We start from the raw sequence: 461,983 nt of genomic DNA, 5'->3' as shown, positions 1-461,983 counted from the left end.
CAAAACTGTCAACAGAAAATGGTTTACAATGCAAGTATGGAATTTATTTTGAACATAGAACATGCACAAATACAGGAAGAAGATTAAACCATTCAAATATAGAGATGGAAGCTCCGAGCTTGAATGTTTCAGAAAAGGTAAAATGCCCATGTAAAAACTTAGGGAGTAATTTTAAACAAAAACAAGATCATAGGAAATGGAGTTTGAACTCCTCCCTGAAATATGGGAATAGAACCAAATATTTATAAACATAGGAATAGTGCTGATAACTCTTATATTTCCTTCTGGGGTAATGGCCTGAAGTTTCCGCTAGGTTGCGCTGTTTTTTTTCAGTGCAAAACATCGCGGAATTTCAAGCGCAACTTATGCCCAGCGCAAATCGAGTTATCGTGATCTTTTGCGCTAGTTTAAAAAAGCATTGAGCTATAAACTGGCATATTTTAAGTTTGGCGAATGAGCTTGAGCAGAAACATGAGGGAAAAAGACCCACCTGTCTAAAACTAGCACCATTTGCACCTGGATTGCCGATTGCGCCCAAAGCGGAAACTCTACCCCAGTGTGTTTACTTCTGCACAATTCTAACCTGCAGTTTTGTAAACTGCTGAATCTAAACAAACGACGCGTACCATTTCTTGCTCATTATCTCAACAAGACCGTATGCTGTAACCAATATATTTCAGCTGAACAAAATGGAGAAAGTATTAGTTTCTTTTTGTATGATTGTCTTTTCTAATGACCCAGTTACGTCACAAAGTTTCTAACACATTGCTAGTGGCAGTTCTGGTCACCATCTTAACCCTTTCTTTCTTTGGGAGACTTTGCTCACCAAAACAACAGTCAAGCCCTTCCTTTTCTAATGAAGCTCGGAGCGAGTTTAATCCCAAGCCACAATTTTAACCTAAGCCGCCGAGCAGGAATATTCCATGGAGCATAAAGTCGGGTGGGGTATAAAACAGGCGTCTGATATGAAGCCGCCCTTGTCCCACCCAACATCTGATAAGGTTAAAACCAGGGCTCTAGTCTCTTAAGAGATGGGAAAACATCTTGCTTAAATATTTTTACTAACAATATTACAAAGCAACTATGCCCAGAGAAAGTATTTTTGGATCTGGTGAAATAAACTGTTATAGTTACGCAAACTATTTCACCAGCTTCAAACTCATTTTTTAATATTTTACGACTAAATCCGTTATCCAATGATAGGTCTCTATCTGGAATGTTAATCCAGTTTCTCTCTTTTCAGATGCTGTTTATTTCCAGCATTTTTTGTTCTTATTTCAGATTCCTAATGTTTGCCGTTACTTATTCTTTTTAACTCTGACTTTTTACTGACACCAGTTTTAACCTGTTCTGGGATAGGTCTGAAGAAAAGTACAACTGATAATGGGGCAAAAAGGCAACTGTTGTCTAATGAATGGAATGATAAATTTTGCCAGATTATGTATTTTCAAAATCTCCTCTCACCACTTTACCTCTTTTTCTGTACTGAATATACATTTCAAATTAAATATATGGTCATCATACCACAAACAAAATAAACATTTTCAGTACTTGACTAATGCTTAGCATTATACAGCAGAATTGGGAAAATCAACTAGAGGATGTTTATCAATTGCTAATATTTTCTAATTTGGATTTTTTAAATGTTATTTTCTACTCTTGTGCTGAAATGTTATTGGAGTTCTCAAAGGGACAAAGGTCAACTGCCTGTACTGAGAGTTTTTCCAGCAGCAGCTTTTGGTGATAGTAAATGCCAAGAACAAATGAACCTGGAGTGTGGGATCAATTTTAGAGAGTACACATTTAGAGTGTATAGTAGAATCATTTATGGTCAGGATTAATTCCAAAGGTGCGTGTCTGTGTAAGATTGCCTGCCATTGCCTCAGAGTGAGAAAGCAACAGTGCTGATGGTATAACACAGCTATCAAAACAAATAACATTACATAGAACTTTAAAGCACAAAAACAGGCCATTCTGCTCAAAAGGACTATGCCAGAGTTTATGCTCCACATGAGCCTCCTCCCACCCTACTTCATCTCACCCTATCAACATATCCTTCTATTCCTTTCTCCCTCATGTACTTCTCTAACTTTCCCTTAAATGCAACTATGCTATTCGTCTCAACCATTCCATGTGGTAGTGAGATCCACATTCTGACCACTCTCTGAATGAAGAAGTTTCTCCTGAATTTCTTCGATTTATTAGTGACTATTTTATATTTATGACCCCTAGTTTTGGACAACCCCACAAATGGAAACATCTTCTCTATGTCTATCCTATTGAACCCCTTCATAAATTTAAAGACCCCAATCAGGTCACCCCCTCAGCCTTCTCTTTACCAGAGAAAAGAGCCCCAGCATGTTCAGCCTTTCCTGATAGTTCAATCCTCTTGGTTCTTTTGGCTAAATTGACAATCTCATTAAAAGAGACCACAAGCATGGCTGGTGTGAGAACTGGAATTGTGCACCGGGAAGCATCAGGGGAGGGGGTGAAGTGAGAGGACTCTACTGAGTTTGGACCAGAGCAGAGGAAGTTTTACTCAGCATCGAACCTTTGTGCACGTGAGCTGGGGGTGTTTGACGTTGACATTAGGAGATAAAAATGAAAAAGTATTCCATTTACTAGCTTTTAATGAACACAAAAGAAAAAAAGTCATAAGAACGTAGAAATTTTAGAAATATGCAGCAGACGGACTTGCATATTTGTTTGACGTTAATTCAAGAGGATTTAATGTACTGCAAATGAAATGTTACATGGGTCTAAATGAAAATGAAACTAGCCATTGAGCAAGTCTTGGACTAGAATGACAGTACTCTCAAAAGCCATAAACTCAAATTGGAATGATGCCATCTATTTTGTCACAAGACTTTGCTCTACAGATATAAATGGGCTAAGTTAAAAGATCATGAAAAATTGTGAATTAATTCAGAGAATTACCACATTTTTTGAAGAGCACTTCTTGACAAAATGCTTGGCAAACCTTTATTAATCAAAGGATGATGAAATTATGTAAATCGTGTTGAAGTGAGTCACGTCACTTGTGGGTGACATTCTGACCAAAATGAGGCAACTTTTTGGCATCTGCCAATAAAAAGATATTTGACAAATGTTTTGATAAAGGTAGTGGAATAAAGGCAGAAAATGCTGGAAACACTCAGGTCAGGCAGCATCTGTGGAGAGATGGTTGTTTAACAAATGACTCTCTTGTGCATCATTTAAAATGAAATAGTTAAAATGTTTAGTTATGAGCAAAAAGAATTAGGGACTTAAAGTACATTCAAATTGCTGAATTCTATATCCTAGTGTTAGAGCAGTGTTTTCACTCCTAAAATTTTCTAAGTGTGTTAGAAAACTAAGAAATGGCCAACCTGCTTGGATTGTGATTGTAAGTGTTAACAGTATTTTAATAAATGTACCCAACTCATTGAATGTCACTAAAAGCTTTTTGTCTTCTGTTGTGAGCCAAGTGTTTTCAATGTATTAAGCAAAGAAAAATAGATACATGCATTAAGTGTATGATTCCTACTTGTACCACAGTACTCGTCAGTATTCCAGAGAAGGTCAACAGTGGCCTGTGAATAAATCTGGTCAATTTAGTGTAAACAATGAACAGAAGCAGTTCCCAAGGTGGGGCAGGAATAAATGAGTATGCTGTTAAATCACCTTGATCTGAATGAGTGATTACAGGCTGTTACGTTTCATATTTGTTAGCTGATCATGAATAGAAAGGCATTTATTTCCTCTCTGATTTTCTGAATGCATTGGATTCAAAAACATAAGCTCTAAAATGAAACTGCGGGATACTAGCGTATAAATGTTTAATGTACTAGTGTACGGACGGCTAATGTATATATTGGGGGAGATATAAATCAATTTCAAAAAATTATATCCATGCTAAAACAACAGGAATTTCAGACGAACACACTTAATGTTCATACACTAGGCTTCTGCTGCTGTGAGGGCCATCGTTTCAATGTGAAATATATATGCTGATGTTTTGTAGTAAATGGCTCCTTATAGGAAGATTGTGACGGTTTTAAATTTGGTCGCTGTGCTGTTCATTGCCAATTAGTCACATTGTTCAGAAATATTTCAGTCAAGTTAGGATTTCACTGGTCTGTATAACCAGTGGGCAACTCTGACAATTTACCAAAGCTGCAATACTGTAAAACTAATTTCTTATGGTAGTTGTTCACCAGACTGACATGTCTTTGTATTTTTGCTTACTGTTTCATTAAAACTGCTCTACTGACTGTACTTTGATAATATTGGTGACATTTCTCATGCATCTGGGCGTAGTTTGTCACTATATTTTAACTAGTCATGCAATGTATGCGATTGAAATCAAAATCCACCATTTCCCCCCCAAATTGGTAAACTTAATAAACGTTAAGTATAAATTTCTATTTAAAATACAACATATTTTAAGCCATTCATGAATCAGTCAGATTGAAAAATGTCCAATGCCATTTTGATTTTAGGCACCAGGCTCCTTACCCTGATCCTATGATAAAATATCACTATTCATTCACAAACATCAATCTTCGGGCAAGTCACTTGAGAGAATAGTTGAGCAGCTATTCTCTCAAATGGGAAGGAGTATGAAAACATAAACTTATGAGAGAAAATATGAATTGTTTGGAAAACAATTCTACCGTGAATTTAACTGACATTTTGTGAAGTCATGGTCAGATTTAGCAGGGTGAAAAATTCTATGTTTAAATGTTCATTTCTATTATACTTACAAATCGGCCATGATGAATGTTTTCACTCTAGCAGCGAAAAGGGGAGTGTGAAGAGAAATTAGATTTATCTGTTCACGACAGCCAACTTCTTATTTGGGTTTTCATCTTTTTGCAGCCACAAGGGAACACACAAGAGTTTTTTCTGTAGTATTGTAGGGGTTATATAGCAATCTCTGCCCTGGGGTTACATGATTGATTAGCGCCAGCTAAAGGATGTAATCTTGAAGGTAGATCCACTGAAATATTATTAAATTAGTAATTTCAATTTTTTTCTAGTCTTCAGATAGAAATCTTCTGTTTGAATTCCTTTTGTTTGTTCGAAAGCATTCCTTATTAGTAGCCCAAATATGTAAATCAGAAAAAGCATTCTTCACTGACAGTATAAATTAAAGTCCTAACTCTTGATGCTTTAAATTTAAATATTAAAGTGACATCAAATCAACTCTGTTGTTAATACCAATGACAATTTGCATTGGAACCATCAGAATTGTGTGTTCTCTAGAGAAGACACACTATTTTTTCAGTTTTACAAAAAAACGTGAGGATCTAATGCAAAATCGAGGGAGGGGGGCGTTGGGGGGGAGATTCAGAAATATACAAATCTGAAAAATTTGGGGTCAGATATTTTTTCCAACATTTTCTAATTCCCCTTCCTTGTACAATACTTTTTTGTACCTTGCTAGGAATTCAGAATGTTACCTAAAAGAATTTCTGTGACCAAATAATTTATTACCTAACTATACAAAACAGAGCATCACAAATATTAAACAGAAAACTAATCATTTTAATCACAGGTGCATCATAGGGAATCTCACTTTTTCTACTGTAATAAAAAAGTTACATTTTATAACAGTTAAAACTATAATTGCATAATTTGCATTAACTCTCAGAACTGAAGAATTGGGGCTTTCAAAATGCACACTTTCCTTTTCTGGTTCTGCATGTACTATTAAATGATTATAAAGTACAGTGAGAAGTATACAGTACAATTGAAACATCTTATTTTCCATAATTCCCAGATTAAAATAAAAATCAATTGTTTTAGCATTCTAATATCCTTCAGTGCTTGAAGGGTTAACATCTACAAATTCTGTTTTTAACTCATGCTATTGTAAATATCTTGATTTATAAAAATGAATTGATAGTTGATTTAAAACCTTTATGCACAATGTGATCAATTGACACCAAGACTACTCAGATTTTGTTTTGTGGAGTGCCAATTCTCAACATGTTTTTTGCAATGTGTCTGTAACAATTATGCCGAAAAACTTCTGTACATTATATATTTTAGAATGCTTCAACTTTGTACTTGATTTTAGAAATTATATATATATTATATATAGTACTTTTTAAAATGCAGATATTTGATGTTTAGACCAATTAATATGAATGTATATATTGTGGAGCAAAATAAACTCTTTCAGTAAATGTTCTTGCACTGCTCATTGATTTATTTGCTTATCTTTCATGTTTATAATGAGTAACTCCAAGAGGAACTGTTTGAACAAACTGGCTCACACTTTAACAGCTCAATGCTGTAAGTGGATAAGTGCCTAAATCACAGCTTACTTTTCACAAAAAATGTTAAATTGTACAACTATTTTATTCAGTGTCTATGACTGGTATTTTCTTTATGATAAGCATCATTTTTGGTGACAAACAGTATCTCTTACCAATGGCTGTGTTATTTCTCCCTCATATAAAAGACTTGGGACAAAGTAGTTAAAGGAAAACTAGTTTCCTGTTTATACAAAAGCTAAATTCCAGCGGTAGCTAAATTCAATCGCTTATTGTACTCCATCTAATTAGTGTGCCTGTTTTTTTTTTTAATTACATCTTGACTCAAAGCACTCTATGCTCACTTATTCAGAACACATCATTTGTCATTTGAAGAACTACTGTATAAGCAAACTATGTCAATGCAAATCCATAGCTGCTGGATAAGGAAACGGCTTCAATTTCAACTTGTCCTGGATAAAATGGTTCAGGTAGAACAAGGAAGAGTGATCTTTTCCAATCCAAACCCATGATAGGAAAAAAATAAGCATTCAACGGGAAGCTAGATAAGCAGATGAGGGAGAAGGAAATAGAGGATTATGCTGATAGAACTAGATGAGGAAGGATGGAAGGAGGCTAGAGTGGAGCATAAATGCCAGCATGGACTGGTTGGGCCGAAGTGCCTGATTCTGTGCTGTATATTCTATGTTAATTTATTCATATCACTTTAGGCAAAACTACCCGTGGTTCGAAATTAAGGGTCAAACTCACCAATCGTCTGTGACAATTAAAACTGGAGATGAGCATTATGATACTGCAAATTAGAAAGAACCACACAAACTGCTGTGAGGGTTCGCAATTGAACATGGCAATTTTGATTTCCTACTATTGTGACACATACTCCTATAGCAATCTAGGGCACCAGTTAAATGGAGCATTAACTAACCTGTATTTACTGCAGGACCTTGAAAAGCAAAGAAAGCAGGGAGGCATAAATTTAGGGATGAATCCAAGGCGGAGGGCTTTACGTTACGAGGAGAGATGCTCAGAGCTGAAGTGGTACTGCAGAGAGTGGGGACACAATTGAAAGCTTAAACATAGGGATGGGAGTAGGCCATTCAGCCCCTTGAGCCTGTCCCTCCATTCAATTAAATCATGGCTGATCTGTATAAATGATTATAGCATAAAATGTAAATAAGCATTTTGACCGGTAACCTGAGCACAGGAGTAGAATACATTGGCTCAAAATTTAAAAGATCAAAATTTGAATTTTGTCCACGTGGAACCGAAATGCAGCAAACATATTTGATGCTGTGTCAATTTACTCCTTTAACAGAAGCTAGATAATTCAGTTGGGACCAGGCATAAAGGTTACAAGAATAACCAGTGATATCAAATATTCCATAGGTCATCTACCATTAGTGCATGTAAATTACACTTCAGCTGCCCAATGAGACTGAAAGCTACAGTACAATTTTCTGCCAAGCAGTACCCAGTTTACACTGCGTGAAATTTGAATTCTGCTGCATATAGATGTGCACAAATGTCCTCTTGTAGCAGTTCAATTTTTAATGTTCAGACAGCGTGGGATGTCAATGGCTAATTCAGATTTCCAAGCCTAAAAGTGCTCAGGAACCATTCCTGGCTGAATGCATGCTTCAGCAGCCGTTTGCGAATTGTGAATCTTCACTACGATTAATTGTTTGACTTTTTGGGCTCAAAGAAAACCTTGCATCCAGACTAAAGCCTGGCTAGTACGTGATGCTATTCTGGTTGTGATCTTGAAAAGGAATTACATCTTGGCCCTGTTTCTCCATTGCTCTAAATCCACACTCATAGAATGGGCCAATTTTATTTAGTACTAATGTCTCCGTTACAAATGTCAGCTCCCACGGGATGTTCACTCAGGTTCGGTTGCACCAGTTATTTCCTGTGATTTCTAGACGACATTTGCTACCCAATTTCTAATTTAAAAAGTGTGCGAGGTCCAGGGCCATAATATGAAAACTCCTCATTTGTGTACGGGATACTGTGATCTTGAATCTGTTATCGTGTACATTTCTTCCATCTTTTGGAAGTCAAATCTAAACAACCAACCTGTTTTATTCAACATGTAATATAGGAATGAAGTGAATAGTTTTCGCAGTGAGACAATCAATTTCCTATTAATATCATGCAAAATAATATATTTTGCTATTCGCCTATTCTTAAGGGCCGACCTCAAGCCAGAAATCTTTCAAATGACTGGCATTCACTGCAGACGGCCTTTTCCCAGGGAGAAAGACAAAATCTTGATCTCTGACCTCTCCTTTAGCTCTTCACATCAAGGATTGGATCGGCAAACTGCCAATCAAAGTTACATCTTAAATGAGAAACCACCCCCGTGGTGTAGAAGCCATGGCAACTATATTGTCTGTTTAACAACACGCCCTACTGAGCAATCAATGGAAAGCATTCTTGCATTCAAGTGCAAATATGTTTGGAAAGTGTTCGACAAACGCATTGTCTCAAATTGATATAGTATACGAGAGTACACAATTCTGAAAAGGCTGGTATTCTAACTAATTTGTCCTAAACAATATTCCCGATAACTTGTGTGTCTCTCTCTCTCTCTCTCTCCTGGACTTAGCCCTTTATGAACTGAATCTAACCTCATAATAATTCCATTACATAAATTAAACCAAAATCCATTCTGGACCAATAGATAAAAGTTTCAAAACAGTAGTTGTAAGAGCTTCCAACTACAGCGAGCATAGGGACAGAAACAGAAGTTAGATTCCTTTAGTTCCTTGAAGTGTGTACAATAAGAAAAAATAATTAGAAAGCCAACTCTTCTCACTATAGAAAATATGTTTGCTACACATCTTTGTTTATTAAGGTATAGGGAAAAAACAAAAAATACCTTTGACAAATCAGAATAAACTGCAACTGTGTACTTGTCTGCAGCCAGTGGGAGAACGAGGAAGACAATGGATGTGGAGATTATTGATCATTAAATGCATACAGCTCACCAACCTGAAGTAGATACAGCATTGATTTTACAGTGTAAATTAATTAGTGTTGTGAATTAAATGGACAAGTGTTTGCTGCATTTAAAAGTTTGTTGGAACCCACCTTAATAACTGCGCACATTTCCAATGCGAGTATTTGCCCTTTTGATTGGATCACATGAACATAAAACAAGTAATGAATTCTAACACCAAAATTACTATTCTTTGCATATATTTAAAAGAAACAGGTTAAACAAAGCATCTCAACATAAAATTGAAACTTTATTGTTTGACAAAGGCAAAGCACAGCTCTGCAAAGTCTGAAGAATAACTTTATTCAGCCAATTTTGTACAATTTCCCTTAATATTATACAGCAGCTTGGACAACCATCAAAAGAACAGATTAACCAAAGACATAGAGTATTGCAAGCGGTGTTACCCGTACATACCCGCTCTGGTGAAACGGTCACTGGGTTTCATTATAAATAGATATATTCTGAATTGGTGCAGTGCTCATACAACTGTCCCAAAAAGTCTTAAGAATTTAATATACCCTGCAACAGCTTAATCTGGCATTTGGTACATCAAAACCTGGCCAATTTGGATAAGCACATTCAGCTGCACAGCTAAAAATCCAATTTGCTTGCAGTACATTTCTGAATCACAAAGGGAAGTAACTCCACTTAAGATGCTGTGGGATATAGCTTTTATTGTGTTAATCTGGATAAAAAATTATGACCTTTACAAATAAGCTTCCCTAAGGAATGCTGAAAATAAAATTGGCACGAACAGCAGTTCTACAGATGATTAGATCTTAACAATGACTTGTTACTTTAAAAAGCCAAATGACTGGATTTTCCATTAGATTCAAAGTATACAACTTGTTTGCTTTTTGTTTAAGTAAAAGCCAAACTTAATTGGGATATACAATTAAATGGCATTACTACAGAATAGAACCTAAGCAACAAAAGCTGGCTGATATTTACAATGATTGGACAGTTTCAGACAACTTAAAAGTATTAGTTAACAGTTAAATTGCTTAGTCTCTGGTGATTCGTGGACAATTGTGTTACCTAGATGCTTAAATGAACAGTTAGATAAACAGCTGCATAAATTAGAAATGCAGGTAATTTACACAATGAACTGCACATGTATTTTTTTTTAAAAAAGAGTTGGACAACCATAGCAATGGGTAACATTGACATTTACAAATGAACACGTAAATTGAACAAATGTTTAAAACAGTTCTATTAGTTAATCAACATATTACATATAGAAAACATGGACTCTAAGTTATGGAAGTGAGACAAACTATGGAACTTTGTAACTCAGCAGTTGCAAAGATATGGTGGACTACTGATTAAATAAGATATTGAAAACTTAGATGGAAAAGATAAAACGAGAAAACCTAATTCCACAGTGATCTTTATTCAAAATGACCTCTTGACCTTGTTACTTAACTTTGCAGTCGACATGGAGCAAGTTTTGATGGTTAATTCAACTTATATGCACTTTATGTGCTTCTCTGTACCCTCAGGTTAAACTTTATTATTAAAAAAACTTGGTGCAAAAATCTAACTTGAAAGCAACATCTGGATTACAAACAATTTGTAAATAGAATTCATATTGCACAGAATTATTCTAAAAAAGATAACATGCCTTCTGGGCACTGGAAGAGGCTGCATTTTAAATGATTTTCAATACACAACAATAAGAGTAAATTAATTTGACGAGCACATTTAAAACAAAAACTCAGATCAATGTGAGTTTTTGGGAAGTCTGAGGTATATCAAATAGGATCAAATCCTGCTGATTTTCTGTTTTGATATACAGCCTATGCAATGTGACAGCAATATTGCACCTTGATACATCAGTGCACGTGCCATCTTTCTGCTCAACGTGTTCCAGTTCCCAAAATAAAATTCAGTACCATCATTTTCATTAAGGCACATGTTCCAGCCTTTGCCATAGCGATGTATTAGGTATTTTAAATGCCTAAAAAAATTAGAAATATTTATATAATATATGTATCTCTGACAAACTAACTAATGAAGTCCTCTAACAACATCCAGTTAAGAGAAAAAAAAGGAACATAGGACCAAAAGTATACCGCATGTCCCCAGTAACAAAGAGTGCGCAAGATGGTGTCTTATTTAAAGTAATCAAGTAACCTTAGTTATCTACAGCTTTAAAAGTATTAAACATTAGTGTAGCACAAGTTACTGGAATCATCTGGTTTGTGCAGATGTTATCATCTATCCTAATATTTATTTGCCCTGTTGGTACACATTAAAGTACCATTAATGAGACAGGAGTACCAACTGGATGTGCTTCTTCCCCCTTATATCCCAGTATTGGTTGCCATTTACATTATACCAGTCCGATTACAATCACATTCTAAAATCACAATATTTCACGAAACATTTACAGCATTTGTGCACATTTGTTCAATACAAAAAAAAACACTTTACACCAAGAGCACATAGAAAATTGATAACACTTGAATCCATATCAAAATGTCAACAACTGTATTGTATTGTAGGCCAAAACTCCTACGTGAAGTCTCAAGAAAGCCGATTGCATGTCTCATAAAAACTGTTTAGTTACTAAAATATCACTCAGAGGTTCAAGTGAGCCATCATTAATGGTGTTGAGGGAACAAAAACAAAAACAATTCAACTTATTTCGGGAAGACATGGATTGAATACTCATTGGTACCAACAGATTGCTGATTAAATAAAATGCAGCATTATCTCCATAGGAGATTTTTTTTCTCCCTTTACTAACCACCGTTTGCATCGTTATTCCTGATAATTATTGCCTAATGAACGGATTTCAAGCCTTTTCAGGTTTACACTATTTAAGCACGAAAGTATCTTATGCTGTGACACTTCTAAACAATTGCATAAAGTGATTTAGAAAGATGCTATATGATGATTTCAGAGGACTATGATTTCTGTAATTTTTAAGGCAGTACCTTTGATCATTTGGCTTTAATTTACTGCATATTTCATTTATAGACATGGGTAAAGCATAGATAACGGTAAAACATAGATAAAATGTAAATGGAGTGTTTAAATAATTCAGAGTATTCAGCTTGTAGATTTCTTAAAATGGAACAGGAAGGGTTGAAGAAGGTTTGAAATGTAAGGAATTGCAGAGAATAATGACCACTGTTCCCTCCACAAGTGCTTGTAAACTCAGACAATCCCATCTGCTAATTCTCATCCACTCTTCGTTGTACAAGGTTATATATAGCATGCAGCAATTTTTATATCACAAGGCATTTGCCTTATTAGCCTGATTTGGTTGGAACAATGCAGGGAAATATCATTGACCCTGAAAGAAAATCTCAGCCTCCCATTGTGATGTAGAAACATCAGTTTGTTTTTTCCCTCAGAGTTAACATTAATCCTTTTTCACCCGAATTGAACTTTAATTGAAATGGCTTCTTTTGTGTACATACATACCTGATTGCTGAATTATCAATACACTACTTCCATTCTAGGTAACAATTTGCAGTCAACTGTTTAGCTCAAGTGTATAAATCAGAAGTGATTTTAACATTCTGTTTTAGCAGTGTGTATTACAGTTTAAATTTGAAAGAAAATCTGTATTTGATTTTGCATAAATCAGTAAAGCAGTGCATTTTTACTTCTTCTGCACTTAGAAATGTTCAAGAACTCCTCCCTTTCATGCAGTCTAACACTCAACCTTTCAGTTATTAAATAATTATCTGAATTTACCCCAGCTTAAAATACTGCTGCACTTTCACACTTTGTTCTAAGTGTTGGTAGTGGAAGTACCAACACTGGAAATAGTGTGACCGGTTTCAATTCTGGAACATAAACAGTCGATCTCTTGGAGTAGGTCTATTTCACTTGTGGGTTCTAGCAATTCATCCTCAACATCTTCTTTTTCCCAAGGGATTAAAACTGATGGGTATTTTGGTGTATTTTGACACTCGTCTTCGTAGGTACCGTCTCCACTAGTTAGTGTTCGTTTTGGCTCCTTTAGTTTGGCTGATACGTTTTTCTTCTGCTTGGATTCTTCGCTGCAGGCAAGGGTTGCCACTGAAGCTTTAAAAGATGAGTCACTATTGAGTTTAGGAAAATTTGTCAACTCTTCAACAAACACAGAGGAGTTTTCACAAGATGAATAACAAAATGATTTCCTTGGAGATGGGGGAAGGGGCTTTCTATGGACAACAGTATCATCTTGTCCCAGGTGCCAACTCAGATGATCACCATACCCTACACCGAGTTCAGCCAGATTTCCCTCACTCGGAGTATTGGACTTGTTCTAACAAAATAAGAAGAAACACATTAAATTTGAGAGATCCCAAAACTTTAATGGTAAAAGAGTGATTCATTGTCAAATATGAAGTTAACTCTAGACTAAATCCATTATACAAAATAGTTATTTCTTGTATCATCTTCTGTTATTTAACATTTTCAAAATCATCAAGATTTAACTAGGCAACAATTACTTTTGACTTTTCCGCACTTTTTCTTCACAAATTAGTTCTCAACAGCAATGTGTTGGGACAGGATGAGAGCCACAACTCACGTGCCTCCAGGGATTACACTACAGTTTGGACCTCTTTGGTCCGGGATTCTCTGGTCTGGAAAGATCCGTGGTTCGGCTTCGGTTTCCCGCGCTTCCTGGCTCTCAGTGATCAGTGCGCAACTGCCGCCTTGCATGGATGGCATTCCAGTTTCCCACGCTTACTGATTCTCCGTGTTCATTGCTGCGGAGAGAGAGCGAGGCCCGAGTTCCGCAGCCCGAACCGGAGGCGTTCAGGATCCTGGCCACGGTCTACAGGTATCGGTAAGCCTAGGTTCGGCGCGACCTCCCATGGTTTGGAAAATTCTCTGTTCCGGCACCAGTCAGGTCCCGAGGGTGCCGGAGCAGAGCGTTCCAACCTGTAGTAGCATTCCTTGGTCAACCAACTAAGGTGTATGCGTAAATAGATTAACATAGTTGATCCCAAAAACAAACTGACATAAACTAGTAGAGTGGACAAGGGAGAACCAGTGGATGTGGTGTATCTGGACTTTCAAAAGGCTTTTGATAAGATCCCACACAAGAGATTGGTGTGCAAAATCAAAGCACATGGTATTGGGGGTAATATACTGACGTGGATAGAGAACTGGTTGGCAGATAGGAAGCAGAGAGTCAGGATAAACAGGTCCTTTTCAGAATAGCAGGCAGTGACTAGTGGAGTGTCGCAGGGCTCAGTGAAGGGACACCAATTCTTTACAATATACATCAATGATTTGGATGAAGGAATTGAGTGTAATATCTCCAAGTTTGCAGATAACACTAAACTGGATGGCGGTGTGAGCTGTGAGGGGGACACTAAGAGGCTGCAGGGTGACTTAGACAGGTTAGGTGAGTGGGCAAATGCATGGCAGATGCAGTATAATGTGGATAAATGTGAGGTTATCCACTTTGGGGGCAAAAACACGAAGACAGAATATTATCTGAATGATGGCAGATTAGGAAAAGGGGAGGTGCAACGAGATCTGGGTGTCATGGTTCATCAGTCATTGAAAGTTGGCATACAGGTACAGCTGGCGGTAAAGAAGGCAAATGGTATGTTGGCCTTCATAGCTAGGGGATTTGAGTATAGGAGCAGGGAGATCTTACTGCAGTTGCACATGGCCTTGGTGAGGCCTCACCTGGAATAGTGTGTTCAATTTTGGTTTCCTAATCTGAGGAAGGACATTCTTGCTATTGAGGGAGTGCAGCGAAGGTTCACCAGACTGATTCACGGGATGGCCGGACTGATATATGAGGAGAGACTGGATCAACTGGGCCTTTATACACTGGAGTTTAGAAGGATGAGAGGGGTTCTCATAGAAACATACAAGATTCTGACGGGTTGGGTCAGGTTAGATGCGGGTAGATTGTTCCCAATGTTGGGGAAGTCCAGAACCAGGGGACACAGTCTTAGGATAAGGGGTAGGCCATTTAGGACTGAGATGAGGAGAAACTTCTTCACTCAGAGAGTTGTTAACCTGTGGAATTCCCTGCCGCAGAGAGTTGTTGATGCCAGTTCATTGGATATATTCAAGAGGGAGTTAAATATGGCCCTTATGGCTAAAGTGATCAAGGGGTATGGAGAGAAAGCAGAAAAGGGATACCGAGAGAATGATCAGCCATGATCTTATCGAATGGTGGTGCTGGCTTGAAGGGCCGAATGGCCTACTCCTGCACCTATTTTCTATGTTTCAAAGAAATTTCAGGATTGCAGCCTCGATCGAGACGAATTTTTTGAATTCAAATGGCTAGTGAACTTGAGTCACGTTATCTTTGATGTTTTAACTTGCGTACTATCACAATCCTAGAACTGTAATATAGAGTACTCACTCCTGCTTTATAACTGATATCATCCATTGATTTGAAGAAATCCAGGCTCTTTGCACCACACAGCTTTCCTTGATCTGAACTATGTGTACTGAGGGTATCAAGGATCTCTCCCAACAAGTCCATCTGGCCTGGAGATTGTGACTCTAGATCCATCTGTTCAGAATCATCACTGTCATCAATATAGGCATATACTTCTCCACTGTCTTCAGATGATACCCTAAGAAAATGAGTATTTTAAGTAGCTTAGTAAGATGCAAGTCATACTTAGTTTGCTTAACCAGCATAATTACCTGCATGAACAAAATCACATCATTTATTATTACTTTTAAAGATTTATTAAAAGCTACAACTTTTACTAAAAATTGATGTAGTAACACAATTTAAAGTGCTTAAAATAAGTTACATGGAACTTAAAATATGATGGATAATTTATGCTGAGTGAAAGGTTAGCAGAATGGTCAAGTGATGCACTTGATCAAATCACCTAGACTACTTCTCTTAGTTACTGTATCTTTATGAAATAAGGACAGTGCAAACAGTTTTATTCCATGTGCAATCTGGGAAAGATGCAAATATGAAATTCAAATACATTAAAACAAATTCAAATATTTTAAAAAGTATGTTAAAAATGGAATGGATCACTGCTAATAGAAAGATATAAATAATGGGCCAAAAATTGCAGCCTCACCGGGTGCGTATGATGTGTACATGCACCCGGCAAGGCCTCGCTAAAGCCGGTTCTCGGCGCGCGACTGGAATCCTACGTTCCTACGGACAACGTTTCGTAGATTTTTTTCGGGTAAGAGGCGTTCGTTAGAAGGAAGTCTCTGACCGCAATTTACAGCCCAATACTTCTGGTTAGAAGTTGACAAAAAGTAAATTGCACCCCATCACTTGTGAGTTCTGAAGTTGTTTTAGACTTGGTCCTTGGATAAACTACCAATAGCTAAACTGTTGAGACTATTAAATTGGAAGAAGCTGGCCCCAGTTTAGTCCAGAAAGGCATGCGACTTCGTTCAGGCGAAGCCAATCACCAGGTTGAGAGACGAGGATGAGATGAAAATTAAAATAACATTGTTTCCTGTAACATTCATAGCACATTGAATATTGGCGACATCACAGGACAATGGAAAACTTGTTCGTAATTACTACGTGGGAAGATTAAGTTCCAATGAAAAACTTTTGGATAGGCATCATCAGGACAAGGACCCAAATGTAAGCTGCCCTTGGATCCTGGCAGTCAACTGAAATAGCCAGAGGGGATGGGGAGGGGTGGAAGGAGGTAAAATATTCTGATTATAGGACTTTGAATCTTTCTGGTAGTAGCGACGCCATGGTCGTGGTCCTTTCCCAATAACCTCTGTATGCAGGCACTGATGAATATTCCTTTGCTTGACTAGATCTGATCACCCTACCTGCTGGCGCATTAGGCTTGTAGAGTTATATTGAGCAGAAAAGGAATACCACCAGCACCCGGTGATGTCTACTCCTGAAGCTTCCATTAGTAAGCCAGGCTGGAATCAATCATCAACAATGTCCTGGAAGATGCAGACCTACCTAATCCTGCCATAATAGTTTGATTTTGTTCTGAACTTGCAACACCAGATTTGTCATCTTGGAGATCTAAAGCTCAGAAAGAACCAACCTGCCTCGTACCCCTAACCTCGATGAGGACAGTCGCTTGGCGGTCATCAGACAGCTGACAAATGCAGGTATCAGCCATTGCCAGGCAGGCAGAAGGTATCAAGAGCTCATCACCAGGACATGGTGCATAGGCAAATCTCCCAGAAATATGCGACTGCATTGTCACCATCCTCCTGACCACAGCAGAGACACATATATCCCAGCAGATAGCGGTAACAGCAGTAAGAGGTATGAAACATTAGCAGCATAAACAGTTGTAGCCTAATCATGGTAGTCACCAAGTCCTGGGTATATGAGCTCTTTTACTCATACGCCTCCAGCAAGTCTTGGATTTACTCATGACCTTTGTGACACACATCTGCCTTCAACATGGTGAAAGAACTTATACAGGTATTCTTACCAACCACTTTGATCTTACATTCTAGGGCTGGAGGAGATTACAGAGTTAGGGAGGGGAGAGACCATGGAAGGATTTGAAGACCAGGATGAGAATTTTAAAAGTGAGGTTTTGCCAGACCGGGAGCCAGTGTAGGTCAGCGAGGCGTGAGTTCGGGGCCAGGGGCCCAGGGGCAGCACAGGCCAGCACACATTGCAATATGTGTGCGCACTGGGTCCGTGCAGCAGAGCTGGTCTCCAGTCGTCTTGGCTAATCCTTGCCACTGGACCAAGACCTAGCTCTGTCAAGTCCATGTGGTGCCTGGTGTGCAACGGTCACCATACATTAAAAAAATGCACGCACAGGCATCTTCCACCCTTCAGGATGTAGTTCGGGATCTAGAATATTAGGTCCTTCATTGAAACACCTGTGAACTCAGCTTTTTTTGGCGTGGAAGCAAGTCATCCTCGTTTCGAGGGACTGCCTATGATGACATTCTAGGGTAGCACATTGACATAATTTTTTCTCAATATTTTTCCAATATTGTATAGAGTTGCTTACAAATGGGATTGAAGTGTAATCTACAAATGGGATTGAAGTGTAATCTCTACTTCTCCCCACTTTCTGCCCCATCACCAATTCCCGATTTTTCTGCCCTCACTGCCTACTTAACAGAGCTGATAAATTTCAGCTCCCTTTCCAAATGAGAAATACGCAAAATACAAGCTACACGAGATGGCATTTATCTAATGCTTCTAAGCAATGGTGAAAACTGCTATGCAAGATTATAAAGCAATTTGACTAAATTGGAGCACAATTAAAGTCCAACTACCAGAGTGTAACTGCAGAAATATTTTTGTCCTTTACTAGTGGAATGCTAAATACAGTACTTGACCAAAGACACCATGTATCACACATAATCAGTAAACACTATACTTAAAAATAATACATTCAAATCATGCTGCTTTTGTTGTATTCAGTCCACAAAATACAATCATTTTTGTATAGGCACATTAAAAAAGGCTCTACATTATCAGGAAGATTTTTTTTTAAAGTTGATGGGTTATCAAAAAAAATCATCAGATTGCAGTGGGCAGGAATGCAGTACTTTTCCCTACTTTTAACATCTAGTATCTGTATTACCCATATTCATAATCAAGAAAACTACAGATAGATAGAGGGTAAATATCCTCCATTGACTGAGATTGTCTATTAGTACCGGTAGTACACACACAAAATGGTTATCTGAAAATATTGAATACTAACAATGAAATAAAATGTGATTTTTTTATATCTCTCATTCATACTATTGTGTGAATAAACTTAACTGCATTATGTTGTCATTCAGCCATCAAAGATGAACATGTGCACACAATATGCCAATCCAAATTAATGTTAAAAAAATCAAGCACCTTTCACAAGTGCACATAGTTTGATATTTTGAAACCAGCAGAGGTCAGCATTGATACACACATTTTTGATACAGTGCATCGATGATCATCACTTCAGAAATATAATGAAATATAATTAAGAGTAGATTTGCATTTTTCCCAAATCTTGTATGAATACTTCTATGCATCCAGTATACTTTTTCTGTTGTAAATATTTTTGCAATATGCAACTAAAAATACTGTTTACACTACACAGCCAACAGTTTAAATATCTTAATATTCTGATTGTAATGCCTGCAAACATCTAACTAAGCAACACATTTCTGCAGACTAACTTGACATTGATTTACTGTTTATAAGAAGCTGTTTTTGAAAAGTAAATGGTATAAGACATGAAATAGTAGATGGAGGTGTAACATGTGCATATGCAATGAAATTATACATCCAATGAGCCACAACCATAATTCAGCATTAAAGTAGAGGAGTTTGCAAAATATATGATATTGCCCTTCCTGAAATATATTAACTTCTATACTCATTTATCTGAAAACATAATTGAACATTGGATATACAGCATTAGCAGTAAAGGATGCATTGCAAATAGAACACTTGCCACTTAAGTACACTGTTATCAGTTTTGGCCTTTTGTTAACAACTTAGCTGAGAACTGCCTGTCCAAAAGGCATCAGGAATGATAACGAAGTATAAAACAGAAGACACAAGAAACAATTGAAATGATTCCTTACTTGCTTGCTCGGTCTGCCTCATCATCATCCAGTGGGGAAACAGCACCAGTGTGTGATGATCGTTGAGGGCGAACCTAAAGGCAAAGAGAGAAAAAAGTGACTTTCATTTCCAATGCTCATCCTCTATGCCTCTCTTGCTTATGATTCCATGAGTGGCAATGGCCTACCCAAGTAGCCAGTCTTCTTGCGTGAGCCTGGACAATGTCAGTGGGCTATTTAATCAATCCCATCTTCAGTTAATGTCGCAAATTAACAGCATTTCTGAAGATGCCACTGGAGACCAATCAGGAGCAGCAACCCTGGATAGTTTTTTTCTCCTTCCTGGGGAATTCTGAGGTTAACGTGCGCTGTCTTTGATCAGCTAATACTGATACTGCAGCACAACGTTGATGTGTCAGAATTTCAGTAAGAAAATATGGGCACTCAATTATCATTAATCAAATAATATAAATCTTTTAGAGTGAAGATATTGGAATTTTAGCTCTTACAAGTGATGAGTAGGGAACTTTAATAGTGTTAAAAAAACTAAGTTATGTGCATCAAAAGGCACAAGCATCAGTGATGCGATATTGTTATACACACTTAAAAAAAAATATAAAATACATCACAAGTTATTACCTGGAATTAATGACATTTTGTACTCATTGCCGAGGAACAAGACATCACCATTACTCCAATGTGGCCCACTCAACAAACCCAATCTCAGTAATCAGTTAACTTACTATATGTACTGGCAGATTACTTGTAGCATTGCCCACAGTAAGTTGGATGATGTACAGTTTTATAATGATAGGCATGTTCAACTGTGCATGCACAATGTATCATTCTGTGGGTAAACTGCAACTGTGTTGAACCTGGTCCCTCCCTCAAATCCACAAAGTATACTTGCTTGAAACAGCAATATCTTAAGGCCAAATAGTTGTTAACTGCTGCAGGTGAAAGTATGCAGCCAGGTCCTTGTCAATTTTTGGCTCTAGATCAAAAAGGAACTGGCATGAAATGGCTGATTTAAAAAAAATATATATACACAGGTAGCGCGTCCAAAATCCGGAGTTCCAAAACCGGAGAGTTCCGAAAATCTGACACCGTGCAGATCGCACAAGTTGACGTCCGGAATCTGGAAATCTGTTCCAAAAACCGGCATAAAATGAAAGTAGTAAAATTTCAGAAATGGATATTTGATATTCGGATCAGTATTCTGTAAATAATCCCCCCCATCCCCCCCCCCAAAAAATCATAAAACATTCACAAGACACTTAACTATCGAATCGCTACAAAAGAATTAAAAAAATAAAACATTGAACTTATCTTTTTTGCAGGTCTTCATACCTACCGCTGTTCCAAGGCCTGAAACGCAGGTTTTTCCCGGGAGTGCTTTTCCGTCCTAACTACGGGTGAACCAAATTTTTGGCGGAAGTGGTATTTCGAGTCTTGCACGCCGGCAGTCTGCTCCCCAACGGTACTTAAAAACCGCCGGCGCAAGACTTCTCCGAATTTCCCGGTTCGTCGTTTTCGCCAAAAACGGTGAAATATCGCAAAAAAAAAAACAGGTACAAGGTTGGCAAATTTTTAGCCTGCGTGTCTGGTGTCAGCCCTGGATGCAGTCCCGCCAGATCACACCAGGTGCCCGTGCAGTCAATATAGAGCAATAGTGATCCAAAACAAGGGTACGCACAACAAAACAATTGTTCTTTTGAATCATCCCTACAGCTGCTGTCCCTGCCATTAACTAATTTTGAATCACCCACAGCCGCTGTCCCTGTCTCCGAAATCCCGAAAAACATGAAACTCAGGCCAGGGGTTTCCAGATTCGGGACGTTAGATTTCTGTTCCGAAATCTGGAAAAATCCAAAAACTGGAATGGCCTCGGTCCCGAGGTTTCCAGATTTCGGAGATTGTACCTGTACTTGCAACTCTCTGAAGTGGGATATCGTGTGAATTCAAATGAATTCAAAACTTAAATTTTTGTAATAACAATTTTTCTATGGCACAGCCCATACTAAATCAGAGTACAAGAACACCATTATGGAAAACACAAATAATATTCTTCTGCTCAAGTGTGGGTGTGTCATTTTACACTTATAAAGTGTAATTAAAAGTAAACACTGGCTAAGTTCATGTATATAAGTCAATTAAGAGGCAGAAGACATTGTGGCTCTGGAACTTCCTGTTGCTGGACCATTTGTGAATGTGAGTGAGAGTGGGAGAGAGTGAGAGTGAACATGAGCAAATGAGAAACATGGAGCCTATCATGTATTTTTCAAATTTAAGTGAATCATGAATAACAAACCAAGTTCAAACTTAAAGCAGTGCTATCTCAGTGCAAGAAAGAATCAAAAAATTCTTAATTCTGTCTATGATAAAATAACAGTGATAAACTGTTAAACTTTAATTTGACAGTCTCAGCTCCTATATACTGCACTGCCTTGTAAAGATAAAGGTAAGTTTATCACAAGAGCAGAATGAAACTGAAATGGACATCAGTGCAAACTTGCAATTCTATGAAACTGAGTAATCCACACTATTAGTCAACTTCAGTCCTGATTGTGGTAATCAAAAATTATAAATTTTACCACTTCCACTTTGGTGTTTCACAATTTTGAAGACGAAAAGAAAAACAAATCAATTATTGACTACAAGGATCTGTCAAGTGGAAGATGATTCCATCTACCCTAGTAAAAAAATTACACTTTCGCTCCACCATGTTGCTGTTTCAGAAATTCTGCCATGCTGCTTTCTTTTCTCTTTTGTGTGTGACGACATAAGGGAGCTGTCTTGTAAAAAGGGTGGTGGTGCAAAGGGAATGTACAGCATGTGAAAACTGCATAATATGAATGAAATGGCAGCAGTTGGTAAGATGATACCTAAAACTGGAGAAGACTCAGCTTCTCCATATAGATCTTCATGTGCAAAGTTGCTCTTTCTCCCTATTAAATCATCACTTCTAATCAGTGACTTGTAAATTTTAAATCCCCGCTCCTGAATCACACTAATCATTACATCACCAGCAAACTATATCCACGTCATCAAGATCAACCTCAAAATATCTGCAAATCTTGCATCCCATCTTCTTAGCAGCAACAAATAAAACTGCTGCTCCCAGTCAAGTGCAGCACTTCACAGCATTTTGTTTTTGTATCAGACCTGTAACTGTCTGATGAGGGGAGGAAATGTTGCCCAGTACTGTACTCAATGGTGCCATGATAAATTCCCAATAAATGGTAACATTTTTCCATGTAAAATGTCTTTTAAAAACATGTTTATATGATTAACCAGAGATTTGACCTCTTTTTAACCAACCACTTTGGATCTGCATGTGCCAGCCATGGCTTAAAAAGTGCAGGCAATTTGCCGAGCCTTCATCTGTACTGCTGTGAAATGGGTCACAGTTTCACTGATGTCAGGTGGGGTGAGGGAAGAAGGTTGAGGCTGACTGTGCTCTTGATATCTTTTTAACCTCACTCCCTGCAGGATGTGCTTAACCTCCGATGGGCACCCAACCCATTCTCGGTCATGTTTGTGATTTCCACTGAATGCGCCCCACTATTAGGTGATGCAGTGTGCTGGGGCAACATACTGTCTTGTGTTTGGCTAACTGTGACCTTTGCTGAAAGTGCATGCAGAAACAGCAGGTGACCATGGGATCACGCTCAGTACTCAACCAAGCAGTCAAATGGCAGCCGACACTCAATGTCCAGGCGCAAGTGAAACGTAACAATGTGGATCAAATATAAGAGAGAAGGAGACCAACTACATCTGCAGATCTGCAACAGGAAGAAAGGGCAAGGAAACTCAGAAGGAACATTGGATGTCACACTACTAGTAAATGCAAAGCACTCATTAATCTTTCTGGGCTATGCAGGTTGATATATTTTTCCATAAATGTCTGTTCCTCTGCAATTTTTCTACACAAGATGAGAAACTTTGACAACCAGTTCAAAATGTTAATTTTGGGATCAGATGACAGGTTTCTGATAATTTTTTTTCAGTAATAACAGAAACCTTTTTGCAGCAGTATGTTTACACCACATAAAAAGTCTTTGTTGTCAAACTGCATTTGAACAGTAAAAAAAAATCAAGTGTATTAATAATCAGTCTATACTTCATATTTGAACTAGTCATTTAAATACAAAGGTAATTATTAGTAATGAGCACTCTTTGATCCTTCTGGAAAAGACAAGCTTTCATGTATTTCACTGTACATTTTGTTCTAAGTAGCACTGGATGTTTCTCTTGCATGTGTTAATAATCCATTTTGTTTCAGACAGAATTTTTTTTAATGACTGCATTTTTAAATAGCAGAATCAATGAGGGGAAAAAAGCTACAGAAACCATTTCAAGTGGTACATCTGGAGGGCTTAAGAGGCACATTTTACCCATTCTCAAGGCTTCCAAAACACTAATGTAAAATATATATAAAATAGGATTTTTAAAAAATTGACTGTATCCCCTCTGGTAAACAGAAGCCATAACAAAGGCGATTAGATAAGGTTCCGATATTCTATTAATTATAGACTTCAAAGTCATAAATCTTGCACAATCTCATTAGAAAAACTGGAAAAACCAAGAACATCTGCAAAATTTGTTGAATACATAAAAGAAAAATGTAAATAAACCCTACTTCCTACTGTTTGCAGAAGGGAAAATAACTTTGGTATGTTTTGCAGTACTGTATATACTTCTAGTTTAATAGACAGACTGATAGCAATAATCCTGTGGGATACCAGAGTTCTAAACTACAAATATAGCTAAATTAACTAACTCTCCCTTATTAATAGCATTCCACAAACTATCTTAGGAATGTAATGCAATATATCCTGGTGAACTAGGCAAATAGTCTTTTGGAATAATTTAAATTTGCAACAAGGCATCTACGACAGCGCCCTCCAAACCCACGTCCTCTACCACCTAGAGGGTCAAGGGCAGCAGGCACATGGGAACATCATTACCTCCAAGTCACACACCATCCTGATTTGGACATACATCGCTGTTCCTTCATTATCGTAGAGTCAAAATCCTGGAAGACTCTACCTAACAGCACTGTGGACTGCAGCGAATCAAGAAGGTGGCTCACCATCACCATCTCAAGGCATGGGCAACAAATGCTGGACTTGCTAGCAACACCCAAATCTCGTGAACAAATAAATAATTTTTTTTAAAGTTGAGAGCATACTTCTGCAGTGATGAGATAACATTTTTTGTTTTCATTGCATAGACCGTTTCAAAATGCTTTATACCTTAATGACCCAAGATATGCTTCAATGGGAAACTGCAACTAGGCCCAAAGGATTTCCAGCAGCCTTAATTGACTTGATTGGCATTCTGATAAAAAAAATTCTGGACATAAAAAAGATACATTTCACTATGGTCAATTGGGGAATAAATGTCCTTTTTGGGAGGAGATGAGAAAATGTGAAATGCAAACAATGAAATATATTTCCAATATTTTCAGTTTACATTCTTATGTTTATTTTGATCTCTATTTAGAGAAATACACAAGTTTCCTACAGTTCTAACACAGCAAGCACAGGTTAAGATTCGGTGGCACATCTACACCAAGGAGCAGCAGGGTACAAAATATTTTGTACTCCATTTGAGTGGGGATGATGATCAAGTTGTTTTGTATTTTCTCCTCGTTTTAAATGGCTCCATTAAAGACACCATTCCCCATACAACGGAGTGGGAAAGCAATCCATCTTCACGTTTAGCACTTTGTAAACAATTGCTGGGAGACACAAAAACAGCTCACAGGATCTTTCAGTGTGAGGTAGGAAAGTGTCTTGTCTGTTCCAGCATGAGAACAGTTGAAACTAGTAACACATCGAGGGAATATAGCCGATAGACACGGTTCCCCTACTCTATGGCACTGCTTGAATGCCCTGGGCTCCATTCAAACCAACCTTGCATATAATTCAATCGAATATACTACTTATAAAAACAAGCATGGATTTAACAATTGCCTAATGTTTGTGCATTTCCTAACTATTGCATCACGCACCTAAAATCAATATATATTTTAAAATTCTTAACCTGGATCAACATATACATCATGGATCAACCTTCTGCATGGGAGCAAACTTTTATTTCTGATTCCTTACCTATTTTCTTTTCTAAATGCAATGTATCTGGGTAATAACACCAAAAAAGTATTATTTTGAAATCCTCTTTGCTCCAAACCAAACAATGAATTCTTGCACAATTAATAAAGGCCACTCATTTGCAAAATAACTAAGAAAACAAACAAGACCATTAATGAGTATATTTTGTTTATATAAAATGTATTTTTTAAGCATCCAATGCCACAATGGGATTCCTGGCAATTCCCTGATAACCAGAAGGGAATACCTATTGAAGAGTGTGCTGCACGTTACAGCACGCCCGGCATGACACACATCTTTCCTGGGAGACAGACACACTATGGGCTGTCTCATTAATTACAAAGGTGAGAATTCAACAGCCAAAAGAATATGTATTCAGTCAGTTTGCTGAAATGTGCAAAAAAACCTTCCATTCACCTTTATTCACCATAAACCTTAATAGGGTTTGAGAATTAAAATGCATGCACTTTCTGTTCTCCCATGCTTTTCTATTGTGGTTTATTTAGCCCAAGGCTAGCCATCTGTTATCATGAGCAATGTTCTATAGTTAAGAAAACAAACAGCAAAACAGCTAACCCAAGCAATTATAGGCCGCAGCACACAAACACAAAAGCACAAAAAAAAAACCAAGAATCTGTTTCCTAAGTGGTCAGCCACGCCCACATACTGCTGACTCTGTGTTCAAGAAAGAGCAAAGAAGCAATTATTTTTTGGCTTTTAGCAACTGATGAACAAGTACACATATTTGCATGCAGATTGGGAACACACCTTTACTTACAGAAATAAATCAGGTCACTTTTTTATTTACATTTCTAATAAACTCACATCCTGTTATGTAACCAATTTGCTTGTAACAAAGCAATATTCATCTCTCTGGAATTCACTTAGCTTTCAACAGCCATAGAAGATTTTCTGAAATTTAAAGTGTCCCAATAAACTTGGAAAAAAAAACTTATTGCAGTTTAGTAAATTGCAGAAAGACAGGCAACACTGGTAATCTGGGTAGTTTAACTGTGGGTAATTTGGTTTTCTGCATGACAAAATGGCAATGGTCCTGTTAGTTATGGTATTTTATTAACAACATCCCCAGTTCTACAATACCTCACCTATCTGCAAAGCTACAACGGAATGCAACATTGTGCAAAGGCACTATATGCTCCAGTTAATTGGCATTGATCAGGTGTATTTTTGGACAGTTCAATCAATGTGTGGACAAAACAATGTTGATGGTTTGGCTCCATTTAAGACATCAGTGGGACTTACCATTAACAGGCTCTTTCCAGTATAGTCTCAATTGGGAACTAACGTGGGGGAGGGGGAGAAGAAACTGCATAAGCCAACGAGTGCTGCAAATGCACTTGCCTTATTTTTGAACTGTTGAGCTCCTCATTTGAACAAAAGAAAATGAACCATATACAAGTTAAGCTCTACTGAAACAATTTGGATGGAAGCCAGTGAGCTAGTTCAGCAACGCAAAGTGTTGCTTGGCTAAAACAGCTCCTATGATTTTATAATGTTCAGAACAAACCTCATCGGAAAGTGGGCCTTGAATACTTGGAATCAAGGGATAGGGCATGTAAGTGGGGTTGAGGTAGATGATCAGCCTTATTGAATGCTCAAGAGGCCATATGGCCTACTCCTGCTCCTATTTCTCATGTTTCAAATGGCCTAAAATAGAATGAATTGGAAACAATGAAACCTGTAAATTAGAGACACATTAGGGACTGGCATCAGCTCTCCTCCTATCTTGCAGGTGTCCTCATTTTCAAAACGTTTTCCCAACAATCTTGAAGAACCAGCTGAGATTGTGATCAGCACCTAATCAGCTGTAACAATGCTAAGAACATAAGTTTGGAAGCAGATATGATAAAACTGATGTGCCAAGTTCAGTACCTGTACAATGCAACTTATTCCTAAAGACACTCTCAGTTGACAGACAACAGTACTGCCTGGGCTGGGCTGCATGTGCATTTTCTAGCGTATGTTGTCAACAAGGGTGACTGAAAGCGAGCACAGTGGGCTGCAGGAGTGATTCAAACCCCGATACCAGCACGGACAAAAAGGAATCCAGTGTCAATCCACTGGTAATAATGATCTTCAGACTCAGATACAGTACATACTTTGAACAATTTTAAATTGTGACGTCAGGCTGTGTCCCGTGTGTTAAGGTGTAGAAAGGCTTGGTGCATTGAAGGCCGGCCGTAGTTTGTAATGTGTGGTTTCAGAGTGCCTCTTGTACATTTTTACAATGGAAATTATTTGGGAGTTTCAATAAGTGCCTGTTTATACAGGTTTCCTTATACAGGTTTCCTTGTACAGGTTTAGTGACAAACAGGAAACAAATCATCTGATTATCAAGTCAGCTTCCATTTACCACTGTGAACAAAATATTAGACTGAAGCGGTAATGCATCAATTGGAACAAAAACGTGAGCAGACATAGGGCTCAATTTTCCCCAATGCCATTTTTGGCGTATTGCCAGAGTTACGCCCATTTTGATGGGCCCCCGACTACTCCAAAAAGTAGCAAGTTTCCCCGTTCTATTTTTTGAAATTGGCACCGCGCAGCCTGTCCTGTAGCCTCGGGGGGTGGAGCCCAATGTCTGCGCTGAAGAAACGATGCCCTCCCTTCTGTGCATGTGCCAAAAAAAGTACATTTTTGACGTGACTGCTATGGGCGCGCATGCCCAGTACAGCCAGTCTGCATGCGGCCATTTTTAAAGAGCCAGTTATGTATGAGAACTTCATCATTGGAAAAATCGGAGCTGCAATACAAGATGATACGTGGCGCATGAACCAAGAATTTCTGTTAGGATGAAGTGGAGGCACTTTGATTGAGGGCAGATGGCACGAGTTGGACACCAGCAGAGGTCTTACAAAAGTTCCACCAAAAGAAATGAAGAAACGCTGGAACCAACTTGTACAAGGTGACTGTGCAATGGTGACTACCCAGAGGTCTGGAAGCCAGTGCAAAAAGTGGCAGGACCTTGGTCAAATAGTTAGTGTAAGTAATATTTTCATTTATTCAATGGAATTGCAATTGTAAATATGACCATCTATATATGTCCCATTCAGCAGAAAGACACCCTCTCCAAAAAGTTATGTTTTCATCTTTGCAGAGGAAGGTGGCATACAACAAAACAGAAAGAACTCAATCAGGAAGAGGCCCGGCAAATCTGCACCAACTGACACCCTTGGGAGAGAGTCGCTGCTTTGATATGCCCTGCCTGGAGAAAAGCAACCACCACTGCACATGCTGGGCCCACACTCGAGGGAGAGGGCAAGTCCTGCAAATTCACCAGTCTGGCTTTGCTAAATGTTAAGTATTGCGCAGGCTAGCCATGCTTCAGTTCATGGGGATGTCTCAATCAGCTACGCTTCGGTTGATGCAATGTGCTATCATTCATTGTGGTCCTTCAAATCAGCCTGCACCTCCTCCAGAGTGAATACAACATAGGGGCCTTCATCCATCCCCTCCCCCTCATGCTCTTGGTCTGGAAGGTGCGATTGGAAGATGTTCTTTTCAGGCTCGTCCACATCTGAATCTTCTGCTGGCTGCGCTGTGTGAGCCTACTCATGCCACCCACCCTGCCCCATCCTCTGCTGCTAACCATTTGCCTGTTCTGCTACATTTTGCAGAAATTGAGGCCAACCCTGATGATGCAGAAGATTCAGATGTGGACGAGCCTGAAGAGAACATCTTCCAATCGCACCTTCCAGACCAAGAGCATGGGTGTGAGGGGGAAAGGATGGATGAAGGCCCCTATGTTGTATTCACTCTGGAGGAGGTGCAGGTACGACCCATTGAGGTGCCAGCCCCTTCCTAGAGTGGTATGAGTGTTAGTGGGGCATTCCATGGTTTCCCACCGTCCGAGGCTGTGGGTCCCAGTGGGGTGCAGCGAGCCACACCCAGGATGAGGAGGGAAAGGAGAGCTCAACAGAGCTGTCCTGAAAGGCAGGATGTAACAGATGTGGTTCAGATGATGGCAATGAGTGCGGAGAGCATTGACTTTACCCAATCTCGTCTGGACACCATCAGTGAGGTGGGTGTTGAGGTATCGGGACTGTCGGGAGAAGTAACACCACTCACGAGAAATGGGAACACTGTCCGGGAACATGGGGGAGGGAATGTCTCAGTCAGCCGAAACAATGTCAGTGCACGAGGGAGGGAATGTCACAGGTAGCTGATGCGCTGTCAGTGAACATGAGGGAGGGAATGTTTCAGGTAGTTGACACACTGTCAGGGCACACGATGGAGGGAATGTCGGAGTTAGCTGCTACAATAAGGGAACACACCCAGACCCGGCGCCCATTGAGAGAATCAACAGCAACTCCCACTCCAGTCCGCAGACCAACCTACAGGCCCAAGCTGCACCCTCCACATTATTATCTGCCTGCCTGCCACCCCCACCCCCCACATTAAGTGCGCACACATTACCTGAGATGTTCGAAAGAATAAGCTTGGTACCAACCCAAGAAACGCTGCGCCACCGCCTGCGGGCAGGAGTGGAGTCACCAAGACCAAGTGCAGCGGGCGGTATTAGAATAAGAATATAAGAATTAGGAACAGGAGTAGGCCATCTAGCCCCTCGAGCCTGCTCCACCATTCAACAAGATCATGGCTGATCTGGCCGTGGACTCAGCTCCACTTACCCGCTCACTCCCCATAACCCTTAATTCCCTTATTGGTTAAAAATCTATCTATCTGTGATTTGAATACATTCAATGAGCTAGCCTCAACTGCTTCCTTGGGCAGAGAATTCCACAGATTCACAACCCTCTGAGAGAAGAAATGCCTTCTTAACTCGGTTTTAAATTGGCTCCCCTGTATTTTGAGGCTGTGCCCCCTAGTTCTAGTCTCCCCGACCAGTGGAAACAACCTCTCCGCCTCTATCTTGTCTATCCCTTTCATTATTTTAAATGTTTCGATAAGATCACCCCTCATCCTTCTGAACTCCAACGAGTAAAGACCCAGTCTACTCAATCTATCATCATAAGGTAACCCTCTCATCTCCGGAATCAGCCAAGTGAATCGTCTCTGCACACCCTCCAAAGCCAGTATATCCTTCCTGAAGTAAGGTGACCAAAACTGCACGCAGTACTCCAGGTGCGGCCTCACTAATACCCTATACAGTTGCAGCAGGACCGCCCTGCTTTTATACTCCATCCCTCTCGCAATGAAGGCCAACATTCCATTCGCCTTCCTGATTATCTGCTGCACCTGCAAACTAACTTTTTGGGATTCATGCACAAGAACCCCCAGGTCCCTCTGCACCGCAGCATGTTGTAATTTCTCCCCATTCAAATAATATTCCCTTTTACTGTTTCCCCTCCCCCCCCCCCCCCCCCAAGGTGGATGACCTCACATTTTCCGACATTGTATTCCATCTGCCAAACCTTAGCCCATTCGTTTAACCTATCTAAATCTCTTTGCAGCATCTCTGTGTCCTCTACATAACCCGCTTTCCCACTAAGCTTTGTGTCATCTGCAAATTTTGTTACACTACACTCTGTCCCCTCTTCCAGGTCATCTATGTATATTGTAAACAGTTGTGGTCCCAGCACCGATCCCTGTGGCACACCACTAACCACCGATTTCCAACCCGAAAAGGACCCATTTATCCCGACTCTCTGCTTTCTGTTAGCCAGAAATTCTTGATCCATGCTAATACATTTCCTCTGACTCCACGTATCTTTATCTTCTGCAGTAAACTTTTGTCTGGCACCTTAACGAATGCCTTTTGGAAATCTAAATACACCACATCCATCGGTACACCTCTATCCACCATGCTCGTTATATCCTCAAAGAATTCCAGTAAATTAGTTGAACATGATTTCCCCTTTATGAATCCATGTTGCGTCTGCTTGATTGCACTATTTCTATCTATATGTCCCGCTATTTCTTCCTTAATGATAGCTTCAAGCATTTTCCCCACTACAGATGTTAAACTATCCGGCCTATAGTTACCTGCCTTTTGTCTGCCCCCTTTTTTTTTTTTAAAAACAGAGGCGTTACATTAGCTGCTTTCCAATCCGCTGGTACCTCCCCAGAGTCCAGAGAATTTTTGTAGATTATAACGAATGCATCTGCTATAACTTCCGCCATCTCTTTTAATACCCTGGGATTCATTTCATCAGGACCAGGGGACTTGTCTACCTTGAGTCCCATTAGCCTATCCAGCACTACCCCCCAAGTGATAGTGATTGTCTCAAGGTCCTCCCTTCCCACATTCCTGTGACCAGCAATTTTTGGCATGGTTTTTGTGTCTTCCACTGTGAAGACCGAAGCAAAATAATTGTTTACGGTCTCAGCCATTTCCACATTTCCCATTATTAAATGCCCCTTCTCATCTTCTAAGGGACCAACATTGACCTTAGTCACTCTTTTCCGTTTTATATATCGGTATATAAGGTGGAGAAGACATGGGTGCAGTCTTTCTTTGCTGCTGTTGTTGATATTATTGTCATTACTGTTGTAACTGTTCTCAGATTAAAAGTTTTTTGCAAGTTATGTAAATTTACAATTTATAAGTTTATAAGTATTCTTAAAGTTTTTAAATGATTTATGTGAAAATGTGAATGCAGTGTGAGCTGTGAGGAGGATGCCAAGAGGCTGCAGGGTGACTTGGACAGGTTAAGTGAGTGGGCAAATGCACGGCAAATGCAGTATAATTTGGATAAATGTGAGGTTATCCACTTGAGTGGCAAAAACAGGAAGGCAGAATATTATCTGTGGTGACAGATTAGGAAAAGAGGAGGTGCCATGGTACATCAGTCATTGAAAGTTGGCATGCAGGTACAGCAGGCAGTGAAGGCAGCAAATGGCAAGTTGGCCTTCATAGCGAGAGGATTTGAGTATAGGAGCAGGGAGGTCTTACTTCAGTTGTACAGGACCTTGGTGAGTCCACACCTGGAATATTGTGCACAGTTTTGGTCTCCTAATCTAAGGAAGGACATTCTTGCTATTGAGGGAGTGCAGCGAAGGTTCACCAGACTGATTCCCGGGATGGCAGGATTGATATATGAAGAAAGACTGGATCGACTAGGCTTATATTCACTGGAATTTAGAAGAATGAGAGAGGATCTCATAGAAACATATAAAATTCTGACGGGATTGAACAGGTTAGATGCAGAAAGAATGTTCCTGATGTTGGGGAAGTCCAGAACCAGGGGTCACAGTCTAAGGATAAGGGATAAGCCATTTAGGACCGAGATGAGGAGAAACTTCTTCACTCAGAGAATTGTGAACCTGTGGAATTCTCTACCACAGAAAGTTGTTGAGGCCAGTTTGTTCGATATATTGAAAAGTAAGTTAGATGTGGCCCTTACAGCTAAAGGGATCAAGGTATGGAGAAAAAGCAGGAACGGGTTACTAAAGTTGCATGATCAGCCATGATCATATTGAATGTTAGTGCAGGCTCGAAGGGCCGAATGGCCTACTCCTGCACCTATTTTCTATGTTTTTATGTTTAAAGTTTGATACAAGAATATTTTTATTAAAGTTAAGTAAAAACAAATGTTTGTTAAACTTTTGAATAAAATATATTTTAAATTATCACTGAATAATTTCCATTATTTGTTCCATTATTAATAGGTCCAAACAGTAAACATGGCCCATTTAGAATAGTTGCCACTGAGCCTTCAGGCAGCAAAGCATTCACTGATGAGCTGCTGGCGCATGGCTCGAGCAATCGTTAAAGGGGCACGATGGCCTGCCCTCCTCCGTCACCGTGCTCTGGTTTCAGGTATTTGCATAGCTTCATTGTCTTCCTAGTCATCTGCATCTTCCTCATCATCAGCCACTCTCACCTCAAGTGGGACGTCTACTATCAGCTGCTGCTGCCTCAAGATGGCCAAGTTATGCAGCACACAACAGTGAACTGACCGACAATCTCAAGGGAATATTGCAAGTAATCTCTGAAATGGTCCATGCATTGGAAACGCTGTTTCAAGATGCCAATGGTCATCTCTCTATTATGCTGCGCATTGCAATGTGCGACATGTTGTATTCCCGGTCAGCTTCTGTCCGGGTTACACGTCGGGGCATCATGAGCCAGGTGACGAGGCTGTACCCTTTGTCTCCTAGCAGCCAGCTCTGCCCGTCTGGCTGCTGCTGAAACATGGCAAGGGAAATTAAGGATCGTGTTAAATCCAAGGAAGAGGCATATAAATTGGCCAGAAAAAGCAACAAACCTGAGGACAGGGAGAAATTTAGAATTCAGCAAAGGAGGACAAAGGGTTTAATTAAGAGGGGGGAAAATAGAGTACGAGAAGAAGCTTGCCGGGAACATAAAAACTGACTGCAAAAGCTTCTATAGATATGTGAAGAGAAAAAGATTAGTAAAGACAAACGTAGGTCCCTTGCAGTCGGATTCAGGTGAATTTATAATGGGGAACAAAGAAATTGTAGACCAATTGAACAAATATTTTGGTTCTGTCTTCACGAAGGAAGACACCAATAACCTTCTGGAAGTACTAGTGTCACGTGAAGAGGAGGAGGAACTAAAGGATATCCTTATTAGGCGGGAAATTGTGTTCGGGACATTGATGGGATTGAAGCCCGATAAATCCCCAGGGCCTGATAGTCTGCATCCCAGAGTACTTAAGGAAGTGGTTCTAGAAATAGTGGATGCATTGGTGATCATTTTCCAACAGTCTATCGACTCTAGATCAGTTCCTATGGACTGGAGGGTAGCTAATGTAACACCACTTTTTAAAAAGGGAGGGAGAGAGAAAGCAGGTAACTATAGACCGGTTGGCCTGACATCAGTAGTGGGGAAAATGTTGGAATCAATTGTTAAGCATGAAATAGCAGCGCGTTTGGAAAGCAGTGACAGGATCGGTCCGTCAGCATGGATTTATGAAAGGGAAATCATGCTTGACAAATCTTCTAGAATTTTTTGAGGATGTAACTAGAAGAGTGGACAAGGGAGAACCAGTGGATGTGGTGTATTTAGACTTTCAAAAGGCTTTTGACAAGGTCCCGCACAAGAGATTGGTGTGCAAAATTAAAGCACCTGGTATTGGGGGTAATATGCTGACGTGGATAGAGAACTTGTTAGCAGACAGGAAGCAGAGAGTCGGGATAAACGGGTCCTTTTCAAAATGGCAGGCAGTGACTCGTGGGGTGCCGCAGGGCTCAGTGCTGGGACCCCAGCTTTTTACAATATACATCAATGATTTGGATGAAAGAATTGAATGTAATATCTCCAAGTTTGCAGATGACACTAAACTGGGTGGCGGTTTGAGCTGTGAGGGGGACGCTAAGAGGCTGCAGGGTGACTTGGACAGGTTAGGTGAGTGGGCAAATGCATGGCAGATGCAGTATAATGTGGATAAATCTGAGGTTATCCACTTTGGGGGCAAAAACGCAAAGACAGAATATGATCTGAATGGCGGCAGATTAGGAAAAGGGGAGGTGCAACGAGACCTGGGTGTCATGGTACATCAGTCATTGAAAGTTCGCATATAAGTACAGCAGGCAGTGAAGAAGGCAAATGGTATGTTGGCCTTCATAGCTAGGGGATTTGAGTATAGGAGCAGGGAGGCCTTACTGCAGTTGTACAGGGCCTTGGTGAGGCCTCACCTGGAATATTGTGTTCAGTTTTGGTCTCCTAATCTGAGGAAGGACGTTCTTGCTATTGAGGGAGTGCAGCGATGGTTCACCAGACTGATTCCCGGGATGGCAGGACTGACATATGAGGAAAGACTGGATCAACTGGGCCTTTATGCATCGGAGTTTAGAAGGATAAGAAGGGATCTCGTAGAAACATATAAGATTCTGATGGAACGGGACAGGTTAGATGCGGGTAAAATGTTCCCGATGTTGGGGAAGTCCAGAACCAGAAGACACAGTCTTAGGGTAAGGGGTAGGCCATTTAGGACTGAGATGAGGAGAAACTTCTTCAGTCAGAGAGTTGTTAACCTGTGGAATTCCCTGCTGCAGAGAGTTGTTGATGCCAGTTCATTGAATATATTCAAGAGGGAGTTAGATGTGGCCCTTATGGCTAAGTGGATCAAGGGGTATGGAGAGAAAGCAGGGAAGGGGTACTGAGGGAATGATCAGCCATGATCTTATTGAATGGTGGTGCAGGCTCGAAAGGCTGAATGGCCTACTCCTGCACCTATTTTCTATGTTTCTATGGCAGATATAACGTTCTCGCATAGAATGAAGGCATCATGGGTGCTCCCAGGGTATCTTGCATCAATTGACATGATGCGATGCATGTCATCACACATGAGCTGCACATTAATGGAGTGGAAGCCTTTTCTGTTCCTGTACATCTCGGAATCCTCCAAAAGGTGCTCGCAAGGTGATGTGGGTACAATCAATGCAGCCCTGTACCTTTCGAAAGCTAGCAATCCTGGAAAAGCCCACAGCCTTCAGCCCTATCACACATTGCCTGGGCGGTCATGGGGAACTTCATTTCTCCGGGCATATAGTGCAGCTGTCACCTGCTGAATGCCGATGTGTGTTGCATGTTGAGAAATGGCACACACATCTCCCAGTTGTAGCCTGGAACTATCCAGATGCATAAAATGAAAGTGCAGCTGTAACCTTCACTTCAACTGACAAAGCAGTCCTCCTGACCCTTCTCGGTTGCAGGTCTGCTTTTACTAACTCACAGATCTCGGTTACAACTTCTTTGTGGAAACACAGCCTTCTGACACAGTCTGCATCACTCAGGTGCAGGTACGAACACCTGTCTTGATATATCCGATGTGTGTAAGGCCTTCTGCCCATCACCCTACTTGCTCTGAGGTTCCTCATGCGATGACGTTGAATCAATTGTCTCCTCCGCAGCACCATCATTCCGAAGGCTTGCACAAGGTATGGCATTGTCAGTATTGCCCCCATGATTAAATTGTACCTTTGCAAGAAGCTCAAAACAGCAGGCAGGACAATTCTTTCTTCTCTCTCCTCAAGATCGACAACCTAGTATGGACCACACCCAGGTCTGAGCAGGCGCAATTATCGGGAAATCTTCCTCCGGGCTTCATTTGATGCATAGTGTAGGCTTCTCATGCCTTCCGTTCACCTTCCACAGCCCTCCATTCCCCGCCTCCCATCCCGGGCTTCTTTTCAAGCCATGCTCCGAGCCAGAGTCCGGGCAAGATACCGATTCTGCCGGCTGACGCTCTGACCCTCAAGCCTGGTTTGGAGACATTGGATGGTGGCGTGCCAGTATTAAAAAAATGAAAACTTAAAGAATTCCATTAAAAGTCCATTTCCTGTGTTTTAAGTTTAAAAAATCTAAGCTTGATTATGGATCTTCGTGTTCTTGACTTGCTTCAAAACTTTGCAAAAAACAATGGTGTCTTTCTGCACCAATTTTTTAATGTGCGCTGGTTTCTCTTAAGTGACCAGAAGGTTTTTCGGGAGTGGTCACATATGCCGTCCTAGGAGAAATTTAAATTGGCCAAACTTGCATAATTGTGATAAACAGGCGCAAAAAAACCCCAACCTAAAGAAAGTCATAACTAACTGAATTACGTGGGTGCACAAAGATTGGGGAAACTTGGACTTTTAAATTTAGGCCAAAAAACTGCCCAAATAACTGGGTAAAATTGAGCGCGTAAGGTGGCGACTTTCTTTTTATGGAATCAAAATGTAAAGTTCAGAAGCAGCTTAAACATTGACAGTTTGGATGTTTTTAAACCAAAAGAAACATGCACATTAAGAGGCAGGCAATTGTAAACTGTTGATGTGAGAACTGAACAATTGTGTTCGGGCCTTACGAATATTCAGCACACAACTATCGCTTTTGTAATGAGTTTTTTGCCTCACCTTCTGTTCCTTCCTCAGATATCTCTTCTACTATCCCCTCCAAAACTCACTGATAAATGTTGGGAATGCTGTTTCAGAGGCATGGGCTGCCTGCAAGCACCTTGCTAAAGTGGAGCTTCTTCCTGCGTGAATCTCAGTGCAGAGTGTCAGTAAGCAATTCAACTGCTAGGTTTATCACAACCAAGATTGACCCTGTTCTCCCCCAATATCCACACTCTAGCAGATACCACTGGAGATTAAGTTTGCTCATGAAATGTCTTGAAAACACAACCACTCTAATTTGTCTGCAGCAATTACTTCCTGTGTCAGCATCTTCACATAACATGAATAAGGCCAATAGTAATGCGGAACCTGCTAAATGTTTCAGATTTGTTTTTTTTTTAAAGCCATGAGTACTTTGTTTTAAGGACTTTTTTCTTGATTTGGAAACTAGTTACATCGGAGAGAGAAAATAATTAATAACATTAAATACTAGAGTGAAAACCAATTAGCGACGCAAAAAACATTTATGATTTTGCATTGTGATTTTTGATTTACTCAATTGCTGACATTTCAATTTGATTTTTTTTATTCATAGTTTAATAGTGCTGTGTGCTTTGGTTCTTATGAAAATTAGATATTGGTGTAATTTATGCAGATTCATATGTTCAATTCCAGCTTTCATTGATTTAAAATAGATTTAATTGCCACTGCACAACTAAAAAGTACGAGAAAATTGTTCTTTTTTTTAGGAACCGTGTTGAATTTTAACATGTCCTTTCCATTAAGAAATGGCTATTACATGATAGGTGTTTGTACATAAATGTTATCCTTAGATAAAGGACTGTTATAGATCTGTGCTCTATGCAGTAGGGAAACAAGTTATCAAATGCAGAAATTTCATTTTTATTGGGCTGTGTTATTGAGCATAAACCAAGTTGTTTCTAATCGGAAGGCATCTTTTTATGCTCTGTATGTGCAGACGGCAATTTTCAGTCATGAGATCATGTCAAACTGCTTACACTCTTTTTACTTTAAACAAAACAATTTAACAGCTTCACGTGGATTGCTGCACTGTGAGGTAATTAAAAATAAAACTTGTGTTTTTACAAGATTTCATTTCTTGCCAATAAGGGAAAATGAGTGAGCACTGTATCAGTGTCAACAGCTTCACGAGAGGGCCTCTGCAAGAAAATCAATGGCAACATGCTCAGCTCCCACGGCTTTCAGATATCGATGTTTCCAGAGCAAAAAGTCTGAATCATCTATGGAAATGTGTAGAGCATGGTTCTTTCTGGATGATCACAGTCCAGTGTTCCAAGAGAGTGTGACATTCAATATAGTGTTGGGGAAGATATGCTGCTGTGAGCAGTGCAGAGCTGCAGGCCTATTACTGACAGAGCATGGCTGATGGACAAATCCAGGTGCCCACTGCTTCTTGAATGTCAATATGAGCTTTAAAAATTCTGTCAGACATCAGAAAGAAAAAGAAAACCTTCATATTATCATATCATGTGTACCTCAATCAATCATGGAAACTCCGGCAATATCAAGCTCAATACATTCATCAGCAAACTTTGATTCTGCTGCACATATTCATTTGTACAAAATGATTATGGAAACTTTCTAGCAGTTGTAACACTCCTGCAATGAATGTGTTTCGACAGTCTCAATACCGTTCCTGGAAGTACTGGCTTGTAGCACAAAACTGGTAATCTCATTCAGAGGGACAGCAAGATCACTTGGAATAGAAAGTGAACATATTCACACAGGTGGGAACAGAATAAGGTGTCCAAAATGCAACCCCTGGCAACCTGGCCCTCAAAGCTCAGGAATCGGAGTCCAACATGGGATTATATTCCTTATTTGTTGGGTTTGTCGTGTTTTAATTGTGCGTGGCTGGAGGTTTGGAAAGGGATGTTCTTAGTGCTGTTACCTTATTGGTGAACAGTTTCTAAATCAGAACACCAAAATCTGTTAATATTAGCAATTTGTAGTATGGAGATGGCAATATACTTTTAATCTTCAGATGGAGCAATCAAGGTTCCAAGTTAAATCATGAAGTTAAGGCACATTATTAAGGCAAATTCCAAGAAGATGTATAATTTACATTGGCTATACTGGACTTAGGAGTGTTTGATGTTGACAAAATATTACTTTTCCCAGCACTGACATCCCTCATCCTAATTGAGGACAAAAATTCAATAAAAAAATAAAAGAAAACGGTAAAAAGGCAGAATTGACAGTTATAGGTCAAAACTAGGTTTCACTCCCATTGTGGGTCCACTGGCAAATCTATTCATTTAACAAAACCAAATGATGAGAATTTTTAATTTTGGCACATAAAATATTTGGATGGGCCAACATTTTATAAGAACTTGTAATAAATATTTGCTATATTTCTGTACAAATGGAATTTAAACTTTAATGCATCAATAGAAAAACGGCAGCCTCGGGGAAAAGTCCAAGTTTTGCAAACATATTGTTTGCTCGGAGCTCAAAAAGACAAAGCAGATATACTGGGGTAGGAACAAGCAAGTCACAGATAAAAGGCATTACTATTTTTAGGTACGTTTCACCATGCACTGGTCTGAGGGAAATTCGAATTTACCCCAATTCCCAAATCACATTTTATTCCATCTGCGTACTGATGCATCAATCAGTCAATCATTTAACTAGTCCTCCTGCTTTGGCTGCTCATGTTATATAAAATGGGAGAGAGAAAGTCAAGCCAAAGATTATGTAACTTTGAAGTTTTAAGACTGGTACAATGAAACCATTCTCACGTTATCAACTTTTCGCCTTTCAGTATTGCTTTTGAATACATATACTGCAAAATTCTGACATTTCATTAAATTTCAAAGCAATTTAAGTAATGCTGTCAGATAAAAGATTTTGACAGTCTTCTGTGAGTGGGAGTAGACACTTGCACTTCAGAATTTGCATAACTGTTTTGGGAGTTTTTCTTCCTGCTGCTAACCCTTTAAGAACTGAAAACTTTTTAGATGGTAAAATATGCAGATCCATGCACAATTCTATTGAAAAGTTAAACATGAAAATGAATTGAATACTTAATTCTTCATTTTTTGAAAAATAGATTTGCTTGTGCCAATGCTTCTTGAAATGTGGTCATTTTGTTTTATTGCAATACCAATTACTTTTAAACATTTTCATCATATAACTTTTTTAGTAACTATCTTGTTAGAAACATAGGCCATTCAGTCCCTTGAGCCTATTCTGCCATTTAATTAGATCATGACTGATCCGTTTCTTAAGTCCATTTACCCGCCTTGGTTCCATAGCCCTTATTAGCCTTACCTTATTAAAAACCTATTGATCACGGTTTTGAAATTTTCAATTGACCCAGCCTCCAAAGCTTTCTGGGGGAGAGAGTTCCAGATTTCCACTAACCTTTGTATGAACAAGTGCTTCCTGACATCACCCCTGAAGGGCCTCGATCCAATTTGAAGGTGATGCCCCTTTGTTCTGAACTCCCCCCACCAGTGGAAATAGTTTCCATCTACCCTATCAAATCCTTTAATCATCTTAATCACCTCAATTAGATGATCCTTTAATCTTCTAAACTCAAGGGAATACGAGCCTAGTCTTTGCAACCTGTAATTTAGACGCCAAACCAGATTATAAACATCCATGTCAAAGATGCCCGAAATGCTTTTCAGAATTCCTCTGTTACTTACCTTAGAGTTAATCAGGTAAAGCAAATCAGAGTTCAAATTTTGAGATATACCCACAAGACTACGGTAGAGTTTGGCTTTTGTAAATTAAAAAGCAGCTAATGAAAAGGACCTTTATAAAAATGAACATTATTATATAAAAGATCCTTTTATACTACAGACTGGGTCGAAGAATGGCACTTTCCCGAAATTGCACTGCAGACATGCTGCTGACAGGGTCTCTCTGAACTGGCAGCAAAGTGCAGAGGCACACAGGGTCATGATTTCATCAACAAATGGCGTCACGACACACAAAATATCTGTGGCAATAAAGTAAGTTAAATCATGACGGCAGCACACGTGATGGTGCCATGCCATAACATTGCGTCAGCAGGAGCTATTTGGAAAAGGTTTCTTTATTGAACTGCTGCTGGTGCAGTCTTTTTAGTGGTCAAAGTTCGACCAGTGGCAGGCACGATGGCCAGTCAAAAACAGCTCTTCCTGGCTGCCGATCCGACAAATTCCAGTAGTTTTACTTTCACCTTGCCGCAGACTGTGAGAGACCACAGTTACAGGCAACCAAAGATCAATATTAAAACAGTTCAACAATTCTTTGATTCACTGCTTTGTACCTTCTATTTTTCCCTTTAAAAACTACCATGGTGTCTGCCACAAATTGACATATCATCTCCATCAGTAAAAGGAAGAGAAAATGTGATTTCACAAAAAAAATTTCCATTTTGAATGTTATGATTGGCATTTTAAGTTGTATAGCAAAAGCTATGTGGACATTATGATGATTTTTTTTTAAAATTAGGTGTACATACATCTGTAAAAACATATATAAATAAAAGATTAGTGAATATTAAAGTCAGAATACTAAATCAACATAGTATAAATTCTCCACCGATAAAAGGCATAGTCTTAACAGGAGATCTGCATCTGTCCAAATGAGGGATCCCAGTAAAGCTGCATTGTTCAACAACTGCACGGTTGAATTCAAAACTGGTTTGCACTACGAGAGAGAAAACCAACACCTACAGCATGGATGAAGTATTGCAGTGAAAACACCACTGTTTATTACCTTCTAATAGGTAGCAGAACATTAAATTGTGTGCATGCACACAGGGGAATACACCTTCTGCAGTGAGCTTTCAGGTGGAAAACACTGGAGCAATATCACAAGAAACTGCACCTATTATATATAGCTCAGCGCTTTGATGAGATCTCACAAATGATCCAATAGTAAACAGGTGCGTTAATTTTTTTTGAACAGATTTTGTTAATTTTATTCATGAGATTTAGTACCACGAGGAAGCCAAGTAGTAGTGTGTGGGCAGGGCTTGATGGGAGGGGATTTGTTGGAAGACAGTACTGCAGGGAGCAGTAGCTATTTTTCCTGGTTCTAAACATTAACTTAACTGGTATAAAGAAGGGTTCCATCTGGTACCTTAACCTATCGTTCTCCTTCAGATGCCAACTAATCTGGTATATGGGTCCCAAATTTCCACATGATTTGCTCCTGATTTTTAGGAGCAACTGGTGTAGAATGGAGTATCTTAGAAATCGGAATTCTCCACATTTAGTTTGCTCCAGTTCTAGTCAGTTAGAACAGTTTCACTTTGGAACAGAATTTTTTTTTCAAAATGGCACGTGTCGGGCCACTCACGCCTGATTTCAAAGTTTCGTGAGTGAAAACTTACTCCAAACTAACTTAGAATGGAGTAAGTGAAGATTTTTGTACGCTTGAAAAAACCATGTCTAAACTTTAGAAAATCAGGCGTAGGTTACAAATCAGGCGTAGGGAATGGTGGAGGGGGGTGTTTAAAGGGAAGTTTACAAACATTAAACACTTCAGTTTTACAAATAAAGAGCCATCATCAATAATAAATGATAAATACATCAATAAATCAACCAATAAATCAATCAAAAAAAAATTAAGAAGAAATAATTTTTTTTTAGAAAAATCAATAAAACAAAACATTTTCTACTTACCGACTGCAGCACCGGGAGCCCTCCAACAGCGTGCTAAGATGCCCCCCTCAGTGTGTCTCTATCGCTCTGTCTGTGTGTCTCTCATTCTCTGTCTGTCAGTGTCTGTGTTTCTGACAGCGAGGGGAGGGGGAGGAGGGGGGTAGAGGGAGAGAAGGGGGAGGTATGGGGGAGAAGGGGGAGGTATGGGGGAGAAGGGGGAGGTATGGGGGAGAAGGGGGAGGTATGGGGGAGAAGGGGGAGGTATGGGGGAGAAGGGGGAGGTATGGGGGAGAAGGGGGAGGTATGGGGGAGAAGGGGGAGGTATGGGGGAGAAGGGGGAGGTATGGGGGAGAAGGGGGAGGTATGGGGGAGAAGGGGGAGGTATGGGGGAGAAGGGGGAGGTATGGGGGAGAAGGGGGAGGTATGGGGGAGAAGGGGGAGGTATGGGGGAGAAGGGGGAGGTATGGGGGAGAAGGGGGAGGTATGGGGGAGAAGGGGGAGGTATGGGGGAGAAGGGGGAGGTATGGGGGAGAAGGGGAGGTATGGGGGAGGTATGGGGGAGAAGGGGGAGGTATGGGGGAGAAGGGGGAGGTATGGGGGAGAAGGGGGAGGTATGGGGGAGAAGGGGAAGGTATGGGGGAGAAGGGGGAGGTATGGGGGAGAAGGGGGGAAGGAGATTGGGGGGGTGGGGGGAAGGAGATTGGGGGGGGTGGGGGGAAGGAGATTGGGGGGGTGGGGAAGGAGATTGGGGGGGTGGGGAAGGAGATTGGGGGGGGGGGTGGGGAAGGAGATTGGGGGGGGGGGTGGGGAAGGAGATTGGGGGGGGTGGGGAAGGAGATTCGGGGGGGGGGGTGGGGAAGGAGATTGGGGGGGGGTGGGGAAGGAGATTGGGGGGGGTGGGGAAGGAGATTGGGGGGCGTGGGGAAGGAGATTGGGGGGGGTGGGGGGGGGGAAAGAGGAGATTGGGGGGGGTGGGGGGGAAGGAGGAGGGGGAGGGAGGCTGAACGGGCCGGGCCCGAGACTTCGGGCAGGGCCCATCCCCAGCACAAGATTTACAGGTAGGTGGCGTTGGGTCGGGTCGGGGGGGTGGTGGGAGGGAGGTCGGTTCGGTTCGGGTCGGGGGGAGGGAGGGAGGGAGAGGGAGGTCAGGTTGGATCCAGTCCGGAGGCCGGGAGGGGGGAGCAGGTGTCGGGTCCGATCCGGGGGCGGGGGGAGCGGGTGTCGGGTCCGGTCCGGGGGGGGGAGGGGGTGTCGGGTCCAGTCCGGAGGCGGGAAGCGGGAGTCGAGTCAGGTCGGGTCGGGAAGAAGCAGGAGCTGGCCGTGGGAGGAGCCTTATTCACGCAGCCCCAGTGAGGCCATTCGGCCAGGGCTAGGGGCTGCGTGTTTCGGCCCCTCCCACACAGTTTTGGGCGCCTGGAGCTACTGCACATGCGCGCCCACTGTAGCGCGCATGTGCAGAGGTCCCGGCACTGTTTTCAGCGCAGGGACCTGGCTCCGCCCCCTATAGCTCCTGCTGCGCTGCGCCGAGGGCCAGAGGACCTGGAGGGAGGTGGAGAAAATCGGAGGGTTTTTTTAGGCGCACTTTGTGGCGCGAAAAACGGGCGTCCAGGTTGGGACTGCGCCGTTCTAGGCGCGGCTCGAAACTTGGGCCCATGGTTTCTACATTTACATTTCCTGGCTGCAGTTACAGCATACTACTTCATCTTGATGGGTGCTATCCCCCGGCAGTTATTTTGTAACGCAAGGGCATGGGTAGCTATGTCTGCTTGCTCATCACATTAAAAAAAAACTTGGTTCTAAGCTTTCTAAATTTCTCAGGGGTTCCAATGGACTGAAAGAACACTCTTTAAACATGGCTTCACGTCTGGATGGAGTTGCACAAGACAGTGCGTGAATCCCAAGCTGTGCGAGATGGCACTCTGGACGGGTCCCTCACACTTGGTGGCTTCAGGGCACTCGGGAAGCAGATTATGATGCAACTCTCAAATTATACTGCCATTTTCTCATTGATGTGCATCGTAAACTGTTTTACAATGACAAAAAAAATTGGCAGCATAACTTGAGGTGAATGATCAGTCATGATCTTATTGAATGGTAGTGCAAGCTCGAAGGGCAGGATTGGCCTACTCCTGCACCTATTTTCTATGTTTCAGCCGTCAATGAGATTTCCAGTAACCACATAATCACTAAATCACTAGTTTCAATATTATCCCCATTGCTGGGCATTGCACCAAGGATAATAATACAAAGTATGTACAAAAAGATATGATATAGGTATGCCTGGGTTCCAGGCTCTTATTGCTTTCGGCTCCAGAAATACCATTTTATTTCATCTTAAAAAGAGATAAAAACTCATCTATGAGTTTCATTCTACATCCATGTTAGAAATAATGTATTGAACCACAAGATGGCAGAATTTAGTTATACATGTACAGAGAATGGAAGTTGCAGCACACATCAACAGACCTGCACACAATCTCATTTTAGTGACTTCAAATTTAACTTAATTTCAGATTAAGAAAATTATTTTATATTTGTAGAAAATCTCTGTTTGGTTTTGCATGAACTGAAATTTCACAAAACTAACTTGCATATTGCTAATTAAAAGGGCTTTCTACCTCCATCAGATTATTACAGCTATGTTCTTGATTATAGTGCTGATGTCAAAAATGTGGCTGCACTCAGAAAAAGTACAGGAACTGAGAGGGGTAAGAGTACCATTTAATGTGATAATTCACAATAAGACACAGACGCGTCTCTATTCCTTCTCTGCATTTTAATTACTTAGCACATAAAATTTAAAGAAATAATTACTCACATGACTGGCCTACTGATTGCCCCTTTTCCTGCATTTTACCACATCTAAGGAAGCTGCCATCACTAAAGCAAGCAGTCACAGCGGATAATGCTTCCACCACCTCATGCTGCCGTCTATACAGTGTGGAGTTTCCCAGCCATCAACTGCTTCCCAAAGTAGTTTGAGGAACCACAAGATCAGGATTTCCTCTAAAATTAGTCAATTTTGGAGGAATATCACCTCTACATTTTGATAACTAAGCAAACTAGGCCAACACTTATGATGTTGTTGAGATTTTCTTTTTGAATTATTGTGGGATGAATATTCACACCAAATAATGCAATAGTATAAAATCAATCGTTAATGAAATTGTAAATGCTGGCAACATTGTAAAGGGCAAATTCTCCATTAATAAACAGTTTATGAAATGGCTCCAGAACTCCATCTGTGACTGCAAGATAATCCATTTGATGCAGTGAATAGTGGGAGAGTGGAGGCATTATTGCAAGCATCAGGATAGGTACTCAATATCAGGTATTTATGCCTCAGTGCGGTCGGCCTCCATAGACCCGAAAAATTATTCAAAATTTGTGGCTCCAAACTGGCATCAGGGAATTTTAAGAATCCATTTTTATGTTTAAAATAATCCAAAAATTTAGAGGATTAAAAATAAATTGCATTACTGAGTAATGCCATTGTGCAATTAGAGAATAACTATCAAGAATCATTCAAACAGATCTTCTGCATGGTCTATGTTTGAAGTGTCACAAAACTCATGGCAACTGTCACCAAAGATGACACCGGCAGTCCATTTAAGAATGCGAGCTGTATGAAGAAAACCAACAACTTGTTGGCAGATAATTAAAATGTTATGCAAGACTGAATATGTTAAAAGAAATAGCAGGCAGAATTCATTTTAATTTCTGTAGTTTTGAAAAGCAGTTGTATTCTTTTGTAAAGCAATAATAAAACTTAACAGACAGCCAAATCTTTCCCCAAATCTACAGCCTCAAAGAAAGCTATTGACATTTTCCCCAGTTATAAAGTGACAGTCCATTTATTTAAAATTCTGCCGATCAGTGAGATCTAAAGTACAACACAACACAATAGTGTACGATGAACCAGTTAAGCATAAAATGTCACTCATTTTCGTTGCCAAAATAGACCACAAGGTTTTTGGCAAATAACTCATTATAAGCAACTTAAGTTAAATCACTTCTTCAGCTAAAAATAGATGTTTTCTACCACTGCCCAGCATTCAAGCCAACAATCAAAGCATTTTCTCATTTTATTACAAATTACATAACTTTTACTGTGGCATAATTTCAGCTTTATTAAAATTATTTCTTCTGAAAGTGTTATTTACTTGAAATTGTGTGAAGTTCACAATTCATTTTGAGAACCAAAAAAAACTTTACTGGAAAATTACTAAACTTAAAATATTTAGCATGCAAAAAGTTTAATCTCGATTCCAATCAAAATGAAATTAATAGGTTTTTTAGGTCCTTAGGAAATCATCCGATTTTGAACATGTTCTGGAATATTAAAGGCATTGTGAAACAGAAGTCTAGAAATTACTGAGAGCGATGTTACATCATACAAATGTTCAACGTTTTTGCATTAAATTCTTCTCTTAACCCCTTTATTTTGAATTGGTTAATGCTCTGATAAAGCAGCAAAGATAGAAACTTCACACAAACACATGAAGCAGTTGGACGTTACCAGCACTCCCAGTAATTTCCAAGCTTTGGCTCCTTTGTGGCAATGGAAGTGGTGCTTTTGCGTAAACTGACCAGTAAGTGGTGGTAACATTGTTTGATATGCACAGCAAAAGTGGCACAATGTTTAGAATGAAACTTTAAAAAGAGAGAACTAAAAATGAAAATATACTTTTTCAGTAAAGACGACAGTGGTGTTGCTAAGGAAATTCTGGACAGTTTTATTGTCTATATGTATCAAGACCCTTTATTTACTTTCTTTAAGATGTTCCTGCCTGAATTGTTAACACATAAAAAAAAAATTGCCCTTTTGCTGCTGTTATGGCTAGCCTATTTTAGTCAACCTAAATGACACAATTTAAAGCCACACCACTCAAAAACAGCACTGTAACTATCCATATGCGCAAAATTATGGGGCTCTGGGTAAGAATTGTAATTCAAATTTGCTTCATTATATACAAAAAGGGAGCTCAAATGCATTTAATATTTTTACACAAAAGATTACCACCAGACGGAAACTTCTAACTATTCCAACACGAGATGTTCAGTGATGGAGGAAACCATTTGGTCACTTCTGTTGCGTGGCTGCCATTGGTGTTCCTTTATGGAACTAATTTTGGCAAGGAAGACATCACTGCAACCATTCAATGCTCCATCGTTGTATTATGGAACACTGCAGAAGGTTTTACAGCATGGACACAACGTACAAGTGAACTATAATTACATCATCTTTCTCAAAAGCCACTGCACAAATAAAAAATAATGATCTTCACCTGAGGGTGGAAAACACCATGGAACAAGGTAGTTTTCTACCAAACAGCAACACTGCTCAAAGCAGTTGGCAGGGAAAAGTATTTGGATGTGAACTTGAAATTTTAAAGATGAAAGTCTTCCTTTAATGTTTGTAAACAGAGATGCTTACCATCTGTTTACATGGGCCCGGTAATATTTTCTGGCAATCACAGATGATGCTCTGAAATGTATTACTCTGTCCACCTCTCACACACATGCAAACCAATCTATCACCTGTGGTTACATGGACTCTGTAAGCCGCCTGTCGAATAGATGGCAACAAAAGCTCTTCGTAAGCATTTGAAATCCATTTTGTTCAAACTTCAAAATGCCACAAATTTGAACATTGATTCCTGACCAATAATTATAAATGGTCTGCTTTTACAACACTTGAATGCAATATTTAAGGGCCAGCAGGAGTAAAATGAAGCATTAGCCCCTTTTCATAAGAACATAAGAAGTTGGAGCAGGAATAGGCCATACTGTCCCCTGAGCCTGCTCCGCCATTCAATATGATCATGGCTGATCTTCAACCTTAACTCCACTTACCCACCCGGTCCCATATCCCTTGATTCCATTAGAGTCCAAAAATCTATCCATCTCAGCCATTAAGCCTCTATGACTCAGCATCCACAGCCCTTTGGGGTAAAGAATTCCAAAGATTCACAATCCTCTTGAGTGAAGAAATTCCTCCTCATCTCAGTTTTAAATTGCCAACCCTTATCCTAAGACCCAGCATCTACCCAGTTTCTGAACATCGTATCTGTTTCTAAAAATATGTTTAGCATAGAAATGTGACAATGTAATCAAAGCACCCCACTCTCAGGAAATTAGGTGTGGCGGGGAGGGGGTGGAGGTAGAAGAGGAGAAAGAATGAGCTTCAGAGAATACCTTTCATGACCTCAGGACAGCTAATTCATTACTTAAAAAAAAATTACATCTTTTTAAAATAAAATTATTTTTGTTCACAGGATGTGGGCATCACTGGCAAGGCCAGCATTTATTGCCCATCCCTAATTGCCCTTAAGAAGGTGGTGATGAGCCAACTTCTTGAATACAACTGAATGGCTTGGTAGACCATTTCAAAGGGTAGTTAAGAGTCAACCACATTGCTGAAGGTCTGGAGTTACATATAAGCCAGACCAGGTTTCCTTTCCTAAAGGACATTTTATGGGCAAACATGGAAGCAATTTTGGATGCAGCATTATCCCAGAAAGAATAGAATAAACGACCAATTAACCTGTCTTGGTGATTTTGGTTGAGGGAAGATTGTTGCCACGACACCAGACCTCTGTGCTCTTCGTCAAACAAGTACCACGAGATCTTTTATGGTCACCTGAACAGCCAGATGGGACTTCAGTTTAACATCTCATTTGAAAGACAGAGTACCTCCAGCAATGCGGCAACCCTTCAGTACTGTACTTGTGTATCGGACTAGATAATGTGTGCGAATCCCGGAGTGGGGCTTGAGCTGTGACCTTCCAACTCAGGAGAGAGAGTGGTATGATAGAGTCAAACTGACGTTTATTTAAGGGAGAGAAAGATGCAACTAAAATAGCAGCAACTCTTCAAAATACTTTTTGCATCGGCACACTGCGCTCCTTGGTTTTATACTGTTAAATTAAAGCATATTTTTATATTTTGGCACCATTTAATTGAGCTTCTGGCAGACTAGTGACTTTGAACCCACCTCAGCGCTTTGCTACTGAATATAGCTACCTTATCCTGGTGACTCACTAAGCAATGAAAAATTGGATTTTCCTGTCCATTGCCAGTATAAGTGAACCAGGTGTAGCAAAAATTCAAATTAAAACACTGCCAAAGCACTGATTGTCTTAATTGCTCATTTCAGTTCAACATAATGGGCCAAATATTGATGTGGAAATAACAGCGAGGCTAACAGCATTCACCGTTATTTATGTGGCAATCGGGCAGCAAATTCTGATGACAGCACATATGGAATTAAACGTGGAGCTCCTGAAGTTGCTGTCCGAGATGCAACGTTCCTCTAAAATGGCGTGTCACTGTCTGGCTCCCCATTTAAATGTAATGAGCGGCGGGAAGTTGCTGTATTTACCTCATAGATACAGTCTAAACTCAGCAGAAAGAGTAGGGCTTGTTCCATTCCAGTATAAGTGCCCTTTTAATGGCGTAGTAATTATTAATTACAGACAAAGAACCTGTCTGGCACTGACAATTAACTTTTGTAAGTGTGGCATCTCATTCCTTCAGATTTTAATTATTACTGCAGATTTTAAAACGTAAAAAAGGATTTTTTCCCCATTTTTTTCTCTCTTTCTCTCTGTTTCGCTTTCTGCACCTGATTTGACATTGAATTAAATATTCAAATGGACACTTCCTGGTTCCGACTCTACGCTGCTCAGTCATCATTCTTCAATCCTATTGGTTAAGGAGATTCACAGATGTTTTCCCTGTTCACACAGGTCCCAGACGCTCTGTAGAGGGTGCTGCACTTGATGGCTCTCTAATTTACAGAAAGTTCCAGTGCAAAACCCATAGAAAGTGTATGACAAGTGGAGATGTAATAAGCAGCGAATCTGGCCCAATGTCTGTGATTCACCTAGCCCAATGCTGTAAATTTAAATATTCCTCACTAATACATCTATTTATTAGAAAGAGTTTTTTTTAGATAAACTGTAAAATGGAACACACCGCCATTATTGCAGCATTAACGATATATAATTCCATAAAAATGATTAGCAAAGGTTTTCAACACAAAACAGAATAAAAACAAAGAATGGGCAATTGTTGTAGCAGTGATTTGAACACAAATAATATGCATACCATTGAAGAACCAGTCCCATTCCTTTTCTTACCCGTTTACGTTTAGTGGCTGGAAGCCGGTTCTGTAAAAGGTCAGAGTTCGATCGCCTTTGCAGGTTTGGAGATAGCCTTCCACTACAATGCGAGTCATCATCTTCATTTGTTTCCTGCACAAAATTGAAAATCCAGTAAGTAGCAGTTCAACTTAATTCTGTGACTTCAGAAAGATAAAATATTTGTCGACTAAAAATTATTCAATCCTATTGGTTCAATCCTCCACCACCCCCACCCCCACCCCCACCCCCACCCCGTCTCCCCCCGAACAAGAAAAACCTTTTTTGTTCAATACAAACTTGGAGATGGGTTTAAGGACACAAAATCAGTAAATCTGTATTAATCTACAAAGGAAAGTAGTCATGCACTTTGTTGCCAACAGAAGATGGTTTTACATTTTTAGTCCTCTGGTACTCGCTCACAAATTTTACATGAAAGCTCACCATGATTTCAGTACTGATTTGACAGTTAAGGCTTCAACTGTGCTATTAAAACAACCAACTTCATCAAAATTCACATTTAACAAACAAGCAATATTTGGGACATCAATAAAATATGCAAACAAAAAAAAGTGATCATTCAACCTCAGCATGAAACAATAACAGATCAAGATAGCCTGGGGGTCAGTTATGAAAAATGTATGTTATTGAACAAAGGACTAAGCAAATTTCACAAATCATTCACAATGTCTCTTGCAACTTTCTTGTTTTAGATATTTCAAAGAATACAATGTCAATGAAGTCAGATATGTTATGTACCTTCTGTTTTAACCTGCTCTTCACTTCTTTGATCCCCATCTTAGCCTGGTTCTTAGCCTTGAAGAGAAAAAAAAAGGGTTTGATACATCATTCCTTTTAAATGCGATACAAATTTCTCAATATGAAATCTGAACAGTCACCAGAGGTTTTCTGTAAAGTTGCTTCTACATATTGCAACAAGTTATTTTCACCATGGATTTAAGATGGCACCCTTTGTAATAATTTAGAGTAATCTGGCTGAATCAGTTGATTAGCCAAGGACATTAAATAGAAGATTGCTACAATGTTACTATATCTATGCATTTCTTAAAATGATCAAACCCAATGTCTAATATTGGATTAATAATTGAATATCAAAAATGTACTTTTAACTTCCAGCTATTATTTGTCTACCTTGCTTTTCTTCGCTGAAATACATTTCTCCTTGAAGTGCAATTATGAAAGCTCAATGACATTTAGGTGAAGATAAAGTAAGAAAAATATGTTTAGCTTCATTTTTTTGCAGCAAGTTATAGGTTTTCAATACTGATTTTTAGTTCTTTATAATGTGAATTCAAGCATGTACCAGCATTTTAGATTCATTTCTTGAAAGTAAAGCTTGATTATTCAGTCTTCAACCTACTATATTGCTTTCTTGTTTTTGTATCATTAAATCAACAGAATTGCATGAGACCAGAGTCAATAGTGGGCATCATGGGCTATACCTTTGAAGTAATAATCAATAAAACTACAGCAGCAGTGTCCAAAGATAACTTGAACTCTGACAGTCGGTGGGAGGTGTGGGTGAAATAATCCAACACAACTTTCCCCTTTAGTCCAAGGGATTTTCACTCAAACTCATCCTTCACACCAGGCACCACTCCATGAGGGGGAAGGCTAAGCAACCTGCTCCAGGGTTTCTGCCAATGTCATTCAGCAGCATGCGCAAGAGCATCTCTGCATGACTCTCATTCACATCTAATCTCCCTGTGGAGATATACCTGGCCTCCACTCAGCACTTGGCCCAAACAGGGAACTAGTCATGCAACAAATCTCACAGGTAAACCTTCATATTATTGTTCAGTTACACTGAACCAGATATTAGACATTTCTAGTCTTTTTAAATCGCAAAACTAAACCAGAAAAGTAAACTCATGCAACATACATTTTTTGACAATTCTGATTTGTTAATTCTACACAGAATTTACATGAACATGTCATCAAATGATAATTAGAGTCATTCGTGAAAGAGGCACAAAGATGGCTGAACATTGTCTGCAAAATCAATACTAAAACATTTTCAGAACTATAACCCAACATATTATTGTTTTGGTGATGATTAAACAGATGAGGTATTGAAAAGACCAAAAGATAGTTTGCTATTCCTAAGTTTGTATTAAGAACATAAGGAATAGCAGGCCATTCGGCATTTCAAGCCTGTTCTGCTATTCAATAAGGTCTTAGCTGATCTTCTACCTCAACTCCACTATCCCCATATCCCTTAGAATCCCCAAATCTAGCTATCTCTGTCGTGAATATACTCAACGATTGAGCATCCTCAGCCCTATGGGATAAAGAATTCCAAAAGATTCACAACCCTTTGAGTGAAGAAATGTCACCTCATCTCAATCCTAAATGGCCAACCCTTTATTCTAAGATTGTGATCCTTAGTTCTATACTCACCATCCAGGGAAAACATTCTCCCAGCATCTACCCTGTCAAGCCCCTAAAGAAATGTATACATTTCAATGAGATCACCTCTCATTCTTCTAAATCACAGATTGCTTCCCCATTTAAAGATAAGTATCTGAGTTTAGTTTTAAGCATGATATGTCTGGTCTACTCAAACTCTCCTCATAGGACAATCCCCCCCATCCCAGGAATCAGTCTGGTCAACCTTTGTTGCACTCCCTCTCTATGGCAAGTATATCCTTCCTTAGGTAAGGAGACCAAAACTCCACACAGTACTCCAGATGTGGTTTCACCAAGGCCCTATATAATTGCAATAAGACTTATTTACTCTTGGACTCCCAATTCTTTTGTAATAAAGATTAACATACCATTTGCTTTCCGAATTGCTTGCTGCACCTGCATGTTAACTTTGTGATTTGTGTACAAGGGCACCCAGGACTCTCTGAATACAAACATTTCCGAGCCTCTCATTTTAAAAACATATTCTGCTTTTCTATTTCTCCTACTAAAGTGGATAACTTCACAATTCTCCACATTACATTCCATCTTCTATGTACTTGCTCACTCACGTACTGTACTTGGATGTGCGGGTTACGGACCTAGAACTGGAAAGTGGGATTAGGCTGGATAGGCTCTTGTTGGCCAGCATGGACACGATGGGGCAAAACGGCCTCCTTCCGTGCTGTAAACTTGTATGATTCTATAATGGGCATGATTTTCTGATAAAACAGCTGATCGTTTGAATTGCCATTAATTCTACATGTTAGAAATGGAGCTATCCCGACACTCACTGACGCCTTTCAGTTACCTCTTTTGCAACCTATTGTGCTAGAGTTTCCATTAGATTGTGTTAGTTTTTCCAAGCAACTCATCTGAAACCGGCCAAACCAGCACAGGATCGAGGAAATTTCAAGTGCAAATTACGTCCAACACAAATTGAGTTTTTGCGGCCTCTTTTGTGACATCATGTACAGAGAACATGGCCCACAAATCCACCGTCCCCATTTTTGACGTGGGTAGAGAGAAAAAAAACTGAGTACACAAAGTGTCTGCTTCCAGGCTATATGGACATAGTTCTGTGTCAAGAGGTTTGCGATTTTTAACATCTGAGCAAAGTTAAGATTGAGATTTATGATCAATAAGAGTGATCACAGAATGCTCCCCCATTTAAAGATAAGGATCCGAGTTTCTTTTTAAGCATGACATGCATTAAAATATGTCACCAAAATATGCAACTGTCCCATTGTCCCACACGGTCTACCTACAGTACTGCAGCATTTAATCTAATATCTATTAGCATCCAATTTAGACACTTACAAATTTGTACGCTGTTTTCATGGCAGGATTTGCTTTCGTCATCACTGTATTAATTAGAGCTCCACCTTTCTGCAAAGAAAAAAAAAATCTGGTGATTGTTTTTTTCTGCAAAATTATGCTTTTCCTCTAAATTAAACAAAAATCTGTAACAATAGTTTAGTATATCAAAAGTAAAACAACTTATTGATAAATTAACATTGTGGAAATTTGGTTTGGTATTTATGCAGCCATTAAATTAATTTTCATAAATGTTTTTGACTCCTTTGTGCAAACTCATGCAAATAATCTGATACATTTTCTATTTCTCAGTGATCTTATTGTTTGTATTGATCCCTTGAGCTTCCTACTATTAATAACATGGTTATTATTTTTAGGGTTGCATTTGCTGCTTTTTGCTTATTTCTCTTATTTTTTTGCTCAATGTTCGTAATTCTGTCTCCGAGTCAAAATGTAGTGGGTTTAAGTCTCAACCCAGGACTTCGGTACATAATCTAGACTGACACATCAGTGTCGCATTGAGGGGGCACTGCATTGCATCTTTTGGACGAGACATTCAACCAAAGTCCCATTGAGCTGCTCAGATGGACGGAAAAGATTCAATGGCACTTTTTCGAAGAAGAGCAATAAGTTTGTGTAAACACCTGCCCAACATTTTCTCGATCAATATCACCAGAACAGGTTAACTGGTCATTTACTTCAGAGTTTTTTGTGGGAGCTTGCTGTGCCTACCAAAAAAAAACCAGCACGTGCACTTCCAAAAAATAATTTATTGGCTGTGAAGCACTTTGGGACATCCTGAGGAAGTAAAAGGCACTATATAAATGCAAGTCTGTCTTTCCTAATTTATTAAGCTATCCTCAGTTCCTTTTATGTAAATCTCAAACTTTTATTTTGTTTCTTTGAACCTGATCAAGTATTTCTGCTTGTTATTTAGTTTATTTTAACCTCCTTATTAAGCCAATGGTCCAAACCTTGGGGCCCGAAATTTGCCACTATTTCGGCACTATTTGCTAAATCAATAAGGATCGATTTAGCAAATAGTGCCGAAAAACTGAGTTTTTTTCAATGTGGAATTTCTAGCCCTTTATAGGTTACTCTTTTGTAAAACATAGATATGGTCTTGTATAGCTGTTTGGTTCCTGGTAACTTTTACCAGACTTATCCCCAGTCAAGTTTCTTTACTATAGGCTGAAAATCAGAAATGATAGTTTCATACTCATGCATACATAAAAGCAGTATTACCTTGCAAGATCCATCAATGTTGTGACTTGCTTATCCAGCCCTAAAAATTAAGATTTCAGTCCACAGGATGCACATTTGGGGTGCTCTGAATTTATCTCGAGGACAATTTATATTAGGTAATATTTAAAAATACGTTTGCTGATTCTTATATATCCTTTTGAAACTCAAGGTGATTATATCTTATGGATGGACAAACAAAATGCACATTGATAAAAGAAAGGCTAAAAGGTCAACATCCCTTAACTTGAGATCCCGTTTTTCTCTTTTGTTTCACCAAATGGGTGGAGAAAAGAGAAGGGTAATGAGTCTTGCTTGCATAATGTCCAGAGAAATTAACACAGAAAGCTGTTTCATTCTGAATTCATTCCCCCGTGTAGCAGACTTTGCCCTTTGATGTCACTGAAGTCTTTTGATGTACTTAATATATCACAACTTAATAAATGCAAAGTCTCTTGGTTTTTGAGGATTATAATCGTTTATGGTCGCTCAAGTTGCAGACATGATGTCCGGTAACTTCACGTGAAAGAATGTCTCGTCATACTACACAAGATGAAGAGATGGGTACTCGGCAAATAATGTCCTAATTTTAGAACACTAACTTCTGCTTCCATGATCTACTCAATTTTTATTTCAGTCATCCTTATGGCTCCTCCGAGTAAGATTGCAAATTTACCACCAATTTGTGCTGAATTATGGTCAGCCTTTTGTGCTATGAATCCGTGCCTAGTATCAGGGAAACTTTATACAGGAGAGAAGATCACCTCATCAAGCCTAGGCTGGCTCAGGACCCAAAGGTAAAAGGAGAGTGTGCTGATCAAATGTGCCAAATCACCTTCCAATTAATTGTTACTTGAATATTATTGGTGAAGAAAGATTATTCAATGAGTCACACCAGCAGCTCTGTGTTCGCACTGTTATTCAGTGCTGCTAACAAAGCTAAACTGTTGTCAATACAAGCAGAAATAAGCATGTGAGCATAAGAACATAAGAAATAGGAGCAGGAGTAGGCCATTTGGTCCCTCGAGTCTACTCTGCCATTCAATAAGATCATGACTGATCTGATCCTGGCCTCAACTCCACGACCCCGTCCGTTCCCCATAACCCTTGACTCGCTTATCATTCAAAAATCTGTCTGTCTCCAACTTAAATATATTCAATGACCCAATCTCCACAGCTTCCTGGGGTAGAGAATTCCAAAGATTCATGATGCTCAGAGAAGAAATTCCTCCTCATTTCTGTCTTAAATGGGTGACCCATTATTCTGAAACTACGCCCCCGAGTTCTAGATTCCCCCATAAGGGGAAACATTCTCTCTGCATCCACTTTGTTGAGCCCCCTCATTATCTTTTATGTTTCAATAAGATCACCTCTCATTCTTCTAAACTCTAATAAGTATAGGCCCAACCTTTCTTCATATGACAACCCTTCATCTCAGGAATCAACCTTGTGAACCTTCTCTGAATCAACCTCATGAACCTTCTCTGAATCAACCTCGTGAACCTTCTCTGAACTACCTCCAATGCAAGTATATCCTTCCATAAATAAGGAGACCAAAGTACGCAGCACTCCAGGTGTGGTCTTACCAATGTTCTATAAATTTGGAGCAGGACTTCCCTGCTTTTATACTCCACCCCCTTGCAATAAAGGCCACCATTCCATTTGCCTTCCTGATTACTTGCTGTACCTGCACACTAACTTTTTGTGTTTCATGTACAAGATCCCCCAGATCCCTCCGTACTGCAGCATTATGTAATTTCTTCCCATTTAAATAATAATTTGCTTCTCACATTATACTCCATCTGCCAAATGTTTTACCACTCACAGAGCCTATCTACACCCGTTTATAGATTCTTTGCATCCTCCTCACAACTTGCTTTCCTACCTATCTTTGTACAGGTGCGACGTCCAAAATCCAGAGTTCCGGAATCTGGATCTATGGCGGGATCGTCCGGAAACCGGAAAATGTTCCGAAATCCGGACTCCCTCGCCTTGGCCTGACCTGCGGCCACCCCCCCCCCCCCACCACCAGGCCTCGGCCCGACTGCACCCCGGCCTCACCGATCCCCCGGCCTCGGACTGACCGACCGACACCCCCCCCACCCCCCTGCAACCTCCGGCGGCCCATCCGACCTCCCCCAGCCCCGCCTTGGCCCGACCGACACCCCTGACCTCCGGCGCCCCAACCGACCCCCCTGACCTCTCGACCGAACCTCACCCCGCCCCCGGCCCGATCAACTTTCCCCACCTACGTTCCTTGGCCCAGGCAAAGACATTCCGAAATCTGGAAATACCCAAAATCCAGAACGGACTCGGTCCCAAGATTACCAGATTTCGGACGTCACACCTGTATCATCAGCAAATTTGGCTATGTTACACTCGGTCCCTTCATCCAAGTCATTAATATAAATTATAACTAGTTGATGCCCCAGCACTGATCCCTGTGGCACCCCACTAGTTAGGTTGCCAACTTGAAAATGACCCATTTATCCCACGTCTGTTTTCTGTTAGTTAACCAATCCTCTATCCATGCTAATATATTATCCCCAACCCCGTGAGCTCTTATCTTGTGCAGTAACCTTTTATATGGCACCTTATTGAATGCTTTCTGGAAATTCAAATACACGACATCTACTGGTTCCCCTTTATCCACTCTGCTTGTTGCATCCTCAAAGAATTCTAGCAAATTTGTCAAACATGATTTCCCTTTCATAAAACCATGTTGACTCTGCTTGACTGCATTATGATTTTCTAAATGTCCTGCTCCTACTTCCTTAATGATGGACTCGAGCATTTTCCCAATGACAAATGTTAGGCTAACTGGTCTATAGTTGCCTGCTTTGTGCCTCCCTCCTTTCATAAATAGGAGTGTTACATTTGCGGTTTTCCAGTCTGCTGGGACCTTTCCTGAATCCAGAGAATTTTGGTAGATTACAACCAATGCATCCACTATCTCTGCAGCCACTCCCTTTAAGACTTTAGGATGCAGGTCATCGGGTCCAGGGGACTTGTCCACCTTTATTCCCATTAGTTTGCCTAGTACTTTATCTCTAGTGATAGTGATTGTTTTATGTTCAACCCTCCCCAATAGCTCCTTGATTATCAATTATTGGGATGTTTTTAGTGTCTTCTACCGTGAAGACCGATACAAAATATGTGTTAAAATCTGTGCCATTTCCCTGTTCTCCATTATTCATTCCCCAGTCTCATCCTCTAAGGGACCAACATTTACTTTAGCTACTCACTTCTTTTTATATACCTGTAGAAGCTCTTACTGTCTGTTTTTATATTTCTTGCCAGTTTACTCTCATATGCTATCTTCTCTGTCTTTATCATTTTTTTTAGTTGTCCTTGGCTGGTTTCTAAAAATGTCCTAATCCTCTGGCCTTCCACTGTTCTTCACAATATTCTATGCCTTTGTTTGCCTCTGTGTGCTCTGCTGAACAGCATCAACAGGCATATTATGCTCACCTTGACTGTATGCATCCATTGCTGATAGGACTTTGAATTTCCTGTGGATAAATTAAAAAAAAGACAGATTCTATGGTTACTCCTTTTGTTAAAATTCAAGATATTGAAGTAATATTTCACGTGGTGAAGCACAGTAGCAAAAAATGGCTTGCAAATATATTTCAAATTGTGTACACAACATTTATAGAAAACTATGCACAGATATTTATTCTCCATTTTAAATATTAAATCTCATTGTTTTCAATATCAGCTATTCAAAAGTTCATTACTTTTGCATGAAGGCTCATTACTCAATCTTAGATGTGGTATTCATCGTTCTGCAAGTCAAGTCAATCTCCACATAGCATTTGAGATAAGTTACACAAAGTAGGCAACCACAGGGATTTTTTGGGTTGGGACAAAAATTATTTCTCTCTACTGCCCACATGCATGATACATGAAAAAAAAAAGCAATTGTACATCCCTGTCAGGAGTAAAAATAAAATGGGGAAGCTGGCTCAACCGTGGCTAACAAGGGAAATTAAGCATAGTGTTAAATTCAAGGAAGAGGCATATTAATTGGCCAGAAAAAGCAGCAAACCTGAGGACTGGGAGAAATTTAGAATTCAGCAGTGGAGGACAAAGGGTTTAATGAGGAGGGGGGAAAATAGAGTATGAGAGGAAGCTTGCCGGGAGCATAAAAACTGACTGCAAAAGCTTCGATAGATATGTGAAGAGAAAAAGATTAGTGAAAACAAACGTAGGTCCCTTGCAGTCAGATTCAGGTGAATTTATAATGAGGAACAAAGAAATGGCAGACCAGTTGAACAAATACTTTGGTTCTGTCTTCACGAAGGAAGTCACGAGTAACCTCCCGGAAGTACTAGGGGACAGTGGGTCTAGTGAGAAGGAGGAACTGAAGGATATCCTTATTAGGCAGGAAATTATGTTAGCGAAATTAATAGGATTGAAGGCCGATAAATCCCCGGGGCTTGATAGGCTACATCCCAGAGTAATTAAGGAAGTGGCCCTAGAAATAGTGGATGCATTGGTGATCATTTTCCATCAGTCTATCGACTCTGGATCAGTTCCTATGGACTGGAGGGTAGCCAATGTAACACCACTTTTTAAGAAAGGAGGGAGAGAGAAAACAGGCAATTATAGACTGGTTAGCCTGACATCAGTAGTGGTGAAAATGTTGGACTCAATTATTAAAGGTGAAATAACAGCGCATTTGGAAAGCAGTGACAGGATCGGTCCAAGTCAACATGGATTTATGAAAGGGAAATCATGCTTGACAAATCTTCTGGAATTTTTCAAGGATGTAAGTAGTAGAGTGGACAAGGGAGAACCAGTGGATGTGGTGTATTTGGACTTTCAAAAGGCTTTTGACAAGGTCCCACACAAGAGATTGGTGTGCAAAATTAAAGCACATGGTATTGGGGGTAATATACTGATGTGGATAGAGAACTGGTTGGCAGACAGGAAGCAGAGAGTCGGGATAAACGGGTCCTTTTCAGAATGGCAGGCAGTGACTAGTGGGGTGCCACAGGGCTCAGTGCTGGGACCCCAACTATTTACAATATACATTAATGATTTGGATGAAGGAATTGAATAATATCTCCAAGTTTGCAGATGATACTAAACTGGGTGGCGGTGTGAGCTGTGAGGAGGACACTGAGGCTGCAGGGTGACTTGGACAGGCTAGGTAAGTGGGCAAATGCGTGGTAGATGCAGTATAATGTGGATAAATGTGAGGTTATCCACTTTGGGGGCAAAAACACGAAGGCAGAATATTATCTGAATGGCGGCAGATTAGGAAAAGGGGAGGTACAACGAGATCTGGGTGTCATGGTTCATCAGTCATTGAAAGTTGGCATGAGGTCCAGCAGGCGATTAATGCGGCAAATGGTATGTTGGCCTTCATAGCTAGGGTTTGAGTATAGGAGCAGGGAGGTCTTACTGCAGTTGCACAGGCCCTTGGTGAGGCCTCACCTGGAATATTGTGTTCAGTTTTGGTCTCCTAATCTGAGGAAGGACGTTCTTGCTATTGAGAGAGTGCAGCGAAGGTTCACCAGACTGATTCCCCGGATGGCAGGACTGACATTTGAGGAGAGACTGGATCAACTGGGCCTATATTCACTGGAGTTTAGAAGGACGAGAGGGGATCTCATAGAAACAAATAAAATTCTGACGGGACTGGACAGGTTAGATGCAGGAAGAATGTTCCCGATGTTGGGGAAGTCCAGAACCAGGGGTCACAGTCTAAGGATAAGGGATAAGCCATTTAAGACTGAGATGAGGAGAAAGTTCTTCACTCAGAGTTGTTAACCTGTGGAATTCCCTGCTGCAGAGAGTTGTTGATGCCAGTTCATTGGATATATTCAAGAGGGAGTTAGATATGGCCCTTATGGCTAAAGGGATCAAGGGGTATGGAGAGAAAGCAGGAAAGGGGTACTGAGGTAAATGATCAGCCATGATCTTATTGAATCGTGGTGTAGGCTCGAAGGGCTGAATGGCCTATTCTTGCACCTATTTTCTATCTTTCTATGTTTCTATTAAGGAGACTTTGCTTTTGGGCTGAGACGAAAACTTTGGCCCTCTCTCCATTATATAGATTTTATATACATATGTTGCAACATATCTCTTTCCCCATTTATCCTTCAACTTCCATACACAACAAAAATGCCAATTTTTGAATCAGATGAAAGCGACTTAGCAAAGAATTCATGACTGAACTCTTATGTGCAACAATATTAGTTTTACTTTTCCTAAAACAACTGCTATCCCAGTAATAACCAGACAAAAGCAATTAAAAAAAAAGACATTCATGATCTGGTCAGTGGGTGAAACATGATCAATGCACAATCCAGACATTATCCTAGACAAAGGCCCAAGGGAAGGTGGGTAGACTTGTGATGAGAGAAAGATGACTATCTGAAGGGCAAAGATTACAGCATCTAAAAAGATGAGCAAAAAGACATATATACATTTTAATATAAGTTGGTGCCTTACCTCCACTATAACCTCCAGCAGTTATCTCATCTTCAAAAACATCAGAAAATCCTTTCCCTGCATTTAACTTTTCCAACCTCCCATCAATAAACTAACAAAAAGATAAAAATGTATAATTCAGTGATGAAAAATGGACAAAATATAAGATATTGACAGGTGTTCTAGGTTATTCCAGCTTACTTCACTTTTATAAATAAATCCGATAACATCCGGAAGGTTCAGTGGAAAAAAAGGGTATGGTTAGGAAGGTTCTCGGATCATTGTCTATCGGTCGTCAACTGATCTGAGCTTGCACCACAATAGGATGCCGTATCCCTTGATGGTTGGAGAGAAAGCAGCCAATGCTTTCAACCTCCTGTTGGAAGTGGATGTGAATGGATATCAGAAGAGGACACAATTTGGCTGATCAGCTATAGCATCGACAGTTAGAAGTCCAACGGTCGCTGCCCAGGTTCACACAAGGGGAGCAACGGTCACTTTGGTGAAATACCAGAGAGGTGCACAGCTCATTGAGCTGTAAGTTGGCATGTCTCCACCGTCTCGGGGAACCAGCATATACCTTAATGAAAATCAATGCTGGTACAAGGCAGTTTAGTCTTCAAACCCAGAGCATTAAAAAAGTTTTCTTTCTTCTTAAAAAATCTATTTACTTCCTGCAAATGACAAATATACCCAGAGAAAATATGAATCAATATTGCTAATTTACAGAATGTTGAGCTGAAATTTCGATTCACTGGTTAGGAGGTAAAATGTTTAAAGCCAACTTCTAGGGCTCAATTTCCCCAGTTATTTGCGCCGTTGTTTTGGCATGCACTGCTTTTTTGGGGCTAAATTAAAATATCCAAGTTTCCCCAAAGTTTCTGCACCAACGTAATTCAGTTAGTTATGTTTTTTTTTTATTTGTTTTTTTTTGCGCCATGTCTGCGCCAGTTTTTCACATTTATGCAAGTTTGGCCAATTTACATTTTTCCTAGGACGGTGTATGTGACCACTTCCAAAAAACCTTCTGGGCACATAAGGAAAACCCGTGCACATTAAAAAATCGGCGCAGAAAGACGCCATTGTTTTTATGCGAAGTTTTGGAGGGAGCAAAGAACACATTAAATATGTATCATGAAGCTTAATTTTTTCAAACTTAAAACACAGAAAATGAAAATCTATTGCAATTCTTTAATTTTGGATATTTTTCCAAGTGCCACGCCTCCACTGAACGTCTCCTCACCAGGCTTGCGGGTCGGAGCATCGGCTGGCAGAATTGTCCCTCACCCGTACACGGGCTTGGGTGCAAAAGAAGCCCGGGGTGGCGTGGTGGCAGGGGGGGAAGCCGAACTGAAGGGATGAGAGCCCTTACACTAAGCAGCAGCATCAAAAGAAGCCAGGGGTGGGGGGCGCGGGTGTTCGCCGAGCCCGTGTCCGTGCGAGGGAACGATTCTGATGGATGACCCTTGAGCCCGTTGAGGAGATATTAGGTCGGTGGTGGGGTGGTACTTTGAAAAAAATCTAAAATTTAAAAATTGCATTAGATTTTGTTGCCCCAAATGTCTTCGTTGAATGCCTATCTTCCCATTCTAAGCAAGCCTATTGCGCATGCGCAGACCTGGGTGTGGTCCATACTAGGGCATCGACCTTGGGGAGAGAGACAACAAAGAAGCTTTAACTCCTTGTCCTGCTGTTTTCAGCTTCTTGCAGAGGTACAGTTTAATCATGGGAGCAATACTGACAATGCCATATCTCGGGCAAACCTTCTGCATAATGGTGCTGTGGAGGAGACATTTGATTTGATGTCATCGCATGGAGGAACCTCAGAGCATGTAGGATGATGGGCAGGAGGCCTTACCCATATCCGGTATATCGAGGCAGGTGTTCATACCTGCACCTGAATGATGCAGACTGTGTGAGAAGGCTGTGTTTCCGCAAAGAAGTTGTAAACGAGAACTGAGAGTTAGTAAAAGCAGACCTGCAACTTAGAAGCGTCAGGAAGACTGCTTTGTCAGTTGAAGTGAAGGTTACAGCTGCACTTTCATTCTATGCATCTGGATCATTCCAGGCCACAACTGGAGATGTGTGCGCCATTTCTCAACATGCAGCACATATCTGCATTCGGCAAGTGACTGCTGCACTGTATGCCCAGAGGAATGGCTACATAAAGTTCCCCATGACCGCCCAGGCAATGCGTGACAGGACTGTGGGTTTCTCCAGGATTGCTGGCTTCCCAAAGGTACAGGGCTGCATTGATTGTACCCACATCGCCTTGCTAGCATTTTTGGAGAATTCCGAGATGTACAGGAACAGAAATGGCTTCCACTCAGTTAATGTGCAACTCATGTGTGACGACATGCATTGCATCATGTCAGTTGATGCGAGATACCCTGGGAGCACCCATGATGCGTTCATCCTACGCGGGAGCACTATATCTGCCATGTTTTAGCAGCAGCCAGGAGGGCAGAGCTGGCTACTACTGGGAGACAAAGGGTATGGCCTTGCCACCTGGCTCATGACACCCCTATACATAACACGGACAGAAGCTGACCGGGAAGACAACATGTCACACATTATGACGCGCAGCATAATAGAGAGGACCATTGGCATCGTGAAACAACGATTCCAATGCCCGGATCATTCCAGAGGCTACTTGCAATACTCCCCTGAGATTGGTCAGTCCGTTCACTGTCATGTGCTACATAACTCAGCCATCATGAAGCAGTAGCAGCTGGTCGTAGAAGACCCATCCGAGGTGAGCATGGCTGATGAGGAGGAAGAAGCAGATAACGAGGAGGAGGACGAGGAAGCCATGCAACGAACTGAACCCGGAGCACGATGGCGGAGGAGGGCGGGCCGCCATGCCCCTTTAACGATTGCTCGAGCCTTGTGCCAGCAGTTCATCTGTGAACGCTTTGCTGCCTGAAGGCTCAGCGGCAACTATTCCAAATGAACCATGTTTACTGTTTGGACCTATTCAGTAATGTTGTGTTGATGGAACAAATAATGGAAATGATTCTTTTTTACTTCAAAAAGTTGTGTTAATAAGGGAACAAATAATGGGAATGATTCAGTTCTAATTTAAAATATATTTTGTTCAAAAGTTTAACACTTATTTGTACTTAAATTAACTCTGTACTTAAATTAACTTTAATAAAAATATTCTTGTATCAAACTTTTAAGTTTTCAGTTACGATCATTTACAAACTCCAAGATCACTTAAAAACTTTCACATTTGTAAATTTACATAACTTACAAAAAACATTTAATTTGAGAACAGTCACAACAGTAATAACAATAATAACAACAGCAAAGAAAGACTGCACCCATCTCTTCTCCACCTTATTCTAAGACCGCTTGCTGCGCTTGGTCTTGTTCCGTGCAGCAGAGCTGGTCTCCAGTTGTCTTGGGTAATCCTTGCCACTGGACCAAGACCTAGCTCTGTCAAGCCCGTATGGTGGCTGGTGTGCAACGGCCACCACACGTTAAAAAAATCCACGCACAGGCATCTTCCACCCTTGAGGATGTAGTTTGGGTCCTTCATTGAAACACTTGTGAACTCATCCTTTTTTGGTGCGGAAGAAAGTCATCCTCGCTTCGAGGGACTGCCTATGATGATGATGATGTTGACTCTTTGCTCGGGTTGGTACCAAGCTTATTCTTACAAACATCTCGGGTAATGCGCACTTCTTGATGTGGGGGGATAAGGGGGCAGGCGGTAATGTGGAAGGTCTGGCTTCGACCTCTTCAGAGGATGGACTGGGGATTGGAATGGGAGCAGCAGTTGATTCTGTCAATGGGCACGGGGTCTGGGCGTGTTCCCTTATTGCAGCAGGTAACTCCGACATTCCCTCCCTCATGTTCAACAACAGTGTGTCAACTACCTGCAACATTCCCTCGCTCATGTGCCGACATTGTATCAGCTATCTGCGACATTCCCTCCCTAATGTTCCCGGACAGTGTTCCCATTTCTCGTGAGAGTGTTGTTACTTCTCCCGACAGTCTCATCACCCACCCCACTGATGGTGTCCAAGAGTGATAGCTTAAGGCCAATGCTCTCCACATCTGTTAGATCCTGCACCTCAGGAGAGTGCTGTTGAGCTCTCCTTCCCCTCCTCACCCTGGGTGTGGCTCGCTGCATCCCACTGGGACCCGCAGCCTCGGACGGTGGGGTGTTGGGAGTGGCTCAATGCATCCCACTGGAATCCCCAGCCTCGGACCGTGAAAAACCATAGAATGCCCCAGCAACACTCAAACCACTCAGGAAAGGGTCTGGCACCTCAATGGGTGGCACCGACACCTCCTTCAGAGGGAGTACAACAGTGGGGGCTTCATCCATCACCTCCCCCTCACCCCCATGCTCTTGGTCTGGAAGGTAGGATTGGAAATTGTTCTCCTCAAGCACGTCTGAATCTTCTTCTGCATCGGCTTCAGCCTCAAGTCGTGCAAAATATAACAGAACAGACAAATGGCTAGCAGCAGAGGAGGGGGCAGGGTGGGTAGCATGAGTAGACTCGCACAACGCAGGCAGAGGATCATTTGAAGGACCACGATGAATGATAGCACATTGCATCAACCGAAGTGTAGCTGACGGAGAAATCCCCATGAACCAAAGCATGGCTAGCCCACGCAGTACTTAACATTTAGCAAAGCCAAACTGTGGAATTTGCAGGACTTATCCTCTCCTTTGAGTGTGGGCCCAGCTTCTGCAGTGTTGGTTGCTTTTTTCCAGGCAGGACCCATCAAAGGGTGTTAGTGGGTGCAGATTTCCCAGGCCTCCTCCTGCTCGAGTTCTTTCCTTTTTGTTGTGTGCCACCTTCCTCTGTAAAGATGAAAATATAACTTTTTAGAGAAGGTGTCTTTCTGCTGGGTGGGACATATACAGATGGTCACATTTACAATTGAAATTCCAGTAAATAAATGAAAATATTACTTACACTAACTTCTTGACCAAGGTTCTGCCACTTCTTTTTGCACTAGCCTCCAAACCTCGGGGTGGTCACCATTGCACAGTAATCTTCTGCAAGTTGGTTCCAGGGTTTTTTCAGTTCTTTTGGTGGAACTTTTGTGTGACCTCTGCTGGTGTCCAGCTCATACTATCTGGCCTCAGTTACAGTAACTAGTGCCTCCACTTCATCCTGTGAGAAATTCTTGGTCCATGAGCCACGTTGCATATTATATTGCAGCTTCGATTTTTCCAATCAGAATCTCACACACAAGTGGCTCTTTAAAAATGGCTGAATGCAGACGGGGAGCGCTACTGGGCATATGCGCCCATAGCAGTCATGTCAAAAACGTCCTTTTTTTTTCCCACAGAAGAGGGGGCATCGTTTTTTTTCGGCGTAGACATTAGGCTCCACCCCCCGATGCTAAAGGACAGGTTGCACGGTGCCAATTTCAAAAAATAGAACAGGGAAACTTGCTAGTTATTTTTTTTGAGTAGTCAGGGCCAAAAAAATGGGCATAACTGTGGCAATATGCAAAAAAACGGCATTGGGGAAAATTGAGCCCCTCGTTACAGAATACCTCTGTAGCTATGCCCTCCTTACAGTTCCCCAATACATTAAAAAAAAGAATGCCGGTCCAACTGACTAATTGACAGGAAATACTTGAACAGCTCAGGGTTTCTTTCAATTGCAATTTCTTGGCAGATCAACTTCAAATTCTTCTGCCTGTTACTATTTAGCTTTAAATTAGATACCTATGCATTTTACAGATATTAAAACACCAATTCATTAAAACATTTATACTAAAGCAGACACACTGGTAGCTAGCACCATAGAAACAGAGTATGCACGTGTCTACGATTAAGAAAAAACAGCTAGCAATATTACTACTGCGCTATGCAAACATCCATTTTTATTAGAAAATTTATGGAGTGCTTTTGCACCGCATTTAGAAACATCCAGCTTGCCATGCTTGAGAAAGAGAGTCACGGCTCCAATATGTGTGCAGTAGTTGTTTATGTCCTCAATACTTGAACCACAGACCAAGGTTTCCAATCATTATGACTTAATTAAAAAGGTGAAACTTAAAAAAGAAAACACTATTGGTGCTGTTTTAGTGCAATCATTTGGCAGAAACAAATCAATTAATAATTTGAATTCCACTTACTATCTGAAGGATGTTAATTAGCATTTAGATTATTAATCCATTCATCAAATTTCTCAATTTATCATGAGCAAGTTAAGTGTTTCAGAATACAAATGTTCCGTGCAAAACCGTAGACATGAAAGCACTACTTCTGGTCACTACTTCAGTATCTTTTCAGATGATCAGGTCTAATCAAAAATGATTTATATTTCCAAAAAATTTCAAATCAACTAACTTCAGGATAAACCGTCAAAACTGTGCAGTAGTCTCAAAAATGCTTCAATTTGTACATCTTTTCGGTTTGAAACCTGCACACAAAGCTTTAAATGGTTTCGGATACAAAGTCACATTTGTTTTCAAATTACAGATGTTAGCCCAATTGATGGAACTAGTGAAAGATATTTCCCTGATTGTACAAAAAATTAAACAAATCTAGGTACTATCTCTCTGAATTACACTGGAAGGGTCAAATAAAAGCTGGATGTTCACTGGACTGCAATGACTAACAATATAAGTAATGCAGTCCGTGGTAATCTGAAGGCTGCCAATTCAGTTGCTGATATGGAACAAGCTAAATTCCTGTAAATTAAAACAATGGCAGCAGCACGAGATACAAATGATAGAAACCAGGCAGATATTCTGGGTCTTTATTGGACAAAGTCCTATTTATTCCGAATGGGCCTTTTTCCAAGAACCAAGGCCTTGGTTCATGGTCAGATCAGTACTATTTTACTGGATTTCATGTTAAGTAGAATGAGATAAAGGCAACTGAGCTACCACAGAGCAGAAATGTCTTTGAAGTGCAGGTTGCTATCATACTGAGAACTCGAGAAATTCTTTGCTGTCATATGCTAGCATTTGATTAATTATCATTCCCCTCATACTGCCGAGCCACTTCAGTCTGCAACAAGACTGTACAAATTATCAATGTGCAAATAAATGTTGTACAAAATTTTATTTAGAAACACTGGTGCATACTTTCCTGTCAGAAATGAGCTAAATACCCATTCTTATTTTAAATTGCAACTTATAATCAGATAGCAAATTTGTAAGAACTCAGATTTGAAGTACAATTTCTGAGAATACACCCTCGTTATCACTGCTGAAAAACTACCAGCCAATCAATGAGGATGCTTACATGTGCCAAACAACTATTGACCTACCGACCAATACAAATACAGGCAAGTTCAAGAAAGGAGGTGTGGATTTTGTGGAGGGCAAATTTTTCTGAACATGGCTGAAGACCACAGAGAAATCAGAGAAATGCCAAATTTAGCGATCAGGCCCTGCATGTGCTTGTGAACTGGAGAAACATTGTTGATGCAGAGAATGAATGCCACATATTTTAGAGACAAGAAGCAGGTTATTTGCCACTAACAATATGAATGGCTTCGTGTCAGTTTTTACTCGAAGGCTTCTATATCTCCCCATTTTTTGTTGCCCAGAGTGATGACTCTGGTAACCTAAGACAGATCCTGCGTCTGAGCATGTGCTGTATGCAGAAATCCCAGGACAGCCAAATAATGCAATGATTCTCTTTATTTTTCAACATGATTTTAATAAATTTCAAGGGAAAATTTTAATTTGAAAAGCTTTGTTTTAATTTTAAAAGCAAGGAAGTTACATTAAACCTTTAGAAAACACTGGTTAGGTTTCAGCTGGAGTATTGTGCTTAATTCTGGCACCACACTTCAGGAAAGATATCAAGGTCTTAGAGATGGTGCAGAAGAGTTTTACTGGAATGCTACTAGGGATGAGGGAGAGACTGGAGACGCTGGGGTTGTTCTCCTTAGAGCAGAGAAGGTTAAGAAGTGATTTGATAGAGGTGTTCAAAATTATGAACGGTGTTGATAGAGTAAATGAGAAACAGTTTCCAGTGGCAGAAGGGTTGGTAACTAGAAGGACACAGATTTAAGGTGATTGGCAAAAGAACCAGAGGTGACGACATAAGGAAGCAATTTTTGTTTTTTACGCAGCGAGATTTTTTGATCTGCAATGCAATGCCTGAAAGGGTGGTGGAAGTAGATTCAATAGTAACTTGAAAAAGGAAATTTGATAAATACTTGAAGGGAAAACATTTTACAGGGCTACGGGGAACGAGCAGGGGAGTGGGACTAATTGGATAGCTCTACCAAAGAGCCGGGATAGGCAGGATGGGCCGAATGACCTCATTCTGTGTTGTATGATTCTATGCCACGACAGCAAAATTTAAAAAAAAAATATGCACGTGAAAGAGAAATACATTGACAAACTTATTGCTGTCGTTTTAATTGCCATTTAAACTCTTAAATATTCTATAGTCCTCAGAAAGTATATTAAGTCGAGTGATTGAGAGACAAAAATCACTGAATGAAGAGAGAAACAATGAGAAAACCAATCATAAAACATCAAATTTAATGTTCGCAGAGGTCGTATAAAAAGTTACAAACCAATATTGCCAGACAGGTGATGCCTCTTTCACCCACCAAGTGCTGTGAGGCCCATGCCCTCTCACTCCCCTCAATGTTGACAGACACCAGATATGTAACAGTGAACCAACCTTCACATTCCACACCCCAGTGCTGCCAAACTGAAGGTTTCCCCTCTACAGTTCTGCCAAATCCCAGTCTCCCTCGCCACAGTGATGTCAGACCAAAGGATCTATTATTCACTATTTTATATTTATGACCCCTAGTTTTGGACTCCCCCGCAACTGGAAACATCTTCTCTATGTAATTCATTATTTTAAAGACCTCTATCAGGTCACCTCTCACAGTCTTCTCTCAGGGAAAAAAAGCCCCAGACTGTTCAGTCTTCTCCTGAAGAGATCCTGAGTTATAACCTCTCACAGTTCTGGCATTATCCTTGTAAATCTTTTTTGCAACTCCTTCAGTGCCGCTGTATCCTAAATTGAGACATGTATGCATTATGTAGCACAGAATTATTCTCTCAAATAACTTTCCCAACAATATATCCACAACACTACACATAAACCACAGTATTTCTTACCTGTTTGAAGAGCTGAAGCTGTACCGCATTTTGAAGGAAGTTTTTCATATTGTTGGAACGATGGGCAACATAACTCTCCTCACAAAACGTTATCGGCTCTCCCTGAAATTTAATATTTATTTAAGTGTTAGAATATTATTTAAGTACATTTTTGCTCCTGAATAAGTCACTGCATTAGTTTTTCGAATGCTATTTATTCAATAGGATGGCGTTGAAGAATTGGGAGTAAGGTTCCCTATTAATACAAGCACAGACCACAGGTGCTGGTTTATAATCTGCCTATTCAAGCAGAAGTCATTGTTTTTTGTTATTCACTTCTCCAGCATTTTTCCTTCCACCCATTCAAGTCGTTCATTCCCTTACTGGGGGTATAGTTCCAAGAGTAGCTTTTGTCTTCTTCCGCAACCTCACTCAAGCAATTATTATTTACATCTGAGCCTTGACATGGAGCGCTGGTCGGCTGATGGGTGGAGCGGACATCTGAGCCCGATCCGATCCTCCTGCAGGATGTGGGTAGTTGCTCAGTAGTAAACAGGAGTTTGAACCCTGACTGATATTCCTCTCCCTAACCCAGCAACATTGCGGGAAACCAGAGTGCACACACAACTGCTTCAAATGAGATTAGCTATTTGAGCACAGACTGGAGATCTTCCTGATCTGTACAGCTCAGAGGCGATGACTTTATTTCTGAGCTAGTGTGAAATACCAACTTTGTATTTCTTAAAAAATAAAATGTTTGAAAATGATTCCATTAATAAACTCGGTCAAAAATCAATTCTATTTATAGGTACACATAGGCACAGATTAAGTTACTTAAAAACCTGCTCTATTTTTCTGGCAATAGTGACCATGCAAATACATATTAACTGCAATGCCCTGTTCTTGTACTGTTGTATTAAAAACTTGCTTGAAAACAATTCTTACTTAATCAGTCATTGGTGTGTGCCAATGGTTCGAGTGAGGTGCAAATTGAAATACTAACATCCAATGGGATTGGTTTGAAAATATATTTTTCTGACAGATCTTTTTAAGTTGACAGTTAACATTTAAATTTGCTTAGTTCATGCCATGTTTTTGAAAAGTATTTTTCAGCCCGTCTGATTCTAACTGGAGAGAACATCTGAAGCCTTTGGAAGCCGATGGACAGCGAGGGAAAAAACCCCACTGCCACAGAAGACTACTATGTACATTATAGATTCACGCAACAGTCACAACTGTGCTATTTCCTACTCACTCAAGGGCTTACTAACTTGTGTAAAATCTACAGTGTCATAGCTACTGTTAGTGTACATTCTAGTTGACAGATTTGCTTGGCAGTCAAAGCCTGTCACAGTTCAGTGAACCGTTATTTTGCCGTCTTCCGAAGTCGAGGAAAATCATGCGAGCACACATGACCAAATGAGCTAGCTGAAATAAAGTGTAGAGTGTTCGCCATTGGATCCTTGGGCATGCTACAAATTTCCTAATATCGTTGGTCACATAAAATACTCTCTAGGGTATAGGATGTGGGAGCTCACCTCGAGGGGTGGTCAGAGATGCTGATAACTGTTGAGATGTGTGTGGAATGCCATCAGATAGGAACTTACTGCTTTAATTAATATATGACAGCATTTTCAAATCAATCATAAAAAATCTTTGAACTAATGTAAAAGAGTGCCTTTTGAATTTTATTTAATTCATTGACTTATACTGGGGAATCCATTTTTCCCTGCAGCAGACCCAACACATGACATTACTGTCAATATGAAAACCATTTTTTTTTACAATTCTATTTGTCTTTCATGAGACCAACTAGATTACAAAACACATCCCAACATATTTAGTAAGTAAGGAATTTTAACAAACAGAATTTTTAATTCCATATTACAAATGTTAGGAAGCACAGGCATAGATAGATGCTGTGAAGGTTTTAAATAATTATAAGTGCAAACACGGACAGTTTTACTTGGTTTATAAAAAGATTACCAAACTATTCCAGATGAAAACCAAATAAAACCCAAATGGGTTGTATAACACAACTTTCATATACTGGATATATGTTCTGTTCACACTACACAATACACTATTTTCTTAAGAAAAGCAGTGGGAGTGCTTACAGCAAGCCATTAATACTGATGCACTGTTAGCTGTATTCGTACTGATTTATTAACAAACTGTTGAGTTTTTGACTGCAAAAATGGGAAAATGAAGCAATGGCTTAGTTATATGCTTTAAAAAAGCAGCTGCAAATTGTAACATTTTTGAACACCAATGAAATACATGATGTTTAATGTATTATAAAAAGAGATAAAAAACTAAAAATGGAAGGTTTTAACTTAGATGTTGTAAAATGATCATTTGTAAATAACTTGGATATCAACTAAATGACATGGACACTACGGTACATCAAATACCTTCAAACGTGAAGCAGCTATTTAGATAATATACACACTTTTTAATGTCCTTGAAATGCAAATTTAAATAGCATATGAGATAACATGCATAAAAAAATTTAGGATTATGAAAAATTCTTTCAATTTTAATGTTTATTCATGGCACATAATAATAAATCATTACAAAAACCCATATTTCTGTCGGGTAGTCAGACCATGATAATGGAATGGAAACTGCAAGGACTCTCTAGAGTATGGTTTTCGTAGCTGGCTGTACACAAAGGACAAATACAGTGAGTCATTGCAGAAGAACCCAAAAATCCAGATTTCATTCCAATAGCATTTTATAAAAATCACAGAAAAAATTACACCAGGAACGATGTTAACCACTGTTCTGGAACTCCCTGCAGTCCATCAGCAATTGACAGTTATCGAGGCCAGAAAGTGAGTTTTAAATAAAAATACACAAATGACCTCCTGTTAAGATACCAATAAACCCTGGAAAGTACAATATGACCACAGAAGTTGCTGTGGCCCAAGACTAGAAAAATGTGACCATTCTATCCCAAAACATAATTGCTCAAAGATCTTCAGTGGGGTAAATGAAACAAGCTGTATTTTTACATTTAATACCAAATCAAGGCATTGGATAACTACAATTCTTCTGGTGTCGAGTTGGAACAGGTGGCCTATGCAGTGAGGAGCTGCAACAAAAGTATTCCTGAGCCAATTAAAATCAATGCCCCTGCACTGTTATTTATATAGATCCTTCTCAACCCTCGCTTCACTGTACCCAAATTTTAAATTCAAAGATAAACAGATCCAATTATTAATCACTCATTTATCGTGACCAGTCTCACCACTGTGCATTTGTGTAAATACTGCAGGAAACCTGGTGAGTTTTTATTTACAACCCAAAAGGGGTTAAATTTAAACTCCTCCCCCAAGTATATAAATCTCATTGTATCTAAAAAAAGATTATTGTACCCTGTAAATTATTTGTGAAATTATAGCAGGGACTTGGAATGCAGTAAGCCAGAGAACCTCACAAGTTATCTTACAGGGGAGTGAGCAGTAGTATTTCCACTTTTGATGCTGGAATATCATATCAAACATTGACCTGGTGCTGGCTATGATATGACCACGTTGAGCTTAAGACTTATGAGCCTTACTTCACTGAAAAGTGACAAGTGAAGCTGATTATCAGCTAACCAAGGGCCAAGTTTCTGAATGTATGGTCGCTCACAGAAGACATGAAGAACGGATAAGGACAACGGGCTTTTTAAAGAAAAGCAAAAATATGTAATTTCTAAATTTTAAGTGTTTATTGTAGTATAAATAAATATACGAAAGGTCCAAGAAAGATGACTGAAGTTTGGGCGTGTTTCAACAACAACTTGCATTTATATAGCACCTTTAATGCAGTAAAATGTCCCAAGGCACTTCACAGGAGCATTATCAAACAAAGTTGTTTCAAGAATGGAAACAGCTAGAATACCGTTCACAGCCCTGCGTACAGAAGTACACAGAACAAGAAGCTGAGGGAAACCTTGGATGGACAATTTTGAGAGTGACTCGTCAAGAAAGGGATACAGATGACTGAAGTGGCCAGGCTAGTTCAGAACCGAAAACAATGCAGTGAATTTGTTCGGTCCATAAGCTGACTGACGGGAATTCATTAGTATTGTAGTCTAAAGTTATTACAATAATAAGGCTACATCTGACATCAAAGTAGCTTCATCATCTTTACTTTATGCTTTGTTTCAATGATGCAGTGTGACCTAATCACTTAAAATGATTTGTAATCTGAATGGCACACTTCAAAATAAAAATGGTAATTTAAAATAATTTTCAACAAAATGCTTATCGCAATAAATGGATCACAATAGCCCGAAGCAGCAAGGCCTTGAAAGGATGACAATTTTTAAAAAACAGTATAATTCTTTCTTGACAATATAAAATTTAGACAGCTATATCAAAGATATCTAGAAGTTTGACCCTCAAAATGGAAACATTCAAGTTTGAAGTGTGTCAGTATTATGAACACAGACAATATCCCTTTAATCTTCGAGGGGATGAAAACTTTACATGTTGTAACATTCTGATACAAATGGATACATTCTTTGGCTGTGTTTCAGAGTACAGGCAGTTAATTGCACTGGGAATAACTGCTGCCAAGAGCTATTAAACATGACTTCTTTTCCCATTGAGGAATACTAAAATGTTGTCAGTACAAACTCCGAACTGTAGATCAGATTATTCAAAAAATCATTAAAAGCAAGCTGCAATATGTAATTTTCTTCACTTCTAAATTTGGTGTAACCATGCTTTGTATTGAAATCCGTTCTCATGAGTAGAAATGAAAGCTGAAAACCAACACACTCAACAAGCGATCATAACATTTTAAAGTATTTTTAATAGAAAAAAACAACTCTTTGGGGAAGAGGTTAAAGTCGGGTGGCACATTGGATTACCAGCCGCAAAATTGGGATGTTTAACAGTCGGTTATTTTGCTGAAGAAAATGGCGGCCGCCTTGCTTCCGCCCACTTCAGGCGCAGAACATGGTGGATGTCATTTTGGGGAGGTTGACAGCGCTGCTGTTGCCTGCGCTCGCCGCTCACTTTTAAATTATGCAGATTGTGACATCAATCGGCGTGCAATGCCTGAATTAATGCATGACTATGATTTTCGATATCGCCGCTCTTGATACCGCCTTCTCCAAACACACACACGAAATAACGTGCGTGCAACAGTACGAGAGATGCTGCTGATGTTTCTTAAAAGGGACAAACACATCTTTGAGGCAAGTTTAGATTTTTGCTTTTGGACTTATTATTCTTTTATTTTGGAGGAGCGGCTTGGTATAATATATTATTTTAAGTGGTAAAGTGTGCAGGGAGCATGCAGCTGGACATTTGCAAGGCTTTGACTGTTAAAGGAAGGCCTCTGAGAAGACCACTTGCTCACAGTCCTGGGGACTCTAGTTGCCGTCCCCCTAAGGCTGCATCATCACATGGAGATGGAGCAGAGGCAGCAAAGGGGACAAGCTACTCACAACTGTCTGTCAGTCCCACGCAGTCTGGGACCAGCTTTTCCAATGTTAAATTTCACACATGTACAAACTGTGAATTGGGGCTATGCAGTGCCTTAAAGGGGCCGAGCACCCCCAAAAATGAGGGGCAACATTGATCCAGAGAGCATCTTTCTGGCTGGGATATCTGGGATCGAATCCTCTTCCTTCGGTACCAATGACCATAACCCCAATTCCCCTTTCAACATTTGTCCCACACCTTACCTTCCCTTTGTTACTGACTATCACAATGTCCTCTTGGCCACAATGCTTAAATAAAAGCTACCACAAAGCAAACTTTCCAATCCAACTTTATCCATATATGCATCCAATATTACACCAAGCAATCAACTAATCACCCTTGTGCATTGCCTTAGTGTCTTGCATGTGCCTTTGCATATCCTAGAGATGTTACGCAGTGCTCCCCCATTGGCTGGAACATGGCTGGTGACTTTGTGGGGGGCACTGCAGATGGCCTTGCAGGACAACCTCGAGGAACTGGTAGCTGCGAAAGTGAAATCAAGTTACTGTTTTTCTTCTTCACTCTCCCTCTACTTGGTCAACCACTGACTGGGCAGGCTGGATTTCTTGGGTGTGTAAAATGCAGTAGGCCAAAGGGAAGGGTTGTGGTGAGGGGAGAACAGGAAAGCAAGAGTACACATTTTCACCATGTGCAGCTTCTGTCTGGAGGGCCTTCTGTTGTCCATTGTTGACCACCTGCACAAACTGGAGTGCTGTGTCCAAGACCCTGGGTGCCCCTTCCCTGAGCCAGTTGTGTTCATATTGAAGCACTTTTACCATTTTTTTTGTGTGCAGAGGGAAGTTCAACTTAGAGCTGCAGGCCGCCTAGTTATGAAGGATTTTTTTTTTGCAGAAGGCTGTACAGCTTTCAGAGCTGCAGACTGCCTTGTTCTGAAGGACTTTTAATTTTAATTTTCAGAAGATAGTTCAGTTTCAAGGGCTAGAGACTGCCTTGGAAAGGAATAGGCTAGCTTTAAGTCAAAGCTGACTCGTTCCAGTGACGCAAACTTGGGCCCCCTCCTCAGCGCACAGCCTGTCAGCAGCTCGTTAGTCGCTAGGTTGTGCGATACAATCATGCAGAGTAGAAGGCAGCACCAAATTGACGTGCTGCCTGTGCTTTGTGAACCGCCCGGGCATATCCCGCATCGCGGTGCCCGTTTTCAGGCCTTATCAAATTTTACCCCCACTGTCATTTCACCTTTTTGGATTCATGTCTGCATCTAGCCTAGATGGATAGACTCATCTCTAGGCTGAATATAAAAATTTTAAGTAGCTTCAATCACCTCCCAGTAAGTGTGGTTTCAAAGTATTAAACTGGCAATCTTGCTCAGAGCCCACAAAAATGGCTACTGCTTGGTCAAAGAAGCGAGGTTTAACAATGGTCTTAAAGGACCAGCAGGGGATGGAGAAGCAGCAGGGTCAGGGAGAAAATTCCAGAGAATGGGCCTTGGTGGCTAATGTCACGGCCACCACTTATGGGGTTAAATAAGGGTGAATTCACAAAAGGTGAGAACAGAGAGCTGGGGTGGAGGAGCAGGGCAGGGTAGGGTAGGGGACAAGGTTATAGGACTGAAGGAGAATACCAAGAGAGTGAGAAGGTGAGACCATGGAGAGATGATTTTTTTTAAAAAAGGCAACTGTAAATTTAAGGCATTCAGGACCAGGAATCAATGTTGGTCAACTAGGACAGGGGAGTATTGAATGAGTGAGAAGGATGCAAGATAGGATATGATCAGCAGAATGTATAAGAGGGTGGAGAATGGGCCAGCATTGTCTGGTAGTCAGAAACGCAAGCATGAGGGTTTTCAGCAGCAGACAGGATCAAGTAGAGGTAGAGATCGGCAAAGTTACGGAGGTGGCAGTGGGAAGTTTTTATACTGCATGTGTGAGTGAACAGGACACAGAGGTCACCACCAGTCTGGTTCAGCCTGGAAGTGGATGAGGAAGGGGATAGAGTCAGTAAGGAGAGAGTGTGCAGTTGTGGCTGGGGATGAAAACAATAGCTTCAGTCTTCTGACAGTTTACCTGGAGAATGTCACCTCAAAGATTGGATGTTGGTCAAGCAGTCTGACAGTATAAAGGCAATGGAAGGGTTGAGAGATCTGAAGGACAGGTAGAGTTGGATCTCATCGACGTCAATGTGGAAGCTTACTACATGCTATTGGATGATGTCGTCAAAGGGCAGCACGCATGCAAGGGAGAGAAGATGTCAACGAGGGATACTTGGGGGACTCTGGAGGTGGTGCAGCGGTGGGGAGAAAAGCCTTTACTCGAGATGCTCTGGCTACGATTGGATAGGCAAGAGTAGAGCCAATTTAGGATAGGAGAAGGCTGAGGACAGATAATGCTTTATGGTCAGTCATGGATAATTTTATTTTCACAAAAGAAACTATTTGGACCAATCCTTACTCTCAGAAAAAATTGCTTATAACCGTGATGATCACCCCGTGAAAATCAAAGATCTTCAGCACACTATTTATACCTTCATGGAGATCTAACTTTTCTATCAGTTCCTTCCGAGGCCAGAAAAAAACATAACTACCAGCCCTGTGCTTCTACACAGTAGAGCAGGAGGAAACATTCTCGGAATAGGTCATCCAGATCAGCCTCCAGAGGTTGATCCAATGCACAGCTCCCAATAAAGCCAGTGAGAATGCTCCAAGATGCAAAGGGGCTCCATCCTGTAACTAGACAACCAGGAATTATGAATGGTCAACCTCCACGATAAAAATAATTACACAGGATTACATCGGATATGACACAGAAACAGGCCATTTGGCCCAACCAGTCCATGCCGGTGTTTATGCTCCACTTGAGCCTCATCCCGTCTTTCCTCATCGAATGTAGCTAAGCTGCTTTTTAAACCAAGAACTGAGGAAATACTTTTAGCGAAAAAATTTTACTTCCTCTTTAGCATTTCACATTTATTTTTCACGAGTGAGATGGATGCATTTGTAACTTAAAATATATAGGGAGTTAAAATAAACTGCATTCACTTTCCCTTGGCCTACAAACACTCAATAATATAGATGAACAACACAAATATGTATAGTGCTAATCCTTTAGCGACACAACAACAACTAAGGGATGCGAGGCGGATTTTTAACTTCCAGGGGGTTCGGGCAACGGACAGGTGCAAATTTGCCCCTTGGGAGGCACTGCAAGAGGCTCGATCCATTTTAATGCGGGACCATATTAACATACACGTGGGCAAGCTGTCCGCCTGAAATAAGACTTTAGAGACCGCTCACTGGGATCAGAGGGTCGTCCAGCAGCACTTGGGTAAGCTGCCGGGAGGGCGTTCGGGGTGGGGTGGGTAGAAGCATGGGGAAATGGTAGTCCAAATTTTCCTCGTGCTCCTCTTAGCCCACAAAAATAAGTTTTACACTTGCCTCTAAAGGCTGCTGCTTCTTGCCCACCAGGTCTTACTGAGCGTAGCTTGTGCTTTGGGCACTCCGCCCGGTAGGGGTGTTAAAATGCCTGCAGGGCCATTTGTATATCATAGGATCCTGATTTACATGTATACATGAGGCTCCTGCCTGAGTCAAACGGGAGCCTCAACCACCTAAGAAATCAATGGTCGCAGGCCACAGACCATAGGTAGCTCTCGTAGAAAAGGGAGAATGTTTCTGTGCTATTCATTCTATCCAATTCTAAGTAACTTATGATTTAAGCCAGAGTTAAAGCCAGCTCCACGACTCATTGACAGTAATGTGGGAGTTAATTTATGTAAGCTATATTATCAGGGCTATCTCCTTCAGTCAACTGGTAGAAATGCATAATCCAATCCACCAACCTATTTCACTTGGTGACAGATTAGAACTGTTGAAAAGCAACAGAAGTGATTTTCCTCTTTTTTGTATATCTCCATATGCACTGTATCAGCATTCCTCATCATGCAATGGAACCTATATAACTATCTTAGCTTTCGTGGTCAGGGTAAATGTGAGACACACTTTCAGTTCATCAGGTGACCAAGACAGTACCTTACTTAAGCTACAAACTAAATAAGCAATTTTCCTGAGGACCGGTTCAGGAGGGAAGGCATATGAGTTGATGCTGCCGCATAATTTTTCATATGCAGTGAAATCTTGCATTCCTCCCTCATTAAAAAGTGGCAAAACCTTAGCCCCTTTCCCCTACCTTGTCAAAAACAAATACACAGTTGTTTTGCAGACAATTTAGATAGCACCAGTCATAGTTTATTTCAAACTATAGTAGTGTATGCTGGCATTGACATGATGAGAACATAAGAAATAGGAGCAGGAGTAGGCCATTTGGTCCCTCAAGCCTGCTCCGCCATTCAATAAGATCATGGCTGATCTGATCATGGACTCGGTTCCACTTCCCTGCCCGCTCCCCATAACCCTCGATTCTCTTATCGCTCAAAAATTTGTCTATCTCCTTCTTAAATATATTCAATGACCCAGCTCTTTGGGGTAGAAAATTCCATAGATATACAACCCTCAGAAGAAATTCCTCCTCATCTCAGTTTTAAATTGGCGGCCCCTTATTCTGAGTGACATAAATACTTCATGAATCGTATACGAGCAGCTATGGCTAGGTGTCCAGCAGCCATATATGGCCTGCAAGCCCTGGCTATCCAGTCCATGAAGTCCCAGTGATGCATTGGCTACTTGTACTCACATTTTGTGCACCGCTTGTTTCTCCAGTTTGAATTTCAGGGAGCTGGTGGTTTGAAAACATCTGTTCTCATTGATTGCTAATTTTGAAACGTGTTGGAAAGACATTTTTCTAAACTGTCTAGCTCACAAAGTTCAAATCCAGCAACATTAAAAAAAATCTGCCGACTCCGAGCACATAATATCCCAGAACACCAGTTTACAGGTGTGAAATGCTCAAAGTTAAAATACGTAAGTGGAACAATTTATTGCCAATTACTATATTCTGATATAAACTTGTGTATCTCCTGTGGCCTTGCTCACACTGGGTTAGAGGATACTGTTTAACTACTGGAATAATACCACGCAATGCACAATGTATTATTCTGCTGTAATGCTGCAGATGTGAGTTGCTGTCTGTATGCATAGGGTCACTTGGACATTAGTTTAGAGGGTAACTGCTATTGGTGATGGAAGTTTTCAAATTGGCTGGTATTTGTAAATTTCCAGCACCAGGTCGAGGGAGGGGCAGCATGAGTTAACTATTTTCCTTTCCCTTTTTATATTTTTGGCATATTGAAGAGTTGCAGCTCAAATGCGTTGAATTGTATGTGTTCATGAGTATTCTGGGACTGGGATTGCCAATAGTAATGTTTACTGCAGTTTGGCTGCAGCCTAAATGCCACAGCAGCTCACCAATTCCTGTAATACAACAAATTTGCTCAAACAACATATGATGTAACTGACTGAGGTAAAAATATCACACATCTTACAGACCCTGAAAGATACAGGCTTCACAAATGTAATTGTGATTCTCCTATCACTTTACAAGATGTGTCCTTCTTGCACAAAACTACTTATTCCCAGTTGTTTACATAACATAAAACCTCCCTTCTTTTTAATCAGTTATGAAGTTGTTACATTATTCTGATTATTGTAACTCCACAGAAGCAGACTGTAAACCAACTACTGAACTGCATTTCACACATGCACACACCTAATTTAATTGTCAACAAAAACTGGGCACTCCAAACACCCAGTTAGGTTGCAAACAGAAGGAGTGACTTGGCTGGGGAACTTCCAACAGGCAGTTCTGATGATAAAAAAGCAATTTTAAGGGCAAGTTTAATTTTTTTTTTGAGAATTGGATAATTAAAAAAAAACTGAAGTGACGATTGAGTTATGGAAACAAACTTTCTCTTTCCTGCTCTGTTACCTTGAGCAAACTGCATTTAATATGTAATCCACATTATCATTTCTTCTACCTAATCTCATGTCATCCACCATCTCTGCCCATTGATTTAGCTTCTCCAATCCTCCTTGGATCATTGCACATTTGTTAGCATTATTGCCATTGCGTCCAATTTAAACGTAAACATCTTGGCTTATACGGTGCCCTGTTCGTCATCTATAAAAATCACAGACAACAGTGGTTGTTGTTGGAGCTTCACTGGTAGCTTGGCTGCACTTTGACACCTCCCCATGCACCAGCACTCTTTGTGGTATACTTTTCCAGCTTAATATTTTGGCATCTATCCCATGGGCAGGCACGTGGTGAATCAGTCGGTTATGTGGGACAAAGTCACGTGCTTTCCTGCAATCCTGGTGGATAATCTGCACCACCTCCTCCTTATCCACCAGATCCTCAAGCTCCTTAAAGAAATCAATCTCTTGCAATCTCTCTCTTTCTCATCAGACCCTGAAAATCCAGCAAACACCCTTCAAAATCTCCAACACTTGCCCCACAATTTAGATGAGGCTCACAGGTCTATAATACTAATACGGTTTTATAGATAAGCACAAATACAGGTTTGAATAAGTAGGGGCCCAATACCATTACATATTATGGCACAAAATACAAGATCGACCTGACACTTGAACATGTCAAAAACAGCTGTAGTAGCTTTCTTCAGTCATTGGACAGGTCACCATGCCGTGAGCCTCAAACAAAAACTGCATTTTAATGACCAAAAATTGAAAAGCTTATCTTGACATATAGCTGCCAAATTTCCAGCCAGCCAGCCACAAAGGGCAACCGATGACAGTCACAAGAAGTTAGAAGGCTGGACCATTCTGCTTGCACAGCTGCAGATGATTGAAGACAAGATACAAGTGGGCAGAAGAAATCAAAAATCTACTTGGAAGTGAATACACAAGCCGGCAATAGGAGGAAAAATGGTGAACAATAAAGCCATGGGGACCAATATAAATATTGCTTGCTTGTTTGATAAATGTTTAAAACAACAGAAGAATACAATATTGGAGTTTTTTTTAAAATAAGACTTACAGGTTTATATCGGAGTGCATCCCTATAGGAGCCAAATAGTGCTGCCTGTGCCCTAAGAAAGGCCCTGGCTACCCCATCACCAGTAGCTGTAGACTGCTTCTTCAGTTTGTATTTCAACATCGAGACCTGCACAAAGAAAGGAAATGTTAAATCAACACTTCTTATAGAAAAAATTCTAATATTTGCACTAAGCAAAGGCTGCATCAGTGCGCAAGCCCTTCCTGGGTTTGCAGGGCATCCAACAAAAAGCTTATCCTTTTCTGAGTGCCTTCTGCTTTGTTATTATATAAAACATCACAACAACATACAAAACAAATATTTTGAGAAGTTTTTCAAAACTTTGAGTTAAATAGACTTCCAATTATTTCACTGTAGTTTAGTGAGCAAAGCAACTTTTCAGACATTTGCTGGAGTTGTGCAACATGTGCCACCATGTCTAGGAAGTAGCAAGCCATTACAATGTCTGGCCCAATTGAGGGCTATTTAAGCTGCTCTTTTCATCAAATGCTATTTCTTATTGATAGATGCAATGCCCCGTATAAATTTCTGAGTGTAAGAATAACTCCAATGTTTCACAAAGGTAGGACCTGATCTTCAAAAAGTCTTGTCATTATTCAGACCACAGAAAAACAGAAATCAAATGGAGTACAGTTAATTGCAAGAAACACCTGCTGCAGAATAAAATCAGACCAAATTTTCATGAAAATATAATTAGGAATTAAATTGTGTATTAAATTATGAAGTGTATGGTAAATGAGTTCAATGCACCAACAGCCTCAAATCCAAGGAAAGAATAATGAGAAAATAATGCATTGTTCCTAAGATATTGAATGCAATTTTCTTCGGTGCTTCAAATCATTGCTGTCTAATTACTCATTATACTTCTTTTATTAAAGATAACCAGCACAGTACAAGGCATCAGAGAAAACCAAGCTCTACAGGTGATAAACCTTTACAGCAGTGACATTTTTCAGTGTAAAGTCACAGTTACTGTGATCTGATCAAAGAAAGGGACCCCCATTGGGTCCAATTATAGCCATATTTTTATGGAAAAATCATTGAGTTATGATGTTCATAATCTATGCAGAAAGGACTTTACAATATAGGTCTTTTCCCAATAGCTGTGATCTTTTCAATTTATATCAAGGCTTGATAGCTACAGATGAAAGTCATGAAATCCAATTCATTTAGTGCTCTGACTGCATATACCAAGGCTCATTAAGTTTTTTTTATTAACTTCAGCACAGGTTGCGAAGTACATAATCTATATCTCTGTGGCGAGAAAGGTTAAAGAACATACAAATCCACTGAACTCTCCATGCTCTTTTAATTGACACTACACTAAGGATTCATTCTGCAAACCATCAAGTAATGAAATATCAATATTCCTCAGTCTGATAAACTTTAATGGGTGCAACAAAACAATACCTGCACACTTGGGCCGATTCAATAGCAGTAACACCTGGGATAAAACAATTTTTTTGAATTTAAAAGGACAAAGTCTGGTCAAGTATCTCAGAAGAAACTTTCCCGCATTCGTAAATGGAGGAATGTGATGATTTGGTTGAAAACTCAATGACTAGAAAACTTGTAAATGGCATTCAAAGGCAAATTGCCGAAGTTTGCAGAGTAGACTGCTTATTTTGCCCAAGAACATCCCAACAATGCTCCTTTAAATGTAACTGATACAAATAAAAATGATGATATAATCAGTGACAATGCAGTATTGATCATTTTGTTTCAAATTAAATTTTAAATACAAAGTAATTGTAAAACTATTTTTTTTCCACGTCCACTTATTTCATTTAAAAAAAATCAGCTACAATCTGTCCGATTGAAATAGGCAAGGAACGGAAAAAACAAGGGCGAAATTGTTTGGACGATACCGTGCTTAAACCTCGAATTTTGACTTTATTCCATGATATTCGGCAGCCTTTACTTGGGGTAAAGTGCCCAGTAGCACTGTGTGTTCTTTGGTGTATGTCTCCTTTGACTATTACATAGGAAGGTAGACAGGACTGCAGACCCCACTGCAACCATCACTAAAGGTGCACAATAGCAACCACGGATGATGTACTCTTTGATCTTTCTCTTCAGTAAACACAACAGCATCAGTTTCAAAACAAAAAAAAAACAAGGTCTTGTCATTTTAGCCAAGCTTGCCAGCAGAGTCGGGACAAGCTGTACATCTATTGGATCTGGGACTACGGAACTCATTTTGATTTGATTGTTGATTTTTCTGGTGTTTTGGGTAAAACTGGTTTCTGGAAACCATTCCAGACGAGAGATATCAAATGACCATGTGTCATAGTTTCCATAATTGGATTCGATATAGTCAAAAACATTTTCAGACTGAGTTTACTTCATCACTGATAAGTAGCAAGAACAAAACCCTGAACAGACTTTCTGCTCAAACAAAATAATTTGTCTGAATTTTGGGGACAATTTCCTGAAGTGAGAAGTGTATTCTTATGTCAGTGTTGGGATAAAGGGGTGGAGACAGCCAAGGGCTGCTTTTTGTGGCCCCTTGCTGGCTACCCTACGTAGATCTTTTCAACCCCAAGGTGAAGCTTACTGACTCGAAAGGAAATCTGGCATCCCTGATGGTTCTAACATAGTCTATTCCCCAAGCTTTCAGGCAAGTGTTTCTGCAGCCACGCCAGAGAAATTTCAGACTATGCATTATGAAACTTTCCCAAATGACATGAACTAGCTCATGAAAAAAAAACTTCTCCAGAAGGGAAATTCAAGGATTTGCTTCTTGGAGGTCTACCCTTAACTTATTGGAAGACTTTAATGCTGCTATCCAAGTGCATCTGTGTATAAAGTCAACAGCACACCACTGTAACAATATAGCTTTTGAATTATATTACTTGTGTCTGCCTGTGTCCTGGACCACATCACAGACATATTAAAAGGGGTACAGTTTGGGTTTTAGATATGTATAAACATGACACAATTAGTTGGGTATATTGCCTTGCTCACCTACATTGCACTGTGAGAACATTTTCATGTGACCAGAGGAAGAGTCACCTTGCCCTGCACCACATATTTTGTTTTGTATTTATTTTGCAGGTGGAAAATCACCATTGAGCCTGCTACACACAGTGTCAATTTGCGTTTCTGCGTTAACAGGAGGACAACTTATTATTCATCTGGCATAGAGGGAACTATTGTAACTTATCCCAGATTATTTCTCAATATTTTAGGCAATGGCCAACACAGGAGGGGGGCAGTTGGAATCCTGGTCCCTCCGAGTTGCACTGAATTTCACCAAGTTGCAAATGAAGTCCCTGCAGACATTAGAAGATGTGAATTCACATTTGGAAACATTTAAAGGACTTGTAGCCAGAATATGCGACATTTCAGAATAACGGCTGAAAAGCTGCTTCCTCCACTAACTGATATTCCTTAAGAACATGTTCAGTGTGACCATTCTCCACCGCTTTGAAGAAAATAATTTGAAAAATACGCAGACTCAACTAATTTCTGTGAAGCGAAATCAGACAGAACACCAAGTAACAGCAGTGCTCCATTAATGTCAATGGCTTTAAAAAGGGGAAGGTAACTGTTGTTGCAACATTCTTGTTGTTTCGGTGAAATTGCTGACAGGTGAATTCTTGATGTGCATCACCAGCTTGTTCTGCAATCACGACAGAGGAAACTGCCAAGAGTTTTGTTTAATGGAAAGTACCAATACATGCAGTGCACTAGTGGCAAGAATAAGTGGGTTTGCATTTCGAATGCATCAATAATCCATTAAATAACCAGAATGAATAGTCTTGAATTACATTGGAAGCAAACTATTTATCTTCAAGCTGCCTTGGCCACAGCCTGCTCCCTGCAGAGAGGCCACAGCAGTGACTGCAAAAAGCTACCAACTAAGGGAATGTGCAGTGTTACAAGCGAGGAAGCTGAAAAAGCCTGGAACTAATAGGACATTTCCAAGAATGCATTTTTTCATGGCTTCGTTGTCCTTGCTGCATAATTATATTAAGTTTAAGAACAAGACAAGAGCTATGTAACGTACGCATTAAATCCAACAACAATTTTACAAAACAAAATTAGATTGGTACATGTTAAATCTATATGAACAAAGCAGCATTTCAGCAAGAACGTTAAAAAAAAAAACAGGTTCCTGGTGGCTAATCACAAAAATTATTTTTCCATCTGGAACTCCACAGTATTTTCTAACGCAGTATCGCTACCAACAAAACTAACATTTCTAATGGTCAATAACTCTTAAATATTATGTGTGAATATCTGACAAGAGACCATTATTAAGATGGCAGCATACAACACAGCAGAGCGTCTACATGAAAACAGTTCGGTAATTCAGGACAACTGTGACCTGTTGACCTTTATGACAACTGAGACCAATACAGAAACTGACCTAATAATAGACTCCATATGGACTAAAATCCTTGTGACATGAACTCACATGTAACTAAACATATCTTATAACAGCTTTACTCAAATCAACAGGAGTCCAACTCATAATATTTTTAACATTACTTTTTCGGAGGGCGGGGAAAAGAGGGCAAACCCCCCCCCCCCCCCCCAAAAATGGAATCAAAATATTGATGCAAATTATTCTAGTTGTTGTAAATTTATGCAATAAATGCAGGAAAAACATGTTGGATGCTTGGAAATAGGCATGTCACATTTTGTACAAGTATGGCCATGTATTGTTTGCAGTTTGCTTAAATTAAAACATGGAATACTAAGCACTGTGAAGCATTAGCAACCAGAAAAAGCAAAACAAGATCAAAGTAGAGATGCAGACGACACCTCATTTATCAGATTTCATTGATAAAAAAAGACAGCCCTTTTCAACCATTCTTTTAATTTAGAGGAGTATCCTTTTGTGGCAAGTTCAACCTGTCATTTTCTTTCCAAACAGAAATCTAAGCAATAGAGAGAGTAGTCAGTTTTAAAACAAATAACGCATTTCCGTTGAAGATGTCTCAGTCAGAAGATTAAAAAAATCAAAATACACTGGAAAACTAGTAATTCAAGGAAACAAATGTTTCAGAATGCTGAAGATCAAAGGATCAAATTTGTGACCCCTACTGTAAAAGCATTTCTTATTATATTGACCGGTGCCATCTGAGCATTAATTAAAGGGAAGAGAGCTGGCAGGTGGCAGGGAAACAAGAGCTGATAATTGGCCCCCTTCTTCTTCTTGCCTTCACAACTCAACTCGTTCTTCAGCAAGAAATGCCACTAGGCAGACAGAAATGCATACTTTGTAATTTAATGATTAAGTATAAGATGAAGAGACTTACTTTTTAAAAAGCTACAGCTAATGAATGCAGATATCTTTCTGATCATGAGCTTAATTTACGATTGGCTGCACAATTCAAAATCTCTCTTCAGCCACAGTCACAATCTTGAAAATAATTCCGCTTTATAAAAGTCAATTTACAGCTCCCAATTTTCACCAAAAAAGCAGATTTGGTACTGCTCCCTCCCTCCCCATCCACCCCTGCCATCTTCCAATTTGTGATTACAAAAGGAAAGACTTTATCATGGCAAAGAACTAATGAAGTTTTTTTTTTTTTAAAAGCAGAGTTCCATTTTGACTTACCACTTCACCGGGCAGGTTGTGAAGGTCATCAAATGGTGTTTCCAGTGTGTTTGTATCTACATTTAATATGATCACATCTTCTAAAGCTTTATTTTTCACCTTCTGTTGGAAAGAAGAGAGGAAATGCTCAGCACTGTTGTAAATAGGAATTGCATTATTTTAATAATAGGCATGTGGTCTTGGAGTTGTGAAAAGAAGAATCATATGTCCACATCTGCCATGTCATCAGCCAGCAGTGTTCTCCCAGAGGACTACATCTCCAGCAATTGAGTGCATGTGTGTGGAGATTGTCTCATGGCAGTAGTACGACTCTTATGGGTTGTTGTGCACAGCCAAAGGGGTAAAGTCACTTCCGCCCAGTGGGTGATGATGAATTTGATCCTTTTTCTTATAAATACAAGTGTTCTGTTATTGAATTATAGACCTAAAATGTTATTCCGCACCGAAATTTGGGTCTAAGGCAGATTTCCAAATTTGATACTTAGTTTAACAGTAATCACCCATCACCATTGATGAAATTTGAGTGGCAGCTCACTAAACAGAACATGGAGAATTTTAAATACTGTTCCTCTTAAGGTATCTTCAATTGAAGCGTTCTTTAAATATATCAGGAACAAGAAAAAGGTGCAGAAGGACACTGGACTGTTTACCAGTGGTAGTGAGGAGGTGGTGCCGGAAAATAGAATTACTAAATCATTTATTTAGTGACTATTTTGGCAATGAAATTGCAGGGGAGTGCCAAGAGAAAACATGTCCAAGTTTAAAGAAGACAAAATGGAGCAGATTGGAAACCCTGATCATCAGAAGGAACGGCATCGCAGAAAGGTTTGGGAGGCTGAAGGTTAAAAGAATGGCTCCAGGCTCTGACTATTTCCATCCACAGTGCCTAGTGGAGTTGGCGGAGATTGCAAATCCAGTCCAAGCAGTAGTACTGCTCTTATGGGTTGGTGTGCAAAGGCAAAGGGGTTAAGTCATATTTCTTTCCACATTGAAATCAGCAGATTTTTATTCGATAAAACTATCAAGGGTTATGGATCAAAGGCGGGTAAATGGCATTGAGGTACAGATCAGCTATGAAATCATTAAATGCTGGAGCGTCTGAATGGCCTATTCCTATGACAACTTCGGAAACTCATTGCAATCAAACAACAACGGCTTGTAATTCTTTGAAGAGCTTACAGATCTGATAGTTGAGGGTGAGGCAGCTGATTTTATGCACCTGGATTTCAGGAAGGCATTTGATTGTCCCGGGTAACAGACCGATTATCCAGGTAAAAACATATTGGGCTGAACTAATTGATGGCTGAAAATTTGAAAGCTAAGAATAGTGTTGCATTGGGAGACGTCCAAATAGAAACGGTTTGCTTTGAAGTCCAACACAGTTCAGAACTGGGACCACTGCTGTTTATAATTATTATAAATGACGGGAGGATAGAACAGTGTTCAAGGTACCAAGTTCGATACAGTGCCCAATGATGCTAACCAATATGAGAATTCAAGAGAATTTAGACAGATTGGAACAAAAGGCAGAACGATGGCAGATGGAGTTCAAAACAGCTATGGGAAAAATCAAGAGTTCAGGTAGCAAAAAAGCAACCTGGGTTGTTTGGTGGGTTGTTAGTTAAAACCATAATTTCAGTGTTTTCGGGGGTGGGGCAGGGGGGGGGGGCGGAGATGAAAGGAAATAAAATGGGTTGTATAACCAAGGATGTAGAAGTAGGTAACGATGGGACTGCAGCTAGAGTACTGTACTGGGTTTCTGTATTAACAGGAAAGTTGCACAATGAGATGGAAGTCCATATGAGATCGATGACGCTCATTCCCAAATATAATAAAATCTTAAATACCAAGGTTACCGTAACCTAGTGGTTACGATACTGGATGAGCAGCCCAGAGGTTGAGAGCTCAAATGCCATCACAAGTTGAAAAATTGGCTGGCACCAGAACAACTGACCATGAAAGCTACCAGATTGTGGTAAAAACCCAACTGGTTCATTAACTTCCACCCGTCACCTCCAGCTGCCTTAGGAATGGGCAATAAATGCTGCTTTGTTAGTATCGCTCACATCCCAAGCACAAATAAAAAGAGGGCCAAGGTATCAGAAAGATTGTCCACCCTAGGACTTCATACTCCAAAGAGGAGGAAGGTCTTCAAGATTTTGGTTTTATCGAAGTTCTTCTGTTAGGCACAGGATTCAAAAACATGGGGACACAGTTTCAAGTTAAAGTTGTGACAGGAAACCAGGAAATTTAGGTAACTTCTTCCATCAAAAGGTTAACAGAATTGTGGAACAGATTACCAGCAGGGGTGGTGGAACAGAATACCACAGTAGGTCTTTAATACAAAAAGGGCTGGATGAATTTATGTTACAACGAGATGAATCACAGCAAAGTAGCTGATTTTTTTTTTGGGGGGGGGTGAATGGAGGGGTGTTTGGAAGGGTTAGGAATCGGTAATGTTCACCTGCCCAAAACATGACCAAGTACAATAAATTAAGAAAGTTCCACGACTGTTGGACAGTATACTGTAAGTGAGAACAAACCATAAACTGTCATGGTTTCAACTGAAAATATTGACATAGCTTATCAAGAAAAAGTAATCAGACAATGAGAGAGAGAGAGAGAGAGAGAGAGAGAGAGAGAGAGAGAGAGAGAGAGAGAGAGAGAGAAACAATGAGAAAAATACTGGTACTTGTGGGAAAATACAGAGCAAAAAACAGGTAATTCCACAAGAATCCTAGATCGGCTGTGAGGATGGGGGAACAGGTATTGAATGTTTAAACATGCCCCCCAAAAAAACAGGGCAACCATGGCTATCTATCTTGACCTCTAAAATCAATTATTTTCACAGAGCTCAGGTCCAACATCTCCAACAAGGGAAGCGAAAGAGAGGATTTTCAGTTCCTCAATGGTTGGGATGACTATTAAACTGCAAAGAAATCTCATTGTCTATTAGGCAGCTGTAAATGAGTGAACCTAGATCATTAAGCAGTAATGTACATCCAGCTTTTTTTTCCCGATATTCTTCATTTGGTTTTATTCATGTAGCAAATATATTTTTTGACTACTTCGTCTGAATCATTTCAATTGCAAAAAATCTAATTGTTCGGCCACATAGGAGCTAAGAAAGGTTGTGAAATAATTTTTATTTCCAATTAGCAGATCATATTGACTCTGAATTCAGCATCACTCGTGGAAATAAATGTGATTTTCATTCTGTTTCATTTCTATCAATATTTTTCCTTAAGTTATTACCTACACTAATCTTTGTTTTTAAAATTTGTGAAGCCTGATGTTTGTGTATCTATGTCTAATTATGCAGCAAAAGTTAAAACTGCTGTATATCTGAACTAAATGGCTGAAATTTTGAAAACATAATTAAGTGAAATCTTTCAGGATAAACCTGGATAAAATTAAATTTGAAAACATGCAGCACATAACATATCGACTTTGCTGTGGATACAGTATACAAATACCAAATGTGTGTGATGGAAACAGTAAAATCAACATCCTGGAGTTTCCTCCACATTGGTGCTGAGATACATGGGGCTAGACTTTCCACTAGGTGGCTAAGGCCCCCAAAAATGTGCCTTATTCCAGCGATGTGTGATGTATCGCCCATGCTGATCGCCGGCATAAGGCCCATTTTTTGGGGCCGATTTTCCACTCGGCCATACCCCAGCGATGTCAAATGGGCGATCTGATTTCTCAGCGATCTCATGATCGCCCAAAACAAAGAGGAAGTGAAACGGAAGTACAAAAAAAAGCTTCCCTAGCAACGATATCGTGCGCATGTGTGGGATTTTTTTTTGAGGTCGATTTTTTTTGCTGCTTTTGGAGAGTTCAGGGGTCATCGCACATGCTCAGAAGGACAGGGAGGGTCGGAGAGAGCAGGAGAGAGAGAGAAGGAGAAAGTCATCGAGGAAGAAGTTTGTATTTTGCTAATTTGATTTAAAATTCAAGAATGGAAACACCAAATAGAAGGGAGATGGAGAGGCAAAGGGCAAAAGCCTTTAATGAGGAGGCGAACGAGGCCCTTGTAAATGTTGTTTCCACAAGGTGGGAGGACTTGACATGTGGTGGCCTTGGGAAACCTCCACCCCGTACCTATCGATGGATCTGGCTGGAGATTGCCGATGTGGTCACATCGGCATCCAATGAGGTGCGGACGGGTGACCAGTGCCGCAAGAGATGGAACAGCCTGCTGGCAGCTGCCAGAGTAAGCTGGATTTTAGATATGTCTTTAAAACATATTTAAAAGTCATATTTAAAAGCACACATATGTATTATTTACTTCATGTTTATAAATTATTATTTACTTGATGTTTATAAATTGCAAACAAAATCCTCAATATTATTTATTTATAATGTGAAGTAATAACATTAATTTAAAAACTACATTAAATTTAAAATAAAATTACATTACCAATTACATTTATTCACCCTAATACTAAGTTGCGTGTTATAGTATTTAAAATTATTCATATGCAGCTACCAGAGTAAGTTGCATTTTAATATTTAAAAGATATTTAAAAGTCATATTTAAAATCATACATATGTATTATTTACTTGGTTTATAATTAGAATATTAAAAATTATTCATATGCACTACGATATTATGTAATAATTGAACATTTAAATCAGTCTTCAATGTTTATTGTCAAGTACAGTAGCTTATGCCGTGCAATGTTAAATTATCATTTACAGAAAAAGATCAGTAGCAACCGCGCGGAGCCAAGGAGGACGGGTGGCGGCTCCGCGATGTGTGCACACTAAATGCGTACGAGGAGCTTGCGGTGACCTTGGTGGGGCCTGAAAGCCGTTCGGTCACGACTCGTGGCATGGCCAAGCCCACCCTCGAGTCTGGTGAGTAATGGGAAATGTGCAATGTGTTAAACTTTACTAAATACAAACGAGAAATATCATAGTTACGCATGTGTTATGCAATTATAATTCATTAATTTAGATGTAGTCTGATCTACGAATGAGGCCATGTTAACCCTTATGAACCCTTGTGCATATGTGGTTTTGCAAAGTATTGCAATGTTTTGGGTTATATTGAAATATTGATAGATATTGAAATATTGAAATATATTGATATGTATTGTTATGAGTTGTTTAGAAATGTCATTCATCTTTCTAAGGTCAAGTGTCCATTGAGCAGTGCTCAGTAGCAGAGAATGTGATAGACCCCTCAAGCAGCTCGCAGGAGGTTGAGACTGCGGAGGAGGAGAAGGATGAGATTTTTTCTGTGGGGGTGGGGGTGCGGGGGAAACAACCTGTGGCCATCTCGATCGAGATGGAAGAAGCACCGGGACCAAGCGGTGTGCAGGTGACGACGCCAAGGCGCGTCATTTTGCAAATGCCAACCCCACGGAGGTCCGATCAGCGTGGCCAGCCGTCGCCGACTATGGAGGGCCAGACAGAGAGCTTGATTTCCCTGTGCAGGGAGACAGTCGCGATTGGCCGCAATCTTATCCAGGGGTTTGTGGGATTCTCTGTGAACTGGAGCCAGTTTCCAGCATCCTGGTGTGAGTTCTGCACGAACTTCTCCAAGTGGTCTTCCGAGCAGGCACAGACTGCAAGGGAGACCTTGGGGGCCATTCCGCAGCAGACAGCTGCAACCAATGCCCTACGGCTCGCAGTGAGACTCCGAGCATGCAAGCGAGTACGGAGGGCACAGTTCCTCCTGACTCGGAAGTGGAGCTTCAGGCTTTCGCTTCCGCTCCGTCACCTCCACCACGGCAGGAAGTCTTGCCGTCCCACTCTGCACAACATCTTGGTGTCGGTCTGCGTAGACCAAAACGGGCGGGTGGGGTTCGAACACTGGGTGGGACTGGACCTGGAGGAAAACGTGGCCACAGGTGGGGATGGGGGGGGGGCGGTGTTTTTTCACAAAGTTTGTTCACTTGTTCAATTGTTCTTGTTCCTGTTTTGTTACTTTTTATGGTTAACGGTTAAGATTTTTGTGTATTTGAGGGAAGGGTGGGTTGGTGCGGAGGGCGGGGAGGTTGGAGGGATAGTTTTTCAATTTTTATTTGCGTTTTTGTTAATAAAAAAAAATTCTTTAATTCAATAAATTGTGTGTGTCTTCTCTCTTGGTTAGTTGTCAACTATACAAATGTTATTCCATATCTGAGCATTCTATTAATATAAAATAGTACTTTAGTAACACTTCAGTAACACTAAACTTTATAAAATAAGCATAAGTTCTGAGGCCAGCCATTTCAGAAAACCCTTGCGGAGAGTTCAAGAAATCGGCACAGGTAGGTACATCGGAGGCCATTCGGCCTGGGATAGGGTGGGAAGCGGAAAGGATCTGGCTGCACTTAAACCACCAAACCTTACGAACAAAAAGTAAGAAGAATTCAATAATAAATAAAAAATTGAAGTAAGTCCAACCTTCATCTTCAAACTCGGCCCGGGAAAGCAGCAGACCAGCCGGTGCGGGAGGCTACTCGGCCAGGGCGAGGGGCGGTCGGGGCAGGAGAACTGATAGTGCTCCTGCTTGTCGATGATTTCTATCTGTTCTCCTGCCCCGACCGAGTGGCCTCCCGGTGCGATCGATCCCTTAGAAATCGCACCGGGAGGCCACTCGGCCTGGGCTGGGGTCGGGAGCGATTTAACTGGCTGGCATCGGGGCCCACAGAGCAGCTGCAGCAAGCAAATCACTGGAGAGGCTGCAGCAAGCAAACGGAGAGGCTGGGGGCGAGTAGCTACTGCGCATGCGCAGACATCACCAGCGGACTCCACTGCGCATGTGCAGACACCCCTGCACAGTTTACGGTGCAGAACGCTGGCTCCACCCCCAACTCGACTGGCCACACTGCGCGACTACAGAAGAGGCTGGGCAGCGGCCAAAGTGGCAAGAACATTTTTCGGTGCACTTCGGACGGAGAAAAGCAGCGCAACTCCGGGAAGTGCGCTTAAAAACAAGCTGAGCCAAAATTGAGGCCATAATCTGGGCGCAAACAAATTACGTGGCTTAAAAGATCTTAGGACGGAAAAAGATGCCAATGAAAAAGCTGCGTTGCAGCCCTTGGATCAGCAGTAAGTATGAAGACCTGCAAAAAAGGCAAGTTAAAGTTTTTATTTTTTTTAAGTCTTTTGCAGCAATTCGCTAGTTAAGTGTCTTGTGAATGTTTCATTTTTTTTATTTTAGCAATTTTTTTGGTGTTTTCCCCCCCCTCTCAAGGCCTCGCTTGCAGCGGTATCGACCTCGGAGTAATGTTGCAGAAAATTCATGGTTTGTTCCACGAATACTTATGCAACGGCAATTTTTACCGCTGTGCAAATTAAAGCTTGAATTTACGGCCTCATAGCCATAGCGAAGCGATAAATGTATTTTTACTGAAAAAATACAATTATCGCCGAGAACCAAATTTCTAGCCCTATATAAGGCCCGAAATTGGTGGACGTACCACAGTATACCGCCCGCGGACCGCCGACATTCCGCCCAAAATAGTGAAATTCATCTAAAAATACCTACACACCGCCCGGCGGAAAATGAATCAGTGACATACCGCCGGGCAGCATGCATACTGTCTGGCCATGCACACTGCCGACATATCGCCCAAAATTGCTAAATTCATCACTTACCGCTGACATACCGCCGACCCTGCAGACCGTCCTGGACTCACTGCCCGCACACCGCTCGGCATGCCGGCGAGAAAAGTGATGAAAATCGTGCACACTCCGCCCCGGCGGTATGAAACGACATACCACCGAGAAAGGGACGGATCAAGTCGATCTTCTGTCGGCGGTATGCATCTTTACATCTAATTTTTTTCCTGCTCTCGCCCATCCCCCCACATCAGCTATCTTCCCTCCCCCAACCCCCACCCACCCCGTCCCCCTCTCGCCCCCCCTCCATCAGCTATCGTCCCCCTCTCGCCCCCCCCTCCCCATCAGCTATCTCCCCCCTCCCCCCCGCATCAGCTATCTCTCCCCCCCCTCCCCCGCATATCAGCTATCTCCCCCCCTCCCCATATCAGCTATCTCCCCGCTCCCCCAGCCATCTCCCCCCCCCCTCCAGCCCCATATCAGCTATCTTCCCCCTCCCCCCCTCCCCGATATCAGCCATCTCCCCCTCCCCCCCTCCCCCCCTCCCCGATATCAGCCATCTCCCCCTCCCCCCCTCCCCGATATCAGCTATCTCCCCCTCCCCCCTCCCCGATATCAGCTATCTCCCCTCCCCCCCTCCCCGATATCAGCTATCTCCCCCTCCCCCCTCCCCGATATCAGCTATCTCCCCCTCCCCCCTCCCCGATATCAGCTATCTCCCCCTCCCCCCTCCCCGATATCAGCTATCTCCCCCTCCCCCCCTCCCCGATATCAGCTATCTCCCCCTCCCCCCCTCCCCGATATCAGCTATCTCCCCCTCCCCCCTCCCCGATATCAGCTATCTCCCCCTCCCCGATATCAGCTATCTCCCCCTCCCCCCCTCCCCGATATCAGCTATCTCCCCCCCCCCCCATATCAGCTATCTCCCCCCCCTTCCCCCCCACATCAGCTATCCCCCCCACCACGTATCTTCCTCCCACCACATCAGCTATCTCCCCCCCAGAGGTATCGTCCCCCCCCCCACCACATCTGGTAACTCCCCACCCAATCCCCTTATACATCAGGTGTCTCTGCACCGCCCCCCCACCCCACATCAGCTATCTCCCCCACCACATACCTGCACAGCACTCTCAGGCCTGCAGTCTCTGTGGATTCTGGTCTGTGCCTCTCGGGGGAGGAGGAGCTTCGCAGCAGCATGCGCATACGCACAACTCGGGAGCCGAAGATTCCCGAGTGAAAAGGACTCACCGCCCGCTGCACTCTGCTCCGCCGGCTGCACTCCACTCGGCATGCCGGCGAGAAAAGTGCCGAAAATCTCACACATTCTGCCCCGGCGGTATGAAATGACATACCACCGAGAAATGGCGGATCATCGGTTTTGACCAATTTCGGCCCCATGATGTTTTGGGCATAACGACAATATGCCCAAGTATCCTTGATCCTTTATGTCCGTCCACCAAACCTTCTGCTCATGCTCACAAAACTGGCCATGCCCTCGACTCTCAAATGCCGGTAACCTCCAATTGCGGTTGTTCAGGAAAGGGGGTCTCCCAACATCAAAACTGATTTTCGGGCACAGCAGGAAACAAAGTCATTCTTCTGCTATTATATTCCAGTTTTTTTTTTTGAGCGTTTAAAGAAAATTATTTTTTCTGAGACCTGCCGTGTATTATGTTTCTTCTAATCCAGCTTTAAGTATAAGTCACACCAAAACTTGAAAAGTTTCCCCGGGTGCAGGCTCTTAAACATGCTGTCCCTAATGTGCTTGAATTATGGTTAAATGAATTGAAACTTTCGATTTTAAGACTGGAAGAAGAAATATACTGGTGCAGGTTCGGTGTTTCCACTGGTTTTATACCAATTCATGCCCATTTTGAATTTGGGCATACGGTATCCACATCAGCAGAATGGGCACAGCATCGGGCGCGGATTGTGCCCACGGAGGAAACTCCAGGCCAACAAGTTTTTGCTCTACATAAAACACAAATTATACTGAGATAATATAGTCAGGGCCTCACCATGACTGGCACTAGAAAATTTCATTCAATTTGCATCCTATTTCCACCCTTCCCTCACCTTCACGTGGTCCAGCTCAGACTCTTCCCCTTCCCTTCCTCAACTTCTCTGGCTCCATCTCTGGGGATAGACTTTTGACCAGTATCCACTACAAGCCCTCTGACTCCCACAGCTATCTGGACTACACTTCCTCCCACCCTACATCCTGTAAGGACTCCATTCCATTCTCCCAGTTTCTCTGCATCTGCTTTGACGACGGCATCTTTCACACTAGTGCCTGACAGGTCTTCCTTTTTCCTCAACCAAGGATTCCCCTCCACCGTGGTTAACATGGTTTTTGACCTTGTCCGTTCCATTTTCTGCACCTCTGCTCTCACCCCTTCTCCTCCCTCTCAGAACCACGACATGGTTCCCCTTGTCCTCACCTTCCACCCCACCAGCCTCCATGTTCAACGGATCATCTCCACGGTGATCTCACCACCAATCACAATTTCCCCTCTCCTCTCTGCATTCTGATGGGACCGCTCCTTCCACGACACCTTGATCCATTCCGCAGTCACCCCAGCACATCCTCCCCTTCCCACGGCACCTTTCAGTGCAAGCGCAGGAGATGCAACACCTGCCCCTTTACCCTCTCCCTTTCCACTATCCAGGGACCCAAATACTCCTTCCAAGTGAAACAGCAATTTACTTGTACTTTTTTCAATTTAGTATACTGTATTCGCTGCTCACGATGTGGTCTCCTCTACATTGGGGAGACCAAACGCAGATTGGGTGACCGCTTTGAGTAACACCTCCATTCAGTCCGCAAGTGTGACCCTGAGCTTCCAGCTGCCGGTCACTAATTCTTCACTCCACTCCCACTCTGACCTCTCCGTCCTCGGCCTCCTACACTGTTCCAACAAAGCTCAATGCAAGCTCAAGGAACAGCATCTCATATTTTTTTTAGGCACTTGACAGCCTTCTGGACTTAACATAGAGTTCAACAATTTCAAAGCGTAACTGCTGCCCATCTTTGGCTTCCCCCCCCCCAAGCCTATGTTTTTTTTTCTTCTCGTCTGCAGCGGCAGCTGGTCATTATTCCGCCATTCACATCCTATTTTGACTAATCCTTTTCTAACTCCGGCTATTACCATTTCAATTCGCCCTTTTGTCTCTCTAAACTCTCCCGTCTTCCACCCTATCACAAATCTTCCAGTTGGTTCTTTCTTCCCCTCCCCCTTTCAGTGCTCCTTTATAATGTGTCCTTTCCAAACACTGGTTCTGACCATGGGTCGTCGACCCAAAACGTTAACTCTGCTTTTCCATCCACAGATGCTGCCTGACCCGCTGAGATTTCTAGCATTTTCTGTTTTTATTTCAGATTGCAGCATCCGCAGTATTTTGCTTTTGCTCTTAACTTTCAGTGGTTCATGTGAATATTTAATGGACAGAATCCAGTACTCAGAGTACAGAGTTAAAATCGCACCAAATATTACAGCTTAGGGAACATAAAATCAGTTATCTTTCGGCATGCAGATGAGAAAGGTGGGCCAAAAAAAAGTTTGAGTGTTGATGTTTTCAAGACGCTTGCAGCAATCATTGCACTCTCAACTCTTCTCTGCAAAAAACGGCATTTTTTTGTACTCAACACGGTATGGAATGTCAGTGTTTGGGAGCTGGAACTCCTCGCATTTCAGGCATCCAGTGTCAGCAGCAAATATTGCCAGGTCAGGTACAGTGCAGCCAGCTGCAGAGCAAGTCTCCCTTTATTCTGATGTAACAGTATGCCTCAGTACCAGCCTCATAACAACATACCCTGCTACGCCAGTGTGACACTTTTTTTCTGTTTCCTACATCAGCCATCCTGGGTCATGCTCACTTGGAAATGAATTGAAACTGCTTAAATATATTTCACATCTGCCCCTATAAATCAACAGATAGAGGCGACTGGGCTGGATTTGAACCTGTTCGAAGAGGTGAAAGGCCAGTGCCCACTTCCTCAGAGCAGCATTTTAACCGTATTTATATAGAGAACACTATTTCAGCAGTGAAAAAAAAATACAGCATCATGATGATTTAATTCCCACTGTATATAGTATGATTGTTTTGCCTGCCATTTGTCTTTTCACATTATAAAATCACTTTTGAAGGTTATGACTTAAGGTCATTATGCAATCTAAGAATTAAACAGTATTTCTGGCATTGATTTTTCTAAACGTCATGTGAAGAATTAGAGATTGATTGATACAATTCGCTTCATATCCAAACTATTATGAGCAGAGACCAACTCTTCTTGTACAATACTACCCATAGAGATCTTGTAATGAAGCTCAAAGGACCACAAGAAATTCTCTGCTGAAGGCATGGCACCCCATCTTACCAGCAGGGACTGCATTTGCAAATTCTACAGTGGACCACTTTCCTGAAAATCTAAGTCAGAACTTTCAGCAAAGTGGTTAAATATTGACTAATATACCCAGTTTAAGATGCAGTATGCAGTTGTTTTCAAATATTGAAATATTTTCGCTATTTTCCCAATTGTCTTGAGAACGTTCCCAGTATTCATACCCCTCCCATCTAATAACTGTTTTTGCTGAGCATGTTTTCAACTTTTGTAACATAAGACTGCAACAGTATTGTTGGCACTGTGACTTAGTCAACACGTGTTTTCTGCCTTTTAGGCCACTTAACAAAATCTCTATATGATGACTTAGCAGCATGTACACAGGTTACTAAAAATAGCAAAAGTAGTCAACTTACATCCATTAAACTCAAGTGAACTCCAACCAGATAGGGCATTGGGGCACTGGGAAAAAAATCCAAAATAAACTTGTTAAAGCAAGTATTAGGGTACAATGACTGAAAAATCATGACAGTTGGTGAACCAATGCTCTGCACCCTGAAATAGTGGAATGCATATTCACATCTAAAACTTTTGCCTAATGAGCTCTTCACCCCAACCATGCCACCATGGGTAAACAAGTGGAAGATGCTTCTGTACAGGAAATGAGAGATAATTAATGTGGGAAACATAGCAACATAGAAAATAGGTGCAGGAGTCGGCCATTCGGCCCCTCAAGCTTGCACCGCCATTCAATAAGATCATGGCTGATCATTCCCTCAGTACCTCTTTCCTGCTTTCTCTCCATACCCCTTGATCCCCTTAGCCATAAGAGCCATATTTAACTCCCTCTTGAATATATCCAATGAACTGGCATCAACAACTCTCTGCGGCAGGGAATTCCATAGGTTAACTACTCTGAGTGAAGAAGTTTCTCCTCATCTCAGTCCTAAGTGGCCTACCCCTTACCCTAACACTATGTCCCCTGGTTCTGGACTTCCCCAACATCGGGAACATTGTTCCCACATCTAACCTGTCCAGTCCCGTCAGAATCTTATACGTTTCTATGAGATCCCCGCTCATCCTTCTAAACTCCAGTGAATAAAGGCCCAGTTGATCCAGTCTCTCCTCATATGATAGTCCAGCCATCCCTGGAATCAGTCTGGTGAACCTTCGCTGCACTCCCTCAATAGCAAGAACGTCCTTCCTCAGATTAGGAGACCAAAACTGAACACAATATTCCAGGTGAGGCCTCACTAAAGCCATGTACAACTGCAGTAAGACCTCCCTGCTCCTATATTCAAATCCCCTCACTATGAAGGCCAACATACCATTTGCCTTCTTCACCGCCTGCTGTACCTGCATGCCCACTTTCAGTGACTGATGAACCATGACACCCAGGTCTCGTTGCACCTCCCCTTTTCCTAATCTGCCACCATTCAGATAATATTCTGCCTTCGTGTTTTTGTGCACAAAATGGATAACCTCACATTTATCCACATTATACTGCATCTGCCATGCATTTGCCCACTCACCTAACCTGTCCAAGTCACCCTGCAGACTCTTAGCGTTCTCCGCACAGCTCACACCGCCACCCTGTTTAGTGTCATCTGCAAACTTGGGAGATATTACATTCAATTCCTTCATCCAAATCATTAATGTATATTGTAAAGAGCTGGGGTCCCAGCCGCGAGCCTGTGGCACTCCACTAGTCACTGCCTGCCATTCTGAAAAGGACCCGTTTATCCTGATTCTCTGCTTCATGTCTGCCAACCAGTTCTCTATCCACGTCAGTACATTACCCCCAATACCATGCGCTTTGATTTTGCACACCAATCTCTTGTGCGGGACCTTGTCAAAAGCCTTTTGAAAGTCCAAATACACTACATCCACTGGTTCTCCCTTGTCCACTCTACTAGTTACATCCTCAAAAAATTCCACAATATTCGTCAAGCATGATTTCCCTTTCATAAATCCATGCTGACTTGGTCCGATCCTGTCACTGCTTTCCAAATGCGCTGCTATTTCATCCTTAATGATTGATTCCAACATTTTCCCCACCACTGATGTCAGGCTAACCGGTCTATAATTACCCATTTTCCCTCTCCCTCCTTTTTTTAAAAAGTGGTATTATATTAGCTACCCTCCAGTCCATAGGAACTGATCCAGAGTCGACAGACTGTTGGAAAATGATCACCAATGCATCCACTATTTCTAGGACCACTTCCTTAAGTACTCTGGGATACAGACTATCAGGCCCCGGGGATTTATCGGCCTTCAATCCCATCAATTTCCCTAACACAATTTCCTGACTAATAAGGATTTCTTTCAGTTCCTCCTTCTCACTCGACCCTCAGTCGCCTAGTAATTACGGAAGGTTATGGGTGTCTTCCTTCGTGAAGACAGAACCAAAATATTTGTTCAATTGGTCTGCCATTTCTTTGTTCCCCATTATAAATTCACCTGACTCCGACTGCAAGGGACCTACGTTTGTCTTCACTAATCTTTTTCTCTTCACATATTTATAGAAGCTTTTGCAGTCAGTTTTTATGTTCCCTGCAAGCTTCTTCTCGTACTCTATTTTCCCCCTCTTAATTAAACCCTTAGTTCTGCTCTGTTGAATTCTAAATTTCTCCCAGTCCTCAGGGTTGCTGCTTTTTCTAGCCAATTTATATGCCTTTCCTTGGCTTTAACACTATCCTTAATTTCCCTTGTCAGCGATGGTTGAGCCACCTTCCCAGTTTTATTTTTACTCCAGACAGGGATGTACAATTGCTGAAGTTCATCCATGTGATCTTTAAATATTTGCCATTGCTTATCCACTGTCAACCCTTTAAGTATCCTCTGCCAGTCTATTCTAACCAATTCACACCTCATACCGTCGAAGTTACCTTTCCTTAAGTTCAGGACCCTAGTTTCTGAATTAACTGTGTCACTCTCCATCTTAATAAAGAATTCTACCATATTATGGTCACTCTTCCCCAAGGGGCCTCGCACAACAAGATTGCGAATTAGGAAGGAAAAGGGAAGTCACCTTCTTACTACTTTTGCACCACCTGCCAAGTAGATCAAGTGAAGCAGTTAGCATGTTGTGCAAAAAAGGTAGAGAGCATTTAAAAAATAAACAGCCGGTGAAGTATAAATTTCAAAATAGAAGGATGTCATTTTTAAATGGGATATGCTTACACTGCATTAAGAAGTCTAGTATTATTTCTCAGAATTTCTCCATATACAAAACATTTATCAGCCTGAGATTTATACATATAACACAATGCATGCCAAAATTCTGCATACACACACACGCGCTTAAAGGAAAAATATGGTAAATTATGACATAATGCTCCTTTGGCATGCAAATTACAATTGAGATAGGAAACTGTTAACAAGGCCTGCTTTTACTGAAGGATTTTATTTGTTAAATATGTGATTTCCTGTAGTAATTACTGTCCTTACATTATGCAGAGCAGGCAAGTTAAGTGACAAATAATTGCTCCCATCTCACGAAACCAGGCTTGTGGATGTACTGCTGCTGCATGTGCGTTATCCTGTAAACAGTAACTCCGCTGTAATAAGTGGAACTGAAAAACTGCATCAGAACAAGGACTACCAAGTGATCAATTTTATATGGGATTCTGAGACTCGGTTCCCATCACAACATTACACATACTGGACTGACAACTCCCTCATTGGTTTTTATGCACAGCATGATAGGTGGCTTCTGAAACAATTCTATCCAGCATCAAAGATTAGCATTGACAGTTGCCCATGATTGAGCAAAGGATGGTTATTTCAAGCACACGTAGCAGGCAACTCACTTATTTATATATTGTTCATTACAAAATGAGGGGAAATACTGACAATGACTTTTATAGTTCAATAAGATCGAGGGGAAAAAAGGGCAAAAATCAGCCTGTATTTCCAAGCAGCATTCTTTTTTTCTAGTACCAGTTCTTTTGTACTACAAATATGTTCTACAGAAGCTAACGTAGAATTTTATGAATGGTTTAATTGTTTCTCCCCTTTCACCATACACCCATTATTTACAGCACACACACTGTAGTCTCTAGCCAATAACATTTTAATCTCAATTTCTGAATAGTCATGACTAGCTTAATTTGTGTAAACAGCAACAGAAACCCTGCCAGAAATGTAATCCCCAGAACACCTCACCATTCCCCAGTGAATCTGGAAGACTGGCCTATGCTGCTATATGTATTCGACAGTTTAAACACAATAACTTCAGTATGTATTTGTATATGCAATTTAGTAGTTTTTAAGTTCTGATCTTGATGTTTATAATCCTTTTGTGAAATATATACGACAGCAACAAGCTTACATTAAATGGATACATTTAGAATCCAACAATGATGATAGGTTTTTTTAAAGTAAAAGAAATCTGCATCATCAGTCTCTGCAAATGGATTACTGTCCTTCAGCACAGTAAATTTTAAAATATAATTTTTTAAGTTATGTGAAAGCCAGCAGTCTGGTCTTAAACCTCATGTACATGGTAGACAATAATCAGTTTAGGTCAATTAACTCAAAATAAATCTTCCTCAACTGTTGTACAGTACCTTATCCCCCTAAGCATATTTGATATATTCAATTATAATCTGATACATGTGCTGTATTATATGAAAAGCAGAAATTCTTGACATGTCAAATCATTTTGATCTACAGCGAAGACAATGCTGATCAGAAAGTACGTCTTTATATTCCACAGTTTAAGAAAAGACAATAAATTCACACTATTTACATGAGGCATTTTAATTTTGAACAGCTGGAAATTCAGTACAAAACCAATTTAGCAGCTGTTGCATTTAAAATGAAATATTTTAAAATTGGCACACAGCATCAGACTTACCGAAAAGGCAGCAGATTTCTCAGCAGAGCATTAAATGTTAGATGTCTGATCATTGTTACTACAGTTTCACAATTAGGTTTATTTTCTTCGAAGAATGAAGGCATGCCAAGCATTCCTTCACAGCTTTCCTGCTCAACAATTTCAACACAACAAAGCTATCATGACCAAGAAAGAAAGCCCTCTAGGTACAATATCGGAAAATGTGTTAAACAACAAGTTCAAAACTAACTTGTCAAATATAAAATGAACAAATTTCATTTTTATTTTAGCATTGAACCATTAAATTTTTGGACTTGCAACAGAAAACAATTCAGCAAAATTTCTTTTGATATTTTAGTTCAGCATTGCGTATTTTTATGGTAAAGATTGGGAGGCGGGGGGGGGGGGAAGAGGTCAGAGGAACATAAGAAAAATAGGAACAGGAGTAGGCCAAACGGCCCCTCGAGCATGCTCTGCCATGTAATACGGTCATGGCTAATCCGATCATGGACTCAGATCCACTTCCCTGCCCGCTCCTCATAACCCCTTAATCCCTTATCGGTTAAGAAACTGTCTATCTCTGTCTTAAATTTATTCAATGCCCCAGCTTCCAAAGCTCTGAGGCAACAAATTCCACAGATTTACAACCCTCAGAAGAAAAATGGGGCCATCAATTTAAAACATCTCAGTTTTAAATTGGCGGCCCCTTATTCTAAGATTATGCCCCCTAGTTCTAGTCTCCCCTGTGTGAGGACACTGGCTATTTTAGTTGCTGTGACTTTTGACTTCCAGATTAAGTGACGATCAAGGAAGAGCAATACCCCCAAAAAAGAGAAGCTCAGAAAAATGCAAGCATCAGATACCCTGGCCCCTGTGGCTGCACTTCTCCCACTCAAGCTGACGGTCATGGACTACTCTTTCCGAGATGAGCTTCAATGTAGCCATGAATATGTCTTAGTCATTACAGATCATTTTACCAAGTTGACTATGGCCAAACCTATGAAAGACCAAACAACAATAGTAGCAATATTTGCATCCAATGTCAAGGCTACTCAATCAGGCTATACTCCACCAAAGGGCTAATTTCAAACTGTGCACCTTTGCCGAGTTGTGCAGATGGAATAGCATTGCTAAAAGTAGTGCTGGATAGAGGATCCCCTCATTGCACCAGATACACACTTTGGAGTCTGGACATCAACATCTCCATGGGCTTGTTGTGGATTCAGAATCAGTCTACAGATAGCTGGGAGCAGTGGCAGCACCGGCTGCTGCTACTACACACTCACAGAACAGAAAGGGAGAAAGCTGGAGGCCAAGAATGAAAGTTCAGTAAGACAGCTTTAACTACCTGTGATGTCAGGAGATCACATACATACCTGCAACGGGAGTAGCAGTCATAACCCATAACCTATGCAGCAGCAAGGCAGTCAAATCCAGATACCAGGATTCATGTTGCAGGTGAAGTAAGTATTAGCCCAAGAGCAAGTTGTACATCAAAGACTGCACCAGGCTTTTTCATTTCCCCCCAACAAGTCAACACCAGTACAGAGAGCAGCAGATGCAGAGGAGTACACGAAAGGGGGCAGCTCTACCACCCCTCCCCAAATGGCCATCGCAGGCTTCTCAGCCTGAATCAGGAGAGGTATCATTCACGTGATACAGTGAGGGAGGACACAATACGCAGTTGGCAAGCCATGGAACTGGTGTGGATTGGGCTAGGGGAGTTACAAGCAAGACACCTCAGAGCAAAGGTATTTTCCCCAAATTAGTACAAGCTAAGCGCCACCTCCACAGCTAGTTCAAAGTCTCTACAGAGCATCAATCTGGGTGTCTGTGGCAGCTGCCAGATGAACCTTTGACAACTGGCCAACCAGAAGAGCCAAGTGGGATAACTGGTTATCCATGACCTAGTCAGTGGGTGGAAATAAAGGTGAGCGCAGATGACGGGGAAACAAGTGAGCACAACTAAAATGCATTTAATAAATTTATCAAGGAATAAGTTATGGCAAAGGAAAATGAAAAAGATATGTACGCTCCCTCAGACACGATTGCATTAGGCTCCCATGAACGAGGCCCATGATTGACAGGATAATTTCCCATCAGCGTTTTAGGAAGACCTCCACAAGTTGCCTGCTGCCCCAGGAGTCTGGCCTAGGAATGGCACAGCATATAACAACAGTGGGGTCGTGGCCCAGGAGCGACGATGTCAGAGTAGAGGAGCCAAGGGGTCATGGCCCAGGAGCGGCACGGCATACAAAAGCAGGGTCGGGGCTCAGGGATGACGCAGCAGAGCTTGGTCTCCAGTTGCCTTGGTTAACCCTTGCCACTGGACCAAGATCTTGCTCTGTCAAGCCAGTGTGGTGGCTGGTGTGCAACGGCCACTCCACGTTAAAAAAATTCACGCACAGGCATCTTCCACCCTTCAAGATGTAGCTCGTTGAAACACTGTGAACTCATCTTTTTTTGGTGGGGAAACAGGTCATCCTCAATACAAGGGACTGCCCAATACTACTACTATAAAGAAAAACAAGGGGAACAAATGAGTATGTCTGGCACATAAACCATCCATTGTCTGAAATGGCAGAACCAAGCTCTATTCAACCTCACTCTCCTCTGCCCAAACCACTCAGTACTCGAGGATCAACCATGAGTACAGACGACCCCTGGTTTCTTTTCTCCATGACCAAACACGTCCTGAAATCCTTCTCCCCCTGCCCTCTCCACCTTAACAATGTGCAAAGAATTCATGGATTTATTTTGCATTGAGACAGAGACCACTGCTTCACACCCTGCCTCTTGCCAACCAAGCAAATCCTCCCCAACAAAACTCCCAACATCAGCCCTGAACTTTTGAGTTTCGCTCAATCTCCCCCGTGCTTTCGCCAAGCTCCTCTTCTGCTCCACTCCCGCTACCCCATTCCCACAAAGCTGCTAGCCACCAACTTCCCTTCCTTGCCCCCAAGCTCGCTGACATTGTAAATGGTCCCATCTCCTCAGGCACCGTCTCCCATCTCACCTACAACTCCCTATTTGAAGCCTTTCAGTCAAGTTTCTGCTCCTTCCACCGTACTACAACAGTATTTTCCGTGACTGATCATGGTCTTTGTTAAACTTGAATTCTCTGCAGTATTTGTGATGAACCACACCATTCCTCTGCTCTGCCCTCAGTCGGTTCCACTCAGCATCTCTATCAATTGCTTCTCTTCCCATCCCCAGACTACCACATCAGTAGTCCCTGGAGGATCCATCCTTGGTCCCTTCCTCTTCATCACTTACATGCTGCCCCTTGATTACATCATCTGCAGATATGGGGTCAGCTTCCAAATGCACACTGATAACACCTACCTCGCCACCACTTTCCTTGGCCCCTCCACTGATTCTGGGCTGTAAGACTGCATCTTCGACATCCAGTCTTGAATGAGCTATAAATTCCTCTGACTGAAGATTGCGAAGATCCGAGCCGTTGTTTTCAGCCTCCATCATGAACTAGTTCCTCAACTCTGACTCCATCCCCCTCTCTGGCCACTGTATCAGGCTCCCAAGCATCCGATTCCATCCCACGTTAAGCTTCTGAACCCATCTCCTCTCCAACACATAGCCTGTCTAATTTCCCCTCAATAACATTGGCTAAGGTAGGGGCAGGGACAGGCAATGTCACTAAAATCCTCATTTCATGCATTTTATACATTCAGACTCAACTATTCCAATGTTCTCCTGGATGGCATCCCATCCTCCATAAACTTCAGCTCATCCAAAATTCAACCAATGATAAATGGACAGTCTATATTGCCACATGTAAAGATATAGTTTGAAAAGCAAGGTATATGAAGGTGCCCACGAACAAGAGAGTGGTCTACAATGTAATAGCAATAACGAGATCAATTATTTATCTGAATTCTGCCTCCACATATTATTATTGATCAGATAACTGGAAAAACAGAAACGGCTCACAATCAGGTGAGATATTCTATTTATATTGTTGAGATAAAGTTTAATATCTTTCAGAACTTTGCAGCAGCATCAATGGTTAGGTGATAATGATCAAGAAACATCTGCCGCTGGTCTCAAACAAACGCTAGGCCCCTTATTTGCATATTCAAAGGGCCTAATCCTCGTCTCAGGCATGGGCACAGCCCGCCGATTTCTTTGCCTTTACCAAGTGGCAGGCTGTGCATTTCTGGCTCAATGAGTATGCGCTGCCTGCCTGAATTTAGTGCCGAATTTATTGGCCATTGTTTTTATTTTCACTGGTATGAAATACTATTAAGGAATTATCAAATGCTCACAATGGGCAGAGAATAAAGTTATTTACAATCACCTCTGGTTTTGCAAAAGTGTAACAGGTTATGATAGTACAGTACCTATTTTTAAGATTAACCCATTAGATGGTACTACAACTCACTTCTTCGAAAAATTAACTGGTCCACTGGTTTAGTGGACCGTCACCTCAAAACATACTCGCCAAGTGTTAACAAATAATCCTATAATCAATCAGTTGTGACTATCTTGCATCCTTATTTCACTGTACAAATGACAATGAGAAATGAATGGCAGTAAATGAACAGATTTTACATCAGTCTTTAAATATTATGGTAAAAATTCTTTTTTAGGTATGGCGTGTATCCTTCCCCTCATTAAATAGCTGGGGAAAAAAATTGGCATATTCTGGGAACCTACACTACAGTCATTCATAATGATTACACTGTGGATGGAGCACGGTTGCTGGCTCTCTAAACCACAAGACAATGTCATGTTAATAGAGATTCCATGTGTTATCCAGACTTTTAAAAGTGGCAATGGTAACTATAGCAGGGATCTCCTCGGTAGATTAGTAGCCTTACCAGCAATAGTCCAGCAGGTGGGGAGGGAGCACTGGGATGTAAATATGCTGCCAATACATCGGATAAAGCATGGCAGCTGACGCATGAACACAAGCCGTTAACTGGAAAACAAAAAACAACAATATTGAAACAAATTCCAAAATCAACTGATTAAAGCCACAGCAAAACACCAAATAATCGATTTAAACTCTTACGCTAAAAATGTTTTAACGATAAAAACCACAGTACAACAGCGAAAAGGTCACGTCTGCACCGTAATTTGCTCATCTTCAGGATTAAAATAACATGATTAAATATGGAAAAGAACAGGGTCTGAAGGCTCCTGAGGGATATCATTAGGGCAAATTGCCAAGAATGAAACATGAGCCAGCCAGGAGAGTCTCGAAGCTGAAAAAACACCGAGGGATTGAAATGTTCGACAGTTGGAGCTATGGTGATGTGTGAACTGCAGCTTTCGGTATCAAGAGAATTTGTTCACTGACACATGGAATGCCACCATTGACCAGCAACTGCCCGAGCTAAACAGCTGTACAGTTGAAAGCATAAATATATTATAGCTTTTCATCTCCAGCCAATGCTCTGGAACCGACTTATTTGCTATTGTGTTGCAATAGGAACCGTTCACATAAACAAATGAATCTTGCACTTATACAAATAGATTTTAAACATGACATAAAATGTCACTCTTCTACTAGTCGAAACAGGCCACATAACGAGATTACAAAGATTATTAGACAATATAGGTCACCTCACTGAGGAGTTTTGTAATTAACAAACAATCCAGAGATTTTGTTACCAATAATACACCAGTCTCCCATTTGAGGCTTTATTATTTGAAGCAAGCAGCTTTTAAACTAGTAACACATGCCACTTTATTTGTTTACCATATACCGTCTACAATACACTGCCTCCCCCAACCCCCCCCTGCCCCACCCCTTAAAAAACATAAATTCATCAATTAAAAAAAAACAATCTTCACTTGAGTGGACAAAATGTAAATACAGAACAATGATTTTTTTCCCCCCACAAACTATTTTATAAAAAGATTGATGTGTAAAATGGACTGAATGTTAAGAAATATAAAATTACAGTCCAGGGAAGATAATATTCATGTATATCATCAGGCATAGTCCTACTCATGCGGTCTAATGCGGACGTCATGGCCACTTCATTCCAATGGTCTTTGGTTTTTATGGGGTCTAATTCCTCATAGGTCATACTTACTACAATACTCAGTATTACAACGTGGTGCTTGGTGTGTATTGTAGGTTTTTGCCTCCAGATACGGGAGCATTCCAGCAGAAAGTATGTTCTTCACTTTGAAGGAGCTGCATCAATGAGCCATGCCATTGGTCCATCACTATTTTGTTTGTTTTAATGTTCTACTATCCATCTCACTGGGTTCATACTGTCCCGTGTCCAGTGCAGTCGGCTATTGCAATGGAGTTCATTCAAAACCTCTTGATCACCACTCCAGCAACGAGTCCTCCACCTATGTTTTAAGATTCAGACAGCTTGGAAAGCTATAATGACACCAGTCTCAAGAACATCGCAAACCTATTGCAACAGTTCAAGACAGTGAGGCAAAATTTATTCTCGCAGGGTCTCCACATTGGGTCACCTCCTGTGCAGTGTTAGATGTAGTGATATGCCCAACTGTCTGATGAATGTTTAAGCTTCTAATTAAACACTGTTGAAAGGACCCAAGGTTTCCAAATCTATAATTTGCATCAGACAATGTTCTACTACTAGATTAATTTCAAATTCAGTCATGGATTGTATTTGCAAAGCACACAGAAAGCATTATGGGAAGCACAAAATACCAGTATTGCTTGTTCCTGGTGCCTCTTTGAATTCAATATTGTACTTATTAAAATTAAGCATGGCAGTGCAGAAAATCATAATCTTAGACGTAGCAGATTTGTAACGTAATTTTACATAAATAAAACATAATTTGAATAATATCAAGACTACTGAATGGAGCAGATTTGACACCATGTGGAGCTAGAACACGTCTTAAAGAAAAATAGAAAAAATTGTCACCACACAGCTGATTCCTCCTGTACTTTGGCAGCGTATGTCATGTTTCCTAGCAACACTCCTAATGAAGATCAATTAAACAAATGTAAATCATTTTCTAAGGACTATTCTATAAACATAACCCCGCACTCCATAAAAAGTCCATATAGGGTTCTGTTGCTAATAAATATATTTTAAACCAGAAATACAAGTTATTCATTATTTGTCATCAAATAAACATGGAGATTTTTTTATTCTTGGGGATTATAATACAATTTTACGATGTTACACAAAGGTATTTACCTCTATATTGAAAATGCCCTTGAGACTTACTCAAAAGTTCTAGAGCTGCAAAGACATTAGCCAAGCAGTTCTAGTGTTCAGAAGGGAGTTGAGCATTCAACACAGAGGTAAGTACCTCCATAAACAATCATAACATTTTAATAAATAATAATAAAAATGCATTCTAAGCTTGAAGGTTGAGGTTGCGTAAAGACTAGACTCTGCAGTGAACAATTGAGACTGACAGTTGCTGTTGAAATGGAACACGGTCTGATTAATGTACCTTACAATCATCTCCCAAACCACTGTAAGGATGTTCTGACATGATAATTCATCAGGAGCACCAATAAGAATTTGTAAGTGATCACATGAAATGCCCCATGTCTGATAAAACACAAACATTGATTATTTCATTGGTAAAATGGTAAAAACAATGAATTAACAGCAAAATGCTAAAGCATAACTTTAAGGAGTTAAAAAGATATGGATATATAGTTATACTGCAGCGACTACTCTGTAACAGCAGTTATCAGTTACAGCCAACCTGCACAGAACTTGCCTCCCAGCGTTCAAACTGAATTGAAATGATTTTAGAGCAAGAGCTGAAGTGTCTGCACTCCCAAAACATTTCAATTCGCCCCTAAGTTTAAAAAGTGCTCAAAATAGTCAGAGACCAGAATGAGATCTGACCAGAATGGTGAGAGACGATCTCCACCAGGTAAAGCTCACACCACTTCCCTTTGGAGTCATGGTTGGGACACAATTCCTCAGTTTTACTGCAATTTTAGTGTTGCTGCTACCCTTTGCAGCAACAAAAACACAGCCTATCTATAATAACATCACTCAATGAGTGACCACCCAACATTCCATTTCTAAATGTCTTGAAAACTCCTATGTCAGATATTGTCTCTGAAAAACTCCCTTATAAATGTCAACATTTACCAGCAGTACCTGATATTAAAATTGGCTGTGTGGTTGATAATGAAGAAGATAGCTGTTGACTGCAGGAAGATATCAATGAACTGGTCAGGTGGGCAGGACAGTGGCAAATGGAATTCAATCCGGAGAAGTGTGAGGTAATGCATTTGGGGAGCGCTAACAAGGCAAGGGCATACACATTAAATGGTAGGACATTGAAAAGTGTAGGGGACAAAAGGACGTTGGAGTGCATGTCCATAGATCCCTGATGGTAGCAGACCAGATGGATAAGATGGTTAAGGCGGCATTAGGAATATTTGCCTTTATTAGCCGAGGCATAGAAGACAGGAGCAGGGAGGTTATGCTTGAACTGTATAAAACACTAGTTAGGCCACAGCTTGAGTACTGACTGCAGTTCTGGTTATGACATGACAGGAAAGATGTGATTGCACGAGAGAGGATACAGAGGAGATTTGCGAGGGTGTTGCCTGGACTGGAGAATTTTAGCTACGAGAAAAGATTGGATAGGCTGGGTTTGTTTTCTTTGGAACAGAGCAGGCTGAGGGGAGACCTTATTGAGGTATATAAAATTATGAGGGGCCGAGATACAAGGGGGGGGGGGGTGGGGGGGTCAACAACCAGGGTGTATAGAGTTAAAGTAATCGGTCGAAGGTTTGGGGGGACTGAAGGAGGATAGTAGGGGAAATTTCTTCGCCCAGAGGATGGTGAGAGTCTGGAACTCACTGCCCGAAAGGGTGGTAGAGGCAGAAACCCTCATCACATTTAAAAAGTGCTTGGGATGTGCACTTGAAGTGCCATAACCTACAGGGCTACAGACCAAGAGCTGGAAAGTGGGATTAGGCTGGATAGCTCTTTTTTGGCCGACGGGGACATGATGGGCCAAAACGGCCTCCTTCCGTGCTGTAAATTTCTATGATTCTATGCCACGCCTGTAGGTGGTGCTGTGATAAGGTTTTTCAAGCTCAAACTAACAGTTGCAACAGAGTACATTGAGAGTTAATTCAAGAAGTTTGTGTTTACGTGAAGTTGCAGGCTGTAACCTGTGCACGTCACTGTGGAGCAGCCTGTGATTTTGATGCCTCAGGAGGTAGCCAGCAGCCATGTTGGTATAGGCAAGTCAAATGAAGTAAAAACGTGTAACGTTTTGGCGAAGGGTCATCGACCTGAAACGTTAACTCTGTTTCTCTCTCCGCAGATGTTGCTTGACCTGGTGAGTATATCCAGCTTTTTCGGCTTTTATTTAAGGTTCCATACAACTGTAGTATTTTGCTTTTGTAAAAACATGTCAAGTTAGCTGCCCCTTTATGGATCTCTCACGCCCCGCCCTTGCAAAATCTCACCCTGCTGCTCCACTATTCATCAGCATCCCATCTTTTCTGGAAAACGGACTTTCCATCCAGGCCTCACCTCTCTCGCAAGCTCCTTCCCTTGCCTACTGCCCATACCACTCCCCATCCTCAAACTGACCGCCCAAGGGCGAGCGAGTGGGACTAGCTTTAATGCTCTTGCAGAGCACAGATATGGGCTTGACGGGCCGAATAGCCTCCTTTTGTGCTGTAACCATTCTATGATTCTATTACATTCCCTTTGACATAACTGACAGTCATCATCATAGGCAGTCCCTCGAGTTGAGGATGACTTGCTTCGACGGCAAAAACTACACAGATGTTTCAATGAAGGACCGAATATTCCAGGTCCCGAACTAAATGGTGGAAGATGCCTGTGCGTGGATTTTTTTAATGTGTGGTGGCCGTTGCATACCGGCCACCACACGGGCTTGACAGAGCTTGGTCTTGGTCCAGTGGCAAGGATTAACCAAGACGACTGGAGACCTAGTGTGCACACATATCTCAGTGTGGGCTGGCCCATGCTGCCCCATGGCCCTTGCCTCTTCTGGGCCCCGATCACATCCCTCTACAATCTCTCCCCGCTCCTTCGCCCCGACCTCGCCGCTCCTGCAGTATCTGCCCACACTCCAATCAGTGACCTGGATCTTGGTGATGTCCAATCCAGTCGTCCTCTTCGTTGCCGTTGCTCTCCTGCTCCAGCACGTGCTGCTCCCTGGAGCGGTACGCCGCCATGCTGCTCCTTCTGCTCCCCAGCCTGTTGACCCTACAGCTGGCACGTTGACTGACTTCCAAGCAGGAAATGATATGTTGTTAATTCAGTGCATAACTGTTCAATAATGCTGCTGATAAAAGAAACTGACCAAGTGCCAGTTAAAACCTTTTATATTGCACTTCATTACTATTCTTGAACAAACTAAACTTAATATTTTAGCATAACATTACAAAACACAAATACTGACCTTTTTATAGTTCCAGTGCTACAAAACTGCCGCATGGGTTAGACAGCGTTATATATAACCTAAAGCTGAAAGCTAAGAGTTTTATTGTACACTAGAGCTTAGTTCTGCAGCTTTTTAGGCAATATTTTAGAACTAACCTATAAAGCTGCAGTCAACATTTGTTTAAATATTTTGTTCCAACCACTTGCTGGAGACTCAAAGGAATCCCTGAAATAAAATCTTTTATTCATCATGAGATCAGTCAGATGGCAATAGTTTTCTGTTCTATTGTCAACTGATGCCACTTAGTGAGGTCTTTAACTTCCTTCACTGAGCCTGTGGGCACTGCATTAATTCCACTTATGAGCTAAAATAGTCCACTATTTTGTTATCTGGTGATTTACATCTGCTAGCATCAGCTTCTCTTATATTTCTGCCAACAGAAGTCTCGTGAACAAAAATTACCACTGTAGATTCTCAGCAGGGAAGGAGCCCATTCAAACTGCTTACCAAAATTATTTCAAAAGCAAAATACTGTAGATACTGGAAATCTGAAATAAAAACAGCATCTGTGGAGACAGAAAGAGTCAACGTTTCAGGTCGATGACCTTTTGTCACTCATCTACCTGAAACATTAACTTTGTTTCTCTCTCCACAGACCTGCTGAGTGTTTCCAGCATTTTCTGTTTTTATACCAAAATTATCTGACTGCTTTAACTCAATGCTGATTAATTTTAGACAAAATATAATAAATAATGACTAACTTTCAAGGAAAACATTGCATGGTTTAAAAAGCAATTATTGGTTTCTTAATCAGGATGATTGTATTTTTTTTTAAATTGTCCCAACATGGGCACAACATTGGTATAATGGACACATTACTGCTTCCCAAACCAACACAATTAATTCCTTGTGTTGTGTCCAAATGGCAGCCAATCCCGTACCATCTCACCATTCTTCTTCTCTTGTGGATAGTTCAACATCTTTCCTCCCAGCTGCCAAGATGACTCAGGCTTGATGCAGTTTCATTCTGCAATCAGTTCACTGAATACCACACCTCATATTCCATAATATGACTTTGTTGAAAGCCAGACAATTAATAGAAAAACTTAATTTTAGAATTTTACCACAATTTTGCATGGTAGAAATAAAGAAAGCTTGGCAGCAGTGCACTGAGGTCAACCCGCCCCAGCAAAATTACACTGCATGTACCATTTACAGGATGCACTGCAGTATTTCACCAAGGTTATTTTAATTGTCATCATCATAGGCAGTCCCTCAAAACAAGGATGACTTGCTTCCACGCCAAAAAAGGATGAGTTCACAGGTGTTTCAATGAAGGACCCAAACTACACCCTCAAGGGTGGAAGATGCCTGTGCGTGAATTTTATGAACATGTGGTGGCCGTTGCACACCAGCCACCACACGGGCTTGACAGAGCTAGGTCTTGGTCCAGTGGCAAGGATTACCCAAGATGACTGGAGACCAGCTCTGCTGCACGCATCTAGTGCGCACACATATCGCAGTGTGGGCTGGCCCATGGGCCCCTAACTCACGCCTGCCCTGGGCCCCGATCACGTCCCTCTACAGCCTCTCACCACTCCTTCGCCACAACCTCGCCACGCCTGCTGTATCTTCCCATGCTCCAAGCACCAATCTGGACCTTGATGACGTCACTCTTCGCTGCCGTCGCCTTCTTGCACCAGCTCACACTACTCCCTGAAGTAGTATGCCTCCACGCTACTCCTCGAGGCCTTCACACCGCTCCTTTTAAGGCCCTGACTTGCTGCTGATGTTCTCACGCAGGTCATACCTCCCTGCCCCTCAACCTCTATCACCGAAGTAGACGGAATCTACAATGTCATGAGAACACCATCACCTCCAAATCACATGCCATCCTGACTTGGGAAGTATCTTCATTGTCGCTGGGTCAATATCCTGGAATTCTCTACCTAACCCCGTTGTGGGAGCACCATCACAAGGAGTTCAAAGGTTCAAAATAGCAGTATGTCACCACCTTCTCAAGGCAATAGAGAGGAACAATAAATATGGCCTTGCCAGAATTTCCCACATTTCAAGAATATATAATTTTTTAAAAATCACGAGTGATTTCCCAACACGACCAAACGCAGATTTGTACATGTATTGTCCATGCAAATGGCCAACAATAAACCTGCATAAATTGTCAGGGCCCAACCTGACTTCAGAACACCCAGATCAAGACTTGCTCCAGGGACTCTCTGCCTTGCTCCATGGATTTAGGCTGCATTTGGACTACAAGTGTGGCATTGGTGAAAAGTGAAACTGCTTTGCATTGACACTACAGTCAATGCAAACCCACCTATAAATACATATACACAAACACAGCACGATACCCATTCCAGCTTATCTATGCAGTAGTGTACAGAAGTGTTGATCTTGTGTTTTACAATCAATCATAAGAAAGTAAGTGTCAGTGCTTCAATTTTTGATTGAAGTGCGTAATCATGAAATCTGCTTCTGTAGCGAAGTATTTCTTTAAGTATTTATTGCTCCAAATTAATACAAGATAACTTGCTGAGCTCGCAGGAACTGAATTTATATTTCAAGTGTGAAAGACATGTAACACAAGCTCCACAGGTGTTGTAGGAAAATAGTATGATGGAAATTTAAATCAAGAAAGTTGTCAGGGAAATACTGAGCTAGTTGCAGAACGCCGACAGGATACTGATCTAATTAACAAACTGCCATTGTCGCTATTTCTGAAGTAACAGTTCAAGAATGTGGAGTCAGGTGGGCAAACAAGGTAAATAAGCTAGAGGTACTAAATGGATTAAAAGCAAGCCAAGAATCTTTGAACATCGATAGATACGCAACTATAATACAATCAAGGAGAAAGAATGCGAGCCGTGCCCTGGGGGCCGCCCTCATGAGCACATGGACAGGGACCAAAAAAGGTAGAAGGAGGTAACCATTTCTGTATTCTGCGGAGTGCTTCACCTTGAGCAGTCGAGAGAGGCTCTCCGTGCATGTGCTCGAGAAATAAAGACCTGATGTTGAATTAAGACCCACCCGACACGACTCATTAGAAGAACCAGAGGTGGTCTCGGTTGAAAAGCAACTGAGACAGCGTGGGCACATTTCACCCAGACAAGGTCCAGACTCTGAAGTGTTATCTCAACAACAGGGGTGAGTCAGTTCCCAGTCTAAGAAGATAAACAAACTCCAGTCTTCCCCCTGCTGAAGCAAGTTACTTTCATTACCTGTGTTCATGTCATTTACACACATATAGCTTTTTTTATATAAAGTGCAGCACTTTTACGATTAGATGGGATGCTGCAAAATGTTCTTCATTTAGAGATATGATTCTGTTGGTCCAGCAGAATGAAATGGCCAATTTTCATGTTATTTATTGTACTCGTTGTTTCAGATGTGTTGAAGGATTAAAATGAATACAGACATTGAAAACTAAAACTAGCATTTATGCAACTACAGGGCCTTGCACCTTCAATACAACATTCAACAAAAGTAATGTAATTGTTGCTGCCTGAAATCAAACTATTCTTTTTAAGCATAGTAACATAACGTGCGTGGTTTAGTTGCAGTAATTCTCCTTAGGTCCAACTCGAAATCATTAGAACACAATGTGCCATCAGTTCCTGACCCAATGAAACTCTCTGCAGCAGCCTGACATAGCCAACCAGTTTTAGAGGCCACATGGACACTGCAAACAAGCTGCTGTCTTGTCCCTAAGGAAAGAACCTTTCAGCAGCCAGTGCTATGAAGTAATGGCTCAGAAAACTTGTGCAACTGACTCCAATTATTTCAACAAGGCCTCAAGGCCAAGAAAATGGTCATGATTTATTTATAAACAAGGCGGAGGGTTCGAGAATCCATACAGAAAGTGGCAAAAAGAGATTGATTTACAAGGTGAAGAGCTTTTAACTGAGTTTGTTTTTCCAGCTCTTCTGTTCTGCGAAGATGATGTCCCATATATAATGCTGGACTTACTAACCACACACATATTGACAGCAGGTCCATGTATAAACAACCTGCTCGGGTGCCACTGCAGGTTGCAAATGATATACTCTGGTTAGCATACGTCTGACAGGATGATGAGAAGCCTCTTGTCAGCTGCAGGCCAGCCAAAGTCTCCGAGACAAAATGCACGGCCCCAGCTGACTAGTTAAAAAAAGCCTGGTGTGGTACAATTATACAGGCATATGACAAGCCTGCACGGCTGACTGACTTGAAAACTGATGACATGGCTTTAAACTGTGATACTCCTTACCTATTGTCACAAAACACCAATAAGCCAGCTTATGCACTGTTGTAAAATCATGATTTATTCCTTGGCCTTGATTATCTACGAGTACAGCTTGATGTTCAAAACGCCTTGCCACATCGTGTTTATACGGAGCCATATAAATTGAATTCTGCTCACACAAAATCAGCATTGCTGCTCTTATCACAGTTAACTATCATCTTACCATTGCAGAAACTAATTTCAGTGATGATCTGAACCTTTTTGAAATAAAGAAATATATGATTCCTATCAAAGATTTTTTGATCGTACACTTCCACTGCAGACATGCAAGACGCAATTCAACTGTCTTGGGGAATGACATGAAACAAGATCAACAAATCTGACCAGGCTGGATTTTTAAAATAATATTTATATCTCGTGATTTCCAGCATCACTGCTCTCAGATAATGGGGGTTACAGCAATATGCAGGCACTTGCATGGCCAGCACTGGGAATTTCAGAGAATTGTAATTCACGTTCCAGTCACAGTACATTAGAATGTAGATTCTAACACAACCAGCAGGATGCAGCTTTAAACTAAGAAAGAATGAAAAGAATCGTCCTGCACAATTGGCTCTAAAGTTAAGATTGTCAGCTTATCTGCAAGATTCCTCACCACAAAGCTACAACATTTCAGACAAATCATAAAGGTAATGGGATGAGTACAATTTTCCTTTAAATTAAAGATCAGAATTGATCTTTAAAAAATAGTCTGTATTCTACCTGCACAACATACTTGAACCTATATTACATTTTTAAAATGTTAATTAGGAACTCAATTTTGAACTTGATCCAAAACTTTGCTCAATCTATGGTTCATTAAAGAAAACAAAATTGTAAATTTAAATCTAGTTTTAATTTTAAAATGTTACAATATAGTTATTTAAGTTTTATGTACGGAATGCGCTTTTCATCTAGTTAATACTTTATTTCCTGCATGGCGGTTTTTGTTTAATACTATTTTCATCATAGTTCTGTCATGCATGGCTATTATTTTAACCTTTATGTCTACTTAGCTCTCAGTTCTCAAAATGCTTAATGGTACTGCTGTCCTCCAGGCTCTATTTCCCAGGGCTGTTCTTCCAGGTGGTACTGCAAGTAACATGTGATCAGGAGAAAGCCACTCAGCCCCTCGCTTCCCCTTCCAACGCTCAATTAGATCATTGCGGATCTGTACCTCAACTTAATTTACCGATCCTTGTTCTGTATCCCTTGATACCCTTAGCTAATAAAAATCTGTCCATCTCAATCTTGAAAATGTCTCGCAGGCCTGGGAGGAAAGGGGCCAGGCGACAGGGATACAAACTGCCCTTGGTCCCTGGGATCTGGAAAACGTGTTTGAAAATGAAGTAAAACGTCAGGAGGACAAGGTAGTCTCCATTTCCCTGTATTTCGCCCTTCTGAAAAATATTGCTAAATGCCACTTCAACCTTTCCCAAGAGTCAGGTCACATACAATCATAGAAATTTACTGCACAGGAGGAAGCCATTTGCCCCATCATGTCTGTACCGGTAACATAGCTGACAAGACAAGACTCTCTCCCCCCCCCACCCCCAAATGAGGCAACACTTTTGAAGATAAGAGGCAGAATGTAACCAATTCCTTTTCCGTACATCCATGGAACCCTACCGCAAAATACAGCCAGACCCCAGCCCCCATGTTGGATCTGACTGCTGCCCCCCCCACAAATTCCATACCCTGCACATCCCAATAATCCCAGCTCTTTAAAAACTCAATTCACACAGATCCCTCGAGTATTTGTCCTTATTTCCAAAATCCCAGGATTGCCGTATCCTTGCTCCCAGATTCTAACAATCTTTTCCGATAGCCCTACGACACCCAATGATCCCCTCCACCAGCGCTCCCAGATCCTAGCACTCGACCACTACTAAACCCCACCTTTGGTCTGTACTTTCAGTGCATCAAGCCCAGTGATCCCATTTCTTAATGCCTCAAACGACTTGTTCCATGAACCTTTTTCCCAGTGCTCACATAACTAAGCTCCCCATTACAGGACTCACTGATGACTCTGTCTCTCTGCTCTCAAGTCACCAGGACTCCCATTCCAGTGCTATCAGGCCCTTGGGTGTGTCCCGTTACTTCCACACTCTAGAAATCCCAGAAACCACAGACATGCTATGCAAATACCACCCCAAGTAGCTTTCCCCACCCCCCCTCCCCACCCTCAACTAAGTTTTCACATCCCAAAACCACCGTCTCTCTAGTTCCAGACTCCCAGAATACCACTTAGTACTTCCATAGCCAGGAACTGCTCTCCCACCAATCTCCGACCCAAGGATTCCCCTCCCCAATACTTCTAGACCATAGCACCACTCCTCCTACGCCTCATCCTTTTCTGAGAGAAATATGTGCTACATGCAAAACTTTTAATAAACATAGATAACTTACATTTACGTAGCAACTTTAAGGTAGTAAAACATCACAAAGAGCTTCACAGGAGTGTTATCAAACAAAATTTGACATTGAGCCACATAAGACGACATTAGGACAAATGACCAAAAGCTGGTCAAAGAGATAAGCTTTAAGGGGGTGAGGTAGAGGAGGAGATATTTATGGTGGAGTGATGAAAATTGGGGATGCACAAGAGGCCAGAATTGAAGGAGCCCAGATAGCTGAGGGTTGTAGTCCTGGACGAACTTACATAGATAGGGAGGGATGAGACCATGGATAAATTATAATTTTAATCGCTGTGCTAGTTTTATTTGAATTGATAATTGATCCCATTGCTGACAGACGAGGGCAATTTCTCACCTTTATTTTAGCAAACGCGATGCATTGTTTCTTCAGTAAACACCTAAAATTAGGGATGTACTCACTGCAAAACTGGACCTGCAGCACAAGAGACTAAATTTCTGAGAATAAACAGTTTATAAAAATAATGTTTTGTTTGAGGACCTCACAGATAACTACTTCAGAAGGGCGACCAATTCTATGTTTATGCTTCACTGGGTTACCATAACACTTGTGCAAATTAAACCTAATCTTAAATCAATCAAAACCATCACATTGAGGCACTTTGAGTTTCTCTTTAAAAACTTTCAAAATGCTAGACATAATATAATAACATTAACAATATATTCAAGTTCTGAATTTCCTGATAATACATTGCTCCAGGCTGCCTAGTTGCACAGGGGCTGAGGGTGAATCCATTGCTTATTTGACATAATGTGAACTCTTTCAACTGTGTCAAGACATTTTAGCAATTCTAACCTAACAAAAAATAACGGTGGAGAATCGGGGAAGAGAATTCTTTAAAATTTAAAAGACTGAACATGCTCGAGCTCTTTTTCTAGAAAAGAGAAGGTTGAGGGTTGACCTGATAAGAGATCTTTAAAATTATGAAGGGGTTAGATAGGGTACGTGTAGAGAAGAGGTTTTCACTTGTGGGGGATATCTAAACTAGGGGCCATAAATATACAATAATAAATCCAATAGAGCATGCAGGAGAAAGTTCTTTGTGAGAATGTGGAATTCGCGACCACAAGGAGTAGTTGAGGCAAATAGCATAGATGCATTTAAGAAGTTAGATAAACATATCAGAGAGAAAGGAATACAAGGTTATGCTGATAGGGTTAGATGAGGAGGGGTGGGAGGAGGCCCACCTGGAAAATAAATACCGGCATTGACTGGTAAGGCTGAATGGCCAGTTTCTGTGCTATACATTCCATGTAAAAATTCATGCCAATAATAGACAGGGTCAAGTGAGATGGTCTTGCACCAGAAGAAATTAAGATATTCACAAATACAGATGCCTATAACTCTGGTATAGGAACAAACAGGTCATATCTTTCGTGGAGTGTTTAACTGGCCATGGGTAATTATGTACAATTATTCTGCACTATTCCATCTTGATCCCGTTAAATTAAATTAGCCGTCAGATGAATTAATCGCTAAATGTATGAGATTGTTGATGTATGTACTATTTGGCCAACAGGAGTGCGACAATGTTTCTACAAATGGAAAAAGGACATTATTTAATTCATGCTATACTAACAAAATTGTATAAAGAGCATGAAAGAAGAAATGCAAATTATACATAAAAAGAAAAGAAATGTTCAACCTGGAGTCACTTGAAATTGGGATTGCTGAATACCATAAAATGCATTTAATTTAATCCTTCAAGTTCTAGTGGCAAAAATTATAACAATTTATTTTCTTGGTTTCACAATTATAAAGATATATTTACTTCAGTTTATTGGGGAAGAATCTAAAACCACAAACCTGTTTATGGCAGCTTGCCAAAAAGGTCCAAATTGAGCAATAGAACAAAGACTGTAAATTTGTGAATTCAACACTGCTAATCGCAACTCGCACAAACCAACCATTTTTTTTTAAATAAAAAGTTCTATTCCAGAATCTATGAAACCATAAATTTCAAAATTCGACAAGATAGATTCAAGCAACGTGTCTATCTCCCACAAGGGAAAGTTGAGCACAGACCTTGAAGCATTCAGGTTCTTATCAGCCATGTGAGCCTGTGATATCAACTGTAACTAGACGATAACCACGGCATGACATCACACTTTGTGCTGCATGAAAGGTCGTAAACATTTCATACAAAGTCAGCTTTAAAGATTAACTTAAAGATTAACTGTTGTTAATGTGGAGAATAGTATCTGGTAGAGTGGGGGAAACACAGGCTGGAGGGTTGGGGGTGGGGGTTACAAGCAACATTGCCCCCTAAGCTGCGCAGCGAACTGGAGGTCTCGCGCAGCCGCTCACCGGCTTTTAAACGGAAGAAGCTGCGCAAAAGTAGTACAACGCCTCCTTTTATGCTGTGTCCATGCAGGGCCCAAAGGACAAAAGTTGCTCCACAAAGTGCAAATGTTAATCAGGTGGTAAATTTCCCGCCCCGTCTCCGTTTTCCTCCTGAAAACGGCAAAGCCTAAAATCCAGCCCTTTGTCTTTCCATCTAGCAGAAACTTCAGCTGGTCTGCTCTCTCCATAGATACTGTCTGACCTGCTGAATGTTTCCAACATTTTCTGTTTTTGCTTGCAATTTTCCTTCAGTTCCAAATCTCATCTTTCCAGCATAATTGCTAAGATCGTTCATTTATATTTCATGGTCACAGCAACTGCTTTTAGCTTCTACAGAACACCATTAAGAAAACATGTTGGGCTAGACTTTCCACTTTGCTGTCTATCGCCCCCAAAATGGGCGATGTTCAGTGTCTCAGCCTTGCTGATCGCTGGCTCATCGCCCATTTTTTGGATGGCGATTTTCCACTCTGCAATAGGCCAGCGATGTCAAATGGGCGATGCAAAAGGTCAGCGATGTGACGCTCGCCCAACAAACAGCCAGCGATGTGGAAGGCAAAAGCTTCCCTAGCAACGGCCTTCTGCGCATGCGATTTAAAAAAATTTTTTCCAGTTGACAGCACATTTCGGGAGGTCAGGGGTCAATCACAGAAGCGCAGAAGGCCGTTGGGGAGAGAGAGAGGAGAGATAAGGGAGAGAGTTGTTGGAGTTGGAGGGAGTAGATTTGTGGAGTTTTGTTGAGTTTTTTTTGCTGTTGGAGAGTTGGATAAATTGTCGAGATGTCATCTTCATCATCGTCTAAGAGCGTGGATGGGGGTCGGTAAAGGGCAAAGCCGTTTTCGGATGAGGCCAACGTCGAGGAGCTCCACTCCAGGTGGGCAGAACTTACCCGGGGTGCTAGGGGCAAACCTCCACCCCGGGCGTACAGGAAGCTGTGGTCCGAGATTGCGGACGTTGTCTCCTCGGCGTCCCAGGAGGCAAGGGGGCCCGACCAATGCCGGAAGCGCTGGAACAGCCTTGTGGAGTCAGTTAGAGTAAGTACAGATTTTATATTGTATTGATGAAGATTGTAATTAAAACTGTAATAGTAAATCTCCTGGATTGAATTAAATTTTGTAAATTCTTACATACATACGCATATATAAATATGTAGATCCAAAACACGCTGTTCTTTGTTATAACCGTGCATCAATTGTGCATCTCATTTGCATGTAACATTTGAAGCTGTTGTCTTTCCATGAAACTACCTAGTCAATTAGCTTATGCCATGTTCTTTTCACGTTTTCAGAAGATATCTAACAACAGGGCACAGCGGAGGTGCACCGGAGGGGATCCTGCTTACGTACAGACTTTAAGGTGAGCTGGAGGAGCGTGCAGCAGCACTGGTGGGGACCACCAGTCGCTCGGCCACCACCTGTAGTGTTGCGGAACCCTCCCATGTGTCACGTGAGTAATGCGTGAAACAGTTTTAAAGTAATGCAACATCATTTAATTAAAATGCAATGTACAGATGATGTCATGTCATGTCATGAATGCGGCCTTTGTGCTACTCTCAGGTTGACAACATAAGAACATAAGCAATAAGAACAGGGGAAGGTCATCTGTCCCACTGTCCCCTTCTCTGTACGCTCCCCATAAACCCGTGTCCATCTGCGATTGATGCAGCCGTGGCAGGTCTTCTGGGGCAGTTAAATCCACATGATACATTAATTTGTAAAGTCTTGTCGGTAATGTGTACCCTTCGGTTTTAATAAGCTCTATCGGCTCAATTGTGCTTTGAAGGTCAACCAGAGGCGCAAGTGGAGACGGATACGACCGAGCCAGAGGAGGAGGAAGAAATGGAGGAAGCCAGAGGGGGATGAACCGACGGCCACCGTGGAAATTGCTATTGCGACTGAAGAGGCACCGGGACCAAGTGGCGTGCAGCTGGCAATGCCAAGGTGCGTTATAATGCGCACGCCAACCCCACGGAGGTCGGGTCAGCGAGCTCAGCACTTGCCTGCAGTGGACGATTCGATAGAGGGTTTGATCTCCCTGTGCGAGGAGACAGTCGCGATAAATCGCGAGCATCTCCAGCGGTTCGCATGGGAATTTTCCCGGGTGTCTGCTGCCCAAGCGGAGGAGATGTGTTGCTGGCTGAGCACGGCGCTGCACCCCAAGGTGCCGTGATCGATCGAAACACAACCCCCAGCACACAAGCGAGTCAGGAGGAAGCATTTCCTTTTGACTTGGAAGACAATGCCCCTGCCCATGCTTTGTCTTCCCCTCCAACACCCCCCCGCCCCCCCAACAGCCGATCGTGCCATCATTACCCCACCATGGCAGGAAGTGTCGCCGTTGCCCACTGCACGCCCACGTCTTCTTGGTACTGGGGGACCAAAACGGGCGGTCCAGGATCTGAAGGGAAACGTGACTGTAGGTAGGGAGGAGATGTTATTGTTGTTCATGTTTTTCTTGTTCGTCTTACTACTGTTGCTGTTGGAGGGAGCTGGGGGCGTTTAAAATTGAAATTGTTAATAAAATGTTGTTGAATCTTACAATTTTTGTGCATTGTCTTTTAATAGCACAAGTTAAGTTAAAACATGAATGCAACTGTTGTACATTTAAATATAAATATAAGTATAAATGTGATTGTGATTGGATCTATCAGTAAAAGGATGTTAAAAGCCCCTTTTAGCAGTCTTCTCCCTTCCTCAGACGTTCAAAATGGCATCCGTAGTGCCGAATTTTGTGAGGAAGGCCAGAAAAAAGCAACTATTCTCCAGCGATGTTCTCGGCAAGCGATCAGCCTGGCGATGTACCGAAAGTTGGGCTGGGCGACGTGCAGGCGATTACCTCAGCAATTAGCTTGGTGATATGAGCCGAAAGTCAGGGGGATCATTTTTTGGTGATGATCCAGCCTGAATTTCCACTTTTTTGTCAAAATGGGCAATGAAAGGCCGTTTTGGGTGATATATGGGCGAGGTGAAGTGAAAGTCTAGCCCTTACTGAATTTCACCAGCCAGCAAGAGGACAAAAACAAGAGATACTCACGCTCAACTTACAAATGGAGATTTGATTACTGCAGACAGTAAATTCATCATCACAGGCAGTCCCTCGGAATCGAGGAAGTCTTGCTTCCACTCTTACAATGAGTCCTTAGGTGGCTGAACAGTCCAATACGAGAACCACAGCCCCTTGCCACAGGTGGGACAGACAGTCGTTGAGGGTGGGACAGGTTCGCCGTATGTCCTTTCCGCTGCCTGCGCTTGTTTTCTGCATGCACTCGGCGATGAGACTCGAAGCGCTCAATGCCCTTCCTGGATGCACTTCCTCCATTTAGGGCGGTCATTGGCCAGGGACTCTCAGGTGTCGATGGGGATGTTGCACTTTATCAAGGAGGCTTTGAGGGTGTCCTTGTAACATCTCCGCTGCCCACCTTTGGCTCGTTTGCCATGAAAGAGTTCAGAGTACAGCGCTTGCTTTGGGAGTCTCGTGTCCGGCATGCAGACAATGTGGCCTGCCCAGCGGAGTTGATCAAGTGTGGTCAGTGCTTCAATGCTGGGGATGTTAGCCTGGACGAGGATACTGATGTTGGTGCGTCTGTCCTTCCAGGGGATTTGTAGAATCTTGCGGAGGTATCGTTGGTGGTATTTCTCCAGCGACTTGAGGTGTCTACTGTACATGGTCCATGTCTCCGAGCCATACAGGAGGGTGGGTATTACTGCAGTCCTGTAGACCATGAGCTTGATGGTAGATTTGAGGGCCTGGTCTTCAAACACTCTTTTCCTCAGGCGGCCGAAGACTGCGCTGACTCACTGGAGGCGATGTTGAATCTCGTCATCAATGTCTGCTTTTGTTGATAACAAACGTGGATGACAAATTGATCCTCCGAGGTGACTTTAATGCCAGGGTCATCAAAGACACAGACCTCTGGGGAGGCGTGATTGGCAGAGAGGTGGTAGGGAAAGTCAACTCCAACCGTACCCAACTCCTGACAAAAATTGTAGAACATGAACTTCTCATCACCAACACCTTGTTCCGCCAGAGGGACAAATACAAGGCATCGTGGCAACACCCTCGCTCCAAACCCATTGGCACCTGCTCGACTATGTCATCGTCCGAGCCAGGGATCGCAAGGAGGTGCCATCACCCGCGCCATGACGGGAGCTGATGACTGCTGGACGGACCACTGTCTAATCCGATCCATCATCGGCATCAACATAGCCCCAAAGCGGAGGGGACAGCAGAAGCAGTGCCGCAAAAAAGTCAATGCCGGGGCACTTAAAGACCCTGCTAAGAGAGCCCTATACAGCCAGTGCCTCACAGCTAACCTAGCGTTGCTTGATGACCCTGAGACGCAGAATGCCCACAGCACCTGATCTGCCCTCCAGGCCTCTACAACAGTGCCTGTAAGAGACACTTGGTCACTCAACCAGAAAACACCAGGACTGGTTTGATGAGAATGATCAGAAAATCTAAGAACTAACAGATCGCAAGAGCAAAAACCCAACTCGGGAGCAGCAAAGCAATATTACAGGCAGTTCAAGGCTGAGATCCAACAAAACAGTAAATTATACCAAAACTGAAGCTACAGACCAGTCTGAAAACAATTCTCAACTTACGATAAACACACATGACCAGATATGCTCGAGAACAAAAGGGAGGCTTAGGCGAAACAGAGTCAAGAGAGAACACTTGTTAACAAACTATTACTAAGGATTCATCCAGGTGCAATATTTGTTTTAACATATTTCATCTTGCATCTAATGGTGAGAAATGGGATCTTTCGAAAAAGGACGCTTTGAAAAATAACAAAGGAGGGGATTATCTTAATTTCAATGGCAAGAATTACTACGATCAGGAAGGAAAGTTGACAAAGACTGTTGTGCACTTTAAATGCTTCAACACATCCCACTTGGTAGAGGGATTCTGGGAATACCCAACTTTATGGGCAGTCGCAGAAGATAGGGATGGAGATCACTAACTATAGGAACTCAGACACTGGGACACATATTATTAGTCACCGACAGGAGTGTTGGAGCATTTTAACTAGCCATGAATATATGTTAAGAACTGAAAGATTGCAAATAAGCCCGAGAAGGTGGGGACGATTCAACGCCCTTTTGGTATAAAACAAAATCCATGTAAATAAACAAAGTAGCCCATTAGTATTGAAGTGAGTCAGTTCCAATCCTCAAAACAAAGTTTTGGAGATTCGGTTGATGTTAAGTCTATTTACTAAATGCTGCTTCCTCACCTAATGTAGAATGTTATTGGGGCATTAATAATCTTACAGATCTCTCGGCCAGTCTGGAACTTCATTCATCTCTACAGACAATTTCACTTTGTCTTATAGCGCACACATAAAAACTTACTTTTAATTTAGTATAGGTCATCGTAGAAATTTCACAAAAATTTACAGCATGGAAGGAAGCCATTTCGGCCCTTTGTGTCCATGCCGATAACGAGAGCTAAGCCCCTTTATTGTGCACAATAGGTCTGTTCATTTTGGTTGACAAGCAATAGCTGGCTTTGAATTACCTAAGCACTATAAATAGGCATTCAGGATACTTGGTTCCACTATCTGAGTGCAAAGCCTTGAAAACATGACAGAAAAAGCCCCTCTTCAACCACAAAGCACGAGCAGCCTTACTCTAAAACAGTACTATTACATTTTCCCTAGCTGCTGTTTCAGAAGCAGGAATGAATTTACTTATTACAGCTTGAGGTAACCAATTTTATCATGGTCTTTTGTTTTCTCTGAAGTAGCCTTGGCATTGTAAGCCCCAAGTGAGTAATAAAGAATACAAGGCCCTCAAGAATCTTCTACATTCGTTACAAGACAGTTAAATGAGCTCTGAAGAGTCAAAAACCTCTCCTCTTCTGATAACCAGCAATAATTAATTTATCTGAATATAGCCGAGAAGACCTTGTTGAGCTTGGACTTTTGTGCATACAAAAGCCAAGTCAAAGCCATCTCTCATACAGTGCTTTGACGTTGTATATCAGGAATGGAATGGGATAAATCTTTTGTGTGTAGTTTCCTTTGAGACAAAAAGCTGCAAGATTAAAAAAATCCCCTTCCCATTAGGTGACACAAGTACTCACAGTGCTAAGTTTACTGGAGGTAATAATAATGCGTCGTTCGTGCAGCATACTGGCATAAAGTTGCAACATGTTGTTGACATCCACAGCAACAAAATATTCTGTCATATTTCTCTGCAACGTGAAAATGGAATATTCATAATAAGCAAATTATACAAAATAAAATTCTGCTTCAGTTGAACATTTTGTTGCTTGCGTTATAAGATTTGGAATTCTGTTTTTTTTAATGGGCAAGGTTGTTTAGATTTAATATTCTATATTTAAAAAATACACAATTGTATTTATTTCACGTTTATCTTTTGCTTGAAAACAAATAGCTCCAAAATGGTATTTATGAATCAATACGAGTTGTTTGTTCAACCTCGTTCTTTGTACAAATCACGAACAGAAAAACATTGGAAATTTAGATGAATGTACGTTCCTAGATGAAGATGGTTAGCTATTATATTTTAGGGTAATTTGAGAAAATTGGATTTGGGGGAATTGTCCATAATTTTGTGAAAACCACCAAAATCCTCGTTCCTCTTTTCGCCCCAATGGCAGTGACTGCTGAGGGAGTAGAGTTCCAAAGCTATCAGCAGCTCTCTTGCACTTCATGGTTAAGATAGACAGTGAGTTTTAGTAGGTTACTTGTCCCTCAACATTTCAGCTAAACTGAACTCGTCACATACATCACTTTCCAGGATGGTGTATACTGACCAGGAACTTGCACTGCAACCAAAATCTTGCAAAAGTCAAAATCTGCTCATTTGCTTCACACATGTATTACGTGTCGATAAAAACTCATGTTCAACTGCACCTCAAAGCTGAACTCCTAATGAGGCTAAACTCCATATTCTTCTGGTTTTTCATACTTCACTGGCCTCTCACAGCTAGAGATTCAATTAGATTAAATCTAATACAAAATATGTCTACATGGTAAACAAAGTTATCAGGTCATTTTTAAACTGTATCCAATAAAAATACTGGCTAACCCTTTTGTAACAGGTACCATTGTGAATTATATTTTGATTTAACATTCATAAAGACCGATTCCTTTTTATTCAGAAGCACATGAAAATATTTTTCTCACCATTTCTGGTTTGTTATATTTCAGACATTAAACCCTTAAAATATACAGGTAAAGATTTGGCCGTCATGTGAATCAAATATACTCAGCACAAATGTTAGAGGTCGAAGGATGATTTACAATTATTTTTTTAAGTGCTGTTCAGTAAAATAACGAAAATACTCTCCTATGAAATGTGCAACCTGAAATGAAAGCCATGTACAATTATTCACAGTACTTACACTTTCGGGTATTGTAGGCAGTCCACTCGTATCGGGGGTAATGAAGTACGAATACTACACAAATAAAAACAAAAACTGTATTATCCAAACTGAATTTAGGCATAAAAAAAGCAAGTAATGAAAAAAAATCTGAAAATTATTCCAAGTATGCACTATAAACAAAATTTTTGTCTCTCATCAACCTGATAAAAAGATGAAAATTATAAACTGAAAATGAAAAAGGACAAATGGCAAACACGGGTGTTAATGTCAACTAAACCTACACTAGTTTCATTGAAGGCTTACAGGAATATTAGACCCATATCAATATCTCAACAAGTATTCTTCAACAAACTCCATGTTGCTTTTCTTAGACAAGAATGAGAGGTACTAAAATTAAAAGGGAAATTATCACCAAGAATTTTCTAATTATTAAGCACCAAAAATGTTCGAACTATATATGTTCATGTGAACTATCAATAATCTTAACAACTATAAAGTTAAATGGGCTTGTTTTGAAGGAGGCCTAATCACACACCTAGGACAAGGGCCACAGGACACAAATAAATCAAGATGATCATAAGGACTGAAGCTTTGCAGAGAATCAGTTTTCCACTGATAGGACATTAATGTCAATAAAAATTGCTGATTTTGCATTGTGTTTGTGTTTTTACTGACCATGATGATTACTATGGGTGGTACAGTATTACAACAAACTGATGCATATATAAGAGAACCTATACTGCCATACAGTATTGTATATGCTAGTGACAATCTTCATAACACTCCGGGGGGGGGGGGGGGGGCGGGGCGGGGCGGGGGTGAAAAGAGAGAAAACCAAGATTGTGTCCAGCACCCCCAGTGACCTATTGGGTAAAAACACTACCTGGTGAAGCACCGAGACACATGGATTGGAAGATCCAGGTTTGATTCCCAGGGTGTGCTCAGTTAGCCAATCTCTACTAGATGAATGCTACCACTAACACTGAACCAAGGCAGACACCAAAATTGGATAATTTAAAAAAATAGCATGCCTAACTTCCAATATGCAATTCGTTTTTGGGCTGAGGGGGGATGCGCACCACCACAAAAAAGGCTGCCGATACTGTCCCTGCTCATGTAGGAGAGTTCCTGGAGTTTTGCCTGTTCTGCAAAACCACAACCCAACAGGAATCAAACACTTAAAAAAAAAAGAGAATGGAGGAGTTACAGGGGAGCACCTTCACTCATACAATATGAAGAAATATTTGAGCAAAAATCTGCAGGATTGTAGGAAGATGGGAAGAAATTGTGATCTGGGCAACATGTGAACTCATCGTGCTGATTCCCTTCAAACGCTGAGCAGTTTGGGGTTAGCTAATTCTTACAACTGAACCTGAAGCATTTTGGTTATAAGTGTGACTACCGATCAATGCAAGGTTAAGCTAGACTGTTCTGAAAAAAGTGTTTCAGTGCAGTCACTACTGCTGCCAGATTTATTAAGAATTGCTTTAGCAAAAGGTTCGCAACTTCACCGAAAAAAATTCAGTTGATTGATCGTGCAGAAATTCAGGGCATAAACATGGCTTTGCAGATTGGATAGCTTGGGCTTGTGGGTTGCATACATTTATAGCTTAATACATACAATACCCCACATCATGGTATACTCACATCAATAAAGCCATAAAACTCCCGTCACCAAAAATATGCAAACTGCACAGAAAATCAGCTCCACTAAGTGTTAGAAATACTTGCACCAAAAGTAAAACTTTACAAGACTTGAATTCCTTAGTTTCTCCCTTCCTCCAGTGTAATCAAGATCTGCCACTGGCTGATTTATACAGTTTTTACAGTTGCACATCGTGTAACAACTGATTCATTAGGGAAATGTTTCAATTAGTGTCATGACAACGACCTTCTAGGTTCAGAGTTAAGCTCTTAAAATCTTAAATTTATTATGTTAGTTTGAAATAGATCATCATTGTTTCTGCACCAATTTCAGGTCTCAAACAAAAATGTTGGTAGCTGACAAAACTAAACACACGCTTCGTATTTAAATCAAGCTCACTGACAGACAATTCACCTCTGGCTGCACATCTCATATTTAAACTTTAACATGCAAAATCATTGCTCATGTCAGCATGCTGCTGGTAGATTGTACTGTCATTTATCACAGCCCTTTAATTAATACACCTGTAATGAACAATTTTTTAATATACTTAATTTGTTTTGATTGAAAAAGCTGAAAAGGGGTAAAAGAAAAACAGTGTAGTAAAACTGGCCACCACCCTACAAAAAATATCATGATGCAAGAAATCCTGATTATAAATCAAGCAAACCCAATGTCAATGCAAAGAGTATTGCAAATGACAGAATTTCTTCTGTTCGTCAGTTCACCAATTGGAAATACTTCCTTCTGAGCATTTCACCCGTCAAATTTTGGGCAATGGTCAATTCAAAAACATCACACTAATCAGATTGGCAGTATTTATTTAAAATTTTTAGTTAATACTAAATACTTGATAAAAATATACATCAGGTTTTACATTACGATAAGCCTTATTCAAAACAGGTTGCCCAACAAAGAAATGACATCCATTTAAGGTAATGCTACAGGAGAATTGCCAATTGGTTGCATATAATCAAAGAACGTCTTAATGAGAACAATCCTGAGGAAGAAACATTACTTCCTTAATCCAATATTTTCTGTTAAGCAACCACATCTGAATGCTGGATATGTTGCCAGCTTTGCAGAAATGCTATCATTAATCAAGTCCCCATTAACTGACATGCGCTGAAATTAAGTTCTACTAGGCAAGACAAGTTATTTGATAAGAAATTAATAAAGACACCAATTACTGCCCAAATATTGATAGAAAATTTTATCAGACAGATATTTCAAGGACAACTCCCAAGCTTTAAACTCACCAAACCAAGTTTTGGCATATTTTTCAGTTGTCCACTTCTAATGCATATCTGTTGGTTCTTATATATATGGAAAAAGAATTCAGCATTTTTCACATTTAATGAGCTAGCAAAGTCAATTTTCAAGTGCATCTCTACCACAAATTTTTGATGAAAAGCAACTTAGCATTTGCAAGATATAAAGAGCTCTCCTATCGCTCTCTATCTATATCTAATACATATCTGTTGCATATATGTGTGGCATATATGTGTGGCACTCTGTGATTTGGTTCAATTTATGTCAACAGAGATTTTATTACTTCCTTGGACTTGAGCTGTACAATGGCTTACAACTACCTAACTGCAAACATTACGTAGTGTATCAATGATACAGTTTGTTATTCATAAATGGTTATCTGGGACAGATCACATAATCCAACATTTTGGAATAATGAAATTATTCCAAATCTTTCAATCAACTCATTTATATAAATTAGCTGATGCATTTTTAACAATTTCAAAGTTTGAAAGTTTTCACCCTCAGGACACATTTCCTCTCCTTTAATTAAACAACTCAAATTATTGAAGTTCGAAGTGTAACCAGGCTACATACGGTGGTCAAGATTTCACTCATTCTTGAGTCTCTTAGTTAGCAGGTCAGTGCTGTGGTGTAGCTGCTGTAGTGCACCCATTTTTTTTTCTTAAATATTCCCAACATGCCTTCCACAAGCAATGTTCACCTCCTGGGATCTTCCTATAGCTGCAAGAATGTGACATTCCCAAACTGGTATCCTGACCAACAGGCAGACAACAGAAGGGACTTCGACCTGAAACGTTAAATCTGTTTCTCTCTCCACAGATGCTGCCTGACCTTTTGAGTGTTTCTTGCATTTTCTGTTTTTATTTCAGTTTTCCAGCATCCGCAGTATTTTGCTTTTGTAACAGAAATTTATCTGCACCCGAGCCAATCAATTCTGTTTTCAGCAGATACTTGGGTGCTGAAAATACTTATGACAGTAACAATCAGGAATTCTTTTATGACTGCAAGATAAGCCTCAACCCAATAAAATTAACATAATACAGTTTTAATAATTGTATCACCCCCACTGTTTTTTCTACTTCTATTTTTGCTTGTTTCTTCCACTTTCAATGTTATGCTATTTTTTCATCTAATGTAATATATTCTATCTTGCCTATCCTTTGAATTTGACTTTACTTTGTCTCACTCTTGATCCCTTTTGGAGATCAAAACAAATTTTGAAAAAGCAAACTTTCATTGACTGAAATCCAGCCAATCAAAAATCAAGATTTGGAAGAGCCACCCAGTCGCATGTTTAATGCAGGTTTATACATCAATCCAGGAAGAGGGGTGCTTAGCAAATACACTTTGAGGTGAATTGCCAGAGTAATCCAGCACCCAGATTAGTAAACCCACCGTGGTGCTTGAAAGATTAAAATTGTTATACACATGGTGGCTACAGAAACGTTCATGGACTAGACCATTCACCCTCTCTGGCTTAAGCACCGAGCAGATACAATAGCAGAGTGGAAACTTGAAAGAAATTGGGAAGATAGCCATTATTTTTGTATATCTTCCACCATTACATTAGAATATCCCTAACTATCAACTTACTCAAACCGTTATTAGAATTAAATTTGACTACAGGGTGGAAATACAAGCTTTCAACAACATATTGGACCACTCGTTGGGTAGGCGAGTAAATAAATTGCTACTTATTAACTTACAGAAACTCAGGAATTAATGGGAGCTTTTTAACCATTATATTAAAAGTTTCTTCAGCAGAGACGTGGAATAACATGGCTATAGCACAACAAGGACATCATTTTATTGCTGGCTACAGAACTGCTAAAAGTTCCTCAGATGCACATCAGATAAATTAAAATGATCAAGTTCCTTTTTTCCAAGAGTGCTAGAACCCATCAAAAATGTTTTGATGTTGAAGTAAACTATCATGGTATAATTCCTCACTTAGATTTTACAAATACTCGCAGATCTCCTGTAGCACACCTCATTCTAAGTTGGATATGCTGTTTCATTAGGACAAGAGTATTACACCATGTGAAGCACAATGGGCTCAAGTTTCCACACGCGCCTAGAACGGCGCAGTCCCGACCTGGACCCCCGTTTTTCGCGCCACAAAGTGCGCCTAAAAAAATCCTCCGTATTCTCCACCTCCCTGCAGGCCCTCTGCGCAGCGCAGCACGAGCTGTAGGGGGGCGTAGCCAGGTCCATGACTGAAAACAGTGCCGGGACCTCTGCACATGCGCGCTACAGTGGGCACGCAAGTGCAGTAGCTCCAGGCGCCGAACTGTGTGGGAGGGGCCCGAAGCACGCAGCCCCTAGCCCTGGCCGAATGGCCTCACTGGGGCTGCATGAATAAGGCTCCTCCCACGGCCAGCTCCTGCTCCCCCCCCCCCGACCAGACCCGACACCCGCTCTCCCCCCCCCGCCACTGCCTCCGGACCAGACCCGACACCCGCTCCCCCCTCGACTGGACCCGACCCGAGCTCCTGTTCCCGCTCCCCGCCTGGACCTGACCCGCGCTCCTGTTCCCGCTCTCCCCCCCCCCCCCCCCACCCCGAGCTCCTGTTCCCGCTCCCGGACTGGATCCGACCTGATCTCTCTCTCTCCCCCTCTCTCTCGCTCCCCGACTGCATCCGACCTGATCTATCCCTCCCTCCCTCCCTCCGACCCGACGCCACCTATCTGTAAATCTGGTGCTGGGGACGGGGCCGGCCCGTTCAGCCTTCGGTCTCGAAAGGCCTGCCTGAAGCACTTTCACACAGGTAGGAAGATGGTTTATTTAATCTTTTCTTTTCTTATAAATGTTTATTCAGGTTGGATTTATTTGTATAAGTATAAATAAGGATTTATTATAGAATTTAATGACTTCCCTCCCCCCGCCCCCACCTCGTTCTGGACACCTAATTTGTAACCTGCGCCTGATTTTTTAATGTGTAGAACAGGTTTTTTCAGTTCTACAAAAATCTTCACTTGCTCCATTCTACTTTAGTTTGAAGTACGTTTTCACTGTGGAAACTTTCAAATCCGGCGTCAGTGGCCGGACACGCCCCCTTTTGAAGAAAAAATTCTGTTCCAAAGTAGAACTGTTCTACCTGACTAGAACTGCAGAAAAAAAAATGTGGAGAATTGCAATTTCTAAGATAGTCCGTTCTCCACCAGTTGCTCCTAAAAATCAGGCGCAAATCATGTGGAAACTTGGGCCCAATGTATTATTTGTGCCATATGTAACTATGTTTGCTTTAAGGTCTAACTGCTGTGCCTTTCTGAGTCAACTAGAAGGTAGTTATTCTTGTGTATTCTGGTCAATTAGAGGTCAGATTAGCTTTTCTTCTGCTTTTTTCCCCAAAAAGGTGCATCGCCTGAGGTCATATAGAAGTTCCTTTCTATTGATGGGAAAGATTCACTGTATACTGCAAATGGCTGACTTTTTAAAAAAAAATTTGAAGTGCAATTCAGAAATTTCCATACATTCATTTAAAAATTCATTCTCAGGATATCGGCGTCGCTGGCAAGGCTGCCATTTATTGCATATCCCCAGTTGCCCTTGAGAAGGTGGTGGTGGACTGCCGCCTTCTTGATCCACTGCACTCCATGTGGTGAAGGTACTCCCACAATGCTGTTAGCTGGGGAGCTCCATCTGAAGTATGACCAGCTATTTGCATTTACGGACACTGAACCAGTGAGGGACAGTTATGAAAGATGACTGAAACTTGGTTAAAAAGATGGATCCGGAGAAGGTTTTTAAGCATAGGGAGAGGTGGAGAAGTTTAGGTAGAGAGTCCGAGAGAGTATGGTCAAGACAGTTGAAGGCTCTGCCACTAATGATGGGACAAAGAGTGGGCAGGATGCATAAAATGTCAAAATCGGAGAACCAAAGGTTGTGAGATGAGGTATGTAATGCTGGAGGCAATTATACAGATAAGAGTAGGGTGAGGCTAAGGAGGGATTTCAAGATTAAAATGAGGATTTTAAACATGGAAATATGAATCAGCTTGCCTGGTCAAAGCTGAACAAAAAAAAAAAAGAGCGTTTTTTCAACTGATTTATCAGAATCAACAAATTAAATGAGGGCTCCCGGAGAGCTCTGTTGGTAACTGTACAATCCTATGTGGGCCTGAATACAGATTACAGTTCAATCATACTACATTTGTTGATTTGAGCCCAGACACTATAATCAGACTCACAGACCCTAGGTAAAAGTTGGGGAGTGGGGAGAGAAAATATTAGCTAGTTCTCAAGTACTGCGAAGATTTCCTCTGTCCACAATGTTAGGCGAGATCAGAAATTATTAATAAACAATGATTTTGTTACGTACAAGGAACAGAGGGAATCTTCCATTATTGCTATCCAATCACCATTGCTTGAAAGTCATAAATAGGCATACATACGCCAAACATCTCGCCAACATTCACCGTGACATCTCAAATGGAAAAATGGGAACTCTCATCAGGCGAGGTCCTGGAGGGCAAATGACCCCCTCCTGGAACTGTTTTTCAGGAGGAGTCTGCAACTTTGGAGGGAGGGATGAAATTAAAAGAAAGGAAATTAAATAAGGAGATTGTAAAAAGCACAAGGCAGTAAAAAGAGTCACGTGAAAGAGGAGGAAAATAAATGAGGATATCTGTACAATGTAAATTTGGTCACTTATGCAAAGAAATTATTGAATTGTCAAACTTGTCATGAAAATGACGTACAGGTGACTGCCATGTTGTAACCAGTGCCAGGTGTGCAAGATCAATTATCTCTCTCTCTCTCTCATTACCTCACCTCCAGTCCAGCCGATGCCTGCATCTTGCCATTAGTGAACACTTTCTAAATTGTATCGATAGAACAATGCATTTAATTTTTGCAAAAGTGTGTCTATTTATAGCAGGATTTTATTCAAGTTGCTCATTCATCAATCACTCGCTAAACTCCCATGCACTGCTCACATTTTTTTAAAAACTTGCTTCCTTTAACTGTCTTGCTTCCCACTCATCAGAGCGATAAGTACAAGGCATCATGGCAACACCCTCGCTCCAAGCACTGGCATCTGCTCAACTACGTCATCGTCTGAGCAAAGGACCGGAAGGTTGTGGGCATCACCCACGCCATGACAGGAGCCGACGACTGCCAGACGGACCACCACCTAATCCGCTCCATCATTATCAATATAGCCCCAAAACAGCGACGGCAACAGAAATAATGCTGCAGAAAAATCAATGCTGGAGCACTCAGACACAGTTAAGAAAGCCCTATAGAGCCAATGCCTCACTGCCAACCTGGTGACCCTCGATGACCCCGAGACGCAGAGTGCCCACACCGCCTGGTCTGCCCTTAAGGGCTTCATAACCAGCGCCTGCGAAGAGACGCTTGGTCACTCAACCAAGAAACACCAGGACTGGTTTGACGAGAATGACCAGGAGATCCAGGAGCTAATAAGCCGCAAGCGGAAGGCATTTCTGAACCTAAAAGCAGCAAACCAATTCGGGAGCAGCAAAGCAGCTCTGCAGGCGGCTTAAGGCCGAGGTCCAACAAAAGCCCACAACCTAAAGAATAGTTGGTGGGTGGAGAAAGCACAGGAAATCCAGCAGTTGGCCAGCAACCACAACGTGCAAAGTTTCTTCAGCGCAGTCAAGTCCACCTACCACGTAAGCACCCAAGGCCCCATCCCATTGCTGGCCAAGAACGGAGAGGCACTCATTCAGGACACCAAGGCAGTCAGGGCCCACTGGAAGGAGCACTTCAAAGATCTCCTTAACCAAGATTCTGCCCTCAGCGAGTGTCCTTGACCATCTCAGCAAAACCCCAGCCCTGCACGAGGTGGAAAAGGCCATTATTCAGCTCAAGAACAACAAGGCATCAGGAGCAGATGGAATCCCCACCGAGGCACTAAAGTATGGCGGAGAAACATTATTGGCACGAATACATGACCTCATCTCTCTTATCTGGAAGGAGGAGAGCATGCCGGGAGATCTCATAATCGTGACCATCTTCAAAAAGGGGGACGTCCGACTGTGGTAATTACAGAGGAATCTCCCTGCTGTTAGCCACTGCAAGAATCCTCCTCAATCGTCTTCTCCCCGTGGCTGAAGAGCTCCTCCCAGAGTCACAATGAGGATTCCATCCACTAAGGGATACATGGACATGATCTTTACCATGCAACAACTAGAAGCAAAATGCAGGGAACAGCATCAACCCTTGAACATGGCAATCTTTGACCTCACACTGTCAACTGCGAGGGACTATGGAGCGTCGTCTTCCGTTTCGACTGCCCCCAAAAGTTTGTCACCATTCTCCACCTGCTCCACGATGACATGCAAGCCGTGATCCTGACCAACGGATCCACCACAGACCCAATCCATGTCTGGACCGGGGTCAAGCAGGGCTGCGTCATCGCACCAACATTTTTCTCGATCTTCCTTGTTGCAATGCTCCATCTCACGCTCAACAAGCTCCCCGCTGGAGTGGAACGAAACTAGAGAACCAATGGGAACCTGTTCAACCTTCGTCACCTCCAGGCTGGATCCAAGGTCGTCCCATCCTGTCATCGAGCTACAGTAGGCAGACAATGCTTGTGTCTGTGCAAACTCAAAGGCCGAACTCCAAAGCCATCGTCAACACCTTCACCGAGGTGTATGAAAGCATGGGCCTTACGCTAAACATCTGTAAGACAAAGGTCCTCCACCAACCTGACCCCGCCACACAGCACTGCACCCCGGTCATCAAAATCCACGGCATGGCCTTGGACAACATGAACCATTTTCTATACCACGGGAACCTACTATCAAGCAAGGGCAGACATCGATGACAAGGTGCAACACCACCTCCACTGTGCCAGCACAGCCTTCGGTTGCCTGAGGAAGAGAGAGAGTTTGAAGACCTGGACCTCAAATCTGGCACCAAAATTATGATCTACAGGGCAATAGTGATACCCACCCTCTCATATGGCTCACAGATGTGGACGATATACAGCAGACATCTCAAAGCATTGGAGAAATACCACCAGCGCTGTCTCCGCAAGATCCTGAAAATCCACTGGGAGGATAGACACACCAACGTCCATGTTCTCGCTCAGTCCAACATCCCCATGATTGAAGCATTGATGACACTCGACCAGCTCCGTTGGGCGGGCCACATCGTTCGCATGCCTGACACGAGACTCCCTAAGCAAGCGCTCTACTCTGAACTCCTACATGGCAAGCGTGCCCCAGGTGGGCAGAGGAAACGTTTCAAGGACACCCTCAAAGCTTCTTTGATAACGTGCAATATCCCCACCGGCACCTGGGAATCCCTGACCCAAGACCGCCCTAAGTGGAGCAAGAGCATCCGGGAGGGCGCTGAGCACCTCGAGTCTTGTCGCCGAGGGCATGCAGAAATCAAGCGGGCAGCGGAAGGAGTGTGCGGCAAACCAGGCTCCCCACCCACCCTTTCCTTCAACCACTGTCTGCCCCACCTGTGACAGAGACTGTAATTCCTGCATTGGACTGTTTCGCCACCTGAGAACTCACTTTTAGGGGTCAAGTTTCAGTCTGAGTTGCTCCTATTTTTTTGAAGCGTGGGGGGGGGGGGGGGGGGGAGGAAGCGTGGGAGGGTGGGAGGAAGCATGGGGGGGGGGGAGGAGGAAGTGTGGGGGGGTGGGAGAGCGGAGAGGAGATGGGGGGGGGAGGAAGAGGAGATGGGGAAGGGGGGGGGAAAGTGGTGATGGGGGGGGGGGGGGGAGAAAGAGGAGATGGGGGGGGGGGGGCGGGAGGGGAAGAGGAGATGGAGGGGCATGTGCAGAGGTCCCGGCCACTGTTTTCAGTGCAGGGGCCTGGATCGAGCTGAGGGAGTGGAGAATATTGAGGTAAGTTTTCGGCGCGTAAATCAGGCGTGGGTCGCGGGGCTGCGCAGTTCTAGGCGCGGCCCGAAACTTGACCCCTTAGAGTGGAAGCAAGTTTTTCTCGATTGTGAGGGACTGCCTATGATGATGAGTTTCCCATTTTCTGCAAAATCATTTTCTGCACTCCTCTTGGCTTGCTTTCTACTCTTAGTCCATCTCTTGCTCTCTGCTCGTCTATGTCCCTTCACCACTCACTTTCCGTTTATTAAAATCTTTGTAACCAACTCCTCTCTTCTGCATGATTCAATTTCTATTCGTTTCATACATTTTGTTTATCTCTCCATACGAGTAGTTTTATATTGTGTTGGTACTGCCAGAATCCTAAAACGCTGCTCTGATGAAGCCAGCTATAAGCCCAATATGAAACTGTTGAGACTTGTTGAGACCAGGAAAATCAACAGAAAATGGGATTTCCCAGCAGTGAACTCTGCCAATTTTACAGTTGGCTTGCAATACAAACCTGGCAACAGAACATTAAAGCTCCATAGAGCTTTCTCTTTTTCTTTCTGATTATGTGAGATTCTCTGAACCTCTGACATTTGCTCTCTCTTATCCTATGTGTATCACACACACTCCTCTTCCTCTCACCTATCAAAGACTAAGGGCTGCATTTTTGCCAAGTTTGCGACCGGGTTTTTGCTGCAAATTGACCCTCCGCGGTGAAAACATGGTCAGTGGGATACTCGGTGACCTCTTTGTGGCGCGCTTCCACATCCCGCTGGGGAGAGGTGCGCCGATGTGCAATGATGCAAAATGCGTTTGCGTCGTACTTTCAGCACTCTCCCGACCCTTCCAGAAGACTGACAGGGTCAAACCTGTAGGTACAGCCCTGCCAGCAGTGGCAAGTATGAAAACCTGCAAAATGGCAAGTTAAAGGGCCCAAGTTTCCACATGATTTGCGCCTGATTTTTTAGGAGCAACTGATGGAGAACGGACTATCTTAGAAATCGCAATTCTCCACATTTTTTTTTCTGCAGTTCTAGTCAGTTAGAACAGTTCCACTTTGGAACAGAATTTTTTCTTCAAAAGGGGGCGTGTCCGGCCACTGACGCCTGATTTCAAAGTTTCCACAGTGAAAACGTACTCCAAACTAACTTAGAATGGAGCAAGTGAAGATTTTTGTAGAACTGAAAAAACCTTGTCTACACATTAAAAAATCAGGCGCAGGTTAAAAATTAGGCGTCTAGAACGAGGTGGGGGGGGGGGGGCGAGGGAAGTCATTAAATTCTATAATAAATCCTTATTTATACTTCTACAAATATTATACAAATAAATCCAACCTAAATAAACATTTATAAGTAAAGAAAAGATTAAATAAACCATCTTCCTACCTGTGTGAAAGTGCTTCAAGCCAGGAAGAATGCTGCAGGCGTCCGTTCGCGCAGGGGGGGGGTGGGGGGGGAGGAGAAAGCCGTTCGTTCCCGCGTGGCGGGGGGAGAAGGTGAAAGCTGTTCATTCCTGCGGGGGGGTGGGGAAAGAGAGGAGAAAGCCGTTCGTTCCCGCGGGGGGGGGGGGGTGGGGCGGGGGAGGAGGCAGACGGTTGCTCCCGATGGCGGGTGGGGAGGGGGAGGGAAACAGCTGCCTCAACTTTTGGAGGCTTCCTGCAGCCTTCTCTGTGCTGATGGCAATGTGCTTTTATTTTAAAAAATTTCAAAAATTAAACAGCTACAAAGAACTACAAAAATGGCCGAGTGCCAATGTTTCCTTCACACTGCGCGTGCGCAAACGCTCCAACGCGCACGCGCAGCGTTGCCGGCAGGAAAAAAACTAATTTAAATGGTACCCGCCCCCTCCCACTTACAAAATCGGCGCGAGTGTAGGCTCCGCCCCCCTGGGCGCCGCGCCAAACAGTCAAGGAGCTGCAGAACGCTCCAGAGTCGTGAGGTTTTTTTCCGGCGCCGTTTTAGGCGCGAAAAACGGGCGCCCAGCTCGGAGGGGCGCCCGTTTTTTATCGTGTGGAAACTTGGGCCCAAAGTTTTAATTTTTTTATTATTTTACAATGATTTAGTAGGTAAGGATTTTTTTGAATTTTAAATTTTTTTTTTACAATTTTGTCCCCCCTCCCAAAGCCTCTCTCGCAGCCCTACCAGCCTCGGACTAAAGTTGCCGAAACTCGTGGTTTGCACCTCGAATCCTCGTGCAACGCCGATTTTTACTGACATGCCAGTAAAGGCCGAAAGTTAGGCCTCAAAACGGTAGCACAGCAAAAACGGTAATTTTGGTGAAAAACTACCGTTCGCAAAAGCCCGAATATCCAGCCCCATGAGGCAGAATCAGCACTCCAAACTTCTAATAGCCAGAGAAATTATCTGGTGCGTGTGCGTGTGCCTTTTTTTCTCTGTCTCTCTTCTCCACCACTTGTTTTCGATCTTTCCTCTATCACTTCCACTCGTCTTTCTATCTCGATTGCATCTTAATATTTATTTTTTCCCTTTCACTACTCCTTCACTCCTGTTATGTTTTGGGATTTTTGACTATCTGATATGAGAAGAATCACAGGTAATTTGTATCATAATGTTGATGTTAAGATGAATTCACCATATAAGTGGTGAAATACACAAGATTTTGGGAATGTGGAGCAAATCCGGATGATCTGGTTGAAGTGATGCTTTCTGCAAACCACATCAGCTGAAGACAATGGACGTTCATTAGGACATTCCAGTAAACATTCACAATATGTTGGAATCGCGACATTTGTTTCCAGAGGAGTACCTGCCAGGGCAGTCACAAGTTTAATTGGCAGTTCAACTGGTTTAATTCCCAGGCACAGAGAGTTGGGGATGGATCGGAGGCCATGTCATTGGCTTCCTGTCTAGTTGGAAGTCACTGAGCCTGCAAAAATCTGTAGCAAAAGTCAAAGTGGGTGAGAACGCTCTCCATCATGTTTGCATTAATGAGTTTGAGAGATTTTTTAGTCAGTAAGTGAATTTAGCCCTCTAACAGGAATGGTGTGGCATGCTGTTACTTTCTATATTACAAGAAGCATTATGAAATGGATTGAAAATAATTTAACATTATTTTTCATATATTACATGTAAAAAATAATCCAGCTTGTTGGATTATAATTGGCTTCAACTCACTATAGTGTCCGTCCACAGATAGCAAAAGCACACAAGAGGGTACGCATGAGATTGATGAATACAGCACTCATAAACAAGGGGTTTTGTTTTTAATGACCCCCAGGTCATGCAATTGGATCACTAGATATTGGTCAGTCCAGGTCAACTCTGCATTGTAGGGGACGTGGGACTACTTATGGGAGAGAATCGGTGTCAATTCATGGAATTATTGACCTGGTTATAAAATTGACTGAGTGGCAGGAGACAGACAGTCGGGATAATGGGTAGGTACTCTAATTGGCAGAATATGACCAGTGGTGTCCCACAGGGGTCCGTGTTAGGGCCTCAACTACTCACAGCTATTAACGACTTAGATGATGGGCTAGATAGCCACAGATCCAAATTTGCCGAATGCACAAAGATAGGTGGCATTATAAGCAGTCTAAATGAAAGCATAAAATTACAAAGAGATAGTAACAGATTACGTGAATGGGCAAAACTGTGTCAAATGGATTTCAATATAGGCAAGTGTGAGGTCATCCACTTTGGCCCTAAAAAAGATAGAGCAGTGTACTTTATAAATGATGAAACAGTGGAGGTCTATAGAGACTAGGGGTCTGTGTACAGAGAATAAAATGTCATGGACAAGTACAAAAAATAATCAAAAAGGCTAATGGAATGCTGGGCTTTATATCTAGAGAACTAGAATATAAGGGGCATTCGACCACAACTGGAGTTTGGTGTTCAGTTTTGGGCACCACACTTTAGGAAGGATACACGGTCTTGGAGGGAGTGCAGCGTAGATTTACCAGAATGCGACCTGAACTCCAAGGGTTAAATTACAAGGAGAGATTACAGAAACTAGGGTTGTATTCCCTGGAATTTAGACGGTGAAGGGGTGATTTGATCAAAGTTTACAAGATATTAAGGGGAACTGATAGAGTAGATAGAGAGAAACTGTTGCCACGAGTTGGGGAGTCTAGGACTAGGGGACCAGTAGCCTAAAAATTAGAGCCAAGCATTTCAGGAGTGAAATTAGGAAACAGTTTTACATGCAAAGTGTAGAAGTTTGAAACTCTCTTCCGCAAACATCAATTGATACTAGGTCAATTGTTAATTTTAAATCTGTGATTGATATATTTTTGTTAACCAATGCTATTAAGGGATATGGGGCAAAGGCAGGTAGATAGAGTTAGGTCACAGATCAGCCATGATCCCATTGAATGGTGGAACAGGCTTGAGGGGTGAAATGGTCGACTCCTGTTCTGATGTTCCCAACCTTTGTCTGATTGGCTCCAGTGAAACATCTTGTTTCGTTTTACTACTTTAAAGGCGCTAGATAACTGCAAGTTAATATTGTGATGCGGAACCAGAGGGCATTTCTAGTGTCAATCCAAAATGTTTTAACTTTGACAAAGGGTGATAAGACCTGAAACGTTAACTTTTGCCTCTTTCCATAGATGCTGCCTGACCCGAAGTGTTTCCAGCGTTTAGTTTGTATTTCAGGTTCCCAGCAGCTGTGGTGTTTTGCTACTTCCAACCACTCATTTTCTCTCTCTCATCCTACTTCGTTACTCTTTCATTTGTCCCTGCAACACTTGCAGAATCAATGCTGTTGCATTGGTGCCAAGTGAGTTGGGGCCGGAGACCTGTTGATGTAACAGTGCAGGAGAGTGGGAAAGGCCACTGATGCACCACAGACAGTGAACAGGAGAAGCCCAGTAAAACTGAGGCAGCACAGAGAACAAGGTGGAGCAGGTTGGGTCTTCAGGAGCATAAATTGAAGAAAGAAGGATAACTATCTATTAACGATAGTTAATAGATAAAAACGTTTAAAAGAGTTGCATTTATATGGTGTCTTTCATGACCTCGGGACGTCCCAAAGCGTTTTACAGCCAATGAAATACTTTTGAAGTGTTGTCACTGTTGTAATGTAGGAAAGTCAGCATCCAACTTTTGCACAGCAAGCTCCCACAAACAGCAATATTTGATAATGACCAGATAATCTGTTTTGATTGTTTTGTTGGTTGAGGGATAAATATTGGTCAGGACACCAGGGATAACTCCTCTGCTTTCTTCAAAGTAGTGCCATGGGATCATTTTCTGCCACCTGAGAGCAGACATCTCATGGGTTAACATCTTCATCCGAAAGAAGGCACCTCCGACAGTGCAGAACTCCCTCAGTACTGCACTGAAGTATCATCCTGGATTTTGTGCCGAATTCTCTGGAATAGGACTTGAACTCACAACTTCCGACTCAGAGGCGAGAGTACTACCAACTGAGCCACAGCTGACCCGATAGGATAGTTTGACGGAAGAAACTCCCCAAATATCTCAATCCCATTTTAAGGTCGCACAAATATTCACCGACACAACTCTGACCCTTGTTAAACTGTTGTTTTCTTTGCGACTCTCCAAAACTGGCTCAGCAAGTTCCAATACCTATTGTTCCACATTTAACAAAAAATGTTTTTTTAAAGAGTGCATTTCAGCGAGATTGGGCAGTTGTATTAAAATGATTCTGATTTTGAATAGGGATGGCCATGTGATCCACTCATGCCTGACCTTGCTTTTTTTTTGGTTAGTGACCCAATAAAACACAATCTGGCACATGTACATTGCTGTAAAACATTCATTTAAATCGTGGTTCCTGACAATCAATGCCCCATTTTAAATGACGTACTGCACCATTTTGTCCAAATTTAAATAAAACATGCAAACAAGCATTGAAACTTTCCATTCATAGCAAGCAATCTGTGATATAAAAGATGTCCCCAGGCATAATTCAACATGTTGCAACAAGTAAAATTAGCCAGCCTGCTTCTCATAGTGCTATAGTTTTAGATGATCAAATCAATGATGTGAACAACCTACAAAAGATAGCAAATGATAATTAAACGTGTGTGTAACTAATGCCTAAGTTAATGATTGTGGCCAGGGCTCTGGCTGGGGTTTCCCAGTTCATTGCCATCCCGGGATCCTTTTCCACTGAGGGAGGGATGTCCTTATGCCCCCCGCCAGCCAAATTGGGCGGGGGGGGGGGGGAATTAATGGCCTTCAGACCCCTGTTTGGGACGCCCTCTCTCATGTGTTTCAGCTGCTAATGTTTGAGATGCTGGTGGGTAGCTCGGAGGCTGTTACCAGCTCATCAGTAGTTGACATACTGGTGGAGTAGGGTTGCCAACTCTAGTTGGAGGCATTCTGACCACTGCATCTGTTCATGTGACACGTAATTATGTGACACCTGATTACGAGTTTCCCCCAACCCACCCCTCACCAAGTCCCCATTCCCCACTCTCTTCCGAGCCCTCACTCTCCCTCAACTCCCCCCAGCCCCATTGCTTCCTGAATCCTGTGCCCCCTCCGCCCCACTCTTGCTGGTTACTGAGCTTCCCCTGACTGCTAATTCCTGAGGCTCCCAATTCCCTCCCACCCTGTCCTTCTCGACTCCCAACATTTGATTTTTTCCCGATATCTGTGCTTGTGTAGCTCTTGGCCTGAATGGCTGGTTGCGGCTCTCTGCAGCTGCTGGTGATGTCACCGGGCCGGAGGCAGGAAATTACAGAGTGGAGCCCAGGATGTAAATTGAAGGCAAGGTAGAATTGGGAGTTCTTTACACAGGAGCCATAGTGGCAGAGAGACTCCTCTGTCCGTGGGATAGAGCTGTGCAAACACTCAATCCCAGAGATGGAGCAGTTTCTCTGCCACTATGGATGCTGGACAAAAAGAGATCTCCATGCCACAAAAGAAGTTTCTTTCAGCCGTTATCACCTCACTTTTACCTACCTGGCCCATGTTTTAAGTTGTAAACAGACTTGGTGCATTGCAGGCTGTCCGTTGTTCATAATCTGCGAGTGCCCGTGATTACAAGGTACAGCTCATATCTATTACAATGCAAGTTATTTGGGAGTATCAATAAATGTCTTTTTTGTATATGTTCATTTTTTGGGGGTGTCCGTTTATACAGGTTTCAATGTAATCTTCATTTCTGCTCATATAAAAGTGTCAAACAATTTTTATAAGTAACTTTATGAAGGCATTACATTACTTCAGCAGAGAAAGAGTATAAATTAGGAAATATTGTTGCTATACAAGGTGTTAGTCAGACCATATATAGAGTCCTCAGGAAAAAAAGAGACAGATCACCAAGGAATATCAATAGGAGAAAAGAGGAAAGGCACTTTGAGAGAAGAGACAGTATGTCGATCTGATAACTTAATCACTGGATAGACATCGTTATCCTTGAAGATTATAAAGCAATGTTGATGATTCTGGATATCAGGAATTGAACTTATGAGGAAATATTAATTATTATTGGGCAATTCTTTGGAAACCACAAGGTGGCCGAATTGAAGTTCTCAAGATCATTAAGTAAATTAGCAAAGTCAATTCAGGCAAATTGTTAAACTATGATTCCAATACCAAGAGACGCCAGTTTTTTTTTCTTAAGAACCCAAAATGCAAGGTTAAAATCCCAGAGGGCAGGATACCACCAGGTTGCAAAGAATAAAGGATGAGGTAAATTGGAAGTAAAGCTTGGGTTTTCAAAGTTTGAAGATTGTAAAGGGAAATAATAAATGAGGATGGTAAGGAGTTGAGGTTCCGTAAAATAATTGGTAGAAACTAAGGATGCCTAAAAATGTGTAAAACTGATACGAATGCTGTGTTTTAAATCGTTGTTTTGGACTGGAGATGAGGTGTCTGCTAAGAATGATAGAGAAATGCTTAGAAATGCTAATTATCTGTGGTTTTCAAGTAAAAGCTTCATTTTGTTTATGTACCTTAAGACAATTTGTATGGAAAGGCTTAGAATCGAAGGACGTTGTAGCAATTAACGTAAACAAAGGCAGTTTACTATGTCGTTAAGAATGGTTGAGGTGACAAAGCTCCGGTTTGGGCCTCATAGTTCAAAGTGTAGAGGGATAAGGCTTTGTATTCATTGTACCCAAGAAAATAGAGATATATATATCAAAGGAATTCTACAGAAAAGCGACTTCGATAAGGTATAAACAATGACATGTGACCTGTCATGTATTTAACTGGCATTGTAACCCATGTATAAACTGACTAGTTGTACATTGTGAGAACATTGACCACTAGGTGGTGAACTTGTGGGAGACACTCTTAACCTGGTCTTTCAAGTATAAAGAGGAAGCTCCACCCACCTTCATCACTTCAGTGGTGGAATAAAAGTTGCTGGTCACAGAGTGAATTTCTCTCAAGCATGGGCCTCGTGTGCATTTGTACTGTATAGTAAGGACATATCATGACCAAAATTGTAAGACATCTTTAAGGCGGGTTCTTGAAACAAGAATCGAGACAAGGAACATGACACAGTGTTGGATAAATTTTATGGGGAACCTCTATTGGTCAAAAGGTCTTGTCAATATTCAGGTTCAGGCCCACCCCTAAAAATAGGTTAAAAGTGACCTCCTGGAAGCTTGTAGTCACAGACGGAAGAGAGAGAGAGAAGGAGGCACACAGATGGAAGGAGAGCGAGAGCAAGAAGGAAGCCCTAGATGATAGAAAGAACAGAATTGCCCACGTGTGTCAACTGTCTGTCCGATCGGATCGATTTCAACTATTGTTACGGTCGTATGGGTCACCCCGACCTGCGAGAGAACATCACCGCAGGGCGGGAGTAAAGAAGAGCATATCACTTTAACTTCCAGCGCAAGCCGTTCCAAGTGTGCGCCGACTTCGAGGTGGGCGACTGGGCAACGTAATTAAAAGCCAGGTCGCCGTTTGGAGCATTGGCAGTAACATCGGCAGGACCCAGGTACAGCAGAGGAGCGGGAAGGTCGGGGCAGAAGAACAGCGAGAGATCATGGCAGAAGTGTGGCAAATGATCGGGGCAGAAGAGCGGTGAGCGATCATGGCTGAGATGTGGCAAGAGATCATGGCGGAGTTGCGACGAATGTTTTATCGAAGAGTGGCGGCAAGAGATTGTGGCAGAGGATCGGTGAGGGATCATGGTGGAGGTGCGGCAAAGGTTTGGGGCGGAGGAGCGGCGAGAGATTGCGGCGGAGGAGCGGCAAATGAGGGTATGGGACCCAGAAGAGCCGTGGGCCCAGGGGCAGCATGGGCCAGCCACACTTCAATGTGCGCGCGCACTGGGTCCATGCAGCAGAGCAGGTGTCCAGTCATCCTGGTTAACCTTGGCACTGGATAAAGGCCTAGCTCTGTCAAGCCCGTGTGGTGGCTGATGTGCAACGGACACCACACATTCAAAAAATCCATGCACAAACATCTTCCACCCCTGGAGTTCAGGACTGGAACATCGGGTCCTTCATTGAAACATCTGTGAACTCATCCCTTTTGGTGTGGAAGCAAGTCATCCTCATTCGAGGGCCCGCTTATGATGATGATTATGTTTTTACTGTATAGCTAATATGTTATATTTCGTCTTAAACTCTGATTAAACACATACTGGTTTGCACTCGAACCTGATCATTTAAAGTGACTAGAAATAGCCGTAAAGAGGCAATTTCTAACAGTAGAATAGGAGATATAATATCACAACATATTTAAAGCCTGGAAGGAAGGAAAGCAGATTCAGAGGAGCATTGCCATAGCAGTGTCAATAAAATGGAAATGGTGCGAGAAAGCAAGGTCAGAAATGAGAAATTTGACTGTCTAGACGGTTCTGGGGGAGGTGGGACCAGTACAAACCGGACGGTCTGCACCTGGGCAGGACCGGAACCAATGTCCTAGGGGGAGTGTTTGCTAGTGCTGTTGGGGAGGAGTTAAACTAATGTGGCAGGGGGATGGGAACCAATGCAGGGAGACAGAGGGAAACAAAATGGAGACAAAAGCAAAAGACAGAAAGGAGATGAGTAAAAGTGGAGGGCAGAGAAACCCAAGGCAAAAAACAAAAAGGGCCAATGTACAGCAAAATTCTAAAGGGTCGAAGTGTAATAAAAAGGCAAGCCTGAAAGCTCGGTGCCTCAATGCGAGGAGTATTCGGAACCCAGGAGAGGGCTCTGAGCGAGTTAGAGTGGGTGAGAGCGCAGATGAACAGGACCCAAGAAAGAATGCAAAAGGCAGGAGGCAACAGAGCAGAGTAGCACTGGGATAAGTGTAAACCACAAGGTGATAGGAAGGGACAATGTGTATGAATATAAAGGGACTGCAGGAGGGGTCAAAACTAAAAATCATGGTTTAAAAACTAGTATTAAAACACTACCTAAACGCAAGCTGCATTCGAAATAAAGTAAATGAGTTGACGGCACAAATCATTACAAATGGGTATGATTTGGTGGCCATTACAGAAACGTGGTTGCAGGGTGGCCAAGACTGGGAATTAAACATACAGGGGTATCTGACAATTCGGAAGGACAAGAAGGGAAAGGAGGTGGGGTAGCTCTGTTAATAAAGGATGATATCAGGGCAGTTGAGCGAGATGATATTGGCTCTAATGAACAAAATGCTGAATCATTGTGGGTGGAGATTAGAGATAGTAAGGGGAAAAAGTCACTGGTGGGCGTAGTTGAAAGGCCCCCAAATAATAACTTTACGGTGGGATGGACAATAATCAAGGGAATAATACAGGCATGTGAAAAAGGAACGGCAGTAATCATGGGAGAATTTTAACCTACGTATCGATTGGTCAAATCAAATCGTGCGGGGTAGCCTGGAGGAGGAATTCATAGAATGCATATGGGATTGTTTCTTAGAACAGTATGTTACAGAACCTATAAGGGAGAAAGCTATCTTAGATGTGGTCCTGTGTAATGAGACAGGAATAATAAACGATCTCCTAGTAAAAGATCCTCTCGGAATGAGTTATCACAGTATGGTTGAATTTGTAATACAGATTGAGGGTGAGGAAGTAGTGTCTCAAACGAGCGTACTATACTTAAACAAAGGGGACTACAGTGGGATGAGGGCAGAGTTAGCTAACATAGACTGGGAACACAGACTAAATGGTGGCACAACTGAGGAACAGTGGAGGCTTTTTAAGGAGCTCTTTCATAGTGCTCAACAAAAATATATTCCGGTGAAAAAGAAGGGCGGTAAGAGAAGGGATAACCAGCCGTGGACAACCAAGGAAATAAAGGAGTATGAGAAATTAAAAACCAACGCGTATAAGCTGGCCAAGGTTAGTGGGAAACTAGAAGATTGGGAAAATTTTAAATGACAGCAAAGAATGAATAAGAAAGCAATAAAGAAAGGAAAGATAGATTACAAAAGTAAACTTGCGCAAAACATAAAAACAGATAGTAAAAGTTTTTACCGATATATAAAATGGAAGAGAGTGACTAAAGTAAATGTTGGTCCCTTAGAAGATGAGAAGGGGGATTTAATAATGGGAAATGTAGAAATGGCTGAGACCTTAAACAATTATTTTGCTTCGGTCTTCACAGTGGAAGACACAAAAACCATGCCAAAAATTGCTGGTCACAGGAATGTGGGAAGGGAGGACCTTGAGACAATCACCATCACTCGGGCGGTAGTGCTGGACAGGCTAATGGGACTCAAGGTAGACAAGTCCCCTGGTCCTGATGAAATGCATCCCAGGGTATTAAAAGAGATGGCGGAAGTTATAGCAGATGCATTCGTTATAATTTATGAAAATTCTCTGGACTCTGGGGTGGTACTAGTGGATAGGAAAGCAGCTAATGTAACGCCTCTGTTTAAAAAAGGGGGCAGACAAAAGGCAGGTAACTATAGGCCGGTTAGTTTAACATCTGTAGTGGAGAAAATGCTTGAAGCTATCATTAAGGAAGAAATAGCGGGACATCTAGATAGGAATAGTGCAATCAAGCAGACGCAGCATGGATTCATGAAGGGGAAATCATGTTTAACCAATTTACTGGAATTCTTTGAGGATATAACAAGCATGGTGGATAGAGGTGTACCGATTGATGTGGTGTATTTAGATTTCCAAAAGGCATTCGATAAGGTGCCACACAAAAGGTTACTGCAGAAGATAAAGGTACGCAGAGTCAGAGGAAATGTATAAGCATGGATCGAGAATTGGCTGGCGAACAGAAAGCAGAGAGTCGGGATAAATGGGTCCTTTTCGGGTTGGAAATCGGTGGTTAGTGGTGTGCCACAGGGATCGGTGCTGGAACCTCAACTGTTTACATATACATAGATGACCTGGAAGAGGGGACAGAGTGTAGTGTAACAAAATTTGCAGATGACACAAAGATTAGTGGGAAAGCGGGTTGTGTAGAGGACACAGAGGCTGCAAAGAGATTTAGATAGGTTAAGTGAATGGGCTAAGGTTTGGCAGATGGAATACAATGTCAGAAAATGTGAGGTCATCCACCTTGGGAAAAAAAAAAACAGTAAAAGGGAATATTATTTGAATGGGGAGAAATTACAACATGCTGCGGTGCAGAGGGACCTGGGGTCCTTGTGCGTGAATCCCAAAAAATTAGTTTGCAGGTGCAGCAGGTAATCAGGAAGGCAAATGGAATGTTGGCCTTCATTGCGAGAGGGATGGAGTACAAAAGCAGGGAGGTCTTGCTGCAATTGGACAGGGTATTGGTGAGGCCGCACCTGGAGCACTGCGTGCAGTTTTGGTCACCTTACTTAAGGAAGGATATACTAGCCTTGGAGGGGGTACAGAGATGATTCACTAGGCTGATTCCGGAGATGAGGGGGTTACCTTATGATGATAGATTGAGTAGACTGGGTCTTTACTCGTTGGAGTTCAGAAAGATGAGGGGGGATCTTATAGAAACATTTAAAATAATGAAAGGGATAGACAAGATAGGGGCAGAGAGGTTGTTTCCACTGGTCGGGGAGACTAGAACTAGGGGGCACAGCCTCAAAATACGGGGGAGCCAATTTAAAACCGAGTTGAGAAGGAATTTCTTCTCCCAGAAGGTTGTGAATCTGTGGAATTCTCTGCCCAGGGAAACAGTTGAGACTAGCTCATTGAATGTATTCAAATCACAGATAGATTTTTAACCAATAAGGGAATTAAGGGTTACGGGGAGCGGGCGGGTAAGTGGAGCTGAGTCCACGGCCTGATCAGCCATGATCTTTTTAAATGGCGGAGCAGGCTCGAGGGGCTAGATGGCCTACTCCTGTTCCTAATTCTTATGTTCTTATGTTCTATTTATGTCGACAATAAGCTTTTTCCTGTATCCCCTCCATAGGTACAAAAAGTGAAGAACCTCACCAGATTTGAAAGTTAAAAATTCGGAAACAGTAAGTAAAAGCAGAAGTCAGGCAGAGCTTTTTCAACCAACAGTTCATATACTTGTGGAGAAGAGTCAAGTTCCCTTATGTGGACTTGGTTCTCTACAAGCTGCAAGCTGTACTTTTCAAAATGTAAATGACCCTTGCTTGCAGTGTTCTTTCTACTCACTAAATTTAAAAATAATTGGTTTTGGGATATGGGAATCTCCAACATTTATTGCTCATCCCTACTTGCTGCGAAAAGGTGGCGGTGGGCTTTCTACTTGAATCTTTTTCGTAATTTGATTCAATTGAGTGGTATGCTAGATCATTTCAGAGGGCAATTGAGTCAACCACACTGGTGTGGGATTGGAGTCTCGGTAAGGATGCCAGATTTCCTCTCCTAAAGGACATCAGTGAATCAGTTTAAAAAAAAATAACCTGACACTCCCTTGCCACTGATTCCAGCTTTTTAATTTCAGGACTCATTTTTATTAAAAAAAAATTAAAATTCTCATGATTTGTCCAGTACTCTGGATTACTACTTAAGTAACATAATCACTGCACAACTGTTCAGCCAGCCATTTCGTAAGCCATCACTCCAAAATGGTCAATATTAAGCACAGAGTACATTTTACTAATGAAAACCATTAATATTTACCTACAATAAGAAAAAAACAAGTACAGAAGTTTGGCAAATGCTAATATTACATTGCAAACAAACATAAATTTATTGAGAAAGGTCTATAATGGGTCAATTACCCCTTATAAACTCCTCCACTTAAAGTAATAGAATAGCGTTATCCATTTTGAAAAACAAATTCCTCGTGACTGACAAGTTGAAATCAATAGTTTTATTTTCTCCTATCCAGTTCGGTATCATCTCTGAAAGCAACTCTCTCAAGCAGGGAGTTTAAAAGTAAGCTCAAACAACAGAAATCATCAAAACCTTTCACTGAAAATGAAATCAGGGAAGGCCACTGAACTGGATACAAGAAATGTGATCAAGAAACAATTAAGAGCATTTCTTGATAGAATACATTGAGACACATGGTGAGGGAGAAGGTAAATGGAGTTTTCAATCAAAAATGAGGAAACCAGGATAAAGAACAATGGTCAATATTCCAAAGAAATTTGAATCAGGATTAAGTGCCATATATGTGAATGCATAAAAATTCAAAATCAAAAGTGGAAAGTTGGAAACAACAATAACTATGAAACATTTTCAGGGCTGATAAGGAGCCAAAAAAAGGGACAGGATGGTAGCATTAGTGAAGGATTCTATCACAGCACTAGAACACAAGCACATTTTCAGGGTTGCATCAAGACAGAAGTAATACAGATAGAATAGGAAGGAAAATGGTACAATTATTGTAGGTATTACAAGCTACCAAGCAGTGGATACAAGTTAGAGATCTGCAGACAGTTAAATCGCAAGGACAGCGGGGCAATGACATTGGGTGGTTTTAACTACATCAAGATCGACTGGAATTAAGATAATGCATATGGTCAAGCTGCGGACACTTTTGAGAATACATGCAGGATTTGAGCTGGGCAACCTGGGAACATTTTTGAATTGCTCTACCAAAAAGTCACTGCAGATACGATGGGCCGAATGGCCTCCTTCTGCAACATAAATTTCTATGCTTTTAAAAAAGCTTACCAGACTTAATGGGCCATTTCTTTTTTAAACTGTTGTATTTTAGCTGAGTTTCCTTTTGCTTTTACTTGAGCTTTGAATATTACACTTGATATAAACTTAGCTTTAATTCAATGAGTTGACTTGAAGATAGCTTTACTTCGAAGCATTATGGGCAATGGACAATCTACAGATAACGACACTGACAAAAAACAGCAACTATTTTAGAAAGCAATTTCTATCACCATCAACTCAGGACTGTATCTTAAAAACAAAGTGATACACTCAAATTGCTCTTCAAAAAGTTAGGTTAACTCTCTTGTTGAAAGTGCAAAGTTCAATATTCTGTTTCTTTTCAGCTAATATTGTATTCACAAACCCATCAACAGGTAATTTTGACTAGAATCTGACTTCACATGCATTTCTGAATGTAGATTTACACACAACTGGAATTCAAAGTTCCCTAGCAATAACAGTTGGATTTCATGTAATTTTCTGCAAAGTACCACTGCTTGCATTACCCAAGATTCTTTCTTGCTCATAACACAATAAAATATACTGCATTTCAAAAGTAATTTGTGTGAAATACTTTACCATAACATAAAAACAAGTATTATTGCAATTATTATATAGCAGACTGCCAAATTCAAAATGAAACACTGAAGCAGCAAATGAAAGGCTTATTCTTGATTTTGCACAGTAACTTAGAAAATGGACTATTGACTGGCACACTTTATTTCTCGTCCAGATAATATGCATTAGTGTCAGAACATGCTGGAATGCACAATGTCAGATTACACCGTTAAGCAAACAAAACCCCCAAAAACATACCAGACTGAGATTGACAGGAGTATTTGGCATTGGTACGTCGTGCTTGTACAAAGTTTGTAAAACATCATTCAAGTCATTTTCCTGCAAGACAGATAGGAGCAATGCTTTCACAAACTGGAGATGTTATAAAAACATAGAAATTTACAGGGCAGGAGGCCGCCATTTCGGCCCAGAATTCATCTACAGTGGACATAAATAAAAATTATTGAAAAAAACGAAATAGAAACTATTTAAAGCTAGAGTCATTTGAGTCACCACATTTTTGACAGGTTGCCCTCCTAAAAGTATAAATTTTAATCTGTAAATGTTTAATTAGCCAAAATCAAAAAGCAGTGAAAAGGAAAACTTTTAAAATCATTAGTTTCTTTTAGGAGAACATTTTGCATATTCAAAACTTGATATGTTTTAGAGCCTGTATAGTCAGTAATTGAAACTAAAAATAGAGTCGTCAAGGAAATAAAGTCACATTTTAATCCATAAAATGTATTTTGTAATCTGAGCACCTGCCCCTTGTATATTAATCTATATTGATGCCTCACTTTTGGCATGGTGCTATCGCATGCCACACATTACAATGCGTTGGATGCAGAAGAAAAAGCGAGTCACTGAACTGGAGCCTGAAATTTACAAGCAGTTACAACTGTTCTTCCATTAACCTCAACCACTTATAGGGCTCAATTTTCCCCAAAGCATTTTTTTGGCATACTTGAAGAGTTATGGCCGATTTCTTGGGGCCCAAGTACGTCACAAAAGTATTGCAAGTTTCCCCGTTGGATCTCTTCATTTTGGCGTGGCCTAACCGGACCTTTAGTTTTGAGGGCGGAGCCTTGAGCTGCGCCAAAAAGATCAGGCTGCCATGGTAACCATGGACACAATGCGAGCTGAGTCTGCAAAGTCAAGCATACAGCTACCTCCCAACACATTAAAAGAATTGAAAAACACATAGCACCAACTTCCCTCCAGCCCCGCCCAAAGGCTGTCCTTCTCTCACTCTCAGACTGGGGACCGCGAATGGGACCGGACTGTGTGTGTGAACCGGAGACCGAGAATGGGACCGGACAGCCTTCGGACAGGGTTGGAAGCAAGTTGCTGCCATGTGTTTTTCAATTGTGTGTGTGTCCGGGCATCTGCTGCACCGCTTTCCTTACCCGTGCCGATTTCCTTAATTCTAGGGAAGGTTTTTCAGGACAGGTCACATGCGCTGGCCTAAATAGAACTGGGGTAACTCTCAGCTGGTCAAACTTCCCTAAATGGCCAGAAGTGGTGTAGGTGGCTCGTTACGCCCCCTTTGGCTGAAAAAAAAACGGACTTAAAAAATTCGTAACTAACTGAGTTACTCTGGTGCAAATTGATTGAGGAAACTGGGGATTTTTAAGTTAGGCCAGAAAAAAAACGGCGCAAATACTGGGGAAAATTGAGCCCATTAATAGCAACAGTTACCTGGAGTTTCCTATTAGGAGCAATGGTCTTCAAGACCTAAACAGCATAGATCGGAGGCAATCCAGCGAGCAATGTGATCCACTAACATCTTACATAAGAACATAATAAATAGGAGCAGGAGTAGGCCATACGGCCCCTCAAGCCTGCTCCGCCATTTAATACGATCATGGCTGATCCAATCATGGACTCAGGTCCACTTCCCTACCTGCTCTCCATAACCCCTTATTGTTTAAGAAACTGTCCATTTCTATCTTAAATTTATTCAATGTCTCAGCTTCCACAGTTCTCTGAGGCAGCGAATTCCACAGATCCACAACCCGGAGAGAAGAAATTTCTCCTCCTCTCAGTTTTAAATGGGCGGCCCTTTATTCTAAGATTATGCCCTCTAGTTCTAGTCTCCCCCATCAGTGGAAACATCCTCTCTGCATCGACCTTGTCAAGCCCCCTCATAATCTTGTACGTTTCGACAAGATCACCTCTCATTCTTCTGAATTTCAATGAGTCGAGGCCCAACCTACTCAACCTTTCCTCATAAGTCAACCCCCTCATGTCTGGAATCAACCTAGTGAATCTTCTCTGAACTGCCTGCAAAGCGCGTATATCCTTTCGTAAATATGAAAACCAAAACTGCATGCAGTATTCCAGGTGTGGCCTCACCAATATCTTGTACAAATGTAGCAAGACTTCCCTGTTTTTATACTCCATCCCCTTTGCAATACAGGCCAAGATTCCATTGGCCTTCCTGATCACTTGCTGTACCTGCATACTATCCTTTTGTGTTTCATGCACAAGTACCCCCAGGTCCCGCTGTCCTGGAGCACTTTGCAATCTTTCTCCATTTAAATAATAACTTGCTCTTTGATTTTCTTCTGCCAAAGTGCATGACCTCACACTTTCCAACATTATACTCCATCTGCCAAATTTTTGCCCACTCACTTAGCTGTCTGTGTCCTTTTGCAGATTTTGTGTCCTCCTCACTCAGTGCTTTCACAGTCTTGCAATATGATTGCTTAATTCTTTCAAACCACTACAATATCTGACCCTGGATTTGCTTCTATGACAACAGCTTTTAAAAGTTTTGCAGGATAAGTCAGTGATAGCACAGTAAATGTTCAGACCGTTTACAGGCTTGTGTCTTGGTATATACATATACACACATACATACATATATATATGCGCACACACACGAGCTCCTGGAATCAACATTTTTTTCTCAAGTTGGTCATTGAGTGAACCCTTAACGGTAACTAAAATATTATAGGATAATTTAATGTTCAGAATTTATGAATGTGAATTGAAACACTACAAATGACACATTTCCTTTAAAATATTTCATGTCCCATAATTACTGTAGTTCAGTGAACTGGAGCTTTTTATTTTCCAAAACCGTAATTTCCCATAAACCACATCATACTGATTAATAACTGGAATCATACATCATTGCTTAGATGAAAGAAATCATATAGGAGCTTTATTAGGTCAGATGTGCATTTTAATTTGTCCACAGATATCTCAGGAGCAATATTTGTTTATTGATCTCGGCTACAATTATAATTTTGTTTAAAGGTCTGCTAACCTGATTAGAAATTACACTTAGAACTTGTGGGTACAAATTTTACACCTTCGCTCCTTGGTAAAATGACATTAAATTAATTACAAGTTATTAACTGGAAATAATATAATTGCTTGTTTAGCGCTTAATTTAACAAGTTTATATCAACCACGAAAATAAGAAACATATTCCAAGTAAATATTTTACCTGATCCTTAACTAAAAGATCTGCCAATGTATTCAGTAGCTTGTAGTAAACTTCAAACCAAGGCAAATAACTGAAAAAGAAAAAGACAACAAGACATTCACTCTGACACAAATATTGCACAATACAATTACACTTTTTCTCATTTGGATGATGGATGAGGATGATGCCAATACCAGTATTTCTGATGAATTGGATTTTAAAACTCATATGCACAAAAATGAACTTCGTAAAAACAGAAGTCAGGGCACTTCTTATCCAAAAAGTCTGCACCAAAGCAGCTAATACACACCGACCATTTCAGAGCATGCACTTTTCTCTCTCTCTTACCAGCCTTTATCACAGTCTGTGATGTCGAGATGATGCTGCTGCTGATGGTTTTAAAAACCCTTTATCCACACTCAAACTATTTCACTGTTTAAATGTTTAGAATTGTCATTTTTAGTTTCGTTCAATATTTAAAAGACTCAAAATTCCCTCGAGTATTAAAGGTTTAAAAATAACTGAGCTGCTGGATACAAATATAATGTACCAACTATTTACATTAAATCAATGCACTTTATTTGTTAAACTATTTAAAATATTTTTATAATGTATTTCCCACTAATTAGAATTCTAAATTTAAAACATTTTATATAATGACTGAAATTGAATCTTTTCACTTCCCATCTAAAACTAATTGTTTATGAACTTATCAGAATCACTTCTTCTGTACACTTATGAAGTGAATATACATTCCCATAAGTTGGTCTGTGTGGTTTCCAATGGTATCAAATTGCAAGTCTGTATTTTGCTCTTTTCAAACTTTTTCAGCAAAGTCTATCAATAAAACTCCTATTGCTATATCAAGTTCCAGCTGTTATGATTGATCTCCATTAATATTTTGCCCCTGACTTCTCCTGAAACCACCCCATCTCCATTGCCCAACTCCGCACCTGCCTCAGCTCATCTGCTGCTGAACCCTCATCCATGCCTTTGTTACCTTGAGACTTGAGTATTCCAACACACTCCTGGCCAGCCTTTCGGGTAAACTTGCGACCATCCAAAACTCGGCTGCCCATGTCGTAACTCGCACCAAATCCCGCTCACCCATCACCCCTGTGCTCACTGACCTCCATTGGCTCCTGGTTAAGCAACGCTTCGATTTAAAAATGTTCATCCCTATTTTCAAATCTCTCCATGGCCTCGTCCCTCCCTATCTCTAATCTCCTCCAGCCCTGGTCTCAAGTATCCCCTATTTTAGTCACCACCATTGGCGGCCGTGCCTTCAGCTGCCAAGGCCCCAAGTTCTGGAATTTTCTCTCTAAACCTCTCTGCCTTTCTACCTCTCTTTCCTCCTTTAAGACGCTTCTTAAAACATAACCCTTTGACTGAACTTCAGCGCCAATATCTCAGGGTTAGAAATGTGGCCCAGTGTCACATTAGTTTGGTAGCACTCCTGTGAAGTGCCTTGGGACATTTTACTACATTAAAGCTGCTATTATAAATACAAGTTGTTATTGTTGTTGACTGACTGAACCTGGGCATGGTTTTGTGGACATTCCAAGGTGACTCCATACTTCGTACTTCACCTCATGACAAGGCCTCGGACCTGAACCTTGGACTGTTTCTTTCCCTTCCTTGTTTTAAACTGTGACAGGTCAATCTCTGCCATGTCTGCAACCAGAATTCCTTTTTTCAATTCACTGCTCCAGACCGCGTTTGTTCTCTTAGCCACTTCTCTCCTTCTCTTCCTCATTCAGTCATACCATCTTTCATTTCCACCCACCTCCCCCCACCCCCACACTCAGGTACTTTGCCCCAATCACTAATGCAACACCCCACTCCTGCTCTCCTGCCAATGTCTTAGGCTGAAAATTCCCCTTGAATAATCTCATGGCATTCATCAAAGGGCCCATTGAGGCACTTGTCACTGCCTCTACAAGAGCAACAACCCCCAACTGCTTCATCCTGCTCTTTCACTGACTTTCCCAGCCAGCATGCCGACTGGAGGCTAACCTCACCAACCTTCTTCCAGCGTACCCAACATTGTTCCCTTGGACCCTGCTAGTGAATCAATAAAACCCCTCTACATATATCCCCCAGAATGGCTGCTCACCCCTAAACAAAACCCCAGCCATCCATACATACTCATTGTGGATAACCTTATTGACATCCTGGTCTCAACTGTCTGAGGCTGATGCAAGCTGCATAAAACCTGGGGGGAAAATCCTCCTCCCAAACTACTTGTTCTGCTGACTCCAAGTTCTTAAGAATACTCCTCACCATTGACCACCAGGCCCAATGTTCTGGAATTCCCTTCTGATCCCCCTCCCCACCCCACCTCTCCTCCGTTAAAACTCACCACCTTTCAGATATACCAGATGCCCTGTCAGGCTTAGTGGCAACCAGTGACTCCTGTAAAATGTCTGAGCTTCTTAATGATTTTTATGGAATTTGGCTCACACTGCTTTACATCTACTTGTACAATAGCATAACCTAGAGACATAACAAAAGCATCCTCTTATGAATTGGGATGGACATCAGTGCCTTTCACTCGTGCTTCCATAGTCTCTCCAAAGGTGGAATGAACTTCGTTTGTTTGCTGCATTTTAGTTATTTGTTCTTCGCATGCAGGCGATGTAATACAAAATAAACAACATGCAATGCTACCCCACATCACTGAACTCCTTACTTGAGTTAAACAAGATGGCTTCTGACTATCCTTTGGCATTTCTAGCCTCTTCACCTCTCTGCTTTCTCTTCAACAAGCCTGACTGTATTTGCAGCCTTCCTGTTTCAATAAATCCCTCTGCCAGCCTGTGTCACAGTCTGTCTTACTCTGATCACAGCCAAAAATAGGCATCAATGGCTTTCCAATACAACAGATGTGAAGTCTTTCCAATTGCTCAGACAGTCCAATGAATTGCAAGAGCTGAAAACTATGGCTCTGCTGTTCCCACTATTTAGCTGGAGAAAGCTATTGTTCAAACAAAATTGGATGTTGAAAGCAGGAGCAGCAGAGGGGTCAAGAGAGGTGATGCGTCACTCTACTTATGGAAGCTTACCGGTCTGCGGCCGATGTCACCAAGGGGCAGCATGTAGAAAAAGAGGGGACCCAAGATGGATAATTTAAGGGGGTGGGGGTGGAGTGAGATGCTTTCGAAGTGACGGTGCAGGGGTGGAAATAAAGCCATTGCTAGATATATTCTCATTATGATTTGACAGCTAAGAGTTGAACCATGCAAGGGCAGTTCCACCAATCGATAGCCAGGTCACTTACTTTTTACAAAAATACGATGTCTGTGTTGTAGACACGTCAATTCTGGCAGTTTTTCCTCTGGCATAATGAAGGCACAACGCAAACCATTTTACAAAAACATATACTTCTCCGAATTTTACGCTGGTACAACTGTTGTACACTTGGCTTGCACAGTATTTACACACGCATATCTTTGATGACTGATAATTGTTGACCACCTATTGGCTTGGTTGTACATTTTCTTAATCAAGTGTGTTACACTTTGAGATCGGAATAGCCACACAATTATGGAACTTAGTCGGCTGGACAGTAGTTTGGGTCTACTGTATTGTATCTGGGAGTTGTTGTTGGATCAAAAAGCTATTTGAAGTCCCAAAAGCAGGTTTTGGTATACTATCAGTCCATCCCTGCCGCTATGGAGAAAGGGGATGCTGTGCAACTCGTAATGGGGATTTTGTTATATAGATATCCAAGGAAGAGCTCCTGATGTGCTTTCTCAGCCCCAGGCTAAGATCACCCTTTCCAACTATATATCCCATTACTATTTAATCCACATGCTTGAGAGAGAGAGAGTGGGGGGAGGGGAGGCAAAGAAAAGGATAGGGTGAGCAGAGGAGCTTCACATTGCTGAAAGGATCATGTTCTCAGCGGCATCTGGAATAGTCTATAAATTATGAGAGTCCTTGGTCCTCCTCAGAGCAAGGCCAGCATGCAAGGCAGACTCTCATTTCACCGCATGTAGGGTTTGAGAGGGGTTTGTTACTACGCTTTCTTCCTCTCTGATGTGGTGGCCTCGTTTTGTTTCGGATTTCTACCGAATCTATCAATGTGTTGGCCAGTACAGTATACAGAGAGGTTTTATGTAAAATGATTGCAATAAACTGTTCAGGTCAGCTGTGACCTTCACAGCCAAAGACAGAGGAGTTTTCAACACACAAGGCCTCTGCTTGCATTTGACAAACTTTAGTCATCGCCTCTCTGGGGTGCCTCAACCTCCTAACAAGCAATCACACTCCAACAGGCCACAAATGTGTTTGCTGCAAAAACGATAGACCTGGGACATATCGAAAATGAAATTGCAAGTGTGTTCTGGTACTTCAGTCTTTGGATCAATTCCACAGAAAACCAGCGCACAATTTATTTTAATTTTTTTTTTTTTAGTTCTGCCACTCATAGCTGACAATATTGCTGCAAGGGGAACATTTGTTCCTTAATCCAAGGCATCATATGGCCCAGAGAGGATTGGAGGACAATTGTTTTGGTTTGAACAGTAAACACATTTTATTATCCTGATGTGTGGTCTTAAATATTTAAATAAAAATTGTATCTCATGGAATTTCTATCACCTGAAAATGGTTTAAACGGAGATGTCACACAGACATTAACGTGTGCTCCTGCGTGGCTGCAATGAAGGCATGGAATGAAATTCAACCTGTGCTTCGCCATATCTGGGAGCACAATGGTGATACTGGGCAGCGGAAGAAGAAACATTTTATTCATAAGTACTAATTGTGCTGCAAAAGTTAAAGACTTCATTGAAATTAAAACAAAAAATCCTTGGAGGTGCCTGGTAAACATTGAAAGACTGCATTTATATAGCACCTTTCATGACCACCAAACGTCTCAAAGTATTTTACAGCGAATGAAGACAGATTACATTGTACAGTATATGCATGTAGTTTGTTATAATCATCTGTAACACAATTCAATTCATCTTTCCTCAGTTTATCCAGATTCAAAAATTAATGTTACGTATTAAACTTTAGAAAGGTACATTTGTAAAGTGTTCAATGCTCCAATACAATGCACAGAAGCATTACTCAAAAGCAAACTAACAATAAAGAAATATGTCTCTGAAGGATACAAAGAAAAAAAGACTTGCATTTCAATAGCGCTTTTCACCTCGGGCCATCCCAAAACACTTCCCAACCAATAAAGTATTTTTGAAGTGTCGTCACTGTTGTAATGTAGGAAACACGATAGCCAATTTGCACACGGCAAGCTCTCACAAACAGCAACAAAATAAATGATTTATTTTAGTGAGGTTGATTGAGGGATAAATGTTGGCCAGGACACCGAAAGAACGCCCATGCTCTTTTTCGAATAGTACTGTGGGATTTTTTACTTCCACTTGAGGGACCAGACAGTTTAACGTCTCAGTGGAAAGACAGCACTTCTGACAGTGCAGCACTCCCTCAGTACTGTTTGTCAGCTTAAATTAGGTGTTCAAGTCTCTGCAGTGGGACTTGAACCCATAACCTCGTGACTCATAGGCAAGACTGCTACCACAGAGCAATGTTTAACATCTAATCGAGTAAATAATCTCGTAAAACCCAAGTATAATTTATGGAATAGACAACTTTTAATTTATAAACTGAGCAATACTCAACAATGATATTTCAATCTTTAACACATTTTAGAGATAGGCATAGCATATCCTTTGGGTTCACTCCAGTTAACACTTTTAAATCTACTGTGATTACCTTAGGGTGTAAAATGTATTTATCATCATCTTAATATACTGAAGCTATAAATATTATTTATCCAAGACTATAATCAGTCACTGCACCACTAGCTTCAAAATAAAGTTACTCCTTTGTTTTTTCAGATTCCTTTTTCCACACTGGATTAACCAATTTGATTTATGTTTCAAAACTTATAATCTTTCATTTTTCCCCTCCTTCAAAGATGTTGTATAAACAAGGTCTTACATTTCAATGTCACGTTCAGCTATCAAAATTTATCTACCACTGTATTTATTCCTTGATTCTCTCCTACTGTTAAAAACAAGACCGAATGGTTGCAAAATATTTTACATTGGATGCAAGTGTGACGTTTAGGTACCATAACTTTTTAAAATAAGCTTAAAAATGCCAGTCATTTAGGGAGGGCATATCCACTGCAAACATAGTTTTTTGACAACTTGAACTTGCGTAGCTAATAAATTTATTTTCTTTTTATAAAAAATAAACTCAAGATTCTATCAAAACAAATTGTAATCCTCCTATACTTTTCAAGCACAATTTCAGTAAGTTTCAATTTATGCAATGAGTACCATATCTAGACTAAGATTAAAAACATGTAATTGTAATGTCAGTCAGTTATCAGTGCAGTTGAGCCTTGTTGCAACATAATCTATCTTATCGGAGTTGGAGGATGATGATATTCAAGCAAGTAGATTGTGTATCCTTTGTCTCCACTTTAACTGCACAGGCATTTAGCAAATTTGGTTAACATGGTAATGCATTGTGGAAGTCGAATTTCTTCTCAAAAAAAATCTACTTTACTTGAACTCTTGTATGAATAGTTTTCACAATCTCGAGTGTTCAGTTGTAGGTCTACAAACATGAGACATGTACATATATATATATATATATCTACACGTACACGTATACATACTTAAATATATTTGTACCTATTAGATACACCTCCTGAAAAACCCCAGGTGGAATATAATCTCGACTATACAAAGCAATTCTTGTAATTTGGAACAAAGGGTTATGGTTCTCTCCCAACAAAATGCAGTGCATCAAGCATGAACCGCATTCTAGAGTCAATTTTGTACTATTCATTCTTGCACCAGTCCAAAACCTCATCTCCTGCTGTACATTAGTGTATTATAAACATAGTTCTGGAGTGAGACTTCAGGAAGCCTTTGATCTAAGCCACCTCTCAAAGCAACAAGGAATGTCAATTTTACTCCTGGATGCCACCACTAAAATACAAGTGCAAACATGGTTAATTTTGTGTTCTGTTGTTACAGTCGGGCTAATTTTTCTCCTCAAATCCTCATTTGAGTCAATGTAGTATCAAGGCATACAGGGTTTCTGAATGTAGTACAGGTTGTACCTCTCCAGTCCGGGACACACTAATCCGGAACCATCCGTGGCTCGGCATTAGTTGGGCCCTGAGGGAGAAGAGGGTTTATTAAAAATAAGTTTTGATTGGCTGTCCGCACACACGCGAGCCTGGGCGTGGTCGACGGTTACCGGTACCCGTGGTTTGGAAAATTCTATGTTTCGCCACCGGTCAGGGTGCCAGACCAGAGAGGTTGAACCTGTATAGGCATTCTTAAAAAAAAAATTATTTGTTCATGGGATATGGGCGCCGCTGGCAAAGCCAGCATTTATTGCTCATCCCCAATTGCTCGAGAAGGTAGTGGTGAGCCACCTTCCTCTTAAACCGCTGCAGTCCGTGTGGTGAAGGTATTCCTTGCAGTGCTATTAAGGAGGGAGTTCCAGGATTTTGACCCAGCGACAATGAAGGAATGAGATATACTTCCAGGTCAGGATGGTGTGTGACTTGCAGGGGAACTTGAAGGTGGTGGTGTTCCCATATGCCTGTGCCTTTGACTTCTAAGGGAAGTGTAGCCGAAGAAGCCTTGTAAATGGTACACACTTCAGCAACAGTATGGCGGTGGTGGAGGGAGTGAATGTTTAAGGTGGTGGATGGGGTGCCAATCAAGCGGGCTGCTTTGTTCTGGATGGTGTCAAGTTTCGAGTGTTGTTGGAGCTGCACTCATCCAGGCAAGTCGAGAGTATTCCATCACTGCTGACTTGTGCCTTGTCAATGGAGGAAAAGCTTTGGGGAGTCAGGTGGTGAAACACTTGCAGCACAATACCCAGCCTCTGACCTGCTCTTGTAGTCACAGTGTGTGTGTGGCTGGTCCAGTTAAGTTTCTAGTCAACGGTGAGCCCCAGGATGTTGTTGGTGGGGGATTCTGCGATGGTAATGTTGTTGAATGTTAAGGGGTGATGGGTAGACTCTGGCTTGTTGAAGGTCATCATTGCGTGGCATGTGTGAGAGGTGCGAATGTTACTTGCCACTTATGAGCCCAAGCATGAATATCATCCAGGTCTTGCTGCATGCTGGCATGGACTGCTTCGTTATCTGAGGAGTTGCGAATGGCACTGAACACTGTGCAGTCATCAGCGAACTTCATGACTGTATGTTTTGACTTTAAATAAGTTAGACAACTGCCCGGCAATGAGAAAGTCTAAAATAAAATGATCAGAGGTAATTGAAATCTATAGAGAATTGTTAGTAAAATCCACAGAGACACTTAATTAAATGAAGATTGCATGTTCCACACCCAAATGTCTTCTTTCATTATTAAAACTGGTAAACCATGTGATTAATCACCCCCTCCAATAATTTATTCATATCTACTTTTCATACTATTCAATTGCATTTCAGCATCGACATATACATTTCCCATTCACTCAATTTCACTCTCCTGTACATTTCATTATTTTTCCCTTACATGCACAAACATATTGGTGTACGCTGCTTCAATCAACAATCCATTCTGACACTATGCTTCTATCATCTATACTTGATATCTAGGTTTACAAATCTGAATCTTCTGCTGAACCAAAATCTGCAACCTATTATGCATAGAACCTTTTAGCTAGTTTACTTAAATAAATGAAATCCATGAATCATACAGCACATACAGCCATTTGGCCCATTGTGCCTGTGCCGGCTCTTTGAAAGAGCTACCCAATTACTTGTACTCCTCTGCTCTTTATCCATAGTGATGCAAATGTTTCCTTCTCAAGTATTTATCCAATTCCCTTTTGAAAGTTAGTAATGAATCTGCTACCACAATCCTTTCAGGCAATTCATTCCAGATCATAACTCGCTGAGTAAAACCAATTCTCATCTCCCCTCTGGTTCTTTTACCAATTTCCTTAAATCGGAGTTGTTTGGTTAACGACCCTCCTGCCAGTGGAAACAGTTTCTCGTTATTTACTTTATCAAAACCCCTCATAATTTTGCACATCTCTATTAAATCTCCCCTTAACCTTCTCTCCTCCAAGGAGAACAATCCATCTTCTCCAGTCTCTGCACATAACTAAACTCCCTCACCCCAGTGCCATTCTAGTAAATCTTCTTTGCACCGTCTTCAAGGACTTGACATCCTTCCGAAAGTGTGGTGTCCAGAATTAGACAATACTCCAGCTGAGGCCTAACCAGTGATTTATAAAGGTTTGGCACAACTTCCTTGCTTTTGCACTCTATGCCTCTATTTATAAAGCCCAGGATCTGGCACAATCACTTCCAATACAACAGAACTGAGCTGCAGTCACTCACTTTCCATAGTTTACCCCATAATGAACAGCCAAACACCACAAAGGATCAACAAAAACTGGTGCTTCCAGTCTTAATCTCCGCCCTTCTTCACAAACAGACTGATCACTTTATTGTACTTCTTTTAAGTTGTTCCAATTGAAAAGTCTTTTTAAAATTCTGCAGTTTAAGTCAGACAAACAGAATCTAAGTTTGCAGCAAATCTTTCGGTTTGGAGCCCGAATAAATGTTGAAAAATCCTAATTTCAACTGGAGCCACTTACTGCAACTGGATTGGTCAGCATCTCCATTTCATCAAATGCATAGTTGGCAGCTTCAGTTACCTGGTTTTCTAACCAAGAATATTTTGCGAAATGTGTTTTAATTTCTAGAGAGTTTCCAGCACAGATTGAACCTCTCTGGTCTGGGGCTCACTGGTCCAGAAACATCCGTGGTTCAACATTAATTTGCGGAGCTGTTGCTTTGCGTGGCTGGCGCCCCAGTTTCCCGCAAAGTTTGTTTATGTCCGGCCGGCAGTCCTGGCGCTCAGTGTTCTGTGCTATTATTTAGCCCTAATCAGGAAAGCAGTGAGCAGCACTTTACAGGTATCGGTAAGCCAAGGCTAGGAGTGTATCAGTGCTGACCTCCCGTGGTTGGGGAAATTTTCTGGTTTGGCACCGGTCAGGTCCCGAGGGAGCCGGATCAGAGAGGTCCAGCCTATATTCATATCTGGGATCATAACAAGGTTGTGTGTCATTTCTGTCGAGTACGATTTCAACTACCCATGTAAATGAAACAAACGAAAATTAGGACTAAGCAATATCTCTAAAGTTCGGCCTCGAGAATGGAAATGTTCACCAAAAATGTAATTTGATGCGCAAGATAGTTTTTTTTTAATTTCAAAATATGCTTTATTCATATAAAAATTTACACAATACATTGGAAAGCAGTTCAGTACATTTGGATGCGGTCAGCAATTCCATACATTTGGATGCGGACGGCAGTTCCTTTCAATACATTTGCTTGCTTAACATTTCAAGGTACAGTTCAGTACAATCCAGGATACATTGTAATACATTCATCAAATTACGTTACATGTGTCACTATATGGTACACGGAATGGGTGAGGGTACAGTTACATTTCTTTGCAACATACATTACGAAACAGAACTTGCAATATACATGGCACGATATAGGTGTTTTCAGATCATGGTGCTCTTATGTATCCAAAAAGTTTACAAGTGCAGCCCGAGGGTAGTTTTAGACTGATTCCAGCCCCTGGGTTAAACTGCGGCTCTTCCCCACCGTGCCTTTGCGGCGACTGCACCAATTTTCAGTGCGTCCCTCAGCACGTAATCCTGGATCTTGGATTGCGCCAGTCTGCAACACGCAGACGTGGACATCTCCTTGCTCTGGAAGACCAGCAAGTTTCGGCAAGATTAAAGTGCGTTTTTCACCGAGTTGATGGCCCTCTAGCAGCAGATGATGTCTATCTTGGTGTGTGCCCCTGGGAACAGCCCATAGAGCACAGAGTCCTGTGTTACGGAGCTGCTTGGGATGAACCTCGACAGCAACCACTGCATCTCTTTCCAGACCTGCCTTGCAAAGGGAAAATCCTGAAGGAGATGGGTGACAGTCTTGTCTGCCCCGCAGCCGACTCGGGGGCACCGTGTCATGCTGCTGAGATGCCGGCTGTGCATGAAGGATCTGACGGGTTGGGCCCTTCTCACCGCCAACCAAGCTACGTCTTGGTGCTTGTGTGAAAGCTCTGGCGATGAGACGTTCTGCCAAACGAGCTCTGCTCGGGGAACCACCCGACAGGGTCCACCCTCTCCTCCTTTCGTAGGGCGTCCAAGACCTTACGTGCCGACCACTGCTTTATGGCCTTGTGGTCAAAGGGGTTTTTTCTGAAAAACTTTTCCACGAAGGAGAGGTGGACAGGCATGGTCCAACTGATGGGGGCGTTTCGCGGCAGCGTGGTCAGACACATCCTTCGCAACACCGGGGACAGGTAGAACCTCAGCACGTAGTGACACTTGGTGTTTGTGTACCAGGGGCCTGCGCACAGCTTGATGCAGCCGCACACAAAGGTGGCCTTCAGGATGAGGGCCACGTTCGGAACATCCTTTCCTCCACTGTCCAGAGATTTGTACATCGTGGCTCTGCGGACACGGTCCATTTTGGACCTCCAGGACAAAGTGGAAGACGGCTCGGGTGACTGCCGCTGCACAGGAGCGTGAGATGGGCCAGACTTGCGTCACGAACAACAACACCGAGAGCATCTCACTCCTGATGACCAGGTTCTTTCCTGCAATGGAAAGGGAGTGCTGCTCCCACAATTCCAGTTTTTGTTTCACTTTGGCGATATGCACTCCCAGTTTTTGGCGCACGCCCCATCCACTCCGAACCATATTCCCAACACCTGCAGGTAATCTGGCTTAATGGTGAAGGGAATAAAGGATCGGTCGGTCCAATTGCCAAAGAACATGGCCTCACTTTTGCTACAATTAACCTTCGCCCCGAGGCCAGTTCAAACTGGTCGCAGATTGTGAACAATCTGCAGACCAACTGCGGATCAGAGCAAAAGATGGTGACGTCGTCCATGTACAGGGAGGTCTTGACCCGAGTGCCTCCGCTGCCTGGGATCGTCATGCCTCTAATGCCCGCATCCTTTCTGATGGCCTCGGCAAAGGGCTCGATACAACACACAAACAAGATCTGATCGGAAAGCTTTCAGTTTCCCACCCGTTGATTAGAACTGCACTACTGATGTCTGCGTAGAGCAGTTGGACCCAATTGCGGATACCCTCCCCAAACCCCATTTTAGAGAGCACGTCCATCAGGTATGTGTCCGATATCCTGTCAAAGGCCTTCTCCTGGTCGAAGCTAATTAAGCAGGTGTCCACCCTCCTGTCCTGCACGTAGGCGATCGTATCCCTGAGTAGCGCGAGGCTATCAGAGATCTTCCTGCCGGGGACAGCGCAGGTCTGGTCCGGGTGAATCACCAGCTCAAGAGCAGACTTGACCCTGTTGGCGATGACCTTTGACAGGATCTTGTAGTCCACATTGAGCAGCGAAATGGGCCGCCAGTTTTTGATTTCCTCCCTCTCCCCCTTCTGCTTGTAGTTGAGGACGATGATGCCTTTCCTCATGAATTCTGACATGCTGCCAGCCAGAAGCATACCCCCGTACACTTCCAGCAGGTCTGGGCTCATCCAGTCCCACAGAGCCGAATACAACTCAACCGATAAGTCGTCGCTTCCGGGGGTTTTATTCATCTCGAAGGACCGGACGGCCTTTGTCAGCTCGTCCAGAGTTAGCGCGTGGTCCAGACTCTCCCGCTCACTGTCGTCTAAGACCTGAGAGATAGACGACAGGAAAGACTGGGAGGCCGCGCGGTCTGTGGGCGTGACGTCATACAGCCTGGCATAAAAGGATTTGTTGATCCTCAGCATGTCAGTCTGCGAAGAAGTTACAGAACTGTCTTCTTCCTTTAGGCTGGTGATCACAGAGCACTCACTGTGTACCTTTTGGAAGAAGAAACACGAACATGTCTCAGCCTGCTCGATGGAGCGGACTATGGAGCGGAAGATGATTTTGAAGGACTCTGAGGCTAAGAGCGAGACTTGCTGGCCCTTCACCTCTTCGAGTTCCTCCGCGACATCGACCCCCATCGACTGCAGCAGGAGCAGGTTTTGTATACTCTTCTGGAGTTGGGACAGTTCCCCCTGTCTCCCTCTCGACTCCTGAACACCTTTGAGGATGAAGAACCTCTTGATGTTCGTCTTGATTGTTTCCCACCAGTGCTTTGGGGAATCGCAGAGGGGTTTTACAGTTCTCCAACCTTTGTAATCCCTCTAGAGTTCATCAACATTTTCCAGAGTCAACAGTTTCACATTCAGCTTCCATATCCCTCTGTCAACTTTCTGGTTTTCCTGTGGGTGACAGTCGGCCAGTAGGAGGCAGTGGTCAGGGAAGAACACCGGCGTGACGTCGGTGGTCTGACCTTGAGCACAGGAAGTCTATTCTGGAACGGACGGACCAGTCTGGTCTCGACCAAGTATATCTGCGCGGTGCTCCGTCTGCAGGGTTGCTGAAGACGTCGCACAGCTTGGCATCTTTTACCACGTCCATCAGGAGTTTGGACGTGGCGTCCAGTTTGCTGTCGGCTCTACTGGATCGTCCAACCGCATCGATGATGCAGTTGAAGTCACTGCCCAGAATGACCGGCCTGGACATTGCCAGTAGCAGTGGGAGCTGCTGGAAGAGGGCCAGCCGCTCGTTCTTGAGAGCTGGAGCATAAATATTAATTAACCTGAGAGGGGAGTTTTTGTACATTACATCTGCTACGAGGCGGCCGCCGCCCACCACCTCCTTAACTTCGGTGATGGTGTAGTGGCCTCCCCACAGCAGAATGCCCAGGCCGGAGCACCGGCAGTCATTGCCTCCTGACCATATGGATGGTCCATGGGCCCACCATCGTGACCACTGCCGGTAACTGCTGAAGTGCGGTAGATCTCACTCCTGCAAGAACAGCAGGTCTGCTTTGACCTTGGCAAGATACCCCAAGGTGGAAAGACATCGCATAGTGGATTTTACGCTACACACGTTAATAGATGCAATTTTAAAATCCATTTTAAAGTTACTGGTTACAGTTCCAAACATTACATTTCAAATAAACCGTCCTTTAAGTTGGAGACCTGCCTAGTGGCCAGTTCCTGCATACATAGATTAACTCTATAAAAGTCTACTTCACCTGGGCTGGCATACTGGTCATCCTCTTCCGTGGGAGTGTTCCGACCAGGGGACTGCTGCAGTGCTGTCAGATAGTCCGATATATCCTTGCCTGGTGTTGGTGGTTCGCTCTTTTCATCACTCACAACGTTCTCGAGCTGGTGTGCTTCGATCGCTGCGTCGCTCCCGGTATTCTGGAGGTGGGGTGTGCTGGGCACTTCACTGCTCCCATTGTCCAGGAGTTGGGCTGCGCTGTTCGCTTCTTCGCTCCCGGTGTTCCGAAGCTCGTGTACGCTGGCCACTTCGCTGCTCCCGGGTTCCTGGAGCGGGGCTGCACTGGTCGCTTCACTGCTCCCGGTCGCCTGGGGCTGTGGGTTGGCGTTTTGCCTCTTGTTCTGGTGGCGGTAGTGAGGGGCTGTCGCTGCTGTCTGTCATGGATGTTAGCCGCCTCTTCCCTTTCGTTTCAGCAGGGGCCTTTGCTTGCCTCTTTTCCTTACGCTTGCGGGTCTTTTTCTTGACGATCTCCAGTCCCGCTTCATCACCTGCTGCCTCCTCGTTCATGGACTCGGTGCGCTGGGGGAGAGCTTCATTGCTGGGCACTGGTGTCTCGCAGCTCGCCGTAGCAGGCTTCTCTTCCTCCCTGACTAGTTCAGAGTCCACGAGGGCGGTTGCTTCTTTGCACAGCATGCTGATCAGGGGGAGGGTGTAGGTCTCCTCTGGAGTGTTGTGTTCCTCAGCTTCCTCCTCCTCTCGTGCAATGTTCTTTGCCGTCTACACATAGCTGAAGTTGCGTTTGGGGCAGTTTTTGTCAAGATGCCCAGCCTGACTACAAAGGTTGCAGCACTTGGTCTCTTTACAGTCCTTTGTCTGGTGGCCTTCCTTCTTGCAGTTGCAGCAGGTGACTGCTGTGCAGCTTGCCGCCACGTGGCCTGCCTTCCCGCAGGTCCGGCACACATTGGGTTGGTCAGCGTACACCATGTAGCCCCAACTTGCTCCGATGGCGAAGCTCGAGGGGGGGTACAGGATGGTTCCGCTGGCGCTTGTTGGTCCAAATCCCGTGGAAGTCTTTCAGGTCGATGCTGTTTCCTGCCCCATCAACATACCTGGCGAGGAATGTCAGCACATCAATGACCGGGATGTGGGGGTTGTACATGTGCACTGTGATAGTCTGTTTCCTCTGTGACGGGAGGGTGAACAGTGGTTCCCAAGTCAGCACTGACCGCAGTGGTTCACTCGCCTCCTTCAATCCCTTCAGGAACTTCAGGCATAGGGTGACGTTTCTGAAGGTTACATCAAAGTAACCTCTCTTCGGGATGTCCTGCAAGGCAAAGACATCGGCAACTTTCAGGCCACAGGTTTCAAGCAGGATTTTCTTCACGAAGAGGTCCCGGTTGATCGTTGTCTGTCCTTCCACTTTGATGCACAAGATAGTTTTTTTTTTTTAATTCGTAGCCAATCTTTCCAATTCTTTGTCAAATCACAAACGCCAGAGGTCACCTTGCACACATCAAGGATCACTCTGCGCCAATGCTCTTAGCCAAAAGACCGAGAGCCATTGCACTGTTCCTGGAAGTACTGCAATACCAGGTTCGTGCCATGGAGGTGGATGGGTCAGGCCCCCCACACACCTCCGTGGTGGTGGATGAGTCAATCCATCCCACCCACCTCCTATTTCCAAAAAGCATAGGAGAACCACCTTCCTGATCCAGGGAGAACCACTTTGGGGTCATGGTTACTCCCCTGTCAGGTCAGTTACGCATGATCTTAGCCAAAATGCACAAGATAGTTAAATGAAACCATGGTGCCTTTGTTGCAAATGTTCTTAAACCCTTGGCATCCCAGACATGCGTTTGCAATGATCATCGCACCCCCCCCTTTCCTTTGATCTGTGAGCAAAAACCCATTATTTTAATTATATACAGTAAACCACCACTGTACATTTTCAAAATTGTACTGAAAAACACACAACAGAATATACTTTTAAAAATTTAAATTTTCATTTTTCCAATAAATCATCCATCAGTTCATTTACATTCCCATTATAAGGCAATTAAGAAAATTACTGTTGGTCTGCAAAATGAATGGCTGATTCAGTGCCAAATTCACAAATCAATACAGGGTGGATATTTTTTAAACAAATCAACTAAATGATCATCTCTGTGACCGAGTGGTGACCGAGTGTTGTTTGTGAAAGCAAGTGTATAAAAAGGGAAAAACTTGATGCTTGCAAAATTCAATTATGTGTTACATTACTATTCACTGATATTTACATTAAAAAGTTTTGTGGACTATTTAAATATTCTACACAGTAATCTGAATTTTGAACACGGAATATATTTTGTGAATATCAGCACTTAAGAAAAACAATGTTAAGCTTCCTGTACTATATACAAGAATGCATTACATCCTTGCTACACAGGGCACAAACAGCATAATTCAATATTTCCTTACAACAGGATTTGAAAACCTTAATCACTACTTGTTCATTTATCTTGTCTTCTATTGTACTTATTTCAACTTTGATGTCCTGCACTTGGGTCTTGACCCTTGAACTTAGTTTCTCAATTTTAAAAAGTAATATAAGGATAAGGACGCTCCTAATTTTCCAGTTACGAAAGGCAGCACAGAACAGAAGTATATATATCCGAAGATCCCTGGTCTGATTCTTGGTCTGTGCTGTGTGAGCTTTGCTGTGTATGTGAGGACAGGATCAGATTTAGCTAGAATGTCCTGCGAATCAATCGTTTGCCAATACTCACTGTCTACACTTACATTAAAAAACTGCGCACTTGCACAAGGGTTTAAAAAAAAGTGAACATCTTTAAAAACAAGGATTTAAATCATTTGATATTGTTAATGAAAATTCACAATTGTTTTAATTCTGGAAAGAAGTTAATTCGAACAGTTGCTTAGGTTATTGTTTGTTTATACTGATTAGCTCAGTAATTCAAGTTTTATTACAGAAAATTTGTAATCTTCATTCATAATAGCGGCAGCAAAATGTCACTGAATTCAATGTGGTTGCTTAAACTATTGACTGCCTTCTGAAAATACAGCACCTGAACAGACCTCTCAAAAAAAAAATTGCATTTTTAATTTTTGTCTACACAATTTACAAAATGTATACCTAAAATCCAAATAGAATATTTCACATGAAATGTTTACAAAAGCTGCTACATGACACTAAAAATATTCTATTCCCAAGCAATCATTTCAAAAGAGTCTTGGATAAAATAACAATTGTACTTTTTCACTCAAGGAAGATACAAATCAAAAGAGAAAAGTGTTCATTCTTCACGTGTTCCAAATGTGCATTTATTCCCACATAGAGAACTTGAGCCCAGTTGATCTCACCCTTCCATCCCTACTGCTTTCCCACTACAGCTTTAGAGTCTATCGCAACAGACAGGACAGAACTTCCTTTACCTCACCAAAATAATCCAGATCTGAAAAAGCAGTCCTCGCTCAGTACTACATTGAGTGTCAGCCTAAATTATGCATTTAAGCTCTTATGGGGGACTAAAAACCACAACATATTAACCCAGAGGCAAAACATTTATCAACCAAGCTAAGCTAATGCTCCATAAATCCCAAAAAAACTTACTTTCAAGAACTAAATAATGCACTTTATTTTCCATAAAACAGAAATAGTATTGCGTTGAAAACAAAGCAATCGCACAACCAGAGCGAGGAAGTGGATGTATTCCTAGGATAGCCCCGTTAAATACATCACCCCAACATGTCCACTCCAATAACTGCTTGCCAAAATAGGCATGAAGGTTTCTGAAAAGTACATCTGTAAATGGGTGCATTAAAATATTAAACACATACTGCGCTGAAGAAATAACTTTGGACACATATGATGGCAAAAACTTGCCATTTATTGTACTTGCTCCAATCGTCACTTTACCCTTGCAGAGCAATACATTATCGATTTAATTTACAGATTTTTGTCAGGCAAGGGTACTAAGTGTTATGGAACCAAGGCGGATAGATGGAGTTATGCTACAAATCAGGCATAATCTAATTGAATGGCAGAAGTGAAGGGCACAGTTCTAAAGAGTGTGTAGGGACAAAGGGACCTGGGGGTTCATGTGCATACATCTTGAGTAGTTTGCAAAGCATATGGGATCCTGGGCTTCATAAACAGAGGTATAGAAGGCTCAAGGGGCTGAATGGTCCAGTCCTGTTCCAATATTCCTATGCAACTTGTACATTAAATCATTAATTCCATTAACAATATTGTCTCATGACTTGTGCTGTTCCTGCCAAATTCAAAGATACAATAGGTCTCATGTTGATGAAACCCAAGAGCTTTTAACATGTATTTATTCATGTAACTTTGGTAACAATTTCCAAGTCAACAATGATATTTCTGGAGAGTGAAACTGATCTGGTTCTTCCCCACCTTAAAATAATGGCAAAACTGCAGAAAAACTTATTAAGATTTCCACCTGGAAAGAGTCAAAAAGCAGTCTTTCAAAGTTACATTTACAGACCTGGATCAACTTTATTTGCCAGCTGTGGACTTCCACCTTAGTGCTGCTTCTACTTAAGCTTTGATTAACTTTTACTTTCAAAAGTCAAAGGTTAAATAAAGGAAAGGAAATGTTTTCCGTCAAATAACTTACTGACCACTGACATCAACTTCCAGCAGGAACGCAGCTCCTAGTAATCAAATCAAACAGAGGAAGCTGGTTCTCCAAACCTTAACTTGAAATGTCTAGGGGGCTACTTTCTTGTGCAGAAAATTGACACAAAATGTGTAAAATTGAAACATTCTGCTTTTAAGTGGATTTGCCTTTGGCAACTGATGACTTCACTTCGATTGGAGCTACACCACTACAAAGGCTTACCTTTTTTAAAAAAAAGTGAGCTTGCTTGTTAGAGCACTTCCTTTTGTAAGTGAAGGTGACAATTTAACAATCGCAATACTTTAAAATCAAAAGCAGACCAAATATTTTAATGATGGTTTCATGTCACTGCTGGATGAAGGATTTATTGCAGTCTTGTCCCCACAGATTACAAAGTCTAATCTGTTTACAGAAGCATAACAGTCAGATGGTTAAAATGAAAAATTGTCAGACTTATACAAGAAATGTATCTTTCATGAATATAACCATGACTGTATAGTTGAAACCATTAAACTGAACAGAAAAAAACTTGATTGACCACCATAGAGTAACTTGGATTCATGTGTATATATGTGATGCACAACGATTTTAATCGGTTTTATTTTCAACTAATTATTCATTTAGGTGTCTCCAGCACAAAAATAATGCAACAGAATATGAACACTAATCTAATGATTTTTTAAAAATTCATTCTCAGGATGTCGGTATCACTGTCGAGGCCGGCATTTATGACCCATCCCTCAGCATCATCTATGCACTGCACAGTTACCTTACCATTTCCATCACTGCATTTAAAAAAAATAATAAAGCAATTTTATTTTCCTCCGTTTCCAGGTCCTCCCACACCCAGGCACCATCTCCACTAAAGAGGGTTGGAAAGGGAACTGCTTACAGACTGTATGAATGCTACTGCCACTCTTTCCATCCAACCAGAAATGTTTAATTCTACCCTCGGATAGTTTTCCTAATTTCCCCTCCCTTCCCAAAAGGAAAAGCTTCCATGCGCCACCTTCCCACAACAATACAACTCAAATACGTGACTCAACATTGGGTGTAAATCTGTGCATCAGCCTTGGTACAGGCTGTACCGCAACTCTTTCATAGAAAGCACACTTAAATAATAATTTTGAGACTCAAGGGGACTACTTACTTGGAACAAAATTTATGATATTTGAAGGTCTTTCTAATGGTGCAATGCTTAAAATGTTTTTATATTGAAGAAAATGCTCTCAAGCAGACAAAATTTATTACACAAGCTGCTAAAATCAGATGCAATTAAAACGAGGTTTGTGATTTACAAATAGAGAAACTCTAACTCAAAATCCCTGAAGTCCTATCATTGCTGTAGTTTTTAAATCATTTTTGATTACTCCCATTAAAAAGGGAACAAAAAACACTTCTTGCACACAAGAACATAATCTTCATGGTTTGAGAAAGCTGCTTAATGATTTACAGTGTCTTTAAAAAATAGCATTACCTGAAAATACTTACTCCGACCACAATCAGAGACCTTCATTTAGTTAAGGGATATCATTTATTTTAAGGTTTTCATGTGGCAATGGGAACCGTTTTCTATTTTGAAATGCCATACATGAAATTCAAATAATTGAAAATAAAAAAATCTGAGGCCACATGGATTGATGCAAATTTTACAGATGCACAGATTCCTAGCCACAGTATCTGGTTAAAGACATTTTCAATTATAATAGTTTTTTTCCCGGGTGTAAAGAGGATTGCTAAGGATCTTTACAGTCAGTTTTTATTGCCGTTTTATAAAAATGTGTTTTTCAGTTGTTATAGCTCAAACACAAGGTTACATTCTGAGAATATCTGCAAAAATATTAGCATTTATTTTGAATATCATACCTGAAGAAAACAAGAGACCAATAAGGCACAGTTATTTACACAGTTCACAGAACCAGTTTTGTGCACCTTAATAGCAGCTCCAAAAGTAATGTAGTACAAAGTCACTAAAATACAGCCAAGCTATTTTAGCAATAAAATACATTTATAGTATTAGTAAATGGACTGTGCACAGCAAAATTGTTGACTACTGAAGTGCATGTTTCAAGTAACATATCACCACGATATTAAGTGTGAAGCACAAATGTTTAATATAAAATCAGACTAAATATGAAATAGTTTCTAATACTTAGTTGTGCTGTAAATGCTATATTACAATCACTGCCTGCAGTGTATGGATTTTGCAAGCAACAGCTGTGGTCATTATTAAGGCTCTTGAACTCTCTCATGCTTACATTGAGCATGCAACATGTATACATCTCCAAAAAATAATCCAGGAATTTATTAGTGGAAGTTGACAAAAACTGATTTTAAAAGTCCTTTAGAATTCAGGATTTGTATAACAGTCCCTCATGTAATGCATATTTTTTAACTTAAAATGTAAAAATCAGTTACTCAGGTATAGTAAATACTGTATTTTAGACTCAAACAAAAATAATATATACCTCATAGTCTATTGATTATTTTAGATTGTGCTGTGTAGATTGATCTGTCAGCAGTATTTACTAGAACAAAATACTTAGATAATGAACACTGGGACATCATATAATTATAACCAAATTATAATACTCTGGAACAAGAGATGCTTAAGAAAGCAGAATCCTGAAATCTTCAATGCCAGATGCAACTAAAAAAAGATTTTACAGAGTACAGATTCTTTTGTCCTGACACTGCAGCTATTAAGGTTTTTTGTACAAGAAAAGTATGTTTTCTGATGGAATAACCAGCTTACAAGAACAGAAAATAGAGAAATACATCTAAAATAAAATGCTCAACATAAAGCAGGCAGGAACCAGAAGCTGGTAAAAGAATTCTGTTGACAAGTTAGAGGCTTAAATGTAATTGTAAAATACAATGTACAGACAGCTATTTTTTAAACAATGACAAGTTCTGTATTATTATGTATAATTTCCAGTGTCTCTGAAAAGTGCCAAAATTACCTTGATCCTGCATCAAGATCGAAACCAACACTATACAAAAAGTTACAACCCATCCACACTAACCAAAGAGAGCAGTGACTGTGGCACTCAGATTAGCCACTGCCAATGTGACAATTTTGTTGCTTTAGTTTTGATATGCAAACAACCAGCAGTGGGGTTAAAAATGGTACCCGAAGAAATATGGTGACTTCCATCATGAGTGACTGAAGCCCTGTACAGATAGTGAAGCCTTTTTCAGCATTTCAACTCTACAGAATTTCTCCAGCAATTAAGATAATTATTAGAAATTAAAATTGCTCAAAAACACTGCCACGAACTGGGAAAGGCTCTTTGAGGAGTTGTACTATTTCATTTGCCCTTCAGGTGGATCAGGTGGGCTTCAGCCAGTCAGGCAGCAGCATTTTTGCCACCTCTTCTGCTCTGCTGCTGTTAAAGCAGATGAAAATCCGAATTTGCGTCAACAATTACGATACAGAATTTCTTCAGAAAGCCTCATTGTTATGTGAGCCTAAACGATAACTACAGCCACAAGCCAAGCCACTTGACACACAGTAATGGAGTTGAAAATGAAGAAAATGAAACCCAAAGAAAAATGGCACAGAACTATAACTTCAACTGTACAGGTTGCTGGATGTGCCTATAAACTGAATTTTCGCAAAACTGGAAGTTGGAAAGCGACACGCTCCCAAAAATTCTGGAAATACAAAGCTGGTCAGTCCGCACTGAAAGAAGAGATAGGTTAGCATTTCGGGTGCAGTACCCAAGGTATGTTGAAGACTCCACAGCCAATACCTCATTCAATCTTTTCTCCTTCAGATGCTGATAGACAGCAATTTGTGTTTTAATTTTGGATATCTGACAATTGTAGTTTTTTTTTCCCCATTTAATAATCATCATTTTCTTACTAACAACTTTTCGTGTCTTTAATTTAGAAAAACATCCCAAGGTGCTTTAAAGAGACGTAATCAAAAAATTGAATGCTGAGCTGAAGAAGAAAATATTAAAAGGACCGACCAAGAGCTTGGTCAAAGAGGTGGGTTTTAAGAAGCTGAAAAAAAGAGAGGGAGGTGGAGGGGTTTAGGGAAGGAATTCTAGAGTATGAGACCTAGAAGGGCTGCAGGCAGCTGCCAATACTGGGGCAGAGAGAGAACAAGATGCACAAAAGGCTAAAGTCATGGAAATGGAGAGTTTGTGGGAGGCGTTTCAGGGATGGAGGAGGTCACAGAGGTAGTAAGGCATTAGGCCATGAAGGAATGTAAACATGAGAATGACACTTTTAAATTTCAGGGATTAGGGGACCAGGGGCTAATGTAGGTCAGCGAGGACAGGATTGTTGGGTGAACTAGACTTTTTGTGGGATAGCATATGGGCAGCAAAGCTTTAGATGAGGAACTTTACACGGGTGGAAGATGTGAGGCCTGCCAGGAGAGTCAAATCTGGAGGTGACGAGCGCATGGATGAAGGTTTCAGCGATAGATGTGCTGAGGTGGGAGCAGAGGTTGGCTAAGTTAAAAAGGTAAAAGTAGGTGGGCTTTGTAATGGAGAGGATATGGAGCTGGAAGCTCAACTTAGGGTCAAATCGAATGCCAAGAGTGCCAACAATCTGGTTCAGCCAGAGACAGTGGCCAGGGAGCAAAATGAAATCAGTGGCTAGGGAATATAGTTTGTGGTAAGAGTTGAAATACAGGAAATGATGACTCATCCACAGCTAGAAGTTGGACAAGCAGTCTGACAACACAGAAGCAATGAAGAGGTGAAGAAAACAATTAAGAGTACGAATTCAAGATGTCATTAACAAAACCTTACAGAAATATTCATCAAGACTGGGCACAGCAATTAATCAAACAAAAATCACAAAATCAAGATTGCCAGCAAAAGTCTTGCAGTCTCCTGCATAGATTGAATGTTTGGATCATCAATTGAACTTCAATACCTTTATGTATACTTGAACATGCTGCATGGAATTTATTTTAATTCCACATACCTGAGGATACAGATGCAGACTTTATATCCTGACGTTAAGCGACAGAAACCGAACCTCTGTCTGCTTTCGATGTCTGTAAGCACAAAAGTAAAGTGCTGTCCCACTTGACTCTGAGAGACCCTGAAAATGACCATGTAAAAACATTAATTGGCAAATAAAACTTTCATGGACAGAGGGTCAACTATCTTAAAAGAAATAAAACTGCAACACAACATGTCAAACCACAATGGCTGAGGAAGGCTAAACTGAAATCTTGTTACAAGAATAATAAAAAACAGGAAATGCTGGGATTCTAAAATAAAAACAGAAAATGTGAGAAATAACCAGGTTCATCAGCATCTATAAAGGGAAGATAGGTTGCTGACTTTTCGTTTGTGCATTCGTCATCAGAACTGAAGACAGACAGATAGATAAATAAGCATTTTCGTAAGATTTGGGGAAAGAGAAAAAGGGGGAGGGGGAACAATTGTTAAATACCGAGGTGCATTATTTATTTTTAAATTATTTTTAATCAATTGTGGTTTCTGCCAAAATGAAAGCTTAAGTTAAAAAATACAACATGAACCTACAAATTAGCACACCAATAATATCAGTATTTTGCTCGCAACTTGAACAACCTATGATAGCAAGCGGCAGAAGTGTTTGGGTGAACCTCCTTCATTTTACAATTTTTCATATCCATGATTCTCTTAGCGAACATTAGAATTTACCAAGTTAAGCTATGTGTTTAATTTTGAAAAGGAACATCCATCGTCATATGAGCAAAAAGTTTGACGCTTTGTTTTAAATTCAACATAATTAGCTAAAGAGCCTTGAAACATATATAATTTGTGCATGATATCATTATGCTTGTCCATATGCTGGGCTTCTACATACCTTAAAAAAATCTCTCTTTAAACATTATCACAATGACAGTTTAGTTTTAATTCAGTGCTTCGACTTCCATATTTTCAGAACCACACAACAAACGTAAATCTGTTGTTCACAAAAATAAGCCTATGCAATCAATGCATGCTAATCTCTTATTAAGCATTTTGTTGCATAGCAACAATTAATAGGAAATATAATGTTTATCTCTTAAAACAGGAACAGAGGGTTGCTGTTCATGGAAGCATATTCAAACACAAGTTGCTGCCTTAAGGACAGTACGTGCAATAGGAGAAAGAAAGAGTGAAATTGGCAGATGATGGGGAAAAGTACATTGAATGAATAGGGTCAAAAAACCTACAGCTCCTTTAAAAGTTGAAAAATAAAATCACCACAATTATAGTCAGAGACTGTTGATATTTGTGTTGGTGCACTTGCTTCTTCCAAAATCAAATTGTATCCATAAGTACACCACTGGATGGCAGCAATGGAGCCTAATTTTACATGCATATTGTAAACCTTCAAGCAGACACATTTAAACCCCACCCCCAACAAATAGAGCATAAAGCTCATTCTTAAAGGCTTACAAAAATATTCACAATAAGCTGGAAGACTCAAGTGTGAAGACTCAAGAAGATGTCATCAGTTAAAAGGTCAATGCTGGGGCTTAAGATTTTCAAATGCTGCTGCTGCTGCAAAAAAGGCACCAACACATCATTAACTGCAGAGAAGGTCTCTCAAAATGAAAGATTTATCAATGCTTTTTTTTTTTAAATAGAAGAGTATGTCCAATTATCAAGTGATCAGCTGGCACATGTACACGTAGTCTGCTGTTTTCTAAAAGACCTCAACAATTCAATTTTCCTCCATGCTGAGGTTTTAGAAAGTTTTCTTTCAAGATTGGACTACACTCTATTTCAAAGCACAGCACAAAACTTATGATTGTTTTATCACGCAATACTGTACCTTTCAACATCAAAAGGGAAGCAAAACTTCGGCACAGTCTGCAGCACTTCCTGTGAATGATAATAAAAATTTTAGGCTCACGCAGGACTTGGATCTGAATCACTACTGTATCTACCACAGAAAGTCTGAGATTAACCTTCTGAATCAAAAGCACATACAGACAGTTGTTCCTGTATTGAAATAAATCAACCACAATGAACTTCATTGATTATTAACAAGAATCAAATTTATGCTTCAGCAGACTGTACTGACAATGCCGAAGGAGCACCAGGAGGGAATAGCTTGGCCTAAAGGGCATTAACACCCCCTCTCATCCCCACTGGGATCTCCTTCAACAGGACCATATGGATTTTACAAGCAGCACTGCACCATATGGGTAAGCCACGTCTGCTGATACATGCACCACAGACTAGCCACCAGTTTTAAGTCAACACAAGGGCTTCAGATGCAACATGTGCTGACAATACAAATTGTGAAAAAAAATTAAATGGTGGCAATAAAAAAAAAAATTTAAAAGACACACACCACGGTCATTATGCTAAAAAGACTGTGTGGGTTTATTTGAATTTCAAAGAAAATATATACGCCACATGTTTTAACACAAGCATTTCATCTCGAATGCTATTCTTGAGTAAATCTAGTTTTTAGTAAACCTAATATAAGCACAGAACAATGAAACACGACATAATCAATAGCAGCAGCTATTCATTTGCAAGCTCTTAAATAACCTCAAAAGTCATTTGATATTTTTCTATAAAACTAGTGCAAATTTGTAATAACACTGAAATATGTTGATGCAATTTTTTACCTTATACAATTGTGAAAAACGGAATGTTTTTAGGCAAGTGAACAGTGGGGAATCTTTGAACTGCTTTAAGATGGATTTTTAAACAGTGAAGGTTGCCTCTAGCTCTAATTTATTGACAACTCGCAATTTATATCAAAATTAACTTCATGACAATTGTGTGAGCAAGATGATGCGATGCTCAAATGAAACACAAATTTTATTCTCTGATCTTTAACAGAGTGGCTCAGTGAACAATACATGCGACTACAGCCAAAGCAGTTCATTCCTGTGATGTGGGCTTTAAAAATCCTCAGCAATTACATTGACTGTACAACTGTCCTCCTTCACAACTTTTCATTATTTTGCATTCTGCTTTGACTTTCAATTCCCAAATCTAGTGCATTATATATGGTTTCATGGGTCAGTGTACATTTATCAGATTTATAAATTTTAGGCCACACTTTAGTTTAGACTGTGTAATTATACTTGATCTGTGGTAATCAATTCTCACTTGATCACGGGCTGAAAATACACCTCATATTATCTATTACAGTACATACATCAAAAATTGCTCATGGATTTCATTGTTTAACACGACAAAGCTAATCTGAAGGCATTTATAAAATACACCGTTTTCCAAATAAACTGAACATTTACCACTGAGAGAAAACGGGACAGATTCAAATTAAATCATTTCTTAATTAGTTGCATTCTATATGGATGAAACAGGGACGAATAATATTACTCAACAGAAACAAATGTTCTCTGAATATCAAACTATTTTAGCAATAGAGATCAGTTCAAAACCTGATCACCACTATTTAGAATTCCTCTCTTTTTCTTCAGAATGCAACCCAACCTTTCTACTCGCTTCCCAACTGGCACAGGCATCCCTCAGGGGGAAGCAGAATGTTTTTTTTTAAAAAACCTCAATGCTCTTTCAAATTCATGCAGCCAGCAGGACTATAGACTCAAAAACAGTTCAGACAAAAATTGTTAGCACCACTTATGGGACAGACCAGCTCAGCTGACGACTGGGACTCCCATGACAGCATAGATGAGGTTACTTACATCAATCAATGACGCGCTGCATCATCTCCACAGCTCGATCTCATGCTAATTAAAAGGCACTATCCAGCACCTTGAGTTTATTAAATACTGTACATGGAAACCTTTAAAATCAGGCTCTGTGGATCGCAAGGACCACGCCAGTAGTGAACACTTATAGTTAATGGCTGTGGCAAAAGGAACAGTTACTCTGTACACCAGGACATGTATCACACAATTACATTCATTTCAGATCTTTTATTGACCAGTTTAACTGGAGACTTGCTCTGTATTAGCACAGCAGCGTTGGCCTGCAATTATTTTAAAATGGTACAGTGGGTTCACAAAATCTATTTCATCAGTGATTGGTCAAATTCTTAAACTTGTTTTCTTAAGTGCAAGGTTTAAATATTTGCTTAGAAACCAATTAATGAAAACATTATCCAAACTAGTGTTATGCCCAGCTTGTCAATGGGGTAATAACTGAGGATACAGTCTCTTTTTTAAATCAAAGTCTCCATAGCACAGAGATGATAGATGTATGGCTCAATTGTTTAACTGGAAATATAAAGGCAGCTTTTTTGGGTTGACAAATTAAAAAAAAAAAATTAAACAAAGGCAGCAACAAAAATGAAAACTAAACATGGCATACACACTGGCCCAATTTTCCCCAACCCTTTTTTTCGGCACACTTACCTTAAATGCATCGACTTTGCGCGCTGGAAACGGTGCCGAAAAAAGGGGGTCCCGTCCTGCCCGCTCTGCCGAGTCTCCGGTGTCCCGGCATGCTAATGAAGTGGGGGTGCGGAGCAACAGGCCAGCGCAGAAAGCACTGCCGGCAGCTGCACGCATGCTCCTGCCCTCCCAGCATGTCCTGCAGGCTGTGAGCAGGACCCGAAGCTCGCAGCCCCTATCCCCGGCCGAAGGGACGCCCCGATCTTCGCTGCACCCTATCCCCGGCCGAGTGGCCTCCCGCAGTGGCCGGCCAGCCCGCTGACTTCCCGGGCCAAGGTAGGACTTCAGTTTTATTTTTTATTTAGTGATGGTTGTGCTTGAGAGTTTTGATTTGGGGGGGGGGGGGGGGGGGGGGGAGGGAAGAGAGAAAGAGTGTTTTGATTGGGCAGGGGGAGACTTTAAAAAAAAAACTTGATTCTGGCATAAAGGTAGAGCTTCTATTTTTTTTATTTGTTATTGATTGATTGCTTATTACTTTTTGTGGTTTGTTTAGTGCTTTTTAAGTCTTGGTGCAGGTCCTCTCAGCTTCCTTGTATTTTTATTTGTTATTGAATGCTTAGATTTAGTGCTTTGTAAGTCTTGGTGTTTTAAATGTACTAACCTGCACCGAATTCTTAACTGCCCACAATGTTTTTCAGAGCTGATCACATACACTGACCGAAGTCGATTTGGAGTAAGTTTTAGCTGGCCAAAGTGGCATAAATGGCCAAAACTGGCGTAAGTTTCTGGGAATGCCCCCGTTTGAAAAAAAATACTGAACTAAAAAAAAATCGTACCTACCTGACTTTGGAGCAAATTTTTTGTGGAAAATGGCTTTTTTTAAAAACTTACATCAGAAAAAAACTTGCTCCAAAAAAAATTGATGCAAGCCATGGCCAAAATTGGGCCTATTAAAACTACTGACAATGACTCCCTATACAGATTGAAAGATGTTGGTAAATGGGGCTTACTTCCTTTAAGAGAATGAAGATAATCCTTCAAAGTAGGTAATCTAACATTTTTCATTGCCACAGCAGCCTTGGCATACTGGAGGAGTCTATGCATCAGTAACTTTGAGGGAGAGCGCGACTCCTTTCAGATTAGGCAAGGCACAAAGTTTGAAAAGGTCAGCCAAATTGTAGATAATCTTTGGCCAATAAATCAAAACTATAATATTTTGTACAAGTACAAGGATGATTCCAAATTGAGGATACTGAACAAAGTACCTTATTTTGAAGTTGCCCGACATCATAAATAAAGATCTAGTTCAATGACTCTTGACCTTAGGCAAATGTTTCTCATCCACAAGATGACAGGAACTTTGGGCTACATTTGGTGTTCGTTGACTATAAATTGACACTAAATCTAACCCACAGAATGCATCTGCCCTGCCATTTTGATGAACTTAGTTTTGGGATGGCAGAACCAGCCGTAATATGCAAAAATCAGTATTACCAGAACAGCAGTCATTACTGCAATTAATTTTAGTTCACAAGAACAAGAGTGTTTAAAGGAAAGCACTACAGTGTATAAAGTACCTAATTTTGATCCTAAGAAGGGGTTGGAAGAAATAAGTTAAATTGAAAACAGAATCATTTCAATTAAATAGATACTGGGGGAGACTGGGCAGCGTCAGGCCAGCGATTGCAGGAGTCAGCAGCGAGAAAAGACCTCAATTTGTTCATGTCGGAGTTCTGCGCATGCGCCACCCAGTGGCCTGGAATGGTCCTGGACGAGGGGTGGTTCTGGATAAAGGAGTTCTGGATAAGGGAGGTTCAACCTGCAGCTCTTGATATCATTAACAATTTAATCATTTCTTCATATAGGCACATGAAAGATTGACTTCAAAGAATCAATCGCCTGGATGGGTCGGAGAGGAATGTTCCCAGATTTTTTCTCCCGAAATTGGCCTGGATTTTTAATCTGGTTTTTGCCTCTCCCAGGAGTTCACATGGCTCCAGCTGGGGTGGAGTGCAGAATGTTTTGGTATAAGGGGCGTCGCAGTTGTGGTGAGGCGGATTGGTTGGGCTGGGTGCTCTTTGCCTTTCCGTCATTGTTCATAGGTTTATATGTAACCTTTAGGGCTGATGACCAAGGGCCGTGTGGCTCTTTGTCAGCCGGCACAGACACGATGGGCTGGAATGGCCTCCTTCTGCGCTGTAAATTTCTATGTTTCTAATTGTTGGACCAAGGTGGTTCATTGGAGTGATTAACACCAATGACCAATCCAAAATGCATGCTGGCAAAGTGACTGAAAATGCACCCTCCTGGTTTCTAGATGAAACAGAAACCGTGGTAAGATATTGACTGGTTGCGGATGAAAACACTTATGAAATATCAGGTCATACTTTGGCTCAAAATCAGATTTCTCATAGTTGACAAGGAAATGGAGAAAATACTGCACTGCTGTTTTTGCAGTCTCTCCAATCTACTATGATAAACCAAATCATCTAACAAGGAAAGAAGAGATTGTGGGCTTTCCTTGACTTATTGTCGATTTGACATTCCACTAGGTTAGAGTGGTCATTTCAGTTCCCAGTTCTACAACTAGAGCTCCCAGATTCAGCCAAGTGGTCAGTTCCATGAATTTTGGGAACCCCAGTTGAAAGGTAGTATGCAAACCTGCTCTGTGGTCTCTTTAGTGGATGCATATGCTGTAGTATCTCATCACTGGGAGTCAAACTATCAAAGGCAGTCAGCTTCCACTCCATTTCCTGGTTGGACAGGAAGGAATCATATCACCATTGGCAACTGAAGGGCTGATGCACATACAGAGCTTGCTATCTTTAAAAGCTGTGCCTAAAGACCTGGAGTTGACTTATGCCTTGCCATATCATATATTGCAAGGATTTGGTCTGTTCCTTGCAATCTTCCCAAGAAAAGCCGAGTATTTGTTGGCAACTGCAGCCCAAGAACCAATTCCAAATGAACTGCACTTCCAAACATGAAACACCAAGAAAACCTAACAATTCAAAATGTTCGAGACATCATACATCACGTTAAAATCCAGGTTACTAACCCCTGTCTACTACTGGAGTAAAATGCCCAGAAAAGGGTTTTCTACCAATGAAGGGAAGGAAAGGTCCTTGGCTGGAGCTTGAGTTGCCTATTATTATAAACAATATATATAGTAACAGACTATTCAAGTTCGAATGTAGCTGGCACAAAGTCTTAGCAACTCTACAATTTCAGTTATTTGGATTGCATATCAGATGCCTTTCTCAGAAGGTGAAGAATAGCACACGTCACTTAGACTTTTCACTAGAACTGGGTGTGGGCCTTACTGGGAGGATCCTCATGCTAGCTTTGGCTTAAAACACGGGAAGAGGCAAATCTCATGCTATACATGACAAATGATTGCAGGTTCCAACTAAACCTCCAGCGCCAAAGTGTTACCATCTTCCATGCTATCCCAGGATCCAAATAAGTTTTCAGACATTAAGGGCCCAATTTTGTCATCGTGCCGCTGAGTTTTCTCAGCAGTCTCGATATTTTTTGGGCACTCTCCCCTCCAAGCGAGTTTGGTCAGTTCCTCACGCCGGCGGGGAGAGAAGACCACTAGGGACCATCTGCTGGTGTGCAACGCCCACAAAAGTCCTTCCGCCTGCTGAGTTCCCAATTTGGTCCAGGTGGTCCTCCGCTCCAGCAGCAGAAGAGATCACCTCGTGGAGGCAGGTCTCACCTGAACAGCAAGTATGAAGACCGACAAAAAAAGGTTAGTACACTTCTTTTCTTTTGCAGGAATTTAGGTCGATGGGGGCCTCTGAAGGATTTCTGTTCGTTTTTTTTATTGTTTTGAAAATTTTTTAATTTTGCCATTCCCCCCTCCCTGGGCCCAACTCTATCCTCAGCGATACTTTGCCGAGGATCACATTTGCTGCCCAAAATGGGAGCTACCGCCCTCTGCCACCCAGAATCGGCATGTAAGGCCCTTTTTCCACCGGGTGGTTTTTCCCACATTGTTTCACGAAACTTCCGCCAAAAGTACAGTCAGGATCTTAGCTGTCCTTTGGACGATACTTGGGCGGAACTTAGGTTTCACCAAACTCGGGCCTTAAGGGTAGCAAAAGAATAAATAAATTGGTCTTGGCCCATGTCATTTTGGCAGCAATAGTTGACAGCCTGAAAAGTAGCCATCTGATCCTGATGGGTCTGAACACAGCGATAGCAGTTTGGAAAGCTGCCCTTTGGGCAGGTCAAAATCTTTCCATAGTAGCACTCCTAACTTGCATATGCACCATGACTGTATAGCCATATCACGGAGGCGGAGCACTTTTTTTGTTAAAAATGACAACAGCAAGACAAGGCACAATTTACATCCAAAAGTCACGAAGTACCTGTACCTCTTCCTTCCAAAGAATTCACAATGACAAGTCTAGACAGCTTTCTCTGTTGTTGTCCAAGGCTATGGGCCACCCGCTGCTTTTATCATAGAAACATAGAAAATAGGTGCAGGTGTAGGCCATTCGGCCCTTCGAGCCTGCACCGCCATTCAATGAGTTCATGGCTGAACATGCAACTTCAGTACCCCATTCCTGCTTTCTCGCCATACCCCTTGATCCCCCGAGTAGTAAGGACTATATCTAACTCCTTTTTGAATATATTTAGTGAATTGGCCTCAACAACTTTCTGTGGTAGAGAATTCCACAGGTTCACCACTCTCTGGGTGAAGAAGTTTCTCCTCATCTTGGTCCTAAATGGCTTACCCCTTACCCTTAGACTTTGACACCCGGTTCTGGACTTCCCCAACATTGGGAACATTCTTCCTGCATCTAACCTGTCTAAACCCGTCAGAATTTTAAACGTTTCTATGAGGTCCCCTCTCATTCTTCTGAACTCCAGTGAATACAAGCCCAGTTGATCCAGTCTTTCTTGATATGCCAGTCCCGCCATCCCGGGATTCAGTCTGGTGAACCTTCGCTGCACTCCCTCAATAGCAAGAACGTCCTTCCTCAAGTTAGGAGACCAAAACTGTACACAATACTCCAGGTGTGGCCTCACCAAGGCCCTGTACAACTGTAGTAACACCTCCCTGCCCCTGTACTCAAATCCCCTCGCTAACAAGGCCAACATGCCATTTGCTTTCTGAACCGCCTGGTGTACCTGCATGCCAACCTTCAATGACTGATGTACCATGACACCCAGGTCTCGTTGCACCTCCCCTTTTCCTAATCTGTCACCATTCAGATAATAGTCTGTCTCTCTGCTTTACCACCAAAGTGGATAACCTCACATTTATCCACATTATACTTCATCTGCCATGCATTTGCCCACTCACCTAACCTTACCAAGTCACTCTGCAGCCTCATAGCATCCTCCTCGCAGCTCACACTGCCACCTAATTTAGTGTCAAACGCAAATTTGGAGATACTACATTTAATCCCCTCGTCTAAATCATTAATGTACAATGTAAACAGCTGGGGCCCCAGCACAGAACCTTGCGGTACCCCACCAGTCACTGCCTGCCATTCTGAAAAGTACCCATTTACTCCTACTCTTTGCTTCCTGTCTGCCAACCAGTTCTCAATCCACGTCAGCACACTACCCCCAATCCCATGTGCTTTAACTTTGCACATTAATCTCTTGTGTGGGACCTTGTCGAAAGCCTTCTGAAAGTCCAAATACACCACATCAACTGGTTCTCCCTTGTCCACTCTACTGGAAACATCCTCAAAAAGCATCATCAAGTATTCTATCTAATGGGTACTATGATATTAATTATAGGGGGTGGCTAACAGCACCAAATCACCAACTGGGACTCACTAACAGATTCTATCTTGGGGGCGGTTTCTCACCACTGAAACCAAGCCCAGCAGGTTGCAGCAAAAAATACCAGGTATTTTGATACTTGGGAGAACAAGAATCTAAGGCAGTGATCACAACCATCATCAATAGTGAAGGCTTAAGTGTATGTCATGCATTGAGTGGATTTTAAAAAGAAATTCACCCATCTTCTTCACAGAATCTGAATCTTGAATCACAGAATCCGAAATGAAGAGAATACAAGATGATGGAAAATAATTTCAGAAGCAAGTTGATGACTTCGTATTCAAGAATGACCAGTGGGAGTAGCTGAAACAACGGGGGCGGCGGGGAAAGAACAGATTAGTCTGCCCAGGGAAACTTGTTTATCTACACAGGAAGAGGAGTTGCTGGGCCACCATCCATCACGTCAAAAATTCCTCAAAGGAGACCATGTATCCCGCGTGTCTACTTGTTATCAATTTGACCTTACTTCTATGATATGTGGAGGATGCTTTAATGAAGATATTCTAAAAGTAAGTTATAAATTGTAACTTTTGGTCATCCCAAAATATTCACAGCCTCTGCATTTACTGCTGCCAATCCAGGTCACAGACTCAATGCTCAATAAAAATTATAAATGCATAATTTCAGCTTGGTATGTGTTTTTGATCTGCTAACACTTAATATTCATGCAAGAAACTGGGATGTCATTTCAAGTTCAAAATCTAAACTGGTAGCACCATCATTCTATCTGTGAAGAGCACAGTCAGAAAGTGCTTTTAAAATACTGATCCTTCCGAACACAGATTTATTTTTAAAAAACTTGTCTCATCACATTTCATGTTTCTTCTGCAACTTTTATCAAAAGTATTTCAGCAGGCAAGTAGGTTTGCATTTTGGGATAGTGGGTTGTAAATACTATTGATATCTGGCCAGTTTTTTGACCTTCAACATTGACCACAACAATTTTGCATATTAACATGGATCATCTTTTGAAGTTCAACTAAATAAAAAGAAAATAAACCACCTAACATTGGCATGTTTCACAAGTTGAAGCAAAACTGAAGATGAATAGAAGATCCTAGAAAAAGACCCAAAACAAATTGATAACACCTCTCGTTCTAATATGATCTTTCGAGTGTGTTTTGTGGTGTGCTGAGACACATCATTTTATAAACAGGCACAAGTGATCGTCAAAAACAAAATTCGAATGTCAAAAAATGTAGCTAGCATACTTTTATCTCTGGAAACCTCTTCATGTGTTGAAATTCAAGATGGATTTCAGACACTTGAGTCAATCTTCATAGGATTTATTTCAAGTGATACACAAAAAATGATATATCTTTGTAAGGCCTATGCTATAAACATTCATCATTCTCCATGCACAAGACCAATTATGACCTCCCAGTGTAATAAATACTTTAATATAGTGACAACATTTGTCAGTCAAAATTCTTCTAAAATGTGTAATTTTTCAAAATAATTGCAACATTGGAGGGATCATTTGGTTAACTGAAAGAAAGACTTGCATTTATATAGCGCCTTTCACGACCACTGGATGTCTCAAAGCGCTTACAGCCAATTAATCACTTTTGGAGCGTAGTCACCATTGTAATGTAGAAAACATGGCAGCCAATTTGCACAAAAGCAAGCTCTCATAATGACCAGAGAATCTGTTTTTTTGTTATATTGATTAAGGGATAAATATTGGCCAGAACACCGGGGATAACACCCCTGATCTTCAAAATATTGCCATGGGATCTTTTACATCCACTTGAGAGAACAGATGCGACATCGGTTTAACATCTCATCCGAAAGACAGCACCTCCAACAGTGCAGCGCTCCCTCAGCACTGCACTGGAGTGTCAGCTTAGATTTTTTGTGCTACAAGTTCCTGGAGTGGGTCTTGAACCCACAAACTTGACTCAGAGGTGAGAGTTCTCCCCACTGAGCCACAGCTGACACTGTTCAAATATCTCCTGTGTGTGAAATGGGCATGTGCCCCAACAAGTTTGAAAAGTATAAATGCGACGTTTGCTATTTATAAAAGTTGCATATGTGTGTGTTTAGGGGTCACAAATATACAGAATTAATTTGTAGTATAAGTTAGTATAGGAGATTATCCTATTAAGAATAACAGGTAGAAAAATCAATTGGCAGATTTTAAGGAATTTTCACCAAAAGGTGCATCCAGTCTGGATTACAGCACCTCTAGTTAGTAACCATGACCACAGCACAATTTGTGACTTCTAATACATGCTACAGTTGATTATGAAACTTTCATACATGTAATAATAAAATACAAGTGCTTATCCCATACTTACTTAAAACTTGCCAACTTTGGGAAATGACAAGTGTGCTGTGCCCTTCACAAAATGGAGTGAGATAAAGGAGATGGCAGCTTCATCAGACATTGAACAAGTGTAGACTTTACTTTTCCTCAACAACTTGTACCCTGCCCCTGACCAACACAAATAGATCATTTTTGCTAATCTGTTTATTAATGGGTTTACCTTAAGTCCCAACAAAACAAGCAAAATTATTTTACTTCACCTAAACAAGTAGCTAATATTCAATACCCATGCATTTAGATTTTCTTTAAAAAAAGGAAAAACATGTGGCAGCAGACAAATCTTCAGATATATCAGATAAAGTCCAAGAAATTCCCCATCTATATTCAAAATAAGATTAAATGGATCCATCACTGACAAGTGCAGGCACTAATTCCTCATCCTGGAATGTTGGCTTGCAAAGGGATCATTTTGAGCCAAACTCAAAGAAACTTAAGCTCACAGGAACTTTTATCAATTTGCTTTTCATCAAATTTAAGTCTCAGGCATCAGTCAAGTTGTACACTCAGAAGTACACATCACATTCAAAGGTGGAAATGAAAAGCTGACATCAACTAGAATTCAAAATGGAAGAAGCAAATACAAGCTTTGGTGGACCAATACCAGAACACAGCAGATATTGTTTACTTCAAAACAATGTTGGTGACTAGAATGAGTCTTTATATAAACAGAGTGGGGAGAAGATACCTTACATGAGCATTTATAAAGTTCTTTTTAAAAAAAAATTCTCAAAATATGGGTGTCGCTGGCAATCCGGCATTTGTTGCCCATTCCAAGTTGCCCCAAGAAGTTGTGGTGGGCCACCAACCTGTACTGCTGCCATGTTTGTGGGGTAGGTACTCCCGCAATGCTATTGGGTAAGCAGTTTCCAGGATTTTGATCCAGCGATGAAGGTACGGTGATATATGTCCAAATCAGGATGGCGTGTGACTGGGAGGGAAACTTGGGAAGTGATGGTGTTCCCATGCACCTGCTGTCACTGTCCTTCTAGGTGGTGGAGGTGCTGACAAAAAGGTCTTGGTGAGTTGCTGCCATACATCCTGTAGATAGTGCACACTGCATTACGGTACGCTGGTGGTGGAGAGGGTGGACATTTAGACTAGCGGATAAGGTGCTGATCAAGCGGGCTGCTTTGTCTTGGACGGTGTGAGCTTTTTGAGTGCTGTTGCAGCTGTACTCATCCAAGCAAGTGGAGAGTAAAAATGGACAGTGCCTGACAACAGTACTTTTCTCCTCCTCTTCCTCCCTGTCAGTTGTATGATGGCAATTCCAATTTGTCTAGAAAGGCTGAATCAACGCGTGCAGCTGATTAAGCAAAAATTTCCTATTATAAAACCTCAGTGAATGCTGCAATAAAAAGAATTTCACTGAACGAAAAATGTATTTTTCCAATGATGCTCCAAATCAACTCTGCACACAACAGTTTATTATTCTAAAAGTAAATAAACGAGGAAGACATTCTAAGCAAATGCAGGAGATGTGTCACAGCAGCATGAACTCAACAAGCTGGGGGGCAATTCTTGGTCAAATAACAGGTCACAATACATGAGTCTACACAGTTATGCTCTCAGCACAAATAATCAAGCTTCATCCATTCAGCATTACAATTTTGATGGATGAGGCAGTTTTGGATGCATGGAGTGTTGTCATAACCAATATATCAAAATGCTCCTAGCCGACTGTCCTGTCATTAACTGAAGCTCTGTACATTCACTCTGAATATCTTCCATACGGGATCCTGTTACTGCGAGAGAGAGAAAAAAAAGCGAGGTCCTCTGTGACCAATAGAGGGGAACAAAAATAATGACGGTTTCCTCCACTTGGAACTTGTGAAGAATCGTACTAGGAGGGAAAATGGAGGAAGCCATAAAGCATACAAAAACTTCTCTCTTCAAAGGATTGTTAAATCATCAAAGACTATTGCCCTGTTGTCTTTGATGTACATCTCAACCTAACAGTATTTCACAGAAATGAGAAAAGCTGGTTGGGCATAAGAGAGAGAATTAATTTGTGATGTTGAATCCTGCGCCAGCTGAAAACATCTAACCACCAAGTTCTACAAGTGCTGAAATGTAGAGCGGTGATAATTGACATTTCAACTGCATTAATGCCAGAAACTATGCCGTCAGGGTAGTGCAGGTGGCATTGATACTCTGCTTTTGCACCACACGACTGTCAATGTCATCAGTATTAGTTGTGGGAGAAACCTGAGCCGTTGAATTCAGAGTATCACACAAGAACTGTACCACACAACACTCAAGGATATTGGCTTAATGCAATTTTTCCGAGAGATTACTGACACTAATGTGCTAAATTGTGACAACATAGGCGGTGACGTTGTCTTATCCATTCTCTGTGAGTTGGTATGGACACATTTGTTGGGAATTGAAGCACGTTAAAGACAGGCTGTGTTTATTTGCTAGGAGCTGAATCATTAGGACGACTGGATACAAATCCCACAGCCACCCATGCCAAGATGAGTGTCCCAGTGCAGAAGGAAGTCATTGGGTAAACAATACAAGAAATGGGGGAACACAGGCTGCAGCTCCAAACCAGAGAATGTTGTGCTCTGAAAAAACAAACTTAGCCAATGCATACCACCTCTTGGTTGTTTGTTGTTACAGTCTCAAGGAGTACATTGCACGGATAATGAATTCCTTCAGGTTGAACTTGAATATTTTCTGTGGAATTTTGTAATTCCAATATGAAAAATGCATCCTTGGGGTGCACAGCTGAAGGCAGTCCCCGGGGTGCAGTGATTTGATGTTAAGTAGAAACATAGAAATCGACAGCGAAGGAGGCCATTTCAGCCCATCGTGTCCATGCCGGCCGACAAAGAGCCACACGGCCCTCAGTTAGCAGCCCTGAAAGTTATATATAAACTTATGAATAATGGCGGAAAGGTAAAGAGCATCAGGCCCAACCAGTCTGCCCCACACAACGACAACACCCCTTGTACCGCAACATTCTACACTCCACTCCAACTGGAGACATGTGATCTCCTGGGAGGCGCAAAAAAAGTAGAAGCATGACTATCTTGAACTGTTTCTTTTCGAGGAATTTGGCAACTTTATTCCACTATGAACATCAACTGTCTTGTAGTTTTTAGAACCAGGAAACAGAAGATAAAACCCAGTATTTTCTTGCGCTGGTGTTACTCTTTGTATAGTTCCAGTAACTGTACTTTGTTAAACATAGAAAATAGGTGCAGGAGTAGGCCATTCGGCCCTTTGGCCCTTCGAGCCTGCACCACCATTCAATAAGATCATGGCTGATCATTCACCTCAGTACCTCTTTCCTGCTTTCTCTCCATACCCCTTGATCCCTTTAGCCCCAAGGGCTATGTTTAACTCCCTCTTGATTATATGTAACGAACTGGCATCAACTCTCTGTGGTAGAGAATTCCACAGGTTAACAACTCTGAGTGAAGAAGTTTCTCCTCATCTCAGTCCTACATGGCTTACCCTTTATCCTTAGACTGTGACCCCTGGTTCTGGACTTCCCCAACATCAGGAACATTCTTCCTGCACCGAACCTGCCCAGTCCCGTCAGAATTTTATATGTTTCTATGAGATCCCCTCTCATTCTTCGAAACTCCAGTGAATACAGGCCCAGTCGATCCAGTCTCGCCTCATATGTCAGTCCTGCCATCCCGGAAAGCAGTCTGGTGAACCTTCGCTGCACTCCCTCAATAGCAAGAATGTCCTTCATTGAATTAGGAGACTAAAACTGAACGCAATATTCTGGTTCGGCCTCACCAAGGTCCTGCACAACTGCAGTAAGACCTCCTTGCTCCTACTCCTATACTCAAATCCTCCTGCTATGCAGGCCAGCATGCCATTTGCCTTCTTCACCACCTGCTGCACCTGCATGCCAACCTTCAATGACTGATGTACCATGACACCCAGGTCTTGTTGCACCTCCACTTTTCCAAATCTGACGCCATTCAGACAATTTTCCGCCTTCATGTTTTTGCCACCAAAGTGAATAACCTCACATTTATCCACATTATACTGCATCTGCCATGCATTTGCCCACTCACCTAACCTGTCCAAGTCACCCTGCAGCCTCTTAGCATCCTCCTCACAGCTCACACCGCCACCCAGCTTAGTCTCATCTGCAAACTTGGAGATATTACACTCAATTCCTTCATCTAAATCATTGATGCATATTGTAAAGAGCTGGGGTCCCAGCACTGAGCCCTGCGGCACTCCACTAGTCACTGCCTGCCATTCTGAAAAGGACCCATTTATCCCGACTCTCTGCTTCCTATCTGCCAACCAGTTCTCTATCCACGTCAATACATTATGATGTGATTGGGATTACAGAGACGTGGCTCCAGGATGATCAGGGCTGGGAACTCAACATCCAGGGGTATTCAACATTCAGGAAGGATAGAATAAAAGGAAAAGGAGGTGGGGTAGCATTGCTGGTTAAAGAGGAGATTAATGCAATAGTTAGGAAGGACATTAGCTTGGATGATGTGGAATCTATATGGGTAGAGTTGCAGAACACCAAAGGGCAAAAAACGTTAGTGGGAGTTGTGTGCAGACCTCCAAACAGTAGTAGTGATGTTGGGGAGGGCATCAAACAGGAAATTAGGGGTGCATGCAATAAGGGTGCAGCAGTTATAATGGGTGACTTTAATATGCACATAGATTGGGCTAACCAAACTGGAAGCAATACGGTGGAGGAGGATTTCCTGGAGTGCATAAGGGATGGTTTTCTAGACCAATATGTCGAGGAACCAACTAGGGGGGATGCCATCTTAGACTGGGTGATGTGTAATGAGAGGATTAATTAGCAATCTTGTTGTGCGAGGCCCCTTGGGGAAGAGTGACCATAATATGGTGGAATTCTGCATTAGGATGGAGAATGAAACAGTTAATTCAGAGACCATGGTCCAGAACTTAAAGAAGGCTAACTTTGAAGGTATGAGGCGTGAATTGGCTAGGATAGATTGGCAAATGATACTTAAGGGGTTGACTGTGGACGGGCAATGGCAGACATTTAGAGACCGCATGGATGAACTACAACAATTGTACATTCCTGTCTGGCGTAAAAATAAAAAAGGGAAGGTGGCTCAACCGTGGCTATCAAGCGAAATCAGGGATAGTATTCAAGCCAAGGAAGTGGCATACAAATTGGCCAGAAATAGCAGCGAACCCGGAGACTGGGAGAAATTTAGAACTCAGCAGAGGAGGACAAAGGGGTTTGATTAGGGCAGGGAAAATGGAGTACGAGAAGAAGCTTGCAGGGAACATTAAGACGGATTGCAAAAGTTTCTATAGATATGTAAAGAGAAAAAGGTTAGTAAAGACAAATGTAGGTCCCCTGCAGTCAGAATCAGGGGAAGTCATAACGGGGAACAAAGAAATGGCGGACCAATTGAACAAGTACTTTGGTTCGGTATTCACTAAGGAGGATACAAACAACCTTCCGGATAGAAAAGGGGTCAGAGGGTCTAGTAAGAAGGAGGAACTGAGGGAAATCCTTATTAGTCGAGAAATTGTGTTGGGGAAATTGATGGGATTGAAGGCCGATAAATCCCCAGGGCCTGATGGACTGCATCTCAGAGTACTTAAGGAGGTGGCCTTGGAAATAGCGGATGCATTGACAGTCATTTTCCAACATTCCATTGACTCTGGATCAGTTCCTATCGAGTGGAGGGTAGCCAGTGTAACCCCACTTTTTAAAAAAGGAGGGAGAGAGAAAACAGGGAATTATAGACCGGTCAGCCTGACATCGGTAGTGGGTAAAATGATGGAATCAATTATTAAGGGTGTCATAGCAGTGCATTTGGAAAGAGGTGACATGATAGGTCCAAGTCAGCATGGATTTGTGAAAGGGAAATCATGCTTGACAAGTCTTCTGGAATTTTTTGAGGATGTTTCCAGTAGAGTGGACAAGGGAGAACCAGTTGATGTGGTATATTTGGACTTTCAGAAGGCTTTCGACAAGGTCCCACACAAGAGATTAATGTGCAAAGTTAAAGCACATGAGATTGGGGGTAGTGTGCTGACATGGATTGAGAACTGGTTGTCAGACAGGAAGCAAAGAGTAATGGGTACTTTTCAGAATGGCAGGCGGTGACTAGTGGGATACCGCAAGGTTCTGTGCTGGGGTCCCAGCTGTTTACATTGTACATTAATGATTTGGACGAGGGGGATTAAATGTAGTATCTCCAAATTTGCGGATGACACAAAGTTGGGTGGCAGTGCGAGCTGTGAGGAGGATGCTATGAGGCTGTAGAGCGACTTGGATAGGTTAGGTGAGTGGGCAAATGCATGGCAGATGAAGTATAATGTGAATAAATGTGAGGTTATCCACTTTGGTGGTAAAAACAGAGAGACAGACTATTATCTGAATGGTGACAGATTAGGAAAAGGGGAGGTGCAAAGAGACCTGGGTGTCATGGTACATCAGTCATTGAAGGTTGGCATGCAGGTGCAGCAGGCGGTTAAGAAAGCAAATGGCATGTTGGCCTTCATAGCGAGGGGATTTGAGTACAGGGAGGTGTTGCTGCAGTTGTACATGGCCTTGGTGAGGCCACATCTGGAGTATTGTGTACAGATTTGGTCTCCTAACCTGAGGAAGGACATTCTTGCTATTGAGGGAGTGCAGCGAAGGTTCACCAGACTGATTCTCGGGATGGCGGGACTGACCTATCAAGAAAGACTGGATCAACTGGGCTTGTATTCACTGGAGTTCAGAAGAATGAGAGGGGACCTCATAGAAACGTTTAAAATTCTGATGGATTTAGACAGGTTAGATGCAGGAAGAATGTTCCCAATGTTGGGGAAGTCCAGAACCAGGGGGTCACAGTCTAAGGATAAGGGTAAGCCATTTAGGACCGAGATGAGGAGAAACTTCTTCACCCAGAGAGTGGTGAACCTGTGGAATTCTCTACCACAGAAAGTTGTTGAGGCTAATTCACTAAATATATTCAAAAAGGAGTTAGATTTAGTCCTTACTACTAGGGGGATCAAGGGGTATGGTGAGAAAGCAGGAATGGGGTACTGAAGTTGCATGTTCAGCCATGAACTCATTGAATGGCGGTGCAGGTTCGAAGGGCCTGCTCCTGCACCTATTTTCTATGTTTCTATGTTTCTATTACCCCCAATACCATGTGCTTTAATTTTGCACAACAATCTTGTGTGGGACCTTGTCAAAAGCCTTTTGAAAGTCCAAATACACCACATCCACTGTTTCTCCCTTGTCCACTCTACTAGTTACATCCTCAAAAAATTCCAGAAGATTTGTCAAGCATGATTTCCCTTTCATAAATCCATGCTGACTTGGACCGATCTTGTCATTGCTTTCCAAATGCGCTGTTATTTCATTTTTAATAATTGATTCCAACATTTTCCCCACTACTGACGTCAGGCTAACTGGTCTATAATTACCCATTTTCTCTCTCCCTCCTTTTTTAAAAAGTGGTGTTACATTAGCTACACTCCAGTCCATAGGAATGGATCCAGAGTCGATAGACTGTTGGAAAATGATCACCAATGCATCCACTATTTCTAGGGCCACTTCCTTAAGTACTCTGGGATGCAGACGATCAGGCCCTGGGGATTTATCGGCCTTCAATCCCATCAATTTCCCCAACATAATTTCCTGACTAGTAAGGATTTCTTTCAGTTCCTCCGTCTCACTCGACCCTCGGTCCCTCGTAATTCCGGAAGATTATGGGTGTCTTCCTTCGTGAAGACAGAACCAAAGTATTTGTTCAATTGGTCTGCCATTTCTTTGTTCCCCATTATAAATTCACCTGATTCTGACTGCAAAGGACCTATGTTTGAGCAACACTGACGATACAGAGAAAAATCAGTCCTCTGAATTGAAGCACGGCCCTGTGAGGTGAAGAGTAAGCCTTCCCGAACAATTTCTCTTATTTATGCCTGCTTCAATTGTTTGTTTTAGAATGAATCCTTCCTTGATTTTTTCAGCAAGTAGAGTTCACTTTACCAGGCATAGCAGAGAAGTCTTAAACATGATGCCCAGGAGAGGTTTCAAGCAGTCCTTCTTCAACTTGTTCACCAATGAATGAATCCTTTCTTAATTATGCAGTTCCCCTGGAGTTCAGCAGTTCAAAATGCTCTCCTCTGACACAACCCAAATTTCAAATGGACAAAATCCACAACTGTGCTGCTGTTTATTTTTCACAGTTCAAATGGACAGAGTACAAATCTTGGCAGCCATGCCATTACACCTCACTGAAATTCCAGCAACACTGTCAACGCAGATTGTGTCAAATGCCAGCTAGACATTTAATCCCCAACGTCTGATTTGGCACAGATCACAATGGCAAATGTTTTTACGATTTGTGTGAAGAGCAAAAGAGGATTGACAATCCCTGTGAGGGGCTTCTGCTCAGGTTGGAAAGGGAAAGCGATTTGAGGCTACTGCAAACTAGTAACTTAATTACAACATTACCATCTAGTTGATGAATATGTCTCCTAAAATCCTGCCTTCCAACAATCCCTTCAGAAAGCCCAATCCCATGGAGTCCAAGCCTTCTGCACATCTCGGGAGATTAGATCTGGGGCCTGGCTTGCATACGCGAGAAGGAGGATGATAATTATATGATGAGCGCTTCTCACTGCTGATTATTTTATCATTTTTGAATACAAAAGCACAAAGTTAAATATACCAATGATACAACAACTTACATTTTATTTTGTGCTTTTAACACAGTAAAAATTAGTCCAAGATGCTTTACAGGAGCGTTACCAAAGAAAATGCGACACCTAGCCACACAAGGAGATATTGGGACAGGTGACCAAAAGCTTGGTCGAAGAGGTAGGCTTTAAGGAGCATCTTAAAAAGAGAGAAAGGTGGAGAAGCGGAGGTGTAAGGAGGGAATTCCAGAGCTTAGGGCCCAGGTAGCTGAAGGCACGGCCACAAATAATGGAGCGATAAAGATCAGGGATGCACAAGAGGCCAGAATTGGAGGAGCGCAGAGATCTATATGATTAGCATTTATCATCAGTTCAGCATAAATCACAGACTGAAGGAGGCACACTACACATAGAGGGTCTTTGCATTCAACTGATTACCAGGAATTTGCTCAGACCAAGTGCTTTTATACTCTAATTTGCTCGAGTTTAATGATGCCTCTTTTAGCCATAACACTTGGTTCCCTCAGATCAGAGTCTATGGCTTTGTCAGTATTTCAAGTATTTATTAAGTAACGACAGGTTGTACCTCTCCAGTCCGGAACTCTTTGGTCCGGCAACATCCCTGGTCCGGCATCATTCCCGGCAGAGGGTAGCGACAAACGCTCTGTGTCCTGGGGCTGGCTGCTCCTCTACTCCCTCCTTGGTTGGGTCAGCACGGAGAGGAAGCAAGGAACATGGCAGCTGACTGAGGCACCGAAGCTGGGCCTGAGAAATACTACGCAGTAGGTTTCTGCGCACCACATGGCCAGGTTGTTGTCAGCAGTGCCCAATAAGTCTAGGGTACTGCTAACAACATTAGGATCAGCGTGACCTCCCGTGGTCCGGAAAATTCTCTGGTCCGGCACCGGTCAGGTCCCAAGGGTGCCGGACTGGAAGTGTACAACTGTAATATGACAATTCATGCCATGTCTGGTTCTACTGCCCCATATAAACATATTGGTTCCTGGCCAGCTGATTTGGTAGAAGGGCCTGATGGACTGCATCCCAGAGTACTTGAGGTGGCCTTGGAAATAACGGATGCATTGACAGTCATTTTCCAACATTCCATTGACTCTGGATCAGTTCCTATCGAGTGGAGGGTAGCCAATGTAACCCCACTTTTTAAAAAAGGAGGGAGAGAGAAAACAGGGAATTATAGACCGGTCAGCCTGACCTCAGAAGTGGGTAAAATGATGGAATCAATTATTAAGGATGTCATAGCAGCGCATTTGGAAAATGGTGACATGATAGGTCCAAGTCAGCATGGATTTGTGAAAGGGAAATCATGCTTGACAAATCTTCTGGAATTTTTTGAGGATGTTTCCAGTAAAGTGGACAAAGGAGAACCAGTTGATGTGGTATATTTGGACTTTCAGAAGGCTTTCGACAAGGTCCCACACAAGAGATTAATGTGCAAAGTTAAAGCACATGGGATTGGGGGTAGGTGTGCTGACGTGGATTGAGAACTGGTTGGCAGACAGGAAGCAAAGAGTAGGAGTAAATGGGGACTTTTCAGAATGGCAGGCAGTGACTAGTGGGGTACCGCAAGGTTCTGTGCTGGGGCCCCAGCTGTTTACATTGTACATTAGTGATTTGGACGAGGGGATTAAATGTAGTATCTCCAAATTTGCAGATGACACTAAGTTGGGTGGCAGTGTGAGCTGCGACGAGGATGCTATGAGGCTGCAGAGTGACTTGGATAGGTTAGGTGAGTGGGCAAATGCGTGGCAGATGAAGTATAATGTGGATAAATGTGAGGTTATCCACTTTGGTGGTAAAAACAGAGAGACAGACTATTATCTGAATGGTGACAGATTAGGAAAAGGGAAGGTGCAACGAGACCTGGGTGTCATGGTACATCAGTCATTGAAGGTTGGCATGCAGGTACAGCAGGCGGTTAAGAAAGCAAATGGCATGTTGGCCTTCATAGCAAGGGAATTTGAGTACAGGGGCAGGGAGGTGTTGCTACAGTTGTACAGGGCCTTGGTGAGGCCACACCTGGAGTATTGTGTACAGTTTTGGTCTCCTAACTTGAGGAAGGACATTCTTGCTATCGAGGGAGTGCAGCGAAGATTCACCAGACTGATTCCCGCGATGGTGGGACTGACCTATCAAGAAAGACTGGATCAACTGGGCTTGTATTCACTGGAGTTCAGAAGAATGAGAGGGGACCTCATAGAAACGTTTAAAATTCTGATGGATTTAGACAGGTTAGATGCAGGAAGAATGTTCCCAATGTTGGGGAAGTCCAGAACCAGGGGTCACAGTCTAAGGATAAGGGGTAAGCCATTTAGGACCGAGATGAGGAGAAACTTCTTCACCCAGAGAGTGGTGAACCTGTGGAATTCTCTACCACAGAAAGTAGTTGAGGCCAATTCACTAAATATATTCAAAAGGGAGTTAGATGAAGTCCTTACTACTCGGGGGATCAAGGGGTATGGCGAGAAAGCAGGAATGGGGTACTGAAGTTTTATGTTCAGCCATGAACTCATTGAATGGCGGTGCAGGCTAGAAGGGCTGAATGGCCTGCTCCTGCACCTATTTTCTATGTTTCTATGTCACAGTGGAACAACCCCAATTCTGGGGGGTGCAAAAACTTTGAACTAACACCACCATTGATCAATTACAAAGGAACAGATTAAGACATCTGACTCTTTTTAACCCATGGACCAGGCTGTATGACAGGGCCGATCATTTTTTGGAAATCAATGAGGTAAAAATGAAGTTTTAAAACCTGTTGCATTTTAATTAGTTAGGTTTAAAGGATTATTCCATCAACAAACTGAATTTGATCTACTTAGCTCGTCAAAGTTTTCAGAAACACATATTCTACAATGTTTGCGAGTTCTACAGAATTCTCTCCATAAACCTTATATCCTACACCTTTCTATATTTATCTGCAGACATCCGTCTAGATAACTGACGCATCTGCAACTCCTGTTAAAGCAGATATATATGCATTCGTTATATAGACAGCTGACTGCAAAGGAGTGTATAACATAATCTCAAGAGAATGCCACTGCAAAAGAATTGCAGGTCTCAAATAATTCTGACAACAGGGTTGAAACCACATAAATAATGAAAACTAAAATGCACAATACTCTAGATTACTGTAAACTCTTCTTTACAAATGCATGTGAAAATAAACCTTAGCACAACAATTCACCCAAATATATATTCTCCATTTCAATTAGCATGAATTTATTACTGAAATAAAAAGCTTTTTATAAAGTAGCAAAAATTAAATGCAGAAAAACTTGTCTTGTTTATAAATATTTATATACAAGAATGAATAAAAACTCATTCTGCATATCCCATTTCAGAAACAAGTAATTTCAAAAAGCAGGACAAATCGAACCCAGCCAATTGCCACACTATCAGCAACAGCAGTACCAAATGGTGCTTGCTCATCAATAACTCACTGATGCTCACTTTGGGTTCCGCCAGTGCCACTTGGCTCCAGACCTCATTACAGCCTTGGTCCAAACATGGACAAGAGAGCTGAACCCAGAGGAGCGGTGAGAGTCACTGGTCTGTACATCAAGGCATCATTTGACCGAGTGTTGCACCAAGGAGACCTTGTAAGGCCATGAGGATTGGGGGAAATTCACTTTTGACAGTTACTATTGAATTTGTTTCCACCACCCTTCCAGATCCAGATCTTAATAACTCACTGCTTAAAAAAAAGTTCTCATCTCCCTCAATTCCTTTGCTGATTATCTTAAATGTATGTCCACTGGTTATCGACCCAACTGCCAGTAGAAGCAGCTTCACCTTATTTACTCTGTCAAAATCCTTCATAATTTGAATATCTCTAATAAATCTCCCCTTAATCTCTTTTCCAAGGACAACAATCACAGCTTTTCTCAGTGGCTACTCGATCAAGTCAGAGACTGGGTATTCTGTGGTGAGTAGCTCACCTCTCGACTCGCCAACTCTTCTCCATCACCACAAAGCACACGTCAGGAGGGCAATGAACACACTTGCTGGATGGTTACAGCTACATTATCCAGGACATAGCAGGCCACTTGATTGACACCTCATCAACTAGCCAAAACATTCACACCGCTCCACCGCCAACGTACTGTGGGTGCAGTGTGCATTAACTACAGGATGCACTGCAGCAACTCATCAAGATTTCTTCAGTTGCACCTCCCAAAGCCACAACCTCTACCATCTAGAAGGACATGGGCAGCAAATGGATGAAAACATCATCACCTCCAAGTTACCCTCCAAGTCACACACACCATCCTGTTTTGGACATATATTGCCATTCTTTCATCGTCACTGGGTAAACAGTGTGTAACTCCCTGCCCAACAACATTATGGGAGCAGCTTCACCACACAGACTGCAGTGGTTCATAAAGGCGGTGGAACTTAATCTTCTCAAGTGTCATGAAGCATGGACAATAAATACCAATCTTGCCAGTGACACCCACATCCAGAGAAGGAAAAAAAATCAATTGTTCCCATGTGGAGTTTGTTTTAGATCTATGAAATTTATAATTTGAAAATTACCACAAACAAAAAAAAAATCTTCTTGATTCAGAAGTTTAGAACTTTCAACATTTGGTAGTATAATTCTGAGTAAACTTTTCAAGGAATCTTTACACAACCTACCAAGCCTGAAAATATTATCCTGAGACTCAATTTTAAACAAATAAAATGGTAAGAAAGGAATGAACTATTTTACTTAAACTCCAACCTTCCTCACTTAAGTATGCTGCAGTATGGCTTATAAAATGATGAGCTGCAAAAAGTATTTCTGAAAGCAAGAGTAAGGCAAGGCATTGGGACAACATTTCCTCAGTGCTGCAATTAGTGGAATAGCACATTTTTATTAATGGATTTATTATTTCATTACACACAGCACACAAACATTCCTTCAGTGTTTCTGTACTCGATAGAGAAATGATGTGGAAATTGCAAGGATGAAGGTGTCATTATTTATTACACTGAAGCATCAGATCAAAATAAAAGCTATAAATCACACAAGCATACTCAACAAAAATTCATAACGGTTCAGTGAACACTGGGATTTTAAAAACTTGAAAATTTAAAGCTGGTCACTTTTCAATACACTTCAGTTGTGCTCAGTCCCCTTATTATTTATGTGGCAAATATTGCGGAGGAAAAATCCTTTCTGTTGTGATTATCTCGTGATCTCTGTGGTATTTCTAACAAAAAACAAATATTTAACTTGGTTTACTATCAAATTAGTAGCTCCTTTTTAAGTTTTTGCCACAGCCTTTTACCTTCCCATGAGGCACCTTGCCTATCAAAACGTAACAGCACAGATATTCTCAACCAAGCACTTAGCTAATCTATGGAAAATGGGCCCCAGGAAAGACAAATGACTCACAGAATTTCCATATTCCTCATTCTAGCCACACAGGCGAAGAGAACCAAGCAAAACATTTGAGAGGAGCAAGTAAAAAAGTAGAATGGTGCTCTCCTACACAAAGGCAAATTCAGAAACCTCCTCAGATAAAAGCTTCAGAATGAGAATCATGACCTACTTTATTATGATGCCACATAGTTGATCACCTTACACTTGCCCCATCAATGTACACTGACTAACTCTTCCAGCTAAGAATAAAACTACAAAAAAATAAAGTTACTCTTCAGGATGGAGATGTTACATAAGGCCACAAGAGTACAGGCATACATGTGAAAAGTGAATTTGGACACCCATGCATGTATTCGAGCCCTTCTCTAGTCTCTACCTTTAAAATTCCTTCGTACACCTCAACATCAAAAAGTATGATCCTCAGTGCTAGGTTTGTGTAAAAGTCGAAAGTTAGAGCTGTTGCATTAATGCTAGTGGAACTACATCAGCATTTTATAATTCTGTTTTAGATTGGGTACAAGAAAAACTAACTTTGTTGTACTCAGTGGTCCATTAGTGATGGAATATTATAATTTCTAAGCTCAAGCTGGACTAAATCAGGTATTTCATTGATCTCTCCCATCCTTGGTAGCCAGCCCCACCATCTCTGTAAGTCACTAATTTATCACTACTCTGTCTATCCTTAAAGCGTAGAGAGAAGTACTCGTTGTTCAAAATGCGTTTCTTTTTATAAAAGAAAGTTACACTCTGAACAAATATTTCTTCAAACTTTTCCAAGAAAGTATTTTCTTTCCGACATAGAAGCCCTTCAGTCAGGTCTTCTTCCCTGCGTTAGGAAGATCAATTGCATAGGAATGTACAGGACTGGAAAAGACCATTGTGGTCCATCTAGCCAGTCCCAGCTTGGCATTACTGGGAGCATTCCAGAATGACGTCGTTGCCAACAGAGCGATTGTGGCCTGGGGGCTGCTCTAGAGCTGCCCAACCCAGGCGAACCATGCGAGAGGCCAGAAATGCAGATTTCTCAGCCTGCAGTGAGGATTCCGGAGTTTGGTTGGCTGAGTCACTCCACTCCTTACTTGCAATGGAACATCTTTAGGATGCAAAGAATGCTCCCCACAACTGACATAACTGGAGCACCTTGGCAATGCAGGAGCCCTAACTGAAACATATCCATAACCGACAATTAAAAAACATCTAAGAAATATCTCAATCAAATAATTTAAAACAAAAGCAAAATACTGCAGATGCTGGAATCTGGAATAAAAACAGAAGATGCTGGAAATCTCAGGTCAGGCAGCATCTGTGGAGAGAGAGGAAGCAGAGTTAACGTTTTGGGTCGATGACCCTTCGTCAAGACCATTCATTTGAAGGGAACAAAAAGGCACTTCCCTCACAACTTCCTTTCCCTTAAAGCATCTGCATATTTGAAATCTCTGCTCACTTCAGTTTACCTTTAATACATGTTCCTTGAAAATTTAAAGCAACCTGCTTGATAGCTTTTGATTCCAGTCACTTTAACAGCACATAACTGTACTATTCAATCACTGCTGCAAACATAGAAAGCCTTAGCCTCTGCAAAAAGGGTGTAACTAAACATTCTTTAATGCTGTGAATTCCTTGTGGGATATTAATAATTCCTTACCTACTCAAAAGAAAGTAACAGTTTTATTAGCGTGCACCAACGATAGATATGATTACAGCAATTTTCATCTCTCCCAATGTCTAATAGTGCATACTGTGAAGTAAGGTCCTCTGAGAATTCAACAACAGCTTCTAAGCAATTTACACACATGCAATGGTGGCTGGTTAGATGCTACAGGTGGTTGGGCTGGCAAGAGCTCTCATTCACCTCATGCTAATATTTTTTCTTTCAAGAGGTTTGATGCTATTTAGCTATAATTCGACACATGTGAAAATACACCCAAAACACAAACAAAGTTAACTCATACCTCAGTGGGCAATACCAGATCCGAAATTGACAGAAAAAAAGTTCCTGCTTTATTAGCTCCTTCAAACAAAAAGCTTGAAAAATATCTGTTTAGGAAAGGGCCTGAGATGGTCAAATATTCTATGGTGTATGATGACTACTGAGGTCAAAGAGCAACGCTGTCTATTGGGGGCAGCTGGTTTGAATTCAATACGTGGGGACGGATAGATATTCTGGAGTTTTACTTGATCACCTTTGGAGATTGGGGAATATTTATGCAAAACTTTCTCTGAGGGGATTAAGTAGTCAGACTGGATTCTAAGATAGAATATACATGGTCTGTAGAAGTGACAGGCTTCATGGGCTTGATCATCTCGATTTATTCCATGCTTTCTAGGTCCTTACGTAAAAATATTGTGTAGTGCTCAATTTAGCCATAAAGAACAGAAAAGTTCCAGGTTTGATTGGATTGTGCTGGGTTAGCCACCTGAATGGGGATCAAATAATTAACACTTGTATCCCTGGGGTGGGCAGAGGGGAATGCTATTGATTCTGCTCCTGATCATCATCAAGTGAACCTTGCTCAATGAGCACATGGGGACAGCAGATGCAAGCACAAATTAGTTTAAAAGGACCCCAACAATGAAATTGCATACGAACTATTTCTATCCAGGATTTCAACTAATGCACAGCTATTTCCCTTAGACCGGAAGGAGGTTAATGTAATTCCAACTAAAAAAAAAATTTAAGTGGAAATAGAACTGATCCGGATGACTGTAGGCCCATTAGTTTGAAGTCAGTAATATGGATGATGCTTGAGGGAATAATAGGGATGGAATATATGACTACTTAAAAAGAGATGGACCAACATGGCTTCATAAATAGGAGGTCTCGTCTCACTTACTTTATTATATTTTTTGAAGAAGTAACCAAGATAGTGGATGAAAGAAACCCAGTTGACATCGTCAACCTTCGCTACAAGATCGAAGCCTCTGATATTAGTGGCCATCTACTGCGCTAGATTGGGAACTGGCTGGAAGCCAGCGGGCAGAAAGTGGTTATAGATGGATTTGGATCTGCTTGGAGACTGGTCACCGGTGGTGTCCTGATGTTAAGGCTTTGCGGTTTACTATTTTTTTTAATGATCTAGCTGTAGGTGTTGGGGGAACAATCTACAAATTTGCAAATGATACCAAGATATGTCTGAGTGTATGGACTGTAAATGATAATCGACTACTGCAGGCAGATCTAAATGTGCTGGGTGATTGGGCCTGTGTCAGATAATTGCTTAACTTAGAAAAGTGCAATATTATGCACCTGGACAGGGTGAACACTTAACATACATACACCCTTCTGAGAAAAGTACGAAAGCCGCTGCAAAAACAGAGATCTTGTGCTTAGATCGAGAAAGGTTGACGACCAATGCAGTGAAGTGATAACTAGAATGAATTAGGGTGCTGGGGTATATTTACAGGACAATTCACTATAAAATGAAGCACATCATTTTGTTTTTGTAGAAGACCTTGATTCGGCCTCAGTTAGATTATTGTTTCCAGTTTTGGTCTCCTCACCTGGTGAATGATATTGAGGCTTGGGAAAGGTCGTGGAGGGCAGCCACAAAATGAATACCTCGTTATGGTTAGAAAGGACCTGGGGTCACAATCCCAAGTTATGCAAAGTCAGAACTAGGTTAGATGTTGGGAGGTGGTTCTTTTCCCAGAAAATAAGAGGACCAAACTGCTGGCTCATGTGGTGAAAGCTGATTTGTTAAATTCCTCCAAATGAGAGCTGGATCAGTTTCTGGCTGGGTCTGACATCACCTTACATAAAAAGGTAGGTACAGTATAACATTCATCAGGACCAGAGTGGGCCACTGGGCGGGCTTTGATCACCTAAAAGGGTCAGGGAGGAATTTTTGTGATTTTTTTTCCCCCCCTAATTGGCCAGGAATTTCTCTGTTGTTTCACCTTTACCAGGAGATGACATAGATTTCAGGTGGGATGGGGAGTGTTTAATATTGTGATGCACAAGGCATTGCAGTTGTGTGGGGCAAGCTGAATGGAGCAGTGAGTCTGACCATCCATTTGTACTGCAGTGAGATGCCAAGGAACAACTGGTACCCACTGAACTCTAACCAGGAGATAAAGGGCAAGAGCAGAAAATAAAATAAATCAAAAGTAGAAAAAAAATTAGCATGTCATTTATTAAAATCGCAGTTCCATTTTTAAAAGGAGTTCTCTGAAGAAAGAATTACTTGCAGCAAACATAAGCATTTATTTGTTATTAGTATAAATGAGAAGGCATTGAAAAGATGTCGAACTATACTGAAATCAGTCCTAAAGACTTGCCTATTAAGGCAAGTTTCAGTCCCACCCATAATTTTCTGCTTTTATAAAACATTTTTTTTTGCTCTCCCATATACAAATCAGATAAAAAGCAGTGTTGGGAGTTATTGGTCTACAAAAAATACACCTGAAGGCAGTTCCAATGATGGTTGTTGGACAAGCTTCGAAAGTAGATTGCACTCCATGAATTGAAGAGCTTGAAGTAGAATCAATCAACCAAATCGTGTTTGTTAACGTACACACTATATTATGGACTGAACATACTTCCATCAATGTCATAAAGGGCACTGAAACAAATGTCTCGATTTGAATTGAAATTCTTTAAAACACAGACACAAATGTCAGATTGCAGAAATTGTTCAGGCAAACAAAATTATTTACAAAACAATTCTATACTTGTGCAAGTTAGATTAGGTTTTAATAATTAAGGTATCAGAAGTGCAGGGGACATCTGAATAAGCACAGCAAAAAAAAAAAATCAAACATGTACATACTATAGTAGCTGCAAAAAAGACTAAAGGGAATAGATTCACTTCCATCTGTCTACTCTATTCGTCCCTTTAAGCCTTTTTTTCTGATGAGCTAAATATATGCTTTTGCTCCCAATGACAGCAGCTGTGAATGACCAAGACTTCACAGTATTATACCAGTCATTTTCACATCATATTCCAGTGTTGCTGCCAGCTCCCAGTCTGTCTTCCTTTGAATCCCATTCTACAGCAGCAGCAATTCTTATTCAATCAATTCATATTTCCATAATCCACAATTCTGCTGCTCCTTCACCTCCCTAGGGTGGACTAACCCCTTTGCCCCAAACTATGGCCTACAACTGTCATTAAGCACTGCAACAATAACGAGATAAACAAAAGAGTCAGCGGTACGGAGGGTTGCTGCTGCCATATGCTAGCTAACTTAGAATTCTTCAACTACTGCAGTAGCCCACAAAAAAAAACATTAAAAAAAACATAATCCTAATCATGAGCAAACTGAATAGGTCTTTTATGCTGTTGAGCCAGAGGCCAAGCCATCTGTACACAAATCCTCAAAAAGTGTAATCTCATCCAAGGAATGCATTCATTTATTTATTTAGCTGTTTTTCCACCTTCCTCCAGTTAACCCTTCCCCCCCACCCCACTCCGGATAGATAAACCAAATCATAGGCTTGGATTATAATGCCTCAAATGATGTCCCATGCCTCACCTATAAAGAAAACATTCTTCACACTTGATAAAGCAGCAGCATCAAGTTGTTTTTTTCCCCTGGTGACCCCACCGATCCTCACTAATCAATGATGGTAGGCCTGAGCAAGATATAACTCTACAACAGGGCTGTCATACAAATGCATTTTTAGTAAATTTTTATTAAACGCTTAGGAGAAAAGCACTGTTGTTAAAACTTGCTCATGATAATTTGCTCAGGTGAATGTCGAAGTGAAGGGCAAAATACATGGTGATTTAAAGAGTTGTAAAGACTTGATTGAGCAGTCAGTGCTCAGCAAATTGAGCGCACCCCTTTAATTTCATTTTTGATCGGATGACAGTGCTGTGGCACCCATAAAGCTCAGTAAGTAAACAGCCTGCTAGAGATCATGAATGATGTTAAGCCAGTGAGGTACTGAGCATTTCCAAGGACAACAGAACTGCAGCACAACATGAGAAGAAAAAATGGAGACAATTTAAAATGAAGTTTTCAACAAAAAAAGATCCGTTTTTGAGGCCTTAGTGTGAATTATAACTTGCTGCTGCAATTATCATTTAATACGCCAGCACAGAGGAAGAGTATTGATGAGGCTAGCATAAAATGTGTCCAATGATGACAGAGTAGCTCACGGAGACACAAGACCAAACCTGGCAAAGAGTTCAAAAGCACAAAATCTAGACTGCAAAGGGAAGAGACAGATAGATAGATTATGTTCAGATTCCAGGAGACAAGGACAGCCCCTTTTGGATGCCCCATCTTACAATTAGAAGGGCACGGAACCCCTTTTTTGTATTCCAAACTGCTACTCTTCAGTAACAAATCCAGAAGTTGCACTCTTAACTATATAGCTGGGAAGACTCGGAATGTATCCCAACACTGCCAAGTTAAGTCTTTGAAATTGCATATATACCCACTGCATCTTTGGTCAAGAAAAAAATAACGCCGCAACATTTGATATTCTGTTGTTTATAAATGTGGAATCACTTGAGGCATTTATACATCTGGTAGTTCTCATTTTTAAATTACAATTTTAATATACGAGAAAGGAGGGGTGGGGAAAGGAAGGAAGAATGGCCGAGGAGGAGGAGGAAGAGGGAGCAGGGCCGAGTAAAGAGGAGGGGGGGACAGGAAGGAGGAGCAGAAGGAGGAGGAGGGAGGAGGGAGAGAAATGGGAGTAGGAACCAACTGAACTCAATCACATAGGTCTTTGCTTATTGCCCCATCTCTAATCTCCTGGGTTGCCCCTCAGTTCCTTACCCAATTCTCCCAAAAATCCTGTTCAAATTTCTGCCCATCTCACAGCATCAAAACTGCTCTGGCTGAAGGTACAAATGACATCCCGCATTATTCATCCCGTTCTCCACCTCTCGACAGTGTTTGGTATGATTGATCACACCATTATCTTTCATCACCTCTACACTATTGACCAGTTCAGTGGAACTACCCTTCAACGGTTCCACTGCTAACTCACTAAATGCAGCCTGCACATCTTATCTTGTCCGCACAGTGTCATGTCCACAGACTCTGAATGATCAATCCTTAGCCCACTCCACTTCTTCATCTACATGCAGTCCCTTTGTGACATTATCCACAAGTATGGGGTCAGTTTCCTTATGTACCCTGATGACAGCCAGCTCTCTCTCACCAGAACTTCTCTTGATCACAGTGCTGTCCTTTTCCCTGTCCAACATCCAGTCATGGAAGGGTCAAACATTTCTCCAAATGATTCTCAGAAAGAACAAAGCTATTGTTTTCATCCCCTGCCATAAACTCTGCTTCCTTGACACTCAGGCTGAACTAGACCATGTGAAAGTCCGGCATCCTACCCAACTGAGCTTCAAATCCTTCAAGACCACTTCCATCGAACAGCAACATTGGAAGAAAGCAAGACAGACTCAGATTTATATAGAGCCTTTCATGACCAGCGAACATCTCAAAGTGCTTTACAGCCAAAGAAGTACTTTTGGAGTGTAGTCACTGTTGTAATGTGGGAAACACGGCAGCCAATTTGCTCATAGCAAGCTCCCACAAACAGCAATGTAATAATGACCAGATAATCTATTTTTTTTTGTCATGTTGATTGAGGGATAAATATTGGCCCCAGGACACCAGAAATAACTCCCCTGCTCCTCTTCAAAATAATGCTGTAGGATATTTTACATCCACTTGAGGGGACAGACAGGGCCTCAGTTTAATGTTTCATCCGAAAGATGGCACCTCCGACTGGAGTGTCAGCCTAGATTTGTTTTGTGCTCAGACGCAAGTGTGCTACCCACTGAGCCACAGCTGACACTGTACCCACGCTATTACTGAAATCCTTCAGCATATTCTGGTCACCTCCAGACACAATTTCTCCAATGTCTTCCTTGCTCACTTCTCATTCCCCACTCCACATATACTCCAACATGTCCAAAATCCAGACACCCTTAATCTGTTCTCCACTTTGACCCACCGCTCTGTCCTGCGCGAACAACATTGGCTCTCTGACTCCAATGCATTAAATTTAAAATCCCTATCTTCTTCTGCATATCCCTCCACGGCCTTGCCTCACTCCATCGCCGCAACCCTATTCCTACCTATATAGTTCATGTACACTTCACATATAAAAACTTACACAAAATCCATCTTTTTACAAAGCTTTTCATCATCTTCTAATTGCTCGCTTCACGGCTTAGCATTCATACCCTTATCTGTTTTTCTCATCTCCTCTAAAAGCACCTTGGGATGTTTTCAACATTACAGACTACAGAAATTAAAGTTTACAGTGTTGGAAAGGCAATAGGCTTAAAATGATCAGAATGTAACAGAAAATGCTGATGAATAAAATGACTCTTAATAATACAAGGTACTCACATTAAGAATTGGAAAGGATCACTTACTAATAAAATTACATGTTGGACAAAACATGTTATAGCCGATTTTATATTCTGCGTAGAGTAGATCTGATTCCACATCCAAACCTCCAATACAGTGCTCAGTATGCACAGAGAAACATTACAAGAGCATTTTACAGGGCTGTGGATAGCTAGTAAATAGAGAGATGAGGGGGGGGGGAAGAGGGTGTGTGGACATAGTTGAAGAAAAGGTTAAGACTTTTGAATGGAGGGAAATGACCAGATGGAGATGCTGAGGGAGTTCCAGAGATGAAAGATTATAGTGACTCCAAGAGCAGTCATGTATAGTATAGGGAGGGAGGGAGGGAGGGAGGGAGGGAGGGAGGGAGGGAGAGAGAGAGAGAGAGAGAGTGAGAGAGAGAGAGAGAGGAGCGAGAGAGAGAGCCTGAGGAGGGGATGGTGCAGGCAGGGGACATGTGGCCAAAATAAATCACAATGGTAGAGAGGATGAGGCTGTGGAAGGATTTGAAGTTGAGTACATGAATCTTAACATGTTTTCTACATTACAACTGTGACTTCAAAAGTACTTCATTGGCTAGAAAGCACTTTGGGACATCCTGAGGTTGTGAAAGGCACTATATAAATGCAAACCTTTTTTTTTAAAAAATCAACTCTCTGGGACACAGGGAGCCAGTGGAGCTTCGAAACAACAAGGGTGATGAGGATGTGGACCCAAATGCAGTACAAATTGTAATTTACCCTGCTGGTACCGATAGCATAGATAAAAATAAATTATAAATAAAAGCTGAAGGTTTACTGTAAACTTCAGCTTCCCGAATAATGGGGGAAGCTCCGTAAAAGTTGTGTGATAATGAAACTATTTCACTACCTGCACAGATAAGGTTAGTGACAGTCAATAGTGCCATTTACGCTAGCACGGAAATGAGATGGATAAAGCTTGGGACACTGGTAGAATATCATGTCTCCTGACACAGTGGGAAACAGCTGGATCAGATGCGAGTGAACTGGAATGTAGCATTTCACAGCTGGGTTTTTTTTTTTAATTTAAAAAGAATGAACATGCATGCATATCCAAAATAAACTTCTTTGACAGGATTTTTAACGAGTTCAATTTTCAAGAACTCTGTGTTATATAGGCAAGTAGCACTGAAACCTCCTCTCCTCTTGTATACAGAGAAACAAGGGTCTTTAGGTATATATTCTAGCAGTGACAATGTGTGTGTTTTTTTGTAATCCATTCTACCTTATCTGCTGCTGTAACCAAAATGTCAACTGTGTGTAAGTATGTGTGAAAATCTAATTTTAAAGAACCATATTGTCATACCGTGTAAGACCCTCAAGTGTAGAGAAGAATCAAGATGGCGAGCTAGACTGAAGCTGGGTCTGTAAATTGAAAACCATGGAATAAATCTTATTTCAGTGCTGATGCTCAAACACTGGAAGTTATATTTACTGAGGGTGAGTAAGACTTTTTTTGCTTCAATTTCTTCCCTTACTTCCCCATCTCTGAACTTAGCTCATGCTGCAATATGGTGATGTCAGTACCAGCAGCCCTTCTACAGAGAGGCTGTATTGAGTGATGGTGGTTTATTTGACACAAACCTTAACTTTATCAAGAATACGAAAGAAAAGGGTGCTACAATATTCTTGGCAATATATTTTCTATACTAAACTGCACCTTTATTTACAAATGATATGCAGTCATTATCCCAATTACTCAGGGCTCTAAAGTGTACACACATACAGAAATCAGTAAAAATTAGTGGACAGGTACAAAAAATTATTTTAAAGACTAATGGAATGTGAACCTTCATCACAAGGGGGCTGGAATACCAAGAGGTGGAAGTTATGTTACAGATGTGTAAAGTTCTGGTTGGGTCACATCTGGAGTTTTGCGTTCAGTTCTGGGCGCCGCACCTCAGGAACGATCTATTGGCTTTGGATGGGGTGCAGTGTAGTTTCACCATAATGATACAGGGGCTAAAAGAGTTAATTTATGAGGACAGGCTGAAGACACCAGGCTAGCATTCCCTTGAGTATAGAAGAGTATGGGTGAATGAATTGAGGTGTTTAAGATGCTTAAAAGGATTTGACAGGGTAGAGAGAGAAAAACTATTGCCTCTGATGGGAGAGTCCAGAACAAGGGCCTTAACCTTAAAATTAAAGCAATGCCATTCAGGAGTGATGTCAGGAAGCATTTCACACAAAAAGGGGAAATTTGGACCACTCTCCCCCCAAAAAGCTCTTGTGGTTAAGTCAACTGAAAATTTCGAAATTGAAATTGATAGCATTTTGTTAGGCAAGGGTATTGAGGAACATGGAACCAAGGTGGGTAAACGGAGTTAAGATACTGATCAGCCATGGCCTAATTGAATGATGGAAAGGGCTCGAGGTGCTGAATGGTCGACTCCTGTTCCTATCCCGATGTCATCGGTAAATAGAGCTATCCAGCTGTGGTGAGCAATTCAATTTTTGCTGTTCCAACCGCTATTATTCGCTGTTTCTAGAATGATGGAGGTTTACTCCAGTTATAATGACGGAATGGTATTCTGAGGAGCAACGTTATTTCACTTCATAGTTCACCAACTAAAATTGTGGCTGAGGAGATACCCATGCTTGGAGAGAAATTAAGGGCACTGAGAAAAAGAACACTACTAAAGTAATGAAATCAATATTAAAATAAGTTTCCTATCATTGATCAAACAAAACATTTGAGCTTTTGAAAACATTGCTGCAGTGTCTGTATTGTAATTGCTCTGGGTTACGTCTGGGGGATCTGCTCACTGACTTCATTCATCTCTGCTTTGTCACGGCTACCTAGGAAAGACTATTACATTAAAAAAAAAGTTAATCATGTTTCAAACCTGGTCTCTGAAGTCCTCTGGGAACTTCCACACAACCACTGGATCTGTAAATAATTGACAGACAGTATTAATCAGCTGTGAAGGAATAAAGCATTACAGTCAGAGCACATTAATATTAAAACAAAAGTCAGTTTCAACTTCTCAGACAAATACTGAAGCAGTCTTCCAAATATCACTGCATAGTATTCCTGAATTTCTACTGACAGTACACCAACATTTGTGCATTTTACATCTTTTATTCCAAGTTGCTTTAAGTATTTTACGGAAACAAAAAACAAATGTTCTTCAATTTAGAACAAAGTCGATTTAATTACAAAAGTATGAATTTTCAATAAAACACCCATTTTACCCTCATTAACCTCCAAAGCTGGATATTGAAGAAAATTCTATTTATTGAGTGGTAAAGTTTGAACAGAGCAAGCTCCAACCTACTAATCAACTTCAAACAAATTAAAATTAGCACACAATAAAAAGATAACTGAAAATATACAGTGGTGGCTTTTCATTCATATTTGTCACACACACACACACACAAACACACAAATGTTTTTTTCCTGGTATATCATCATCAAATAAAATTTGACATTGTAGGCAGCTTTTGTACTGAAAGTAGCCAAGATTCAGGAAGCACAGCCAAGTCCACTGTTTATATACATAAAGTCCCTATTTTACCAAATTCCTTTCTCTGGGATTAACAAATTAATTCATGCTTAACATCACCAGTGAGAAAATCAGTTTGTTATGATCATATATATATGGAACAATCTGTATCGCATACATGAACTTGTGGTATTTCACTCAAGCCAATCTTGACCTTTATTTTTTTATGTGGATGCTTGGCTCCGTGAAAAAAAGAAAGGTGTTAGTTTATGAGGCCAGACGCATACCATGGCCTTGAACCAATGGGCCCCAAGACATCCTGTATACCATTACATAGCCAGTGGTTTGCGGGACTACATTTACGGCATCTGTGCAAACTCCGAACACATGCAAGGAACATTAAAGTTATTGCAAAATCACTGGATGTCAGTTTGCACATAACTGAAAATGGTTCCATAAACTACATCAGGGCAGAATTATTGCTTAAATGCTGCAGTAGAAAATCAGGATTGGTCATGAGAGTTTACATGTTGCTCACACTCAACATATTTTACATATGGAAATATTCTAGGACGCGTTTTAAAAAAGATATCCAATCCTGCTTGATCATGCAGATGTATTACTGCAGGAATTACTAACCGACAGTATGACCAACTCTGAACAAACACTGCAAACACATCCTTCCACTCAATTAACAATTAATTAGCAAAAATGTTCAGTGCAGAAACAAGAAAAGCATTAATTAACCTTCATGACGCCATTGCCAAGTTATCTCATCAGGTTACCTAGAAATGTTTTTAAATGAGATAGTGTGTTCGAGAGTTGCATGCGAGAGAGAAGTACTGGTGTTAGCGTGCCTGTGAAGGCCCGACCCGGCATTCGGAGCGGTGGCCCGACCTGCAAGGACCATCAGCAGGTCGGGATTGGACGTCACCACAACCCAGGTCGGTGATTGGAGCGTGGGCAGTTACAGCAGGAGCAGCGAGAGAGCATGGAACAACATGATCGGGGCCCAGGAGAGGCGAGGGCCATGGGCCAGCCCACATTGCAACATGTGTGCGCAATAGGTTCGTGCAGCAGAGCTGGTCTCCAGTCGTCCTGGTTAACCCTTGCTACTGGACCAAGACCTAGCTCTGTCAAGCCCGTGTGGTGGCTGGTGTGCAAAACAGCCAACATACATAAAAAAAATCCACACACAGGAATCTTCCACCGTTCAACATGCAGTTCGGGACCTGGAATAGCAGGTCCCTCATTGAAACATCTGTGAATTCATCCCTTTTTGGCGTGGAAGCAGGTCATCCTCGATAGAAGGACCGCCGATGACGATGATCCCATCAGAATACAAACAGGTTACCAGACAAGGTAACTTTCTCTGCAGCAACCCTTTCTCCTGTGATCCATTAAAATAATCATGAATTGGCCTCACTCGACAAGAAATTAGATTAAGCAGTGCGATGGTTTGGTTTGGGCAGAGGAAACGCTTCAAAGACACCCTCCTTGATAAATTTCAACATCCCCACCGGCACCTGGGAATCCCTGGCCCAAGACCGCCCAAAGTGAAGGAAGAGCATGTGGGATGGTGCTGAGCACCTAGAGTCTCATCGCCGAGAGCATGCAGAAAACAAGCGCAAGCAGTGGAAGGAGCGTGCAACAAACCAGACTCCCCACCCACCCTTTCCTTCAACCACCGGCTGCCCCACCTGTGACAGAGATTGTAATTCCCGTATTGGATTGTACAGCCACCTGAGAACTCACTTTGAGAGTGGAAGCAAGTCTTCCTCGATTTCGAGGGACTGCCGATGATATGGTTGAGAAATTAGCTGGTATCTCACTATATTTACATTACTTCTTCAAACTTCACTAATTTGCCACAGACTTATTCTTTGAAAAACATAAGCCACATTGCCGGTCAAAGTTCCCAATACCTGTAGTTCAACTCAATTACCTCGGGACTTTATTTCCCTAGTATGTTAGTTAAAAAGGACAAGGAAATCGAGTACATCCAGAATCTGCTGCGCTGCCAACTTTCTGGAATTGTAAGAGGAGCCAAGCAAGCTTCTCATCTAGATCCCGGCAGGTGTGGAGCTCACACTCCAAGGAAGTTCACAGCTACGAGCACTGAACACACTTCAGGTGGAGTTGGTTTCCTGAACGTTTCTTCCCAATTTATCCATTTGCTTCCCAATGACGGTTTCTCATACAGAAGAAACAAAACTCCTTAACCTGGGGAGCCTTCAGGAAACGTGAAATGCACAGCCAAGCAGTCCTGCGATTAACAATACAGTATATAGGTTGCATTCTATACCCCAAAATGTAACAGCATCAATTCCAGACTACTTCAAGAGTTTCAGTCTGTTTGATGTTAGCTCTGCAAGCACAGGCATCAAATATGGCAGATGAGGCTCTTGAAGCAACCAAACTTGTGTCACTTGTGCATGGATTAATTAATAAATTATCTTTATTGTGGGCATGATGTATGGATTCAGTCACGATATATCAATTCTTTGGATTCCCGATGGGTCAGATAAGCCACAATGCGGACTATTCATGAAGTGTTCATGTTGAACACATCAAAATTAAAAATTAAACCAGTGGAGTGATTTGGAGCAATTATTTCATAGTAGAATCCATGAAAAGTATGTTAAAATGGCTCATTTATCTAACTAGAGGGTGCTTCCAGGATTTCACCACATTTCAAAACTGGTGCTGGTAGAATTCTGAACAAAGTCATATTGCAAATAAACACTGGTCACAGACTGCTATCAACCCAAGAACTACAATTGCTAAAACTGTTGCTGTTGACAGTTTAATAGACTTGGTTTAATTGCAGCAATCTCAGAGTTTTACATCAACACCCATGGGTTAAATGTGCTCCAAAATATGCAAACTGTAAAGTGTAAATGCCCCTGGAAACAACCACTACTGGAAAGATGTAATTCTAGAAGTCACAAATAGAAGTTATATATGCTAGAGCAATTATATATAATGTCACTCTATAAAGGTATATCTATAAATGGCATATCTATAATCGAAAGACAGTATAAAAATGTACATTAACAATGTGGTACACAAGTTATTGTGCAACTCTTCACTAAGTTTGCATTAAAGAAAAAACTGGAAACAAAAAAATGAAATAAAATACTAATTTCCATAAGGGCAAGCGAATTCTGGGGTTACAAAACAATGAAACATCTCAAAAGAAATGATATCACATTTCTCAAACATCACAATGGACTTCATATATCATTACTTTTGCAGTGCAATCATTACTATTGCGATACAGGCAAAACTAGTTTTTGCAATCTTATTAGTAGTGGGCTTTTGCCCACTAATCTACAAACATCAATGTAATGAATGACCAATTAATCTGCAATTCTTTAATTATTAACCACTTTGGCACATCCTGAAGACATGAAAAATTGTTTATAAATACACACTCTCTCTTTAATCTGTTCTGTGTGTTAGTTTGAGAGAAGAATATTGCCCAGAACACCAGAATGACTGAGAACAAGCAGACAGTTTAGCATTTCATTCGAAGCAGGGCACCTCCAGCAATACAACTGTCCCCCAGTCTGGCACTAGCGAGTCAACTAGATTTTGCATTCAAATCCTGGAGTATGGCTTAAACCCACAACCTTCTTACTCAATAGGTAAATGTGCTACCGACTGAACAAATTGACACTTCAGATTAAGATGACTGATATTTCATTTGAGTGTAGCTCTGATAAATTAATCACCTCAGCTCCCTGAAGTGGTAATGCCTTGCAGCACAACTGATTTGTCATATTGCGGCGCTGTATTGAGAGCAGCTTTGCAGCGAGTTTATCTACGTTTTAATCATACGCAGCATGCCCACTGTGTGAAGGAAAAAGAAACCAACAAAACATTTTTAAATAAACTAGTTAATCTCCCCTAGAATTGCTCATAGTCAGAAGAAATGCTATGGGCCAGATGGTCCTGTGACTTTCACTTGCCCATAGACTTTCCCATGGGGTTTTGCACGGTATGTTGCTGTCAGTGGGACATCCAAACGGTGTGGCACCCTCCACTGGGCATCTGGGACCTGTGTGAACAGGGTAAACAACTGTATATCCTGAACCAGATTGAATGAGCAGCGATGAGTCTGAACCAGGATGTAGAACCTAGAAGTGGGGGAGGAGGTGGGGGGGCGAAGCCATGGAGGGACTTGAAAATATGGATGAGAATTTTAAAAATTGAGGCAGGGAGCCAATGTAGGTCAACAAGCACAGGGTAGATGGGTGAGCGGGACGAGTTGCGAATTATCACACGGGGACAGAGTCTTGGATGGCCTCAAGTTTATGGAGAACTAGGGAGGTCGGCCAGGAGTGCGTTGGAATAGTTAAGTCTCGGGATGATAAAGGCATGGATGAGGGTTTCGGCAGCAGGTAAGTTGAGGCAAGGGCGGAGACAAGAGATATCATGAAAGTGGAAATGGGTGATCTGAATGATAGAATGGATATGAGGCTCAATTCGTGATCAAGTTTGACATGGAGGGTGCGCACAGACTTGGTCAGCCTTAGACAGCTGCCCGGGAGATCCAACCACTGGAAAGGGAACGGAGTTTGTGGCGTGAACCAATGGCTTCAGTCTTCCTGACATTTAAATCGAGGAAGTTTCTACTCATCCAGTGCTGGATGTCAAGCAAGCAGTCTGATTGTATCGAGACAGTGGAGGGTTTCAGAGAGGTGGAGGAGAGTAGAGCTGGATATCATCAGTGCATGTATGAAAACTCACATTGTGTTGCCGGATGATGTCACCGAGAGACAGCATGTAGATCATAGGGAGACACCAAAGGTGACAGTACGGAATTGGGAACAGAAGCCATTGCAGTGATTTTATGGTTACGGCTGGAAAGATGGGAATGAAACCAGGTGAGTGCAGTCCCTTCCAGCTGGACAATGGTGGAAAGGCATTGAAGCAGAATTTTGGGGTCAACCATGTCAAAGGCTGCAGACAAGTCCAGAAGGGATAGATTACCTTTGTCGCAGTCAATTAGGGTGCAATTTGTGACCTTGGTAAGAGCAGTTTCAGAATGGTGGCAGGGGTGGAAACCTCACTGGAGGGAGTCAAACAAGGAGTTCTGGGAAAGGTGGCATTGATTTGGGAGGTGACAACTCATTCAAGAACTTAAAGAAGAAAGGGAGGTTGGAGATGGGATGGACAGTTTGCATTGACAGTGGGGTCAACGCTTGTTTTTTTTTGTTTCTTTTTTTTTTAAAAAGAGGGGTGATGACAGCAGATTTGAAGGAAAGGGGGAAAATAGCCGAGGAGAGAGAACCGTTGCCTATATCCACCAACATTGGAGCCAGGAAGGAAAGTTGTGTGGTCAGCAATTTATTAGGAATAGGGTCGCGAAAGCAGGAAGTCCAGCTCATTGGTAAGATGAGCTTTGAAAGGGCAAGATGGGAGATCGGAGAGAAATATGCAAATTTAGGGTTAGGACAGGAAGGAAACGGAGAGGAAGTAAGGTCTGATGGGCTAGGGGAAGGGAGGGAATTGAAACCAGAAGCTGTTTAACAGATGTTGTCGATCCTTTTAGCAACCAACTTACAATTAACTTACAATTAACTTGCAAACTGAAGCACAGATGTCCACAAACAACGTGTGTATCTATAATCAGATGTACAAAAGCTTTGTTCACAGCGAGTCAGAAGTTGCATGGCTTCAAAAGTTAGGGTACGGTGGTTGCTGATATGGACAAGGCAGGGAAAGTGCCACATCTCCAGGCTGACAGAGATTAGGCATCAGGGAGTATAACTGGATATATTTTCAACAGGAGTTGGGTAATTTGATAGCAAGTTGAACTGCAGTATAATTTTACGATAATGAACTCAGCTTATAAGGAAGTCATGGTCTGAATAATCCCAACGGCAAGGTCCAATTATTCAACGAAAATCTGTGACACTGAGTCAGGTAGCTGATGAGGCATCTTCTGGTGATTAGGGTGTGGAAAGCACTGACCAGTTTTCCCTTCATTGGATGAGTCCAGGAAGGCAATCACAACTGTGTAAAACTTAGCGTTATTACCTGCATGCGTGCATTGAGAAAAGTATAAATAATATTAAGCAATCTGCATTGTATAGTTTTAATAGAATAAAATGATATTCAATTCAAATTCTTCATTTTTCCATTGCAGTCAATCTCCAAATCCCACGACTGGAATTGAACACCCTCAAGTATCGATATTTTCTGCTGGTCTGGAAGGGGCCTGTTAATGAAGTTTGGCAACGCCCTTTTTCCAATTATTTTCGTGTTTGTTGTATTAGAAATGATAGCTTTTAAACTTGTGCAGTTGGCTGGCCAGCTAAAAGATGGCATCTGAAAAAAGTTGTCAAGTATTTTGAGATTTGAGTGCCTAGCCATCTCCTTGTTTATTGGCAGCTGCTTCTCTATTCATTTTTGATGCTTTTAGTCCCGTTTGCTACTTGACAACTGGTATGAAGCCCAGCTGTTGAGTTGTGGTTTGTCAATGTATAATTATTAGCAGATCTCCTAACGGTGCTCACAGGAGATGATGCTTGTAACGCACTGCAGATTACCAGAGCCATCAACTTATGGTAATACACAATTTCATTTTGTCTCAAGTATTAAGGGAATGCGAGCAATATTTTTGATTGAAATTGTGCAATTTGCAAGCAACTGAGTCAGTTGCCACGATTTGTTAAGCTAAGTACTTCATTTTATGTCTGACTTCTATTTTTAATTTAAAAGAAACATCCAAGAAGGATGGTGTTGTATATGCAGACTATGGATGTACTCTCTATGTAGTCACTGTGGTTGTACAAGATGGAGACTGGTTTACCTGATGTACTATCAAATAAGATTTACACTGTGTATATACATGCTGGCACCACTAGAGTGTGCAACTGGTGGTGACCAGGAGTTTCCTGCCCTGGTGGCAGGGCCCAGTATAAAATGCTGCACACCATGCTTGTGCCCCACTCTGGAGTTTGGAATAAAGACCAAGGTCACTACAGTTTGAGTACAACACATTGCCCTGTGGAGTCATTCATAAGTACATTACAAACATAACAGATAGTGGGTAAGATGTTCCAGGTTCTAGGTCAATATAAGAAATGTAACAGTGGCCGGGGGGGGTGGGGAAGAAAGAGAGATGAGGTTTGGTAATGTTGGGATGGGAGGAAGGCAGTGGTGATGGCGGGGGGAAATCATGGGAAAGAGAATAGTGGGGAGAAATAGCAAGGTTCCACTGAGACATGCATAATAGCTGCATTCATGTCTGAATGCACCTTCCCTGATGTGTCAGATTGTCTACAACTCCACCTCATGTTCTGAAATCTTGAGCACAAGTCATGCCATTTGGAGATACTTCCCATATCCCAGAGTTAACACCTGCTCCTCAAAACACCCACATCCTGTTATGTATGTAAACTTTACTAGTGTGCAAGACTTGCCACCAGGGGGTGCACCTGTTGGAGACCCAAGGGTCACCTGCACACCCCGGGCAAGCAGGTATAAAAGGCAGTCCACCATGCTGCTTCCTCACTCTGGAGTTACATTGAAGAGACCATGGTCACAACAGTTTGAGCCTACAGTGTACAGTCTTGTGGAGTTATTCTGAATATAACAATTGGTGACGAGTAACAGATCACGAACTTTCACACAGTTATGGCTACCGTTGGTATTCTTGAGAGATTTGTTGAGGGTGATGATTGGGAAGCTTTCGTTGAGTGTCTTGACCAGTACTTTGTGGTCAACGAGCTGGATACGGAAGATACTGTGGTCAAGCGCAGGGCGATTCTCCTCACCGATTGTGGGTCTACGATATATGGCCTCGTCAAAAATCTGCTAGGACCGACGAAACCAACAGACCAAGACATATGCAGAGTTGTGCACACTGGTTCAGGAACACCTCAAGCCAAAGGAGAGCATCTTAATGGCCAGGTATCGCTTTTACACGCATCATCGCTTTGAGGGCCAGGACGTTGCGAGCTATGTCGCCGACCTAAGACGCCTTGCGGGACCGTGCGTATTTGCTGGATTTTTGGGGCAAATGTTGCAGGACTTTTTCGTGCTTAGAATCGGCCACAAGGTCATTCTTCGCAAACTGCTGTCTGCCGAATCCCTACATCTGAGCAAGGCCATCACGATAGCCCAGGCTTTCACGTCCACAAACGATAACACTAAACAGATAGCTTTGCAGCATCGAAGCTCACCGGCAAGTGCTGAGCATAAAATAATGCCTTCAGGAAGCAAAACTGTACATGACAGGGCCTACAAACCTGCAGAGGCCAGACCTAGGATGACTCAGAGTCCGCTGTGGGGCGCGAATGCGAATCCATTAACACCATGTTGGCACTGCAGGGGTAATCATCGGGCCCATCAATGTCGATTCAAGCACGATGTGTGCAAGGGCTGCGGAACAATGGGGCACCTCCAGCGAATGTGCAAACGTATTGCAACTCACCACGTGGCCGAGTCAGCAGAAGATGATCGATCCGGCGCGAATCACGCTGAACGAGTGAGAGAGGAAGTGTATGGGATACACATCTTCATCACCAAAAGCCCTCCGATAATGTTGAAAGTCAAATTAAACGGCATTCCAGTTTCCATGGAATTGGACCCGGGGGCAAGTCAGTCAATTATAAGCCAGAAGGCTTTTGAGAAACTGTGGGGCAACAAGGCACAAAGGCCAAAACTAAGCCCGATTCACACGAAGTTGCGCATTTACACCAAAGAGCTCATACCAGTAGTTGGCAGTGCGGATGTGAAGGGATCGTACAATGGAACTGTGCATGATTTATCACTATGGATTGTACCAGGCAATGGTCCAATGCTGTTCAGCAGAAGCTGGCTTGGAAAGATCCAATTGAACTGGGACGACATCAAAGCACCGTCTTCGGTGGATGACGCCTCGTGCGCCCAAGTGCTAAACAAATTCCCGTCATTATTTGCACCGGCAACTTCAGACACCAAAGTGCAGATCCATCCAGTCCCTGATGCATGGCCTGTTCATCACAAGGCCCAAGCGGTTCCATATATGATGCGAGAGAAAGTAGAGATCGAGCTGGACAGACGTCAACGAGAGGGAATCATATCGCCAGTCAAGTTCAATGAGTGGGCCAGTCCAATTGTTCCGGTGTTGAAAAACGATCGATGGGACGGTCAGAATCTGCGGGGACTACAAGGTAACGATCAACTGAGTCTCGTTACAAGACCAGTATCCATTACCCAAAGCGGATGACCTGTTCGCAACGCTAGCCTGGGGGGGGGGGGGGGGGGGGAGAGAAAGAGAGTCGTTCACCAAGCTGGATCTAACCTCTGCTTACATGACACAGGAGTTGGCTGAACCTTCAAAAAAAATTGACGTGAGTCAACATGCACAAAGGACTGTTCATATACCGCAGATGCCCTTTTGGGATTCGCTCGGCTGCGGCCATCTTCCAGAGGAACATGGAGAGTCTACTGAAATCGGTTCCGCGCACCATGGTGTTTCAAGACGACATCCTGATCGACCACCGAACATTTGCACAACCTGGAAGAGATTCTAAAGCGACTGGACAGAGTGGGACTCAGGCTGAAACGTTCCACGTGTTTTCCTGGCGCCAGAGGTCGAATTTTTGGGGAGAAGGATTGCAGCGGACGGCATCAGACCCACGGACTCCAAGGTGGAGGCCATCAACAATACACACAGAATGCAGAATGTGAGGGAGCTGCGTTCGTTCCTGGGACTCGACTATTTTGGTAACTTTCTACCGGGGTTGAGCACTTTGCTGGAACCTTTGCATTTATTGCTACGCAAGGGTGACAACTGGGTTTGGAGCAAATCTCAAGAGACAGCCTTTAATAACACCAGAAACCTGCTGTGTTCTAAAAAGTAACTTGTATTGTATGACCCATGTAAACGTTTAGTACTAAGCTTGTGATGCATCTTCGTACGGGGTCGGTTGTGTGTTACAGCAAGCCAATGTGTCAGGCAAACTGCAACAGGTTGCATATGCATCCAGAAGTTTATCTAAGGCTGAAAGAGCCTACAGTATGGTTGAGAAAGAAGCATTAGCATGCGTATACGGGGCTAAGAAAATGCACCAATAGCTATTTGGACTCGGGTTCGAGCTCGAAACCGACCACAAACCACTCATTTCGCTGTTCTCAGAAAGCAAAGGTATTAACACCAATGCTTCGTCCTGCATCCAAAGATGGGCACTAACGTTATCTGCATATGACTATGTAATCCGCCACAGACCAGGCACTGAAAACTGTGCTGATGCCCTCGGTCAACTACCACTGCCCACCACCGGGGTAGAAATGGCGCAACCCGCAGATTTGCTTCTTGAAATGAATGTTTTTGAGAGCGAGGGGTCACCCGTCACAGCTCACCAGATCAGGACCTGGACTAGGAGTCACGTGTACACCAATGTAACACTTGCTCACAGTTGAGCAATGCACCAAGGGAGGCCCCACTGAGTCTGTGGTCATGGCCCTCCAAACCGTGGTCCAGGGTTCACGTAGATTTCGCTGGCCCCTTTCTAGGAAAGATGTTCCTAGCAGCAGTAGACGCTTACTCTAAATGGATTGAATGTATAATAATGTACATCCACTGCCACCATTGAAAGCCTCCGAGCCGTGTTCGCCACCCATGGGTTGCTCGACATCCTTGTTAGTGCCAATGGACCATGTTTTACCAGCTCGGAATTCAATGTTCATGACCTGCAATGTCATCAAGCATGTCAGGTCTGCCCTTTAAGCCCGCATCCAATGGTCAAGCGGAACGGCAGTCCAAACTATCAAGCAGAGCTTGAAACGCGTGACGGAGGGTTCCCTGCAGACCCGGTTATCTCGGGTTCTGCTCAGCTACCGGACGCGAACCCACTCGCTTACTGGTTTCCCCCTGCAGAATTGTTAATGATGGAGAGCACTCAAAACCAGGCTCTCCTTAGTCCACCCGGATCTCAATGATCATGCAGAAACCCGGCGTCACTGGCATAACGTGTACCACGATCATGCGGCTGTATCGCGTGACATCGAGGTTAATGATCCTGTGTTTGTTATTAATTACGTTCATGGTCCCAAATGGGTTGCTGGCATTGTTTTAGCCAAGGAGGGGAAAAGAGTGTTTGTTTTCAAACTTTTGAATGGACAAACGTGCAGAAAGCATTTGGATCAGACCAAACTGCGATTCACTGACAACCAAGAACAGTTTGAAGAGGACATTACCATCATTGACCCACCAACACACACCCAACCAGCAATTAACCTCGCTGTCAATCACGAGGATGAACCCACCATGCCGGACAGTCCGATCAGACCAGCTGCGTTGCCGTGCAGCAATGATCCGACCAACTCACCCATGCCAGGACTTCAACTCAGGCAATTGACCTGGGAACGTAGAGCCCCAGATCGCCTCAATTTGTAAATAACTTGTATCTTAGACTTTGGGGAGGGGGGGGGGGGGCGGGGGGGGAGTAATGTTATGTATGTAAACTTAACTAGTGTGTAAGACTTGCCACCAGGGGGCGCACCTGTTGGAGACCCAAGGGTCACCTGCACACCCCGGGCAAGCAAGTTTAAAAGGCAGCCTACCTTGCTGCTTCCTCATTCTGGAGTTATATTAAAGAGACCAAGGTCACAACAGTTTGAGCTTACAGTATAGTCTTGTGGAGTTATTCTGAACATAACACAATTGTAGTTAAGTTCATATATTATCTATTTAAATTTCAACCTAGGTACGCTGTTCCTCCTTCCCCACCTATTCGAAATTTCTACCCGAACTACTTTCCATTATGGAAGTATTGTTTTCATCCCGTCCCTACCTCACTCCATTACCAACCCACTCGGTGTTCTCTGCTTGAACTGCTATGTTCTTGCTGCCGCTCTATTTTCATACTGCTAACAATTAGGCCACAAACCAGTTTCTGCTCAGATGCTCAGTCAACTCAACTGCACAGTAGATAATTAGCACATAGCAAGTAACTAATGATCATCTATTACCTGTTAACTGTCAACCCACTATTAGTTACATAAATTTAAATCTAAGATTGCAAAACAGAGGTTCAGAACCACTTGGCCAGTAATTACCCAGCTCACCACTGAATCCTACTCTCGCTATATTCCCCATTATGAAATGACTGTTTTAACTATCCCCACCTCACACTGTTGTGTGCTCTTCACTTGAACTTTTAGTGTGCTTGGCATAAATATTGCATTTGTCAATTGTATGCGCCCACAGAATCAACAAATACTGTACTTTGGTGGGAATATTGCGAAAGAGAAATTTGTCTTTCTCTTACACAGCTGTCATTAATCAGAACTTGAACCTTTTTTTTAAATTAAAACTGCACACCAGCACCAGGTGTCTTTCACTTGGTTGTCCCAAATTTTCAGCGATAAGCAAAACACAGCTGATCGTAATCAAAGCCTAGGTGTACCTGAGCAACTTTCAAAATGTTCCCGTTTTGGAAGAAATGAAGAACTCAAATTAGGATGAGAAAATACATTCTTGTTGGCCAGCAGTCTTTTTTTGCTGACAAAATATCAAACTTGAAAAATTCATTTGGCAGCTTGTTTTCAACTCATTTAGAAAAAGTAAAAACATCTATCTTTTTATATTACGAGAGGATATACTCTTTATCAGTTAATCTGCCGCTCACCCTGATCAAATCTGACGCATAATCAGACTGCACCATCTCCGAAGCTAGCTCTTCATCAAAATATCTGCTTCAAAAATATTTGAGGGAGGCTGCAACTTTGTTTTTCACAAAAAAATTAACCAAGCTCAAATATAGAGGAGAACTGTAGAGGGAGGAGTTTAATCACATTACTATACAATATTGCATTTACAGTCTTATTTTTTTAGCCCATAATCACCATGCGAAGAGCATAAAGAACGGCAGACATAAAATAATTTTGTATTTTGCATTTGTATTTGTAAAGTAGCATTTTGATTGCTTTGTCTTTTATTCGCATGTTCCCCTGGCTCATGGTTCAGGATTGATCTTCTGATTTTCATTAGTAGTCATGTGTAGCCACTTGTCATTTTTTTGTCTTCCTTACCTCCCACAGTTCTGCTTTGCTGCAGTTTCATTTTAAGCCAGAAAAGACATAACAGGATAAACCAAAAGTTACATTGGGCCCCAAGTTTCTGCCCCCTGTAAAAACAGCGCACCTTCATAAGGTAACGCCAACTTTCTAGAATGAAAAGGGCGCCGAAAACTTACCTGCTAATTCTCCGAGCTCCTCAGGATGTCTTCGGGCTCGGCGTAGCGCAGCACAAGGGGTGGAGGGCGGAGCCAGGTCCCGGCGCTGAAAACAGTGCTGGGACATCTGCATATGCACGCTAGAGTGTGCGCGCATGTGCAGTAGCTCCTCGCAGCCCGATGCTCTGCAGTTCAGCCTCCTGTTCAGCACCCCCGCGTTCAACCTGTAGCAAAACACTTCCCACGTGGATATTATTTTCTCCAGTGGTCAGTCCTGTTTACTGTTTTCTTTACCTTTTCCTGCATTGTTTACATCTAAAAAACACAACACAATGCATTATATCAAGTTGGCTGTGGGCTGCAAGGTAATTGACTAGCATTCAACAAAATTCATTAAACAAACATTATTGCAAACTGTGAAATCGTCCTGTGGAAAAGCGAATTTCGCATTGTTGATCAATGCTCCCTTCAAGTATAGCTGCTGTTTGTATTGATACTTGTTTAGAAGTATAGATGCACGTTTGTCTGCCCACACCCGCGCCCCCTCCCCCCGCATTCAGCCTCCTTTCCTCTCCCGCATTCAGCCTTCCCCCTCCCTCCCCACCCCCCCTCTCCTCTCCACCCCCTCCCCCGCCGCCTCCTCCCCCTTCCCCCCCTCCCCCCCTCTCTTCATTGTCAGAGAGACACTGACCGAGAAACATAAATGCAGGACTTCTATTTTTTGTGTTATTGATTGATTGCTTATTACTTTGGTCTTGGTGCTTTAGGTGCAGAGTTCCTTCTATTTTTTATTTGTTAATTAATTGCTTATTACTTTTTGTGCTTCATTTAGTGCTTGGTGCTTTCAATGTACTCCTTTAAATAGTGCTTTAAAATGTACCTATGCTTCTTTATTGTTGTTGTGAAGATGTTTAGTGCTTTGGAAAATCCTCTAACTTCCTCCCCCCCCCACCGCCCACATTGATGTTGGTGTCCTTTGTGTTTAATGCTTTCCACCCCCGTCTCTGAACTTAACTCCGGGTAAGGTTTTTCAGAACTTACAAAAGTGGACACTTACTCCATTCTAAATTAGTTTGGAGTAAGTTTTCGCTGCCTAAACTTGCAAAACCGGCCTAAGTGGCTGGACACACCCGCTTTTGAAAAAAACACTGAAGTAAAACAAAACTAAACTAACTCACTAGAACTGGAGAAAACTAAATGCCGAGAATTGCGATTTCTAAGATACTCCAAACTAAACTGGTTGCTCCAAAGCAACTCCACCCGAAACTTGGGCCCAATTAAGTGGAAGTGCCTGCTGTAAATAAGATTCCAACAAACGTTCCATGACATGGCTCACAGCAGATAAACTGGCTTTTAACAATAAAGGTGCTGTACTGTCTAAAGCACTACGCATTATCAGGGCCACAGACATGGGATTTTGATTAGTACCTTCTGACATAGAATTGCAGAATGCTACTTATTTTTCCATGAAAACCATAACTTAATGGCTTGGATTGTTATAAGTTCTCTCACCTATATACTTAATTTCTGCAGCATACCTTTTTAGGGCCTAGATTATAGAGGAAGATGGGAAGCAACATGAAGTAGACTGGAATAGGTTTAGGAGCAGTGAAGCAATGATGCAGGATTTAGTCGCAATTATGGGGGGTCACTGCTTTTGGCAGCATTAGGGGGTGCTCCAAGTTATGCCACTGCTGCATTGGGGGAACCTGGGTGTATCATTTTACTGTGGATTAGTATACTGGGCAATTCCTGAGGCTTGGCTGCACCAAGAAGGAAGCGGCAGCAGCAACACGGTCCAGGAGCATCAGGGAGCACTGAGTTGGCATTAGTAGGAAACATAGGCATCCGTGAAGACTATGGTAAGTGCACCACATAGTATGTTGCCAATTCTGCAAAACCAGGAAGGCCTGTGATTTGATTCTATGCTGAGAAACAAATTAAATCTGCTCGGAATCTGGTGGCCCCTGCAGAAAAGTGTGGACAGGTAGCCAAGATTGGGAACAGTTGTAATATAACATTGTTGAATAAGCAACCACCACTCATCAATGCCGAGGCTTACACAATGAATGACAACTTGGGCAAAATAACAAGAGGGCTCGTAAATTGCAGGATTCACCAACTTCAGAAGGGGAAAGAGAAAAGGTAAAACAAATTCCAGAGTGAACGCCTTCAGGAGAGAGCAACTGACAAATAAAAATCTAATCCAGAGGTATAATAGTGCCAACCGAGAGGAAAGGATTTTGACTGAAAATATCTTGAGATTAACACTTCTGTAAATATTAATTGCACAGAAATGTAATTATAAACCAGAAAACAAACAAAATGGGCCCCCAAAACAGCTTTACAGAACAAGACTTCCTGTGGAGGATTACCTCTTCAAATAATTTCAGAGGTTCCTGCCTATGTTGCTCATCAGAAAGAGATGCTTGACCACCTCATATTTCATCACAGCCATTGGTCAATGTGAAACTAATTAACCATAAAACCCCTTGAGCAAAATATTAAAATCTACTTGGGACCAATAAGGATTGAACAGGAAGCGATAAAACAAAATATAAAATGCCTCCCAGGTCAAGTTCAAATAGTAGCATTACTGAATGCCTAGTCTTTTACATCCAGTTTTAAAACGAAGCATTAGCATTCAATCTAAGTTTATTTGGCCCAAGTTTCGGCCTCAGTTGCTCCTGATTTTTTGAAGCAACTGGTGTAGAATGGAGTATCTTAGAAATTCAAATTCTCGCCATTTAGTTTGCTCCAGTTCTAGTCAGTTAGAACAATTTCACTTTGGAACAGAATTTTTTTTTCAAAAGGGGGCGTGTCCGGCCACTTACGCCTGTTTTCAAAGTTTCGGCAGTGAAAACTTACTCCAAACTAACTTAGAATGGAGTAAGTGAAGATTTTTATACGCTCGCAAAAACCTTGTCTACACTTTAGAAAATCAGACGTAATTACAAATCAGGCGTAGGGAAGGGGGGAGTGGTTTAAAGGGAAGTTTACAAACATTAAACACTTCAGTTTTACAAATAAAGAGCCATCATCAATAATAAATGATAAAAACATCAATAAATCAATCAAAAAATATTAATAAGAAATAATTTTTTTTAAATCAATAAATAAAACATTTTCTACTTACCGACTGCAGCACCGAGAGCCCTCCAACAGCGTGCTGGGATCCCCCCCCACCCCACACAGTGTGTCTCTGTCAGTGTCTGTGTTTCTGACGGGGAGGGAGAGGAGGGTGGTAGAGGGAGAAAGGGGAGGGGAGGGAGGGAGGCAGAGGGATGGGGCAAGCGAAAGAGAGGAGAGGGATGGGGCAAGCGAAAGAGAGGAGAGGGATGGGGCAAGCGAAAGAGAGGAGAGGGGGGGGAAAGCGAAAGCGAGGAGAGGGGGGGGGGAAGCGAAAGCGAGGAGATGGGGGGGAAAGCGAGGAGATGGGGGGGAAAGCGAGGAGATGGGGGGGAAAGCGAGGAGATGGGGGGGAAAGCGAGGAGATGGGGGGGAAAGCGAGGAGATGGGGGGGAAAGCGAGGAGATGGGGGGGAAAGCGAGGAGATGGGGGGGAAAGCGAGGAGATGGGGGGGAAAGCGAGGAGATGGGGGGGAAAGCGAGGAGATGGGGGGGAAAGCGAGGAGATGGGGGGGAAAGCGAGGAGATGGGGGGGAAAGCGAGGAGATGGGGGGGAAAGCGAGGAGATGGGGGGGAAAGCGAGGAGATGGGGGGGAAAGCGAGGAGATGGGGGGGAAAGCGAGGAGATGGGGGGGAAAGCGAGGAGATGGGGGGGAAAGCGAGGAGATGGGGGGGAAAGCGAGGAGATGGGGGGGAAAGCGAGGAGATGGGGGGGAAAGCGAGGAGATGGGGGGGAAAGCGAGGAGATGGGGGGGAAAGCGAGGAGATGGGGGGGAAAGCGAGGAGATGGGGGGGAAAGCGAGGAGATGGGGGGGAAAGCGAGGAGATGGGGGGGAAAGCGAGGAGATGGGGGGGAAAGCGAGGAGATGGGGGGGAAAGCGAGGAGATGGGGGGGAAAGCGAGGAGATGGGGGGGAAAGCGAGGAGATGGGGGGGAAAGCGAGGAGATGGGGGGGAAAGCGAGGAGATGGGGGGGAAAGCGAGGAGATGGGGGGGAAAGCGAGGAGATGGGGGGGAAAGCGAGGAGATGGGGGGGAAAGCGAGGAGATGGGGGGGAAAGCGAGGAGATGGGGGGGAAAGCGAGGAGATGGGGGGGAAAGCGAGGAGATGGGGGGGAAAGCGAGGAGATGGGGGGGAAAGCGAGGAGATGGGGGGGAAAGCGAGGAGATGGGGGGGAAAGCGAGGAGATGGGGGGGAAAGCGAGGAGATGGGGGGGAAAGCGAGGAGATGGGGGGGAAAGCGAGGAGATGGGGGGGAAAGCGAGGAGATGGGGGGGAAAGCGAGGAGATGGGGGGGAAAGCGAGGAGATGGGGGGGAAAGCGAGGAGATGGGGGGGAAAGCGAGGAGATGGGGGGGAAAGCGAGGAGATGGGGGGGAAAGCGAGGAGATGGGGGGGAAAGCGAGGAGATGGGGGGGAAAGCGAGGAGATGGGGGGGAAGCGAGGAGATGGGGGGGAAGCGAGGAGATGGGGGGGAAAGCGAGGAGATGGGGGGGAAAGCGAGGAGATGGGGGGGAAAGCGAGGAGATGGGGGGGAAAGCGAGGAGATGGGGGGGAAAGCGAGGAGATGGGGGGGAAAGCGAGGAGATGGGGGGGAAAGCGAGGAGATGGGGGGGAAAGCGAGGAGATGGGGGGGAAAGCGAGGAGATGGGGGGGAAAGCGAGGAGATGGGGGGGAAAGCGAGGAGATGGGGGGGAAAGCGAGGAGATGGGGGGGAAAGCGAGGAGATGGGGGGGAAAGCGAGGAGATGGGGGGGAAAGCGAGGAGATGGGGGGGAAAGCGAGGAGATGGGGGGGAAAGCGAGGAGATGGGGGGGAAAGCGAGGAGATGGGGGGGAAAGCGAGGAGATGGGGGGAAAGAGAGAAGAAGGAGAAGGGGGGAGGAAGGAGGGGGGGAGGAAGGAGAAGGGGGGGAAGGAAGAAGGGGGGAAGGAAGGAGATGGGGGGAAGGAAGGAGAAGGGGGGGAAGGAAGGAGAAGGGGGGGAAGGAAGGAGAAGGGGGGGAAGGAAGGAGAAGGGGGGGAAGGAAGGAGAAGGGGGGGAAGGAAGGAGAAGTGGGGGAAGGAAGGAGAAGTGGGGGAAGGAAGGAGAAGGGGGGGAAGGAAGGAGAAGGGGGGGAAGGAAGGAGAAGGGGGGGGAAGGAAGGAGAAGGGGGGGGAAGGAAGGAGAAGGGGGGGGAAGGAAGGAGAAGGGGGGGGAAGGAAGGAGAAGGGGGGGGAAGGGGGAAGAAGGGGGGGGGAAGGGGGAAGAAGGAGAAGGGTGGGAGGGGGAGGAAGGAGACGGGGAAAGGGGGAGGAAGGAGATGGGGGGGGGGGGGGAGGCTGAACGGGCCCATCCCCAGCACCAGATTTACAGGTAGGTAGCGTTGGGTCAGGTCCGGGGTCGGGAGCGTGGGTCGGTTCGGGGGGAACGCGGGTCAGGGGTCGGGAGCGCGGGTCCGGTCCGGGGGGGGGGGGGGTTTGGAGCACGGGTCGGGTCGGGGATGGGTAGGATGGAGGTCGGGTTGGTTCGGGTAGGGGGGGGATGGAGGGAGCGTGGGTCAGTTCGTGTCATGGGCGGGGGGAGGGAGGTCAGGTTGGGTCGGGTCGGGTCCGGGGGAGGAGGGGGGTGGTCGGGGGGTGGGAGGGAGGGAGGTTCAGTTCGGGTCGGGGGGGAGGGAGAGAGGGGTCAGGTCGGGTGGGGGGGGGAGCGCGGGTCGGGTCGGGAGGAAGCAGGAGCTGGGCGTGGGAGGAGCCTTATTCACGCAGCCCCAGTGAGGCCATTCGGCCAGGGCTAGGGGCTGCGTGCTTCGGGCCCCTCCCACATAGTTTTGGGCGCCTGGAGCTACTGCACATGTGTGCCCACTGTAGCGCGCATGTGCAGAGGTCCCGGCACTGTTTTCAGCGCAGGGACCTAGCTCCGCCCCCTACAGCTCGTGCTGCGCCGCGCCCGGCTCAAGAGGACCAGCAGGGAGCCGGAGAATCTGGAAAAACTTTTTAGGCGCACTTTGTGGCGTGAAAAACGCGCGGCCCGAAACTTAGGCCCTTTAACACCACTGTCTGCTTACAAGTTAGCATCAATAGATTGGAGTGCATTTCCCAAACAAATTAAATTTATATGTAACATCTCACAGAAAATTGCATTTTTGTTGGAAGCATTAGCCACAAAATTCACGGTGATAAAATGGTGAATCAGGAGCAGGGTAACTCAATGCACTAGCTTGGATTTACAGTTCAGATCCGCAGTCCTTCAAATTCACGGACAGTTCTTTTGGCAGAGTACAGATCTGCTTTAGTAAAGCAAACACAATTAGCATCTAAATAAAATATCCATGTTTCAGTATCTTCAATGTACAGTGTTTCCTTCACCGCCAGCCACAAATGCCAAATTGCTTCAATTCAACAGGCATGACCACCATCTCTCTCTCAGCCTTTACCAATGCAACCGGACAACACAACTCTGCCCTCAATTTCACTCCCCCTCAAAGTGTCTGATGTGTCCTAATAACCTTGTCCACACAACTGAGCAAAGATAGAACTGGACATGCAAATCCATCTGCACAGCACTAAACAGTTCTCCAATTATTCTTTCAAATATAGTTAGTATTTCTGGCAGCTAAAGTAATATATGAAGGGGATATTGCTGACTAAAAATAGATCTGGGTTTTTATTGAGAGATTACATCCAAATAAAAAAAAACAGGGAGGAAAAATCACACAGAGAACATACGGGTCAATTATGAGGTGGAAAAATAATAATAGAAATCATTTATGAAAAGTGAAAATTTTAACTGGGGGCAGGGTGGTGGGGACCGGCGAAAGAGAGAAGAACAAAAGCAAAATAGTGCAGATGTTGGAAATCTGAAATAAAAACAGAAAATGCTGGAAATACTCAGCAGGTCAGGCAGCATCTGTGGAGAGAGAAACAGAGTTAATGTTTCAGATCGATGAACTTTCATCAGAACTGCAAAAAGTTAGAGATCGAACAGGTTTTAAGCAACTGCAGAGCAGGAAGGCAGGGGGGGAGCGGAAGAGGGGAGAACAGAAAAGGGAAGGTCTGTGATAGGGTGAAAGGCAGGAGAGGTTGAATGGTGCATGGCAAAAGGGAGTGGTAATGGGACAAGTCAAGAAACAAAAGAAGATGGGGTCTGAAGGAGCTGAAAATGACAGAAGTAGAATCATTACTAGCAACTGGTGTCTGACTAAATGGGAGCAGTGGTTATGATTGAAATTGCTGAACTTGATAAAGTGCTTAATTGAAAGAGGAGATGCTGTTTCTCAAGTGTGCACTGAGTGTCACTGGAATAGTGTAGAAGGCCCAAGGTCAGAGAGGTCAGAGTGGAAATGGAATGGAGAATTACAAATGACAAGCAACCAGATGCTCAGGGTCACACTGGCGGACTGAACGGAGGTGTTCCGCAAAGCGATCACCCAATCTGTGTTTGGTCTCCCCAATGTAGAGGAGACCCTATCGTGAGCATCAAATACAGTGTACAGGTTGAACCTCCCTTATCGAGAACCTTCGGGACCTGGCCTGTTCTGGATAAGCGATTTTTCCGGATGAGGTTTGGTCACGTTAAATTGGATGGTACAGGTTCTGAGCAAGGGGATATCGGGGCTGGATGGCTTGGGGCTGGGAGTGCGGCAGAGAGATTGTGGGGGGGGGGGTGCGGGGATGGATCGCGGGGTCAGGCCAGCGATTGCGGGAGTCGGCAGTGAGGAAGGACATCAATTCGTCCATGTCAGAGTTCTGCGCACGCGCCACCGGTGGCCGAGAATGGTTCTGTACGAGGGGTGGTCCCGGATAAGGGAGGTTCAACCGGTACTAAATTGAAAGTAGTACAGGTAAATTGCTGGAGTGTTTGGGGCCCTGGCTGGTGGGAAGGAAGGAGGTAAAAGGGCAGGTGTTGCATCTCCTGCTAAAATAAAAATCATTCATCGTACTTATAAGAAATGTGGAGCCTATGTATGTTTAATAATAAATATTTCCTTCTGCTCCTTAAATATACAAATGAGCCAAAAGTTTCAAATAAAAATACCGTTCTAGTATTTGAACTCTGATAAGCGTGTGATTCACAGGCTATTTAAAAGTCTACTTCAAACCTTAGCTGCACTACCTTCCATCAGTGTCATGTAACTGTGAAACTTCAAAATGTAAAAAAGTGCTTTCTTTCACATTTAGTCAGAACAGTAATCTTTGGAGGGGATGGAGTCCCTCAGTCTGATGGTTAAGAGAATAAAAGCAGGTACTGGTGTTTAAATGTGATGGAAGTATAGCCAAGTTGTCTCGTACGATTCAAATTACATACTGCAATTGGCTAGTGATCGTACTGTGGTTTTTCTGTTGCACACAACCACATGTATCTGTTAGCACAGGAAATTAATGCTAAGAAAAGACTTGCATGTATATGGCACAACATCACATCTTCCACAAAGATCTTGAAGCACTTTGCCTAAATTTATTGAAGTACAGCAAATGCTGTTCAGCAAAGGCAGGCGCAGTAGCAGCTCGCATCAATTAGATACATGAGGTAAACGGCCAGTTAATCTGGTTTTTTTGGCAGTGCTGATTGAAGGAGGAATGTTGAGCAGGAGACAATAAAAAAGAGCCAGACTGCCACCCCTTCCAAAAAATACCATATTTGATTCCAATGTGCAAGTATAAGCATTAGCAATTCAGTTAGTTATAACAAAACCCACCTTGGGTTCATTTATTCCACATGGACAAATTGCAAAGTACCAGTCATGATCGATGCTGGTAGACTCCAAAGCAAAATACCTGGCAATGAAAACATTATCCTGTCCCTGATGATAGTTAAGAGCAGAACAATGTGGTTTCTTCTCACCATACAGCCCTTGCTTCCTGCATATGCAGGTGGTTTCATCAACAGAAGTTGATGCCCATCTATGTTGTTCTGTAAGCGAAGTCCAGCACTCAGTAAAAATGAGGGTCAGTCAGTTCTAAATAAATTCATATCTGACTTTAGTAAAATTCTAATGAAACCAGTGTGTTCCAATCCAACTATTATATTGAATTGCTCATACAAGCAGTGTTTCTCAAGTTGCTCTGTTGTTATTAGAATATAGTTAATCCACTGCTGAGTTTCTTGTAAAATATAATGGCCTGGATTTTGCTGTAATAGTAACGGTGAGGTGATCAGCGCTCGCCATTATTACAGGGTAAATCTGACAGCGACTTCTCGCATCCGCACATGTGCAGCTAAACACAGAAATCCAGAAGTTGCTGTCAGATACCCTGCTCCTCCACAGGGTGCGCTGTTGCCATCATCACTGATCACCTCGGCACTGAAATGAATGCAATGGCGCAAACTGTACTTGCCCATGAGTTCCGCACTAAAAATGGCTTTAAAAGTTCGGGCTGGTGCATTCAGAACTAAATGAGAGTTTTTTTAAAATGGTGCCACAAGTGATAATTACTGCCAAACCACCTCTATGGTCCTGAAAAATTAATTTTACAAGTGTGGAGTCTCATTCAACAAAATTAATGTTGGAGATTTTATTTAAACTAAAAATTAATTCAATTTTTTAATTTTTCTGTCTGTCTCTTAACTCTCACCCTTAATCCCATCCATCTGTATTTCCCAATCTTTACTTTGCTTTCTGGCAGGATATAAATCTAATTCATATTTCCTGCTTAATAATTTCTGGTTTGGTCTCTGCATGGCTCAGTGAGGATTCTTCAATCTAATTGGTTGAAGAGCCTCACTGTTTCAGGACTTACTCACAGATGCCATAAAGCCCCTGTAGAGGATGCCACTGAAGCCGACGCCCGATTAGTGGTAATGTCTGTGGGCAACTGTCAGCGAGGTGAATGGTGAACACCTTTCCTTCACCGCTGAGAACAAAATCCAGGCCAATGCACTGGCTGCAAGTCCAACCACCTTAAAACTTATCTCTTTGTTCAAAATTTCAATAGATGCTTCTGACCGGTTCCGTGGCCAACGCGCCATTCGCTGTCATATTTAGGACATCAGGTTAAATCCCTGATCGAAGTTAGATTAGTTGATCATAGAGGTCAGCAGTGAGTAGAAAGTGGCTTTTATCTCTAGGCTGGAGGAAATGAAAAGAAGTACCTGTGTTTTAGCACATGAGCACTTTGAGACTGCCTGCTGGAAAGTTTGTATGTGAAGATCAGACAATAAATCATTCGTGCGTGTAATAATTTCATTTTCAAGTAGAAAAGTAGCATGCACCATTCTGGCTTGCATGTGTATTATGTCTATGTGGGTGAGGTCGCAAAGAGCTGCCAGCATCTGTACAACTATATTCCACCAGGAGTCACCCCCTTCAGAAGAGAAATCAAAAAAAGTTTAAGGAAAAGACACCCACAGGAACATGAATAGGGGAAGCCCTTTCGTGAAATTCTGGGTAAGGACCCAAGGAGCATGTGTGATCCTTGAGGAATCTGATCTGCCATAGCCATTAATCTTGATTGTCTCCTTTGCTCCCAATTTTCTGGATATAAATGTCAGACTAACCGCCAAGACCTGCCAAAGTAGCAAGAGACACTTATCCAGGCAACAGCAGATAATGGGATAGTTTTTCTTCAACTGTTTATCCTGGTCCTTTCTCAACAGCTGCGATTCTCCTACTTTCTCTCCTCTTGGGTACTGTAGGTAGAGTGAGCATTTGGTGCAGTGGTAGCATTCCCACGTCGGGGTCACAAGGTGCAGGGTTTGAATCCCACTCCAGACAGTCTCGGCACACCGAGTCGAAGCTGTGGCTTTGAATCCTGGGTTGACATCCAACAGGATACTTGGGTCCGGTGGGTTTGGGTGTCCCCCCACCGCCCCCGTCCCTTCATCGTATGGGTTGTGGGAGCCCCTAAATCCCACCCGCCATGTAGGACTAATCATACTATCGGCTGGTATAAGGATGGTTACAGCCATGGCAGGAGTGTTAAGGTGGCCAGTCAGTCTGTTAATGAGCCTGCGAATCCTTCCACTACTTCACACTGCTCCCTAAAGGGAACGGTGAGAAGACACGAGATGATGATGATAGTGAACATGCTGATGGGTTAACAATGCACTTGGCTCAGATTGTTGTTCAATGCTGCTTTATGACGTGTACCATATTATTTATGTTGTACATTGAAATTCTAAGTTAGTGTTTTTGTTATTTATTTTAAGTGGCTACATTAATAAATTTAGCTATGATACAAATTGGCCATTATGATTCAATCAAGCAAACAGTTAAGTGTTTATCAGGATTAATCTGCACCACACAATCAGAACCAGCCTGTCATTTTAAACTGCAGCAGTACATGAAGAGTACTTGGTGTGAAGCAGAAGTGCCCACTTAATGCAACAGTAATGATAATAAAGACCTCGTGTAATTTATTCAGCACAAAAAGCAAATTATAAAATACATTTCAAACTACAAACAAAGGTGTTTGGAGTTGCCCGATAATATTTTTTTGCATTTGTCATTACCTTCTATCTGAATGCTTTCTCGGTGCTCTAAGTTGCAAATGAAGAGGAATCCTGACTCCACTATCAACATATCAATTGACAGGGCGACTTTGGAGACAGAGAAATGCACATTATAATCCAATTACACAACTTAATGGTCTTCATTTTAAGATAATGAACAAATATTCTTCTCTTTGGGGATTAATTGTTTTCTGCAGCCCCCTAGTCTGTCAGTGTTTGGTCACCTTTATCTGATTTTATGGGTGAGAGGATGGGAATCAGCAAGCGAAAAAGCTTAGACCAATATATTGTGTTTCAAAATAGTCCATTCACCCTGCAGTTTGCAGTTCCTACGAAAATGCTTTGCTCTGTTCCACTGAGGTAAATTGAAGTGCATCTTTTGCCACAAATATAAACGACAGATGTGCTGGTGGGTCAACGGGTAACAAGGCTGGCATTTTAGTTTTCAAGATTTCGCCAGGAACACTTGCAACTTTTTTATTGATTTATCATCTTACTGCCAAAGACCGCCTGAATGCCAGTGACATAAACACAGTAGCACCAATATCTCCAGTGGCATAAAGATCAACCCCCAGAGCTGGTGTTTCCTGATTCAGCCGGCAGTGCAGCAACACCAGTGAACATAAACACATGCTAGAGATGGGCACCATGTCATCATATTGTTCTGTATGCGGGTTCTGTAGGGAGTCTCCTCCTCCTGTATGACATGGGGTGGGGGAAGTAGGTTCATGACCAGAAACATTTCTTAGTGGACATTAAGTGCAAATGTGTAAGATCATGACTGCACAGTCTTACCAGTTATGCGCTAAAATCTGTCCCAAAATGTAAATGGGCCATAAGCAGAGAAGTTGCAGCCTTCACACAGAGGAATGAACATATTTTAATGCAAATATTCTATTTCAGATATGTCAATTCAAGATTGGTGATCATTCACAAGCCAACAGTTATTACAGGGAACTTTGCAAAACACACTCTTAGATGATCCCGAACAATCGATTTCCTTGCATCTTTCATACCTTTAACAGCGAATTATAAATACCATACCATTATAGCAATGTGGTGGTCAGTCCAGCAAAGGCACTCGTTGAAGTCCCACTCTGCTCAGTTGCTAAACTAAGCTAACCAAGCAAACAAGAGACAACTAGAGGGAACAGCACAGTCCTTGGCATCTCCTGGTAGCTGGCTAGAGAGAGCAGCAGTCCAAGAGCAAGCTGTGCATGCACACGCAGCTACAAAACTGCCAGGCCACAGACGCAGGAAGAGAATTTTTACTGGAAAAGACATGAAAACACAAAAATAACTTAATAAATGAAACATCACAAAATGCAGAGCTTTCAAAATGCAGATCCAGAAACTTGCCCAATCCACGTGGGAAGCTGACACTCAAACCCTCCGCATGACAGCACTTGCTCTGGTACACTCTACAACAGAGTATTTCTCTCCAGCATGGTTATCAAGACCACATGTCAAATCCGTTCATGTCCATTTGAACTCTACTATGAGAATTACACTTTGATTGACACCAACACCTTGGCAGCCCGAACTTGCAAACAACGCACCATCATACCTATGCTGCGAATATGCAGTCTCCAGAGAATACAACCGCTACACCAGCAAAGACATGCCGATCCAGGCCAACTTGACCAACCTACCACCAACCCATCTCAAATCTAGAAGGCCATTTTGGACTGTCGCCGAAGATTTTCAGCGATCTCCCCACAGCCTTGATGACCGATGGTGAAATGCTCGGAAAACTTCCAACATACCAAATGGATTGCTTAGAGGACCCCACAGTGCAACCTGAAGGATCAAATCTTATTTGCAAACAGTGGACAACCATCAACTGCCTCAGAACCGGTCATGGTAGATGATGCCACCTTCTCCATAGATGGAAGATTAAAGCATCCCCATCTTGCGACTGTGGAGCTCCTAATCAGACCCTCGAGCACATCATCGAACACTGCCCTCAGAGGAAACTTGCAGGCAGCCGACAAGATATCCACGCTGTTGCACAAAAGCTTTAGCCTGGATATCTGACTTAGATATTGACATTAGATTTGCATTGCTATTACAGATACCATACGAAAAAAGATGATGATTATGGGTGGAGACTTAAATCATGCAGAGAAGGTCCTTGTCTTTTTTGGCATTTGATTCAGATGTCACCGCTAGCTAGTTCTTTTGGATCGGAGACCTTTCCCTACTTATTAAATTACAGACACATTTTGTTTTCAGAGTTCACTATTCCCTTACACTAAGGCAACAAACAATTATAACATAACTGCAGACAGGAAAACAAGTGTTCGGGAAAGTCACTGACTCGCCTCAGACAGCTGTCCTCCTTGATAATACTGAATGGGAAAATTTGTTTGAACATTATCCTTATACAATCCCCTGCAGTGATGGGCATAGCTCAATGCAAACAAAAAATCTCTCGTCAACACTGGTAAGCAAAATACATTTGGTCAGTTCAGTTTCAAGCAGGAACTTGCCCACAGCAGATAACTCACAACTGTAATGTGGAATTCACTCACCATGTGGGTGGGGCAGGTGGAGGAAAAGAGCTATCTTGCGTGTTATGCTTAACAATAAGGGCTCAATTTTCCCCAATGCCATTTTTTGGCATATTGCCAGAGTTATGCCAGTTTGTTTTGGCCCTGACTACTCCAAAAAAAATAAGTAGCAAGTTTCCCCGCTCTATTTTTTGAAATTGGCGCCACACAGCCTGTCCTTTAGCTTCGGGGAGATGGGTGGAGCCTAATGTCTGTACCAAAAAAATTATGCCCACACTTCTGCGCATGCGCGAGAAAAAACTTTTTTTTTTTAAAAACATGATTGCTAGGGGCACCATGCCCAGTGAAGCTCCCAGTCTGCATTCAGCCATTTTTAAAGAGCCAGTTCCAATTCTCATTAGAAAAATCGGAGCTGCAATACAAGATGCAATGCGGCTGGCTCAAGGACCAAGAATTTCTCTCAGGACGAAGTGGAGGCACTTGTTACTGGAACAAGTTGCAGATGATTACTGTGCAATGGTGACCACCCCGAGGTCTGGAGGCCAGTGCAAAAAGTGGCAGAACCTTGGTCAAGTAGTTAGTGCAAGTAATATTTTAATTTATTCACTGGAATTGCAATTGTAAATGTGGCCATCTGTATGTGTCCCACCCCCAGCAGAATGACACCCTCTCTAAAAAGTTATATTTTTATCTTTGCATAGGAAGATGGCACACAACAAAAAAAAGGAAAGAACTCGAACAGGAGGAGGCCCGGCAAATCTGCACCCACTGACACCCTTGGGAGAGGGTTGCTGCTTTGATGGGTCCTGCCTGGAGAAAAGCAACCACCACTGCACAAGCTGGGCTCACGCGTGAGGGAGAGGGTAAGTGTTGCAAATTCCACAGCCTGGCTTTGCTAAATGTTAGGAAGTGCGCAGGCTAGCCATGCTTCGGTTCATGGGGTTGTCTCTGCCAGCTACACTTATGTTGATGCAATGAGGTATCATTCATCGTGGTTCTTTAAATCAGCCTGCTCCCTGCGCTGAGAGCCTACTCATGCCACCCACCCTGCCCCCTCCTCTGCTGCTAACCATTTGTTTGTTCTGTTAAATTTTGCAGAACTCGAGACCAACCCCGACGATGCAGAAGATTCAGATGCTGACAAGGCTGAAGCCGATGCAGAAGATTATTCAGACATGGACAAGCCTGAAGAAGAAACATCTTCCAATCCAACCCTCCAGACCAAGAGCATAGGGGGAAGGGGGGGGGGGGGGGGGAAACGGAGGGGAAGAGGGGAAGGTGGAAGTGATGGATGAAGTCCCCACTGTTGTACTCACTCTGGAGGAGGTGCAGGTGCCATCCATTGGAGATGTCAAACCCTTTCCCGAATGGTACGAGTGTTGTGACATTTCATGGTTTCCCACAGTCAGAGGCTGGGGATTCCAGTGCGGATGCAGTGAGCCACACCCAGGGTGAGAAGGGGAAGGGGAGCTCTACCATGCTCTCCTGAGGTGCAGGATCTAACAGATGTGGTTCAGATGATGGAAATGAGTGCGGAGAGCATTGACCTTACGTGATCACTCCTGGACACCATCAGTGGGGTGGGTGATGAGGTGTTGGGACTGTCGGGAAAAGTAACAACACTCTCACGAGAAATAGGAACACTATCTGGGAACATGAGGGAGGCAATGTCCCAGGCAGCAGATACAATGTTGGTGCACATGAGGGAGGGAATGTTGCAGGTAGTTGAGACACTGTCAGGGCATGAAGGAGGGAATGTCAGAGTTAGTTGCTGCAATAAGGGAATAGGCCCAGACCCCACGCCCATTGACAGAATCAACTGCCACTCCCACTCTAATCCCCAGACCAGCCTCTGAAAAGACCCAAGCTGAGCCTTCCACATCACTGCCTATCCACATCACCCCCACCAAGAAGTGCGCATTACCAGAGATGCTCGAAAGAATAAGCTTGGTACCAACCCGAGAAATGCTGCACCAGCACCTGCGGGCAGAGGTAGGGTCAACAAGTCCAAGCGCAGCGAGCGGTCTTAGAATAAGGGGGGCGGAGAGCTGGCTGTAGCCTTTCTTTGCTGCTGTTATTATTATTGTCGTTACTGTTCTCAACTTAAAAGTTTTTGTGAGTTATGTAAATTTACAAGTTTAAAAGTTTGTAATGATCTTAACTTTAATAAAAAATATTCTTGAATCAAATAAAGTTTTCAGTTAAGTACAAACAACTGTTTGTTAAACTTTTGAATAAAATATATTTTAAATTATAGCTGAATCACTTACATTATTTATTCCATTACTAACTCAACTTTTTGAAGTAAAGAAGAATTAATTCCATTATTTGTTCCATTAACATAACACAACATTACAGAACAGGTCCAACCAGTAAACATGATCCATTTGAAATAGTTGCCACTGCGTCTTCAGCCAGCAAAGCGTTCACGGATGAGCTGCTGGTTGGCAGTCATTAAAGGGTCACGGCAGCCTGCCCTCCTCCGCCGGGTTCAGGTAGTTGCATGGTTTTGTCTTCCTCCTCGTTATCTACATCTTCCTCATCATCATCAGCCAGTCTCACCTCAGGTGGGTCTTCTACGACCAGCTGCTGCTGCCTCATGATGGCTAAGTTATGCAGCATGCAGCACACAACAGTGAACTGACCGACAATCTCAGGAGAGTATAGCAAGTAGGTCCAGGCATCGGAAACTCTGTTTCAAGATGCCAACGGTCCTCTATTCTGCTGCGCATCGCAATGTGCGACATGTTGTATTCCCGGTCAGCTTCCCATCCGGGTTACGCATAGGGCCGTCATGAGCCAAATAGCGAGGCCGTACCCTTTGTCCCCCAGAAGCCAGTCCTTCTGGCTGCTGCTTATACATGACAGATATAGAGTTCTTGCGTAGGATGAAATCATCATGGGTGCTCCCAGGGTATCTCGCATCAACTGACGTAATGTGATGCATGTCGTCACACGAGCTGCACATTAACTGAGTGGAAGCGTTTTCTGTTCCTGTACATCTTGGAACCCTCCAAAAAGGTGCTCGGAAGGCAATGTAGGTACAATCAATGCAGCTCTGTACCTTTGGGAAGCCAGCAATCCTGGAGAAGTCCACAGCCCTTTTACTCATTGCTTGGGCGGTCATGGGGAACTTTATGTAGTCATTCCTCTGGGCACATAGTGCAGCAATCACCTGCTGAATGGAGACATGTACTGCATGTTGAGAAATGGTACACACATCCCCAGTTGTGGCCTGGAATGATCCAGATGCATAAAATGAAAGTGCAGCTATAACCTTCACTTCAACTGACAAAGCAGTCCTCCTGATGCTTCTAGGTTGCAGGTCTGCTTTTACTAACTCACAGATCTCGGTTACAACTTCTTTGTGAAAACGCAGCCTTCTTACCACGGTCTACATCACTCAGGTGCAGGTACAAACACCCGTCTCGATGTACCCGATATGCGTAAGGCCCCCTGCCCATCATCCTACGTGCTGAGGTTCCTCAGCATCAATTGTCTCTGCCGCAGCACCATCATGCAGAAGGCTTGCACGGGGCATGGCATTGCCAGTATTGCCCCTATGATTAAATTTCTACCTCTGCAAGAAGCTCAAAACAGCAGGTGGGACAAGTTTCTTTTTTGTCTCTCTCCCCAAAGTCAACGCCCTAATATGGACCACACTTGGATTTAAGCATGCGCAATAGGCTTGCTTAGATTGGGAAGCACACCATCGCCCCCCCGGCTTCATTTGATGCTGCTTGCTGCACAGTGTAAGGCTTCTCATGCCTTCAGTTCGGCTTCCACTTCCCTGCCCCACAGGCCTTCTTTTGAAGCCGAGACCAGAGCCAGTGTCTGGATAAGGGACGATTCTGCCAGCCGACATTCTGACCCTCGAACCTGGTTTGGTGACGTTAGTTGGTGGTGTGGCACTTTGTTAAAAAATCCAAAAATTAAAGTATCACATGAAACTTCCATTTTTCACGTTTTCAGTTGGAAAAAATTGAGCTTCGTGATACATATTTCATCATAGGCAGTCCCTCGGAATCAAGGAAGACTTGCTTCCACTCTTAAAATGAGTTCTTAGGTGGCTGAACAGTCCCAATACGAGAGCCACAGACTCTGTCACAGATGGGACAGATAGTCTTTGAGGGAAGGAGTGGAGGGGACAGGTTTGCCGCGCGGCAAACCTGCATATTTAATGTGTTCTTGACTCCCTCCAAAACTTCGTCTAAAAACATTAGCATCTTTCAGCGCCGATTTTTTGATGTATGCTGGTTTTTCTTAAGTGCGCAGGTGTTTTTTTTGGGGAGTGGTCAAATACGCCCGAGGAGAACTGCAAGTTGGCCAAACTTGTATGTGAAAAACTGGCGCAGACATCAGGTTACACCTCCATGACGCAAAAAAAAACTAACTTTAAAAAGTCGTAACTAACTGAGTTACGCTGCGCACAATCTTGCAGAAATTTGGATTAAAAAAATTTAGGTCAAAAAAAGTGGCGCTCGCCAAAAAAACGGCGCAAATCACTGGGGAAAATTGAGCCCAATAAACCTAATCTTAACAAATGGGCTCACAGTTCTTTCCCATATAGTGCACAGTGGAATCTGTTCTCCCTCCTAAGAATGGCTGGCACGGGCAGTGGAAATATCAGCTGGTGCAGTAAAGTGTGTTCTTTTCTCAATTAAAGCACAGTACAAGAAGCTTTAGCCACTTCCAATGTGTTCAATTTCTGAGCTGAGTGTGCTTGATCTAAAGAGTGGGTGCAAAATTTCTGTGTACCTACCATTACATCGCAACTTGAAACATTCAACCCTCAAACCAAGAATATATTTTTTTTTAAGCTTAGAAATTAGGGGGAAAAATTTAAATTCCTTTAACAAGGAGACGGAAAATGCACATTCGAGAGTCGGCGAGTGGAGAAATATTCTTTTTTAGTTATATCAGTTGCAATTTTGCAACAGTTTAAGCATGCAGCACCCAGTAACACTGCCCGACCTACACCACTCAAAATACACAAAGTGGAGCTCTGCCCATGTATTTAGAATGCATGCACAGATATCTATGCACAAGTCTCCAAATGGAAGGGAAATGTTTGAGTGCCCCATTATAGAAAACACAGTAACGCCATAAGAACATAAGAAATAGGAGCAGGGCCATACGGCCCCTCGAGCCTGCTCCACCAGTTAATACAGTCATGGTTGATCCGATCATGGACTCAGGTCCACTTCCCTGCCCGCTTCCCATAACCCCTTATTCCCTTATCAGTTAAGAAACTGTCTTATATCTGTCTTAAATTTATTCAATGACCCAGCTTCCACGGCTCTCTGAGGCAGAGAATTCCACAGATTTACAACCCTCAGAGAAGAAATTCCTCCTCAACTCATTTTAAATGGGCGGCCCTTTATTCTAAGATCATGCTCTCTAGTTCTAGTCTCCCCTATCAGTGGAAACATCCTCTCTGCATCCACCTTGTCAAACTCCTCATAATCTTATATATTGCAATAAGATCACCTCTCATTCTTCTGAATTCCAATGAGTAGAGGCCCAACCTATTCAACCTTTCCTCACTAGTCAACCCCCTCATCTCCAGAATCAACCTAGTGAACCTTCTCTGAACTGCCTCCAAAGCAAGTGTATCCTTTCGTAAATATGGAAACCAAAACTGCAAGCAGTATTCCAGGTGTGGCCTCACCAATACCTTGTATAGCTGTAGCAAGACTCCCCTGCTTTTATACTCCATCCCCTTTGCAATGAAGGCCAAGATTCCATTGGCCTTCCTGATACCTGCATACTATCCTTTTGTGTTTCATGCACCAGTACCCTCAGGTCCCGCTGTCCTGCACAGATTCACTCCAAATGATGCCAGGAATAGAAAACAAATTAAGCAAAAGAAAGCTGGTCGAAGGATCATTCTTCGTCTCTCAGTTCTTAAAATTTTAAACAAAATTTCTTTAAAATAAATAATCTAAACAGAAAATGCTGAAAAGCTCAGCAGGCCAGGCAGCATCTATGGAGAGAGAAACAGAGTTAACGTTTCAGCCCTGTGACCTTTCGACAATTAATATACAAGTTAAGAGGAAAGACTTGAGTTACTGGGACTATTTTTTACTAGAGTAGAAAAGGCTATGAGTAGAGTTAACAGATTTTTTTTTAAATTATGAAGGGCTTTGATCGACTGTACAGGAAAATACGATTGTCTCTAGTTTTCCTCTTCTCGAAAAGCAAGCGAGTTTTTCCTAGTGTCCTGGCCAATATTTATCCCTCAATCAGCAGAACAAAATCAGATTATCTGGTCATTATTACATTGCTGTCTGTGGGCGTTTGCTGTGCGCAAGTTGGCTGCCGCATTTCCCACATTACAACAGTGACTACACTTCAAAAGCACTTCAATGGCTGTAAAGTGCTTTGAGATGTCTGCTGGCTGTGAAAGGTGCTATATAAATGCAAGTCTTTCTTTTTTCTTTCCAGTTGGGGAGTCAGTGACAGCTGAACATCGATTTAAAATCGTCACTAGAAGAGAGGATAGAGGTTGTTGGTGAAAGTAATGCATTGCCACAGGGAGTGGTTGAGGTAGAGACCATTACATCTGTAAAGGAAAATATTTTAAGTAGAGGAAAATACACACCCTATATCGGGAGAAAGCCGAGCAATGGGATTAGTTTTGGGCTGCTGCACCAAACACAACACCAGCAGAAATGTGATGGACCAAATGACCTCCTTCTATACTATAAACTTCCATGCTTCTATTTTAACAGGGCCACTCGGAAGAGACCACATTGTATATCCCCAAGAAGGATAATTACTTATTTTAGGAATTGGACAACTGACAAGAATAGGTTAGACCCCCTCACTAGGCTGACAGCAAATACCAGGACCACCTCCTGAGCAGTATGGGAAGCAACACAACTAACTATAAAGCGTGCAAGTCTATTGCCACCATCGACTTGACCACAGACGGCATGGGTGTATATCACATCCCATTTCCACAAGTTGGAGATGCCTAGCTGCAACAAGAGAGTTGCTCACGTCTCTGCAACCTAATTATGGCAAATAGCAAACCTTAAATTAATTAGAAATACAAGGTATTCTATACACCGTACACAAAGGCGCTGTCATACACCCTTGTCTTCGATGTCCAAAATACATTATTTACAACACAATGGAGAATTATTTTCTAGTTTTGAAATACAATACTGAACACATTGAAGATTTCAATAAAAGATATTTTAACAATTCTATGAACTGTATGCACAAGTCATTTCCTTATTTTGCAACTGGGTCCATTGAACCTTTTAACGATAGCAGGTCATATTAACATTTTATTTAAAGCAGTGTGCTGGTGGGGGGGGGTTGGTGGTGGAGAGCTGAGCTAATCCCAGATGGGCAGATACGGGTCGTGCATTATCCTGGTACGGTCTTGCTGGAAAATTTGCATTTCATGCTTTCAGGCTGTCGTGCTGTCACTGGGACTATGAGACATTTATATCAATAGATCTGATTCCAGTACGATTCTTGACCATAACAAGCTGAATACTCATGGCGTTTCATACAGACAACTTGAAGAACTTCATTCCTGCAGTTACATTGTTCAAGGTTTAAAATTGGGAAGAATGTCAAGTCAAAAAGAAACTGATGGCATTTCCCTAAAGCTTTGACATGCCACTTCATTTCTGTCAATGTTATCACACATTTCATGTTTCTCAGAACTGCTGTAACTTCCCCAAGTAAACAGTTACTTCAGCAATTTCAAAGTTTAAAAAAAACATACATAACTGTACCATATCTTTGTTTTCCTATAGACAAGCACTTAACAATGAAGCAAAGTTTCCAGTTGCTACAATTTAAGGTTAGCACCTGAAATCCAGGAAACACTCCACATTGTTTCAGTTCAAATCATGCAGACGTTATTGCAGATCAAGTCTGCAAACAGATTGAGAAGCCAGGACTGGGATTTGCAACCCTGGATGCTCATTGGTGATACTGGAATTCAAACTCTAGTACGATCACAATTGCCTTTTACCAACTACTGTGACGGTATGAGTGGAGCTACGGAATACCAAAGGGCAGAAAACGCGAGTAGGAGTTGTATACAGACCACCAACAGTAGTAGTGAGGTTGGGGGCAGCAACAAACACAAAATTAGAGATGTGTGCAATAAAGGTACAGCAGTTATCATGGGCGACATTAATCTACATATAGATTGGGCTAATCAAACTGGTAGCAATGCGGTGGAGGAGGATTTCCTGGCGTGTATTAGGGATGGTTTCCTGGACCAATATGTCGAGAAACCAACTAGAGGGCTGGCCATCCTGGACTGGGTGATGTGTAATGAGAAAGGACTAATTAACAATCTTGTTGTGCGGGGCTCCTTGAGAGAAGAGTGACCATAATATGGTAGAATTCTTTATTAAGATGGAGAGTGACACAGTTAATTCAGAGACTACGGTCCTGAACTTAAAGAAAGGTAACTTCAATGGTATGAGATTTGAATTGGCTAGAATAGACTGGTGAGTGATAGGCAATGGCAAACATTTAAAGATCACATGGATGAACTTCAACAATTGTACATCCCTGTCTGAAGTAAAAATAAAACGGGGAAGGTGGCTCAAACATGGCTAACAAGGAAAATTAAGGATAGTGTTAAAGCCAAGGAAGAGGCACATAAATTGGCTAGAAAAAACAGCAAACCTGAGGACTGGGAGAATTTTGTAATACAGCAGAGGAGGACAAAGGGTTTAATTAGGAGGGGGAAAAGAGAGTATGAGAGGAAGCTTGCTGGCAACATAAAAACTGACTGCAAAAGCTTCTATAGATATGTGAAGAGAAAAAGATTAGTGAAAACAAACGTAGGTCCCTTGCAGTCAGACTAAGGCGAATTTATAATGGGGAACAAAGAAATGGCAGAGCAGTTAAACAAATACTTTGGTTCTGTCTTCACGAAGGAAGACACGAATAACCTTCCGGAAATACTCGGGGACCGAAGGGTCTAGTGGGAAGGAGGAACTGAAGGAAATCCTTATTAGGCAGGAAATTGTGTTAGGGAAATTGATGGAATTGAAGGCCGGTAAATCCCCGGGACTTGATAGTCTGCATCCCAGAGTGCTTAAGGAAGTAGCCCTAGAAATAGTGGATGCATTGATCATTTTCCAACAGTCTATCGACTCTGGATCAGTTCCTATGGACTGGAGGGTAGCTAATGTAAAGCCACTTTTTAAGAAAGGAGGGAGAGAGAAAACCGGTAATTATAGACCGGTTAGCCTGACATCAGCCGTGGGGGAAAAGTTGGAATCAATTATTAAAGATAAAATAGCAGCACATTTGGAAAGCAGTGACTGGATCAGTCCAAGTCAGCATGGATTTATGAAAGGGAAATCCTGCTTGACAAATCTTCTAGAACTTTTGAGGATGTAACTGGTAGAGTGGACAAGGGAGAACCAGTGGATGTGGTATATTTCGACTTTCAAAAGGCTTTTGACAAGGTCCCGCATAAGAGATTGGTGTGCAAAATTAAAGCACATGGTATTGGGGGTAATGTACTGACGTGGATGGAGAACTGGCAGATAGGAAGCAGAGAGTCAGTATAAACAGGTCCTTTTCAGAATGGCAGGCAGTGACTAGTGGGGTTCCGCAGGGCTCAGTGCTGGGACCCCAGCTATTTACAATATACATTAATGATTTAGAGGAGGGAATTGAGTGTAATATCTCCAAATTTGCAGATGACACTAAGCTGGGTGGCAGTGTGAGCTGTGAAGAGGATGCTAAAAGGCTGCAGGGTGACTTGGACAGGTTAGGTGAGTGGGCAAATGTGTGGCAGATGCAGTATAATGTGGATAAATGTGAGGTTATCCACTTTGGTGGCAAAAACACGAAGGCAGATTATCATCTGAATGGCGGCAGATTAGGAAAAGAGGAGGTGCAACGAGACTTGGGTGTCATGGTACATCAGTCATTGAAAGTTGGCATGCAGGTGCAGCAGGTGGTCAGGAAGGCAAATGGTATGTTAGCTTTCATAGCTAGGGGATTCGCGTATAGGAGCAGGGAGATCTTACTGCCGTTGCACAGGGCCTTAGTGAGGCCTCACCTGGAATACTGTGTTCAGTTTTGGTCTCCTAATCTGAGGAAGGACGTTCTTGCTATTGAGGGAGTGCAGCGAAGGTTCACCAGACTGATTCCCAGGATGGCAGGACTGACATATGAGGAGAGACTGGATCGACTGGGCCTGTATTCATTGGAGTTTAGAAGGATGAGAGGGGCTAACATAAAATTCTGACAGGACTGGACAGATTAGATGCAGGAAGAATGTTCCCGATGTTGGGAAAGTCCAGGACCAGGGGATATAGTGTAAGGATAAGGGGTAAGCCATTTAGGATTGAGGGGAGGAGAAACTTCTTCACTCAGAGTTGTTAACCTGTGGAATTCCCTACCGCAGGGAGTTGTTGATACCAGTTCATTGGATATATTCAAGAGGGAGTTATATATGGCTAAAGGGATCAAGGGGTACAGAGTGGAAGCAGGAAAGGGTGCTGAGGGGAATGATCAGCCATGATCTTATTAAATGGTGGTGCAGACTCGAAGGGCCGAATGGCCTTCTCTTGCACCTATTTTCTATGTTTCATATGGCTGATGAAACAACTATAATTTTATAGGTGTTTAAGGCAGATAACTGCGTCAGGAATAGCGGAGTATATTGCTCCCTCATTTTTTTGGGTGGTCCATTCAAAATCCACGCATGCAGTTTTTGAAGTTAAAAGCCAGTAAGCTGGCTGCACAGGAGCTCTAGAGTGTTGCATGGTCGAGCAGCTTAAATAAACATTGGTTGTGATGCCTCCTTTGTATTTGTGAATCGGGCATTGAGTAATTTCATGTTCCATGGTCTGTTCTGGGTGACCACAGTCACACACTGGAGAGTTTTTAATTCTCTATTTGTGCATCAAGTATCCACCTCTGCCATGGTTTACGTAGATGTGAAAGAAAAACTTCCGTTTATATAGCGTCTTTCACGACTACCAGATGTCTCAAAGCGTTTTATAGCAAAGGATGTGGTTTAGGATTGCTTAAGCTTTGCAGAAGATCGAATCCAGGAATCTTCTTCGTCAGGTCTTTCACGAGGCGCGTGGGATTTCTTTTGTGAACATCATTCAACTTTCTAGGCATCATCAGGGTTGAAGTCGCATTGATGCAGGTTCAGTGCATAAGACCAAAAGGGCTTGCGCGACTTCAAGCAGTGGTGAGTGGCATTGAGGAGATCCTGGTGGATGGGGAGGCGTTCATTTTCCACGATTTGATGGACTTTCCAGAGGGTTGCGGCATCACGGTGAATGGATGGGGCAGTTCAAACTGCTATTAGAATCTCTGTTTCTTCTCCCTTAAGCACTTTGGGATGTCTTAAAGCCATGTTAGGTGCTACATAAATGCAGATTGTGGAAGGTGCTATATAAATGCAAGTCTTTCTTATTTCATATGGTTTACAAACTTTTCATTTCATTATCAGACCCTAGTGTCAAAGCGTCCAACAGTACAATACAATCTGCCAAGTATTTAAACCAGTTGCTCAAAAAACCTCTTTTTCTACTTATAAAGCCTGTGACGCATTCAGCACTGGCCCAAGTACTGCTCACACTCATTAACTGTATTGGGCTTGCAATCTTTGGCTCCGCTTATCTCCATTCATTCACTGGCTGTTTTCTCCAAGGAAACCTTTATCTGTTAGCGCATTCTCACTCTCTCCCTGGTCTCTTTCCATTCTCTCCATCATGCAATATCACTCCAGTTCTTTCGACTCTCTTTCTTTCCTTCCCCCCCCATCCCATTTCTATCTCTCTCCAACTGCTGTTCTCTGCAGCTGAGGTACAAGATCAGCCATGATAATATTGAATGGCAGAGCAGGGCCAGATGGCCTGTTCTCATGTTCTCCGCTCTTACGTCTGTGCAGCAATTCATCTATGTCCTGATCTGGATGAAGCAAACTTGCAGCCAATCAACAGGAACCGCTCGGGCATTGTCGTTCCTCTTAATTGGGAAAATTTGACTCTGTCACTTCACTTCTGCAATTCCAAGATTGTTAAAGCTGTAAATCCTGAAATTTTGGAATTGTTGAAATGCCAGGATCCCAAATTACAAACTGTATCCAAGACAGGTAACACACTAATTCTGCCATTTCCACTTCAAAGAAGAGATGGGATATGAAACTCAGGGTGGGGTAACGAGTTAACTTGTACAAAGCATATACTTGTCTATACATTGACATGCAGCCCACATACCTCTCACTGCTTCAAAATTGGGAAATGCTCATCATCAAGTGTTGCTGATCTCTGCTGCAGCAATACTGCATTCGGTTCGTAAGAACATAAGAACATAAAGGTACGCGGAGTCAGAGGAAATGTATTAGCATGGATAGAGAATTGGCTGGTGAACAGAAAGCAGAGAGTCGGGATAAATGGGTCCTTTTCCGGTTGGAAATCAGTGGTTAGTGGTGTGCCACAGGGATCAGTACTGGGACCACAACTGTTTACAATATACATAGATGACCTAGAAGAGGGGACAGAGTGTAGTGCAACAAAATTTGCAGATGACACTAAGATTAGTGGGAAAGCGGGTTGTGTAGAGGACTCAGAGAGGCTGCAAGGAGATTTGGATAGGTTAAGCGAATGGGCTAAGGTTTGGCAGATGGAATACAATGTCGGAAAGTGTGAGGTCATCCACCTTGGGAAAAAAAAAAACAGTAAAAGGGAATATTATTTGAATGGGGAGAAATTACAACATGCTGTGGTGCAGAGGGACCTGGGGGTGCATGAATCCCAAAAGGTTAGTTTGCAGGTGCAGCAGGTAATCAGGAAGGCAAATGGAATGTTGGCCTTCATTGCGAAAGGGATGGAGTACAAAAGCAGGGAGGTGTTGCTGCAACTGTATAAGGTGTTGGTAAGGCCGCACCTGGAGTACTGCGTGCAGTTTTGGTCACCTTACTTAAGGAAGGATATACTAGCTTTGGAAGGGGTACAGAGACGATTCACTAGGCTGATTCGAGAAATTAGGGGGTTACCTTATGATAGATTGAGTAGACTGGGTCTTTACTCCTTGGAGTTCAGAAGGATGAGGGGTGATCTTATAGAAACATTTAAAATCATGAAAGGGATAGACAAGATAGAGGCAGAGAGGTTGTTTCCATTGGTGGGGGAGACTAGAACTAGGGGGCACAGCCTCAAAATACGGAGGAGCAAATTTAAAACCGAGTTGAGAAAGAATTTCTTCTCCCAGAGGGTTGTGAATCTGTGGAATTCTCTGCCCAAGGAAGCAGTTGAGGCTGGCTCATTGAATGTTTTCAAGTCAAAGATAGATAGATTTTTAAGCAATAAGGGAATTAAGGGTTACGGGGAGAGGGCGAGTAAGTGGAGCTGAGTCCACGACCAGATCAGCCATGCTCTCATTGAATGGCGGAGCAGGCTCGAGGGGCTAGATGGCCTACTCCTGTTCCTAATTCTTATGTTCTTATGTTCTTATGTTAACAACTCTGAGTGAAGAAGTTTCTCCTCATCTCGGTTCTAAATGGCTTACCCCTTATCCTTAGGCTGTGACCCCTGGTTCTGGACTTCCCCAACATCGGGAACATTCTTCCTGCATCTAACCTGTCCAGTCCCATCAGAATTTTATATGTTTCTATCAGATCCCCTCTCATTCTTCTAAACTCCAGTGAATACAGGCCCAGTCTCTCTTCATATGTCAGTCCTGCCATCCCAGGAATCAGTCCGGTGAACCTTCGCTGCACTCCCTCAATTGCAAGAACATCCTTCCTCAGATTAGGAGACCAAAACTGAACACAGTATTCCAGGTGAGGCCCCACCAAGGCCCTGTACAACTGCAATAAGACCTCCCTGCTCCGATACTCAAATCCCCTAAGCTATGAAGGCCAACATACCATTTGCCTTCTTCACTGCCTGCTGTACCAGCATGCCAACTTTCAATGACTGATGTACCATGACACCCAGGTCTCGTTGCGCCTCCCCTTTTCCTCATCTACTGCCATTCAGATAATATTCTGCCTTCATGTTTTTGCCACCCAAGTGGATAACCTCACATTTATCCACATTATACTGCATCTGCCATGCATTTGCCCACTCACCTAACCTGTCCAAGCCTTTTCGCATCCTCCTCACAGCTCACACCGCCACCCAGCTTAGTGTCATCTGCAAACTTGGAGATATTACACTCAATTCCTTCATCTAAATCATTGATCTATATTGTAAATAGCTGGGGTCCCAGCAGTGAGCCCTGCGGCACCCCACGAGTCACTGCATGCCATTCTGAAAAGGACCTGTTTATCTCTGCTTCCTGTCTGCCAACCAGTTCTCTATCCACGTCAATACCTTACCCCTAATACCATGTGCTTTAATTTTGCACACCAATCTCTTGTGTGGGACCTTGTCAAAAGTCCAAACACACCACATCCACTGGTTCTCCCTTGTCCACTCTAAATAGTTACATCTTCAAAAATGAATAATGTGATGGTCTCGTTGTCTCAATCCCAATTTCACAATGGAATATGAAAGGTGAGGAAAAATCAGGTAAGGATGTTTTACAATTGACCGCCTTCATATTAAAAAGTTCACATTTCAAAAAGGACTTCCACTGAGCGCCCTCAAGGCCAAAACAAAGCAAAGGTAATCAGTACAAGTTTTCTCCTCCAAGATGATATTTGCTGAGGGTAAATGAACAGATCCATGTTCCAGAAGGCAAACAACTGGAGCACTTTTGGCCCACTGGCTGTTGAAACGTCTCTAAAGTCGAGGGTGATTTGGTAAAAACAACCATGAGCAAGGAAGGAGCAGCAGATTGCTTTCCAAGTTTGAAGGACTGCTCAATGAGTAGACAGAAGTCACATCGTCCGGATGCCCGATACTAGACTCCCAAAACAAGCGCTCTACTCACAGCTCAGACATGGCAAGCGAGTCCCAGGTGGGCAGAGGAAACGCTTCAAGGATATCCTCAAAGCCTCCTTGATAAAGTGCAACATCCCCACCGGCACCTGGGAATCCCTAGCCCAAGACCGCTCAAAGTGGAGGAGAAGCATCCGGGAAGGTGCCGAACACCTCGAGTCTCTTCACCGGGAGCACGCGGAGGCCAAGCACAAACAGCGGAAGGAACGCACGACAACTAAAGCAACCCACCCACCCGTGTAAGGGGAAAATGGGAAGCTTCTCCTCCCACGAGCAGGCCCCCCGATATAGAGGGTCGACGCTCACCCCAACCCGCGTAGCAGTTCTCGAAGTTAGCAGACAGAGACGGATGGCAAGGTATAACAATCTTTTATTACGAACGTCCGGGAACACCTCTCATCACAGCTACCTGCGAGTGGAGATGCTCCCCGAACAGCACAATCATACAACTTTTATATATTTCAAAAACCCTTCCGTTTCCTAGTAAGACCTCCCGAGATCTCTAACTGGACTATGTTATCAGTGCTACTTCTCTAATTATTAGTGCTACTTTGGATTGACAGGCCAAGACCTTCATGACCACCTTCGACCGTGACTAGAATGACTTCATTCGGTCAGAATTTGTTGATTCTCCTTGATGCCCGTGAGTCTGCCTCGAGCCTCTTCGCAAGGTCTTATCAATGTCGGTTTAGGTTCTCACATCGTATCCTGTCAGAATATTACTGAATTAATAACTTCTGGAGCCTTGGTACTGGAATGTACAAGGCCAAAGAGGCCTTTTACCTCCTTATGGGTCGGTGCAGGAACCAGCACCTTAACCCTTGTCCTGTTGGTACCCCTAATGCCAAATTTTTCTCTTACAACCCGCCCCTTCAACCACCACTTGCCTCACCTGTGACAGAGACTGTAGATCCCGCATTGGCCTCATCCGTCACCTGAGAATTCATATTAGTGTGGAAGCATGTCATCCTCGACTCAGCGAGACTGCCGAAGAAGAACACAAAAGGAACTGAAGGAAATCCTTATTAGTCAGCAAATTGTGTTCAGAGAAATTGATGGGATTGAAGGCCGATAAATCCCCAGGGCCTGATAGCCTGCATCCCAGAATACTTAAGGAAGTGGCCCTAGAAATAGTGGATGCATTGGTGATCATTTTCCAACATTTTATAGACTCTGGATCGGTTCCTATGGATTGGAGGGTAGCTAATGTAACCTCACTTTTTAAACAAAGGAGAGAGAGAGAGAGAAAACAGGGAATTATAGACCAGTTAGCTTGACATCGATAGTGGGGAAATGTTGGAATCAATTATTAAAGATGTAATAGCAGCACATTTGGAAAGCAGTGATGGGATTGGTCCAAGTCAGCATGAATTTATGAAAGGGAAATCATACTTGACAAATCTTCTGGAATTTTGAGGATGTAACTAGTAGAGTCGACAAGGGAGAACCAGTGGATATAGTGTATTTGGACTTTCAAAAGCCTTTTGACAAGGTTCCACACAAGAGATTAGTGTGCAAAATTAAAGCACATGGTATTGGGGGTAATGTACTGACATGGATAGAGAACTGGTTGGCAGATAGGAAGCAAAGAGTAGGAATAAACGGGTCCTTTTCAGAATGGCAGGCAGTGACTAGTGGGGTACCGCAAGGTTCAGTGCTGGGACCCCAGCTATTTACAATATACATTAATGATTTAGACAAAGGAATTGAATGTAATGTCTCCAAGTTTGCAGATGACACTAAGCTGGGTGGCAGTGTGAGCTGTGAGGAGGATGCTAAGAGGCTGCAGGGTGACTTGGCAAATGCATGGCAGATGCAGTGTAGATAATGTCGATAAATGTGAGGTTATCCACTTTGGTGGCAAAAACAGGAAGGCAGAATATTATCTGAATGGTGACAGATTAGGAAAAAGGAAGGTACAACGAGACCTGGGTGTCATGGTACATCAGTTGGCATGCAGGTACAGCAGGCAGTGAAGGAGGCAAATGGCATGGTGGCCTTCATAGCAAGAGGATTGGAGTATAGGAGCAGGGAGCTCTTACTGCAGTTGTACAGGGCCTTGGTACACCTTGAATATTGTGTACAGTTTTGGTCTCCTAATCTGAGGAAGGACATTCCTGCTATTGAGGGAGTGCAGCGAAGGTTCACCAGACTGATTCCCGGGATGGCAGGACTGACATATGTAGAAAGACTGGATCGACTAAGCTTATATTCACTGGAATTTAGATGAATGAGTGGGAATCTCATAGAAAGAAATAAAATTCTAACGAGATTGGACAGGTTAGTTGCAGGAAAAATTTTCCCGATGTTGGGGAAGTCCAGAGCCAGGGGACACAGTCTAAGGATAAGGGGTAAGCCATTTAGGTCCGAGATGAGGAGAAACTTCTTCACTCAGAGAATTGTGAACCTGTGGAATTCTCGACCACAGAAAGTTGTTGAGGCCAGTTCGTTAGATATATTCAAAAAGGAGGTAGATGTGATCCTTACGACTAAAGGGATCGAGGGGTATGGAGAGAAAGCAGGAAAGGGGTACTGAAGTTGCATGATCAGTCATGATCTTTTTGAATGGTGGTGCAGGCTATTTTCTATGTTTCTATGAACAGACCAGAAGAATAAAAAAAAAGAAAATTATGATTATAGGCTGTCGAATAGCTTTACCAAGTTGCAAATAGGCAACATCTCGGACCTAAATGGCTTACCCCTTATCCTTAGACTGTGTCCCCTGGCTCTGGACTTCCCCAACATCGGGAAAATTTTTCCTGCAACTAACCTGTCCAATCTCGTTAGAATTTTATTTCTTTCTATGAGATTCCCACTCATTCATCTAAATTCCAGTGAATATAAGCTTAGTCGATCCAGTCTTTCTACATATGTCAGTCCTGCCATCCCGGGAATCAGTCTGGTGAACCTTCGCTGCACTCCCTCAATAGCAGGAATGTCCTTCCTCAGATTAGGAGACCAAAACTGTACACAATTTGATTTAAATGTAACCTTCGTTTCTAAAAGATTGACTTTTTAATAAAAATGTCTCAGAATCTATCTTGCAGAGTTTAATTCTGAATGTAACCAAGGAGGACTAATGAGTGAGAATTGAATTGAAAACACCTTGGCAGTAAAAGCAATTTCTTTTATTCACACCCCTCTGAAGCTGTGGGTGATCACAGTAATCAAACCATCACTGGTGAGCGGGTTGCCAGTCCCCAGGGTTTGGAAAGCAAGTAACCTTCAACAAAAAGACTGCAGTACCACAGATGTTGTGCTTTGATAGGTCCATGACAAGCTCCAAAGATGCAGACTGACTGAAAATCAATGTTTTGACGTCCTTCTGATGCCTGTCTGTGAAAGTCTACACTGAAGCTTGAAAAGAGGAAAGGAGTCTTGGTTGGTTAAAAAGGTTGCCAACAGTAAATATCACTGTGTTCCAACAATTAATTTGTCTTTTACCACTAAACTCAAAAGATACCATACATATGTTTTTTTCCCTGTGGTGCAAAAGACAAGTTGCAATTATTTATAAGCTGGTATAAAGGAACAGAACAAGTTGCCTCTTGAGAGCAAATGTTAACCAGCGGTGTCATAGTAGCAACTACAGTTTCCACATACTTGTATCAAGTGTCAAATGCTATTTTCACATGACCACACACCCAAAAACACACTCAATTAATTTTCCCTCAAACGGTGATAATTTCACATAGTAACAAAACTGCAGCTTAAAATTTACTTCACAATTCATATATAAAAATTGAATTGGACCGAGATATAATTAACCTTTTATAGTGCAAACTGCAACAACATTTTTGCCTTTCACCCTTGATGGGTGGGTGTGAAACCAACCCAACCTTGAAATGAAGGTTCCCCAGTTGACCGTATGGGTCCTATGCAAAACAAGTTTCAGCAGTTTTAATTAAATGTACTTCATGTACACGAGCCTAGAGAAAAAAAATCTAAGAATCTACAGAATGGCTTGTATTGAAAGTGTAAAATGGCAATAGGTAAGTGCTCTTCTGAGCTCTGATCTGATGGGCACCACGAGGTAAAAGTAGAATAAGTTGATTCTGAAGTGCTTAAAATTGATGGTGGGAGCCTGAAATAGAAAAATAACATTCCATTTCTCAGCACCATGATTGCTCACCTTGATGAACACAAAATATACTGGAAAAACAAACATACAAAGATCATTTTACTCTAAAATCCTGTCATGGTTAAAAAGGGAAAAAATCCATTTATTTCCAAAATTTTAGACAATCTGAAATAAAAATTACAATTTCATTTATTTTGGAAGAACTCGCATATTAATTCTACAAGTGTAATTTTACTAATCCAGCATCCAAAATACACTTATGTCTTGCAATGTCCTAAATGACAGCCTGAAACAGCAATGTTGTTTATAAATGTTCAAATAGCAATCTAATCTCAGGGCTCAACCAACAAGTAAAGTGCCCGGGCTTCATTTTAGGATGTTATCTGAATCCTTCCAATGGATTACGTCTGACAGCCAGTATCTGCTACGCTTCTTAATCTCAGTGTTTCTATACCTTCTGAATCACAGAAATATGATTATTTTTTCTAAAGTTATGGTTATTTAAAGCTCATGCGCACACACACACACACGCACACACACACGTGTATCCATGCACACATGCATGCACACACACACCCTTAAGGGTGAAACATCAGGTACGTACTCAAAGCTTAGGTCTTTCAGCTGCACACCCTGTGTTTTAAAATAGGTATGTCATTTACCATTGTTCCACATTAGCTTTAGGGTAGCATTTCCAGTGCCATCAGTCCCTTACTTGCACAACAATAATTCACTAATTAAAAATAGGTGGCTCATCTTGCAAGAGACTCCATTTCTAAAGTTATATGCTTTTATAATTTACATACATGTACCACATGTTCTACTCCAGTAGTTTTAGGAGATCTATCTACATCCATTACATAAGAGAGCTGTCTTAAGTGAAGTGCTTTAGAATTGAAGACAAATGGGGCCTGGTGTACAGCAAAAACTCAAGTACTGTTTTAAGGAAATTGTTAAGTTTTATTCAAAATGACACCCAAAAGACAAAGTCAAGGCAGAAGGAGTCTGATAAACCATTTCCTGCTTAAAAAATATTCCTCTTGATATTTTTATTTTTGATATGCGATGGAGGCAGGAAAGCGTAAACAAAAATACAACGCAAGAAAAAGCAATTTACATGGAGAGGTAGTTTTCACACAACACACAGTAAATTAATTTGGGAACACTAACAAACTTGCGTGCAAGGTCATACAGTGAAACACCCAAGCCAAAATGAAGCCAATCAAAAATAGCACTGAAAAATCAGGTATCCTTGGTCAAGGGATGCGAGTTTCAAAAAGGACAAAGCTAGGGAGCACTCTAAGTGGCTTACCCAGTGCTGGCCACAGGTCATAAGCACAGCTCGGGTACTTGTCCAGGGGAAGGAGAGGAGGTCGAATCACCCTATGCTACCCACACATCTCACAGTGGCCAACTAAATAAACATTAGCAAAGGCTTAGTATCAAGTCTCCAGCCTGTTTTCTTGGCGAGGAAAGGTGTTTGACATAGAAAGGCTGAAGCAGTTGAAAGTTTGGGCTGAAAAATGATAAGAAATAACGTACCTCACCAACATTACGCTCAAAATACGACTTGTGCCTGACAAGTGAGGGTTTCAAAATCTTTCAACCTTGGCAGATGCAAACAACAACGGTTCTTGAAGTGAACACGCAATATTTAAAATAAGGTGAATGTGAGTAAAACAAGAAGGTTTGATATAGTTTAACAGAAGACATGCTGAAACAGAAAAGGCAAGATTACTAGCATTGTGAACTTCAAGCATGTAAAACTCATTTGTTCTCCAAGGAAATATCCTCTTCAGCTTCCATATTTCGCAAAAGGTTTGCTAACATGGATGCGCTCGCTGTGCAGCATTGACGGAGTTAAGTGATTGAGATAAAACACAAACATTACTGTAGTATTACTTCAAAAAAAATTAACATTGTAAACTTCCAATTCTATTCTTACTCACCACTGAAAATTAAAAGCATTCATATTTAACAATCAATATTCCTCTGAATTACTCAATGCTAAAGTACTTGCAAATTTCTATCCCTTTTAAGTGGAAATATTGTCCATGTAAAGTTAAATCTACAGATTCATGCAGTGGATACTGTACTAATCAATCAGTCCTTGATAGCTCACAACTGGAAACCGCACTGTTGTTTTGTTCAGCCTTTTCCTCTCGCACTGCTGTCTGTTTTGTGAAGGAGAATATGTGCTGGCAGACCAAGCAAAGTAGTTTGCCTATTAGCACAAAGCCCATTTAGACTTTGACATCATACATGTTTTACTAGGACTCTTGTAACCATTCCCGTCAGTCATCTGTTTAACCTGCCTTTGAGAAACAAGGCAAGTAGACCTCAGAGAACTTTCTTCTCTTGTTCTTCTCCACAATTTCGAAACTCCCTTGCCCTCTTATTTTCTGGTCAGAGGTTAAACTGCTGACCTTTCACCTTCTACTCATGGATTTTTTTTGTAAAAGGTTTATTTCACAGTCTGCATCACCCTGGATTAGCTCCTCTTCATGAACAAAGGCAAAGTCTTTGTACCAGCAGTTTGGCCAAGGAGCCTGCACGTCAGGGGAAGCTGCTCCTACTTAACATTCACAATAATCGCATTGTGAATTCCCAGTAAGTCCTACATCTCTTGTGTCTAGACTCTCACCCAGCTAGACAGCAATGGGAGAAAATCCTGTAAGGCACTCAAGTGAAAGCAAACGAAGGCAGCCTGCTGTGAAATTGATGAAGATGTCAGTTACCCATACAGCAAAAGTTTCTATTGTTGAACATACAGGCAGAAGCAAATGTTCAAGAGTCGAAAACGATAGCTGCAATTTTACTTATAGGTCACCAAGAACTTTTTCAGTTCTTCCCCACCTTTTCTCAAGTATCATCCAATGAAAATGGACAAAATTTACAAATGGTAAACATAACTAATGTTGGTCTCAGTTATTCCCCTCCCCTTCTCCCAAATTAGGTTCAGGAGCTTCTAAAGATTCCAGGGTGAAGGAATTATGCTTAACAGTATATACAGATCTACTCTTCCACCTCCTCCTCCTCACCTCTTTCCTGATTGCACAAGTTTAAATGAACACACAGTCTGGGTTTGAAAAGTAGAACCTAAATTCTGGCTGTGTGAGATAGAGAGAGAGATACTGAATGCAGCTAGAAGACATGTAGTTGTACAAAGATAGGCAGAGAATGGTAACAATAATCCTCTTAAAATAACAAATTCAGTGAAATGAAGTTCGAGATGTTAAAACAAATGAAATGTACGCTAAACTGAAAGCCCCCACAAAGTGCATTTAAAGAAGGTTATTTAAATAATTCAAAAAGCTTGTCAAAATGTCAGAACACAATTGACCAGGAAAATAAGAATGCAAGAATTAGGAGCAAGAGTAGGCCATTCAGCCCCTTGAGCCTGCTCTGCAATTTCAATGAGATCACAGCTGATCTTCTACCTCAACTCCATTTGCATGCACCATCCCCATATCCCTTGATTCCCTTAATATCCAAAAATCTATTGATCTCTGTCTTGAATGTACTAAACGACTGAGCTTCCACGGCCCTCTGTGGTAGAGAATTCCAAAGATTCACCACCCTCTGAATGAAGAAATTTGACCTCATCTCAGTCTTAAATGGCCAACCCCTTATTCTAAGACTGTGACCCCTGGTTCTTCTAGACTCCCCAGCCAGGGAAAATATCCTCCCTGCATCTACCCTGTCAAGCCCTGTGAGAATTTTGTATGTTTCAATGAGCTCACCTCTAATTCTTCTGATCTCCAGAGAATATAGGCGTAGTCTACTCAATCTCTCCTCATAGGACAATCCCCCCCATCCCAGTAATCAGTCTGGTAAACCTTCATTATACTCCCTCTGTGGCAAGTATATCCTTCCTGAGCTCAGGAGACCAAAACTGCACACACTACTCCAGGTGTGCTCCCACCAGGACTCTACAGCATTGCAGTATGATATATTTCCTCATCCTGAATCTAGAGCCCTCGAGACCGAGGTTGTTCCGGATTTTGGAACGTCTTTGACGTCACAAATCAGGAAACACCTGAGCCCAGGTTCGAGTATATCCTGATTTCAGAACATCAGAAAGGGGGAGGGTGCTCACACAAGAGCTGTTCGGGTCGCCAGGCGATGAGGTAGTCGGGCGGGGTCCCACCACCGTGGATGAGCTCGGGCGCGGTCCCGCCGCTGTGGATGTGTTCGGGCGGGGTCCCGCTGCCATGGAAATGATCAGGCAGGGCCCCGCCGAAAAGGATCCGGTCGGGCGGGGGCCTGGCGAAGAGGTGGTGTTCGGACAGGCACCTCGAGGTCGGCAGGGTCCGGACGACCTTGCCACCAATCGGTCCGGAATCCACCGGGGGGGGGGGGGGGGAGCGGGGGAGGGCGGAGAACGGAGAGAGGGGGCGGGGCGGAGAACGGAGAACGGAGAGAGGGGGCGGGGCGGAGAACGGAGAACGGGGCGGGGAACCGAGAGGGGGGGCGGGGCGGAGAACCGAGAGGGGGGGGCGGGGCGGAGAACCGAGAGGGGGGGCGGGGCGGAGAACCGAGAGGGGGGGCGGGGCGGAGAACCGAGAGGGGGGGCGGGGCGGAGAACCGAGAGGGGGGGCGGGGCGGAGAACCGAGAGGGGGGGCGGGGCGGAGAACCGAGAGGGGGGGCGGGGCGGAGAACCGAGAGGGGGGGCGGGGCGGAGAACCGAGAGGGGGGGCGGGGCGGAGAACCGAGAGGGGGGGCGGGGCGGAGAACCGAGAGGGGGGGCGGGGCGGAGAACCGAGAGGGGGGGGGCGGGGCGGAGAACCGAGAGGGGGGGGGGCGGGGCGGAGAACCGAGAGGGGGGGGCGGGGCGGAGAACCGAGAGGGGGGGGCGGGGCGGGGAACCGAGAGGGGGGGGCGGGGAACCGAGAGGGGGGGGCGGGGAACCGAGAGGGGGGGGCGGGGAACCGAGAGAGGGGGCGGGGAACCGAGAGAGGGGGCGGGGAACCGAGAGAGGGGGCGGGGAACCGAGAGAGGGGGCGGGGAACCGAGAGAGGGGGCGGGGAACCGAGAGAGGGGGCGGGGAACCGAGAGAGGGGGCGGGGAACCGAGAGAGGGGGCGGGGAACCGAGAGAGGGGGCGGGGAACCGAGAGAGGGGGCGGGGAACCGAGAGAGGGGGCGGGGAACCGAGAGAGGGGGCGGGGAACCGAGAGAGGGGGCGGGGAACCGAGAGAGGGGGCGGGGAACCGAGAGAGGGGGCGGGGAACCGAGAGAGGGGGCGGGGAACCGAGAGAGGGGGCGGGGAACGGAGAACGGAGAGAGGGGGCAGGGAACCGAGAGAGGGGGCGGGGCGGAGAACGGAGAGAGGGGGCGGGGCGGAGAACGGAGAGAGGGGGCGGGGAACGGAGAACGGAGAGAGGGGGCGGGGAACGGAGAACGGAGAGAGGGGGCGGGGAACGGAGAACGGAGAGAGGGGGCGGGGAACGGAGAACGGAGAGAGGGGGCGGGGAACGGAGAACGGAGAGAGGGGGCGGGGAACGGAGAACGGAGAGAGGGGGCGGGGAACGGAGAACGGAGAGAGGGGGCGGGGAACGGAGAACGGAGAGAGGGGGCGGGGAACGGAGAACGGAGAGAGGGGGCGGGGCGGAGAACGGAGAGAGGGGGCGGGGCGGAGAACGGAGAGAGGGGGCGGGGCGGAGAACGGAGAGAGGGGGCGGGGCGGAGAACGGAGAGAGGGGGCGGGGCGGAGAACGGAGAGAGGGGGCGGGGCGGAGAACGGAGAGAGGGGGCGGGGCGGAGAACGGAGAGAGGGGGCGGGGCGGAGAACGGAGAGAGGGGGCGGGGCGGAGAACGGAGAGAGGGGGCGGGGCGGAGAACGGAGAGAGGGGGCGGGGCGGAGAACGGAGAGAGGGGGCGGGGCGGAGAACGGAGAGAGGGGGCGGGGCGGAGAACGGAGAGAGGGGGCGGGGCGGAGAACGGAGAGAGGGGGCGGGGCGGAGAACGGAGAGAGGGGGCGGGGCGGAGAACGGAGAGAGGGGGCGGGGCGGAGAACGGAGAGAGGGGGCGGGGCGGAGAACGGAGAGAGGGGGCGGAGCGGAGAACGGAGAGAGGGGGCGGAGCGGAGAACGGAGAGAGGGGGCGGGGAGAGAGAGAGGAGAGAGAGATGGATTTCCACAGCTTAAGGCCTTGGTAGCTCGAGATGCAGCCACCAATGGTGGAGCGAGTAAAATCAGGGATGCTCAAGAGGCCAGACTTGGAGCAATGTAACGCTCTTGGGGTTGCTGGGGGTGAGTGGGGGGCAGGGCTGTGGGAGATTACATTGGTTGGAAGGTGCAAAGCCATGGAGGGATTTGAAAGCAATGTTGAAAATTTTAAAGTTGTGGCATTGCTTAACTGCCAATGTAGATCAGCAAGCACAGGATCATAGAATCATGGAATAGTACAGCACAGAATGGAAGCCATTCGGCCGGCTCTTTCAAGGAGCAGTCCAGTTAGTCCCACTCTCCCGCTCTTTCCCCATATTCCTGCAATGTTTTCTCCTTCAAGTATTTATCCAATTCCCTTTTGAAAGCTACCTTTGAACCTGTATCCACCAATCTATCAGGCAGTGCATTCCAAATCACAACCACTCGTTGCGTAAAAATGTTTTTCTTCATGTCACCTCTGATTCTTTTGCCAATCATCTTAAATCTCAGAGCAAACTCCCTCCCCTACTCCCCATGCTTCAATCCCACCTCCCCAGAAACACCCAAGTCATCTCTCAGGAGAAGAGAGACGAGCAACAGCAACCCACAAATAGACAGGCAAATACAATGATTCCAATCAACATGATGATTAACAGAGATGACCCCTGCTCCCAAATCAAACTAAACCTAAGAAACCAACTAAACCCAAGAAGCCAAGACCAAATTAATGCAACCTTTAAACCACATTGCTTCCAATGTAATCCCTTGTGCCAAGAAACTATAATGCATCAATGCACTCCTCCCAGAAACACAGTGCAATGAAAATATCCAACAAATTCACAAAATAGGCACATGAATAGATTCACAATCCAATTACATTTTAAAAAACAATGCAATAAGGTTCTTTTACTCTTGTAGGTTTAAATATTTTTGGATTCTGTACTTCAAATTGCTCCCTTGTGGACAAGTCCTCAGAAATGTTTTCACTTCCCTTGAAGTCCATTGTCCCATGGATAACAAACACGGAAACCCTTTTTCTCTTGCATTACTTGAGCTACTAATTCTATCCAGTGCTTTCAAAGCATCTTCATCTCCAAAACACACCACGCGGACACTAAAACTAGACTTTGCTTTAGTATTTCACTGCCGAACACATTTATTAAACATTAAATTAACAGGTAAACTGACTGAAAATGTTACAGTAGTGAAACTTTGCTACTTTCTCATACAGTTGAAAATAGTTTGCAGCAATTGATTCATCTTCACTTTTCTCATCAACCACAGGAGTTGTCTTCTTCAACCCACTTTCTTTTCAAGTTGCAGACAAACTTTCGAAGGCTCCGGATCAAACTCTCTAAATTCAACAATGTAGGTAAATAACTATCTCCAAAACCTCAACCAGAGTTTTGTGAATCTGAAGAACTATCAGCAAAAAAATATTAATTTGCCTTTCCCCACAAAAATTGGGTATAATTCTAACAGACACAAAAAACCCTGTGGTCTACTTAAATAATTGGTCTTCACATGCAAATACAGACAGCAAACTGTTTTGGCTATGCAAGGTATCTCAATCAAACACAACCTTGTCCTTACCCGACAGCCACACAGGTACACTTTTCCACAGACATTACTGGACAGCAACTGGGAGTGGGAACCCTGGTTGATTTTTGTCCTTCCTCATTCACAGGCACTAATGTCATCTGCAGTTCTGGTTCAGATCAGCTGACAAGGATTCAATCCAAAACCTCTTGTGTTATTTTAACTATATATAGTTATTATTTATTCAGCAGGGCATAGATTAACACAACATTATTTATTTCCTTTGTAAAGATTTATGTAAAATAATTGTAAAGTTCAGAAATTGTGAAGTTTTAAAGTGTGTCCTCCAAAGATCGATCATTTTACACCACGATTTCAACAAAATGTGCTGCAAAATTGGACACATATATTCACCTTCACTATAATCTACGCTTTAAGCAAAAAATGTGCAGACAAAGATTTTCCAGTTCTTCATGCACTAAATATCAGAATTAATACATTCATTTCTTTGAACTTTAGCTTGTGTATTAGGTATAACAACAGTGCCTAGGTGCTTTTCCCTTTACTGTTCACAGGCGGCATGCACTGGGGTAGCAGCTCAATGGCAGCCATTTGCAAAGCTGCATTAGCAATTCTTGGGGTCCTGGGCTCCAAGTGTATTCTGGGAACCCCTCTACATAGACCCTGTAGCCTGTGCATTAATGCATCCCAGGACACATGATAACTGGCAACATGTTGTCTTTCCAGAAAACTACTTAGAAGATGTGAATCCTTTAGTGAAATCACTGAACAAATATTTTGCATTTAAAAGGTACATTCCATAGCTTAGGTTTCCATAACAGGCATTTTGAAATTCCCCCTGTCAATCAATCAGAAATCACATTTCAAGTTGAAAAAAACTTCAGAGTTACAATATTCTTGTAGAGAAATTACTTCTGAAAAGAGAATTTTCTGTTAAAAATGGGTCAAGTAAAACTGTATCGAACCACACTGCTATTAGAAAACAGCAATTTGATTTGGTATTAGATACACAAACCTCAATAGTGCTGTTCTTTTTAACCTAGTCACTGATTACAACACGATTGTTCACAAATTTAAAAATGTAATGTAATAACATGACGTGAACTCCAACAGCTGAAAGGTGATAGATGATTCCACGTAGTATCATGCACAGAATGACACTTCCATTCAGTAAATGCTTCACAATGCAATGCTGCTCCTGTCTTATTCACTCATTTCATCAGCTGCAATTCATACTTATATAACCAAATATCAGAAAACAGTTGATTCTTCAGACACTGAAAAACTTTTCCAGCCTTCCATGCAAGTGTCTCTTTTCCTGCATCATTTAACAAGCGCAAAACTGAACTGAAGAAATGTAGAAGAACCACACTATTTTATAATAACACTCCCCCACAAAACAAAACCTGGTTCCAGTTCACAGTATACTCCAGAAATACAAATATGGCACTCTAAACAGTTACTTTTCAACCAAGTCCTTAACCAGTTTATTCCAACTACTGGACTATTGCAACAGAATCATATTGTAACATATTGTAGCAGAATTTCAAATTAGCTCAAGTTTAAGCTGCAATTATACGACACGGACATATCATTTAAAGCTATATGGACTAGAAATTCACCGACTTTGCAACCAAGTTTTTGGCAATATTTCACCATATTTGGCGAAAAACCGGTCAGCGGGAAATTGTGACTTTTGCAGTGGCACTTTCCACGTACCGCTGGAGAGAGGAGAGCCGACGTGCAAGACCCAAAATAGCATTTGCACCAAAAATTTGGCTCTATCCGCACCGTATTCTGCGCTCAGAATACCGACAGGGTAAAACCTGTCATGTAGTCCTGCCAGCAGCAATAAGTATAAAGATCTGCAAAAAAGGCAAGTTAAAGTTTTTAATTTTTTTAATTCTTTTTCAGCGATTAGATAGATGTCTTGTGAATGTTTTGTGAATATTATTTTTCCCCGATTTTTTTTTGGGGGGGGGGGGAAAGAGGGGGCTCGGCCATTCTCGCAGCGCCATCGGCGGCAAACTATAGTCGGCGAGGATCGCGGTTTGCGTCGCGAATCCTCATGCAAAGCCGATTTTTACCACTGTGCAAATTAAAGCGTAACAGTAATCTTGGCAAATAAAATACCATTTTCGACCGAATTTCTAGTCCTAGAATGCAACCATCAGCAAAGCAGACCAGAGGTGCCTCAATGCAGGTCACAGAGATCAATGATCAAGAAGCGGAAGCAAAGATCTCAGCTGCCAGCTCACCCAATTTTGAATGTTAGATCAGTACCAACCTGAAAAAGACCGCAAAATAACTTTAAACATTAACCACAGGTGAAGTGGACCACTTGGGCACTTTCAACATGCACCTTCCAACCAGATTGCAATTATAGTGCACTGGATACCTGTCAAACCTCCAGGCTTCAGTCCACTCAGGAGATAAAGCTCCAATTTGTAGAGTTGCTGCACACCCAGAACTATTTCATACCGACACAAAAGGGGCAGTATCACTGCATTCATTGAAAATCCATTCAATAATACTTTTACATCTGAAGGGTGTATCAACAAATTTTGCAAGTCATTATATCGTCACGACTGATAAACCGCTTAATCGTGACCTTTACCCAATTATTTATCACTGTGCCCTATTGCAAAGAGCAAAAGATAGATTGCATCATCTTGATTTATTGGATTTCCCAAAGGGCATACATTTACTGGTTTCAAAAGAGCTGGGGCCCCTTGTTTTAATTGTTCAATTCAAAGCAAATGGGGTGACTTGATAGAGGTCTCCAAATCTTGAGTTAGGATATTCAACAGTGATAGATTACTTCCACTAGTTGAAGAGACAGTAATGAAAGGCTTCAAATTTAAGATAATCAGAAACAGAATTTAAAGGAACATTGGGGAAAATCTTTACACAGTGCCAATTATAATGTGTCCTCTGCCACAAATTGTTGTTGAAACAGAGTATGAAAGGGCATGGGAAGTGACCAGGAGAGTGGGATTAGACTGTGGCTCATGTGCAATAAATACACAGACCTCATGGGCCAAATGGCCGGCTTCTATGCTTTTAACAATCCACAAATGATGCCGCACCTTCAAAGGAAAATCATTATGGTAAATTTTGCACAGCTCTGTTCTGAGCACAGAATCTAGCTCACCAGGAACATGGATTGGACAACATGGCTTGGTGGCCAATGTGCCTGCTTTGAAGTGAAAATGAAAGATCTGAAAATCGGGAGCTCCATAGATTGTACAATCTTGAAGGGAAGTCAACATAATCATTGCTGCCATCAATGGAAGCTGTGTGTTCAGAGTAGAGCCTCACTCACAAAATGTATCTAAATATATCCTCTGCTTTAGAGCACTGGTACACCTCACGATGGTTCCCAGAATACTCAGCTGTCAAAGAGACCAAAAGGAGGACACTTCTCGAGCTTAAATAAAAAGTGTTAATTCAGCAACAAATTAGTATTTAAGGATTCCTAAAAATACATATCAAAATACGCCATTTACAAATAAAACCATCTAATGATCAGACAATTGCAAGATACATCTCAGTTGTTCAAAGCCAAAATAAGCCATAAAGTATTACTACAGCTAACATTCAATCACTTATATCTTAAATATAAAACAAAAGAATCCCCTTTTTAAGCATATTTTCCATATCAATATAGTGGACAGTTTGTGAGTAATCAGCAATTGCATCCCCAAACTTGGTCAAAGATAGGAGATCACTCCCCATCATATCGAAACAGGTGGTCAGATCATTCAGATTCACCTGTCTGACAAGTTTGAAATTAAGATCAAAAGAATCTGCCCTTATTGCAGTTACCATTTTCATTTTGGAACCAGGAAAATAAAAAGGTACTTTAGTGAATGGCTAACTAATAATTGGACAAAAATATTGGCATTATCCGCCAAATTGAATTCATCAGCAGAAACATCACAACAACAACAACAACTTGTATTTATATGGCGCCTGTAATTTAGAAAAATATCCAAAGTTGTTTCAGAGGCGTAATCAATAAAATGGATACCAATCAATAGGAGGAGATAATTGGGGAAGCAACCAAATGTTTGGTCAAAGCAGTGGATTTTAAGGAGAGTCTGAAAGGAGAAAAGGGAAGTGGAGGGGGGTTTAAGGAGAGAATTCGAGCGCAAGGGGCCAAGGTGAACACTCAAAGCATCATCATCATCATAGGCAGTCCCTCGGATTCGAGGAAGATTTGCTTCCACTTTAAAAATGAATTCTTAGGTGACTGAAGAGTCCAATACGAGAAGCACAATCTCGGTCACAGGTGGGACAGAGAGTGGTTGAAGGAGAGGGTGGGTGGAGAGTCTGGTTTGCCGCACGCTCCTTCCGCTGCCTGCGCTTGGTCTCTGCATGCTCTCGGCGACGAGACTCGAGGTGCTCAGCACCCTCCTGCATGCACTTCCTCCACTTAGGGCGGTCTTGGCCAGGGACTCCCAGGTGTCGGTGGGGATGTTGCATTTTATCAAGGAAGCTTTGAGAGTGTCCTTGAAACATTTCCTCTGCCAACCTTGGGCTCGTTTGCCGTGAAGGAGTTTCAAGTAAAGCACTTGCTTTGGAAGTCTTGTGTCAGGCATGCAAACAATGTGGCCCGCCCAACGGAGCTGGTCGAGTTTGGTCAGTGCTTCAATGCTGGGGATGCTGGCCTGGTCGAGGAAGCCAACGTTGGTGTGTCTGTCTTCCCTGGGGATTTGCAGGATCTTGCGGAGACACTGTTGGTGATATTTCTCCAGTGATTTGAGGTGTCTACTGTACATGGTCCACATCTCTGAGCCATACAGGGGGGCAGGTATCACTACAGCTCTGTAGACCATGAGATTGATGGCAGATTTGAGGGCCTGATCTTCAAACACTTTTCCTCAGGCGGCCGAAGGCCACACTGGAGGCGGTGCTGAATCTCGTCGTCAATGTCCGCCCTTGTTGATAAAAGGCTCCCGTGGTATGGAAAGTGATCCGCGTTGTCCAGAGCCGCGGCGTGGATCTTGATGACTGGATGCTGTGTGGCAAGGACAGACTGGTGGAGGACAGCTCTTGCCCATCATTTGAGTATTTATCCCCTCAAGAAATTCCAGCAATTAGTAAAACATGATCTTACTTCTACCTCCATGCTTAACATTGCTTTTAGTCTCAGGTTTTCGCAGGAGCATTTTCCCTCCCCATACCACAGATATTCATGTAACATGCCAATGATTTACAATTTCAACTCACTTCCTTTTTGCACCAAATACATTTTTCACCTCAAGTCCTGAGGTACAGCTCCTGGGTTTCTTGAATTCGCACAGAATTTTAAATCAGAGCTTCATTTATTTACTCTCCAACTCTGCTGAGGATTCTAGTGTATACTCCATCTGGCCTACATGCGTTGGTAAAAAATGTTTTACTGTCGACTTGCATTCTAGATTCCTGACTAAAATGGAAATAGTCTGAAACTTCATCAGTGTTTTATGAAAACAGATAGGACCTTGGTCCTCACAATGCTTGCTTTTCTTATTTGTAAAATAATTGTGTTATTGTTAGCTTTGACCTCTTTCACTACATTTTCTCTTTTCACAAATATATATTTCTTCAGGCTTCTCTAAAATCATCTTCAAAAAAAAATCTATTTTTCATCTGAGCCATTTCTAGTTCTACATCCTAATTAATCCTCTCTGGAGCTCTTTTCAGAGCCATGTTTGCTCTCCAGTCACGCACCTGCATGCTATTACTTCGGGCCTTAGTCTTTCGAATACTATCAAATCTAACTACACCATGATTACTACAGTGAAGTAGTTACCCACTTCCAGGTTAATAAGCAGAGTCAGAGGCCCACTAAAAACCAAATTGAATGCAGAATTTGCTCCAAATCTCACTCTGTTTCACATATGTTAAAGTAGAGGGAAAGTCTGGGGTGATGGTGGAGTGAAGTTCTCTCTGTTCAAAATACCCCTTATTTTAACAATCTGCATTTATATTGTGTTTTTACAGGAGTGTTATCAAACAAAATTTGACTCCATGCTACACAAGGAGATACTAGGACAAGCGACCAAAAGCTTGGTCAAAGAGGTAGGTTTTAAGGAGCATCTTAAAAGGAGGAGAGGTAGAAGTGGAGAGATTCAAGGATGGAATTCCAGAGCTTCAAGGAAAGAATACTTCAGAAACATCTGGTTTTGCTTTTTCTTAAATAATTTTTTTTAAATAACGTTTTCGTTGCTTTAAAGGTCTCCCTCCCTGCCAAGCCTCTTTCCCACATCGCTGACAAGTGTATTTAGAGTGGCTCTGCTGAAAGCAATGGGCAGCGTGCCTTTGGACCAGCTAAAAAACCAAGCCATAGACACTCAAACCCAAACAAATGACTCTCTTGGCTGAGATCAAGGTTAATGCACACTATTAAAGAATAGAGCAGAAGAAGCTGACTGTTCTGGGCTGGCTCGATTCTGACTGGATGACCAAAACTGAAAAAGTGTTTGACTTCAGTGCACCATCATCCCTCACCTTCAGCACAAAACATGCTTTTTCTTGTAAAAAAAAATACATGCCCTAAATGTGAAGCACCAATAGAATACCGCTGCCAAATGCCAAAGACTGCATGTAATTATGTACAGCATAGGTTGGAGGGATCATATGCTGTAGCATTCCAGAAAAGCCAAAAGGATGATTGTTCCAGGATTTTCTGCATTTTGGCAATAACTTTTTTCCATTTTTAAATGGAGGGGGAAATTAGTGAGCAAGACTCTGCTTAATTCAGCTTATTTTGGTGAAAGACTAGGTCAATGGTTCTCAAACTGGTGTCCGCAGACACCTGGGGGGGTCCGTAAAAACTATCCAGGGGGTCCGCAAAATAACGTGAAAGTCCTCATCGAGCAGGGGATTTATCCAAACGTCAATTTTTAAATAGGGTTGGTCCAGAGGATTGGCATCTTGGATCTCCTGCAGCAAGTCAAAAAGCTCCTGCAACCGATATCAAGCAAAGATTTCACCCATTCTCACTCATGCACTCATCTCAGCCTTCTTTAGGATCTGTGCACTAAAGAGTTCTGATTATTGTTTAAAAAAAAATGTAGCTCTGCGCAAATATATATTAGAGACTTGGGAACGGTTTGCTGATAGGAGATACTGGACAAAACCAAGCTATGTGCTTGGATTGCTTCAGATGTGTGATGTCAAACTACTTCATGTCATTGGTAATCTGATCTGAACACTTGTGCTCTGTAAGATAATCCCTGACTCGCATACAGCGAAAGGTGAGAAGTAACTTTCTCTCAAACCTCAAATTCACTGAAATGTGCAATTTAATAATGTTCGCACATCACTTCCAAAGGCAGTGAAATGAAAGGCACCAGTTAGTCGCCATCTTCTTTCAGCATTGATGCAAATGTTTATTGCGAAATCAAAGCAAGTAAGCACACTCCAGAATGTGTCTCGCCAGCACCTTTTTGAAATAAAAGGCATTTTTGGAGTTTTATTAATTTTGCCAAATGTCACTCATAAAATAGGTATCGTTGCAGAGCTTGTACTTCTTTTACTCTTTCTTGATTGTGTTTTTCATTTTTCTCTGCTCTTCCTGTATTTCTTTCTTTCTGCTGCTCGTTTATAGCTATCATTATCTCCTTTCTTACCCAGTACCACCACATGCACAACCAAATCAGAGTTGAGGTAATTCTGGCCACCCCATTACAGGAAAAGTATCAGAGCCATCGGAATGCTGTAGCTAAGATTAACTAGCACGATTCTAGTTACAAAGAAAGGCTTAAAATATTCGGACATGTTTACTGGGACAGAGAAGATTAAGTGCATGTGTGTGGTGGAGGGGGGAGGCGAAATCTAACAGATTTTCAAAATTGAGAGATAATTTGAGAGCACAAATAGTGAATAATTGTTACTGATTTGGCGGGCTTGGTGCGAGCCGGGAGCAGTGTACACCCGCCACATGCGCAGCGTAGAACAAGCTGGCTGTCTCACCTAGGAGGGGGGCTCAGAGCAGTACGAAAATCACCAGGTAGACCCGCAGTTACCGAGGATGGAGGTGGGTGCCAGGTGAGTTCAGCCTTTTTTTATGAGGGGCGTGTCAGTCAAACATCACAAGGAAGATAGAAGGCTCTGCAGCGAGAAAGCAGGCACACCCAGCTCACTGATAGTTGTAAGTAAATACCTGTTTTCATAAAAGCATTATTAAAACATTCTTTACTTGCAGCATTTTCATATGAGTATTATAAAGTATTATAATTTAATTTGAGGGAGTCCTGTGATTATTAATCCATTTGAAAAGGGGTCCTTCAACCAACAAAGGTTTCACACTGGACTGGGTTACATAAGTTGGTTTACCAAGTAGAGATATAGGAAGTTACATGGAGCAGCAATAAGCTGTATCCATTTAACTCTTCCACAAAGTTGTGCCCAAACCCTATTGGGAGAAATCAATTAACACGGTGCGCAATTGAAAACTGCACATCAGATTCTTTCTCCCCACCCTACAGAATATAATAAATTTGGTAGAGGATAAAATCCAGTCATTTGTGCAAATGAGAATGGGGTATCTGAGGCAACGTAACTAATCATTTTAATAAGTTCATTTAGCAGTATAGAATACACATGTAACAATTATCATCTTAAGACACTATATACCAAAGGACTCCAGTATCTACTGTTATTACGTGATGCAATTACTTTGATCTCACCACTCAATGTACTTGGAATTACAAAGAGTTTATCGCAGCCAAAAATGTAAGATTTTGAAGCATTTAATTAAAATGTTCAGGGGGTGTGGGGGAAGATTCGTTTTCAGAAACTCGATAATTTTTTTTAAAAAAACAGTTCAGCTTTATATTCATTCGTGGGATGTGGGTGTCACTGGCAAAGCCCGCATTTATTGCCCATCCCGTATTGTCCTCGAGAAGTTGGTGGTTAGCCGCCTTCATGAACCGCTACAATCCATGTGGTGAAGGTACTCGCACAGTGCTGTTAGGGAGGGAATTCCAGGATTTTGACCCAGCGACGAAGGAACGGCGATATACTTTCAAGTCAAGATGGTGTGCGACTTGAAGGAGAGCTTAGAGGTGGTGGTGTTCCCATGCATCTGCTGCTCTTGTCCTTCTAGGTGGGAGGTGCTGCCGAAGAAGCCTTGGCGAATTGCTGCCATGCATCTTGTGGACGGTACACACTGCAGCCAGGGTATGCCAGTGATGGAGGGGGTGAATGTTTAAGGTGGTGGATGGGGCGCCAATCAAGCGGACTGCTTTGTCCTGGATGGTGTTCAGTTTCTTGAGTGTTGTTGGAGCTGCAGTCATCCAGGCAAGTTGAGAATATTTCGACTTATGCCTTGTAGATGGTGGAAAGACTTCAGGGAGTCAGGTGAGACACACGCCGCAGAATACCAAGCCTCTGACCTGCTCTTGTTAGCACAGTATTTATGTGGCCGGTCCAGTTAAGTTTCTGGTCAATAGTAACCCCCCCCCACAAAAATGTTGATGGTGGTGGATTCGGCAATGGTAATACTGTCGAATGTCATTAGACTCTCGATTGTTGGAGATAATCACTGCCAGGCACTAGTGTGGTGTGAATGTTACTTGCCACTTATCAGCCCAAGCTTGAATGTCGCCCAGGTCTTGCTGCATGCAGGCATGGACTGCTTCATTATCTGAGGAGTTGCGAATGGCACTGAACTTAGTTTTGGAAAGTTTTTCTAACGTTATGAGGGATCTAATCCCTGCATTTGCAGCAGCTCAGTTCAACGTGCATTTTTGTGGGGGCAGAGATGGAGAATAAAGTTCTTTGAAATCAAACTACTGTTAGACAATTGACATAATTCCAAAATTCAATTCGCAACTCATCTAAACCCACAAAAAGCACAATGTTGTGGTCTGAAACAAGCATCAGGAAATTCAGATTGTAAAATGAAGAGTTGACAAATTTCACTACATCTGCTATTAACCACAGTTGAAATGTAGTACACACCTCTGAAAGGTCCTACAGGGATAGTGGATTATGTTTCATAAATATGGACCATCTCAGTATCAGACATCATAGAAAGTCTCCAACATGTAAATTATTTGCACAAGTAACATTTCTCATTTCCTCATCAAAGTAGCTGAAATCAACGTAGGTTGCTTGTTGACCAAATTTGCCCAAAAAATTATTTCCTCTGTCAGGACAACCCGATTCCTTGACCATAAATTATGGCTGTTTCATGGGAGCTTTATCCTAGTCCATGAGAGATAATCAAGACCAAGGAAAGGAAGTATTGTACTGCACTGTTATCCAAGTATGCACTGTGGCAGAAAATGTTTTCAAAAAAGTTAAATAGGTGGAACTGTAGCACTACTTCAGCATTGATACAGAAAATTAAAGTTCACATCCAAGTAATTTACAGCACTTTGAGCATTCACTAATATACAATTATGGATTCATGTATAAAATTCTGCACCCACGGCAGCAGTAGAGGTACTACACTTGATAGCAACACCTGTGAGCTTGGAGATGATACAAAAAAAGATTCACAAGGATGATACCAGAAATAAGGGGTTATAACCATCAGTGAAGAATGAATGGGCTGGGGCTCTTTTAATAACATAAGAAATAGGAGCAGGAGTAGGCCATTTGTCCCATTGAGCCTGCTCCACCATTTAATAAGATTAAGATCATGGACTCAGCTCCACTTCCCTGACCGTTCCCCTTAATCCTTTATTCCCTTATCGCTCAAAAATCTGTCTATCTCCTCCTTAAATATATTCAATGACCCAGCCTCCACAACTCTCTGGGGCAGAGAATTTCACAGATTTATAACCCTGTGAAGAAATTACTCCTCATCTCAGTTTTAAATGGGCGGCCCCTTATTCTGTGACTATGCCTCATAGTTTCCCGTATGAGTGGAAATATCCTCTCTGCATCCACCTTGTCGAGACTCCTCATTATCTTATATGATTCGATAAGATCACCTCTCATCCTTTTGAACTACAATGACTACAGGCCCAACCTACTCAACCTATCTTCATAAGTTAACCCCTCATCTCCGGAATCAACCTAGTGAACCTTCTCTGAACTGCCTCCAATGCAAGTATATCCTTCCCTAAATACAGAGACCAAAACTGAACGCAGTACTCTAGGTGTAACGTCACCAATACCCTGTACAGTTGTAGCAGGACTTCTCGGCTTTTATACTTTATGCCCCTTGCTATAAAGGCCAACATTCCATTTGCCTTCCTAATTACTTCCTGTACCTGCATACTAACCTTTTGTGTTTCGTGCACATGTATCCCTAGGTCCCTCTGTACTGCAGCACTTTGCAATTTTTCTCCATTTAAATAGTAACTTGCTTTTCTATTTTTTATGCCAAAGTGCATAACCTCACATTTTCCCACATTATATTCCATCTGCCAAATCTTTGCCCACTCACTTAGCCTCTCTATATCCCTTTGCTGATGTTTGTGTCCTCCTCACAATTTGCTTTCCCATCCAGCTTTGTATCATCAGCAAACTTGGCTACATTATACTCGGTCCCTTCATCCAAGTCATTAATATAGATTGTAAATAGTTGAGGCACCGATCCCTGCAGCACCCCTCTAGTTACAGTTTGCCAACCAGAAAATGACCCAGTTATTCCATGATCAGATCAGCCATGATCTTATTGCTCGAGGGGCCAAATGGCCTACTCTTGCTCCTATTTCTTATGTTCCGACTCTATTCTCAGTTAGTTAGCCAATCCTCTATCCATGCTAATATATTACCCCCAACACCGTGAACTTTTATCTTGTGCAGTAACCTTTTATGTGGCACCTTATCAAATGACTTTTGGAAATCATAATACACCACATCCACTGGTTCCCCCTTATCCACCCTGATCGTCACATCCTCAAAGACCTCCAGCAAATTTGTCAAACATGATTTCCCTTTCATTAAACCATGCCGACTGCTTGATTGAATCATGCTTTTCCAAATGTCTCGTTACTGCTTCCTTAATAATGGACTCCAGCATTTTCCCAACAATGTTAGGCTAACTGGTCATAGTTTCCTGCTTTCTGTCTGCCCACTTTTTTTTAAATAGGGGCATTACATTTGCGGTTTTCCAATCTGACGGGACCGCCCCAGAATCCAGGGAATTTTGGTAGATTACTACCAATGCATCTACTATCTCTGCAGCCACTTCTTTTAAGACCTTAGGATGTAAGGAATCAGGTCCAAGGGATTTTCCGCCTTTAGTCCCATTATTTTACCTAGTACTACTTCATTAGTGATAGTGATTGTATTAAGTTCCTCCCTACCTATAGCCCCTTGATTATTCACTATTGTCTTCTACCGTGAAGATCGATACAAAATATTTGTTCAACGTCTCTGCCATTTCCCTGTTCTCCATTATTCATTCCCCAGTCTCATCCTCCAGGGGAGCAACATTTACTTAAATCACACTTTTCCTTTTTATGTACTTGTAGAAACTCTTACTATCTGTTTTTATATTTCGTAGGGAGAAGTCTTGCCTGAGAAACCTCCTTCACCTCAGATTACAAATGAAGTGGATGGTGCAATTCCTTCAGTTCTCCTGCCCAAGTCTGGTTTATTTTAAAACGTAGCAGCATTAGACTGGCCTGAGAGCTGATCAAAAGATGTCCCATCCTGGGAAAACATGCCACTGCCAAAATCCTTCTTTTCACACTGTGCAAAACTTCAAACTGCTGCTACTCTGAAGATTTTTCATGTGTAACTCCACTGATCCCATTTTCCATACAGCCACCCTGTACTGTGCAGTGCCTACTCATAAATAAGTTGTTGAGACTTGCTCAGTCTGCAGTCATTAGTGGAAATGGAAATGGAAAACATGATTTACTTCTTCCACACCTCACCAAATGGCTTAATCACATTGAGTACAAGAGCATTTTCTGAAACAGCAGCAAGACATCGCAAGAAAAGCGTCAATGGTCAGGAAATTAAGATATATTACACATGGTTTGCTCATCCTGAAGTATGGAAAATGGTCCACGTTGGCCAAGGCCGCGCCGTGGATTTTAATGACCGGGGGCAGTGCTGTGTGGTGGGGTCAGGTTGGTGGAGGACCTTTGGCTTACGGATGTTTAGTGTAAGACCCATGCTTTCGCACGTCTTGGTGAAGATGTTGACAATGGCTTGGAGTTCGGCCTCTGAATGTGCGCAAACGCAAGCGTCGTCCGCATACTGTAGTTCGATGACAGAGGTTGGGACGACCTTGGATCTAACCCAGAGGCGACGAAGGTTGAACAGGTTCCCATTGGTTCTATAGTTTAGTTCCACTCCAGCAGGGAGCTTGTTGAGAGTAAGATGGAGCATTGCAGCAAGGAAGTGCTTGATAAAATGCAACATCCCCACTGGCACCTGGGAATCCCCAGCCCAAGACTGTCTTAAATGGAGGAAGAGCATCCGGGAGGGCATTGAGCACCTCGAGTCTCGTTGCCGAGAGCAAGCAGAAACCAAGCGCAGATAGCGGAAAGAGCGTGTGGCAAACCAGACTCCCCTCTCACCCTTTCCTTCAACCACTGTCTGTCCCACCTGTGACAGAGACTGTAATTACCGCATTGGACTGTACAGCCACCTGAGAACTCACTTTTAGAGTGGAAGCAAGGGACTGCCTAGGATGATGATGATGTTCATCCTGAATAGAGCATGGCAATCAAAATACAAGATGTCTTAAAGATGTCAGAAAATCGACGCTCTTAAACATATACAATCCTGGGAACTTTTGGGGATTTGTACAAAATACTATTAGAGCTTTTGGTACGACTAACTCTTAGAACACTGGGATCCAAAACCAACGACTTATCTCCCCAAGGTAAAACACACATCAGTAGCTATCTGAGAAAGTTATCGAGAAGAGCAAACGTGATGCAGGATTCACAATTTTGCCTCTGGACAGGTCTCACTTACCAAATGTCAACACTATTAATATTAATTTGCCCTGACAATAGCAGGGCAACTGCACCAGCCTTTGCAGATTTAGTTACATTCATCATCATGAAACGGCCAGTGTTGTTTAACCATTTCCATGGCAGCCCTCCACTTAAGTTGGGTCAAGTGGGTCCTTCAATCACCATTCAACAACATGTACATGATCACAGAATACAACCAGAGCATTTTATGGCACAGGAGGCAACTGCATCCCAACAATCCTCTGCATCAAATAATTTCTCCTGACCTCTCCTCTGGTTACTGCCTCACCAATCTGTGGCAATGGATTGTTTCTATTTACTTTCAAAAAACCGTTAATAATTTTAAACACCACTGTGGATCAGTGGGTGTGTTGTTGCATTGTCAGATGTTGCATCTTTCAGTGGAGACTTTAAACAGAGGGCCCATCTGTTTGTTCAGGAAGATGCAAGAAATCCAATAGCACTATTTTAAACAAGATTAGGGAGTTTGCCCAATGCCGTAATCAATATTCCTTCCTGCACCAGCAATTTGCTGTTTTGTGGGGCCTTGCTCTGCACAAATTGGCTGCTAAATTTGTCTACATGCATACAATAACTGCATTTCAAAACTAAGAAATTGATTATAAAATGCTTTGGGTTGTCCTAAAGAGGTGATAAGCCAATATATGAATAGAAGTTCCTTCTTTGCACCCGAACGTTTAGACAGAACATCAATTTAATTAACGCATTCAAAGGGTGCTATCTTTTCAACCATGCAGCACTGCTCTGGAATGTCTATATTATATTTATTATCAAGCACGAACCTGGCAATTGAACACAAAGTAGTTCATGAGCTCTTCGCACTTGTTATTGGAGGCGAGGGTGGACTACTCCTGGAATAGTGAGCAGTTTTGGAAAAGGAGAAGAGGACCTGTTAGTGCTTTATGTGATCCAGCCAGATTTAGCGATGAATAGCTGAACCAGTTGTCCACCATAGACGTTCAAGTCTGCGTCCCTGGGCCTTAAGGGAGCAGAGATGAGAGCTGTACCAGGTGTAATGGCCAGGGTGAGAGACAGTAATGGTTTTAATGGGGACAAGGGCATTCAAGGTGGAGAAGGTGTGATTGAGCTGCAGAACAGTTGTGGTGAATGGAGGACCAAAGGCTAGACAGTTGGGAATTTGAAAGTGCAGTTGTAAGTGACTTGGGGGAAGATTTTTTTCCAGGCGTGGATACAGAAGGAAGTGGGGCTGTGAAGGGGAATGTGGGTGGAGAGCGATACAAGGTAGTGATTAGAGATGGCCTTAACTGTGATTGACACAATGAGAGTAGAGAGATCACATGAGATGGTGAGATGGAGGCTGAAATCACTGAGGTTGAAAAGTCATTTGGTGCAGAGGCTGAAGGGGGAAAGCAGATCACATTACAAGTTCCGATTGTTTAAATAGGTGAGAAAATTGGCATGGTATTTGGGTGGGCGGTAGAGAACAAGAATTTTAAATGAGACAAGAGGTGTGGAACAAGACAAGATGCTCAAAGGAGATGGTGGTTCTGAAGAGTAGGGGAACAGATCAAGGTGTGATTTGGTGATGAGGGCTACACCACCACCACGATGGTGGAAGGTATAACCAGGTAGGAAGGCTTCATTAAGCAGGAAGATGTCCTCACCCGTCAGCCAGGTTTCCATCAAGGCCAAGGCCATGATGTCGATGCAATCATCCTCTATAAGCTTATGGATGGCAAGGGCCTTATTCACAAGTGAACGGACATTCTGGAGGGAGATGCGGAGGGGGATGATGATAGCTGATTCGTTGGCAGAGTCCAGAAAGATCCCTGGTCTGTGTCGAGTTGATGGATTTCAAATGTGACACTACAATGGATTTTTTTTTTATAAAAGCAGTCCAATAATATTTAGAAGTAATGGCATGATGCGTGTTGAATTAGTCATCGATTGTGGACAGTTATTAGTTTCCGACTAATGCTTACATCATCAGGAAGAGGGCTGCGAGCCTGCCACCAAATGAAATGGGAAATCAGATCACATTACAAGTTCCGATTGTTTAAACAGTCTGTGCTCATTGTCTAAAATTGAAGCTCAGTAGTCAGGCTAAAAAGGACAAACTCATCAACCACAACATGACATTAATTTCTGTGTACCTGACAACTCAGACCAAATTTTTGCTACTCCCCCTCCCTCACACCAGCCCATATAGTTATATTTTTTGAGTTTCCACAATGTATGATATGGGGTGGACATGGGTTGCTCAGGCTGTTTTTCTGCCATTTGTCTTGGAGAATATCCATATCGAAGGGCAGAAAATATTGCTGGCTTCTTGGCCAATAGCTCGAAGAATAATACAGCTCTTAACAATAGTGCAGTGGGCTTTTCTGGATGATTTCTTAGCTATTGCTTTGAAGTTTCCTAGCATCATATTACCATTAGTAATTTGTTTCCTTCAAGGAGGCTCATTTCCTGCTTGATAAGGTGTTACTATATGATGATCACACTGACTGGATCCTTCAGCTTCACGAAGAGCTCGGTGCCATGACAAGTGGAAGGCAATATTTTTTCCCTTAGGCAGATGAATACGATTCCCACATTGTGCTTTTGTTGTAATTATGTTTTTTTTATGGTTTCTAACCTTGCGGGTCAAAATTTAACATGCAAAAATGTCTCGATAGGTTGCAGATGCACATTTAAAACTACAAATGAAAAATATCAATTTATAGTTTGGAAACCATTACAATTATCAACGAATTATCTGCAAAATGGCTGCAGTAATTCTACAAAAAATAACTTTTCTCTACGCAATTTATTTTCATGTTTTGGTGCCAATTCGTTCATTTTTAATATCTCACTGACAAAACTACATAATATTGAAATGAAACCTTGTTAGCCACCTTCTTTAAGGTTAGCAAGCTGAAAGGGCTGATCTGACACACATCTACATGGGTAGATTTGTTGCCCCGATCGTGTTCATTTGTATCACACACTGAATTGCAAATCCAAGTTATTTTTTCAAAAAGATCTTCCTCTATGAAATAAAGTATGTACTGATTTTACATCCCTGATAAACACCTGGATTTTAAACCGAGTCACCTTCCTTTCCTCCCTCCTGAAGGCATTGAGTCATGCTCAGGAATGGTTCCATCGGTTTTTATTCCCCAGTTGAAAAACAGAGAGAAGTGGATAATGTGGTAGGTTAAATACTGGTCTTTCATCCCTGAGACCCGAGTTTGAATCTCGGTGAATGAGATCCAAATCTCTCCTCTCTGCTAACATGCAACTAACTGGGAGTCAGAGAGGCCACAGGATGGCTGGTATAAGAAGCAAAAAAGATTGTCACATTGCTGAAGTAGAGATTGCTCTTTTGTATGCTCCCTATCTCTAATCTCCTTCAGTCTCACACCACCACCCCCCCCCCCCCACCCCCAAGCTATCTGTGCCCCTCAAATTCTGCGCTCTTGAGCATCCCTGATTATAACTGCTCAACCATTGGTGGCCGTGCCTTCAGCTGCCTGGACCCTAAACTCTGAAACTCCCTCCCTAAACCTCTCTGCCTCTCTACCTCACTTTCCTCTTTTAAGACGCTCCTTAAAACTTACCTCTTAGACCAAGCATTTGGTCATCTGCCATAATTTCTTATGTGGCCCGGTGTCAAATTTATTTGTTTTGTCTAATAATCCTGTGAAGTGCCTTGGGATATTTTACTATGTTAAAAGGTGCTATTTAAATACGAGTAGTTGTCGTTGTTTTGAGGTTGGGATTGAGGGACTTTGTTTGGCACAGTGTACTCTACATCTACCTGTGATCAGGGAATGCTCGATTCTAAAGAAAAAGACGCATTTATATAGCACCTTTCACAACCACCGGACATCCCAAAGCAATTTACAGCCAAATACTTTTTGATCACCATTGTAAAGTAGGAAACACGGCAGCCAATTTGCACACAGCAAGCTCCCACCAACAGCAATGTGACCAGATAATCTGTTTCAATTATGTTGATTGAGATGTATTGGCCAGGACGCCGGGGATAACTCCCTTCCTGCTCTTCTAAATCGTGCCATAGGATCTTTTTTATGTTGAAGTGGGACAAGTGGGGCTAGGCTAACACTATAATAGCAATGCTTGAATTGTTACTAAAATGTATCTTTGAAATAAGCGACTGCAGATAGTAATGGTTATTCACCGAGACATACTGGGATACTTGACCACATGGATCTTTAGAAACAGCTAGCTTATTTAGAAGTTTGGGAAAATACTGTTATTTAGAAGCTTGGAAAAATTACTCATGTTCAGAACGAGAAGATAAGGAAAATGAAGGCCAGATAGGCTGCCATGGGAACGGGAGGCCCAGGCTAGAAGGAGTTAAGATAATGGAGCACATGCTGGACTTGAATAACTCCATTGATAGGGTATAAGTGTTGAAACAACGTGTACTGATTTATGACTGTCGCAAAACAACCCAAATTACAGTAACTTGTGTATTATAAAGTATGCTGCAAACTCTGTATTGTTGAGTGTGGTATCTCAGGCAACTGCGTGTGCTCGAATAAACTCTTTACTTGATGGACTCAGTAGACTCAAGAGTGTTTCTTTTTACAACAACGTACACCTGAGAGAGCAAATTGGGACCTCGGTTAAACATCTTATCCGAAACACAGCACATCCGACAATGCAGCACACCTCGGTTATTGCCCTGGAGCATCAGCCTAGATTTTTGAGCTCAAGTCCCTGGAGTGGGACTTGAACCCACAACCTTCTGACTCCGAGGCGAAGGTGCTACCAACTTAGCCACAGCTGACCGACTATGTTGACACTGAAATCGGAAAAGTTTTGTTCCTAAGCACTAACATCCCACTCATCTTGATTAGCTTGCAAAAACAGAAAGGACGCAGTGCTTGAAGCTTAGGGTGAACAAGAAAACAATGTCTAAAATAGCAATGGCCATTACAGTGTTGATAAAATAGTGAACAGACAGACAGAGGATGGCTCATCAGATGGCAGGCAATAACGTTTGTTATATACTGTCCAGTTATGCAAGAGACATGTTAGAAAGGCCTCCCAGATGAGAGAAAAACATTCAAGATTTGGACATAAATTCTGATAATCACTTACGTAAGCGAGGTCAAGTAGTGAGATTACTATTCATCCCAACTGGGCAAATGGTATTAAGAAATATAACTGTCTACTGTGCGAGCATATGGCCTTTGGACCCTAACATTTTTTATTTCTGGATCATGAAATATTTGGGAATCTGTGTATGTGACTTTCAGCTCCATTGTGGATCTGACTTAAGATTTTTGTGTTTGTTTCAGAATTCATGATTAACTATTTAACATTGGTTATCAAACTAGACGTATCAGTCAGAGTTCAGAGCTGTTGTATCATACGACAAATAACCAACAGGAAAAGCATACTGGTCCAGCAGCCTGTCCACATACAGTTGTGAAGCCTTATGCATCACAATACATGCACACCCCACCCAAAGCCACGAATCTCCTGGGAATGGCAAAAAAAAGGTAAAAACCCAGGCCAATTAGGGGTTAAAATCTGGAAAATTTCTCTGCAATTCCCTTTTGCAATCAAAACGAGTTCAGGAGACCCTGATTAACGTTGCAAAGGTACCACATCTTGTCCGCAGCCATAAACAGGTCCAGCTCTCGCTTGAAGGAATTTAGTGAATCAGCATTCACTATATGAGCCAGAAATCTGTTCCATGGGTCCTCTATTCTCTGGGGTGGAAGGAATCTCTTAACGTCCAATACTAAAGCAAAATACTGTGGATGCTGGACTGTGAAAAAAAAACAGAAAATGCTGTAAATACTCAGCGGGTCAGGCAGCATCTGTGGAGAGAGATACAGAGTTAATGTTTCAGGCCAATTACCGTTCATCAGAACTGGAAAAGTTAGAGATGCAACAGGTTTTGAAGCAAGTTTAGGAGCAGGGAAAGGAGGGAGGGAAGGAAAGAACAAAAGGGAAGATCTGTAATACAGTGGAAGGTAGAAGAGATTAAGAGACAAAAGGAACGATGGTGCAAGGCAAAAAGAGATGGAAATGGGGGGGAAAAAAGGGGAAAAAAAAGAAAGAGGAAAAAAGAATCATCATAGGCAGTCCCTCAGAATCGAGAAAGACTTGCTTCCACTCTTAAAAAGGAGTCCTTGGGTGGCTGAACAGTCCAATACGAGAACCACAGTCCCCGTCACAGGTGGGACAGATAGTCGTTGAGGGAAGGGGTGGGTGGGACAGGTTTGCCGCACGCTCTTTCCCGTTGCCTGCGCTTGATTTCTGCATGCTCTCGGCAATGAGACTCTAGGTGTTCAGCGCCCTCCCGAATGCACTTCCTCCACTTAGGGCGGCCTTTGGCCAGGGACTCCCAGGTGTCAGTGGGGATGTTGCACTTTTTCAGGGAGGCTTTGAGGGAGTCCTTGTAACATTTCCTCTGCCCACCTTTGGCTCATTTGTCGTGAAGGAGTTCAGAGTAGAGCGCTTGCTTTGGGAGTCTCGTGTCTGGCATGCGAACAATGTGGCCTGCCCAGCGGAGCTGATCGAGTGTGGTCAGTGCTTCAATGCTGGGGATGTTAGCCTGGTCGAGGACGCCAACGTTGGTGCGTCCGTCCTCCCGGGGATTTGTAGGATCTTGCGGAGACATCGTTGGTGGTATTCCTCCAGCGATTCGAGGTGTCTACTCTACATGGTCCATGTCTCTGAGCCATACACGAGGGTGGGTATTACTACAGCCCTGTAGACCATGAGCTTGGTGGCAGATTTGAGGGCCTGGTCTTCAAACACTCTTTTCCTCAGGCGGTCGAAGGCTGCTCTGGATGAGGTGCTCAATCTCGTTGTCAATGTCTGCTCTTGTTGATAAGAGGCTCCCGAGCTATGGGAAATGGTCCAGGGCTGCGCCGTGGATCTTGATGGCTGGGGGAGACAATGCTATGTGGCGAGGACAGGCTGGTGGAGAACCTTTGTCTTACGAATGTTTAGCGTAAGGCCCATGCTTTCATAGATACGTTGACTATGACTTGGAGTTCAGCCTCTGTACGTGCACAGATGCAGGCATCGTCCGCATACTGCAGCTCGATGATAGAAGTCAGGGTGGTCTTGGACCTGGCCTGGAGACGACGAAGATTGAACAGGTTCCCACGGGTTCTGTAGTTTAGTTCCACTTCAGAAATAGGAGCAGGAGTTACAGTCTGAAATTGTAGAACTCGATGTTGAGTCTAGAAGGCTGTAAAGTGCCTAAACGAAAGATGAGGTGATGTGGTTCATTGGAGCAGTGTAAGAGGCCAAGGATGGAGAGATCAGAGTGGGAGTGAAGCAGCATTTTCTGTCTCTTAACATCTAACTTAGTTTTGTATGAACTAAACTTGAAAGAGTGGCCCCTGGTTAAGGTTTGATGTATTCCTGGAGATTTGATTATGTGACATTTGATCAGATGGCTTTCGATCGCATGTCAATTCTTAGTCACATGACATTGGACCACTGTTTGCCAATAATATTGCATTTACCTTAGTTGAGTGTTGCAGTATCACCAAGCCCCGAATAAAATTTGATTTTTTGTTTTGTAATGAGATAAAGATTGCAAAATTTATAACTCAAAGAACTCAAAAAGAATAGAAAGATTTAAAATTATCTTTAAATGAAAACTACTTGTGTGATATATCTACAGCATCGACCGCACTGAAAAACACTAAGTAAGTACAACTGATTCAACAAAAACATCAATACAAGTAACTTCTAAAGTTTTTGTACTAATTTATAGCCTTGTAAAATACACAGCAAGTTATAAAAACAAATAATAAAACCAAAACCAAACCTAACTGAATTCACTGACCCTCCCCGCCCCACCGCTGAAGCCCAGCTTCAGGGAGGTGAGACTCTCGAAACAGCACCAAAGCTCCAGGACTCCTGCAGTAAAATACATTATAGAACAGTGCACATCATCACAGGCCAACTGAACTCTCCCTCCCTCAGTTTGCATTCCTCCCTCTCCTAGTTTGGGTACACTACCCCTGATCCTCCCGAATCTATTCCATTGAAACAATTGGTCTGCACAAACACCAACCTTCCAGTTCTTTCATAATCTTATAAATCTCAATAAAATCACCTCACATCTACTGTTTTCTTTAGTATACAGAACCATCTCCAAGGCTATTGGGGTAGCCAAGATATTTTAAAGTGGCAATTAATCTTCTGGCCCTCCTCTGCACCCTTTCCAAAGCCTCAAATATCACCTACCATGAGACGACCAAAACTGGACATTCTAACTGAAGCCTAACCAAGGCCTTGTACAAGGACAAAATGGTATGCTTTGTTTTATGATAAATTGTTCTGTAAATACACCCTAGCACCCTATGACACCCTTAGACAATATTTTGAAGACCGTAATGTTTCAAAGGTTTCACATTTTCTCAGGTGACAGTAAGGACGTTACAGTTATTGATAATTGGGCAGGATTAAGCTATTTCCTTGCCAAGGGAACACATCACACTAGGGTGGAGGGAGGAAGAGTAGGGTAAAGAGAAGTCTCATTGGATAATAGGGTAGAAAGGCTTCTGGAAACGGAGAAGGCTAAAGGTTTCACAAGTCTTTGATTTGTCCGTTCAGGAGCTAACTTGGGGCTCCTCTCAGCATAGGCGCTTGGGATATTTAGAAGGGGTGGACATGCAAAGAGGGCATCTGTATTTCTTGATATTTTCTGGCTCCAGATGCAGTCTGTGAATCACTTGGTCTGCTTGCCACTGGTTTTGAGTGACCTGCCCACAATTGCTCTGGAAGGCACATTGGATCACACCGGAGCTCAATGTACATTTTGTTGTTATGGACAAGCCCATAGTGGGCAAGAGTACTGAATATTAAATGCGTCACCATGCTCTACTTTCTCCTCTTAAACAATAACCTCTCCAACAATCAGACTAAATTTCTTGCTCATTACCATCTTTAAAATGCTGTCTTAAGCATATCATACAAAAGGAACTGACCTCAGACTGGTACCTATACAATGTAAAGCAGAGCCAGAAAATATGAATTTCACTACTGGTTGCGTCTTGCACACAACCTCCCCAACTGGTTTATTTTTAATGTTAAGAATGCAGTCAGGAGCAGAATACCCCAGCATTAAACACATTGAAAATAGAACCTGCTATGGGGTTTACCATTGTCGAGAAGCTTAACTGGATAGGCATATTAAGAACATAAGAATTAGGAACAGAAGTACGTCATACGGCACTTTCATCCGATCATGGCTGATCTTTGACCTCAACTCGACTTTCCCGCCTGATCTCCATATCCCTTGATTCCCCTAGAGGCCAAAAATCTATCTACCTCAGCCTTGGATATACTCAATGACTCAGCATCAATAGCCCTTTGGAGTTAACATCATAGTCATAAGGACAGGGGAAAGGCTTGACGAGTGACTCTTCTCTTGAACCCTGAAAGCCTGTGTATCATCTACAAAGCTCAAAGTCAGGAATATGATTGAATGCTCATCACTCTCCTGGATGGGAATAACTGCATCCATCGCCCAAAATGTTCCAGGACAGAGCAATCAAGTTAATTGGCAGCCCTGCTACTGGATGTAATACCCACCCCTTCTACCACCAGCACAATGCAGCTGCAATATGTACAATCTACAGGATGTACTGGAGTTACTCACCAAATTCACTTCAGAAAGCACCTCCCAGGCCCACAACATCTATCACTAAGAAGGCTAAGAGGTACCGTCATTTCCAAGTTCCCTGCCAAGTCAAACGTCACCCTGATGATGACATATATCACCAGTCCCTCATTGCTAGTGGGTCTTGAATCCCCAACCCAGCACCACTGTGGGAGCATGATCACCACAAGGATTGCAGCAGTCCTGGAAGGCGGCCCACCGCCAGGGCAACAAGGGTTGGGAAATAAATGCAGTATTGCCAGCGTAACCCAGATCCTAAGAATAAATAATAAAAATTCCCTTAAAATGTCAGATTACCGACCTAAACCAGGAGTTACAACTGAGTTAATATAAAGCAGTGATATTAAAAAAGAAAAAAACTGTTTCAATCCATTATATACTAACCATCTTAATCACTCAAGGACAACACATGCCTCAGCATATCTTAACCACTACCAAAAAGCAATCGATGGAAAGGCCACACCTCCAATAATATTTTTTTATTAAACAATTAATGGATGAATGACGTATGAACATCAGTTTATTTTTAACCTTGTAATAATGCAGAAAGATCCAAAGTCAGGAGGACACGTCATTCTCATTTAGAAACCCCGAGGGCAGGGTGGCTGTCACAAGCCTGCAATTGTCTGAATAGCTCACACACATACACAAACACATATTTTGCACTGAGGATTAAATATAATCTTTTCGCAGCCCAAAGAGTAATGTAAACATTTTGCTTTAAATTGCGTAACATATAAAGCATCAAGTGAGCTGTTACAAAGAGAAAACATCCTCTCTCTCCCCTTCTCACACCTCACGATACAAGCTCGTGCCGGGGTAAATAACGCACTCTGGTATCTCACCCAAGAGGCCAAAGTCATTTTTCATTTTGAGCCTCGATAGAGAATGTCTGCAAGCTATTCGACTGGGGTGGTGAGGTGGATAGCAAGTGCAGACACACACATACATTCTTGGAGCAGTTAAGAATAAAGCATACAGGGGTGAGAACCCAAGTTGATTTTTTCCCCTCCCGAACCTGGGAGTGCTGAGTCCAATTCCACTGCCGCTATCACCACCCGGTTGAACTTACTGAACTCAAATCTGGCCTCCGTCCCAGCTTTATTGCAACAGTTTACACTGGGTAGTAGTTCTTAGCAGAAAAAAAATTCAAGTGTAGGAAAGGCAATACAAGATGCAACAATGTGCAAACCCCATTGAGTATTTTTAAAAAGAGATGATGCAGTAAACGGTTAAACACAAACTTCCGGGTAGTCTTGTTCGTGATAGAAATACTCAAACTGCAGTTTTGCATTTAGCCACAACAGCCACAAAAACAAAGAGGAATATTTCTGTACTTTAAAAAAAAAATCTCTTGTTGACTTTTTAAATGCAGTAAAAACAAACAGCAACCTTTCTCCTTCACAGATCATACGTCAGCACACAATAGTCAGAACTTCCCCCAACATAATGTCAGGGACAAAACACTGTAGTTTCAGTCACACCTGGTATCACAATATGCCTGACCCACACATTGGCATCGGGCCTGGAAAGTTGCAGGTGTCTCTTTCTAACTAGTTATATTTGTAAACACAAACACTTAAAAAGAAAATTCAAATCAGGTTAATTTTTGTAGTTTTTTTTTAAATGGAAAAGCATAATTCTGCTCCTTCAGTAGACATCAATCTCAATTATCCAACAAGTACAGTTTTGTATTTCTTCGAGGTGCGGGGGAGAGGGAATTTCTAATTATTTAATTAATTTACAATTACCACCAGAACACACATTTTAAATTGTTTATCAGTTCAAGTCTTCAATACAGCTCCAATATCTGGGGAGCCTCTTTCAATATCTCTTGCGTATCTCTGGACAACATTCAAGGAAGAAACTTGCCAACTGATGGGAGATCGTTCTCAGCTCTGACCAGCAATTACTTTCTCCATCATCACAACTTGTTTTACCAAGTATGAATACTGTGCCTCTAAGCTTTCTTCTCGATCTTCAAGCTCCAAATAATCTGCCTCCAAGTTGTTCCTCCTCCCTGCACTACAACTATGTTTAGAGTGAGACCAATTGCTCTGTCTCCACATTCTTTTCCCAGGACCTCAAAACTCTGGAATTCTTAACCTCTCATACACAGTCCTCCCTTTTTCCCCACAATCTATGGGCTTTTAAAAAGCATTCTTAACACCAAGGAGATGAGTGAAGCTGAAATGAGATAGAACAGCAACTTGGAGGAAACGGATGTTCAATCTCATGTGAGCGAGCTATCCTCGTCTAAAGTTTAAAAAATATAAAATTATTCAATAATTTTAGTTCTCTTCTCATGAAGTTACTTTATAAAACCACTCTAATAATGTCAATACACTTGCAGCAACACAAGTTAAAATGGGAAGTGTCATTTTGGACCAGCAAGGATGTTAATCCGGAGATACCCAAGCCTAGAAAAAGCTAGCTGCAGCCTGTCGAAGGAACTGCTTCCAGACACACCTATAACACAAGTCATTAAAAGTGCTTCATGGTGCTAGAACAGACGGAATACAAGTCTCCACACGCAGGGGATATGCATCATTCAAATATTGTTTTTAATTAAATCCAAAAGAAGGGGGAAATGCATTTGGAAATCATGAGGGGAGTGGAAGTGTAACTAAATAAGTTCCTCATTTCAACCAGGCCAGGCCATCTGGATGCAGCACTGCATGAGCTATGATGTATCCAACTGCACCATTCAATAACATTGAAAACAGTTCACCACAGCCAAGTCTTTCAAATGCATTCAATGTTGCCACCAGTGCCAACCAGCTGCTGCCAACTGCCTGTAGTTAACACTGAGTTAGGCAATTCAAGCAATCACAAACCATCCTTGAATTCTTCACCAGACATGCAAAACCAGACGAGCTCTTAATTTCGCACACAGTATTATGTTTTGTGCTTCATGTCCAGATTATAAACAGCAACACAGCAGAGAACAGTGAATTGCCAAACAGATACAACACAGGACAATTCAGACACCAAAACTAAATGAAAAGATGGGCAGTCCAACTAAACATTTCAGAGAACTGAAAACAAAAAGGACAGAGCTATTTCCCCAAAATGTCTCACTTCCACACTGTACTTCACTCCTTTAAGTCTTTAGGAACAGAAAATATGCAACCATATGATTCCTTCCACTTGCTATATTACTAAGATATACAGGTACTTCCTATTAGTTGCCAGTTCACAGTTCGACCCCACTTACACTGGAGATGGAATTATCAGTACACTGAACAATGGAATTAGGGAAGTTACAACACAGAAGCAGGCTGTTTGGTCCCAACAGTCCATGCTGGTGTTCATCATTCACACAGGTCATAGTATTAATCTCCTGTGCCTGCCCGATTCCCATCCTTATTTACTTTCCTTCCACCTATTTAACCTATTATAGAAGGAGAAGAAGAATCATAGAAATTTCCGGCACAGAAGGTGGCCATTTGGCCCAACATATCCGTGCTGGTTGTAAAAAGAGCTATCCAGCCTACTCCCACTTTCCAGTTCTTGGTCTGTAGCCTCGTAGGTTACGGCACTTCAAGTGCATATCCAAGTACTTTTTAAATGCAAAGAGCGTTTCTGCCTCTACCACCCTTTCAGGCAGCAAGTTCCAGATCCCGACCACCCTCTGGGGTGAAAAGATTTCTCAACTCCCCTCTCATCCTTCAACCAATTATTTCAAATCTATAACCCTCGTTATCGACCGCTCTGCTTGGGAAAATAGGTCTTGCCTATCCATTCTATCTCGGCCCCTCATAATTTTATACACCTCAATCAGTCCCCCCTCAGCCTCCTCTATTCCAAAGAAAATAACCACAGTCTACCCAATCTTTCCTCATAGCTAAAATTCTCTAGTCTTGGAAACATCCTCGTAAATCTCCTCTGTACCCTTTCTAATGCAATCACATCTTTCTTGTAATGTGGTGATCACAACAGTACACACTTACTCTAGCTGTGGCCTAACTAGTGTTATAGCCTAACTAGTGCTACAGTGTTATAATTAGTTCTACAGTGTTATAATTAGTTCAAGCATAACCTCCCTGCTCTTATATTCTGTGTCTCAGCTGATAAAGTAAAGTATCCTGTATCCTTCTTACCCACCTTATCTACCTGTCCTGCTACCTTCAAGGATCTGTGGACCTGCACTCCAAGGTGCCTTTGTTCCTCTACACTTCTCAGTATCATTTATTGTGTATTCCCTTGCCTTTTGGCTCTCCCCAAATGTATTGCCTCACACTTCTCCGAATTGAATTCCATCTGCCACTGTTCTGCCCACCTGACTACTCCATTGATATTTTCTTGCAGTCTACTGCTTTCTTCCCCACCAGCAACCACACAGCAAAATCTTGAATCATCTGCAAACTTCTTAATCATCATGTCCCCTTGAAATTTTTAAATGTTGTCATGATACCTCCATGAATCACCAACTCTGGTCGTGCATTCCCCAGTTTCACAACCTGCGGTAAAAATTGATTCTCCTGCTCTCCATCCTAAATCTCTTACATTTAATCTTATATCGATGTCTCCTCGTTCTTGACTCCTCAACCACTGGAAACAGTCGGTTTCTATCCATTCTATATAGTTCCTTCACAACTTTAACCATCTCAATCTTATCACCAAGTAATTGCCTCTATTCCAATAAAAAGAGCCCCAAATTCTCCAAGTCTTTTTTAATATTTGTATTTCCTTATACCAGACAGCAACTTATTAAATCTGTGCTGTACCCTCTATATTGCCTCCACATCCTTCAGGGCCCAAAACAGCACACAGTACTGTGGTCTTACTAAGATTGTATATGGATTCACCATTCCATCTTGACTTCTATATTCTATACCACTTACCATAAACCTAGTATTCCATTAGCTTATTTATAGCATTAGTCACTGGAGATGTTGTTTATAATACCTGATGAAGCTAAACCCTAAAACTATCTGTTCAATTTCATCTGCAAATTTGGACACTACTCCCTCTAGCCTAATTCCAAATCATTGAAGTACACACTTAACAGAAGTAGTCCCAGAACAGAACCCTGTCGGGCACTGAGAGCTAAATCCATCCAAACTGATAAACTGTCCAACTCCTATTCAGTTTCCTCTCTGCTCACCACTTCTTTAAATCCAATTTACTAGCCTTCCCCTAATTCCATGCCTCTGAAAAGGGGAGTTAGATGAAGTCCTTACTACTCGGGGGATCAAGGGTTATGGCGAGAAAGCAGGAAGGGGGTACTGAAGTTTCATGTTCAGCCATGAACTCATTGAATGGCGGTGCAGGCTAGAAGGGCTGAATGGCCTGCTCCTGCACCTATTTTCTATGTTTCTATGAATCTTCTTCAATAGACTCCTGTGTGGTACCTTGTCAATTTTTTCTGAAAGGACACCACATTTACATCATTTCCACATCTACCATATCAGTCACCTCCTCACATCTTAGCAGCACTTGCTCAGTCCATGCTTCTAATTGCATCTACTCCATGTGTTACAAAAGGATAGGAAAGCAGAATTTGTGACTCAAATTGGGCCAATTATTTAATATTCCTGGTGACAAATCCAATCGGCTTCACAGTACAGCAAGTTTAAAAACGAGAGATGAAGAAGATATTATTGCAAATATGTAACCATTAAATGTTGTATCTGTAAATTCTGAAACTAATTTTCAACTACTGTTTTTAGTACAGTATTAGGCAGTGCCTTGTATCGAGGATGACTTGCTTACACACCATAAAGGGATGAGTTCACAGGTGGTTCAATGAGGGACCTGACATTCTAAGTCCCGAACTACATGCTGAAGGGTGGAAGATGCCTGTGCATGGATCCTTTTAACATGGGTGGCCATTGCACACCAGCCACCACACGGGCTTGACAGAGTTAGGTCTTGATTCAGTGGCAAGGGTTAACCAAGACGACTGGAGACCAAGCTCTGCTGCACGGACCTAGTGTGCACACATGCTCCTACTATCCATAGATCGCAGTCTGGGCTGGCCCGTGCTGCCCCTAGGCCCTCGCCTCTTCTGGGCCCCGAACCCTCGTCTCTCCTGGGCCCCGATCTCTTACCGCTCCTCCAGCCCGATCAAAAATGGAGCAGTCAGTAACAGGACATTAGTCTCCTCTTATCTTACCTGGTTAACACCATAAACATAGTAATATGAAAATGGAAATTGAGAGCAGTCTATAGCATTTGTAACCTCAGCTATAAGCAGTGTTGCGCGGAAGGCAGATGATGTGGGTGAAACGCCCAGACTCTTACTACTGTGTAAGCGAGATACAAGATGATCTACCTATACGAGATATGATTAGAATGAGTGTTAAATTTTGTCTATACCTCACATCCTAACTTGAACTTCTGACTGGAATAGGAGGCGAATCTAAATTAAATTCTGTTACGTAAACAATTTCAGTATGAACACATTTCCCAGGATCCTCGTTTCATCTGGATGCCCTGTGGTAATCCTAGAAGTCAACAAAGTTAAATGAAACAGGGACACAAGAAATCCAAGTAGTAATGTCAATGGCAGACAAACTAACAAGTCAGTGGCAATTCTTCAATGTTTGGACACTTGGACACAAAATATCAAACCCAATATATCAGTTAAGATGCAAGATACCTTCATTTTCAGAAGCTGGACAAGTCACCTTGAAGACTAGATCAAAGGTCCGTTCTGGGCTCTCTCTGTTAAGAAATAAAGTACAAAGTTGATTCATCTGGTAAAATATGTTGCTTTGCTTCAAGCAATTGAGAAGAATACTTAAATCTATTAGAAATGTAAAGACTAATGAACAAAATTTCCCCCCACCAATTTTCATATTTCATAAACAAGTCTTGATCTTTCAATCATGTTGCAACACATTTACAATTTCATGACATTCAAAAGGAGTACAGATAATGATTACTGGATTTAGAAACAATTGTATTCGACTGAACAGACACACAAGAACAAAAGTAGGCCATTTAACTCAAGCCTGTTCTGCCATTCAATTAGATCATGGCTGATCTATACTTCAACTTCCACCTTTGATCCATATCCCTTGATATCCTGTCTGAACAAAAATCTATTGATTTCAGTCTTGATCTAGCACTCACTGCCTTTTGGTGGAAGAGTTCCAGATTTCTACCACACTTTGTGTGAAGAAGTGCTTCCTGACTTCACTCCTTAATGTCCTGGCTCTGATTTTAAGATTCTGCCCTCTTGTTCTGGACTCCAACACCGCAGGAAAGAGATTCTCTATCTATCCTGTCAAATCCTTTCATCATTTTAAGCACCTCGATTAGATCACACCTTAATCTTCGAAACTCGAGGAAAAACAAGCCAAGTTTATTCAAACTGACTTCATAATGTAACCGCGCTATTATTCTGGCAAGTGTGTGCTGCACCCCTCCAAGACAAATATAGCCCTTTTAAAGTGCAGTTCCCAGAACTGAACACAGTACTCCCGATGGGGTCTGACCAAGGCTCTGTGAAAACTGAAGCATCAATTCCTCTTCTTCCAATCCCCTCCAAATAATTGCCAATATTCTGTTTGCCTTTTTGAATACTATTTGTACCGGCCGACGAGCTTTTAGCGATTTTTGCACATGGACACACAAATCTCTAAGTTCCTTCAGTTTCTAGTTTCTCACCGTTTATAGATTACTCCAATTTGTCTATCTTGGATGACCTCACACTTGCCCAAACTGAACTCCATTTTGTCACATTTTTGTCTATTCATTTAATACATCAATGACCCTTTGTAACTTCCTGCTTCCATCAGTGCTACTTACCGTGCCTCCTAACTTATCCAAGTTTGCAAATTGCACTATGCAACTCTCAAGTCATTGATAAATATGTGAAAAGGGGAATCCCCAGTACAGAACACCACTGGTCACAAACTGCACAACTTTTATCCCTACTCTGTCTCCTACTTCGCAACCAAAGTTCTAAATGGAGATAATCTGTACTTATTGGTATATGTCACTTGTCTCTGGTTTTTGTGCTCTACTGAGGATTCTCGACCAAACAGCTGCTCCCAGGGTATCTGTAATCTGCCAATTTGTAACAAAATATTAAGAACACGCACGTCCAATAACATTTAGGATCATAAGTGACTCAGTAGAATATTTTTCCATGTTTGCCTTTTAATTACAAATATCAAATTTAAACCAAGGCAGCTGCATTTAAAAATAACAGTTCTGTTGTGGTTTAGATATGCTGCAAAGATAATGTAATAAAACCTTTTGAAGTCTCTTTCATGGGCAGGGAGGAGAAAAATAAGCAAAAAAAAACTACTGTACAGTATGAGATGTAGGATTCTGAAATTCAGACTTGGGTTAGACCCTCACATTCAGCATTATATTCAAGTGGTCCAAATGGACAAAGTCACATGATTATCATCTGCCCCAGATGCCTTTAGGATGTAATTTAATATTCACTTAATTTTTGCACATGCTAGTCACTGAACAGGAGTCTTGACAGTCTGTTTAATTGGGAACTCTTCAATTATTTTCAAAATGGATACCAAGTGGAGACAGAAACAAGACTAGGTGGTCTCGTTTCCAGTTCAGGTGCAGTAGGTTCAGGTCATCGGAAACATGACCAGTCCAACTTCTTCATCGGCAAACTGTACAGCATGGGGAGTACACCACTATGATTTCATTCTTACAGCAGCACTGCTCAGATGAGCCGCACAAAGTTTAGCAACCTCAACTTGGACTATCAAGCAGACTTCTTTTTAAAATGTGGTTTTGAAAGCAATGGTGAGCACCACAATCAGGAAAGCTTCACACTTGCTCCCACAATAGCAGTGATCAGCAGAAAATCGGCCTGCTCCTTGCGCAAGAAAAACTGCAACAAAACGCGTTGTAATTATTTTGATTGAAGACAAGGATGTAGGAAAATGATACTTTCCTGCAGCTTCCTTCCTCCAAGTAAAAAAGGTTGTTCTCAAATAGCAACCATAAATTGAGTCCATCAATCTTGTGTGTGTCTTGCCTCACTCTGAAGCTGTTCCTTCAATGCAGCAATGGAAGCTGAACAGCAGAACTGCAGACCAGTATCAATTCAGTATTTTGCTTTCGCTGCAAAACCATCTCAAGGAAGTTGTCTCATACCACATTGGCATTGCATTATAACAGTCACCTTTTAGTTTACAATTTCAAAAAGAATCCAGATGGTCCTTTGTACTAACTTTAAGATAATTAGAAAATAGTCAACTGTACCTTCATGTGCAGTGAGTAAAGGTACCACCTGACATAGCGCTAAGTTATACAGATCAGTGAGTCCCAAGACTTGTACTCAGCTTGTGCCAAGTTAATTGATCTCAGCCAGGGCAACAGTCAAAATTATTCAGAAACTGCTCTAAAAATGCTACCATTGAAGCCATTATTACTACTCTTTCACTGAGTGGTTTCTGGTTTTCCCAGAATATGGTCCCACTGAGCTTGCACAGGCATTTCTAAAGACTAAGCATGATGCATGTTTCTCTTCTTTCTGAAATTCTTTCAAAACAGAAATAATTTGCTCTTGCTAAAATTATTGAATCTTTGCCCATTACAATTTGCCATAACCCCTGCAAAATGGTCATCCAGAAAGCCGCTGGTGTTCTGCAAACACCACTCTAAAATATGATTTCAAGACATGGATGAGAGCAGCCTGCAATGGTTACCATCTAATTTTCCCTTCCATCACTGTGCAAAGTACTTAGCTCTGTAGGACTCTCCCTCTAATAAGGCACTGAAAAATAGGTCTAACTGCATCAGGAAATGGAGGACAGCAACCAACACCCTACTCTTCTCTTGCAAACCACAAAGCAACAACAGCTAGTGTTATTTCAACACAACTTCAAAATCCACAACATTTTAAGATCAGACGAGGCAGAAATTTACTGAAAATTCATCTTTCCACTGAGTGCTTCAGAATTTCAGAACTGCATTGACTGGTGATCTCTTCCCACATTTTGTTCGAATTGCCCAGATAGAAAAGTTCCACAGCAACATGGCAGGTTTCATTCAGCAAATACTTAAAGGGAGGTGTCATCTGTACCATCAAGTGTGATAACAGCAGTGTTGGGCTTGCTCTCCAATGTTCTCTGCTTTTGGGAGATCGCTGAACAGAGTTTTAAGAGAACCGCTTCCACCAAACCTTGTTCCCACTCTGTGGCACAGCACATCATTGCATTGGGCAGCCATTCATAACTGGATTCTTAATATATGTTGGGTAAGATGTCAGAACTACTTCCATAACTGTTTAAACTCTTAATGCTAATAAAGTCTATGTATTTTTGCTTTTGGGTTTTCACATTTTTTGTTTTGCTCATTTGACTGTGAGCACATATACTGTTTAAATTATCCTTAGGTTTATTTACTAGTTCAGGCAGGGCCTTAATACCAACCAGACAGGTATACTGTTGTAATATAACTGCCAAAACATACATGGCACCTTATCAAACAGAAAGGGATAGTGATCAGTAATCATGTTGCTACTAATATTTTCCTAAACTGATCCTTATATTTTGCATGCACAAAATAATGACAGGACAAAATATAATTATTTGCATATGAGGTACAAGATAAAATTGCACATCTTTGAGAGGAAAATCTTTTGTTTTTGTAAGTGAGGCAGTGCAGATGTTTAGAGCACATCCTGGTTTAACATGAAAGGTTCAGACTTCACCGTTATCAGTCTGATTTGGCAGAGTGTGCAGGCCCGAAGCCTCAAGACCTCACCAGAATGACAGACACAAACGCTTCTGCTCTGCAACAAAAGCGAATCCTCCTCAACGACGGCAGCAGCTCTGTCCCGGCCCCGGCCCAGCCCAACCCCGCCAGGTGCTTTCCCTTTGGAAGAGTCCCCAGCTCCCCTCCCACCCGCCGACCCGGCCTCCCCACTCACTTCAGTCTGCACTCCATGGTTACGGCATCTCGGTGCGGTTCCCCCCGCCTCGCCTCTGTCTGTCTGTCGGCGTGTCTGTCTCCGGGCCGCGGGTGAGGCTGCACCGAGCAGCGCGGCTCCCGGGTGTCTGGTCGGCGCACTCACTGAGCCATCGCCCCCAACCCCACAGCTGCTGCTGCCGCCGCCGCCGCCGCCGCCGCTCCTCCTCCTCCGCCCCGCACACACAACACAAACTAGGAAGTTGGGACTCACTGAGTGAGAAGGTTAGCGACGTCACCGGCTCAACAACACCTGACTGGGTCCCACAACAGGAAGCTTTCAGGAGTGAGTGCACTGAAGTGAAGTGAAGGGAGAGGTGAGTGAGAGTATGTACAGTCATTGAGAGTGCATGAGTGTGGGGCAAGTCAGGAGTGGAGTGAAGTGTGAGTGAGTGACTGAGGGGGAATGTGGAGTGAGTGCTGTTGATGCCAGTGTCAGATCTCATTATATCTTACCAGGTGTGAGTGAATAGCAATAGTGGCTGGCGAAAAAATATCAGGTAGAATCAAATATACAGATGTGTAGTCTGTGTGTACATTATTGCTTTCTCTTTTATAAGTAATTATCTTCCTTTTTAGGTTCTTTTGTACAACTGCACGCCCTTTCCTAAACCACCATTTGGGGGCAGTTTAAGAAGAATGTCGGTAATCGGTTGCTGAGCTCTGAGGCATCCGTGGCACAACAATACATTGAGGCCATTTACATCCTTGCGCCATATGTTCGTGAACCAAAACATTGCAAAACACTTCCGACTTTTAGCACAGTTCTGCAACAATCTGGGATTGGGTGCCAAACAGCCACAATCAATGTTCCTCCCCACCCCATTCAAAGAAAGAGCCACAAATATTTTTGTAAAACTCCTGTCCCAACTAATATCAATGTAGAGGAATTTCGAATAAATAGTCACAATCAGATAAATCCTGTTTATAGGTACCAGAAAGCTCTGAGTCATGTGCCAATGCAATTCTTTGGACCATAATTCTAAACAATGATTTGGCATGCTAATGTTAGCACAGGGATTTCAGTACAGCGTGATGGATATGAAATTGTCCATCCACTTGAACTGTGAAAAACAACTTGGAGTGTAAATAATATTGAGTTTGTTCTTCTGAACATGTTGCATGTGGAGACAGCACTTTAAGCCAATCAACAAGAGCACAACGTACTGCCGCTGACAATATATTTGTGTGATAAACGTAATCCAAGAAGTATATTGGCACAATTTGAAGGCACATATTTATCCAACTGCAACTTTTCTAAGCCTCGTGACAACATAGTGTCATCAGATTGCTCCCTTTCTTTGATCCCTCTAGAGTTGTCGTGCACATGGATTGGCTGAGATCAGGGATGAGCTTAAGGAATCAAAGGGAAGCATCCACATTGCAGTACTGCTTGGTACATGCAAATATTGCCCAAAAGGATTATCTAATAAATAGATGCCAAATAGTAATTTGGAAAAAAAATGGTTTGGGGAGGAAAGACAAACAAGTGACATACGCATCAGTGGCACAACAGCACACTGAGGCCATTTACATCCTTGTGCCACATATTTGTGAACCAAAAAAATTGTAAAACACTTCCAAATGCAACTTATAATACAGTTTTACAACTATTAATTTGGAAGCAGCTTCTATTCATCAGTACATCCAACTGAACCAAGTCCCAGGAATTTATGTGGATATGGGCAACATTTCCCCATTTATACTCAAATCTACCATTTTGTTTTGGAGATAGAATATTCAAGTGAAGATGTGCTTCTGAAAGAAGTTGTGTGTTATTATTCAGACTCCATCAAAACCATCATACTTTTGCCAAGACCATTTACTACCACCTCCACAAAAACACTCAACCTAAGCTTATTTACTCCCCCTCCATTTCCAGCGAACCTTTACCATACTTTCATTACCTTAAGACTGAACTTCTGCAATGCCAAGCTGCACCCTACACAAACTCCAACTTTTTCAAAACCCCACCAACTGCACCTTATCCCTCAGTACATCAACTTCAAAATTCTCATGAAGAAGTTCATCCTCCAAGTCCTCACCCTACCCTATCTCTAAAGCCGCCTTCAGCATAACCGTGCCTTTCAATTCTCTGACTCTGGCCTCCTACGCATCCCTTTCTCAACAACAACAACTTGCATTCATATAGTGCCTTTAACGTAGTAAAGTGTCCCAAGGCACATCACAGGTGCATTATCTGACACTGAGCCACATAAGGAGATATTGGGACAGATGACCAAATACTTCGTCAAAAAAGTAGTTTTTATATGGCGTCTTAAAGGAGAAGAGAGAGAGGCAGAGAGGTTTCGAGATGGAATTCCAGAGCTTAGGGCCCATATAGCTGAAGGCTCCTCCTCTCACTCAGTTATTGACAGAGCCTTCGGTTGTCTCGGCCGTACTCTCTAACTCCTTCCCGGAGCCCTCTACCTTGCAACTTCCCTCCCACCTTTAGAGGTCTGCTGAAAATCTATCAATTCAACCCTGTTTCTGGTCATCTCTCAACTCTTACATTATTGCCAGCTTCAGTTTCTCCTCAAGGAAGCACTGTGTGATGTTAAAGGTGCTATTTACAAGTTGTGTGCTGCATCTTGCCAACTTTGAAGAATCTACCTCCAATTTAAGTTACAAAGAGCAGTTTTAACATTTGCATGTTATGTTATGTTTCAGTTCCCATGCGTTGGACTTCTGAAGCTTGAGTTAATTTTGTCAGTGGTTTTGAGACAGTTTCATCATCATCATAAGCAATCCCTCGGAATCGAGGAAGACTTGCTACCACTCTTAAAATGAGTCCTTAGGTGGCTGAACAGTCTAATACAAGAGCCACAGTCCCTGACACAGGTAGGACAGATAGTCGTTGAGGGTAAGGAAGGGTGAGACAGATTTGCTGCACGCTCTTTCCGCTGCCTGCGCTTGATTTCTGCATGCTCTCGGCGATGAGGCTTGAGGTGCTCAGCGCCCTCCCGAATGCACTTCCTCCACTTAGGATGGTCTTTGGCCAGGGACTCCCAGATGTCGGTGGGGATGTTGCACTTTATCAGGAAGGCTTTGAGAGTGTTCTTGTGACCTCATGGTCTACATGGCTGTAGTAATACCTGCCCTCCTGTATGCCTCAGAGACATGTACAGTAGACACCTCAAGTCGCTGGAGAAATACCACCAACGATGTCTCTGCAAGATCTGACAAATCCCCTAGGAGGACAGATGCACCAATCAGCGTCCTCGACCAGGCCAACATTCCCAGCATTGAAGCACTGACCACACTTGATCAGCTCCGCTGGGCAGACCCCATAGTTCGCATGCCAGACACGAGACTCCCAAAGCAAGCACTCTACTCGGAACTCCTTCACGGCAAATGAGCTAAAGGTGGGCAGAGAGAGTATTTACGCTTACATTGAAACCCCTCCATTTTTGCTCCCATGGCAAATTTCTCCTCTTTGTTGAAGCATTGCAAGTTTTATAATGGCTATATAATTTTTTACATGCTTCACATTTGGCTTTAACTAAGATCATTGACATAGAAACAGTTAATGATGACCATGCAATGGAAAATCCGGTATCTGAGCGTTTGCTAGTTTGAGGATATGGTTCTATCTTATGATGGCATGCTATTTTGTCTTATTTTTCCTTGTCATTGATCCACCACGATAACATACTGTCCCTAGGGGGAGGAAGGGAAAAGAGATTCACGTGATGTGCTGAGAGGCCATCATCTGTGCTGAGCAGCTCAATCAGGCACCCAGCCAATTTTCTCTCCTCCCTAAACTGAAGTGCTATGCAGTGGTGGTCTTTAATAAAGACAAGCCTGAGTTGCAGCTAAATGCATTATACTTGAGCGAAAAATGAAAAACATTCAACAAGAGGAATCAAAACTGAAAACTTTCATAACAGAAACACAAGAATCACATGGACACGCAAGTTTGAGTTAAGTTTAATTTCTAAATCCTTTAAAGCTCTATTACAGGGAGCTCCCAGCACAACATTGCCACACGAATATTGTAGATTGTTATTCACACTGATTTCACACATACATATACAGATTTCTGTAACGTAAGTCACCATCCATAAGCGATAAGCTCTATTAATCTTAGACATCAACTTCTATCTCAACCACATTGCCATTGGGATCTCCCATAAGATTTCCATTGACCTAGTTGCTGACATTTATCATCAAATATCTAAATTCCAAGGGCCATAAGATTGAAAATGTCCTACAAAATGATGCAATGATTGGCAGTGCAAGGAATATTTATACCATAAAAAGTGTTCTCCAAAAATAAAAAAACCTTAGAGGCCATCCAATGAATAAAGAGGAAAAATCTATTGATACAAAAGTCATTTATTTTCAAGGTCTACATTAATTTAAAATTTAACTTATATATTGCATGCAAACATATTTCACTGAGATACAAAATGTCTACTAAATAATATATTAGAAGATGTACCTAATGCACATTAATCTATTCTGAGGTGTCCCTAATTGTATTTTGTAATATTTTGTAGTCCATAATCTAGCAATTATTCATGGAATTCAGTCTTATCCTGCAAGTTATCAATAATCCATACATATGATGCATATGCCAATTGTCCCTCGATATCCACAAAAAATTCTCAGACATCATTTTCAATAACTGCAGGTGTCCATCAAGTTATCAACACAATGGCAGATGAGGATGAGATGTAGGATAGATTTGGAACCCAGTAAGTAACACAGGCTTGCGATACAGCTAGTTGGATAAAAAATGTCATCCATGGGAAATTGCAGAGCTAGTATGAAAAATGTAAAAGGTCTACATTATTAAATGCAGTAGCCCCTCAAAATCTTCAAACACCTCAAAAACAGTCAGGGGGGAGATTGCCCAGAATATTCTGGACATGACTTCAGGCAATCGGACAGATTCATCTCTATTGAAACATATAAACCAGGTGGGACAGTTGGCCAACTTGTCCATCCATGGTCACCAATCACCTGAATTCAAAAATAAACAGTGGGTAAATAACACTCAATCTGAATGAGATCTAAATAGCATTATGAAAATGTTAAAAGTTATTCCTCTTCAAAAAGCTTTGTGGGATTTATCTAGCTAATTGCGCAATCATTTACAATTATGTCACTGATGTTGCTCCTTGATCTTATAAACCTAGAAACCTGTGAGAAAAGTTCATTCAAGAATGAATTATCCCAACATAAATAAAATACAATTCAGAAAAGTAGCAAAGCACACAAACATTTTTGTACTTTCTGCATCTCAACATTATTTTTGAATACTTATCGGAGTAATAATTTGGAAATCATATTTGGAAAGAGAATTCATTTGCAGTAAAAGTTCAAAATGCTTTTTACTTGTTTGCCTGTGTGAAGTGGGCTACTTGGATTTGAGCTAAAATGGGTGTATCACTGCAGAGAAACCTTCAGGTGAAGCTGCACTCACGGTTAACCCAGCAATTCCTGCTGCGTAGCTGACAATAAGGATCATCTGCATCCCTGTGATGGATGGAGAAAAGTGAGCAGTGATGGATAGGTTGCCTCAGCAGGTTGGCTAAAGGTAGACAGGATGCAGAAATCGCTCCAGCGCTCCCAAGTGAGTGATTTTCACAATATCCTTCCCCATTTCTTAATATGTACAGTTTACACTTTTCAACTGTTTAATTTCTGCTAAATTTCTGCTAAATTTTCCCCAATTATCTGCGCCGTTTTTTTGGCGTGCACCATTTTTTTTGGAGTAAATTAAAATCTCCAGATTTCCCCAAAGCTTCTGCGCCAGCGTAATTCACTTCGGTACGATTTTTTTAGGCTACGATTTTCTTGCGTCATTGCATACATAACCTGATGTCTCCGCCAGTTTTTGACATTTAAGCAAGTTTGACAAAATTACATCTTTTCTACGACGGTGTATGTGATCACTCCCAAAAAACCTTCTGGGCACTTAACAAACATCAGCACACATTACAAAATCGGCGCCATTGTTTTTAGCCAAAATTTTGAAGGGAGTGAAGAGGGTAGAGAATATGCATCAAAAAGCTTAATTTTTTGAAAGTCAAAAGGAAACAATTGGAAGTGTAATGCAATTCTTGAATTTTTGATTTTTTTCAAAGTACCACCCCACCACAAAACCGCTCCTCACCAGGTACGAGGGTCAGAGCGTCAGCCGGCAGAATTGCTCCCTCGCCCAGACATGGGCTCGGCATCAAAAGAAGCCTGGGGGGGCGGCGGTGGGAGGCGTGGAAGCTGAGCCCTGAGCCCCTGTGTCTGGGCGAGGGAGCGATTCTGCCGGCCAACGCTCCGTCCCTCAAGTCCGGTGAAGAGAGGTTCGGTAGTGGGGTGGTACATTAAAAAAAAATCAAAAATTCAAGAATTGCATTACACTTTGTTGACTCAAATGTCTTCATTGAATGCCCAGCTTCCCGTTTTAAGCAAGCCTATTGCACATGCGCAGACCAAGGTGTGGTCCATACTAGGGCATCTACCTTGGTGAGAGAGAGGGACGAAGAGGTGGGAGTGCTTTGTCCTACTGTTTTGAGGTAGTTGCAAAGCTACAATTTAATTATGGGGGCAATATTAACAATGCCATTCATCGTGCAAGCCTTCTGCATGATGGTGCTGCGGAGGAGAAGATTGATTAGACAGCATCACCTGAGGAACCTGAGAGCACGTAGGACAATGGGCAGGAGGCACATCGGATATATCGAGACAGGCATTCGTACCTGCACCTGAGAGATGCAGACTGTGTGAGAAGGTTGCGTTTCCACAAAAAAGTTGCAAACGAGATCTGTGTGTTAATAAAAGCAGACATGCACCCTAGAAGCGCCAGGAGGACTGCTTTGTCAGTTGAAGTAAAGGCTACAGCTGCACTTTCATTTTATGCATCCGGATTATTCCAGGCCACAACTGGGGATGTGTGCGCCATCTCTCAACATGCAACACATATCTGCATTCGGCAGGTGACTGCTGCACTATATGCCCGGAGGAATGAATACATAAAATTCCCCATGACCGCCCAAGCAATATGTGACAGGGATGTGGGCTTCTCCAGGATTGCTGGCTTCCCCAAGGTACAGGGCTGCATTGATTGTACCCACATCACCTTGCGAGTATCCTTGGAGGATTCCGAGATGTACAGGAACAAAAAAGGCTTCCACTCGATGAATGTGCAGCTCGTCTGTGACGACGTGCATTGCATCGTGGCAGTTGATGCGAGATACCCAGGCAGCACCCATGATGTTTTCATCCTCCATGAGAGCTCTATATCTGCCATGTTTCAGCAGCAGCCAGAAGGGCAGAACTGGCTGTTGGTGTCAAAGGGTACGGCCTCGCCACCTGGCTCATGACCCCGCTACGTGTAACCCGGATGGAAGCTGAGCGGGAATACAACATGTCACACATTGCGATTCGCAGCATCATAGAGAGGACCATTGGCATCTTGAAGCAGCGTTTCTAATGCCTGGACCATTCCGGAGGCTACTTGCAATACTCCCCTGAGATTGTTGGTCAGTTCACTGTTGTTTGCTGCATGCTGCACAACTTAGCCATCATGAGGCAGCAGCAGCTGGTAGTAGAAGACCCACCTGAGGTGAGAGTGGCTGATGATGAGGAGGAAGATGCAGATGATAATGAGGAGGAGGACGAGGAAACCATGCAACCACCTGAACCCAGAGCATGACGACAGAAGAGGGCGGGCCGGTGTGCCCCTTTAGTGATTGCTCGAGCCTTGTGCCAGAAGCTCATCTGTGAACGCTTTGCTGCCTGAAGGCTCAGCGGCAACTATTCCAAATGGAGCATGTTTACTGTTTGGACCTGTTCTGTAATGTTGTGTTGTATTAATAATGGAACAAATAATGTAAATGATTCTTTAGTTCAAAAAGTTGTGCTAATAATGAAACAAAAATGTAAATGATTCAGTTATAATTTAAAATATATTTTATTCAAAATTTTAACAGTTGTTTGTACTTAACATAACTTTAATAAAAATATTCTTGCATCAAACTTTAAACTATTCAGTTAAGATCACTTACAAACTTTTAAACTTGTAAATTTACATCACTTACAAAAAACTTTTAATTTGGGAACAGTAACAATAATAATAACAACAACAGCAGCAAACAAAGGCTGCACCCATCTCTCCTCCACATTCTAAGACCGCTCGCTGCGCTTGGTCTTGGTGACTCCACCCCTGCCTGCTGGCAGTGGCACAGCATTTCTCGGATTGATACCAAAGTTATTCTTTCCAGCATCTTGGGTAATATGCGCTTTTGTTGGGGGCTGTGGGCAGGCGGTAATGTGGAAGGCCTGGCTTGGGCCTCTTCAGAGGTTGTTCTGGGGATTGGAGAGGAAGTGGCAGTTGATTCCATTAATGGCCGCGGGGTCTGGGTGTGTTCCCTTATTGCAGCAGCTACCTGCGACATTCCCTCCCTAATGTTCACCAACAGTGTCTCAACTACCTGCGACATTCCCTCCCTCATATGCATCAACATTGTATCAGCTACCTGTGACATTCCATCGCTAATGAGCCCGGACAGTGTTCCCATTTCTCATGAGAGTGTTGTTGCTTCTCCCGACAGTTCCGATACCTCATCATCCACCACACCGTAAGATCAATGCTCTCCCCACTCATTGCCATCATCTGAACCACATCTGTTAGATCCTGCACCTCAGGAGAGTGTTGTCGAGCTCTCCTTCTCCTCCTCATCCTGGGTGTGGGTCGCAGCACCCCCAACCCACTGGGACCCGCAGCCTTGGACTGTATGAAACCATGAAATGTCCCAACACTCGCACCACTCAGGAAAGGGGCTAGCACCTCAATGGGCGGCACCAGCACCTCCTCCAGAGTGAGTACAACAGTGGGGGCTTCATCCTCTCCCTCACCCCCATGCTCTTGGTCTGGAAGGTCGGATTAGAAGATGTTCTCTTCAGGCTCGTCCGTGTCTGAATCTTCTTCTGCATCGGCTTCAGTCTCGTCAGGGTTGGCCTCAAGTTCTGCAAAATATAACAGAACAGACAAATGGTTAGCAGCAGAGGAGGGGGCAGGGTGGGTGGCATAAGTAGACTCACACAGCACAGGCTGCAGGCTCATTTGAAGGACCACGATGAATGATAGCACATTGCATCAACCGAAGCGTAGCTGATGGAAACATCCCCATGAACCGAAGCATGGCTAGCCTGCGCAGTACTTAACATTTCGCAAAGCCAAACTATGGCATTTGCAGGACTTACCCTCTCCCTCGAGTGTGGGCCCAGCTCGTGCAGTGGTGGTTGCTTTTCACCAGGCAGGGCCCATCAAAGCGGCAACCTTATCTTCCACGGGTGTCAGTGGTGCAGCTATGCCAGATCTCCTCCTGTTATAGTTCTTTCCCTTTTGTTGTGGGCCACCTTCCTCTGCAAAGATTAAATTATAACTTTTTAGAGAAGGTGTCTTTCTGCTGGGTGGGACATAAAGATAGTCACATTTACAATTAAAATTCCAATGAATGTAAATATTACTCACACCAACTGCTTGATCAAGGTCCTGCCACTTCTTTTTGCACTGGCCTCCGGACCTTGGGGTGGTCACCATTGCACAGTAATCTTCTGCAAGTTGTTCCAGCGTTTCTTCATTTCTTTTGGTGAAACTTTTATTTGACCTCTGCTGCTGTCCAGCTCATGTCATCTGGCCTCAATTACAGTAACAAGTGCCTCCACTTTGTTCTGTGAGAAATTCTTGGTCCTTGAGCCACGTTGCATATTGCAGCTCTGATTTTTTCCACTCAGAAGAAAAAATGGCTGAATACAGACCGAGAGGTGTACTGGGCATGCGCGCCCATACTAGTCACGTAGAAAATGTCATTTTTTTTTCCGTGCATGCACAGAAGGGAAGGCCTTTTTTCGGCGCCGACCTTAGGCTTCACTGCACCAAAGCTAAAGGACAGGATGTGCAGCGCCAATTTCAAAAATTAGAACGGGAAACTTGAACTTTTTTTTTTGGCATCGTCGGGTACAAAAAAACACTGTAACTCTTCAAACACGCAAAAAAATGTCATTGGGGAAAATTGAGCCCCTTATCTGTGATTTCAAAGTCGGATGAAAGCAAAATTGAGTGAAAACCAGAATCCTAAATATTAGCTTCACAACATACAGTATGGGGAGGCGAACACTGAACAAGGGTAAAGGAATGACACTGTGTGGACGCGACGGGCCGAAATGGCCTCCTTCCATGTTGTAAATTTCTATGAATGGAAATGCAGGGAGTTTCAATTCTGTGGAAGTTTGTCTGCCTGGTAATACAGACTGTGAAATAAAGTTGGTGAGGGTCAGAAAACATAAAGCATGCATTCATTCCCCCTCTCTCATGATCGTGACTATACACTGATTTCAATATTTTTTCCAATGGTCATGAGGGCTGGGTAGATAGAGATTAAGTTAGGGTTTCACCTCAAAATTAGAAACGCTAATTATCAGTTTTGTTGGTTTTCAATTGAATCAGTGATGATCCTTCCCATTGGATATAAAGGGTCACTGTAAAAAACAACATACGGGACCACAAAACATGCTCTTCCCCGCCCCCCCCCCCCCCCCCATCCCCAGCCCTCGCACCCCACCCCAAATCTGTGTCAAATCTGCTAAACTGCTGCAACCACAAAAATAATCCAGACTGACATACTTAGATTAAATTCTGTCAGGAAGCCAAGCAACTTTCAATATTTTATGATCAAAGATGCATTCACTGAATCAGTGACTAGAACTCTTGAATGATCGGGTGATCCTATGATTTAGAAACATAACAAGAGTTAAAACTGTAATCCTCAGCAAATCTTTTACCAGTCATCGCTGGAATAAATAACCCCCCTCATCCTCCCCAAACTTATGTCTTTCAAAAAACTTACCTCCTGCACCCTTGATCCTTACCCACTGAACTACCCCTCTTGGCTACCATCTTTCTGCCTTTCTAAAGTACCATCATCAACCACCCCACCCTCATCTTCAAAAAGCCCAGCTGTGACCCACCTATCTTCTCCGACTCTCATGCCACCTCTAATCACCCTTTTATCTCTTATGGATCTTGAACATTTTATCCCAATGCTCTCCAGCATCTATCCTGCTCATAACACTAAGACTGGTCAAAGTCACAACTGAAACCTTCAGTGACTGTGATGCACTATCACTCTTTTTCTTCCCCGGGCTCTCTGCAGCATTTGATATAATTGTTCATGCCATTCTCCTCTGTAACCTGTCCTCTTATTGAGCTCGCTGGGACTGCTCTTGTGTGATTCCATTTCTAATTGTGCAAACAAACACAGCCAGTACTTCTCCAGCAGTGGATTCTTTTCCCGCCCCACACTCTCATCTCTGGAATTCTCCAAACATCTATCCCGAGCGTTCTCCTCTTCCTCATCTACATGCTGCCCTTGGGTGACACCATTCACTACTTTAGCCCCACAAATATCTCTGTGGCCACTCTATCTGTCTGACAACAAGCTGTAAATAAGTCAAAATTTTCCCTGAGTTGAATATCACGAAGATCAAGGCCATTATTTTCAGTTCCTGTCAAAACCTACATTCCCTAGCTCTAACTAAGGGGTACGGTAGCATTGTGGTCATGTCATCTGTTGTATTTGTAAACTTGTATATACCTTGTACAGCCACCAGAGGGCTCATCCCCTGGCATATCAAGGGATCCCACAATCCCTTGGGAACACAGGTACTTAAGGAGGCTTCACAGCCTGGAGAGGCACTCTGGAGACCTGCAATAAAAGACTACGGTCACACTTTACTTTGAGCTCACAGTATCCAGTCAGACTCTTTCTTCATACATAACAACTGGCGACAAGATACAGATAATGAACCCAACAATGCAGAGAACAGTGGGCATCCTGGAGAAATTCTCAGAGGAAGATGATTGGGAAACTTCGTGGAGCGACTCAACCGATATTTTGTGGCCAACGAGCTGGAAGGAGAAGTAAACGCTGCCAAACGAAGGGCATTTCTCCTCACCATCTGCGGGGCACCAGTGTATGGCCTCATGAAAAATCTGCTTGCTCCAGCGAAACCCACAGAGAGATTGTATGATGATTTGTGCACACTGGTCCGGGAGCATCTGAACCCGAAGGAAAGCGTTCTGATGGTGAGGTACCAGTTCGACACCTCCAAAAGGTCTGAAGGCCAGGAAGTGGCGAGTTATGTCACCGAGCTAAGATGCCTTGCAGGACATTGCAAATTTGAAGGACATTTGGAGCACATGCTCAGAGACTTCTTCGTACTTGGCATTGGCCATGAAATGATACTTGGCAAATTTTTGATTGTAGAGACCCCAACCTTGAGTAAAGCCTTAGTGATAGCCCAGGCGTTCATGGCCACCAGTGACAATACTAATCAAATCTCTCAGCACACGAGATGATGTTGTTTTCAAATTGTAATGTACAGGGCAGGCCCCACATGCCTGCAGCTGCACGCCCACAGATGTCTGAGTTCACCATCAAGGGTGATGAACGCAAGGCCATTAACACCTTGCTGGCGCTGCGGGGGTGATCATTGTTTCTATTCATGCCGCTTCAAAGGGTACGTTTGCAAGGGCTGTGGAACAATGGGACACCTCCAATGTATGTGCAGGCGAGCTACAAACCCCATTCATCCTGCAAACCACCATGTTGCAGAGGAGGCCAGATCCACGGAGGATCACAACGAACCAGAGCCTCAGACCAAGGAGGCAGAGGTATACGCAACCCCACCACTCTTACCCAGCACTCATACAATGCGAGCCCCGCTGCCACCAGGAACATCATTGAACAGACCATCGGAGTGCTGAAGCAACAGTTCTGCTGCCTTGACCACTCCGGAGGAGTCCTCCAGTACTCACCTGAATGGGTGTCCCTATTTGTTGTCATCTGCATGCTGCACAACCTCGCCATCATGAGGACACAGCCTTTGTCACCAGGCATAGCAGCACCACCTGAGGAGGAGGAGGAGGAGGAGGAAAAGGAGCAGGAGCAGCATCAACAGCATTTATCACGAAGTGTCCCCCGATAATGCTCAAGGTTGAATTAAATGTACTCCCAGTTTCAATGGAGCTGAACATGGGCGCAAGCCAGTCCATTATGAGCAAAAAGACTTTTGATAAATTGTGGTGCAGAAAGGCCTCAAGGCCAGTCTTGACTCCCATTCGCACGAAACTGAGAACTTACACAAAGGAACTGATTCCCGTAATCGGCAGTCTACTGTAAAGGTCTACTACGATGGAGCGGTGCACAAGCTACCACTCTGGGTGGTACCGGGCGATGGTCCCACGCTGCTCAGCCGGAGTTGGCTGGGAAAGATACGCTGGAACTGGGACGATGTCCGAGCACTCTCATCCGCTGACGACACTTCGTGTGCCCAGGTCTTAAACAAGTTTCCTTCACTGTTCGAACCAGGCATAGGGAAGTTCCAAGGAGCAAAAGTGCAGATCCATCTAATTCCGGGGGCGCAACCCATCCATCACAAGGCAACAGCAGTACCGTACATGATGAGAGAAAGTGTAGAGATTGAGCTAGACCGGCTGCAATGAGAGGGCATCATTTCACCGATCGAATTCAAATAGTGGGGCAGTCCTACCGTCCCAGTCCTCAAGGGAAACGGCACCATCAGAATCTGTGGTGATTACAAAGTAACTATCAATCGCTTCTCCCTGTAGGATCAATACCCACTACCAAAGGCTGACGACCTTTTTGCTATGTTGCCAGGAGGAAAGACATTCACGAAGCTGGACTTGACCTCGGCCTACATGACGCAAGAGTTGGAGGAATCATCAAAGGGCCTCACCTGCATCAACACACACAAAGGTCTCTTCATTTATAACAGGTGCCCATTTGGAATTCGGTCAGCCACGGCGATATTCCAGAGAAACATGGAAAGCTTACTGAAGTCGGTCCCGTGCACGGTGGTCTTCCAGGATGACATCTTGGTTATAGATCGGGACACAGTCGAGCATCTGCAGAACATGGAGGAAGTTCTTAGTTGACTCAACCACGTAGGGCTCGAAGTGCGTTTTCCTGGCGCCTGAAGTGGAGTTCCTGGGGAGGAGAATCGCGGCGGACGGCATCAGGCCCACCGATTCGAAGATGGAGGCAATCAAGAACACACCGAGACCACAGAACGTGACGGAGCAGTGGTCGTTTCTAGGACTCCTGAACTACTTTGGTAACTTCTTACCAGGTCTCAGCACACTGTTAAAACCACTGCACACCTTACTGAGTAAAGGAGATGAATGGGTATGAGGCAAAAGCCAAGAAAATGCCTTTGTAAAAGTGAAAAAATTGCTATGCTGAAACAAATTGCTTGTGTTGTATGATCCATGTAAGCGTTTGTTACTAGCATGTGATGCGGCATCGGGTGTGTATTGCAGCAAGCTAATGACTAGGAAATTGCAACCAGTTGCTTATGAATCCAGAAATCTGTCTAAGGTTGAGAGAGCCTACAGCATGATTGAAAAAGAAGCATTAGCATGAGTCTATGGACTAAAGAAAATGCATCAATATCTGTTTGGGCAAAAATTTGAATTGGAAACTGACCATAAGCCAGTAATATCCCTGTTTTCCGAGAATATGGGGATAAATACGAATGCAGCGGCCCACATCCAGAGATGGGCGCACACGTTGTCCGCATACAACTACACCATCGGCCACAGGCCAGGCACAGAAAACTGTGCTGATGCTCTCAGTAGGCTGCCATTGCCCACCACGGGGGTGGAAATGGCACAGCCCACAAATTTATTTATGGTTATGGAAGCATTCGAGAGTGAGCAATCATCTGTCATGGCCTGACAGTTTAGAACCTGGACGAGCCAGGACCCCTTACTGTCCCTAGTAAAAAATTGTGTGCTTTACGGGAGCTGGTCCAGTGTCCTATTAGAAATGCAGGAAGAGATAAAGCTGTACCAGCAGCGCAAAGATGAAATGTCGATACAGGCAGACTGCCTTCTGTGGGACAATCGGGTAGTGGTCCCCAAGAAAGGCAGAGACATCTTCATCAGTGACCTCCATAGTACTCACCCAGGCATCATAATAATGATAGCCAGATCCCACGTGTGGTGGCCCGGTATCGATGCAGACTTAGAGCCCTGCATGCACAGATGTAACACATGCTCGCAGTTAAGCAATGCACCCAGGGAGGCGCCACTAAATTTATGGTCTTGGCCCTCCAAACCGTGGTCCAGGGTCCATATCGACTATGCAGGCCCGTTTTTGGGTAAAATGTTCCTTGTGGTTGTAGATGTGTACTCCAAATGGATTGAATGTGAGATAATGTCGGTAAGCATGTCCGCTGCCACCACTGAAAGCCTGCGGGCCATGTTTGCCACGGACGGACTACCTGATGTCCTTGTGAGCGACAACAGGCCATGTTTTACCAGTGCCAAGTTCAAAGAATTCATGACACGTAACGGATCAAACATATTATATCTGCCCCGTTCAAACCAGCATCCAATGGTCAGACAGAGAGACCTGTGCAAACTATCAAGCAGGGCTTGAAGAGGGTAACTGAAGGCTCACTGCAGACTCGCCTATCCTGCTTAGCTACCGCACGAGACCCCACTCACTCACTGGGATTCCATCTGCTGAACTGCTCATGAAAAGGGCACTTAAGACAAGGCTCTCGTTAGTTCACCCTACATGAACAGATAGAGATCATGCGGCTTCAACAAAGTACATATCATGATAGCGCAAATGTGTCACGCGAAATTGAAATCAATGATTCTGTATTTGTATTGAATTATGGACAATGTCCCAAGTGGCTTCCCGGCACCGTTGTGACTAAAGAGGGGAGCAGGGTGTTTCGGGTCAAACTTTCAAATGGACTCATTCACCGGAAACACTTGGACCAAATCAAACTCAGATTCACGGACTATACTGAGCAACCCACTTTGGACACCACCTTCTTTGACCCTCCAACATACACACCAGTGGCAACCGACACCACGGTTGGCCACGAAGCAGAACCCATCATCCACAGCAACCCAGCAGGACTCACCACACCAGGCAGTCCAGCAAGGCCAGCTGCACAGCAGCCCAGCGAGGGCTCAACAGACGATTTACCAAAACCAACATTTGCACCGAGACGATCAACCAGGGAAAGAAAGGCCCCAGATCGACTCATCCTGTAAATAGTTACACTGTTGACTTTTGCAGGGCGGGCGGGGGGAAGTGTTGTTGTATATGTAAACTTGTATTTACATTGTACAGCCACCAGAGAGCTCATCCCCTGGAGTCCCAAGGGATCCCACAATCCCTTGGGAGCACAGGTATTTAAGGAGACCTGACAGGCTGGAGAGGCACTCTGGAGACCTGCAATAAAAGACTAAGGTCACACTTTACTTTGAGCTCACAGACTCTTTCTTCATACATAATATCTTCTTTCTCATCTGGAGGGAGGAGAGCATGCCGGGAGATCTCAGAGATACAATGATCGTGACCATCTTTTAAAAAAGGGACAAGTCCGACAGCGGCAACTACAGAGGAATCTCCCTGCTATCAGCCACTGGGAAAGTCGTCGCTAGAGTCTTCCTCAACCGTCTTCTCCCTGTGGCTGAGGAGCTCCTCTCAGATTGACAGTGCGGATTTCGTCCCCTCCGGGACACAACAGACATGATTTTTAAAGTGCAACAGCTGCAGGAAAAATGCAGGGAGCAGCGCCAGTCCTTGTACATGGCCTTCTTCGACCTTACAAAAGCTTTTGACACTGTCAACCGTGAGAGTCTATGGAGCGTCGTCCTCCGTTTCGGATGTCCCCAAAAGTTCGTCACCATTCTCTGCCTGCACCACGACAACATGCAGGCCGTGATCCTTACCAATGGATCCATTACAGACGCAATCCACGTCCGGACCGGAGTGAAACAGGCTGTGTCATCGCCCTAACATTTTTCTCAATGTTCCTCGCTGCCATGCTCCACCTCGCAGTCAACCAGCTCCTCACCGGAGTGGAACTAAACTATAGAACCAGTGGGAACCTATTCAACCTTAGTCGACTCCAGGCCAGGTCCAAGACCACCCCAACGTCTGTCGTCGAGCTACAGTACGCGGACAATGCCTGCGACCACGCACATACAGAGGCTGAACTCCAAGTCATAGTTAACGTATTTACTGAGGCGTACGAAAGCATGGGCCTTACGCTAAACATCCGTAAGATAAATGTCCTCCACCAGCCTGTCCTCGCCACACAGCACTTTACCCGCCCCCCCCCCCCCCCCCCCCCAACTCATCAAGATCCACGACGCGGCCCTATACAAAGTGGACCATTTCCCATACCACGGAAGCTTCTTATCAACAAGAGCAGGCATTAACGACGAGATTCAACACCACCTCCAGTTTACCAGCGCAGCCTTTGGCTGCCTGAGAAAAAGAGTCTTTGAAGACCAAGCCCTCAAATACGCCACCAAGCTCATGGTGTGCAGGAGTGTAGTAATACCCGCTCTCCTGTATGGCTCAGAGACGTGGACCATGTACAGTAGACACCTCAAGTCGCTGGAGAAATACCACCAGCAATGTCTCCGCAAGATCCTGCAAATTCCCTGGGAGGACAGATGCTCAAACGTTAGCGTCCTCGTCCAGGCCAACATCCCCAGCATTGAAGCATTGACCACACTTGATCAGCTCCGCTGGGCAGGCCACGTAGTTCGCATGCCAGACACGAGACTCCAAAAGCAAACGCTCTACTCGGAACTTGTCCACGGCAAATGAGCCAAATGCAGGCAGAGGAAACGTTACAAGGACACCCTCAAAGCCTTCCTGATAAAGTGCGACATCCCTACTGACACCTGGGAGTCCCTAGCCATAGACAGCCCTAAGTGGAGGAAGTGCATTAGGGAGGGCGCTGAGCTCCTCGAGTATCGTCGCCGAGAACATGCACAAATCAAGCGCAGGCAGCGGAAGGAGCATGCAGCAAACCAGGCTCCTTGCCCACCCTTTCCTTCAACGACTATCTGTCCCATCTGTGACAGAGACTGTGGTTATCGTATTGGACTATACAGCCACCTAAGAACTCATGCTAAAAGTGGAAGCAAGTCTTCCTCGATTCCGAGGCACTGCCTATGATGATGATGATAATGATTTAGACGAAGGAATTGAATGTAATATCTCCAAGTTTGCAGATGACACTAAGCTGGGTGGCAGTGTGAGCTATGAGGAGGATGCTAAGAGGCTGCAGGGTGACTTGGACAGATTAGGTGAATGGGCAAATGCATGGCAGATGCAGTATAATGTAGATAATTGTGAGATTATCCACTTTGGTGGCAAAAACAGGAAGGCAGATTACTATCTGAATGGTGACAGATTAGTAAAAGGGGAGGTGCAAAGGGACCAGAGTGTCATGGTACATCAGTCACTGAAGGTAGGCATGCAGGTACAGCAGGCAGTAAAGAAAGCAAATGGCATGCTGGCCTTCATAGTGAGAGGATTTGTGTATCGACGCAAGGAGGTCTTACTGCAGTTGCACAGGGCCTAAACTAGAAAAAAACCTAACGAATTGACTTACATGGGAGCAAGTTAAATGGGGAAACTTGTGATTTTTAAGTTACTCCAAAAAAAGCTACTTACTCCAAAAATAATGCCTGACCGAATTTTGCTTTTCCAAATGTCCTGCCACTGCTTCTTTAATAATGGACTCCAACATTTCCCCAACCACAGATGTTAGGCTAACTGGTCTATGGTTTCCTGCTTTTTGTCTGCCTCCTTTTTTAAATAGGGGTGTCACATTTGCAGTTTTCCAATCGGCTGGGACCTCCCCAGAATTCAGGGAATTTTGGTAAATTACAACCAATGCATCCACAATCCCTGCCGCTACTTCTCTCAAGATCCTAGGATGCAAGCCATCAGGTCCAGGGGATTTATCTACCTTTAGTCCCAATATCTTACTGAGTACCACCTCCTTAGTGATTGTGATTGTGTTAATTTCCTCCCCCACTATAGCCCCTTGACTATCCACTGTTGGAATATTGTTAGTAGCCTAGAAACATAGAAAATAGGTGCAGGAGCAGGCCATTCGGCCCTTCGAGCTTGCACCGCCATTCAATATGATCATAGCTGATCATGCAACTTCAGTATCCCACTCCTGCTTGCTCTCCATACCCCCTGATCCCCTTAGCCATAAGGGCCACATCTAACCCCCTCTTGAATATATCCAACGAACTGGACTCCACAACTTTCTGTGGTAGAGAATTCCACAGGTTCACCATTCTCTGGGTGAAAAAGTTTCTCCTCATCTCGGTCCTTTAGTATTGTCTACAGTTTTGGTCTCCTAATCTGAGGAAGGACATGCTTGCTATTGAGGGAGTGCCGCGAAGGTTCACCAGACTAATTCCCGGGATGGTAGGACTGACATATGAAGAAAGACTGGATTGGCTAGGCTTATAGATTGGAATTTAGAAGAATAAGAGGAGATCTCATAGAAACATATAAAATTATGATGGGATTGGAAGGTTAGATGCAGGGAGAATGTTCCCGATGTTGAGAAATCCAGAACCAGGGGTCACAGTCTAAGGATAAGGGGAAAGCCATAAAGGACCGAGATGAGGAGAAACTTTTTCACCCAGAGAATGGTGAACCTGTGGAATTCTCTACCACAGAAAGTTGTGGAGTCCAGTTCGTTGGATATATTCAAGAGGGGGTTAGATGTGGCCCTTATGGCTAAGGGGATCAGGGGGTATGGAGAGCAAGCAGGAGTGGGATACTGAAGTTGCATGATCAGCTATGATCATATTGAATGGCGGTGCAAGCTCGAAGGGCCGAATGGCCTGCTCCTGCACCTATTTTCTATGTTTCTAGGCTACTAACAATATCCCAACAGTGGATAGTCAAGGGGCTATAGTGGGGGAGGAACTTAACACAATCACAATCACTAAGGAGGTGGTACTCAGTAAGATATTGGGACTAAAGGTAGATAAATCCCCTGGACCTGATGGCTTGCATCCTAGGATCTTGAGAGAAGTAGCGGCAGGGATTGTGGATGCATTGGTTGTAATTTACCAAAATTCCCTGGATTCTGGGGAGGTCCCAGCCGATTGGAAAACTGCAAATGTGACACCCCTATTTAAAAAAGGAGGCAGACAAAAAGCAGGAAACCATAGACCAGTTAGCCTAACATCTGTGGTTGGGGAAATGTTGGAGTCCATTATTAAAGAAGCAGTGGCAGGACATTTGGAAAAGCAAAATTCGGTCAGGCATTATTTTTGGAGTAAGTAGCTTTTTTTGGAGTAACTTAAAAATCACAAGTTTCCCCATTTAACTTGCTCCCATGTAGGTCAATTAGTTAGGTTTTTTTCTAGTTTAGTTTGTTCTTTCCAAAAGGGGGCATGACAAGCCACTTATACCTCTTCTGGCCATAGAAGCAAATTTGGCCAGCTGAAAGTTACTCCAAACTAACTTAGGCCAGTGTATGTGGCCACTTTTGTCGGCACCGAAAAACCTGACCTACATTTAAGAAATCAGCACAGGTAGCCAGAGATAGCGGGGTGGGGGAAGGTGAGTTAGAGGATTCCAAAGCACTAAAGACCTTCACAACATCAGCACAACATTACAACATCTCCAGCACAACAGCTGCACAACATCATCACAAATAAATGAAAGATAAATCAGCTACAGAAAATAGAGCAGTCCTACCTTGCCGACTGCAGAACGTACCGGCTAGCCCTCCCGCCAGGGCTAGGGGCGGCAGGCATGCATGACTGTAAGGGTGAGGGATTTTTACTTTTTACAGTTGACCCTAAATGTTGCGTGGTCCTAATGGAGGATGATTCAGTTTTGATGCAAAATATCTTTTATTGTAAATTTTACAGTGCACTTCAACGATACCAACAACAACAGGAAAGAAAGTCTGCACCCATCCCTCACCCACATCTCGGGGAAAGTGCACTTCCTCATAGAGTCGGTGATATTGGTGGTGGGGGGGGGGGGGAGTGGTTGGGGACCCGGCTTGGGTCTGACCGGTGGCTGGTGCATGGAGTGAAGTGGGAGTGGCATTTGAGTCTCCGACCTTTGTGCCCTAATTGTGCTCTCATGGCATCTGCCATCGTCTGCACACCCTCTGAAATGCCTGCCCTCACTTCCCGTCTTAGTGCAGCGATTTCACCCGACAGTATCGCGACCTCATCACTCACCCAACTGACGGCCACCACAAGTGATCTTGAGGGCATTGGTCTCCTCACCCAATAAAACAACCTGATTAACCTCTGCTGAGGGCTGCCTCTCAGGAGAGACTGGTCGGCTTCTCCTTCCCCTCGACATGGGTCTGCCTATTGGCAGTCCTCCAGTGCGAGGCACAGGCTGGGACGGTGATGGACTGGGTGTCCCAAGATGCATTTCCCGACTGCCACTCGGACCCACGACCTTGGAAGGTGTGAACCTATGGAAAGTTGCGAGGAGCTAATGGAGGGTTCTGGCAGTGTGATGCCCTGTGATATGTCCTGATCCATATCGCGGTCAGCATTCACCTGAGCACACATTTTCATTGACCCCTCCTCTCCCCCACCAGCCTTGATCTGGAGCGCACGCATCTGGATCTTCAGGATCTTGAGGAATGTCTTCTTCTGCAAAAGATATCATCATCATCATCATAGGCAGTCCCTCGGAATCGAGGAAGACTTGCTTCCACTCCCAAAGTGCGTTCTTTGGTGGCTGAACAGTCCAATACGAGAGCCACAGACCCTGTTACAAATGGGACAGGCATTTGTCGAGGGAAGGGGATGGATGGAGCTGGTTTCCCGCGTGCTCCTTCCGCTGCCTGCGCTTGACCTCTTCACACTCTTTGTGTTGAGACTCAAAGAGCTCAACACCCTCCCGGATGCACTTTCTCCACTGCAGGCGGTCTTCGACCATGTCTCCCAGGTGTCAGTGGTGATGTTGCACTTTACCAGCCAGGCTTTGAGGGTGTCCTTATAATGTTTCCGCTGTCCTCCTTTGGCTTGATTACCATGAAGGAGCTCCGCATAAAGCATTTGCTTAGGGAGTCTCGTATCTAGTATGCGTACTATGTGGCCTGTCCAGCGAAGCTGATCGAGTGTGGACAGTGCTTCAATATGGTGATGTTAGCCTGGTCGAGGATACTGATGTTGGTGCGCTTGTCCTCCCAGGGGATTTGCAGGATCTTGTGGAGACATCGTTGGTGATATATCTCCAGCGTCTTGAGGTGCCTTCTGAACGTAGTTGATGCCTCAGATCCATACAGGAGGGCGGGTATTACTACAGCCCTGTAGACCATGAGCTTGGTGGCAGATTTGAGGGCCTGGTCTTCAAACAGTCTTTTCCTCAGACGGCCGAAGGCTGCACTGGTGCACTGGAGGCAGTGTTGAATCTCTGCATCAATGTCTGCCTTTGTTGATAAGAGACTCCTGAGATATGGGAAATGGTCCACATTGTCGAGGGTCGCGGCATGACTCTTGATGACTGGAGGGCAGTGCTGTGCGGCGGGGGCAGGCTGGTGGAGGACGTTTGTCATATGGATGTTAAGCGTAAGGCCTATGCTTTCACATGCCTCAGTGAATACATCGACTATATCCTGGAGTTCAGCCTCAGAGTGTGCGCAGACGCAGACGTCGTCCGCGTACTGCAGCTCAACGACAGAGATTGGGGTGATCTTGGACCTGGCCTGGAGGCGGCGTAGGTTAAACAGCTTCCCAATGGTTCTGTAGTTTAGTTGCACTCCAGCGGGGAGCTTGTTGATTGTGAGGTGGAGCATGGCAGCGAGGAAGATTGAGAAGAGGGTTGGAGCGATGACGCAGCCCTGTTTGACCCCGGTCCGGACGTGAATTCGGTCTGTAATGGATCCGTTGGTAAGGATCACGGCCTGTATATCACCGTGAAGCAGGCGAAGGATGTTGACAAACTTTTGGGGGCATCCGAAACGGAGGAGGACGCTCCATAGACCCTCACGGTTGACAGTGTCAAAGGCCTTTGTAAGATCGAAAAAGGTCATGTATAAGGGCTGGCGCTGCTCCCTGCATTTTTCCTGCAGCTGTTGCGCTGCAAAGATCATGTCCGTTGTGCACCGTAGGGGACGAAATCCACACTGTGACTCCGGGAGGAGCTTCCCGGCCACAGGGAGAAGACGGTTGAGGAGAACTCTAGTGACAACTTTCCCAGTGGCTGATAGCAGGGAGATTCCCCTGCAGTTGCCGAAGTCGGACGTGTTCCCTTTTTAAAAAATGGTCACAATCACTGCATCTCAGATCTCCCGGCATGCTCTCCTCCCTCCAGATGGGAGAGAGGAGGTCATGTATCCGTGCCAATAGCGCCTCTCTGCCATATTTTAGCACCTCAGCAGGGATTCCATCTGCACCCGTAGCCTTGTTATTCTTGTGCTGTTTTATGGCTTTTCCAACCTCGTGCAATGTTAGAGTTTCACTGAGTTGGTGGCGGGTCAAATGCTGCGGGATGGAGTTGAAAACACTCGAGTCAAAGGCAGAGTCTCGATTGAGGAGATCTTCAAAGCGCTTCTTCTAGCGAGCCCTGACAGCCTCGGTATCCTTGATGAGTGTTTTCCCATTCTTGGCCAGGAGTGGGGTGGGGCCTTGGGAGTTTGGACGGTAGGTGGCCTTGACTGCAATGAAGAATCCTCGCATATCATGGCTGTCGGCCAGTTGTTGTATCTCCTGTACTTTCTCCATCCACCACCTGTTCTTTAGGTCCCAGGTTTTTTGTTGGACCTGAGCCTTGAGCCGTCTGTAATGTTGTTTTGCAGCTCCCGAGTTGGGTTGTTGCTTGAGGCTCAGAAATGCTTTGCACTTGCAATCTATTGGTTCTTCGATCTCCTGATCATTTTCATCAAACCAGTTCTGATGTTTTCTGGTTGAGTGACCAAGTGTCTCTTCACAGGCACTGGTTATAGAGGCCTGGAGGGAAGACCAAGCACTGTGGGCATTCAGCATCTCAGGGTCATCAAGGCACGCCAGATTGGCTGTGACGCACTGGCTGTATAGGGCTCTCTTAGCTGGGTCTCTAAGTGTTCCGGCATTAACTGTTTTGCGGCACTGACAACACAACAGTCAAATGGTTAGCAGCACACGAGGGGGCAGGATGAGTGGCATGAGAAGTCTGATGCGTAGCAGGCCAGTCGGCAGGTTGATTTGAAGGGCGACTATGCATTTTAATGACTCACCCTCACCCTCGCGTGTGGGTCCAGCTTGTGCAGAGCTGATTCTTTTTCTGCCGGTGCGAGTCAGCAAAGCAACAACCCTCTGTTCCAGGGGTGTCAGTTGGTGCAGATTTGGCGGACCTCCTCCTGTTCTAGTTCTCTCCCTCTTGTGGGCCAATTTCTTCTGCAAAGATGAAAATATTAATTGTCAGACATGGTGCGCTTCTGATGGGTGGGCCACATACAGATGCTCACATTTTCCACTGCAATTTAATTTAAAGATGAAGATATTACTTACACTCACTACTTGACCAACTTCCTGCCATTTCTTCTTGCACTGACTTCCAGATCTTGTGGTGTTGACCCCAGCAGAGAATTCTTTTGCAACGAGATTCCATCTTTTTCTCATTTCGTTCGGTGAGACTTTTGACGGACCACTCTTGCTGATATCCAGCTCCAGCCATTTCTCCTCAATTACAGTCACTAATTTCTCCACTTCCTCATGGAGGAAATTCTTGGTTCATCTTGCACGCTCTTGCGCCATTCGTCTATTGGACTCAAACGCAGGTAATGTTCAAAGATCACACTTACACCTCTCTTACACCTATCCAGCACTCCTTTCCACTCCCTCAGCCACACAAAAATCAATATTCAGACGTCACCTTTATATATGCTCCATAACCAATCATTCTGAGGACGCTCTCCCTTTAATTGGCCGATTCCTGTTGCACTGCGCATGCGCGCACGCTGAAACAGCCATTGCACATGCGCGCACGCTGAAACGGTCATGTGTGCCCCTGCTGGCACTACACAAAATGCTCGGCCCAAGCCCCACCCCCCTGCCGCCTGCGCTGAGTAAGCGCGGCCGAAGCTCCCCCCACCCACCAGGCTCTGCAGCGCCACGTCGATGGATCCAGACGACGAGGGAACGGCCAAAGTCATAGGTAAATTTTGGATGCTTTTTTTCCCTCCAGGAAGTCGGCGCAACACATCTTACTATACCGCTCTTATTTCTGGGGATATTTGGGGCCGATAAAGGGGAAGTCATGTTTGACAAATTTGCTGGAGTTTTTTGAGGATGTAACAAACAGGGTCAATTAAAGGGAACCAGTGGATGTGGTGTATTTGGACTTCCAGAAGGCATTTAACAAGGTGCCACATAAAAGGTTACTGCACAAGATAAAACTTCACGGAGTTGGGGGTAGTATATTAGCATGGATAGAGGATTGGCTAACTAACAGAGAACAGAGAGTTGGGATAAATTGTTCATTCTCTGGTTGGCAACCAGTAACTAGTGGGGTTCCGCAGGGATCAGTGCTGGGACCTCAACTATTTACAATCTATATTAACGACTTGGAAGAAGGGACTGAGTAGCCAAGTTTGCTGGTGATACAAAGATGGGAGGGAAAGCAATGTGTGAGGAGGACACAAAAAATCTGCAAAAGGACATAGACAGGCTAAGTGAGTGGGCATAAATTTTGCAGATGGAGTATAATGTTGGAAAGTGTGAGGTCATGCACTTTGGCAGAAAAAAAATCAAAGAGCAAGTTATTATTTAAATGGAGAAAGATTGCAAAGTGCTGCAGTACAGCGGGACCTGGGGATACTTGTGCATGAAACACAAAAGGATAGTATGCAGGTACAGCAAGTGATCAGGAAGGCCAATGGTATCATGGCTTTCATTGCAAAGGGGATGGAGTATAAAAGCAGGGCAGTCTTGCTACAGCTATACAGGTTTTGGTGAGGCCACACCTGGAATACTGCGTGTAGTTTTGGTTTCCATATTTACGAAAGGAAAAACTTGCTTTGAAGGCAGTTCAGGGAAGGTTCACCAGGTTGATTCCGGAGATGAGGGGGTTGACTTATGAGGAAAGGTTGAGTAGGTTGGGCCTCTACTCATTGGTATTCAGAAGAATGAGAGGTGATCTTATCGAAATGTATAAGATTATGAGGGGGCTTGACAAGGTGGATGTAGAGAGCATGTTTCCACTGATAGGGGAGACTAAAACTAGAGGACATGATCTTAGAATAAGGGCCGCCCATTTAAAACAGAGATGAGGAGAAATTTCTACTCTGAGGGTTGTAAATCTGTGGAATTCGCTGCCCCAGAGAGTTGTGGAAGCTGGGACATTGAATAAATTTGAGACAGAAATAGGCAGTTTCTTAAATGATAAGGGGATAAGGGGTTATGGAGAGTGGGTGGGGAAGTGGAGCTGAGTCCATGATCAGATCAGCCATGAACTTATTGAATGGCGGAGCAGGTTCGAGAGGCCATATAGCCTACTCCTGTTCCTATTTCTTATGTACTGGATTGTCAGAAAAACCCAACTGGTTAACTGATGTCCTTTAGGGAAGGAAATCTGCCTTCCATACCTGGTCTGGCCTATATGTGACTCCAGACCCACAACAATGTGGTTGACTCTTAACTGCCCTCTGAAATGGCCTAGCAAGCCACTCAGTTGTATCAAACTGCTACAACAAAGTCAGCACTGTGGGAGTACCTTCACTACAAGGACTGTGGTTCAAGAAGTCGGATCACCACCACCTTCTCAAGTGCAATTCGGGATGGGCAATAAATGCCAGCCTTGCGAGTGATGCCCACATCCTGTGAATGAATACATTTTTAAAATTTCCAATCACTTCCAAATCTAACAACTCAGGTTGAACCAGACGTTGCAAAATCTTGGCATCCTGTTTGACCCCATTTCTATCCAGAACCAAGACTGTTTACCGCAACTAGTGCGTCACTTCATTGCAGCTGAAACTTATATTCATGCTTTTATCAGTTCAATACTCCATGTTTCCATTGTCCTCCTTGCTCACCTTCCATCATCCACCCTCCATTGTTCAAAACTCGGCTCCCCATGTCAGGTCTCGCTCGCCCATCACTCGGAACCTTGCTGACCAACTTGAGCACCCTTTCGCCAAGTGCACTCTATTTAAAACACTCATCCTCAAGTCCTTTCATCTCCTGGTCTCACATCTCTGCAACCTCCCCTTTCTTGAATCTCGTCTCTTACCTTTGGCTCTGTGTCACAATGTTAAGACTTCCCTTTATTGTGCACCGACAAAAAATAAATGATTATTGTGCTGATGTATCAGTGGTATTCTTAACCAATTCTTTATTCTCGAGTATATTCATCTATGCACTCATTTCCTGTTGGGAAAACATCAATGCACAGAAACTAAAACAAGAATGTAGGGGAATGAATCTTTTACATTAAGGGGATAAGTAAAACTGCATCAGATTCTCCATTGCTTTTGGATTTATTCATGCATAAATTGCCCTAAATCAGGTATACACTAAAAAAGCAGGAAATTGTGTTAGAGTTCAATGGTAAATATGCTGTATGAATCATGTGCCAACATCATTTACACTTGTTAAATCAAACATATCAAGCTTCAGACTGAAATGCAATGTGATTAACTTCCTTGCTTTCAGCCGCGAAGCTAGCAACACCAAAAGCATCAGAGGCTAAATTTCAACACAGATATGTGCTAGCAAATGCCTATTCAAAACAGTACTACAGCACAGGGATATACAAGTGAGTTATTTCCGCACAGGCTAAGGTTGTATATTTACCTTCCTTGTAGCACCAGGGATGGCTACAGAAGAATGGCATGGATGGATTACCAGTCCATAGAGAAGCTCTCTGTGCTGGCTCTAAAACTCTGAAATGTTGTGAGCGAGCTGTAAGAAGCTGGAGAAAACAAATGAGAGCACACGGCACAGCCACCATGCTTGACATATATTGGCCCAAAATTTGCTGGCAAGATAACGGCGAGTTTAATGGACACGTTGTTATTAGTGTAAATCATCCAACAATTTGTGGCAAGGAAGAGGTACCCTGTGAGTTCCGAATCACCACAAATTGTTGGACGATTTGCGCCACTCCGCTGTTAGCCTTGTGACAATGTCACCTCGCCCTCAACCTCCCTGTGAGTTTCAAGAAATTGCTGCATTTGCGCAGTAAATACAAATTAAACTCCCACAGAAAGAAAGGACTTTTTAACGATGGGATTTATGTTCCTACAATGCCACATAACCTCTCCGGCCCAGAAAGGGAACAATTGAAACTGTCGAGTCTCATTCCTGCAGATAGTAAATTGTTCTTGGAGGTTTTTTTTAATTTTAAATGTTTTTTTTCTTACTTTTCCTTTCCATCACTTTTTCTCTCACTTAATCCAATCTTTCTTTCCTTTTCTTTATTTCTCTTTCTGTAGTTAATTTGACTCTAATTCACCTATTTCCTTCTCCATCATTCCTCTGTTTCTTTCTCTGTCCTTAAATCTAATTGGTTAAGGAGATAGATTGTTGATCACATCATTTAACAAAGTCCCAGATGCCACCAACTCACACTTGCAGCAATTTGCGGTGCAAATTTTTTTCACACTGAACAGTGAGTAAAACAATCTGACTAACAGGGCACGGCGTGAGATGCCCGGTCCAGCAAATTATATAGAGAGAGAAAGCAAGAGGCAGAGCACATGCACATGAGACAGAGTAAGTAAACGTGAATGCAAGACAGAAGGAGTGAGAGAATGCATGTGCTAGAGAGGAGAGACAGCATGGATGTGAGATAGGGAAAGAGACACTGAGAGCACATTAGGCAGAGAAACACAGAGCACACGAGAGACAAAGAAAGAGAGGGTGGATGAGAGACAGATCATAGGAGAGAAAGAACGTGTGCGAGAGGGAGGAAGAGGAAGAAGCACACACAGAGACACAGGGTGACAGGAAGGAAGAGAAAGCATATGTAACAGACAGTGAGCATGTACATGAGAGAGTGAGCAGGCACAGGGTGCGTGTGTCTGTGAGAGATGGAGAGAATCAATGCACATCTGTGAGAGACAAAGAAAGAGCGAGTGTGCCTGCAGAAGACAAAGAAAAAGAATATACAAATATACAGAAACACTGGGAGAGACAGAGAAAGAACAAGCAACAAAAAGATTAATAGAGAGGCACAGTGCCCAAGACAGTAAGAGCACCAAAACGAGAGCTCAAATGTCTGAGAACAAGCTTGCACGGGAAGGAGAGCTAGTGAGCAAATATGCAAAACCTAACACACACTCGCTCTCCGTCTTCCATACGAGTCTGCACAGAGGGAGTGCAGAGGGAGCACAAGCACAAAAGAGAGCAAGCCTGCACTGTCCCATATTCAGAAACAGACAATATGCAGGCACCTGACATTTCAACATATAATAAATAAACACGGTACAAGAAATATTATTTTGGCCCCTCAGTGCTTTGCATTTCATTTGAACCAAGGACAATGCAAACCCAGAGGAAGTAGAAGAATTAGCCCAGCATCTTTGGTTTACATAATTACCAAACACATTTCTCCATAATCCATCAAGAATTTTGTATAAATCAATGTTTAATAATCACAGCACAGGTATTTTCAATCGATCATTATTTTTCTAACTATCCCATTTTTGTGGTTGTTTCAAATGTCTACAATAAAAGGCCACTGTTTACCACCATCTGGTTATGTTATAAGAAATCGGCTAATGTTGAATCTTTGAAAATATTGGGGCCAATTTTTCCCATGGCCGGTTTTTGGCGCAATTGTAGAGGTACGTTCGATTTTTTTTAGTGACCCGACTGCGGCAAAAAAAAAGTTCCAAGTTTTGCCAGAATTTGGAGCGGCGCAGATTGTCCTTAAGTTCCTGTAAGGTCTGCGGCAAAAACTGAGGTTGCCGGGGTAACAAGGGACGCACTGAAGGGCTGAGGCTGGAAAGTGAAACGAACGCCACTCCTATCCTGGCCCGAAAGGCCACCTGCCCCCTGCGCCGCTGCTATCCCGGCCCAAATTACCGGCAATCCCTGCCCCCTCGGTGCTGCTGCTATCCCGGCCCGAATTACCGCCAACCCCTGCCCCCCCGCCGGTGCTGCTGCTATCCCGGCCCGAATTACCGCCAACTCCTGCCCCCCAGTGCCGCTGCTAACCCAGGCCGAAAGGCCCCCTGCCCCAGTCGTGTCTTCAGCTCCAGTAAAACAATGTGCCTATGTGCCGATTTTCTCTTCTCTGTGCTGATTTTCTTAACTTCAGGTATGGATTTTCAGAACGGTGCACTGCGCCATTTTTGAAAAAATCCTACTTGGCCAAACTTGCTTAAATGGCCAGAAATGGCGCACCCGGCAGGTTCCGCCCCCAGTGACGTTAAAAAATCGGGAACTAAAAAAATCAGACATAAGTAGGTTAAGATGGCACAGAAACTTTGGCGAAACTTGCAGATTTTAGTCTGCTCCAAAAAAACGGCGTAGAATGGTGGCGAAAATTCAGCCCTTATTCTTGTGCTCATCTAACGTGGTAATAAACCAAGCAAGGGAACAGTTTGTCAGTTTTGCATAATGCATTGCAAGCAAGCTTCAGTAGAGGAATAAAAACAATTAACATTTTCACCAGAGCATCTGAAATTTCAAGGATACAGCTATTCACATTTGTACAATCTTTACTGTGCCGATCAAAGACAAAAACTGCATTTACATTTCCACATTGCCATTCAGTGACGAGGTGTGAAATTTACTCAAGTGATTAAGCAAGCAACATTTAGCACTCAAAGACAACCATTAATGTTAAGTGCAGTAAAGCAATGAATGTGAAGGGAAGGCTTTTCTACGATCAATAGAAATGCCGCTGTACATAGACCACATGGAGAGGCTGATTAGAGAGGCCGATGACCTTGGTAGATTTGTACTTTCATCAATAGCAACAAATGCTAAAAAATCATTCTCAAAAGCTAACCATCCAAGTGTAATAGTTACTGTAAAGCAGTTTTCATATGGAAATGAGTCTATCCTTGACCACTTGTACTTATATAACAATCACACAAAAAGCTTGTACTTTCCTGAAGTGCCTGTGGTTTTATTGCACAGTAGTCTGAATGATAATGTAGCAAAGTAAACTTTCTGAAAAAAGTTGCAACATGAAATGATACAAAACATCTCAGTCTGCTTAAGATACCAATAAGGCAGAAATCCAATTTACAACAATATGCATTGCAAATTTGAAGAAAAAATGTAGCTCCAAGCATGAGGGAAAAGTAAAACTAGGGACAGTCACAGGGTGCAGGGGGGCGGGCGGGCGGGCTGGGTGGGTCAGGGCCAGAGGGCAAGATTCCTCCTTATTCTCTGCTCTGCCATTGGTGGCAGCAAAAGTAGCCACTGACAATGTCATAGCAGAAAACAAGGGAGAACCTTGTGTCAGAAGAGTGGAGGGTCTGCACAGTGATGTATAGGCTGGAAGGTATTGCTAAGTTAGGGTGGGGCAAGGCAAAGGAAGGATGAAGCTCTTGGAAGTCAATTCTCTGGGGCATGGGGCGCCATTAGAGTTTGGGAAGAAGGTGAGCGGAGTGCAGGACTTACTGCGGGTAAAGAAGCAGGCCACAGTATTCTGAATGAGTTGCAATTTGAAGAGGCAAGAAGTGGACTCTGGCAGTTGGGAGAATGTTGGAGTCAAGGCTAAGGTCAAAAAAGTCATGGACTTAGGTTTCAGCAAATGTTACTGAGCTAACCTTTTTTTTTAACTACAAAAGTTGAGGTTGTGAAAATATTCTGTTTAAAGTTAAAATTTAAAAAAAAATAGATTTACTTGGATCCCTGGTAATAGAAGCACAATTAGTTTCACTTCAAACTATAAAATATCTATTGTATCTTTGATATTAAACATTAGATCGTCAACAATTTTGGAAATATAATATGGACTTCTGTTTAGTTATATTCTTTTCAAAATAATGCCCCTTTTTATATGTTGCCCCTTGGCAGTATCATCGGAAAACATTTCAGGTACCACGTGTAAGCTGATGGCACCGAGCTCTACCTCACCACCACCTCTCTCAACCCCTACACCGCCTCTGATTTGTCACGCTGCTTGCCCAACATCCAGCACTGGATGAGCACAAATTTCCTCCAGCTAAATATTGGGAAGACCGAAGCCATTATCTTCAGACACTGCCACAAACTCTGTTCCCTGACTCCATCTCTCCCCCTGGCCACTGAATGTGGCTGAACCAGACCGTTTACAACTGTTGCATCCAATGTGGCCCTGAGATTGTCTTCTGACTCCATAGCTGCGCCTAGACCGCCTACTCCCACCTCTGTAACATCGCCACCCCGCCTCAGCTCATTTGCTGCTGAAACACTCATCCATGCTTTTCCTAGCTGTATATTCCAACTATTCCAATGCTCTCCTAGCCAGCCTTCCACCATGCACCCTCAGGTAAACTGAGCTCATCCAAAACTCTGCTGCCCATATCCTTACTTGCACCAAGTCCCAATCGTCCGTCACCCCTGTGCTCGCTGATCTACATTGGCTCCTGGTATGGCAATGCCTCAATTTTAAAATTCTCAACTTTATATTCAAATCCTTTCATGACCGCACCCTTCCCTATCTCTTTAACCTTCTCCAGCCCTACAACCCTCCAAGATCTGCACTCCTCTCCTCCATTTCTGGCCTTTTGTGCATCCCCGATTTTAATCGCTCCATCATGCTTTCAGCTGCCTGGACCCTAAGCTCTGGAATTCCCTCCCTTAATTTAAAATGGTGTTCAACGAAGTGCAGGAACAATATATTCTGCGAAAAGGAAAGAACAAACTAAACACTAATGTGACTCCACGGATGAATAAAGCCATAAGGGAACAATTGAGGATATGGAAAGAGGCATACATTAAGTACATAGGCAGCAGGGGAGCATATGATAAGTGAAAATATGAAGAGATTAGGAGAGAAGTCAAAAAATCAATTAGGAAAGCAAAGAGGAACTATAAAATTAAATTATCAAGGAACAGAAAACAAAATAGTAAAATATTTTACAGACATCAATAAAAAATGGAAGGTTGGGATGGGAATAAGGCCATTAAGAGATAGACAGGATAATACCACAGGTAATGATAGAGAGATGGGAATAATATTAAATAATTATTTTACATCAGTATTTGCCAGGGAGATATGATATTGAATGATGAGATTAGTAGTAAGATAAGTGCATTTAAAATAAAAAAAGGGGATATATTAAATAAACTAATCAAACTCAAAAAGGATAAAACCCCTGGTCTGGATGGATTGCATCCACGCATTTTAAAAGAATTGAGGGACAAGATAGCAGAGGCATTGTTACGCTACTTAATGATTCATTAGAAAAAGGTATAGTGCCAGAGGACTGCTGGATAGCTAACGTAATACCTATATTTAAGAAGTGGGGATAGAACATGTCCAGGGAATTATAGACCAGTCAGCTTAACATCGGTGGTAGGACAAATAATGGAATCCTTACTGAAGGAGAAAATAGAAGAACATCTAGAAACCAAAAATATAATAATGAATAGCCAGCATGGATTTCAAAAGGGAAAGTCTTGCTTGACCAACCTCATTGAATTTTTTGAAGAGGTAACAGAGGGAGGCAACAATGGTAATGCAGTAGATGTAATTTATCTAGATTTTCAAAAGACCTTCGATAAGGTACCCCATAATAGACTGATTAACAAGGTCAGAGAATGCAGAGTCAGGGAACAAGTAGTCGAATGGATAGCTATCTGGCTTCAAGGCAGAAAGCAGAGAGTAGGGGTAAAGGGCAGCTATTCACAGTGGCAGAAGGTGGATAGTGGTGTTTCAGAAGGACCATTTCTGGGACCTCTGTTCACAATTTATATTAATGATTTAGACTTTGGAATCAAAAACACAATTTCTAAATTTGCGGATGACACCAAATTGGGGGCACTAATCAATACCGAGGAGGACTGCAACAAATTACAGGAGGAAATTTGCAAAATGAACATATAATTGGCAAATGAATTTCAACACAGATAAATGTGAGGTATTACATCTTGGTAGGAAGAATAGGGAAGTCGCTTGTTATTTGGAGGGTGTGAGTCTAGGTGGGGTAGAGGAACAAAGGGATCTCGGAGTACAAATACACAAATCACTAAAAGTTGAGACACAGGTGAGCAAAGCCAAAAAAAAGCAAATTAAGCACTCAGGTTTATGTCTAGAGGTATAGGTGCCAAAATTGATGAAGGCCAAGGCCCACCCAAGTGCCGCCCAAAGGACCACCGCTGGCCGCCGAGAGACCGGGCAGTACTTTGCCTGGAAGATTCCTCTAAAAGAGGTGGCAGTACCATCCGGCGGCCAAACAACGGCTTATGCCGTCAATCTGGGCGGCAGCGGGCAGGAGCTCGCAATCTCGGCAGCAAAGTCTCTTCCCGCCCAAGTGCCCATGAGGATGGATTCGGGCCCAGGGAGGGTGGAAGACCTGCAAATAAAAATCTTAGGAAACAAAAAAACCCACCGGAACACCTTCAGGGAATCCCATCCAGGTAAGTCTCTGTAAAAAAAAATATTCATTATTTTCACTAACCTTTTTTTTCCCTTCTTCATACCTACCATTGGGATTAGAACAGCCTCCACGCAGTGGTCCTTCCCCCTGCTGGCGCCGACTCCCGCTCACACCAATGTGGCATCTCGGTGGGGGGGAGGTCACTTGTGCTACTTGGCCGCCAGAGAACGTCAGCGGGCGGTTTCCGGCGGTACTCCCCTCCCACCCACTCCAGCCCAAGTGGAAACTGGAAGACAGAAAACCGGAAGACAGGAAACCGGAGGCACAACTCAGCAGCAGTGGGCGGTAAGGTCACCAATATTGGGCCCATAGAATTGAATAGTAGGGAAGTTATGCTAAACCTGTATCGAACCTTCGTTAGACCACACTTAGCTGACTGCGTACAGTTCTGGTCAGCATATTATAAAAAGGATATAGAAGCACTGGAGAGGGTGCAGAGTAGATTTACAAAGATGATACCAGAAATGCGAGGGTATACATATCAGGAAAGGGTGAACAGGCTGGGACTCTTCTCTTGAAAAAAGAAAGGCTGAGGGGAGACCTCATAGAGGTCTTTAAAATTATGAAGGGTTTTGGTGGAGTGGATACAGAGAGATTTTTTCTACTTGTGGGAAAGAGCATAACTAGAGGCCATTAATATAAGATAGTCACCAAGAAATCCAATCGTGAATTCAGAAGAAACTTCTTTAACTAAAGAGTGGGAAGAATGTGGCACTCGCTACCACAGGGAATGGCTGAAGCGAATAGTATAGGACATTTAAGGGGAGGCTAAACAAGCATATGAGAGAGAAGGGAAACATAGAAAATAGGTGCACGAGCCTGCACCACCATTCAATAAGATCATGACTGATCATGCAACTTCAGTACACTATTCCTGCTTTCTCTCCATACCCTTTGATCCCTTTAGTCGTAAGGGTCACATCTAACTCGCTTTTGAATATATCCAACGAACTGGCCTCAATAACTTTCTGTGGTAGAGAATTCCACAGGTTCACAATTCTCTGAGTGAAGAAGTTTCTCCTCATCTCGGTCCTAAACGGCTTATCCCTTATCCTTAGACTGTGACCCCTTGTTCTGGACTTGCGCATCATCGGGAACAGTCTTCCTGCATCAAACCTGTCCAATCCCGTCAGAATTTAATATGTTTCTGTGAGATCCCCTCTCGTTCTTCTAAATTCCAGTCAATACAAGCCCAGTTGATCCAGTCTTTCTTGATATGTCACTCCTGCCATCCCGGGAATCAGTCTGGTGAACCTTTGCTGTACTTCCTCAATAGCAAGAATGTCCTTCCTCAAGTTAGGAGAACAAAACTGTACACAATATTTCAGGTGTGGCCTCACCAAGGCCCTGTACAACTGTATTAACACATCCCTGCCCCTGTACTCAAATCCCCTTGCTATGAAGGCCAACATGCCATTTGCTTTCTTAACCGCCTGCTGTACCTGCATGCCAACCTTCAATGACTGATGTACCATGACACCCAGGTCTCGTTGCACCTCCCCTTTTCCTAATCTGTCATCATTCAGATAATAGTCTGTCTCTCTGTTTTTACCACCAAAGTGGATAACCTCACATTTATCCACATTATACTTCATCTGCCACGCATTTGCCCACTCACCTAACCTATCCAAGTCACTCTGCAGCCTCATAGCATCCTCGTCGCAGCTCACACTGCCACCCAACTGAGTATCATCCGCAAATTTGGAGATACTACATTTAATCCCTTCGTCTAAATCATTAATGTACAATGTAAACAGCTGGGGCCCCAGCACAGAACCTTGCGGTACCCCACTAGTCACTGCCTGCCATTCTGAAAAGTACCCATTAACTCCTACTCTTTGCTTCCTGTCTGCCAACCAGTTCTCAATCCACGTCAGCACATTACCCCCAATCCCATGTGCTTTAACTTTGCACATTAATCTCTTGTGTGGGACCTTGTCGAAAGCCTTCTGAAAGTCCAAATACACCACATCAACTGGTTCTCCCTTGTCCACTTTACTGGAAACATCCTCAAAAAATTCTAGAAGATTTGTCAAGCATGATTTCCCTTTCACAAATCCATGCTGACTCAGACCTATCATGTCACCTCTTTCCAAATGCGCTGCTATGACATCCTTAATAATTCATTCCATCATTTTACCCAGTACCGATGTCAGGCTGACTGGTCTATAATTCCCTGTTTTCTCTCTCCCTCCTTTTTTAAAAAGTGGGGTTACATTGGCTACCCTCCACTCCATAGGAACTGATGCAGAGTCTATGGAATGTTGGAAAATGACTGTCAATGCATCCGCTATTTCCAAGGCCACTTCCTTAAGTACTCTGGGATGCAGACCATCAGGCCCTGGGGATTTATCAGCCTTCAATCCCATCAATTTCCCCAACACAATTTCCCAACTAATAAGGATTTCCCTCAGTTCCTCCTTCTGACTAGACCCTCTGACCCCTTTTATATCCGAAAGGTTGTTTGTGTCCATCTTAGTGAATACCGAACCAAAGTACTTGTTCAATTAGTCTGCCATTTCTTGGTTCCCTGTTATGACTTCCCCTGATTCTGACTGCAGGGGACCTATGTTTGTCTTTACTAATCTTTTTCTCTTTACATATCTAGAGAAGCATTTGCAGTCCATTTTAATGTTCCCTGCAAGCTTCCTCTCATACTCTATTTTCCCTGTCCTCCTCTGCTGAGTTCTAAATTTCTCCCAGTCCCCGGGTTCGCTGCTATTTCTGGTCAATTTGTATGACACTTCCTTGGCTTTAATACTATCCCTGATTTCTCTTGATAGCCACGGTTGAGTCACCTTCCCTTTTTTAATTTTTACTCCAGACAGGGATGTACAATTGTTGTAGTTCATCCATGCGGTCTCTAAATGTCTGCCATTGCCCATCCACTGTCAACCCCTTAAGCATCATTCGCCAATCTATCCTAGCCAATTCATGCCTCATACGTCAAAGTTACCCTTCTTTAAGTTCTCGACAGTGGTCTCTGAATTAACCGTTTCATTCTCCATCCTAATGTAGAATTCCACCATATTATGGTCACTCTTCCCCAAGGGGCCTCGCACAACGAGATTGCTAATTAATCCTCTCTCATTATACAACACCCAGTCTAAGATGGCCTCCCCCCTAGTTGGTTCCTTGACATATTGGTCTAAAAAACCATCCCTTCTGCACTCCAGGAAATCCTCCTCCACAGTATTGTTTCCAGTTTGGCTAGTCCAATCGATATGCATATTAAAGTCACCTATGATAACTGCTGCACCTTTATTGCATGCACCCCTAATTTCCTGTTTGATGCCCTCTCGAACATCACCACTACTGTTTGGAGGTCTGTACACAACTAGCGTTTTCTGCCCCTTGGTATTCCGTAGCTCCACCCATACTGATTCCACATCATCCAAGCTAATGTCTTTCCTTACAATTGCCTTAATTTCCTCTTTAACCAGCAATGCCACCCCGCCTCCTTTTCCTTTCTGTCTATCCTTCCTAAATGTTGAGTACCCTTGGCTGTTGAGTTCCCAGCCTTGGTCACCCTGGAGCCATGTCTCCGCGATGCCAACCACATCGTATCCGTTAACTGCTATCTGCACAGTTAATTCGTCCACCTTCTTCCGAATACTCCTCGCATTGAGGCACAGAGCCTTCAGGCTTGCCTTTTTAACACACTTTAGAATTTTGCTGCACAGTGGCCCTTTTTGTTTTTTGCCTTGGATTTCTCTGCCCTCCACTTTTACTCATCTCCTTTCTGTCTTTTGCTTCTGTCTCCATTTTGTTTCCCTCTGTCTCTCTGCATTGGTTCCCACCCCCTGCCATATTAGTTTAATTCCTCCCCAACAGCACTAGCAAACACTCCTCCTTGAACATTGGTTTCGGTCCTGCCCAGGTGCAGACCGTCCGATTTGTACTGGTCCCACCTCACCCAGAACTGGTTCCAATGCCCCAGGAATTTGAATCCCTCCCTGCTGCACCACTGCTCAAGCCACGTATTCATCTGAGCTATCCTGCGATTCCTACTCTGACTAGCACGTGGCACTGGTAGCAATCCCGAGATTACTACTTTTGAGGCGCTACTTTTTAATTTAGCTCCTAGCTCCTTAAATTCGTCTCGTGGGACCTCATCCCGTTTTTTACTTATATCGTTGGTACCAATGTGCACCACGACAACTGGTTGTTCACCCTCCCTTTTCAGAATGTCCTGCACCCACTCCGAGACATCCATGACCCTTGCACCAGGGAGGCAACATACCATCCTGGAGTCTCGGTTGTGGCCGCAGAAACGCCTATCTATTCCCCTTACAATAGAATCCGCTATCACTATCGCTCTCCCACTCTTTTTCCTGCCCTCCAGTGCAGCAGAGCCAGCCATGGTGCCATGAACTTGGCTGCTGCTGCTCCCCCCTGATGAGTCATCCCCCCCCCCAACAGTACTCAAAGTGGTGTATCTGTTTTGCAGGGGGATGACCGCAGGGGATCCCTGCACTACCTTCCTTGCACTGCTCTTCCTGTTGGTCTTCCATTCTCTCTCTGGCTGTGGACTCTTTACCTGCAGTAAAACCAACTCACTATACGTGCTACTCACGTCATTCTCAGCATCGTGGATGCGCCAGAGTGAATCCACCTTCAGCTTCAATTCCGCAATGCGGTCCGTCAGGAGCTGGAGGCGGATACATTTCCCGCACACGTAGTCTTCAGGGACACCGGAGGCATAGTACAGGAGGTGCATAACACGTGTCCGAGCTCTCCTGCCATGACTTAATCCTTAGATTAACTTAAATTGGCAACAACAGTGTTAAAAGTTACTCACTGATATAGAAGAGAAAAAAGAAAAAATTACTTACCAATCACTTACCCCCTTGGCTGTGACGTCACTTTTCTATTTCTTTCTACTTCTTTTTGCCTTCTCCCTGTAGCTGCAGAAGCACGCCTCGCCACGCACCTCCTCGACGCTGCTCCCGACTCAGCGACGCACCGCCCGACTTCGCTGCCTTTTATAGGCCTTTCCATGCACCTCCTCGACACTGCTCCCGACACAGCGCCCGACCTCCCTGCCTTTTATAGGCCTCTCCACACACCTCCTCGACGCTGCTCCTGACTCAGCGACGCACCGCCCGACCTCACTGCCTTTTATAGGCATATCCGATGTAATCATGTGTAATACCTCAGTGAGTAGCATCTCGTCTCTGAGTCAGAAGGTTGTGGGTTCAAGTCGCACTCCAGGGACTTGAGCACAAAAAAAATCTAGGCTGACACCCCAGTGCAGTACTGAGGGAGCACTGCACTGTCGGAGGTGCCGTTTTTCGGATGAGACATTAAACCGAGGCCCTGACTGCTCTCTCAAGTGGACGTAAAAGATCCCATGGCACTATTTCAAAGAACAGCAGGGGAGTTATCCCCAGTGCCCTGGCCAATATTTATCCCTCAATAACAAAAAAACAGACTACCTGGTCATTATCACATTTCTGTTTGTTGGAACTTGCTTGTGTGTCAATTGGCTGCCGCATTTCCTACATTACAACAGTGACCACACTTCACAAGTACTTAATTGGCTGTAAAGTGCTCTGAGCTGTCCGGTGTTCATGAAAGACGCTATATAAATCCAAGACTTTCTTTAAGATACCCCTTAAAACTGACCTCTTTGACCAAGCTTTTGGTAATCTGTCGTAATATCTCCTTTTGTGGCTCGGTGTCAGATTTTAAAAACATAGAAATTTACAGCGCAGAAGGAGGCCATTTCAGCCCGTCGTGTCCGCGCCGGCTGTCAAAGAGCCGCACGGCCCTCAGTCAGCAGCCCTGAAGGCTACATATAAACCTATGAACAATGGCAGAAAGATAAAGAGCACCCAGCCCAACCAGTCCGTCCCACACAACTGCGACACCCCTGAAACTGAAACATTCTACACTCCACCCCAGCCGGAGCCTTGTGATCTGTGATAACACTCCCGTGAAGCACCTTGGGATGTTTTACTAGATTAAAGACACTATATAAATGCAAGTTGTTGTTGCATGTGTGCTTTTGGTAGCGGATGAGGAAACAACAGACAAACATAATCTAAGGGTACATATACTTCGATGGCAGGCCAGTTGGTTTCCCAGAGGGAAATCATTATATATATTCAAGTTAATTGTATCAAGGCAGCATGGCGGCCCCGAGCTGCGAGAGACCATCAGCGGCAGGTCGGGGCCATAAAAGGAGCGGCAAGCGGCGGCCATGGGCAATGTGGCGGCGTACCATTGCAAGGTACAGCGCGAGCTAGTGCAGGAGGGCGTCGGCAGTGAAGAGTGATGTCATCAAGTTCTAGGTCAGTGATTGGAGCGTGGGCAGGTACAGCAGGAGCGGTGAGATCGGGGCGAAGGAGCAGCGAGAGATTGTAGAGGGACGTGATCGGAGCCCAGGAGAGGCACAAGTTCGGGGCCAGAAGAGACGTGGGCTCGGGCAGCACGGGCCAACCCACACTGCGAAATGTGTGTGCACTAGGTCTGTGCAGCAGAGCAGGTCTCCAGTCGTCTTGGTTAATCCTTGCCACTGGATCAAGGACCTGGAATATTAGGTCCTTCATTGAAACACCTGCGAACTCATCCTTTTTTGGCGTGGAAGCAAGTCATCCTTGTTTCGAAGGACTGTCTATGATCAAGTTTTTGAAATCTTCAGCACATGCAAAACTTGCAGTTACCTGTTGAATTTATTCTCCAAACCAAGCTGTTTGAAGTGCAAGTAAGGCATTAGAAGCAATTAAAATGTATTAGAATGGCTGCAAAATATATACTGTTCACATAATTGATTAAAACCATGATGACATGCTAAGTGAGAAAGAATTGCTTTAATCTGGGGTGTTCTTCAAAGAGTCTTTCTCCACTTTAAACAAATCCCAAAATATCTGTGGGCAGCTGACCTAATATGTTCATTTACCTGTTTGCAAGTTTCCAGATTGCAGCGGAGGAGAAGCTTTGTGGAGCTGAACGACTCATGTTATATTCATCGAAGTCCCCATAAAAAGATTTTGAAAAGGAGGGAGGATTTTGGACCTTTTCTTATTTTTTGGGCAATTTGAATTATCGCTTGAGTCAAGTATTTTATTGGCTGCCTACATCCAACTCCATAACATCGTCCATCTCCACCCCTGCCTCAGCTCATCTGTTGCTGAAACCCCCATCCATGCTCCAGACTTGACTATTCCAATTCTCTCCTGGCCGGCCTCGCATCTTCTATCCTCCATAAACTTGAGCACATTCAACTCTGCTGCCTGTGTCCTAATTCACACCAAATCCCATTCACACATCACCCCTGTGCTCGCTGACCTCCAATCGCTCCTGGTCCAACAGCGCCTCGATTTTAAAATTCTCATCCTAGTGTTCACATTCTTCCATGGCCTCACCCTTCTCTATCTCTGTAACTCCCTCCAGCCCTACAATCCTCCGAGATCTCTGCGCTCCTCCAATTCTGGCCTCGTGTACACCCCTAATTTTCTTCGCTCCACCATTGGCGGCCGTGTCTTCAGCTGCCAAGGCCCTAAGCTCTGGAATTCCTTCCCTCAACCTCTCTGCTGCTCTACCTTTCTTTCCTCCTTTAAGACGGTCCTTAAAACATACTTCTTTGACAAGCATTTGGTCATCTGTCATAATGGACTAGACTTTCGACTTGACATCGCTGGGCTAGCACCCATATATCGCCCAAAAAGGCAGGCTGTCGCCCATTTCACTTAAAAAGTGGAAAGTTGGGCCGGAACATCGCCGAAAAATTGCTGGCCCAACTTTCATGTCACATCGCCGAGGTGATCGCCCACACATCGCCCAGTGCAACTTTCGACACATCGCTGGGCTGATCGCTCACCGAGAAGATCGCTGGATATCGTGAGAGAAAATCTGCTTTTACCTGGCGTTCCTCACAGAACTCGGCATTACGGACACCATTTTGAAAGTTGGAGGAAGTGAGGAGGATGCTTAAAGAAGGGGCTTATAATTTGTGAGTTATTTAAGGGCCTTTAAGTTACTGATTGATCCACTCACAGTGATATTTATGTTAGTACAATGGTCATTTATAGTGATAGTGATGGGGTCTGTAACTTCTCTACCATTACTTGTAAGTGCTCACATGCTGGAGTCTGAAGTTGGGTTTAGTGAAGGGTTCAGTGAAGGGCCCAATCGAAGAGATGGTAGACTAACACGGAGGCAGAGGAGGAGAACGTAGAGCCGATGGACTTACAGGGAAAAGCAATCTTACCTCAACTTGTCTGATAACACGTGCCTTAGGAGGCTCCGCTTCTGAAAGGAGGTCATCGATGAGATATGCCAGCTCATCAAGGGGATCTGCAGCCTACCAGCACCATCAGGACCACACTGCCCATTGAGGTAAAGGTTACTGCGGCACTATCCTTTTACGCATCGGGCTCTTTTCAGGCTTCAGCTGGCGACATCTGTGGTATCTCTCAGCACGCCACACACTGCTCCATTCGACAGGTGACTGAAGCTCTTTACGCTCGTAAGATGGACTTTATAAGCTTCCCTATGACCAGGGAGGTGCAGACTGGGAGGGCTTTGGGGTTCTCGAGAATAGCAAACTTCCCCAAGGTGCAGGGAGCAATAGACTGCGTGTACATCGCTCTGAAAGCGGAGGTGTTTCATAACCGAAAGAGATTCCACTCTCTGAATGTGCAGCTCGTTGTTGACAACAACCAAATAATCATGGCAGTTAATGCTAAATTTTCAGGCAGCATCCATGATGCGCACATTCTGCCTGAGAGCGCTGTCTCTGACCTGTTTAACAGTCAGCCAAAAGGTCGTGGTTGGATACTAGGGGATAAAGGATATGGCCTTGCCAGCTGGCTCATGACCCCCCTGCGTAATCCCTTGATGGAAGCCAAGAAGCATTGCAACGAAAGCCACAAAGCTACATGCAATATCGTCAAAAAGACAATTGGAGTGCTAAAGCAGCACTTCAGATGCGTGGACCACTCAGGAGGCAGCCTACAATACCACCCTGACCAGGTTGCAGAGTTTATTGTGGTGCTGCATGTTGCATAACCTAGCTATAAGGAGAGGACAACAATTGCCAGATGGGGTTGCCGGTCCACCTCGGGAGAGAGTGGAGGTGGAAGAGGCAGACGAGGAGGCGGAGGCTGGTGAGGACCTCGGGGAGGACAATCAGCCTGGCAATGAATCCATGGTCCCCACTCCCCCACCCCCTGCAAGACTGGAAAAACCCCGTGGGAGTTACGCGGCTGCAAAGCTGTTGCACCAGCAGCTCATAAATGAACGCTTTGCATGAACTTACTTTGGGGACAGTCACAGTTATAGTTATGATTACGGAAAGACAGAAGCACTTGCGTTAAGTTATGTTTCATCATTGCCTGGTCTGGCCTGGCCATTGTTTGACAACAGTTGCATTCATGTTTTACCTTAACTTGTGTTATTAGAAGACACTGCACAACAATTGCAAAGTGAAATACATTTTTTTATTTCAATTCACAAAATTTATTAATTGTTTCAATGTAACGCCCACCCCGCAACCCACACCCCTCACCCCAACAGTGAACCAACAATAAAAATAACAACAATAAACAATGAACAATATCAACAATATAACAATAACAATAAAAACAGTAAAGAACCCCCCTCCCTACCTGTGGTCACATTTCCCTCCAGGTCCTGTACCCCCCTGTGTCTTAACCCCATCCCGTCTTGGTCCCTGGGTACCGCGACAAGTCTAGCATGCAGCAGGCGACAGCAAGACTTCCTGCCGTGGAGGGGGTGGTGGTGGAGGGGGTAACGGTGGCTTGATCTGCTGTTGGGGTGCTGGAAGGGAAGATGAAGCTGGGCAATTGCCTTCCGAGTCAGAAGGAAGTGCTTCCTCCTGACTCGCTTGTGTGCTTGTATCAGATGACGGCACCTTGGGGTTCAGTGCCGTGTCCCGTCACTATCCCATGCTGCAAGGCATCGATGAAGGCGGTCTGCGCACGCATCTCCCGGAGAATGTGCTGCGTCTCGTCTGCTTGACGAGCAGACACCCGGGACATGTGCCTCATGTATACCACGAAAGCCTGGAGTAGTTCGTGACTTGGAACGACACTCTCCTTGCACAGTCTGGTCAAGCCCTCAAACAGATCGGCCAGAGGAGGCATGTGCTGACCTCGCTGACCCGACCTCCATGGGGTTGGCGTGAGCACTAGTATGTGCCTTGGCGCCATTTGGTCCCACTACCTCTTCTGTCGAAACCGACGTTGTGGCCACAGGTCCCACAGGAACATCCATTACAGGCATGGGATGGTAGGGGCATCCTCATCAGTTTCCATATTGTCCTCCTCCTCAGGGTCGGTACTCTCTTCCTCCTCCCCTCCTGGGGTGATGACCACCTGCATCTGGAGGGGGAGGGATTCCAGTCGTGCCTCCGCCTCGCTGCGCATGGGTGCTGGTGGACCTGCAAAACACAATTGAGCTTATTGAGCGTATTAGAACGGAAGGGTACACATTTTTGCGCTGCGTTGCACTGGCATATGAAGGAGGAGCAGTACTACTACAATAAATGAGACCAAGAGACGTTACATAACAACGAATGCCACTCTTTGCTGCTGCACTCCGTGCTCTGCACGAGCTGCCTCTTTGTAAACTGTATCTAGGTCAGATGACTCACTACTGGTCAGTTGTTTATAGAACTGGTTTTAACTAGCTGCTAATTGCCTCCGACTGGAGAGTTACCTTGTTTTTCTCTGCCTCAACCTGAAAGATTCCCAACTATTTAACTTTTCCCCTTTAAATTAAACTGCTACTTACTTAGAAGCTACTGGCAATTGCCACGAACAATTTACTTCAGCCTCCAAATGGTTTAAAGAGCATAACCCTTAAAACTCACCCACTTACCAAACTCGCGAATGCCACTCTTTGCTGCTGTACTCCCTGACTACTATGTGTGCGGGAGGTGTGTCCAGCTGCAGCTCCTGACAGACCGCTTGACGGCATTGGAGCTGCGAATGGACTCACTCTGGAGCATGTGCGATGCTGAGAATGTTGTGGATAGCACATTTAGTGAGTTGGTCACACTGCAGGTAAGGGTTAGGACAGATAGTTAATGGGTGACCAAGAGACAAGGCAAGAGCAGGAAGGTAGTGCAGGAGTCCCCTGCGGTCATCTCCCTCCAAAACAGATATACCATTTTGGATACTGTTGGGGGAGATGACTTACCAGGGGAAGGCACCAGCAACCAGGATCATGGCACTATGGGTGGCTCTGCTGCACAGAAGGGCAGGAAAAAGAGTGGGAGAGCTATAGTGATAGGGGATTCTATTGTAAGGGGAATAGATAGGAGTTTCTGCGGCCGCAACCAAGACTCCAGGATGGTATGTTGCCTCCCTGGTGGTGCAAGGGTCAAGGATGTCTCGGAGCGGCTGCAGAGCATTCTGGAGAGGGAGGGTGAACAGCCAGCTGTCGTGGCACATGTAGGTACCAACGATATAGGTAAGAAGAGGGAAGAGGTCCGACAAGCTGAATTTAGGGAGCTAGGAGTTAAATTAAAAAGTAGGACCTCAAAGGTAGTAATCAGTGCGAATCAGAGTAGAGGGAGCAGGATAGTTAGAATAAATACGTGGCTTGAGCAGTGGTGCAAGAGGGAGGGATTCAAATTCCTGGGACATTTGAACCAGTTCTGGGGGAAGTGCACCTGTACAAAAGGGACGTTCTGCACTTGGGCAGGACTGGAACTGATGTCCTCGGGGTAACATTTGCTAATGCAGTTCGGGAGTGTTTAAACTAATATGGCAGGGGGATGGGAACCTATGCAGCGAGACAGGGCGAAGTAATATGGAGTCAGAAACAGATGGTAGAAAGGTAAAAAGCAATAGTGGAAGGCCGAGTAAACAAAGGCAAGAATCACAAAGGGCCACACTACATCATAATTCTAAAAGGACAAAGGGTGTTAAAAAAACAAGCCTGAAGGCTTTGTGTCTTAATGCAAGGAGTATCCGTAATAAAATGGATGAATTAACTGTGCAAATAGATGTTAACAGATATCATGTGATTGGGGTTACAGAGACGAGACTCCAGGATGATCAGGGCTGGGAACTCAACATCCAAGGATATTCAACATTCAGGAAGGATAGAATAAAAGGAAAAGGAAGAGGGGTAGCATTGCTGGTTAAAGAGGAGATTAATGCAATAGTTAGGAAGGACATTAGCTTGGATGATGTGGAATCTATATGGATAGAGCTGCAGAACACTAAAGGGCAAAAAACGTTAGTGGGAGTTATCTACAGACCTCCAAACAGTAGTAGTGATGTTGGGGAGGGCATCAAACAGGAAATTAGGGGTGCATGCAATAAAGGTGCATCAGTTATCATGGGTGACTTTAATATGCATATAGATTGGGCTAACCAAACTAGAAGCAATACGGTGGAGGAGGATTTCCTGGAGTGCATAAGGGATGGTTTTCTAGACCAATATGTCAAGGAACCAACTAGGGGGGAGGCCATCTTAGACTGGGTGTTGTGTAATGAGAGAGTATTAATTAGCAATCTCGTTGTGCGAGGCCCCTTGGGGAAGAGTGACCATAATATGGTGGAATTCTACATTAGGATGGAGAATGAAACAGTTAATTCAGAGACCACGGTCCAGAACTTAAAGAAGGGTAACTTTGAAGGTATGAGGCGTGAATTGGTTAGGATCGATTGGTGAATGATACTAAAGGGGTTGACAGTGGATGGGCAATGGCAGACATTTAGACACCGCATGGATGAACTACAACAATTGTACATCCCTGTCTGGCGTAAAAATAAAAAAGGGAAGGTGGCTCAACCGTGGCTATCAAGGGAATTCAGGGATAGTATTAAAGCAAAGGAAATGTCATACAAATTGGCCAGAAATAGCAGTGAACCCGGGGACTGGGAGAAATTTAGAACTCAGCAGAGGAGGACAAAGGGTTTGATTAGGGCAGGGAAAATGGAGTACGAGAGGAAACTTGCAGGGAATATTAAAACGGACTGCAAAAGATATGTAAAGAGAAAAAGGTTAGTAAAGACAAACATAGGTCCCCTGCAGTCAGAATCAGGGAAAGTCATAACGGGGAACAAAGAAATGGCAGACCAATTGTGTTGGGGAAATTGATGGGATCCCCAGGGCCTGATGGTCTGCATCCCAGGGTACTTAAGGAGGTGGCCTTGGAAATAGCGGATGCATTGACAGTCATTTTCCAACATTCCATAGACTCTGGATCAGTTCCTATGGAGTGGAGGCTAGCCAATGTAACCCCACTTTTTAAAAAAGGAGGGAGAGAGAAAACAGGGAATTATAGACCGGTCAGCCTGACCTCAGTAGTGGGTAAAATGATGGAATCAATTATTAAGGATGTCACAGCAGCGCATTTGGAAAGAGGTGACATGATAGGTCCGAGTCAGCATGGATTTGTGAAAGGGAAATAATGCTTGACAAATCTTCTGGAATTTTTTGAGGATGTTTCCAGTAGAGTGGACAAGGGAGAACCAGTTGATGTGGTGTATTTGGACTTTCAGAAGGCTTTTGACAAGGTCCCACACAAGAGATTAATGTGCAAAGTTAAAGCACATGGGATTGGGGGTAGTGTGCTGACGTGGATTGAGAACTGGTTGGCAGACAGGAAGCAAAGAGTAGGAGTAAATGGGTACTTTTCAGAATAGCAGGCAGTGACTAGTGGGGTACCGCAAGGTTCTGTGCTGGGGCCCCAGCTGTTTACATTGTACATTAATGATTTAGACGAGGGGATTAAATGTAGTATCTCCAAATTTGCGGATGAAACTAAGTTGGGTGGCAGTGTGAGCTGCGACGAGGATGCTATGAGGCTGCAGAGTGACTTGGATAGGTTAGGTGAGTGGGCAAATGCATGGCAGATGAAGTATAATGTGGATAAATGTGAGGTTATCCACTTTGGTGGTAAAAACAGAGAGACAGACTATTATCTGAATGGTGACAGATTAGGAAAAGGGGAGGTGCAACGAGACCTGGGTGTCATGGTACATCAGTCATTGAAGGTTGGCATGCAGGTACAGCAGGCGGTTAAGAAAGCAAATAGCACGTTGGCCTTCATCGCGAGAGGATTTGAGTACAGGGGCAGGGAGGTGTTAATACAGTTGTACAGGGCCTTGGTGAGGCCACACCTGGAGTATTGTGTACAGTTTTGATCACCTAACTTGAGGAAGGACGTTCTTGTTATTGAGGGAGTGCAGCGAAGGTTCACCAGACTGATTCCCGGGATGGCGGGACTGACATATCAAGAAAGACTGGATCAACTGGGCTTGTACTCACTGGAGTTCAGAAGAATGAGAGGGGATCTCAAAGAAATGTTTAAAATTCTGACGGGTTTAGACAGGTTAGATGCAGGAAGAATGTTTCCAATGTTGGGGAAATCCAGAACCAGGGGTCACAGTCGAAGGATAAGGGGTAAGCCATTTAGGACCGAGATGAGGAGAACCTTCTTCACCCAGAGAGTGGTGAACCTGTGGAATTCTCTACCACAGAAAGTTGTTGAGGCCAATTCACTAAATATATTCAAAAAGGAGTTAGATGTAGTCCTTACTACTCGGGGGATCAAGGGGTATGGCGAGAAAGCAGGAATGGGGTACTGAAGTTGCATGTTCAGCCATGAACTCATTGAATGGCGGCGCAGGCTCGCAGGGCCAAATGGCCTACTCCTGCACCTATTTTCTATGTTTCTATGCATCTCATGATAGTACATATGGTGGTAAATCCAAGTTGAAATTCAGTGACCCAGAGAGCTCTGGAGGCTGGATCAGTCGGAGAAAGGCAGAATGATAAGGGAGTGAATGTTTGTGGGGAGCGGACAGAGAAGGGGACCGATGGCTAGATCACCTGCTCCCGCTCTTATCTCTGATGTTGTCAACCTGAGATTAGCGCAGAGGCTGCCTGGAAATCAGGATAGCTACATGCATAACATGGTATCATTCTTATAGTATAATGAAATGACAATACATTACTTTAACACTGCTTGACGTATTATTCACGTGACACAAGCGAGGGCTCTGCCTCACCACGGGTGGCCGAGCGAGTGTGGCCCCCGACCATGCCGCAGTGCGTTCCTCCAACTCAGTGAGGGTTGCTAGCTGGGCAGGGCCTCCTCCGGTTCACCTGCGTTCGGCCTGATTCTTCGCTAACTTCTTCTGCAAACGTGAAAAGAGCATGGCGTAAGCTAATTGACTAGGTACTATCATGGAAAGACAGCAGTCGCCAACGTTATACGCTAATAGGGTTTTTATCCACAATTGATGCACGGTTATAACAAAGATCGTTTTTAGGATCTAATGCTTAACACAAACATCTCTACTACAATCTCCATCGAAGGGCCCCCGGGGGTGGTGGGAATCAGGATAGCTGGTGAACTCGGCAATGACAGGAGCTAATGTCTCAAAGTGTCCCAGGGCAGACAGGTCAGCTCTCCCCCAGTCCATGCTGGGTCACTGTGTAAGTGACAGCAGCCAGAGAGACTTAAAAAAGACGCAGGTTCACAGCCCTGTCCAGATCTTAGCAGGGAGTATGTGTAATATATGTAACAGTAACAAGCTTAATTTCAATCCTGGATATTTATAATTATAATTACAATTTGCATCATTACAATATAAAATCTATACTTACTCTTGCAGAAGCAACCAAGCTGTTCCAGTGCTTGCGGCACTGGTCCAACCCCCTTGCCTTGTTAGATGCCGCGGAAAACACATTGGCGATCCCGCTCCACAGTTTGCGGTTGGCCCGGAGTGGAGGTTTCTCACGCCCACCCCGGGTTAATTGGGCCCATCAAGAGTGCACCTCGTTGACGAAGGTCTCATTGGCCTCATCCGAAAAGGGCTTGGCCCTCCTCCTACCCTCCAACTCTTGCCCACTCTCAGATGACTCGTGCTGCGACATATTTAAATTTTTTCCGATAATAACTCCCTTTTTTCTCTCTCTCTCTCTCTCTATCTCTATCTCCTCTCCACAGCCTATCTCCTCTCACTCTCTCCCTTTCTCTCCCCTTAACTTCTGCGCATGTGTGGATGACCTCTGACCTCCCGAATCGCAGGAAAACCTGTTTACCAAAAAAAATACACATGTGCAGAAGGCCGTTGCGAGGGTAGGTTTGCCTTCCACATTGCTGAGGCCTGTTTCGCATCGCTAGGGCTATCGCTGGGTTATCACCGGAAAAAAGCCGAAAGTCACGATCCTAAAAATGGGCGATGTTCCAGCAATCATGAAGGCTGAAACATTGCCAAGGCTGGAACATTGCCCATTTTTTTGGCACGAGCGATCTAAGTGCAAAGTCTAGCCCAATATCTCCTTATGTGGCTCAGTGTCAAATTTTGTTTGAAAATGCTCTTATGAAGCGCCTTGGGACATTTTACTACTTTAAAGGCACTATATAAATGCAAGTTGTTGTTCATTATTTTGCAATATTCTTTTCCTTCATAAAGTATATTTCTTGTAAATAAATTTGAACCAGAGATAGTGATACAGATTTCCCTTCTCTGGTCACATTGTCGCGCCAACCAAGCATGAAGGGAAACCCATCCTGAGAATCTCCACTGAAATAATTAAAGCGACTTCAGAAACACATCAAAATTCTCACCACCTTATGTTTCTACGTAAAATTGGGCTGCACTTGGAATGTAAGAGTATTTCTTCAAAGATGTTCCTATCCCTATCAGAAAAACAATCTTAATGTAATATTTTAACATTCTCCCCCACCAATCAACTGTAAACATCTCACAAGACAACACACAGTTAGTGACACAGGAAGTAACTGTCTGTACAGATGAAACCGCAAAAGACTGACATAAAATTAAAATAATAATAAATAGGATTTATCATCGAATTGGCATGATACATTTTCCGTCTAACTTTTACTGCTTTGTGTATCCTCAGTAATATATTTTTCTGCCTTTAAAGTTTGTTTCTGTTTCCTCCAAGTCAGTGATCTGAAAGAACTTTGAAATATTGAGGAGACATGTCAGTGTTGGATCTCAGTCTCATGGCTCAACCATCTTATTGGCGAAGAGAGACCCACACACCATTTCCCAAACTGTGGGAAACCAGCTCACATGCAGAGTATGTTAGCTGCCTGGCTTCTCCAACAGACTCCTTACTGAACTGCCAACCTCCGATCAACCAACTCCAAACTCGCACCAACTCTCACGCTATGTCCTTGCTCTTTTGGTTTCCTGTCCCCCATAACATTGAGTTCAAAAACCTTAATTCCCATTTAGAAATCCTTCCATAGCCTCACCCACCCTATCTCTCCAACCTCCTCCAGCCCTGAATGCCTCAAGCTCATATTGAAAAGAGGCATGTGCTGAATCCAAGTCATGTCCAGGGTCACCTAAAAAGAGGCCTCAACCAATTTTGCAGCGGCCTGAACTCCCATGCAGTTTGGTTATTGTTGCATCCATTTTAGGTCCATCAAACTGGCGCAACAAAGTTAAATTTAAACTGCAATAATTTTAGAAATGTAAAGTCCTGTCCCCTCAGTACAGATTCACACGAGGCATATAGTGAAGTCAAGGTCACTCTGGACCTGCACCTTTATTTCACAGCTCTGGAATGCTGCACTTGCCTGAGATCAGTTCTTATATCCCTGTCTCTTGCAAGTGCACCCCTGGTGGTAAGGTATGCTGGTGGTTACAGGTCATATCTTATTACAGTCATGTATAGCATGTTAGGATACAGTTATATATAATAATGTAAGATACATGACATCACCCTCCCCCAAGGTCTTATTGTCTTTATAGGTTCAGTCTCTCAGGTAGTCTACGCTCTCGCGTGGAGCGTCTGAGTTGTGGTTCAGTTGTTTGCCTTGGCGTCTGTTTTTCTTTGGGTGTGGTTGCTGGTATCTTGCCTGGGCTGTCTGTTTCGATTGGTGTGATTGTTGTTGACTCGCCTGGGCTGTCTGTTGGGATTGCCCTTTCCTCAGGTTGTTCCCTCTGTCTGTCCACCGGGTGTGGTGCGAGTTCCACATTGTAGTCTGCCTCTGGTTCTGCAGTGCTGTTGGTAAATCTGCTTTTGACTTGGTCTACATGCCTCCGGCAGGTTTTGCCATTGTCCATTTGTACTACCAGTACCCTGTTTCCTTCCTTGCCCATTACTGTCCCTGCAAGCCATTTGGGACCCCTGCCATAGTTTAGTACAAACACTTTGTCCCTATCTCATTCCATCTCCCCCTCGAATTTCTGTCATGGTACTCAGTCAGCTTACGGCGCTTTGCCTCAATGATTTCGTGCATGTCTGGGAGGATTAATGAGAGCCTTGTTTTTAAAGTCCTTTTCATCAACAGTTGCGCGGGGGGGATCCCAGTCAATGAGTGCTGACGAGATCTGTATGCCAGCAGCAGTCGCGACAGGCGACCCTGCAGCGTGGGACCTTGGATTTTAAGCATGCCTTGTTCAATGATTTGCACTGCTCTCTCCGCCTGGCTGTTGGAGGCCGGCTTGAATGGTGCCGTCTTGATTTATGCCGTGGTCAATCATAAAGTCTTGGAATTCTGCGCTGGTGAAGCACGGACCATTGTCACTGATGGTTGCGAGGCTCTCCATAGTGGTGGAGGTTGTGCTCGAGTTTAAAATGGTGCATTCGATCCACTTTGAAAATGCATCTATAACTATGAGGAACATTTTGCCCATGAATGGGCCCGGATAGTCTACTTGCACCCACGACCACGGTTTGGTAGGCCAGGGCCAGGGGCTCAGTGGAGCCTCCCTGGGGACATTGCTGAGTTGGGCACAAATGGTGCACCTTCGGATGCAGAGCTCCAAGTCTGCGTCAATACCAGGCCACCAGACGTGGGATCTGGCTATGGCCTTCATGAGAACGATCCCCGGGTGCTCCTCCCCGGGTGCTCGCGGTGGAGCTCCCGGACAAATGCCTCTCTGCCTCGCAGAGGCATGACTACTCGGCTGCCCCACATCAGACAGTCTGCTTGGAGTGATAGCTCATGCATGCGCCTGTGAAAGGGTTTTAATTCCTCGGGGCAGGCATCGCGAGCCTCTGCCCAGTTACCGGTTAGGACACATCTTTTTACTAAGGATAATGTGGGGTCGCTGGCCGTCCAGGCTCTGATTTGGCGAGCCGTCATGGGCGAACCTGTGGACTCAAAGGCATTGATTGCCATGACTATCTCACAGTCCTGTTCGTCAGACCCTTCCGTGGTTGCCAGGGGTAGCCTGCTGAGCGCGTCGGCACAGTTGTCTGTGCCTGGTCTGTGCCTTATTGTGTAGTCGTAGGACGCCAGCATGAGTGCCCACCATTGAATTCGCGCCGAGGCGTTGGCGTTTATTGCCTTGCTCTCAGATAGGAGGGACGTGAGGGGCTTGTGGTTGGTTTCTAACGCGAACTTGGCCTGAAAAGATATTTGTGCATTTTTTTGACACCGTACACGCACTCGAGCGCCTCCTTCTCTACCATTCCGTACCCACGCTCCGTCCGCGAAAGTGACCTGGAGGCATAAACTATGGGTTGTAATTTGCCCGCACTATTGACATGTTGCAAAACGCACCTGACTACAGGGGACCTATGTTTGTCTTTACTAACCTTTTTCTCTTTACATATCTATAGAAACTTTTGCAATCCGTCTTAATGTTCCCTGCAAGCTTCTTCTTGTACTCCATTTTCCCCGCCCTAATCAAACCCTTTGTCCTCCTCTGCTGAGTTCTAAATTTCTCCCAGTCCCCGGGTTCGCTGCTATTTCTGGCCAATTTGTATGCCACTTCCTTGGCTTTAATGCTATCCCTGATTTCCCTTGATAGCCACGGTTGAGCCACCTTCCCTTTTTTATTTTTACGCCAGACAGGAATGTACAATTGTTGTAGTTCATCCATGCGGTCTCTAAATGTCTGCCATTGCCCATCCACAGTCAACCCCTTAAGTATCATTCACCAATCTATCCTAGCCAATTCATGCCTCATACCTTCAAAGTTCTTTAAGTTCTGGACCATGGTCTCTGAATTAACTATTTCATTCTCCATCCTAATGCAGAATTCCACCATATTATGGTCACTCTTCCCCAAGGGGCCTCACACAACGAGATTGCTAATTAATCCGCTCTCATTACACAATATCCAGTCTAAGATGGCCTCCCCCCTAGTTGGTTCCTCGACATATTGGTCTAAAAAACCATCCCTTATGCACTCCAGGAAATCCTCCTCCACCGTATTGCTTCCAGTTTGGCTAGCCCAATCTATGTGCATATTAAAGTCACCCATTATAACTGATGTACCTTTATTGCATGCACTCCTATTTTCCTGTTTGATGCCCTCCCCAACATCACTACTACTGTTTGGAGGTCTGTACACAACTCCCACTAACGTTTTTTGCCCTTTGGTGTTCTGCAGCTCTATCCATATAGATTCCACATCATCCAAGCTAATGTCCTTCCTAACTATTGCCTTAATCTCCTCCTTAACCAGCAATGCTACCCCACCTCCTTTTCCTTTTATTCTATCCTTCCTGAATGTTGAATACCCCTGGATGTTGAGTTCTCAGCCCTGATCATCCTGGAGCCACGTCTCCGTAATCCCAATCACATCATATTTGTTAACATCTATTTGCACAGTTAATTCATCCACCTTATTGCGGATACTCCTTGCATTAAGACACAAAGCCTTCAGGCTTGTTTTTTTAACACCCTTTGTCCTTTTAGAATTTTGCTGTACAATGGCCCTTTTTGTTCTTTGCCTTGGGTTTCTCTGCCCTCCACTTTCCCTCATCTCCTTTCTGTCTTTTGCTTTTGACTCCTTTTTGTTTCCCTCTGTCTCCCTGCATTGTTTCCCGTCCCCCTGCCATATTAATTTAACTCCTCCTTAACAGCACTAGCAAACACTCCCCCTAGGACATTGGTTCTGGTCCTGCCCAGGTGCAGACCGTCCGGTTTGTACTGGTCCCACCTCCCCCAGAACCGGTTCCAATGCCCCAGGAATTTGAATCCCTCCCTGCTGCACCACTGCTGAAGCCACGTATTCATCTGCGCTATCCTGCGATTCCTACTCTGACTAGCACGTGGCACTGGTAGCAATCCCGGGATTACTACTTTTGAGGTCGTATTTTTTAAATTTAGCTCCTAGCTCCTTAAATTCGTTTCGTAGCACCTCATCCCTTTTTTTAACCTATGTCGTTGGTACCAATGTGCACCACGACAACTGGCTGATCTCCCTCCCTTTTTAGAATGTCCTGCATCTGCTCCGAGACATCCTTGACCCTTGCACCAGGGAGGCAACATACCATCCTGGAGTCTCGGTTGTGGCCACAGAAACGCCTATCTATTCCCCTTACAATTGAATCCCCTATCACTATCGCTCTCCCACTCTTTTTCCTGCCCTCCTGTGCAACAGAGCCAGCCACGTTCATGTTCAATCTTTTCCTTCATCACATAGGGTACAGCTCTGGCCTTGTGATGGACCGGTCTAGCAACCTGTGTGATGTAGATTTTGACTTTGGACCCTTTGAAAGTGCCCACACCTGGCTGAAAGAGATGGTCAAATCGCTTTATAACTGTTGAGCAGGAGGTCCGTTCCTCTAATGACATGGCATGGACATCAACCCATTTCCAGTTTCGTTTTGCCAGCCAGCTTCTCCCCAGCAGTGCTGGGGGGTCTCCGGGGACAATCCACAGGGGAAGTCGGTTCATTGTCCCTTTGTGTGTGACAGAGAGCATGGCGCTGCTGAGGACTGGTACGATTTCTTTGGTATAGGTCCTTAGTGTGGTGTCGACCCTTGTGAGTTTTGGTCTGTCTCTTTTGTGCAGCTACAGTTGTTCAAATTGTTGAGCGCCCATGAGAGATTGACTCGCTCCCGTATCCAGCTCCATGTTGACTGATATCCCATTGAGTAGGACCCTCATCATTGTAGGAGGCATCCTGTTGTAGGAGCAGCGACCATTGATCGTGTTGACCCGCTGTACACCGGTGTCCCGGGTACTGTCCCCACCATCTTCTGGTCCGCTTTCCGACCCATCCGATTCGTATACCAGCCGAGCTGCCGTTTTTTTGCACATGCGGGCCAAATGCCCTGTATATTCACAATTTCTGCAAACAGCCTGCTGAAATCGACATCCCCTTGATGAGTGCCCACCCTCACACCTCCAGCACAGACCTGTTCCATTGTTCAAAGAGTTCCCAAAGAATGAGCTGCGTCTCGCTGATCTCTCTTGAGCTTCTCTCAGTTTGTAGTTGATTGCTCGCATTGTGGGTTGATGAGGTGTGAACGGCCATTCCTGTGGCCCTTGATGGCTTCTGCCTGCTGTCGAGAACCTGTTCTCTCGGTTTTGTCTGTGTGTGGGGGTAGCAGCTTGTTTAGTGCTGTGAACTTCTACTTCCGATATTTCGTTAGTTGTCGTACCTGCATTGTAAATCAACCTTGTTTCTTCTTCCCATACCAAGAATGTCTGTGCAACCAGTGCTGCTGCCTCTAAGGTCAGGTTCTTGGTCTCTATGAGCTTTCGGAATATGCCTGCGTGGCCTATTCCTTCAATGAAAAAGTCTCTTAACATTTCTCTCCTCAGTTCATCGGAGAACTCACATAAACTAGCCAACCTCCGAAGTTCCGCCACGAAGTCGGGTATGCTCTGGCCCACACAGTGTCTGTAGTTGTAGAACCTGTGTCTGGCCATGTGTAGGCTGCTCGCTGGCTTCAGGTGGTCTCTTACCAGTGTGCTCAATTCTTCAAACGACTTGCTTGCTGGTTTCTCGGGTGCCAACAGATCCTTCATTAAAGCGTATGTTTTTGAGCCACAGCTGGTCAAGAGATGGGCTCTTCTCTTGTCTGCCTTATCATCGCCTAACCAGTCTTTGGTTACAAAGCTTTGCTGGAGCCTTTCTATAAAGTCCTCCCAATTGTCTCCCACATTGTACTTTTCATCTGATCCGTTGTTCGCCATTCTGTGGATTCTGTAATCCCATCCTCGTCGCCACTGTAAAGTCCTGTCCCCTCAGTACAGATTCACACGAGGCATGTAGTGAAGTCAAGGTCACTCTGGACCTGCACCTTTATTTCACAGCTCTGGAATGCTGCACTTGCCTGAGACCTGTCCTTGTATACCTGTCTCTTGAAAGTGCACCCCTGGTGGTAAGGTATGCTGGTGGTTACAGGTCATATCTTATTACAGTCATGAAAAGCATGTTAGGATACAGTTATATATAATAATGTAAGATACATGACAAGAAAGTATCAATGTAAGGGCAATTGTAGAGTCAATAGAAGGGTAAGAGTAATCATCTTTTTTATATTTAGGGTGAACACAAGCAAATTTCCCAAGAGAAGGAAAAGTAGATTGTAAATAAGAGAGACATGGTGCAGAATTCAGTTTGAAGGCACACAGCTTGAGAATGATGGGAGGAATACCATCGGGACCAAAGGTCTTATTGAAGTCCAAAGAGTACGCTGGCAGGGATAAAAGTCGATGTCGATCACATTGGCCGAGTAGAATGGAGCAATGAGCGGGGCTCTTCATCAATGTCATTGGGAGTTGAGTTGAGGAAAAAAGTGAGCCAAAAAGTGTAGTGTCTGGAGAAAGAGTCAGACTGAACACTGTGAGCTCAAAGTAAAGTGTGACCTTCAGTCTTTTATTGCAGATATCCAAAGTACCTCTCCAACCTGTGCAGCACTCTAAAATACCTGTGCTCCCAAAGGATTATGAGATCCCTTGGGACTCTGGAGAATGAGCCCTCTGTTGGCTGTACAGAGGATATCCAAGTCGACATCCATAACAACATTCCCCCGCAAAGTCAATAGTGCAACTATTTACAATGTGAGTCGATCTGGGGCTCTTCTTGCCCTGGTTGATCGCCTCGGTGTGAAAGCTGGTGTTGTTGAATCATTTGTTGGGCCCTCGTTGGGCTGCTGTGCAGCTGGCCTTGCTGGGCTGCCTGGTGTGTTGGGCCCTGCAGGGCTGCTGTGGATGATGATTCTGCTTCGTGGTTAACCGTGGTGTCGGTTGCAACTGGTGTCTGTGTTGGGGGATCAAAAAAGGTAGGGTCCAAGATGGGTTGCTCAGGGTAGTCCGTGAATCTGAGTTTTGGTCCAAGTATTTCCAGTGAATGAATCCATTTGAAAGTTTGACCCGAAACACCCTGCTCCCCCTCTTTGGCCACAACGGTTCCGGGAAGCCACTTGGGACCTTGCCGATAATTTAGTACAAATACAGGATCATTGACTTCAATCTCGCGTGACACATTTGCGCTATAATGGTATGCATTTTGTTGAAGCCGCCTGCTCGCTATCTGTTCATGTAGATCAGGGTGAACTTACGAGAGCCTTGTCTTAAGTGCTCTTTTCACGAGCAGTTCAGCAGGTGGGATCCCAGTAAGTGAGTGTGGTCTCGTGCGGTAGCTAAGCAGGACTCGGGATAGGCGAGTCTGCAGTGAGCCTTCAGTTACCCTCTTCAAGCCTTGCTTGATAGTTTGCACTGCTCTCTCTGCCTGACCATTGGACGCTGGTTTAAACAGGGCAGATGTGACTTGTTTGATCCCGTTACAGGTCATAAATTCTTTGAACTCAGCACTGGTAAAACATGGCCTGTTGTCTCTCACCAGGACATCGGGTAAGCCATGTGTGGCAAACATGGCCCGCAGGCTTTCAGTAGTGGCAGCGGACGTGCTAGCCGATATCATCTCACATTTAATCCACTTGGAGTATGCGTCTACAACCACAAGGAACACTTTACTCAAGAACGGGCCTGCATAGTCGACATGTATGCTAGACCACGGTTTGGAAGGCCAAGACCATAAACTTAGCGGCGCCTCCCTGGGTACATTGCTTAACTGCGAGCATGTATTACATCTGTGAACGGAGGACTTTAAGTCCGCATCGATACCGGGCCACCACACGTGGGATCTGGCTATCGCTTTCATCATTATGATGCCTGGGTGGGTACTGTGGAGGTCATTTATGAAGGTGTCTCTGCCCTTCTTGGGGACCACTACTCGATTGCACCACAGAAGGCAGTCTGCCTGCATAAACATTTCATCTTTGCGCCGCTGGAACGGCTTTATCTCTTCCTGCATTTCCACTGGGACACTGGACCAGCTCCCGTGAAGCACACAGCTTTTGACTAGGGATAATAAGGGGTCCTGGCTTGTCCAGGTTTTGATCTGCCGGGCAGTGACGGGTGATTGCTCACTCTCAAATGCTTCCATAACCATGGCTAGATCTGCGGGCTGCGCCATTTCCACCCCCGTGGTGGGCAATGGCAACCTGCTGAGAGCATTGGCGCAGTTTTCTGTGCCTGGCCTGTGGCGGATGGCGTAGTTGTATGCGGACAACATGAGCGCTCATCTCTGGATGTGGGCCGAAGCATTGGTATTTATCCCTTTTCTCTCGGAAAACAGGGATATAAGTGACTTATGGTCAGTTTCCAATTCGAATTTTAGCCCAAACAGGTATTGATGCATTTTCTTTACCCCAAAGACACATGCTAACGCTTCTTTTTCAATCATGCTGTAGGCTCTCTCGGCCTAAGACAGACTCCTAGATGCATAAAGAACCAATTGCAGTTTCCCGAAATCATTAGCTTGTTGCAATACACACCCGATGCCATATGACGACGCCTCACATGCTAGTACCAAACGCTTACATGGATCATACAACACAAGCAATTTGAGCATAACATAGAAACATAGAAAATAGATGCAGGAGCAGGCCATTCAGCCCTTCTAGCCTGCACCGCCATTCAATGAGTTCATGGCTGAACATGAAACTTCAGTACCCCCTTCCTGCTTTCTCGCCATAACCCTTGATCCCCCGAGTAGTAAGGACTTCATCTAACTCCCTTTTGAATATATTTAGTGAATTGGCCTCAAATACTTTCTGTGGTAGAGAATTCCACAGGTTCACCACTCTCTGGGTGAAGAAGTTTCTCCTCATCTCGGTCCTAAGTGGCTTACCCCATATCCTCAGACTGTGACCCCTGGTTCTGGACTTCCCCAACATTGGGAACATTCTTCCTGCATCTAACCTGTCGAAACCCGTCAGAATTTTAAACGTTTCCATGAGGTCCCCTCTCATTCTTCTGAACTCCAGTGAATACAAGCCCAGTTGATCCAGTCTTTCTTGATAGGTCAGTCCCGCCATCCCGGGAATCAGTCTGGTGAATCTTCGCTGCACTCCCTCAATAGCAAGAATGTCCTTCCTCAAGTTAGGAGACCAAAACTGTACACAATACTCCAGGTGTGGCCTCACCAAGGCCCTGTACAACTGTAGCAACACCTCCCTGCCCCTGTATTCAAATCCCCTCGCTATGAAGGCCAACATGCCATTTGCTTTCTTAACCGTCTGCTGTACCTGCATGCTAACCTTCAATGACTGATGTACCATGACACCCAGGTCTCGTTGCACCTTCCCTTTTCCTAATCTGTCACCATTCAGATAATAGTCTGTCTCTCTGTTTTTACCACCAAAGTGGATAACCTCACATTTATCCACATTATACTTCATCTGCCATGCATTTGCCCACTCACCTAACCTATCCAAGTCACTCTGCAGCCTAATAGCATCCTCCTCGCAGCTCACACTGCCACCCAACTGAGTGTCATCCGCAAATTTGGAGATACTGCATTTAATCCCCTCGTCTAAATCATTAATGTACAATGTAAACAGCTGGGGCCCCAGCACAGAACCTTGCGGCACCCCACTAGTCACTGCCTGCCATTCTGAAAAGTACCCGTTTACTCCTACTCTTTGCTTCCTGTCTGCCAACCAGTTCTCAATCCACGTCAGCACATTACCCCCAATCCCATGTGCTTTAACTTTGCACATTAATCTCTTGTGTGGGACCTTGTCGAAAGCCTTCTGAAAGTCCAAATATACCACATCAACTGGTTCTCCTTTGTCCACTTTACTGGAAACATCCTCAAAAAATTCCAGAAGATTTGTCAAGCATGATTTCCCTTTCACAAATCCATGCTGACTTGGACCTATCATGTCACCATTTTCCAGATGCACTGCTATGACATCCTTAATAATTGATTCCATCATTTTACCCATTACTGAGGTCAGGCTGACCGGTCTATAATTCCGTTTTCTCTCTTCCTCCTTTTTTTAAAAAGTGGGGTTACATTGGCTAGCCTCCACTCCATAGGAACTGATCCAGAGTCAATGGAATGTTGGAAAATGACTGTCAATGCATCCGCTATTTCCAAGGCCACCTCCTTAAGTACTCTGGGATGCAATCCATCAGGCCCTGGGGATTTATCGGCCTTCAATCCCATCAATTTCCCCAACACAATTTCCCGACTAATAAAGATTTCCCTCAGTTCCCCCTCCTGACTAGACCCTCTGACCCCTTTTATATCCGGAAGGTTGTTTGTATCCTCCTTAGTGAATACCGAACCAAAGTACTTGTTCAATTGGTCTGCCATTTCTTTGTTCCCCGTTATGACTTCCCCTGATTCTGACTGCAGGGGACCTACGTTTGTCTTTACCAACCTTTTTCTCTTTACATACCTATTGAAACTTTTGCAATCCGCCTTAATGTTCCCTGCAAGCTTCTTCTCGTACTCCATTTTCCCTGCCCTAATCAAACCTTTTGTCCTCCTCTGCTGAGTTCTAAATTTCTCCCAGTCCCCAGGTTCGCTGCTATTTCTGGCCAATTTGTATGCCACTTCCTTGGCTTTAATACTATCCCTGATTTCCCTAGATAGCCACGGTTGAGCCACCTTCCCTTTTTTATTTTTACGCCAGACAGGAATGTACAATTGTTGTAATTCATCCATGCGGTCTCTAAATGTCTGCCATTGCCCATCCACAGTCAACCCCCTAAGTATCATTCGCCAATCTATCCTAGCCAATTCACGCGTCATACCTTCAAAGTTACCCTTCTTTAAGTTCTGGACCATGGTCTCTGAATTTACTGTTTCATTCTCCATCCTAATGCAGAATTCCACCATATTATGGTCACGCTTCCCCAAGGGGCCTCGCACAATGAGATTGCTAATTAATCCTCTCTCATTACACAACACCCAGTCTAAGATGGCCTCCCCCCTAGTTGGTTCCTCAACATATTGGTCTAGAAAACCATCCCTTATGCACTCCAGGAAATCCTCCTCCACCGTATTTTTTTCGCTTTTACAAAGGCATTTTCTTGGCTTCTGCCCTAAACCCATTCGTCCCCTTTTCGTAGTAAGACATGTAGTGGTTCTAGCTGGGTGCTGAGACCCGGTAAGAAGTTACCAAAGTAGTTCAGGAGTCCCAGGAATGACCGCAGCTCCGTCACGTTCTGTGGCCTCGGTGCGTTCTCGATTGCCTCCGTCTTCGCGTTGGTGGGCCTGATGCCGTCTGCCGCAATCCTCCTTCCCAAGAACTCCACTTCAGGCGCCAGGAAAACACACTTCGAGCACTTTAACCTGAGCCCCACGCGGTTGAGCTGACTAAGAACCTCCTCCAGGATTTGCAAATGCTCGACTGTGTTCCGGCCTGTGACCAAGATGTCGTCCTGGAAGACCACGGTGTGCGGGACCGACTTCAGCCAATTTTCCATGTTTCTCTGGAATATTGCCACTGCTGATCGGATTCCAAACGGGCATCTGTTATAAACAAAAAGACCTTTGTGCGTGTTGATGCAGGTGAGGGCCTTCGATGATTCCTCCAGTTCCTGCGTCATGTAGGCTGAGGTCAGATCCAGCTTCGTGAATGTCTTTCCTCCCGCCAACGTTGCAAAGTGGTCATCGGCTTTTGGAAGTGGGTATTGGTTCTGCAGGGAGAAACGATTGATAGTTACTTTGTAATCGTCACAGATTCTGACGGTGCCATCTCCCTTGAGGACTGGGACAATAGGACTGGCCCACTTGCTGAACTCGATCGGTGAGATGATGCCCTCTCTTTATAGCCGGCCGAGCTCGATTTCTACCCTTTCTCTTATCATATACGGTAGTGCTCTCATCTTGTGATGGATGGGTGGCGCCCCCGGAATTAGTTGGATCTGCACTTTTGCTGCTTGGAATTTCCCGATGCCTGGTTCGAACAGCGAAGGAAATTTGTTTAAGACCTGTGCACACGAAGTGTCGTCAGCAGGTGATAGCGCTCGGATGTCGTCCCAGTTCCAGCGTATCTTTCCCAGCCAGCTCCTGTCGAGCAGCATGGGACCATCACCTGGTACCACCCAGAGTGGTAGCTTGTGCACCGCTCCATCATAGGAGACCTTTACGGTTGCAATTCCGATTACAGGAATCAGTTCTTTCGTGTAAGTTTTTAGTTTCGTGCGAATTGGAGTTAAGACTGGCCTTGCGGCCTTGTTGCACCACAACCTTTCGAAAATCTTTTTGCCCATGATGGAGTGGCTTGCGCCCGTGTCCAGCTCCATTGACACCGGGAGTCCATTTAGTTCAACATTCAGCATTATCAGGGGACGATTCGTGGTGAATGTGTGCACCCCATGTACCGCTGCCTCCTCTATCAGAGGTTCTGTTTCGTCGTAATCCTCCGTGGATCTGTCCTCCTCTGTAACATGGTGGTTTTCAGATATACCAGGCCGAGCAGCTCGCCTGCACACTCGTTGGAGGTGTCCCATTGTTCCACAGCCCTTGCAAATGTATCCTTTGAATCGGCATTAATGGAAACTATGATCACCCCTGCAGCGCCAACAAGGTGTTAATGGCCTTGCATTCATCACCCTTGATGGTGGACTCTGAGACATCTGCAGACATGCAGCTGCAGGTATGTGTGACCTGCCCTGTCCATTACGATTCGAAAACAACATCACTTTGTTCACAGTACTTGTAGCAGCACTTGTGTGCTGAGAGATTTGCTTGGTATTGTCACTAGTCGCAATGAATGCCTGGGCTATCGCTATGGTCTTACTCAAGGTTGGGGTCTCTACAGTCAAGTTCGCGAAGTATGGTTTCGTGGCCAATGCCAAGTACAAAAAAGTCTCTGAGCGTGTGCTGCAAATGTCCTTCAAATTCGCAATGTCCTGCAAGGCGTCTTAGCTTGGCGACATAACTCGCCACTTCTTGGCCTTCAGATCTTTTGTAGGTGTAGAACCGGTACCTCGCCATCAGAACGCTTTCCTTCGAGTTCAAATGCTCTCGGACCAGTATACACAAATCGTCGTACGATTTCTCGTAGGTTTGGCTGGAGTGAGCCGTTTCTTCATGAGGCCATACGTTGGTGCCCCACAGTCAGTGAGGAGGATCGCCCTTCATTTGGCAGCGCTCTCTTCCCCATCTAGCTCATTGGTCACAAAGTATTGGTCGAGTCGCTCCACAAAAGTTTCCCAATCATCTCCCTCCGAGAATTTTTCCAGGATGCCCACTGTTCTCTGCATTATTGGGTTCACTATCTGTATCTCGTCGCCAGTTGCAGTGTATGGAGAAAGAGTCAGACTGAATACTGTGAGCTCAAAGTAAAGTGTGACCTTAGTCTTTTATTGCAGGTCTCCAGAGTGCCTCTCCAACCTGTGAAGCACTCTTAAATACCTGTGCCCCCAAGGGATTATGAGATCCCTTGGGACTCCGGGGAATGAGCCCCCTGCTGGCTGTACAGAGTATATACAAGTCCAGATACATAACAAAAAGGTCCACTTAATCTTTGTCAGGTTGGAAGAGAGGTGGTAAAAAGGATTTAAAAACATTAATGGAAGCAGCTTTTGCAAGGGTGCAGAAGGGATGTCAGCTGCCGGAGCAGGAAGTCAGCAAGTGATGCTTCTTTTCAATGAAATCACATTCAGCACCTCTAATCGTAAATTTGCAACAGTTACTGGTGGAGATAAACTTGGCTCAGACAGCTTCAGATGATCAAGATGCCTGTTGCAAGCGGCAGAATTTATCTGAGAGACTGCAGAACAACAGATATGATCAAACCTAAAATGTGGCACCCAACATGACAGAAGGGGAAGGGTGCAGTACGAAAGACTTCCACGCCAGCTAGAATAAAATCAGCTATGTCACAGGCTAAAGTCGAAGGGTCAGAGAGTTAGCATTTTTTTTTAGCAAATTGCCTATGTTTATCTGCAGTTTCTCAACACTTATTTCATTAAAAGGCCCAGCAGTCCAGGGACCAGCGTGGTGAGTCAGAGAGGCGGGAGTCGGAGCGGCAGTGGCCGATAAAGGCCAGCCGGTGCAGCTGCAGCAGGTAGAGAAGGCAAAAAAGAAGAAGAAAGAAATCGAAAGGTGACGTCACAGCCAAGGGGGTAAGTGATTGGCTGGTGATTGGTAAGTAGCTTTTCTTTTTCTTTTCTTTATCAGTAAGTAACCTTTAGCATTGTTGTTGCCAAATTAAGTTAATCTAAGGGTTAAGACATGGCAGGAGAGTTCTGACATGTGTTATGCTCCTCCTGTATTATGTGGGAAGCCAGGGACGCTTCCAGTGTCCCTGATGACGAGGTGTGCGGGAAGTGTATCCGCCTCCAGCTCCTGACGGACCGCATTGCGGCACTGGAGAGCGGGTGGAGTCACTCATGGAGCATCCACGATGCTGAGAATGACGTGAATAGAATGTTTAGCGAGTTGGTCTTACCGCAGGTTAAAGGTACACAGCCAGATAGGGGATGGGTGACCAACAGGAAGAGCAGTGCAAGGAAGGTAGTGCAGGGGGTCTCCTGCAGTCATCCCCCTGCAAAACAGATACACCGCTTTGGGTCCTGTTGAGGGGGATGACTCATCAGGGGAGAGCAGCAGCAGCCAAGTTCATGGCACCGTGGGTGGCTCTGCTGCACAGGAGGGCAGGAAAAAGAGTGGGAGAGCTATAGTGATAGGGGATTCGATTGTAAGGGGAATAGATAGGCGTTTCTGCGGCCGCAACCGAGACTCCAGGATAGTATGTTGCCTCCCTGGTGCAAGGGTCAAGGATGTCTCGGAGCGGGTGCAGGACATTCTGAAAAGGGAGGGTGAACAGCCAGTTGTCGTGGTGCATATAGGTACTAAAGATATAGGTAAAAAATGGGATGAGGTCCTACAAGACGAATTTAGGGAGCGAGGAGCTAAATTAAAAAGTAGGACCTCAAAAGTAGTAATCTCAGGATTGCTACCAGTGCCACGTGCTAGTCAGAGTAGGAATCACAGGATAGCTCAGCTGAATACGTGGCTTGAGGAGTGGTGCAGAAGAGAGGGATTCAAATTCCTGGGACATTGGAACCGGTTCTGGGGGACTGGAAACAATGTCCTAGAGGGAGTGTTTGCTAGTGCTGTTGGGGAGAAGTTAAAAGAACATGGCAGAGGGATGGGAACCTATGCAGGGAGACGGAGGGAAATAAAATGGAGGCAGAAGCAAAAGGTAGAAAGGAGAATAGTAAAAGTGGAGGGCAGAGAAACCCAAGGCAAAAAACAAAAAGGGCCACATTACAGCAAAATTCTAAAGGGGCAAAGTGTGTTAAAAAGACAAGCCTGAAGACTCTGTGCCTCAATACAAAAAGTATTCGGAATAGGCTGGACGAATTAACTGCACAGATAGCAGTTAACGGATATGATGTAATTGGCATCACGGAGACATGGCTCCAGGGTGACCAAGACTGGGAACTCAACATCCAGGGGTATTCAACATTTAGAAAGGATAGACAGAGAGGAAAAGCAGGCGGGGTGGCGTTGCTTGTTAATGAGGAAATTAATGCAATAGTACGGAGGGACATTAGCCTGGATGATGTGGAATCGGTATGGGTGGAACTGCAGAATACGAAAGGGCAGAAAAATGCTAATGCGGGTTGTGTACAGACCACTCAACTGTGGCTAACAAGGGAAATTAAGGATAGTGTTAAAACCAAGGAAGAGGCATATAAATTGGCGAGAAAAATCAACAAACCTGAGGACTGGGAGAAATTTAGAATTCAACAGAGGAGGACTAAGGGATTAATTAAGAGGGGGAAAATAGAGTACGAGAGGAAGCTTGAAGGAAACATAAAAACTGATTGCAAAAGCTTCTATAAATATGTGGAGAGAAAAAGATTAGTGAAGACAAACGTAGGTCCCTTGCAGTCGGATTCAGGTGAATTTATAATGGGGAACAAAGAAATGGCAGACCAATTGAATAAATATTACGGTTCTGTCTTCACGAAGGAAGATACAAATAACCTTCCGAATGTACTAGGGGATAGTGGGTCTAGTGAGAAGGAGGAACTAAAGGATATCCTTATTAGGCGGGAAATTGTGTTCGGGAAATTGATGGGATTGAAGGCCGATAAATCCCCGGGGCCTGATAGTCTGCATCCCAGAGTACTTAAGGAAGTGGTCCTAGAAATAGTGGATGCATTGGTGATCATTTTCCAACAGTCTATCGACTCTGGATCAGTTCCTATGGACTGGAGGGTAGCTAATGTAACACCACTTTTTAAAAAATGAGTGAGAGAGAAAACGAGGAATTATAGACCGGTTAGCCTGACATCAGTGGTGGGGAAAATGTTGGAATCAATCATTAAGGATGAAATAGCAGCGCATTTGGAAAGCAGTGACAGGATCAGTCCAAGTCAGCATGGATTTATGCAAGGGAAATCATGCTTGACAAATCTTCTGGAATTTTTTGAGGATGTAACTAGCAGAGTGGACAAGGGAGAACCAGTGGATGTGGTGTATTTGGAATTTCAAAAGGCTTTTGACAAGGTCCCACACAAGAGATTGATGTGCAAAATCAAAGCACCTGCTATTGGGGGTAATGTACTGACGTGGCTCGAGAACTGGTTGGCAGACAGGAAGCAGAGAGTCTGGATAAACGGGTCCTTTTCAGAATGGCAGGCAGTGACTAGTGGAGTGCCGCAGGGCTCAGTGCTGGGACCCCAGCTCTTTACAATATACATTAACGATTTAGATGAAGGAATTGAGTGTAATATCTCCAAGTTTGCGGATGGCACTAAACTGGGTGGCGGTGTGAGCTGTGAGGAGGATGCTAAGAGGCTGCAGGGTGACTTGGACATGTTAGGTGAGTGGGCAAATGCATGGCAGATGCAGTATAATGTGGATAAATGTGAGGTTATCCATTTTGGGGCAAAAACAACAAGGCAGAATATTATCTGAATGGCGGCAGATTAGGAAAAGGGGAGGTGCAACGAGACCTGGGTGTCATGGTTCATCAGTCATTGAAAGTGGGCATGCAGGTACAGCAGGTGGTGAAGAAGGCAAATGGTATGTTGGCCTTCATAGCTAGGGGATTTGAGTATAGGAGCAGTGAGGTCTTACTGCAGTTGTATAGGGCCTTGGTGAGGCCTCACCTGGAATATTGTGTTCAATTTTGGTCTCCTAATCTGAGGAAGGACGTTCTTGCTATTGAGGGAGTGCAGCGAAGGTTCACCAGACTGATTCCAGGGATGGCTGGGCTGACATATGAGGAGAGACTGGATCAACTGGGCCTTTATTCACTGGAGTTTAGAAGGATGAGAAGGGCTCTCATAGAAACATATAAAATTCTGACGGGACTGGACAGGTTAGATGCGGGAAGAATGTTCCCGATGTTGGGGAAGTCCAGAACCAGGGGACATAGTCTTAGGATAAGGGGTAGGCCATTTAGGACTGAGATGAGGAGTAACTTCTTCACTCAGAGAGTTGTTAACCTGTGGAATTCCCTACCGCAGAGAGTTGTTGATGCCAGTTCACTGGATATATTCAAGAGGGAGTTAGATATGGCTCTTACAGATAACGTGATCGAGGGATATGGAGAGAAAGCAGGAAAGGGGTACTGAGGTGAATGATCAGCCATGAACTCATTGAATGGTTGTGCAGGCTCGAAGGGCCGAATGGCCTACTCCTGCACCTATTTTCTATGTTTCTATGTTTCATTTCTCAAATATGCCCATGACACTGGGCTCCATTTTCCCCAGTGATTTGCACTGTTTTTTTGGTGCAGGTCGCTTTTTTTGGCCTAAGTTAAAAAAGCCCACGTTTCCCCGATCGATTTGCACCAGATAGTTACGATTTTTTTAGGTAAGTGTTTTTTTCAGCCAAAGGGGACTTAACCTGCCACCCATGCCAATTCTGGCCAGTTAGGCAAGTTTAGCCAGCTGAGAGTTCTTCTTAGGCCAGCCTATGTGACCTCTGTAGAAAAACCTTCGAGAAAGTTAAGGAAATTGACGCAGGTAAGGAAATCAGTGCAGGTAAGTACAGCAGCAACAGGAGAGGTGAGAGAAAGTGGGAGAGACGGGGGGTGGGGTGGGGAAGCCTTTCGGGTATAGATAGGTGCGGAGACCAAGAGGGAGGGGGCCATTCGGCCTGGGATAGGTGCGGGGGACCGGACCGGGAGGCCACTCATTCAGGGCTCGGTGCTCTCAGGTGACTGTACAGTCCAACATGGGAATTACAGTCTCTGTCACAGGTGGGACAGACAGTCGTTGAAGGAAAGGCTGGATGGGGAGTCTGGTTTGCCGATCGCTCCTTCCGCTGTCTACGCTTGTTTTCTGCATGTTCTCGCCGACGAAACTAGAGGTGCTCAGCGCCCTCCCAAACGCTCTTCCTCCACTTACGGCGGTCTTTGGCCAGGAACTCCCAGGTATCGGTGGAGATGTTGCACTCTGTCAAGGAGGCTTTGAGGGTGTCCTCGAAATGTGTCCTCTGCCCACCTGGGGATCGCTTGCCGTGTCGGAGTTCCAAGTAAAGCGCCTGCTTTGGGAGTCTTGTGTCAAGTATGCGGACGATGTGGCCCGCCCATCGGAGCTGGTCAAGTATGGTCAGTGCTTCGATGCAGTTGATGTTGGCGTGATGGAGAACACTGACGTTGGTGCGTCTATCCTCCTGGGGGAATTTGAAGAATCTTTGTGGTATTTTTACAGCGATTTGAGGTGTCTATTGTATATGGTCCACATCTCTGAACCATACAGGAGCGGGGTATCACTACAGCCCTGTAGACCATAAGCTTGGTGCCAGATTTGAGATCATGGTCTTCGAACACTCTCTTCCTCAGGCGACCGAAGGCTGCGCTGGTGCACTGGAGGCGGTGTTGGACCTCGTCGTTGAAGTCTGCCCTTGCTGATCGTAGGCTCCTGAGGTACGGAAAGTGATCCACGTTGTCCAAGGCCATGCCGTGGATTTTGATGACCAGGACAGTGCTGTGTGGTGGGGTCAGGTTGGTGGAGGACCTTTGTCTTACGGATGTTTAGAGTAAGGCCCATGCTTTCGTACGCCTCGGTGAAGATGTTAATGATCCGGCGACTTTCAGGCCTTCCTCCCACCAGCGACGTTCAGGCCTTCATCCCTCCGGCCACTGGCCCCACTTAACGGCGGAGTCTCTGTCGAGCACATGGTGCGCACAATGGCTGTGGCCACTCTCACCTCTCCTCCTTCCACAAAGTGGACCTCTGACCATCCCAGTGCCCGCCCTCAGCCAGGCCTCGGTTTTTTCACCGCCTCACCGAAGAGCGCTGTTCAGCGCTGAGCTTTTGGCTCGCATCCCGCTGTAGGCAACTAGGCCCATACAGTAGTGCCTGGTCTCCAGTCATCTTGGACCCCCTTGCCACTGGACCAAGACTTTGCTCAGCTAAGCCCGTGTGGTAGCCGGTGTGCAGTGGCCAACCCAAGTTAAAATAACTCACGCACAGGCATCTTCCACCCTTCAAAATGAAGTTCTGGAACGTCAGGACCCTCACGGACAACTCCAACAGCGACAGATCGGAACGCCATACCGCCATTGTTTCCCGGGAACTTAGACATCGCTGCCCTAAGCGAGACCTGGCGGGCAGGGGAAGGCCAGCTCAAAGAACAAGGTGGAGGTTACTCCTTCTGCAAAGGCGAACCAGAAGAAGACGCCATCTCCATGGAGTTGGTTTCGCCAGCAAGAACGAGCTGGTCGACCGCCTCAGAGACTCCCCCTGCGGGATTAGTGAACGTCTTATGACTCTCCGGCTGTTGAGTATATGTCTGCATTTGCCACCAAGCCTCTGCCTGAGTTTTTGTTTTAAACCGTTTTCCTGATATTCATTAACAGGTGTAAGAATTGGCTCTTCACTGTGCGAGTATTATCTTGTGAACTGGCACAATTTCTTTTGCTCTACTTCCTTTACATTCTTGTTCCGACACCTAAAAGCAGGGCCAATTTTCCTCCCCCCTCACCTGGTCCAGCATTAGTTGGGCATTGCAGGTAGGCAACCTGCCTAACTTGAATATGGGTCAACCTAACTGAATTTCCAGATTCAGCTCATTTTCATGGGCTGGCCGAGTGTCAGGTGGAACTATCTGCAGTTGATGGCCGCTCACCCCAGATTTGGGGGTGGGGTGGGGGTGGCGAGGGACGGGGGGGGGTGATGGTACAGATGTTCACCATTGCACCAGTGCAAATTCCCAGTGGGTTCTGGGCCTTCAGGCTGCTGCCATAAGCAGCAGCCAGGTGCTTTTCCAGTCCCTCTAGAGTGGAGTGCTGCTATACTTGGGAAAGGAAAGACAACTTCAATTGGATTTGAAGAGGTGGTTGGTTTACAGATTGTGGCTGGCAAAACCCTAGCGCTCAGTGCCCTGGGCTAACTCCTTTCTGCGGGACGCCAGGTGGAATTTCTGGGAAATGACACAGAAGGTGTTAGGATATCAGTCTTAAAATTGAAACTATTGAATATACTGCCCATAGGAGCTGGAAACTGATGTGGAAGAAGATGGAAAATCGTCAGGAAGCTACCAAAATAATATTTCCCAGCTGAACCATTTACCAGCTGGATGGCCCAAGTGTACTGCCACATAGTGTCAACCTGTCTACATGTTTTTCATTTACTGTGGCCCATGCCAAGCTTATTATGGCTTCTCATAAGTAATCTGTACTCTAATAGGGCACACATTCAAACTGCAACTTAGAATTGAAGCCTTGCCACATACATATTTAACATCATGGTAATGGAACCTAGCTGCATGATACATGGTCACTGACCAACACATGATGGGCTCAGGATGGACATATGACTGTCATTGTGAATGTGCCCTTTCATTTTACAACATCTGAAGACTATGGCCTCGATAATAACTCAGGCACATTTGGAGTGGGGTGAGGTGGTTGCGATATTGGGTGGCAAACCCAAAGAACTTTCAGCATGTTGGTCTGAGGCATTTTGATGCAGCCACCTACTTATAATATTACTTCCGGATTTGGCATTGAATGCTTGGCAGTGGGCGTGGTGCGGACCTGCATGACGCGATCTCAGGAGGTCAGTGGCAGGAGCATTGTTCCACCCTCCTGGATTCAGTGTAGGAAGCACTTTAATGACCTAACCCTGTCAGGTAAGGTGAGTACCGTTGCACATTGACCTGCATCCTGTTGTGCACATCAGCTCTGCCTCCCCCACAACTCTGCCTTGTCAAGCCTACACCATCACATCACTCCTCATACTCATTTACCTTGCAAGCATACCAATCGTTCTCTTTCTATGCACTTTCAGCAATTATTGAAATATGATCATCTTCATGATGATAAGTCACAATATTCTTCTCTTGCCAATACTAATTCAGATATTTTCTCTCTGCTGGGCCATCACGTGTATAGCCGCAGTCGATTAATCTCGTGGATGGTGACTCCTCAGAGGAGCTGGTTCTTTCTGAGGGTGCACTATCTCAGAACTCATGCTTAGCGTGCACCAGGGCTGATACTCGCATTTTGGTGGCTCCAGTTAGACAGATTGTTGGGTTTTCACCTGGTGACTCACAGTTCACAATTAAGCAAGAGCAGAGAGTGTTGGCAATGACAGCTATGGAGAGTCCGTGCCAAAGGGCACAGCTCTCTCTAAGCTCTGCACAGCTGGACACACATGCTGTACCCCGAGGAACATCAATAAAAAGGATAATCACTGATGCAGAAAATCTGCGACATACTGACAGGCTTTCCACACACACACACACTCCACAATTGCAGAGAGAATAGAGGAGTCCAGCTCAAGCATGAGTGGGTTGATGTCACTAAGCATTGCGAGGATACCTTCTTCCATAGTGTAGCCAACTTTGTGGAACATCAGTACCGGCGGTCAGATGGGTCCATGCAGACCTTGACCACAACTGTGCACACTCTGAATGCCAACATGTCTGGCGGCTTTACATGACAGATACCTTAGCCTTGGCCTTACGGCATGTCACTAATCTGCACAAAGCTGCTCTTCAACAGAGTGGTAGCGTGAAGTGCGGCTGGCCCATGAGAGGGATGATGGTGAAAGGGGACATAGAAGTTGGCACTCCACTCAAAGTTCTCTCCAGTTCCCCCACCACCCCCACAGTCAGTACCCAACATGTTGTCTCATATCCCAATGGTCGAGTGCAGATGGAGCCGTCTTTGGTGGCGGCCTCACAGACTCCGAAACCCAGAGATCATTAGCCAAGAGCATCTCATCAGTCAGAGCAGGGATCTGACGAGTCAGCCTGTGCACTGCTGAAGCCATGTCGGAGCGGTAAGCAAAGAAACATAGAAACACAGAAAATAGGTGCAGGAGTAGACCATTCGGCCCTTCGAGCCTACCCACCATTCAATAAGATCATGGCTGATCATTCACCTCAGTACCCCTTTCCTGCTTTCTCTCCATATCCCTTGATCCCTTTAGCCGTAAGGGCCATATCTAACTCCCTCTTGAATATATCCAATGAACTGGCATCAACAACTCTCTGCGGTAGGGAATTCCACAGGTTAACAACTCTCTGAGTGAAGAAGTTTCTCCTCATCTCAGTCCTAAATGGCTTACCCCTTATCCTTAGACTGTGTCCCCTGGTTCTGGACTTCCCCAGCATCTGGAACATTCTTCCTGCATCTAACCTGTCCAGTCCCGTCAGAATTTTATTTGTTTCTATGAGATCCCCTCTCATCCTTCTAAACTCCAGTGAATAAAGGCACAGTCGATCCAGTCTCTCCTCATATGTCAGTCCAGCCATCCTGGGAATTAGTCTGGTGAACCCTCGCTACACTCCCTCAATAGCAAGAACGTCCTTCCTCAGATTAGGAACCAAACTGAACACAATATTCCAGGTGAGGCCTCACCAAGGCCCTGTACAACTGCAATAAGACCTCCCTGCTCCTATACTCAAAACCCCTAGCTATTAAGGCCAACATAGCATTTGCCTTCTTCACCGCCTGCTGTACCTGCATGCCAACTTTCAATGACTGATGTACCATGACACCCAGGTCTCGTTGCACCTCCCCTTTTCCTAATCTGTAGCCAGGAAGAGTAAAGCATCGTAGCTGCACAGGGGTATACGCATGGGTGTGTGAGAAAATGTTACGTTGTTAAGTTTCCATTGTTTAGTGGAATCACATAAAATTTATTACTTTGCACCACTTTCCAGTGTTGTCATTCTTGGTGGCTGGTTGGCAAGATGCCTTTTTCATTTACTTGTTGATGAATGGGAACACATGAATTGACGGGGACCAATGGGGGGGATGTGCAATGGGTGGTTGGTTGGTTGTGGGAATGCTCGTGGGATTCGTGCGGCAGCAGGAGAATGTTACATATGCAGACTATAGATATACTCTCTGTGTAGTCACTGTATAGTTGCATAAGATGGAGACTTGTTATTTGATGTACTATCAATAAGGTTTACACTGTGTATATACTATGCTGGCACCACTAGAGGATGCAACTGGTGGAGACCGGGGTTTCCTACCCCTGTGGCAGAGGCTGTCCACCAGAGGGCACCACGGTGGGAGAGCTGAGGGTCACCTGCATAGGTGTGCAGGCCCCAGTATAAAAAGCTGCCCAGTATGCTTGTGCCTCACTCTGGGGTTATGAAATAAGGACCAAGGTCACTACAGTTTGAGTACAACACATTGCCTCGTGGAGTCATTCATACGTGCATTACAGACGTAACAACTGGCAATGAGAATATGGACTTTCACACGATTATGGCTACCTTTGACACACTAAAAGACTTTGCTGAGGGTGATGATTGGGATGCCTTCATGGAAAGGCTTGAGCAATATTTCGTGGCAAACGACCTGGCAGGGGAGATGGACACATTGGCGGAGAAGCGCAAGGCTATACTGCTGACCATTTGTGGGCCCGAGGTCTACCGCCTCGTCAGGGACTTGCTGACACCCACGAAGGCTAAGGATAAGACATACGATGAACTGACTGAACTAATTCGCAATCAACTAAAACCAAAACAGAGCATCCTCACGGCCAGGCACAGATTCTACACTCATCGCAGACCTGAGGGCCAGGGGATTGCAAAATATGCTGCCGACCTCAGGAGACTTGCGGCATCGTGTGATTTCGGCACGCACCTCAACGAAGCATTGTGAGACATCTTCGTTATAGGAATTGGCCACGAGGGCCTCCTTCACAAGCTATTATCTGCCGACACCACAGTCAACCTGCAGAAGGCCATCAGCATCAGTCAGGCGTTCATGACCTCGACCTGCAGCACCAAGCAAATTATTCATCCTGTGGACTCAAACCCAGCAAGTACTGTACACAGAATGGTGCCTTTCACAGGCAAGACTGGAGAACATGGCTCTGCCCAGGGCCGAGAGCACAGACCTCAGGGTTCCAGAACTCAGAGTCCGCCGAGAGGTGCTAATCGAGTAGCACCATGCTGGTGTTGCGGAGGAAACTATTGGGCTCGCCAGTGTCTGTTTGCTGACTATGTATGCAAAGCCTGTAATACGAAGGACCACCTCCAGCATATGTGTAAAAGAAATACGACTCACCGTCCAGCGGAGGAGTCAGTAGATGACTTTGAATCCAGCGGGGAGTATGATGATTTGGCTAGAGAGGCAGCTCAGCCCCAAGAAGAAGTATATGGAGTGTGTACCTGCACCACCGATTGTCCTCCAATGAAGATGGAAGTCGAGATAAACAGCGTTCCAGTCTTCATAGAAGTGGACACGGGAGCGAGCCAGTCAGTGATGAGCCAGGATGCCTTTGAGAGGCTATGGAACGAAAAATGACGTGAGCTGGTTCCAGTACAGGAAAAGTTGCGCACCGACACCAAGGAGCTGATCCCAGTCCTTGGTAGTGCGGATGTAAGTGTAATCCATAATGGCGTAGTGCACAAGTTACCTCTGTGGATTGTTGCAGATGATGGTCCAACACTACTCAGAAGAAGGTGGATGGGGAAGATCCAGTGGAAATGGGATGACCTTTTCATGCCAGCAATAGAAGAGCCCTGTGCTCAGAGGCAGAGCAAAACCTCACCTTCACTTGGGCCAGGCACCAGAGAACAGAACAGCACAGACCGTCCATCACGACTGCGTGGCAATGATCCGACCGGAACGACCTAAAAGTACCTTCCCGGCTCCAGTGGCAGGACTCCTGAGGAGGAAGATCGAATTCACAGGCACTCTTCCAGCTTTTGTGGCAGAATCGTGGGAGAGAAGGATCAAGGCAGTCGACCTTGAGGACAGAGGCAAGATGGCATCCCTGCTGCAGCGAGGTGCAGCTTGGCTGAAAGAAAAGATGGCCGTGGCCATATCACGAGGTACAACGCTGAGGGACCAACACGTGGTGTCTAACAAAGGATTTGATTGGGGTAAAGCCAGCAGTTTTCTCTTAAAGGAGATCTGCAACCAACTGAACTTAAAGAGACATTGTATGCATGGCAATCAATGGAACGAACCGATTAAGATTGTGAACAAAATGTTGTTGCAAGATGTCGGGAATAGAGTGTCCCCAAAAGTAGCAAGCGAGCGAATTTGGGAGGGTAAAGGTGCTGATCCTGATACGCTGCCCCAGGTGCCCCCACAAGTTATAGGCCAGCAACCTCAGGAGGGTGAAGGCACTGATCCTGATACCCTGTCCCAGGTCTATCCCACGCTGCAGGCACCTGATGGCACTATTCGCCACGGACCTGGAAACGTAAATGGCGCCAATATGCGCAGTCGGCCGCCGTTGCCCACACCCGGGTGGAGACGGCGCAGCCCCCAGACTCAGTTGCTATCTCGGCCATGTCCGGGAGCGAAAGGTCAGAAGCAACGAGTTCCCCAAACGGGACCTGGAACAACCAGGTTCCCAACAATGTTAGAGAGCAGGCAGAAGCTTCGGCGAGAGGCGACAGTCCGGGGTGCGTGGAGGCCTACAAAAGGCCGCGAGATAAGGAGTCGGGCAGCGTGACAAGGCGTGCTTGTGCAGCTACATGAAGAAGGCAGAAAAGAAGTAGAAAGAAATAGAAAGGTGATGTCACAGCCAAGAGATTGGCTGGTGACTGGTAAGTAGTTTTTCTTTTTTCTCTTCTACATCAGTGAGTAACTTTTAGCATTGATGTTGCCAATTTAAGTTAATCTAAGGGTTAAGTCATGGCAGGAGAGCTCGGACACATGTTATGCTCCTCCTGTACGATGTGGGAAATCAGTGACGCCTCCGGTGTCCCTGACGACTACTTGTGCGGGAAGTGTATCCGCCTCCAGCTCCTGACGGACCGCGTTGTGGAATTGGAGCTGAGGGTCGATTCACTCTGGAGCATCCATGATGCTGAGAATGACGTGAATAGCACGTTTAGTGAGTTGGTCTTACTGCAGGTAAAGGGTCCACAGCTAGATAGGGAATGGAAGACCAACAGGAAGAGCAGTGCAAGGAAGGTAGTGCAGGGATCCCCTGCGGTCATCCCCCTGCAAAACAGATACACCGCTTTGAGTACTGTTGAGGGGGATGACTCATCAAGGGAGAGCAGCAGCAGCCAAGTTCATGGCACCGTGGCTGGCTCTGCTGCACAGGAGGGCAGGAAAAAGATTGGGAGAGCGATAGTGATAGGGGATACAATTGTAAGGGGAATAGATAGGCGTTTCTGCGGCCGCAACCGAGACTCCAGGATGGTATGTTGCCTTCCTGGTGCAAGGGTCAAGGATGTCTCGGAGCGGATGCAGGACATTCTGAAAAGCCAGTTGTCGTGGTGCACATTGGTACTAACGATATAGGTAAAAAAACGGGATGAGGTCCTACGAGACGAATTTAAGGAGCTAGGAGCTAAATTAAAAAGTAGGATCTCAAAAGTAGTAATCTCGGGATTGCTACCAGTGCCACGTGCTAGTCAGAGTAGGAATCGCAGGATAGCTCAGATGAATACGTGGCTTGAGCAGTGGTGCAGCAGGGAGGGATTCACATTCCTGGGGCATTGGAACCAGTTCAGGGGGAGGTGGGACCAGTACAAACCGGACAGTCTGCACCTGGGCAGGACTGAAACCAATGTCCTAGGAGGAGTGTTTGCTAGTGCTGTTGGGGAGGAGTTAAATTAATATGGCAGGGGGATGGGAACCAATGCAGGGAGACAGAGGGAAACAAAATGGAGACAGAAGCAAAAGACAGAAAGGAGATGAGTAAAAGTGGAGGGCAGAGAAACCCAAGGCAAAAAACAAAAAGGGCCACTTTGCAGCAAAATTCTAAAGTGTGTTAAAAAGGCAAGCCTGAAGGCTCTGTGCCTCAATGCGAGGAGTATTCGGAATAAGGTGGACGAATTAACTGTGCAGATAGCAGTTAATGGATACGATGTGGTTGGCATCACGGAGACATGGCTCCAGGGTGACCAAGGCTGGGAACTCACCATCCAAGGGTATTCAACATTCAGGAAAGATAGAATAAAAGGAAAAGGAGGTGGGGTAGCATTGCTGGTTAAGGAGCAAATTAAGGCAATAGTTCGGAAGGACATTAGCTTGGATGATGTGGAATCTATATGGGTAGAGCTGCAGAATACCAAAGGACAAAAAACGTTAGTGGGAGTTGTGTACAGACCTCCAAACAGTAGTAGTGATGTTGGGGAGGGCATCAAACAGGAAATTAGGGGTGGGTGCAATAAAGGTGCAGCAGTTATAATGGGTGACTTTAATATGCACATAGATTGGGTTAACCAAACTGGAAGCAATACGGTAGAGGAGGATTTCCTGGAGTGCATAAGGGATGGTTTTTTAGACCAATATGTCGAGGAACCAACTAGGGGGGAGGCCATCTTAGACTGGGTGTTGTGTAATGAGAGAGGATTAATTAGCAATCTCGTTGTGCGAGGCCCCTTGGGGAAGAGTGACCATAATATGGTGGAATTCTGCATTAGGATGGAGAATGAAACAGTTAATTCAGAGACCATGGTCCAGAACTTAAAGAAGGGTAACTTTGAAGGTATGAGGCGTGAATTGGCTAGGATAGATTGGTGAATGATACTGAAGGGGTTGACTGTGGATGGGCAATGGCAGACATTTAGAGACCGCATGGATGAACTACAACAATTGTACATTCCTGTCTGTCGCAAAAATAAAAAAGGGAAGGTGGCTCAACCATGGCTATCAAGGGAAATCAGGGATAGCATTAAAGCCAAGGAAGTGGCATACAAATTGGCCAGAAATAGCAGAGAACCCGGGGACTGGGAGAAATTTAGAACTCAGCAGAGGAGGAAAAAGGGTTTGATTAGGGCAGGGAAAATGGAGTACGAGAAGAAGCTTGCAGGGAACATTAAGACGGATTGCAAAAGTTTCTATAGATATGTAAAGAGAAAAAGGTTAGTAAAGACAAACGTAGGTCCCCTGCAGTCAGAATCAGGGGAAGTCATAACGGGGAACAAAGAAATGGCGGACCAATTGAACAAGTACTTTGGTTCGGTATTCACTGAGGAGGACACAAACAACCTTCCGGATATAAAAGGGGTCGGAGGGTCTAGTAAGGAGGAGGAACTGAGGGAAATCCTTATTAGTCGGGAAATTGTGTTGGGGAAATTGATGGGATTGAAGGCCGATAAATCCCCAGGGCCTGATGGACTGCATCCCAGAGTACTTAAGGAGGTGGCCTTGGAAATAGTGGATGCATTGACAGTCATTTTCCAACATTCCATTGACTCTGGATCAGTTCCTATGGAGTGGAGGGTAGCCAATGTAACCCCACTTTTTAAAAAAGGAGGGAGAGAGAAAACAGGGAATTACAGACCGGTCAGCCTGACATCGGTAGTGGGTAAAATGATGGAATCAATTATTAAGGATGTCATCGCAGTGCATTTGGAAAGAGGTAATATGATAGGTCCAAGTCAGCATGGATTTGTGAAAGGGAAATCATGCTTGACAAATCTTCTGGAATTTTTTGAGGATGTTTCCAGTAGAGTGGACAAGGGAGAACCAGTCGATGTGGTATATTTGGACTTTCAGAAGGCTTTCGACAAGGTCCCACACAAGAGATTAATGTGCAAAGTTAAAGCACATGGGATTGGGGGTAGTGTGCTGACATGGATTGAGAACTGGTTGTCAGACAGGAAGCAAAGAGTAGGAGTAAATGGGGACTTTTCAGAATGGCAGGCAGTGACTAGTGGGGTACCGCAAGGTTCTGTGCTGGGGCCCCAGCTGTTTACACTGTACATTAATGATTTAGACGAGGGGATTAAATGTAGTATCTCCAAATTTGCGGATGACACTAAGTTGGGTGGCAGTGTGAGCTGCAAGGAGGATTCTATGAGGCTGCAGAGCGACTTGGATAGGTTAGGTGAGTGGGCAAATGCATGGCAGATGAAGTATAATGTGGATAAATGTGAGGTTATCCACTTTGGTGGTAAAAACAGAGAGACAGACTATTATCTGAATGGTGACAGATTAGGAAAAGGCGAGGTGCAACGAGACCTGGGTGTCATGGTACATCAGTCATTGAAGGTTGGCATGCAGGTACAGCAGGCGGTTAAGAAAGCAAATGGCATGTTGGCCTTCATAGCGAGGGGATTTGAGTACAAGGGCAGGGAGGTGTTGCTACAATTGTACAGGGCCTTGGTGAGGCCACACCTGGAGTATTGTGTACAGTTTTGGTCTCCTAACCTGAGGAAGGACATTCTTGCTATTGAGGGAGTGCAGCGAAGGTTCACCAGACTGATTCCCGGGATGGCGGGACTGACCTATCAAGAAAGACTGGATCAACTGGGCTTGTATTCACTGGAGTTCAGAAGAATGAGAGGGGACCTCATAGAAACGTTTAAAATTCTGACGGGGTTAGACAGGTTAGATGCAGGAAGAATGTTCCCAATGTTGGGGAAGTCCAGAACCAGGGGACATAGTCTAAGGATAAGGGGGAAGCCATTTAGGACTGAGATGAGGAGGAATTTCTTCACCCAGAGAGTGGTGAACCTGTGGAATTCTCTACCACAGAAAGTTGTTGAGGCCAATTCACTAAATATATTCAAAAAGGAGTTAGATGAAGTCCTTGCTACTAGGGGAATCAAGGGGTATGGTGAGAAAGCAGGAATGGGGTACTGAAGTTGCATGTTCAGCCATGAACTCATTGAATGGCGGTGCAGGCTAGAAGGGCCGAATGGCCTACTCCTGCACCTATTTTCTATGTTTCTATGTTTCTAACATTTAGGGAGGATAGACAGAAAGGAAAAGGAGGCGGGGTGGCGTTGCTGGTTAAAGAGGAAATTAATGCAATTATAAGGAAAGACATTAGCTTGGATGAGGTGGAATCGGTATGGGTGGAGCTACGGAATACCAAGGGGCAGAAAACGCTAGTGGGAGTTGTCTACAGACCTCCAAACAGTAGTAGTGATGTTGGGGAGGGCATCAAACAGGAAATTAGGGGTGCATGCAATAAAGGTGCAGCAGTTATCATGGGTGACTTTAATATGCATAAAGATTGGGCTAATCAAACTGGAAACAATATGGTGGAGGAGGATTTCCTGGAGTGCATAAGGGATGGTTTTCTAGACCAATATGTCAAGGAACCAACTAGGGGGGAGGCCATCTTAGACTGGGTGTTGTGTAGTGAGAGAGGATTAATTAGCAATCTCATTGGGCGAGGCCCCTTGGGGAAGAGTGACCATAATATGGTGGAATTCGACATTCGGATGGAGAATGAAACAGTTAATTCAGAGACCATGGTCCAGAACTTAAAGAAGGGTAATTTTGAAGGTATGAGGCGTGAATTGGCTCGGATAGAATGGCTAATGATACTTAAAGGATTGACAGTGGATGGGCAATGGCAGATATTTAGAGACCGCATGGATGAACTACAACAATTGTACATCCCCGTCTGGTGTAAAAATAAAAAAAGGAAGGTGGCTCAACCGTGGCTATCAAGGGAAATCAGGGATAGTATTAAAGCCAAGGAAGTGGCATACAAATTGGCCAGAAATAGCAGCGAATCCGGGGACTGGGAGAAATTTAGAACTCAGCAAAGGAGGACAAAGGGTTTGATTCGGGCAGGGAAAATAAGAGTACGAGAGGAAGCTTGCAGGGAACATTAAAATGGACTGCAAAAGCTTCTATAGATATGTAAAGAGAAAAAAGTTAGTAAAGACAAACGTAGGTCCCCTGCAGTCAGAATCAGGGGAAGTCATAACGGGGAACAAAGAAATGGCAGACCAATTGAACAAGTACTTTGGTTCGGTATTCACTAAGGAGGACACAAACAACCTTCCGGATATAAAAGGGGTCAGAGGGTCTAGTAAGGAGGAGGAACTGAGGGAAATCCTTATTAGTCGGGAAATTGTGTTGGGGAAATTGATGGGATTGAAGGCTGATAAATCCCCAGGGACTGATGGTCTGCATCCCAAAGTACTTAAGGAGGTGGCCTTGGAAATAGCGGATTCATTGACAGTCATTTTTCAACATTCCATAGACTCTGGATCAGTTCCTATGGAGTGGAGGGTAGCCAATGTAAACCCACTTTTTAAAAAAGGAGGGGGAGAGAAAACAGGGAATTATAGACCGGTCAGCCTGACATCGGTAGTGGGTAAAATGATGGAATCAATTATTAAGGATGTCATAGCAGCGCATTTGGAAAGAGGTGACATGATAGGTCCAAGTCAGCATGGATTTGTGAAAGGGAAATCATGCTTGACAAATCTTCTGGAATTTTTTGACGATGTTTCCAGTAGAGTGGACAAGGGAGAATCAGTTGATGTGGTGTATTTGGACTTTTGAAGGCTTTCGACAAGGTCCCACACAATAGACTAATGTGCAAAGTTAAAGCACATGGGACTGGGGGTAGTGTGCTGACGTGGATTGAGAACTGGTTGTCAGACAGGAAGCAAAGAGTAGGAGTAAATGGGTACTTTTCAGAATGGCAGGCGGTGACTAGTGGGGTACCGCAAGGTTCTGTGCTGGGGCCCCAGTTGTTTACATTGTACATTAATGATTTAGACGAGGGGATTAAATGTAGTATCTCCAAATTTGCGGATGACACTAAGTTGGGTGGCAGTGTGAGCTGCGAGGAGGATGCTATGAGGCTGCAGAGTGACTTGGATAGGTTAGTGAGTGGACAAATGCATGGCAGATGAAGTATAATGTGGATAAATGTGAGGTTATCCACTTTGGTGGTAAAAACAGACTATTATCTGAATGGTGACAGATTAGGAAAAGGGGAGGTGCAATGAGACCTGGGTGTCATGGTGCATCAGTCATTGAAGGTTGGCATGCAGGTACAGCAGGCGGTTAAGAAAGCAAATGGCATGTTGGCCTTCATAGCGAGGGGATTTGAGTACAGGGGCAGGGAGGTGTTACTACAGTTGTACAAGGTCTTGGTGAGGCCACACCTGGAGTATTGTGTACAGTTTTGGTCTCCTAACTTGAGGAAGGACGTTCTTGCTATTGAGGGAGTGCAGCGAAGGTTCACCAGACTGATTCCCGGGATGGCGGGACTGACATATCAAGAAAGACTGGATCAACTGGACTTGTATTCACTGGAGTTCAGAAGAATGAGAGGGGATCTCATACAAACGTTTAAAATTCTGATGGGTTTAGACAGGTTAGATGCAGGATGAATGTTCCCAATGTTGGGGAAGTCCAGAACCAGGGGTCACAGTCTAAGGATAAGGGGTAAGACATTTAGGACCGAGATGAGGAGAAACTTCTTCACCCAGAGAGTGGTGAACCTGTGGAATTCTCTACCATAGGAAGTTGTTGAGGCCAATTCACTAAATATATTCAAAAAGGAGTTCGATGTAGTCCTTACTACTCGGGGGATCAAGGGGTATGGCGAGAAAGCAGGAATGGGGTACTAAAGTTGCATGTTCAGCCATGAACTCATTGAATGGCGGTGCAGGCTCGAAGCGCCAAATGGCCTGCTCCTGCACCTATGTTCCTATGTTTCTGCAGCCCTCAAATGAGGACAGGGAGGCCACACACATCTTTGGCTCTGCCCACCACTAGGCAACGGCAAAGGCCCGGAGTCCTGGCTAGGTGAGCGAACCAAGCCTACCCTGCTAGCAGGAGGCGCAGCGCTGCTATCAGAGGACTAGGACCCCATCCGGTTGCTCTGGAACCTGCGTCCTCGCATACCTTTACTGCTACCCCAGTATTTACCATGACTGAACCATGAATGCAATCTACCCAATCCTGGTGCACGACCGCAAAACATAATGAATTTAGGTCACTGAACCAAGGTGTCATGATACAAACTGTATCTTCCTTTCTTTGTACTTAAACTGTGCCTGATCCTGTATGTTAATGTAATGGGCCTGCTGCATGATCTCACTGTGGGGTGGGAAATGGATGGACATAGCCATGGACACACACATGGATCATACCCAGAATCCATTGGAACCTCCACTGCATCATCGAGCCATCCAAACTGGTAACCACTACCCAACGTTGTGGCAAAAGGATTTGTGGTTTAACAGGGAGAGAGCCAAGCCAAAGCACAGACAAGGTGCAAGGGCTATTGGCAGTTAAGTCTGGGGAGAGCTAAGCCTGAGCACATAGTGCAAAGGTAATCGGCACAAAGGACTTGGGGGAGAGTGATGTTATATATGCAGATGATCGATATACTCTCTGTGTAGTCACTGTATAGTTGCATAAGATGGAGACTTGTTACCTGATGTACTATCAATAAGGTTTACACTGTGTATATACTATGCTGGCACCACTAGAGGGTGCAACTGGTGGAGACCGGGGTTTCCTGTCCCTGTGGCAGAGGCTGTCCACCCGAGGGCACTGTGGTGGGAGACCTGAGGGTCACCTGCATAGGTGTGCAGGGCCCAGTATAAAAGGCTACCCACCATGCTTGTGCCTCACTCTGGAATTACGAATAAAGGACCAAGGTCACTACAGTTTGAGTACAACACATTGCCTCAGGGAGTCATTCATAAGTGCATTATAGACATAACAGAGAATGAAAGTGGCTGGTTAATGTGAATGTTATATCGGTCCAGTGGTGGTAACTCACTGAACCGTACAGCTAAAACAACAACAACCGTGGCTAACAAGAAAAGTTAAAGATAGTAATAGATCAAAGGAAGAGGCTTATAATGCTGCCAAAAAGAGCAGCAAGCCTGAGGATTGGGTGCACTTTAGAATTCAGCAAAGGAGGACCAAGAAATTGATATAGAATGGGCAAATAGAATATGAGAGTAAACTAGAGGGATACATAAAAACAGACTGTAAAAGTGATTATAGGTATGTAAAAAGGAAAAGATTAGCAAAAGCAAATGTGGGCCCCTTACAGGCTGAGACAGGAGAAATTATAATGACTAATAAGGAAATGGCAGATAAATTAAACAAATACTTTGTGTCTGTCTTCAAGGAAGAAGATGCAAAAACCCTCCCTGAAATCGTGGGGAACCAAGGGTTTAGCAAGCATGAGGAACTGAAAGAAATTAGTATTCGGAAAAAAATAGTTATGAAGAAATTAGGGCTCATGGATTGGGGGTAATATACTAGCATGGATTGGTTAATGGACAGAAAACAGAGAGGAGGAATAAACGGGTCATTTTCGGGTTGGCAGGCTGTAATTAGTGGGGTGCCACAAGGGTCAGCTATTCACAATCTATATCAATGATTTGGATGAGGGGACCAAATGTAATATAATCCAAGTTTGCTGATGATAAAAAGCTAGGTTGGAATGTCAGTTGTGAGGCGGATGCAAAGAGGCTTCCAGGGGATATAGACATGCTAAGTGAGTGGGCAAGAACATGGCAAATCGAGTATAATGTGGAGAAATGTGAAGTTATCCACTTTGTCTTAACAATAGAAAAGCAGAGTATTTTTTAAATGGTGAGAGATTGGGAAATGTTGGTGTTCCAAGGGACCTGAATGTCCTTGTCCACAAATCGCTGAAAGTTAACAGCACGTAAATAAGAAAGCAAATTGTATGTTGACCTTTATTACAAGAGGATTTGTGTATAAGAGTAAAGAGTGAGCGGCTGGTGCTGCAGTGGGGTTGCTATCTTCTTCCTCCCCCTCATCTTCCTCCTCATCCTCCTCCTCCTCCTCCTCGGATTCTTCAGCAGACTATGTATGCTTAGCACCTTGTTCCTCCTGCAGGTCCAATCCTCGCTACTGCGCAATGTTGTGCAGTTCGCAACACACCACTATCATTCTGGAGACCTTGGCTGGTGAGCACTGAAGGGCGCTTTCAGATCTAGGCACCAGAAGCGCATATTGAGCTATGCAGATCACTTTCTCAATGGCATAAGGTTGTCATATGGCTTTTGTTGTACTGCACTTGGGCTTCATTGGTGGGTTTCTCATGGGTGTCATCAGCCAAGTCCGAAGACGGCTTGCAGCTCTAAAGAGGTTGTCGAGCTTGGACTGCCACAGGATGAAAGCATCATGGCAGCCTCTCGGGAATTTTGCGCCCACCTGCATAAACCATCCTTGTGGTTGCAGATCAGCTGCACATTGATGGAGTGAAAACCCTTGCGGCTTATGAATATTCCTGGTTGATGCATGGATTGCCACGTGTGTGCAGTCGATGATGCCCTGCAGCAGTGAGAAGCCAGCTAGAAATGCAAACCCAAGCGCCCACTCATTCTGACTAGCGTCATCACACACAAAGTTAACATAATTACCGGCCCTGCCAAACAACTCATCAGGGACCTGTCTTTTGCATTTAGGTGTAGCTGAGTGGGAGATCCTGAATATAAGACTCTGGTGCCTTCCTGGAAGGATCTGGAGGCAAACAAGTTGAGGGCAGTGGTCACTTTCACAGCCACTGGCAATGCATGGCCACCAAGGTCCAGCAGGGAGCAGGTGTTCCTCTAAGAGGCTGCAGATGTCTGCCACCACCTGACACGATAACCTGAGCCTCCTGAAACACTACTATTCCGAGATGTCAAAGCTGAGCCTCTGCCTGCACACCCCATTATGCAGGTAGTATCTCATGTGAGCTACCCTCTCTGCTCGCTCCCTGCAGGTCTCTCCACAGCAGGCTGCTGCTGCTGCTGATGGTCATCTTGTTCTTGGTCTGTGGTCCAATCTAAGGCAGCCATGGCGCCATCCACCCTGGTCTTGAATGTCAATACCACCAAAATGCAGAAATTAGCCTCTCGCACATTTACTCTCAACAAAGTAAGAAAGCAGATATGAACACTGAGTATTCATTACTGTATTTGTCTGACTTTTAATGTGCCCCCGTGAATTGTTTTTCTCTTCTTGCTTTGGTTTCAATGCGAGCTTCAGGAAGCTCTGGAAACCTGTGCATACACCATTAAATATAAATGCTGGTTAAAATATCAGTGCAATACATTGATTTCAATGCTTCTCCAGAGGGGGTTATGTGAACACAGCCGAATGGGTGCTTTGGAGCTGGGCTCCGGACGCGCTGCCATTTTCGCTGATTTTAATCCCCCACCCGAGCCTAAACCTACATGGTCCTCCAGGTTAAATGTCCCCTTTGTGTTTCTGCTTCCATGAAAAGATAGCACATAATATGAAGGAACAGACTTGTATTGGAGGATGTTTCAGAAGTGAAAATTCCTAAATTTTCTTCAAGAAAGCCACCATATGCATCCTAATCCATAAGAACATAAAGGCAATTGCAATCAAAGTTATAAAACCAATAAAAGATAAAACACAAATGTTAATCTATTCAAAACAACAACCCACCTCTTCAAAGTTTTAAAAGTATCACAACGTGGAAAGATAAAATCTAAGGGTCTGGATTTTCAGTTGCCTAACACCTCAGTGAGCGGCCAGAGGGGGCATTAATGGGAGCGTAAGAGGTTACCAACCGGGCACGCAGCGTTTAGCGCCCCGACCGAAAATTCAATAGAGCCTCACCAGGGCGCAAACCAGTAGCACTGGCTGCTGACTATTACTCCGATCATGACGTATTCCTGGTGCAACGGCACGCTTACGCCCTGGTCGGGAAATTAGGTGCGGCTGCCTCATTTAACGGCTGCCAAGAACAATGTCTGGAAAAACAGTCAGTACAGACTTGCAGAGACATTAACTCGTGGCTACTTAAAGGAATGAGGAAACGCTTCCATTGGAGGTCACAGTCAGTGCAACGTTTACACACAGCACAGTGGTGAGCTTCCGAGTTTGCAGTGGCAGACAGAAATAAGAGTTCAGCTTGAGAAAAAGTGATTTTGAAAACTTTAATGGGTGCATTACTATGCCACGTCTTTATGACTTGGCTTTTCCCAGGATCTGAATCGGAGTTTGGCGCATGCACAATGACTCGGTTAAATTTAGTGCTGGCATTTTTGTTATTGCCCAACCCCAGCTCTGATGTGTAACGGCTGATTTAGTGCCCCCGTCACCTCTTTGACCGATTCTGATGAATTTCTGGGCGGAGGACGCAAACTTTTACAAGGCGCTAAAATTACCGCTCCGCCTGGGTTGCCACCCCAAATGAGACGCAACCAAATTTCTCCCCCAAGGAGTTTGGAAAATAAATATTTTAATTAATTTACGTTGCTAAAAAATACATCTAAAGTTGCATGTCTTACGTTTCCATTTTTACTGCTATGGAGAGTGAGATTGAGAAGCATATTTCCCTTCCACATGTGATAAGAAAGCTGCAAGTGGAAGACAGTGCCCTAAGTGCAGAGCTTGTGACTCAATGTTGCCCCATCCAGTACTGCCATCGTATCCACACATGGGAAACCAACCACTGCTGCAACTTTCAATAACCAAACTTTATCAACAACAGGAAGACTTTTGTAACCTCATATAACCCAGTAACAATGTGTAGTGACAGAACCCAGAGGCCCCCACTTCCTGAGGTGACCCAGGCAGAGGCCCAGGTTGTCTGTTTGTTCATCTGGCCCAGGTTACCTTGGTAACAACACATTTCGGTATTCTGGAATGGTTTGTCGCATTGCAATGGGTTATCATATCGATTGTTTTCACTTCTGGGTCCAGCGTTTGAGACCAGTCCAAACTGATCCGGTGAAACGCCTCCCTCTCCAAAGATATGAATCCTGCAGGAAATGAGTTTAGCTGGTTGTTTCAGAAGATTAAATTGGCCATCTTTCTCAGAGATACCACAATGATTGCTACTGTGAGAAATGGAAAAGCATCACAATGCTGCAGTAGGTGTGCTGTACTGGGGTTCAGATTCAGACACATTTGTTTGGGAAGAGTCGAGGGAGCTTTAATTTGCTTTTGGCCACATTAAACCTTAATTGGGAAATATTTGATCTTGAACTGGGTGTGCAAAGTAGAAATGCACCAAACCCTAACGGAATAAGTACAAATGTTCACTCAAAGATTGTGAGTAGGTGTGTATATAAATTTACCAGTTGATATTTCACCAATTGATATTTCAGAGTCTGAGTATTTAGGGCTGAAGTTTATCCCACTTAAAAAACGGCGCATCTCATGGAGGTCCGCCGACTTCCTGGGAGAAAAAATACACCAAAAAGATAACCTGCAATTCTGGACGATCCTCAGGGCATCTTCAGTCGCAGCGTGGTGCAGGAGAGTGAGAGGGGGCGGAGCTAGGGACGTGATGGCTGGAGAGGGGTGGCGGGGCTCGGGCCCAGTGTCGGTTTCAGTGCCGGCAGCGTTGTGTATGCGTAATGGTCTATCAGATGTCAGCAACCCCCGCCCTCCCCGTTTTGAGCATTCTCCCCCACCTCCCTTAGGATGCTGAGTTCTCCCTCCTCTATCCCAGGCCGAAGGGACTCCAGCACGGACCGCCAATGCCGACTTTAGTTCAAGGTAAGATTTACTTCAATTCTTTACTTGTTAATTTAATTATTTACTTCAGTTCTTTATTTTTTATTGAACACATTACTTTTTGTGCTTTGCTTTGTGCTTGGTGATGCTTTAAATGTAGTTACTTGCGCCGATTCCTGAAGTCAAAGTAAAGCTTTTCTGTGCAGACAGAAGTGGCAACATACGCTGGCCTAAGTTAGTTTGGAGCAACTATTTGCTGGCCAAACGCCTAAAACAGGGGTAAGTGGCTGGGAACACCTCCTTTTGAAAAAAAAACTGAACTTAAAAACTCACTTACATTAGCGCAAATTAAATGGCCAGAATTGCAATTAAAAAATAGTCCAGAAAAATCAAGTTGCCCCCCAAAAAAAGGAGCAACTCCTGGGGAAACTTGGGCGCAAAGTTATTTTTCTCTTCCGTTTTAAGTCTAATTAGGAATATAGCCAATAACAAAACATTTCAAGCATGCAATTGGAACACTACATACATATTTTACTATGATACTTGCTACTATTTATTCTTTATCTTTCTGTATTTGTAATTATTCTTACCTGCTGGCCACTGTTTTAGGACAGATTGCAATGGATTGTGAGGTGTTTTCAATAAATGTGGTTGAAGGAAAATGTAAACACTGTTGTAAACAGATCTGGTATGAAGAAATCTATCTGCTTTGGCCGAATCAGGGGGCGAGAAGATGGACGGACTTTTGCTCCAAAAACTAGGGAATACTCATGTTCTTCAGTTAGCTATTGACTACACTCCAGAATTACTTTATATTTATTATATACCACTTAAAACATATTGAGATGCAGGAATAGAAAATATTGTTTCCATGTTATCATAATATTAGAATCCTCAAAGACTGGAATCAGTTCTGGAGGTGGCATTTAATAATTTTTCATTAATGGATAATGACTTTGTCAAGCTCATAAATAGTGAAACAAATGACTTCATCCATTTGCACAAAGATTCTATTAAATCAGTTTTAATCCTGTGGGAGACCTTCAATGCAATAATTAGAAGCAGTCATTAGTGCTGCCATATTCTAAAAGATGGATAAACTGCGGAATTAAAGGAGTAAATTAATAAACTGGAGAAGGTACAGAAGAACTTTCCTAATGATGGGGTCAGTCAGAAATTGATAAAAAAAATAAAAAGTTCTTCCATATTCTGACAAGATAAGCTGAGCTCTGATAATCAGAATTAGAACATTAGTTCTGGCAACTACAGACAAACTATCTATTAATAATAATAAATAAAAACAGGAAATGCTGGAAATCTCAGCGGGTCAGGTAGCATCTGTGGAGTGAAACAGAGTTAATGTTTCGGGTCGATGACCCTTCGTCAGAATTGGCGAAAGTTTGAAATTAACAGATTCTTAAGGAGAACTGAAAGGGGGAGGGGAGGAAAAAACAAAAAGGAAGGTCTGTGATAGGGTGGAAGACAGGAGAGATTTGAGATACAAAAGGGATGATGGGCCAACTTGAGATGGTAATGGCAGAAGTTAGAAAAAGGTTAGTCTAGATAGGGACTGAATGGAGGAATAATGACCAGTTGCCATGGGAAACAGAGAGAGAAAAAAATACATAAGATCAGGGGTGGGGGAGGGGGTTAATAATACTCTCTACTAAGATTGTTCCTGAGTACTGAAATTACACAATTTGTTATCACTATATTTTCTTCATTGCATCAATACGTCATGAACTCAGTAAAACTGGAATGCCTGTCTTGGGAGGCAGGCAGCATTGTTTGGAGCAAGGAACCTCATCTGGAGAAGACATAATTATCATCTTAGACCTGAATCATTGATCAATGAAGCTGTCATCAACCAATTCTGGACCCGTTGTCCTGGGAAGCAGCGTTGGACCCAAGTTGGTGAAGAGGTATCCCAGAAGTAATGCCACTCAGTCTGATGGAGGTCCCTGTCTTTGTTTTGTGATTTAGAGTTTGGGACTTTCAGATTAGAAGTAGAAACTTCAATGTGCTGCAATATGATCTGAATAAGGGCCCAAAGGTTTATGGACAGGAAAAGTGGCATAAGTACCTTTTCCGGACCCTGAAGTTGTTTCATTCAAATTGAATATGCAAAATCCAACTGGTTAATTCATTCTTGTCAAACTCTCAACTGTTAGAGACAAATGAAGAACATTTCAACACTGAGACACAAAGCAAGCACAGCAACTTAAAAAAAAAACACAGGGTGCCCTGCTTTTATTTGTTTGGCTTCATAATCCCTCCAGACCCAACCGCATGACTGCTTGATTTGCTTCCAGGGAACAAGGGAATCCCACAGTGTGCGGACTTGCACAACAATAGCTGTTCGCAAGGAAAAGATACATTCCAGAGCTGTGGCACAAATACCCCTCCTCCCTCGCCATGCACACATGGACACAAATACACAAACAACCCCAACAATAACCGTGAATAAACCATGTATAAAACAATTAACAATTTCAGCAGGTGAGATTCAGGCTTCGCCTGAATGAGGACAAAAAAGTCGGAACCTCTCCATCCCATAACCCCCCGACACCCCGCCCCTCCTGTAGGTATATTTGACTGATCTCTCCAATGTTCCAATACCACCCATAATCATGGGGAGGTTGAGAAAGTCAAATAGTGAGTATTTTTTATTCATTCATGGCATGTGGGTGACGATGGCAAGGCAAGCATTTATTGTCCATCTCTAATTGCCCTTGAAAAGATGGCAGTGAGCTGCCTTTTTGAACCGCTGTCGTCCATGTGGTCTTTTTTGTAGCGCTTTAGTACAACTAAGTGGCTTGCAAGGCCATTTCAGAGGGCAGTTAAAGGTCAACCACATTGCTGAGGGTCTGGAGTCACATATGAGTAAGGACACCAGATTTCCTTGCCGAAAGGATATTAGTAAACCAGATGGGTTTTTACGACAATCTGATAGTTTCATAGTCGCTATTACTGACACTAGCTTTTTATTCCAGATCTACTTAATTAAATGAATTGAAATTCCCCAGCTGCCGTGGTGGGATTTGAACTTATGTCTCTAGATCATTAGTCCAGGCCTTTGGATTACTAATCAAGTAGCATAACAATTATGCTGCCGTACCAACCAAAGAAGAGTGGAGTGCCAAAAAAGAGGCTTAATGGTGGCAACACCTGTCCCTACTTGTATACCTGTACCCCAATTCTGCTATTGTTGCTGTGTCACCTTGGGTGCTGAGCCAACACCAAAATTGTATTATAGAGTTGAGAAATCATCATCAGCATTTAAATGTACACCCGTCACAAGATCACTTGGAAGAGGAGGTCAAAAATCACTGATGATATCGACCAGTTGTAGCTCACGTGACAACCATTCGATATTGGCCTGGATTTTATATATAAATGCCCTGCAAGTTTCTCTTTGACAGATCATACGAATCCACTGGAAATGGACTTTTGCTGGCCCAGATTTACCCAACTACTGCGCAGCGAATACCCACTGAACCCTTAGGCCTGGTAAAAGGCTGCCTTTTACCAGCGTAAGGGTTTAAATAAATGTTCAAATAAAAATTTTTAAATGATTTAAACATTCACTTACATTTAAAATTAGTTTTGGTCAGTTTTAACCCGGTTAAAAAAGTTTAAATTTATTTTTCAAAAGAGTAAATTTTTATTTTCCATGTTTAATTAAATGCTTTTTAAATTCATTTTGAACCTGTGCTTTTTTATTTTTATTTCAGGGTTGTGAAATGTTATTTATTAGGTGATTTCTAATATACTTATAGGGATTCCGTACTTAAATGGAATTTCCATAAGCATAATAGGAATCCTTCTTTGTCATTGGTTGGCCTGGCCCACGTAATCCCAGGGATGCTTGCGAACTGCCTGCGCCCCTGGGATCCGTGGGCCTTTATGCAGGTGTCGCCTGCAGGCCCAGGGCCGCAAGAGTCCGAAGCTCCAGAGGCAGCAGGTAAGTGTGTATGTTTCTTGCAGTTCGGAGGTGTACATGGGCGGCGAGCCTCCGACCACAATTTCCAGGCCATTGTATCATTATAGCTGTCTATACTTGTGTACTGTTTTCCCTTTCGTGTTTGGTTGGCATTACAGACAGATAATAAAGGGACAGCTCAGCACTCAAAAGATTTACCCTGGTTCTTCAATGAGTTCAGTGGATCTGTTCAGTTATTGGCCTCAGATGTACCTCCACTTTTGAGCTTATCGCCCAAAAATGGGCGTTATTTCCGGCGTTGGCGTTAAAAAAGGGTTTTCAGATCGCCAGCTTCTCGTCCATTCTCAAAAACACCTAGTTTACATTTTAGAGAGTGCGCATTACCGCGAGCGATATCAAATGGGCGGTAGTGTTAATTTTTTTTGATCTTCTGCCGTAAAGTGTGGCCGTCCAGAGCAACGGCATGGCAACGCTCGATTCCCGTGATTCAGGAGGTCAAGGGCCATCATGACATGCGCAGAAAATGAGACAGAAAGAGAGGGAGCTCAGAGGCACTGAAAGCGTGTATGGCTGTGGTGTGTGCTTGTCTGGCTGTTGTGGGAGGTACGAGGGAGATTCACCAGTAGCAAAAAGCCTACTAAGCACCAAGAACATAGTTGGCACAGAGTCTTTGTCCAACAAATAAGATATAACATGGAAGGGATGGAGGAGGCCCTGGAGCTTGTAGCCAGGAACACTGGTGGCAGAGGGCTTCCAGTGGTCCCGGAGCGCTGCACTGAACCCCAAGCTGATGCACCCCCATTGCCCACCACACACGAGAGCCAGCAGCAACATCTTGCTTATGGTTCGGAGCACGTTCCCACCTCGGGACCGTCGTCTCCCGTATCCGTCCAAGCAGCGCTTCGGCCGTCACACCCCCGTCCCCCCACCCCCCATGAAGCATCGCCTGAGGACCTCCTCGGCCAGGCGGCTTGGAGTCAGGAGGGGAAGGGGAATGGGTGGAGGTGGGGAGGCAAAGCGGCGGTGGGGGGGGGAAGGGTTGTTTTTTTTACAGAAATACTGATAATTTCAGACTAATGTTTGGTTTAAATGTTATTTATTTAACAAAACCTTGTAGCACATTGGCTCAGATAACTGCACCATTACACACTGGTGATTCCTTAACATCAAAGGGTATAATCACTCTTAACTTCAATCAACATAAACTTTAACTGGCAAGAAGGTGATGCCCACCATTGATGTATGATTTGCACACCCAGCAGTGTGTCAGCCTTGTAAATAACACCAATGTTCTTTCACGCAAAGCGATCATTGATCTCCTGACGTAAGGCTCTTGCAGCTATCATGCCACCAGGGGCCCTTTCATGTGGTCTACAGTGGGGTGGGGGCATGGCTTCAGCATCGCCTGATTGTCTGGGCCGATGTCAGCATCCGCCTCCTTGTCCTCCTCTTCCTCTCTCTGGTGAGGTGGACTATCAGACTTATCAGGCAATTCTTGTCCCCTCCTGAGAACTGTAATGTCTGTAGCTCCACACTGTGGATGCCTGTGTAACTGCAGCTAATGCTGTTTAATAAAGAGCAGGTCACCTGACCAGCAGGTCAGAAGATTCCAGAACCTGCAGCCATCTTACAGGTTGTGTGTTATGTGCTCTCAGAAGATATGACATTTAACGATGAGAATGGTATGTAATCGGATAATACGAAGCTGAAATTTTTTTTGGTGAATGATTTAACCAGCCAACAGAGAGACTTTGAGAGCTTCTCTGTTTTTGGAAACAGCTACAAATTTGAGGTAAATTACGAGAACACTTAGTTAAACTGCCAGAGTCAAAATGGCTACCCCTATGGGAGTTATAGAGCATTTGAGGGCATTTTAACACGACTGTGAACATTTTGATGCGTATGTGGATTGGCTAAAAATGTTTTTCACTGCAAATAGTAAAGACAATAACCAGGCGGTGTTGGAAAGAAAAAGAGTTATATTCTTAACTGAGGCCGGGCCCGAGTTGTATGAAACACTGATAAATTTGCTTGTGCCTGACAAACCAATGGATACAATGCTGACAACATTACAGCCCCGTTCCATTAGAAATTGCTGAAAGTTATCGTTTCGGAATATGAAATCAGAAGGCAGAAGAAAATATCAGTGAGTACATTGTGACACAGATGATCCCATCAGTTGGCACTAGATTCAGACCCTGTTGTAATGTATTTGCTTCATGGGCTTGTGACCTGAACAAGACGTGCGGATAACCTCCTAGGACCCCGCTGAAAGGATCCCTCACCAGCCCTCTTCGATCACGGGCCAAAAGGACCCCAGGGCTCACTGGCTATTCTGGGCCCTCTGGCTCTTTTGAGGCCCGCTGGCTCTTCAGGGCCCGCCAGGACCTGCTGACTCTTCTGGAGCCCGTCGGCTCTTCGGGGCCTGCCAGGACCTGCCGACTCTTCCGGGGCCCACTGACTCTTCGGGGCCCACCGGCTCTTCTGGGCCCGCTGGCCTGCCGGCCACAAGGAAGATGCTGGGGTGGAATGTTCCGGCAGTACTGTGAAACATTCTGCTTGGGACCGGCATCGAACCGGCCGAAGGGACTCCGGGGCCGGCATCGAACCGGCCGAAGGGACTCCGGGGCCAGCATCGAACCGGCCGAATCAACTTTTAAACTTCTTAAACAATTCGGGAAAACTTTTAAATTTTTAATCAACTTGGAGAACTTTGTTTCTATAACTTTTAATCAACTCTTAATCAATTTATTAAACCTTCATTCAACCTGTGTAACTTTAAAAAAAAAAAATAATTTGGAAATACTTTTAAACTCTTAAACTTTTAAAACAACTTGGAAACCTCTGGGGAAATTTTTTACCTTGGAAGAAACTCTCCAAAACATCCCTCAGAACCCCAGTGGACAGTTGACCCTCCCAATGCCTGCCCCCCAACCAAGCCTCGGGCCATCCACCATCAATGGCGCGACTCGGCGCTGAGCTTGCACCCAACATCTCGCCGTAGGCAATTCGGCTTATACAGCAGTGCCTGGTCTCCAGTTGTCTTGGACCCCCTAGTCTCTGGACCAAGACCTTGCTCAGTAAGCCCGTGTGGTTGCCGGTGTGCAGCGGCCACCCCATGTTAAAAGAACTCACGCACAGGCATCTTCCACTTTGCTAATATGAAGTTCGGGACCTGGAACGTCAGGACCCTCATGGACAATTCCAACAGCAACAGGCCAGAACGCCGCACTACCATAGTTGCCCGGGAACTTAGACGTTTTGACATTGACATCGCCACCCTAAGCGAGACCTGGCGGGCAGGGGAAGGCCAGCTCAAGTAACATGGTGGAGGTTACACCTTTTCCTGGGAAGGAAAACCAGAGGAAGAACGCCACCTCCATGGAGTCGGCTTCGCCGTCAAAAATGAACTGATCCACTGCCTCAAAGACTCCCCCTGCAGGGTTAACGAACGCCTCACAACTCTTTGTATTACCCTATCCAGGAACCAATGCACCACAGTCATCAGTACGTATGCCCCAACACTCGATGCAATGGATGAGGCTGAAGAGGGTTTTTAGTCCAACCTCGAGGCATCCCTGTCCCACATCCGCATGGGTGACAAGTTGATCCTCCTAGGTGACTTTAATGCCAGAGTCGGCAAAGACACAGCCCTCTGGGGAGGCGTGATTGGCAAAGAGGGGGTATGGAAAGCCAACTCCAGCGGTACCCTACTGACAAAATGTCTAGAACACGAATTCCTCATCACCAACACCCTGTTTCGCCAGAGGGACAAATACAAGGCATCGTGGCAACACTCTCACTCCAAACACTGGCACCTGCTCGACTATGTCATCGTCCGAGCCAGGAATCGCAAGGATGTGCGCATCACCCATGCCATGACAGGAGCTGACAACTGCTGGACAGACCATTGCCTAATCCGATCCATCATCAGTATAAACATAGCCCCAAAGCAGAGGGGACAGCAGAAGCAGTGCTGCAAAAAAGTTAATGCCGGGGCACTTAAAGACCCAGCTAAGAGAGCCCTATACAGCTAGCGCCTCACAGTTAATCTGACATGCCTTGATGACCCTGAGATGCTGAATGCTCACAGCATTTGGTCTGCCCTCCAGGTCTCTATAACCAGTGCCTGTGAAGAGACACTTGGTTACTCAACCAGAAAACACCAGGACTGGTTTGATGAAAATGATCAGGAGATCCAAGAACTAATAGATCGTAAGCACAGAGCATTTCTGAGCCTCAAGCAGCAACCCAACATGGGAGCTGCAAAGCAACGTTATAGATGGCTCAAGGCTGAGGTCCAACAAAAAACCCGGGACCTAAAGAACTGGTGGTGGGTAGAGAAAGCATAGGAAATACAACAACTTACCAACAGTCACGATATGCGAGGATTCTTCATTGCAGTCAAGGCCACCTACAGTCCAAACTCCCAAGGCCCCACCCCACTCCTGGCCAAGAACGGAGAAACACTCATCAAGGACACCGAGGCTGTCAGGGCCTGCTGGAAGGAGCACTTTGAAGATCTCCTCAAGCGAGTCTCTGCCTTTGACTTGAGTGTTCTCAACTCCATCCTGCAGCATGCGACCCGCCACCAACTCAGTGAAACCCCAACATTGCACAAGGTAGGCAAAGCCATAAAACAGCTCAAGAATAACAAGACTACGGGTGCGGATGGAATTCCTGCTGAGGCGCTAAAGTATGGTGGAGAGGCGCTGTTGGCACGGATACATGATCTCATCTCTCTCATTTGGCTGGAGAAGAGCATGCCGGGAGATCTCAGAAATGCAGTGATCGTGACCATCTTTAAAAAGGGGACAAGTCCGACTGCGGCAACTACAGGGGAATCTCCCTGCTATCGCTAGAGTCCTCCTCAACCGTCTTCTCCCTGTGGCCGAGGAGCTCCTCCCGGAATCACAGTGTGGATTTCATCCCCTACGGGGCACAACGGACATGATCTTTGCAGGAAAAGTGCAGAGAGCAGCGCCAACACTTATACATGGCCTTTTTTGATCTTACAAGGCCTTTGACACTGTCAACCGTGAGGGCTTATGGAGCGTCCTCCTCCGTTTTGGATGCCCCCAAAAGTTTGGAAACATTCTTCGCCTGCTCCATGACAATATGCAGGCCGTGATCCTTACCAGTGGTTCCATTACAGACCCAATCCACGTCCGGACCAGGGTCAAACAGGGCTGCGTCATCGCTCCAACCCTCTTCTCAATCTTCCTCGCTGGCATGCTCCACCTCACAGTCAACAAGCTCCCCGCTGGAGTGAAACTAAACTACAAAAGCAGTGGGAAGCTGTTTAACCAGGCCAGGTCCAAGATCAACCCAACCTCTGTCGTTGAGCTGCAGTACATGGACGGCGCCTGCATCTGCGCACACTCTGAGGCTGAACTCCAGGATATAGTCAAAGTATTCACTGAGGCATATGAAAGCATGGGCCTTACGCTTAACATCCGTAAGACAAAGGTCCTTCACCAGCCTGTCACTGCCGCACAGCACTGGCCCCCAGTCATCAAGATTCACGGCGCGGCCCTCGACAACATGGACCACTTCCCAAACTTTGGGAGCCTTTTATCAACAAAGGCAGACATTGATGCGAGATTCAACGTCGCCTCCAGTGTGCCAGTGCAGTCTTTGGCCGCCTGAGGAAAAGTGTGTTCGAAAACCAGACCATTAAATCTACCACCAAGCTCATGGTCTACAGTAATACCCACCCTCCTGTATGGTTCAGAGGCATGGACGATGTACAGAAATCACCTCAAGTCGCTGGAGATATATCACCAATGATGTCTCCGCAAGATCCTGCAAATCCCCTGGTAGGACAGGCACACCAACATCAGTGTCCTTGCCCAGCTAACATCCCCATCATTGATGCACTGACCACAGTCGATCAGCTTCGCTGGGCAGGCCACTTAGTTCGCATGCCAGACACAAGGCTCCCTAAGCAATTGCTCTATGCGGAGCTCCTTCACGGCAAACGAGCGAAAGGTGGGCAGCGGAAACGTTACAAGGACACCCTCAAAGTCTCCCTGATAAAGTGCGACATTACCACTGACACCTTGGAGTCCCTGGCCAAAAACCGCCCGAGGTGGGGAAAGTGCATCCGGGAGGGTGTTGAGCTCTTCGAATCCCAATGCCGCGAGCGTGAAGAGGTCAGGCGCAGGCAGCGGAAGGAGCATGTGGCAAATCAGAACCACCCCTCCCTTCCCCTGATGACTGTCTGTCCCACCTGTGACAGGGTCTGTGGCTCTCGCATTGGACTGTTCAGCCACCAAAGGACTCCCTTTAGGAGTGGAAGCAAGTCTTCCTCGATTCCGAGGGACTGCCTATGATGATGATGATGAGCATGAAAAGAACTATCTATTCATTGTAATTTCAGAGACTTTCAGAACTGAGCTTTGTTTGTGGGATGAAAAATTATGCGATCAGAAGAAAGTTATTGATGACGCCTAATTTGACTTTTGATTCAGCTTGTCAGACAACTAAGGTTGATGAGCATGGCTGACCAATATTCCCAAGAATTTCATACTAACTTCAGTCATCAGACAACCGAGGTGAATCGTCTGCAGGTTCAAAGTAAAAGACGGTGGGACCCCAAAGTCTCAGAAACTGGAAATGGGAACAGAGCATTGACGTCCTGCTATTGGTGCCTGGGACAACACATTGCTCAAAGTTGTCCATATGTGAAGGCAGAGTGTTTCATCTTCTGGAAAACTGGGCATCTTGCGAAGGCATGCCGACTGAAGAGTAAACCAACTTTCAAAGCTATGAATAGAAATCCCCAGAGACTACATAGCATGGAAGAACAACAACAGGATGAGGTGATGTTAGAGTTAAACTTCATCAGGAGGTTAATGGACGGCAATTCGAAAAGTATCAGAATCCACATAGATGGCGCAGGATTCAAGATACCCATGGAAATTGACACTGGTACATCCATGAAATTGTTTCGGAAAATGGGCCACAATTTCGTTCAGAAGAATTTGCACAGTTCACGAGCAAAAATGGTGTGAAACATACCAAGGTTCCACCGTACCACCCTGCTTCGAATGGTGCAGCAGAGCGCACTTACAAATTGTAAAACTTGTCCTCATCAAACAAATGTTGGATCCAAATCCAAAGAAATGACAGTTGTCATTGGACCACAAATTGGCAAATTTTCTAATCACATATCGTAATACCTCTCACACAACTACTGGTAGAACACCAGCAGAGTTGTTTCTCAAAGGACAGCCACAAACCAGATTCTCGTTGTTGAAACCAAACTTGGCACAGTCCATAGAAGAGACACAATTAAGACAAAGAGAATCATGACAGAGATAGAGTAAAAGAGAGAAGTATGAAATTAAATCAGAAGGTGAGAGTGAAGAACCATTACCATAAATGGGTAAAGTGGTTACCAGGAAGAGCGGTGAAGAAATGTGGTCCTCGCACGTATTTGGTCAAGATGTTTGATAATGGACAGGTTAGGTTTGTTCACATTGATCATAGTTTACCCACAGACATGGAAGTAGTTGAGAGTGGGAGTGATTCAATTATTTCTGACTCATCAGATAGTTTTGATACACCAGTTGCATATCCGATATCCAATGTACTGGAAACAAGTCCAAGAGAAAGTCAGAATTTAAGTCTGAGTCCGAGTCAGGAAAACAAACAGTCTGAAGTTAGAGAGAGTTCAAATGGAAATCAAGGGCATCCCTTGGAGGAAAACTTCCCTGAGGATCAGCCTCGAATGAGTTTAAATTCTGCACCATGTTTTGAAGGTTCTGTTCGAGAACGAAGATATCCTCTTCGAAACAGAAAACAAGTGGTTTAGCTTGATTTGTAAATATGACAAAATAAGTCCATGTCCTCTGTTATGTATAACCATGCAAGTTATGTATGATGATTGTTTGTTATAATAACTTCTTCATTAAGGAGGGAGAAGTGTAATGTCTGTAGCTCCACACTGTGGACGCCTGTGTTACTGCAGCTAGTACTGTTTAGTAAAGAGCAGGTCACCAAACCAGCAGGTCAGAAAATTCCGGAACCTGCAGTCATCTTACAGGTTGTGTGTTGTGTGCTCTCCGAAGATATGACAATAGCCAAGTTGTGTAGCATGGAGCACACTATCACAAATTGATCTACCTTCTCAGGGTGGTATTGGTGCTCGCCTCCTGAGTGGTCCAAGCATCGAAAGTGTTGCTTCAGCACTCCAATGGTTTTCTCCACGATATTTTAAGTTCTGTGGCTCTCGTTGTATCGCCTCTCAGCCTCGGTGTTGGTGCCACACAGGGGGGTCATCAGCCAGGTGGCGAGGCCATATCATTTGTTATCAAGCATCCAGCATTGACCTTGTGGCTCATTGTTAAGCAAGTCAGATACAGTGCCCTCATGCAGGATGTGAGCACCATGGATGCTGCCCGGAAATTGAGCATTCACTGCCAGTATAATTTGCTGGTGGTCAACAACCAATTGAACATTCAGGGAGTGGAATCCCTTGTGGTTCCTGAAAACCTCAGCATCCTGAAAAGGTGCCCACATCGTGATGTGCATACAGTCTATTGCTCCCTGCACCTTGGGGAAGTTTGCAATTTTGGAGAATCCGAGAGCCCTCTCACTCTGTGCCTCCCTGGACAGAGGGAAGCTGATCAAGTCCCTCCTGCGTGTGTACAGGGCTTCAGTGACATGTCTAATGCAGTGATGTGTGGCAAGCTGAGAAAGTCCGCAAATGTCTTCAGCTGTGGCCTGAAAAGAACCCGAGGCATAGAACGACAGTGCCACGGTAACTTTGACCTCGAAGGACAGTGCAGTACTGATGGTGCTGGCAGGCTGCAGATGTGCCCTTATCAGCTGGCATACCTCAGTGATAACCTTTTTGTGAAAGCACAGTCTCCGAAGGCAGGTGGTGTCGGGCAAGTCAAGGTAAGAATGCTTCTCCTTGTACTTGCGGGGGTTGTAACATCTGGTCCTCATCAGTCTTTCACTTATTACATTGGGCACATAATGCAATGGAGCGTTCCTTCAGCGATGTCGAGTCTGCTGCATGTATTTGGTCACCAAGAGAGGGTGAGAAAGGACAGGTACCATTGCAGTAGCTCTCTGTTTTCCACCGATTGCTCACAAACAATGAATGTCCCGACAAACACATCTCTACAATTCCAATTGGTCACAGTGTGGTCAAGATGTTTTTAGAGATGTTCACATCAACTCCAACGCCCTGCAGAGTACATCCAAACGGCGTCGAGGTTGAAGCACAGCAGCCTTTAAAGGGCGCGACATATGATCTAGAACATGGCGTCCATAACGCTGTGATTCGTTCCGGTTAGTTCCACTTTTTCTGGACGTTTTTTTGGGCGAGCGATATTGTGGCCGATATGTGTGCGAGGTGGTGAAATTGATGATGGGCAATCTCCATGGCTGCTATTTGGATAAATATGCTCTTTACGACAAAAAACAGTGGGCGGGCGTTAATATTGAATCTCGGCATTAATTTCGTGCGGAAAGCAACGCTGGCCGATATTATGGCTGTTGAAATCGCCCATTCTGCTGATTCCGCCCCAAAAAAGTGGGCGGGCAGTAATATTTTTTCTCGGCGATAAACACATGGAGCAAGTAACGCTCAGCGATAAGTTTCCGGAAAATGTCCATCAGTATCCATTTTGTGCCAAAATGGGCGACATATGGGCATTATACGTCATTTCAGCGGTAAAATGGGTGTTAAGTGGGTGTTAAGCATGCAAAAAAAGTGGAGGTTCTAGCTCATAGACTCTGGCATTCCTTGGCAGCAGATGAAAAGCTTACTGTTGGCTCGCACTATATTGCAATGCTTCCATCCGCCCTCGCACTCCCATAATTCCACCTCCTGTGATGTTCACCTCATGCTAACAACCAACCTCAGTTCTCTCAGTGGATAGTGCTGTACAAATCTGCCCAAATGTCTCACTATGGCAACATACTCTCTGCAAATACCAAGTGAACTAAAATGTGGTTGAAAATATGTAAAATTTCAACATTAAAAAAAATTGTTGAAAAAATACATTTTACAAGAAAATATTGTTCCCAAGCAGTAAATGAAACTTTAGTTGTTTTAATTTTGAACCTGTATAATGCCTGAATTATACAAGGACTGTTTCTGGACTCCTATCAGCCAGCTAAGGATACAGTTATTCCTCAGAAATGTAAATGACAGGAATTTGCGTTTGCATCATTAATGCATGGTTAATTGTGACAGAGCAGAATTCTGTCCTATTCATTATCAAACATGTGATATCTATATATCATATATTAAAAAACTTACATCTATATGTACTACCTGTCAACATTTTTCCATCATAAATAATTATGTTCACATTTACAATGGAAACTGCCTATGCAAACTTGTCATGCTCCGATGACAGCCTTCTGCCTGTGGAGATGCTGCAGTGCTACCAGTGGCAGGAGGCTGTAATTAGAGCATAGAATCATAGAATCATAGAAATTTACAGCATGTAAGGAGACCATTTCAGCCCATTGTGTCCCCGCCGGCCGACAAAGAGCTATCCAGCCTAATCCCACCTTCCAGCTCTTGGTCTGCAGACCTGTAGGTTACGGCTCTTTAAGTGCACATCCAAGCACTTTTAAATGTGGTGAGGGTTTCTGCCTCCACCACCCTTTCAGGCAGTGAGTTCCAGACCCGCACCACTCACTAGGTGAAGAAATTTCCCCTCAAATCCCCTCTAAACCTCCTACCAATTATTTTAAATCTATGCCCCCTGGTTGTTGACCCCTCTGCTAAGGGAAACAGATCCTTCCTATCCACTCTATCTCGGCCCCTCATAATTTTATACACCTCAATAAGGTCTCTCCTCAGCCTCCTGTGTTCCAAAGAAAACAAACCCAGCCTATCCAATCTTTCCTCATAGCTAAAATTCTCCAAACCGGGCAAGATCCTCGTAAATCTCCTCTGTACCTTCTCTAGTGCAATAATAAGTTTATTTTAGCAAATTCCATTCCGAATGTAGGTGGAGGAATCTATTGTGGAAATATAAAAATAAGGATAGTATGTATGGGAATGAATGGGAACTGAGTTGATCTGGGAACCCTGATTCAAATATTCTAAACCTGTTTCACCTGAAGACAACGCTTGCTCTTGACTCCTAGGCGCACATGTAAAGGCTTTTAAGAAACTCAGTGTGTTCAGGCCATTTTGATATGTTTGCAGCAAACTGATTCCATATTTAAGTCTGTTGGTAGCCTTTGAAGGTATTGGGCAGCAAACCCTTTTTATTTTTTAATGGGTTATTTCTACTTTGCAGCCTACATCACAAGGTCTGCTAGTGTGATTATTTTTCCAATAATGAAGTCCAGGGGAACACAGATGGTTTGGTGTCAATTCCGTGAGCTGTTTAAAGTTACAATGGTTTCTCTTAAGAACATAAGAAATAGGAGCAGGGGTAGGCCAGTTGGCCCCTCGAGCCATTCAGTGAGACCATGGCTGATCTTCTACCTCAACTCCACTTTACTGCACTATCCCCATATCACTTGATTCTCATAATCTCCAAAAATCTATTGATCTCTGTCTTGTATATGCTCAATTACTGAACTTGCCCAGCCCTCTGGGTAGAGAATTCCAAAGATTCCCAACCCTCAGAGTGAAGAAGTTTCTCCTCATCGCAGTCCTAAATGGCCAACCCCTTATTCTGAGACTGTGACCCCTGGTTCTATGCTCCCCAGCCAGGGGAGACATGCTCCCTGCATCTACCCTGTCAAGCCCTCTAAGAAATGTGTATGTTTCAATGAGATCACCTCTCATTCTTCGAAACTCAAGACAATATAGGCCTAGTCTACTCAATCTCTCCTCATAGGACAATCCCCCCATCCCAGGAATCAGTCTGGTGAACCTTTGTTGCACTCCCTCTATGGCAAGTATATCCTTCCTTAGGTAAGGAGACCAAAATTGTTCCCAGACTCCAGGTGTGGTCTCATGTACTGTGCACTGTGCAATGTTACATTGCCAGATATTAGACATATAGGGCTAGATTTTCCACTTTTGTGCTTATCGTTCAAAAATGGCCGTTATTTCCGGCATAGGCAGTAAAAAAAGTGTTTTCAGATCGCTGGCTTCTCGCCCATTCTCAAAGCTCCTAGTCTCCATTTTTGAAAATGGACGTTACCGCGAGCGATATGAAATGGGCGTTAGCGCTAAATTTTTTTGACCTATCGTAAAGTGTCGCCATCCTTAGGAACGGCATGGCGATGCACGATTCAGGAGTTCAAGGGTCATCATGACATGCGCAGAAGAGGAGACAGAGAGGGAGCTCAGAAGAACTGAAGGCTTGTGTGGCTGTAGTGTGTGCTTGTCTGGCTGTTGTGGGAGGCATGAAGGAGATTCACCAGCAGCAAAAAGCTTACTAAGCACCAAGAACATAGTTGGCACCGAGTTTTTGTCCAACAAAATAAGATATAAAATGGAAGGGATGGTTGAGGCACTGGAGCTGGTATCCAGGAACACTGGTGGCAGAGGGCTCCCAGTGGTCCTGGAGCGCAGCACTGCACCCCTGGTGCGGTACCCCCATTGCAAACCACACATGAAAGCCAGCAGCAACATCTTGCTTCTGGCTCGGAGCACGTTCCCATCTGTATCCCTCCAAGCAGCGGTTCGGCCATTATCCACCCGCCCCCCACCCCCGCAATGAAACATCGCCTGAGGAGCTCCTCGGACAGGCGGTTTGGCGTTGGGAGGGGAAGGGGAGGGATAGAGGTGGGGAGGAGAAGCTGGGGTGGGGCGGGGGGGGGGGGCGGGGGTGAAGGGTTGGTTTTTACATAGATACTTATGATTTCGGAGATATGTTCGGTTTCAATGTTTTTCGTTTAACAAAACCTTGTTGCGCATTGGCTCAGATAGCTGTACCGTTACACACCGGTGATTCCTGAACATCAGTGGGTATAATGACACTTAGCTTCAATCACCTTAAACTTTAACTGTCACCAAGGTGATGCCCACCATTGATGTATCACCTGCACACCCAGAAGTGTGTCAGCCTTGTAAATAACACCAACATTCTTTCAGGCAAAGCGCTCATTGATGAGCTCCTGACGTAAGGCTCTTCCAGCTGTCATGCTACCACGGGTCCTTTCATGCGGTCTACAGGGGGCAGGGGCATGGCTTCAGCGTCAGCCTGATTGTCTGGGCTGATCTCAGCATCCGCCTCCTTATCCTCCTCTTCCTCTCTCTGCTAAGGTGGACTGTCAGACTCATCAGGCAATTCTTATCCCCTCCTGATAGCCATGTTGTGCAGCATGGAGCACACCACCACGAATTGAGCTACCTGTTTAGCGTCGTATTGGAGCTCGCCTCCTGAGTGGTCCAGGCATCTAAAGTGCTGCTTCAGCACTCCAATGGTTTTCTGCACGATATTGCAAGTTGCTCTGTGGCTCTCGTTGTATCGCCTCTCGGCCTCGGAGTGGGTATCATGCAGAGGGGTCATCAGCCAGGTAGCAAGACCATATCCTTTGTAACTAAGTATCCAGCATTGACCTTGTGGCTCATTGTCAAACAAGTCAGATACAGTGCTCTCACGCAGGATGTGAGCATCATGGATGCAACCCATTCGAAAATCCATGGCTGCATTTTATTGAAACATTCTAAGGGCAAGAAAACTAACATGGGATCGTTCTATTCATTTTAAATGAACATTTTTTTGGCCACCAAACCCTCAGACCAGGCAGGCTGGGAAACGTGTGGGCGGATACAGACATTGTGGAGTCTGGTTCACAAGCGAGACAGAGGCACTGGCCAATAGGGGAAAAGTGCATTCTGGCAGCCAATCAGGGGTTGAGCCGGGCTTGAAGTGGGGAAATCCTCAACCAATAGGGACTACCCGGCCCAGTTTGAAAATATGACTCACCCCTAATGAATGTGGACCATCATCAACCTAATTAATATGGACAGTGGACAATCACTGCAGTAATGGCCCATCAAAGGGGAGGCCCAAACCAATTGACTCCCAGGACTGTAACAAAGGACCAGCAGACTTTTAGGCACCAATGTGCACTGAAACAATACCCCTGTCCTCACACCTACCTGTACCTGTGACATCTTCTGATTAAATATTCAAAGCTATCTCCCCGCCCAAACTTACACAATGGACCACCAACTGAGTTTGAGCGCGAAAAGGCCAGAACTAAATTGGTTATAGGACCTACAGAACCACCGGGGGTGTAGAAGCAGCAGGGTGTGGAAGCAGTTGGAGAGCTTGGAGCTTGGAGCTGGCAGCTTGCAGCTTATATCCAGAGAGAGCTCTTTCTCCCTCTCGCTCTCACTCCACCAGAGGAAGAAGCAGCAGTTCCGCAGATGAAGCCACCGAGACTGAAAACCAGCAGGCACTGGCAGTGACTTCCCACAGCTGAGCTGAGCAAGGAAACCAACCAGAGGTTGGAGGTTGGAGTCAGCTTTTTTGAGTTGAGTCAGCTTTTCACAAGGCCCTCGCTCTGGGGAAGGTGTGCTTAACTCCAGCAGCTTTTTTTGCTTAGGAGCCAACCGACAGGCAAAGAGAAGAAACTGACGCAACATCGAGGAGGAAAACCGAACCGACCAACAACGTAAAACCCACCCCAGAGGGACCCAGAGCTGAAATAAGTGCCCCCAGAGCCCCGGAGTTGATAGGATTGTGAGTATTGCCCAAATCCCCTCACAGACTCAATTTAGGATAAGAATTGGTAAGAAGGGTGGAAGTGTGAGGTTCAGAACCCCAGGGGAGTGTGGATTCGAACCCACACCCCAAGCTCCCCTTACAATGGCGACCACGAAGGGACGTGCGGTGAGTGAGGGTGAGGAGACAGTCAGTCTTGGTGGAGAGGAGTATAAAATGGAGGGTAGGATTGCTAGGTATGTTACAGCAAGGATAAACTGCTCAAGGAAGTGGGTGCAGGCGCTGTTGAGGGCTGAACGGCCTGGGAATGCAGCAGCCAGGTGGACCCAGAGTAAAGATCATATAAGATCAGTGGAAAAGGCAGTGTGGCTGATTTGCTTTCGGAAGCAAATACAGGTCTTGGACAGGCAGGTAGATGTCCTGCAGACAGAGTTAACTGAGCAGAGAGAGGAGCTAGTAAAGACCAGCAAAGAAAGGGAAAAGCTGGATCAGGATTTAAAGTAGGAGAGGCAGGAACAAGAGAGGGATGGAGAAAGCTATCGCAACCACAGGGAGTACCTTCAGTCCCAGGTAACTGAGGGAAAAGGTTACGTCAGGGGACTGCAGGAGGAACTTGCCCAGGCTCAGAACCAGGGAAGGTTGGGGGAGGGTAAAAGTCTCCAGCTACAGGCTGCGTTTCAGGCTTGCCACAGCAGGGCAGAGGCGGATCATCGTTCCTTTCAGGAACAAATTGATTGGCTCACCCTGGCTCTGGCTGAAACCAAAGCAGCCCTTGTTCTGGCCGGAGCAAAAGCTCTGGAAGTGCCCGAGACTCGAATCCCCATCCGGCCCGACACCAAAGCTCTGGCCCTAGCTGAGGCAAAAGCCCTTGGCTGGGCTGAAAGCAAGGCACCCAGTACAGGAGTGGTGTGCCTTATCCGCCCAGCCGAGGTGCGGAAGGGGGAGCATAGTGAAACAGGCTGTGGGGAGGAGGATAGGGAGGAAGAATCCGACAGGCCCTCTCCCACAGCCCCATTGGGGATCCCGGAGGAGAGGCAGGGTGAAATGTTGGAATCTAAACCTCCGGGACCAGCCCCAATGTGCCCCATCAGGCAGAGTAGATTCGGACCACCCGCAGTGGGTCAGGCTGAGGGTCCCCTACAGAACCAATACGTGCTTCCCCACAGTGCGACCCAGCTGCGGCAGATGATGGCCCATGTGAATAAACTTACCCGAAAAGGAGACCCCTCTGTCCACTTTATGGAAGTAGAGCAGGTAGGAGACATAAATCACTGCGATGAGGCCGAACGGAGCAAACTGCTCCTGTTCTCACTCGACCCAGCCCTGTGTCAGGCTCTCTCTGCTGAGAGCAAGAGGGGTCAGCGAACAGTGGCCGCTCTCCAGGACGATATCCTGGAGGCCATGGGGTTGAACGACGACTGTCCGTTCGACCGGGTACAAGCCAGAGACCCGGGGAGACCCCCCAGGCGTTCGCTGATTGACTGTGGCCAGTGTATGAGGAAGCCAGTGGGGGGAATTTGGACCGAACCCAGCTGGATGCACACCAACGTGGTCACTGGCTGTGTGCACTGGTGGCAAACAGCCTACCGGAGTTGCGCACCCAGGCCAACCTGTGGTTCGATTTCAGAGACCCCCAAGCCACAGAGGAGACGGTGCTGAGGCAGCTGACCCTCTCTTTTCGCAGTGGCAGAATCGGGGGGGAGAAACCCACCAAGGGGAAGGTGTGTGAGATCCGCCCCGGCTCTGATAAGAGAGAGTGGAGGCGAGAAGGGTATTTTCAGGCAGGCAGAGAGGTGGTTTGCTACGGGTGCGGGAAGATAGGGCACATGAGGAGTGAATGCCGGGATCCGAGGCAGGAAAAGAGAGGTCCACAGGTCCCAACCTCAGCCCCAGTCCCCGCGGCCGCAAGCCCTCCCAAACCGACTGTGCCCAGCCCTGCCGCCCCACTCGAGGGTTTCCTCGTGGCTCTGCAGGCACTCCTTATCCAGACTGGGAAGGTCGCAGCTGTGACCGGGGAAAAGTCCCTCAGGCCCAGACCAACACCCCCCAATGACTAGACCCCAAGGATCCCGTGTACCTCTGCCCGGTCACCTATGATGCGTGGAACAGACCACGTGTCATGATGGGGGTTGAGGGGGTCCGGGGGGAGTATCTGCTGGACACAGGGGCCTCGTGCACCCTGGTCCATGTAGAAGACCCGACCACCTCACCCCTATCCAGTGGGATCCCCTACTGCCTAACCAGCTCCACTGGAGAAGAACGCGAGGGCTTCTTCTCCAAACCACTGCAGATACACATAGGCACCCTCCACACAATGTGGAAGTGTGTCCTTCTGCCGTGGGAGGGAGTGGGTAAAAGCATCCTAGGGGCAGATTTCCTCAACGGCCAGAAAATTCTGGTCGACCTGAGGAACCACTGTCTGTGGGGCACAGCTGACACTGGGGAGGGGGAAGGTACAGCAGTTATCCAGGGGAAGCAGGGAAGGGTTCCCTCTGCACTGTAAAGCCGAAGGAGGGATATGACCTCAATGCTCTGGTAGATGGCATCCCGATGATCTATCAGGCTTTTGTGCGGGCCAACCTGGCGGCATTTGCCAGGCATAAGCACGACTGTGGACAGGTAAATGGGGTCGAGGTCAGAGTAGATGGGGACCCCATGTCTAAGCCCCAGAAGCAGTATAATTTTCCCAGGGAGGCTGAGGCAGACCTAGAGGTCCGCAGCCGTCTTTACAGTACTGGATATCTCGAATGGGTTCTGGTCCATCCCGCTGAACTTAAAGAAGGGTAACTTTGAAGGTATGAGGCGTGAATTGGCTAGGATAGATTGGCGAATGATACTTAAGGGGTTGACTGTGGATGGGCAATGGCAGACATTTAGAGACCGCATGGATGAATTACAACAATTGTACATTCCTGTCTGGCGTAAAAATAAAAAAGGGAGGGTGGCTCAACCGTGGCTATCTAAGGAAATCAGGGATAGTATTAAAGCCAAGGAAGTGGCATACAAATTGGCCAGAAATAGCAGCGAACCTGGGGACTGGGAGAAATTTAGAACTCAGCAGAGGAGGACAAAGGGTTTGATTAGAGCAGGGAAAATGGAGTACGAGAAGAAGCTTGCAGGGAACATTAAGGCGGATTGCAAAAGTTTCTATAGGTATGTAAAGAGAAAAAGGTTTGTAAAGACAAACGTAGGTCCCCTGCAGTCAGAATCAGGGGAAGTCATAACGGGGAACAAAGAAATGGCAGACCAATTGAACAAGTACTTTGGTTCAGTATTCACTAAGGAGGACACAAACAGCCTTCCGGATATAAAAGGGGTCAGAGGGTCTAGTAGGGCGGAGGAACTGAGGGACATCTTTATTAGTCGGGAAATGGTGTTGGGGAAATTGATGGGATTGAAGGCCGATAAATCCCCAGGGCCTGATGGACTGCATCCCAGAGTACTTAAGGAGGTGGCCTTGCAAATAGCGGATGCATTGACAGTCATTTTCCAACATTCCATTGACTCTGAATCAGTTCCTATCGAGTGGAGGGTTGCCAATGTAACCCCACTTTTTAAAAAAGGAGGGAGAGAGAAAACAGGGAATTATAGACCGGTCAGCCTGACCTCAGTAGTGGGTAAAATGATGGAATCAATTATTAATGATGTCATAGCAGCGCATTTGGAAAATGGTGACATGATAGGTCCAAGTCAGCATGGATTTGTGAAGGGGAAATCATGCTTGACAAATCTTCTGGAATTTTTTGAGGATGTTTCCAGTAAAGTGGACAAAGGAGAACCAGTTGATGTGGTATATTTGGACTTTCAGAAGGCTTTCGACAAGGTCCCACACAAGAGATTAATGTGCAAAGTTAAAGCACATGGGATTGGGGGTAGTGTGCTGACGTGGATTGAGAACTGGTTGTCAGACAGGAAGCAAAGAGTAGGAGTAAATGGGTACTTTTCAGAATGGCAGGCAGTGACTAGTGGGGTACCGCAAGGTTCTGTGCTGGGGCCCCAGCTGTTTACATTGTACATTAATGATTTGGACGAGGGGATTAAATGTAGTATCTCCAAATTTGCGGATGACACTAAGTTGGGTGGCAGTGTGAGCTGCGAGGAGGATGCTATGAGGCTGCAGAGTGACTTGGATAGGTTAGGTGAGTGGGCAAATGCATGGCAGATGAAGTATAATGTGGATAAATGTGAGGTTATCCACTTTGGTGGTAAAAACAGAGAGACAGACTATTATCTGAATGGTGACAGATTAGGAAAAGGGAAGGTGCAACGAGACCTGGGTGTCATGGTACATCAGTCATTGAAGGTTGGCATGCAGGTACAGCAGGCGGTTAAGAAAGCAAATGGCATGTTGGCCTTCATAGCGAGGGGATTTGAGTACAGGGGCAGGGAGGTGTTGCTACAGTTGTACAATGCCTTGGTGAGGCCACACCTGGAGTATTGTGCACAATTTTGGTTTCCTAACTTGAGGAAGGACATTCTTGCTATTGAGGGAGTGCAGCGAAGATTCACCAGACAGATTCCCGGGATGGTGGGACTGACCTATCAAGAAAGACTGGATCAACTGGGCTTGTATTCACTGGAGTTCAGAAGAATGAGAGGGGACCTCATAGAAACTTTTAGACAGGTTAGATGCAGGAAGAATGTTCCCAATGTTGGGGAAGTCCAGAACCAGGGGTCACAGTCTAAGGATAAGGGGTAAGCCATTTAGGACCGAGATGAGGAGAGACTTCTTCACCCAGAGAGTGGTGAACCTGTGGAATTCTCTGCCACAAAAAGTGGTTGGGGCCAATTCACTAAATATATTCAAAAAGGAGTTAGATGAAGTCCTTACTACTCGGGGGATCAAGGGGTATGGCGAGAAAGCAGGAAGGGGGTACTGAAGTTTCGTGTTCAGCCATGAACTCATTGAATGGCGGTGCAGGCTAGAAGGGCTGAATGGCCTGCTCCTGCACCTATTTTCTATGTTTCTATTTTCTATGTTTACATTCAAAGGACAGCAGTATACCTGGAACTGTCTTCCCCAGGGCTTCCACAACAGTCTGAGCATTTTTCATCAGTGTATGGTCAACTGCCTGAAAGAGTTCAGCAGTCCCAGACAGCTAGTCCAGTATGTGGACGACCTGCTGCTATTCTCCAATTCGGCGGCAGAGCTGTTCGGACTGCTGCACGAGGAGGGTTTTAAAGTAAACCCTAAGAAAGCACAGATCGACCAGACAGAGGTAAAATTCCTGGGGCTGCATGTGCGGGCCGGGGAGAGAGCCATTGATGAGGCTAAGAAACATAGAAAACATAGAAAATAGGTGCAGGAGTAGGCCATTCGGCCCTTCTAGCCTGCACCGCCATTCAATGAGTTCATGGCTGAACATTCAACTTCAGTACCCCATTCCTGCTTTCTCGCCATACCCCTTGATCCCCCGAGTAGTAAGGACTTCATCTAACTCCTTTTTGAATATATTTAGTGAATTGGCCTCAAAAATTTCTGTGGTAGAGAATTCCACAGGTTCACCACTCTCTCTGGATGAAGAAGTTTCTCCTCATCTCGGTCCTAAATGGCTTACCCCTTATCCTTAGACTGTGACCCCTGGTTCTGGACTTGCCCAACATTGGGAACATTCTTCCTGCATCTAACCTGTCTAAACCCATCAGAATTTTAAACGTTTCTATGAGGTCCCCTCTCATTCTTCTGAACTCCAGTGAATACAAGCCCAGTTGATCCAGTCTTTCTTGATGGGTCAGTCCCGCCATCCCGGGAATCAGTCTGGTGAACCTTCGCTGCACTCCCTCAATAGCAAGAATGTCCTTCCTCAAGTTAGGAGACCAAAACTGTACACAATACTCCAGGTGTGGCCTCATCAATGCCCTGTACAACTGTAGCAACACCTCCCTGCTCCTGTACTCAAATCCCCTTGCTATGAAGGCCAACATGCCATTTGCTTTCTTAACCGCCTGCTGCACCTGCATGCCAACCTTCAATGACTGATGTACCACGACACCCAGGTCTCTTTGCACCTCCCCTTTTCCTAATCTGTCACCATTCAGATAATAGTCTGTCTCTCTGTTTTTACCACCAAAGTGGATAACCTCACATTTATCCACATTATACTTCATCTGCCATGCATTTGCCCACTCACCTAACCTATCCAAGTCGCTCTGCAGCCTCACAGCATCCTCCTCGCAGCTCACACTGCCACCCAACTTAGTGTCATCCGCAAATTTGGAGATACTACATTTAATCCCCTCATCTAAATCATTAATGTACAGTGTAAACAGCTGGGGTCCCAGCACAGAACCTTGCGGTACCCCACTAGTCACTGCCTGCCATTCTGAAAAGTACCCATTTACTCCTACTCTTTGCTTCCTGTCTGACAACCAGTTCTCAATCCATGTCAGCACACTACCCCCAATCCCATGTGCTCTAACTTTGCACATCAATCTCTTGTGTGGGACCTTGTCGAACGGCAGAGGAGGGCAGTTCAGGAGTTACTGGCTCTGACTACAGTTACAGCGGTGAGGTCCATTCCTGGGTCTGACCGGTTACTGCAGGGACTTCATTGAGGATTACGCAGCCATTGCAGCCCCCCTACTGCGGCTCCTGCGCAAAGGCGTGCAGTGGAAGTGGGATGAGGACTGTGATGCAGCATTTACCCGTGTCAAGGGAGACCTGCAGAAAGCTCCGGCCCTGGGAGCGGTAGATGAGGGCAAGGAATTTTTCCTGGAGGTAGCAGCCAGCGGGGATAGCTTAAGTGCTGTGCTGATGCAACAGCGGCACGGCCAGCTGAGGCCGGTGGTCTACTCCTCCAGGGTCCTCACTGAGGTTGAGAGGGGTTACTCAAACTGTGAAAGGCATCTGCTGGCCACCCACTGGGCTGTGAAGCGGTTGCAGGTGTTTACAGGAGTGTCCCCAATCACCCTCCTCACTCATCACACCCCCACTCAGATGCTGCTGGATGGGAGAATTAAGGATGGGACAGTAAGCAGCGTACGCATTGCTCGCTGGACCCTCCTGCTCTCACAGATGGATTTGAGCATAAAAGGGATGTGTGAGCCCCGACTGGCAGCCAACATGCTGTACCCCGGGAAAGCCCACCGTTGCTCCGTTGAGGGGGTCTGGGACGTGGACATATGGCTCCGAGCGGGGATCCATCCCCACGGCCGGGAGATCTATGTTGACGGGTCCAGCACGGTGGTGGCGGGGGAAAGGCTCACAGGGTGCGGGGTTTGTGATCCCCAGGCAGGCATTGCCAGGGCCATAAAGCTCCCAAACACCATGAGCGCCCAGCATGCTGAACTATTGGCAGTCATGTATGTAGTCACCCACTCTGATGAATTCCCACGGCCCTATACTATCTTTTCAGATAGTATGTTCACCTGCAATGCCTGCACAGAGTAACTAGCCATCTGGTCCCGTCGCGGGTATACATCTGCAGACGGTAAGCCCCTGGCCATAAAACCCCTACTGCAGCACATCATGCAGGCAGTAGGGACCGGGGCAGACATTTGCATTCACAAAGTAAAGGCCATAACAAACATGAGCCCAGGGCTGCAGGGAACCAAAAGGCAGATCAACTGGCCAAAGAGGGAGCCCGAACGGGAACCAAGTGGAACCCGCTCGAGGCAGGCCCCATAGCAGCTATCTGGGGCAGACAGGGGACACAAGGGAGCTTTGGCCCCGGACCTCCAGCAGGTACAGGCACGAGATCCCATCCTCAAGTCCGTCATGGACAAGCTGACTGCGGGAGAAAAGGTCAAAGGACCGTACGGAGGCACAGGCATCCATGTTAGGGAGAAGATGTTGTTTAAAGGAAAGCAGTGGATAGTGCCCCAGCAGCACTAGAGGGAGTTCCTTCAGCTGGCCCAAGCAGGCCCTGGAGCTGGACACCCCGGACCAGAGGTCACCTGGCAATGGGTGGAACAGATCGGGTGGTGGCCTCAGCTCCGGGAAGACACTCGTGAATTTTGCGCGAACTGTCTTGTCTGTGCAACCAATGATCCAGATCCCCAGAAAAGAAAGGTGTCTCTAGGACATGCAAGGATGGTAGAGGGACCATGGCAATCGATACAAATCGATTACAAAGGACCCCTACCTGTGGCTAAGGGAGGGTACCGGTACTGCCTGGTTTTGGTGGACACTTTCACAAAGTGGGTTGAAGCCTTCCCTTGCCAACAGCCACAGCAGCGGGGACCGCCAGGATATTGGTTAGGGAGGTGTTCTTTAGGTGGGGACTTCCACAGTACGTGGAGTCCGACCGGGGGAGCCACTTCACGGCACAGGTCATGCTGGCAACCCTCAAGGTGCTGGGGATTGAGGGGAAGTGGCACGTCGCCTACAACCCCCAGTCCTCAGGGCTAGTGGAGCCTGTGAATAGGACCTTGAAAGAAAAACTCAGGAAGGAGACTGGGGATTCCCCGCAGAGGTGGGTGGAGAGGTTGCCCCTGGTTTTGAAGGGGATCCGGGCCAGCCAGTCGAAAAGCACGGGATATTCCCCCATACGAGCTCATGACTGGAAGAGCCATGCGAACCCCCACCCATGTACTTGCCCCGGACCTGACGGAAGCTCAGGTAATCGAGGTGAATAGGGACCACTTTACCAACAGTTGGAGCACCTCAAGCATATTCACTGGCAGGCGGCAACTAACATGGGGAAGCAGCATCAGACCAACCGATTGCTGCTGGAACCGAGCAAACACCACGAGTGGCAGATGGGAAACCAGGTCATGGTCCACAACTTTGCCAGGGTGGGAGTCTTTGAGCCACTATACATGGGGCCTTACAGCATTGTCGACAAGGCAAGTCCCATGGTATACGCGGTCGATGCCCCGCCGGGTTAAATGGTTACACATTAACCAATGTAAACTGTTTAACCCCAACAAGGCAAAACCTCGTGGGAAAGGGCAGCCCGGAGGGATAATCCCGACGGGAAGCCCAGGCCCCCAGCCCACCACTGCAGCCCCACCGATCCCACCACAAGGAGCAGTGAGTTGCTTCACAGGTACAAACTACCCACAGATTTGGGACCCATAGGAAGGGGGATTCCCACCTTACATATGGGACGAGGACTCACCTCCACCCGTTCGGAGATCTGCTTGGACTCCGCAGCCAAGGGTGCCACTGTCCCTAGCAACCTGTTTTACTTTCCCGAGAGGTACTAAGAGAAAAGGGCCGCGCAGGGCAGGCAGCCAGTCACTGGACGTGACCCCGCAGCCAAGGTCTCCTGACGGAGAAGGGGTTGTCCCGGAGACGGGCCGCCGACAGTGAGGAGCCTGTCGGGGCTAGCGTAGCCTTCGGTGCGGACAGCCCAGAGCCTGCAAGCGAGTTAGTGGCGGCAGGTCCCAGCAGTGAGTGGTCCCTCGAAGAACAGAGGAAACGCTGTGAGAGTATCAGCTGCGAGTGGTTTCGGGTGGAACCCTTGTACAACCCAAAGCCCCCAGAGGATACAGGAGTCCCCGGCAGTGAGGAGCCTGATGGGGGAATTTTCGTTGCTCCCGAGGGCAGTGAGCCATCCCTGGAGGGGATACCAGCCCAGTAAGCACCACCCGAAGCTCGGGGGATACCTTGGCAGGGAAGACAGAGGAGCTGCGGAGGTCGGTCCAGCCCAAGAGGCCAAAGGAGAGGTGGTCTCCCCCCTACATTCCCCCGCATAAAAGGAAAACCAAGGAGCGTCCCAGGGATTAGCACAGCCACCCGAGAAGGGTGGCAAGCAGGTTAAAAAGGAGAGCAGTAGGTGTGTACAGATATATATAAAGATTTCTCTGGTGTAGTGGGGCTCGGGTGGCCTCTGCAATATAGGGAGTATAACAGTGAGGCTTTTGAGCCAATAGGATAGGGAGCCTGGACTTCTTTTTTTCTCTCACTTCCTCTTTTTTTGTAAGGTTTGTTTGTTGTTTCAAGTGTTTATTAGTTGAAACCCCTTGACTTCCACAGTAAAGTTGTGGTTTGCGGTCAGACCCGTGCAGAGGTACTGTGAGGTGTCGACAGAGTGGAAAATGGAGGCTCAGGGTTTATGAACCAAATGAGGTTTTGTCTTTCAGAAGAGGAACCAGAGATGAGGAAAATCCTGCTCCTGTGCACCTACATCAGAATGTGCATCGGCTACCGGGGAGAGACTGAAGAAACCATTATTTTTGGATACTCAGAGGGGCAGGCACCGACTGTCACCACAGGGGAAGGTGGCCAGGGTCGTTGGGGTCCAATTCCACGAGATACTCCAGCCACCCCAGGGTCACATATGGGGAAGCATCAATCTCCTGCCCCAGCATTGAGGTGACCGCATCCCGGGTTAGGGTAGTGGTTGGGAAGAGGGTTCATCTGACCTGTAAGGGGCACATCCCGGTGGGAAGGTGGTGGTGGCTCATGAAGCTGAGCAAGGACATGGGAAACCTGACAGCAGATTGGGAGAGACTGGACAACAGCACCTACCGGACCATTATGGGCACCCAGGGGGGAGTGAGTGTGTGTTGGGATAAATGGTGGGAGGTGGAGTTGGGAGTATGTGTGTGCATGTGGGGATCAGAGAAGATTTGCCCGGCAGGCATCTCCATAGCGTTCTCCCGACAGTGGCGGGATGAAGGGGAGGGGATTGGATGGGACCGGAGCATGGTCGCATGCATAGTAAGCCACCCCAGCTCCATCCACAACACCGAGTTAAGCGCACACGCCAGACAGCCCCTGCCCACAGCCCCGACTGAACCAACTGACACGGACAGATGCCCTACCACCACCCAGTGACTAGAGAACGGTTTGGTTTTGGTTCCCACGGACAAGCTGCTATACCAGGGGGTCCACTACGCCGTGGCCTCCGTCATCCTAAATTTCACCGCGGTGCATCTACCTGAGTGGTGCCCAAAAGAGACAGAACGCCTCTACCAGGATCTCCTTCGAGAAATGTTCAGGACATTCTACGAGCTCGATTTTGGCTATTTGAATAAGACTTTGCTGTACCGTCTACAACCCAAAGACAACGTCAAACCGAAAAGGCACAAAAGAGGGATCTGGAATGATGTTTTTACCGGTTTCAACACCGGGGCATCAATGAGTAATAGCATGGACAATTATGTAGCACATTTCGGATACCACATTCTATTTTTTACCAGAGCACCTGACAGATCTGTTCAAAGCAGCACAAAAATCCCAGAAACATTATTTCACCCTACAAAAAAAAAAACAGTAAAATTGGGAGCCCAGATAACGGACTTAAATTCAAGGCCCTGGTGAGATTGGAGGTTGGAGTTAGAGGTCCCAGCCTGGGACCGCATCCTCTCTCACGCCCTGGTAGTGGCACAGCTGATCATCATAGCCGATTTGCTGGTGATCTGCTGCCAGCTTAGGAGAAAGGGCCGTTGTTTAAAAATTGAGAAAGCTATGCGGGAGGCCAAGTCAAAGGCCAAACGAAAAGGGAGGGCGAGCAAAGTCTATGCAGTATGACGGGACTGATTGTATGAGCCGAAGGTATTGCACTGTAAAGAAAAGTCTGTACCTTGTAAAAGGTCCGTATCTTCCTATCTGTAATACTATGATGTGTGATACTATGTACTATTATGATTGTGGTGAAGGGTATTGGTTGAGAAGCATTTTTACATTTTCAGTATTGTATCGATCCCAAATGTATGTATACCATTGGTGTATTTTAATGTTTTATCGTGGATTTAGGTAAGATTGGCTCTGTGAGAGGGAAAAGGTTTGCTTCACATTTTGAAAACACCCTGAGACAGAGTGTTTTAATGGCGGAGTGTAAGGTTCAAAAATCCACGGCCGCATTTTATTGAAACACTCTAAGGACAAGAAAACTAACATGGGATCATTCTATTCATTTTAAATGAACATTTTTTTGGCCACCAAAGCCTCAGACCAGGCAGGCTGGGAAACGTGTGGGCGGATACAGACATTGTGGAGTCTGGCTCACAAGCGAGACAGAGGCACTGGCCAATGGGGGAAAAGTGCATTCTGGCAGGCCAATCAGGGGTTGAGTCGGGCCTGAAGCGGGGAAATCCTCAACCAATAGGGACTACCCGGCCCAGTTTGAAAATATGACTCACCCCTAATGAATGTGGACCATCATCTACCTAATTAATATGGACAGTGGACAATCACTGCAGTAATGGCCCATCAAAGGGGAGGCCCAAACCAATTGACTCCCAGGACTGTAACAAAGGACCAGCAGACTTTTAGGCACCAATGTGCACTGAAACAATACCCCTGTCCTCACACCTACCTGTACCTGTGACATCTTCTGATTAAATATTCAAAGTTATCTCCCCACCCAAACTTACACAATGGACCACCAACTGAGTTTGAGCGCGAAAAGGCCAGAATTAAATTGGTTATAGGACCTACAGAATCACCGGGGGTGTAGAAGCAGCAGGGTGTGGAAGCAGTTGGAGAGCTTGGAGCTGGCAGCTTGCAGCTTGTATCCAGAGAGAGCTCTTTCTCCCTCTCGCTCTCACTCCACCAGAGGAAGAAGCAGCAGTTCCGCAGATGAAGCCACCGAGACTGAAAACCAGCAGGCAGTGGCAGTGACTTCCCACAGCTGAGCTGAGCAAGGAAACCAACCAGAGGTTGGAGGTTGGAATCAGCTTTTTTGAGTTGAGTCAGCTTTTCACAGGGCCCTCGCTCTGGGGAAGGTGTGCTTAACTCCAGCAGCTTTTTTTGCTTAGGAGCCAACCGACAGGCAAAGAGAAGAAACCGACGCAACATCGAGGAGGAAAACCGAACCGACCAACAACGTAAAACCCACCCCAGAGGGACCCAGAGCTGAAATAAGTGCCCCCAAAGCTCAGGAGTTGATAGGATTGTGAGTATTGCCCAAATCCCCTCACAGACTCAATTTAGGATAGGAATTGGTAAGAAGAGTGGAAGTGGGAGGTGTGGTTGTGTGTGAGTGGAATGTTTTAACCTCTTATTTTCCCCTTCCCTGTTGCGAGATTTTTCGTGTTGTTGAGTGAGATTGTACCATTACTGCTATTTATGACCTCTTCCTATGCCCTCTATCTTGGTGTTTACTATTCTAAATAAACAGCATTAGCCATTTTTGTACTCTTACCCACTGTGTCTGGTGCCTCATTACTCACCCATCCTCATAAATCACACGTACAGAACCCCAGGGGAGTGTGGATTCGAATCCACACCCCAAGCTCCCCTTACAGCATCTAAAGCATTGCTTCAGCACTCCAATGGTTTTCTCCACGATATTGCTCTGTGGCTCTCGTTGTATCGCCTCTCTGCCTCGGTGTGGGTTTCACGCAGGGGGGTCATCAGCCAGGTAGCAAGACCAAGCTTCCAGCATTGACCTCGTGGCTGATTGTTAAACAAGTCGGATACAGTGCTCTCATGCAGGATGTGAGCATCATGGATGCTGCCCGGAAATTGAGCATTCACTGCCAGTATAATTTGCTGGTGGTCGACAACCAGTTGGACATTCAGGGACTGGAATTCCTTGTGGTTCCTGAAAACCTCGCGATGTGCATACAGTCTATTGCTCCCTGCACCTTGGGGAAGTTTACAATTCTGGAGAATCCTAGAGCCCTCTCTGGTTAAAGGGAAGCTGATCAAGTCCCTCTTGCATGCGTACAGGGCTTCAGTGACCTGTCTAATGCAACAATGCATGCTGAGAAAGTTCGCAAATGTCGCCAGCTGTGGCCTGAAAAGAACCCGAGGCGTAGAACGACAGTGCCGCGGTGACTTTGACCTCGACAGACAGCGCAGTACTGATGGTGCTGGCAGGCTGCAAATCTGTCCTTATCAGCTGGCATACCCCAGTAATAACCTCTTTGTGGAAGCGCAGTCTTCGAAGGCAGGTGGTGTCGGGCAAGTTGAGGTAAGATCGCTTCTCCCTTTACTTACGGGGAGTGTAACATCTGGTCTTCCTCATCAGTCTTGCACTTCTTACATTGGGCACATAATGCCGTGGAGCGTATCTTCGGTGATCTCAAGTCTGCTGCATGTAATTGGTCACCAAGAGAGGGTGAGAAAGGACAGGCCCCATTACAGTAGCCCTCTGTTTTCCACCGTTGGGTCGCAAACAATGTCCTGACGAAGACACCTATTAAATTCCACAGTATGGTCAAGATGTTTGTAGAGATGTTCACATTAACTTCAATAACCTCCAGAGTACATCTGAACTCCCCTGAGGTTGAAGCACAACAGCCTTTTAAAGGATGTGACATGTGATGTAGAACATGGTGTCCATAACACTGTGATTAGTTCTGGTTAGTTCCACTTTTTTTGGGCGAGCGGTATTGTGGGCGATATGTGTGCGAGGTGGTGAAAGTGTTGCTGGGCAATCTCATGGCCGCTAGTTTCAGTAAATATGTTCTTTACGACAAAAAAAAGTGGGTAGGCGGCATTATTGCATCTCGCCGTTACATCAGTAAGGAAATTAACGCTGGGCGATATTATGGGCATTGATCGCGCCTATCTGATGATTCCGCCCAAAGAAAGTGGCGGACGGTATTATTTTTTCCCGTCGGTAAGCACATGGGGAAAGTAACGCTCGGCAATAAGTTTCCGAAAAATGGGCATCAGTTTCCATTTTGTGGCTAAATTGGCGATATCTTGGTGTTATACGTCATTTCAGTGGTAAAATGGGCATTGTGGGTGTTAAGTATGCAAAAAAAGAGCATTGCATGCCGATTGACATCCAAATGGTGGAAACATAGGGGGGTGCTAAGTTTAAGCACCGCCGCAAAACTACTGCCAAAATTTCCGCCTGGGCGCAAAATGTTGTGCAACTCATTTAGCGCCAAAAAAAGTAATTTTTGCGCTTCGCCCATGCGAAAATCCGGTTGCAAACCTGTCAAATCTAGCCTCATGATTATTTAAAAAAAAATGTTTTTTCTGTTACTCTGCTTCTACCTCAACAACAACAACAACTTGTATTTGTATAGCGCCTTTCATGTAGTTAAACGTCTCAAGGCGCTTCATAGGAGTATTATGAGACAAATAATTTGACAGTGAACCACATAGGGAGAAATTAGGGCAGGTGACCAAAAGTTTAGTCAAAGAGGTAGGTTTTAAGGAGTCCTTACAACCTACCTCTTTGACCAAGCTTTTGGTCACCTTGAAGGAGGAAAGAGAGGTAGAGAGGCAGAGAGTTTTAGGCAGGGAATTTCAGAGCTTAGGGCCTAAGCAACAGAAAGGCATGGCCACCAACACCCACCACTTAAGATTTAAGACCTCCAATGATATGCTTTCCCTCTCAAAATAATATATATTGTATGTAATAGAAATCATTGACAAGTTTAAGGCTGTATATTCAATCTTGGTTTTCTATTATCATAGGCGGTCCCTCGAACGAGGATGACTTGCTTCCACATGAGTTCACCAATGTTTCAATGAAGGACCCGATATTCCAGTCCTGAACTCCAATTGAGGGGGTGAAAGATGCCTGTGCGTGGATTTTTTTTAATGTGTGGTGATCGTTGCACATCAGCCACTTTTTTTGGCGATAAATGAGTTGCACAACATTTTGCGCCCAGGCGGAAATTTTGGTAGTGGTTTTGCAGCAGTACTAAAACTTAGCACCCCCCCATGTTTTCACCATTTGGGTGACGTCAATCGGCGATATCGCCCAATTTATCATCCGCCCGGGAACCCGCCAGCAAAAAATCAGTCGGACACAGGGCGCACCCGGCGTTAAGGCTGCCATCTTGAAAGTGAAGGAGAAGTTGAGTGCATAAAAGGTTTTCCACTGAAGTTTTATGTGAGTTTATAGTTCGTTTTAAAGGAACTTTAAGGACATTTTAAAAATTGGGGGCTATACTTTGTCAGCCATTATTCCTGGCTGATATATTTATACAGCGTCGAGCTGAAAGAAGACTTATTGATGAGCATTTTGAGCGTAATCAAAGAAGGGCTTGACAGAGCTAGGTCTTTATCCAGTGGCAAGTGTTAACCAGGACGACTGGAGACCTGTTCTGCTGCACGGACCTAGTGCGCACACATATCGCAGTGTGGACAGGCCCGTGCTGCCCCTGGGCCCTCGGCTCTTCTGGGCCCCGTACTCTCATTCGCTGCACCTCCGCCACGATCCCTAACTGTTCCTTCGCCACAAAAACACTCTCCACACCTCCGCCATGATCTCCCGCCGCACCTCCGCACCAAACATCCGCTGAACTGTCAGATTTTAAATTTATCTTACTGCAGAAAGGATGCATTTATACAGTGCCTTTTCATGTCTGCAGAAATGCCTCAATGTGTTTCACATACAATTAATTATTTTGAAGTTCAGTGACTGTTTATATATAAGAAAATGTCATAGCCATTTTGCTCACAGCACAATCCCACAAACAGCAATGAGACACATGATCAGTTTGATCTGTTTTTAGTGGTGTCGGTTGAGGGATGAATGTTGGCCAGGACACAGGAAGAGCTCACTTTCCTCCTTTGAATATTGCTGTGGGATTTTTAACATTTTCCAGCATAAGCAGATGGAGCCAGGATTTATTGTCTCATCCAAAAGTTGATATAATTGACAATATCCTTCAGTGGAGTGTCAGCCTATATTGTGTGCTTGGGTGGGGATTGAATCCGTAATCTTCAACATTACCCACAATCTTTGTATATAAAAACAATGTGAATCAGAATGTGAGCTGCATGAAATTCCTAATATGTATTGATGATTCAAATGTACATTTTAGCATTACAGTACACTGCTATGCGAGTACAGGTGCCTCAACTGTATGATCTGGATGATTTTAACTTTCACTCTTCATCTAATATTGATCCTGACATGGGAGATACACTCATGAATTGTGTATGACTAGCTATCTCCAATTTAACTCATAATAACAACAACAACTTCCATTTATTTAGCACCTTTAACGCAGTAAAATGCTCCAAGACGCTTCACAGGAGCATTATCAAACAAAATTTGACACCGAACCATATAAGGAGACATTGGTTTTAAGGAACGTCTTAAAGGAGGAAAGAGAGGGAGTAGGTGGAGAGGTAAAGGGAGAGAATTCTAAAGCTTAGGGCCTTGGCAGCTGAGGACATGGCTGCCACTGGTGGAAAACTGTATATCAATTCATACAAAATAAGGGTTAATAGAAGAACAACAGCTTCACCCTTTGCACTCGTGTTAGTGAAAATAATGACTCAGCTGGAGCCTTGCCATGAGAAGGATTACAGGAACAGGAGTAGACCATTCAGCCCCTCAGCCATCCGTTTCACATTCCTGTATTTGAGTGGCTGTTACACACAAAAAGTTTATTTCTGGATGGATGTAAGATTCTTCTGTATTTCTAATAAATTCAACATACACATAAATTCAGCATTAAATTTAGGAATCATACAATGATACTGCACATAAGGAGGCCATTTGGCTATCGTACCTGTGCCAGCTCTTTGGTAGAGCTAACCAATTAGTCCCACTCCCTTACTCTTTCCCCATAGCCCTGCAATTTTTTTTGCCTTCAAGTATTTATCCAATTCCCTTTTAAAAGTTACTATTGAATCTGTGTCCACCATCCTTTCAGGCAGTGCCTTCCAGATCACAACAACTCGCTGTGTATAAAAATGTTTCCTCATGTCACCTCTAGTCCCTTTGCCAATCGTCTTAAATCTGTGTCCCCTGGTTACCGACCCTTCTGCCACTTCAAACAGTTTCTTCTAGTTTATTCTATCACAATGGTTCATGATTTTGAACACCTCTATTAAATCACCCTTTAACCTTCTCTGCTCTAAGGAGATCAACTCCAACTTCTCTAGTCTCTCCATTGTAACTAAAGTCCCTCATCCCTGGTACCATTCCAGTAAATCTCTTCTGCACTCTCTCTAAGGCCTTGACATCCTTCCTAAAGTGTGGTGCCCAGAATGGAACACAATGCTCCAGCTGAGGCCTAACCAGTGGTTTTGCAACCTTCGAAGATTTGAGTACGTACAACCCCAGGTCTCTGTTCCTGCACCCCCTTTAAACATGTATAATTTAGTGTATATTGCTTCTCCTCATTCTTCCTATACTTCTCTGCATAAAATGTTATCTGCCATGTGCCTGCCAATTTCACTAGTCTATGTCCCCCTGAAGTCTGTTACTATCCTCCTCATTCTTTATTACATTTCCGAGTTTTGTGTCATCTGCAAACTTTGAAATTATGCCATGTATGTCCAAGTCCAGGTCATTAATGTATCAAAAAGAGCAGTGGTCCTAATACCATCCTCTGGGGACACCATTGTTTACTTCCCTCAGTCTGAAAAACAAACGTTCACCACTACTCTCTGCTTTCTGTCCCTCAGCCAATTTGGCATCCACGCTGCCACTGTCACCACCAAAGAACACAGTCAAGTTAGTCAATCATGATTTGCCTTTAACAAATCCGTGTTGACTTTCATTTATTAGTTCATACTTTTCCAAATTCCAGTTAATTTTGTTCCGGATTTTTGTTTCAAAAAGTTTCCCCACCACTAACATTAGGCTGCCTGGCCTGTAATTGTCGGGTTTATCCCTCCTTTTTAAACAGGGGTATAACATTTGCACTCTTCCAGTCCGCTGACACCACCCGTTTATCTAAGGAAGATTGGAAGATCATGGTCAGAGCTCCTGCAATTTCAACCCTTACTTACCTCAGTAGCTCAGGATGCATCCCATCTGGACCAGGTGACTTTTTTACTTTGAGGACTGCCAACCTTTTAAATACCTCCTCTTCATCTATTGTTATCCTTTGTAATATTGCTATTACCTCTCTCTTTCATCATCATCATCATCATCATAGGCGGTCCCTTGAACAACGATGACTTGCTTCCACACCAAAAACAATGAGTTTGCAGATGCTTCAATGAAGGACCCGATATTCCACTCCTGAACTGCCTGTGCGTGGATTTTTTTAACGTGTGGTGACCGTTGCACATCAGCCACCCCATGGGCTTGACAGAGCTAGGCCTTTAGCCAGTGCCAAGGGTTAACCAGAATGACTGGAGACCTGCTCTGCTGCATGGACCTAGTGCACACACATATCGCAGCGTGCTGCCCCTGGGCCCTGACCACTTCTGAGCCCCATACCCCATTTGCTGCACCTCTGACGCAATCTCTCACCGCTCCTCTGCCACGATCTCTCGCTGCTCCTCCGCCACAAAACATTCGCCGCACCTCTACCATGATCTCTCACCGCACCTCCGCACCAAACGTTTGCCACACCTCCGCCGCGATCGCTCGCCGAATCTCAGCCACGATCCCTCACCGCTCCTCCGCCCCGATCATCCGCTGCATTTCTGCTTCGATCTCTCGCCGCTTCTCCGCCTCAATCATTCGTTACAACTCCGCCGTGATCTCTCGTCGCGCATCCGCCCCAACCTTCCCACTCCTCTGCTACACCTGGGCCCCGCCAATGTTCCTGCCCACACTTCAAACGGCGACCTGGGTTTTGATGATGTCACCCAGTCGCCTACCTCGAAGCCGTTGCACACTTGGAGCTCCTCACGCTGAAAGTTGTTGTGACATGCTCCAGCTCTTTATACTCCTGACCTACACTGGTATTCTCTCGCAGGTCGGGATGGACCACAATGTTCCAGGGGCCCGCGCTCCAACTCATATACTCCTGACCTATGGTGGTGTTCTTTCACAGGTTGGGTTGGCCCAGTTGTATAGAACATTGGTAACACCTCATCTAGAGGACTGCATTCAATTTTGGATACACAGGAAGGATATATTGCCCTTGGAGGGGGTGCAGCGCAGGTTCACCAGAATTATACCAGGGTTCAGAAGGTTAAATTATGGGATTACTGCTGCATTGGCTGAAATCATTTAGCACCTCAGCCATGCTCTCTGACTCCGTAAGAATATCTCCTTGCATACTAGAGTTTACTTGATAAAGCATGGGTGTCCAATTCTAATAGATATTCAGGCAGTTCAAAGCTCAAGAGCTGTTTGATATTTTGTACACTCCTTGGGCCCAAGTTTCCACATGATTTGCGCCTGATTTTTAGGAGCAACTGGTGGAGAACAGACTATCTTAGAAATTGCAATTCTCCACATTTTTTTTTCTGCAGTTCTTGGCAGGTGGAACAGTTCTACTTTGGAACAGAATTTTTTCTTCAAAAGAGGGCGTGTCCGGCCACTGACGCCTGATTTCAAAGTTTCCACAGTGAAAACGTATTCCAAACTAACTTAGAATGGAGCAAGTGAAGATTTTTGTAGAACTGAAAAAACCTGTTCTACACATTAAAAAATCAGGCGCAGGTGACAAATTAGGCGTCCAGAACGAGGTGGGGCGGGGGGGGGGGAAGGGAACTCATTAAATTCTACAATAAATCCTTATTTATACTTCTACAAATATTATACAACCTGAATAAACATTTATAAGCAAAGAAAAGATTAAATAAACCATCTTCCTACCTGTGTGAAAGTGCTTCAGGCACGGAGAATGCTGCAGTCAGCCTGAGGCGCCCGTTCTTCCCGCGGGGGGGGGGGAGGGGAGAGGAGGCGCCCGTTCTTTTCCACGGGGGTGGGGGGGAGGTGCCCGTTCTTCCCGCGGGGGGGTAGGAGGCGCCCGTTCTTCCCGCGGGGGGGGGGGGTAGGAGGCGCCCGTTCTTCCCGCAGAGGGTGTAGGAGGCACCCGTTCTTCCCGCGGGAGGGGTAGGAGGCGACCGTTCTGCCCGCGGGGGGGGTAGGAGGCGCCCGTTCTTCCCGCGGGGGGGGGTAGGAGGCACCCGTTCTTCCCGCGGGAGGGGTAGGAGGCGACCGTTCTGCCCGCGGGGGGGGGGGGAGGGGAGAGGAGGCGCCCGTTCTTCCCGCGGGGGGGGTAGGAGGCGCCCGTTCTTCCCGCGGGGGGGGGAGGAGAGGGGAGAGGAGGCGCCCGTTCTTTCCCGCGGGGGGGGAGAGGAGGCGCCCGTTCTTCCCGCGGGGTGGGGGAGGAGACAGTGAGAAGGCTGCAAGTGCTGATGTGCTGATGGCAATGTGCTTTTATTAAAAAAATGTTCAAAAATTAAACAGCTACAAAGAACTACAAAAATGGCCGAGTGCCAATGTTTTTTTCACACTGCGCGTGCGCGAACGCTCCAACGCACACGCGCAGCGTTGCCGGCAGGAAAGAAACTAATTTAAATATTACCCGCCCCCTCCCACTTACAAAATCGGCGCGAGTGTAGGCTCCGCCCCCCTCTGGGCGCCGCGCCAGGCAGACAAGGAGCTGCAGAACGCTCCAGAATCGCGATTGTTTTTATTTAGGCGCCGTTTTAGGCGCGAGAAATTGGCGCCCAGCTCGGTGGAGCGCCCATTTTTTATCGTGTGGAAACTTGGGCCCGTAGACTCATAAATTTATTGCTTAGTATACCATCATTATTAAGATCAAACAATTTATTATGAAAAAATATTTCAGAAGTATTTTTGATATTTCCAACTCAATAGAATTCCTCATGTCACATCCCTTTGTCGAGAGGGTGGACAGGTAACTCACTACCAATATTACAGCTGCTTCAAGAGCTAGAATTTTTTTTTAATTCATTCACAGGATGTGGGTGTTGCTGGCAAGGCCAGCCTTAATTGCCCACCCCGAATTGTCCGAGAGAAAGTGGTGATGAGCCGTCTTCTTGAACCGCTGCAGATCGTATGGTGAAGGTACTCGCACAGTGTTGTTCGGGAGGGAGATTCAGGATATTGACCCAGTGACAATTAAGGAATGGCGATATATTTTCAAGTCAGGATGGTGTGCAACTTGGAGGGGAGCTTAGAGATGGTGGTGTTGTTGTTCCAATGCGCCTACTGCCCTTGTCCTTCTAAGTGGTAGAGGCTGTTGGTGTGGGAGATGCTGTTGAAGAAGCCTTGGTGAGTTGCTGCAGTGCATCTTAAAGCTGGTACACATTGCAGCCACATGCAGTTTGCTACGTCATAAAGAAGTTAATGCCTGGTTAGAGTGAGAAAGCTCTGCTTTGGGCTTCATTGTTCAAAGGGTAGAGAAATAGGCCTTGCATTGATTGTACCTGAGAGAATAGGGACAGATAAGAGATGAAAGGAATTCCACAAGAACCAGCCCTAGGAAGGTATAAACAATAAGACATGTGGCCAAAATTGTAAGACATATTTAGGGCGGGTTCTTGAGTCAGAATCTAAACAAAGAACACGATACAACATTGGATAGCAAGGTTTTAGAGGAACCTCTATAGGTCAAAAGATCTTGTCAATATCCGGTTCAGGCCCACCCCTAAAAGTAGGATAAAAGTGACCTCCCAAAAGCTTGTACTCACAGACGTGAGAGAGAGAGATAGAGAGAAGGAAGCTCTAGACGAAGAGAAAGAGGCTGCAAGGAAGCATAAGAACATAAGAACATAAGAATTAGGAACAGGAGTAGGCCATCTAGCCCCTCGAGCCTGTTCCACCATTCAACAAGATCATGGCCAATCTGGCCGTGGACTCAGCTCCACATAGCCACCCGCTCCCCATAACCCTTAATTCCCTTATTGGTTAAAAATCTATCTATCTGTGACTTGAATACATTCAATGAGCTAGCCTCAACTGCTTCCTTGGGCAGAGAATTCCACAGATTCACAACCCTCTGGGAGAAGAAATTCCTTCTCAACTCGGTTTTAAATTGGCTCCCCCGTATTTTGAGGCTGTGCCCCCTAGTTCTAGTCTCCCCGACCAGTGGAAACAACCTCTCTGCCTCTATCTTGTCTATCCCTTTCATTATTTTAAATGTTTCTATAAGATTACCCCTCATCCTTCTGAACTCCAACGAGTAAAGACCCAGTCTACTCAATCTATCATCATAAGGTAACCCCCTCATCTCCGGAATCAGCCTAGTGAATCGTCTCTGTACCCCCTCCAAAGCTAGTATATCCTTCCTTAAGTAACGTGACCAAAACTGCACGCAGTACTCCAAGTGCGGCCTCACCAATACCCTATACAGTTGCAGAAGGACCTCCCTGCCTTTGTACTCCATCCCTCTCGCAATGAAGGCCAACATTCCATTTGCCTTCCTGATTACCTGCTGCATCTGCAAACTAACTTTTTGGGATTCATGCACAAGGACCCCCAGGTCCCTCTGCACCACAGCATGTTGTAATTTCTCCCCATTCAAATAATATTCCCTTTTACTGTTTTTTTTCCCCCAAGGTGGATGCCCTCACACTTTCCGACATTGTATTCCATCTGCCAAACCTTAGCCCATTCGCTTAACCTATCTAAATCTCTTTGCAGCCTCTCTGTGTCCTCTACACAACCTGCTTTCCCACTAATCTTTGTGTCATTTGCAAATTTTGTTACACTACACTCTGTCCCCTCTTCCAGGTCATCTATGTATATTGTAAACAGTTGTGGTCCCAGCACCGATCCCTGTGGCACACCACTAACCACCAATTTCCAATCCGAAAAGGACCCATTTATCCCGACTCTCTGCTTTCTGTTAGCCAGCCAATTCTCTATCCATGCTAATACATTTCCACTGACTCCGCGTACCTTTATCTTCTGCAGTAACCTTTTGTGTGGTACCTTATCGAATGCCTTTTGAAAATCTAAATACGCCACATCCATCGGTACACCTCTATCCTCCATGCTCATTATATCCTCAAAGAATTCCAGTAAATTAGTTAAACATGATTTCCCCTTCATGAATCCATGCTGCGTGAGCTTGATTGCACTATTCATATCTAGATGTCCCGCTATTTCTTCCTTAATGATAGTTTCAAGCATTTTCCCCACTACAGATGTTAAACTAACCGGCCTATAGTTACCTGCCTTTTGTCTGCCTCCTTTTTTAAACAGAGGCGTTACATTAGCTGCTTTCCAATCCGCTGGTACTTCCCCAGAGTCCAGAGAATTTTGGTAGATTATAACGAATGCATCTGCTATAACTTCTGCCATCTCTTTTAATACCCTGGGATGCATTTCATCAGGACCAGGGGACTTGTCTACCTTGAGTCCCATTAGCCTGTCCAGCACTACCCCACTAGTGATAGTGATTGTCTCAAGGTCCTCCCTTCCCACATTCCTGTGACCAGCAATTTCTGGCATGGTTTCTGTGTCTTCCACTGTGAAGACCGAAGCAAAATAATTGTTTAAGGTCTCAGCCATTTCCACATTTCCCATTATTAAGTTCCCCTTCTCATCTTCTAAGGGATCAACATTTACTTTAGTCACTCTCTTCCATTTTATATATCTGTAAAAGCTTTTACTATCCGGTTTTATGTTTTGCGCAAGTTTACCTTCGTAATCTATCTTTCCTTTCTTTATTGCTTTCTTAGACATTCTTTGCTGTTGTTTAAAATTTTCCCAATCTTCTATTTTCCCACTAACCTTGGCCACCTTATACGCATTGGTTTTTAATTTGATACTCTCCTTTATTTCCTTGGTTATCCACGGCTGGTTATCCCTTCTCTTACCGCCCTTCTTTTTCACTGGAATATATTTTTGTTGAGCACTATGAAAGAGCTCCTTAAAAGTCCTCCACTGTTCCTCAATTGTGCCACCGTTTAGTCTGTGTTTCCAGTCCACTTTAGCCAATTCTGCCCTCATCCCACTGTAGTCCCCTTTGTTTAAGCATAGTACGCTCGTTTGCGACACTACTTCCTCACCCTCAATCTGTATTACAAATTCAACCATACTGTGATCACTCATTCCGAGAGGATCTTTTACTAGGAGATCGTTTATTATTCCTGTCTCATTACACAGGACCAGATCTAAGATAGCTTGCTCCCTTGTAGGTTCTGTAACATACTGTTCTAAGAAACAATCCCGTATGCATTCTATGAATTCCTCCTCCAGGCTACCCCATGCGATTTGATTTGACCAATCGATATGTAGGTTAAAATCCCCCATGATTACTGCCGTTCCTTTTTCACATGCCTCCATTATTCCCTTGATTATTGCCCGTCCCACCGTGATGTTATTATTTGGAGGCCTATAAACTACGCCCACCAGTGACTTTTTCCCCTTACTATCTCTAATCTCCACCCACAAAGATTCAACATTTTGTTCATTAGAGCCAATATCGTCTCTCACAACTGCCCTGATATCATCCTTTATTAACAGAGCTACCCGACCTCCTTTCCCTTCTTGTCTATCTTTCCGAATCATCAGACACCCCTGTATGTTTAATTCCCAGTCTTGGCCACCCTGCAACCACGTTTCTGTAATGCTCACGTGTCTGATCGGATTGGTATCAGCTCCTTGTCACCGTCGTATGTTTTGCTGTATAACTAAGGTGTTATATTATAACTGAGGTGTTATATTATTTCTTAAACACAATATACCCACCATATTGGTTTGCACACGAACCTGATTATTTAAAGTGACCAGAGATAGCCGTAAAGAGGTTATTTCTAACAAATTGGAGAGCCGAGGCAGGAGTTCTAAAGGGTTATGGTGGTCAAAAAGAGTTGAGGATGGTTTTGGTTTATAAAGATACTAGGCATTGTTATTGGGATGACAGTTGTGTATTTTAGAGACAAAGTTGCGAACAGTCTGTGAGATAAGTTAGGGACCCCGGGGCACAAGCGGTAATCAAGATAGTGCAGGGTGACGAGAAGAGCGAGAAGAGTTACTCTGAGATTTGGAGCGAGATAGCGTCCCAGGTAGATGCGAAGAAATGTAAAGTTAAGGAAGCCAGAAATACACTGGCTTACGCAGCCCACTATGTGCCGTTCGCCTGGGAGGCAAAGTTGTACTCCTGAAAGAGAGAAATGCACAACTTGAAAGGGAGTTACAGGATTAGCAGGACAGACACGTTACAACCTGTGCGCTTCTACGTCAAGAGCAAGCCTCGTCAGATGAAGTACGACTTGCTTCAAGACGCAACCATCAGGTCAAAATGCTGAAGTTGCAGCCTTGGTGACAGTGATCCAAATTACCCATGACATACCTGTTAATGTTTGGTCAGATAATGCCGATACAATAAACACTTTGTTATCTTTACCGCTGTATGATCGGAATAATGTTTGGACTGTTGATGGTAAGGCCTACTCTATGCAGACCACTTTGCTTCCCTTTGGAACTCTTTAAATTCATGCTCAGTGCCTGTTTATGTTGGTAAGGTGAAGTCCCACTCACGTTCTTCTAACGTACACTCCCAGGGTAACCCACAGGCAGATCGTGCTGCTAAGGATGCCGCTGTTAACGGTGACCACTGGCAAGCTCCTACCCCTCCCTTAAGGTCAGTCTCGAGTATCCCAGGTGGGGACATCGAGCTCCCTTCTCTTCAGTCCAGTTATTTCCGCTATGCAGTTGTTATTGCATGGCATCAAAATGGATGTCGGTTACCTCAGCCCACTCCATGGGCTGCAGATACACAATTGGCTCCGGATCAGTCTGGGAAAGCTGCTCCCTTGTTAATGTACAATCCTTGCATGTGGTGGCTATTGTCCATCCTTCACTCACACCCAGTAGCAGGATACTATTCAGCTGATGTAACCGTTCAGAAGCTACTGAAATTTGCATGGTATCCCGATTGTGTGACGAATGTTACTTGTGAGGTGAATCGTTGCCTGCCTGTTTGCAGCACAATCCAAGTGCCCGCACTAATTGAGCACTGTTGCGTAGTTCCCCTCCTCCTGATGGGCTGTGGGCTCACCTTCAAATTGATTTTATAGGTCCCTTACCTGCAGGACCTTCTGGTTTGCGGTATTGTCTGGTTATTGTTGATATATTTACTCAATGTAAAACAAACACCACATTGACAGCGGCTCGACTTTTATTGGGTGAGGTAATCTGCAAGTGGGGAGTGCTGATCCAAGTTGATAGCAATCAAGAATCACACTTTGCCATCCAAATTTTTATCGAACAACAACGGATAATGGGCATCACACATAAACTTCACATCTCCCATCACCCACAATCATTTGGAGTGGTGGAAAGAGGAAATCGAACTCTGAAAACTATGTTAAACAAATTCTGTACAGATCACCCCACCATATGGTCCAGTATATGGCCAATGAATCTAATGGCTATTGGATCCATCCCGCATAGCACAACGGCTATCTCAACCTACCAGGCTATGACTGGGCGACCAATGCGAATGCCAGCCCATCTGTTAACCCCTTCAGCCACACTCTTCGCACAGGGAATTGACAACCAAAAATGGCTTGAAACGGTGGTAGAGAATATAGAACAAACGAACATGTTTGTAACTACACGAACAGGCAAATCATAAAGCCAGGCAAAGAAATACTTCGACGAGAAAGTTCAACCATTTGAGTATCAAGTGGCTGATGTTTTACTGGTACTAAACGATAGGAAGAGGTAACATAGCTTCGAACCAAAGTGGAATGGCTCCTTTCCGATTATTGACGGGGCCTGTCCTTCGGTTTAACTGGTGCAATTTCCTGGGAAAAAGGGGAGGACCAAGGTGGCTAAATCGTACCATATCAATCAATTGCAAACTGTGAAAGAATAAATATTGCATATTTTACCTCCCAGAACCAGTTAAGAATGATAATGAAACATGTAACATGCTGTATCAGTTATCGAACCCTCCTGCTGGGGGTTGTCATATACATAAGACACTCGAATGCCTCTCCAATCTTTACGAACTGGGTGGAATACTATGATGAAACCAACGTCGATGGTATAGCATGTTGAATTTTGAAGGAAATATGCGAAGTAAAATTTATATGCGAGGGATGTAGTACGTCCACCAACAGTTACTACTTGGAAGCACCACCTTTTGGTTCCTGAAAGAAATGGAGTTCGGGTATAACTTCACTGCAGTACGGAGTGATACAAGCCAGACACCTCGGGAGGCAAAGCCCCTGGATGGTACCGGAAGGTATTCACAGCATTGGTTAAAACTGGACTAATGAGAATACCCTATGAAATAAAAAACGAAAAATGGGACATTAAGAAATATGATTTGAATTGACCGTCTTTTTGGCTGAGACATGAGGGTGACTACCAGTGGAAAGCCAAGTGGCAAAAAAATAATACGAGAAATAACTGTGCAGGATGGTATGTTAGTAGTGGAGGTGTAGTTGTAATAACACAAAAAAGAGAGAAGATCACTCTGCACCTAGGCAGGACTGGAGGAGTGTTTGCCAGTCCTAGGAGGAGTGTTTGCCAGTGCTGTTGGGGAGGAGTTAAACTAATATGGCAGGGGGATGGAAACCAATGCAGGGAGACAGAGGGAAACAAAATGGAGATAGGAGCAAAAGACAGAAAGGAGACGAATAAAAGTGGAGGGCAGAGAAACCCAAGGCAAAAAACAAAAAGGGCCACTTTGCAGCAAAATTCTAAAAGGTCTAAGTCGGTTAAAAACGCAAGCCTGAAGGCTCTGTGCCTCAATGTGAGGAGTATTCGGAATAAGGTGGACGAATTAACTGTGCAGATAGCAGTTAACGGATACGATGTGGTTGGCATCACAGAGACATGGCTCCAGGGTGACCAAGGCTTGGAACTCACCATCCAAGGGTATTCAACATTTAGGAAGGATAGACAGAAAGGAAAAGGAGGCGGAGTGGCGTTGCTGGTTAAAGAGGAAATTAATGCAATTGTAAGGAAAGACATTAGTTTGGATGATGTGGAATCGGTATGGGTGAAGCTACATAATACCAAGGGGCAAAAAACGCTAGTGGGATTTGTGTACAGACCTCCAAACAGTAGTAGTGATGTTGGGGAGGGCATCAATCAGGAAATTAGGAGTGCATGCAATAAAGGTGCAGCAGTTATCATGGGTGACTTTAATATGCATATAGATTGGGCTAACCAAACTGGAAACAATATGGTGGAGGAGGGTTTCCTGGAGTGCATAAGGGATGGTTTTCTAGACCAATATGTCGAGGAACCAACTAGGGGGGAGGCCATCTTAGACTGGGTGTTGTGTAATGAGAGAGGATTAATTAGCAATCTCGTTGTGCGAGGCCCCTTGGGGAAGAGTGACCATATTATGGTGGAATTCTACATTAGGATGGAGAATGAAACAATTAATTCAGAGACCATGGTCCAGAACTTAAAGAAGGGTAACTTTGAAGGTATGAGGCGTGAATTGGCTGAGATAGATTGGCGAATGATACTTAAGGGGTTGACAGTGGATGGGCAATGGCAGACATTTAGAGACCGCATGGATGAACTACAACAATTGTACATCCCTGTCTGGCGTAAAAATAAAAAAAGGAAGGTGGCTCAACCGTGGCTATCAAGGGAAATCAGGGATGGTATTAAAGCCAAGGAAGTGGCATATAAATTGGCCAGAAATAGTAGCGAACCCGGGGACTGGAGAAATTTAGAACTCAGCAGAGGAGGACAAAGGGTTTGATTAGGGCAGGGAAAATAGAGTACGAGAGGAAGCTTGCAGGGAACATTAAAATGGACTGCAAAAACTTCTATAGATATGTAAAGAGTAAAAGGTTAGTAAAGACAAATGCAGGTCCCCTGCAGTCAGAATCAGGGGAAGTCATAACTGGGAACAAAGAAATGGCAGACCAATTGAACAAGTACTTTGGTTCGGTATTCACTAAGGAGGACACAAACAACCTTCCGGATATAAAAGAGATCAGAGGGTCTAGTCAGAAGGAGGAACTGAGGGAAATCCTTATTCGTCGGGAAATTGTGTTGGGGAAATTGATGTGACTGAAGGCCGATAGATCCCCAGGGCCTGATGGTCTGCATCCCAGAGTACTTAAGGAGGTGGCCTTGGAAATAACGGATGCATTGACAGTTATTTTCCAACATTCCATAGACTCTGGATCAGTTCTTATGGAGTGGAGGGTAGACAATGTAACCCCACTTTTTAAAAAAGGAGGGAGAGGGAGAAAACATGGAATTATAGACCGGTCAGCCTGATATCAGTAGTGGGGAAATTGATGGAATCAATTATTAAGGATGTCATAGCAGTGCATTTGGAAAGAGGTGACATGAGAGGTCCAAGTTATCATGGATTTGTGAAAGGGAAATCATGCTTGACAAATCTTCTGGAATTTTTTGACGATGTTTCCAGTCGAATGGACAAGGGAGAACCAGTTGATGTGGTGTATTTGGACTTTCAAAAGGCTTTCGACAAAGTCCCACACAAGAGATTAATGTGCAAAGTTAAAGCACCTGGGATTGGGGTTAGTGTGCTGACGTGGATTGAAAACTGGTTGGCAGACAGGAAGCAAAGAGTAGGAGTAATGGGTAGTTTTCAGAATGGCAGGCAGCGACTAGTGGGGTACCGCAAGGTTCTGTGCTGGGGCCCCAGCTGTTTACATTATACATTAATGATTTAGGCGAGGGGATTAAATGTAGTATCTCCAAATTTGCGGATGACACTAAGTTGAGTGGCAGTGTGAGCTGCGAGGAGGATGCTATGAGGCTGCAGAGTGACTTGGATAGGTTCGGTGAGTGGGCAAATGCATGGCAGATGAAGTATAATGTGGATAAATGTGAGGTTATCCACTTTGGTGGTAAAAACAGAGAGACAGACTATTATCTGAATGGTGACAGATTAGGAAAAGGGGAGGTGCAACGAGACCTGGGTGATATGGTACATCAGTCAGTGAAGGTTGGCATGCAGGTACAGCAGGCGGTTAAGAAAGAAAATGGCATGTTGGCCTTCATAGCGAGGGGATTTGAATACAGGGGCAGGGAGTGTTACTACAGTTGTACAGGGCCTTGGTGAGGCCACACCTGGAGTATTGTGTACAGTTTTGGTCTCCTAATTTGTGGAAGGATGTTCTTGCTATTGAGGGAGTGCAGCGAAGGTTCACCACACTGATTCCCGGGATGGCGGGACTGACATATCAAGAAAGACTGGATCAACTGGGCTTGTATTCACTGGAGTTCAGAAGAATGAGAGGGGATCTCATAGAAACGTTTAAAATTCTGACGGGTTTAGACAGGTTAGATGAAGGAAGAATGTTCCCAATGTTGGGGAAGTCCAGAACCAGGGGTCATAGTCTAAGGATAAGCCATTTAGGACCGAGATGAGGAGAAACTTCTTCACTCAGAGAGTGGTGAACCTGTGGAATTCTCTACCACAGGAAGTTGTTGAGGCCAATTCACTAAATATATTCAAAAAGGAGTTAGATGTAGTCCTTACTACTCGGGGGATCAACGGGTATGGCGAGAAAGCAGGAATGGGGTATTAAAATTGCATGTTCAGCCATGAACTCATTGAATGGCGGAGCAGGCTCGAAGGGCCGAATGGCCTATTCCTGCACCCATTTTCTATGTTTCTATGTTTCTATCACGGTAAATACAACCAGTAATAGGAAAGGAAACTGTCCCAAAAAAACAAAAGGCTTCGATAATGGTTTAGTAGTAACTGTCTCTCCTGAGAGTCTGTATAATGATGTTATATATGAGATTATCCCACTGATAATTAATCTTTCAGCAGTCCAAATGTCAAAGGGCCTGTGCTACCATACACATGAGCTATTTTACAGTTATCTGGTGAGGCAGATAGAAAAGGATTTTGTTAAAAGGAACACGGGAAAAGACAGTGATGAATCTTGGCCCCCGATTGATGGACAATAGTATGAACCAATGGTAGAGGGAGGAAACGGTACGAGTAAGTCAAGAAGTAGGCGAAGGTTGGGAGAATAGATCAGAATAGGAGCCATAGCAGGAATTGCAGCATGGAATAGGATAGACATAGAATCTATGTGGGAACATGAGGCGGCTATGAGGGGACACTTGAAGGGAATTTTAACAAAAATAAATAAGGGAGGTTCAGACCAAATTAAAGAATTGCAAGAAGCACTAAAAACAACCTTAGACTTGGTACACAATTTTCGAGAGATTCAGGATAAGGTTAATGATATAATTAAAGAATCTGAAGGATGTAAGGACCAGTCTTCTAAGGGTATCACTTAAGCTATGTATAGGGGTTTCCTATTGGATCAGGTACAGAAGGGTCTGACAGACATCGAAAATAATCGGATACCTAACTTTGTGAATGACAAACATTTACAGAAATGGTTTAAGACTAGGAAGCATGGGTTAGCTTACTATGCCAAATTACAATGCCCAGGTGGGAAAAATAATGATTATCTCGACTCCAAACACATTCTCATCCCAGTAGTCCTATGGTTGCCCCAATTAAACAAAACAAGTAGGTGGGAAGTGTTCAAGTTAGAATCAATAGGATCTATGAAAGGAAAGATACAGAAACAATATACAGAATATCCACACTTCTAGATTAAGCAAAGCGTGACCTGGAAGATTGGATTGTTGTGCTAAAAATAAAGGATCATGGCTGTGTAGATGTGTCAGTTTTGAACCACGGATACAGCATAGAAACATAGAAACATAGAAAATAGGTGCAGGAGCAGGCCATTCAGCCCTTCTAGCCTGCACCGCCATTCAATGAGTTCATGGCTGAACATGAAACTTCAGTACCCCCTTCCTGCTTTCTCGCCATAATCCTTGATCCCCCGAGTAGTAAGGACTTCATCTAACTCCCTTTTGAATATATTTAGTGAATTGGCCTCAACTACTTTCTGTGGTAGAGAATTCCACAGGTTCACCACTCTCTGGGTGAAGAAGTTTCTTCTCTTCTCGGTCCTAAATGGCTTACCCCTTATCCTCAGACTGTGACCCCTGGTTCTGGACTTCCCCAACATTGGGAACATTCTTCCTGCATCTAACCTGTCTAAACCCGTCAGAATTTTAAACGTTTCCATGAGGTCCCCTCTCATTCTTCTGAACTCCAGTGAATACAAGCCCAGTTGATCCAGTCTTTCTTGATAGGTCAGTCCCGCCATCCCGGGAATCAGTCTGGTGAATCTTCGCTGCACTCCCTCAATAGCAAGAATGTCCTTCCTCAAGTTAGGAGACCAAAACTGTACACAATACTCCAGGTGTGGCCTCACCAAGGCCCTGTACAACTGTAGCAACACCTCCCTGCCCCTGTATTCAAATCCCCTCGCTATGAAGGCCAACATGCCATTTGCTTTCTTAACCGTCTGCTGTACCTGCATGCTAACCTTCAATGACTGATGTACCATGACACCCAGGTCTCGTTGCACCTTCCCTTTTCCTAATCTGTCACCATTCAGATAATAGTCTGTCTCTCTGTTTTTACCACCAAAGTGGATAACCTCACATTTATCCACATTATACTTCATCGCCATGCATTTGCCCACTCACCTAACCTATCCAAGTCACTCTGCAGCCTAATAGCATCCTCCTCGCAGCTCACACTGCCACCCAACTGAGTGTCATCCGCAAATTTGGAGATACTGCATTTAATCCCCTCATCTAAATCATTAATGTACAATGTATACAGCTGGGGCCCCATCACAGAACCTTGCGGCACCCCACTAGTCACTGCCTGCCATTCTGAAAAGTACCCGTTTACTCCTACTCTTTGCTTCCTGTCTGCCAACCAGTTCTCAATCCACGTCAGCACACTACCCCCAATCCCATGTGCTTTAACTTTGCACATTAATCTCTTGTGTGGGACCTTGTCGAAAGCCTTCTGAAAGTCCAAATATACCACATCAACTGGTTCTCCTTTGTCCACTTTACTGGAAACATCCTCAAAAAATTCCAGAAGATTTGTCAAGCATGATTTCCCTTTCACAAATCCATGCTGACTTGGATCTATCATGTCACCATTTTCCAGATGCACTGCTATGACATCCTTAATAATTGATTCCATCATTTTACCCACTACTGAGGTCAGGCTGACCGGTCTATAATTCCCTGTTTTCTCTCTCCCTCCTTTTTTAAAAAGTGGGATTACATTGGCTACCCTCCACTCCATAGGAACTGATCAAGAGTCAATGGAATGTTGGAAAATGACTGTCAATGCATCCGCTATTTCCAAGGCCACCTCCTTAAGTACTCTGGGTTGCAGTCCATCAGGCCCTGGGGATTTATTGGCCTTCAATCCCATCAATTTCCCCAACACAATTTCCCGACTAATAAAGATTTCCCTCAGTTCCCCCTCCTTACTAGACCCTCTGACCCCTTTTATATCCGGAAGGTTGTTTGTATCCTCCTTAGTGAATACCGAACCAAAGTACTTGTTCAATTGGTCTGCCATTTCTTTGTTCCCTGTTATGACTTCCCCTGATTCTGACTGCAGGGGACCTACGTTTGTCTTTACTAATCTTTTTCTCTTTACATACCTATAGAAACTTTTGCAATCTGCCTTAATGTTCCCTGCAAGCTTCTTCTCGTACTCCATTTTCCCTGCCCTAATCAAACCCTTTGTCCTCCTCTGCTGAGTTCTAAATTTCTCCCAGTCCCCAGGTTCGCTGCTATTTCTGGCCAATTTGTATGCCACTTCCTTGGCTTTAATACTATCCCTGATTTCCCTAGATAGCCACGGTTGAGCCACCTTCCCTTTTTTATTTTTACTCCAGACAGAAATGTACAATTGTTGTAATTCATCCATGCGGTCTCTAAATGTCTGCCATTGCCCATCCACAGTCAACCCCCTAAGTATCATTCGCCAATCTATCCTAGCCAATTCACGCCTCATACCTTCAAAGTTACCCTTCTTTAAGTTCTGGACCATGGTCTCTGAATTTACTGTTTCATTCTCCATCCTAATGCAGAATTCCACCATATTATGGTCACTCTTCCCCAAGGGGCCTCGCACAATGAGATTGCTAATTAATCCTCTCTCATTACACAACACCCAGTCTAAGATGGCCTCCCCCCTAGTTGGTTCCTTGACATATTGGTCTAGAAAACCATCCCTTATGCACTCCAGGAAATCCTCCTCCACCGTATTACTTCCAGTTTGGCTAGCCCAATCTATGTGCATATTAAAGTCACCCATTATAACTGCTACACCTTTATTGCATGCACCCCTAATTTCCTGTTTGATGCCCTCCCCAACATCCCTATTACTGTTTGGAGGTCTGTACACAACTCCCACTAACGTTTTTTGCCCTTTGGTGTTCTGCAGCTCTACCCATATAGATTCCACATCATCCAAGCTAATGTCTTTCCTAACTATTGCATTAATCTCCTCTTTAACCAGCAATGCTAACCCACCTCCTTTTCCTTTTATTCTATCCTTCCTGAATGTTGAATACCCCTGAATGTTGAGTTCCCAGCCCTGATCATCCTGGAGCCACGTCTCCGTAATCCCAATCACATCATATTTGTTAACATCTATTTGCACAATTAATTCATCCACCTTATTGCGGATACTCCTTGCATTAAGACACAAAGCCTTTTTTAACACCCTTTGTCCTTTTAGAAGTTTGCTGTACAGTGGCCCTTTTTGTTCTTTGCCTTGGGTTTCTCTGCCCTCCACTTTTCCTCATCTCCTTTCTGTCTTTTGCTTTTGCCTCCTTTTTGTTTCCCTCTGTCTCCCTGCATTGGTTCCCATCCCCCTGCCATATTAGTTTAAATCCTCCCCAACAGCATGCAGGTTCACTGTAGATGAAGAGACACCTACTTGTCCAATCCAAATACAAACATGGGGCAATAATCACAATCAAGTTAGTTATCTAAGCTAGGGACGCTATTGTGTGACTACCTCTGCTACCCAATATACCCATGGGCTAGACACCTGTCAGGTCAGATGGCCAACCTTCTGCTTAAGACCTACTAAAATGACTAGGGTAGGAAACTCTCATTTGAGTCCCATAAGAACTCACAATATAACCCAACTACAAGTAAATATTACTAAGTAGCAGGAGGCCCTAGAGGCAGTGGTAAAATTTGGACTTCCAATTCCACTACTATCTCGCAGTTTAAAGTCTGTTATCGAAAAAAGTAATATCAGAAACATGTGATTAAAATGTAGCAAGATAATGCCCAAATTGAGAAAGCAATGAGCATTTTAGGGGACCACAAGTGGTGGGAAATAGCCTATAATGATAGTCAGCATCCTTGGGCACAAATGATATCAGCAGCCCTTGTAATTACTCAATGCCTGGTCTTAATAGTTCTAATTTTAATGTCATGTTACTTGAGATGGTTGACACACCAATTGAACCATCGAATCAATAATTTAGAGTTGGCATGGTTGGTAGAGGTTTGTAAATGAGAGGTCGAAATAGAGTTTTCTCCCTCTCAAGGTGGGGACTGTTAGAAACTAAAGATGCCTAAAAATGTATCTGGTTATGCAATTAAAACTGTGACGTAAAAATTGCTGTGTTTAAATTGTTGTTTTGAACTGGAGATGAAATGTCTCCTCAGACTGGGATTAGATACTTAGAAATGCTATTGTCTTGGTTTCCTGTGATTGATATGGCTTCTTAGTACTATATACAATCTCCATGTTGCGTAGCGATTATCTGTTGTTTTTAAGTTCAGACTTGAACCTTGTTCATGTATTTTATATATAATGCTAAGGTAGGATTTGAAGTTAGCTTAACCAAGGAATTGCTTGCCAAGATAATGGAAGGAAGTTAGTAGGATTTAACATAAATATAGGGCAGTTTGCTATGTCGTAAAGAAGTTAATGATCCGTTAGAGTGAGAAAGCTTTGCTTTGGGCCTCATTGTTCAAATGGTGGAGGACTAGGCCTTGCATTGATTGTACCCGAGAGAATAGGGACAGAGAGAGAGGAAAGGAATTTCACAGGAGCAAACCCTGGGAAAGTATAAACAATAAGACATGTGCCCAAAATCATAAGACATATTTAGGGCGGTTTCTTCATTCAGAATCGAAACAAAGAACACGATACAGCATTGGATAGCAAAGTTTTAGCGGGGGTCTCCATAGGTCAAAAGGCCTTGTAAATATCCCAGTTCAGGCCCACCCGTAAAAGTCGGATAAAAGTGACCTCCCGAAAGCTTGTACTCATAGATGGAAGAGAGCGAGAGAGAGAGGGAAGCTCTAGACGAAGAGAAAGAGGCTACAAGAAAGAGAATTACTCATGTGTGTCAACCGTCTGTCCGATTGGATTCCTATCCGCTACTTGTCACGGTTGTATGTTTTTTCTGTATAACTAATGTGTTATATTCCATCTTAAACTCTGATTGAACACAATATACCCACCATATTGGTTTGCACTTGAACCTGTTTATTTAAAGTGACCAGAGGTAGCCATAAATAGGCTATTTATAACACCTGGTTTGATGATTATAGTAGCGTGAGGAATATGCCAGGCCATGAGGTTACAGATTGTGGTGAATACAATTGTGCTGCTACTGATGGCCCACAGTGCCTCATGAATGCCCAGTTTTGAGCTGCTAGATTTGTTCTGAAGCTATCCCATTTAGCACAGTGCTAGTGCCACACACACAATGGATGGTGTCCTCAGTGTGAAGACAGGACTTCGTCTCCATAAGGATTGTGCGGTGCTCACTGCTACCAATCCTGTCATGGACCAGTAGATTGGTGAGGATTAGAACAAATAGATTTTTCCCTCGTGTTGGTTCTCTCACCACCTGCCACATGCCCAGTCTGGCAGTTTTGTCCTTCAGGACTCGGCCAGCTCGGTCAGTATTGGTGCTACCAAGCCACTTTTGGTAATGAATAATTAAATCCGCCACCCAGAGTATATTCTGTGCCCTTGCTACTCTCAGTGCTTCTTCCAAGTAGTGTTCAGCATGGAAGAGTATTGATTGATCAGCTGAGAGAAGGTGGTAGGTGGTAATCTGCAGGAGGTTTCCTTGCCCATGCTTGACCTGAAGCCATGAGACATTATGGGGTCCGAAGTCAAGGTTGTGGATTCCCATGGCCACTCACTCCCGACTGTATACCACTGTGATGCCACCTCTGGTGGGTCTGTCCTGCTGGTGGGACAGGACATTGCCAGGGATGGTGATGGAGGAGTCTGGAACGTTGGCTGAAAGGTGTGATTCTGTGAGTACATCTATGTCAGGCTGTTGCTTGACTAATCTGTGGGACGGTTCTCCCAATTTTTGCATAAGTCCCCAGATGTTAGTGAGGAGAACTTTGCAGGGTCGACTGGGTTGGGTGTGGCGCTGTGGTATCTGAATCCGGTGCTGAGGTTAATGGTGGCTGGTTAATCCGATTGTATTCTTATCATTGTTTTTCGTAGTGGTTTGTTACCACTGAGCAGCTCGCTAGGCCATTTCAGAGGGCAGTTAAGAGTCAACTACATGGCTGTGCATCTGGAGTCACACATAAGCCAGACTGGGTAAGGACAGCAGATTTCCTTCCCTAAAGGACATTAGTGAACCAGATGGGTTTTTACGATCACCATTACTATTAGCTTTTTATTCCAGATCTATTTAATTAGTTAACTGAATTTAAATTCCCTAGCTGCTGTGATGGGATTTGAATTCTTGCCTCTGGATCATTTGTCCTGTATGAAGGAGAAGCCTAGTTTGGTGTTCCCTTTCATTCTTCTTCTCCAAACAGCTGGGCTTACATGGGATGGTCTTAAAAACAAGGTGGTGCTCTGGATTCCTATCATAGTCAGTTCAGAATTCTAGTTGTAAACATTGTGAAATATTCAGCTGTTTATTGTGAGTGAGAAGTCCTTTGTAAGGAGCTTTTATGTTTTCGGCTCTCATCTGTAATACTAGACTCAGTGTGCCAGACACTATCATTGTCCATTGATGTTGGCCTCTGCCAATGCTGTTCTATAATCAACTGCTCGTAGTTGTAAGAGAGTATTCTGGGGAGGCTTTGCCATCAAATTTTGTTCTCTTGCTATTGTTCATTTTCTGATAGCTGCTCATCACTCCCCTGCAAAGTTGGAGACTGGTAATTGTTATGTGGCGAATTGTGAAGGGAAGCCCATATCCTGCCACTCCACGTGCAATGTCTCAATGATTCAAAATTCATTATTCAGTAAATAACTATGATAAAAATCTGTATTTTGATCATATTCAATTTGCCAGACAAAACTTATAAAACAAGTTTAAAAAAAAACAAATGAAGACCAGGGACAAAATGACAAGGGGAAGCAATCCTGGAAAAAAGAATGAAATTAGACAGGAGGTAGAATTAAGGAGAATATTGTACCACTACTGCAAGACAGTGAGAAAAAATTAAAGTATTATCTCAAAGGTCAGAACTATTTATAAGCTAATGTATTCCTCGAGGGATATTAATAAGGTTATTTACAGGGCAATTCACACCTAAGCTTTATTTAGGTGTGCTTCTCTGTTAAATTAAGGTAATTTGTGAATGACATTAAACAGGACCTATTATCAAATGAGTCTGGATAAATTATATAGTCAAGCAAAAAAAATACTGCATTCCATGCTAATTGGCAGTCTCCCTCAGAGAGGCCAGAAGGATGGATGGTGTGTGAAATGAAAATGTCATCCAAGTGTAGTAGAAGGCATTCCTCTGAGATTGGTGTCAAGGCATTGTTGCTGGAGTTTTATGTTACAGCTAACCTGGGCAACATGTGATCTAGGAGATCTTGACACTGACATTAGGAGTAAAACGTGGAAAGGTGCAACATTTCAATGCATGGACATGCCTCACCTTGATGAGGCCAAAATCAGCCTCAATTCAATGATACCAGGAAAACGATATAAGATCGAGAATATGAAATGTAATGGGTTTCATTGTTTAATTGTACACTGTTAATTAATATTTACAAGAGACATAATTCTCGGCTGGGGGTATTGGAATTCCACATAATGATGCTTTCATGTATTAATCTGACAAAAGAATTGGATCTTTGCTGTAACAGTACAACCAACATGAATCAAAGTGCCAAAATTAACACTAATAAGGAACTAAAATCTAATAATTACTGTTTGCAATATTTGTGCCTGAATGCTGAACGTGAAGGTATGACATTCCACTGACTGCTATTTTAATGGAGGAGTTAACCTGTTTGATGCAAGTCCTCAAACTGTGATTTCTGGGCAAAAACTATTTTAATTGAACTACTAAAAAAAGAACTAAACAAATGATGTATTCAAAATTTGAATTCAAGTTCCGGTGCTTTAATCAGATTTATTCTGATAAAGATAATTTTTTGACCTTTTGGTGGTTAGCTATTTGCCATTGGCTTTAAAAGTACCTGTATATCACATCCATCCCAGAAAGTACTGAGATATTCAGAGTTACATATATTGCATTTGCTGGTATTGTATGGTATTAATTTTCCATACCCCTTAATGTGTCAGATAGTTTTCCAAAAACAATTGTAGCCCTTAACTGCAATGTGCTGAGATTTTACTATCTGACGGCGATCTCTTATTATTCTCTTATGTTCCTCAATGTTTTGTCATGTTTGGATGAATCTATTCATCAGATGTCTCCTTACAACCAGGAATAGTTGTATGACCTCACTATCCACTGCATTTCCAAATTAAGCAATAATA

General features: G+C 43.6%; 1 protein-coding gene across 6 annotated transcripts; it reads right to left on the bottom strand.

The window, feature by feature from the left end:
- Positions 1 to 9,558: 9,558 nt before the first annotated feature.
- dennd1b (DENN/MADD domain containing 1B) lies at positions 9,559 to 313,556 on the bottom strand. 6 transcript variants are annotated; one of them, XM_070887322.1, is made up of 23 exons: positions 313,355 to 313,556; positions 309,095 to 309,159; positions 224,392 to 224,435; positions 188,541 to 188,590; positions 186,708 to 186,827; positions 163,083 to 163,152; positions 159,884 to 159,964; positions 136,335 to 136,391; positions 133,449 to 133,502; positions 132,162 to 132,272; positions 111,481 to 111,581; positions 102,216 to 102,261; positions 89,895 to 89,996; positions 84,305 to 84,430; positions 71,932 to 72,033; positions 62,872 to 62,962; positions 59,878 to 59,918; positions 55,168 to 55,236; positions 52,180 to 52,236; positions 51,421 to 51,534; positions 19,765 to 19,838; positions 15,608 to 15,824; positions 9,559 to 13,534 (listed from the first exon to the last, which is right to left on the bottom strand). In XM_070887322.1, exons 1-23 carry the CDS (start codon positions 313,369 to 313,371, stop codon positions 13,016 to 13,018), a joined length of 2,328 nt encoding a protein of 775 aa, XP_070743423.1. In that variant the 5' UTR covers positions 313,372 to 313,556; the 3' UTR covers positions 9,559 to 13,015. The 6 variants fall into 6 exon arrangements, with proteins under 6 accessions (XP_070743423.1, XP_070743418.1, XP_070743419.1 ...); XM_070887317.1 differs by lacking the exon at positions 136,335 to 136,391; XM_070887318.1 differs by lacking the exons at positions 89,895 to 89,996; positions 136,335 to 136,391.
- Between the last annotated feature and the right edge of the window lie 148,427 nt (positions 313,557 to 461,983).

This window comes from Pristiophorus japonicus, chromosome 8 (assembly GCF_044704955.1).
Source record: "Pristiophorus japonicus isolate sPriJap1 chromosome 8, sPriJap1.hap1, whole genome shotgun sequence".
Lineage (NCBI taxonomy): Eukaryota > Metazoa > Chordata > Chondrichthyes > Pristiophoridae > Pristiophorus > Pristiophorus japonicus.
This window is presented reverse-complemented; position numbering and strand designations above follow the sequence as displayed.

Bases quoted from the DNA above. Each gene is read 5' to 3' on its own strand.
- dennd1b (XM_070887322.1), bottom strand. The intron at 186,828-188,540 runs GTACAGTATTGC...GGTCATTTTCAG, and splicing joins TTCCCTTTTGATGTTGAAAG to GGTCTCTCAGAGTCAAGTGG. The intron at 59,919-62,871 runs GTAAGGCACCAA...ATTTATCCACAG, and splicing joins TGCTGGAGGTTATAGTGGAG to GAAATTCAAAGTCCTATCAG.